At 40.7% G+C, this 576,716-nt stretch overlaps 1 protein-coding gene and 2 pseudogenes across 5 annotated transcripts; 2 read left to right on the forward strand and 1 right to left on the reverse strand.

Annotated features, from left to right (window-relative positions):
• The first annotated feature begins 18,593 nt into the window (after positions 1 to 18,593).
• NTRK2 (neurotrophic receptor tyrosine kinase 2) lies at positions 18,594 to 349,637 on the forward strand. 5 transcript variants are annotated; one of them, XM_028506288.2, is made up of 20 exons: positions 18,708 to 19,031; positions 19,898 to 20,106; positions 20,604 to 21,168; positions 51,029 to 51,103; positions 51,205 to 51,276; positions 55,892 to 55,960; positions 58,825 to 58,979; positions 71,646 to 71,782; positions 72,284 to 72,416; positions 74,808 to 75,113; positions 87,648 to 87,683; positions 89,908 to 90,008; positions 95,985 to 96,084; positions 194,773 to 194,820; positions 200,345 to 200,533; positions 260,397 to 260,527; positions 274,466 to 274,638; positions 280,530 to 280,764; positions 344,632 to 344,790; positions 345,655 to 349,637. In XM_028506288.2, the coding sequence occupies exons 3-20, from the start codon at positions 20,957 to 20,959 to the stop codon at positions 345,838 to 345,840; spliced, it is 2,517 nt and encodes an 838-aa protein (XP_028362089.1). In that variant the 5' UTR covers positions 18,708 to 19,031; positions 19,898 to 20,106; positions 20,604 to 20,956; the 3' UTR covers positions 345,841 to 349,637. The 5 variants fall into 5 exon arrangements, with proteins under 5 accessions (XP_028362092.1, XP_028362147.1, XP_028362089.1 ...); XM_028506291.2 differs by lacking the exon at positions 194,773 to 194,820 and having other exon boundaries at positions 18,594 to 19,031; XM_036021790.1 differs by lacking the exon at positions 18,708 to 19,031 and having other exon boundaries at positions 19,732 to 20,106.
• LOC114513502 lies at positions 143,113 to 143,288 on the reverse strand (annotated as a pseudogene).
• A 187,599-nt stretch (positions 349,638 to 537,236) lies between the features above and the next one.
• Positions 537,237 to 537,377, forward strand: LOC114513470 (annotated as a pseudogene).
• The last annotated feature ends 39,339 nt before the right edge of the window (positions 537,378 to 576,716 follow it).

Consider the following 576,716-nt stretch of genomic DNA (forward strand, 5'->3'; position numbering starts at 1 on the left):
TTCACAGGCCAGCACTCAATCCACTGAGCCACACCAGCCAGAGCCTCATTGTGGCTTTAATTTGCATCTCTCTGATGGCTAGTGAAGTTGAGTATCTTTTCATATGACTCTGGGCCCTCTGTATGTCCTCCTTGGAGAAGTGTCTGTTCAGGTCCTTTGCCCATTTTTTCATTGGGTTGTTTGCCTTCCTGGTGTTCAGTCGAGTGAGTTCTTTATATACTTTGGAGATCAAACCCTTGTCTGAGGTATCATTGGCAAATATATTTTCCCATACTGTTGGTACCCTTTTCATTTTGCTGATGTTTTCTTTAGCCATGAAGAAGCGTTTTAATTTGATGTATCCCCATTTGTTTATTCTTTCCTTTATATCTCTTGCTTTAGGGGACATTTCAGTGAAAATATTTGGAATATTTTCCAAATATTGAAGGCATGGAATATCTGAAATTTTCCTGCCTATGTTCTCCTCTAGGACTTTTAATGGTGTCACAACTTATATTTAAGTCTTTTGTCCATCTTGAGTTTATTTTTGTGCATGGTGTAAGTTGGTGGTTGAGTTTCATTTTTTTTTTCTGCTTGTAGCTGTTCACATCTCCGAACACAATTTATACTATGGAAAACAGTATGGAATTTCCTCAAAAAACTGAAAACGGAACTGTTTTTTGATCTGGCAATTCCACTGCTGGGATTATACCCTAAGAATCCTGAAACATCAATTCAAAAGAAACTATGCACCCTACTGTTCATAGCAATGTTATTTACCATAGCCAAATGCTGGAAGCAGCCTAAGTGCCCATAAGTAAATAAGTGGATCAAAAAACTGTAGTACGTTTACACAGTGGAATACTATGCAGCAGAAAGAAAGAAGGAGCTCCTGCCCTTCACGACAGTATGGATAGAACTGGAGAGCATTATGCTAAGTGAAATAAGCCAGGTAGTGAAAGATAAATACCATATGATCTCACCTATAAGTGGAACCTAATTAACAAAACAAACAGGTGAGCAAAATAGAACCAGAGACATGGAAATAAAGAACAAACTGACAGTGACCAAAGTGGAGGGGATGGGGGATAATGGGGAAAAGAAGGGGAAGGGTCAAGACAAGGAATCTGTAAAAGGGACTCATGGACGAAGACAATGGGGAGAAGAATTAAATGTGGGAGGTGGGGGTACGTAGGGTAGGGGGAGAGTAAGGGGGAAAATGGGGACAACTGTAATTGAACAACAACAAAAATTTTTTAAAAAGAATTGAAGGCTTTTTTTTGGTCCAAAAGATGATAAAAACAAAGAAATGTTGCTTTAGGTGGAAAGTGGTAATTTCTACCCTGTTGATGAATCTTGGGCTAGTTCTGTGTAGTGGGAAGGGTAATAACAGCAGAATTTGCTGGTGCCATTTCACACACTCTAACTGACAGAGCAGTTGTTACTTCATTGTGAATAAAGCTGACTCAGCTGGCAGACGTGAAGTTCAGACAACTCTGAAACTAACCTGAGGGGAGAGGCAGGGCAAATAACATAAGACACACTTTTGTACCCCAAACTGAAATATAAAAATTTAATATGAACCAAAATCTAAAGTGCAAAACTTAAAATTGAAAATTGAAGTAGAAATGACAGTTTATAAAGTATTTAAGAATATATTGTGCTTGCTTTTAGATTATAAAAGAAATACATATTCATTGGAGAAGATAGAAAAAAGAGTAGGAGGAGAAAAAGCACTTTTTTGCTATGTATACACAATTATTTATATTTTGGGCTATTTTATTTTTCTTTGGGAATAGCTCTTATGCATGTTTGCCATAATTTTGGTCATATGTATGTATTTGTATTCTACATTTAAACCTTTGTCTTAGTAGTAAAGATTTATTGACTGAGCACAGCATTAGAATTTTCTGTTATTTTAGACTTTCATAAACATAATTTAAAATGGTACATAACAATGCATCATGTGGATATGGCATAGTCTCCTTAATCATTCTCAAATTTGGACATTCCAATGTTGCCAATTTTTTATTGTGATTAATAATTCCAGGTAGACCCTATCTGATTACTAGCTTATTGAGAATGAAACTAAGTAAATGGGGCCATTTTGCAGAAATCTTAAGATAGACTTACCACAGCTTCTGGGTATTACATACCACACGGGTCCTGTAGTAGGTTTGAAATACTATATAAAGATCAAAAAGAATGACTAAGACATGGTTGTCCTTATATTTATGTAGGGTAAACACTCTGTAAGCAAATAATAATAACAATAATAATAATAATAATGTAGGGAATCAGTGTCAGAAGTGAGGCAAGAAATTATGCATAAAGTAACTCCTTTAGAGCCAAGAAAGCCTTATCCAAGGAAGTGATGTTTGGCATAGGACTTGAAGGCTAAGTGGGCATTTGCTCAGCAAGCAAGAGTGTTCATACCTTCCATAAAAGAGCTGTGGAGGAAAAAAAGATGAATAGGGATTGGAGATAAAGATTTTTGAAAGAATATAAGGCAATGTAAGATAGATCTATACTGAAAGCAACAAACAAGAAATGACAGTACCTAAGAGAAATAACTACTATTGGAAAATTGTAAGGTTCCTAAGGAGAAACATCACTGAATAGAAACTGTAAGGATCCAAGTTTTGCAACTGACAGAAAATGGAGGAGGTGAAAGGGACTGCAAAAGGACAGGATGGGCATGAGCAAATCTGGGGAGGATGGACCTGGTAGGCTGTGTTTGAGAAATCAGAAGAGTGCTTTGGCTGGAGTTTAGGCGAGGCCATAAACAGAGAAAGAGTTGAAAACTCTCTAGAAGGATGTTAGCATCAGGAGATGAAGAATCTTGGGTTCAGGTTCAGCTTGGGAATGGGAATGGAGAACCAAGAAATATTTTAAATTAGATGTGTAGCAGATCAGAACAGAGTCAGTAGATAAGTGGGAAAGAGGAGCTAGGCAAACCAGTAAGGAAGTTCTTTTGCTAATCTTAGGCTTGAAGTTATAAATATTTGAACGAATTAGAGTGACCCTGAAAGAAAGAGACAAATTCAAGAAATATTTCAAGGAACAATAGGAATTCACAACTATTTAAATGTGATGGAAGAAGAAAAAAATGTCAAAAATGAATAAAAAGTATTGAGCTTGGTAGCCTGAGTGAATGAAGATATAATTGGACAGAGAGTAGGTTTTATGGAGATGATGAGTATGGTTTTGGTTGAATTTGAGGTGCTTATGAGAGACCATTGTTCCACATAGTTTGTTGGGAAATTGAAATTTGAAGTTTGCAGGCTCTTACTGGTGCCCTAGGAAATGGCCCCAGTAGATCTAATTGATGGAGCATCAGAGGAGGATTAATAAGGACCTGAGCAACTAAAAAGAGTTTTAGATGAGATCTTTATTTGTTGGGCTTTTGGTTTGCTATTTTAAGAAAATCTGTAAAAATAAACTAGGAATTGGAGATTTTACCCTTGAGAGTTGATCTGTTTAGAACTCATTTCGTTAGAAGTTTATGTGAACTTTCATTAGTGATCTTACCTCTCCAATGTGTAAAAGTTGCTGAATTTTAATGAATCAAGCCTTAAAGATAACTGTTTAAAAAATCACTTTGGGCACCAATGACATTATCTCCAACTATTGTGTTGACTCAACAAATGAGAGAATCAAAACCAGATAGGTTTAGTGGATTTGCAGATTAATGTCAAAAGTGTTCAGCCTCCAGAGTTTCCGAGCTGAAAACACACTCTGTCTGAAAGATTATTTAAAATATTCAATAATTTACATTTTGGCCTACTTTCATTTTGAATTTAAGTGGTAGCCGATCACATAGCCACCGGAGCTGAGAAACACCCATTAGTGTTTATATCCAGGCAGCAAGGAACCATGGTGATCATCCCTCTCGTTGCTCATCGGTCACATCAAATATTTTACAGTTCACTTCAGAAATCATTATTAAAATGGAAACATTGGTGGTCAATCCAAAAGCCGAGAGTTGCTTTCTAAAACGATGTTTTTGCAATGCCATTACAATTTTAGACATCTGAATTTTTTCCATGCTTTTAGATTATAGACATTTTATTGGTCCCCTCCCACCATCTTGAATTAGTGTGGCCACTGTACAATTTATATAAGGTATTTTAAAAAGAAACACAGAATTACCTCTTCTAAGAAAGTGATTAAATCAATCCCTTCAATTGTGTATATTGAATACATAGGCCTTAAAAGTATAAATTTTTGAGTTTTGGATTGAGAATTCTGATGGATGTATTTTATTATAAACAAATGAGATTTATATATTTACTTATTAATGGTAAAAATATATTAATAAGTGAACCACTATTCTTTACATTGGGGTTTGTGATACATTGTGATATCCTGGGAAATCTGTTGTACAGAAAGTAGGATGAGAAACAAATATTTGCAGGTATTATTAAAAATTAGTAACAACCTATCCTTTTAGTAACATTGCTACAAAACTCATTTATAAGTATGAAAGAAGCCTTTCTTTTTTTTGCTAAATTTTAAATTGTTTGCCCCCTACTCTGCTGCATTCTAGTTATTTTAAAAATGAATCTGAATATTTCCTTCTAACATTTACCATGTAGACTAGGACTTCAACTTAGAGTTATCAATAGTTGATTTTGCTAAGTAAGGACATTTATAGAAAACATGTATTGTTTACTAGTCTTGTCTCTTTTAGCAACTGTTAGTATTCACCAATGCTCAATTCTCCCCTCTTTCTGGCACAAGCACACTATTTCCTCATCTCCTGCTAGTCAGGTGGAGCTATTTGACTGTGATCTGGCCAATGGCATGTAAGCAGAAGTGACTTGAATCAGTTCCAGACTCAGGTAATTGAGAGCCAGAGTGCCTTCTGCCCTTTCTCCTCTTTCTCATGCATAGGTTGAAGTGAAGAGCTTGAAGACGGTGGATCCACACAATAGCAGTTGCCTAGATTCTTGAGTCACTGCCTGGAGCAGAGCGGCCATTAGAGCCACCACAGTGGACTGTAGTGTGGGAGAGGATAGCTAACATTAATGGCCTAATATAGTACCATTTCATAAAAGAGGGGTACTTTAAACCCAAAAGATGTAGGAAGAATATAATCTCATATGTTCAAAAATTGAATATATTTTGTTCTGGTACTGCTGACTGCCTAAAGCATTGTCACCAGCCAGGCCCGGCTGTGGATTGGGGTTTGGGAGCCCCTGACAGGATATTTAAGAGCAGTGACTGGAGTCAGACAGACTTGGGGCTGGGTCCTGGCTCTGCCACTTCCCAGATGTGTAGCTTTTCCAAGATACTATCTCTGAGCCTCAGTTTCCTTATTTGTAAAATGGGGATAATAGTATCTGTATGTTAAGCTGGGGTCAAGATGAAATGAAATGACAAATGACTCCTTGTAGGTGCTCAATAAACATTGTTTATTATACGTACCTTGGCTTCAGGGTGAATCCCCATCTTCTTATTTCCTGCGTTTCTTTGGAGTTTATGTCCTTACAATTTTTAATATTTTATAAGCCAGGAAATTAAAATGTAAGCACTTTAACATCCACTAGAATAATTTTCTTGGACTTTTTAAAGGAAATACTGAAAACAGGAAACTGGTTATTAGAAAGAGTTAAAGAAGGTGATGAGGCTGGTACATTGCGAATATATATTTTGGGCTGTGAAGCTTTGGGTTAATTAAAAAAAGAAGAGCAAAGACCACCCATGTCATATAATCATGTTCCCTTGCTTGCAATGTGTTCAGGAGCAAAGAGGAGAATTGACAGAGGGAGACAGGGTTCGGGAATGTTCCAGTATATCCTGCACAAGGTCATCATGGGTGGAGCCGTGTATAGCATTATAATCATATAACCATATTAATAAACCATATAATAAGAGGATTATTTAATAATAAGGAGGATAAATAAAATTAAAATAAATTAATAACCATATTAATGAGGATAATATTGTTCTGCATGATGCAGTCTCTATTCTTTTAGTCTTTTTAAAATTTATTTTTATGATATTTTTTCCCTTGCCATTTATCCTCCTTAGGAGACTTCTATTGGATCCCTGGACCAAGCAGACAGAGAAATTCAGCTTCACTGTCAACAATGTCCAGTTGCTTAGAGATTTTTCAAGTCTCAATCAGCCCCTTTATCCAATCATTTTATTATCTGTGATGACAACTTAGCATAAAAAAAGGGATGAGATCACAGCAACAAGTTGTTTCTGATATCTTTGTTTTAAGAGAATTTCTTTTCAGGAAGCACCTGCCAAGTTATATACAATTTGAAAAATGATCTCAGAAATTTATGATAAGTTGTCATTTTAATTTAGCTACATTATCAAAGTGAATTGTTTGGTTTCTTTAGGTCTTGGAGCTTTGTTGTCACTAAAGTCCCTAAACTTACATGCGACAAAAATGCATTTTGTATATATGCATGTGTGTGTATATATATAACTTTTATATTTATTTATATATTTAAATAAATTATTTTAATATAGGAAGTCCTGAGATTTGAATTTACTGATAATTGTAACTATCTTTTTAGCAGACTTCTGCATGAATTTCCTGGCCCGGTGACTCCCATTTGTTCTTTGGATCACATGGCAACTTTACAGTGATTTTGAAAGCCTCTCTCACAATAAGATGTTAGAAATGACAAGTCAATTGGGTGAATGTTATAAATGCATCCACAGAGGACAAAGAGATTGTCCCTGTTGACATAATGTGACCTATGTGGTCATCTAACTTTTCATGGCTTCCTTGAAAAATAAGGGTCTAAACAATTTTCAGCCACAGTGCTAACCTCTATTGGCTTTCTGCCAAATTATTACAAATTACCTCCCTTCCCTGCATTTTGGAATGAGTTAGAACTATGACTGATCACTTTAGGTGTGTGGACTTTACACATGGATTTTTCATAAATCCTCCAATTTCATAAGACAGTATCTTATCCCATCAAAAACACTCTTACCATGGTTAAAGGTTTATTTATTAAATAGGAAAGACTATGTAACACATATAAAACAATGAGCAAAATTCCTAAGCATCTCCTGTTCATAAGACTATTTTTTTTACCCTCACTGGGGATGCTCATTTCTCACCTCAGAAGCACATTGGAGTATTTGGGAGTATGCTGGCTTCCCAAATTTTGGGAGACTGTGTTACAAGCATAGAGTATTAGCTGCCTCTGGGCAGAAACAGTTGCTGTTGTCTGTCTGGACTAGACCCCATACCCCATATCCAAAACAGTTTCCCGGACTCTGAAAAATGAGAGCTTATTTCTTTGGTTATCAGTGTTACCTGGTTAGTTTTCTGATCACTGTTCCTTGTTGAGCTCATTTCATATCCCAGTTTGGTTCTCAGAGGGCCTCTCTGCTTACTGACTTACCGACTCTTTCACCAAATGTTTGTCTGCATTATGGTCATTCTGCACAGATGTGGCCAGTAAGGCAACTGAGTGACCCTCATACTCTCCACACTGCAGGCCCTCCAGGATCCTCCCGACTTACAGCTTTGACTCTGTTTCCAGTGTCTGGTACTGATTTTTTACTTCCATTGCTGAGTGCCACATTATGTGGGATATCCTGGCAAAGAACCATCCTATTTAGGTTCACTCCACATGTTTTTGACCTTCTGTCTGTCTGCCTGCCTTTGTTTCCTACGATACTACATCTAGGTAAGCCCCTTTTGATTCTGTTCTTAGAAGCATTTTTTGGAAAACCTTACTTTTTCTGCTCATGCTGTTGGGGGTGATATTAATTCATTTTATCTACATAAAATGGTATTTTAAGAGAAAGGCTTGTGTTTAAAGTATGGATTTTATCAAGATGGAAATTTGGGGAAATGTTTCAGGAGAATAATGGAAGGCACCCTGTGCTCAAATGAACTTGAGGTTTTGTAATGAACATGGCTTCAGGAGTTGTTTTCTATAATTTTAGTTTCTTTTTTTTTTTTTTTTAAGATTTTATTTATTTATTATTTATTTTTAGAGAGGGAAGGGAGGGAGGGGAGGAGGGGGGGGGGAGAGAGAGAGAGAGAGAGAGAGAGAGAGAGAGAGAGAGAGAGAAAGATTCAATGTGCGGTTGCTGGGGGTTCTGGCCTGCAACCCAGGCATGTACCCTGGCTGGGAATCGAACCTGGGACACTTTGGTTCCCAGCCCGCGCTCAATCCACTGAGCTACGCCAGCCAGGGCTGTTTTCAATAAATGACGTGAAACCATGTGGTCATGGGGTTAATAAGGAGAGAGCTCAGGTTCAACAGAAAGCTCAGAGACAAAAGACAAATTGGGTGAGGTTTGTTTGAGATGAATTGAGGGTACGCAAAAATCATTTCTCTCAAAGAACATGGATAAATATTATTCATGTGGGACAGCCTGAAGAATGAGAGATGGGGTTGGCAGCAGGGATTTTTACATAGTGTGGCACAGTGAGGAGAGCAAAGGTTTTGGAATCTATGGATTGAAGTTTGGCTTCACCTCAATTGCCTGTATAATTTTGGTCAAGTTATTTCAAAGGCTCAATTTCCTTATTTCCCAAAAGAACACAGAAATGTCTAGAGGGGTAGGCTCCATGTAAAGACACTTTGTAGAATGTGCTCAGCCAACACCAGTGGAATTCCACTATTTTACTAGTTTCATCTGGAGTTGCTTTTGAGTGTCCACCATGTACATATCATTGAGTTCCTAACCTCCCTTCATACTTGAATTTCTGGTATCACAACACCTCAGTAAATGCCTTCCAATGTGTTACTGACCTAGGAATGACAAACTTCTCCAATATATAGTAAAAAAACTTCATTAATGGTAACATCTGGAGGATTATTCCACTTAACTAAAACTCTGGTTATTTTATGTGCTGTTACCAAAACCTTTTGAATGTACATTGTCACCTTGTGGCCTAGAGTTTACAGCCAATGGAACAAGCATGAATATTCCTTATACACGAATGCCAGCTTTCTCTGCCGGAAACTGTCAGGGTGTCCAACCTTGGGGTATCTTTGGGCCACACTAGAAGAAAAGTTGTCTTGGGCCACACAATAAATACATGAACACTAACAAAAAACCTCATAATATTTTAAGTAAATTTACGATTTTGTGTTGGGCTGCATTCATAGCCATCCTGGGCTGCATGCAGCCCATAGGCTGTGGGTTGGGCACCCCTGCTGTAGATCGTGAGACAGGGCTGAGTGACCCAACAATGTACGCTGACAGCTGGTTTTGTGAATAAATCTCTAGTAGGAGTTTAGCTTTTATGTTTCTCTTTTACCTGAGAAGGGAATAAAGATTATAATTGTTATTTTGGCTTTGATAAAGTGCTGTCAAAGTTTTGGCTACTTGGTTTAAAGAAGTGGCTTGCTTCTATTTCCAAGTAGCTTGTTGATCTTCTCATTAGGCTAGTGAGAGAGAAAGGGGTGTAAGAATGACTCAGATTTCTACCTGAGATAACCAGAGTCATGGTGATGCCATAACAGAAGAGACCACTCTGGAAAGCCTGTGCCAGGAGCAGATGGGAGCATCAAGTGTTGGTTTATGAGGAGCACCATGGGTTTATGCAAGGATTGTGTGGGGAGGTCAGGGAAGGAGGTGCATTTTGTTAGGGCATTTGGAAGGGATGCTGGGTGGAAATAAACCATGTGGCCCCATCTTGGGTTAGAAGTGGATCTGTCATTAATATTTAGAAGGTGGTTTCACATTTGAGACATTTTTTTATGATGACTATACCTTTTTATAACCCACTTGTGCCACTGAGAGGACAAATGTAGCCCAGCTGGGAGTGTGTGTGCTACTGGGTCTGTTCTCCCCACAGTGCCACAGACTTCTTTGCAGGTTCTGGCAGATTTTTGTGCTGTGAGGAGAAGTGACTAAAAGCTACGGGCATTCTGGAAACTATGGGCTTTCCATTCCCTAACTGAGCTCTAGTTTTTTTATAAGGGGAGAATTTAGTGGGAGAATTGTCCTCTTTCTGTGTCTCTATTTGGTGAATTATTTCACCTTTAAGAAATGGAAGTGGAGAATTGAGGTCTGAATAATTTACAGAGCATAACTCTTACATGCAGGATAATATCAGTGTAAGTAACAAGAAAAATAGCTGCCAAAACATATGATCATACTCTGGGAGCTGTGAGAGTGATTTTCAATTGTCTAGAAATTTCAGGGTCCTTCTGAATGCCAACAAGTTGCGGTTTGCTGGGAATTCCTGGAATCAGAGCTTCCACATAGAATCTTCTGTATCCCACATTTAGCTACTTCAATCCCATGTTGCCCATCCCACGCCATCCCCTCTTCAGTCCCTTAAAAGCTGACTTCTGCTTTCAGGAAATGTGCATCTGGAAATATTGGTGTGGCAGAGACTTGCTCTGTGCTCACCAAACCATTTCTTCTCCTGGGCACTCAGCAAACCTACATTTCCCAGTTCACTGGCTTCTGGGTGGAGCTCTGTCAGTAGCACTGGAGGAAGTGATGCATGTTACTCCAGAGTTGACCTGGAAAGCACCCTGTTCCATCCAATGTATTCCCTCTCTTCTCTGCTTGTTGCAGTTGGCTGATGCCAGAGCAAACTTGTATTGAAGGTAGAGTAGGCATAGCAGGAAGGAGCCCGGATTCCTGAGTAACCCTGGAAGGAGATCCATCCAATCAGGTTGATTTCCTTTGGACTTTGCCTAGTGAGAAATAAACTTTTATTGTTTGGGCACTTGGAATTGGGGCTTGGTTCTTAGAGCGTTTGGCTGGTCCTGGCTAATGCGTTGAGCCATTCACTCCACTATCTTTGTGAGCATTTATTATTCATCAGCTAATCTTCAAGGCAGGTGACTCACAGTTCACTCAACAGGAGGCAAAATCCTGAACGGATGGGATTTTGGGGAATGACAAAGGCCCTTTTGTTCCTGAGATGTTTGATTTAGTTTTTTTCTGAGTCTATTGGATTTGTCAGTAATTGTGAAAACCACCCTATGAGGCTGACTGGATGCAATCCATTTTGGAAGGAGGGAGGATGACCTCAGTTTTCAATTCAGGTGCAATGGTGTGCACTGTGTTGTCTTCTGTTGCCAGGCATAGCATATATGGAATATTATTGATTATGGCTAATATGCTGAAGTTTGTGAATTTTTAAAAACTTTTTATTTTGAAATAATTACAGACTCAGAAGAAATTGCAAAGAAATGTGCAAGGAAGTTCCATGGACCCCTTACCCAGCCTCCTCCAATGTGATATTTTATATAGCTATAGAACAATATCAAAACCAGGACATTAGCATTGGTACAATCTATAGAGTTAATTCAGATTTTACCAGTTATACCTGTACTTATTTGTGTGTGTGTAGTTGCATGCAATTATATCACACATGTAGCTTCATGTAACTACCATTCAGAATCAAGATGCAGAACTAAACCAAAACCACAAAGCTCCTTCATGTTCGCCTTTTATAGCTACATCTGCACTCTGACATTCCACCCCCCTCCACTAATCCCTAACCCTTGGCAATCATTAGTCTGTTCCCCATCTCCATAATCTTATTTTGAGAATACTATAAATGGAACCATATAGTATTTGATCTCTTATGCTGAGATTGACTTTTTGTCACTGAGCATAATTCCCTTGAGGCCCATCCAAGTTGTTGTGTGTATCTGTAGTTCATTCTTTTCCACCACTGAGTAGTAGTATTTCATGGTATGGATATACTACAGTTTGTCTAGCCATTTACATATTGAAGAAATTAAGGCTAGCCCGAATTTTGGCTGTTATGAATAAAACTGCTATGAATATTCATGTTTTAGTTTTTGTGTGAATATAGAGTTTAACTTCTCTGGAGAAGATGCTCCAAAGTACAATTGCTGGGTCTTACAGTAAGTGCATTTTTAGTTTTAGAAGAAACTGTGAAACTGTATTCCAGAGTAGCTGCACCATTTTACATTCCCACCAGCAATGAATGAATAATCCAGTTTCTTGACATCCTTGCCCCATTTGATGTTATCACTATTAAAAAAATTTTTTTTAGCAATCCAGAAAGGTGTGAAGTGATATATTCATTGTAGCCTCAATTTGCATTTTACTAATAGTTAATAATTCTGAAGATTGTTTGTGTGTTATTAATGATCTATATTTCTTCTTTGGTGAAATATCTGTTTGTGTCTGGGCTCATTTTCTCATTGGATTCTGTGTTTCTTTTTATGTTAAGGTTTGAGGGTTCTTTATATAGTCTAGATATTAGTCCCTTTATTGGCTCTGTGGTTTGCAAATATATTCTTTCACTCTATAACTTGTCTTCTCACACCCTTAACAGGATTTTTCACAGGACAAACAGTTTTGCTCTTAATGAGGTCCCCACAGGGCCCCCAGCCAAGGTCCTGGCATGCAGTACATCATTCATGAGCAGTCAGTTTCCAATGCAGAGATGGTAGTAGGTTGTGGAGAAGACCCACAGGTCTTTGGTTTTAAATAATCTGTTGTGCCTTAGTTATTAAGTACCCACTCTCCTGAGTCGGGCCACTGAGCTCAGGCATAAAAGCATAGGTATTTGTGTCTGAACTATAATTATTCTAAATCACACTTGGAGTCATCTGGGAAAAGAAAAAAGCTTTTAACTAAGGGATGACTCATGAGATCCTGGAGAGGGAAGGCCAAGAAAGAGCAAAGCCAAAGGATAGGAAATTTATACAGTTTCTGGGAAAACCTAGTTCAGAGAACACCGGACCTGGACTCCAAGACCTTCTTCTCTCAAATCCCACAAATCACATTTGATTTCAAAAGAAACAATGATAACTGTCTTGAGCACAAGATGGCAGTCTTACGTCTGCTTCACTCCCCATGGCTGTCTGGAGAAAAGTGACAGGAAACAGAGCAGAAACAAACCTGCTTTTGTTGCTGAGGAATATTGAAAATAAATAGTAATCAAGAGGGATGATGAGGGAAGGAAAGAGATTAAAAATAAATGGAAGGGTTTTGTGTGTGTGTGTGTGTGTGTGTGTGTGTGTGCGTGTGCTGTCTTTTGATTTGTTTTAAAATTTGGCTTTACTCATTGTCTTGAGTCTCTGCTAAATACTTGTAGGCTAGGTCCCACATGCATGTTTTGGCTGTAGAGCAAAGTACCCTAGGAAAGTACAAGGGATGTAAAAGAAGGCAGAGACCATATGTGCTGGGGAGGAGGCTGGCTAAGGGCCTGGATCTCAGATGGAGGGAGTGTTGGGCTAAGCTATGATGACCTCTTTTCAGTGTTCTCATGAAAATAAGAAAACGGGAAATTTCTATTTTATACAAAGAGCTATGCCAATCTCTAACAAGTGTTTAGATGCCATTCCACTTGTAGGTAGATATTAAGAAGAGTAGAAGTTTCCTTCTGTCTCTTCTTTCTCTTTTTCTAGTAGCCACTGATATCCAAAATGAACTGCTTGGAACACCCTCCTTTCTGCAAAGAAAATCATATCCCACAATGAAAATATGGATGGGAGAAAAGCCTAACTTAACAAAAAGCTCTCTTGCATTCTCTAATAAGATGTCCAGTGGAGCCCAGGCAGTACAGAGCTAACCTGGTCCCTACAGCCAGCCCCAAAACTGTGTCAAAAGCCCCAAAGTAAAGGAAGCCAGCAGGCTGCTGCCTCTGGGATGAGGTGAGGTCATTCTGTGCCTTGCCACTTCTCATGATATCCAGCTACAGGACAGCCAGACCCCTTTATAGGCAGAGGAAGCTTCTCAGAAGCTGATGGTTGTTTCTTCCATCCCAGAAAGTGGGGGCTACCTTGACACTTTTGATCTTTGTTGAAGTGATGCTATGTCTTTGTTGTATGACTTTCTTCACTTACAAACTAAAGATTAATAATTAGGCAATGCAGCCACTTTTGGAGGCAATATCCTTCACATTAAGAAAGTTTCAGACAAAGTTTCAGACACTCAACGACAATATCCAATTAGTCATTCAAGAACCTTGTGAGATGGGAGATGTGTGATAACATTATCCCTATTTTAAAAATAAATGTGGCATTGCAAGCACAGAAAGGCAAGTTGAGAATCTAAAACAATCCTGTGATTTTTCTGAGTATCATTTACTCAGTTACTGAGAGAGAACAAAGAGTTCAAAGGACACTGGAGAAACAGAACCAAGGCAGTGGCTGCCGAGTCTCTGGGGCTGCAGGAGCACTGGGGTAGCACTCAGAGTTTCCCCTCCCAGTCTAAAAGGAATCGAGTTGAAAGTTTTTCAAGTTTACATTAAAAAGAATTGATTTTGGTGGCTGTGATTTGAGGATCTTATAATATACCTTGAAGATCATTAGCGGTATTCTGCAGTACAGAAAACCCAGATTGAGCTTTATCAGCCCTCAGATAGTTCAATATCCTTTGGGAATAGGTTCTTCTCTTATTTCTTATATTTGTGAGGCTAAGAGATGGGTGCAAAAAGGGCTCTCCCATCTCCAATACTTTCTCTCTTAATCCACAAGACATCTTGCCCTGTGCACAGGAGATGTCTTCCAGTGGTAGAGAAGTTTCATTGAAGCATTTAAAGAGCAATAGGGGGAAGGGCAAAAGTTGCAGTTTTTGTGTTTGCAAAGGGCTTTGCAGAATCTCCAAGGCTTCCTGGACAGAAAAGAGGTATTTGTATTACAAGGCATGAAGTCAGTCAACTAAATGACCATGAAACGTCCTTTAAGGAAGGGAAACCACGTAGGTGAAAACCAACAGACTCTCAAGAAGAGGTGGATTTTTGTCTTACAAAATAATTGGTTTTCAGTTTTGTCTTTGCTGGGATGACTTCAGAAGTAAAATTATGATTCGGACTTTGTTTCTATAAGGCTTTCTACTCACCAGACTTAGAACAGTTCTAAGGTCACCTTAAGTCAGAGGCTGGAGTCCCCCCAGGAGAGGGAAGGAGGAAGGATAGAGTGATATGCACATGTGAGAATACTTGGAAAAGCTTCCGTGCTTGTCAGAGGCAGGTCTTGGCAAGAATCACCAAACACCCTTCAAGCAGGCTGCTGCATTGCTGAGAGTGGACTGGCTGTAGGGAAGACTGATCTAGTGGCAAGAAAGCAGTCATTCTGGTTCAGTCTGCTACTGCCCGCTGGGTCCTCATTTCTGTTGGGTCGCTTCCATTTCAGTCACTGATACCATTGTCCTTCTATTTCTATTTCTTGGCTTAGTGCACAGACGAGAACTCCAGTGCAATGCTGGGGGAATAGTGAAAAGGGATACCCTTATCTCCTTATTGATATTTAGGGGAAAGCATTCCACTTTCCACATTAAGAATTATGTTAACTGTAGGCTTTCAGTAGATTCTGTTTATCAGTTGAGGACATTTCTTTTTATTTTTTGTTTGTTGAGAGGTTTCAGGAATAAATTTTGAATTAAGTCAGATTGGCCTTTTCTATGTCTTTTAAGGTGATTGCATAGTTTTAGACTTTTAGTTTGTAAGTATGATAAGTTGATTGGTTTTCAAATATTAAACTAAAATTGCATTCTTGGGGTAAATCTCAGTTATGATGTTTTTGAATGCATGGTGTTTTGTTGGATTCAATTTGCTAAAGTTTCATTTATAATTTTAGCATTATGAGGAATATTGCTTTGTTGTTTTCTTTTCCTGTAATGTCTTTATCTGATTTGGTATCAAGACAATATGGCCTCGTAGAATGAGTTGGAAAGTGTTCTTTCCTCTTCCTTGGTAATATTCTGGTACTATTTATTTTCTGGTATTAGTTTTCCTTAATTGTTTCGTAGAATTCACCAGTAAATCCCTTTGGGCCTGGAGTCATCTTTATGGGAAAGTTTTTAACTAGAAATTCAATTTCTGAAATAGATACAGGACTAGTTAAGTTATCTATTTCTACTATAGGGACCTGTGTAAGCTTGTATCTCTCAAGGAATGCATCCATTACATTGAAGTTGTTAGATTTATTTACATAAAATTGCTCCTCATATTCCCTTATTATTTATTCAATACCCATAGATTCTGTAGTGCTGTCATTGTTATCATTCCTGTTTTTGATAGTTTGTGTGTTTTTTCTTTCATTCTTGGTCAGTCTGGCTAGAGGTTTATTAATTTTATTTGTCTTCTGAAAGAAGCAGCTTTTGGCTTCATTGATTTTCTGTCTTGTTTTTCTGTTTTCTATTGCATCTTTTTCCACTCTTATCTTCATTATGTCCTCTTTCCTGTTTACTTTGTATTCCATTTGTTTTTTGCTTTTATGTTTCTGAAGGTGGAAGGTGAGGTCACTGGTTAAAGGCCTTTTTCTTTTCTAACATAGGTATTTGGCATTAAAAAATTCCTCCTAAATAATTTAAGATGCTTTAGAGGCATCCTGCAAACTCTTTTTTTAAAAAATAGTTTTACGCCTGTTCTTCCAGCTTTACTGAGATGTAATTGACATACAAGCATAAATTCTGATATGCAGTGTTTTCAATTTCCCTTTTGAATTTTGCTTTCACTCTGTTCCCTTTAATCCTTTTGGCACTTCTTTCCCTAGCTTCAGGTAATTTCACCACCTGCGTGTGCTAATCAGCGCTCAGATGAATACCTGAGGGGGCCCTCTGCAGACCTCTGGAGTTCTCCCTTTGCACATGGCTCTCTTCTCTGCTACTCGATCCTTGTGAACTCTGCCCCCCTTGGTTTTCTTCAATTCTCAGCTATGTTTCTTTAACTCAGGGAGTTGGACCCTGCCTGGGTTCCCTCTTCTTGAGCCACAGGCTTCATTGTCTTATCTCCACAGTCTTGAAAATTGTTATTTTGTATATTTTGTTCAGTGTATTGATGATTTGGTTGGAGATTAAATCTGTTCCCTATTACTCCATCTTAGAAGCAGAAGCTGGCAGTGTTTTTGTTTTTACAACCCAGTGTTGGATGTTAAAATCAATTTATTAGGTTATTACAAACATTAAAAATAAAGTGTTATAAAATAGTAAATAAAAGGTAATGTATTCCATGTATTAAGAGTAAGTTTTTTGAAGACTTTTTTAGTTACATATATATATATATATATATGCATTGGATTATGATATAAAAGGCATTTCATACTATGGATCATGGTTAAAAAAAACCCTTGAGAAATGCTGTCCTAACAGTACAGGTTCAGTATAGGCAAGAGTCTGAAACACTTTTCAGACAGGTTCAGTATAGGCAAAGAGTCAGAGACACTTTGTCTCTGTCCACCTCTGCCTTGGAGAGTTCATATGATCTGGGGAAAATTATTTCTATTTCATTTTGTCCATCTGAAAAATGTTCATCATCTTTGGTCTGAGAATCCTTGAAATCTCTGTGCAATACCTTGTAGTTCTTAAAATTGAGATAGATCAATAATTTAATCAATTAAGAAATAGTTATTGTTTGCCCCATGTGCTTCAGGCACTGTGCATGATAATCTCGAGTTACCAGCATGAATGACAGGGAGGCCCTCCAGGCCCTGAGCTGGAACATACCTGGCTACCAGAGGAAGCAGGAAGTAAGGTTTGAAGAATTGCTGTGTCAGCTTTCAGCACTCGGAGGATTCAAAGATTGTGGAGATGGGAGGGAGGGTGTCCAGATGGAATAGTTAGAGGGACTTGCAATTTTAGATATTAAGAAAGTGAGAGTTCAGAGGGCTCGTTTGAAGAGTCCCAATGCTAGTTTATTGCATCTCATTCATTACACGCACACATTTTAATATTTACTATGTCCTTGAGATATATCAATGAACAAAATGAGCCTTGCCTTCAGGGAGTTTACATTTCACTAGGAGAAATGCAGTAAACAATAAATATAATAAATAAGTGAATGATCTGTTGAAAAATGGTAAGGACTATGGAAAAACACTTGAGCAGTAAAAGGGTAATTAGAAGTACGGCTGTCAGTTCTAATTTTATGTGGAAGATATTCAATGCAGGTATATTTAGAATCTAAATTTAATAGTAGTATATATTGTAATACAGATTCTAAAAATATCCCAACATAATTAGAATCTTCATGTTGCATTGACACTTTGCGGCCACTAGGACGCAAATAGGCCATTTCTGAGAAAAACGGGGTAAGGGTGGGTTGTGTGTGTGTGTGACAGAGAGGGGGGGGGAGGGGGAGAGAGAGAGAGAGAGAGAGGGAGAGGGAGAAGGAGAGGGAGAGAGGGAGAAAGATGGAGATGTACGTAATTATGCACATACCCTACCCCCAGGTGTTCTGCAGGGGCAAGGTAGAAGAGTGATACTGTGTGACTTGGACCAAGACAGTTTTGCCCTTTGCTTTCCTTCCTTGGAAGGAGTTAGCGGCCGAGTAGAGGAATGAACTTCAGCCTGGTAGTTCAGCAACCAGTGCCCATCACAACCCAGTGGTGGAGAGAGACAGACCTGATGGTCTTCCGAACCTGCAAGGAGATTGTTATGGGTTCTCTGAGAGGATTCCCGCGGTTAAACGCAGCGCTGGGGGTTTGTATAAAAGCCCCACTAGATGCTTTCTGTTTCCTTGTAATTTTTAAAATGTCTCAGAGATTTAAGCATTTACTTGGACGTTACGATTTTTCGATCCTTCCACCCCAGCCTCTACCGGCAGATGGGTGATCATTCTCATCTTTTGGACGAGATCCCATCCAGTCGCCCTTGCTGGCTCGGAGAACTGTCCGACCTAGCAAGCGGCGCGCTAGTAGCTGGGCACGGGCGCGCACGCGTCGGGCGCACGCAGGTTGCGCATCTGGAGCCGGAGCGCGCACCCCGAGCAGTTGCAGCCGCAGCCGTGGCCCTTGGTTTGTGCTCTCAAGTGTGCGGGGTGCTCTCTCCCCGCGCGGGGGCACCAGAGCCCTCGGAAGTGTATGGCACTGCGGTGCATTTTCCTAGTTGCTTCTAAATGACTGCGGAAAAACAGCTTCTCCAAGCCGCAAATAAGAAGACGGATTCTCAGACCAGGCTTGCTAATGCCCCGCAGCCATCATTTAACTGAGCTCGCAGAGCAGTTACGATTTGTCACCCGACCCTCCGGGATCGCCTCATTTGTCCCTAGTGAGACCCCGAGGCTCTGGTCGTGCCGGGCTTCTCAGTAGCTGGATGTATGTCGTGCACCGGGCAGCACGGGCGCAGGGCACGCGTTCCCGCACACCCGCGCACACCCGAAAACGCACAAGGTACGGCAGGGGAGCAAGGGTTTTGGGTGCCCCGAGTGGGGGTGGGCATAGCGGGGAGTGATCTGGGAATGGCTGCATCCTGCCAGGCTGACAGATGATAGAAAATGACGCGGCGCCACACATCGGACAGGCCGAGGCTGCAGCCGCGCACTTACGGAACCCCAAACGCTCCAGGCGCGCTCCCTTCCCCTCACTTGTCTCTGTTTCCCGGGCGTGTGATACCAGAAAACCGCAGGAAAAAGGCCCACTTCGAGAGCTAGAGTTGCGTTTGAATAATCCCCTCCTTCTACAAAAGCACCAACAGGAAGACCCTCCAAAATCACGGATTCCCAAATAGATATCCTGGAATGGGGGCCTGTTCCTTGTTACTGATGTTGAATACGTTTTGGTGTTTACAATATTTATTTATTTTTAGGATAGCTAGTCCTCCCCTTTAGGCAGGATGGTAAAGGAAAACGCAGCGGGGAGGGAGGATTCCTATAATAAGAATCAGCGCATTTTTCAGAGCTGAACCGAGCTGGGTTTTCATTTCAAAAAAGGAGACAGCCTCTGGTGCGATTGTAGAAGAGACTGCGTTGTGAATTAGGGAGGCGTTGAGCAGCGGAACGGTCCATTTCAGAGGTACCTGGATCTAAATGAACACACACACACAGCACGGACGCGCGTCTACACTGCCAGGATGTGTGTGTGCGCGTATGTGCGCGTGTGTGAACTCCCACATGCTGCTGCTGTCTGCTTCTGGCCAGTGGCACCGATGCCTCCCTCCTCCCCGCTCGCCCCCAGATTCCCCTCCCCTCCTTGTTGCTTTTGTCTGGAGGGTGTTATGGGTTTGTGTGTGTATGAGCGTGTGTGTTTTTGGATTTCAGACTAATTTTCTGGAGTTTCTGCCCCTGCTCTGCGTCAGCCCTCACGTCACTTCACCAGCAGTAGCAGAGGCGGCGGCGGCGGCTCCCGGAATTGGGTTGGAGCAAGAGCCTCACTCGCTCCTTCGCTCGCGCTCTCCGCGCTCCGTGCCCAGCGGCAGGAGGAGCCTGGACCCAGGCGCCGCCGGCGGGCGGTAGGCGCCGGAGGCCCGGTGAGCAGCGAGGGCAGTGGCCTCCCTGGTTTCGGCCCTTACTGTGCCCCCTGGGGCGGCTGTGGCGGCTCCCCAGGTGGGACGCGCCGCACCACCTGCCCGCGCCCCCTGCACCCAGCGGCGGTGGTGGATTCTGCAGCATCATGGGGGGTGGGGGGGGGGGGCGTCTCGGAGCCATCATAGCCAGCAGTCTCTTCGTCCCCCTTTCAAAGGGTCCTTCTCCTGGCCTGTGCCATGGAATCCGGTCTCAGGGACCCTAGCCCTACCTTCCCTCTCTAGACTTCAGACTTGGAAAGAGAATGGGCATACTGGTGGCCCCAGAGGCATCAGTGCCATCGAGGGGCAAGTTTATTTCTGGATGGGAGCTGGGCACTTATCTACCCACAGTCTCCTGGCTGGGGTCAGGGTGGGGGTGATGCGAGCGCGAAAAGAGAGTGCCTCATTTCATGGTGTCTGGGGTCCTATCCCCAGTCTCATGTGTGTCTGTTTGTCCTCAGCTCCGAGGTGCGTCCGGAATCCCAGTGCACCCCCAGAGAGTCCCGGGAGCGCCCGCCTCGGCCGGTGCCCGGAACGCTGGGCCATGCTGTGGCGCCCGCAGCGGAGCTGCGAGTGCTGGTAGCGCCCCCTGTAAAGCAGCCGGAGATGCCCCAGGCACTGTGAACAGTGCTGCCCTTCAGGACATACTCAGCTTTGGACACACTCGACTCTGCGACTCTGCGGCCGGTGACCAACATCCAGTAGAGAGAGTGGCGAGCGCGGCAAAGACCACTCAGCACTGGCAGGGGAGGCTGACCGGTGCAGCACAGGGACACGTACTCAGTCTCACTCCAGCTGGCACTGGCGGCTAGGGATGTCGACCTGGACAAGGTGGCATGGACCTGCAATGGCCCGACTCTGGGGCTTCTGCTGGCTGGTTGTGGGCTTCTGGAGGGCCGCTCTCGCCTGTCCTATGTCCTGCAAATGCAGCACCTCTCGGATCTGGTGCAGCGACCCTACTCCTGGCATCGTGGCATTTCCAAGATTGGAGCCTAGCAGTGCAGACCCTGAGAACATCACCGAAATGTGAGTTTCTGATGTTCTTCCTTCTTTCTTCTCTCTTGGCCCCTATGACCGGGGCTGGCCAGGCAGGCCCTTCCTGGGCATGAATGTTATCTCAAGTCTGGGGAGAAGTCAGAGATGAGGCATGCAGGATTGGGCCATCTGTCAATTACCTATCTGTTTCACTGGCTTGGGGCTGATACCATGGGGAGAAGTGTGACAATTTAAAATACATTACACACACACACACACACACACACCCCTTGTGTCCATTGTAGGAAGGCATTCTATATGCACTTTATAATTCCAAGCCCTGCTGCGTGTGCTTTAAGCTGTCCATATGCAATAACTTAATTTTGGACATTTTTGTTTGATAAGATGCTATGTGTATGTTGTGTTAGGAGAAGTTTCAGTAATATTTACCAGAAAGGAGTTTAAGGTAATTAACTTTTTGAAATTAGTTGGAGGAGGTTAGAATCACTCCCTTACAACCTTTCTCGGAGGTTTGGAGTTGACCAGTTTCCCTTTTCATTTTATACATCACATTTTGCTTAGGAGATTGCATTCAGAGATGGCCTTGAAAATGATCTGTAAGAGGAGAAGTTTTGAGTGTTGAAAAGCACTTGCTCAAAAGAGAAAATGTGATTGTTGGAAGCCTAAAAGCCTGCTCTGATTTAATTTGGAATTGACTTCTCAGAGATATAATTTTGAGACCATTTGGATTATAAATCTTAATTGTCCATTGAATAATTTCCCAGGACTAGGTTGGATGATAGAGCAGTGTATAGTACTCAGATGAATGCTGCTTTTAGCATGGGACGCCTAGGTCCCTGGAAATGTTTGGGCTTGTTCTCATCCGATGGAGAAGCAGAATTGTGCATTTCTGTCCTCCTCTTTCGATGCCTTGTGACAAATACATTACCAAGAAGGAATTTACCAGTCCTTTCTCCAGCATTCCCCTGTCACCTCTGCTAGAGGTGTTTTTATTTATTTTTTGCTCTCACCTTCCCCTCACTCGACTTTGTTATTTATTTCATTAACATGAGATTTTACTCATCCATGTAGAGGGTTGTAAGGCACACTTTCTCCTGGTTTCCGTATGTGTTTGATACTAAGACAGGCAGCCCTGAAAGTAGGGCTTGGCTGTGGCCTTCCGGTTGGCGAGTGCGCATGCATTTTTTTCCCACAGAAAACGCACAGCTTGTTTCTGCCAACGTATGAACGAGATAACCTGTTTTTTTTTTTTTTTTCATGTAAGTAAGAGACCCACGTAGTCTCTGTTTGTTCTCTGCTGGTGATGTTCATGTTATAAGGCTTGGGCGGAAGGAAGTGACAACAGAACCGAGGGGAAATGTACTGGCCTAGCACTGCTGAGATGTACCGGGAGCAGCCAACTGTCAGGCTGGATCCAGGAGGCTTGGTTCTTAGTCTTTCTTGCAAGGAGAGCAGTGGTCAGCCTGAGCGAAGGGAGGGTAGGGCCCTGGCCATGCTGTCCCTGGGCTGGGCTGGTCCAAGTTTGCCCGGCTGGTCAGAGTGTCTATGGCCTTTTGTCGGGATCTGAGGCTTTTTCATGAGATGGGATGTCAGTGGTCAGATGCAGGAAGTCATATGGAATTCAGAGCTCTTCAGATTATTTTGAGACCATGGGCAGTGCCTTTGTACAGTTAGATGTTTTGTTGTTTTAAAATTCTTAGATGATAGATAATATAAAGAGGGAGGAGATGAGATAGGGCTAATCATTTTCATTTTAACTTTTGTTCACTTTAATATTTTAAAGGTCATAAAAAAGACAAAACTTTTTAAATTAAAAAATATTATTTTAAATATTAGTGGTCTTAGCTACCTGATATATATATATATATATATATATATATATTAAATCTACCTTATATATATATAAGGTAGATTTAAGCAGAGCTTTCTTATATAAGTCTCCACAATTGCTGTTGTTCTTTTTATGTCTGATGACAGGTTCCTAGTTTCAGAATTTTTAAAATTGATTTTTTTATTATATTTACCAAAGCTCTCGTCACAGTTATTCATTCAATAATGATGCTCCTGATTTCTACTCTTAGTTTTACCCCTTTGATTTGAAAATTTATTGAGCATGAAATAATTGAGATAATTGAGAAGTAGGCATAAGCGTTTAGGATGGGGAATCAGACTGGCCGACAGAAAAAAGTGTGTTTTTCTGCTCTGTCCGTCATCCTTGGAGGAGCCCGGCCTGTCTGAGTTCTAGGTGTCCCTGTCTGTAAAATGTATCAGAATCCTTGTTTGGAAAGCACTTAATATAATTATTTTGAATTCTGCTCTTTTGATATCAAAATGATATTAGTTCATGGGCTTGTTTCACTCATCCACATATGACACCATCTGTGTTCTTTTTCTTATATGTTAATATTTGCTTGCACAGTTTTTAAGTTCTCGGCATGGGTGCCAGCTACAGTTGGAACCAAATGCACATTTTTAAAAATTTTGTTATTAGACCCAAGGGTAGTCCTAAAATAACTTGTTTTAAAGTTCTGGTTTTGTGGTGTTTAGATGAACTTACATGTTTCTATTAAAAAAAAAAAAGAAATAATGTAAGTAAATAAACTGCTTAGAACTTGCTGATGAAACAGTTGACTGTATCATTTAAAAATAGTATGTTTTTAAATAGCTATATATTGGGGGAAAATATAACCCCTATGCCTGTCAGAATACTGAGAGAGGTCATAATAGAACATTTAAAAATATATGTATTGATTAATTAAGAGATAAGACTTTTAGTTTGTTTCTACATGCATTTTTTAAGTCAAGCTGACATTTTGCTTTCAGGGTCATTGTTTGGACCTATTTCACTAAAAATCTCCCCAGCATAGTGCCTGTCTCACACTCGTTACCCAGGAACACGGCCTGTGTCTGGATCTGTACCTCTCTGTCTACAGCTGTGCATTACACCTGGCCGTCATCACACTGCTGAGAAGTGCCAGCTTTTGTTACTTGGAGATAGTTATGCCAAACCTGCACTAAATTCAGTTTAAAAATAATACCATTGTCACATATAAGTGAAATTCAAGAGAAAAGCCTGTTGTTGGAATTATGTAACCGACCATTTGAGTCTCGGTTTTATCAAGTGCCAAAATGCATTGCAAAGGACAAGTCCTGTCTCTCATAAGTGATAAAAGGCATGGGTAAATAGGTCATGTATTTTTTTTTATTGTGGTCAAAAACATATAACATAAAATATGCCATTTTAACCATTTCTGGTTGGTACTAACCATTCAGTAGTGTTGAGTATATTCACATTTTTGTAAAACGTGTATGGATTTTTATATTGCCTATATTTTAATGAAGACCTATGATCACCTTTTTTCCGAATTTCTTGGGTGATAGTCTCTGATTTGGGGGTAATATTTGGATGCAGTGTAATATTTTGTCCTCTCAGTACAACACAAATAGAACTTGCAGCTTCTGCTGCCAGAGCTGCTGTGTGCAATTTATTGTTGGCTTGGTTAAGTGACTGTAATGTTATGTCATTAATACATTGATTTTGGCCCTCTCACCTTAGCTTTTCCATTACAATTAATTGTACTAAAAATAGTTCTGGCACTTACAAAGATTCAGTGAACAGCATCAGTTTTTATTACTGTGATATTTACTTCTCAGCCCCCTCCATTGGCGGTTCTAGAAGTTTGCATTGTGCTTTACTTGCACTTAAGAACCACAGAGTAAGTTTTAAGTGTGATTACATAAGCCACACTGGACTTGTTAATAAATAAGATAGTCTAATTTATATCTTTCATTATTTAATACAGCTTGCAAGCTCTTGTTAAACACACCCTGTCTTCGTAGTGAAGGTATTTTCAGAATTCAGCTCAGCACAACCATTTTGAGGTCTTAGTTTCATACCTCCCATCTCTGCACTATGGAGGTTTTCATTACCCTGGGTCAAACAACTGAAAAGCCCCGTGACCTTTCTGACCCTGCCTTCTTCCACCTCCCCCTCTCCATCACCTCTCATTGACTATCTTCTCCGAAAAGTGATGTTTTCTGATGGGAAATCAGAGCACTGGAGTTAAGAGAAGAGCCTGGCTTACATGTTATTTTAAACAAGTACAGTAGTGCGAAGTTGAGATAGTGTGATCATACACCAAGCACCAAGTTTAGCTCTTATTTTTTTCCCCTGAGTTTAAGATCGTTCACTGTTTTTATTCCATAAACCTCTGTTTGTGTCCATTTCAGTATTCCCTTGTAAAGAAGTTTTCTAAGCTGAAAAGTTGGCTGAACAGCTGAGAGTTGAGGTCTCTTTCTCCCTAGGAACATTCTGTATGATCTCTTTGACTATATCTAGGTCATAGGAGTATAAAACCTAGAGTTTTTGTTTAGCTGGAGAAAGGAAATGGAATTCTTTCTTTCTTTCTTTCTTTCTTTCTTTCTTTCTTTCTTTCTTTCTTTCTTTCTTTCTTTCTTTCTTTCTTTCTTTCCTTTGGTACTAAGCAAGTGCCTCCACTTTTAACTCATTGCTCATCTTGCCTGCTAGGGGAAGAAACATTTTCAAACTATGATTGAATATTATACACTGACATTATTTCTAAACTAACTTTACCACTTCTCTGGAGAGCTTCTAATAGGTTCAAAAACAGTAAGGTAGAATGTGGCATTGAACCTGCTTCCCCTTGGAACAGTGCCAAATTTTGGTTCCTCTTGATATCTAGAAATCAGTGGTGATTCTGTGGGGAGAGATTATTCAGATAGGGCAAACTTTTTACTTGTCTAATGTGTGTGAGGCAGAACAAGAGAGAATAAAGCTTAATTTTGGATTATTAATAGCTAATTAATCATTTTCAAAATCTACTTTGTCTAGTGAGTTTAAAACACCAATGCTACCTGCCCGCCCCCCCAACCAGGTGGCAGAAATCTGAGAGCCCTACAGTGCCCTGATAATTTTAGCTCTACATTTGTTTGCTGATCAATTTTAATGAAAAAAGGCAATGACCCCACATGATCACGGCATCTTCTCACCACTTACTTTGCTCTCTGGGAAGTCATAAATACTGATTTGGGAGATGAAGGAGTGAATGGTTGTGAATGCTATAAATCTGGGAAGAAAAGTGATACGTAGGTATGAAGTGCACATGTTTCAAAAACACCTGTATGTGACAGAAAGCTGGAGTCAGGTGCTACCTGATCTGGAAACAGCCCCTTACTGTCTCTGGGCTTGAGCTTGTCAGATGTAAAGTGGGGGCCTTTGGAGTCAACATTCAGACAAGTTTCTTCTGGCTCTGAAGTTCCAGGAAGCTTCAGTTACAGAGGTAATGTGGTTTATGCATCAGCTGTGGAGTGAAGGGTGGCGTGGGGTGCTCAGAGCCCGGCAGTTTGAGAGTCTGAGGATCTTTGGTGTCATCTCTCACATGTGCAAGTTTACAATGTCCGCTCTGAATTCTTCAAGCTGGGTCTTTTAAAAATGTGAGTTGCTGATAAGGCTTTTGGCATATTAGTGCTGGGCTCATGAGTCCAAGGTCACAGGGCCACTGAGAATCAGGATCACAGAAGGAGAAGAGGCTTTAGAAATGCTTTGTGCCAGCCCCGTCTGAATACACTAAGGTCAGCTCAGTAAGTTCCCTAAGGCCATGATATGCACTAAATGTGTGGTGGGCACTAAAAACTTTTTTTCCTAGCACACAAAGGAAATGCCATGGCCTTTACTTTCAGGTGCCTCCCCCCTGTTCCGTGGCCTGGAACTAACCCTGATGCCAGCCCACCATTTTAGAAGCACATGGAGACAAGCTTGTCAGGTTAAGTCTGTGCAAACGTGTCTCCACTAGGGACAAAGAGATTTAAAAGTGCATGAGCTACTGATCCTAAAGCAATGACCTTATCTTCAGAAGAGGAAATACATTTTTTGTTTAATTTACTGTGTTTTTTAAAAATTTTGAGCCTTCCTCTTCACTAGGCAATTCAAGCATGAGTCAAACTACAAAGAAAGGCCTTTGTGAGTTGGCAGCAATGACAGACACTAACTTGTGCCTGCTGGACCATCTTGGCAGGTTAGGGTTGGAAGGCGGGCAGAGCAGGCAGACCGGAATGAAGGCCACTGCCTTTGGAGTCTTTGTCATGGCCAGAGGTGGTTATGTAATTGGAGGAATCCACAGCCCTGTATAGAGTCTGCCTTAGCGCCCATGAAAAGACCTGTGGCAGGAGAGTACTTATTCTTTCCTGCCTTCTTGTCTTCCCCTGACTTCTCATTGCCCTAAGATTGATGGCTGAACTCCAGGAGCTGAGCCAGTGAGCAAGCTCAAGGGTTGTTGACTCACATCCAGAATTTATTCTGCTACCATTTTGTGTGCTGTCCACGGCCTGCAGTGAGGCATGTCCGGGAAGAGCACACCTTGGAGACATGCCTTTGCTTTCATGCAGGGCTTCTCCCCAGGGACCCGAAAGGCATTTTACAGGCATCTGCTTATTTGGGTTTGAAACCTTGCACTGAAGTAAGTGAGAAGGTCTTGACAGCCTTGGGGGGACTGTCAGGTTGGTTGGCGTGCCTGGGGCTCTCTGGTCAAGCAGAGTGGAATTTGGGTGAGAACCCCATCCAGTATATCCCTTCGGGCTTTGTCTGCTCAGCCCCACTTGCCCAAATTTGGCCTCAAAAGCACAGTCAGTTTGAAGAGAAGTGTAAAGATTCATGTAAATATTCTCAAGTTAAACAGCATGGCAGTGGGCGGGAGGTGGACTGGCGATTCGTCTCATGGCTTTCCCCTTTCATCATCCTCGTCTCCTCTGTTGCCATGTGTTGTATGATTAGAAGATAAATGATTTGTGTGCCTTTGGGATTATGGCATTTCCAGTGAGGAACAAAAATGTTAATAATCACACACACTGTTTAGAGTCCCCTTTTTAAAAATTATTTTCGATTACAGTTTGCATTTAATATGATTTCGTATTAGTTGCAGGTGTACAGCATAGTGGTTAGACAATCATATACTTCACAAAGTGGTCCCCCCGATATTTCAAGTGCCCACCTGGCATCATACATGGTTATTACAATATTATTGACTATATTCCCTATGCTGTATTTTATATCCCTGTGACTGTTCTGTAACTACCAATCTGTACTTCTCAACCCCTTCAAAACAGTCCCCTTCTTTTATTGCAGGTAAGGACCTATTGCTCTTTGGCACCCCACCCTTTTCTGTAATCTGTGTATCTCAGCAGTTTTCTGGACACTCACACACATCAGAATTTGATTTGTGTGCATCCTTTCAGATGTAATTTCTTGAATTACAAATTTTCCTAATAATTTAGGATGTATTTCCTTAAACCAGCCAGACTTTTTAAACCTTGAGATATAATTGACATACTATATTAGTTTCAGGTATACAGCATAATGATCTGGTATTTATACTGCATATATTGGAAATGCTCACCACAATAAATCTAGTTAACATCTATCACCTCACATAGTTACAATATTTTTCTCGTGATGAGCACTTTTAAGATTTACTGTCTTACCAACTCTCTGATATACAATACCGGTGTTGTGAACTGTAGTCACTGAGCTGCGCATCATATCCCTACCCAGACTTTTAAGTTTGCTTTAATCATTCTGGATATCTCTCCATGAAGACCTGATGGGAGGTATTCTCTGAGGGAAGCACTTGAGTGTTAGAACTTTCAGCCGACATGGCTTCTCAGAGACCCATGGCCTCTGTCCTCTTTGATCTTCTCTTAACTTGAACAAAAAATTATATCATCAGGCAGGCATTTTTGAACAACTCTACAGTGGTATAATTTAAACCAAAAGATAATCAAATTTTGGGTTTTAACCTGTGAAACAGTATAATCTAAAAAGAGAGGCTCTTTTGCACTCTAATTTTTGCCATAAAAACTGTATCTATTTCACGTGCTCCAGAGCCCCTTGCTGTGAGGTGACAGAGGGTCCTGGGCCTGTTTCTGTGACTTACTCATTGTGGGACATCTCGCCTCCCTTCTCCTGTCCTGGCTTACTCACCTGCGCATTGCATGTGCACGGGTGGAGAGTGGTGTGCGAGAGCTCAACCTGGTGGCCTCTAAGGTCTCAGGTAAGGTATGATCTAACACTAAGCACCTCTCTCCAAAAACCCAACCCAACCCAAACCATAGCACTCTTTGTAGTCTTCTCCCAGTTTCACTTCAGAGCTTTGGTGCCGCCACCCAAACTCAAAGATTTGCTCCTGGCATATTTACCTTGCACTCCTACCATTAGCCTTTTCCTGTTGTGACTCTTCAGTCTTCTTCCTCTGTTTCTGGTGGTGTTTCTTATCCCCCTCTTCACTTCCCCCAACACACACAAATGTGCACACACACACACACTCAGGTAGGCATCTGGCTGCTAAGCTCCTTCAATAGATGTTGAAAGAAATCTTGGGTTGCAGGATCCGTGGGCCAACTACCATCATTCTCACTGAACCTGGCTTGATAAGGTTAACACACTCAAGGGGCAGCAAAGTGCAGGAACTTGAGAGGGGCTGTGGGCAGGGAGTTGGGATGTGGGGCTCACATCCACACTCTCACAGTATCAGAAACTGGGATCCTGGGTGAGCCATTTAATCTCACCAGCCTGAGTTTCCTTATCTTGAAATTGGAGGTTGGGTCTTAGATGGATGCGAATCCCTGGAAGGCTCTGTGGTTCTGAATCAGTCAGCCACGGGCACTTGGGTTTCCTTTTCTGTTCTGGAATTCACCCTTGCCTCCTCCCTGGGGCCAACCCAGAGCTTGCTCCAGTTCTCTTGGTGGCTTAAGCACTGGAAGTCTGATCGGTGGTCTTTCTCCAAGTCCAATGCTGCCGTTCAGGTCAGATGGCTTTGCAGGTCACCAGCTCCTTGCCTCCTGAGTGGCAGCGCTTCTGTGGTTCCTACTAATCAAACACATTTTCATTTCTTTTCCTTGGAGGTAATTTTCTTCACATGTACCGTCTAGTTGCACTTTCAGCAATTGTATCAACTAATCCACACGTTCATGTCTGATCAGCCCACTGCAGGGCTGCTTCAATGCATGGTGCCCTAGAGCGATTTCTAACTGGCTTGTCTCTCGGCCAGTCTCCTCCTTTCCTGACCCTCAGAGCAGGGGCTTACATTGAAGTCAAATCTCATCTTTCTGCCCATCAGGCTTTCCTTTCCTTTTGGTCGGAAGAGTTTATTACATGTTTCCTGACTGTCCCGTGGGCTGCTTGCCATCTAATTTAAACTCCCCGTGGACATTGCTTCAGTTTGACTTGTGCTTATTGAGGGCACTGGGGTGCTACAGAAAAATAAGTTAGAGTAGGGAGGCAAGGGGCTCCTGAGTTGTTCATATCTGGTGGGAGAACAGTTGAAATAAACATCTACTTTTAATAAAATGTGGTGAGGACATCAGTGAATTTGAGGGTAAGATCCTCATTTACAGAATGAATGTTTCAGCTGCAAGGAGACATTGGGGACATTTACCAAGGTTGCTTCCTCCCAAATGTGCATGGTTTTCACTGTTTAGCAGTGGGAGGTGTAGATGTGCAGACTGGATGTGAGCAATCCCCAATTCCTACTTCCTATGATGGCAGTAACCCAGCTGAGTTTTGTTATTTTTTCCCTCATAACAGTTTTTGACGTTATTGTGTCCTTGTCCACTCATACTCCATTTGAACAAGCTTCCTGCATCTGAAACACACCTTTCCCTTCAATTATGACGGAAGGGCTGGAGCGCTTCTCGGCTGAAGCCAATTACTCCACCTATATTACAGAGCTCATCCTCTTGTACTTTTCTCCATCAGTGACTTCCCCCTCCCCTGCATTTTCCATCTCTTTCCCTTGTAAACATCAGAATTTAAGCAGGACCAGGTCTCTTCCATCTTGGACAAGTTTTTGTTTAGCACTGCTCCCTCCCTTTCCTTCCATTTCTCTTTAGTCCTTGCTCCATCCCCTTTCCCTTCAAAGCCTGATCTTAGAAGACTGGTCTCTATTCATTATGCCTGTTGCCTCACCTCCTAATTATGTCTTAATCCACAGCTTCATGGAACTTGTTTCCCACCACCACTTCCAAAGACCTGCACTGGGCTAAATCCAAGGCATATTTTTCTGTCTTTCTCTTCCTTGCCCAGCAGCACTTGGCCTCACTCCTCCCACCTTCCCTCCCTTGTGAAGCATCCTGTGTTGCTGTACTTTCCTTGTTTTCCCCCAGTTCCTCTGGCTTCTTAGTCTTACTTGTGGGCTCTTTTTCCTCTGCTCCTCCCCTAGGTGATGTCCCTTGGGCTTCTGTCCTAGGACTGCTTCTCTTCTTGGGCTGTCCCTGGGCTCTGTCACCCTCATCCACGACTTCTGTGTTCTAACGGTGTTATGACCTATGTTTCCATTCATTATCAGTGAGGACCTTTGGGCTCATGTGCCTATTGAACAGCCCTCTTGGATATGTCATAATGTGTCACACTTGACATTTCCAACTTAAATTTATCATCATCAGCCCAAACCCATCCCCAGTGTCCCCTGTCTTCATGGACGACACCACTGTCCAGTCTGTAACACCAGAAACCTTGATTCTGCTCTCTCTTTAACCCCTATATTCATTTAATTATCATGTCTTACAAATTCATTTTCATAAATCCCCAAATTTCTTAAATTTGTCCAGTTCTTTTTATCCCTGCTGCCCTCATTCATTCATTTATTCATTCAGTCATTCATTTATATTTTCAACAGAGATTCACCAGGGTCTGCTCTGTGGCAGGTTAAAGACTCAGGATATGGTGGTGAGAAAGACTGACCTGGTCTTTTCTTCTTACCAGACTTGCAGTCTGGGAGGGAAAATGAATATCAAACAAGTACTTACGTAAGCAAAAACAATAATTCATTTCACCATCCTTTTTGCCTAGAGTGCTGTAACATTCCTGCTTGGCATCCTCACCCCCAGGCTTGCCCCTGTCTATCCATATGCCGTGCTGTGCTGGAGTGGTCTTTCAAAAATGCTGATTTTATCATATCGCTGCTTCTCCTTGCCTGGTGGCTCTTCACATTTCTTAAAATAAATTCAAAGTTGATTTCACTTTGTTTTTTTTTTAGTTTAAAAAATAAGCCAATTTTCAGTATGTTGTTCTATAATAAGACGTATAGCTATCACATGGGTTTGAATACACCAGATCAGCTTTACACTTGCCTTTTACACCAGCAGATCTATAAAGGAGAACAAATTGTAACTGGAAGCTTGCTTGGTGATCTTGGAATTAGAGCAAAGGCACTTAATTCTGCATTTAAAATGTTAAATGACATTAAGCTAAGCTGGCCCGAGGCATCCATCTCCATAATTGTAGCGCCTGGACAAAGGGAATGCAGAACTTGAAGTACTTTGGCCCAGACCTGTGTCCCCTGGATGGACACTCCTTTCTCTCTCCTTTATTCCCTGCCCAGCACCAATTCTGATTGACACATTCTTTCTTTGGAGTGCCTTTAGCCAAGCTTTGCTCCAGCCTGGGAGCTGGTCAGATTCTTTAAAGTGATTTTGCACATCTTTTCTCTGAAATGCATTAATTTCATTGCATGGAATTTTATTAGTAAGCAATTTTTTTTAAATGTAATATTTCAACACGATAAGAAATGCTAGTGGTGCAAGGAGCGTATCATGAAAAGTTAGTTTCACCCTAAGTAACCCTCCATTCCATCCTTCCTTCAGCCTCATTTCCAGGAGACACCTTTGATTTTAGTTTGTGTGTCTGCCTCCAGAAATAGTCTACTTACATAAATGAGGACATATCTGTCTTTGTTGTTTGTACATGATGAAGGCATGTACATACATGCATATGCCCTCCATTTATACCTTTAATTATACCCACTGTTCTGCATCTTGGTGTGCGTTTTTTTCTTTTTCTTTCTTTCCTTTTTTTGACTTAACAACATATCTTAAAAATGTTTCTGTATCAGCATATGTACCTAACTTTTTTTTTTCATAGCCAGGCAGTACAGTAATTGAATCAATTATGTTTACCATCCTCCTTTTGAATGGCCTTGTGTGCAAGTTGTAGGAAGACTTCCTAGAATTTGAATTGCAGGGACATTTGCAAGACATTTGTGATTTTCATAGATATTGCCATGTTGTCTTGCAAGATGACCATATCATTTTAGTCTTCCACCCAAACTGGAAGCGCCTGTTTTCCTACAGCTAAGCCAATACGATTTGTTATCAAACCTTTTGACCTCTGTCAGCCATATTCCTGGGAAATAGTATCTCACCATTGTTTGCTTCACAATTCTGTAATTATGATCCAGGTTGAAAGTCTTTCTGTATGTATGTAAGTCACTTGTATTTCTTTTTCAGTGAACTCTGTTGTCATATCTCTTAGCTCTTTTTTTTTTTCCTGTCAGTTTGGTGGCCTTTTCGATCATAAAATCTGTTTAACAATGAAAAGGTTTATACTTTGCCGAATGTTTGCCTATGGTATTTTCTCTTCCTTCTTCTCATATTCTTCCTCCTCTTCTTCTTCTTATAACACAAAATTACATTTTTTGTAGTAAAATTCATTATTTTCTTTATGACTCTTATGTCGTAAATTTGGTTAAGAAGAGTCTTCTCCTCTCTAAGAGTATAAAATAAATCTCGTATTTTCTTTTACTGTTATTGTACTATTTCATGCTTTTGTATTTAAAGCATTGTTCCATCTGGATTTTTAAAATATAAGTAGTTTTATTTTATTATATTATATTACAAATTGTTTTATTGTTTTTTCCAAGCTAGATAATCAGTCATGTCTCTTGACTCCATTGATTATATAGTTCAACCTTTCTCTCACTAACTTAAAAATAAATTTGTTTTTATACAAAGACCACCTTTGTATTTGGGCCTATTTTGGGATCTATCCCAGTGTGATAATCAGTCTGTTTACATGCCAGCACTAAAATTTTTATCTCCTAAAGCTTCATATTATTATTTGTATAATTATTACTATTAGTAAGACTAATACTTCAACACTAATACTTCACTAGTTTCTTTTTTCAGGACTTTCAGTGTTATCCTTGCATGATTATTTTTCCATATAAATTTTAGGAATTGCTTGCCTAGCTCCACTCACATTATATTGTATTGGTGTTTTAAATTAAGATAGCACTACATTTACATATTTAAACAAGTCTTAACAGGACTTAGCAGCCCTGCATCCTCAAATTCAAACCTCTAGCCTCATTTCTTGTCTCTCATGTTCTTCAGTGGATGTCACAGCTACTCTGTGCTTTCGGCACTGTCACCTGTCCCCCGGGCTTCACGCTGGCCAGCCCTTCCTCCTGGAGCCCCATTTCCTGGATTACTCCCTGGCTAACTGCCTCTGCCTCCCTGCTTCTGGGCTTTGTCTTCACCATGTGCTCTTATATCTTACAGTCCCCTGTATTTACCAATCCTAGCACAGGTAACTTAGCACAATAAATGCATGGCTGGCTACCTGTCTGTAGACATCGTTAGAATATAAACTGCATGAAGGCAGGGACTATGTGGATCTTGCTAACGGCTCTTCCCTGGCACCTGGTGCAATGAACTAGATCTCCATGTTATATATGTGCATGATACATACACCCACATTTCTCTTCAAATCTATTATATAGAATTCCAAGTAAGAGTATTTATTAGTAGTTGTTTGGGCTGTCAATATGCAAATTTCTGGCCCTGGCTGGTGTGGCTCAGTTGGTTGGAAAGTCATCCCATAAATAAAAAGGCCTTGGGGGTTTGGATGTATATACCAGAGGCAACCGGTTGATGTTTTTCATCAATGTTTCTCTCCCTCTCTCTCTCCCTCCCTTAACCTCTCTAAAATCAATAAGCATGTCCTCGAGTGAGAATAAAAGAAAAGAAAAAACAATATGCAAATTTCTAGACATGACTTTTACAAAGTCATTGAGTTAAGATGTTTCTTTAAATAAATAACTTTCATGGAATTAAATAGCACAACATTGGTTCATGTGCAGTAAGAAATCAGTTCATCACAGAGACACAGCCTAGCTGGAGAGGAAGAAAGACAAAGCTCTGATGAGCCGGCTGATTCTGTATCCAGGGAGGAGGGGTAGGGAAGAGATAGGAGGATGAGGGCAAGCAGCTGAGATGCACTCGAGATCAGCTTAACAACAGAGGGGGAGCTGAGGAAAAAAAGAATCATTCCAGGGACATCTGATTCCAGCAAACGAATCGGTCTAATGAGAAAGAGTTGTGCCTTTTCTGTTGTGTAATAGCTAATAATGGAGATCCCTGCGGATCAATTTCAGTTTTCCCTGTGACTGCATTTATGGTGCTCACTTAAGAAGCAGTTCTGGTGTGAGACTTCAGACGTGATTTATCCTTCTTGTAGTATGGATTGCAGAGACTTCATTTTTCTTAAAGAACGGCAGACATCCGGAGTATAAAAAGGTAGTGTGCAATGCTGTACTTTGTGCCTTTGCAATCAAAGTGCATTGGGCTGGTCCTATGAATGTTTCCTGGGGCTTCCTTTATACTTAAAATAATAACTATCAGGCATCTTATAAATTTTGAAACTTGTTTGGAAACTGATCATACAATAACTGATAGAAATGAAATCAAGAGCTTTTAAAAATAGAATGGGGAAATATGTAGGTGAACAGATTGCATTGAATAATCCAAAAATATAATTCTCCCTTGAGATAAATAACATCCATTTATTTATATTTACATAGTGCACTATGTCTATAATATACATGCAAATAAAAATAGTGTAGACTCCATATATATTTTGAAAGTTAATCTTCAAAAAAAGAATGGCATTATGGATCCAACATATGATGTTTAACTTTGATGTGAAATCTCTTATTTTCAGTTGAGTCATTGGTTCGCATGGTAAGCCTAGGTCACCCCCTGGGATTTAACTTCTTAGCCATCTCATGTATTCTTTAAGAGAATTGCTCTCTCACCAATAGAAGGTGTCTTCTGGAGTTTAACTGCCTGGCACCTAGGGGATGCTGTTGTGCCTTTTGTTTACCCCAGCTTAGCCTAGAATGTACTCTATCATTACTCTCCTTTCACTGTATTTTATATCTGTACCTGTACAGTTCAGAGGATAATAGATATTTGTTTACAATTCATTTCAGGAGAGCTGAAATGGAGGGCAGGAATTGACTGTTTATGCGTGCATGTGTGGATTGGTCAAAGGATTAGTTCATTCATGTAGTCAATTAACAGGTATATTTTGAACATGTCCTCCCACCAAGCACTTTTCTGGGTCCTGGGTAACAAGACTTAAGCCAGCTCCTACCATTTGTATGGCCTGTTGAAGAGCACCAGCGGAGGTCCTCAGCCAGCTCACTGCTCTCTCGCAGTGGTGTGGACAATCCATCCTACAGGTCCAAACTCCATCAACACCACCACAGACAGCAGCTGGGACCTCCTTCATCCCCTCCTCCACTAGGGACATGCATATCCATAGCATGGCACACCCTCAAGAGGACAGATCCATAGAAAAAGCCCATGTATACCCTGAAAGTGGGCTCACGGTCTTTGCATAGGCAATTCTGGGATCCTACTAGGTTAAGAAGAAAGGTGTCATTTCCAGGTAGAAGCGCCTTCTTGGCCCCAGGCCTCCTTGCCTCATATAGAGGAACTCAGCTGTAGGAGAACCAGAGTGAAGCTCTGTAACCTGCCTGAGCCCACTGCCCAGAGCTAAGAGCACAAGGGGCAAGGCTCTTTGGGTCTCTGCCTTGTATCTGGTCTCTGCATCATGGTAGTGTTGGGCTCTGATAATGCTTTGGAAGTGCAGGGCTTACACCATGGGAGCATGCCGTGGGCTGGCCAGGCTCTCTACACTTCTCCCACCACGTTTCCAACAAGGACAGCATGTGCAGGACCCCCCCCCCCCCCCGACTTGTACTACAACAAGCTGTGATCTCATAGACACGGACAGACCAGCAAAGCATAGATCTGTTAATGGGTAAACATCAGTGGCTACCAACTTCTACCTTTCTTACTTCCCTTTACAGATATTTGAGTACCCTGAAAGATCTAGATCTGAATGTATTATTTAAAGAATCAGTTCATTATGGCTGAATATATATACAGACACAGAGGGTCTGACACAAATAATGCCCCCATTTTATTGGAAAATCATTTATTACAAAATCATAAGCATGTGATTCTGTAACATAACATCATACTCAAGCACACCATATGGCATTTTACGTGAAATGTTCAAATTAAAACTATAAATTATTACACACATATTATAACCCTACCCGCCATACTCATGGAGGTGTTACTTCTGCTGGACACTGTGTATATATTTACTGGCAACATAAGAGGATCCTGGGATTGTAAAAACTGTACCTGAAAGTTTTTTTCCCTATTATTTGTTTTCCGAATTGGAAGAATCACTGAACATGCCAATCATTGTGCATTGACATAATTTTTCATTTTCTTGCGGTATTGTGTAGCAGAGTGATACAGGGTGTGAAGCCGGATCACGTGGTGGCTCCACTCTGAAGCTGGTCTGTCCCTACTACCTGGGACTGATTGTTAAAGCGCTCTGTGTCGCCCTTTCCCCGTCTATAGAAGGGGAAAGTAATGGAACATTTCTTTTTGGGGTTCTGTGTGGTTACAATGAGCTGATGCACGTAAAATGTTTGCACCAGTGCCTATCACAAAGTAAGAACTCGACTGTTAGTTTTTATTTCATGTGTCTGTCCTAATCATATTTGGTGGAGAGTAGACTCTGTAGGGTTGGAGGACAGAGTAGCATAAGAATCTGCCTTGAGTGTGGCAGTGGACAGGCGTGGAGGTTAAGGCGACAGATGTGCAGGGGGTTGGTTCCCTTTATTGTAGCCTGGGTATGCCCTTTGCTTGTTGGCATGTTTCACCCATGTTGTGGGGCCTGGTGTGCTCAGCTCGTTGGGATATTGGCCATGGGTGTGTTGAGCAATCATGGTCAGATTCAGCCACTGTTATTCAGGCCATGGTCTTGTTCTGCCACTTTTTGCTCGCTAGCCCTGCCCCATTGTATTTATTAGATTGTTTACAATGGTTCTCCTGGACTCTGCAGGTTACTGGTCAGTTTGTACTCCATTTCCTCTTTTAGCTATCATTACCACTGTTTAATTGCAAGGTCTTTAAAAATCCGTCCTTTAAAAAAATTGTGCTAAAATACATGTAACATGAAATTTAGCATCTCTACCAGTTTTTACCCATATGACTCAGTGGTATTAAGTACATTGAAGTTGTGCCAACAACACCACTGTCCAGCTCCAGAACTCTTTTTATTTTGCAAAACTGAAACCATATCCATTAAACCAGAGATTTTCAACTGATGTGCTGTGGCGTACTGTGTGCCACAGAATGTTTAAAACACACAACACCTAAATGTTTAGTCAGGGACACCGCCCTCTTTTCCCTGAGATTGTCAAATAAAAAATGACAACACAACAATAGCTGTCTGGTGTGAATAAATCAAAATTATAGCTATTTTTTTCCAGATTGAAAAACTGTGTAATTGTTGCCTTGCCACAGAATTTTAGTAATTAGTTTACACATGCCATGAGGTGAAAAAGGTTGAAAATCCCTGCATTAAACAACTCCCCTTCTGGCAGCCACCATTCTACTTTCTATCTCTGTGAATTTGACTATTCTAGGAACCTCAAAAATATATCTTTTTTAATAATGGTATACCTTGAATTACAAGTGTTTATAAGAGATTTGTTTAGGATTTTTAAAATTCACTCACACTTCCCTGCTACAAAATAGCTTTTCTTTATTGTGGCCTTACATAACCACTTATGACTGGGATCTTTTTCCACCAGCATCTTTGTAGTTTAACTCCAAAGAAAGTAATCACTAACCTATAAAAGTGACTGAAGGTTAACATGTGAAGTGGAACCAGGGAAGATAAAATTCGAAGTGTTCCTCCTATTCTAGCGCTCTTTTTATTCCCACAGCCTATAAATGTTGGCTGAAAACCTATGCCAAAATCAAAAGAGACCTTACAGGCATCCTAAAATTTTACCACTGGAATCATTCTTTTTTCTTGACATTATGCCTGATGCTCATTTTTCTCTGTGCCATGCTTGATCTATCCTGAAGTTGGAGCAGAAATATTAGATCCAAAAGTTCTCTTCGTATGGAATGATTTGACCCAACCAGAGGCTGAGCTTTCACAACTGTGCTCTGCTGTGATGAGTGCTGACAAGAAGGCTCCTTAGAATTCTCAGTGCCTGGGCTAATCACTGGGAGTTCTTTTTCACTAGTCGTAAATGAGACATTGATTGGTCTGAAATAACAGGGAAAGAGGAGAAGACATTTTTTAGAAAAGATAATTTATATGTTGCCTTGGAATCGCAACAAGATTTCACTTTTTTATAACCATTTACTCTCAAACACCAACAAATCATGGATGATGTACTAGCTCATTTCTTGAAAACAGGTATAAAATAATTCTGTAGTATCAGCATGTTAATCATAATGGCCACTGAATCTGTACGGAACAAATAGTAGAAATGTTACCATTAGTCGATTTCACATCAGTATTTGAATAACTGATGGTAATTATTTTATATAGTAAGGTTAATAAGGTAAAAATGAGAGGGAGGGAGGGAGGGAATGAGGAATAAAAGAAGAGAGAACACGAACTCCAGCTCACTCTGAGGGCCAGTGCAGTTGCTGGGAGTGAGTGCAACAGTTGTGCTCGACTTCCTGGCAGTGAAAAGAGAAGCTTATTATGAGGAAGGAGAATGTCTACTGATTCCACAGGAACACGGCTTATTCTGGCACTGTGTTCTGAAAGGAATTTCTTTCACAGGGACAATGAGTGATGTAATCCACAACTTTTATGAAAAATGCAGAAGTGGATTTTATTTTGTGTTACATGGGAGGCCAGTGAAGGTGGGGGAAGGGACAAGGACCTCAATTCTGCAAGGAGGCAAAAGGGGTTCAAGAATTTAATCTCTCAGGTGCTGTGTTTGCAAAATGGATACAACAGGATCTTGCTCTCCCATCCCCACCTACCCTTTGCTTAGCCAGGCTTTGCTAGAAGCTGGACTGTATATGGTTTGAAGTCGTCCCTTCTGACCAAAGCCTGGAAAATTTTAATCTCTTGCTGGTTAAGGCCAGATCCAATCTTTTTGGAACTCAGACAACCAGATGGTTGGGCTTGCATCCTTTTAGAAAGATCAAGCCGCCTGGCTTGCATGCTCATCCAGGTGGAAGCCACCCGGTCAGCGGACGAAGATGAGCTGTGGAGTGACCAGCGGGCAGATCCAGGCTTGCAGGGGAAGCAGCCCTTTGCCCCAGAATGTGGACAGACGCTCAGCTGAGACTGCAGAGTTCCACTCACAGGGCACAGCAGGGATGGTTTTAGCCTAGAAGTTGTAAGGAGCAGGTGTGACTGGGTCACTTTCCAGCCCAAGGAGAACCCCCTCAGGCTCCCAGGTGCTGCCATCCCTGAGAGCCATGACCCCTGGTGGGCCTGCAGGATGGATTAGGAGCAGAGTACACCGAAGGTCACCCACTGAGCTGACTTGTTTTTGTGGTGGTTTCATATTGACTGATGTTAGAGGACACCTGCCCAAAATAAAAATTTTGTCTTAAATATAGCTTACGGCTGTTAATTGACAGTAGCTGAGTATCAGCACCATTTCCGTCCTGGGCTCTGCATCTAATACGGTGGAACAGTATCATGACGCATGCTACTTGATTCTCATTTGCTCTGCTAGGTTATTGTGACCTGTCCAAAGGTCTGGGGCCTAATGTGAAGTACATAATGATATTAAGCAAATTAGTTAGAAGGAAAACAGGTTTTTTTAGATTTAATTAATTTATTTTTAGAGAGTGGGAAAAAGAGAGGGGGAGAAACATCAATGTGTGGTTGCCTTTCCAGTGCCCCCTACTGGGGACCTGGTCTGCATGTCCCCAGCATGGGAATCAAACTGGGGCAACCCTTTGATTTGCAGGCTGGCACTCAATCCACTGAGCCACACCAGCCAAGGCTTTTAATTTTTTAAGAAGATTTTATTTATTTTTAGAGAGAGGGTAAGGAGGGAGAAAAAGAGGGGGAGAAATATCGATGTTTTGATGCAGTGATCAGTTGCCTCTTGCACACCCTCCACTGGGGACCTGGCCTGCAACCCAGGCATGTGCTCTGGCTGGGACTCCAATGGTGACCTTTCATTTCATGGGCCGGCACTCGATCCACTGAGCCACACCAGCCAGGATGGAAAACAATTTTTTTTTTGGTCGGGGAAAAACACATCCCTTTCTCCTCCTGGGTATTTATTTACCAGTATAAAATTACACTTTGGTATATCTATGTCTGTTTTAGTTTTTAACAACAGAGGAAGTTTCTGAAAGTTCCTGAGCAGATAGAAGCAGCTTCTTTTAAAAAGGGATGTATTTATTGTGGTCTGTGTGTCAGTTTGATGTGATGAGACTCCTTTTTGGCATCTCTGTGCATGGAGATGACCTGTCAACGTAGGAGAATAGTTGGAGCATTTGAAGTCTCAGAGGACATTGCAAGAAAGAATTATGTCAGGTGTCATAAAGTATTGCCACGGGCCAGTGAAGTGGCTGCGGTCGGTTGGGACTGCTCCCAACTGGAGATGTGCCCGGCCCCCCCGGGGCAGCGTCACTCGGCTCCTCTTGCCTGTTGCCAGGAACGAAGTGCTGGTCCAGTTTGGCAGACTTTCTGTTTTTTTTTAAGAAAATATGGAAATTCAGATTTCTGAAATGTGAAATCATTTTATCTTGAAAATTTGGTGGCTAATAAGAAAATCTAGAAAGATAAAGGATCCCGTATTGTCTAGATAGGGGTCACCTGCTGTTGCCGTGACTGCTGGGCAACTGGCTTATAAGGTTTACAGATCACACTGTTTGCAGGCGGAGGTCCAGTCCTCAGTCTGCATGGGGGGCTGTTACTTAATTTCAGTCAAATGACACGTACGTTGTCCCAGTGAATTGTTTAATGAATTAAAACACTGGGTCCCAGTGTTTTATGTAGAAAGCCAGCTTTAAGGTCTTGTTTAATAATTAATTTATCTGGTCCCAAATTGTAATATTTCTTTTTGGGAAGCACCTTGTTCATAGAGGTGGGTAAGAAAAAGCTATATAAATATTCAGAGAGAAATCTAGAGTGTAATTTTTTTCTGTATAATATTTTGCTGAAACTTTCTTGTACTTTGTGTACTGAAGGGAACTGAAATATTATCAAATCCAAATTTTCTCTTTCTCCGATGTGGACACTGGAGGCAGAGTGAGGCAGAGTGAGGCACAGTGAGGCAGAGATCACCATGTAGCCAGTGACAAGCCAGCCCTTGAGCCTTGGTCTTCATCTTGCTCATTATTAGTAATAATTAGCATTGACTGAGCTCCCCAATTGTGCTAAGGCAGTTTCCTGATTTTTCCAACAACTCTGTGGGGCAGTTACTGTTGTTATTTCACTTTCTAGACAGGTAAGTTGAGGCATAGGGGCTTGCCCCAGGTCACATAGCTGGTCAGAGGGGAAGCTAGGCGAGTGTGTCTCTCCCTCACACTGCACACTTATTCCCAAATCTGCAGGGTATCGGGGCTATCCTGAAAGCTGCAGTTCTCAGAGCTTGGCAATGTGGAAGAATCTGAAGAACATTTTTCATTTGTCTCCTCTCACAGATCTATGTAGATAAAATACACAAGAGTATTGATTTGAGGCCGTGTTTATTTGTGCAGGCCCACTTTGCAGAAATTTTAGAAATTGTTCCTTATGGAAGGTGCTGGATTGACAAGTCCACACAGTCCTAGTGGCATGGCACAGTGGCTACAAGCTCAGAAATCAAGGCAGGTAGGGCTGGTTCGGATCCTGTTTTGGCAGCTATGTGAACTTGGGGAGGTGACTTGGCATGGCTGGGCCTCAGGTTTGTCTTTTAAAGAGTGGAAACAACCACAGCACTCTCCTGGCAGCACTGGTGTGTTAAGGGAGACAATCCCTGGGTTCTCCAGAGCCTGGCATGTAGTTTGTACTCTAGAAAAAAGTTAGCAATGCTACTTCTGAGCTAATGGCCAAAGGAAAAGTGGAAGTGCTGATGCTAACCAACATGTGCTAGCAGGCTGTTCAAGTTCAGATTTTGAGCGTGCTTTTTCGGTACTCTCTATGTTCATGTCTTCACAGTTGGGGTGGTATAGCCTGTCTTAAGAATGGGGTGATACATGGAGAAATTCCTCTTTGGAGTCCTGAAATGCTTTGGCTTTCATTAAGTCTTTCTCAGCATTTTTCTGAGAAGCCAAAGCTGTTTAGTTGTGGACTCAGGGAACAAAAGCTTTTTTTTTAAAGATTTTATTTATTTATTTTTAGAGACGGAAGGGAGAGAGAGAGAGAGAGAGAGAGAGAGAGAGAGAGAGGGAGAGAGAGAGAAACATCAATGTGCGGTTGCTGGGGGCCACGGCCTGCAACCCAGGCATGTACCCTGAGTGGGAATCGAACCTGCGATTCCTGGTTCGCAGCCCGCACTCAATCCACTGAGCTATGCCAGCCAGGGCAGGAACAAAAGCTTTTTTAAGGGAATAAGGGCTGTTGTTTTAAGGAATTGTTATATTCCCCGTGGTGGAAATCCTAGGGCAGAGAGGATCCTACCAGAGTTGAAATGCCTCACTCACCCTGTGGTGGTAAGCCTGGGCACATATCGCAATTTCTTGTGGTGTTTAAGTTCTATCTGCTTCCAGTAGCTTGTTTATCTGTTTGGTGGTGGGGGTGGGGGTGGGGGTGGGGGTGGCCAAGGTAGCAGGAAGTGATTCCAGTTTGAAGAGTGGCCATCAGATATATTCAATGCCGTTTCCATTTCTTTTCGAGGTATTGCCAAAGTACAGTTCAGGTAACAAAGTTAAGCTAAAGAGAAATTTTATTTTAGAGAAATACTGCTGTTAAGCTAATATACACGAAGCAAAGATGCATTAGAAACCACTCTTTGTTACTTGGACAGATTACCTAGAGGAATTATTTGATAGATTGTTAAAGCCAGGGTGAAATCTCTTGAAATGGGATGAGTACCCTTTCCAGGAACCTATAATTCAAAAATGTTTCTGTGAATTTTTCCTAAAATTACTTCTCTCTTCTCTTCCAAAAGATCACCAAATAAGCTTTTTGTTAAGCCTGAGGAAAGGAAATTCTTTACCCTCAAGGAGATGTCTTAGTAAAGGTCCTGAATGTTAAGTTGAGACTAGAGAAGCTTTGGTGACAATACAAAATAAAATGGCAGGTAGTAGAGACTTTGCTTAGGTTCATATTCTTTATCTTTTGACTTTCTGGCCTCCCTCTAAGGCCTGAGCTCCATTTAACCCTTCTCTGACCTGCCTAATCATATCTCGTCATTCCTTGCACTGTGGCCTTAACTGTCCAGGTGCTTGTATCTCTTCTTGGAACCTTCTTCTCTGTGCTCATCAAATGCTGTGGCAGCGAGCACTGCAGCCAGACAGCATCACCTCTGTCAAGGTTACAGACCACAGATAGACATGAGGAGTCTTGGAGGCTATTTCTAGGCTTAGCATTCCTGAGACTGAGGGGTCTGTTGGCAACTAAATGCTCATTTTCCAAAGACAGTTAGATTTTATATGAAAAATAAATAAATACTATAGTTGGTATGAATGTGTTGTGTGCACATGATCTACATTCATTCCTAGTTTGGACACATTTTGCTTTCAAAATTGGCTCTCCATCCTCCTCTGTTACTGTCTTTCCTTGTTTTCTGCATGACACAGGAAGTTATTTTCTATTATCGCCATTTTCATTCAGTATTTACTGTGCATCTTTCGTGCACATGTGTGTATGTGGCTAGTCTTTCCACTGGGGTAATAAAACATCCCAGGGGAGGATGCTTAGATATGTTTGATCAGCCGGCATTCGTGAGAATCATCTCTCTAAGTACATGCAGTGAGATGAATAAAACCCCTTCATTTGAAGAGTTAGCTGTTCAACTGGGGAGTCAGATAGGTTCATAGAAAAATACAAATGTGGGTACAGAGAAGATATCTCCATTTCTTCTAATTCTTAATTACAAAGCTAAGACATATAATAAATGCTAAAAAAAAAGACTTGCCAAATGTTGGAATAAAAATGTTGTGATTGGAAAGAGCCTTTTTGGTGTTGCATAGAAATCAAGCAATGTTTCAGACCTGCAGGGCCCCAGGGTAAATTCAGATGAATTTGCTCAGAAGTGCCTTGAATAAAGGATCCAACTTTTAGGGCAGTAGAGAGTGGTCTTGGGATGTAGTAAAAGTGAAAAACAACACATAATAATATGAGGTCCAACCTAGAGTCCTATATATGAATTTGAGAGTGGAGGAAGGCATATTAGGGCAAAACAGGGTGGTTGATGGCCAAGAATAATTCTGTACAGATGGCTGATAGAGGGATGGGCCAGAGGGACTGGGAGTCCCAGGAGCTGAGTGAGAGACATTCTTGCTGAGTATCAAATTAAATAAATCCAAGTTCACAGAGTTTCCTTGTCACTATTCAAAGTGCTATGTTTCTAAAACAGAATGAAGGAAACCTCTGCAGGTTAGAATGGCAGAAGCCTGGTTTTCTGTGAAGACTCAAAGTCTGCTGAATTCATAAGATAAGCACTGGGACATGGGCTCTGGATGGGGTGGGGGGTAGCATGTGTCTTAAAACCCCTGGGGCCTAAGCTTCCCAGAACAGTGAGCACAGATCAGAGGAGTTAGGGGCTGTCATGGAGAGAAAGCTGTTGAGAGAGGCCTGTGCCAAAATGCTGGGTCTTCCCATTCTTCCTGGGGAATGAAACAGTTTTTGGAGATGTATTTTATTAAGCAAAGTTTGAATCAGTAAAGAGCCCTCAGAGTTTCCTGTAGCTGGAGTGATGGGAAATGGTGTTCAGGGTGGGAAGGGAGGAAAGCCTTTTGGTGCATCTTTCACTAGTCCGCCCTGGCCTGGCCCTTCCTGTCTCCTCCCTGACCCTGGGTTGGCCTCTAAGCAGTGGCAATGAGACGCGAGAATGCGGAAAAGCTGGTATCAAGATTCCCCTGGAGGCAGGCGAAGATCACCAGTAGGGGGCAGCCTAGCATGCTCCTTAGTCTTCAGGCTCCTGTGGTGAGGCTCTGGGACAGGGACCATAAGGCTTTTAAACTTCTCTTTTGGATGGTCCAGCAAACCAGAAATTGAACCTGGGTGTCTTTTTCCACTGAGTAACTGAAAAGCCCTGGAGTTCAGCTTCCCTGCAGTCATTTCTCTTCTATGCCTTTCTCTTTCTTTCTCCCTCCCGCCCACCCCCTCCCCTCTTCATAAATTTTTAAAATTCAGAAAAATACGACATAACAATAACTCCACATATTTGTATCCAGAACTGACACTTTAACATTTTGGTCTTCTTTGTTATGAATCTTTTCTCCTTTAATAAAAGAAATAGTTTAGTAGTTTAATAAAATAAATACTTCCACAGTTTGTTCTTTATCCCAGACCCATTCTGCTTTCCTAAGGTGATCTTACTTGCCATCTTTTCATACTTCACACATATACTTGATTATAAACATTATGTGGTTGTTTTCTGTATAGTTTTAAAAAATAAGACGAACAAACACTGATCAACACAGATGACAGGATGGTGATCGCCAGAAGGAAAAGGGGGGTGGGGGCAGGTAATGACGAGTAAAGGGGGTCAAGTGCATGGTGACAGGAGACTTGACTTTGGGTGGTGAACCCAATGCTATATAAAGACCATGGGCTATAGAATCATGTACTTGAGACCTATATAGTTTTATTAAGTAATGTCACCCAATAAATTTAATAAATTTTAAAAGAAAGTTTGCGCAAATTGTTATATGTATATATTGGTATGCTGTTGGGCTTATTTTTTTCTTGTTTGACATGAAGTTCTCTTTCAAATATAAAGATCTGCTTCAATGCAGCTTATGTATTTAACACATCTTAATTTTTTCTTTTTAAAAAATTAAATTTATTAAAGTAAATTGGTTAATAACATTACATAAATTTCAGGAGTACTTTATAATTTGATATCTGTGTATTCTATTGTGTGCTCATCATCCAAATCTAGTTTCTTTCTGTTATTGTACATTTGACCCCTTTACCCAGTTCACTGTCTCCTGACTTCTCTTCTCCTGACTTCTCTCACCATTCCATTTATGAGTTTGGTTTTGTTTGTTTTGTTTGTTTGATACTTCTTTGTTTTATATTCCACATATGAGTGAAATCATAAGGTTTTTATTTTTCTCCATCTGACTTATTCCACTTAGCGTAACACCCTTAAAGTCCATCCATGTTGTTGCAAATGGCAAGATTTCATTCTTTTGTGTGGTGGAGTGGTTTCTTTATTGTTAGACACTTGGGTTGTTCTCAACTTTTGATTCTGACTGTAAATGCAGCGAATATTCTGGTATATGTCTCCTTGTGTTCCTGTGTGGGAATTCCTTTTGGGTGAGTACCTGGAAATGGAAGTGCTGGGCCATGAAGCGTGCCGATCTATTATTGTCCAGGATACTGGCAAATTGCCCTTCAAAGTGGTTATACCAATTTAATGGTCCCCCCAACAATGTAAGATAAATTCTTTGCATCCTTAGAAATGTTTTATGTTGTTGAGTTTTAAATATTTTGTCACTCCAGCGTGGGAGGAATGATGTATCATTATTTAATTTGCATTTCAGATTCCTTGTAGGCTGAGCAGCTTCTCATATGTTTCTTGGCCATTGAGGTTTCCCCTGTGTGAATTGTCTCTTATTAACTTTACTGATTTCCCTTCTAGTCCTACGATCCCTCACTGGTAGCTAAGGAGAGTCCCTTATGGGGTAGATTTCATGACTGTTTCATAACTAGCAGCTACCTTGTGGGCACCTCTGCAGATGGTAACTTAAATGAAGGGGAATTCCTGACATCTGGGAGGATACTTGCCAACCTTTTAATCCAGTTCTTCTGTTAATTTTTCCATTTTGAAGGGAGAAAAATTCATTACTTATTTAGGAAATTTCTGTCTCCACAGAGGAAGAGTATTCTGTAATAACCGTTTCTTTGTTATAATTTTATATGGTTCTTTTGATGGTTTCCCATAAAATTGTGTGTCTAGTCTGAGATCCAAGAACAGTTATGCTTTGCTTAATGTCTGATTTATTTTTATCTCCTGAACACTATGAAATAACCACTGACCAAATTTATTTCCAATTCCTTTTTTCTTTGGGTGTTGGTGACTAGAAAGCCTAGAAATAAGCTTGTGGCTTTTTTTTCTAACAAGTATACACATTTTAGAATCTAATTCCTAGCTCCATTGATGTCTCTGCCCTGCTTTTCTTTCTTCTATGCCTTCCTTATTTATTTATGTATGTATTTATTATATACTTATTTATTAATCCTCACCTGAGGATATGTTTATTGATTTTAGAAGGAGGAGAGAGGGAGAGACAGTGAGAGAGAGAGAGAGAGAGAGAGAGAGAGAGAGAGAGAGAGAGAGAAAGGGAAACATTGATATGATGGAGAAACATCAATTAGTTGCCTTTCATATATGTCCTGACCTGGAATTGAACCTGCAGCTGTTGGGTGTACAGGATGATGCTTCAACCAACTGAGCCACTTGCCAGGGCTATGCCTTCCATTTTCATTTATCCTAGCTCATTGTAGTTTATTGAGTACAACTGAGGAGTTTACGGATTAAAAATCTCATGAAAACTGAAGTAAAAATAAAATAGAGGGTATAATTAACTAAAAGATAAATGCTCTGTGCCACAGTTGAGTAGGTACGATTGCGTGTCAGGCCCTGTGATTGGCATGGAGGATGCAGTGATGTCTAGGCAAAGAGAGTGGATGTTTTCAGAACCTTGACGGCCACCATGCTAGCTCAGCTGTAAGCAGCGGACAGGCCTTTTGAAAGTCCTACTTGTGGCCCCAAATGAAACATTACCCACATTATTTACCTTTTCTTTTTTTTACTGAAGTTTTATAAAAATGCATTAAAATTTAGGGCTCTCTGGAGTGCAGTTCTTATTGGGAGCTAGTTTAGAAGGAGGTAGTCACTGTGGTCTCTATTGAAAATGTTAATGGAATGAAAATCTTGGAAAAATGTATCTAATGTGTGATCATTTTGAAGCATTTCATAAAAACTCTTGATGTTGAAAATTGTTGTTCATCATTAAGTTGGAATCTTAAAATGCTTCCTGCTGTGTATGGTAGAAGGAGATAAAAGAATGAATCTTTTCTGCACATCGATTAAGTGCCAGGCCCTGGGTACCAGGAGAACCAAGATCTTTGAGTGGAGGATGCCTTTCTATTTTGGAGGTTCCATTTCTATGTAATGGGAGGCAATGGTTATATGGGTAGTTATAAAATTATTTCTCTTTGGTGAAATTTTGTTCCCTCAGAGCACTTACTTACTTTATTTCTAAAATCTGTTTCCTAAAAATGGGTGCCCTGACTCTTACCATAAATCTTTGTTTTGTTTTGTTTTGGCATTAAGTAGAAGGGATCCAGAGATGCTGTATTTTCCCCTCAATTGGTTACTTTTTAATTTTTTAAAATTTTAACTCATGTTTGTAACAGCAGGGTTATATGTTTGTTTTCAGTGTCTTAGTTGGAATATGCTATGTATCTTAATGAACAAGAAAGGGAAAAGCCATCCTTGCACAAGTTCCTGTAGTGCCTTTGGAACTCCAAGTGTTGCCCATCCATCCATCCATCCATCCATCCATCGCCTGTTGCATATCTACTTTGTGCAAGATACTATGCTAGATGCTGTGGGATATATTAAGAAATATAAAACAGAATCCAGCTGTCTTCAGAGAGGTTGTGATCTAAGAAAACTGGAGAGACAGGTTCTCAAGTAACTTCCACAAGATGATTCCATGGAGGCAATTTTAACAGCTTTGTGTTCCTATTACTAGATTTGTATTTTTGGTTGCAGATGACAGAAATTCAGGAAAAAAACTCAGTGATATCTAACCCTAGAGATGGCTGGACCCAAAGGCTCAAATGACATTTTCAGTGTTTTATCTCTCTTTGTATCTCCTACCAATCTTTTCTGCTGTGTGCTGACTTTATTCTTGGACAGTCTCTTTTCTTGTGGCAGAAAAATCTCTCATGGAAGACCCAGCCCTGTGTAATCTTTCAGCTATGATTCCAGAAAGAGAGAGAGAGAGAGAGAGGCTCCCTGTCCCAGCATTCATGTATTTAATTTTAGGGAAGATTCTCATTGGTCTAGTTCAGGTTACATGCCCAACTCTAAGCCAGTCGACATGGTCAAGGGGACAGAATTCTTTCTCCAGTCAGAATCACCAGTTTATTTCTGAATTTGATGGTTTGAGGGGTAGGAATAGAGGAGAGTTCCTAAAGAGAGTGCACTCGGGCCACGTGGGTTTGTGAAACTTGCTTCCTGAATGGGAAATCTGATGTTACTACAGACAGAGGCAGAAAGAAGGATGCTGGGCCAGGAGAAGAGAAAGTGGGGAGGAGCGGTGGAAGGGAGGGAGAGAGAGAAAAAGGGAGGGGAATCTGCTGCAGTGTTTTAGGAGGTGAGAGGAGGGAGTCATTGCTTCTCTTGGAATGTGAGCAAAGGTGTGATTCGTCTTGCATGTGATGATGCCAGCATCCCTGTGGCTGTTGCCATAAGGGCAGACTGCTTTTGAGAGGCAGTGAATGCATTTCCAAGTTATTTCCATCTCTAAGCACAGGGGATACTATGAAAGGGGAGGAAAACTGAAATTGTTAGTAGAATGAGTAATAAAAAACTAAGAAAAATGAAGCCTGGTGAACCTGCCATTGACCATGATGGCTGCTCAACCCTGGTTTGTCTGTAATCACACTCAGTTTTGCTCCCCTAGCTGTATTCTTTTTCAATGGTAGGGTTAAGTTGGGTGGGGAAAGATCATCTTGAGCACCCTGGCAAAGTTGTATAGAAGTTACCCATTCTTTTATGTACTGTTTACATTCTGAGTCAATGGTTTTCACTCTGTTTTTTTTTTTTTGTAGTTACATTGCAAATCAAAAAAGGTTAGAAATCATCAACGAAGACGATGTTGAAGCTTACGCGGCACTGAAAAATCTGTGAGTACTCAGGACTTGTGTACTTTATCTCAGAACTTTTTTTCAATTAGGTGGCATTCATCAGCTAATTCTAACATGCATGCAATTATGTGTTTTCATAGGACAATTGTGGATTCTGGATTAAAATTTGTGGCTCATAGAGCATTTCTGAAAAACAGCAACTTGCAGCACATGTAAGTAAAGATTGATTCTTTGCTTCCCAGAACCCAAGTTAGTCCATATTTCCGCCCCCTCTGTTTATTTTTCTTTTTTCCAACTCTAATCCCTTTTTAAAAAAGTTAGTTTAGCTGTGACAATAGCTTAGAAACATTATCTTTGATTTCTGAATAGCTTCAGGAGGGTACTAGAACAGCCTGTTTATTCCCTTTCATGAATTTCTGGGCCACTTCCATCTCGGACAGAGCAATAGGCCAACGGCAAGAGTCTGATGTGAAAACTATGTCCTGGTACAATGTCCTTGGTTCTTTTCCTCGGAATCATGACGTTCTCTGGAAGATATTAAACCAGTAGAGTTGAAAGAAACCGACTTGGCTGTGGCCTTTCTAGGGAACTGAAAATTACTAATGCCCTGCCCTCCACAAGAAATCCTCTTTGAACTTTCATTTTTAAAATGCTCTCTGTCATGATTGACAGAAGTGAAGAAAAGTCAATTATGGGGCATGCCAAAGTTTTAGGCAATTATTAACAATAGCAAATGCTTCCCCTGACGTCCGTCCTGTTGAAGATTTATCAACTGAGGTCAAATGAAAATAAAGAGGGGCAAGAGAAGATCTTAAGTTACTGGCTGCTAAATCCTGTTAGATTATGGCACTTAGTCAATAAGGTGTGGCCTTCCTAAAAGGTTTCATATTTGAACAGAGAATCACCCACCCTTAAGCTCAGATTGGGGTCCCCACGTCCTGATGAAAATCAAGGACCTTCTGCTGGAGAAACGTTGCCTGCATTCACTGGCCCTTTTGTGCTGTATGAATTCTCTGTGGCAATATCTTATGTGTCTCATAGTCACCTGCATTATCTCACTTGATTTTTCTACCAGTTGGTAGGGGAGATCATTTCTACTCCCGTTTCATGGGCAGAAAATCAGGCTGAGGGAGGTGTAGGGCATTCTCAGGTCCACAGATTGAAGATGACAGAATTAGGACTCCACGCCTCACCCTTGGCCAGGTTCTTCTGGTAAGTACAGAAATAAAACCAGTGCCATCCCTGCAACTGAGGATCAGCCATTCCTGTAACATTTGTCCTCTTTCTTTTTGGGGGGAGACTAGTTCTCCAATCGATTTCCATGCCAGCTATAGAAGAAATCATTCCCTGAGAACTTGTTGCCTGGACTCTCTATGGAGATGTTTTGATATTATGAAAAAATCTTACTTTCATAAAGCTAGTATGTTGGCGTCATATTTTATAGGTGCCATTAATGACGAAGTCAGTTTAAAAATAAAGTCTGTAGAATTAACATAAAAAACACTTGGCAGAAATGTGATAAAACTCCAAGGAACTTAATATATTTCACTTAAATGCTTTTGGCATCATCACTGTGGTTGGTTTGCCTGCATAGATCTGAGGTCTGCGAAGTTCTTGACAGCGTAAACAGGAGAGGTCGGAGAGAAGAGAGAGGCAAAATGCCCTAATGCAATCACTTAAATGTAATTGATGACCTCATTAGTTAATTTCTGGTATTTTCATTATAGCTGACTTTAGACCCAAATTACTCAACAACCACATTTTATTGGCTCTTTTACCATATCACTTCCCCTATTGTGATTTTTGTTTAGTGGGCTATGGTTAATTATAATTTTAGTAATAGACTTGATTATTTCTTTAGGGTACCTTTTATATTTCCCTGCTTTTCTTGTTGCATGCTATTTTTAGGAAACCGAAAGCCACTTTGTGTATTTTTTTCAGGGTGATATATGATAGAATAATTTTAGTGGCATTCTGTGTGTTGTGCATAACTTATATAAAGCCAGGTATCTATCCCTGTCTTGCAAAGAGGTGCCATTTAAAAATAGAAAACAAAAGAGATGGATATCCCTGGCTGGTGTGGCTCAGTGGGCTGAGCATGAGCCTGTGAACCAAAGGATTGTTGGTTCGATTCCCAGTCAGGGCACATGCCTGGGTTGCAGGCCAGGTCCCTAGTAGGGGGCACAGAAGAGACAACCACACATTGTTATTTCTCTCCTTCTTTTTCTCTCTCCCTTCCCCAATCTCTAAAAATAAATAAATAAATAAAATCTTTTTTTTTTAGAAGAGATGGACATATCCCATATAGTTTCTTTAAAAGTCAATTGTCTGGAAGCCTAATCATTGGGCAAACAGCAAAAATGCTATTGATATTTGTAGGCATGGTTACATGGTAAGGCAGAATGAAGTCAGGCAAGTATTCAGACAGTTATGAAGAAGTCATGAAATTTCATTAAGGCTCACACATTTATGTGACAAAAGAGGCTCCTAACCAAAATAAGGAATTAAATTAAATAGTTGGCTTTTGAGAATGGCAGGGAGGGAGGAGGGGCTCAAGGCCAGTGCTTGTCTTTCCAGACCTTAGTCCCAACCTTTGCTAAGGAGCAAGGACTTGGGGCAACTGGCTGCCTCTCCCCCGGGGTTTCCCACAAGTGAATTGCGCCCTTAACGTGAATATCAGCATGATGGGTGACAGTGAGCTGGGAAAGAACTGTGTGTCAGAAGCTGTTTCTCGGTGTCCCTGGAATATGCTGATCATCCCTGTTAGCTTGTCGGTGGTGTACAAATGTGCACCAGAGCATCTCATTTTGAATTTTAAGGAAATTCAAATTGGTTCCTTTGCCACTCCCCGCTCCACCCTGGCATGGGGATTTTCCAGAGCCCCTGTGACTGGTCACTGACTTTATTGCTTGGTGCCTTAATTCCGGGCCCCCCTAGAGCCCAGAGACTGTGAGAAAAGCAGCATTTGTATTTTCCAGAAGCTTTACAGAGGTGCTAATTAGCTCCTTTTCAAAGTCTTATAATCAGACAGTAAGAGTATTGTTGATTTATTTTTCATCCCCTCCTCCTTCTCCTTTTTTTTTTTTTGGCTTTTGGTCCCAATAATAAGTATGGTTCATAAAACTCATCTTGTTCTTTGGCGCGTAACCCGGCTCCGGGCTGTGCTGCTGGCAGCCGGATAGGGGCAGCTGCTCCTGGTGCCGGCTCGCTGGCTGACCCAAGAGCCTTGAAAATGAGTGTCCTTTTCTTTGCTCTTCTCTCCTGTTCTCCTTGGGAGGAAGAGCAGGTTTCTGCTCCTCCTAACCCCTCCCCACACCCCCCACAGAAGGTTGGGGGATTCTGAAGAACTTGAAAATATTTGTGTCTCCAAGACTGTGGGGAAGACAGGCAAGTTGACTCATCAATGTATTATACTCCAATGAAAGCTATTCTTAATTCAAAGTCCGAAAGAAAAGATTTTTTGTGGCCACATTTTTAAACTTCCGTATAGAGTACCTTTTCTTTGTGGGTGAGCACTCAACACTCAGAGTGAAAAGAGAAGACGCATACACAGAAGGCAGAGGGCACCCTGGTGTAGGTCAGAGTTTGGGTGAGTGGAAATGTCAGCATAGAACAAACTGAGGAGTGGGCACGCATCCTTAACTTATGAGGCACAAAGGGAGCATTTTCTTTATTCATGGATGAGCTCGTGGGCTGAACCCCTTCTGGAGGTCGGGCACACCAAGATACTATTAATTGATGACTTTGTTAGGCTGACACAAAGATTAGCTCACATAAGGGTCCAGGATTACTGTCACCCTCGGGTCTCCCGTCCTCATCTGACTCTCAGCCCATCACTTACTTCAGGAAACACACCGAAAGGCTCATGGCAATTCTTTGAGGTCTTGGCTGTTTTTGTGAAAGTTGATGTTTGTTTTATATTCATGTTACTTACTAAACACATGTCTAGGGACCTGATCACTGGACACTTTTAAAATAAATTCAACTAGTAAACAGATTCACAGATTCAGCTGCCAGGAATATGGCTCAGATCAGGGTCTCATGGCATTGATCAGTGGAAACTACAACTCCTGTACACTGAAAAAAAACTACATGTTTAGAACATGTCAGTAAAGTCAGCATTATTTTTTCAATCACAAATATGCCACCTTCTCACTGATTGGTCCAAATGTTAAAATGGCATGTAGCTAGAGTAGTTCAAGAGAATATCTGACATATTTCTCAGGATCTGATTTTTTGTTGTGCTCATTGTGGTATCAGCTGGTTATTTAGAAGTCATAAATAAACAATCTCAGCAGAGTTTATCAGCCAGTAGGTGTGTTCTTTCCTATAAGGATGTATTAAGTCCAGTTCATATTCAGAGTTATGTATGTGAACATGACTTCATTTGAACATGACTTTATCCATCATTGAACATGACTTCAAAATATTCATGATGCTTTTTAGTTTTAAAGCATCTTTTCTCCCTGGTGAGTTTGTGGTTTTAAATGAAATTAAATGTAATCTTTCTATTAATTGTTTAAAAGGTCAGAAATCTCCAGGAGGTATATAACTTGGCTCTGAATCGGCATAAGAAAAATAAGCCTTTGGGTTAAAAAAGAGATTTAAAATAATATGAAAATTTTATGGTTCTTCCTCCATCGGCAAAAATTATAGCAGAGGCAGGAAAACGAAGCCGTTACTTCAGCTGGAAGAGATGACTGGGTCTAAGCAAGGCCTGAGCCAGGATCAAATACATTTATACTGTGAAAAAAGCCTCTATTTGAATACTTTATTTCTGAAATGTATCATTTTAGATTCACATTTCATGTTTTTGATTCCTTCCAGCAATTTTACCCGAAATAAACTGACGAGTTTGTCTAGGAAACATTTCCGTCACCTTGACTTGTCTGAGCTGTAAGTAATGATTTTTTGTTTGGGGAAACAGTTTTGCAAGGAGAAGGGCAACTAAGTATTTTCTTTAATGAGTGATGCTGCAGATCTATTTTTATGCCAAAATTCTTGAAAAAAGATTTCTCAACTTTTGGTTACTTATTTTTTTTTCCCTCATGAAGACATGATTCAGCAATAAAAGTAGAAACCTCAGTAATAGATCATTTTTAATGAATTTAAATATTGTTTTTACATAAATGAATTATTTTCTAATGAAGGGAAAAGGGAAAAAGATGGAGGCTTTCTATGGAAATGATTGTGTATCTCCTGGCATCTGTTTGGTCTCTATGATGTCCAGACCCTAGCGCAAGGGTGTCAACTCCTTAACAGTTAAGGAGTAGTTACATTTATCCAGTCCTAAAACTGCATTCGGCCCTTTGAAGGCAACCACAAGGCTGATGTGCCACTGGGCAAAAATGGGTTTGACACCCCTGCCCTAGGGGAATGAAAACCCATTTAAGGAGAAAATCACTGGGGGCAAACGTGCCAGCTTTTACCCACTGACCACTGCTTGCTGGTGCTTCGTGAACACTGGAGGACAGATAGACCTTCTCCCTACTTACCCCTTCTTGTCTGATTTTCTTCTGGGTCTGCCACTGCATTCAGTACTTACCCTTATGCCCCAATTTCCTTGGCTATAAAGTGATAGGAAAAACATTGAAATGTGTTGATAAATAATAGCCAGCATTTCCAAGTGTGTTCGAGTTTTGTGTTATCATTATGGAGCACGTGTAAATAGTTTACATTCCTATGGCTAAGGTGCTCAAAGAACCCTAAAGCAGAGGCTCTGGGCAGCAGTGGTGGGCCCAGGTGGACAAGACCTTCAAATACCAGGCAAAACTTTTGCCTACACTGTATGTTGCCTGAATTGTAGGGTCCACCCAGTTGTAGGGTGCAGATCAGAAGATGTCACTAGTGGTGCAACAACAAGCTAATTGGTAGTAATGGTGGTTACGAGGTAAAAGTCTTAGTGATAGGCAATTATTTGGAATAAAATGAATTCCGGTAGCTGGAGTACTAGGTTTACCTCTAACCCAGAAATAGACATGAAAAACTTAAGGAAGATATATGAAATAGAGTAAGGAACTCTGTAAAAAAATTTTAAAGCATCACTGCAGGAAATACTCTTGGTGGGTTAAAAATTAGAGTTCTGATTCCAAATTCATATGTTTCAATATTCTCCCTGCAACATATTTAATCAATTCATTCAACAAATGTTAATTGTGTCCTGTTACAAATCAAAGTACCATGGCACTAGGCCATGGTGACATAAGAACTGTTTCTGTGTTCCAGGATTCTGCTCTCTGGAGGGAGAGGGAGAGGCCTAAACAAATAAGCATAATAGCAATCACCGCAAAAGGAGTTTGCACAGTAAGCTAGAGGGAGAAGCCAGTTGTCTGCCAGCTTTTTGTGGTCATAGGATCACTGCTATACGTATAATTGAAGAACCCCTCGCTTCTTTACCCCCTGTGTGGATTCAATCAGACTTTCTTTTCAGAAAGATTCTTCAGTGTTTTATGTACTCAGAATGCCAGGAAATAGCTTGGATTATGGGGGCTTGAACATTGTGGATCTCTTCTGCATTATATTCCATATCTGATAGCATCAAATCTTATTTTGGTTTTGGAGGGATACTTGGAGGCCATCAAGAAGACACAAATTAAATGAGTCTGCCATGACCACATTTCCCCCACAGAAACTCCTGTAAAAGACTCCAGGGATCCCTGAGATTCTTAGAACCCGACCAGAAAACCACAGGAGTAAATGATGTTGTGAAGCCCAGGTCCTGTCCTCATAGAAATCTTAAGTATTGTGGTTAATGCCAGGCAGAGCCTATGTAACGATTTTAAATGGCCTCATTTAAAGGCTCATTACCATAAATGGAATTCATCTTAAATGGACCACTGGGTATTATAAATAAGCATTTAAAGATTTTTTTCTTGTGGTTTTTATTTTCCTTTTTGACTATTTCCTCTCTCACTAGTCGCAGGCCACAGGAGTCCAGGCAGCATTGCTGAATGGTGGCTTTATCTCAGCAGACCCTCTCACAGTGGGCCAAGAGGCTCAATCTGGAGCTCAGTTGCACATGCTGTCTAAACTCCTGAGCACGTGTGCACATGCAGGCTGGAGGTCTAAGAGCTCCTGTGTGGTGTGTGTGTGTAGCCATGTGTGCACGTGTGCACATTCAGGCTGGAGGTCTAAGAGCTCCCTCCCAGATTCTCTCTCATGTTCGCTCCGACTTCCTTGCATCAGTCATACTGACCTGTGGTTGCAGAAAGCTGTGAATGCCCCCTGATTAGCTCTCACACTTCAGTCTAGCATTGTATTTACAGTCTCATTTTAAATGAAAATGATGTTGCTTTGCCCCCCATGAAGTTTGAGCTTATTAAATAACACTTCAATCTCTAGCCTGACCGGAAATAAGGATGTTAGTATTCCTGAAAACTTCCTGTTGGCATCTTCACTTAGATCTTCTTAATAACTGTATAGTAACTGTGATAAATTTGTTATGGCACCTTATTTTCCCCATTTTATAAGACACCCTCTTCTATCCTACATTATAGCTATTTCTGTCCCTATCATTTTCCCCTGTTATTCTGAAAGGTCTTCATTTTGCATCATTTAGCTTTTACAGTGATGCTTGCATGTAGCAGAAGGTCAGTAAGTATTAAATTAATGAATAAGTACCTTTATATTGTAAAGGTGGGTATGACTTTCAAAGATTGCTGGCTAGAAAAAATTTATAATTGTATAGTACCTTGTGAACATGAATGTCGTTAAAATTAAAAGAGGGAAGCCTGACCAGGTTTTATTTTTGTTCCACGTAGGATCTTGGTGGGCAATCCATTTATGTGCTCCTGTGATATTATGTGGATCAAGACTTTTCAGGAGACTAAATCCAGTCCAGAAACTCAGGATCTGTACTGCCTAAATGAAAGCAGCAAGAATATCCCTCTGGCAAACCTGCAGATACCCAATTGTGGTAATTTACTTTTAAGTCAATGAGTTCTAGTTGCTATTAATTATTCTAATTGACTTGGGGTGGTAGAGAGTCTGGGAAGATTACTACTACCCAGATTTTATACAGTATGCTGTTGATGTCTCCAGTGAGTTGAGCAACATTTGTGTACAGTGTGGAGAAATCAGCTGGGAGCAACTTTGCTGAACATTTTTTGCAAGTAAAATATTAATTTTGAATGTTGACTTTAAAGTGCACAGAGAAAAAAGTACACCCTTTATTCCTTCATTTATTTGTCCATCCATGCATCCACACATCTCTTCATGTACCCATGTAACCATCCATGCATCCATCCATGCATCCATGTGTCCATCCATAGCTCCATCGATCCATTTATCTAACCACCCTCCCATCCATTTATCCATGCAAGCATCCATCCATCTATTCACCCACCCACCCATTTATCATCCATCCTCCCATCCATTTATCCATGCAAGCATCCATCCATCTATCCATCCATCCATCCATCCATCCAAAAAGTATCTGCTAAGAGTGTGGTACTCCACTGGCCACAAATATACTTGGTTGGCACCCACGTCATGTAGAGGAAAGGATTTCAAGGTGATAAAGTGTCCTGGCAGCATGAGAAAATGTAGTTCAATCCAGCACATTCCCTTCAACTTGTCTTGCTGCCAGATGTCTGTGTCTTTTGATGGGACTCCACAGATTTGCCCTTATATGTACTTTCCCCCATGTCTGAGTTTTACAGTCTGTTCCTTTACTCTTGTCCACACTTCTCTCCTCAGCATTTACACCCCCAGAATTTAAAAGGGCACCATATGATAAAATCACAGCTTTCTGTAAGGGCCGGTGTGTTTATAGGGAAGGAGAATCTAAGAGCGCCTGTTAGGATCTTACCATTAAGGGCTTCTGTGACACACCTCTACAATACTAACATATTCGTATTGTTCCTCTGTTAAAATTTTAATCAGTTAGTCAACCAGTTAATCAGTTCACAATAATATTTAATCTTCTGGTCTGGTGGCTGGTGACTCAGTACAAAGCCATGTAGCAGCTGGTTCTTGGCTGTGAGGAGTCTTCCTATTAAACCATAAACATCCGCTTCTTTGTTTTCAGAAGACCCTATTGTTGAGGGGCAATTTTCATTTAAGGAAAATACAGCTGCTGCTTATTTTTGATGAGAATGTAATAAAGAGAAAGATTAAGTGTTTGTTTCTTAACCTGTAGGGGCTTGGAAGATAGCAGTTACCCCCTTCCCACAGGTTTTTCTGTCATAACCAGAGATCTTTGTCTTCACAATGGGGGAATCAGGCTTTGTTCCCTTGCCAGCTTCCCTCAGCTTTCTTTGCTAGCCAACACTGAAAAAAAAACCCACTTTTAATATATGTCTTTTCCTGATTGATAAGAAGGTAACTGTTCTCTGTTCTGGTATAAATTTGCACCACTGAGAGAAATTGCCTAGAGGGACAAGAAATCCAATGTTGAGTCGCCTGGCCTCTTGGCCAGTTCCCAAATCCTCCCCATGGCTGTTGGGACCACGCTGGCTCAGCAACACTGAGCGCAAAATAGAGAAAGTTCTGACTCCTGCTCTGATTGTACAAACTGCCTCCTGATAGCGGTCTGCGTTGCCCTCACCTGAAACCACTTCTACTGGTTTTTATTTTAATTTTCAGTCAGGCTGTCTTGGAGCATTCTGGCAATGCACTTCACGCTGTGTGTCGATGATAGACCATTGTGACTGCGGCAGGGGACCAGTGACAGTGGCCTGGTCCTGATTTTCCCTCAATTTGTCAATTTTCAATAATTTTTTATTTGATTTCTACAAATTAGTCAATGCATTGTGTGAATGAGCGTGAGATGTTGAATGCAGCATCAGAGGGCATGGGCTTGATGGATCGATTAGGGTTTGTAACATTCACCATTGATTTCAATGTCAACAATGCTTTTCAAAAAGCAACATTATAAAAGGAGAATTGATAGACTCCTTTTTCTACTACTTTCATATGCTTACTGTTTTATTTTTCTGTTTATTTTTATTTTATTTCTTTTTGCTTATTTATAATTGCACAACACATATTGGTACATTTTGTTACAAAAATACCCTCCCATATTACACATGAAGCTTGTCCTGTATTTGTTTGTGACCGTTGCAGGTCAGTAGCCACAGATCTATCATATTCTTTTTGATCATCGCATGGTATTCATGGCAGAATATGTCTTAATTACATTACATTTTCCATATTGATGGACATTTAGCTTATTTCACATTTTTCCTTGCTATAAAAATGTTTCAATAAGCATATATACAGATGCAAAGACTTTTCTAGAGAACATAGTAGGAACCACGTTTTTTATAGTTTGCACTTTAAAAAGTGGCTGTACCAATTTATAGCCACCCCAGAAAAGTGTATCTTGATATTAACAAATGTATTTTTGTCTAAGAAATAGTATACTATTGCTTTCTGGTCTGTCTTTTACTGTTTACTACTGGGTATGTTCCGTGTTTATTGGACATTGTGTTTATTCTTCAGTGAGTTGCCCATTTATAGCCTTTCTGTAGCTGCCTTTTCTTGCTTTTTCTTCTGTTGATAGTATTCTTTGTTTTATTTTTTCTTAATTCTTTGAAAGTTATAAATTATGTTTGTTTCTGTAACTGTATAAAGACAAAACACCACACATATTGAAACATATTTTCTGTATGTATCTAGAGCTAACCCTTCACACGATATTTTACTTCTCTTTGCTTCCTCCTCCCAGTTCTCACATTGTTTTCATCTGGGATTTTATTTTTAGATTGTTACTTGATTTTTGGGAAGATTTACTATATTTTTGTCTGTATCACTGACTTTTACTTGTATTTTACCACTTCATCTTTGAGGGTTTTTTTTTGAAGTGTATTCTCTAGTACTTTTTTCAGGGAAATTAAAAAAATAAAATTGTCATGTTCTTGCCTGTAATCAGCCTGTATTTTTTCTTCTCAGTGGTATTGGCTGAGTATAAAATTCTAGACTCAGAAAAACACTAGAATTTTGCAGATATTGTGCCATATTTCCCTGTATTTCAATGTTGCTGATGAGAAGCTTGTGGCCAATCTGCGGCTTGTTTCTTGATAGGTAACCTCTGCTTTTTCTTTTCCTCTTGAAGCTTTAAAAAGTTTCTTCTAATTCATGTTATTCTTAAATTTTACTACAGTGTAACTAGAGGTGTGTGTGTGTGTGTGTGTGCGCGCGCGCTTAAAAATTATTCTGGTTGATACCCAGCATACTATTTCAGTATGAGTGTTCATGTCTTTAGTTCTGAAAGAATTTTCTAATTTATTTAGATGACTATTCATACTTCCGGCTCCTCCCTTCATACCTCTCATCCCTTCTGTAATACTTTCTGTAATACTTTCCATCTGCTTGTTCGTTTGTGCTGCATTATGGGAGAATTGGCTTCCTCACTACTTTTCCCTTCAGCTATTTTTGCAGCTACTGAAATTTTTTCTTCCAACAATCAATGTTTAATTTCTACGATCTCCAGTGATAGGTTATTGTGATTGAAATGCCTTTTCCACCTTGGGGCTCACTACATCTCTAGCTTGTCACAGCACCTGGCAAGACTGATTTCTTCCTGTTAAGTTCTTGCCCTCATTGCTTCTGGTTGGGGTGGCGGGGGGTGGTGCTACAGCTGTTGTTGGGTCTGTGCCCACAATGGGAAGGTAGGGGTGGGATGTGGACAGTCTATTCCTCTTGTGGTTAACCAATGACCCTGTGGCTTGGCCTAGGTGGGGATCTACTCTGCCTTGCAGTTCACCCCTTCAGCCTTGGGTGGGCTTACTGCCTCCCTGTTTTGTCTCATACATGCCATGTGTTCATTTGGAGCTGGGCTGTTTTTCTTTAATCCTATTTCCCTGCTTTCTCTTGCTCAGAGGCTCCTCAGTTTCTCATCCCTCAGCAGTATGCTTTCTTGTTTTTCAACATGGTTCTGCATTTTAAACAGTTTTGCATCATTTTTAGAGATTTGAGATGCAAGGGGGAAACTTCAATATGGGGCTTAGTCATGCATTAATTTTCTTCATGATAGTTTCCCTTCTTTAAAGAGAAGTAAGATAGAAAGTAAATTACACTAGATTTTTGGTGTTTCAATTCTGTCTCTGAAACTCCATGTTGAAGAAAACAGATAATGTGCTCACATCTTCAAGGTAGACCTTGTTGAAAACATAGATTCATGCTCAGTGGCTTTTCCATTGCATCTCACCCATTGCAAACTTTTAAACATATCTGTTGTGTTTAATTAAGTCACAGTATGTTGAATTCATGTTAGTTCCATTTTTTGTGATAAAACTTTTTAGCTTACTCTGACTCAGAAGAATGTGCCCTTGTGTGTTTAATCATTGCAAACCAATTTGCCAATAACTATGGCCATTGCATATAGTTTGCAACTAGTGATATTTTAATTTCAGTAAAAAGAGCTATTGGGATTTAATTTTTTACAAGGTGGGCTTTCTTTAAAAATTTCTCCTTTATTAAAGAGTACACATTGCCAATTATAAAAATAGTCACTGGATATAAAATGTACAGCACAGGGAACAGAGTCAATAATACTCTAATAACTATGTATGGTGTCAGATGGATACTAAACTTATCAAGGTAATTGCTTCATAATGTATCAAGGTAATTGCTTCATAATGTATATATAAATGTCTAATCACCATGTTGTGCACCTGAAACTAATATAACACTGAATGCCAACTGTGATTAAAAACAAATACAAAAAAACTTCCCATTTTTTGTATTTTTGTAGGATTATATGGTTGACAAATTGTCTACATTTTACATAAAAACATGAATCCTCCAGACTCCCTGAACATAATAGGGATTGGATTAATATTTGCTGAATTGATCAATTGATAAATGCTTGACCATATTATATTAATGATCAGATCGGACCAAATTTTTAATATAATGGTGTGGATATTTCAGTTTAGTAAAGAGAACTTAAACACATGTTATTCTAGCTAAATTAGACCATATTTTGTAGTTCTTTTTGAAATTGTTGTCATCATTGTGTTTTTTTTAAGATTTTATTTATTTATTTTTAGAGAGGGGAAGGGAGGGAGAAAGAGAGAGAGAGAAACAGCAATGTGTGGTTGCCTCTCATGTGGCCCCCACTTGGGACGCAGCCTGCAACCCAGGCATGTGCCCTGACTGGGAATCGAACCTGCGATGCTTTGGTTCGCACCCATGCTCAATCCACTGAGCTATGCTAGCCAGGGATCATTGTGTTTTTTAAACTTCTGAAATTGTGTATATTTTTTTAATTTTATTTTTCGCTTACAGGATGCACTCAACACTTTTTTTTTGGTATTAGTTTCAGGTGTACAGCACAGCGGATAGACATTCATCTAGATGACCAATTATCATTGCATTTTGAAGGGTCTTGTTTCTTTTTTTTTCTCCTTTGGCCCTTAGTGATTAAGTGAGCGTGGCAGGCGGGGCGGGCACTTTAACTGCGCCGTTCCCATGTTCCCATTAGCAGCGTGGTCAAAACGCCTCACGGTATTTCTCTAACAGTCCCCTCCTGCTGTGAATTATGGTAAAGTTATTCATGCTGTGGAACATGTTACGGTCTGTTTCTCCACAAAGTCCTTTTTCACCTTAGAAAAACTTTATTAACTGCACGGCAACACAGTATGTTCATATAAAATTTCCACATTAATCAGAAAAGAAAGCGTGCTAGGAGCATTGGTTCTAAAGGCAAAAACAGAGCCATACAAGTGGTAACGAAGGAAAGTTATTTATCACTCCACATAAAAAATCCCCTGCTACTTCTTAATGATGAAATTCCTTATCGCACAGCATATTCTAAATTTTTGTACTCAATTCCTATACACTGGTTGATCATCAGTGGTTGGTTTGCAAAAGATTTTTCACTTTAATATTTTTATACTGTAATTATGATTCAAACCTCTGGAAGAGAGTTTCTTCAGGAGGTGTTAGTAGTGGATAGAATGCTCTGTTTTAACCAGGTGGCGAATATATTTAAAAAAGGCAAAATTCCTCTGGGTCAGGTCAAAACCATTCCTCAACGCATTTTACTAGTAACTGGTTAGCATGGCCAACAGGGGACATAAGGTGTTAATTCAGTTGATGGTTGAAGGACTGTGCAGTTACTATATAAAATACCCTTAATGGTCTCATGGATTGAAATCAGTCCTGCTTCTGGCTCCCTTGTTATTTATACCAACAATATCAATTTTCCACATTTCCAACCTTCAAACTTTTAATGTGGAGACTCCTTAAGACATCATCAAAATACTGTTTATGATGGGAAAGGTCAGTCCATGGGGGCTTGGAAGGAGAGGCCTGATTCCTTCAGGTAAATCGATTTTAATGATTTATTTTTAAGAATTACTTTGGTTTCCACCATAATTGGTAGTGCACATCTGTTTAGCATATTTCTACATACCTTTTTTCTTGTTTGTTTTGAACTAGGAAAACAGATTGATAGTACTTCTTTGTTTTATAGCAGATTAGAAGGAAATGCTGTATTAATATTCTATGTGAAAGTTAGATTGGTATAAAACATTTTCCTAGCCTCGTAGCTGGATTTTCTTTTGAAAAACATGTACAAAATCTAGTTTACTGCTTTGCTTACTTTAATTAGAGATCAGGTTTTATTTGCTAAAATAAGGCAAGCCACACAATGGATTCTTCCTTTTTTTCTACCTTTTTAGAATGGCAAATGAAGCTGTTTCTTTCTAACCTGTCAGCCACTGTTGACATTTTTGTGTTTAGAAGTCTTATAGTTGCTGTCACTGTCATAACAGCTCACACAAGCAGAGAGTCACAGTTCCTATTTGAGCTTGGGCAGTCTCTTGGCTAATTTTGTCATTTTTGTAACCAGGTGTAAAGCAGCCTCTTCAGAATAGGTCAGGCTCATTCTGGCTTCGTTACTGATAGTGAAATATATATGATTTGGAGACAAATGAATTGGAAGATATTCCAAGAAGATAGGAAGAGAGAAGACAGAAAGTAGACAAAATCATAGTTTACTTGAACATTTCTATACATACAGAGTGATGACCCAAAACAAAATGAAGAGAGCTCAGGATCACTAAAAGATTAGAAAAAAACACTATTCAGACTTATGGGTGGATATTGAAAAATAAAACCCAAACTTGTTCCATCTCATTTATTACAAAGCCTACTTAATAATAAAAAAATGATTTCAGGTTAGTTTTCTTCAATTATTAGAAAGTGAGACCCTGCATTGGAATTAGTGATTAGAGGGATTAATCAATATGGTCAACTCTCAAGAAGTGTGTAGTAATAGAAGGGATCAGAGGCATGGAAGAGTCCAGTAATCAGCCACTCAGTGTATTGGTTAGGGCCAGGGACAGACAGGTGTGGGTCAGGACCAGCTCCCACTCATAGCTGTCTATTTGTGACACTTCATAAGCTTTAATTTCTTCACTTGGAAATAGGGATATTAATGATACTTGCTTTCTAGAGTTTCAAAGTTGACTGATAAGATTATATAGAACATAGATGAGATCTAACACATAGCAAGTACTCCCTAAATATTTATTAATGGTATTATTATCATCAATATGAATATTTAGCTTTAAATATAGTTTATACCTGAATTTAAATATGTATATATGTTATATTTGGTGAAATTAGTTCAGATAAAAATAAAGCCACAACAAGATACCACAAAGAAATGGTATGTACTCACCTAAGCTTGGGGAATATAAGGTCAATGGATGTTAAATGGTTTTCTTTAGAGCAGGACTTCTCAGAGCTCTGAATATGGTAATGTGCATAGTGAACATCAGAGTTACAGAATTTTGTATAGTTTTTTTTTTAACCACAGAGCACCTCAAGGAATTATATTTTCAAAGCACACGCTCACACTTTGGGGGAAGTTTGGTGGACTAGAGGACTGCTCAGGCCCCTGTCAGTTTTAAGAATAATAGCTTTTGAAGCAGAAGCTTCATGAACAATTGTTACATCTGTTGTTGAAACCCTTGCTGCTCAAAGTGTGGTCTGTGGAATGGAGAGTTTGTTAGAAATGTGGGTGCTTAGGCTCCAACCCAGACGTGCTGGGATGAAAAGCAACATTTTTAACAAGATCTGCTGCTGATTCATATGCACATTAAAGTTTGAAAAACTCTGGTCTAAAGAAAGTCAGCCTCCTCACTAGATGGTTGATGATTTTCTGCTGAGGTCTACAGGCTGGTATGTCTTCCCTGAACACAGGTCCAGAGACATTGTCCTAAAGGTGTCTGTCTGCGTGGGCAGCCGGCCATCTCTTACCTCTGGTGAGGCTTCTCAGATGCAAAGCAAGACGTCTCTGAAGCTTCAGTCAGGATCCCATTACAGTAGTGCTAGAAGCGGTTGGAAGCGTTGCTGAGCTTTGCTCTGTTCTTGTGCCTATTTCAAATCTTATTAAGCCAGGAAGTGTAGTGCCTGGCAAATGGTTTATTCTGCTTTGGCTATTCATGCTTCACAATTCATTTTTATTGTGCTAATTAAACCTGAAGTGATATTTCAAGTACAGATTGTTTTTTCCATTATTAAGTCTTTGGCCAGCATATTAATGTAGAATTAACGTGAGTCAGATGCTTACTCATTTGCGGAAGACTTTACATTTAAAAGATCTAGACTTGGCCAATTTTGCACAGATTCCTTTGGAAACTGCTATGACAGCATGATATAATTTCTCTGTAAATAAGAGGGACTCACTCTTCCCTCACAAATAGAAATGTAACTGTTTTTTAAATGAATCAAATTCCTAGATCACAGACATGTATTGGTGTTTATGGTCTGTGCTGACATGATTATATGCAGTTTGGGGGGGTGGTATAGAGTAGTTGTGAAGACCCTGAGCATGGGGTTCACATCCCAGGATAAAGGTTTGGGCAACTTTAGAAGATGGATTTGACTTTTCCAAAATTCATAGACTTCCTTAATTAAATGAGGCCAAAATACTTAATTTTAAGATTGGTTGTAAGGATTAAATAAAACAAAAACTTCAAGTATTAGAGAAGAGTATCTTGTCTAGTGAATGCCCAATGAGTGCTATTATTGTTGCTATAATTAAACAAATATTTTTAGAATTGTTATACAAGCTTAGGCTTGAAGGAAATTCTATTAGATATCACAGGGGAAATTAAGATTATGGCATAGGATTCTCTGCCGAGAACCTCTTTATTTTTACCCCTTCCTGCTGAGAATTTCTAAATTAGGAGATACATTTATAAAAGGTAGGGAATTCCCCCCATAGGTTTATACTTGAGGTACCAAGAGGGGTGTCTCCCAGCTCCATTTGCTGCTCCTGGCCATGGAGGCCTTGGGTCATCCCTTAAAAATAAGCACCATGGCAGGCCCTGGCTCTGTGGTCCCACAGCGTCAGCAGATAAATCTATAAGCATGAAGAAGATGACAGAAGAGTCAACAAAGCACACAAATTAATTGCAAGCCAGAGAGGGAATGGATGAGTAGTAATTGACTTAAACACCGAGAATGCTGGTTACCCAGTTGGCACTGGAGAAAGGCAAGGGGAAGCTTGGTTTGTGTTGTAGAACTACTACAAGGCTCATGAATAACAGTACAGGGGATGCCGTACACAGGACATTGGTTGAAAGTCTGTTAAGAAGGAGTTAATCACATTTTGTTCCATACATCCCAGGTGACTGCACCCCCACTCCCCAAGCAGGGTTATTCTCTAAAGAGCACAAAACAAAAGCCTTGAGGATCTTCAGATAGAGTTGAGTCTGTGAGAAACGTAAGAAAACAATGGATTTACATACTGAATATTGATATTTCCAGCCTTCTTCTCCCAAGGAGGACACTGAAAGAACATTATCTGAATAATTGGACCAGTCCCTTCCCCAAAATGATTTAATAATACCGACCTCAGGGAGTACCGAGTAAGGAGGCCAATAATATTTTCCTCCAATGAAGCCAACAGTGAATAAATATGCAGTGCTTCTAATATCTCCTTCTTATGGATGTGCGACTGGCCAAGGATCACCAACTGTTTAAGAAAATCTTATAATATAAAAAACAATTACAAAACAATCAAAGAGAAAGAAAAAAGTTACAGGAAACAAGGTTGATATGGAGAGAAAACATTTAAAAACAAATTATGATTAATCTCTCACAGAAGTCAGAGTAAAAACAGGGTGCTATAAAAACAGAAGGCCATTCAGGATCAAAAGATGAGTCTTGGGAACTAAATATGTGACAGAGTAATGAAAACCTCAAAAGCAGGTTTGACAGGTAAATCTGAGGAAATCTCCCTGTAAATAGAACAAATAGACACAAAGATGGAACACAGGAAGCAATGGATGAAAACATTTTATGGGATTCTAGAAGGTTCAACATCCAAATAATAGGAGATCTACATGATGAGAAAGCATTACATCATAGTTGAATTGGCATAATTTTCTTTCTTTCTTAATGGTATATATTACAATGTTATAGCCTATGATTAGTGCTTTCTTAAATTTGACAAAATATAACCATTACATATGATGATTCAGCTGTTTGTAGGGTCCATATTTTTATAATAAACTTTACATCTACATCTAGACAACCTAAATTCACAGCATAGGTAAGGGTGTGAAGACAGAGTATGTCGAGTGTGCTATGGGCATGTGGGCAGGGCTGGCCTTCTGTGTGAACGTGAGCCTTATATTCCATAGTTAAAGGTCAGCAGATAATGTTAACACAGAAAAATCAAGAAGTAGCAATATAAGCATGATATTTAGTGATGTAGGGATCCAGGTCTAAAAAAGAACTGAACAGAGATGAAATGAGTGCCTCTGGGGGAAACAGACTACTATTTATTACAAAGGAGATTGAATATTTCATAACAAGTTTTGTAGATTTATAGACTCTTCAAACTCTGTGCCTATATATTTTGATTTAAAAATATACATAGTTTTAAAAATGTCATCTAGATTATAGCACTGAGTTCAAGGAGATTTTTCACTGAGTAAGCCCTTATCTTGCTTTGACACCTTCTTAATAAATTGGAAAGCTTAATTGTCGTGGAAGTTGTCACCAAATTTTGGAACTAGAAGGATTTAGACCTAGATGTTGTAAATGAACAGCTTAATTGTATAGAAATTAAAAGAAAACACAGGGATAGAGGAAATGACTCATCCAAGGCCACATGGTGTGAGTCAGATTTAGGGTCTTGGGCTCCTGACTTCTGATCTAGTTCTCATTCCTGTTAACTGCACTGACTCTTGATCCCTCATATTCACTTCATTGTCCTGTGGAACTCAGAGTGTTAGGGGCCTTTCTGAAATGCCATGAAAGACATAACATTGCAGTCTATTGGATGCAGACAGGAAGGAAGAGCTCTGAGGAAGTTACCCCAGTCACTGAAAACCAGAGCTTGTTGGGAAGTCCTCTGACAATGGTGGGAACACCACGAGACATGTGCTGTATAAATCTTCTTTCACTCTGGCTTTAGTAATAAAGAATAATGGCTTTGTCATTAAGGAGCACATCATAAAGGAAGGGTTTATACATACTATTGTGAAGCTCATGGGTCACAGAACGTTAGGTGGGTGGGTTAATTGCAATTTAACAGCCATTGAAGATGAATTGCCTTTTCTGATCTTCGGGTTACTCCTTAGTTAATCATGTGTCATAGTTCCATGGGGCACAGCTGTGGGGGTGAATGCGGTCCCAAGCAGAGCTTCTGACACCAAGCAAGGGACTAACTAGCTTGACTGGCAGGACCTGACATATTGTTACACTCTCTGAGACCTGTCTTTATGTGAAAAATACTCTGATTCCTATATGGTTAAAAGCAGTGTAACATCCCATAGATGTGATTGTTTAATGAAGTGATTGCAGCATCAATAAGGGAAAACCAGCTTTTGAAATGTAAAAGTATTAAATTGATGCTCTCTTGAAATAGTGAAAAATGTTTATAAGGTTCAAAATTTTATCAGATAACTAACACTTTCTCAGGATTTTTCCACAAAGAACTTTTCATTGGAATAAGGATCCATCTACTTTGTTTCATCCTGTCATAAACAGGATGACCAGTTTTACCCATAATATTTAACTATGACTTATATAGCTTAGAAGCATTGTAATGCTGTCACGGTTAAGCTTCATGATTTTGAAAAATGCTTTGATGCTACATTTTATTTCCATAGTCTGACTCTTTCAAAATCCAGGTCTGGTAGTAGGTTAGATTTATGAGGTACTTAATGCAAAAAAAAAAATGGATTTATGCAAAAAATGTAGATGCCTCCCCCTGTTTTGTTCTTGATTATAAAAAAAGTGGAGGGAAGGAGATGGGGAGCAAAGATGGTCCACAGACAATGCCTGCTTTAGTAATGATCGAACAGAAAAGGAAGTAGGGGACACAGTTCTGCAAACAAGTGTCTTTTAAAACAAAAAGTTATTCTGCAATAGCAGGTTTAAGAAATAGGTAAAATTTGTTTAATAATCTTATTATCACACATGACTGGTTCACATTAAATCTGTAAAGCTTATCAACTTGGCACTTTTTTTCAGATCAACATAAGTCAGTCTCAGAAATTAAATAAATTGCCATTAATTTTAAAGCATAAAGAGTTTTCAATTTATTGCTATATTTTGATAATGCATTTATTTGTATATGTCTCCATTTACTTTTTGTGTTGCACAGGTTTGCCGTCAGCAAATTTGGCTGCGCCGAACCTCACTGTGGAGGAAGGAAAGTCTATCACATTATCTTGTAGTGTTGAGGGTGATCCAGTTCCGAATTTGTACTGGGATGTCGGTAATCTGGTTTCCAAACATATGGTAAGGCTCGTCTTTGGCTTTGTGTTCATAGACAGATGACAGAGTGTCTCAGAACTTGAGGTTGTATTAATCTACTGATAACCATTTAATATTTTATAGAGCCACATACAAGGAATTTTTGGTGTGTCTTTGTATTTATTCTTAATTAACAAAAACTAATGCAGGTTTGCATTTTACTTACGTAAACCCAATAATCTGGAGAGACTGTATGTCTCTAGTGAGCTTTTCGTGTCATCATGAACAAGGTGAGTGACTCTCCTTTTCCCTTGGAGGAAGGTAGGTAGGCGTTCAAGGGTTAAACTAATTTCATATAGTAAACAATTAAAATCTAGAGAAATAGAACAACTTCTGATTTACTCCTTTGCCTGTGCTTGATTAGGCTGGAAGCCTTTTTTCTAATGTTACTAATTATTTTCTCTAGTCAGGGGAAGAAACCCCAAATCTCATCACTTTGGGATCACTCCTAACAAAGATTATCTTTGTCTGTTAATTCATTTGTAGAATGAAACAAGCCACACACAGGGCTCCTTAAGGATAACTAACATTTCATCCGATGACAGTGGAAAGCAAATCTCTTGTGTGGCAGAAAATCTTGTAGGAGAAGATCAAGATTCTGTGAACCTCACTGTGCATTGTACGTAATCAGACCAGCATGTGTTTTTAATAGCAAATGATCATGGACACACCTACATTTGTTGTTGGGGCACTCTGGGTGCTGCTTAAGTGTGTTAAAAAAAAGCGTATGCAGTGTTCTGTGCATACTTAATTAAGAAATGTTATCAGCCTCTTTCACTTGTTCTATTTCTGCTAATCTCTCTTCCTCATGCGGTGTCTTTCCCTTGAGCTTCTTTTTCGATCTTAAGCTTGTCCTCTGTGCCTTCCCTTGTCTTTATTTGAAAGAATATATTTGAGCTGGTTACCCTCCTCTTGTTCATAAGTTTTAGCTTAAATTCTGATAAGCTAATTTCTAAATTTTTCTATATAAAAGCAATATTAGACTCTAGAGTTTTGATACCTACAGAATGGGGCTGGCTGTTTATAAACACCTACTTTTACTGTTGATGCAATAAAACCTCATTGGTTTGACATCAAGTTTCCATGAGAGGGTTGGAGGAGTCCTACTTAAATTATTCAAAGTTATTATCACCTACAAAAGCCTTTTATTATAACTGCTTTAAATTTCTGTATACATTGAAACTAAGATAGAGGGTATTGGTGCTTGTTAAGCATATGTGCATTATTTTCCAGTACTATAAATAACATGATGCATATCTAAACATTGCAGACTGTAACGTTCAGTGTGAATTCAGTAAAAGTCACATATACTGTTCACATCATTGCAAATCCTGTGTTGGCATGGTATAAATTAATGAGGTTTTATTCTGTTTGAATAAGGATTTGAATGAGGAAGACATGAGTGTGCATGTGTGCATGCACAAATACATACCACACACATGCAGACACTGGTTAATGTCCACTCGTAGCGGGCCTTTGTTATGGGACTATTGGAGCTAATGACTGATATCACCAACCACAACCTTTTGCCAGTGCCAGTACTACCACTACGCCCAGTAGATACTGGATTCATAACTTCTCATCATTTTGACCTTCCTGGGAGCCTGAAGTTAGTGTTATCCCCAAACCTATACAATCAGCTTCTGACTTTAATCAGAAGGTCCTTAAATCAGCACCTCACCAAAAGCTCACTTGAGCATAGTGGAATGAATAAGTGTATCCTGGGCATTGGGGCCTAGGCTGGTGGGAGGAAGGTAAGTGTGGTTCCTACCCCACTGTGGTCCTTGTTTTTGTAACACAGACCTACAAATAAAGACATGCAAATTCAAAATTTTCTCAGTTTATGTTGATATTTATATGGGAACCATGATCTGAAAAATTAACCTTATCTATCAAAGCTTGGATAAAGAGTAGAAGGAATAGTTGATAAAGAATATTAACGACTGAGACAACCTGTGCAGGGACCCCACTCAGAGTGTGTCAGTCATCAGGCCCCAGTTTCTTTCCCTTCATGTGAGGAATGTGCACAACCAGGAGGCAGTGCACAAGGAGCAAGGCTTCTGGATTGGACCTCAAGAGTCCTGGGTTCTCGTTTCAGATCTGTCTCCCTCAGTGACCTTGACCGAGTTACTTAACCTCACTGGATTTAAGTTTCTCCATCTGAAAAATGATGCCATTAGGTCTCAAGGGTGTTTTCTAGTCCTTGGTTGTATAATTATCAAAGTCAGACCATATTAAAAGAAACAGTTAAAACAGTTATGACTTAGGATAGTTACTCTGTTTAAGGATGCTTCTTTGTTTCCCAAAGCATAAAATGCTTTATATTTAATGTTCAAATAATCTCTAGCTTGTCCAGGTTTAGATAGAATTTCAGGCATTGAAAGGATCAAAACATTGACATCTGAAATCCTAGCCAAAAAACCCCACTGTATTATAATGAAATGCAATGCTTTTAAAGAGCATTTACTATTGATAATCAGTGAAATCAATCAGCATTGGTAGGAACATTTACTGCATTGATCAATTTGATCTGTTTTGCATAATTTATGTGAGATTTGGGCTTCAGGCAAGATTTCCAAAGTCATCTTAGTCATTATTTGTATTATTTAGTGAAGTACTCTAAAAATAGTGGCCCTCAATGTTTTGATGATCAATCTATATAATATTAAGGCACACAAACCGAAGTCAACTTCAGTTGAACCCTTTCCACTGTCAGAAACCTCTGGGATCTCTTTGGAGCTGGTTCCCACACTGATTAGATGTGAAAAATAGCTGTGATGCACGGGTCTTTGGCAGAGTAGGGAAAGGAATCTCTCTGAAGCTCTCTGTAGGGAGTTGCATCAGCCTTGATGATGATACAAAATATTGCTGGATTCCAGGGTTGCAGGTCATGTGTGTTTTCTTAAACCAAACAATGGTTGAATAAAACCCCCTATCGATGACAGAAATCTGGAGATGGGGAAAATTTTTGAGCTTTCTGATGCTATTAACTCTCTCTTTTTCAATTTAGTTGCGCCAACTATCACATTTCTCGAATCTCCAACCTCAGACCACCACTGGTGCATTCCATTCACTGTGAAAGGGAACCCCAAACCGGCGCTTCAGTGGTTCTATAATGGGGCAATACTGAATGAGTCCAAATACATCTGTACTAAAATCCATGTTACCAATCACACGGAGTACCACGGCTGCCTCCAGCTGGATAATCCCACCCACATGAACAATGGGGACTACAAGTTAGTAGCCAAGAACGAGTATGGGAAGGATGAGAAGCAGATTTCTGCTCACTTCATGGGCTGGCCTGGAATTGATGGTGGTGAGTACCTGATGCTTTTGTATCTGGAGAGAGGATAGGGTCTACTACTCAACTATGGACAAAATCATGTGTACAACAAACCACCCACCAACCCAGTGGCTTACAACATCATTATTTAGACCCATCATTTTGACCTACCTGGTCTTGCTAATGGGTCTGTAGGTCAGCAGGAGCAGCTTTGTCCCATGAGTCTTTATTCCAGGGTGTAGGGTGAAGAAGCAGCAGCTACACAGAAGGTCTGCTTTCTGTGGCGAGTGCAGAGTGCAAAAACACAGCTAGAAATATGCAAGGCTTCTTAAGACCTAGGTTCAGGACTACATGTGGCCTCTTCAGCCCATATACTCTTGGTCAAAGCAAGTCACAGGGCCAAAGCCAAGTCCAGGGATAGGGGACTTATACTCTTCCCAAAGAAGTGATGGGGGAATGCATAATTTTGAACAATGATCTGATATACACATATTATTTTTATCCCAAGTGTTTAATGAGATTTTGTAGCCACAATGGCAAGACCCAGGCAAAACCATGAGCAGGAGAACTGTATGTTTGGCTCCTGAACAATTTAAGACCTATTTTCTAGCTCCTTATCCATTTGGAACTCAGAATGCTCCTTAACTCATCCATGGATGAGAAACCAGTTCCCTGGCATGTTTTTCATACCTGGACTGGCTGAATTAAGGCATCCTTTTTATTAGATCTTGTATTGATTTCTAGGACTGGTAATAGTTTCCATCTGACCAATGGGGTGGGAAAAGGAGGGCTGGCATCAGGAGTCTGCTCTGTGGCCAGCAGCAGGATTTCAGCATGAGCCCAAGTAACAGCAAGCATAGTTGTCAGGCATTTACCGGCTTCAGATCCTCTTGTTCAGTGGAGTATTCATACTTGCTTGGTCTTGTTGCCCAAAGACCTGTTGTATTGTGGAAGCCAAGGCTTGTGTTTGGATATTGGGACCTGTACATAAATTGGATTCCTGATCATAATAGCTCTGAGTTAACCAAAGCCACACAAAGATGGCTTGGCAGAGAAAGGGAAAATAGAGACTGGGAGGCCTGTGAAGCGAGGACTGCTTGGGAAGCATAAAGTCCTGTGGCTTGCAGAGCAACTCCGTGGACAAAGGTGATGCATGCAAAGCCAGCTTCAACAGTCAATGAAAGTGTCATAATTCTTATCGCTTGATAAGTGTTCCCATTGTCCTGGTATTTATTAAACATCTATGCAAATGCACATGTTTCCTTAGAGTGTTCAAAATGTGATTTGCATCCCATAAGTTTGATTTATAAACAGCCTTTCAGGAGTATATAACACAAGCTATGTTTGGATGCCTTATCCAGACACCCCAGGCAATTGTCTTCTCCATTAATTTTTCCTCTTAATTGAGTTTAGCTGCTTGGCTACAGTTGCTGTAGTAGATCTCCAGATTATTGTGTGTGTGTTTTTTCCAGCATATTTTAGAGAATACAGCTTTTATTTAAATTCAGAGACTCTGTTTTAGGGCAACTGCTCTTTGTCTGTTTTTAAGTAAATGTATTATTTGTGAATGATTTTAGACTTACGGAAAAGTTGCAAAGACAAAAGAGGGCGTTCCCAGCTGCCTTGCACCCAGTGTTTACTATGGTTGGTACCTTGCGTTACTGCAGTACCTTGGTCAGAACTGAGAGACTGACATTGGTACATTACTGGTAACTGAACTTCAGACTTTATTTGAATTTTGCCAGCTGCCTTTTGAAACTGTTGGAGGTGAACTTGATGCAGGGTGAAGGTCAGGCATTTAAAATTTTAGAAGTGGTCTATGTGCTTTGATATATGCACCATTCGGTGCACATAGTCAGCAGCTTCTATTTTAGGGAGGATTTTGATGTATTTTGTTTTGAACATTTCTGTGTGGTGCCAATGTTTGGGAGAGCTTAGCTCTTCTTATCCCTGTGGCCTCATTTTTATCAATTATTTCTGTTAGTATGAACCTAGCTAGTGATAGGAAAAAAATTGTTTTCTGGCATAAGAATAACTTGGAATCTCTCAAATATTCTCTTTAAAAGAAATAATCATTTATTTATCAAAAATAAAAATTAAGCTCAGCTCTATGAAGATGTACTCTGCCTTTTTTTCCTCTCCTCTTCTTGTTGATTTATTAGTTTTATCAGGTCTTTAAAATAAAAATATCTGCTTTTTGAAAAGACTGACTTTGTTTTTTCTCTTTAAGTATTTACTTAAGGACCAGCCATCAAGGAGTAATAAATGAAAGTGGAAACGAAAGAGACTTGGCCCAGAGTGAGAGTAGATATAAACGGCCCCCGTGGGCCATAAACCAGTGTGACCAATTAGAGCTTGACCTCGCTTGGCTTGTGTGGCAGAATCTTTGTGGGTATTTACAAGATTTGTAGCCATAGCACACAGATAATGGCCTTTCTTAGAATTGATTCTTTTCCCTCTCCTCCCTTTTAAAGCTCAAGAAAAATAAACAAATAGCAAATATATGTATATAATTTCCCTGCTGGTCTAAAGATACATTCCAAGTCAAGGACAACAGATCAAGCTGGAGTTTATATGTATTCTGTGTTTCTGCTGTCATCACATAGTAATTGATGACGAAGTTTAGCTTTTCCAAATATTTCTGATAAAAAGTTTCAGATATATTTTCTCAGTTATTTTGATGAGATCCTTTTTTTCTTTTTTTTTAACACTGTAAGTTCCCTGGCTTATAAGGCAGCAGCAGCCTGAGATCACTGGGGAGCGGGTTTGCATTTCCATACATAGTCCAAGGAATTAAAATGGCAGCTTTGCTGTCCTTGGCGTGTGCATTCCTCATTCAGCTTGGAACTGAGATTTCCGTGGGATGGTCACCTTGCTTAGAGATTTATTCCCTCTTTGGAGCTAGAGAATGAACTGTGTTGAAAGAAATTAAAACAGAAACAGAAAACAAAAACAAGAAGTCCCTAAAACAGAAATGGGTGAGCATGGAAGAGGACGGACTGATTGGACATAATTGCAGTTCTGATTGCCTTTGCCTTCACGGTGGCATGGTGTGGAAACGGGGGCTGGGGGGGTGGTGGTGGCAGGCGTTCCGCAGTCCACTGGGAGAAAGGATGAGGCACAGAGACCTCTAGCCAGCATCAGCCAGGCCACGAGGGTGCCATCCACAGGGTGGGGAGCAGGCAGTAAGGTCCCCATAGAATGTCTTTCCAGAGTGCTGGGACCTTGCAGACTCCAACACCAGACCCAGCTAGGGTGCTCATAAAGGACAGGTGTTATCAGATCTTTAGATGTCAGCAGGACGCAGGATACCAAGCCAAAGCCTTCCCATCTGTTAATCACTGGCAACCTGGCTAGTAACTGAGAAAGGGAGGAAAGTCTTTTCCAAACTCCAGACACTAGATTGATCATTTCAATCCCACATAGAAGTGAACTCATCAGCTCTGTTCAGTTTTGGGTTATGTTCAAAGCATAAAACAGCCTTTGGCTTCAAAATGAAATCTAGAGAAGGATAGTGTTTATCTTTCTAGCATACTGATGAGCACAACTTGTGACAATTAAACTGATTTCATTTTATTTTTGTTTTTCATTGTTCTTTTAAAAGTTATTCACTAGGAGAAATCTCTTCTAATGCCTGGAACAATGGCATGCAACTCCTTGCACATTTGAAATCAAGTGGGAAGTTTTAATTATTATTTTACTTTATTTCATTTTTGATATGCATTCCTGAGGCCCACGTCCTGCAATTCTGATTCTGTGGCTCTCGGATGAGGCTTGGGATTTGGTGTTCTATATTTTTAAGATCCTCAGTGACTCCAAGTTCAACTAAGGGTGGCAGTCACTGGTCTGGATTAGAGCTCTGACCTGAGTAAGATTTTCCCACCCATTGTTGAGTAACACACAATCCTTTGGTTATTTTAGGTTGCAGACAAAAGCTCAGCTAGGAAATAGCAAGCTCTGTTTGAGTCAGAAATCAAAACTCTGGACTAAGATTTAAGGGCAAGTCTCCTGTCCTCTCCCAGTTCAGGCAGGCTACATGGGGGTAGGAGCTGGAGCTTGCTAATGAGGTTTCAGCCCCTCTGCTGCCCAGGAGGAAGGGTGGGAATGGATGTGTGCTTGCTGGTGGCTTTGTGTCTTGGGGCCTGAATGTGCTCAGAGCTGATTCATGGACCTTTTACCTGGACCCCTTTATGGGTTCTTTAGAGATTCCACTCTGTGGTCCCGCTTCTATGGTTCCTGTGACAGAAGCAAACACATTTTTATTCCAGCTGGTGGAAGCAACTCCTTCCTCAGCACCCTGGAATGCAGCTTTGTGTTGTTGGGTCCCTCTGCTCCTCCAGGGGGCTCTGTTGTCAGGACCTAAGACTCCCCATGCAGATTTTCTCCCATGCTGTCTCCCTCTATTCTTCAAGGAGCCCTTGCGGTCCCTTGTTCTGACATCTCTGGGTATACAGGTCTGACCCAAATGTCACCTACATCCCTCTACCACAGGTTGCTTTAGCCTTCTCTGACAAGGAGTCAGGCACTTGCCCTCTGAGTGTTCTGCCTGCAGGAAACAAGTTCAAGTTTTCAGAATAGTGCTGTGGAAATCCCATGGTACAGTGGTGGCAAGGCCAACATTTCTCCCCAAAGAAAATTCTTCCTCAGTCCTTCCTTATTCTCTCTGTTCTGGGACCTCTTAAAGTCCAGTGCAAACAGTGACCCAGCTCTCAGCCATTTCTTTTGTGAATTCTGCAGGGTCATCCCCTAAGCAGCAGGCATCGAGAGAATGATAACAAAGGAACCTGTTCCTCACCTCCTTTGTGTTGATGCTCTGTAGCCATTAGGGTGAAACTTTCTGCCCAGAACCGTTTTTCTCTTGGCACTGGCCTTGCCCTCCCTTATCCAGAGAGTGGACTTGCCCAGGGAGGAGGACTTCAGAACTCTGTCACCCGACTATGTGAACTTTCTAGACTTGGAGCTTTGAGGAGAAAACTAAGTCAAAGGTTGGTTCCTAGAATGGTAGGGAAATTTAAGCCATCTCTGGTGTCTAAGCTTTTTCCCTTTCTCCTCCCATTTGGAAGGAGGTCACTGGGGACAAAACACATCTGCTACCCATACCCATAATGTTTTGTGCAGCCTCTACAAGAGAGTGCCTGCCCCACTTAACATTTGGATATCTAGCTATTTTTAGGTTTGCTTTATGCTTCAGTGTCAATTTCCACCCTTAATGCCCATGGGGGCCTTTTGCCTTTGGTCAGACTTATAGTGTTATAAACCAAAGCTTCTCAAACTTGAATGAGCATACAGATCTCCTAGTGTTCCTGTTAAAATGAAGATTCTGACCCTATGGGTTGAGAGAAAGGCCTAGGTTTGTGCATTTTAAATCAGCTCCCAGGCAATACTGGTGCCACGGGTCTTGGACCACACGCTGAGAAGCCAGGGTAGTTCTGCCCGGCAGAACCTGGGGAAGCTCCTGGAAGAACTGGTCAGGCATCCACACTGACTCCTTTAGGCTATTGATAGTAATATTGATAAAAATATAGAATAATTAGTGCACTGAAATATATTCAAATAAGGTTTGGCAAAAAGTAAGACAAATTCAATGCATGGCTTAAGGAGGCTTGGGAGAGTGAATAAAAAGTAGAGAGAGCAGTGCAGAATATGCATAGAAAGTGTGGAGCTATTTGAGAATTCTCCAAAGATTCTGTTGGATCCTATTTAGCTTACGGGCCAAAAATGAGCCTTGTGTGAGATGAAATTGATCCACTGTGTGGCTGTCATTGGAATTCAATCCTACATATAGAAAAATCCTTTTTATGAACATGAAAGAGTGTGTGAGGCTGTGTGGTGAGGATGTCTTTTTTAAGTAGAATTTTAAACAGAAATTAATGGCATGTTGCTTGTGAATGTCATGAGGAAGAACCCTGGAGTCTTTGTTAGTATTTTCTAATAAGATAGCACATGTTTCAAGAATTTTCAAGGTCAGGTAGTTCTAGGAACGTGAACACGTTGATTGTGTAAGAGTAGATTTTCCTATGGAAATGATTTACTGAGTGACTAATCGTTTAGGCTTGGAACAAACCTAGCCAGAGCACTAGATGATAAAATACCCTTGGTTTAAAGCTTCCCATTCTTTAGTCAGTACATAAAGAGTGTCTCTATGGCCCACTCATTCAGGAAGACTGTCACAGCTCAAGAATGCTCATTCACACAAGCAGTGGGAGTTAGTGACTTATGCTTCCTAATCCGGGAGCGGTTGTCTCCTATGCAAAATTCACGTCAGGAACAAACTATAAATACTAGAAGAGTTTTCCCCACAGCTTCTTATTCGTGCTGTGCTGTTTTATGAAAAGATTCATGACGTCTGGATGAACTGGAGCACTTAGAATTGCCCTCCAACTGGCAGATTTAGATTTGGTGTATTTAGGCCAGGGAACGTAGAGAAAGGGAATTCCTCCAAATGAGTAACATTGAAAAAAATAAACCCCCCTTCTACTTGCCCCTCAGGCCATTTGTCAGTACCCAGTTCTTGTCCTGGGAGTGAGAGGGGAAGTTCCACCTGCTTTTCTGACTTAAATAACCGTGAAGTCTGGTTCGGCTATAGGCTCATACTAATCATGATAATTAAGATTTATACTTAAATAGCGCTTTATGTCTCCAGAGCACTAGTGTTAATTAATTATGCCTCCCAAAACTCCTGAGGAGTTGCCAGGGCCAATGCCATTATCCTTTCCCGTCGCATGGAAAACTCCTTTGTACAGAAAAAGCGGAGAGACTCCCCATGCCGCATCCATTAATGGCTCAGCCAGAAATGAAACCCGGGCACCTGAACCCTCAGTGTTTTCAGCCCCAAGTTCAGCCTGCCATTCAGAAAGGGAGGAGGAAAAGGATCTAAAATCAAAAGGCCGACCACCATGAGTTAGAAAACACTGTTGACAAAGGACAGTTTGTTTGAAAAGACCAAACCTTTTGCTATGGCTTTATCATATGGAATTCTTTGAAACATTTTTTTAAGATCACACTAAAGAGAACCTCAAAATAGAACTGAAATTGAAGTCTCTCTCCTTTTTTTTAGGACATTAAACAGAGACTATAAAAGCTTAAAGGAGGGAAACAGATGTGTCTTCTGGCCTCCACCATTATGTTTGTCTCTGCAACAGAATGAAAAGTGAGCCCTACTGTCAGGCCACCTATCTTCCCACAGTTTTAAAAAATCCTACAAATGTGTTTTTTTCCTGTAACTGTGCAGTCTCCCAGTTAAAAAGTCATAAAGATTTACTCATGGAGATTTACATAAAGATACAAGATTTACTCATGAGCCATAACTGAGTTTAGAAGATGGAAATTAAAGAAGTCCTCATTTAAGCCATTTAGCATCACATTATAGGGATGATGAAGGGCTCTGGTTTGATACTGTTGGGGGGAAAAGTGATTTTAATCGACCATGTTTAGAAGCCTAAGTGCCTGGGGATTCAGAAATCACACGTTTAATGCAGAGCTTTGCTGGGAGTGCATGTGCAACTGGAATACAGTCCCCATTATTCCTTTCAAGGGAGTGCTGCAGGCTGAGCTCTGGACCCGTTAGTCTTCTTCCTGTAGCCACAGACACCATGCCTTAGGTCAAGAACCTATGTGCAAGTGAGTGTAGCACCTGGAGATGCTCAGCTCTTCAGAAAATAGAACTGGGACATCAGATAAGCAGACATTCCTGCTCTGAGCTCATCTTCTTTAGGTTGGCAAATGGCTGTAGCTTTGGCCCTTGAGTGCACTGTGGAGTGAGAATGTGGCTTTTTTGGAATGCCAGTGGGGTGTCTGGTCTTCCCAGATTCCCATATTCCTTTCCAGAGATTCCTGCCATGCAGCTTTTGGGCTTGGTGTCCCCTCCTGTTGCCTATGTTTGAGATTTCTTACCCAATGAGAGCTACTAGGATAGGTTTCAAGGAAGCATAACCCTTCTCAAATCCCCAGGACAAGTGCATTACTCAGGCTGGATGCTACTCATTTATCTTTCATTCATCCTCTTTCTGTTGGCTTTTTCTTCCTCAGAGATAGTCTCTGTCCTTCCTCAGTCACCTTTGTGTCCTGAATATCAACAACAGGGGTTTCTACTGGTAGCATAAAACAATGTTACATGACTGTCATAATTAAGCTAAGTAAAAGATACCAATGCTAAATTATACTTAATAATGGCAGGATATTTTAAAAATTCGACCATTACCAGGAATCAGAAAGGAAAGTGGTGATATTTGTCCCTGTGTCTGCATTTAAAATGATGTTAATAACTGCCTCGCTATGGCAATGTAAACATCATGGGAGGTTCACTTCACTGAGACGTTGCTAGAAGCAAAATACTACGTTGATGAACTGGGGCCGGTGGGAGTAACATGACCTTTGTTTTTCATAAACTCTAGGTCTCTGCTCCCTCACTGTGCTGGGCTTCCCAGACCTTTGCACATGAGGAGGCATATCTTTATTGTGACGAGTGGGCCCTCATCAGACATAGTACAGTATGCTAGGGGGGAGAAAAAAAACCCCATCATTGTTCCTCCCACATTGTCTTTCTGTGAGTTTCATAACCTGGTGCTAAATTTGGCTATTCCTGACAGTGAAAGTAAAGTGACAATACATCTCATACAGCTGGGAAACTGAAGTTAGGAAAATGTAGTGCTTTTCAGAAATTTTAGATGTGACTGGATGGCTTTGCTGGTGAAGTTGGTAGGAAAAGCATGCACTGATAGGCATCAGAAGTCTGGAAGATAACCTGTGTTACAGATTATGGGCTAATCTGTGTATTTTAGATCCTACCCCCAAATCCCACTTTTCGATACCTGACAAATTGATTTGATGTTTTGGGTTTTCCTGGCAGTTTTGTGTGAGGAACGTGTTGGGTGTTCCCTTTCTGTGTGGATGTGGATGGCACCTGTCAGTCATTTTCACTGAGGCTTTGTCACTGTGTGGCTTAGATAAACCTGGCTCCGCATCCTCGCGATGTTTTTTTACTTTCTTAGGGAATTTTATCTGTAAAAGTGGGTGGTGATGGGTATGGGGCCTCTGAGGGTCTGGGCACAAATCAGGGTGACTGACTAGTCCCAGTTTTAGCATTAAAAGTCTGCACAGAGAAAGCCTTATTTCTGACAAACTGCAAGGATTTGCTTGGGACTATCCCAGTTTTAACATTTTAAGTCCACTGTCTCAGGAGTCCCCTTGGTCTCCGGCACTCTGGGATGGTGGGCCACCCTTGTACAAAAGAAGGTCCTCACACTTATATCTAAACACTTAAAAAATATAAATCAAATTAAGGTACTGTTAAATAAAATAGATGATATTCTCCTCCAAATATATTTTTATAATGACCCAGAAGGCTAGGTTTGAAGTTTGGATTGTCAGACTCTTGGAGTTCCATGCTGGAACATACAAGGGAGGACCCACAAAATTGTGTATTTATTCTTACATGTTTAAACCTTAGTCACCTTCAAAGTACTCTCCATTTGGTGCAGTACAGCTATTGAGATGGTTTTTCCATTGCTCAAAACAGTTTTTATTTTTATTTTATTCTTTTTTTAACTTAAAAAATTTTATTGTTGTTCAAGTATAGTTTTCTGCCTTTTCAAAATGGTTTTTAAACTCATTGATTTTGATGCCTTTTAATGCTTCTGCTATTTTTTGTTTCACATTTTCCACATCAGCAAAACATTTCCCTTTGAGGACTTTTTTCATCCAGGGAAACAAACAAAAATTGACTCAGAGTGAGATTGGGTGAATAGGGAGGGTGGGGCACAGGGGACATGCTGTTTTTGGTCGAAAACTGCTGAACACTCAGCACAGTATAGGCAAGCACGTTGAAAGAATTTTTAAAAAACTCACTGAAGCTGAACACAGCCTCTCACAACACCACCATTTGGTACACTGACACAGATGGGTTCCTAGAACACTCACCCAGCAGGGGAAGCCTGTACTTCAAAGGGCCTGCCCTCCAGAAGATAATTCCATTTTGGGAGTATCACTCCTCATAGTGATTTTGGTAGAGATGGTCCTCATCCATGGCCCCTGCTCTGTGAACTACTCAGTCAGACGTGTGTGAGAGGCAGTGAGTGAGCATGTGGACACCCAAGCCTATCTCTCCTGGCTCAACCCTCACCCCTCCCTCCCTTTTGTCTTGGGTCACAGGGTGCTCATACTGGTAGGGGGCCACCAGTGGGATGACAGATGTAGGGGAAAGTCTGGCCAACCCTATTACATATATTTGGGGCCTGTGGGGAGGAAATTCTGGGTCCTGGGCACCTGGAGTGAGGTCTAGCAGTGAAGAGTGGACTCTGGTGGGCAAGCCTTGTACATTCAGACTGTACATTTAAGGGTACAATGGGGAAAGGGACAGGAATGGGATTCTTTAAAGTAATAGGCTACTGAGAAGTTCAAAGAATGACTTCCTGACTTGGGGGTTATAGAACTTCTCCTTCAGCAGGGGTAAGAAATCCTCACAGTGAGGGGACACCATTTGGTCCAGGAACTTTGCAAAGGGGAAGGACATCAGTATGTGGATGGCTGCCCAGCAAATGATGTCACCAGGGCTGCCACTGGGATTTCCTGCTGCTTTATCCACTGAACTACCTCTCAAACTCCAGGGCAGTCTTCAGGGCCCTCCTCTGGAATGTCACAGCAGTTACAAATAATTCTGACAATACATATTTACATATTGCAGCTTGAAATGTAGAAATGGCATTTGGGATAATAAAACTCAAAATTCAGTAGAAATTTATCTGGAATTGATGATTTTGCATGAATCGATGCAGGGCCACTTCACATGCAGCCCAGGTGTGCCCTGCACAATTGCAGATGGCGCCTTTCACACAGACAGCGGTCCGACAGGCGCTCCCAAGAGCTGTGTCAAAGTGCACCATCACCTGCTTGATTTTTCTCCTGCTAAAGTAGATGTTCTTCCTGTTGCGCTGTGTTAGAATTTTAATTTAAACATTGGGGCCACTTGTATTTGGTTCTTTATTCAGGTCAACCTTAATTATTCACTAGGGAATATGTGAGCAGAAAATTGGCTGGTTTCACCTTATTTTAAAATAATATTTTTTTCTGCTAAAGGTTCAAAAGTGTAATGAGAGCTGAGTGAGATTTATGGTTTACCAGTTTTACTTTTTCATGTGATAAGTGAAGACTAAAAACATAGGAAGTAGCTTTGGAAATTCATTTTGTAATCACTTAAATGTTATATCAAAATTTAATTTTATTTCTCATTTTGTAATCACTTAAATGTTATATCAAAATTTAATTTTATTTCTAAGTAGGCTTTCATATAGAGACCCAGTTAGTTCTGAATGGAGAATAAGTAGGAAATATTTTTTGTCACCAGTTCTTGTTGACAGTGACTTTTAAAAAGATTTAAAAATGTGCTTTGGCTGGGGTGGCTCAGTGGATAGCGTGCTGGCCTGTGAACCAAAGGTTCACCGGTTTGATTCCCAGTCAGGACAAATGTTTGGGGTGCAGGCTGGGTCCTTAGTGGGGGTGCACAAGAGGCAACCACACATTGATGTTTCTCTCTCTCCCTTTCTCCTTCTCTTCCCCACTCTCTAAAAATAAATCAATAAGCCCTGGCTGGCATAGCTCGGTGGATTGAGCGTGGGCTGCAAACCAAAGTATCGCAGGTTCGATTCCCAGTCAGGGCACATGCCTGGGTTGCAGGCCATGACCCCCAGCAACCGCACATTGATGTTTCTCTCTCTCTCTTTATCTCCCTGCCGTCCCTCTCTAAAAATAAATAAATACTTAAAATAATAAAAAAAGTAAAAATAAATCAATAAAATCTCAACAAAAATAAAAAGATTTAAAAATGTTTTGCAAATTCTCATGGGACTATTTTAAACAGAATAGTCTGATCATCTTGGTGAATACAGAGTCATCCAAAAAAATTAAGTGGGTATACTTTGGATTTCTATTTGTCATTTTAATTTGTAATCTCTTATACATAAATAATTTCAGTAGAGAAAGTACATTTATTTTTTTCTTGTGTCAGGGCAAAAAAAAAAAAAAAAGAAAAAATGGTTTATTCAGCCTTTGCAACCTCCCTGAAGACCAAGCAGAAAGCAAAATTGTGTTTTAGATATCATTATACAGCCTGGGTAATAATGTGTTCATGAATGCAAATGGACCTGCCAAAACATAGTTTGAAAGTTACCCCCAAAACATCAGAGAATAATAAGAGTGGTACAGAAACGATCTGTCTCTGGGATGAAAATACCAAAATTGCTATGAAAATAGCCAACTGAGTAACAGAAACAGCAAAAGTAAAAGGTCATGATTCATTGATCGCTGAAGTTTTGCCAGCTAAAGTGGTTTGTGAGTTTTCTTTCTTTCTTTTTTTTCTTTTTTAGAGGGATGGAGGTTGTGGGGCAGGGGAGGGGAACAGAGTTAACATGAAGCAAACTGGGAATTTCAGGTTTTATTTACCTGTTCTATAGAATGATCTATTCAGTTATAAAATCTTCAACATAAATTTAGTTCATTTTAGTGGGTATGAAGTAGTACTTTTTAAACTCTGTATGCACACTTACAAATCTTTGCTTTGTTTTGCTTTTTTAGGTGCAGACCCAAACTATCCTGATGCTATATATGACGGTAGCTATCATGTTGTCTTTCTTTTGTATTTTTCAAAAAATTGTCTAGCATGAAATAAATCAACTAAAAGAAGACCTTTAAGCTCAGTTAAATATACCTTTCAATCATTACATAGGCTAAAATAACATTTCGGAAAAAAATCATTCAATATTGATGGCCCTTTTCCCTTGATATTTACAGTGCCTGTAAATAGCATTTTCTCTCTCATGCTCTGTTCTTGGAAGTAGTAAATCCATTCTGCTGTAACAGACAATTTGTTTCCATAATTGGGAACTAATTACCTGTTTAAAAGCCATGGCTACCAAGAAAACGGTGGTGTATCAGTTTCTAGTTATGACAGTAAACCCAATTCAAAATTATGTTTCTTATATAATAAGGAAGTTTGGCCCACAGACAGGACCTCAGAAGTAGGGCAATTTAGGGTGGGTTAAACTAACAGCTCAATCATGTTATTGGGGCCCAGCTTTTATTCATTTCTACCCTCCTCTGCCCATTGTTCTGATTTCACTGATGACCGGCCCCCCTTATGGGATATCGAATGCAGCCAACAGAGGGGCTACGGTCATTCACATCAATGGGAGTAAGGGGAGAGTCTGAAAAGACTCCAGAAGAAAGATAATGTTTCCAGAAACCTCCATCTGGCCTTCCTTGTGTCTTATTCAAAACTCAGTTGGGCCACTGTCCATCTTGCCTCCATTACTGATAAACGGGATGGATTAACCCTTGACTAACTTAGACCAGCTTCCCTAGAGAATGTGCTTGAACCCCTTGAGTAAAACGGGGTTGTTTTAGGAATGTGGAAGGAAGGAGGAAACCAAAAGGTCCACTATATTAACTTTTAACTGAACATCTCATCTGTACTTTGATATTTTAATCAAATGTCAGGGAGTTTTTCTAGTTGTAAAAATCCACCTTTAGCAGATTTTCAAGTCACCTTCATGACCAAGAGGCCTCTGTTGGGGAAGTAGAAGGTTAACTTTCAAGTCTTAGCTTAAAGTTGAAGATTGATTAAAAGTTAGAGTAGTTAAAATATTATATTTATGTATTTATTTTATGAAACATTTTATTCTTCAACTTTAATATACACACTGACTCTTTTGTAAATGATTCTGTGTTTATATGCTTATTATATGTGCATTTAACTTGAGCTAATTTTAACTGGGGAATTATATTGTCTTTACCTGCTTTATACATGTTAAGCTATAATTCCTTCATGCTATGGTTTGGATGATTTTGTGCATGTGATTTGTGTGTTTTTGTTTTTATTTGTCTTGATATGGTTTAAAGGAAGAGTATCTCAAATTGTATCACAAAGAAATATGTTTGAATTATGATTTAACATTCTAAAATTATGCTTTGGACTCCTTTCCAGTAATTTCAAGACTTAGTGTTATCTTTCTTTTGGCCTCAGATGTCACTTTGGGTCTCTGGGTTGAAATGTCATTATATTAATCTACAGATACTTTAATGATTTAATTTTGCATAAGTGGCTGGATAGGATATGAAGAGGGGAAAATAAGCAAGTAAATGATATCTCATAGTGTTTGAAATTAAGTTTTAATATATTAACAATGGAAATGGTGAGGATGTAGTTTTACAGTCAGTAACAAAACAGCAAACAGAAAATAGATGCTTTTTCTGTTACTTTCATCCAATTTCAAAGAGACTCTCTGCTAATAAAAATATAATTTAAATTGGTTACCCCAAGGCTTGTGTGAAAATTCTATCCAGAGAAGTTTAGCTGGGACTGACTTAATGAGGTTGTTTGTCCAGGATACATATTATAGACACCATTTCTATTTAGAGTGAAAATACAAAACATTTATACATTTATACAGAACACGTACAGACTTGATCTATAAATTTGTGACTCGTAGATGATCTATTCTCTTTTGTATTTATATTAAATACTTTATCAGAAAGGGGACATATTATTCTGTGCAGAGAAAAATCCTAAACCAGGTTTAGAATTTGACCACAAAACAAGACAAGGAGGTAGAGATCTGGGTTGAGTATTGTGCAATGTTGGCACTGCACAGTCCCAATGCCGCAAGGGATTTAGCCCAACAGCCGGGTCCTATTCTTCTTCCCTAGCTGGGCTGTCAGCGGTTTGGAATCTTGTGATTCGTCTAGCTTTGTTCTGGGTCGTACTATGGCCTTGTGTTTGTCGACAGCCTAATGACAACTTCATGGTTCCTTCTCTTTTCCTTTTCTCCAATTTAAGATTATGGGACTACAACAAATAACATCGAGGACACCACAAACAGAAGTGATGAAATTCTTTCCACAAATTCTACTAACAAAACTCGTCGGGAGCATCTCTCGGTGAGTGAGATAGAGTTGTTTTCTAGGTTGGTTCTTAGCATTTTGGATGCTTGCATGTTGGAGGTAGCTATTATATTGTCTTTATTTTGTATTTTTTTCAAAATATTTTTCTAAAGTTAAATAAACAACTGAAAGAAGACCTTTGGAGCTGCTTCAGGGCAAGTCTTTCAACAGGACGTTTTTATTGCTCAGATGGAAGCAGGACATTGCAGTTTGGAGGAATTAATGGAAAGGTTTAAGAGAAGTGATAAGGTAGCCTCTGACTTAATGCTAGCAGTTCCTGTTATAAATATCTGTGCTGTAAAAGGTTATCACTAGAAGAGCAAGAAAGCAGCTTTCCTGTACAGGCACATGTATAATTAATTACTCTTGTCTCCCACACCTTCACACCTGTCTGCTTAAATATTTTAATAGAAGTGTTAGCGCCCACCACATGTAAGGATATAATGTGGGAGAATATAAACAATATGAAGGAAACTAAGGTCCATTCTTTTTGGAGCTTGAAGTTCATTCAGTCAGTGGTTGGAGATGTGAACACTAGCACATCATACAAATAGAGCAGTGGTGTGTGGTTTGAGAAACGGAAACAGAGGGGCAGGCACTCTGTTCCTTCCTGCTGGGAGGGCCAGAAGAGTCTTTGTGGGACAGGTGGCATTTTCTGTGGCCTGTGCAGCATGCCTGGGATTTGGACAAAGAGGAACAGAAGGGAAGGGATTTGAGGTGTGTGAACAAGAGCCTGCAGACTGGAAAACAGTCTTGATGGAAGGTAAGGCATGCGAAGGGCAGCATTTGGAGGCAAGGTTGGAGAAGTTGGTTGTGCCAGGTTGTGAGGTTTTGAAACACAGGGCCAGGTGGTTAGATGCACTGCTCAGTGAGGAGACAGTGAAGGGGCCTATGAGAGCCCCAGGGTCACAGGGCTCCCGGGTTCTGTGGCAAGGTGATCTGTCAGCCGCTCAGGTGAAAACCCAGCACGATTCCTCCATTTTTCCCTGTCCTTCACTTGTAGTGTGCTCCCAGTTGCCCATCCTGTGAGCTCTGCTTCCTTATAAACTCCGAACACATCCATATGTCCCCACCTGCACTGCCATGGCTGCAGGCTAACTCGAGGGTTGGCAAACTAAGGCCTGTCAGCTAAGCTCTGGCTCACGACCTGTTTCTGTGAGGTCTGAAGGCTAAGAATAGTTTTTACATTTTTAAGTGGTTTGAAAAAAGATCAAAAGAAAAATGATTTATGACACATGAAAATTTTATGAAATTGAAATGTCTGTTCATCAATAAAGTTTGATCAGAATATAGTCATGTCTATTTACATATTGTCTGTGGCTCCTTTGGTGCCACGATGGCAGGTGTAGCAGCTGCAGCAAAGACAGTGTGGCCTGCAAAGCCAGAAACATTAGCCGTATGGCCCTTTACAGAGAGAGTTCGCCTCACTGCTCGTTCCTGGGTGACCCTGTCCCCCTTCTACCCTGCCCACCTCTCGCACCCTTGTCCTCTTCCTGTCTCCACACAGCAGCCTGAGTAACCTTTTAAAAACACAAACCAGATCACTCATTTTCATTCTCAGAATCTTCTCAATGCATCATAATAAAACTTTTATTATAAAAGCCCAAATCCTCACGGTGGCTAACAAGGTCTGACATATCTTGCCAGCCCCTGTCTCTGACTTCATCTCCCATATCTCTTCACTGCTACCAGCTGTCTTTTTAAAACAATCTCTTGCATGCTCTGGGCTCAGTGTTATCTCAGAGCCTAACATTTGCTGTTGTCTTTACAAAGCATGCATTTCCTGAAGGTCATCATCACATGACTTATCAAGGGTGTCAACAGGCAGCTATTACCCCGTTCCTTTTTCTTCTGAGTCATTATCAATGTCTATAATGACCTTGCTTGTTTATTTGTTTACTTGTTTAATGTCTTTTTCCTTTCCCTCGATTTTTGGTCAGGGTTTTTCACAGCTGCATCCCTAGCTGCTAGAATAATGACGTACCTAGGAGGTCCTCAATAAAAATCAGACTGATTAGATTCATGGTGAATTCTATAGACTGGGTTGGCAGGCAGAGAGATTGGAAGTGGGGTGATGAGTTAGGGGTCTGGTACAGTAATAAAAAGATGTGGTATGTATTTAAACCAGGACTATGGCAGTGACAATGGGAGACTTAAAATATGCACGTCCTGTGTAGAGAGACACACACATATTTCCATAGATGACTATATGCTTTACATTGAAATATGCTTTACAATGAAATAGCAGGAGAAATGCTGTGGTAAGTCAAATGTGGAATGCTTTCAGTTCCTGCCTTGTGCAGTTATTTCTGGGTTTTTTTTTCTCATACTGAACCACTTAATATATTTTGGTTTACGAAAGTTGTTTGTGTCCATAGGCATTCAAGAGCACGTGTTAAGCCCACAGGTGTATAGGTATCCCAGTCACTAATAATCATGTCAACTTCAGTTTTCTCTTTTGAATCCAAACGTTAATTTAGGTTCCTAACTGGCATATCTCACTCCAGTTCATCCCCCTACACAGACTATTCTCACCACAACACATTCATAGTACATGAAATTGCTTTTTATGGAGCCATTTTTGAGGAGATTTTTATTCTCATGACCACAAGAATCTTTGTTTACTAAAGGATTCTTTACATTTACAACTGCTTCAATAGGTTTAAATATTTGTTGGCAGACCATTAACTGCTTTTCAGCAGCAGAACCCCTTCTCATTTTCCAGGGTGAATGAAGCATTCGTTAGCCATGTAGAAAAGGCAGGGCAGGTATTCTTATTCCCAAGTATAAGTGAGGGAATGGGGGCATGGAGAAGCGAAGGGTCTGTTCTAGTTGTCACAGCTGGTAAGGTGTCCTGTGAGCCGAAGGCCTCAGATCTCCTGGATATCAGTCGTGTGCTTTCCGGAGAGACAAGAGGCTACTGTGGGACTACAGAGAGGTCCTGGAACTCAGGCCAGGTGCTCCATCGTTTCTCCATCCTGGGTTTCTTATCTGTAAAATAGAGTTTAAGTTTGTATCTTTAGGTATTCTTCGTCTACCTGCAGAAGTCTAGAATCTAATAATAGGGTGGAGCACTTAGAGCTAAAATACTGATCTCACCCTGGCCAATGTGGCTCAGTTGGTTGAAGTGTTATCCCACAAACCGGAAAGTCACGGTTCGATTCCTGGTCAGGGCACATACCTAGGTTGTGGGTTCTGTCCCTGGTTAGGGCACAGGGGAGAGGCAGCCAGATAGATGTTTCTCTCTCATATCAATGTTTCTCTCTCTCACTCTCTTCCTTTCTCTCTAAGATCAATAAGCAAGTCCTCAAGTGAGGATAATTTTTTTTTTTTAAAAAACAATGATCTCTTTCCCATGAAAATGTTAGGAATAAAAATTTTTTAAAAATCACCCCAAATTATTAGACAAATTTAAGGGAAATGATCTCGGTTAGAACAAGTTGATCCACAGCCAGCTTTTTAGGAATCATGACCATTTTGTTTGTTTATAGACTGTGAAGAGAGTTTAGTGTACACTCAGACATTTGCAAAAGCTTTCTGTGGGGGAGCCATGCCCAGCTGAAATCCCAGAGAAGAGAATTATTGCACCTTTGCTCCACTTTGGCCAAGTGCTGGCATGTGCTTTTTTTCCCCATGTTTTGTGACTTATTTAATACTGTTTCCATCTGACATCAGAGAAGGTGTTGTGGGAGGATTAGCCATGTGCTTTTATTATCCTGGCTTCACTCTCAGCCACATGCTTTGGAGAGGAAGTATAATGCGTAAATTGCAGGATTTATACTTGGGCAGATTTTGGTTCAAGTGCCAAGCTTCAAAGGTGTGATATTGGGCTGCTTATTAAATGTTTTCTTAATCTGTTTTATCATTGTTATGATTATTAATGATAGTTGACATTAATTTATTATCTATTGTAGATAGATGCTGTTCCGAGCCTATTATCTGTGTTAAGTCATTGAGAATTTACAACCTGGAAGGTAGAATTATTATATTTCCTTCTTTACACATGAAGATCATGAGATGCTGAGAGGTTAAAGTAATTTTGAAGCCATATAACTAATAAATGGTAAATCTAAATTTCGAACTCAGGAAGGAAAAAATATATATATATAGCCCTGGCTGGCATAGCTCAGTGAGTTGAGCATGGGCTGTGAACCAAAGCATCGTAGGTTCGATTCCCAGTCAGGGCACATGCCTGGGTTACAGGCCATGGCCCCCAGCAACCGCACATTGATATTTCTCTCTCTCTCTTTCTCTCTCCCTTCCCTCTCTAAAAATAGATAAATAAAATCTTATTTTTTAAATCCTCACCCAAGGATATGTCCACTGATTCCAGAGAGAGAGGGAAGCGAGAGAGGAAAACATTGATGTGAGAGAAACACTGATCAGTTGCCTCCCATGTGCACCCCGACCAGGGACCAAACCTACAACCTAGGCATGTGTGCTGACCTGGAACCAAACCTGTGACTTTTTGGTTTATGAGATGACACTCCAACCAACTGAGCCACACCAGCTAGGGCAAGAACCCATATTCTTAATCCTTATTTGTACTGCCCTCACTGTGAGATAGGTATATCAGTCAGGATAAGCTATGCTGCAGTAATAAAAATCCCCAAATTGTAGTGGCTTAAAACAACAAAGGTTTATTTCTTGCTTCATTACATGTATTAGCAGGGGGTTCTATGAGCCTTGTCCTCATTGCGAGACTAGCTAATAAGCAGCCACCTTTTGAAAGAAAGCATAATATGGTAGAGATGAAGAGAGCACTAGAGCAGTCCTTCTCAGCTTTGGCACTAATGACATTTGTTATTGTCGATGACTAAATCTTTGTTGTCATGAGGGGGATGCCCTAGGCACTTTAGGATGTGTAGTAGCATCCCTGGCCTCAACCCATTAGGTGCTAGTAGTACCTTTCCCCTAGTTGTAACAATTCCAGATTGCAAAGTGTCTGCCATATTTTCTCTGTTTGAGGACCACTGGCTTAGACTGAGATCCTGCTATAGCAATGAAATCATCTTCCTTTTTGGCAAATGTTAGCCAGCTCCCAGTTTAGAGAATCAAACTTCTCTTGGAAGCAGGGCCATGCGCTGAGCAGTGGGAATGCCAGGAGATACAGAGCCCTGCATCCACCTTTGTTTCTAAAATGTTAGTGTGTGTTTCATTAGCATTATGCGCTGGTGCCTCTGCAGTCCCCAGCTCAGGGCTGTGACAGGGTTCACAGAGAGAGATCTGCCTTTACTCTCTCTACTTGCATAATCCACATCTTGCAATTACATTTTTAAATTTAAAAAAATGCTTTGTATTGACCTCTATCATAAATATAGAGAAGAGCACATGTTATACAAATATAACCCAATGATCTTTCACAAGTGAAGTCACCCACAAGCACCCTCTTGCTCCCTTCCAGGCCTACTCACTGCTCCAGGGGACCCTGACTTCTCAGAGCAACAATAGGCAACCTAAAAAAATATTTTTGTTATGAACATTTTTCAAACATGTACCACAGTAACAAGAACAGTAAGATGAATCCTATTATATCTTTCACCAACTTCAAAAATTATCAATATTTTTTATTCGTGTTTTTCTTCTTCTTTTCTCCAGGTAGGTAGGTAGGTAGGTAGATAGGAAGAGATAGAGATATATTCAATATCTACATGTATAACTCAACACAGATATGTTACATGTATCTATGCATATATCAATTACATATACCTATATCTTTATATAATATTAATTAGGTAGCCATTTTATAGCCTGAACGTATGTGTTTTTTTTCACTTGTAAAGTAGGAATAATAATAGGACCTACATTCTTCATTGTAAGGTTGCTGAGGATTAAGTGAATTGATGTACATACAGTTCTTAGAAGAGCAAATTGTAGTAAGCATTCCATAAATATTAACTGGCATCACCTTCATCTTCTGGGTAGAGGGAACTAGTTAGCAAGGCAATAACTGCTCTCCCTCCCTTTCTCTAGGTCTATGCTGTGGTGGTGATTGCATCCGTAGTGGGATTTTGTTTGCTGGTAATGCTGTTTCTGCTGAAGTTGGCAAGACACTCCAAGTTTGGCATGAAAGGTAAGGAGGGTTGTGTTTATTTTACTGCTTATGTGAAATCATTTTTGGCTTATGACTAATGCTAATTACTACTAAAGAAGGAAGCAGCTTGATTTACAATCACTAGGTTTTAAGGCTGAAAAATAGCAACAAGGATATGATACTACAAACCAAGACAAAGAAAAATAATGTGGATTACTCAGCACTACCCCCTTTCCAATGAGGACACTTGTCCCAGAAGACAAAGAACTGGTTCCCTGAGTATCAAGGGACTCATGATGACACAGGCAAATAGTACCCAAGTTTCCCTTTTGTTTCAGAAAGGCAGGTGAGGCTCCAAGGCAGTAGGCTAGTGATGGACACATATATTTTGTGCAGAAAGGTTCTTTCTGCTGTTCATTTTGACTCCTAGATCTTCTGTGGTGTGCTTTTGGTGCTGCTACTGTTTTTTCAGATTCTCATCTTTTGAAATTTGAATGGTGCTGGGAAGCAAAACAATAGCCATTGGTGGTGCATCAAAGCTTTATGAATGAGTGACTTTTCTTTTAAGGTAGAAAAATTCTGAGTGTTTGATTAAAAATTAGAGATTATGCCACCCAAGAATAGATCACTGGTCTCTTTTAGAGCAGTGAAAACTAATTTTAAGGGGAAAACTTGCTTAAATGTTCTTGTTATAGTCAAGAGTTTTAGTGGTTTAAGAGCATTTTCTGAGAAGTTTAAAGTTATATTGACTAATATGTTATTGTTGAATTTTGTGTGGTCTCTTATGAATAGCCACTACCTTGGGAAAGCTGTGAAGAAGGTTCTGTGGTGTCTTAGTTGCATTGGAGAGAAAGTCTGGTGGGTTTCCTTGATCCATATGGTTTATTACAACTACTGTTAATGTGGCTCGATTACTTGGAAGAGAAGTCGCCCAGTGTACGCTGAGCTCTGGAGTGGATCAGATATGTCCCTGGTATTTCCTCCCCTCTCTTTGTTGGTGCCTGTTACCAAGATTCCCAAACCCAAGATGAATGAGGGAAGTAGTGGTAAGCTGTGGCTCAAATCCCTGAGACCTCTACCTGACTCCCCTTTGGCCTTCTGACCCTTGACATTTCCTTTGGAGGTAGAAAGATCTCTCATTCTCCAATTATAACTGAGTCTCGGGAGAGGGACTATATACTACAGTGATTTTAATTAATCCTACGGTGGTGGTTCACAAACTGGACTTTGCATCAGAAACTCCTGAAGGGCTTGTGAAAACAGATTTCTGGGCCACCCTGAGGGTTTCTGATTTAATAGGTCTGCAGTGGGCCTAAAAATGGCCATGTCTAGAAGTTTGCAAGGGATGCTGATGCTGGTGTTGCTCAAGTCATCGTGGAGAATCACTGTTCCATGGGATAAACATGGGCTACCCGCTGTCTTTCCGAGTGTGACAAGACATAGGAGAGGCATTGCAAACCAAACTTACCCATTGTCCCGTACAGCTTCCTGGATCCACCTGTCAGCTGGCACCCAGGTCTGGACCAGGCTTGTGTTCTCTGCATGTCAGCCACCTACTGTGGCATTTTGCTGTCCTCATTCTGACCAGGGGCTTCCTTGCCTTAGAAGCACTTGCGGTGGATGGTCCCGGGCATAGATTTTTGCCAGAGGTAGCTAGCTTCTAGCTCTCTCCCTTTCTTACATTGACAGTTCAGTCTGAGATCCTTCTGTCTCGCAGGCCCTTCAGGGAGAGGATAGTCCACATCCAGGGAGCTCAGTGGCAGCTTTGAGAACCTCTTTCCACCCCAACTTTGTATTAGGAAAATGACTGATAGAACGATCTCTGGAAGTTAGCATATTCCCTGTAGCTCAGTGGAGGAGAATTGGATTCAGGGAATACTGTTTTCAGAGACTTTGGCACTGAGACTGCAATAGTATTTTATTTGGATACTTTGGGGTGATCACTGCTAAGGCACCTACATTTTTCACATGTAACCTAAGGGTATTCTTAATGAATTATAAGAAAAATTTTACTTAACCTTGTCAGAGAGCCAGTAAATGACTTCCTTCAGGCAGTATGCTTCACTCTCTTAATTCTAAATATAAATTAAATCATTTAAAAAAATTTGTCTCAGAGACTCACATTCTTATTTAGAATAGCTACTTTTTCTATTTTTAGCCGCATGCCTCTCTGTGCCATGGTTTGAACAAAACGATCCTGCTCTGAGGTTGTTGGTTTACTAGTCAGATGCTGAGTTGATGTTTTTGGGGACTCTAGTAGATGAGGCTCACTCAACGAGGGCACATGAAACTGCTTAAAGGGTGGTGTTTAAAAATTCATGTAAGTTAATGTACTGTAAATGCTATTAGGGCTGTGATTACTGCTGGAAAAACATGTCTGAAAAAGGGAAGAAAATGTAAAAACACTATTATATTTCCTGAAATAACTAAGAAAGATGTCAGTTGTGATTTCTGAGTAACCAGGTATGAAATGTGCATAGCCTTGGCCAGAACCAATGGCTGAAGTGCAAATGAGTTACTCCAAGTGTAATTCTCGCCCTCATAAGCACCTTCCAGGAGATTCTGTCCCCGTTTGTGTTCCCTGTCCTGGAGGCAGATCAAGGCAGAGGAGGGCTGCCAGCCCACCCACAGGCAATTACATCTTCTTACCCATTTCCAGCATTGTACACTTGGGCCTTAAGCATTGATCGTTTCAATCCGTGATTATAAACTACAGTTTAATGCCCTCGAAGGGCCTTGGGTAACACAAACCAGAAACCTCTTAAAATCACACCGTGGCTGAATACAGGACCTCTCCAGCCTCACAGATTGACCTGAGAACCCAAACATGATCGATGGCATTGCTCCCATGGGAAGGTGATCTCTGTATTCCAAAACAGTGACTCAAACCTTGACTTTAAAATACAACTGACGGGCTGTAGTATTCTTTGGAGATGGGTCTATGTGACTATAAGCTTCATAGGTTTTTTTCTCTGTTCTGTCAATTCACCGTAACCAAATGCCGGTGGTGCGTGGTGCCATCTAGAACAGGTAGGCCAGACTGTGAGCCCCATGGTGACAACATTCATGCTGGTCTTTTTCGTCATTACTTATCCAGTGCCAAATCCACAGTTGGCACCCAGTAAACTTTAATTGAATGAATGAATGACCACAGAGGATTTTCAACTTCACCCATTTTAGTTTGGTAATTAGAAAACAGTATTTGGAGTACAGTTCATCTGTGACTGGTTAAAGAGCATTTGGGGGGCTTTTCGAAGTTTCTGAAGGGCTCAAAGCCCTCCCCACCTTTTGTGTTCAATTATTCCAGATCCTTAATGACCATACACCGGAGTTCTTTTTGTTCAGGTTTTGTCTTATGTTTTCACGTGCTATTTCAGATAATTGTTGTTGTTTAAGTTTAGAGGGTTGACTTTGGCTCTCCATTTTTGCCCACAAACAACTTCAATTTCTGCCTCTCTGAATGTGTGGCCTCGGAATACGTGTCTTTGTCCTGCTCTGAATCCAGCAGAAGTGGCAGCTAGTGGCTCCCATCTGCATGTTAACCTAGAATGTATCTTGCATTAGTGCTTGATATATTTTAAACTTCTTGTTTCTATGACCAAGAGACTACTGGCTCTGCTTTGAAAATGATGTCAAGAGGTAGGATTTACCCCAGTGCATTTTTCCATGCTCTTTTCTGTGCCTTTACACTGCCCTATTGCTTTTTGGTCAAATATCTAGTTATTATAATTGCAGAAGTTCCAAATAAAGCTCTCCTATTAGTGCTTGGCCATTTGTATTGGGGTCAATCATATGTGTGCTTACTATTGATGCATAAAATGTGGAACACATGTATCTAATTGTATGTCTATATTGATATTCCTACATGTAAAAGCATAATTTTATCCATTTTCTTTTAAGGCTGCCTCTGATTTATTTTAATTTTAATTTCCACTGAAACAGGCCAGAAAGACTTTTCCAGAGCAGTTTTATTGCCCAAGGAACAGGCAACCAGGCCTCTGAGTGCTCTCACTTATGTTTAGCTCTCATAATGCTTCCTGGCTCCCTTTGCTCATTGAAAATGTTGAAGTGCCCATGAAGGGGAAGTGGAAGCATCTGGGGGCCCAGGGGCGGCCCTGGCTTCCAAGAGTGCTCCACGTGGGAAGCCGGCCTGATGGCGTTGATGGTGTACAGGGCTGGAAAAAATATAAGGGAGCCAGGAGGGTGGAGGGAGCTTGGCATTCATCACAATGGTAAGAATAGTTTTGGCCATCAGCTTTGAGTTCCTTGCATTTCATGATGAAAGTGCACATACTATATCTGTTCCCTAGGTATTGATGAGAGTAAATACCTAAGGGACATGAAGAAATCCTGCAGGAGGCATTGGAGGGGGAAGGCTTTCTTGCATTCCGAGTCAATAGTCTCCGTATTCCCTTTGCATTCAGTCCTGCTTTTGAGCGGCAGATATTTCTAACTACTTACTGACCGAACAACTACACTGCCCAAGAATGCAGAGCCACGTGTTCTTAAGTTCAGAGTCAAGGTCCAGAGTTTAAGTTTCTCCTCTTATAAATGATCTTCTAAATGTCTTTCAACAGCAACCAAAAATTTGGCTATTTAAAAATAGTCATAAACATACTGGGGCCAAAGCTAAAGAGGTTGAAGGTTAAAGCCTTTTCTATGAGCTGAAAACAATTCTGGAAAGCTTAGGAGGTTGAGTTTAACAGATATTTGGATCGACTTTTAAAAGAGGGAAAAATGTGACCAAAAGCCAGAAACAGTTGTAGAAACATCTGTAAGGACAAACTGTTTTCCATATGCCCCCCACCAATCCCCACCCCACTATTTTTAAAGACAAATAACGTTAAAAAATTGTACGAGTAACACATGAATCAATTCTTATTTTTCACAATTTCAGGCACTTTGGAAATGGATAGAACTAAAAGTGGATGTTTCTCTTCTTGAACCGTCTAGAATGCATAGGTTGTATGAATAAGAAAAAAATAGCTTCTCTTATTATGTAGAAAATCAAATAGATATATTCACTTTTGGTTCTATGAAGAAATTATAATACTAATTTTGTCTGCATCTTTTTTTCTTTTTAGTATTTTTTATTGTTGACACTATCACAGGTGTTCTCCTCTTTCCCCTACTTTAAGGGTCCAATTTGCTTTGCAGATCTTACCATGTCAGTACTGAGGTCTGCACTGCGTTTTATTTAATGGTGTTTTTGAGTAGTCTGGTGTCAGGCCACTTGTGTGTGACACCTGGCTCGGTCCACTACAAGGTGCGTGACTTTGAGCAAGTTCCTCATCCTCTCCGGCCTCAGCAGCTATTGAGGGCAGCAGTTGTATCGACTTCATGGGGTTGTGATGAGACAAACTGTGTTTACGGGTGTGGAGCACTTGGGAAAGTTTCTGTCATTGAGTAATTATTATACAAATATTGACTATTATTATTGTTGATGAATTGTCATTTATTTTTTCCTTGAAATGGGCATTTACATTTTAATCAAGTTTACAGAAAATTATTTCAAATAATATCTTACAGTTAAGACAGATACTTGGAAATGGATTGGTGAGAAAAAAATGTGTACATTTTAAATATTGATATTGATAGATTACTTTGCAAAAATGCTTCATCAATTTATACTCCCACCAACTTTTTGTTTATACATTCATCTATATTAGATATTATCAGTCTTTTATATTTTTTCCAATTCAGTTAAAAAGATATTTTGATTAATAGTAAGGTTAAGCAACCTTATTATGTGAAGAATAAGAAGCATTTACTTTTACTTGTTGACTTATAGATTTATCTTACAAATTATATATATATGTATAAAAATCAATCTTTCATTGATTATATATGTTGCTCACATTTTCTTCTATTCTTGACTTTTTAAATACTGTCTTTGGAAAGAAATATTTCGTATAGAAGCAAATCTGTTCCTCTTTTCCATTTTAGTTTCTATGTCTTGCTTATCAGGAAGGCCTTTCCTGCCCTATTTCTTTTACCAGTTTTGCTCTGTGTGTGTTTTTAAACTTAAACCTTTACTCTTTTTGAAAAAAGTTAAAACTTGAGGTGAAGTACTCTATCTTGTTCCTAGCTGTATGGAGGAAAGATATTTGAATGACTCAGTGTGACATTTTCAGTGAGACCAAGAGTATTGTTTTGTCTTTCTGGAGTTAGAAAGCCACTGATAGAAAGAAAAAGAAATCTTGAAGAACTTAGTGATTAACTCTTTTTATAAAGCAAGTAATGAGCATTGTTGGTTCTCTCTTATAATGAGGGAATGTAAACCTCAAAAGTAGTATGGCAGAACATAGGAATCGTTTTCACAGGAATCGTTTTTAACTGCCCTCCCCTCCAGCTTCAGAGGGAGCTTCAAGTATATCTTACTCTCTGTTAGTAGAGAACAAACTTCTTAAATAAAAATCAAATTCTCAGAAATTTCAGAAGAGACATCATTTGAAAGAGTTATTTGGTAATTTGACAAATTGGAAATTTATCAAAAGAAAAGAATTAGCCCAAGCATTTCTTTCCTGTCTTTTAGAGATATTATCAAAGTGTTTTCTCTGTATGTTCGATGGAGGGAGTGGGAAGTTCTGCTTTTACTTCTTTTGGGGCAACATTTGAGTCATGTCTCTATGAGGACAAAGTATGCTTATTCTTTGCAGCATCTTGGAAAAGGGTAAAAAGTTTTAGGAACTGGCCAGATCACCCAAGACAAAACTGGAAGAAACAGCTTTTATTTCCTTAGCTTTGTAAGTGCACTGACATTGAACTTTTAATAGTACTGGTCTCATGGGGGCATCCCACATGTCCAGTGTGATTCAGAGGAGATGCCAGGTTTGCCTGTAACATAGAAAGCACTCTCAGTATTGTTTAGGGACTTTCCATACTACTAGTTTCGCTAAAAGGTGAAGGGTTCCTTAAGAAATTAGATTTGGTATTTAGGAGTCAGGTAAAAATTGTTACCCCTTCTTTGGTCCTCCATAAATCCTATAGTGAACTCATGTTGATCTTCTTACACAGATGGTGGCGTACTTTAAAGAGGATTTCCCAAATTGGAAAGCATGCTGGTTTTCTTCTGATCCTTCTTTATTTGTTTTTCTTTTCTACCTTTATTTTTCCCCCCTGCCGTTCTGTCCTTCCACATCCCTGTGCTTCCTAATTTTATATCCTTTCCTCTCTCTTTTGGTTTTCTTCTCTTCACTTCTAGCATCTGATTTTGGTGGACAAGATTTTTAGAATTGATGAAGAACACATATAACTTGGCTGAAATTCTAACATATGCTCTGATTTTAGCTTACTTTATTTTGGGCAAGAATACTGAATGATTGTGGAAATAAACTTAGCTTTAAATCAGCAGAATAGTCATGTGATGGTTCAGAAGATAGCCTGTTGGAATACTTCGCATCCTTTTTTGTTCATGAGATGTAACCTCTTTAGTCTTCAAACCTAGGAGCATAGAGATACATAACATTGGGGACTTATGAATCAGATAAGCTTAGGTTCAAATCCTAGATCTCCCATCATTTTGGGCAAATGTTTAAATTCTCTAAATCTTAGATTCCTCTTTAGTTAAATGAGGCAATAATATCCATCTCTCAGGTGAATAAAAGAATTAAATCAGTATTTAGTTTAGTGCCTGGCTCATTGAACTGATTCTATGAGAGGTGGTTATTTTTCAGATTTGTGTTATAGTAATACATTATTAAGGAAATGAGTATGAGAGTACTGTTTGAATTTACACTGAGTCTGAATTACACAAAAATGTCCCAAATGTACACAGTATATAGTAGCATCTTAAAGTTTATTATTGAGTTTATAGAACAATTATAATTATAATGTGTCTCTACTTTATGGGCATGTAGTATGATGATCAAGTTCCTGAACACTAGGCTCATTTTAAGCTCTTCAGCCCTTGAAGATACTATGTGATAATCATTGCAAATTCTTAATTTTACTGTCTTTGAACATTTTATCAGTTTAAATTGTGTTGCACTCATGAGAAATCTGTTTGTGTGAGTGACTGACTTGGCACGTAGGTTTCACTAGTTTCTTTTGGGAGGAGCATTTACTGCAGGGAAGGCACTGACAGGGCAGGTGGGGTTGGATGGGGAAGACAGCCCACCCCCAATAACCATGAGCTTAAATCTAGAAAGAGGTTTATGGAGCCTTCTGCTCTGATGTGCTTTCCTTTTCCACGGAGAATATTATGACTGCTAAAATGATTTCTTTTAAAAATAGACTTTAATTTTTTATGTATTTGTAGCCCATCAAAGATGAAAAAGGGTTTCACAAGGTGTGGCCAGGCAAATGCTAGTAGAAGACCTTTGTTTAAACACACTGGCTTCTTCTGTGATCATCTGGGAACTTACTGGTCTCGGGGCAGAGAGAATGAAAAAGGTAAAGATGGATGGATAGCGAGAGAGAGAGAAACTGCATTCTAACTCTTTAAGGCTTTGGTAAGAGATTTATTCCCTGACATGAAGGCAGTCGAGTTGTTTCAGCCCTGACTGGTGACAGTAGAGGGAAGGAAGGGGATGAGAGTTCAGGGCTGGGAGCTGTGTGTGGTGGGTGGGAGAATGTTGGGAATGGGGTAGAGTTTCTGTATGCAGTCATGCTTGTCAACTTTAGTAGTCCTGGTAAAACTTGAGGAGAGTCAACCACCCAGCTGAGCCTTTTCCACCTTACTTCCTGGATTATCTGTAAAAGAAAATTGTGTAAAGGCTAGAAATAACAGTACAGGACCAAAAGGCATCTGAGGGCCCCCTTCCACTTTAAAATCTACCTTCCCGATGCAAAACTATTCAAAACAACCACACACTCACTAAAAGAGTGTCATGTACTTCTGGTGATATCCTGTATTATTTTGGTGTGTAAAGATAGAGTCTTTATTTTTCCTTCACTGTAGAACCACAATTTCCTTAATATTAACATATGTAATATTGTATCTTTATGGTCAATACTAAATCGCCTTGGATATATTTTCAAACTTGTAATCATCTTAAGAAAGCATTGCCTCTAGGTATAAAACAGAAGCTATTTCCTCTTTAGTTGGCATCCCGATGACTCTGTTTGCTATTAATTTGCATGTAGTTTGAATGCTGGCAGGAGCACCTTTGACATTCCAGCTTAAGCCAAGAGAGGCAGCCTGCCGCTCCATCTCTTCCTGGAATGGTGTGGGTTTCAGGGAGCAGATAAACAGCTGGGCTGTTTCCCAACTCTTTTGAGTCAGACGTCACAGCATGGTTTTGCTATTTTGTTTGATATAAATCCTTGGAACGTTAGATATGTCAATATTGAAATGGCACATACATTCCATAGCCCAGAATAAATAACTTCTGTGTTTTTCACATGTAGCTTTTCCTCTATGAGTGTGGAAAACTGCAAGGTGATTTTTAGATGTATATTTATTTGCATATCTCACAATGATTTATTTCTTACATTCTATCTTGTTTCTCCTGTCATGGTAGAGAAATAGCTAAAATGCCTAGAATGGGGTCGAGAATGGAGCAGTCACAAATCTCAGGCACAGACTGTAAGATATGTGATTTTATATTTCTGTAGGTCAATAAAATGTTTATTTTTATTTCTTTTTGTGCTAGGTAGCTGGAATTTATTCTGCTACCAATCTGGATAACCTGACAATTACGGGCAATCACAACAAATTTTATGTTTGTTTCGTCAAATCAGGATTGCTCACTGACTCCATTTTCTCAGGTTGCATTTCAGTTTCCGGGTGGTGGTGGGGTGCGTTCCTCAGGGGTGATCAAGTGCCACAGCAGGGGAAGGGGTGTAACTGTGGCCGTGGTGGCCCTTTTCCCACCTTGGTGGCTGTTGAGATGTCCATTTCCCCACTTATTGTCAGCCACCAGTTTGAGCGAGTCGCAGGTGTACCACCTTGTATTTCTAACCAGATTTTTCCATCTTTACACACCTCTCTGAGAGGAAATCCTTGAAACTTTGGGGAAACAGGAAACATTTGGGGACACACACTATGGTCTTCTTACTTTATCACTCTAAGGCTTGGGATTGCTCTGGCTTCTTGGCCACCTTTCAGGTCTTCCCAGAAAGAGTCAGAGTTCTTCTTTTGAATCTCCACCACTGACTCAAGAAAGGTTCCGTGGTCCCGCAGCACCCAGGCTTGACTAGGGGACAGGCTACAAGGCTCCTCTTACCTGCATCTAATTTATTTGTCTTCCCAGTGACTCTTCCTATTTCCCCTGGAGGCAGAAAGAACACGAAAACTGGTTTTGCCTGACTTCTTTTTCTTCCAAGTAATTTTTTGTCACACATATGGGTCTTGAGTTTTCTCCAACTTTTTTAAAGGTTTATAGTGTTGTGTTTTTTTAACTTTATTTTTATTGTATTTTTTTAAGTTTTTAACCTGAAGAAAAGTTTAAAGACTATTACAATGAACATATGGATAGCTGTCCACATCCTGTCACTTCGTTCCTAAATTCTCTAGCATATTTCTTCTAAAACAAGGGACACAATGTCTCCTAAATGCACAAGCCTGATACTATTATCACTGTGCCGCCACCCCAAAGTTGAAACCACTCTGTAATAACAGATGTTACCTGGTACATCTTCACATTTCCCCAATTATTAAAAAATAAATAATTCTATATATATTTCGCTACTTATCTCTCAAACCAAGATCAAATCAAAGTTCATGCATAGCATTTGGTCATTGTGTTTCTGTGGTCCCTTCCAGTCAAAAGTATGGCCTCTATTTTTTTCCTGGCATTGTATTTTGAAGAGACAAGCCAGCTGTCCTTTAGAATGTTCTGCATTCTGCCTCTGTCTGCCTGTTTCTTTACTTTGTCTTGTATCCTCTGCATTTCTTGGGAATCAGAACTTATTTCTAAAGGCTTGATTAAAGTTGGGTGAAACATTTTGGGGGGGCGGAAAAGCATCCCAGTCATGCTGTGGACTTCACATTCTATCACATTTATAAGCACATAATGTCAGATTGTTATACTATTATGGTAATTTGGACACCTTTTAAAGATGGTGACCACCAGCTCTTTGTAACTGTAAGTTTTCCCAATTTGCAGGGTGATAGTTTGGCCTCCACCAAATACCCTCAGCCCCCTAGAACCTGAACCTAATGGGCTTAGTATCCAGTTCTGATCACTTCCTGAAACAAGTCTGTAATTTCTAAGGGTTGCAGAGTGGTGTTTTTTAATTCAATCGTTCCTTCTGAATACTGGCTTCTCTTAAAACAAAACAAAAATAAGAGCATCCTGGCCTCCACCAAGAATTTCAACTTTTTAATTTCAGGTCTCTCTGGATAATCCTCTCTTGAGGTGATGGATGTTTGGTATCCAGCTGTCTATATTGGAAAAGGTCATGGAGTGACAGAAAAGATTTATAGTCAGTATTACTATATTAGGTATTTTATTTTAGAAATTATTATTTATTTTGTGTCTCTAAATCATTGAGGAAAGATATTGTGATAATTCTTCTATTTTTCCTTATCACGATGATTAAACATTAAGTAGGTATAATAACCCATCCTGCATTTTTGTGATTATTGGTAGAATCAAAGACAGTGAGAACTGGCAGTGAGCTTAGGGATCAGGAACAGCCTTTACTGCAGAGAGGAGGACAATGGAGCTCACAGAGCTTAGGTGACTTGACTAAGGTCACATAGCTGGTTGTGGCAGATCCAGGGCTGAAAGCCAGGCGTCATGACTCCAGATTTAATGTTTTATACTGTGAGCCTAAGAAACATTATAAGAATAAGTGAAACTTATTTCCACGCCAAAGTCATTGCTTTAGCACTAGTACGTATTACCATTGGATGTCACTAGTATGTATTGTCACTGTTATATATTGCCATTGGATGAATCTGTGTGTTCCTCAAATCTGGGACATCATTAATTCTGATAGTTCTATGATTATTTCAATATCTGTTAGGAAAATATACTTAGAATTTCATGCCTTTGGTTTTTCTAATATTATTAATTAGGGTAAAGCTTAAGTTAAGGATGAAATAAATGAAAGTATTAAGTAAATAATTTTAATTTAAATTTAAAAAACAGTATTTGAATTGGACTATCCTAAGACACTGGAAATTTAATACCAAACAGAACAGTTTCTGCCTCATAAAACTGAAACTTTGGGGGAGGGGACAGACCAAAAAAAAAAAAAAACAAAACAGAGAATGAAATACAGATGTAACTTATAGGTAATGCCAAATGTTGTAAATGAAATGAGTCAAGATAAGAGGAGAATAGTGAGAGTTTTGTTATTTTTAAATAGTTAAGAGAGGCCTATCTGATAAGATGACATTTGAACCAACAATGACACCATTGAGGAAGTGGCATGCTTATAACTGAGGGAACAGCATTCCAAGCAGAAGGAACAGAAAATGCAAAGGTATGCAGGCTGTGGGAAGCACTGCATGTTGAAGGAACAGCAGAGGCCAGGGTGGCTGGAGCAGAGTGGAGGGTGAAGGTGCAGAGAACTGTAGGAAAGATCAGAGAAGTGACAGAAATACATCTCCTTTAGGAACTTACAGGTCTTCATAAGGCTTTTCTGTGTGAGAGGTACTTGGATAAGGCATAAGCTGTGAAAATGTGTATACAGAACTTAAATGTGGGCAACACTGATGTATTAATGTACTGAATTAATTTCAGATGGCTAGGGGAAGAGACATATTTGGGGGAGTAAGGGAGAGAACCTCATGATTCAGGAGTATGGAGAAAATTTCACTTCAGGTTCATAATCAGCTTCACTTCAGCAGTATGCTCCCTGCCCCTGCTGGTATTCAGCACGTGCACACACACACACACACACACACACACACACACGTGTGTGTGCTTGTTGACACCAGCCCAAAATGATGGTTTGCAAAGTTTTGTTGGTTGTCTGCATTTTCCCAGCATTATACTCTCATAGAAGGCTGTGGTGGTTGGTGGTCACGTGGACATTCCACTTGAGATCAGAAAGGGTAAGACCCAGGCTTTATGTCTCCAGTTTTTCTTGTAATCCTTCCCATCTTCACTCTGATTTCTTTTATGCAGCCCAGTTCATTCCCAAGGCTGGGTCCTTAGACTATAGTTAATTTCATGGCTGATATAATTTGAGTCATATTCTCTGTTTTTGAGATCTCAGTTGCTTTTGAGAGAAAAGTGCCACTATTTGAAAACTCAAATGATACATTTTCAGAGTGAGCCAAGACATTGTGGGAATTCTACTTGTCCTCATATGGATGATTTAAACGTTAAGTGGAACCCATGTTCTCTGCTTGGTGTTCCCCTTGGCTTGAAAGACAAGGCTAGAACTTAAGGAAAGGCAGGAAGTTTTTGAAGTTGTGTATTTCCAGAGAGGAAGCAAACACTTGGTTTTCTTGCTTATTATCCTCCTGGTAAATTGCTAATAGCATTTTTCCATCTTGTGGTCTGGATTAGTTGTCTTACTTAAATCACCATGATGTGGGAGTGGGGAGGGTTGATTATTCTATGAGCAGACATTCATATCTCCTTAAATGCACTTTTGTGTCTTTATGATTCCCCCCCCCCCCCCGCCTTCTTATTGTCTTTCTGTTTGGGATGTATTTGATTGCCACCTTTGGGAAGCTTCTCTCCTCTTCCTCCTTCCTTCTCCCCAGCCACACATTGGCTGGGGTGGGGCAAAGCCCTCTGCATCCTTCCCCTAACACCTGGGGATTTGCTTCTCTCCAAGTCTTCATGGTTGTCATGTAGATTTCCCTCTTTATGAAGTGCCCAGTAATACATATTTATTCTTGTCAATTTTCTTACCCATCACCTCATATGCTTATGGGTTAGCAAATTCCAAGGAACTGACTCTGATATTACTGGCAACAAAGCATATTTGAAAAGGTAAATCTGCCATGCACAGACCTGCATAATGAAAATCTGAAAATGGAAAACAATTCTCATAGTTTCAGATAATCCCAATTCTTGGCCTGGATTCTTGGACAGTATTAATTTTGGTTTGACATCCGGTTTTCCCTCTATTCAGCATTTTAGGCTACATATCAGATTCTCATCAATTCAAAAAGTTTTCAATTATGAAACAATGCATGGGAAAGCAGAGAATTGTAATCAGACTCTGAATTCTCAAAAATGCCGAGACGGGGAGACGCCAAGTCTGAGTAGCTTCATTTTAGCACTGACTTTAGCAATGTTTTATCTTGAAATTATAGCTTATTGCAAATATTTTATAACTGTCGTAGTGGCTGAGAACTTTTTTTTTTTGAGGAAGACAGTCATTTTTAGGTCAAATCTTCTCCTTTTCCCCAACTCCTTCATAAACCCACAGGTACCTTTCATTCATCTCCTTAGCTCCTTTGGTGTTCTGAGAGTCCCTAAAAGAGTAAACAGCCATCAGCACTTGCTTATTTAAAGTTGTAACTTATATTTAGGTGAAAAAACTCAAGGTGCCTATTAATTATCAGTGTTATATCTGCTGGGCCCCTCAGAAATTCTTCATGAATTTTGTTTTCATATTTCTGATTGTATAGCATTTGTCAGATATACTCTTCTGTTCTAGCCCTAGTCTTCCAGGTACACTAACATAATTGCTGAAATTATAAATTGCCAAATTATAAACATTATTGGAAGTTTTTAAAAAAGAGGTATATAAAACTATTTGTGACCCTAACACATAAATTATTCTGATATTTCATATTTCTGTAGCCATTTTTAATAATATATTGGTCAATCCTTAGGTGACCTTGTGACCCAGTCTGCATACCCAATTGGCTGTCTCCATTGAGTCCCTGTTATCTGAAATCTTAAAGTCAGCCTTCCCCTTCTGCATATAAGGGCACAGAGATACAAGAAATTCTATTTTTAAATTACAAGAATTTATTTGATTAATTCGGAGTCTTGAATATCTGTACAATAGATCTGTGTTAACTAGATGCATAGATGTACAACTCAATTTAAATAAGACCCAGAGTCTCTTAGCGGTGTGGATGGTTAAAGGAAGATGCATATATGAAAGGGCCAGGAGTTGTTGATGCCATTTTCCTCTTGGTATTTGAGGGGTTGGCCACTGGCTCTTTCCCAATCGCTTCCATCTGAGCAGTGTCTGTGCCCTCTATTAGTGACTGGCACAGCTCTCTGTAGCAGAAAACCACATCTGTAACTGGTTGAAGTGCTCATTTTTTGATGCCTGAGGGCAAACCTTCAAAATTAAATTTTATACTTCTAGGAAATATTTACTTTGAATGTAGTCTTTGTAAATTACCAAAGAAAAATGGATTTATAGTTGAATGCACATCATTTGGTGATGGACCAACTCCAGTGATCAGAAGGAAGAGTTGACACAAATAGGTTTCCATGAAGTTCTCTTGATTAATGTTGCAAATGTTTTGTCTGTTTCTGCTTGGCTTCCCTCAAACGTCCTTTACTGGTCTTGTGGGCTTATCCTGGCTTCTGTGTACATTTGATCCTAAGGGCTAGCACCTGGAACTTTCTTCAGAGGGCTAGCCTTGACCTAGTGGAACTCCACCCCTATACCAACACACATGCACACACGTGCATGCACATGAACACATGTACGCACATAGCTGAGGTGTCTGGGAGTTAAGGACCCTCCACCCTGTTCTCTTAGCTCATCCTTGGCTACTGACTGACTGGTTGAGAAGCAGGAAAACTCTCCTCTTGTTTTCAGACTGGACCAACTTGGTGGGATAATTGACCAGTTTTCTGTAGGATCTGTGGTATAATTTACACTCTGGAGCTGCCTATAGAATCAGGCCCAGGGTGAGACTTCACCTGAAATTGCAAATTTGCTTGTCTTCTTCTATTTCCCCTTCCGACCTTCCTCTCTCCTGGAAGCCCTTCCTTAATAAGTCACTTGCCATGAACACTGCTCTCTGGGTTTGCTTCTGAGCAACTGACCTAAGATGTTTTTTTTTTTTTTTTTCCTGTAGGAGCGCTAAGGAATTAAATATGTTACTTAATGCTTTTTATCAGTGTGTTTAAAGCTGTTTTTATCTCTTGTTTGCTAATTTGGACATATATGTGCAAGTGGGTGATTATAAAATTTAATTTTAAAATTAAGTGAATTCTAGATTTTAGTTACTACTTACTGAGGGAGTAAGTGTGTGCCACATCCCTGACACATTTTCACAACAATCTGCATTGTAAGAATGAATTCATTGAAGTCCAGAGACATTTACTAATATGTCCAAGTCACAGACCTAGGAATCAGCAGAACCACAGTTTATTTCCAGATTGTTCTGGTTTTAATGCTTCAGCTTTTACAACTGCTGCCCTGCTGACTCTCTTTCCCTATTGGTGTATTAAAATATCTATTTCTAGATGCTACCAAAGATGCATTCCAACATCAAAGTTCATAACCTTCTAAAATTGGAGGAGACTGTCTCTTCATTAAGAAATAACAAAATGCATTACCCCACACCAAACTTAATTTCCCAGAATGAGAGTGATTGAAAATAATTTCTAATAAACATTCGAGTCAAGTCATATCAGTTTGTTGTGTAGAGAGAGATCTTTGACCAGTTTACGACAGCCTGAGTAGTCCACACAAAAACAGAATCATGGAGAAGGTGAAAACAAGCTAAGGGGTTGGGAGTTTTGCATGTGCTTCAGGAGGATGGAAGTTTCCGGGCTCTCCCTGTGGGGTGGTCATGCTCAGTCCTGTGACTCCATTGCACCAGGATGCTACTTAGAAAATGAGTTTCTCAGGCCCCTAAATGGACCACAGCATCCTGAAAGCCCTAACTCATTTCACAGGAATTATCAGTCTGTTCCATGGAGCGATCCTTAAAGATAATGGCAGCAATGGCCTGGCCATCTAAATGGGCTTCCATCTAGGATCTGTTTGGGGTTCTGTTTGAATTATTCATTGCCCACACAAGCCCTTGCATGTGAAAATTTCAGCAAGGATACACGAAAGCCAGACTGGAGGCCTTTAAAGTTTCTGTAATGTGACATCAGCATTTGTTACAGACAGTAGCTGTTCTCTCTTCCTAGAGTGCTGCTCATCCATCCCTTTGCCTGGTTGTTTCTTACCTGTCTGTCAAAGGCAGAGCTCAGGCATCACCTCCTCCCACAATTCTTCTCTGATACCCTCAGGATGGACAAAGTCCCTTTTTGTAAACATATATTGCTGTGAGTATCCAGAAAAATGCTTAGCCCATCATATTGAAAGAATATGCTTACCTGTATTCTCCCCCATGTTTATACCTGGTAATCTTCTCATTAACCAGAAAGTTCCTCAAAGTCAATAATTCTGTTCTGTTATTTTTATGTCTCCAGTGTTTGGTAATGCATAAGGCAGAATTAACCCTCAGTAAATGTCTTTTTTAACTAAACTGAACTATAATGACAGAAGAAAGCTGTTCCACGTCTTTTTGCTATTCATGGCTTTTTAAAAAAATCTATTGATTGATTTTAGAAAAAGAGAAGAAGGGAGAGAGAGAGGGTAAGAGAGAAACATCAATTTGTTGTTCCACTTATTTATGCATTCTATGGTTGATTTTTGTTTGTGCCCTGACTGGGGATTGAACCTGCAACCTTGGCATATTGGGACAACCCTCTAACCAACTGAACAACTCAACCAGGGCCTTATGGTTTATTCTTATAACCACTTCAAAGCCATTCAAGTGACTTGGGCAGAATAAATACTGAAGAACTAGAAGGCAGTGGAAACATTTAGTCAGGCTTTTAGAACAAGAGGGTCTTGAAGAGAGAGGAATGTGGGTTATTCCCAGTAGGCTAAGAGCACTTTGGTAGTCAGATGCCACCTGAGGGCCACTTAGGGACACAGTTGAAGAGATGAGAATTATGATGGAAGAAACATGAGAAGAGAGCATCCTTCTGAATTCATAAAGAATAAATGAAATTTGCATGTGAGGCAGAAATACATCAGTAGGAGGAGCATAGACTCAGGTTTGACCTACAGGTTAATGAGATAATGCCCGGCAGATATTATGTGTTCCATAAAGTTTACTTTAGAACCTTCTCAGTGGTCTCCTGTCTTTGTTTGCAAGGCCACCTAATAGCTGGAAGGGACAATGATGGGGGAACAGAAAGTGTAGCAGTGGTCATGCATCCACTTATTTGTCCTTCTGATAAACATATTACTGGGCATGTACAATATGCCAGACACAGAAAATGAATAAACAAATAAATAATATTATTAATGAATAAAATATATATCTCACTGTTTGCCTTCAAGAAGTCTGTAGTCTAGAGGAGGGCTGACATCTAGGTGAATAATATGGCAGTATATAATCTAAATAGCCATGCCCAGTAGAAGACTGATTCATTCTGCCCAGAAAAATCAGGGAGTTCCTCAGAGGGGAGTCAACCTTCAAATGGGGTCTGGGAGGGTGAGAGAAGTTCACCACATGGATGAGATGGAGAAGGAGGCACCTATCAAGGCTGGGAGGTTCATGTTGGGTTGTTTGGGTTCCGCTGGAGATATAAGAGGACAGTGCTGGGAGATGATGGTGGGATGGACAAGGGCCAGCATGCAGAGGGCCTCCTGTGGTGCTGTGGAGTCTGGGATTGGTCCTGAGGACACAGCGGAGCCACTGACTAGAAATTGACAAAGAAGTCACTGAGAGGCAGGGTTAGAACATCTAAATGTGAAGCGTGGTCGTGTTTAGGTTGATTTCTTGGCCCCTGCCAAGCCCTTTTTACTTTCTTCCTTGATTTGCTATGAAGTTGGAAGTGATTAATAAAGCTGCTCATTTGAGTTATGATAACATTACTAATTTTTTAAAAATTCTGCTCTCATGGTCTTCCTATTGCTTTAATGGACTATAAATCCTTGAGTGGCCACACTTATTAAATAACTAATGTTGGATTCATTCATTCCTTCAACAAATATTTACTGAGAGCCTGCTCTGGGCCAGCCTGTAATAGTTCTTGAGGACAGAGCGAGTCCCTGCTTTGTGGAGCCTCCACTGCAATGAGGGAGACAACAACAGGTTAACAACTATACAAGGGTGGGGGAGAATAAGAGTGGGTGAGGGAAATCCTGTCTTGGGGACGTGATCTCTACCTGAGTTCTGCAAGCAGGACAGCGTGTAGAAGTCCTTCTTCAGCACACTGGAAATGTGTTGTTTTTTTTTTTCATTGTTGTCTTGAATCTTCTCAGAATCCGGCAGTCAGTCTGTTTCCCTTTCTCTCTTTTTCTCTCGCATCTGCTGTCAGTCATGGGTCATGTCTGAAATCAGCTGTGGGGAGTGGAGTTTTCCGGCCTGTGTGTAGTCCTTTCTCTGGGGTTTCCTCAGAAGAATTATGATACCCATTTTCTAATCTAGAAATCAGAGAATTTGATTTGAGAATAGCAGCATCTATCTTTCCCTCTCAGTTCCAGAACACTTAGCTCTGTTATTATTTTCTTATTGAATTCCCACTCCATGCTAGTTTCTGTGCTGAGTGTTTTACATATACAACCTCCCTTAGTTCCTTAACACAGCGCGGTGAGATAGGCATCTTTATCTTCATTTTTGAAATGGGAACTCTGCCTAAGGCCCAGGGAGATGAGCTCACTTGCCTGAGTCCATGTTTTTCTAAGAGGTACAGCTGTTTCTGACTGAGGACAGCCATGCCCCCTCTCCCTCACCTGGCCTCATTCCTGCCTTTGTTTATTCTCTGTGACCTTTTCTGTCTCAGTATTTCCTTTCTCTCCCTCATTCATTCGGCAAATGTCATCTGTTGGGATTGACCACAGACAAACATAGCCTGGTGGGCAGCCCTTGGAAGTGAATATTCAGATGTGAGTGGATGGGACAACATATTGGTCAAGTTCGGAAACACATGTGAAGTCAGAAGAGAGGACCGGAGCCTCCTCTCCAAGCATAGTTTTTAGTCAGGCAAGGGGTCCGGATCTTGGAGTACCTACTCCTCCCGTAACCTGTGCCTGGAGTGCCTCTGCTTCTCTCAGCTCCGGTAGCAAGGGAGGGACAGCGTGCAGACCCCAACTCAGGCCCTCCTCCGAGCCCACTGTGTTTTCCCTAACAGCACATTTAATTTTTCCAAGCAATCTTACGTCCATATATTATTTTCTTTCTCTCTGTTATGTTTAGCCCATCAGCGTTAGCCTGGCCAGAGATATCATTATCAGCACCATTAACCTTGAGGATTGTCATTTGCTCTGTTTATTTAATGCTTGCTACAGTCCACAGACTCTGCCTAACCCAGGAAGGTCTTCTCTTGCATGTTTTCTTGGCTCCTTCTGTGAATAGAATGTGTTTATAATGTAGGCTAAAGGGTAATTCATACCAAATATTGATATTTTCCTTGTGTAAGTATATAAGCACTCAGGGTCAGGTTCTCAGGAATTGTGTTAGTATCCTTTACTAAGCCAGTACAGGTATTCTCTGATGTAGATGGACTTCCTGGATTGTTGTAGATGCTTTCATTAAAAATGTTAGAGTTTATGCAAATATCGTAGTGTTAACATGCATAAAACTTATATTCAGTTGCTGTTAGAACCTTGCTATCAAAGTGTGCTCCTTGGACCAGCATCATCAGCATTGCTTGGGAACTTGATAAAAATGCAGAATCTTGGGCCTTACCCAGGTCTACTGAATCCAAATCTGCATTTTAATGGGATTCCTAGGTGATTTGTATGTTCCTTAAGGTTTGAGAGGCCCTGTCCTAGAGTGCACAGAAGACCCCTTTGTTCATGCCTATTTTGGCCAGCTTCACATGTATATCTTTAACAGAGTGAAACAGCTCTGCAGTTTTCATTCTAGTAACGTGAAAGTGTGGGCTATCTTATACATTATTGCCCAAGAGCACTATAAAGACTCTCTGTGGGACACAGTTACTTCTTATTCAATAGATGGGTAGGTGTATAGATGCAGATAGAAACAGAGAGAGAGAACTATAGATATATATTACTTTTTAAAAGCTTTACAGGTAGCAGGTGTCAAGAACTGTGAAGGGTCTGGGATTCGTGAGACATGAGAGAACATGAGACTCCTGGGTCACAGACAAAGGACTCCATACTCATTCCATGGGAAGCGGCATTAGCAACGTATAAGAATTAGTTATCTCTACCCCATGTCTCATGGGGGTGGTGCCAATGGGCCCGTAAGGATGCCTGCACATACTCTATGTTATACAAAAGTAATCTTGACTCTTTTAATAGGCAGTAAACATTCTTTAATTTTGCTTTGGACATATTATCTGTAGTGTCTAAGGCTGTTGGTTATATCAACTTCCTCAAAATAATAATCCAGAACAAAAGGCAGTCAGTGCCTCTCTTTATAAGATATGCAACATGTAAGGGACCTGTGGAGAATCATCCCCCAACAATGGTGTTGGAGCATCTTAATTATTAGGTTTTAGAGCCAATAAATATTTTTTAGAAGTCACAAAGGATCCATTTTCCAATCCCTGGGTTATAAAGGGTTATTTCTATCTGAAAGAGGCGAGGAGGTAAATAACTTCCAGTCTGGGCACTCAGCGTAGCTCCTGACTTGAGGGGAGAAGTTTTATGAAGCAGGCAAGCAGGGCTGTGCATCAGGAACAGTGAGGGCACCAGGGCCAGCTCGTAGTGTCAGTTGTATGTTCAAGAACCGAGCCTATTCTTATCCTGAAGTTGGTGGGAGATGACATAATTCTGAGAGCTCTGAAGGGACTAAATGATGTTTGAAAGATGGGCAAATAATAGGAAGAACAGCAGAGGCAAATCAGGGCCAAGGGTAACTTTCTAACACAGCAGTGTATTGTCAAGGGGTTGTCTTGTCCTGCAAAGCAGTTGATTTCCTTTGCTCTCAGGCTAAATCTTCCAGAAAATTGGAAATGAGATTTCTGCCTTGAGTCCTAGAGATTATCTCTACTCTCAAAAAGTGCAAGCATTTGAAGAAGAGAAAGCTGGGGCAATTTTACAAATCCTGTGATAACAGTGCATTAATAAATATTTAATAATCAGCTCACGTGGGTGGAGCGGGGTTGGGCTGTCTGCTGATTTCCATGATGTAAATATTCCTACCATGATTGACTTCAAGCTACCCATGTGAAGTCACCCTGATCTCCTAATTCCTGAAGATCTAACAATCCAGCCCGAGCAAGCTCCAGCGGCCCATTGCAAAGCAGCCCCAATTAGCAATTTTTCTAAAGTGAAGGTAGTTTGATCATGCAAAAAGTTTGCTTGTAGTTTATTTTTCAAAGTCATTTACAATACTAATGTCTGTTTACCCCTGGAAATTTATAGATAGACTTACCTTCAGGCAGAATGATAGCCTAAATGATTTTTTGAACTTCATTTGAAGGTGTAATTTCATTTTTTAAAAAGTCTTCCTTTATGTTGTGGGTATAACCAACCTGACTGTTTGCTTCCTTTAAATAAACCACCCGCCAGCTCAGCATTTTTCTCCTCTATAGAAAGGCCTGTAGGTGCAGTCGGATTGTCAGTGTTATTTTTAGATGAGCAGGATGGGAAGCTATTCAGGCGCCAACCAGTGATGATTCCTTATAATTGGGTGATCTGTAGAATCATAATGAATCACAAATTTGGGAACAAGGCACCTGCATTCTCGGTTGGCCCCGGAGCATAGTAAATCCTCTTTGCACTAATGAGGCTTTATACCTCTTCAGGGGACTTGCTAAGGAATTCCCCTCGGGCCCAGTTTGGCTGCAGAGTTCTGTAGAGCCTCTCTCTGGAGTGGTTTATTGCTGTGTTGGCAGAAACATTTCCCCAGAGAATTTCTGTGTGAGCCCAGACCCTAAAATCCCAGGGAATCCCATGGGGAGCAAGTGACCCTCCTGAGAGGTGGCCTGTGCTTCACGGGCACCCAGACTGCTTCCATCTTCTGGCCTATCTGTGCCCACCATGTGGACCCTGATGTAGTGGAGAATTTACTCTCCGTTGGGGGCTAAGTGCAAGGATCCTGCTTGCTGCACTCAGCCCACCGGGTGAGGTGAGTGCTCCCGGCCTCTACCTCTTCTTTCCCCAGCATTTACCAGAGGGGGCGACCTGGACTTGAATGCAGATTTGAGAGCTTCCTTTCTTCTCCCTTGGGAGACATTGATTGGGAGGCTTCAGTTATTTACTTATCAGATTTATAAAATGGTCTTCTTGCCAAGGTCTCTGGGCACAGGGGCAAGAGTGAAAGTGTTAACAAGTAATAGTAACAAAAATGTCCACACAACATAGATGCATATTCTGAAGGTCTACATGAACTCCCTTGGAAGGCTGGTAACACTGACTCAGAAATTCCGTTACAACTTGACTCTTTCTCTGCTAACAAAGTGCACGGGTTTCCAAGGGGGCTCGCTCTGTCATGTAAAGCAAACGCTTTAACAAAGTGAGGAGATGGAACACATAGATTGCTGTTTAGGCTGAGGCCGAAGTGAAGAGACAACTCACCTGCCATGTTCAAGAGAACAATTTCCAGCCACCTCCCTCACTCCCATCTTTTTTTTCTTGGTTAAGGAAAAAACAGATGTGAATTTATAAAAAGAGGGCTTTGTGTTTGTCCCAAATTTTTGTCCAGACACACTAAGACAATCAGCTTCAAGACTTTTCTTGCTCTGTAAGAAGGGCAGGATTCTCTGAGGAAGGTGTGCTATGCCGGGCCATACGTCTTCTGCAACTTCTTTTTTCCCCCTATCATGGAAACAGCACAGCGGCGGTTGGGGGGTCATTTAAAGGCTTACCTAGCCCTGGCTGGGCAGCTCACTTAGTTAAGACCATCATCCCAATATGCCAAGATTGTGGATTTGATCCCTGGTCAGGGCACGTACAAGAATCAACCAGTGAATGCCTAAGTAAGTGGAAGAACAAATCAATGTTTCTCTTTCTCCCCCTTTCCCATTTCTCTCTCTCTAAAATCAATAAATAAAAAATTAAAAATAAATGAAAGCATAACTAGATGCCAGTGACTCTACTTGCTCCCCAGATGTCCAGGAATAGGAAGGCCAGGTATTTAGTTACACAGAACACGAGTGTTCAAGTTTAAAGAGCTTTTCTCAAGTGTGTTGGGTCTGAAATCCTGATGGCATGATGGTTGTCTCTATGGAGAAGCCAGAGGAATTTCTATCCACGGCTGATAAAAGCAAATGCCAGATGTGCAAAGAAGAAACCAAGCCACTTCCGACTATGGCAGCATCAACAAAGTTCACCTGTAGTGCGTCAGAGGCGTGCCTATGGCAGCTGCCTTTTAGGAATAAAAAATAAGTCACTATAGGTGGAACTCTGTGTTATTTTTTTCCTTAAAAATCTAGTTATGATTAACACACTTGCTGTCAGGGAACTGCTGGGCTGCACTACATGACAAAGTTCCACAGGTGAAGCAAAAAATTGAGCTATTACCTTAAAACAGAAGTTGTTAAACTATGGCCCACAGGCCAAGTCTGACCCATTGTTTGGTTTTGTAAATTAAGTTTTATCAGGACACAGCCCTACCCATGTGTTTATGAATTGTCTGCAACCAAGACCACAGGGCTCAAAAAGCCTAAAGTTTATGCTATCTAGTGCTTTACAGAAGAAATTTGCTAACCCCTGCCTTTTAAGGACAAATAGGCAAAATATCTAATAAAATGATGCATCCTTCAGCCCCCCACATATTTTGTAAAGGTTTCTGGTTTGGCTTCTGATAGGTAGGTGCAGAAGCACCAGGGAGACGGGAGAAGAAACAAGTTTTAGCTTAAGGGAATATCGAGGCCCACCTCCCAAACAACTTTACCTAGAGAGTCTGCAATTCCCACTGTGGATATTTCCCGTTAATGTGTCATGATGGACACTGTGTAGGAGGAAAAAGAGATATGTTCAAAGCTGCCATCGGATTGTGCATGGTGGTGGTGCTAGACCTCATTGATCGATAGTCTTCATTGATCTATTGATTCCTAGTTAAGAGCTAGTGAATTAGATGGTTATAGATAACAAATATGAACTATCATACTTGACTTTTTTCTTCTATCTTATTTTGCAAAGAAATAAATGAGAAGTTTTCCAGCTTGGATGAGTCGGTGGTAATCTCAGGAATGTGGAAAACTTTGTGTGATATATTCTTGGTAGATAAACAGAAAAAGGTGTGGTTCTGATCCAGATTCCCTCAGGAATTCTGATTTGAGTGCTTTCTGACATTGTTTGTTGTAACTTCACATGGATATTATATATTTATAAAGAACTATAGGATTCACAGTATAAAATGGTAAATGTGTGATATATCCATTGTCTTTTCTTCCTGTCTTTGTAGCTTTCTGAAGGAGGCCAGCCTGGTTCCTCTCTTCCAATTTCTACACTTTATGTGTGCAGAGAAACCAGTGAGAGGAAAGGTGACATGATCTTTGAGAAGCAGGCATCTTGAAAAGGGGATAGTCCCTGTCTTTGTGGCAGTCTGTTAATACCTTTAGGATGGGAAAGCACCTTAAGAAACCATCAGTTATAGCTCCCCAGATTAATTTAAAATTGATTATAACCCTTAAAATTAGTCTCTAATTATAGTGGGTGATCTTTACATGTATGTTTTGCTGACGCTTCTGAGGGTTTATAACATTCTCTAGTATGTCTTACCTTTTAGAACATAAGGATAATTTTTCTATACTGAAATAATATCTTTTCATATATTCAAAGTATCTAATCCAAAAACTACCGATCAAAAGACTTAACTCTCTTTTTCCCATTGAAAGTGTGAATTTCCAGATTAATAAACAAAATACCTATTTTAGCCATTTCAATATAACTAATATTTTATCTTTCATTCCCTTGAATTAGCCAAACAGTTGAAAAACATTTACTTTCAATGAGGCAAATGCCCCCTGGTGGAAACAGTAGCAAGTATTTGCACTGATTGGGGGGACTCATGTACCACTGGTGTAAATGTATTAAGGATAACCAAGGGACAAGATAGGAATGTAACTGGCATTGCTTAGAGAGTTCTTCAGATTTTTAAAGTGTATGTTCCATTTAAATGCAGTAAATAGAAGGTAACATCAAGTTGTGATGTCTTTTTTCTGTTGTCTGAAATCAAAAGATTCAACAAGGAACTAACTAACCCCTTATCGTGTAATTCCTATAACATCTTTCATTTGAACTAGGGAATCTCTTAGCTGGAAAAGTCATTTATAACATGGCCATTTGTAATGTTTTTTTTTTTTTTTTAATGGAGGACTTTTAGATAACACCTTGGAACTAAGTAGATTTTAGTTTTTAAAACTAAATAGTTTTAGTGTTTTTAAAACTAAATAGTGTTTTAAAACTAAAGAGTTTTTAGTTTAGTGTTTAGTTTGTTAAGAGAGAATTGCTGCCTTAAAGGATTATAAAATGGCCTATTAGAAAAAATGTCAGTGGGAGGAAGGAACAGGGCTTAGGACTTAAGTTTCAGCAAATGACAGCTTTATGCCATTTGTCTCATTAATGGACAGATAATTTATCTTCAGTTCAACAGAGAATGCTTACCAAGCCAGGGATGTAGCTTTGCCAGGACTCCAGTTTTTGTAGAAAACTTTGTTTTGGAAATTTCTAATCTGGACGCACTTGACATCAGGCTCTTAGTAAACTTTGTAAAAGCATTTACAAGGAAGTAGAGAAGAGGGAAAGCTAGGGTTAAGTATGAATTTGTGCTTCCTCAGTAGGGACAGAATTGCGAAGGGAGCACGGGATGTTTGCGTATTCTGTTAGCTCCCTCTGCCCGATAACACCTAATTTTGCTGAGACTGGCACTCTAGCAGAAGTTCTGCTTCTGCATTTTCCCACTTGGATGGAACCTTTGGATATAAAAAAATCATCGAAAACCATCTTGTGTTGAAAGATGATGTTCTGCATACTTAACGGGCTGAATCACCCTTACTTGATAGATGTGGCTCATGCCCATTGAGCTGTGGATAGGGATGATAAATACCATTTCACTTGTCCTATCTCCAAGTGCCACATTTTCTGAGGTAATGACTATGATGTCTCTTTGCCCTGGCATTTATAAGGGGTTGCACTCTGGAGTGGAACGGCCCAGCCTGATGTCGTCTATTTACAAGTACTTAGAGATATGTTAACGGCTTGGTGAGAATTGACTTCTGTAGAAGTTATTTTTCTGAAACCAATACCTGTGATCAAGCTATGAGGCTTAATCTTATGTCATCCTTTGGATTGTGTCTTGAAGTGGGTGGGAGTATGAGGCTGGGCTTGCCCAAGTGTGAGAAAGTAGGTCATAAATGAGAGTCCAAGAGAAACCGCTGAGATTTTCTGAAGCCTCTAGAACATGTGTCTCAGATAAGAAATATAAGCATTTGTCTTCCTGTGAATATCTCCTTTTTCACCCTTCACCCCCAATATGAGAGGTCACTAAAGTAAAATATAATAAACAGTCTCGATGGCATTTCCTCTCACAGGTGTTTATTGAGGACTGTTGAGCAGCTGATGAAGGGACATTTTGTACCCACAAGGATGGACTCCTGCTTCTCAACCATGGTCTCTATCTTAATGTATTTTTGTTGAATTGGTTTTGAGCCCTACAGTGTTACCCAGCTTCATTATTCACATTATTTACTCAACTTGCTTGGGATGATTCTCAGCTATTTCTCTGAGTCAGATTCACCCTCAAAGGTTGAGTGTTTACTGTCACCCCTTCCTACTTACATTTATTCATTTACAAACATGTATCTATACTAAGCACTGGGTCAGATGGGCTCATCTCCAGGAGAATATACTTTACTGGGAAAGTATAGAGTCGGTGGTTAGTTTAAATATAGTTTGACAGTTGCTTTGAGAGAAGGTGAGTGCAGGCTGCTGGGGGAGCGCTAACCTAGAACTTGGTCTTAAAGGTGAACTTTGGAGAGAGCTTTGGAGCTTGCAGAGTACAAGAGCTGGGGAAGGGCAGGGAGAAGGAGGACAGGAGGCTTCCAGGTAGAAATTTCCTGTCCCAAGACGTGAGTATGTGAGAAAACTTTTGACATCCATACAGTTGTAAGGACCTTGGTTTGGCTGAGCAGAGAAAGTGTGTAGAGAATTGGGAGGAGAGACTGGAGGGGAACTAAGGAGACCCTTGGACGCCCTGTAGACAGAATTTATCCTGAAGGACTTTGTGCGGGGAGGAAGAAGGGAGATGGGGAGAGCACCCTAATTCTGCGTGGGTTGTAGAATGAACACTGTGGGGCAGTGAGGAGAGTGTCAGAGGGCTGGGGAGCATGTTTGGAGGTGCACTGCCAACAGGAGTGACCTAGTTTCAGCACAGTAGTGCCCCTCATCCAAAGGGGTCGTGTTCTAAGACCCCCAGTGGATGTTTGGAATGGTGAGGAAAGTACTGAACTGAATATACACTGTTTTTTTTCTTATACATGCATACCTATGGTAAAGTAAAATTTATATATTTGCCATAGTAAAAAATTAGCAACAATAACTAATAATAAAATAGAACAATTATAACCAAACACTGTAATAAAAATTATGTGAATGTGTCCGTCTCTCTCTCTCTCTCTCTGATGACCAATCTGATAACCAAGATAGCTATGGGCAGGGAGCATATACAATGTGGATACACTGGACAGAGGGATAACTGACGTCCCTCACTGGGTGGAGAAGGATGGCATCCATCACACTACTCAGAACAGCATGCAATTTAAAACTTATGCATTGCTTATTTCTGGAATTTTCCATTTAACATTTTCAGACCACAGTTGGTATGAAACCATGTCAAACAAAACCACATCTAAGGGGGACTACTGTAACTCAAACTAACACTAGCGGGTTCTAATGGTGAGATTTAAAATGAGTTCCAAAAGGGCTGTGGGCCAAGGCAGCACGGCCTGATGGAAAGGCCTGGGCAAAGTCCAGCTGATTCAAATGCACATCCCTGTGTGCTGGGTTACTAGCCATGTGGCTGCAGGTGGTTTCCTCTCCTGGCCCAGCTGCCCCTTCCTTTTCTGGACACTGGAGTGGCGCTTCTTTATCCTTGTGTGTTGTGGGGGGTGAGATTTGATGTGTTAAATGTAGAGTTTGATAGTTACAGGTGTGCGTATGAAGAGAGAAAGGACCTTCATCCAGATGTGTGTTTTTTGTGTGCTCGCTGAAGACTGCTCATTTACATGCTGCACATTCAGCCAGTGTTTCTTCCGTGGTGCCCGTGGGCAAGGTCCCAGGCTAAAGACTCTGTTCCTTTCTGTGACATTTCCTCAGGGGTGGGGACAGAGTGTTTAATAATTAACGTTTGTCACGTTAGTGGTGTTCACATATAATGACAAAAGTGTCCAATATTCAGCATATATCAGAATGCTAGCCCACCATCCATTTAAGTTATTAACGTTTTAATTCTGATCGATTGGGAGAATAAGGCCTTCAGGGGTTTATTCATTTCTTATTGAGTATCTTTTCTTTCTCACAATTTAGTTACTTTGAGAGCTGAACATTTATAAAATGTTTTTGACAAACACATTTATATTGTAGAATACATTTGCTCTGGGAAATTTGAGAAAAAGAGGGGGGAGCCAGAGAATCATAAATCCCATTTAATTCATACATTTCATGAGAGAAGGCCCCTTCTTCATCTTCTCATTGTATTTCTCCTGAGACCTATAAACAGATGATGTTAGCAGCAATTTAAAAATGCAAACCACATCACAGAAGTTTGAGAATTCGATTGTCCCCACTTCTTCCCCCCACTTAAACAATAGGAATGATAAATCTAAAACCAAAATCGTGCCCCACAGGTTAAAACCAATCATTTCCAGAGTAGGGAGGTGGCATCAGTCCAGCTGTTTTTTTCCACACATGCTGGTTAGAAAACTGAGGGTCTGTGTTCTCATCTGATGAGTGTATTCACCTTCATTAAATGCGTGTGAGGGGCCTGCTATGCGTATACAGGGAAGGGAGTATGGTTGTGATGCTAAATAAAGTGCCATGTAGCCCTTGTGGTTAATTAGCTTCTGTATGACTCAAGGACCAGCATAATTCATTTTTTAAAAGAGGGATCGAGGGATCGCTGTGGGGCTTCAGAGAGAAAGATTATTTTTGGCTCATGCTATCAAGGTGCTTTCATAGAAGAGTGGGTTTCCAGTTGGGCCTCCAATATACTGGCCTGTAGAGCTTTCCAGTTTGAGAAATCCCTAATTACACAGTGTTTATGGTGTATGCTTTTTAACTGTGTATTGTGCTTTATGTCTTCCTATGACATTTTTATTAATTCTTCAATAACTTAAACTACATTAGAAAAATGTCCTTGTGGGGCATGAGTGTTGGACTAACTGTTCTTAAACCATCAATTTCCAGAGTCAGGGGCAGCTAATCACTGCAGACAAAGGATGAATTGAGGTTTCTTTCATTCCCAGCCAAACTGTTGACTTTCACACAAGTGCCATGCTCTCAGAACCTCTCCCCTGGCAGCATGCACTGGGATTTATTGCAAGTTTGCTATGAAAGGAACCGAGAAATCTTTTAGAAACATGACCTGGGAATTCCCAAAGTCGCACATGCCTATGTTCAAAACCTAGGAAACCAGAGCACATGGAGTCTCAGTGTGAACCTCTAATCCCTGTCATTGTTCCCCACCAACCCATCTCATCTGAGAGTCTCCCAGCCCCCGAGTCTGTTGGGAATGGTCAGGTTGGTGAAATGTATGTTTTCTTCAAGTTACCACCACCACCACAATCACTGTCATTTATTGAGCATTTGCTTTGTTCTAAGCATGTTTTCATACTTAATACTCTTGACAACCTCATGAGCTAGAGGAGAAAGTGCAGATGAGGAACCTGAGATACAAAGAGGTGAAGTGACTTGCCTGGAGTCCCGTATGTACATGTGGTGAGTGCTGATACCAGCATCCAAACTGGGGCAGACGTCAGTTACACACATTCAGTGATGTTCAGGGTTATTATTCCATTCAGTTATTCTTTTCTCTCTTTTCCTCCTTTTGTTATTTGGGTTTATATGTCTGTACTGCTGGTTCCTTTTTTTCTGTTTTTCTCCAATAAGATATGTTACTTTTTCTCTTTATAGGCCAATCATTTGACCTAATGATATTGAACTAAAAAGAAAAAAAAAAAGAAAACTATAAAAAGAAAGGTGTTATCTCAAAACTAAAAAAAGGGACAATGGGATAACAGCTTGTTTTTTGGAAAGATTTGATGTTGCGCATGTTTAAATTACAAGCTTCTAGCTCAAAGAGACCATCACACATCTGTGATTGCAAACACCTGTCGTCTGTAAGGAACTGTGACATGCCAGGGTGGAGGTGGTGGCTCTCCAGTAAGGGGTTGTGGGCTCCTTGCAAAACATGTTTAAAACCCACTCTTCATTCTTATCTTTTTTTTATTGACATTTTATTGCCCATGAACAAATAAAGAAGAAATTCTATTTCCAGGCTAGTCGGATATCTGGAAGCTTGCAATGATGTTACCAAAAACAATGCATATTCAAAATGACCAGGTGCAAAATGATCTAGTGTATGATGGCAGGGACGACTGAACAGTGCCAGCTCAGGAGTTTCAGAATTCAGGGGACATGGCTCCTAGACTGAGATTGTCACTGGCTCTTTGTCCACCTGCAGAATTAGGTTGATGTGAATAGGTCTGTCAGATATTTGGGGTACTGGGTCATGGTGGAATGCTGCTGCATAAACAGTAATGTCTATGACTAATGAGTAAACTCTGTATGCTTTTTCTTCATCTCATCCTCTCAAAAGTGAGAAGTTAGGCAAAAACACTGGACTTTAAATTTCAGCGACCACCCCTTATTAGCTGAGTGATCTTTGGTGAATGTCTTAACCTCTCAAAGACTCTATTTTCTTAACTGCAAAAAGTGGTAATAATTACCCTATATTACAAAGTTGTGAGAACTACAAAAGAGAATAATATACTAACAGGACTATTTGGAAGATTAAACAAATTAACACATGTGAAACTTTAGAAGAAAGCTTGGCATATGGTTAACACTATGTATTAGCTGCTATTGTTGTGCATAGCAAGCATAAAAATAGCATTCAACCAGTATTATTTATTTTAATTATTATTATATTATAACATAATATCTTTAGGAATTAAAATACTTCAGAGACCAATAGTAATATACTTAGTAAGAAAATGAAAATTGAATTAACAAAAGTGTAAATTCACTAGATGCTGATCAGATTCAATGAGGCAGTCCGCGGTGTTCCAGATGTTTGGTTGAATGTCTATTCTGTGTGTTGGGACTATCAAAAGGGAGGGTCACCTTTCAGAAGTATTTGCTAAATGTATTTGTTGAAAATCCAGCCATAGAGAGCAATGTGGTATGCTCCCATCATCAGTGACTGTTCTGGGGGCTCTGGTCAAGACTCTACTGCCCCAGCCTCAGAGACTCAGGGCTAGCTTTATGTAGAAGGGGACACTTGAGCTTGGCTGTTGTAGGTAAAAGTCCCCCATGCCAGGAGGTAGCAAGGGGAACTGTGCAGAGGTTTGAGCATGTGGAATGAGGGTAGGGTGGGTGTTCTGTGTGAAAGGGTCTTTGGTGCTTGAGACACAAGATGCATGAGGACAGAGAGATATCAAGTGATGTCCAGGGAGACTTACCAAGGATGGACAACAGAAAAGGAAAAGTAAGATCAGGGTAGCCTAGGATAGACTTGTTCCCGTAGTGTACCTGGAGAGGGGTTTTGTCAACTTCATAAGCTATTGTGAGTTGAATGTAGGGTTCTAGCCCTCCCCAGAACAGGTGTCTGTTTCTCAGTGATGAGAAATAGAGAATTAAGACACAGGCCAGAGACATTGATAAGGAAGCCGTAGTCTAACTCCAGGTAAGAACCTGGACTGTGGATGAGCTGCCAGAGAATAAGGAAGAGAGAGCTTTGGGGACAACCAAAACCATGGGGGAGGAAGTGTGGAAATGGCCAGATTGAGGACAGAGAGGCCTGATAGCATGGTAAGGAAATCAAGGAAGTAGAGAAATTTGGAAGTAGGGTGTAATCACCAGCACCGAAGTCCTCAGCTTGGCCAGCTGGAAGAGGCTGGAGAAAGAGCCACTGAAACTTCTGTAGAAGGCCTTCCTGGTGGCCTTGAGGGGCTTTGCAGAGGAGTGGCAGGGCTAAGAGGCCAAGATCCAAGCAAAGTGAAGAAAGGTTAGGTTGTGACATGGCTGGAGCTGAGGTGTCCACCTCTCATTCACCACAGGAAAGGGGCAGAAGAAGCAGGAGACTAGTAGGGCTACAGGGAGCAGCTGCTGCCTGTCCAGGTATACCCTGAAGGTATGCTCACTAGGAGGACCAGCTTCCATCTGAGTAGATGGAAATTGCTGAGCTGTTGGGGTACAGACAGAAATCTCGGTGAGGTGAACTGAATTCACTGTATCTGTGCCAGATCTTGATAGTCCAGAGCTGAGTGTAAGAAAGCAGAAGGTCTTGCTGACCTGGCCCTCAGAGGCAGGTGTCTATGCATCCAACCAACTGAAAATACTGGCACTCAGGATTTGGTCTAGAGATAGCAAAGAAAGACAAGTTTGGGTCACAGGTCCTCTGATGTTTGACCTGGAATCATGGGGTCAGAGGCTTCCTAGTACAGCTTCTTTGGGGAAACTGAGACCCAGAGTGAGCCACTTGCCAGGATCAGCCTAGAGCTGGTGGCAGACTTAAATCCAGGAGGACTTTCCTGCTCCTACACACATTTCACTGCAAATATCCTTGCAGCTGTCTTCCTTCTCTCTTTGCCCCACTGCTGTGCCCTTTCTTGCCCTCTGACCACAGAGATTATCAGTCAAGCCCATTGTAACCCTAAACTTTCTTACCTTTTTTCCATCTTCCTACCTACAAAAGCACTTGCTTCTGTCCTCCCAGGGCACTTTTAGGTGGTTGTTTAACAAAATAGATTACATATTAGGGCAGCAATGAATGGAGTGGATATGACATTTTATTTCTTCCAGGCAATACAGTTGCAATTTTAACGTGGGTCTCCCCCCAATGTGTAGACAGATTCTTGGTCTCCAAACCTAAGTGGCCTATATGCCAGTCTCAATGTTCTCTCTATCAGATAAAACTTTTAGCTAGAAAAAATGATGTCAAACAAACTTTCAGTTACAAATTAAGTGCTTAAAATATTTTCTTTGTCATCAGTTTTTTAATAAATTTCTAAGGGAGACTAGCCATCAGCCCCACAAAAGAGGCAAAAATTATATGTCTTTCCAAGGCAGATATTCAGCTGATAATAGATTAAATTTCCCCTGGGCATTCTAAGCAGTGTTTGAAAGAAAACTGGGCTCTCTTCCTGAGCATTTTCACAGAAGTTTTACCATTTTGCACCAAGACATAGAGATGCAAATTACTGGCTTGGGCAAAGGAGGGAGGAGGGAGTTGAATAGAACATAAAAAGAATCCATTAATGATTTAGAAGACTACTTAATTTCCCTACCCTTGTAACAGAGAAACAGAGCTTGATCAATATTCTCAAGGTCACTGTTGATATTTGCTAAGTCAGCTAGTCTTTTTTAGAGTTTTGAAAATCATCTCCCTTATCCCCTCTGATGGATTTTCATAGATTCAGGGCAGGGAGTTAGGTTTTGACTGTGGCCAATGAGATACTGAAGGAGGGTGTGTGGGTATACATGGTGGGGATCTGAAGGGACATCTGCAGTAGAGTCTCAAGACTTTAAAGACTAATTTAGTTCAGGGCTCAGTGCATTGAGTGCTGGCCTTTGAACTAAAGAGTTGCTGGTTCGATTCCCAGTCAGGACACATGCCTGGGTTGTAGGTCAGGTCCCTAGTGGGGGGGGCACGTGGGAAGCAACCACACATCGATGTTTCCTTCCCTCTCTTTCTCCCTCCCTTTGCTTCTCTCTAAAAATGAATAAATAAAATCTTTTTTTAAAAAAGACTAATTTAGTTCAAGATAGAATCTAGGGAATTAAAAGACAAACTCCCCTTATGATTGCCAATTTGCACTGAGAAGGGAATTATTGTCACTAAAGTGACCCCTCACTATTATGTGGTTTTATTCATCAGTGTGTTTCCTCTTCAATTATTTTTATGTGATGTTTTAGTTAGCTCTTTCTTTTTAAATGTGACATTGCCTTCTTGGAATTTGCCTAATAGTGTCATATCACATTCTGTTTGTTTCATTTAGTGTTTATTGGCTAAGTTGAGCCTTTTAGAATAAAGAGTCTCTGATTTACTAATATTAATGTGGGCTTCTTACCTCTTTTACTGACTGGAATAAGTGCAATACTCTCTTAGAACCTTCTGGAAAGGGCTTTGATAATTGTACAACGTCACATTCAAAATGGTGACAGAGACGCAAGGGAGCCTGCCCCACGACCCTCGTCCCTCCAAAAGATTGGCTGCTTTGGTCATCTCGTTACTTGAGTCCTTTGACTAGACTATCTAGATGGACTCTTAGTGTGAACTGCCTTTGCCCTAATATTTAGTTATATTTGCTTATGCCTCAATCAGCCAAAAAAAAGGAAAAAAGAAAAAAAAGAACTGACTATTCTCTTTGCAACGTTCCCAAGCAAACCTTGGTGCCATGTAGAATAAAGGCTGATGGAGCCCATGGTGATAACGGGCTCCATCTTTTTAAAAAGTTCATCTCCAGAGAGTTCTTTTGGTTGTTGACACATCAGTGGTAGACACCTTGAAAAGTTCCAGAGAACATATGTGGTTTCCAGTCAAAATACCATGCAAATATTTTCAAATGTTTTCTTGACCATGGTATTTCCTCTCTGTACATTGCCCTTAGAGTGGTGTTTTGTTATTTATTTTAAAAAAAAAGCAGGTGGAGGAATTCTTTTTCTGACTGGCTTTTGCAGTCCTCTGAGGCAACACCCTGGAGATGACAATCTCACATTCTGGAGGGAAAGGCTTCTTTTTTAGAATTGTTTCTGAGTTTAAAAGATGTTGTCTAAAGTACAACTCAAGCTTGAAAAATGTCTAGACTCTTTCAACATATGAAGCCGCTGGGAACATGGTAAAACAACAAGAAATGGTTTCATTTCAGATGGGAATTTATTTCCTTTAAGCTTGTAAATGAGCAGGCAGGCATTTGAGGAGGGGGGGCAGGGAGTCTTTTTGCTCTTTGATTCCCCAGCCTGGGAAGAGAGAGTAATTTTTATTCCCATTCCCCATCATGGAACCAGAAAGGGAAAATCTAATTGTGCTTTACTCCAATGCTACTGAATTCTCCTCCTAGTCTTAAGTATGAACCAGGCAGCAATTCCACTGTGTAATATTATGAGAAGAGTTAATTATAACTGTTTAATTAGGCAGATCCCAATTTTCAGTAGATCATGACCTTTCGTACATTAAAAAAGAGAGGCACTTCACATTTTTATTCAATTGACATTTGGTTAATACACTTCAATCAAATTTTGAGAGCTGATTATGAAATAAACTTTGTCCTGTTTATAAAATGCTGCTAGTAAAATAAAAAAATACCAGTGTTGTTCTTGTCATTTACTAGCTCCCTGATGTCAGTTTTAGTTAATTAAATGGGCACTCAGTATAAAATGTCATTGAAAAAGCACTGGCCAATCAGTGACATTCAGATTCAAATCCCTTCTTGGCCAGCTATGATTATCCTTGAGCAACAATAACAATACTAGTACTAACAATAGCACTTGCTGAGCAATTATTAGTTTGAACCATACGAAATGATAATTTTGTAGGCTCAGACAGTGGTCAAATACAGGCATTTTCATGTGGTCTGTATGGTTCAGACTAATACATGTGCTAAGTCCTCATACTCCAAGCACCGTAGATATCTTATTTCATTCTTTCTACCCAGTTTTAAAGAAAATATAATTATCATCATGTATACATGAGAACACTAGCTTCACCCAGGGTTAAGAAAGTTGTTCTAGGTCACAAATTACTAAGATAAAGCATTGAACTCTGGGCTTTTTTTAAAAAAAGATTTTTAAATTACATTTATTGGAGTGACATTGGTTAGTTACTAAAATTACACAAGTTCGCGGTGTACGATTCTATAATGAGTCATCTGTATGTTGCCTTATGTGTTCACCATCTAGAGCCAAACCTGCTTCCATCACCATGTATTTGACTCCCTTGACCCTTTACTGTCCTCCAATCCCCTTTTCCCTCCAGGAACTTGAAAAAATCAGGGTCCATATGATTTCACTCATATGTGAGTTATCTTTTGACCTCAGTGTTCTATAGTCCTCCTGTAAAATAGATGTTCTATGACTGCCCTGAGCCTTGATTTCCTCTTCTGTAACAGGGAGAGCAGAAATGTCACAAGGATTTGAACTGACACACGTGGAGTGCTTCCCATGGTGTCCATTCTGTCGTGATGCTTAATAATGTGTAGCTGGTCAGCGGTGTGGACAAAATGTGCATAGTGCGACAATAAAGGAAGACAGCTGGTGTGCATGCACGTGTGTGTGTGTGTGTGTGTGTGTGCCTGTCTGTTTGTGAGATTGTTAAGAGGTCTCTTCCTTATTTACAGTCACTGCTTGTACAAACTGCAGTGATTTGAGCCTAACATTTGCACATGTATTTTGCCCACTTTGCTATTTTCAAAACAAAAGAGAATTGGGTGAATATAACCCATTGAGAACAGAGGTGTCTGTGACAAATTGGCTTAATTGAAAACAACTAAAAAAAAAACAACCTCCCAGTGTTAGGGTGGGTGGGGGGAGGGTACCAAATTAGCCATGGTGAATCTAAGTGGAGGATGTTCATTGCCATAGGCATGACCTAAATTGCAGAGTGTGAATCATTATGAAACTACTACTATTTCTGCTCTGCTAATTGAGAGGCAGCATTTTTCACACGGTGAAGCTGGGAATGGTGTGTGTGGCCATGTGTCCCACAAATGCCGTGCTGCCTTAGGCCCATTTGTTTGCCCTACGCGTTGGTTTTCCCAGTCACAAACACAGATGATAATTTTATGAAGTAAAGTTCTGAATGTTTTTTCCCAGAAGACACTGACATGCAGTATTTATGTAAGTTACTTATCTTCTCAGTTTTCTCACCTCTGATATGAGAAAACACACTTTAAATGAGCTACAGTATGCAAGGTGCCTCATGCAATCAGTCACATGAGGAATGTTAGTTACCTCTCCCTTTTGGCTGCCTTCCCTCTTCCACACGCAAACCTTTTTAATTACGGTTGAGGAGGGTATCTATCATCTAAGGAGGGACATTGTCTATTGAATCTGATATTAAGTAACCTGGATTTCTCTTTCCCATGTCTTGATCAGATGCATAGGCATCTCCCTGTTATTGACGTGTTGCTATCTTGCTCTATTTGGTGAGAAGATGAAACCTCAGTAAGGGAATAAGGGAATGTGGGTAGACAGAAGCACAATCTCATGAAATCAGTGTTTGGAGAAGATAAAGCTTCCTTCTAGTCCAGGATTGGGAAACATCTATGGACTTTATCTTCATCTCCCTAAACTAACTTTATACTTTGAGATCTCAGCTCTGCTTGTAGTTCATGCATCTGACCTCTGCCACTCGGGGAGGGACTGGCAGGAGCCCACCAGCGGGCAGCCTTCCCCTGGCCTCTGCCGGGCCCTTGGTCCTAAGTATTGGCCTCTGCCCTGGTGTCTCCACTGCTGGCGTTCTGAGGCTTGCTATCATCCCAAGTGTTAGGTCCACCTAGGCCGTTCTGTGTCCCCCTTATCCCAACAGCTGTCTTCATATGCAGTGACAGCCTTGGCCACTTCTATGCCTCTCTGGGGCACACAGGCACTTATGGATGTTCTCGGTCACCGCTCTGGGCTCTTGGGGGACCAGAGAACCATATAAGGCCATCATGCACACAGGCACAAGTCAAGTGCCATGCCATCTTACTGCTCTCTTGGTCACTAGAAATTGGGGACATGTGGGGCACCTGCTACCTAGAAGTCTTGGAAGAAGCAGTCACAATCTCTCCTCAACCGTCCAATCCTCAGATGTCAAAGAGGTTCTATTGGTTCTTCTCAACTCTGGAATTTCGCCTGAGGGGTTGGCCGCCTCAGCACCTCCTCCTCAATGCCGACTCACTGGGTTATATACTCATACTGCATCTCCTCTCTGCTCAGTTCTCCTCTCCTGGGTCCTCCAAAGATTTTTTATCTTCTTGATCATGCAACTGAGTGCACCTTCCCTCTCTCAGGGTCATTTTTGTGACCCTTTCAGAGGCATTGGGGATGTTTGGCTGCTTCCCATGGCTCTCTGAGGCCACAAGTATGGCTGTCCTTAGCGCATTTCTGCCCTGGCTCCCCACCCAGCCCCATGTTATCCTAACACGGCCCACTGCACAGAAGTCCGGGCACCATGCCAGGATTGCAATGTCACTTGAAAGCTAATTACTCTTCTTTGGTAGTAGTTAAGGCTATTTAGTTTAGAGTCAGTCGCTCCCTTTCCTTCTCTCTCTTCTTCTCCCCCACACCCTCAGAGTAAAAGAAATAAGCCTAAAGCCTCCTTGAAGTGTGTCACTAGGATTGCAGTGGTTGCAACAATAAACAAAACAAGCAACCAGTTAAACAGATAGAAGTTTGTTTTACACAGCAAGAATTCCTGGATCCAAGGCTATCCCGGTGATTTCCTGATCCTGTCAGGGACATGGACTGCTTACCCCTTTCTCTTCTGCTATTTTTAGCAGGTAGGCCTCTTCCTCGTGTTTGTGACCCTGTGGTCTCTCAAGGTGGCTGCACTTCCTGCAGATGTCAAATCTACATTCCAAGTAGAAAGAAGAAAGAAGGGCAGTGCAGCTTTCTCTGATGAGGTTTTGCCTTTTAATTCAAGAAGAGAGGCCCCCACCCTCCCTGGACTTCTAGCTATATCTCTGTGGACATAATTATGTGACATGCCCACGTTTAGCTTCAAAGGACACTGGGAAATCAAATATATTGGCTTTCTCCCTCAAAGATAGAGGAGGAAAGGGAAAAGGGGATTGAGAATGGATTTTGAATAACCAATCCATAATCTGGGCTGAAGGTCAGGCAGAGGACCCTAGAAAAAAGCAGTAACACTGTTTCAAAGATGGTATTAATCTGTGATGCCATAAGATTAAAATTTACTGAGCTTTTCTGAAAGGTTGAAACTCTTAAAAAAAAGAAAGGTCAAAAAATCTTGCTGATCAGATCATTAGTTTAGTGAGGAATTGGTTTGGTGGAGTATTTGGGCATTTTCTGTGACCAAAGGAAGTACCGGATTAATTAACAGTGGAAAAAGACGGACTGATAGGACTCACGTTTCACTGTCTTAGGGAACAAACTTCTTAATCCCTTTAGAAGAAATTTTATGAAAACAGTTGATAAATTATATAATTTTAAATTCTTTTCTTTTGGGTAAGTCTGAATTACCCCCTACTTGCCAAAACAAGCTGGAAATGTTTTATTGGCTTAATTTCAGTTCCTGTATGTATATGAAAGTAATAAAACTGCATTTCTTTAAATATATTTCTTAATTTAGAGCTTTCATAAATTCATGCTGGCTTTTTTTCCTCATGTACAATAAATTAGATTCTACTGCATATCGATCATATTCTGGTAAGAATATTGAAACAGTATGAATGTTCATTTAAGGAGGGGGCTTAAGCTGAAGAGTGGTAGAGCAAATAAGGTAAAGACAATATGAGGCAGACGGTGACGGTGGCATTAATCAGAGGTTGACAAACAATAATAGCCCATGGATTCAACCTGACCTGCCGTCCATTTTTACAAATATATTGGAACACTGCCAGCTCATTCCTTTACATGGTGTATGGCTGTTTTTGTGGTATAGCAGCAGAGTGAGTAGCTGCGACAGACTGTGTGGCCCACAAAGTTGAAAATATTTACTCTCTGGCCCTTCACAGAAGAAGTTTGCCAGCCCCTGCATGAACAGTCCTGGGTGATTCTGTGGTAGCTGAGCACAGGGACTGGGTTCCAGTTCCCTTCCATGTGGACAACAATCTAATGTTTAAGTAAAGGTAAAATAAAATAAAGTGAAATATAATATGTGGCTATGTCAGCAGAAATGCATTCAGGACTCCCAGACCAGAGCCGTTTGTTTTCACGTGAGAAACAACTGGTCCTGTTTCTGTCGTTGGCTTCCGCCTGTCTTCCGGGATGTTCTCAGCATGTTGACATGTCGCTCCACTCTGAGTCTGCAGCCAGCGCAGCACCGCGGGCTCTGGGCCGGCCCTTTGCTGGCTCTGTGCTATTGAGCAAGTCACTCAAGCTCTTGGAAGCTTATCTTCCTCCTTCTCAGATAAGAGGGCGAGACTGCAGTGTGTGGACTACCAGGTCTCCACGTTCCTTTCTTGACTAAAGTTCTCTGATTCAGTGACAACATGGATTATTTCTTATTTGAAACAGGAGCATTTTTTTTATTGTAGTTTCGGCACTGAATTGTCTTTTTCATTTGGGGCATGTGTTGTCCAGGGTGTCCAACAAATTAGATAAGTATCATTAAACATTTGCAACTCTTTGAACACAAAACATTAACAATTTTAAAGGGACAAAAGCTGAGAGCTAGAGTTTACAGGTAACAGAAACACTTGTATTCAATGAACATGTTTTATCTGCCCCATATTAAGTGCTATCATTAGTTCCATTTTACAGATGAGGACACTGAGGCAACTGGCCCAAGTTGGCACAGTCATCGTACTTTCTAGCTTAGAGTCCATTCTGTCAACCACTGTTCTTTCTACCTCACAGAGGGTCGGACACAGAAGCCATTCTTCACCTTCACGGTGATTAGTGGGAAACACGAATGAGAGATGGCGGTCAGAGTTCCTAGAAATTATGGATACTTTGGAAAATTAGAACAAGAAATTTCTTGTTCTAATTCACCAAAAACCTACTTTGTGCCATCAACGTCATCCTTAGAGTCACCTTTCTCAGCCTCCTACTCTAAGTCAGATGAAAACACTTTAACACGATAGTTGAGGCAATACAGGTTGGAAACTGGGTCATTTTTTGTGAAATCACCCTTCATTGCCAATATCATTTTTGAATTCTTTCTCAGAATTAAAAAAAAAATAGGCAAACAAACCATGTGGAACAATCTGTGGCAGATGGTTATTTCAGCTCTAGGTGAGTTTTGTCATTATACTCTGGGACAGAGAAATGATTGTTTTGGATAATCATCTGTTATTTTAGCGCACTGCCAGGTAGGAACTGTTGTAGCTCTGATGGTTTAGGATGGGGATTTTTTTTTTCCTAGAGATTATCCCATAAAGTGTCTCCATTTGAATTCTGTACATTAGATGTCATGCTGCTGAGTATCAACCAGAAGTCTAACAGTTTGCTTGGAGGTGGGAGAGGTGAGATGAAAATAGACTTCAAGAGCAAGCTAGTCCTCTTCTCCAGGTTGAGCTTCCCCTGGAAAATACAAACAACAGCCAAATCATGGTGTTCATCACCAGCCCAAGTCTCTAATTAATTAATTTTATGTTAATTAAGTTTATAATTATATAGTAAAACATTACTTTCTCCCTCCGGAAATTGACTGGATCTTCTGAAGGGGTTTTGTGACTAATTTAGGTGCAATTAGCCAGTTAAATTTAGTTAGGGTTTGGTTCATTTAGCTGCTGCTGGAAGATGCTGGATTAGAGGAAATCAGCAACATCTCAGAGCAACTCTGGATCTGCAGGACCTGTGACTAGAGGCTGCCCCTGGCTTTGGGACAATTACAAGCTGTCCAGGACAATTACAAGCTGGACATCCATCAAGATGTGGTTTCATGATACTATGTATATCTCTCAGTTGTGGAGATGTAGATTCCTATAACTTTGGAAAAAGGCAAAATCCTTTCACCAAAAGTTTTGTTGCGACTGTGGCCTTGGAGCTGGAGCCATGGGATGGTTCTCAGACATTTTCACCAGGGGTGCGAAATCCTCAGCACTGGCCAAACTTCAGACTCAGAGTGATGCTACCGGCCTGTGGCCACCATTGCAGTATAGGAAGACACCTTACCTGCTGAGCATGGTGAACGAGGGCAAGTGACCATGGAGGATCTGATAGCTGGGGTTCCACTGCATCCCCAGGGCTTCGAACTCTCATTTGGGGTCATACTTTTTCCAAGACTGTGAAGATGGAATTTTTAAGCAAAGTTATTTTCTGTTACTTTTTACTTCCTAGTGCGTGACAGAGAATCTATTTAGGCCTATGATTGAAAATGCAGTTGAAAGTAATTATTTGCAGTGGCTGCTGAGCTGACTGTGGGCAGGGTTGGAGTTCACTGCCCATGACTGTGAATGGAAGTCTGGGATGTGCTAAGATGTGATTATTCTAGTGCATAACCCAAGAGCACCCCAGCAACACCCCAGTCGATGGCGTAGCAATGATTCATCTACTTTAGAGTCCTCTTGGTTCTTGAAGCATTTATTTTTTGGTGGATAACGGAGGTCTTTGATTTGGAAAGGAAGCTCAAGAATTTTGTTGTGAAGTTTTGAGCTGAGTTGCACAAGATCATTTTTCTTTATTTACACTTTGGTGTCCTGTCATCAAAATGGGAGGTTGTTTATTACTGTGTGATTAATGAGTGAAACATGCACATACGTGGAACAAAATATGACTACTTAACCCCCTCCTTCCTTTATGTTTTCATCTGTAAAATGGAAGGACTAACTTCTTTTCACTTTGTATAAGCAAATGATAGTCCTCTTCACAAAAGCCGTATGTGAACTATGTCATATACACTTTAAACCAGATTTTTATAAATTTCAATATTTCTCTTGCTCACATTATTTAATAATATTTTCAGAAATGGTATCTTTTCTATTCTGATTAACACCGAGTTTCAATGTTCTTCATCTCTAGTTGTATGAAAACAGAGTAATAAATAAATAAACACAGAAACACAGATTGGGAGGGGGAGACCTAATAAATGAAGTACAACTCAAATTAGGTTTTGAAAGAGGACACCCTATCAGTATCCCAATCTAGAAAACAGCTTCCACTTGATAAATAAAAAATAATGAAGTCAACATATATCTCAGTTCTCAATCCATAGAGAAAATAGCGAGAGTTGGAAATGAGAGAAGGACCCACACATGGACAAACTGAGACAGATGAGAGGAGAGAGAAAGAATGAGATGGAGAGATATCCCCCCAAAAAAGACATTTGGGTGACCCTGAAAAACAAAGTAGGAAGATGAATAATTGGGAAATGAAAGAGAAACACTCAGCTACACTATCCTGGAACAAGGCAAGCATTTGTGAAGGTATATTTCAATCTTGTGAACTTAAACATATTGCCACTAATTGGTTTACATTTTTTTAAAGATTTTAGACAGAGAGGAAGGGAGAGAGAAGGAGAGGGAGAGAAACATTAATGTGTGGTCAACTCTTATGTGCCCCTTCCTGAGGACCTGGGGACCTGGGGACCTGGGAACCCAGGCAAGTGGCCTGACTGGGAATTCAATCAGCGACCCTTTGTTTCACGGGCTGGCACTCAGTCCACTGAGCCACACCAGCCAGGGCATAATTGGTTTAAATTTACATTGCAAATTTATAATAGAGTCCTAAACAGGCTCAATGAAGGTAAATGAAGGTCACATTTTGTTTATGGGTTACAGTTCATTGTCATGAACTTTTTTTTTTTTTGTAAATCATACATATTTGGTAAAATGTAGAACTATCTTTAATGAGCAGGGTCATTCTGATTGTATTTTTAAAAAATCAATAGGGTACTTTGGAATTTCTAAGGTTTGACACTTTGTCTAAATGTGAGTAGACACAATGCTAGCAACTACCCTGAGCTGAGGAGCCTATACGTGGCATGGACAATATTAGGTACTCATATTAATTCTAGTAATCACAATATGCCAGATTTTTTTCATATCTATTTTAGAGTTGGGTAACAGGTTTAGAGAGGTCCCCTGACTTGGCTAGAATTACATGGCTCAGAAGGGACAGGGGCAGGATCCAAACTCAAGTCTATCTGGCTTCAGTCTGCTTTTTGCTGTCTAGCCAGCCAGCCATCAGGCATTGCCATGGAAATGAATCCTTTAAAACACAATTGTCAAGGAAGATAAATAAATATGTGAGATGATTGTGCTTATTAAAATTCAAATTCCAATGGTAGCTGTAAGTAAAGTTTTAGGATCTTGTGTAGTTAAACAATGGATGGTAAATGACCATAATTATAAAGAATGAAAGAAAAACTAATTTATAATCTAGTCATCCTGTTATGCACGTGTAATTATACTCTGTCTTTTTATCTGTGTGGCATTTAAAATTTCTTACTGCTTTCACATGAGGCAATGCGTGCGTCCATCATGTCTTTGAATGCCTCTTGTGCTTATGTAAAAGGTGATTCTGTTTTGAGCTAATGTGTGTAGGGTTACAAGGTAGATAACCTTTCCCTTTCAATCACTTTGATGTAGCAAAGAACTTGCTGTAGGTTTTGGAAAGCATTTCTTAAAGGAATTTCAGATATTTGCATACATTAAATTGTCACTTAAAATATCTAGAATGCATTGTTTTCTCAATGTCTTGGTGCTGGTTGATTCTTGGCATGGCTGTCATATTTCTTAACCAAGCTGTTATATTTGATATGCCATATTTGCCATGCATACTTTACTTAAAAAGGAAAGTGTGCGTGTGTAAATGAAAGGCATGCTTTTAAGAATCCAGAGTTTTCTCTATGTATAAATTGCACAAGAACCAAAGAATTATGAAGGGACTTGCTGTGTTCCAAACATGTAAAAATCAAGGAGTAGAAAAAAATCTTAGCCGTCTTTCAGAAAGAGGTTTTGCTGTGTTTTTCAGCACTGAGGTTATTTAGCTGCCCTGAGACACTGTTGAGGTGTAAGGATGGTGAGGGGTGATGGCATAGCAGCACAGACTAATGTCACTAATAGCAAAGACTTCTAGAACTGTGGGGTTAATTTAAGTAAAGTTGAGGGGTCTGTGGCAACCTCAATATGAATGCATATAATACTGTGACCCTGAAGTCAACTTCACACATTGCCAGTTTCCTGTTGAGAATAGAATAAGCTCTTTGTTTTACTGAGGCATTTTGATATAGGTCACTGGCTACTCCTAAGGAACATGCATAGCAATGGTCTCTGGTGCCAGAATCCTGAGGATTCCACTTTTTGTTGGAACACTTTTGGAGTGTAGATTCTGTTCCTGGTGGTATGCCCTTGTGAGCTTTGGTTGGGTAAGGGATACTCATTGGGGTGTGAGTTAGGTTCATTTCTGCAGAGTCTGGGACTTTAAATCAGAGTCCCATCTGGGATTTTAAATGTTGCTTTATAGAGCAGTGTCAGGTAATATCCTTGGTAGACTGAACAGGGGCAGGACAAACCACGATTTCAACCTACATTTCCCATCACATCGCAGATTCTGTGGAGGACAGGCACTTTTTAATTCTTGTTCTAGTGAGGTACCTTCTGAGATAATGGTAGGCCTTCTGCTAATGGTTGTCTTGGGTAAAAGGCACCAGAGAAAAGGGACATGTTTGGGTGAAGGACTTCCTTTCCGCCCCATAATCTTCACCTATCTTTGAGTTTGGGCACATTCACCTCTCTGGATAAAAGGGTGAATACCACGAAGCGGGCACTTAAATAACATCCCTTCATTCAACATTGTTTTGTTGTAACATTGATGAGAAAAAAGAGTCCATTCCCAGCTGGGGCCGCTGTCTGGACACTCTTGACCCTGAACTGGAGTAAGCTGGTTAGAAAAATCATTATCTTATTTGTTTTCATTAATCTTTTTTACATGTATATATAACTCACACTTATTTCAGTGTTTAACATAAGAAGTGTTTGGGTCTTTCTTTAGAAGTTTCATAATGTTTTCATGACCAGAAATACACCATAGGAACTTAACTCTTATTTAGATAAATTGGCCTGTGGTTTCATTATATGTTGTTTCATTTAAAGTCACAGTTTCCAAGAACCTGTTGATGGAGTTTAGTGAGGACTTACTGTATTTTGAAGGCAGGCAGCGTCTGCCTGTGCCTGCAGCAGCCACGGAAGCACACCTGCGACCCACTGTGGTCTGGAGCAGCACCCTGGACAGCGGGAGGCAGTCTCATTACTTGTGGGGACTGGGCAGTGAGAAGCAGGCCAGGGATGAGGGAAAGGAAACCATCACAGGGCTGGGCAGTGATCGCAGGAACTAGACTCCTTGAAAAGCTGGAGCTAAGTCCTCATAATGTGGACTTTGGCAGTTTCCCTTCTGTGCCTGGTTGTAGGATGGCAGCCTACCTTCCAAGGTGTCCAGGGCCTGACTGAACACAGGCCTTGTTTTTTATTACTGCTCTTGGGTGATTCCTGTTTATCATAGTCAGTTCACTGCAGTTATCAACCCCACCTATCTTTGTTTTGCATTCTGGAATACTTGGTGCTTAGCTGAGGTTTCATTATCTTGTGCATGTAGGTAATTTAAACTGATAAGGACAGATACTACACTTGATCTTAGCCAAAAGGCCAAGAAGCAATTGTGCTTGTAGGTAATTTAAATGGAGGTGAGATTTATAAGGTACCTCCATTCCAGTGAAGGTAATTTCTTTGACATTCTATCTGCTTAATTGGAACCATTAGTGGATCTGACTTTTGGGTTTTGCAACAATGGGCAGGGACACCATGCTCACTAAAGCCCCCCTGACTGTTGCTTTCTTAGCAAGTATCCTAAATGTTAATGATCTTCAGACTCTAATTCTGAAGTATTATTTAGAGTACCTAATGAAAAAGTAGTAGTCCAGGACAAATTTTATTTTTACCTACTCTCTTTTTTTCTAGGATCACCTAAAACTTGGACCTGGACTTGTAGTCCAGGCCTTATTATCTATATTGTCACTCTCCAATAATTGTCACCTCTTTTTTTTACATGCTTGAGGTCTTCCAAATGTATCAACAGCAACTGTCTCTTTAAGTCCTCCTTCTTCTCTTGCTTTTCCTCCTTCTATCTCCTTCTTTCATCTTTATTGTTACCGCCATCAACATCATCAACATTGTCATCATCATCATCATCATTATCATTATCATCATCATCATCATCATTATCATCACCAGAATGTCACTGGCCGATCCATGTCCATTTGTTTTTCTCTTGCTTGTTTTATAGATTATTAACTTTTCTAGAAATTTACTTCCAGATCCATTTTGGTCTGTGCACCATGGTGTCAGCCACGATTGAGCAGAGCCAAGCAACTTCTACTGTGTGTGCTTGAAGTTCTTGCAGGTTTTACATTAGAGATGAATTGAGCAATAGGTTTTATGTCATTTGTTCCCTATTTGGTTACTGTTGGTTCTAGTATTCTGGCTTCATATACTCAGGAGAATCACTGGCTAGAGTATTTTGGCAGAAACAAATCTAGACACAAATCTCTATTGGCAGCAACAAGAATATGCTCTTCTCTAATGAGATTTATAATGCCATGCTTATGTGTACTATATGTTGAGCCACTGGTAAGCTTCTCTGGTCTGAGAATTGTGAAACAATGTCTTGAAGAAGGTCTCATTTCATGTTGCATAGAGCTACCCTACAGATTTTGCAATGTATATTTGCTGAAGTAAGCCAGAGGCTAGACACACCCACAGGAGAATACTAGATTGATTTGGATATCTCAGTGTGGTTGCTATGAAAGCCTTTTGAGTGTCTTCATGCCCCTCAAGCCATGAACTCCATGGTATTTTTCTTACTCCATTTATATTATTTGTAGGCGATTCCACAGGTAGAGGCAATGGCATCAGTCTTGGGATGAATGGCCCATCCCATGTGAAGTCCCTGACAGGGCAGTGGTTGAGCCCTTGGACACTTGTCATCAGGCCCTGCTGATCCATCATCTCATCCTTAGAATCACTGAATTTTAATTGTACAATGGCTTTGGCTTTCCTTACACATTTGAGCTTTGCTAAGAACTTTGTGTTTTCTGCCTTGATTTTCGGCTCATAACTAAACTTCATTTTGCAAAGTCAAACTAGAGCTTTCAAAGCCTTGCTGACCACCCTCGGACATTTATTTCTAGTTTCTATCTCCAGCTAACAAATGGACACCAGTTTTCTCCATCCCACTCCCATCATCACCGTCATTTTGATCATCATGAAAATTAAAGTAAACTCAGTTTGTCACCTTTTCTCCAGTACCTTCAAATGCTTCAGGAAGCACACACTCACAGGGTGTCCACGTGCCTAACTTTGTAAACTTCAATACACTTCTGAGGAAATATTTAATTCTGTGTAGCAGCTTTGAAGTGATCTAACTAATCCTGTTACCAACGAAAAACAGTCGATCCTACATTGTGTTGCATTCTCCCTCCTCTCCATTTTGGTTCTGCTGTTGAGCACATCACAATTCTCCAATAAAACTCAAAGTTTAGACATTACTATTCTGAAACTTAAGATGCATTTCAGCCCTTGGTATTGTGCAAGGCAGAGTAGGGCATATAAGACGTATAAATGTGTTCTCTCTGCCCTCCTGTGGCTTACAGTCTGGGATGCAGGAAGTAAAAAGAAAAGAAATACAAGTTTTAAAAAGGTATAAAAGAAGGCTATGTGAATGAATGGAAGAGAATGCCCTAGAAGTTAAGAGGCCCGTGAACTAAATACTCATAGGAGACCTCTTTTGCACTGGACCTTCAAGGATGGTCAAGGCTTCTATAAGGAGAGCTTGCTTGGTGGAAGGAGATCTTAGAAGAAGAGATGGTATATGGATAAAGCCCATCCTTAGGAAGCAAAAGGGGTGTCATAAAGATGGTTAAGGAACTCCTAGAATGAGCACAGAGAAGGAAGTACCAGGACCTAAACTCATATTTTGGGGAATTTCTGCTACAGGTACAGGTGACACCATTGTAAACAATGGACTGAGAGTCCAGAAGTTGGGAGTTTAGACTTCAGCTCTCTCACTTCATTCAGGTGACCTTGGACGTATCACCATGGCCATGTGGGTTGAGTGAGTCCCCTGTAGAACAGAAAAGGCATGACAGTAATGGCTCATTGGTGCAAGACCCACAAATGTAAAATTAGGACAAGTAGTGCTGAAATAGAGCAGAATTGCACCTAGCTCAAGTCCCACTTTGCGATGGAAAACAAAAACATTTTGCACCCACTGTTGTTCAGGCACCTAATGTTATGAGAATACAGGAGCTTATTCTTTGATTTTACCTAGTAAACATTTTTCAGAAGGCTCAAGGAGCATTTGCTTTGCTCTCCAATGAAGGTCAGCCACTCTACTGTCACCTCAGCCACCACACCGGCTCCCAAGAGGCCCCCTGCCAATCAGACACCCAAGTTGGCAGTTTTCTACTTGAACTCTCCAGATAACAAATGTGGTAAGATTGGCTTTTTCAGATAGCAGCTGCATCTTTCTTTCCTTCCCTTCGCTTCCTTTCAGACTCAGCAGTTTTCCTTTTTGCTCCAGATAAATTGCTGTTAATTTAAATGTACTGCAGATCCTTACCATTTTATGGCTGATTGCTTCTGAGTAATAGGAGGAAAATGTGGGCACGTTTGAATGTAAATACATCTTAATGAGTCGGAAGCCAATGATAAAGAAAGCACAGTGCTTCGCTGACCTTCAGCACCCTCAGCCCTTCCCTTTGAAGAGGTCAGTGAGCAGATCTGAAATCAGCAAATAGCAGGGACTGAGTTTTAGGATACATCCGGGTTTTTCTTCTCTGTTTTCAACTTCACCTCATGTTTTCAGACAGCATCTCCTTTATTCTCATTCTGATTTAGTTCAGCTAGTGGAAGCAGCGGTGGCAAAGTTTCTCTAAGGTTGTTTTTGATAAAGGAGCTGTTCTCACAATAAGTACCATGCACCATCGGAATGCTGCAAATGCTTCAGAATGTCACATTGTCAAAATAGCTATATTTCAGGCTCAGAAGCTAGACAGCTCGTTTGGCTGCTAAACCCACAAGATGTTCAGCCATTTGTTGTGGTCTAAAAACTTTCCCCCTCACCAGCAGAAAATAATTATCTATTGTTTTATATTATTTTGTGTCCCCTTTCTTGAGTTTTCTTATAACATAAGAGGGCAAAAGTCATGAGATCCTGGTAGGTAGATGGGGGCCCTGATTGAATTTTACTGCGGATCCCTGAGAAATATGAAGCATTGGGTACATTTCCTTATAAAAGGATCAAATCTTTAAATCAAACTCATTTTTCAGTATATGGTGAATGAATCTTCAGTGCATCGACAGTATGTGGAGATCAGAGGTATGGAGAGGAGGCTCACTTGCCTTCCTTGAAGTGCAGGGAGGTGGTTATGACAGTTTGCATGCAGATACTGCACATTGCTTGTCCATATAACAGGATGGGTTTCCTCACAAGGAAGATATTGCCTGTGTTTTTATGGTGGCTTCACTCATTTTTTACCACAAGGGCGCATGGAGCCAAGGGATGCTTCTTTGAGAAGGATGCATCACAAAAGGCAAAGCAGAAGGAAGTTGAAGGGGAACACCTGACATCAATTTAAATAGGGACACGTGCCCCTTGTGCCCTGAGTGAATGGCAGTCCAAAAGAGCTTCCATCTAGCAAAGCAAATTGTTTCCCAATTGTAACATTGAAAAGCCTAGAGGAGTGTTGGGGAGGAAATTGTCAAATAGAAACAAAGGAGAAGTGGCCTGGCTCCTGCTATAAACACACTGTCATCAGTAAACTCTTAGAGTTCATGTGCCAAATGCCCAGAATCTAGTATATCGCATCCACAAATCTTTTTTGTTTAGGGGTGACGTCTTCTATTTGTATCACCAAGTTTCTCTTGTTTTTATCGGCAAATTTGACATCCCCATATTAATCCCATCGTTTCAGTGGGAAGGGATTTGAGAATCACCCTTTTAAAACCTGATGAAATAAGGCTTGGTCGGTTAATTTGGCATGATTGTCTTACGTGCCATGGCGCCCTCGAAACTAGTGTGGCTTATGTGTATGTCTGCCTGGAGGCTGAACTTTTAGAAAGACAGTAGGAAGAGTTATGAAGGAGAATTAATCAGTGCCCCTATACACCTCCTAAGTTCTTAGTGCTTTGTAGGTGTTCAAATCCATAAGCCATGTTTGACGTCCATACTGAGTCCTCTTCCTGAGATTAGGAAGGACAGGAGACAAAAATGCCATGAAAATGAAGCTCTGTAATGTTGTTGTAAATGATGATGATGCAGATTGGTGGTGGTAATTACAGCTCTGGAGGCAGATGCCACCAGCACTTGGCAGACCAGACACCAGGTTGAGGGAGACCGAGAGTCTGGAGGGGTTGTTCAGAAGTGCTTTCCAAAGCTGAACTTGACAACGTCTTGGCGGTTTCCACCATGACATCATCTATTTTGTCACTTATGAATCTAATGAAGATTCATGCAAATTACACACAGAATTATATGTAATGGGAGAATCTTCCTGTTCCTGCTGGGTCTTTATGGGCAAGCTGGAAGGGAGTTTGTCCTCCCTGCACAGGGACATGGCACTGTGGCCATAGAGTCCAAGTTCCTGGTCAGAATCTGAGCTCCATCACATACCAGGTTGGACTTCAAGCTGGCTCCTTCACTCTCTGGGCCTCAGTTTTCTCACCAGTAAAGAGGAAGCAATAATAGAACCTTTTTAAATAGAGTGATTATGAAATTAAAAGAGCTACTTTGGACATAGAACTTAGAAGAGAGCCTGGTGCAAAAATATATTAGCTGTTATTTATTGTGTGAGTTGTTTACTCAGCTTTCTCCAGCTGTGGCGCAATGAAGTACTTGAGGTTGAGGAACTTCATTTTCTTTATTTTTGTGTCATCTATTACAGTGTCTATGATTTGGCCTGTACTCAGTAAATGTTTGTAGAATTAATACATACTAAGTATATGTAATACTTATGTATTACATGCACATAATGTATACACATAAGCTATATGTCTTATTTATAATATATAAAATATATACAACATACTGCATGTCATGTGTTATATATCATATGTAATATAATGGATATTACATCTCTGTATATGTATGTGTCATATATATGCTGTGGTTACGATTCAGTTTAGGTAATTAATTAATTATTTGTTGAATATTAGGATTCTTGAAAAAGACTCTAAGTCTCTGTGTGGTTCAGGAATTCACTAGTTAAGTGCAGCCAGTTCTCTGGTTTGGTTGCTGAGTAATGTATCATTTATTATAGAAATAACTTGATTAAATTAGATGGGGAAAAAGAATTAGGATTATGGTTGATATTTCTTGTTGAGTTTTATTGGTTTTCCCTATACATGAAAATTCTCCAGGGGTCATCTTGATTATTCACAGATTTCTCCTACTTAAAATATGAATTTAATATGTGATTCAGTTGTGGGTGGAGCTGTGGGCAGAATTCTTTGTTTCTTTCCCATGTTCCATGTGCCATGCAAAACTGGTTTTGAGTTTAAAGCGAAGTTGCTCAGTAATGAGATGCACATTTTCTCCCCACTTCTGTTTTGTTATTACATATCACTTTATGTTTTAAAGCATATTCCATGTTGTGTCTTAATTTGGATGTTTATTTATTACATTCTTTTAAAAGTGATTGTACTTGCATGTGAATTTCTGTTGGTTTTTCTTTTCAGCATGACTTACATTTCATTTTGTGTTTCTTTTAGGTTTTGTTTTGTTTCATAAGATCCCCCTGGATGGGTAGCTGAAATAAAGGAAAAGACAGAGGAAGGGGCTGTGGTGCATGTTGGCTGATGCTGCCTTGTAAGCTGGACTCCTGGGACAGGCCTTGGCTTCTCCCGGAAGTCTGCTTACCTGGGGTTTCCTGGTGGAGGTGGGTGGTGTTCGCAGGACGTGCTGGGTGAAGCCTGCAGATCGTGAGCTGTTATCGGGGAACACCAGAGCTGAGGCCGCTCACGGGCAGCTACGCAGAGACACAAGAAAACATCTTAAATTAATGCTTCTCTCTTGTTCTTACAATCATTCAAATACAGAATTGAATTGAAATTCCACTGGATTGTGCTTCTCTTCTGAGAGATGTGCTCTTTGACCATACTGGAAATATATTTGATTTTTATTGTTTCTGTTTAGTAAAGATGAACTACAAAGTTAAAGAATCTAAATTTAGGGACAGGTATACACGAGTGTACACTAAACTGTAATCTCCATGTAACCCGTATTTTAGCATCATCTTCTATTGTTTAATCAGCACGGAATGGAGAAAGTCTTATTGTTTTCATCTACAACACAGTGGCTAAAAGAGCATATAGGGCATCACTGTGGTGATGTCATGAGAAGTTCTTTTCTTCACTGATAATAAAGATCCAGAGCGATGCAATCAACGTTAGTGACTTCCTTAAAGTTTCCTTAAAGATTTTCTTAAAGGCAAAAAAATAAAAAAGCAGCAGCAGCAGCAGCTATTTGGTTGGGGGCCATAGATTTATGTTAGGCATAGTCTGTTTCAGAATAACTAGAGGAGTGAAATATATGCATATGGTGCATATGTCCTTTCATTTGCCCTCTGCAGTTCATCTGCTTTTTAGAAGTTTGTCGAGTGATAAGGCCACAGCATCTCATGCTGTTCCCATAACAGAACTGCAGCTTTTCTACTCTGAAAAGGCCTGCACGCAGAATGGCTGGCCTGCTGTGAGCAGGAGTTGATATTGTGAGTAGGGTAGTTTCCCGACCACATACCACACTACCGCTGGGTTTTCACGGGCAGGACAGCTCTCCCTGACCCCAGCAGCACAGAGGTGTCAGGTCGCTAATGAATATGTGCTTTCTATTGTCCAGCTTCATTGCTGAGAGGGCAGCCTTACAGACACAGAATCCTGCATCCCTGCCTTAGTCTTACCATGGATCCCTGTTTCACTCACTCGGCCATGGCAGTGACCTTTGTACACTCTGCTCAGTCTGCACCGGGTAGGATCCCTGTCAGGAGACAGGTTTGGCTGCCCTACCCCACCTCACCTCACACCCGTCTTGTTAGGGGGACTTCAGAGCCAGGCCTGGAACATGTCCTTTGAAAACACAATCAGCTCTGTAAGCATAGGGAATATAATTAATAATGCAATAACTATGTATGGCATCAGATGGGTACTTGAAATATTGAGGGGAACACTTCGTAAAGTATATGACCATCTAACCATTATGCTGTACACCTGAAACCAATACAAAATAATATTGCAAGTAAAAAGAAAAAAAAGACATGTGCAAAGACTCCATGGCTGAATTGGAAAGTTACTGACTTAAAAAAATTTTTTTTTTGAAATAGTTACACAAGTTTTACAGTTCAGCTTTAAGGATGCATAGATTTTTAACTGGTCTATCATGTTTGGAAGTGTTTTGAATCCTTTGTAACCAAGGTATTAATCTTAATAAACCAGGATCCACTTAGGCACCACTTGATATAAAAAGATGGTTCATGATGGATATTTTATACTCTGTCTCTTACCTTAGCCACTAACTATGGCATTGCTCGATGCCGACATTGCACAGAGTCCTATGGATTACAGCATTTCACCCAGCTATTCCACACCCAGGCCTGAAAAGGGCAGTTTCTCCAAAGCATGAACAGCTTCCTCATTTTCAAAAGTTTTTCTTTTTTTTTTTTCACCAGAAGGACATTTGAGTGTTAGGGCAGCTGGCCCTTAGTGTGGGGAGGTCTGAATATTATCTGAATTTCCATTTTCTTGCTTGCTGCTAAATGACAGTTCCTGTCACTACTTAGATTCTAATCTTTCCCGAAGGTGTTGATTTACAAAGGAGCCAGCTAATTGCAGAAATCCTGAACCCTGGAAGAAACATGAAATTCAAACTGGAAGCCAAGTAGAAGCTGTTAGGACAGCTCAGGTTCTTAAATATCAGCCATTTGGTAATTTTTTAAAAGCTTTCGTGTTATCCATGGAGCCATAAAAAGGTGATGAATTGTTTAAGGCCTATTTTTAAAGTTTCCCAGACCCAAAAGGAAAAAAAAAAGGATGTTTGTACTCAACAGCTGGAAGAATGGCAGGGTAGATATTTGTTTTAAAATGGAGAGAAGTGGACAGATAAGGCAATTTAATATATCAAACCGCAGTTGACATCTCCTAGGGAACAAGGAAAACAGCAGGCTATTAGAGAATTGTTTCATATGGTTCTTGACTTCCTTACTTTTTATTTTTTTTAAATCCCTGGACACCACAATCAGTATAGCTTCTCAAGTCCGTACTCTAGACCACCCCCTTTCCTCCTTTTGCTTTCTTTGTCCCTGTAAGAAATCCTTTTCGAACTTCCTAGTGACGTGTATCATGTATTTCTGCCACATCGGTAAAGGACAGGCCCCGTTTTTGCTGAAATCGCCTTTGTCGTCCTCCAGCAAGGATCGGGCATTTCCGTACCAGGCAGGTGCCCTAAATGGGCAACGTGCCCTGGGTGGGTGTCCGTCCAGAGCGGCAGCTCTCACGCAGCCCCAGCCGGCTCCTGCCTCCTGGGAATGTGGGCCCAGGTGTCCAAATCTTCTGATTCTTTATGGGACACTTGAAACCTGGACTCTTATGTGAAATGTCCCTATTTTTAAAAAGTTGACTCAGTTATTTTTAAAACGTTATGTAGGCCAACAAAACACTTCTGTGGGCTGCCAGTTTGTTACTTTTGTCTTAAAGCAAGATCATTGTTCTCTCAGTGTTTCCTTCTGTCTTTCCTTTGCAAACATCTTCTCAGCATTGCCATGGAGAACTTTATCTCCATTGAATCTAGCACCTCCGTGATCTGCAGCATGTCACGTACCTTTGGGGCTCTCCTGTGCCTTCCACCCAATACTGAACTGGGCTCTCTCTCCCTGCCTGGGACTCTTGCATCAGTGTGTGCCCTTTACCCCCTAATTGGCCCCACTTCCATGTGGCCAGAAGCAATCCAATGAGTCCTTCCTCCTGTTTTATGTGATGTGACTCCTTTCACCAGTGTCTGTGTTGCCTGGCCTGTGCAGGTGCAGCCAAGGTCAGGAGAAAGGAGCAGCCCTTTTTTACGGGTGTCCTTAATGTACCATTGTGGCCACTTATAGATGGAGAACAGCTGTGTCATCTTCAAGAGTCTTGGTTCAGGCCCTTATCTTTACTCTGGTCCCAGTGAGACCCTCCAAGGCAGCTGAGAGAGACTAAGAGACTCCCACTGTCGTCACATGAGACACCAGTCTGAGGCCAATGAAGCAAAAGAAGCAAAGAAGGTCCAAATCTCAACAGGAAGAATGAATCCCCACAGACTTTAAAGACACTTCAGGGGTTTCACTCCTAATCTCCACCAGAGACTAATTTCATTTTCGACCTATTAAATGCTGTTTCCAAAAGTGGAGAGCGAAGATGAGAATTAAATAACCCCAGCCTTACAACACAGAGCACAGAGGGAGTGGGCTTTGGGCTCCACTCTTCAAGTAACCTTGAATTACACCCAGAGCATTAGGGCTGGAAGTGCCTCCTTAGACAGAGCAGAGACCCCCATTACTCAACTGTTTAAGGAGCAAACAGCTCGAGGAGTTCAAGGTGCGAATTCAGTTCATGGCCAGGTGTGAGGGTGAGCAGGATGGAGGTGCTCCTGCTTTCTCTCCTTCCTTTTCTCTTTATTTTCTTAAAACCCCTGACTCCCTCCCCCCTGCCTCCTCGCCTCCCCTTCTCCACCACTCCCTCTATCTAGCATTCTAACTTGACTCCATGACAAACTGAGAGTTTATTTTTGTTTTATTGGTTGCTTTCCACACACCTTTTTTCTCCCCATTGTGAAATGGAATCAAAGCACCCAGGGGAAACTGAACTAACTCTTCTCGCACTCCATTAGAGAATGGGTGACTTAGACTTTCTCCTGCTCTAGGGCCTTCTCTCTATAGCGCCTTCCTTGGCTTTCATCTCATTTTCTCACACAACAGTAGGAGCTCGTTTCATCTTGTTTTCTAGACTCCAGATACAGAGGGAGAGCAACTGAAGGGAAGCAGTTCCATGTAATCCGGGGTCTTCATGAGTAGCTCCATCCAGCCATTGGGCTGTGCCATTCCTGTCTAGAGGAACGCCCTGGGGTTGAGCCAGTCAGCAGATTGGACCCCAAGAAAACTGGGACAGAAGTAGGCATCCTGCGATGTGTGCTCTGCTGTGTTGCAGGCACAGCACCTACAATACCTGAGGACCATGCCAGGCTTATTCGAGGGGACCTGGGAAGGTTAAGGACTCTCCTGGATAGGGCGGGAATGTTATTTTCTGTGGGGTGCTGCCACATTGAATTAACTGGGTTCCCAACCCAGAAAGTGACATCAAAACAACTGTCACAGAAGTCAGCTTTTCATTCAAGTCAGTCGATTTCCTTGTTTTGCTCTTCGGGGCCAAAGGAGACCCCAGCCACCTGATTTTGACAGTGAGATCACTCTGAGTTTAATTGCAACACTAACACTCTGAGTTTAGTGTTGCAATGGAGCCTTGGGATGGTCATTTGTGGGCACCCACGGTAGGTTGTTATTAGCTGTGTCTGGAGTCTTAGTTTTCATGAAAAAAACTGCTTTAGAAGTAAAGAAAAGAACAGAGGGTCCTCACTTTTCTTTTAAGACAGTCCATTTAAGAAGGGGGCCTAAACAAATATAAAATAGCAAGTAACTCTATTCACAATGTACATGTACATCAAATCATTGTGTTGTACTCTTTAAATGTCCTGCCATTTTATTTGTCAATTATGCCTCAGTAAAGCTGACAAGAAAAAAAGGAAAAGGAAAAATACGAAGAGATTCCAGAGAAAGACAAATCCTTGAGTGTCCCCCATTTCATGTTGGAATCCACTTGCTGTAATCCATAGGCAGCCTGTGAATCACTCTCATGGCCTGTTTTTTCTCCATAATGTTCTGGGTTATAAAGTCATTTTTTTTCACATTTCCTGTAAATAGTGGATGATCATTTATTTTATTTTATTTTTAAGCACTGTTTTAACATGTGGATAGATTATAAATGTACTTGCTGCATTCATTTTTTTAACAAGCCAATAAAGTTTTATAATTCATCTCCATGTGTCTTGCATTCTCTCCAGGGCCTTATATACGTTGCCTCCCTTCCTCAAGCACAACTCATCACCCTGTGTGTTCTTGGTGGTGTCCAGCAGTGCAGGTGTCAGAAGCAAGAGTATGAGAAACGTCATGGAGAGTTAGGTGGGGGAATCCCAAACCTAGTACAGGTTCTGGAATAAATCTCCCCCAGAGGAACTTTTAAATTTCCATTAATGTGAATTATACATGTATTGTTTACTGATTCTTGATCTCAGGTATATTTTCATTTGGGTAAAAGGCAATCCTAGAAAGACAACAAAATGTTTAAGGAAATTTAAAAAGAAAAACAAACCCTACATTCTGTGGCTAAGTCCCTTGGTATTTTAAAAACTTAGAATTACCCAGATCCCCACAAGAGGATGTACTTGGTGCTCTGTCCCTCCATTGTAAGGGACTCTGGTCAAATGAACAGGATGACTTGTGCTTTCATGGATGGGGAGATTGAGGAAGACAAGGGGACATAGAGATAGGATACTATCAAATCATAACTATTAACAGAGTGCCCACACTTCATGTCCCTTTGCATTTCACCCCCCATTGGGCCACACTGTCCTTTCCTCATTTTTTTTTTGTCTCCTTTAAAGACAGAACCTAAGACTAAGGCTTGTGGGACCTCAGCTCTGATTCATTTAAGCTTGCTTCTGATAACCTTGGAAGAGTTTTACTCCAAATGAAAGACTTAGGGATTGGAAAACTGATCCAGTGTGACCCGATATCTTATGAAGCCAAATCCACAGACTCTCCCTTAAGAGTCTGTTTACTGCTGGTGACTTAGCCTTTTTCTGAATGCCCTTCTCAATTTGCCTTGCTGAGAAGAGGTTTTGTCGGCTATTTGGAGGCCATATAATAACACAGAGGCAGTAGGCATTGGATGCAGACTATGCTCAAACTAAATGACTTTGAAAACGTTATTTCACCACTCCATTCCTCAGTGTCCTCATTTGCAAAATGAGATAATGATAATAGCAATCATGCCTCCCCACTGGGTTCTTACAAGAGATAAGAGAGATGGTTCAGGTAAAGCCCTTAGCACTTTGCCTGACAAGTGGGAGGCCCTTGGTTTCGCTGATAAAATACTTTGAAGGACCTGGTTTGCACTGAACTTTCATATGCCTCAGTGAGTGCCTGTGAGCCTCACACAGATTCATGTGGCTGTGTTGGTTATGTGGTGATTGTATGAGCACAGCTAATGGAGTCCAAATGAAAGGGGATTTCACTCACTGGTCCTTCTGGGTGTGTCCCTGCGAATGCCACTTGGGAGCTTTCTCGGGAGTCAACATGATGGCATTCCTAGACCTTCTTTCTGCCCAGGTGACTCTTGTGCATTGATCCCACCTTAGATTTGATATTGATGACATAATGGGACACAATGTGTTTGGGCCTGTGTAATGATTATCTGGTGAGTTTGAATGGCTCTTTGTATTTTCAGGATTCTGGAAGAAATAACATTGAAGGACATATCCGAAATAAGGCCTGTCTTTTTTTTCTCACTTTATTAATTTAGAATTTTTGATCCTTTGAATAGGATCTACTTTAACTTGTGAATTCTCCATGTGGAATTATTTGGCTAAGAATAAAAGTAACAAATGAATTGGCTGAGAGATTGCTTGAAAGAAAAGACTTATTTCAAGTTCCCTCAGGCCTTAGAAACAAGTGTTTACAGGCAATGAGCTACAAACGACAATAGAGTTTTCCCTTGTGCTTCCTGAGGTGGTTTCCCGTAAAAGCTCTAGTAGGCAACATGGGATTGGCCTAGTTGGAGCTGCTTCATGTTTGAAGTAATAAAATTTTATTTCTTTAATAACATTTTGTAATTTGGGCTTTTTTTGTAGTTGTTGAATCGTTATAAATAAGTGGCACTGAAGTTTTACCAGCACTTAATTTAAGGTACTTTTACTATTGTCAGTACCTTTTCTAACACTTTTGAAGCAAGATATACCGCTGAGTATAAGAAATAGAGTAGTAATTAATGGGTATCGATTTCTCACTCTGTACCAAACACACATGTTATGTTTTAAGTATTGAAACATAGATTAATGTATTAATTTATGTATGTATTAATTTATTCCCTGCAATCCTATGAGGCCAGTGATACTCTTGCTTCCATTTAAAGTATTAGGAAATTTAGGAACAGAGGGATTGAGGGCCTTGCCTCAGGTAACTTAGCTAATGAGTGGTAATCCCAGGATTTGAATTCAGACAGGCTGGCTCAAGGGCCAGAGCTCAGAAAAACTAACCTGTATGGGTTGGATCTCTAAGCAGGGCGGGGCCTGGGGTGAGTCCAGCAGACGCCTAGGGCACTCTCAGGGCCATGCAAGTGCCCAGGGGTCACCCTTGCCATCACTAGTGGTTGAGCAGAGATTACTGCTGTGGCAAAGCACAAAGGTAAGGTGAACTTCATTCACGGGGAGGCACGTGCTGTCCCAGGAAGCCCCTGGTTGTGTGTGCCACTAACCAAGCCCTGCAGATCCTGGCTCACAGATACAGGGCACAAGAGTGAAATTGTCACATGCTTTCAAAAATCTTACCTTATGAAATAGAGAAGCTGCAGGAAGTGTCTGCTCAGTACTAACTAAGAAAAACCAAGAGAATGTTTTTTGCTTTGTCCATTATAACTGAAGATGGATGTGTTGGTTTTGATTGTTCTAAAGTGAATTTTCTTGCTGCTCTTGAACTTGAGTACTTCCTGTTCACTTGGAGCAGTCCTAACACCCAGATGAGTGATGGCGAGGGAAACCACTGGGGTGGGGGAGGGGCATGGTGGGGAGATATGTTTGAGGACATATCCTGTCACTGGCATGAAGAGGATCCAGTCCTCTTGGAACAACAGTTCCACCTTGGAACAAGGTGGCGGAAAATGCCTGAGCTGCTCCATGTCTCCGAAACAGGAGACAGAGCAGCATGTAAGCAGTTCGGTCATGTCGAGGCTCCCATCTCCGACTCTCCTGTTTGGCAGCTGGTGACTGAAAGACGCTGCCAAGGGCACATGCTTATTTGGTCAAGTCTCATCTCACACACCACAAGACCCTAGGGCCTGCGCCTACTGAATTAAAGTCTTTGCCTGACCATGAACTAAGGAACAATAAGTTCTCTCCTTCCCTCTCATCTTTCCGAATTTTTATTCTATTTCCCAGGAGGCAAGGGAAAACCTCTTTTGTTATCCACCACCCTTCCATTTGTTTTTTCGTAATTCTCATTGTACAGTAATTAGTCTTGCTGAATTGCTAAATAAAAATGTAAGCCATGGCTGTTCGCTTTAAGGATTAGAAATCAGCTTCAGGTAAGTTCATTCAATTTCAGTAAAGACCCTTGAACTTTGAGGGGCAGGAGTAAGAGTCACCAGCACTGCTTTACCTTTGGGGGAGTTCTAGGTTTTAGATGAACTAAGCCATAGCTCATTAGGGTGCTTTAGGCTTTGGAAAGTTTACTTCCTTGACAGATTTTTTCTCTCTGCATTTACTTAGGCTTCTGTATTTGGGGCGACCAGCCACCTCTCCACCATCCTCCTCTAAACGCTGTGGAATTGCATGCCACGTTTTACTTTGGTGCTGTGCTGGCTTCTCAGTGGGTTTGAACATTGGATGACTAGCAGGTCTTCAGTGAAGGAGAGAAGTCAGGATATGTCTGCCCAGTTCCACGAGGGGAGGCTCATCTCAAACAGGGCTCATCTGTCAGCCTCTGCAGTCCTTCAGGATGGGCTCCCTCCTTTCTCCTTTTCTCCAGCTGTTTCCTAAGCCACTGTGGTCAGTCGCCAGTGCTTCACCTCTCTTTGTCCCTTTAACCTGCCCATACATCTGTACATTTTCCCTACATCTTGCAATTAAAACCATTTGGGGTGAGTTCTTTTCCTTGACATGACCCTAACTGAGACATATACTAAATTTTTAAATACATTATCTTGTTTTATCATAATACTGAGTCTATTCAAAATCCAGTAAACATGTATGGTCACTTACAGGTCAGACAGTGAGCCGAGAACTGGGAGCTACCGCAATAAGCCAAACAGATGCCATCTTTGCCCTCATGGGATGGGTCCCAATGGTGATCAGTGGTGTTAATGCTGTTATTGTTCACATTTGACACAGGAGGAAACAAAGACTTTGAAAGTTGAATAACTTGTCCAAGGTCATGCAACTCAGATTCATCTGCCCATAAAACCCATGCTCTGGCCCTGCTTCTCTGAGGTCAGCGCTTTCTTTTGCCTCCTGGGCGACCCTGTGTCTGTGAGCTCTGAGATGCCATCAGACCTCTGCACTGCATTCCGGTGGCACTAATTCTTCCTGACTCAGTATAAACTGATGAAAAGTATCCCCTCCCTTGTTACCTATTTTTCTTCCCCTGTTATCATTTTAAAAAATAATAACTTCTTCTTCTTTTCCTCTAGTTCCCTTTCCACACAAATATGCTTTGTCCTTTTTAAAATTTTTATGCATTAGAAATTTACAATTGCTTGGGTGGAATGTGTGCATAGGAGAAAAATGTGCACGTGCGTGTGTGTGTGTGTTTGTGAGAGAGAGAGGGACCAGCAAGGAAAGACAATAATTCTCATACCACACACACATAGAGAATGGGAATATTGCATGTTTTATGTCCTGTTTGATTAAATGGGAATTTAATCCCATTACATATAGAATTTCTGCCATTTTCACCTCCCCGGTGCTCACTGTGCTTTAATGCCCCCAACTCAAAAATACTTTCCATATTATGTTTTGCTTTTTGTTTTTACCTCCTAATAAAAAGCAAGAAATTTTGCTGAGGAGAAATGGTTACAAATCCCCAAAGGTTGGTGTTCCATTCTGAGCTCCAAGATATAAGGATTGAGTGGATTTCAAACTTGGCTAAACTTCTGACTTGGCAAATGCTTCTGTTCTCATTTGTGACAGCTTGGAAACTTCCATTTTCTTGGGCTTATAAATGAGGCTGCTGATTTGGTCTCCATTTTCTGTTTCGCTGTGAATTATGAAATAACCAGCCTGAAGGTTTCCTATGCCAGTAACCCTCTCAGCGGAGTAAGCGTGTGTGTGTCTGTTATTGCATTCTTTCTTTTTGGTTATGGTTTACCTATTTCACACAGGCGGTGTACTTCCCCTTTTCTGCCTTTCCACAAAATGGCAATTGGATGTGTTGTGGTTTGGGGTGTTGAGAATGATAACTGTGTGTCTTCATTGTGGTCACACAGGACTTCACGACCAGCAGTCCTCTAAGGGGACTCATCCTCAAATGGCAATTACAGTTGGGTTTCTGGAGCAGGTCAGGTAACACAGGACATTTCCAAGTTTTCTCAGAGGTCATGTATGGGTCCTGTTTCAGGAGATATCCATGCCTATTTTGTTTTTTTTAGTGGAAAATTGTCAAAAATGGAGGAACTCTGAGAAATTGTTTCCTCCTTCTTCTTCCTATACCATCTTCCTCCTCCTCTTTCTTTTGTCCCCCCTCTTTCTCTTAACTCCATACCTGATTTCTGAAAGTTCGTTTTAAGTTCTCTTCATAGGGTTTGTTTTTCTCTGTGTTCATGTAAACCACAGAGAAGTTGGGGCCTCCAATTTTTGAGTAGAGTGGACAGAGGTGGCTGCATATAGGCAGCAAGAATGTTCAAATGCAGATGTGTCCTCTGAGAAGCTGATGCCCAGGTGGGACAAAAGCTGCAAAGAGAAAAAAAACCACTTATGGTTTAACCACTATGGTTTGTGAGAAGAAATGAAAAAGGAGCCAGAGAATACAGTGAAAGCATGGAACTATCACACAAACATGACCTGGATGAATGAGAGGAAGGGAAAGTTAGGTCAAGCATGCTAGACCTAAGGATCTTCACTTTAAGGAAATCTGGGCAAGGCCACTGAGGAGTCTTTGAGCCAAAGTCGGCCATCAGAGGAGTCCTTGTCTCACAAGATGGCTGTGCCATATATTCCTACCACTATCAGCCATTGGTTCTGAATCAGTCCATGGAAAGCATGGACTCACTGCAGATGAGGGGATGGATTTGAGAGCTCATATAGGTTTCAGGGTGTAGCTGGGACCCTTGGTCAATTATTATGCTCCCCAAAGCTGCAGTTTGGAAGGTGCTTTCAGACAAGAGGAGATGTCTCATCCGACCTTTACTTAACCGATGTCCTGGAGAACCACTGCTCCCATCGCTACGACTTCCAGACCCACCCATCTGACAGTGACTGTGCAGTCCTGGATGGACTGCTGGGTTCCGGTGCTCAAGGGAACCTCTGCTTCTTTCAATGACCTACTATCAGTTACATTGGTTAAAGGGATTTCAACTATAATCATTGTTTTTTTTAAAAGTACACAGGCTAGGCAAGTCAACATTTTGAAATGTTTAAAATGTCATTTTTGAGCTGCAGCCATCCTCTTATTTATTGCAACATAAAACAACATCTGAAACCAAGACCTGTTTTTGTTTTTCTCGCCTGCACACTCAAACCACAAGTGATTTTATTTCATTTTGTTGTGTGTTCCCTGTCAAACAAATTTCCTATCACGGCAGCGTCCGCCGTTGATTCATCTTCTTTCAGGAGAGTGTTTGTGGAAGTGTACGTCGGTGCCTTGCCAGGCCCGGGGAGAGAGCCGAAGTGGGACAGTGGTGCAGCCTCTTACACAATCGCTGCCCCCTGCTCCCCAGCAGCCCTCGACCTGAATTGTTTTCAAGAAAAACAATGCCTCACTTGGACTTGACAGACGTGACTGCGTATTTTCTGTGTGCTGGACCACAGGTTACCAAGTCCAGTGACTACAGATGTGAGTGGGTGAGCTGGTGGGGACTGGCCCCCCGACTCCTGCAAGAAGTGTAGGTTCAGGGTGGCCAGACCGTCTGGTTTTTCAAGACAAGGGGAGATCTGGGGTTTTGTATGAAATTTCCCAGTTTTTAAATGTTGGCAAGCCCCTTCACATTTTTTAAACTGTTTGAGAGCCAAAGGAAACAGGTCTTTTTGCCAAATTTTGCCTGTTGTGACCCTCGTGCTGTATATTCTGCTTGCAGCTCTAAGATCTGACCCTTTCATCATAGCCTTGAGCAGATACTGGTCTTTGGTAGGGCTTCCTGGAAGCAGACACTGGAATGAGGATTCACATATGAGTGATTTATTAAGGGCAACTCCAGGGCAGCCTGAAGGGAGTGGGGGAGGCAGGGCAGGGAAGCGAGAGCTAAGAGGAGAATGGTTTCAGACATAGCTTTTTGAAGAGGGCCCTCTGGAGCAGAAGTAGCTCTCCAGAGATTTGGCTGTTGGTATTTCATATTCACGTGCCCACTAGTCACTGGCTAAGGCAACAGTGGGCTGTAGTAGTTCAAGGGCAGACCTCAGGAAAGAGATACATGTCCTGGCTTTGGCATGAACTGGGTGCAGAACTGCAGCCACGGTGGACCCAGGGGACCCGAGCATGGCCCACTCACAGAGATCTGTGACTTTTCCAAGCCCACAGCTAATAAGAACCACAGGTCAAGTCAGCATTTGAACCCTGATCATCTTTCTGATTCCAGTCCTGTTCAGTGGTTGTTGACATTCTTTGCAGCTGCTTCTCAATAAGATCAGTGTGCAAATTCAGATTATTTTAGACCCTGACTGCTTGGTATATTGACCCCAGACTCTTAAATGGTCTCTTCTTTTAGGATTGCATGGAAAGAGGACTGCTTGGCTCTTCAGAGAAGGTAGGGACAGGTTGATAGGAACCAAGAAGGTGCTCTGGAACTGACAATGCTCTAGGCAGCCCTGAATGAGCTTCTGAGACCCTGAAACAGCTCTCAGCTCTTCTCACTGCATTTGGTGATTTCATATCTGAGATGTGGGCAGTGTTTGGGGGTGTTCTGAACCCCAATGCTGAGCTCTAGGCCTATGAGACATGACCATCCTGATGCTTTTGAGGTGAACCAGTCTGAATGATTCAAACCTATAGGGTATTATTTCCTTCAGAGAGTTTAAAACTACTTGTGTATTTAATTTAAAGATACACACTCTAAACTCCAAGCAGTTCCCCTTGAAGGAAGGCCATCAGAGGCAGGGAGAAAAGGCAGAAGCTGCCACACCATCTGCTAACCAGACATCTCTGCAGCTTGAGGGTCACAGAGGCAAAAACAGATCAGATATTTTTAAAATATTTTATTTATTTATTTTTTAGGGAAGGGAAGGGAAGGAAAGGGTGGGAGAAAAAGAGGGAGAGAAACATCAGTGTGTGGTTGCCTCTTGCACACCCTCCCATGGGGAACCTGGCCTGCAACCCATATGTGCCCTGACTGGGAATTGAACCAGCGACCCTTTGGTTCACAGGCTGGCACTCAATCCATTGAGTCACACCAGCCAGGGTGGATTTTCTTTTTTACACTGAATCTATCATGTCTACCCAGTGAGCCCTTGACCTGTACCTTGTGCTTTGATAAATGGCCTTGCTTATCCTTCCAAACTCCCCCAGGATTAACCAGGACAGCCTCCTTGCCCTCACCTCTCAAATGCCATCCTGAAATCAAACCATGTCTTACTCCCTGATATCTTTCAAACCTGTCCCCTTTTCTGTAGTCCCACCATCTCTGCCTTCCTTCAGGCCCTTCATATCTGAGAAGGGCAGATTGGTCTTCTTTCTCCTTCTCTCCTTGTATTCTTGAGTCTAACATTTTCCTCCCAAAATATAGACTTGAGCTAGTCAGTCCTGTACTCACACTTGTCTGGCAACTCACATGGCTAAGTAGATCATGTCCAAACTTATCAAAAATGCATTCAAACTACACAGCATTATCTGTGCAGCCAGACTTTTCAGCCATGCTTTCCCCACCCACCACCTCTGTTCCACTTTCCTGAGCTACTCACTCCTCTTGGCCTGACCATCTTTCTCCCACCACCTTGTACATTCATCTGTCACTTACTGATTGAATGACCTTGGACTTGGCCCTTAACTCTCCAAGTCCCAGATTCTTCCTCAGAAAAATGACGGTGGCAAATATCTACTTTGAGGGGAGATGGGGAGAATTAAATGGGAAAAGTATGGCAAGACAGTAGGATAGCCTATGACATGTTGTAGGTGCTGAGTAACGATATTATTGTTATTGTGATTATTATGGCTGTTGTTCCTTTTCAAGGCCCAGCTCAATTCCTGCCTTCCTCCTAGAAGCTTCCCCAGAACTGCTCACATAGATATGACACCTTTTTTTCTATACTGTGTCTTAGCATTGTGCCATATTTGATCATCTGTCAAGGAGAGCCTAGGTTCCCCATTGTTGCATTAAGTTGAATTATTCCAAAATACCAAACAACATTCCACTCCTATTAAAGATGTTCACTGTGCTTTCAAAGAAGCAAATAAAGTATTTATAATACTCAGTTAAGTTCACCTTCGTTGAGAAGTGAGAATTGTTCTGGATTATGCTATGTAGGACCTCAGGCTGAAAGGCTTGATCAGAAACAGAGCCTCTGACATGAGGAAGATGAGTAAAGTTTTAAGATCCTGAATGCAGCCCAACCTCCTCTATGAACAGTTCAGGCTAAGTTTGGGGGGGAGTTTTTTAGGCATTTGGACCAGGAATATTTGGGTGTATTAGTTTCTTCAGGCTGCTGTAAGAAATTAAAAAAAAACCTCAGTGGCTAAAACAATAGAAGTTTATTCTCTCACAGTTGTGGAGGCCTGGAGTGTGAGGTTGGGGTGTTGGCAAAGTTGGTTCCTTCTGGATGGTCTGAGGAGAGTCTGTCCCATGCCTCTCCTGGCTTCTGGGGGCTGCTGGCAACCTTTGGAGGTCCTCGGCTGGTGGAAACATCACTCCAGTCTTTGCATGTCTTCACATCCCTCTTCTCTCTGTGTCTCTGTGTCCTCTCCTCCTCTCACCAGCATAATTGTCCTTGGATTTAGGGCCCACTCTAAATCCAGATGATCTCATTTGAGTTCTTTAATTCCATCTGCAAAGACATTTTTTCCAAATAAGATCACTTTCATTGATTCCAGAGGTTAGCATTGGACATACCTTTTTTGGAGGCTGCTACACTTGAAAATCCAGTTTATCTGAGAGGTTGGTAGCACAATGGAATGCACTTGGTATAGGTGCCAAGAAGATCTAAGTTCAAATCTTTGTTTGGCCCATGCTGTGGACTTATTCCTTAACCTCTCTAAGTCTCAGTTTCCCTTTATATAAAGTAAGGATAAAAGTTAAGAATGTGTAATATCTGGCAAAATGCAGATTCATAGTATAGTTATTGTCTATAGTGATTCCTGCTGAATTTATTCATTTAATAAAAATTTAAATCTCGCCCTGGCTGGCGTAGCTCAGTGGATTGAGTGCGGGCTGGGAACCAAAGTGTCCCAGGTTCGATTCCCAGCCAGGGTACATTCCTGGGTTGCAGGCCAGAACCCCCAGCAACCGCACATTGAATGTTTCTCTCTCTCTCTCTCTCTCTCTCTCTCTCTCTCTCTCTCTCTCCGCCCCCTTCCCTCTCTAAAAATAAATAAATAAAATCTTAAAAAAAGGGATTAAAAAAAATTTAAATCTCTAGACATCAAGGTGATAGATGCATATCACATGGCCCTCAGTCATACTAGCACATAGAAGAGGCTTGGTGTTGTCGAGTGAATAAACAAGTGATGAGATTTGAAGCCTATTAGAAGTACTTGCCCTGTTCAAGCATGGGAAGAGGCTTGGGCAAGTACAGTTATCCCCCACTTATGGAAAGTTTGCTTTCTGGCACTTTGCTTTTATGAAAGACCTATAGTAGTACCTGTTTTTACTAATGGAAAGAAATCTGAACGGGATTTTTGCTTTATCAGAAAAGGCGAAAAGTGAAAATAGCTTTCAGTGTTTTGCAGAGAGCCATTATAGAGGCAGCATACACCCTAAGCATTGAGAGTGGCACTGTCTTTGCTGTATGTTAGTGTTATTTTAGGTTGCATGCATTATTTAGTATGATTTGGTTGGTTATTTTTTGGATCTGGGAATGCTAAAAAAATTTTCCATATAATTTAATGGTAATTGCTTCTTTGCTTTTATGCCATTTTGGTTAATGAGAGGTTCCATAGGAATGCTCCACTCTCAGATAGTAGGGGAGCCTCTACTTCTATAGAGCTTTCTGCCTGCAGAATGAACTATGGTGCCAAACCCTTAAAGTGAGCTCATTTTGGGGGCTATAAAAAAACCCTCAAAGAATATTATTGCATTGTCGTCTTACTTCAATGGCCCAATATATAGCAATTAAAGTGGGTTTTATGGGGAATTTATGTCAAGAAGCTCTATGGTGTCCCAAGCAAAGAAAAGCTGACAGCACTGAGCCAAGTGGAAACCTCAAATGCCTATAGGGGCCAGGCAGGTCCCAGACTGGGTGGGGTAGGCCCCCTGGAGAGTGCATGGCTTATTTAAAGAGGGCAGCTTCTGCTAATTCATGCATTCAACCATTTCTCATGTCCCTAGCTCTTGGTGCTGAGGCTACAGGGTTGAGCAAGGTAAGCTCTGTGTTCTCATGGAGCTTCTGTTCTGTGAACCCAGCTCCAATTGCCACACAGTAATTCATGCCTATTGCTGCCAAATCATCTTTTTAAAGAGAAGAAATCAGAATTTTGTGTGCAACCCCCTTATTTTTAAATGTTGGCAAACACTGTACATTTTTAAAAGAACACTGTGTAGGCCAGACAGAACTTGTCTCAATTCCATTTAGCCTGTAGATCACCAATTTATGACCCTCAGAGTGGAATCTCATGACCTTTACTTTAAGAAGCATTTTGCCAATGTCTGATTGTAAGCTAATTCTCCTTTTTCCTGACCTCATTGGAAGTTGCTAATGGTCACGGCTTATTGTCTGTGTCCTCCCAGACAATGATTCTTTGGTGTTTCATCCATGTATTTTAAGGTAAACTGCCCTCTATATATTGGCATTTCCTTTCTAATTCTCTCTCCAAATCTTTGATTATTGTTTTGTGCTCTCTCAAGCCTCCAAAAAGGCTCTAAGCACTGTCATCTGATCCCCATCATTTCTTGTCTTGATGGTCAGAATTTAGCCCAAACTCTTAAATAAACTGCTTGTAGGTTAGCCTGCTTTAAAAGCCTCCTTTTCTGACTTTGCCATCCAATTTTCCCAGCCTCTGAGTTGCACTGACTCCCAACCTTAGGTGTGATATTAATTTCTCTCCGAGGGACATGGGTTTAATAGATTTTTTAATTAACATTTTGTAAAATTGGAGCTGTCATACTTTATGGCAGACGGATACAAATGTCTATAATTATATTTTTGGCACTACATCTTGGGAATCGTCTAGAAATGTTTATTTTAACCCTTTCCTAAAATGTTCTGATTTATGGGTGGCCTTTTTATGCATACCTCTAACAGGCCCAGTTGTCATGACAACCCAGAACATCATTTGTCAAATAGCTATAACTTCATTCTATGTTGAAGCTAAAAATTTATCTTTCAGGATTTATCCTTATGAAAGGGAAATTTTGCATTTCCTTGGATCTGCTTTTTCTCCTTAATTCTGCTTGTCGTTAGGGAAATTCAGGGTTCAGGGGAAGATTTCCTAGAGAATAAGACAGACCTCCCACCTTCCACCCCACCTCTCCAAACATATGAATTCTCTTATCCATTCCAAAAAAAGTAGGATTATTTCCCTTGTGTCTCTAACTCAATATGATTTCTCTTTCTCTTAAAAAAATTGGAATAAAAAATTTTAATTGATATTTCTTTTAGTAAATTTTTAAGGAAGGGAAGAAAGAAAATGCCTGTCTACCTGTTTTCCAAGCTGAAGAAGAGTAAGATATTTAGTTATTATATTTACTTGTATGATCTGTGGTTCAGGGATTGCAAACTCAATGGTTATTACAGAGGCCAGACAAAATATATAAATTAGTGCAGTAGGATGAGGGGACATTGCATGCCCTGTGTAAAGGGTATGTCTTTGTTTCTGTCAGCAGAATGGGGACTATTTTTTAGGACTGCCTATTTAATTTAATTTAATTTAAACTTTTTAAAAGATTTTATTTATTTATTTTTAGAGAAAGGGGAAAGGAGGGAGAAAGAGAGGGAGAGAAACATCAATGTGTGAGAGAAACATCGATTGGTTGCCTCTCACTCATCCCCAACCGGGGACAGGGCTCACAACCCAGGCATGTGCCCTGACGTGAAATGGAACCAGTGACCTTCTGGTTTGTGGGATAACACCCAACCTACTGAGCCACACCAGTCAGGGCTAATTTTCTTTTTTAAAAAGAAGACAGAAATCAGTAACTTTATGTGAAATTTTCTGATTTAAAAATGTTGGCATGTCACGTATAGATTTTTTTTAAACCATGTAATAGTCATACAAAGCACATCTGAGGGCAAGTTCCCTCTATGTTCTCCCAGACGTGATTTCTGCCTTACATGTACCATGCTTCCCAACAGTTTAGAATGTCTTTGTTTCATCTATATTGAACGACAAAGCCAATTTTGCTCATGCCTTCTTGGGATCTGATTTGTTAAATAAGTTTTCTGTTGGCCTCACTGGCAGTGATATTCCGCTTACTCACTAGCACATTTTGTAGCTGCTGGGCTCTGGACTGGGTGTGAGAGGAAGCTGTGATGCAGGGCTCATCTCAAAGACCCACACACACTCCTCTCTGTCAGTCCAAGATGGATGGTGGGGCCCACCAGGTGCCTCCTGGGATTGCTCACAGATTTATGATGCCCTCTTTTTGTCTTTGATGGATGGGGCAGTTTAATCCTCTTCACTAAGCTCCATATTTTTCTTTTGTATTGGAAACTCCTAGATGGCCGTTGTCTTTCCACAAGACATAGCAAGGATTTATTTTTCCCTCACTGAATTTGAGTGTGTTTTGTTTCTCATATATCAGTGGGTGAAAACACTAGTAATTCTTGGGAATGTGCTATCAAAAACATCTGGAGGCAAAGCTGCACTGTAGCTGTCACGGATCCAGACCACCACCCCACAGTAGGCACTCATCACCAAGCCCACTTGCAGTTAGATTTAAGACATTATGGGATTTATGTGAGATTATGCTAAATGTGGAAACACAGCGGCTCTGGTAACAGGAGCAGGTTAAGAGATGTTTTGTGCCATTCAGACCCCACTGTCATCTGGCTTTCCCAGTTTTCCCCACACCCTCCTATGCTACCCTTCACATTCTCTAGGCTCAAGCCTTACCAAGGGTCCCTGCTTGTTTCCAGTTACCTTCATGCTCTGTATACAGTGTCCTAGTATATACCACCTCACCTCATCTAAACCTAGTCAGGGTTTTCTGAAGGCTTTATGAATATAATTAGCTCTGCTCACCTGTTGAGCCTTCTAGGACTCCAAGAGCCCACCAATTATAGGTAACAAGAAGGATAATGGTAATATTAAGTACAAATCACTATTCATAATCAGCATCAGCTTGTGGGAGTAGACCTGTGCCTTCACACAGGGTTCCCTGCATAAGGTTTTTGGTTTAATGTTGTGCTGTTAAGATTAATTCTTAAGAATTTATGAATAGAGAGTTCACATTTCATTTAGCACTGGACACCACAAATTATGTAGCTAGTCCAGCTCATAGTACAAAACACAGGCTAAATAGACTAAAAGCAGTGACCTCCTTGCCCAGGCAATAATTAACATTCATTGTGGTAGCTATGGCCTACCTCTTCGCTCTTGGGTAAGTGGTATTCCTTTGGCAAGGAAAACCCATAACAACTGCTTATGCATTCCTTCCCACTCTTTCAGGCATGCCTGCCTTAAGAAAGACTTCCACAATTCAACTCCAGGCATTTAACCTGGGAGCTTGAATTCACCTACACATCTTTTCAAGTGTAGCTATCTTTTAGGGTGGCATTTAGTAGCTGTCGCGATTTATCAATCAGCAATTATTGAGTACCTAGCCCTGTGTGAGTTTCCTTTCTTCCCTTGCCCCATCATCATTATCAATCATCACAGTGTGTGGATTCAGTGTTCGTTTGTGCATGACCCTTCTCTTCAAGATGGAGTGTGCTAAGCTCGTTTCTGTTGTTGAAACCAGGCTGACTCTGAAAGGCAGCCATCGCTGCCTTTGGAAGAGTGAGTTCTCCACATCAAAAAAGGGTGTGTCCATCAAGAACCACAAACATGGGATAATTTTTCTTGGCATTTGCACTATGAGACTCAGACAGAGATAACAACAAACTTACCAAAATCCTAAGATGACACATTGGCTTGGCTGAAAACCAAAGATGCTCCTTTGTCAAAGTTATGTTGTAAAATTGTGCAGAGGCATTGTGCTATCAGGCTGCAGATAGTCATGCAGACCATGGCCACATAAGGCTGACCCAGCGAAGCCAGTAGATGGGAAAGTCTTTTGAAGCCACGTATGTGAGATTACTTTGAAAAATAAAATGTGTGAAAGTACTGTAAGCCATTGTTCTTATTCATGGCTTATAGAGTTTGCTTGAGGCAGTTTCAGCATCTCTCCCCTACAATGCCAGCAAATCCTAATCTCATATGAAACTCAAAACAATTGACAAGATGAAACAGTTCCAAAAACATAAGGAGGCCCTCCTGGTTGAAGTGTAAGACAGGATTTAATGGCTCATGTGTTGTTCCAAGACAGAATGCAGGAGCGCATTGCATCTTGGGGCTTTTTTTGAGAGAGAAACAGAGCTCCTCACTGTTTGAGCAAACGCCATACTTCTGCTCTTTGCCAAAACATTTTGAGTTGGCCTTATGGTGGAAGTAAAATCGTTAAAATGTGCTGACATATTTTGAATATTTTATTTAAAAAAACCTACTTTTTAGGTATTTAAGGCCAAACATTGATGAGAGTCAGAAAATCACCTCTAGGTACACAGATATACAAGTCAAGGGAAGCCCTGTCCACTTGCCCAGCATTTGGTTAGAAAATGGTTGTTACACTGGTGTTTTTATCTGAGGGAAGTAGCCTTGCAAGGAATTGAAATATTCTTTGGATTGAGGAAGAATTTTTTTGGATTGAATTAATTGCAGCAAAATGATTATCAATAAACGTACTTAGGGGCACATGTGCTTGTGGGAGACAATGTGATGAGCAAGAGAGGGCAGTGCCTTTAAGGGACTTGCATTCTAATTGAGAGAACAAATTGGTCACACTATTAGATTACTCTAGAATGTAATGTGTTTCTTTTCTAGCATAATCTGATATCATAGATTATACGGGACCACACTTTTTTTTTTTTAAGTCCCAAACCCCTGGAACCAGATGCTTGGATTTGGGGATGTTTTGGATTTTAGAAATGCAATAAGGTTCCAAAGTGAACACCACCACCCTCCCCAGTGGGACCTGGAGTAGCTCTTTGAAGTCACATTCTGCAATGTTTTGTAGTCATATCAACCAGAATAAGTCAAGCCTAAAGATAACCTCACTGCAGTTTAAGTCAGATTTTGGTGTCAAATGAGTTCAACTTTGGGTATTTGGAATGTTTGGTTTCCAGGAAGACAGATAATGGATTGGAAGCCTTTGTAGAGCATTGTATAGTATAATATGATCTTAAATAATTTTGGAATTTAATATAAGAGAAGTTTCATGAGGGCCATATTATTTCCAATACTCAAAAAAAATGTCTAATGCAGAGTAGGCATTTTACAAATACTTAGGTAAATAAAAGTAATCATAAGAAATGTTAACTGTCATTTTATTGAGTGTCTATTCCCCATCAGACACAGAGAGCTTCACACCAGTGCTTGCTAGGTAGGTTTTGCTGTCCCTATTGTTACTCTTACTTTAGAGATGAGGAAAGTGTTTCTGAGAAAAGTTAATGACCTGCTGAAGGCTACCTGAGTGGCAGGTGACAGAGCTGTGATCCCAACTAAGGGGATGGCTACGGTGACTATGAGCAGGCTGCAGTGTCAGGCAGCCCAGGGTCTAAGTCCCAAATTTGCGACTCACTGGTGGTGTGAACTCAAACAAATGGTTTGACTTTTGTGTGCCTCCGTGTCCTCAAGTATAAAATGGGAACACCAGTAAGATCTACCTTATAGGATGGTTGAGAGATACATGTAACGTGCTTAGAAACCATGCCTGGAACCTAATAGACCCTCAGTAAACGTTAGCTAAACCTGAGGAATTGGTGGGAGAATTTGCAGCAGGGAATTTTGTCCAATGTAATGGAAAGGGTTTTTAGACATAAAAAGATAAAACTTCAGATAACCTTTTATACAACCTAATAATAAGAGAATAACCCCATGCTGCTGTGATAACCTAAGAATCCAGTGACCGAGACTAGGTCACATAGAAATCCTGGTGATCTCCATTTAGTTGATAAGATTAAATAACTTATAAAATATACTAGACTAAGAAGAGAAGAATACCTTCTTTGTGTGACAAAGATACTACATCTTGTGCTAACAGACTTAATGGTGAAATTCAAAAGTTTTCCCCATTAAAATCTGAAGCAACCCAAGAATGCATACTCATCAATCTGATTTTATCATGTTCTGGGAGTTTTTGCTAATGGAATAAAACCTGAAATAGATATGAGGTTTACTTAAGGGAAAGGGAAAGATATTTTTATAACTATTATAAGTGCTTGGAAAATGGTGGAGAACCAATTTCTAAGCCCAGTAATGAATTGAAAGTTTTATAATCTGGCTGGATATCCAACAGATTATTTAATATCTTACCATTATGTTAGCAGTACTGTTAGATAATTATATTGGTTAAAAAAATGTCTTTCAGAACAACCAGAGCAACAACTATAGTATATCCAGGAGAAAACAGATGCAGAGGTGGGGAGGAAGCTGTGTGTACAAAGTTAATACTCTCCACATAAATTATAACAGAAGAAAAGGAAAAACCTAAATGCTTAATAATATCAGAATGATTAAATGAATGGTAAAATTCCAAAGGTAGTAAAATAAAGTATATGCTGACAATGGAGTTTAGACTATTGAACTCTACTCAGCTCAGCATGTATTCTGTATGAGTCATGACTCCAAACTTATTTTTATGTAGAAAATGAGATAAAACTATCAGAATGTTAATAATTATGGGATATTGAGTTGATCTTTGTTTTCTTATTATAGTTCCTACATTTTTTCAAGTTTTCTACAAAAAGTAAGCATGTGTTTTATAATGCAAAAAAACAAAACAAACAAAACAAAACAAAACAAAAACAAAAAACCCTGCTGTAAAGCTTTTAAGGAAAAAAATATAATGCCAGAGGAGTGAATTTATCTACCCAGTATTACTTTTCTTACCATAATATATATTATTTTGTGAACTTTTACTGCTGATATATAATATAAAGTAAGGTAGGTAATGGCTTATTTATTCAAATAGACAATTCTAGTCCTACAATATGGAATAGCACTCTTTACCTTCAACTTCATTGATTAAAAATAACTGAAATTCTGCAAAGAGGCTTTAATTATTTTTTTCACAATATCTTGCTGTAAGACTTGGATCTGGAGCAGGAGAAATGCTGAGATGTACAAGAAGGCCCTGGAAAGTGAAATGCCCATTTCATTAACTTCTTGAAAAATAAATTACCTCACTTCCCTTATTTCTCTAGTAATTAACCCACATTCGTACTAATTCTGATCGATGCTATGTATTATTTATTGTTCTCCATTTGTGGTTTGGTGGTCAACCTAATGAGTATCTTTGTTGGATGATTTTTGTGTGACATACTGAGGTAGCTCTCATCTGCTCTTCTAATAACTTCTCACCAGAAGAGTCAAAATATACTTTTTAAAAAACTAAAACAAGAGACCACATGTGAGCACACATTTTAATTTGACTTTCCATTGGCTTCTGTTGTATCTTATCCATTTCGGGGAATATGTGACATTGACAGATTTTCATCAGACCCCCAGTTCTTTGCACAAATTTTAGCCCATAATAGTTGCTCACTAAATATTTGTGGAGAATAAATTCTGGGGTTTCAAACTTTTCACCCCAGAGTCTCCTTTCACTGGAAGTGCCTTCACCCCAGCAGGATCTCAGCCCATTCCAACCTTCCTCTGAAGGCGCGCACATGCTGGGGTTGCCAAGTGCTCCATAAAGGCCCAGAGCAGTGCCAGTTGCCTTCATTTGGTCAACACCAAATATACATGGAGTGCCTGCTCCATGCCCAGCTCTGTGCTGACTTTGGCCGAGTGTTAGATTTTATGATGTGGAACTGATTCCTGAGGCCCCAGCAGACACAGAGCAAGCTGTGCATTCCTCAGGCCAGGCCCCAGTGTGCCTGTGGGTTTTCTCCGCTTTGCTGCCCAGGAGTCATGCCTCTGTTCACCCAGAATCCCTGCAAACAGGCAGTGGGCCAGCAGGCTGCCAGCGAATCACATGCATCTGCAGAATGCAGACAAATTGCTGCTCTTTATTAGAAGTATGGAGTGAAGACTGTGGGGAGCTCTGAAACTACAGGGTTTGGGTTTCTTGGTTATTTTTTTCTCAGGCTCTACTTTCTGAAACACGATGTTATTAAGTGCTGCTGGGTTGCTGCCAATGTCCCTTTCTTTCTCCTTCCCTCCCTTCCTCCTGCTTTTCTTCTAAAAGGCCTTAGAAATAAAATAAGATCTCTTTATTGATTATGCTCACTGATTAGGGAAAATACTCAGTCCGTTCTCACTACGTTTGGTCCTCTGTGAGAAATGGGTCCCCTGTCCTGCTGTGGTCACACTCTCCTGGGGACATTTTCCTCGCCTTGTCATTAGCAACATCTCTAAACTTTCAAGAACTCCTTCTCTTCCATCCTGTTTCCAGCTAGCACTCTGCTACCCTGATGTCAACAGTCCTTTGACCTTCCCAGACCACAAAACTTAACCTCTCCTCCCTTCTTCCCTTCCTTCCTATGTTGCTCCCTCCCTCCCTCCCCCCCCTCCCTCCCTCCCTCCCTCCCTTCCTTCCTCTCCAGTCTTTCTCACTTGGAGCTTATATCTTTACTTCTTCTAGCTTTGATTACATGGTCTTTGGCCATAATGGCTTCCTTGTACACACAGCATCCTTCCCCTCTCTTGGCAAACAACCGCCCTGGCTAAGTACAGCGCTCTCCGAGCCCAGCCTGGGCACCACAAGGCGTCCCCTTGCAGTGAAGTACAAGTAACCTCACTCTCCCTCTCTTCTAGAAAAAGGCTCCATACTGTTCTCTCTCCACACCCCTCTACCTTCTCCTCTCCTGGACACTCTTAGCTCCAGATCTAGCTTTCATTGCCCTGAACAAATAAACACCTTCAGGAGAGACCCCCACAGCCACCCCACTGCATGCCCCCACCTGTTCACTAGCAGTGGTTTTGCCTGCTCTCCCGGCACTATTTCCCAGGACAGCCCCAACATGTGCACTGGATTCTGCCCCCTTTTACTCAGTGGAGGACATCACCCCAGCAACTGTTCCCCTGCATGTTTCCGTCTGCCCAGATCATCCTGCCAGCTTACAGATACACAGTCATTTCTCATTTATGAAAAGCAAACTCCTGACCTCCCATGCCTGCCCCCATCCACTGCTGTTTCTCTTCCCCTCCTCCAAGGGTCTCCTGGGAAGACCTGTCCTCCTCTCTGGACTCTGCTCTCCACCTTTCCCCTTAGTTCCTTCAAATCTGGCTTTCACTCTGAATGTAGCTCCAGCAGGTCCCCTTTCAAGGTCACCATTGTTAAGTCCCATGGTCACTCTCAGGTCTTACCCTCCTCAACCTGTCAGCAGTACCTGGCACAGCTTCTTGTATCAAATTCAGATACTTTCTTCACTTGACTCAGGGACACCCCACCTTCTATTTTTCTCCTGCCTCAGAGGTGGCATCTTTCGTCTTCCCGCTGTAACCATTGCTGAGCCCTCAGAAGTGTCTGAACCTCTCTCCTCTCCAGGTGTACACATGCTTGTGGGGACTTCATCCAGTCTGATGGCTTTGCATTCCTCTAAATGCCAGCTTTACCTCCGTCTCACCTATGGCAGAAACCTGTCTTCTGACCCCAGACTGCTCTGGCCAACCAACTGCTCAGCAGCTTCACTTGGATGCCCACTAGGCATCTTACACTGAGCCAGCCTCAACAGTGCCCTGGGCTGTCCCCCAGGGTGTGATCCTCCCAGGATGTCACCCAGCTCAATAAACAGACACTTAGCCCCAAATCTGTGAGTCCTCATGACTCTTCTCTCCATTCACACCCTTTGTCCAACCCCTCATCAGCTCTGCCTCCAAAATATATTTAGAATCCAACTGCTTCACTCTCCCTCCACAGCTGCCGATGTGGTCCACACTTCTCTGCTCTCTCCTGGATTATCTGCCCTTGTGGGCCTCCTTGCTGTTCAGAGCCCGTTCTGGGTACACTCTTTCCCCAAGGCCTTTGTGCTGTGCTTCCCTCTGTCTGGAATGCTCTTCTCATCTCATTTAGGTCCTTGCTCAAATATCACCTTCTCCATGGGAGGCTTTCCCTGACCATTTATGTAACTGCAGTCCTTACTTACTTCTACTTGATCACCCCAGTCCCATATCTCTGCCTTACTTCTCTTTAAAGCCCTAAGCACTCACACATATGCCACGTATTTCTTTGTTGTTGTTGATCTTCTGTCCCCTTGCCCCAGAAAATGTAAGGTGCATTGATGTAGGAATTTTTGTCCATTTTGTTCACTTGTCTTAAGATACTTGATCATCATAAATGTTTGTTGAGGAACAGAGTGAAAGAGTGAGTGTCCCAGGTTGAATTTGTGAGACAACGAAGTCCAGGACTGTGTGATGGGAAGCATTCCACTGAAAGTGAACATCTTAGTGGCCCAGATATTTCTATACATGCAGATACATTATGTCCCATAAACAAAACATTGAAGCAATTGGCAGAATTATTTATCCTTTCCCCTAGAAATTTGATGACACAACCAATATGGTTGATTTTGGAATACCTCCTAATCCTGTTTTCATTTCCAGCCACCCTTGCATGCCACGGAAGTGCCTCAGCACAATAAAGGGCTGACTAATTTTAGTGTGGGGGTTGAGCATACTTTGGGTGCAACACTGTTCCATGTAAAGAGGCCCTTGACCTCTTCAATCAAGAGCAGTGGCCTCTTAGCCTATCCCCACTCTTGAGTCAAGTTGTGACCTTCTGAAAATAATTATCCCTGTGACTGCCAGGGTTATCTTCATATAACATATGTTTACATTGTCAGAGGGAAGCACTGTTTTTAATCCACTGTGTGTGAATGCCATCCTCTCTCTGGATGACCCAAAGAAATCAGCTCTGAGTCCAAAGGAAGCCCCTTGGTTGAAGCTGATTTGCCTCGGGACTTGCCCTCCACTTGGGGCCACCAGTATCTGACTGAGCTCCTGTGGCTGGGACTCTGGCTTTGGCTTGTTCTCTCTTTGTCATCTACTCATAGTGCTGCTTTTTTGGTCATACTGTGAGTTATTGAGGTGGCCTGTATGCTTGTGGGAGCCTCCTCTCTCCCTAGATTCCTGATTTCAGTGAAGATTAGGTGTTTCCTCTGTCTGAGACTCAGAATCTCACTTTGTTTACAGTATCACACCCCTAACTTGAAACACTGATTAGAACCCTCTATTCTTTAGGTTAAATTTGGGCATAACCAGAATTTGTTAAACATTCAGAGGAATCGCCGACAGCTGAGTTCTAGACCAGATAGTAGAGCTAATACAAAGGCCTTATGTGACGTTAGCCTGTGAACTTCCAGTTTTCTGGAAGTTTGTGAAAGACCATGAGTGTCTGGGTGGGGAAAAGTATGAGAGCAGAAGTGTACTGGATCACCCACTAATCTATCCCTATAACACAGCCTTTCTGACTAGTTCTTGATGAGACATTTACTTTGCTTCATTTCCTGCCTGTGTGACCCAAAGATAACTGAATTCCTCCACACCTTAGGAATGGGGGTCATAATACCTATGACAATATCATAATAAAGATCTAATAAGAAGATTCCTATACATAGGAAGAACTCAGTAAATGCTAGTCCTTTCTCTAATATTGCTCATGGTAGGTTTTTAATCTGATCATCGTAGTGGTTGGATTGATTCTCTATGTCTGCAATAGCTGAGCAGTTATACCTGGAGGTGCTCAGGAAAGCTTGGGAAGTAGAGAAGGCAGGGCTCCTGTACCCTACACCCTCTCATTACCTCCCCCCCCCAACCCCACCCAGAGCAGGATTCCTTTAGCCCCTGGGGAAATCTTCTAGGCTTTAGGCTTTTCTAGTTCCTCCCTTTCCTTCACTGAAAGGTGACTGCTCATTGTCCTTCACTCCTCAGGGCCCCACTGACAGCTTGGCCAGCTGCTCAGTCCAACAGTGCTTGGTCTCAATGGCTATGACATTGGATGGGTTTTCTTGCCAGAAATGGTTGCGTTTTCCACAGGGATTTTTGAAGGCAGAGAGCTGGAACCCAAAGATATGGATCTCCCATGGTGAGCCATAGGCAGCCTGGTCCTGTTCGAAGTTAAACAACCCCAGGGGCACAAGTCAGGGTGTAGTGCAATGCCCCAGCCTTGTGTGGGCTCTTGCAGGAGCAAAGGCTTTATGTCAGGCACTCAGTTGTTAGAGCCTAAGGTAGGAGGGAGAGATTGGAAGAGAAGAATCTGGAAAGGAAGTTGAGGCCAAGACCAGAGGAGGAGTTTGGACTGTAAGATGGTGATACGGAGCCTTCAATAGATTTTAAATAGTGATAGGGGAAGAAAAGGATCTGCGTGGCATTTTAGAAAGGCCTCTTCAGCAGCAGCAGCATGGAAGATGGACGAGAGGAAGGCAAGGAGAAGGCAGGAGGCGACAGCAGACCAAGACAGCAGTGGTAGTGAGTGCTGCAGAGGCCTGGGCCAGAGCGGTGGCCCTGCCTTTCCAGCTAGCCTCAGTCCAACCGTAGACGATTCATCTGGGGGAGCAAGCAATCGGCTCTAGGTTTATAAATAAAGCATAGATTTTTCTCCTACACTTAGAACAAGTCAGAAAATGTTTGTAAAGGGGGTAAAATGAAGGAGCAGACAACAGACTTCCTAATATACTTCTCTCATTACATTTCTTGATATTTTTGGGTAATTTGCTTAAGTGGTCTTCTTTCTCTGCGTGTTTTCTAGAAACACCTGACATTTCTGAAGGGGAACTGAGAAAACCATTACTCTTAGAAGCTATAAAGTATTACAGAATGCTAAGGAATGTGCGGCTGCTTGTTTCTGTCCGTTACAGAAAGGGAAGCCTTTCTGAAAATGGTCCTCAGAATTTCTTGGGTTGAAGAAACCCAAAGAGGAATCATGCTAATGAGGTGCGGGGGCGGGGGTTGTCTCATTTCATATGTCTCAACTTCATTGCTAGACTTTTTACTCTGCCTACCTTCCAAATCTGAGTGCTTGATTATGTAGAACCAAGCTTCCAAGCTCAAAGAAACTCAGTTAACAATAATTCAGTCAGTTAACTGTTAAGAGTGCCATGGCTACTTACTCTTTGAAAGTACATTTTCTCATTTTATAATAATTTCAGAACTGATCTGAGAAATTGGCCCTCATGGACAGACCTCATATCTTTCTCTGGATTTGATTGATAGAACACAGGTTTTTCCAAGTAAAAGCTGTATTTCTAAATCATTTATAAAGAAACAAGTGGAAATTTAATTTGAAGCCAAACACTTTTTTTCTTTTATGGTCAGTTTATTCTTCATGCTTCTTTATTTTCCCCACCAGCACCTTTCACTTTAGTGTTTTAAGAAAAGAGTGTTTTATTGTCCAAGTTTTCACAACATGGAGACCTACAAGCAGTTATCAAGAGTGGGCTTAGAGGATATATATTAAAAATGATAAATCATTTTCCAGCCCTCTACAACATTTTATTTTATCTGGATCCTTACCTCCTCTGGCTCATGTACCTGGGCTGATTAATGCCTCATCTCCCCTGTTACACTTTAATCCAGGACCCACATTTCATTTGTCTGCCAATAGTGGTAGCCAATAATTAATCATGCAGCCACACAGATCTTGCCATGCATAAACTGCCCATCAAAAAGCAAGCAATTCTGAATCTCCATTTATCTGGTACCCTCAATCCTCACATCCCGTTCTGCAATTGGAGCTGCAAATGCTTATCTCTTCATAGGCATAGGCTAGGAAAATGAGAGAAGGCTAATTAATGCATTCAAGGGATCCTACTGAATCAGCAAGCCCCTTAAAGGCACAACAGATACAAACAGGCAGCTGCAGCTAGTTGGGATTCAAAACAACCACAAAGGGGCTAGTTAAATATTTGAATAGCTAAAGTATATGTCTATTCATCCCCATAGAAATTGCTAAAGTAGGCTGTCCTCCCATCTCCAGAGGAGTCAAGTCATTGAAATCCAAAAGCCTTTCATCCTGTCAAACATGCTTTTGAAGAACAGAACATTTATGTCTCTATAATAGACCAATTCAACATTAGTGGTAATAAAACTTGGGTGCTTGGAAGGATTTCAGAATATGGTACCCATTTGTTCCAGCCTCTGGTGATGCAGGACTGACTTATTGACAACTAGCTTGCTATTGCCCCATTCCCATATTAGTTTGGCATCTTAAAATTGCAAGTGTCTTGAACAATAAATACACCATCAGAGAGTAAATGCAAAGCTGTGGATATGACTTTATCCAAGGCTGAAAAACCAACCAGGATCCATCCTTGGCTCTTTGCCATTGGATTGCCTTGACTGGAGACAAAATTTTCTCTCATGGCTGCAGCAAAGATGACTTCCATCCATGCCTGATGCCACATTCTTCCAGAGGTCTATCCTCCTGGAAAGGGAACACCACTTACGTCAACTTTTGCGCACATATTCTAGGCTTTGTTTTGATAGGACTAACATTAGTCACATGTCAGTTCTTTAACCAACTACTATGGGCAGGGAATGGAATTATGCTGATTATTTTATACTTGAGCCATTGGTTCCATCTTAAATCACATTGGCTGCCTGGGGATGGGTGGATAACTAAATGAAAATCATTACCACTTGAGGAAGAGGAAGTGGATGCAGGCTGGCATCCAAAAAGCAACAACAAATAAAAGAAACCGAAATTGTCTGCTCAAGTCACCATAACAAATATCACAGATTGGGTGGCTTAAACAAAAAGACATTTTCTTACAGGTCTGGAGCCTACAAGTCCAAGATCAAGGTGCACCCTATAAGTTCCTGGTGAGGGCTGTCTTCCTGGCTTGCAGACAGCCCCCATGTAACTGTGTCCTTACATGGCCTTTTTCTCTGGGCCTTACAGGGAGAGAGAGAGGGAGAGAGAGACAGACAGAGAGAGAGAGAGAGAGAGAGAGAGTGAACGCACATTGGTATCTTTTGTTATAAGGACACTAACCCTATAAGATTAGGACCCCACCCTGATGGCCTCATTTAACATTAATTATGTCCTTAAAGGCCTAAATGTACCCACATTAGGGATTATGGCTTCAACATATGAATTTGGGGGGTATACAATTCAGTAAAGAACAAAGAAAGAATGATACCCCTCAGCTGCATCTCTAATCAATCCTTTTTAACTGGGCTTTTATGCAGCAAGAGTTTATTCTTTGTATGGTTTTGTGATCTGAGAATAAATGTGTTTAAGTAGCTTTTAATAAACACCATAAAGAACACCCAGCCATGCAACTAATCATGTTGCATCTATTTAATGACCATGAATTTAGGAACAAAGAAAGTTCCTGGGGATTAACATTTAGTTATGATTCTAGAAGTAGGAAAAAAATGAGATTCACAAGATAAGAGACCACATGCATTTTTGGAACTTATTTCCTGGAAATGCCTTCAGTGAAAAGTTGTGAATGCCACAAGAAAGGCAGAGGCCTGAGACTATAGAATCAGACTATAGAACCCCCTGACATTTTGAATAATGATGATGTGACTCACCCACATATTCCATTCAACCTGGCTCCCAATGATGATCTTTAACTATGAAAAAATCAAAATCCTGTCCCCCCCCCCACAAATAATGAAGATTTGCATAGTTGGCAGACTCTACTACATGAATTAAGATAATTCCCTAAGAGGAGCCCTGAAAATGTGACAAATAGAGGTTGTATATTTGATTTTTTTAGAATTGTTGTATATTTGATTTTTTTAGAATTGTTTTCTATATATTTTATTGATTGTGCTATTATAGTTATCCCATTTTTTCTCCCCTTTACTCTTCTCCAACCTGTACCCCCATCCCACCATCATTCCCCCACCTTAGTCCATGTCCATGGGTCATACTTATAAGTTCTTTGGCTTCTCCATTTCCCATATCATTCTTCATTCTTAACCTGCCCCTGTGTATTTTCTACCTACCACTTATGCTTCTTATTCCCTGTACCTTTCCCCCCATTCTCCTTCCTCCCCCTCCCCATGGGTACTCTCCCTGTGATCTCTATTTCTGTGAATCTGTTTTTGTTCCAGTTGTTTGCTTAGTTCATTTTGGTTTTGAAGGTTTGGTTGTTGATAGTTGTCAGGTTGTTGTCATTTTACCGTTTGTATTTTTGATCTTCTTTTTCTTAGATAAGTACCTTTAACATTTCATATAATAAGGGCTTGGTGATGATGAACTCCTTTAACTTGACCTTATCTGGGAAGCACTTTATCTGCCCTTCCATTCTAAATGATAGCTTTGCTGGATAGAGTAATCTTGGATTTAGGTCCTTGCCTTTCATGACTTTGAATACTTCTTTCCAGCCCCTTCTTGCCTGTAAGGTTTCTTTTGAGAAATCAGCTGATAGTCTTATGGGAACTCTTTTGTAGATAACTGTGTCCTTCTCTCTTGCTGCTTTTAAGATTCTCTCCTTATCTTTAATCTTGGGTAATGTGATTATGATGTACCTTGGGTGTGCTTCCTTGGGTCCAACTTCCTGATTAACAGTGTTTTGAACTCTGCATCTGATAGGTTGGCTATCTCTTCATCATTTAGTTGTATTTTTTCTGGAGATTTTATCTGCTCTTTTATTTGGACAATTTTTTTTTTTTTGTCTCCACAGCCTGTTATGTAGTAAGGGTCAGAGCCTTAGGTGTTCAAGAGAGCAGGGCAACCCGCATTGCTGTATTGTGGGCACTGTATGTGGGGGAGGGGTCTGAGAGGGAACAATGCTGCTTGCTCAGCTCTCCTCTAGTTTTCAGTGACTTCTTCTACTGCCCGCAAGCAAATTGGGCCCTTCTGGTGCCAATTCCCAGGTGGGTGGTTTTGGGTACATTCTAGGACCCCATGGGTCTCTCCAAGAACTCTCCGGTGAGGCTGAGAGTTTCTCTCACCACCTCAACCCCCACAGGTGTTTTCAGTCAGAGGTTTGAGGTTTTATTTCCCCATGCTGGAACCCCAGGTTCGGCAGTCTGTCTTGCTCCCCAGTTGTTCTTTCTGGTTTATTTGCACACAAGTGTGGGATCACCCATTCTGCCAGTCACTGCCTTGCCACAAGTCCTCTCCACTCCAGCTGCCTGTCTCTGCCCCTCCTATCGGTCTGAATGAATGTTTCTTCTTTAACTCCTTAGTTGTTGGACTTCCATACAGTTTGATTTTCTGGCAGTTCTGGTTGTTTTTGTTTTTAAATTTGTTGTTGCCCTTCTTTTGGTTGTGCAAGGAGGCAAAGTGTATCTACCTACGTCTCTGTCTTGGCCAAAAGTCAGAGGTTGTATATTTGGAACAGATACAATGGATGGCATAGCCTCCTAAGGGGATGGCTTGCAAGATCACATCTCTTATTTCTTAATATGTTACAATGAGTTTTTAAAAACTGTGCACATTTATTATTAGCATTAATTTGTTATGCTTTTATGTACACATTTGTGTATGCTTTAGAGAGTACATATATGGGTGTATACTCTCTTAACATACAGATTGGAGTCCTTTTATTAAATAAATGCCACATATTTTTATAGAGAAGACTGCCTTTTAATAAGATCCATTTGGAACTTTACTGTGGTATCAGTCAGAGTGGACTAGGTTATGCTGCAGAAACAACCCTTAAAACAGAAAAGATTATATTTCTTAATGCTGCATGTGCAACACAGATTGGGAGGGTGCTGTTTTTCATCTTAGCATCTCAGGAACCCAGAACTTTATGATTCTATCATCCGAACATGAGGATTCATGGTTCTCTGCAGCAGGATGAGGTAGAAGTAGAAAACCCAGTTTACATTAAGTCTGACTACTAAATTGTCTGCCTAGGTATGACACCTGCCACTTCTGCTCTCTTTTCATTGGCAAAAGCAAGCAACATGGACTGATGATGGTAATGGGGGTGGAGTGGGGCCCAAGTCCCTGCTGGGTCAGGAAGGGGAGGTGAGCAGTATAGTGTTGAACACAATCACGAACCTATGTTATATCAAATTGGACTCTTAGTCAAAGAAGGCAAAGGTGAAAAGGTGGATTTCACTCATTTACTTATTCAGTAAATCTTTATCGAGCACCTAAAATGCACCAGACCCTGTACTCAATGCTATAAGTACAATGGGAGACAAGACAAAAATATTTGTTGCCCACAAAGAACTTGGGGGGAAGTTACAACAAGTAAGTAGATAATTAAAATTCAGAGAGAGACAAGCTATGATGGGAAAAGACAGTGTGCCTCAGAAGTACAGAGAACAGTAGTCAACAGTTATGAATGTTGCTACTGTTGCTGTCTATCTGTGCTTCACAACTCAGTTCCTACTATTGTTGTGGAGCCTTATGCCCTACTTTTAAATTCTTCTAGTTGGACTTAATCAGCAGTTGAGATATTTGTTGAGTACCTCCCATGTGTAAAGTACCTTCCTTGACACTGTTATAACACTTAAGAAGCTTATGGAAGAGGGTGAAGAATTGAATTAGAAGATTTTCGACTCAGAGTATTTTAAATCTAATAGGAAGAATGAGATTATGTAAATAATTAGTACACTGAACAATGTGGTTTTACCATGAGAGACAAACAGCCCAAATGTCAGTTTGTGATTGGAGAATAAATGCTTCATGTGGAATGAGTTTTAAGGTGGATTTTGTTGAATAAATGGGGTTTAGTGATTAAAGATGGAGCTTTAAGGTTTCATTTCAAGTTTTAAAAAAGTGGTGCAAAGAGACAAAATTTAGAAGCTCCATATAGGCAGGGGCTGTGATTATTTCATTCTATTCTTTATTACACACCCAGCATTAATCACATTGTCTAGCAAGTCTCAGGTGAATGAATGAATGAGTAAATAGGAGAATTCAAGGCATGCTTATTTAAGGAATGCAAACTAAGAGTTTCTCTGGTATCTTGAGTGTGTTAAGGGGATTCAGTAATAAAGCTGGGGTCAAGTCAGGTTATGAATGTCACTGAGCATTTGGGACTTTATTATTTCCTTACCCCCGTGTTTATATAATACCAGAATATTTACACAGGCCTCACATACACATCAGCTCACATGATCCTAAAGCCGCCCCAGAAGGTGTCCGGGGCAGTAATTAGTGCTCCGAGGAGAGACAATTATTAGAGAGCCCAAGTCATTGTGGCTGTCAGGAAATGGTGGATCCAAGACTGACGCCCAGGGCTTTGAGTCCAAACCCAGTTTCTGTGCCCTTGTACTGCATCCCCCCTCTTTTCTGGGACCAGAACAGCACTTTTTTGATGTTTGGGAGCAACAGAAATGACAATATCAGAGCTCCTTCCCATGAGGTGCAAGGTGAAGTGAGAGAGAATGGGACTGGTAGCAAGAACACCTGTGACAAGTATGTCGAATAACATAAGAGAAGACTAAACTCTCACAGGGCAGTGAGCAGAGACAGGCTAGGGTTTCTTAACAGAGATGGAAGGGTCTACGATAAATTCCACTCCGCTGGCCCATGACCCAGGACAGTGTTTCTCAGTCTTGATACCACTGGTATTTTGGGCCTTAAATTCTTTGTTTTGGAGGACATTTCTGTGTACTATGGGCCATTTGGCAGGTCTCTGGCTTTTATCCATTAACTGTGAGTAGCACACACCCGCCACCTCATTCTCCCCCATTGCAACAACCCCAAATGTCTCTGGACATTGCCAGTTCTCCCCTGGGAGGTAAAATGGCCCCTGTTTGAGAAACACTGACCTTGTCAGTCAATTTTGATTAATCGCCAGAAAAGTAGTGGATCTTAAATAACGTATTGGACATTGGTGGGAAAAGACTGAAGAAAGTAATGCAGTTTCATCTTATGGGTTTGGGTTTCTTCCACTGTCAGTGTGTTGCCACTTCCAGTGATACTAAGCAAAGTGTCTGATCCTCCAGTTGTGTGACTGGCATTGCATTTGAAACAATAGGTTTTCATTTCATTCTATTTATGGTCATTTTATTCAATTGTTTTTATTCCACACCCAGCTTTAGAAGTGCATATAATCCTATTATGTCCTATTTCTTTATGGGAGCTTCTTAATAGGAGAGCACATAGTAGTAAAATTAAATAAGTATCTTGGTTATCATATTGGCCTTACACATTTCCTGACCTTGGCTGGATTCAAGAGTGTGGAGGGCGCAGTGGGATGGGAAGGGAGACAGTGGGCCACTGAAAAGAATAACAAAGATACTGAAGGGATGACATGAAGCAGGTCACCGTGTTCTCAGACTGCAAGGAAGACTTTGAATACAGTTAATGACGGAAAATAACTGTAGTGAGAATCACGGCTTGAAAACTTACCAAGCTCTTCTCCCTTCAAAATTTCATAATACCCCCCAATAAAAAGTCCTATATGATGTTTTGCATTGGCTACAACAAATGTTGGTTTAGAGGAACTAAAAAAAAAGAATTTACATGTTTTATATACATACAAATATAAATAATACAGTCATAAATATGAATATAACCATAAAAATGTAGCAGAAATTGCATAGACATTTTCAAATTCATGCCATGTGGCAACACATTTTGTGCAAAGAAGAGTGGAGAGAGCAGCTTTCCTTCTTTTTGGCCTCACTTGGTGACGGGGCACAATGGGCAGGTCTGAGCAAGTCAAGGAGGCCTGAGTCATTGTTTAGGTTTTCCATGGAAACAAAAGCTCGTGGGAACTTGGCATAAAGCATAGGCCAGCCTCTGTGGCCTTGTAGCTGTCTTTGAAGGTCACTAACACCACTTCTAAGATGACTCCCTGGGAATCATCCAGTTTCCTTCCCAAAGGCTTGCTCCCTGTGCTTATCAACACCGCTTTGCAGAGGATTTGGGGCAAAGTTCAAGCAGCCATTCACCCCATGTTAAGCCAGTGAACAGGGAAGTTTTTTTGTGTGTGCATCCAGGCATCACTTGCCTTCCCCGAAGGGAGCTTGTGACAGCTAAAACAAAGTCTTCATCGAGCATTTTGAACTCTCTCTAGGCTTGTGCAGTAGAAGGGCAAAGCTTTAATAGGAGTCTTCATGTCTGTCACCCCTTATTAGGAAGCAGGGGTTGCCCCTGCCTTTCTCAAAGTTCCAGGCTTAGAAATGAATTACTTGGCATTCCAGGTTCCATTTTTTACCCACCCAGGAAAGACTGTTACCACCTGTGTTAAAGAAAAAGTTTTTAAAATTTACAACATATTTTTAAAAACAACATCTTGCCAAGTTTAATTGCGAATGACTAAGGTATAGACCGGCTGGATTTTCTTTGAAATAGTCTACGTGTTCCAAATGAAAGGTGAAGTAGTTGGCAATTTTGTTTTCTCAGAATCAGATGCTTGTGATATAGGATTAGGATATTTTGCCTCATTCCAAGCAAGTATAGTTTCATCTATTTCTACTTGAGACTTCAGAACTTTTTCTGTAGGATTTAAGGTTTTCATCTGCTTTTGTTTTTTTTAACGCTGCAATAGAAGCTGACCAATTTTCCCTAATTGAAATAATATCTAATCTCTGGTAAACTCCTGGCACATTGCAAGTATTAAGTAAGTAGTGTTTTTAAAAAGTGCTTTTGCAGAGCATGGGCCCTTCTCTCAAGATAAGGATAGAGTGACCCAAAAGCATCTAAGTGTTATTCAGCAGGAGAAAATCTAGGCCAGTTGACTGAGAGCTTTTCTTTAAATTGTACATGATCTCACATTCCCAAAATACCCTTGAAAGTTATATGAAGCCATGTGGCAATCTATTCTGAGTCCTCAGTGCCTAATGATTAGTATTGTACTGTTGATTGCTAGTGCCTGAGCAGGCCTTCAATGCCATGTCTCACCCTCTGTCTCTAGAGAATGGGAAGAAAGTCTAAGGGGGCGGGAGAATGATGCACCCAAGCTCATACGGTCGTCCACAGTGTAACCCATTGGAAAATGTATCCATCATGGGCTTCCCTCCCTACCCTCTGTTACTTGCTCACTCCCCTCTAGTGTTTCTTGGATCCCTTCCTCAGCAACTGCCTTCCCTTGAACCCTTGTGTCAGAGTCTGTTTCCAGGAGAGCCCCCTTTAAGGTGGTTACTGACCTCCTAAGAGCTCAAGTTCTAGTAAAGGACACAGCTAATACACAATAAATCAAATAAATTAGGTGAGTTATTGATACCTAGTGAGAAGGATGAGATATCTGTGAGAGGAGAGGGGCTGAGAGAGGTTCTGGTTAAAGTGGTGAGGCTCCAGCCGCTGGGATGTGACAGCTGACCTGCAACCTGAAGGAGGGGAAGTGCTTAGGCATAAGAAGAGCCAAGAAGATGGTCCTGGGAAGAGGCAAGAAAAAGTGCAAAGTGGGCAGAAACAGGAAAGAGGCCACTGTGGCTGTTTGTGAAATAGAGGGGTGAGGCGACTGTGTAGGTTGGCTGAGGCCTCGACATGCAGGACTCTACAGTGATAATCAAAAGTTTGTGCTAAATGCAACAAGAAATGTTTAAAGGATGTTAAGCAGGGGAATGCAATAATCTGATTTATATTTGAAAATTATTCCTCTGGCAGCTCTGTGGACAAGAGATTAGAGGAGGCAAGAATAGAGCAGGAGTCAAATTAGAAGGCTGCTGCAGAAACCGAGGCGGCAGATGATGGATGATTCTCAGCACCCAGATCAACCGTTGATAGGGGATGTGATTAAATGGAATGTCACCACAGAATACAATGCATTGATATGTACTTCAGTGGTTCTTAGCATTTGGGTGTTAAGAAGCATTTGAAAGTCTAATGAAATCTGTGGACTTTCTAGAAAAGGCAAATATACATGGATACACAATTTCGAATTTGTGATGGGGGTTGGGAAGACATGAAGTCAGTTAATAAACCCTCAAACAATAAATAATTTTAAGGTCCAATTTACATATATTTTCAGGTGTACAACATAATGATTCAATATTTGTATATATTGCAAAATGATCATCATAATAAGTCTAGGTGTCATCCATCACCTTACATAGTTATAATTTTTTTTCTTATAATGAGAACTTTTAAGATCTACTCTCTTAGCAACTTTCAAATATGCAATACAGTGTTACTAACTGTAGTCACCATATTGTAGATTACATTTCAGGACTTAATCTTGTTACAATTGAAGCTTTTACCTTTGACCCCTTTCAATGATTTTGTTCAACCCTCCCAGCCCCCACCCACCGCTGGCAATCACCAATCTGTTCTCTGTATCTTTGGGGATTTTTTCTGTTTTCTTTTAAGATTACACATACCAGTGAGATGATATGGTATTTGTCTTTGTCTGATGTTTTTACTTAGTATAATACTCTGAAGGTCCATCCATTTTGTTGCAAATAGCAAGATTTCCTTCTTTTTTTATGGCTGAATAATATTTCATTGTATATGTCTATCACACTTGCTTTATCCATTCATCTGTTGATGGGCACTTAGGTTGCTTCCACATCTTGGCTATTGTAAATAGTGCTGCCATAAACATAGGAGTGCTTATATCTTTTTTAGTTACTATTTTCATTTCCTCCAGGTAAATACCAGAATGGAAATTGCTGGATTATATGGTAGTTTTATTTTTAAGGTTTTCGGGGAGCCTCCATACTCCTTTCCATAGTGGCTGTACACACACACACAAAAACCCAAAAAACAAAAAAAAGTACTTTTTCTTTGTGTATATGTATTAGTTAGGGTAGGCTCCCTACCATGCTAAATAAGTGCCAAAGTGGATAATGGTTCAAACACAATAGTTTCTGCATATGAATGAGAGTTGAAGGATAAAAAAGCTCAGTTTTTTTGGACCTCAGTAGAATAGCTCAGTTTCTACACCATCTATACTCACTGGGAGAATATACTCAAGACATAACATCCAGGTTTTATATAAGTGTTGTCTTCCTTCTGGATAAGTAGAAGAGGAAAGCATGGGGTAGCATGCATGGGAAGTCTTGATGGGCCAGGCCGAGAAATGGGATCCATCACTCTGCCCACTGTCCAGTGGCTGTAATTCAATGGTATGCCCGCAACTAACTGCAAGCAGGGCCAGTCACTGTAGTCTGGCTGTGAGCCTGGGAAACAAAAAAGAGGAAAATGAAGATTTCAGAGAGCAGCTAGCAGTTTTAACTAAAATACACATATTTTTCTTTATATTTTTCATACTGGAAGTGTTCAGTGTAACTGGGAAAACAGTATAGTAAGTCACACCTGAGTCTGAAGTTGGTCAGGAGGATTCCAGAATCTTTGATTTCCACAACCAATTTAACTCAAAGCAAGTCCACTTCCTAGTCAGTTGAGTATGGAACTTATATATAAAGGTTGTGTCTTTAAGTGAAAAAATACAATTAAATTGATGTGGAAACTTGGCCCCAAAGTACACTGTTCAGTAGCCTGAGAAACTGGGATTCATTTGGAGCAAACTAGGACTCACTCTGATTGTGTGTCAGCTGGAAAAGGAGGTGCGTATATTATCAGTGAAGCATCCATTGCATCCATTTCTTCTCCACTCCAATGACCAGTCCTTCTAGCTCTTTGTTTGAGGTCACAGGCAATTGGCTACTCCATCAAGCACTGATTGAATGTCTACTCTGAGCTCAACACTGTCCAGTTCACACTTTCCTGCAGCAAAGGCAGCTGAAAGCTCCTCTTTCATGTGTCCTTTAGGGAGTGGGTATGGCCACAGGAAATTGGAGGTAGAGTACATTTCTGTCAGTGAATCGTATTTTTCCATTTGCCGCCATTAGAATGCTAGAGATGCTTTTCTTGGGGGTGGAGGGTGGTAAGTCTTGCCTTAATATATAAAGAAATTACACCTGAGAACACAGCAAATTTTAATTTCTCCAGAGTTAAAAGTGAGGGAAGTTGATTTTTCTCCTGACATACTAAAATGGTTTTTCTGTAACTTTAAGTTACAGAAAAAATCCAGAAATTGTATTCTCTGGAGTTCAGAGCCCTTCTAACAATCTTGTTTAGAGTGTGCAAGTCAGCACCCACCGGGAAGATTGAATTTCTCCACATTGCCTGCTGTTGCTCCTTCCTCTGATTATCTTGCTGGCATCATAAATATTCCTTTTCAGCTCCCCAAATTCTAGCTCTTTCCTTTGGGAAATGTTTGAAAAGCAATCTTTATAGCCATTTATTTTATTTAGTTTAAGTCCCATCTTAGAGTTGTCAATGTGATTATGTGCTATTTTTTTAAATACATTTCTCTTCTCTGGTCAGGAAAGATTGAACTTTCTTTAACATACAATGGATTTAATTGGTTAATTAGATAATTTAGAATCCTTGCTGGTATAGATCTCAAAAGGAGGAGCTCCTTTAAGCTCGCTGCAACTACATTTACTTTTGAAGGAGCCCTTTATTTTGCAGTGAATAAAGTGTCTCTTATTAAACAGAATATAAAAGCATGTTTGGCAGGACTTGACTCCCAATGGGTGAAACATCACAGGAAATTGAGAAATTGTTTCTTTTTGGCCTTGTGGGAAAAGTTTGCTAGTGAAATTTAGTGTTAAAGTTTTAAGACTCCTGCTTAAATCCATCATGAAAGAGCTGCCAGACAAGGGACAGCTTCTAGGGGAGGGGGAGAGGGTGGGGCAAATGGACCAATGTGACCTTGCTAATCTGGTTAGCTAAATTTTCCAAGTACTCTGAGGTATGGTCAAGAAGATTGTATTCTGTCTTACATAATAATTGTGTTACTGTTAAAGAGAACTTAGAAGAAATTTTTTTAACAATTTAGGCATAAGTTTGTCTTAAGTTAGCCTCAGTTGGATGCCCTTTCATTATTTTCCTGCAAAACGGGCTGTCTTATGTACCCAAACAGGATATGTGTCGTAGGTACAGCATCTAGCTTCTGCTTTCCCGTAAAACTATGAGTTCTTGAACTTGGGCAAGTCCACTCTGGGCATTAGACATGTGTATTGTCATCCAAACACCTGTCCTCACATAGATGTCTTAATTTGGGATTTGTGCCTCACTCCAGTGCTGTCAGTTTAAACTCCTAACCTTGTTTCCCTTCTAAGTTCCTTGGAGACACTGTGGGCAACATCAACATACATCTCATTGTCCAAACCCCTAACCGTTGTTGTTTGCTTCCCATGCTCCCCTCATTCGGCAATCAGTCACCATGTCCTGTTGATCGCCCTAAATATGCCTGACAGCCATATCTCCTTCCCTTCCCTGTCCTCCTCTCCCCAGAACCTGATTCAGGCCACAGTTTTCTCATGCCTTGCTTTCTCTAAGAAGCCTCCTTAACTAGTCTCTTTGCCCTCTTATAATCCTGTTTGTACTCTGCAGCCCAAATGATTTTTCTAAAACTAATCTTGATCTTGTTACTGCCTAGCCTGAGATTTCTTTGGGGGTGGTGAAGAGGAGTTATCTATAAAATGTAAACTCTTGGCCTAGCCCTCATTTTGTTTCTCAGTTCCCTCCACTTTCCACCACATCAGCCCCTTGACAGAGGCAGGACTGCCCATGCTAGCCATGACTGGATTACTACACTAAGAATGACCCCCTGTTTTTCCCATTCTTAGCTAATTCTAACCTGTTGTCCAGGAGCCAGAGAACTCTTCCTTGACTCCCAGCCCCCACCCCTTAGAATTGGAAAGATGCTTCTCCATTGAGTCTCATACACCCTGGACATACTTCCAGGGTAGCTGATCTTTGATTGTAAACTCTTGGAATGCAGGCCACACAGCTCACTTCTCTTTGAACTCTCTGCTATACCTGTTGAATAAATGACTACTTACAGAGCTTTTTTATATATAATACTGAATCTTGATTATAATGCTAATATTGGCTCTTTTTGGAAGAGCAACTCTTAGAGAATAAAAAAATAATCCCTACCTTTGACATCATAAAGCTGAGTCACTGTGAGCTGTGACCTTTGTTAAGTCTATCAGCCTCTCTGAGTCTCAATTCTTTGTCAATGAACAGAGGATAATATATTACAGGGTTTGGCTGAGGACCAAGGGAGAAGTGACGGGGGTCGGGGGAGGCACTAGGTGAATTATAATGACTGCACAAGTATTATCTGCCTTTTTCTGATTCTTTCTGTAATCTGCAGTCCTCCTTGCTGTAGCCATGCCAAACACCAGCTCAGGTACATGAGGTGTGAGTGGTTTCCTGTGGCACACATCATGGGTGGGTATTTTCCAGGTCTCTGCTCAGTTAGATAAAGACATACCAATGGAAGAAGGATGGATGTAGGAAATGATTCACCCATATCTTTCCCATTGGAAATACACTCCTACCCTCTCATACACTGTTGGAGACAGTAAACCGGGTACAGTGGGAAGGCAATTTGATGACATGTGTTGAGAGCCTTAACAATATTCATCCTTTTGATCCAATGATTCTATCTCTAAGATTTATCCTGAGGGGATGATTTTTGAAAATGAGGATGGGAACACTTAAGATGTGTAAAGATGTTTCTTGCGGTTGTGTTTGTTATAGTTAATGATTGAAAATAATCTGACCTGTGTACACCAGTGAGGGATGGCTATGTCCTTCAGTGGGCTTTCTGTAAGAGAGAAATATTGTTTTGAAAAAATGTCCAGGTGGAAAAAAGCAGTCTTAAGAATTCAATATACAGTTTAATCAAACTATATAAATCAAACAAATACAGAAAACAAAAAGTGATCAGTAGGAAAATACACTCTGTTTTGGAAGGAATTGGTCATAGTTAAGAAATCCACAGGAACAGCCCTGCCTTGCTAGACCCAGGACCCTGTGAATGAGATTCACTGTCTTCTGTGCAAAGGAATCTTTATTTGGCATTGGATAGAGGCCAGACCTTCATCCTGTCTCCCGCCTGTCTTCTAAAACCTGGAAGAAAGCATTCACAGGAATATCAATCAGAAGTAAAAATCAGCTTAGGGTTTAGAGAATGGAAGTTCTAGAATACCAGGGAAGGAAAGGCTAAATATACTTGAAAAAAATAGTAATCATGACAACAATTTTGTAAGACATTTTTGAGTGTGCAAATGGCTTTCTATACATTCTTTCATTTAAATTGGCTCTTCTTCTACACAGCTTTTTGTACTAATTTCTGTAAAAATCACTACAGATCTAAAAAAGCTCAGAAACACAGTTCCTTACTTGAGTTCCATTCCTTTATTGGCCTTGTATCCAGGGGTTTCCCCACTGTGCAGAATTTACTTTGCGCCCAGTGGAAACTATCTGGAAGGAAGTAGTTGAGCCCAGGAAACAATAGACGTTTCATCGTGGCTTTATTCACTGGAGAGCCTCGGAACATTTGGCAGGCCTTTCCTTACACGTGCCAGTGGAGCCTTGTGTTGTAAGAGGCACAGCTTCCCTGCGAGTTGCCCCCCATCACACAGCAAGACTAGTCGTGGAACCCATGTAGCACTGATTCCTTTTTTTTCGTCTTGAATCCCCATCCAGCCCAAGTGTCAGTTCTCCCACAGAATTTCACGGTCCTCTTTTACTGCCTGTCTCAGCTCCAGAAAAGATCTGCTTTCTCTTCTCATGTTCCTACATGGCTGAGGTTCAGAACCTTAGTGCATTTGTCAGATGCGTTGTGTATTTTCTCCCTGCAACTTTTCTGTTAGACTCCATGCTTTGGGGAAAGAGAGAAACTGAGGAAGGAAGAAAACTGCTTAGAGTTTTTAACCCTGGGTTTTGGTCATTTTTCTTGAAGAGGGGCTGCTGTCCCTTATCTGACTTGAACTTTCATGTTCTCAGGATGAGAAATAAATCTTTACACAAAAATCCAAGGGTTGGCTGTTTTGAGAGGAAGTGTCAGTCCTGGATGGAGCTTTTCGAGGGAGTTGGAGTTATTTTACTAAGGACAGTGCTGAATTCCTCTTGTTTCTGCTTCTCTTTCGAAGTTTATTTTATGTTTTGTTGTGGTTTTCAGATTTCTCATGGTTTGGATTTGGGAAAGTAAAATCAAGACAAGGTGTTGGTAAGTAGTTACTCCTTCTTTGGATAAGTAATGTGCTTGTGTTAATTCAGATGAAACTGCTTAGCCCTCTTCATACTCATCCCTTGAATAATTTTTTGTGTTCCTGGTTTCTGATTTGGTGAAAAAGAGGCCTAGAATTCTTCCAGGAAAAGCCATTATCATTGCTAATTGAGTTAAGTTATGGTTCTGTATTTTAGAAGCTGACTTGTTTTTACCCTATGGGGACATGTCAACTGTCAACTAGTTCTAGGTTACTGGTGCATTTTTAAGAAGGTTAAAGAAATAAAATACAACTGTACTACAGGTCAATGCACAGCAAAATTGGCTGAATGTTCTATTCTGGAAAAACTTGGTTCTTAGCTTCCTCTCATTGACCACAATGCAATACATTTCTGAATTGGTAAATCAGTTGTTTGTTTATGACTATTTCTCTTTCAAAACAAGACTAAGAACTGGACACTGTGATTTGTGCTTGATTGCATTCTATTCCTTGCCATTGTGCTGACAATTGAAAAGCAGAGCTTATAGCTACCAATGAGTGCAGATAATATATCTCATCTCTAGGACTGAAATCAGGTGTAATCTCCCAGGACCTCCAATTTGTTCAGTATTTTCTGTGGGTATAGGGACAATAAACAGGAATTGTTTAGAAGGCATGAAAAAACAGACTTTCTTCTGTTTCACACATGCATTTGATCTAGCCATTGTGGGTATCTGTTGGTTAGTATCTGTTTTGGTTGCAAGGTTGACCATAGGTAAAATTGCAAAAACAGGTATATCAGTGTCATGGAGCCTTTCAGTTCTGAGCCACCCACCCCATATGTGCTCACCCATCCATATGAGGAACCCTGTTTCATTTCCCTTTTTGAGCTTGACATCAATCAGTTTGACCCTTAACTAGCCCCATGAATTCCAAGGGAAAAGCTTTTAACCAGCAAAGGAAAAATGGGCATGTGGTAAAGTCAGAACCTTAAGCTCAGCCACCTCAGGATTTGCCAGAGACTCTGCAGGGCAGATTTCAGATACAGCTGATCATAGTCATTTTGAGATACTAGGGAGTGGCCTGCTGGGCATTCCTGAAAGTGCCATGTTTTATGGCTTGTGCTGTGTGTGTGTGTCATGGAGGCAGGAGGAGTTGGGTGATAAACTTTCCCACAACAATGCTGTGGGATGGGGTCTTCCCTCCACTAAATAGCAAATCGCTGCAACCACTAAAACATTGTTCAGGCCAGTTTGCCCTGCAGAGAGGTGCTGGTGCCTGGGAAGCTTCAATCACAGGATTTCACCCTTTGAGGCTACAGCAAAAAGAATCCTTCAGCATTGTTCTTTCAGCTACAATTCATCAGAGGTGCTGCTGCTTTAAAATGTTGGTTTTGTTATTCTGCAGGTATAGTGTGGCCAAAAGGTCAGGAGAGACTGCCATTGATGAAGAGATAATTCATTATTGACAGTTCCCAAGAGAAGAGGGCACGTCACATCTCAGGGGGGCGCCAGAGGGAAGCACCTGGGTCAACCAGGAGGTGGAGGAAATGAGGGGAAAATGTGGATTAGAGCCTTTATTGTGGTTTCCTCAGAAAGGACTGGGCAGGCAGGGTTAACAGGTTTAGGATTGGATGGCTTGAGGGACTTCAGTGGGCATGGGGTGTAGGAGCTCTCCCTGGTTGTCTGGTACCTGGCTCTGGGGTAACCGGGCACATGGATAATGTGCCTGGGGGATGATGGTTTGATAAGGAATGTGGTTGGAGTGTTGATTATGGATTAGTTAGTTTGTATATGAAAGGTACACTCAGGGGTGAATTCTTCACTATCTGTAAGAACTGGGTAACCCTTGATACGGCATTCTCTCCAGTGTCACCAAGGCCCAAGATGTTAAAGCATGAGAATATAGAAAATAAATGACATGCTTAACACAGCTCCTTGAGAACAATTATCTCTCCCATCACCTGGGAGGCAAGGTGAAGACATTCACCTTGAATGTCATCACCTGAGAGATGACATTCCTTACCAGATGACCTCCATTGATTTTTATCACAGGAAAATAGGGTCTGTAAAGTCAGAGATGCAGGGCACATTACCCAGCAGCTCTGAGAAAAGAAAAGTACCTCTTTGAACTTGAGGCATATTAAAAAATAAGCTAAAAATGTTTCCAGCATAACTCATATTTGTCAGCTCAGTAATTAGAACTCTCTACTCCAAACTCAGCAAATTGCACATACCCAGCAATTTAAAACTTCTTGTTCATTTTATAAGACATTTTCTCAAGTCCTCATATGAAATTCTTATAACACTGTGATGTGCCCCTGACTCTTCTGTCGGTCTTTTCATCATGTCTCCTCAAGCACGTGCACAGACACAAAATGACACATCGTGTGACATGCACAGACAGGCTGCTGTCAAATTATGTAGACATTCATTGTCCCCGCTGAGAGCTTTTCTTCCCCTGCCCAACTTTGCTGAGCTCCATTAGATCAAAATGTTCCTAGAAAAATGGGCTGAATCCCTGCAACCTTGCCAGCCACATCAATCTTCCAGGATCTGGAGCATCAATAATGAAGAAAACAGCACTGGAATTAATATTCCAATTGATAAATGGTTGAGGTTTGTATGTTGGTCAGATTTGTCAACAGCAACCTTCTGGCAAAGTGAAAAGGCTTTTGAAAAATTACCTCTGGTCCTTTATATCACTCCTATGCTTAAAAATCCACTCCCTGCCCCCACCCCTAAAAGAGAGCCCATTTTCTTTAGATCTGTTACCTCAGAGTCTGGGGTTTTAATCAGAGAGGCCAAGGGAAGGAAAGGGTGTCTTCTGGTGGAGGCAGAGAAGCAAAGAGCAAGCCTCTCTATTGAACTCTTTAAGTTAGAGCCCTGCTGTGTCTGTGGCATGTGATTCCGAGCCCAGATTCCTGGAAGAATCTCAACATTGTCTTCTAGGTATCAACCTTCTCTGAAATGATGAAATGCTATGGGAATGTTCATAGTCTTATTCTAACTTGGGCTGGAAGAATCAGATGAAAGCAACTGGGATCAATATGTTTCTAATCATTGCAGGGGCTCCAGGAGCAAGTATCGCTGGCCTCCTGACAGCATGTGGGGTATTTGAACATGACAGTTCCTGTATTTCTGAGGGTAAATGTGTAGCCTGGAATCTGTTGAGAAATGTGTGGCCTTGACTGCTTAGCAAGTTCAGGCAGTAGCCTACCTGGGTAACCCCAACAGAGGGGCAGCTGCACCAAGAACAGAGTGAGGGAGCCGGCAGGGGGAGGTTTTATTGACAAGAGGCAGAAACCCTAGCACAGCGCATTTCTATTTTCCATCTCTGGGTTTAAGCTCTGGGTGATCCAGGCCTGCCAGAAAGCAAATCATAAAACAGGGATGGTTAAGGATATTAGAAAGAACTTGTCTTTATTCTTGGCAGAATTTCTTCTCTTTGCTAATGCCAGTGATCTCGGCACAACACGAGCACAACTGGGGAGATTGTCTTTGCTTTGAGTGTTCTGTGACTTCTAAATTGGCTGTGTGAGGACTTGTTTGCAGAATTAAGCCAGGGTGTATCATTAAAGGCATCTTAAATGTACATCCCCTTGAGAGAATGCTTTAAAAAATTACCTATAATAGCAGTTGGCTGCCTCCTGCATAGTTTGTTTAAGATTCAGCTAGCTGGAGAATGTCCAATTGTTATCACTACATACTGTGATAATCCACATATGAGGGAGAAAACAGCTCTTGAATTGGGAGATGGATTACTATGATATTTCAGAGGGGGTTTAAAAATGTATGACACGAAAGCTTTTGTTTTTAGAATTGTGGTGCATCTGGTTGAAATAGTTAGGTCTGGGGGAAGAGATAAAGAATGGATGGAGGTGCTGAAACATGTATCCTGGGGCTCGGATGAATACACATTCTCCTGCTCAGGAAATAGTGATTCAGACTTTCCTTTCCCTACTACACATTTGCCTTGGCTGTCTATTCGATTCTGCCTGTCATGGCCTTCTCTTTGTCTTTCCTCATTATTCTTTCCTTCCTATCTCCCTCTTGGCTTATGCTGACAGTCCTAGCCAGTGAGTGGTTGCTTTTCATGGGACCCTGTACCCATTCAGTACACTGCAAAAACACATGTCATTAATATGTGTCTAGGGATGTTTGTCTACTTTTTGTGTATGAGTGATCACCATGAGCCACCAAGATCTTAATTGTTTTGAAGCTTTCATACAGACATTTTTCTTTGTGAATCTACTTTTGGTTGAAACAGTATGAGTTTAGTGGTTAATGGATAAATGGTTTAGACAAAAGACACTAGGCCACATTTATGGGCATATGCATTCTTGAGACTGGACTAGAAAGTTAAAGTGTTATATGGAAAAGTCTATGGTTATTGCTTTAGTATAATGGCATCCATAGAATGACTGTAAATAAATAACATTATGGCTAAAGGCAAAGCAGGTAAATTGCCATGGGATTGAGCCATTATGCTATAGGCAAAAGTGGTGCAGCTATGGACAGAGTACACAGAGAGAGGAACAGAGTAATTGCACTGTCCAGTGTAATTACAGGCCACCAGTTGTAAGTTCATTTAGTAATACCATAGCAATTCATACTCATGAAGCACACTTAAATTTACAACACATTCTCCTATCAGTAGTCTTATAAAATAACAAGTAAGTGTCATTTTAGAAATGTAAGTGAATGCAGAGGTAAAAAGAAAGTAAGTGTCTTGTCCAAAGAATAGAGAAAGAAACTCAGCTCTTTGAGCTTCTAGTACATCAGGATCTTAGGCTGATGCTGAGAGGTCCAATGAGCAAGTGTTTTAAAGATGCTCAGAGAACAGAGAGGAAGCCTGCATATTAAATTACAGAAGAAGGAAGTACAGAAATTGGAACGCTGGTGCATTGCTGATAGGAATATAAAATGGTGCTGCCACTTTGGGAAACAGTTTGGCAGTTCTTTAAAAAGTTAAACAGAGAGCTACCATATGACCGAACAAGTCCACCCCCTAAAATAAAAAAAAATGTATGTCTACACAAAATCTTGTACACAAATCCTCATAGCAGCATTATTCATTATAGTCCAAAAGTTGAAACAACCCAAATGTTCATCAGTTGGTGAACGGATGAACAAAATGTGATATATCTGTAAAATGAAATATTATTTGGCAATAAAAAGGAATAAAATAATGACACATGCTACAACACGAATGAACCTAAAAATATTATACTAAGTGAAAAAAAGTCAGTCCCAAATGATCATGTATTATGATTCCATTTATATGACATTTTCAGAATAGGTAAATTCATAGAGATAGAAAGTAAATATATGGTTGCTTAGGGCTCGGAGTGGGAAGAATGGAGAATGATAGCTATTTGAAATGATGAAAATGTCCTAAAATAAGATTATATTGATGATTGCATGACTCTGTGAATATACTAAAGCCCTGTGAATTGTACATTTTAAGTGGGTGAATGTTATGTATGTGAGTTACAAAGACAGTAAGACATTACAGAGCAGTGTGTATTTTTCCCAACTGTAGGCCCAGCTTCAGTTATCAGCAATGATGACGACTCTGCCAGCCCACTTCACCACATCTCCAATGGGAGTAATACCCCATCGTCTTCAGAAGGCGGCCCTGATGCCGTCATCATTGGAATGACCAAGATCCCTGTCATTGAAAATCCCCAGTACTTTGGCATCACCAACAGTCAGCTCAAGCCAGACACATGTAAGTACAGCCGTTTATATTTTTTGGCCCATTTGCTGCATAGCTGTGTATCTACAAGCATGCTTGTCAGAGTCCTTGACAAGGTTGACTCAGGGGAGGAGGGCAGGGAAATGTCAGGATTCTTGGGGCTTTGGGACCATGGAATAGATTCTTTACTTTGTTGCTTATGGAATTCTCAGGGTGTGTCTCCTGCTTGGCTTCAAACTTTGGGCAGTTACTGGCTTCTCTTGTGATCCATTTTCCAAAAACCATTTGTCAACATGAAGTTGGAATCAAGGCCTGCTTATCTTGAAAAAGATAGAGAAAGAAACCAGAAATATCATTAGAATGCACATATATCAGTTACTGAAAGACAGGCAGCTGGTGGGATTTAAATTTGGTTTATTGAAAATCATTAAAATGTACACTGCAGGTAGTCAGAAAGTGCTATGTTGTACACAGGTGGTATCAATTCTGGTAGTTTTGTGTTCTTTGTTTAGTCCTAGTTCTCAGCATGAAACGTGATTCCGTGATAGCAAAGAACATGTTTTAAGTATGCTGACATATTTTTCAGAACCAAATTAACCCACTAGCCTCTACTAAAAGCTTGAATTTTTTTTCAGAGACTCTTATTCTATTTTTTTGAGCCATTTCTCCAATATATAAAAATGGAGCACAACCTTAAGTACAACAAAAAATAAAATCACAATAGACAAATAGGCCTTATACCATTGGAACTCCAGGATTTCCCCCACACATGAGCAAGAAGCTATGAAGGTAGAACATTAGGTAGCTGACATCCCAGGGTTCTCTGGCACTGAATAATGAGTATCTTATGTTTATTTGCATATTTTCACCCCATCGTAAATGTGGGTGTCCTGCACTGCTTCAGAAGTAAGGTAGAACTATTACAAGGTTAACATGTGGGGACTTACTTTTCAATGAAGCTCTTCATGGGATAAGGAGGCTTAGTAATGAGTATCAAATTAGTTCACATACTAGGAAACACATGTTATTTCCTACTATTTATTCAAATGTACCTCAAGATATTACCATAGTGGATTTGAGTTTAGTTGTTAGGAAGAACAGAATTATAAGTTTGTAGTATGTAAGACTGGACCCCACCATAGATTTCAGTTGAATATGTAATATGACAAGGTAAATAGAATAGCAGATGTGAAGACTATTGAGCTTCTTGAAATAAAATGTTCTCATTGAAATCAAGGTATTTTTAATTCTAACCTTGTCATTATGGTGACAAGATATGTGGAGGCATTTCTTAAAGATGTGTATTCTTTGTAGAGATAAGCATCCTCCAAAGGTCTTTGAAATATCCTGCATGCAGAACAGTCAAATATTGAATAAGGCAAAGCAGGCTATTATGATGGGAGAATCTGCATCATTTTGATTGTTCTCCCTGGGAACAGAGTACTTTGACACTCCTGTCACCACCAGTATCAGGCTGTATAATGTACTTCAGTAAGCCTGAGGCTGTATTATAATTGAGTTTGACTAAAATCAACCTGTCCTCAAGAGTTTGCTCTCCTTTGTCGATAGAAGAAACACAAAGCTGAATAATCAAGCAGATAGCATCATCTCAACAAGTCCAATAAAAGAAAATAAATACACGTGCAAGAAAGCAAGTAAGCAAACAAATGAATGAAATCCTATAAAAGAAAGTGGACTATGTAGATGCTAAGTCTGTTGTTCCATCTAGAAGTGCTTTCTTCCCTTAGGACTCCCACAAGAAACTTTCCACATGTCATTTCTTTAACCTAGAGTACACAGGGATTTTTGTAAAGGTTTCAAATTAGACATTTTGATTGTTTTGGAGGAGTCTTGGTTTTGTGGCTTAGCCACCCTGTACCACCTGCACTTAGAAGGAATTGCAAGAGAGCTGAGGAGACCTGTAGCCTCCCTCAGCTTCTGTCCTCTACCAGAGGGATTCAGACCATTGGTTCTCCATTTGATGGTTTCTTCCTTGGACAGTTGTCCAGGGCCCTTTACCAGACATCCTTACTCAGCTCAGTATTTTCCATCATTCTGTATCCTATAGCAGAAGAAATTTTTTTGTCTGCTAGGCTTCAAGTCATATACTCTTTTATGATTTGAAGAACATTTACAATCATACATCTTCCATGAATGCTTTTTTAAAGAAATGAGAATGAAGAAGCAATTTACTTTTCTCCTTACCTTTAACCTTTCTTAAATGTTATTCTTTACCTCCTAATTTTTTCCCTTTATTTTCAATGTATCTGTTGCCTTTGGTTAAGAGTATGCCCACTCTCGTGTATGTGTTTCTATAGTCTTGTTTATGTTAGACTGTAAGCTCCTGGAGAGCAGAAACTATATCTGCTGAATTATTCCTTCATAGCATGAGACATGAGGTACTTTTGATGTTGGCCAGATGTTGACCAGATGTGGATATATATTACTGAAATATTAACTACTAACAGACTTATAACATGTAAAGATGACCACAGCCTTTTTCATTGGCTTTATTCTTATTAAACTTCCCTGCCTAATAGTTTATTTGTTAGACATGTTTTCAATAATATATTAGCCAATTTAAACAGATTTAAATAAAAATTTTAGCAGGAATAATTTTTTAACAAAAAATATAATCTTTGAACATCCTGATTGTAGTCACTAAGAAATTAAAATATTTTAAAATGCATAGACCTTACATTCAGAGAGATCTATTGCTATAGGCCTATACAACTTTGGGAGATTATCTCTTAATTAAGTGATTCTCATTGAATATTTTTTACAACTAATCTTTAAAGAACCTTTAGAGAAGGAATCTTCAAGAGCTTGGATAGGTTTCATCTGGAAAACAAATTTAAGACCATCTCAGAAAAAGTTTAGAATTTTCCCCACATGCTTAAAGCAAAATGTCACTTGAACAGTACACCACCTACCTCTGGACCTATCAGAGGCTTAGGCCACAGGCCAGCACATTTACTTCCCTTTTCTCAATCTTCCTGGCTGCCCACAGATGTTGGCTTTCAAATAGCTGTGCGATCTTATTAAGAAAGAGTGGTCTTAGTTTTATTTTACTGAATTGTAAGAATCTAATGTAGCAAAGTTCCATTCATTAAATATTTATTGACTACCCACAATACTTCTACAGTGCTAGGAACTGCAGATTTGGTGATAATGATGCTGTATATTCCTTGCCTTCAGGGGGTCTTGTAGGAGAGGCCAATGGTTAAAGATGTCATCCTATAATTACAATGCACTGTAATAGGATAGCTTAGAGGAAGGGTCCTAAATTCCAATTACTTACAAGATTGTGCAGGTCAATATGCGAAGCAGGCCAGATCAGAAATATGATATGGCATTTTGATGGCTGTACTGAAACAGGACCAGGTATAACTAGATACTCTAATTTTTCTAGTAAGAACAGGCATTTATTAAAATATTTTATGTGAAATTCCCAAGATTTAAAACACTGGGTGGGAACAATAAATGACGCCAGACTGAGTCAGATTACTTTATTTCATAGACAATGCTCAGAAGTGGCTTTTCAAAAATTATTCAGCCTCCAAACTTACGTAACTCTGCTTTCAAAACAAAAAAACAAATAAAAAAACACAAGCAAAAACAGACTTCTTTAAATGATATGTAAGATCATTTAAGTGAAGGATATTAATACATTATATCCCCAGAATTCATTTTTTACTATCAGGAGCTATGTCAGGTTTTTATTTACCAAGTCTAGAGATGGTTTGCAGGATTTTAGAGCAATCTGAACAGGGCTGAATTGCTCCCGAGCGCTTTCCAATAGCAAGTCTGTCTACTTTATTGCAGGGCCCAGAGGTTCCCCCAAGACCGCCTGATAATAATTTGGTATTTGGAGGCTCCTGTGTCACTGCAGGAACTAAAGGAGGCTAAATCCATACCTGATGGAGGAGAAGAGTTCTATGGTTATCTGCAAATTCTGGCCAGACAACATCTTGACGTCACTCCTTAGCTTCCATAACCTAGCCAAGCAAGAAGTTACCTTCCAAAGAGAAAGCAGTGTGCTCTAATGACTAAACCCTCAAAGTGCTATGCCACTTTAACTATAGACCCATCTCCTCGATCAATCAGGATGGCAAGATGGAGCTGAGGAGCTCAGCAACATCAAGTCTGGAGTTGGTCTTTAATTCAACTAGTCTGTATAGACGTGTCTGAAAACCACACCATCTGACAGTGCGGGGTAGTTTCCCAATAGGATTTACAAACTCGGCTCAAGGGCAGCTGTGCTGCTATTCTCTCCTTGACTGCTGAGAACATTTTTGCCAGGCAGGGTACAAAGGGAGCTGAAAAAAATTTTAAAAAAAGGAGGAAATAAAAAACAGTAACCAGCAAAACCCCCAAGTCATCAATCTTGGGTTCTCTTGAAGGATGGGAATGTGTTATAGCTTCCCCTGCAGGAAAAGCAAATGCCATAGACCTACTGTCATTCCTAAAACTGTGTCTTTCCTGGAAAAACCTTGTAAATTAGCTAGGGTCTTAGGCCCAGGGCCTACATTAAATGAGAATTGTCTCTAAATATGTACTGTGTGTGTTCTCACGGAGCATGCCGTCCATGGCTATCTAGGCTGAGTAACTCCCTGGGGCAGATGCATATAAAGAATTGTGACTTTCCCCCCATTCTATTCCATTTCCAATGAAGTGGATCTTTACTGATTTCCTGCAGAATGTGCCATACTTCTCCAGTGATTATAGTTCATGTGGTGTATGTGTATGTGGTACATGTGTACACATGTGTTTTTCTATTGGTTACATGCTTATTATCCAATTATGTACATAAGCACAGATTCATAGGCCAGCTAATAATAAGGAAATAAAATGTAATAAAGGGAGGGAGTGCTTTAAAAGTAGTAGAAAAGATCACACAGGGCACTCCTGTTCCCCTTAACTGTCATACCTACACCAACATTGTGTTACCAGCAAGGGGAGGGAAAGGAGATGATACTTTTCACAGAATTGCAGAGGTTTTGAACACATTTGCAATGTTACTTTGAGTATGCATGAGCAAAAATTCTGAATTATGTCAAGGGCCGTAGGAGCTCATTAGATGAAAGGGTGAGCACACAGAGAGTTACGTGAGGTTATCTCCAAACTCGAGTGCACTCTGTGCCTATGGTCTGTTTTGATGGTCGGGGTAGGATTTACAAACACGTACAAACCATTGCTTTAGCACTTATCTCTGTCCTTTGCCTCTTAATTTCATCTTTCAAAAATATATTTTTTTCTAAGCATTTAATTGCCCAAATAATAGCTGTGTTGGGAATTGTTTATATCCCTTTGAAGGCCATGGCCTGCACTTTGAAAATAAGCTAAGTCCATTCTTCCCAGCATGAGTGTTAGGACAGAGAGAATGCAGTTATTTTAGGATCCTTAGAAATTGCTTTGTTTATGGCACACTGGCTTGACAATTCATCCCTTGGGGGTCTTCACGGTACACTGCTCGAAATCTGTAGGTCCCAGTTCAATTCTCTCCCCCTCTTGGTGCCATAGTCCCCCATCGCTAGCTATAACAGCTTGATATTATATTCTCTTTTCACCTCCAGAGGAGATGGTAAGAAGCTATCAAATAATGCTTTAAAAAGCAACTTGAGTTCCCTAGAAGAAAGGAAATGAATACATGCTGTATAATTATACTTACAATGTAAGTCATGTTATAAACTCCACTGAGGTGAAGATTTGTTAGCAAACCAGTTTCAGTCAAATTTGCAAGAACTAAAAGAAGAGATACCACTTTATTAGCATTTGACCACTGGGTGTTATTATTTGTTTTCAAAAAAGAAATACCACCCAATTAGAGGATACCTAGATCCATAGAGAAAACATTTCTATCCCACAGGTAAGAGCTGAAAAGGAAAAACAATTACAGATTTAGGTCAAAGAGACCCTCATAGTGATATTTGGAAAGCTGTTTTACTTTCACATCATTGGCCAGCCAAGATGGAATTACGTAGTAGCCCTCTCACATCAAACATTTCAGTCCATTTCCACCAAATCATCAGTGCTGTGCTGGAAGCATGCCAGCAAATGCAGGATCCTAATGTGTTTGTTCTGGGTGTTTCTTAAGGCTCAGCTCAACTGGAGAGTGGGTACCAGAAGGGTAAATCCAATCAAGTCACACCCCCATTTTGGTTTCCAGTTGGTCACTCTTGCATGTACCAGCAGATTGTGGACCAGGGCCAGCTCAGCAAATGCAAACACAGAGGAGCCTCTGTTGGGAAGAAGTTCCTGCTACCCAGATGCCTTGAACAATTGAGTGTTCCCTGTGGTTAAGTTGAGATGGCACAATGGGAGTTTCTCTTGGATGTGATACTCAGTCCTTGATGGTGGCTGTTGTAACAGATGCACATTTTCTCCTTGGAAAGTGCATGTTTTCTCTCTCTTTACTGAATCTGCCAGCCTGGGAGGGTAACCCACCATGGTTGGCTTCTTCTCAGATTACTCATCATGCCATCTCTCCTTAGCAAAACTCAGTCTTGCTGCCCTTTATCCTCATTGATACGGCAGTCGTACTTTTTTTGTTTGTTTTTCTATTTTAGTGTTCTTCTTGGTAGTTGTTTCTTCCCTTGAAAGGCAGGTAAGGCAAATTTGTTCCATACCATGGACAAGAAAAACATGGAGAAAGAACTAGTTAGTTCCACTTGATAGCCATGCACAAAGGCGATCTGGTTCCTCAGCGGGGAACAAGAGCTCCCCGGGCATTACTCCCCTCAGCGGGAGCAAGAGCTGCCTTCTGAGGGGAGCCCACAGTGGTGCTGTCCATGCTGCCCACTGTCTGGCCTGATCCCTTCCTCTGAGAAAATGCTTCATGTTTCTGAATGAAAAAGCAGTATTTGTGGCCTATAGGAATGTCAGTAGTTCAGTGACCACCTGGACTGAGGAGGTTCCTAGGATATAAAACTTTCAATTTTAAAACCAGGACATTCTCAGGCAAACCACAATGGCTGCCTGGTCGCCCGAGTTGGTAGAGACCTTACAGTTTCTGCCAATGAGACAAAATTAAGCCTTAATTGCCCCCAAATAAGACACTTTAAAATAAAAATAAATAATATAGGTTATAGTAGGAAATTTGGAAAACATAAAAAACAAAGATGAAATAAAAACTCTCCTGTAATTCTAACAGACATAACTGCTGACAATATCATTTGTTTATACAGCTTTCTAGTCTTGCAAATGTCCTTTCAATCTCCTGTGATATAAAGCCTACCCATCTGTGCCTCAGCCTTTATTTGGACTGGGCTTTGTTTATATTTCTACAGCAATCGTTCATCTTGGGTGGATTGTGCTGGAAAATTCATAGTGGGTATGTTCCTGCCAGTTTTAGATTTCATGCTCGCTTCATGGTCCGTGGGTTAAGACAGAGCTGGGGGGCTGGACTGGCCATGTCAGGTCTGGTCTAGAGTGATCCTAAATCCATAGGAGCCCTGTTCACACATGGTGAACATCATAGAGAAGATGAGGTGTGTTGTGAGGTGGGAAGACTCAGGAAGTAAGGGGCTCCCTCTTATGCCAAGGCAAGCTGAGAGTCCTGGTTTAGGGTTGACACTCTCAATGACTCCATATGTAGATCACTGCTTAAATGAAGAAGCTGGCCACTTTTTGTCTCCCAGCTCTTCACCCTGGCTAGCCAACTCTTTTCCTGGAGTTCAGTGTCCTGTATCTTAAAGGGCCAGGGTAGTTACATCTAATATGTTTCCCACTATTCAGAAATGTCTTTCTTCCACTTGGATCCCTGGGCTGTGCAAGGAGCTCTGACAACTTGGAATCTCCCTTTAGGCACTGAAACTTGCCTAAACTTGATAGAGTTAGCTTCCCAATAACCCCTAATTTTTTTCTGATGTCTTAGGCATCTAGGCCTAAACTGGGTTCGTGGCAAGGAGACCTCTCAGTAATACTCTCCAGTAGTATGCCAGTGTTGGTATTTTGTACAACAATATCACAGTCAACAGATTCTAAAAATGAGCTCAGAACAGGTAGATTCCTATGATTTATAAGAGATTAGATTTGTATAATTTTGAAACAAAGGATGGGGAGAAGAATTCTAAAAAGAAACCAGTAATCTAATGCCTAGTTTTTACATTATTCTTATCATTATTATATAAGATATGAATATATGTAGACATCAGCATTCTTTTTATCCTGTTGCTATTATTTAGCACATTTATTTAACCATGCTATCAACCTTCTGGGTCCATTAAAGTGGAACCCAAGCTCGTTATTAGATAATGATGGCATTTAGACCGAGTGCCGTATTCCTAATGTTCCAACAAAGTGGTTGATATAGAAGGGGCAGGATAAAATCCTACACTCTCTAATTATATGAAAAGAGCTAGTCTCCATGTTAAGGGATGTCTTTACTACAGGAGGCTACATGATATGTCTGCTTGTAAAATGAGCAGAGTTGGCACCGCTGACCAGCCACCTGGCTTGTTTTCCTGAAAAAGTGATGGAGCTTCAGATTCATTTATACTCTCATGCCCAGTACTCATTCCCACCCTTGCTCCTGAAAAGAGTTTACTTTTGCATGTGAGTTGGCCTTCAGTCTGTTGCTAAAGAACAGAGAGAAATGAACTGGTGATCCAGGGACAGATCCCACATTCTTCCCTTCTATTAATACAGTACCCCATCAGCTGGACTAACTGGGTCTCATACCCCTATCCTAACCCATAAATATCTCTTCCTCTGTTCAGCTCATTCTGCCATCCTTCCTCCTTTTTTCCGCTTGTAAGGTTCAGAAACCATGATGCTGATGATCTCGTTTCTTCCTAGTTCCTAGTTCCATTAGTGCTGTTTCCTGATACCCACAGAAGCAATTACGAATCCATATTGCTGCTTGACTCTTATTTAGTGAGGGCCATTTTCTTCTTTCCCAAGTGCTGTTACTTTTAGGGTATTTCTTCCCTCTTAAAAGCTTTGTTTCGAAGTGATGGTAAAATTCCTCTAGTTACACGCAAGGTTTTAGTTTTCCTTAAGCCCTACCTAGGCCTTTATCAACATTAGTTTTTGAAGAGGAAAGCCTTCATTTTCTAGTAAGATATTGGTGGTAGGGAGCTCCACCTTTGATTCCTTAACTCCTGAGCTTTGGAGAGGGAGCCAATGGCCAAGTAGCAAAAGGGATAAGCTTATCACCCACTTCTTAAATTCTGCTTCTCCTGTGGGACGATGTGTACTCTCTGCTATTTCCTGTTCATTATGTCCCAAGTTTTAATTAAAGTGCGTGTTAGCTAGACTGGGGTCTAATAGCTGATACATGGGTACAGTCACTGATGTGAACATCCCAGTGCTCTCTTTTGTTCTATTAGAAGGGATCCACATTATTAAGTGCCATGCTTCTGTGTATGGGCCAAGCTATGAGATGGGTTATTGGGTTGTGGGTGAATTCAAGAGGTTCCCACATTCTCTGCCCACTTTTGAAAAGGGGGACTTCTGTGGGTGGGTATGGATAATGTTCCCCAAAGAGACCCTTCCACTGCTAGGTGAGCAGTCTGGGTGTTATAGGGATCCTCTCTCAGAGGTCTCTCTGCTTGCCTTCTGCTGCAGTCAACGAACAACCAGCCTTCTACTACTGGGCCTGTCTGCCACCTTGCACTTACTGGTCTCAGTGGTTCTGGCCTCTGATGGAGGCTCTGCCCTCTGATGCTGCACCATGATCTAAGGGGGTGGGGGGAGGTAGGGAGCGGCCTCTGTGGACTGCTACACATTGCTAAACTTTATTTTCTTCTCATATTTGATGCAAGAGAGTGGACCTAAAACATGACTTGCATTCGTTTACTATGTTCAGAAACTCCAGGACTTGCCCGCACATATCAATGTGATCATTGGAGCTTGGAATTCTTTATTATACAGACATGTTCGTGAAAATAAGATCTGTTGTACTGCAATTTGTGATGTAGTTTATCCTTCAGAGACAAACGCATATACCAATAAAGACAATAGTGTCAGATCTGTGGTCTCTGCTGCCTACTTTCATCACTTACTAATTATTCTTACATACTTAAGACTATAACTCAGTGTTGGGATGTCTAAAAGCACCACAAACACCCTCTAGAAGTTGTCCCCTTTTGTTACCATTTGGCTCCCAAGCAGCCCCCCTCGGCTTTTACACAGGTCCCTTGGCACCCAGGCAGGGCCAGGACTAGGGTAAGGTGGGTGAGGCCCTCCCTTAGGGTGCAGGACTTAAGGGTGGGGAGGGGGCACCAAGAATCTCAAAAATCAAGATAAATAATATTTTAATGCCGTATTTTAAATATAAAAATTAATGTAAAAACAATCTACGAAGAAAATAGCAAAATTTTACATGAAGACAGGATCTGAGAGGGCTGGGATAAAGTAAGTGGTGTCCTGACTCCTGACGGGGTCAGAGCCTATAGTTATTTACAGTTTTAATATTTTTCAGCATAGATGTTTGCATTAATTTTTATTTTTGAAAATATTGCCTTAAAATATCATTCATCTTGATTACTGAATTTTTGGTGTTCTTTTAAATTTTGTGTGCAAGGCATGCACCTCACTCCCCTGACCCTAGCCAGGCCCTGGACACAGGCTTCTTGTGGCCTAGATTTTGTAAACCTCTAGTCATTGCCAAGTCCTGTTTTGTATACATTAGCTACTGGACTGGTTAGCCTTCGGTCTTCGCTCCCTTGCTGCATTCCTGGCCTAATCGTGCTCCTTCACCCCACCCCACCTGCACCTGGAGATACATTTCCCTGGCTCCCTTTTGCTCAGCCAGCTTCAGCACCTCCAGCACTAACCACCCTATGCTCCCTGTTGAGGTATCTGCAGAGACATGCATTCTCATCTTCCCACTACAGTTTTGAATGTAACTCTCCAGAGGGAGGAAATAAACACGGCTGCAGGGGGAGAGAGAGAGAGACAAAGATTTTTTTGTTGCAGGTAAAAAAGTTAACAACTTACAAGTAATTTTGACATATGCAACACATTTTATTGTAAATCTCATATAGTCAGCTGATTATCCCAGAATGCTTTAAGTTGATTTTTGTTGAACTTTTGTATCTATATGCAACCTATGGCTGCAGTCCAACCATAGTTTGACAAAATCAGACTTCAGATAGATGCTTGATTACAATCTGATTCAGTAAAGAAGTTGCCCACATCATGACATCATTGATGAATGAGTACAAAATCCAACATGAATGATACAACAAAAACATATATCAGAACTTTAATCATTTGTCAATGATATGAGATATTCCTTTAGAGAGGAAGATAATAGTTTTCAAGTTACAGAAGACTTGCCTCAATTTTTTGTGCTATTTACAATGTAACAGCTACAAAGATGGCATAGTTTAAATTTAATCTAAGATTTTTTTAAAAAAGGTATAAAGTGAGGAGGGTCAGAGGACCGTCTCAGTAAATTTGAGAAATGATCTAGAAAAAAATTGGATAAACTAATAAACTATAAGTGAAATTCTTTTATAAAAATTCATTAGGTTTTGCTTTATTTTCCCATACTTGCAGTTTTAGTATCACACTTGCCAAAGGAGAAATGTAACAGAGATTTTTAAGTACCTCATTCTGACTCAGCCTGTTTCTCACTGTCACGAGCACCCTTTGCACCTGTGCAGTCCTCAGAATTTACACAACCAATATCTAATGCCTTGTATGCACCGGGCCCCATGAGTTCTATTTTCATATTTAAAAACAAATGAATTCTTATTAGTACTGGAAGATGGTTATTATTACTCTGTTTTGAAGCTGGGAAAACTGAGGCTCAGAGAGGTTAGGAGGAAAAATAAACCTAAATTATACCCCAACACATGGGAGAGTTTCTGTTCAGGCCCAGATCAGCCTCCTGAAGTCTTGGGCTCTTTGTAGCCGTCTGTGACTGCTGACCTTTTCAAAAAATAATATCTAGCAATTTTCTAACTCTGCAAGAGGAATAGTAGTGTTCGTATTGCACCTTTCATGTGGGTTTATCAAGGTATGCTGAGTGTATTAACCTTCTAACATAAAAGCTGGAGAATGCCAGATGGTGGGCAGTGAACTTATTATTGGACGAGAAAGGAGCCAGTGGTCGGTCGGCTGACCCAGGACCGGGTTGGCACGGAGCCCACTGGGGCAGTTGTGAGGTTTTCTCAATGAAGGTATGAACAGAAATGCTCAGCAATCGTGAATAATCAGCCTTCATTTTTATTTATTTTTTAACTTTGTGTTTTTAAATTTATTTTTCAATTACAGTAGACATAAAATATTTTCATTTTAGGTATACAACATAATGATTGGACATTTGTATTTGGCTAATTAAAATCCTGTAAAAATCCCACTTCTTCCCCCCCCCCCCCCACACACCCCAACCAATTCTGAAAAGTTTGCCTTTTTTGTTTTATTTGAGGAAATCCGAGGTACAGCATTCAATATCATAGATTGCTAGCCCTTCCTGAATGCCCTCTCTACTCTGAGATTGTCCCATCACATTTCCTAGGGGAACGTGATATCCATCTTTCCAAAGACAGAATTCAAAGAGTGCTGAGTATTTTAAGAGAAATCTGAGGTGCACACATTTGCTGAGTTTTTTTAGGCGATGATGTGAATGAAGATTGAGGCATTCGCCGCACCTGTCTGAGTCACCCTATGCCCGGAGGCCAAGGGGACGCAGAGCCAATAATGCCTGCTCGCCAGCCATTCCACCAGCAACCGATTTGGACGCCAGCCGTGGGAACATCATGTAGAACAGACAAGTCACTTTTCAGGCTCACCCTCTTTGACTCATTCTTTGTTTTCCATACAAAGGTCCGTGTTTCCAAACCGACTAATTAAAAGGGGTCAAAATCCTTGCAGATCTTTAACCTTTAGGGAGTCTTGAAAAACATGAGTCTGCATTGATAAATGGCCTTTCTCCCACAGGAAGAGCAGGCATCAGGACCTTCATAGGGTCGGGGGCATCAAGGAGCTTATATTTTAAGCACCTACTTTATCACAGGTGCATATGCTTACACAGATTGATATATATGACTAGCACCTCATACCAGTCTTTTAATAAGTAGAGTAACATGTGTTTACCCCAAATGCCACATAACAAGTCTTCACTGGGCTTGATGTATGCAGATGAACGAGAATGGTGAGGTTAGCCAAAATGAACAAATTCTTTTCCGACCAAATGCTGATTCTCTTAATTATCTTGATAGCTTAGAAAAGACTAGAGCATGAATTATTCAACTGCAGTCCAAAGTCCATCATGACAAATAATGAATGATACCATCATCATGTTGTTTATTGAGATTTCTGGGCCCCCTGAACCCCCATGCACATATTGGCACAAAGCTACAGAGCTTGGGCTGCCCTTTGGGGTTTGGGAAGACACGGCCCAAGAACAGCTTGGAGAGACTAACTAGAATGAGACTTCAGAGGAAAGGGTGGAACTATTCCCAAAGAGAGAATTTGGTGGGTCCTTTGTGTCCCTCAGAGTGAGGGTTGTGTGTGTTTTGGCGTGTACCTGGGTTTATTTGCCAATATGGAAAGTTTTCCCATAGAAATGAAATAAAACAAATCTCTAAGAAGACTATCTGAAACCTTTAATAATGGACTCCAGGATAGGGCAGGGTAGAAGGGCTGGGGATGAAAGTTCAGATTAGGTTTAGCACATATAATCATATGTCTCCATTGGATGATGAATGGGCATAATCAGGAAGCCACGTCTTACCCGAGAATTCAGTGGCAATAGTCTTTGAATGTAGTCATTGAAAATGACTACATGGGGTTTCCATCACAGATGGAAATACTTACTGACAATTTTCTAAGTTCCTAATCATGGGCTGTTCAATGGACAAATGTGCTTTGTACACTCGGCTCCTAAAACAGAGCGCAGGCAGCTCCTAAAACAGAGCACAGGACACTGTCAGTGTGCAAGAGACATGTTATAAATAATTGAATGAACAAATGAATGGACAGTTGTGTTTACTGTACTTGTAATATTACTATAGCTTTAGGGGGAAAATACATGTCTACTTCACTGAGCATCAGGCACGGCTAATATGTTAAATTCCTCACTGATCATAGCAGGGGCAGAAGCTAGGCAACATTTCCATTTGAATTACATGCTATTTATCCCGATGGCCATGTCTGTTGACTGCTGGGTTTAAAGCTTTTGTGTGTGTGTGCGTTTCCGTTTCACCTCCATGTTGTTTATGTTTTAAGAATTCTGACTGCTTTTGTAAATTAGGCTTCAGGTATGCCAATGCTTTTCGTTTGGTGTTGTGAAAGGATGATTTGTTTTAGAGGTCTGATGTTGAAGTTCCAAGAGTGACTTTGTGGAGAAGAATTGGCAACAAGATAGGCATGCAAATGCTTCTGGAAGAAGCCTGCAAAGAGTAGGGATGTGGAAACAAGAAGAATAATTCTGGAAAACTACAACAGAGTGTGTGTGACCTTGGGGACCGAAAGCAGTGCTCACTGAGGAGACTCAAGGCTCAGGGACTAAAAAGGGGCAGCTTGGGAAGATGACTGGGGAGTGTTGTCAGAAAGAAACTCAGGAAGCTATTGGTAAGAGGCAGGGAGGTTTCAGGACCAACCCAGTTAGGTGTGTCAGGTGACCCCTTCCTGAGACTAACAAGGAAGTTTCATATGAATTAAGGCCTAGCCCTCCCTAAATTTATGCTGCCTAATCTAGCAGCAAAAGCTGGCTTAGAAGGCTAAAAACTTGATTAATGAATGTTACCAACTAACATTTAATTTTATCTCTAACACAATGATAGTGAGTATTTATTATACAGTTAATATGTGTCAGCTACTGTACAGTGTGCTTACATATACTTGTCTCATTTAACTTTTGTAAATTGGGTTTCAAGTATGCCAATGCTTTTTGTTTTGTATTGTGCTCTATGTAATAGGTATTGTTGCAAAGTTGAAGAAAATAAGGTATAGAAAAATTCAGCAACTTCCCCAAGGACATGTACCTAATAGGCAGAAGAGCCAGGATTTGAACCTATGCAATGTGACTCCAGAGTCTTTTTTCTTAAGCACATGTTCTAGTGCCCATTTCTTTGTCTCTGTCTAGCCATTCAGCCTGTCTTCTTTCTTGCTTTCCCCAAACATGCACACATTGTTCCACAAAGGATTTGAAACAGTTCACATCGGAAATATAGCTAATTTAACTGATGAGAAAATATATCTGAAACTTTCTGATTTTGCCCACAGTTTAAATCCTGAAATTCCCTCCTATACTATGAAAAAAGTACCTTTTATGTTCTAAATAACCTATGATAGCACAGTGAAGAATTACTCAAGTGGTGAAGATCAGGATGTCAGGACCTCATCTGTGATGGAGAGCCACCCAATGGCAGCCCATGGCTTTGGGAGGTGATGGTGGAGTCATGGGGTAGCCTTTGTTCAAGGCTTTGCCCAATCTTTTTCTTCTCAAATACCCAACAAAGCTGCGGGACACCACTGCCAGAACAGACCTGTCCCTATTTACCTTTTACCCTGCATCCTCCAGCTAGTTAGGCAGTTATTTGCAGTTTCCAGCAAGCAGAGGCGTTTGGACCTGTAATCCTCACTGTGTGGTCCTTATAGTTATTATTATTGTTGTTGTTGCTCTGTGTATGAGAGACAGAGATAATGACTAGATATGCTTTGTAAGAATCAAATCACTGCATTCCAACCATTATCCATCCAGTTTGAATAGCTAGAGGACAGGCCAGAGAACCTGCCTGGTTACAAAAACCTCATGACTCTGAGGCATGTTAGAGTTTGGTGATTGTTGCTGTAGGCCAGACCCACTGTGGAAGGCTCACTTCTGGAAAGACCATGAATCTGGGTGAGACGAGGAGGCAAGTGTCCTAGGGACTGGCTCACACCTTATTTGCTGGTGAGTTTTACCTGAATCTCTCTCCTTCGCTGATATTTGGCTGCCCTCTCTGTTCAGCATACAGCTCTTACCAGTCTCTAAACATGGAAATATCTTACTTCTGATGGGTTAGGGCATAGGAATTGTGATTGGGAGAGTATAGTATAGCACAGAGGTTTAAAAAGCATTTAAGGTGTAGTCTTGTCATCCTAAGCACAGGTGCAGTGACTCTAAGAGAAAATGACTCCTGTTTCTAAACAGTCATCTGGTAACTAGACACATTTATGAACTGAGGATTGCCCTGCAAACTAACACTATACCTGACACAAAACAGGTAAATAGCAAACGAGAGGAATCTCCACTTATTTATTTTTTCACAAATACTTTATGAAGTTACTAAAATGCAAAATCTTAAAAACTCCACTATTTCAAGAGGAAAAGATCTGGTAGTGATTTGGAAAATTTTGTAATCTACATAACCAACAAAATGCAGAAAGGCCCAAACTGGGACAGATTAGGTTCAATACTTCTGATAATCCTATATTGAAATGCTTAGAAACTATAGTTGCCTCAAAAGTTTACTTTAAAAAGTCAAGTGCACTAATTCAGTTAATTTTCTTAAGAGAAAATATGCTATCATATTGCAAAATGGTAATAACGTTAACTCTTGTATAACTTAGTATTCATAGTATAAGGAATTACTGGGATATTATTTTATCCTTCCTCACAAATTCCTGTTTCTTTTGGAATTTCATCTTACGGGATTTGATCTGTACAAAATAATGTAAGGAGAGATAATGGGATTTAAGGAGAGAAATGATTAAATCACCATGTCCCAATAAAAAGTGTTCAAATTGCATTTTACTGCATAATGAAGTCTGCTTCAACTTACTTTGACATAAATAAGATTGGGTAAGAGAAACCAGAAGTAAATCAAATAAATTAATAAAACCATCAGAGCTGCTTCAATTTTGTCTCCCAGACAGTGTCTGCTTATTTGTATAATAAAATTTGCTCTTATAAATTAAAACCCTGGCATGCCACTTGGCAGAAAGCAAAAATTTAAGGAAGAATTAGTAAATTTTTGGACCTGATTAGGGTGCCTTCTATTTCACCATTATCAGTAGCCCCTTTGAAAAATCAAACTTGAAACCTAGAAGAGCAAGGTTCAACTTTCTACTAGACTTTTTAAAAAAATGAGATTAGAGATACAGATATGCATATAATATCAATGATTAGCTAGCTGTTCTTCATATTTTCCTAATTACACACATTAACTGAACATGAGGAATTTTTTTCCTTTTGTCCAGATGGAGGCTGTGTCTCCACTGGCACAACGGTCTTTGTGAACCTTGTGCAAAATTGAATTTGCATTTCTGCTGCCACTTGTTGGGAGTTCATTATCTTGCACTACAACCACTGGGAAAAATACAATTTTCAGTGTTTAATAAAACTGGTCTTCTCATAATGCTTATGATGCTTGAGCAACTTGTGAAGCACAGTTTGTCATGGACGCTTAACACTAATTATACTGTGTATGGTGCCAGCGATTGTGATTTTTAAATATTTCCTTTATCTAATATATTTCAGGGCAAACAAGGTGTTTTGCAATTGCACTATTGTTTGTATTTCTCAGAGTTGAGGTGTGTTCTCAAAATCTTAGACATAAAAGATAAAGCCCTATCTAAACATGCAAAGAGTGAGATACACTGGATGTGGTGGGGAGGGCAGGAAACTGATGGAAAAAGGCTGTCTGCATGCGTCCTAGTTAGCCTAGGGCAGTAGAAAGAAGTAGTGTGTTGTCTGGCCTGCAAAGTGTTTCCCGGACTAACTAGTAATTTATAACTCTCTCATGTAGAGATGATCACTGAGACCCCTTCAAACTATTCAATTCCAAAATCTACGGTCTAATTAAGCCCATTTATCAAAAATTATTTAGTGTTTTATATATGGCTTTACTAACTGGAAACGTAAAAGACCAGAAGCCTGTTTTCTGATGATCCCTTGAAAATGAGGTTCAAGTAACAAATCACTGAAAGGGGATCAAGTTCTAAATAGCGAGGTCAAGACCCCGAAATGTGATATCCAGCTATTAAACAGCTTCTTGAAAAATGGCTATTGCACACACAATTTTAGAAGCTCTAGATCTTTATATTAAAGACATGATTTAAATGTGAACCACATTTAGTGTTCATTGTGCCGTTATAAATTGAGTACGTGAAATGAACTTGTAGTAGAAGTTTTCTTTTCTTTTTTCTTTTGCTCTTAATAATCCTGTGAAGCATTATGCCAAGCACATGTGAAAGGCCTAAGCTGAGTAATAACCAGAGTTAGTTTGGGCAACTTCAGAAGGAAAGGGTGTCAGGAGGACCTATTTCCTGTGTGGTTTATTTAAACAAAGTATTCAAAATGGTTTTCCAGCAGCAATCTTGAAGGTACTGTGCTTTTTTTACATTGTGTTTGCCAACAAATTAATTAGCCAGAAAGATGAGATCTTCAGAGAACTCAGAACACTGCAGATAAAGAAATGGGATTCAGCTCTTTGTGTCAACATCATATGCTTTTGTAGATATATGTGACCTATAGAAAGAATTTGCTATGGACTCAACTAAAGAAATTTCATGCAAAGAAATTTCCAGAGAGAAAGTTAAGGTTATCATATTTTATGAATTTGAACGTATATTCCCATATTTTCTTTTGAAGGAGAAATTTCAGTTTGGACCATGGACCCATGAGAAGTTGCTTCCAAGTGCACAGAGCTATTGGTCCCCTAACCTCTTTAATGCCCAACATTTTAAAAAATATGTTTTATTGATTATGCTATTATAGTTGTCCCATTCCCCCCTTCATTCCCCTCCACCCTGCAAACCCTCTCCCACCCACATTCCCCCCCTTTAGTTCATGTCCATGTGTCATAAGTTCTTGAGCTTCTACATTTCCCATACTATTCTTGCCCTCCCCCTGTGTATTTTCTACCTACCATCTATGCTACTTATTCTCTGTACCTTTTCCCCCTCTCTCCTCCTCCCACTCCCCTGTTGCTAACCTTCCATGTGATCTCCATTTCTGTGGTTCTGTTCCTGTTCTAGCTGATTGCTTAGTTTGTTTTCATTTTTGTTTTAGGTGTGGTTGTTAATAATTGTGAGTTTGCTGTCATTTTCCTGTACATGGTTTTTATCTTCTTTTTCTTAGATAAGTCTCTTTAACATTTCATAAAATAAGGGCTTGGTGATGATGAACTCCTTTAACTTGACCTTATCTGAGAAGCACTTTATCCCAACATTTGATGGTTTGGGGTGAGGTAATCACTACCTGAGCAGTGCCTATGCTTGTGTTAAAGTCCAGCCTAGTGCCGCTGCTATCCCCAGAGCTCCTTCTCTGACTGAGTACCTCACACTGTTTCAGACCAGCTTTGCCCTGGTAACCTGTGCACACTGCATCTGTTTGCTCTGTCCTCATGCAGAGGCATCTGAGGCTTGTCACTGGACTCTGTCGGCTGGATACTCTCCCTGAATGTGTTGAATGAGAAGAGCCTTTTGTGTCTTTTTATCCTACTAGCTCCCCATTACCTTTATCTCAACACCTTCTCCTTGACTTGACTCCTTCACTAGCTTGAAACCAATCAGTTCTCACTTCTAGATTTTGCTTAGCTGGTGTTTCTGGGCCACAGAGTATTTTTTCCCTGGATTAAGAAGAAGGAGACAGAGCAAACCAGGAAGCAGATGTCTCTTGGGTGGTGTGTGTCTTTGAGAGTCATAATTTAAAATCTGTATGAAAGGAACAGTGAATGAGTATGATTAGTCAGGCTGATGAGGGAGTAAATCCTGGTAAGCATTTTTTCTTGACTGCCTTAATGGAAGGCATGAGCTCTCAGTTTCTGCCAAACTAGCTAAGGGTGAAATGAGCATGGACAAAAGATAAAGATTCTGTATGGGCTTAGACTCTGTTGCTTGGGGGAAAAGTATGCAGTTCATTTAAAAAGAAAAAGAAAAAGAAAAAGGGAGGAAAAGAGAAAGAAGGAACTTCATGCATTTTATTTTGGAAGAATTGATCATATTTCAAGAAATGGAAGAGGTTCTTACAAAATCTTGCAAAAGCCCAAACTGATATTTTGTAATCAAGGGTGTGTTGCTCATTTTCTTCTCATCCCCTTAAGCCAGGCACTTCCCCTAGGTCAGCTTTCAAAGCAAAGGAATACTTAAGGATTCACTTGAGGTTATCTCCCATCACCCCCACCCTCCCCTGGTGGTGTGAATCTGGCTAGCAGCTGCCAAAGGCCTCAAGACCTATTCATCATCAAGTAACTAGTTAAGTGCCCTCAGGAGGCAATGCCTTCCTGCTGTCAAAGGAATTAAAAAACAATACTCCAGCATCATTTATGACAACTAGAAAAGGTCTTAGAGCCAAATGATGTGGGGTTTAAGAAGAAAATGATTTAATAACCAAAAACATAAGTGGCAGCCTCTCTGGAGCTTAATTGTAAGCTGGACTAAGCATTCGTCACAGGGCAAGATGAAATACATCAATGAAATATAAGTGCAAGTCCAGAGTGTGGTCCAAAATACTGTTTCTCTTTCTGGCCATCACACAGTCGCTGCCTATAGTGGTGCTAGGTAACCGTCTCCAGCAAGATGGCAGCATCCATTCTCAGCTTTGCTTTGTTATATAGATTTCAGCTTTCTGGCTTAGACCCTGCTAGAAAAATCTAAGTTGGGAAACTACAGAAGGGCTGTGTTCACTTATTTTTCCTTAAGGAAAAAATTATTTGTTAGTGTTATTTGAGGTCGTAAATTATTTTCTCGATACTGTGGAGAACAAGAGGGACACATGATCTTGTTTTGTGTCCTATTTGCTTAAGATTTAAATAAATTTCACAAGGAGTAACAAAACCCATTTTTTTAAGGTACATGGCATTTTGACAAACCACAGAGTAGAACAGAAAACAAAACAAATGCAGCCTCATGACTTTCCAAGTAGTTAATAAGGCAAACAGAAGTCAGCCAGGACAAAAAGGGCAGAGGAAAATGTTATTCTTGGGTTCAGAGGTTAGTGATGAACATTGACAGAACTCAACTTGTTCTGGAAAGGGGAGGGGAAAGGACACTTCTTTTTTTTTTTTTTTGAGACTTACCAGAGCTAAGTGTTTCCATGTACATTATCTTGACGAAAGTTCACATTCGGGCAATTTCTAATGGATGAAGAAAGTATGATTTGAAAAGTTTAAGTAAGATTCACAGTCTAGGTAGAAACTGACCAACAAGACACAAACCCCCATTCCCTGGCCTCCAGGCCATCCGGAGTCTTTTGCCTCCACCACTCGTCACCACGCACCTGGCCGTCAACCCTGTGGAAATCCCTAGGGGTTGGGCTCCGTTCTTAAAGTTCTCCACACACTGTGAGGTTGACCTGACCCCAGACATGCACTTCGACCCTTAACAGTGGAAGGTTGAGTCCATTATCAGGACAAATCACAGGCAACAGAATCTGCTTTGGTTTAGATCCCTGAGAAGTTCAGCTTTTACCTGTTGGCTGATTGCCTTATGGATGAACTTTCTTCATTTGTTGACAACAATGACTTTTTCAAATGGCCCTTCTAAAACATTTTTCCCTCCTTAAAATTCTAAAACACCCCTGATGCTTTAATCAGGACCCCAAAATGTTTTTGTATTTGAAATTTGATATAACTTTAACATATTGTTGCTTGTCATATTCTAAGGGTACAACTTTTTCAGCCATCATGGTGGGGATGGGGGAACAATGGACAATTCTCTTTACAACACAATCATTATTACTAGTACGGAGACATTGAACAGACTTGGACTTTAATCCTGGCCCCACACTGGTGCTCCTGTGTGACCCTAACCTCAATCAGCCTCAGTTTCCATTTTACTGAATGACATTAACAGCACAATAAAAATACCAATGGCTACTATCTGGAGGTACTTATCAAGGGCCAGCTGCTGCACTAAACACTTGGCCCACATCATTGCGGAATGCATAAAATGAGAATAACAATGCCCACTTGCTCAGTTCTTCAGTGATTTTCAATGCATGTAACACACCTAGCATCATGCCTGGCTCACTGTAGCCAGTGGGTGTGAGTCTTGTCTTCCTATCCCTTTCCTGTCCCTTTCCTTCTCTGCCTTACCTTGGGTCATACCAAGTTCTCAAATACTCTGGATCTGGTGCTGGGTGGCTTCCCATGGACGTGACTGATCAATATTAATAACTGTGACCCTTGTCATCCTCATGAGACAGGTACTGAATAATTACTCATAATTGTTTATTATGTTAACTCAGAGATTTTAATCTGGCAGGGAGGTGCTGAGGGTCTTGCTAGGAAGGGACTATTTGATGAACTGCTAGAGTGAGGGTTTATTTCTTAGTCTTAGCTTTAGGTTGTTTTCTAGGGTCAGTCACATCTGGCCAAATGAATGGAGTCTCTTAGTTATAGAAGCAGGAATTTGAGAGAAAAGTAATTAAGAGTTCTGGAGGAGAGTGCCAGTTATAAATGATGTCCGTACTTACATAATGTCTTAAAATGGCCCCATTAGCAACCTTGGTATAAACAGGCCTGATTTAAAAATGCTTAGCTCTGTTCACCTAACAAAGGCTTAGGGCACAAGCTCCTCTTAATCATATATCAACTAGAAATTATATCTGAGTCTGGGGGATTATCTTCTTTTGAATTATATTCTAAGGAAATGCTTTTCAATCATATCACTGAAGTACCCTGACTGACTGGTGGATCAAGGTCTTAGGGTATAACTCTAAATGCCTTCTTGAATTGTTAAATTTTTTTGAAATCAAAATTTTTACTTTAAACATGGGCTTTGGTTATCTAATTCTGTGTCCCAAACTACCCCAAAATTCAGCAGCTTAAAACAAGAGCAGTTCCTTATTTTTCACAATTCTAAGGATTGACCAGGTGATGTTCTACATTATACTCTGTTGGTTCGGTCACTAGAAAGGTCCAAAATGGTCTCTCACTCACAGCAGGTTGTTGCTGGCTGGGAATTCACTGGGCTTATCAGCCAAGAGCTTTAATTCCCTTCCATGTGGACTTCTGCACATGGATGCTTACATTTCTTCACATCATAGAAGACTCAAAATAGTCAAATATTTTAGAAAGCACATCACAGCAGCCAGGCCTTCTTACAACTTAGGGTCTAGAAATGGCATGGTCTCACTTTCACTGCCTTCTATGGGTGGGAGCAGGTCCTAGGACCAGCCTAGACTGAAAAGGAGGAACTTACACAAAGGCATGGACATAGGGAGGTGTGGTTTATTGGAGGCCACCCAAGTAACAACCCACAGCAAGGGAATTGTACACACTATTCCAGAATATATGGTATACACTAGTAGGAAAATATATTACCCCAAGGAGCTGAGTAAAATGAACTCTTCTGGGAATTATCAGTACTCATATCCTGGTTTTGCTTAATCTTGGCACACTGCCATGGAGATGCCACTTGAAAAGCAAGTTACAGTTTTTCTTCTTTTCTCAGTTATGTAGTTGGGTCCTGGGACCCAGTAGGGTTGATCTGGGAGGAAACTGGGATATAGCCTAGATGGTTAGTCCACGTATTTGTCTCACTTAGTGTGCATCTATATGACTGAGTCCCAAAGCCAGATACCAGTGATTTTTATTGATGTTCATGTCCATGTTTTCATTCTTTTACCCATAGAAATAAGAGTTATAAATTAGAACCTACAGAAATATAGCAAGAGCCCTGTTTTGTTAAGATTTCCAGAGATGTAATTTAAGTGGTTTGACTCAGGCAATATATTACGCTTTACTATATTATGCTTTTAAAAATAAAGAGGAAGAATTCTTTACCCCCATATGTCAACCTAAAACTATTTTTTTAATAGGTGAACTTAGGTCAATATGATAGCAAGATGGATGTCGGCTAGGAGAGCTCTAGGGTATGGTTCTTGTAACCCAGTCTGATTCATTTCTTTTACTGGTGGGGGAGTTTTTCACTGAAAGCAGTAACAAGGATACTTTGAAATAGCACAGCAGCCAGAAAACAAATCATGTATCTAAATGCATCTGCCCTTATTTCAGGTCAAACCTGCAAATTATCCAAAGGACAGTTTTCTTGCTTAAGTTATCTGAGCTCCACTGCTGAGCAGAATTGTATGTTATAGTCCAGTAGAGCCCAGAGAGAGAGGCACCAGCAGCAGAATCCATGCGAAGTACAGAGTTGTGTGCACTGCTTCTCACATCTGAAACCTTCCCTGTGAGATACTCCATTTGGCAGGCCTGTGACCTCTGAAACCTGACTTCTGAAGTGTAGAATTGAATTTCTTCCTTCCATTTCCTATATCTTATTGACCAAAAGTTTCAAACATACAGACAAGTTGAAAGAATTCTTCGGTGAAGACCCATGTACCCATCTGGATTCTGTGATGGAGATCTCTCCCCATCACCATCAGTCCATCTGTTTTTTAGAAGCATTTCAAAGGAAGCTGCGGACAACAGGGCACTTTAGCCCTAAATACGTCAATAAGCATGAGCTAGAGTTTAATATTGGTGTTTGGTTTCTATCCCTTCCTCCCTCCATGCCTCTCTCGTTCCTTCCTTCTTTCCTTCCTTCCTCTCTTCATTCCTCCCTTCTTTCATTCTCTCTCTATCATTCTCTATCTCTTTTTCTGTTTCTTTTTTTGAGACAAAGTTACTTGTAATGAAATACATCAGCCTTAAATGAACTGTTCCATGACTTTGACAAATGCATATTCCCAAGTAACCCAAACCCTCCTCAGGATCCAGAATATTACTACTCACCCCATAAATTTTCTTCCGGTGCCTTTCCAGTCAACCCCTTCACCAGCCCTCCATCAGACAACAAATCCTCACTGTTGTAATTGTCTTAAACCACAGATTCATTTAGCCTGTTCTAGAGCTTCATATAAATGGCAGCATATAGTATGTGTTCTGTGTGAGAACTGGGCTTTCTTATCAATCCTTTCTCACCATTGTAAACCCTGGACATGTGCTTCTTTGTGCTCCATTCAGAGCTGCTCCCGGAACCACTGCGCATCTTGCTGCCTCACAGGAGTAAGAATTGTTGTTCTTGGAGTCATCCCTGATGCTCAGCAGTTTTGGAGCAGTTGACTCTGTGTCCTGATATTAGCAGTGCCTTGTCTCAATGACAAGGTGTATGTGGCCATGTGGGTTGGTACATGGCAGAGGTGAGGAGGGATAGCATCCCCATGCAGACACCGCCAATACCAGACAGGGCTACGTTTATTAGTGAGTCTGCCTTTGTGTCTGTGAATCAGATTCTGTATTATTAATTTTATTTCAATTATTCCATGAGGCAAAAGAGGAAATAGTTTATTCAAAGCATGTGGCATGATCCAGAGAGAGAATGGTGTGTATCTGTGGAGCAGAATAAGGATTTTTGGCCAGCCAGCTAGGCACTGCCCATCCATTGTAGAAGAAGCAGCTGCATGCAAGAGCTGGCATTATCTTTGAGGCTTTCCCAAACCCACAGAGCTCTTTTGACAACAAGAAACAGGTCACTCTACTTTCCAAGGTAGACATGGTACATTCAGTAACAAACAGAGGGCGGCACAGATGAAATGCGCCCCAGGAGGCCTCTCCAACCAAGTGTTGCAAGGAGATATCATTAGGCTGTTAATTCCAGAGGGCCAGACTATGCAGCGAGTATTTACCCAAGGCAGAGCCACTCAGTGTAATTCAGATAAATGAAAGCTCTAACAGGTGCCTGACAACTGCATGCACTGGTCAGATCCCATGCTTGGAGGGGTTTTAACCCACATTAATCTAAGAAAGCTGTTGCTCCAAGGCCTTGAATGCATTCCAATTGTGAGCTGGTCCTCTGTGTTTTGCATCTCACATAGTTAATTTAATGGGACATAGTTTGTATAACCAGACCAGCAGCAATCACACTTATCTCCACTAACAGATTATTTTATTTAGCTTTGTGTGTTAATGGGTCATTGGTTGCTGAGCTAAAGTAAAGTCGAGCAATTTTCTTTTTTTGCTTATTGCAGCTTCACCATCCCAACTCTCTGTTCTACCTCATTACATAAACTAGTCAGGTTCCGCTCAGCAAGAAACAGAAAGACTCCCCGACCCTCCTTACCCCCTCCGCCTGAATATCCTATCTGACCTTCAGCATGCCTGACTTAAGGCTAACCAAAAACAGGAAAGCTTCTTTGACTTTTACAGTCTGGAAAGATTGTGGTCATGTAAAATGATCATCCAAGCAATAGGTCATCCACCAAAATCTTACCATGAAGCCTAATTTACAAATATATCGAACATGAGTGATGACAGACATCACATGAATAAATTGCCCTTTGCATGGCAAAACAAAAGCAGTAGATACTATTGATCATCTCTATTATTGTCTATGACGATTTCAAAAAAACCACACAGGATTGGGGACGCAATTCGTAAGCCTTTTCTTCTAATTAGGTACAGACAAAGCTTAATAGACAGAGGGAGATTAGACAAGCATCAGAGAAGGTAAAGCATTTTCAACTTGGCTCCCCTGGGTTCAAATTGCAGGAAAATATACAGGATTTAAGCTTATCCAAACAATAATGGGGAAATAACCTTTTAGGTTATAACCTTTAGATAATAGGCAACTTGAGAAAATAACATATACAACTTCCCAACTCAGGACAAAGAGAAGGAAGTGTAGGATATTGACAGTAAGACTGGCAAAGGGACAGGAGGCTCAGTGGATTTTCAACTTTAAAAAAAATGTTTTTTAAATCCTAAAGACATACTTTACAACTTTCCAGCTTTAACGTTTAAGCAATTATGTTGATACAGACACTTCCACTTTCTCTGGCTCAGAGGATGCTGCCTGCATGTGATTTTGGAGGAGGATAGGTTTGGAATTTCATGGCACTTTTGACCCATTACTTGTTTGTTAAGAGCAGCAATCTTTGAGGAAAGCCTTTTAAATTGTTTTTCTCTGGAAATGATTCTCCCCAAGTAGCTCTTTTCCTCTTCTGCATGTTGTTCTGTCCTGGCAGCCAGCTAATCAAATCTTGGGGAGGGACAGGAATTTTCCTCACATATTTCTGGAGCCAGTGACCATGCACTCAGAGCCACAATCAAGAAAGTAGAGATCAGAAAGGCAGGGTTGGTCTATGGGACTGCCTTGGCTTTTGGTAAGGTTTTATGTCTTTTAAACTGATGCTGTTGTCTCTTTAAATGTTAAAGAGGAAAGTCCCCTTGAACCCCTGATGGCATTCAATTATGGTCATGATTATAAAATGTCTCAGATCTTCGGGGATTGTGAGAAAATCAATACAGTGTTGCAGAGGAGGGAACATAAAGCTCTTAAGGACTGCCTTTGCCAAGTTTCACTCCCTTCTCCCTTCCTACTGCTGCAGTAGGAGAAGCTTAGAGTATGAGGGGCTTGCTTGCTGAGTGGAGGGAGCCTGAGCAATTATTACCTGATAATAAAAGACAAATGGAGTCCTGAGATCTTTAGCTCATTCAATGAGATTTCTAAAGGGTGTAATAGGTAGGGCACTTGTCTGTGTTGTTCTCTTGCAGAAGTTACATTAATTTCTAAGTAACATTTTCCTAGGATCATTAGACAGCCCATTTGAGCAAGCTTCTCTCTCTCTCTCTCTCTCTCTCTCTCTCTCTCTCTCTCTCTCTCTCTTATTTTTGTTGTTGTTCTGTTGAGACAGATTTTTCTGGGAAATCAATCATGGTTGGTTGGTTTGTTTTTAGTTTTTTTTTCAAGGCAACATTGGTTGTAGACATGGCTACACTTTTTGAAGAAATTATGTAACTACTTTAGATTTAACAGGATGATTTGCTCAATAGGATGCAAGTGCATGCATGCATTCATTGAGCAACTTCCACTGAGCACTCTTTGGTGCCAGGCACTGTGTGGAATCTCCACAAGGACAGGGACTTTGGTCTCCTTCACCCACTGCTAAAGCACTGCCTGGCAGAGAGGAGCACAGTGACATGTTGGGTGGATGGACCAGGCAATGACTGAAATTTGAAGCACACACTGTTCTCTCCAAGACTAATGCAGTACGAATGACTTGTAGTATCCTCAAAAACAGGAAGGAAGGAAGGAAGGAAGGAAGGAAGGAAGGAAGGAAGGAAGGAAGGGAGGGAGGGAGGGAGGGAGGGAGGGAGGAAGGAAGGAAGGAAGGAGTCTTGTGGTAGGCTTTCAAGATGTGTCTTTAAAGTGATTTATTATGCTCAGTATTCTGGGCTACCCAGCTCTTTTACACATCTCTGAAACAAAACTAGCAGAACATATGTTTATTTAACAGTTCTGCTTGGTACTCTACCAAGGGAGTTATAGCAGCTCTACCTAATACATAGAAATAAACATAGGGAGGCTGCAAAAATGAGGAGACAAAGAAACATGTTCCACATGAAAGAACAGAACAAAATTCCAGAAAAAGAACTAAGCAAAATGGAGACAAACAATCTACTAGATGCAGAGTTCAAAACACTGGTTATGGGATGCTCATGGTGAATTTCATCTCCTGCCACACAAGGATCTGAAGAAGATAAAAGAAGTGCCAATAGAAAAGGCTTGTGAGGGAAAAACCAAGGGATGTTTATGTCTTTGTAGCCATAGCAGCTGAAGCTTAACCCTAGGGTGGGTAGAAGACCAGACCCACTGTCTAGTGCTCAGTGCCGCCTTTGCCTTGCAAGGAAACCCAGAGGCAGGAAAGCCTAGGGGATAAGACAAAGAGGACAGGTCCTACTTGCTGCTGCTTATTCTTTCTATGATATCTAGAGTTGGCTTTGTAAACCATCCTTGTAAGACAGATTCATCTCTAACAAAAATGCTACCGCCTCTATGTCTTTAGTGTGAAATGACTGTAGCCGATAAGATTTGATAAAGCCATGTAAGAGAGGCTTGGCAATGTCTAACTTCTGGGCCTGGCAAAGTCTGTGTCTCCCTCAGAGCCACACTCCCTGGTTCCATCATTTTCTCAGAAGAACATTTCCATTTTCCCAGTTGTTTGTGGTCTTCCAAGTGATGCTGTGATATATATAAAATTGTGCCCGCCTCTGGCCAGCCACAATGTACTTAGTGAAGTAGACCTCTCTGTGTGGATAAACAAACCTTCTTCCTACTATGTACACACTCAGACTTGGCTTAAAAGGAAAGATGGTTTGTTTATTTTTTTAGTGTTTTCAGTTTATTTCTGAATGAGGGCTTGTTTTACTGAGGTAATTGTCTTCAGTGACAATGAAGTCTGGCATAGTACCTTTTTTGGAGTGATTTGAATTCTGAGATTTGGGGGGGGCAGGTGGATGATGATCCTCAAAACTCATGCATTAATAGTTCCTTTGGGAAGATACCAACATGGATGTTTGGCTCCTTGTATTGAGGAATACTAAATATATTTTCAAATTCTAATTACCTAGAGATTTTATTTTTTTTCCCTTACCTAGTTCTAAAGCAACTCCCCATCAAAAGCTGAACATGTATTTCAGGACATAACATAGGTGAGAGCACCTAAAATATCCAAGGAAGTGCACAGAGAACCCCAGGCATGGTAGCAATGCATTTTCAGTATGTACCAATCCAAATAAAACATTTAACAGTTGGGTCATGTTACCAATCATTATTTTTTTTCTCTTTAGAAAGCTGGGAGGGCACCTGCCTTACTACTACCAAGCCTCGCTCCTAGGTCTGGTATTACCACTCCTGCAACTGTTCCATTAAAGGTCAAAACCGCAGGTTGAGTAACATATCTGACTATGGGTCAGGAATCTGAGCCAGCTGACTGTTGAAAACAACATGTCATACTACTCTATAGCTTTCACATAGGAATTGAATTTTTTATTCCTATTGTGAAGATTTGGTCATAGAGGAAAGAAGGGAAAAGGGAAGAGGGAGAGAGTCAGGGACAGACAGAAGAATGAACAGAGCAGCACAATAGAGTGGCAAGACCCACTAGGATCCCACAGATCAGGACTCTGGTCCTTTATTGGGTGAACACTCAGCTCCTCCAATTCTTAGTTCCTGTGTTATGGCCATTTAGAAAATCCAAGGAGAGACGGGATTTAATAATACCTGTTAGGTTGGTATGAAGGAAGGAGTCCATGTCAAGGGAACAACATACTTTGGCAGGCATCTCAAGCAACACACACATCTCCCGGCTGCACCTTTCTCACAAGACATGGCACCAAATGCTTCTCTTACTGGGAATCAGACCAGTTCCACTGGTATCAAGGAAAGAAAGTGATGGCTTCTCTATAGCATGATCATATTCAGAATGTTAGTGTTATCTGGGACCTTATAAATCATCTGGTTCTACCTCTTCACTTAAAACATCAGACAACTGTTTGAAGAGCAACTGTTAGCTAGGGTCTCATAGCTAATAAATAGCAAAGATGGGATGAGAAACCACTCTATCTGTTTTTGTTTGGGGCTCTGTTACTACCCTTTCCTTTTGCCCATACCTGCTGAGATCAGACCATGCGAAGGATTTTATGTTTCTTAATGTGTTCATGGGCTTGGGGATAGTGAAGGAAGGAAATTCTTGGAGCTTTTATTCTTAAATGTGGGTCCCCAACAAAGAGTCCTAAGAATACCAAGGGCACAGTGATGGGCTGGCTCCTATGGTCTCATTTTTCCTTTGCACATTGTCTGTAGCTCCCAGCCACAGCAAACCTGAAGTGGACCAAAGCAGCTGCATTTCAGAGGCCTGCTTTGGTAAAGGTCTGACAGTGCCATTTAAAAAGTATTTGTGTTTGTGAATCTAAATGTAAATTACCGATTTTTCAGTGATCAGACCATTAACATTGTCTTCTCCAATCATTGAATGGGAAGGAAGCCTCCTCAGCTCTTCTGAGATGACAGGGGACAGCGTGGATAAAATTAAAAGCCTCATTTCATTGATTCATGTAAAATTCCTTTCCCCAAGTTTTCAATTTAAAAGTTTTCAGCAGTAAAAAAAATTATCAACTTGAGTACAAAAACTTTTCTTTTTTGCAAGCATCAGGGAGCAGCATATTGATCAAAAGACAAGTGGGTCGGTAGCAGGAGGTGAGGAGCCAGTGTGCTAATGAACTGCATACAGGCGGTTCACATTTTAACTTGGAAATAAAACCAGTAAGTGGAGCATGGTCAACAGAAGGTACTTTGTAAGAAAAAATGTGCAGTTATGGGTTGTATATTTGATTAAGGTTTTTTCCAGCAAATAACTCATAAATAGGACCCCCAGAAGAAGAGACAAATATAGAATGCTATAAGCTATGTAATAATTTAAAAAATTTAAACAATGCTCTCTAAGCCCCCCAAAATAAGTATAAACCTGCTACTATTAAGTCTATGGTTTCAGCCACATTGCTCAACTGAGCCTTAGACATTTTATTTATGAAATAGGTACAGTAAAGCCTGCTATAGATTCTGCGAGGTCTCAATACAACAATAGTTGTCAAGTCACTAGCATGGTTTCAAATGTTTACAAATTATTGCAGTGATTCTTCATCCTCTTCTCCAGCCCACCTCATTAGGGTCACCATGCAACTTGGAGATGAGGGAATTTTTAAATTCTATTGGATTGCCCCGCTGAAAATCTATACATATGACTATTTAAATTAATTAAAATTAAATAAAATTTCAGTGTCTTATTTTAGATGTCTATGAAATAGGACGACACAGATAGATCGTTTCCAACACTGCAGAAAAGTCTCTTGGCCGGTGCTCTTGACTCTCTAGCAGCTCTAAGTGCAACTCAGTTCTGACCAGTGCAGTTCTAGTAAACACAAGTCCTTGGGTGAAGCTTTCTTGGAAGGCATCTGGAACTGCCAGGTCGATGCTGTGACCCTGGGGTAACTTTGAGGATGGAAGCCCAGAGTATGGCATGGAGCTGATCATTTGGAGATATTTTACAGCTAATTATATTCTCACAATTTTCTCGTCTTTCCAAATTCCTACATTATGATCACCCCAGTACTAAAATACTTGCTAACTCTATTTTAAATTGGCCAAAGTCTTTGATTTCAATGCATCTTATTTTTTGACGGAAAAAGAAGTCAGCTAGAAGAAGCAGTGTACTCTTAGTAGGCAGGAAAATCTTTCTTTCTCTTTCGACTCCCATTTATTCTTTCTTTTATATCATCTCTTCTCTTTTCTTCTTCCCCTCCTTCCCTCCCTCCCTCCATCCCTCCCTCCCTTCCTCCTGCCCTTCCTTCCTTTCAAAATATGCTAAGGGCATTAACTGGCCTGAGAACACTGTTTTTTTTTTACTGCATCTGGGGATGCCTCACTCATGAATCTATAGAACTTTCTGCCTGGAGTATTACTAAGCAGATGCTCCAACTATTGCTGAGCAGCTGCTTCAGGCTGTTCAAAATTCGTGAATTTAAATGAACAGTACCTGCAATGCCAAAAAGAAGAATTGAGTAAAAAGCTCTGCTAGGTGCTGCAAAACAGCTTAGATATGGAAATACCCTTACATTATTCTCTGGCTTCCCTTCCTTAATCAGAAGTTTTTACAGACTGTTGTTTCCTACCCTGTATGCTGGGAACATGGTGTTCTGAACTGAGAATTCATGTGTTCTAATCCTCATTGTTGAATTGCCTTTTTGCCTAACCTTGGGCAGAGGACACCCCTTGTCTTTAATGAATTCCTCTAGGAGTCACTGAGAATGCTGTGAAAAGTTTAATTATTAATGGAATTTGCAGAGACTTGCCTAGCTATATAATTTTAGCAAACCTTATTTTTAATCTTTAAATTGTTTTTTAATTTATTGATTTTAGAGAGAGGAGGGGGAGAGAGAGCGATAGATAACTGATTTTTATTGTTCCACTTATCTATGCATGCATTGGTTGATTCCTGTATGTGCCCTGACCAGAGAGTGAAGCCACAACCTTGGCCTATTGGGATGACACTCTAACCAACTGAGCTACCTGGCCAGGGCCCTTTAATTTTTTATATATACTTTTGAGTTTTAATAACATATGTTCTTAGCAAGGTAACCACATATTCTTCAAGTATGTGTTCTGTTTCTCCTGAATGGTAGAAGGTAGGATATAGGATGGTTTCTTTACATGCTTTCATCTCCTCTTCCTCCCCAACTGTAGATGGCATTTGCTACCATCACCCACCACCATATTTTATCTTCTAACAACTGCAGTTTAAGAATGTAGTTAAGGAAGTGGAAGCAAATTGCTAAAAGGGACATCTGAATTTTCTGTGAATACTTTCATTCAAACTATGTTTCTCTTCTGATATCAGAGATGAAAATTTAGTGATATCACTTCAAATAACAAGGCATTGTGGGAAGAGAGGAGATATTTCTCTTACATTACAGATACTTGTTGACTATAAAGCCATTTTTTTGAAACTTGGAATGCATTAATCTTATAGGAACTAGTTTGTAAGTGGCAGTTAGACTGTGAAGGTAACTCACAAAAGTCTATTTCACTCAAGGTCAGATCTCTAGTTTTGCAACAAAAAGTAGTGGAAAGTAATGTTGTTATAATCCAAGTATTTAAATAAAATAGAAAACATTTTTTTTTAGTTTATAAATATCTGGCTTTTTTCCTCCTTTAGACCAATATTTTCCTAGCCTTACCTATGTTTGTCAACCTTAAGGAGCATTATACACTAATTTTCTTAATGAAAAGGAGAGAGAAAGATAGACAATAAGGTGATGCTGATGTGACAGTATAAGCATTAGGTGAGAGAGGAAGGCCCACAGGAGCTGAGATGATGGGCATACTCATGAGACAGGACTTGCTAGTGTAGAGTTATCTTTATTCTGGAAGGAACAACGTAAATGAGGAATGGAGAAAGAGCATTTCAGAAGGGGAAGAAAGAAGGTGATGATGAGGGAAGGGGTATTTCCTCAAGGGAAATACCAGGTGTCACTATTATTTATCCTCATACCTATGCCATGGAGGGATTGTAGAAGGGGTGTGTGTGTGTGTGTGTGTGTGTGTGGTATAAACTAGGAATGAACAAGGAAATGATGTGGACAGAAGTGCAGGTTTAAAAGTGCAGGGCAAAGTGTCCATCGATGGCTGAATGGATAAAAAGAAGTGGCATAAACAGATATTTATTAGCCTTAAAATGGAAATAAATTATGTCATTTGCTACAACATTGCTGAACTTTATAGACATTATGGTAAGTGAAATAAGCCAAATGCAGCAGGACAAATACCTTATCATTCCACTTACGTGAGGGACTTGGAGTAGTTAGATTCATAGAGACAATAAATAGAATGGTGGCTGCTAGGGGCTGGGAAGAGAAGGGAGTGGGGAGTAATTGTTTAGTGGGCACAGTGTTTCAGCTTTTCAAGATGAGAAGATTTCTGGAGATGGATGGTAGTGATGATTGCATAGCAGCATCAGTGTGCCTAATGCCACTGAACTGTACACTTTAGAAATGGTTAAGTGGTAAATTTTATGTTATATATCACAGTAAAAAAACGTTTTAGGCGTGGTTAAAGAATGATGAAATTTTCTGTTTCTCCTGCATGGTAGAAGGTAGGATATAGGAAAGATAAGAGGAAAATAATTTTTCTACCAAATTATCTTAAAATTAATGCTTTTTAACATATATGCTTCAGCTCATTAATGGGTCATACCAGTCACTTTTTAAGAAAATAAAATTGAACCCAGTTGAGTTTTAAAAAGCGCACCATCCTAATGAAAGTAAATATGCTTTACAAAATCTAGGGCGAACACTGGCGTATATGTCGTAGGTTGCAATGTAAAAATATTTTTTACTTGGATTTTGGTCAAAGTCAGGGAGTAATATTGTTGGTGGGGTGCCCTAGGATAGTAAACCTGGAGTATCAGATAGATAGATTCTACGCAGGAGATCATTGTATTAATACAGATTAAAGGAGGAGGGGTCTTGTCAGGGTGATGGCTTTGAATGGAATGAATGAAGACAGACGTGGGAGAAATCATAGAGGCAGGATCAATGGCCACTGATTACAAGCATACTGTGACAACAAGGGGAGAGTCAAAAGTGATTTGTATCAATGTGGGTATGAAAGAATAGTGAGAGAGATATGAAGGACACAGGTGGAGGGTCAGAATGGGGAGGCCGAAGATGCAGTTGACTTCTAATAGTTCGCATTCCAGGAGCAGAAAGGACATCCAGGGCAAAATGTTCTCAAGAAAGTTGCAAATGGGAAGTCGGGTCGGAAGAGCTCTGGGGTTTGAAATATTGATGGAGAGAGATCTGTATGGGAGGATGACTTGAGGCTTGAAAATAATGTGTAGTTTGAGTTGAAGAGAACATGTAAAAGAGAGGAATAAGAGGGCCCTAATTCTGGGGTTCTGGTCTTGGGACTGCTGAGACTTCAGGAGCAGCACGAAGTAGAGGAAAAAGATGAGGAAACCCAGGAACTGATGTCATGGAAGTGAAAAGACAGAAATTCTAAGGAGCAGGCAACAGTGTCAAGTGATGCAGCGAGGACAAAGACAAAGGCTGAGAGAAGCACTGGGTTTCTGAGGTGGAGCCAGTCAGTGACCTTGGAGGGCCGTTTCAGCAGACCACCAGCGGGCAGAGTGGGGAGATGATGCGTGTGTCAGCGTCAGAAAGAAGAGTGGCTGCAGTAATTTGATTTGGTTCTTCCCATGGACTGGTTCTTCCCACTCCTGCCCAGCCACTGCATCAACGACTCTTTCTGGGTTTAGTGTGTTTCCCATCAAAATGGATCCATCTCCTGTCCCTCCCTCTTAGAGCAGTAGGTTTAGTGGTTGGCAATGAACCCTGTCCAGTCAGATAACAACCAGGTAATTCTGGCACCAGCAGAGAGGCTGAAGGCTAGTGAGAAGTTTTCAGAGAGAAGTGGTCTCTTGTTCTTTTAAGACATATGTGACAGCGATTCTATCTGTGGACAGACTGCTTTCAATGTTTCTGTTTATTCCTATGTAAAGTGTACTTGATATAACAGCTGCCACCTCCCAGCCCCCCTGGACTTATTCTTTACCATTTTTCTTTTGTAAAAGTGGTTTTAAAATAGGTGTTCTTTTAACAGAAGGATATTTTTAACTGATTATATGGCTTTTAAAAATCCAGTATGCTTTTGGGGAAATTCAAAGCATTTCTATGAGATGCAGTGGAGACGAGGGTATGTGTGACCATTCTCCAGTGAATGTGGAGTCAATATTTGTTGAACTGAAACATATGAATGTCCTTCAAACCACCCAAAAATGTATTTAGCATCACCAATAACGAGAGGTGATAAGCGCAGACTTGACATCTGCAACTCTGTCTGTAGCTGGCAGGGCTGCTTCTAGTGCAGGTTTCAACTAGATGATGACATGAAAGGCAAGGGTGTGTGGTAAACCCCGTTAGAAGGTGCTCACCTGTGAAGAATGGGTTTCATTTGGATAAACTGCATAGCCATTTCCATAGCAACAGAACACTTTCAGAAAATGAGCTGAAAAACGTGTTGCATTTGGGGTTCCAAGTGCATTTTAGTAAATGCACTTTAGTATTTGGTCAAAGTCTAGATTCTTTGGTTCCCTTTTATTGTCAACAGGAGCAATAAACAGAATTACACTCTCTTGAGTTAGTTTACTTCTTTCTCAAAATATGGAACAAAAAAAAATAGGACACACATTTTTGTACCTGCCTGGCAAAAATCCCAAAAGCTTTGCTTAATTTTGCTCAGGGTGATGGATAAAATTTATACCAATATAACTATCAAGAAATGAAAGTCATGCATTTTTTGTTGATAAAGTAGATTTTGCCTGGTTCTTGTCAGAGGTATTACTTTCCCCCCCTTTTAAAGAATAAAGTTTTTCAAAGAACATAGATTTGACCTAAATACAAAGTGGTTACGAACCCCAACATCTTATCCTGTGTTGCTTTTTACTTTGTTTTGTTTCTGAATGCATTTGAATATGTGGATTCAAAATCGTGCCCAATTTCATAGTTTCTGATCTCCCAACCTCATATATAAAGGCTAGTTGATATCCTGTGGGAGATGTCCCCTGGAGATGCCCCCTTTAGTTCTAGGGAAATACTCAGCTATGGTTTTAATTAACCAGAGAACACTGTCCCTTTAAGATGTCAAAGTATAGGAAGCTTAAGTTATTTTGATGTTGGCCATGAGAAAAGAGAAACAAGACTCCCTCTGGTTGGACCCTTCCAACAAGCGAGTCCATTCCATTTCCAGCAGAGTGTAGGGAGCCCTACTTCCCTCTGGGTCCGTATGACTGCCTTTGGCAGACCCTCAGCATACATCTGATGGATGGGTGACTCAATGAACATGATACCTGGAATCACACACTTTGGGCAGCTGTGTCAAATTGGAAGTGACTTATCCAGTCATTGACATAGGTGTTGTGAAGGCTGTTACATATTCCTAGACTGTAAAACTTTTCTGTAATGAAAATTGATGACTTTTGCAATCAGACAAAAGCAAAGAGAGAAAAAAGTAAACAGAACACGAGTAAAAAGAAAACAGAGATCTAATTGCTTTTTTAAAGATGGCATGAATTTACTTCATGACACATTTCTTTAATATTTTTCTCATTTACAGCAAGCAATGTTTTAACAGTACACAGTACACATACTCACATACTCAATGCATTACTGGTAAAAACATTAAGCCAACATTTATTGAGCACTTATTACAAAGCAGGGTGCTTGCTAGGCACTGTGGGGGATTTATGAATAAATAATATATAAGCCAGGCCCTCAAGGAGCTCCCTTATGATGCAGGTGGGATCAAAGCCATAATTGTTAATAATGGATGGTAGCTTTTAGTGGCTCACTGTTTCTTACAAGCCAGCAATGTGCTTTGTCCATATTAAAACGTGTCCAGTGGCATAAGGCACATCTCTGACATTTTTTAATTAAACTTTTTTTTACTTTGAGATAATTGCAGATTCACATACAGTTGTAAGAAATAATACAAAGCAATCGCAAGTACATTTTACTGTTTCCACTAATGACAGTATCTTGAAAAACTATAGCACAGCATCGCAACTAAGGTGTTGACATTGGTACAGTCATGATACAGAGCATTTCCATCTCTACTAACATCCCTCATGTGGCTAAACCCTCTCCCTCCTCAGGCTTCCCTCTCCTGTCCATAACCCTTGGCGACCACTATGTTCTCTTTCTATAGCTTTGTCATTTCAAGAATGTTTAAATGTGTGTGTGTGTGTGTGTGTGTGTGTGTGTGTATTCATCCATCTTTTATTTTCAATTTACCTCTGTTGTTATAGTTGAGTGACTTCTTATAGCAGCCATTAGAACTGAGTCATGTTTCTTAACTCATATGTCAATTTCTCTCTTTTAATTAGTGTATTTAGATCATCTTATTAATGTAATTATTGATATGGTAAGCCTTAAGTCACCCATTTTATTTATTTTGTTTGTTTTCTCTTTTCATTGTTATTTTTATATCTCTTTTTTCTTCTTCTTGCTTTCCTCTGGGTTACTTGAGCTTTTTTTTAGAATTTTATTTGGATGTATGTGTAGTGGTTTTGAGCATGTCCTTTTGCACAGTGGTTGCTCTTTGTATTATATTATATTCAGGGTGGGGAAAAGTAGGTTTACAGTGGTGAGTATGCAAACCACAGAGTTTGTTCTTGTATTACAATTTATTAATGACTGCATTATTTTCTATACCAACGACTGTAAGCCTACTTTTGCCCCACCCTGTATACATAATGTATTACCATCTACTGATTTTGAAAGTTCAAATGAAATACAGAAACCTCAATTCCCTTTATTTTCTCCTTTTCTTACTTATACTATAATTGCCTTTATTATTTCCTCTGCATATATTTAAAATCACAACAGACAATATTATATTTTTTGCTTCCAAACAGAAATTAGAAAACTCCAAAGAAGGGAAATGTATTTGTCCAATTTTTCCTTTCTCTGTTCCTGAAGGATATTTTCACTGTACATATGTTTCTGGGTTGATAGCATTTTTCTTTCACCACTTGAATAAGTTTGCACTGCTTTTTTCTGGGTTTCATCATTTTATATGAGAAATCCACTGTCATTCAAATAGATTCCCCCTTATAGGTAAGGTACCATTTCTCTCACACTGGTTTCAAGATTTGTTTCTCTGTTTTTAATTTCCTGAAGTTTGACTATAATCTTCATAGTGTGGATTTCTTTGGGTTTTTTCTGTGTGGTGTTCACTTCTAGAGTCTTTAGGTTTGTCTTTTGCCAGAGTCAGAAAGTTTCAGTCTTTATTTCTTTGACTACATTTGGACCACACTCTCTTTTCCTCTTCTAGGGTTCTGCTAACATGAATGTTAGATCTTTTGCTATAGTTCCACAGTTCCTTCTGCTTAGGCTCCATTATCTTTTTTAGTCCATTTTCTTTCTGTTGTTAAGACTGGATAATTTTTATAGTTCTATTTCAGGTTCACTGAATGTTATCCTCTGTCCCCTCTATTTTGTAGCTGAGCCCATTTATTGAGTTTTTAATTTTGGTAATTGTATTTTTTGGTTCTAAATTTCCCATTTGGTATTTGTTCATATCCTCTATTTCCATGCTGAGACTATTTTTTTCATTTCTTTTAATGTGTTTGTAGCTGTTCATTGAAGCATTTATGATAACCGCTTTAAAATTTTTGTCATATAGTTCTAACATTGCTGTTATCCTGGCAGTGTCATCTATTGATTTTATTTTTTAGTTCTTGGTATAATCAGTGATTTTTGATTAAAGCTTAGAAATCTAGGGTATTCTGTTTTGAGATTCAGAGTGTATTTAAATCTTCTGTTTCAGCTAGCTTTCTCTGATATCCTAATAGGGAACATGGGGAATCTGCCTTGTTATTGCTAGGTGAAGGTGGACATCCAGGTTTTCCACTCGACCTCTGTTAACACACAAGGAGGTGGTGTCCTTGTAACTGTTTTGGTGTTGTTGGGAGTTCCTCTCCCTATTAGGCCTCCACTGATAGATACGTCCTTGGTTGGGAGGGGTGGAATGCCTTTTACTTCTCCCCACATGGCTTCCACTGACACTGCAGTGTATGGGGGAGAAGAGTGGCCTCATTATTGCTGGGTGGTGATGAAAGTCCTGACTCCCCACTCAGCTACCTCTGACATTACCCTTGCATGGAAGAAGGGGGGTGCCTGGCCCTGCAGGGTGGGGATAGAAGTACAGGCTCCCTGCATAGTCTCCAAGGATATGTAGTGGCGGTGGGTGGACACTTGTTACTGCCTGGTGAGTATGAGAGTTCCAGTTCTCTGCTGGGCCTTTGCTCTGATATTACATGGGCCCATGGCTGGGTACAGCCTCATGAGGATGGAAAGCAGTCCAGGCTCCCCACATAGCCTTTGCTAGCATGGCAGAGGGTGGGGCCACAATTCTCCTATGGAGTTTGGTAGGAGTAGAGAGGTAACTGTGTTAAGATGTTTCAGTCTGACTTGGCTGCTGCTTTCCTGGTCTTTTCGAAAGGGACAGCAGCCTTTTTCTCTGGGTATTTTTCTGCCTGTGTGTATTCAGGTTCCTGGCTTCTTCATTTCCAATCTGGGAATATATGAGACAAAAATACAATTCAAGGAACTCATCACCGTGTAATTCCAAGGTTTCTAGTTGATCTCTCCACCTTTCAGAGTTTTCTTATGTTTATTTTCTTTATGTTGTCCAGGGTTCGTAAGTTTGTGGGAAAAGTTGAGAAAAATATGTCTAGTCCATCTCCCTGGAAGAAGTCTCATCTCCTACATTCTAATTTAGCATTATACATCCCCAAATGTTGTGCTTTTTGGAAGATTAATAAAACTACTCAAATGTAGATTCAGGACTCGGGGCACTTACCTACCTGACTGAAGTCTGACATCTAAACTCTACCAGTCCAGAGTTAGCCATGTACAGTGCTCCAAAGGGTAGGTGGGGTCTACCTCATGCTGGGGAAGTCCAGTTTGGTTGGTGGATAGTGGTAGACAGAGCTGTTTAACAAACAGTAGAGTCCTAGTTACAGTTAATCTGCTGTGTTAGAGCAGGGTCCCACCAAGAGCCTGAAAGGGTGAGAAATAAAGTGCAACCATTTGAAGAAGGGGCCTGGAAGGACTTGGCTGGGCTTTCTAATGGGTTCCCAACTCAGAAGAGAACTGGGATACTGTTTAGGAAACTGAAGGGGGCCAGCACTGGCCAGTAGACAGGGCTAATCAGGGTGGTCAAAAAATTTAGTGCTTTTACATGTTAAAACATGATAAACCTTGAAAACATATGGTGAGTAAAAGGATGCCAGACACAAAAGGACACAGATGGTGTGATTTCATCTATATGAAATATCCAGAATAGGCAAATCCATGCGATAGGAAACATATTAGTGGTTGCCAGAGGCTGAGGGGAGGGGGAAATGGGAACTGACTGCTTAATAGGTACAGTAGTTCCATTTGGGGTGGCGAAGCAGTTCTGGAACTAGGTAGTGATGATGGCTGCACAAAATTGTTAATGTACTTAATGCCCCTGAATTGTACACTTTAAAATGATAAAGTTTAGGTGTATTTTACTACAATTAAAAAAATGGTGGAAGATGAAAACAAAGCAGACACAAAGAAACTACAGCAGTGCTCCTAATCCCCGTGCCCAGCAGGCATTACTCGTGGTCAGGGCTCCTCTTCCCACTCAGACCTGGATCAACATAATGTTCCAAGCAGGCATTTCCAATGGATAGAAGACATAGATGAATAAATCTGGTCTTCTTCTCAGGAAAGGAGCTTATTCTGGGCACATGGCCATCCAGTCTACAGTGGGATAGTGGATCCCAGGTCCTACCAGAAGCAGGCCTGGGGCTGCTCATTTTTGACCTTCCTTAATCAGAATAGGTTCAGGGCCTGGGTGCGGCTGAGCCTGCCTCCAGTTACAGCAGCTGAGATTAGTGGAGAGCCAAGTGACAGAGAGAAAAAATCATCTCGTTTTTTCATGTTAAGATCCAAGACATAGCAGGCAACTCGACAGTGTTAATTCTTGAGGATTTCATGGCAGCCTACTTGCAATTGAATTTCAGGGGAGAGATGGGAGTGATTTATGGTGACATCTATTAGGCTTTTATAGAACATAATACATGTGTTCTTGCTCCTACCGTAAAATTAATTGTTGCTAATTAGTTAGGGCTGCCAGCTCACTTGTGTATGAGTCTGTCACACTCCCTTGTCCTAGTCCTGTTAATTAGGCTTCCGGAGTCTCATGCCATCCCAGTGTCCTGTAGCTTTCCTCCCACTGTATATTTCTAATTTAAACAATCAAGCCTGCTTGTTAGTGTCGACTGGTGTTGGAAAGAGGTTTAACTTTGAGGGCTTAGAAGTCTTCGTGTATAGTCTAATGATGTCAGGTGAGACAAATCTTTTTCTTTTTTTGGATACTACCAGGCATTATGTAAGTACATACAACCAAAAATAAATGTCTTTCAATAATTCTTTTTATGGAATATGAAAGTCCTGTGAAATAATGTACCTAAGTTCTCAGGTACTTGGTTTAGTTCATCAGTCTCAGGGTTGCCAGAGCCTGAGATGGAGGTCGTTCTGCTGGAATGACAGCCCATAAACATGTGTGCTGTACTAGGAGCAGCTGGGCTGGGCAGCTCTTGGCCACAGGACAGCTGCCGGGCCTGGAGCATTTCAAGTATCCATTCTAAGGGAGATGCTAAAGGTGCTGAGGACGTCGAGACAGTGATTGAGCTGTCCGCAGCCTAGCAGCCCTCGGAGGGGCTCTGGTACATTTGCCTAGGGAGTCCCGGTTGTATAATTGCTGTTGACATTTCCATGGGAAAAGGAGGACAATTCTGTTGAATTTTTTTGAGAGCCAGGAGCTTGCTTCGTCCATCCAGCGTGAATCTCAAGGTGACAGTCTCATGAAGTTATTATCACATATAATGACAATAAAAAGACCAAGTTTTTTTTTCTAAATACACTTCTGTACCCAGTGAAGCTTTTTCACTCCTCTGCTCAATAAGCCAACAAAACAGCCAGGCGCAGGAGACAGAAAATTCCCGTTTACACTGATTGCATCGTGTGTGCCTCTGCCCACCTCCTGTGAGGCGGCTGATTTCACACATCCCTATGGCAGAGTAATGTGACTTCATTGACTGGCAAGCAGCTGTCAGTGCAGTGTGTGAGGTGTCTGGGTGTGTGTGTAATGCCCACACACTGCAGTGAAGAGGGAGTGGAAAGCACAACAAAGCTATTGAAATTTAAAGGGGAAGTGTGTCTTTATTGCAATTCACTTATGAAAATGAAGACTGTAGCTATGTTCAAATCTGACCATGTCTGTGAACCCACCTGGCAAACAAAGGACAGGCCCAGTTTCAACCCTTGGTGTTTATTGTGTGGGGGTAGGGCTGGGAAGGCAGGATGAAGTACAAAGACTCCAGCTGGCCCAAGCAATCAAGGTATTAGGATCCAGATTATCCATGTATCAGTGCCATAGTTGTCCCCATCCTCCTGCCCCTTGTCATCCTCATTCTCTGCTCCACATCTGGGGCTTTTTGGTTCGGCTTCTGTTCCCCATTTTTACCTGTATCTCCTCAGAGCAGATATGGGCCCAATGGGTCTACATGACAACATCTGATGATGCAGGGATTCGTATGACATGAATCTATAGTTCCCGGAATAGAAAAGGTCTGAGGTGATCCCAAACGTGTTTGTGCATGGGTATAACCATTCTATTTTTGAGAAGTCCTCTTGGGCAGAAGACTAAGGGGTGAAATAAGGAAGCTTTCTGACAAATGCATGTGATTTTTAATGAACTCTTTGCTTTGGCAACTAGATTATTTAATTTGGCAGCAGAGGGAAACTCGATCGAGAAAGCCATTCATGTTTTTGAGAGTCATGTGGAGTATTGTAGATGAGTGAGTAATGCTTTTACTCCAATTATTAAATAACATAGGTGTTAGAATTTATAGCTTTCCTTTTATTTATTTATTTTATATTTTCTTTTTTTCTTTTCTTTTGTTTATTTTTAGAGAGAGGGGAAGGGAGGGAGAAAGAGAGGAAGGGAAACATCAATGTGTGGTTGCCTCTCACATGGCTCCCAGTGGGGACCTGGCCTGCAACCTAGGTATATGCTCTGACTGGGAATTAACCGGCAACCCTTTGGTTTGCAGCCTGCACTCAATCCACTGAGCTACACCAGCCAGGGCAGCTTTCTTTTTATTTTCATTGCCATGACTCTAAACCAGGATTTCATGACTATGCTTTTATTAATACAACAATCTCCTAGCTACTTTCTCAGCTTCAGTTCACATTTAATACACTATGCATATCCCTATCAGACAATATACTAATTATACAATGCTACACTCTCATTCAGGAACCTACCATAGCTTCCATATCCTTGTAGAATCAAATCTAGACCCCTCATCTAACCTTCAGGCTCTCTGTGATCTGCTCCTATTTAACCTATTGAAACTTTTACTGTGGTTTCCAATCCATCACCTCTTATCACACCCCTCACTGAATAGAGTGATACTATGTCCACTATCCCGCCTTTACGCCTTTGTTTCTCCTTCTTACTTAAGAACCCACCTTTACCTTCAATTATTCAAATGAATTAATTTTGTACATTTTAACCCAGATCTTTTTTTAAAAAAACATTTTATCTATTTATTTTTAGACAGGGGGAAGGGAGGGAGAAAGAGAAGGAGAGAAACATCAATTGGCTGTCCCTTGCATGCCCCCAACCAGGGAACTGGCCCACAGCCCAGGCATGTGCCCTGACCAGGAATTGAACAGGCAACGTTTTGAGTTTCAGAATGACATCCAACCTATTGGGCCATACCAGTCAGGGACAGACATTTTTTGATCTGTGAAACCTTTCCTGTAATTACCGTCCACATTAACTTCTTTCTTGAGTTGATATCCTTCTAGCAGGCCATTGCTTGGCATTATTTCTTGCATTGATCTTAGTCTCTTTTCTACAACTTTTGTCTCCAGAATGAATTTTTTACTTTCTTGATTCTTAGATTCCAGAATGCCTTCAATGCCATTTGGGTGTAAAGAACATTGAGCCCGGAATTAAAAGGCCAAATTTGGGGTCTGGCTCTATAACTGACTAGCTGTGCAACCTTGGATGATACCCTTGGCCTCTCTGAGCATCTGCTTCCTCAGCTGTAGGATGGAACTCAGAAAGGTTTCACAGTTTATTTAACAGAGTCATTTAAATGCTCAAATAAAATAACATGTGAGGGTGCTTTATGAGCCTTAAAGCACTCTGAGACCAGAAAGCCCATTGTTATTGTAGTTGTCTATAAGATTTAATATTAAATTGAACCAATAAAATGTATCTATAAGGCACTGTGTACTCTTAATTGCCAAATTGTTATACAGTTGTGGTCACACCATATAACATTTACAATACGTTTTATTTGTCATTGTGGTTTTTATTTAGAATACCATTTTGTTTCTGCTGGGGTGCTGGGGTCAGGTATTTTTATTCCCATCATGCAGCTAAAGGAAAGAAATCAAAGTTGGGCAAAGACATTAAGTGAATTGCCTTGAAGTCATGTAATTAGTTATTAACAATTATACTGAGGCTTCTCTTTCTGCCTCTTAATCTCTGCCTGCAAATTCTAGTCATTTCACTCAGTGCTCCCCTCATCGCCACCCTGGGCCCTGTCCATGGGACACTGTCCTCCTTGTTTCTCACTTTCCTTCCTCAATGGGCCTTTTCCTCCTTGGCTTTCGTTGCATCTTGTATAGCTAGGTGGTTTCATCTGAGCTTGTAAGGATGTCTGTCCTATCCATTTCATTATAACCATGTGCATGTTCGTAAGGTAGAGGGACAAGTTGTAAGACTATGTTACTGTTCCTTACAAATACTGTTGATTCACTCAATTATTTTTAGGTTGAGGAGCCTGGATCAGAGAAGTGACCTGAGTCCAACGTTGGGCCTTCACTGTCAGGTTCTGGCTCCACTGCTCCAACCTCCCAACCCCCTCCCCGGCCACCGCCAAGAAGTCAGGTTCTCTTTGTGGGCTTGTCCACCAGGACCACTAGGCAGGGCTGCGCAGTTTTTAACTGTACCCACAGGGACACACTGTTGCCGCTGATGACTTCCTCAACGTCAGCATGCTGTATAATTTAGACATTGACTTGTTCTTGAATGAATTTGTTAAACATTATCTACTCCGAGTATTTGATGCTATTTTACTACTTTAGACCACGCCAATCCCAGATGTAAATGGTTCATATTAACATACAAGAACAGAATTTTCAGTCACCCAGCATAATTTCCCTGTGTCTCAGTGACATTGAAACTCTCAGGAGAAGTCAGTTTTTATGAGACCTCATTATGAAACCCGAGGAATCATACCAGCAGCCGGATTTGTGTGACCCTCTCCAGAATCCTCAACAGGACCCCAGAGTCCAGGAGGCGGGAACAGTTCTCTCCTCTCTAAAGCAGTGTGATTGGGTAAATGTGACTCAGTTGTGCACTTTTTGTAGCCGTTCTCCAAAAGCTGAGTTTGTAGCATTGACAGCAAAGTTGGGAAGTGCGCCAGCTGACAGAAGAACACACAATCCCTTATCCAAAGACAGAGAGGAAAGGAACCCAAGCACCGTGACTCTCACATTATAAATCTACTCCCAGCTCATAAACTGCCTTCAACACTGTGCTTCTCGATGGGAGTTCACACCCTAGGTTTTACAGCTCATCAAAGATGGAGGGTGTAAATAGACAGAGAATGAAAGGGGTACACCTGGTAGCTGCAGAGAAAGGGTGATTTGACTTCTGGGGACAGGGTATAGCTATATTCTACTGACTTCATATGGCCTTTAACTTCCCTGCCTTCGCCTTTTCTTATGCTTTTGAGCTATATATTGTATTTGGTTGATAAATGTCTGTGATGAGAAGGATTGGAGTATAATGAAAATGGCACTAGATTCGACATTAGATGTGTGGAGAAGAAAATGCAGTCCTGGCACCCACTTAGCCTTGCAATATACAGTATTAAGCTGGTTCTATTAACACAAATTCCATTTATTGCATTCCAGTTTATAGAAGGATAAGGCACTTAATTGTATCATATTGTGAATTGATTGTACATCACAACAGTTTTGACACAGTTGCAGTAAAGTCAAACTCATAGAATATGGGAAGTGATTAGGGCAGAGGAAGGTAGGGGATGCTAATATGCTCCTCATATACAACATAGTATCAGGATACCTGAAATAGAGATGTAATATGATAGATATTGAATAGAAGAACTGAAAATAATACAGCTATCAATTATTGGTAGTATGTGGGAGATAGTATGAGCAAAATCCTTCTCCTACATTGTGGAAAGTTGAGTGTCTTAAATTAGGAAAACAAATAGAAGGTACAACATGTTAATAAGAGTTATGGATATGATCCCTAGAAAAAACAACTCAAATTGGATTGAACCCAGGAGAGCAGGACTGAAGACAGAAAGGAGTGTGGAAGGGTACAATTTCTTTTTATCTTAAGCTCTTTAGAACTACTTATTTGCTACCAGTTGCATGTATTGTTTTTCTTAATGTTTTTTTTTTAATGAAAAAATATATGGGTTCTTTTCTAACATTCAGAAGTTCTGTTTGCAAAGACACAATCAAGCAATAAATTAGGCCGGGCCAAATGAAATAGCCGGTATTTGTCTCATTTGGGCCTGCACAAATGGAAATTTCATTTGGTTCAATAAAGATAGTTTTCATATTTTAGACTTAACATGAAGGTCCAGTATATGATCAAGTCAGTGACACGCTGGCATTTCGGAAATGTCATAATTCATTATGTCCTACAAGGCCCTTCTTACCAACCAACTCTTCAGCCCTGCTCACTTTACAAGGAAAAATTCAAATGGCACATCCTCTCACCTCAAAGTCTGTACTCAGAGGATTTGCTTTCTTTTCCTTTTAAACACCCTTAACCCTGTATTTTTTACATCTGTCATGGAGGTTTTTATGTTCTGCCTTTAACAACTGTTATTGTGTATTTCTCTCATCTCCCTAATAGCCTGCCCATCCTTTGGGGAAAGATTTATGTTCTGTTGGGAAAGACAGCACGGGTTTTGAAGTCAATCCTACCTTATCTTGCCCACTTTCCAGCTGAATGCCTTTGGGCAAATTGTTTAACATCTCCAAGACTCAGTTACCATATTCCTGAATGGAGGCCATATTCCTAAAATGTTTCTCCACTGGTCCATCAGGATGTCTGAATAAAAGAATGTATGTACAGTGCTTAACACAATGCCTAGCACACAGAATATGTGTATTCTCTTCTACAGCACTAAGCAATTCTTTTCACATAGATGTTTAAATGGTAAAATGGCAGTGGAGGGGGGCATGGTATCTTGGATTGAAAGATGCTGCAAGTATTGCAGAACCCTTTGAAGAAAATCTGTAAGTAAGGGTTACCTTTTTTTTTTTTAAGATTTTATTTATTTATTTTTAGAGGCGGGGGGGGGGGGGGGGAGAGACAGACAGACATCAATGTGCGGTTGCTGGGGTTATGGCCTGCAACCCAGGAATGTACCCTGGCTGGGAATCTAACCTGGGACACTTTGGTTCCCAGCCCGTGTTCAATCCACTGAGCTATGCCAGCCAGGGCTTAAGGGTTACCTTTTGAAATATGGCTTCTCAAATAAGCTTGTTAAGGAAGAAATATCAAAGGACTCTGCTTTGCATATTAATTGGACAGAAAGCCATCCAGAGTTGGAAAACTTTTGGGACGCATCCCCCAAAATCTTCTCTGGGACCCTCATTCTTGCAGACAGAAGCCCTTGTCATTGGTTATGAGCTCTACTGAGCATCTGCCTTTCTCTGGAACTAGGGCAGAGTCCATAGCTGAGGAAAGCAGCCTGGGAAGCTGGCATGGAATTCTGGACCTCATAAATGCTTATTGACTTTTCACTGCTTATAGACTAAGGGCTTGCCCCTTGTGTTCAGAGCTTTCCTCCTAAAGACTCCAACCTACTTCTCTAAAGTTCACTCAATGACTTCATGGAGCCTCTCCTGAGTGGTCCACTTACATAGCACTTTGCTTGCCCCTCTCATCACCATTTATCATACTCTGATAGCATTATTGTTATAGCTGCATTTCTCTTACCAATTCCTGTCCCCTCACTAGAGTATGTGTACAGGAATTTATGTTATATGTATATAGCATGTATATATTATATATCTACTTCTGTTAGGGTAAAATCTTCAAAATTAAGACACAAGCCAGGAAAGCCCTGCAATGTGCACAGTGTGGTTTGTGAATGATCTTCATCAAAAACAAATTTCTTCCACAATGAGAGCATCCCTGTGAAGGTACATTGGCAAAGGCCAACTAACTTGAAGCAGTCACTTAGGAAAATGTAGTAGCTACTGGTTTAAACTATTAAGCAAAGGAAAGTTTCCATGATGTGGGCACAGGAGTGGAGGATCCCAAATGATAGAACAGATACCAACATAGGACCCTTAAATGGAGGTGTGTGCACACAGCTGGGGATGGGGGAGTGGGGTGTTAAAGGAATATTTTCCATCCTCAGGAGCAGAAAGAGCTTCAGGATGTAGGAACACAGGGTCAAAGAGGTAGGCAGAGACTGACTGGCCCACCTGCCAGGGTTTTGTACAATCACTCTGTATAATTATTCTTGAAAACACAAACATTGCTGGGGCTGACTGACAAGTATTGTTCCAGCAGGGAGGGGTGTCAAGGCAAATCAATCCAATTCTACCACATGCCAATGTGAAGAACAGATATAATTTTGGCTCTTAGGGGCTGTCAAAGCGAAGGATGTGCCATATGTGTATTTTGAAGTATGGTGTTCCCTACAGTCTAACAGCATGAAAGATTTCTAGGGTTTTCCCCCTCCTTGGCTGTTTTCTACAAGAAGTTTTGGGGATTTAACTTCAAATAACTCAGTTGCATTTATTTACCATAACGATCGGGTTAAATTGAGCATTACTCTGGCATGCCCCACAGCTATCCTGCTCTCCCTCAGCATGAGGGCACCAAAGTTTGGTTTAGGAGGGAGGAATCATTTTGGATGCCATTGGATGTTGTGTGGGGCACCCAGGTTAGTACCTGTTGCCCTCCCAGGAGTGCAAACTTACCTTGCAAGAGTCTGTCTTGTCTATCACCAGACCTATTTCAGGGCTTAGCCCAATGGCCCACAATGGGGCCCTTGGGGATCCCTGAAAGTCCACTTCCTCCTTCAGTGGCTCAATGCTGTGATGAGCATCAAGGCTGAAGCCCTCAGGAGTGGCTCATTCAAAATCTTTCCTCTCTGTTTTAGAATTTTGCTGTGTCCTCCACTGCACTGTACTCTCAGAGGCTTCCCCCTGAAGCTTACTGCCCAGTTTTCCTCCTTCCTTCCCTCTTTTACTCCCTCCCTTCCTCCCTCCCTCCCTCTTTCCCTTCCTTTCTTTTTGTACCTTTTAAATTTCTTACTCCCTACTGTTCTTCCTAACTCATAAGCACTCTGAAATTTCTCCCTCCCCAAAATCCGCCCCCAGCCCCATCCTCTAGATTCAAGGTGTCTGCTGTCCCTAGACTGACCTGTCTGCCCCTGATCTCCCATATAAGCAATCTCCACCCACCACCTTTATGTCTTCACTCACCACTCACCCTACTGCCCCAAGTAGTGACTTAGTAGGCTCTCCTTCAGCTCATTTGTGGCTCTTTCTTTTGCTTCTTTGGCCTGTCCAGTTTAGTCTCATTCTTTGGCTCTTTGTTCTCTGTCTTCCCCTGAAAACATTATCCTTGGCATCACCTTCTGTTTACTTTGGAATCACTGACTGGACCTCAGCTTCCCCGGGGGCAGTCACACTGAGCTGTGTGCATTCCATGGACATGGGGCTGGAGAGGAAATATAAATGGTACCTGGGTGGAGCCCATCTTCGGCTTAGCACAGGTCTCTGTGCCAACGAGTTCTATAGCTACACCCGAATTGGCTTCTCTGCTTCCAGTTTACTTTGCCAGAATAATCTAATGATTTGTACTTAACACTCACCCATGCTCAAAAAATCTTCAATAACTCTTGGTAGAACTCATATACAAAATAAAGTTATGGATTCACAGATTGCAGGATGTGTGTGCTGAAGGAGACCTAGGATACCATTTAGTTCAAATGTACTCATTTAAAGATGAGGAAGTGAAGGCAAAGGGCAGTGATAGCATCGTTCAAGAGTCCATACATTTTAGTGTCCAAACTTGTTTAAACGATCTAGTGAGTTTAAATACCTAGTGAGATATTCAAGGCCTATTGTGCTCCAGTCTCATTCTATTCCTAGAGCATATCACCTACTGTCTCTTCAGGAATAAACCAAGATAAATCACTGTATCTCAAATACGCTCTGGACTTCTCCTCATCATGATCCTTGCTCTTTCTCTCCCCCACCTAAAACAATCCCTTCCTCATCACTTTTATTTCTTGTTCAGTTACAAGAATCTATTCTTACATTTTCATGTTATTATTTACTCACAAAATACTTTAGATTGTTTAATATGTCCTAGACCCAACAGTGGTTGTGCAGAAATTATACCTGTTCTTCAACCCCGTCCCCAAAGCATTCCTGAGTGTGTCTGCAGACATTGACTTTTATGCCATTGGATGATAAGAGCTGTGGACTACCTGTGCCGTGCTTGGCTGAGGGTGGCTTTTGTGTCACATGTTTCAACCTTATTGAGTTCTGCTTTGAGAAATAGTCTTAGGAAACTCACTATTTACTCTAGGGCCATTGTGAGGACATTGATCCCCTGTGTAAAATCCATTCAGAATATTCCTTTGAAAACTAAATGCTATAAAGGCTCTTACCACAAGGAATGTCTGTACTTTTATTCTGGGTAGTAAAAATTTTATAAATTACTGTTTTGCTTTTGGCTTCTGCTGCCAGGAAGCTCAGAGTCAAATTATGACTTAATTTTAATAACCCCGTGGGACCTTAGAATTTGCACATTTGCAATTCTTCCTAATGCCTTATCTTTGCTTTCATTCCATTTTCCTTGACTTGAGTTCTTATTTAAAGTTTGCTTTCCTTGCGTAGTCCCATAAACTATTTAAAATCTTTTATGAAGGAAGCAAAGGTGTAAGTAAGGTATGATAGATATATGTATTGTATTTTTCTGTCCCTTTAGATTATAAGTTTCTTAATTTTTTTTGAAGAATTTTATTTAATGGGGGTCTATTTTACTCATCCTTTTTTCTAGACCTTAGAAAAAAATGCCCAGGCTATAATAGATGCTTAATAAAAGTTTATTGAACTAAACTGCTAAAAGTAGACCCATGATTCCCTAGGTGGGCAAAGTCTACCTGTTACCAAAGGTACAAGCTTGGATGAGTTATTTAGCTCACCAGCTCCTGTTCTTTCTACTTAATCTAAAAACAGAGATAAGGATACCTTGCTGGATTGCTATGAAGATTGATAACCCCTGTAAACCTCTCAACACGTGTTCTGGCTCTTAATAGCAATCAGCACGTGTTAGGCCCCCACTTCTCTCCCTCTCATTTCATTGGAAATAGCACTTGGAAAAGGATAAGTGGATTGCTCTATGACCACAAGTAAGTCAATTAATTGGGGTGTCATCTGTAAAATAAATGTGACTATTGACCTCATTTAGAAGGATATGAAAATTAATTGATGGTAATGCACATTGGGATTTTTTTTCCTGAAAAGTGCTTAAGAACGGCTTAGTATTATTACATTTTATTTCATCATTAATATTATTTATGATGATTTGGCCATGTCTTTTCCTGGTGTGTTTTATGTATGTGGTCTTAATTGCATTTATTTTCATTTTATTACCAACTTTTATCTTAATAAAAATGTAGATGAAATTCATAAACATAGTTTCCATCTTTTATGCAAATTTAATTTTACAAGGTAGATGATTTTACCTGTTTTGATATGTTGCCCATGAAACAGGCATTAAGATAGATAGTAAGTAATTTTTGTTTATTATATTTATCAAACTCAAGCATTTTTCAAGGATTTAACTTTTATATCCTGCTTTTCACACTCATATTTTATGTTTATTGGTCATTTTTTAATGAAATTCTTCATTATGAGATGTTTGGTCCATTTCAGATGATAAATGTGAATGTTTCAAGCATTTCTAGTAGAAAAGATAATTAACTAAATGAAATACCTCTTTCCATTTTAATATCAGGAAATGCTCACTGCCTTCAGCCTGAAATAGGGCCTATGTTACAGGGTCCAAGGGTGGCTCTTCTGAAAGCCAGGACAACCAAGTCCTAGTTCAGCCACCTTCCAGTGTGCAGCCCTGGGGAAGTCACTGTCCTGCCTCAAGTCTCACTTGTTGACTGTCAAACACACAGGAGTCAGCTTTGCTGACCTTTAAATTCTCTTCCCATCACAGCATCCAGTCCTCTGAGATAGGACCTGCCTTTGAGGCAACTGGCCCTACATTTAGGTCCATAGAGAAGCAGAGAGATTGCTTCCAATACAGAACATTATTATCTACTGAGTCTGCATTACTTTTTACCTTCCTATTCAAAATTTTAAATTATCTTCCCTTTGAGCTGCAGAGCACTTAGTACTTGGCATAAGTGAGACTCAACAAATGTTTCAATTTAAGTTCTGTGTGCTGAGCAGGATATGTTGACTAGGCCAAGGTTTGTTTCCTTCCTTCTTTCCTTCCTTCCTCCCTTCCCTCCCTCCTTCCCTCCTTTCTTTCTTTCTCTCTTTCTTTCTCCCTTCCTTCCTTCCTTCCTTCCTTCCTTTCTTTTATTTTTTAATTTAGTCTTCATTATATTTTTTCCCATTACCATTTAGTTTCCTTAAACCCCTACCCCCAGCAGACCATCTGAAACTGCCAACATCTTTGTAAACTACTGAAGCTACTTTGTGACAAAATGCATTTTTCAGCTGTAATGTAATACTAATACAGAACAGGGAACCTATTCAACTCTGTTACATATGAAGCAAATGATCAAGGACACCAAATTTCCACTCTGGAAAATTCGATTAATGACAAAGATGGCCAGTCAGTTCTCAGCCACTCATCTTGATTACTATTGCTGGCCATTGACTTCTCTTTGGTTCCATAGAACATATTTGTACAATAATCTAATCACATGCTTTGTTTTGACTGTTTTGACGTACACAGATCAGTTTATAGACCACATGAGTTTGGTGGTATATTACTTAATACCACATACACCTCTTATTGATGCCTCCTTCTCTTTGAACAAGGTGAAAAAGAGAAATTTTATCTATAAAACTTTTAAAAAACCATTTTTTTTTGAGTTTTTCTTCATATCAAGGAAGTCATTTATGCTACAGTTTGAGCATCTATTTATTTATTTATTTATTTTATTGGTTATTCATCTGGGTTCGGATGATTTTAATCAAGTATCCAAAGTTCAAAACAGAGAATTGTCTAACCTCAGGGAAAGGAAGTATGTAAAAACTTTACATGCTTACCTGACAGCTTATTTATTATGGCATCCTTAGTGCTAGTCCACAATGAGATAAGGAGCTTGTCTGGAATCAGTGCATTCCTTCCTTCATTAAGTCTTGCTTCTAACAAAAGTCATCTTATTGTCATGCACTAGCAAAACCAGACCCCCACAGATCCTTGCCTTTTAACTGCAGGATAAATGGCACCCCAGTGTTTCTACAGCTTAAGCAACTTATAGAACCTGTGTGTCTCCTGGGCTCTGAGAGGGATGGCACTGGCAGGTGAAGAGGAAGAGTGTGTGAGAGGAGTAACCCAGACGTCAGCAAGTCAGCAAGGAGGGGGAGAGGTCGTCTAGGCTGATGGCTCCCTAAGATAGGCACTTTGTGATAGCTGAGGCTCTGGCAGGGGAGAGAGAAAGAGCCAGGAATCAGGCCCAAGGGATATTTGTGGTTAAGGGGTGGGGATGGCTTCAGTTTGGGAGGGCTGCAGGGTGGGTTTGGGAATAAGCGTGGATGTCCTCCAGGCATAGCCAAGGTTTAACTTGAGTCAAGCAGGTAAAGGGAAGTTTAGGAAGAGTTCATAGGTGAACGGTAGCAATCCTGGAAAGCCCCACGGAAGGGTCTGTGAAGGAGGTGAAGGGGTGACATCGACTCAGACTGGGGCACTTACCAGTCTGGGGACCCAGCAAAGCTGGGTTGAGAGGGTGGATAAAGAGGGATGCCATAAGATGGTAGCGAGGTACTAGGATGGTTTCCTGTGGTGATTGCAGGGAACAGGAAGTGAGGCAGGTTGGGACAAGTCCTGATGCTCTTTGGAGGAGAATGGAAAAAAATTCTTAGCTCAGTGATGTGATCGCCTCAGGGTAGTTGTTGTTCCCACTCCTGACATCTGAGAGAACTGGGCCACTTTATTGCTACATACTTGATTGGGCTGTTGTCAATTGACTGAAATAATACAATTAAACAGTGTTTGCCTGAGGTCTTATTAACATTCAGCACATATTTCAACAAATATTTAATAGCACCAACTGTAAAGTACTGTAACACCTAGTCAGGAATGCAAATGTAAACTGTTACCTATGCCCCTGAATGGCTTTCAATCTTGTACAATAAAAGAGAGATTAATTCTGTTTAGGGGGAATACATTGGCAAAAGGCCACCATTCATACAATCTGTTAGTTCCCAAACCAGCAAAGTAAATTAATGCAAGATAGCCATTATGTTACAGAACAGATGGGGGTGGTGGTGGTGAGTGATATATTGTTGCCGAAAAGACTCCCCTTTTTCTCCAGGGGCTCCCCCATCCCCATACTAGGTTTGCTTTGCCTGCCATCAGAGGAAAGACGTCTCTCAATGCCAGAGATTCGTGAAAAGGAAAGGAAATGTTTATTTAATACTATACAGACTTAAAGTAGTGACCTAATGTCTTCATCAAAATCCCAAAGTCCCTTAAAACATCCACAAACATACACAGTCCTTCCTTTCCCCTTTGTCCAGCCTAGGGTACCGTATCTCAGGAAAAAGAAGTCCGTGGCTCAGGCAGCCCCCAGTTCTTCCCACTAATTCATGTCGGCTGGTAGGCCTCCCTCAGTTCCCAGCACCATTAGTTGTGTCGCCGGGATCTCTGCTCCAGCCATGTGGTCCTCTCTCTCAGGGCCGTGGGAGTCCTCACTCAGCCAAAACTGTGTGGTTCTCCCTCCTCAATGGCTGCGAGGTGGGGGAGGGGGGTCGCCACTCTGCCAAAGCTGAGTGGTGGTTCTCTGCTAAAGCTGCATGGTGATTCTCTCTTGCAGGGCTACGGGAGTCTCCACTCTGCCAAAGTTGTGTGGTTCTCTCCTCAATGGCTGCCGCGTCTGGGTTTAAATCCCTGCACCAATCTTCCTCTGCAGCCCCATTTCCGACTCCTCCCACACTCGACCACACTTGCCCTTAATCTCCCGTCCTTTCCAGCTTTTCTGGCTGCCATCACGGGTCTGAGCAGGTGTGGCCCCTTGTCATGGAGCCAATCATCTCCAAGCTCCCACACAGGTGCTGTAACTGGCAGGACCTGCCCCCCAGTTATGTCTTGGTGGGGAAGTTACTTCCATTCCCCTGGCTCAGAGCATGGCCACAGCTATTTAACATATCTATGAAACCAGTTAAAGGCTATAGCTTTGTTAAATGACCATGCCAGAGGCTAGCTGCAAGGCTGTTGCTATGCAAAACAGCTCTCAATGGCCCTGCTCCATTTGTCCCTTCCCCCAACTCACACATGGGGGGTGCAGTGAGGACATCCTAAAATCTCCTGGACACCTTGAGTTCTGGACCCCATTTCAAATGCCCATTTAGGGTCACCCCTCTTGGCTGCACCCTGTTACACTGGCACCATTAGCTGTGTCACTGCCATGATCTCCAGTTAATCCAAAGCCATGTGGCACCTTCTCATGGCTCACCAGCAGGAGTCCTTTCACCCCTTTTCGTCCAAGCGAAGTCTCTCCTGCTGCCTAAGCCATGTGGCAAAAGGGAACAACCCAAAGCTGGTGGTCCTAACTCTCACCCAAGCTGCATGGTCTCAACCTCTGCCAAAACCCTGTGGTCCCAACTCTTGCCACAGCCATGTAGTCCTCTCTTGGTACAGCTTCCGTGCCTGGGTTTAAATCCCCGTGCCAATCTTCCTCTGTGGCCCCATTTCCAACTCCTCCTACAATCAGTTACACCTGCCACCATTCCCATGTTTTTCCAGCTTTACTGGGCTGCCATAGTAAGTCCGGGCAGGCATGGCCCCATGGTGTGGAACCAGTCATCTCCAAGCTCTCCCTCAGGTGCAGGCACTGTAACCCAGGGGAGCTGCTTCCCAGTTGCATCCTGGGTTGAAGTCACTCCCATCTCCCTGGCTCAATGCATGGCCACAGCTATTTAACATATCTATGAAACCAGTTAAAGGCTATAGCTTTGTTAAATGACCATGCCAGAGGCTAGCTGTAAGGCTGTTGCTATGCAAAACAGCTCTCAATGGCCCTGCTCCATGTGTCCCATCCCCCAGCTCAGACTAGTGGAGGTGAGGACGTCATATACATATTTTTCTCTAATATTTCCTGAATATTGGACCCCATTGCAAGTCCCTATTTGGCCCCCCCCCCCCCTTGGCTGCACACTGTCACAATCTCTAAAGAAAAGATGCATTTAATACTTTCAAGGTCAACAATGGAAAAAACTGATCTCATCCATTTTAGTTTTGGAGACAATGAAATTTTTTTATCTATAGCTTTACAAACTTATTTCCCACCAACTTCTTCACCTCCTTGGAAAATATTTTTAAAAAGAAGAAAAAAATGTAAATCAAGTAAAAAAAAAATTAAATACTTGCCTCGACCTGGTGAGACTATAAAGTAAATCAAGTGGCTATTTAATTCCCAATGAATGTGTGACAACCATGGAGTTAAACAGTAGATTTAAATAGGGCAGCTAATTCTCTGCAAAATTACATTTGTCTCTTTATATGGGCACTCTACCTAATGAACACATTTCTCTCCTATTAAATCCAGGCATTTCTATTAGAGCATGAGATGTTAATTAATATACATTCTTATAGTCATTAATATAGTTGCTCATAAAAGACTTTTTGATTTTTATCATCCTGAGTTCCAGAGCCTGTGGAAGCCCTCATTGCTTCAAACCACATGAATTACCAGGGGAAAAATCCTATTAAAGTAAAACCTTAATCACCACTTGCATTTTATATTAAGTTGTATCTAAAAAGAAATGGTATAGCATATTCATCAACATAGAATGGATAAAACAAATGGTGGCACAGTTCTTCCACAAAATATTATAAAGTAGTAAAACAAAAGAATCACTGCTACACACACACTATAACTCAATGAAACTCAATCTGAAGGGCATTATTGAATGAAAGATATGAGATATGGAAGAACACACATGGTATGATTTTATCTATATAGGTTCAAAACCAGGCAAGGCTAAACAATATCTTGTTAAGGAGATTTCATGAGTAGCCAATCTATAAAAAATGACTGACACAAGTTCAGCGTATTAGTTATTCCTGGGAGGAGAGTAGGAAGTGAATACAATCAAGAAAGAGTACAGTGGTGCTTCTGAGTACTAGTGACACTTTGTTCCTTAAATGGAAATTTGGTGTTATGGGCATTCATGTTATTATCATTATTTAAACTGCACAGATATGCTGTGTATTTTCTTTTGTTTTTATAATGCAGTTTGTAGTCAAGAAAAACAATTTTAAAGAAGGGTTATTCAATGAAACCACAGTAACAAATCCTTTCTCTGTGCTCAGCACAGGAGACAACAGGAGATAGATAGGGCTTGCCTTAACCACCAGGAGTTTACAGATGTGAAATAATTAAGGGATAAGTCAGAATTCAACTAAGAACAAGCCAAGATATAATATGAATCCAGAGGAGGAGGTCTTAGGTGATTAGAGTCACCCTGGAAAGCTTTCTGAGAGAGTGAGGATTTGAACTGGCCTTTGCAGGGCAAATGAAGCAAAGAGGAGGCAGGGAGATTATTTTTACTATTTACTATATTACTTATTTATTTTTATCTCTCTCGTCATGCTCAACACAATTTGCAATTAAAGAGAAACTTTGTGGTGTAGAAGAAAAAAATATGGACTCTGCATTCAGACAGACTAGGGTTCAAGTCCTGACTCCTCATTTCCCACACAAGATCACTGGAATTCCTACAGAGAGCGCTGCTTCATGTGGGGGTTGTGAAAGTGAAATGAGAGAACATTATTGGCCATTCCAAGCTCTAGAGAGTGCCGCAGTCTCTTAATACTGCCATTCAGGGATGAGGAGTTCAGAAAAGAATGGCAGCCAATGTCCTGGTGCTACCCTTGTGCCAAGGGAGTTCATATCTGACATGCTGGAGACACAATTTTGCACTGCACTGCTGTCCTCTACAGTCTCCTTTTGGGCTTCTCCACCGGCTCTGTTCTGAGGACTGCTGTGCTCTGCTTTCCACATCACAGCTAATGGGCTTCCAAGGCCTTTGACTGCCTCCTGCCCTGTTCCCCAGAAAGGCATGTGATTGAGTGACAAGGGCTTGCTCTGCTCTACACTAAGGGAGGAAATATTCTCTCTTCCCCAGAAGCATCTCTTCTTTGTTTGGGAGAGTCAAGCCTAGGGCATGATCTTAGAAAGGGACTAAGAAAAGCAGCTTTTAGCACAGCCTGGAAATTTCTGGTCCCAACAAAAAGAATTACCGAGGATCAACCACTGTCTAACCCACTCACCAGGAGACTAGCACTGGGGTGAGGACAAAGCTTTAATTCACAATGCAGTCTTGTATTTTCCTTTTGTGTCCTCTGAGCCCCTCTCCCTCAGGAGCCTGAGGCAGTTTAACAAAGGATTAGGGATTCCTGACTGTCTCTCTGCCTTTCCCCACTAGACACTACTAACAAATGTATGCAAAGCATCTGGCTTGGAAGACGCCTGCCATTAAGGTCCATTTCTTTCTCATTTTCCCCCTTTCCTAGTCTGTGAAGTCCATTGATGACATCCTGCAGCCAGCAGCTAAGTCACTACTTTAGTTCTATCAAAAATAATAAATGAGCTCTGGAGAGCAAGCTGATGCAACCACCTCCCAGCCATTTGGGGTGGACAGGGAGCATGGACACCGGGCTTCTCCTTCGGTTTGCTGTGTGTAGAGAAGAGCTCAGGATGCAGGCCACTGACGCCCCGCCCTCTGCCTTCACTTCTGTGTGCTTCGATTCCAATTTCCATTCTGTCTTTGTTTTACAGTTGTTCAGCACATCAAGCGACATAACATTGTTCTGAAAAGGGAGCTAGGCGAAGGAGCCTTTGGAAAAGTTTTCCTAGCTGAATGCTATAACCTCTGTCCTGAGCAGGACAAGATCTTGGTGGCAGTGAAGGTAAGAGAACATTCCAGAATGTCTCATTATCCATGGTCCCAGTAATGTGTGGAAGTGTTACCTGATTTTACAGGAGCAAATTATGAATTTTACAAATCAGGAGCAAATTATGTCTGCTATGAAGGATATGTTCAAATTCTTTTAACTAAATGGACAGTGAGAAGGATATTTGGGGTACATCCAACTGTTTTAGGTTCCTTTAGGGGCAGTCTGCCAGCCTGCAAGCTGTGACTAGCTTGAGCTGCTCTTCCAAGTCAACTTCAACTGAATTCTGGGTGGAGGTCATTGGGGTCAGACAGAATTCAACCAGCTAAGTCTTGGAGACTCAACCTGGCTCCTCAGATTGCTTGGTGCTTGTGCTCAGCTCAGCTGGGCCTTGTCTTATGTTGACGTTCTGAAGGGAGACTGCGGAGTTCACTCCCTCTCAGCCTCTGTTCTGCTGCGACCTATTATACTCTACCTTGTCCCTCCCAGATGTTCCCAAGGCCCCAGGGCTGTACACAGTGCAGGCATGAGCTCATCCTGGGGTGCATGGTATTTCTTGTGGATTCTGTGCCCCTGGCAGGTGCAAGATTTTACTAAAACAAGAAAGCCTGAAATTCCTTCATCATAGCCATTTTCTCAGAAACTCAAAAAGGAGACCTGATTTTCAGTAAGATAAAAATTATTGAAGAGGGTAAAATTTCCACCGAGTTCTCTAAAACAGAAGATTGAACAAAAATAACACAAAAAGTTCTGTAGATCTTTTACATATGTATTGTTGAAATTAAAAAACTCACAAAGGCATTGAATAACATATGGAAAACACTTCAAAGAGGCAAATATTTATAAAATGAATTAAGTGGCAAATGAATGTGGACATAGCTAATATAAAAATATGTGGATTCTTGACTTAATGTAAGATGATTAAACTTGGGGTTGTTTTTTGTTTGTATGTTCCTTTGTTTCTGCCAAGTACACAATATGTGTATGGATGGTATTTGTTTACTAGTTATAGCAGGCCAACTTAATTTTTTTTAATCAAATATATATTTTGTTACTGTTGTACTTAACATTCAAGTACTTCAGTATATACAAAATGGGTAACTGAGGAGAGAGAAAATTATTCTTGAGCTTACCCGTCCTGCAGACTAAACACAGATTCTGTCCAAGTCCATTCAGATGAAAACTGCATTTGCTTTTCTTGTCATCAAAAGTAAGTGGAGCAGCATCCGTACTCCTAGACTCTCAGAAAAAGCTCCTAAAATCTGCACTTTGGAGTGAATAAAGGTCAGATCTTCCCAGGAAGGATACATGTAGTAGTTATCAAATAAGCATTATCTCACTAAGAGAGCAAGTGGGGTGGGGTGGGATGGAGGAGAAGAGAGAGGAAAGGAGACATAAAAGAAGGGTGAGGTCCCGTGGTCAAGGTGTGAAGTAAGAATTCCTCAGTGACTTTGGGAATGTTTAATCCCTGCTCTTGCTTCCTCTTTCATTTACTCAAAAAGTTTGTTATTTTTAAAACACAAAATGTTCAGAACATTTGGCAGTGTTAAATCTTCAGTCTTTGCTTTCTTCTTCTGCTAACTTTTTTTTTTTCTCTTTGGATAAATAAGACCAAAAGGTGCCTCTATTTTTGTAGATTCATAGACTGATAAAATGTTAGAACTAGAAGAAGCTTGGGGAACATCTAATTCTGATCCAGCCATGTGTTATAGACAAAGAGACTGAACACCGTGGATTTCTGTTCTGGGCCCATGTTTCCCACTGCTATTTGGGGGCCACCAGGGAGCTCAGTCAAGCCTTCAGACTCTGAATTCACTTCATGGGGTCACAAGGTGAGAGGCTTTGAATATGAGAAAATCCTGGGAGGTTAAGGAATCCTAGGTGACAGTGTAGGAATAGCTGAGAGACCTCAGCCAAATATATAGATGCACAAAATTTCTTGGTACAACCTTTCACCTTAGTATCATTCCTTATTCTGTGCCTGCCTCTCTGTGCTTCTTCTGGTGCCCTTGAGGAAAGGGTGTTGCATAGCAAAGCCCAGGCACTGTCAGCTCCTATGTTACATTTCTTCCCAAATACATGCTAAGATGGGACATCAGGACTTGGGCCAGTAATGACAAGGGATTAGCTTGCGACAGCCACGTGTAGCTGGCTGTCCTGCCCACAGCGTGCTGCCACCTGGGCATATCTCTCACCACTGTTATCAGTGAGACTTCTCTCTGGTTTAAATCCTAGTCATGGCCCTGATCATACCCCTGACCCAAACCCAGAGCCCAGTCCTCATGCAGTTCCTGGCTTTGCCAAATAAGTGTCTGCAAGTTAATGGCCTATGAGGAGTGTTTGTTCTTTAGTTAACACTGTTGTACAAAACAAAACAAATGGATCTGCCCTTTTATCAAATTCTGACTCCTTCTGTTTGCTAGTCCCCTTCTTAAAATTCCAATGAAACTACTATCTCAAGCAGAGGACAAAACACCTACAACTTAAAAATTCATTCCAGCTTCAAGGTCACACACCTAGGAAGTCTCATTTCACTGACTTTGAATGTGCATTTTTGCTGGTATCAGAGGCTTTGCTTATGTTTGCTAGCATGATCACAAGCTTCCGAGAGGGTGCCCATTTTAACTTTCTGGGATCCAGAGGCTGCAGCCATGCCAGAGCAAGTCAGACCTTCCACGGCCCCCAGGATGAATTGGATCAAAACAGCACAGGGACCTTTCATGGAGCTGCCTCTTGCCAGCCTGCCAGCCTGACCTGCTCATTGTTAGGGCTGTGGGCCAATTGGAAGTCTGTTCAAAGACTATCTAATGAGGCTGGGAGGAAGATTCTAAGGTTCAGTCCCAACCAGAATAAAAGAATTTTTCTAAGGAGTTAAACAAACTGGACACAGCTTCCAGAGCCTGCACAGCCTGTCACCTCTGAGGAGTGGCTGCCAGGGCTGCTCTTCTTCCATTGGAGGCACCCAGGGATGTCTTTCTGCCCGTTGCCTAGCAACCCCTGCAGCATTGATTATGCATGCTAAGAAATAGCAGCTATTGTCCTTTTTCCTTCTCTGGAAGGAACTGACTGGTTTGAAATCTAAGGCTGTGCATTCAGACTGACAAATGTCAGGTTCCTGTAAATTCAGGTGTTGTCTGCTCCAAGTGATTTATGAGCTTGAGGGATCCACAGGAGCCAGTTTAAGATGGAAATGAAGCTAAGGCATGTGCAGGCACTCAAGGGCACATGGAGGTGGAGCTTGCCTCTCCCATTAGAGTATCTGCATGTTTGGATTCAACTCGATTACCCTTTTCTGGATATTTTTGGATGACCTTTGCTTTTTTTTAGTGAAATGGATTTGTCAACCAGTTCTCTCTTTACACTGAATTACAATTGAAGAACCCACAGAAAGGATAAGACGCAAAGAAACCAGTCTTTGATCAAAATGAGTTACTTTACCTTTAAGTACCTCAATTATCAAGGAAACCTTTTACTGTAGTTTCCCTGCATTAGATGCATTAGCTATTTTTGGTGCTATCCAACCTCCATTTCAATAGTTAGAATTCCTACAACATTTTTATTGCATTATGAATGCATGCTAATTTTTGTTTTTTTAAATACAGCCACAAATACTGATGGATTGATGGCCTCTTCTTCCCCTCTCCATTAACTTAGGTGAATTTCTAGAAACACCAACTGCTAAATACGAGAGAGCCCTTAGAAATCATGTATATAACCCAAGTTTCATATGTGATGGATGAAAAAAACCAAGACCTGGGCAAGTCAAATGACTCCCTCGAGGTGTGAGTTAAAGTCAGTGAGAGGTGCCGAACAGGAACACTTGAGGCGATGAGAGATGATGAAACCTAAGTTCAGAAGGACTTTCTTTGGGATCTAACTTAGAATTTTTGCTTTTCATGTTTCTGAACATCTTCTTGTTAGCAGAGGACCTAATGATAACTTTTTTCACCAAGGATTTTGGAAGAGTTGATTGATAAGCCCTCTGGCACATTACCCTGAAGCAGCCACAAGTGCCACCCAACACACTGCTGCTGTTCCCTGTCTGGAGGCCCCTAGCCTAGCCCCTTGGTCCACACAACTCCATCCGACCCGACCCATCAGCTCTCAGTTCAAGGTGCTTTTCTTTGGGGAGACTTCCCGTTACCTGTTCCCCCATCTAGGTCAGGTCACCCCTATTATATGCTCTGAAGGCATCTCTACTTGTCCTTTATGGCATTTGTTGAGGTCGGTAGTTATATATGTGTTCATGGGCTTATTTAATCAGTGGCATGAATGTCTGTCTCCTCCACTGGAGTGGCTTATTCGTGAGGGTGGGAACCATGTCTTTGAGCACATGGCCTAATATGTGTAACATGCAGTAAATGCTTGTTAAATGAACAAAGGGATGGATGGCTAAATGAATGGACAGATAGACTATAGAAAAAGTAATGAGTTGGCAGTTGGCATGTCTAGGTTAAGGAAATGATTTGATGAGCTATTGATATTCACAGAATTTTATAGCTGAGAGGAACTGTAAAGATAATTTGTATAGAACAATGTAATCTAATGAAGAATTATTTTAGAAATGATCGAATCACTGTACAGATACATAGAGCTATTACTGATATTCTTTAGCCTAAATCCCACATTTTGCCGATGGGGAAGCAGGAACCCAGAGGAGATAAATGACCCACCCAAAGGCACATAGCTTGCAGGAGGTCATTTAATGTCACACCTGGGGCTAAAACTCAGGTTTCCTCTTGTCCGTTGTGCACCACACTTTTGTTTATCAAATTTTACACATGCCCTGATAAACTAAATTGAGAAAATTGAACACAATACCACTTATGAAATAATACAAAGGAATGTGTTAGTGGTTCTCATCTGCATGTAGATTAGAGATACATGTTCTCCAAGTGAAAATGTAATTCAAGAGAATAAGTAGAAATAAGGAAAACTGGATCTTGAAGTGAGGGCTTTGACTTTAGTAAAACACAATCAGCTTTGAGGAGAAGAGCAGTATAATGTTCATTGGAAACTAATTCAAGATGGTTTAAGCAGAAAAGGGAATTTATTTACTCAAGGTAATGGTAAACCCTGCTACTGGTATCCTAGCTTCCAGCACTGCAAATTCCAGGGAATTAGTCCTTTCTCTCTCCTTCTTTCTTTTTCTTTCTTTCTTTCTTTCTTTCTTTCTTTCTTTCTTTCTTTCTTTCTTTCTTTCTTTCTTTCTTTCTCTCTCCCCTTCCTTCCTTCCTTCCTTCCTTCCTTCCTTCCTTCCTTCCTTCTTTCCTTCCTTCCTTCCTCCCTCCTTCTCTCTCTCTCTCTCTCTCTCAGCCCTGCTTTCCTCTATATTGACTGAATTCTCAGGCAAGTTCTTTTGATGCCATAGTAAAGATTTGGCAGTAATGGCCCTGGGCTTAGGCCCTGCCAACCTAGCAACCCAAAAGAAAGCTTTTCTTTCCCAACAAATATGCAAAAGTCTAAAAGTCCAAGGGCTGACTCTTACTGGCTTGCCTTCAGTTGTGTCACCAGGACTTATGGCCAAGGGAATAGAATATTCTGATTATCCAAGCCCAAGTCACATGCATATCCCTGGAAATGAAAGACTGAACTAACTCTACCCAACACACATGACTGAAAGTGGGGCATTGATTTTACAAAAGGATATTAAAGATGTGATAGCCAAACTGCAGGGCAGCTAGGCCTCATTGTGACGGGAATAAGTGGGATCCAAAAGTTCCCTCAGGACTTGAGGTAGCCCTATAACTGTCCCTTCTTCACTCTCTCAGCAAGACACCAGGGATCGTCCTCTAGGCTTCCTTGCTAATGTAGTGTAGCTCTCTCTCATCTCTGCTGTTCTCTAAGGTTTGACTGCAGCTTCCGTGCCAGCTGCTGCTCACATGGTCTCTATTACAGTCAGATTCCTCAAGAAGGAAAATACTATATGTCCAGTTATTCCCCTTAGTCTTTATGCCAGGCGACCCTATCTGTGGTCCAGCCAAAGAATTCACATGCACAGATGAGACCACCTATGGGAGAGAAGTAACTAAGAGCCAGTTGTCTCAGAATATGTTTAAAGACAGAATAGAGGCTTGAAAAGGAAAGCTCATTCTCTCCAATTCTGGAATGGCAAAACAATTCATAATTGGTAAAGTGCATCAAGCATTCATCGACTCAAGTGCTCCACCGAGGCAAGTTTATTTCTGAGACAGATGGCTATTTTCTTTCAGTCTTTCTGTTTTGTGTGTGTGTGTGTTTGACAGTCATCATATTCATACTCACACCTTGATTAATGTGGAATCCCTCTCCCATTCCTCCCACTTCCTGTGCTTCCCCTCCATTTCTCCATTTATACTGACATGTAAATCCTTGTTCCTGCAAAATGGAAATGGGTGGTAACAAGATTAGTGTATTTAAAAGAACTTTTGTCATTGTTGCCCTAACAATGGACATAATGTTGCACAAAGTACTATCAATTGCATCTTTACTTGTCTCCAGGAACAGAAGCTGTAGAACTTTTAATGGTGGCTAGTTAAAAGATTTAACCATCTTAATGGTCCAGACATTGCTTCATTGATTTCTATTGTTTTTTAGTACAAGTGCATTCTTCCCTGGTATGTGTGTGTGTGTGTACACATGTGCATGCTCACATGCACTGTAGAATGGAGAGCAGCATTCCCCTGTAAGAATCCCTCCTGCACTTGAGTCAGGTAGGCCCCAGTTATTAAGTCCCAATAACTTCAACTTTTAACCTTTGACAGGAGATCTACTTTTTTGTTTTGTTAACCCTCTTCCCTGCTCTATCTCTAGTTTGTCTTCATCTTTTCAGAAATGCTATACCCAAAACAGTGCATTTCACTCTGTTGAGGACCAATCTGGTACCAAACGTAGTTGGAGGGTTCATGTCACACCTCTGCACCTCCAGAATGGGTGCACTGTGGTGGTTGTGTCGCTTTTGAATCAATGTTAACATGATAGCTCAACTCACAGTGGAGTCACAGTCTACATGCTCCTCCAGTTCCTGTGTAGCTGGTAAAATTGACTCAGACAACTGTACACTGACATATTTAAAGCCTGTAAATATATTGCAGTTTTCCATATTGAAGGCCAACTTCTAATTCACTCTTTTGGTCAATATTTCTCTATCAGTTAGTTTCATATCTCCCCAAGGCTTAGCATTTGTAATATGCAACTTGATGTAATATGCACACATAAACCATCAGTTTTGTCCCCCAGGTTATTGAAAGTATTTAAAAATATGTGAGTTAGAATTTAGCCTCATGTTTATAACTGGATAGTCAAATTGTTAGATTCTGAACCATTAAAGTGAGCACAGCTATGAAAAATAGATATAGCAGCAATCAACACCCTGGCTATAAATCTTGTATTTGAGGCTGTCACTTCGTACATAATTAAAGCCCTTCCTCGCAAAGGCCAGCTATATATGATTGAGTTGATATGCACAGAGTGTTGGTTTCTAGTACATAGTGAGCACTATCTGAGTGTCATCATTATTATTTTCTTACAATGATTTAATTTGTTTTTTACATTTGTAGGAACATGGGGGAGGCACCTATTATATTCTCCTTAGTTTCTAAGATTTTATTTTTATGAAATCTTCCTATTTCTGAATTTATTAAAATATAGTCCTCCAATGTTCATTTTATAAGAATTTGTTGAAGGTCCCTCTACCTTTCTTTAGAGGAGGACCAAAAGTTAGAAGAATCATGCAGCAGTGTAACTGCAGCTTACTCTAAATATTTGGCTAACCATTGCCTGTAAGAATGTTACAAGAATGATGTCTGTCTTAATTCTGTTTCAGTCTAGCATTGCTTCTTAACATTCCCAAGAAAGCAGGTCAACCCATTAGTAGCCTAATGAGGCGGCTTTTATAGAACAGTGCTTCCAGTGGAAGTATAACATGAACTACAATTGCAAGCCACATTTGCACTTTAAAATTTCTTAGTATACATAACAAAAAAGAAAAAAATAGGTAAAACTAATTTTATTAATATATTTCATTTAACTCAACGTGTCTAAATATTATTACTTCAACATATTAATGAGATATTTTGATACCGAGTTTTCAGAATTTGGTGTTTTATACTCACAGCACATCCCAATTTGCACTAGTCATATTTTAAATGACTATTAGCCACACGTGGCTGTTGGTTTGCATTTTGGACAATGCAGGTCTAGAAGATATCAAAAGAGTAAGAGTCTCCCTTAGTAACAGATCTTGACCCAAAGATCCTGACCCAGAAAGACTTGGGCGTGTTAACAAACATTCTCATGCATTTGGTTGCCTCATATGGGAGATCACTCATTGCCGTCTATGTTTTAAGCATGGTGGTGGGCAAGGGCATAGGGAGGTCTTCCAAGAATAGTCTCTTCTTTTTAAAAATCTTTAACTCTGTGTCTGTATACTCTAAAAAGTATAAGAGAAGAATTTAAGGTCAGTATAAAGAAAAGGACATCATCTCTGTCTTACCTTGTGTCTCCTAAACCATGTACATTTTGAAATTCATCACCATTTGTCATGTCCTACAACATCCAATAACACGATGATTCTAAATAAGCTCTCCTGTACTAGCTTCCTGTTAGCTTTATTATTTGGCGGAAGCATTTCAGATGAATATTATTTTCCTTTTCTTCTACTTTACTTCAGTAACTTCTCAGTTCTGTGCTGAAGTTTATTTCCTGCTGCTCCATTCCTCCAGCTCTAAATCAATGTGTGCACCAGGCAGGAGCTCACGTTAGCTCCGGATGGGACCGCTCCCTTGAGAGTGTCTTCAGAAAGGCTGGAGGCTTTGGGGTGTCAGGAAATTCACAGGAATAAGAAGAAATGAAGTTACAAAGCAGACACTAGGAGTAAGAAAATAGCAATGCTCAATGATGGGGCAAACATGCCTGTCAAAATGAAACTTAAATGGAGGGAATTGTCAGGGAGAGAGGCTGCCACCTCATGTCCATTGCCAAGGGACTCCAAAAACCAGCCAAAGCCAAACCTCCCTTAATTGAGTAGAATGACAGTCAGCCATGGTACTAAACCAGAGATGATTTTTATAAATAGAGTTGATAGAAGGATTTTTCCAACTTCTGATTGCTGTCTGGCTATGGTTCCACCCTTAGAAAAATTCTGTCCTTAGAGTGCCAAATTCAGAAGATGATTTTGCCCAACTCGTTACCACTCTATTTTCTGAATCTCTTAAAATAGAATTGAATCATAATTTAGAGAAAGAATCCAACATGCAAAAATGGATGGGCACATAGGATGAAGCCAAGTTTGTAGATGCATTTGCCCCATGAATAGTGAAATATTCTCTCTTAAGTCTGAAAATGTTCCTGAAGCACATCTTTTGAAATTAAAGAAAAAGTGAACTCTCTTTCCTTAGTAGTTTGCTTTTGGAAAATAGAAATATTAGATGCTTGTTAACTCTGTCAGTTTTTGTCCCCTGTCCCAAGGAAAATTCTATCTTTTTGTCTTCTCTCCCAGCCTACTCCTCTACCACACTGTGTGGCATTCCCCACCCCCACTTCACACCCCCCCCACACACACAAGCACACTGCAGTATTTGCATCAACACTACATAGCTAAAACTCGAGAAGAAAGATTACATTCAGAATTCGTTCATGCCTTGTGATAATAACTTAAATGTGTCCCATCACCTTCTCCAACTCACTGTTAAAGACACATCAAGGGCTTACACATACACCTATCTCAGAGACTCAGAGTAGCCTCTAAGTAAAAAGACTGGATCCTTAGAAAACATTGCAGGGTTCAAGGGCCTTTGGGAGGGAAATGGTGGCAGCATCAGGAGCAATACTGCTCTTGGGCCTAGCACTGGCCCCAACCTGAGCCATGAACCTTTTGTCCTTGTTGGGTCCTCGTGTGAGCAAACTGAACACATGCCTCATTGTGTTTTCAAATGCAAATTTCCCAAACATTACTTTATACAGGGACTCTGGAAGGCATAACAACTTACACTGTCTCACCCAATCCTCCCAGTGGTCCTGTGAAGTAGATGACATTTTTACCCTCACTCTACAGAGGAGAAAGCTGGAGTTCAGAGAGGTCCAGAGCAGGGCCAGGATTTGAACTGGATCTTCTGATTTTAAATTAGCGTTCCTTTGATTTGAGCACCACCATTGTGAAGATCTGTCTTTTGACTGGAAGGAGAACACGAACACTTGGGGCCAGCTTTTCAGGACAAAGTGCATTGGAAAGGGCCCCCATCCAGCTTGCATTCTCCTACCTGCTTGCTTTTCCTGGCACTTCCTTTATTTCTGTTCCTTACTTGGGGCTCTGTTCTTTCCAGATGAGAATTCATGGTTCATTCCTTTCTAATGCCCTTTTACCTCTGGTTTACACAGACCTCATGGGTCAGGGGTTCTTTTGTTGCCTCACACTGGGCGATGCGGCCAGCAATAAACAGATGAACACAACACACTTCTGCTGTCAAAGGAAGTAGTGGAGACACATATTCAAATCCGTAATGCAAGTCCAAGTGGGAGAAATGTTCAGATGTGTGTAGTTTGTTCTGTGGACTCAGGGGAAAGATCCAGCTGATGACAATGTCATCTCCTTCATGTTTGTATCTTTGCCTCCTCTGCTATTTTTGTACATAGAAGTCCAGTAAAACAAAACAGTAGGTAGATTTTTTTTTAAAAAGGATAAAAACATGCTTATGGATAAAACCAACCTACACAAGTCACCAACATAAGCCCCTCACTCCTCCCTGTGCAACAGAGTTAAGAGGAGTTTGGTTTAGGTGGTACAAGCCCAGTTTCTGGAGCTTCAAGGGAGCAGAACTTCAGATCCTAGATTCTTGGCCACTGTTCATTTTGAGATGAAGTGAAGAAATGTACAGTTTCCATGGAAATGGACCTATGAAAATTTGATGGCTTCTCTGGGCACTTGCTGGCCCAAATCTTTTCACTGTTCAAAGCAGAACTGGTGGTACTTTTAAGAGACACCTCTTAGAAAACCATTTACTGAAGTAGGAATAGGAAACCCCACCACCAGACCCTTTTTTTCTAATGGTATCTTCAGAATTGGGCATGAAAATTAACTGCTTAAAGGCATGAGAATTAACAGCCTAATGAAAACTAGACTGGTAGTTTGTCTCCTTGAGTCAGGTCACCACTGCGGAGAAAGCTTTGAATTCTGCCAAAGGCAGTTAGTGAAACTGCTAGATTCCGAGTGAGGGTGATAGCAGAAAAGACTTTGGGCTCTTGCTGCTACCTCTGCCATCTAGTGTTTCCATGTGGCGGATGTGAGGCAGGCCCTGCCTATTCACCTGTGCCCTCCTGTGTGGAGAGCAGCCCCAGGCGTGGTATACTGCATATTGCAAACTCATCCTGTGGAGACTCAATCTTGAACCACCTGGTTCTGTTCCCCTGCTCACTGGAAGAGCTGCGACAGACAGTCCTCCGCTGCCAGCTTCCTGGGAGGGCTCAGCAAATCCTCTCACAGTCACACTTCCTTCCTAGGGTGGCCCCCAGTGGATGGCGGATTGATAAGGGGTTGTAATGGCTCAGCCCCATTGGCCCTCTACTCAGGACAACTCTGAAGGGTCATCCTCTAGGGTCAGATAAGGCTCTGTGGAGACTGCATTACACCTTGACTTCATCTTCTGCCCAGTTGTTCCCACAGGTATTAATCCCAAGAGCATGCCCTAGTCAATGTCCTGTCTGTTAATCTCTATCTGCTCTCCAGGAACTTGACCTGTGGCACATCCCGAGGTCTACAGGTTGTCCCAGTCAGGAGTGTCCCCACAGGGAGAGTGGTTTGAGGCAATGAGCTACAAATGACCACCAGGCATCTGACAGTGCTCCTCAACACAGGATGTGGTGTGCAGTCTTACACTGGGTCCGCACCTGGTGGATGGCTGTGCTTTCATTCTGTTCCAATTTAAGCGAATGTGGTGTTCACATTTGCAGTCTGACTTTGATAATGACTGATTGCAGTCCCCTGGTAAAAGTATCCATACACTCATATGCCACCTCTACCAAGAGGAGTCCTCTGGGTTTTCCTCTTCTTTGTCCCTCAATTGAAGTGTTTGCTGCCTTTCTGAATCCCTCTTTTGCTCTTATGTTTGCTCCTTGTGGCCTTGATTATTTATTCTACAACCCTCTGCTGAAGACTTGCCATGTGCCTGACACTGTGCCCCATGCTGACAATGCAGAGAGAGAAGGCTTGTGGAGCTCACCATCTGTACCAGAGATAATCAAGTAAACATGCAATTTGAATTTACTGTTGCCAATGATATGACACAAATTAAGTATGAGGTGTACCAGCGAGGGTCATCCAACCTAGCCTGGGGCGGAGAGGCTGTAACAGTAATGAGAAGGTCAGGGAACATTTCTCAGAAAGGTGATACCTAAGCCCAGTCCTGGAGGACTGTTAGGTGTTAACCAGCTGCATTAGTTTCCTATGGATGCTGTTAACAAATTACTGTCAACTCAGTGGCTGAAAACAACACAAATTATTTATCTCACAATTCTGTTGGCCAGACATTGAAAACCAGCTTTACCAAGCTAAAGTCAAGATGTCGACAAGTCTGGATCCTTCTGGAGGTTCTAGGGTAGAATCAATTTCCTAATCTTTTCCAGGTTTTAGAAGCTGCCTGTATTTTTCGGCTTGTGGCCTCTTCTTCCATATTCAAAGTCAGCAGCATAGTATCTTCTGTCCTCTCTGACCTCTGCTTCTATCCTTACGTCTTCTCTTCTTGATCCTCCCGCCCCTCTCTCCCAAATACGCTTGCTTAGGATGATGTTGGGCCCACTCTGGTAATCCAGGATAATCTTGCACGACAGGATCCTTAACTTAATCACACCTGCAAAGCTTCTTTTGCTGTGTAAGGTAATATATTCATGCGTTCCAGGGATTAAGATATGGACACACTTAGGGAGGCATTATTCATCCTCCAACACTGTACATGCTTGAGTCAACATTCCAGGCAGAGGGGTGGATGTGTGTAGGGACAGGGAAGTGAGGCTTGGTGTCATTGGGGCAGCTACAGATGTTTCATAAGGTGGATGCATAAGTTTCCAGAGAGGCGTGTCAAGAATAAATCAAGCTGGACTGAGATGCAGGGGCACCAGTTCATTTAGGACATTGTGTTTTAAGCTTGACTTATCATATGCGACTTATTTCCCTATTTGGGTATGGGTGCCCAAGGCCAGGATTTGGGTCCATGTCTTTTTGATGCCACCATAGCTCTGGCTCAGTGACTGGCACAGGACAGGAGCTCAGCACATGTGCGTGGCATCAACAAATGCCAGCTTTGCCCTGCTATGACACCGTGGTGTCAGAGTGGTCTGAGCCAAGAACAAAAGGCTGGCGCGATCCTGGACATCTTCATCCTGGCACTGTAGCTGGCCTGCTAGCACGGATGTTTCCTGAGCCAGAAGTGTGTGTGTGGGTACCATTGGGAAAGACTTTTTAGAGTTTGCCAGATGAAACTGGCAAAATGACCCTTGTCAAAGCTGGAACATGGGTACATGAGAGCTTCTTAGGCTCTTCTCCCTACTGGATATTGCCGTAATATAAAGTTTTTAAAAGGTTATGTGAGCAGAGGTGAGGTGCACATTGCATCCTAAAAAGCACCACAGGCACCAAAATGGGAGACAAGTCCGTGGTAATAGCTGGGCCTAGACCAGGGCTAAAAGGGATGAAGACTCTAAAGCACTTGTGTCCATAACTTAATGAGGTAACATCTGTGCATGTGCTTTGAACTGTAAATCTCTGCATACCCATGAGAGACTTTTCCTCAGTTATTAATACAAACATTATTTTCTCAGAAATGAGGCCATTTTTTAATCTTTTGTGTAATTAGTGAGTTGAATTTCCTTCCCATCCAGGAACCTCAGGGCCCACCAAAGTAATTCCTTCTCCACGTAACCTCCCTTTGACATTCTTCATTTAACATATGCTGGTTTTCTCCCCTCTCTGCCCCTCATCACCAGACGCTGAAGGACGCTAGTGACAACGCACGCAAGGACTTCCACCGTGAGGCCGAGCTGCTGACCAACCTCCAGCATGAGCACATTGTCAAGTTCTATGGCGTCTGTGTGGAGGGCGACCCACTCATCATGGTCTTCGAGTACATGAAGCATGGGGACCTCAACAAGTTCCTCAGGTACAGTGTGGTGGGGAAGGGACGAGGCAGGAGGTGGGCTCAAGGTGGGAGCAGGCAGTCATGGCTCAGACAGCCTGAGTTAGAGCCTCCTAAGTCGTGTCTGGCCCTAACATGGTGTTTTCTTTCAAAGAGAGCTGCCGTTCAGCTTTGACAGATGAGCAAACATGCTGCCTGTGATTTCTTGATAGATGGTGTAATTGAAAAGAAATGGGAATGATGTTAGGGGCAGGTGATTACTTTGCAGCTGCCTTTGCCAGCCTCAGTTTCCTTTCATGCAAAGGGGGTGTGACACTATCCACATAAAGGCCTAGTGCCAGGACTATTGTGATGGGGGGTAATCAATAAATGTTGTCCCCACACCTTTCTTCTCTGCCTCATTTTCCTGGAACATTTAGTATACCTTCTGTGTTGTGGTAACACCCACACCTCTGTTCTCTTCTGTTTTTTGTGGGTGCTGAAGAGGGCTTTCCACTGAAATCGGTGCCAGTACCTTCATGCAGCCACAGGAAGATTCAGAAACTGTGCAGTCTAAGGAATAAGCTGATTGCTGAGAGAGCAGTGGAAGGGGAGGCTGTACTTCTGTGTTCAGAAAGTTGTCACATGGCTGTCTTGATCCCTTTCACCATCTCTAGTCTCGTGAATACCTGTGTACTTAGTTCTCCTTTGCCAGGATGGGCCCCATTTCTCCGCTTTGCCTCTGGCTGTGTGGGTGATGAAATGCCAGGTGAGATTAGGAACATGGAGCCAACTCATGGCGTTCAGAGACAGTCATCCTAATCATGTATTATCGAAGGGCAGCGAAAGTTTTCTGGTATGGGGATAGGAGAGTGGATGATGGTCGCTTTTGCATACCATCTTGTTGGACCTAATGTGAAAGGAGAAAAAGGGGCTGAATTTGGTTGAGGTCTAGCTGCTCATAGAAGAAACATTTTTTTCTTTGTTCCCATGCTCTGGGCTACTTCTTTAATTAAAAATGGTGCTTTCTCCAGACTGGAGCATAATAAATCCACATGTGCTCACCTGGACACAATTAAACAGTTCTGTGAGCTCAAACTGTGCACGTGTGTATAGCACGCACGTGTCTGTGTGTTGATTCTTTCATTTTCATCTCTATAACTTCTCCCTAGCTCCCCTTCCTGCCCTCCAGAGGCAGCCCACACCATGTTCTCAGCTGGCATCTTACGCAGGGCATGAAGCTTTTGGAAACCTGCTCTGCTCAGTTTCAGAACCTGCTGAACTCTGGGAACAAGAGGTTTTCCATGCCAAGGCTCAGGTTATTAGGTGCGATACTGTGCTGTGAATAGTGTATCCGAAGGGAAGCCAGCCCTTAAACTGCCATGAATGTGTTCCCACGTGTCGTTGGCACTGCCCTGTGAAGACAGATGCCCGCAGTTATCTCCCACCCTTTTTACTCCTCCAAAGGGCATCCGCTGAGTGCCAACGTGGTCAGGCCCTATGCTGGGCTAGCTGGGAAATGAAGAGTAAAACAAAGACCTTGCTTTCAACGAGATTCAAGTTTCTCCTCTAATCTTTCCAGAATTCCTATCTAATGAGGAGAACATAAACAAGGCTTTTTTTCAAGCAATAAGAACTAATATTTATTAAACCTTTCTAAGCATTTTAAGTGTTGTAATTTGCACAAACTTTATAAACTATTATTACCATCATTCTCATTTTACAGTTGAAGAAACTGAGTCACACAGCTAGTAAGTGACAGGGCTTGGATTCAAACCCACAGCCTCTGGCTGCAAAACCCATGGCTTTTCACCACCACCACCCTTCCCCTTGAGGTGGCTGCTAAAAAATTGGAAGGAAAGTACCATGCTATGGAATTTCACAGCCAGCACTGTGTGGCTAAGGGCCAACTATAACCCACATGGTGAGAGTACAAGCCAAGGAAGGGTGAGCAGCTTCCCTGGTCAGAAGACCGCTGAACCTCCCTGCTCTCCATGCCAGGGGGCAGATGGGGCTTTTTCCCTCTTAAAGCATGCTCTCCTGGAACAGATGAGACATGTTTTTCCCAAGAGCTGCAGGGTAACCTGGCGAGTGAAACAGAGGTCTGTTGTGTTAACGTTATTTATACTCTTCTTAAGAGCTTGCTTAGAAAATTTACCTGCCCTTTATTTACAGCAGGACTTTCTGTTCAAGGGAAGCGAGCAGGCGCCTGCCCCATCCTGCACATGGTTGTGCAGAGTGCAGAAGGCTTTGGAGGGCTGCCAGATTTCTGGAGCCTTCTGAGTGTGAGGCTAGAGGATGGGGTTTTGTGCAGAGATGGCCTTTGGCACTGACCTCTAACTTTTCCTTTTCCCTGGAGTTTTTGCAAGGGACAGGTTCTTAGAACAAATAGTCTAGGCTGTGGCTAATCAACAACTTATTTCACTCTTTGCACTAAACCTATGACATTTTCACTCGGCCTTGATTTTCTGGGTATTTCAGGATTTCCCATAGTTTATGTGCTCCCCTAGGTCCTTCTCCTGGTACTGAGGTCGCATAAGGTCTCTTGTGATGAGTGAAAACATTCTCACTTTCCCTGCCTCTTAGTGCTGGGAAGGGTTGGGCTTGAATGAACTTTAGTGAGGTGGATGATGGCCAGCCCTGTGGAAGCCCTAAGAATGTGGTCACAGGCCTATCACAGAAAAGAAATACCCTAAGGTGACGTTGTGTTCTCACATCACCTCTCCTCTTATTGTTCAAGGAAGCTCTTTGGTCCTGGCCGGGTAGATCAGTTGGTTAGAGCATTGTCCTGAAACACCAAGGTTGCAAGTTTTATCCCCAGCCAGGGCACATATAATGCACAAATGAATGCACAAATAAGTGGAACAAGAAATCAATGTCTCTCTTTCTCTTCTCCCCTTCCTCTTTCTCTCCTAAAATCTGTAAGTAAAAATCTTTAAAAATTCTTTTTTAAAGAGGATCTTTTTTTGCACAGCCTCTCTCCGCCTTTTTGAAAAAAAGATTTTATTTATTTTTTTAGAGAGAGGTGAAGGGAGGGAGAAAGAGAGGGAAACATTGATAGGAGAGAGAAATAGATCGGTTGCATCTTGCATGCCCCCAAATAGGGACCTAGTCAGCAACCCAGGCCTGTGCCCTGACTAGGAATAGAACCGGCAACCTTTCGCTTTGTGGGATGACGCCTAACTCACTGAGCCACACTAGTCAAGCCATTTTCTCTGACTTTTTTTAAAAAAAATTCATTAAATTTATTAGGTCACATTGGTTAATAAAATTATACAGGTTTCAAGTGTACAATTTGATAATACATCATCTGTATATTATATTGTGTATTTACCACTCAACATCAAACCTTCTTCCATCACTATATATTTGACCCCCTTCAGGGGTGTCAAACTCATATTCACTGGGGGCCACATCAGCTTCATGGTTGCCTTCAAATGGCCGAATGTAATTTTAGGACTGAATAAATGAAACTACGCCTTAACTAGGGGCAAGGACCTCGGCACTGCTGCTCTGCCGGGTAGAAACAAGGTGCCAGGACGGGTAAAACAAAGTGGAGGGCCGGATTCAGCCCATGGGCCTTGTGTTTGCCACCTGGGCTTTACATAAAAGTTAAAGAAGGTAAAAACATTTAAAAAAGAGAAGAACGTAGCTATGCAATTTGGAAGTGAACTCACAGCCTAAAGAGGGATAATTTGTGACAACAAAAACATCAAAGGGGAGGGGTAAAGGTCTCTTTGGCTTTTTGATGAAAGGTCACAAAAGCAGAGTTTCGATTGCTCCTCCCCTCATTGTGCTGAGGAAGATGCAGTCAGTATCTCCACTTTACAGATGAGGAACCAGGTCCAGAGAGGTTCTGGAGCTCACCTAAGGTCAAAGCTAGTGTGTCAGGACAGGATTCAAATTCAGTTCTGATACCCAAGAGCCTTGCCCACTGCACAGGAAGACTCTTTGCTCCAGCAAGAGGTTTTGAGCTGAAGAGATCCCAGAGGCATTTCCCTGTGTGATGCTTCCCAGTGTGGCAAGAGGAGGTTGGGAACTGTGTTTGAGTGGAAGTGAAATAAACGTGTTAGAATTTGCTTTGTGCAAAAACAGGAAGCTCCTCCCTAAGAACTGTCCAATCATATATTTAGAGATAGAAGGGACCTAACTGATCACAGCATAATATCCTCTTGCGTTTCTGATGGGGAAATCACACACTGGAAAAGTTAAAAGGTCCCCCCAGATCACCGTGCTGGACACCCCCAGCGACTGGGGAACTCACCACCTCCTTGCCCAGTGCTTGTTCTCTGAGAATAAAAGAACAAAAGAGCAGATGACAGTGTGTTTTGGAAATCAAGGAAAGGGGGAACCACTGCGGGCTGGAGCTGTCATGGACAGGGGTAAATGCCTGTGCTTGAGCTAACTCATCTCATGTGAGGGTGGGGCTGGCGGGGGTGGGGGTAGGGAGGGGCAACACTACTAGATGGGGGTTCTTGGAGAATTCTGCTTTCACATTTTCAAACACCCACACAGCTCTAGAATCGTGCAGGTGTAGTCACCACTTTAAAATTCATTTAAAATCCTCTGTATTTATGTTAAGTGCCTCAAAATTCATTTAAAATCTTCTGTATTTACCTTAAGTATTTGTAAAGAGATGTCATTAGCCCTGACTTTGAGAAGGAGAAGTCCTTTGACCCTGCTTTCTACTTCTTGCCCCACAGTGCCACCTCTGGCCTCCAGGAGCAGTGACATCAATCTTGGCTCACCCCTCAGGGTTCCAGAGTGGGGATGCAGGTCCTGACTGCTTATCCTAAGACTGGGACCGTCCCCTCCCTGGAATACCTATCATCAGTGTATACCTCCCTGGAATACCTTTCAACCGGTGTGCCACGAGAATTTCTAAAACATGCAATGCCTGACTATTTAGTCAGAGGTACTGACCTCTTTTCCTCTAGATTTTCAAATAAAAAAATGACAACAGCCAAACAAATACCCCATCTCGTGTGAATAAATCAAAATACCTAATTTTGGTCAGATTTACCAAAAATGTAATATATATTTTGGTGTGCTGCAGAATTTTAGTAATTAGTTTATGTGTGCCATGAAATGAAAAAGTTTGAAAATCACTGCCTTAAATCATTCCACAGCCGGGAAAAGGCTGGTGTGTAAGACAGGAGAGAGAGACGATATAAAAGATCACAATCTAATCCCCGCAAAGTCTAAAGAATAAAAGTTCCCCAGTAAAAGAATGAATGTGTTGTGATTCAAAGAAGCTCTCCTGCGTGGTGGCCAGTGCGTGAGCTGAGATTGGTAGGGGAGGGGTGGGCACAAGGAGATGGTATTTTTCACAGGAAATGAATGTCCAGGCCGCATGCCCTGGCATTCTGCTGAAATGCATTTGCAGGAGATGAGGGCAGTCTGGAAACCACAGAGCAGGTGGAATCCGGGAGACAGGAGATGCCAGCCCCGGCCCCGGTGGGGCACTCTGGAGCGGTCAGCCTGGGTGGCAGGTGCTCAGCTGCAGCATGTGGCCGGGAGGAGTGGGAGGGGTGGGCCTCAATGACCCATTGCTCTAGGGGAGCCAAACTCTCCTTAGTTTGGGTTTGTTGTCTGTTTTCTGTTTTCTGTTTTGCTTTAGCCACCTATTGCTTTTCAGGGTCAGGGGCTCTGGCAGTGCCTGACCCCCAGCATAATTCTGGAGCCCCTAAAACATGACCCTGTCTGTATGTTGGGGTGGGGACACCATTCAGGTCCACATGGAATTCCAGACTCTCTGGGAATTGAAGCCTGGGTGCTGTTGAAGTATAACCGCGAACGAGTGTCTTTTCCTCCTCTTCATGCCAAGCCGGGCAGCATCTTTTAGCACGAGCAGCTGGCGGGAGGGGCGGGGGGGACAAAGGGCCCCTCCAGGCCAAGAGCTCCAGCTCCAGCAACCTCTTCCTTGTCCTCCACAGGGCACACGGACCTGACGCCGTGCTGATGGCGGAGGGCAACCCGCCGACGGAGCTGACGCAGTCACAGATGCTGCACATCGCCCAGCAAATCGCAGCGGGCATGGTCTACCTGGCGTCTCAGCACTTCGTGCACCGAGACCTGGCCACCCGGAACTGCCTGGTCGGCGAGAACCTCCTGGTGAAAATCGGGGACTTCGGCATGTCCCGGGATGTTTACAGCACTGACTACTACAGGGTAAGTCGCTGTGCCCATGGTGAGCGGGGGGACCCCAGGGCCATGTTTCCCTGGGAGTCCCAGCTCGTATTGTTTGTTAGCGTTACACATAACAAATACCATGGACTAAGTGGCCTAAACAACAGACGTTTATGTCCAAGATTAAGGTGACTGCCACATTGGTTTATTCTAAGTTCTCTCCTTGACTTGGAGAGAGCACCTTCTCCCTGTGCCCTCACATGGATTTTCCTCTGTGCGTGCACAACCCTAGTGTCTCTCTGTGCGTCTAATTTCCTCTTCATATGCGAACACCAGTCAGACTGGAATACGGCCCACTCTAACAGCCTTGTTTTAATTTCATCACCTCTTTAAGGCCCAGTCTCCAAAGGCAGCCATATTCTGAGGAACTGGGAATTAAAACCCCAACACATACATCTGGGGAGAGCACAATTCAGTCCACAACACCTGTCCTGCTCTCCTCGTGGTTTCCCAGAGCGGTGTGTGATGTCTCCATGAGGAAAGTTCTCAGCCTGAGAATTCTACCTGGAAAATCTGAGGGCTTGGGGGAATTCCTAGAGGGCACGAAGTTAAAGGATTTTAAAGTGTGCACTTGTTCTGTGAAATTATGTCTGGAGCCTTTGTTTGGGGTCTGGCCTCAGGTGAACTCTTTACATAAATAATAGTACACCAGGCCTTGGAAGTTCCCACACAGGGCCATCTCGGTTGAAAGTGGATTAGCTGGTGGCCTTGGTGAAATGTGAGAAGTTCCATGCTGCCTGTTTCTGCAGAGCCCCACCTAGCCCACCTGGGGTTCCATCACTAAACACACTGAGGGATAGAGTTATCCACAATAATTCGGATCCACTGATTACCAGGAATTGGCCCCTTTGGCACGTTCTGTTTGTTAACTGAGGTCTTGGGACTCAGGTATGAGGCAGAAGGGACACACCTTTAAGTCACATTATTGAAAGCAAAGTTTCGTGTGGTAGCTACAACCTCAAACCGTCGGCTTGACTTTCTTGTTTTTCTGGAATTTCAAGGGGAGAAGAAAACAATAGGAAAGGAAAGGAATAAATGTGCCATATCTATATAGCCTAATGGGATAAAACATGTAACTTGACTAACTTTCTTATCAGGGTAGGCGTGGTGTTGAAAATGCCTCTCCTCACCTTTGCTCATCCCCTTGTGTTCTGTTTCTGAGGAGGAGCCTTCTCAGTCTGTTTCCTGTAGTTCTCACTGCGCCTCACTCACCTTCAATGACTCTGCACTGTAGCTGAGCCAACTTTGCTCCAACTAGTCTAAGACAGTGATTTTCAACTGGTGTGCCATAAAAAATTTTAAAACATGCATTACCTGACTATTTAGTCAGAGGCACTGACCCCTTTTTCCTTAGATTGTCAAATGAAAAATGACAACAGGCAACAAAAGTCATACATATTTTTTGTCAGATTGATAAAAAATATAATTTCTGGTGTCCTGCAGAATTTTAGTGATTAGTTTATGTGTGCCATAAGATGCAAAAGGTTGAAAATTTCTGGTCTAAAACAATGAATCCATTGCCTTGCTATATGTTCTTCTGCATACTGTTTTGTGGGGTTTTTTCTTTGTCACCTTCATAGGCATTGCCCACATTTTACATATCAAGGAGGAATGGAGACCAAATTGAAAAAGATTCTTTTTGGTTTATCTGTAGAAAACATGAGCATAGTCTCAACTTCAAGCATTCAACATAGAGCTTCAAAGTTCCTGTCCTTGGTCTAGAGATGACTAGTTTGTTCTAGTTATCTAAAGTGGGATGGTCCTTTATTATCAATGGATGCATCTCCTCTGTTCCCTCTACTTCCTTCGGGAAGGTGGGGGTGAGGGCATCTCTTTGTCTCAGGAGAAAAAGAAACACATGGTACTTCCCTAAGGGAAAGCTTTGCTGATCTTGATGAGCATCTAATGGAGAAACATGTGGCCTAAGCAACAGCTTTCTCTTTAGCAGTAAGTTAACCAAGGTCGCAGAGCGCCTGGCACAAAATAAGTGCCTAATAAATGTTTTCAGCCATATCATTATCCAAATCAATAAAGTTATGCTTCATTTCCAAAGCTAGGACTGAGCTAGGTGGAACCCAATGTCCTTTTCTACTATCTCTAAAACAATAATGCAAAGGAAAAAAGACTGAAACTCTCAACAATGTGAAAGTAAATTACTCCATTAAAACATTGGCAAAGGATTTAAGTAGAGATGTCTCCAAAGGAAATATACAAATGGCCAATAAGCACATGAAATGAAGCTCAATATCATTAGTCATTAGGGAAATGCAAATCAAAACCACAATGAGATACCACTTTATACCCACTGGGATGGCTGTAAGGAAAAAACAGACAAAACAAGTGCTGATGGGGATGTGGAGAAATTGGAACCATCCTAAGCTGCTGGTGCGAATGTAAAACGGTGCAGCTGCTTTGGAAAACAGTTTGGCAGTTCCTCGAAATGTTCAACAATGTATAACCCAGCAATTCCACTCCGAGGCATATACTCAAGAGAATTGAAATCGTATATTCACACAAAACCTTGTGCAAAATGAAATAGCAGCATTATTCATAATAGCTATAAAGTAAAAATAATACAAGTGTCTATCAACTGATGAATAAATGAAAATACCATAATTTATGCAGTGGAATATTATTTATTAATTAAAAGGAATAAGTACTGGTTCATGCTATAACCTGGATGAACCTTGAAAACATTATGGGAAATGAAAAAAGCCAGACACAATAGGTCACATATTATATGATTCTATCTATGAAAAATATCCAGAAAAGGCAAATCCATAGAGACAGAAAGAAGATTAGTAGCTGCCAGGGGCTGGGAGCAATGGAGAATGAGCATGACAGCTCCTAGATATGGAGTTTCTTTCAGGGGTGATGAAAATGTTCTAGAATTGTGTAGCAGTTGTTTGGTATATTTACAAATACACTGAAAACCATTGAATGTGTATGTTAAAATACTAAATATTATGGTATATAAATTATATCTCAATTTTGAAAATCTGAAAAAGACAATTCTAGCAAAATAACAACAGTAGATATACGGGGTTTATCCTGGTTGTTTACACATTATGAAAACATCTTGGCATCTACCTTATTTTATTATATGTTACAAAGAAACATATAATAAAGAAAACCCCCCACTTAGATGCCATATTTCTGAAGTACTTCCTTCTGATCGATTGGAAAAAAGAATGATTCCCAGTTTCTTATTTGTTCAATGTTCTTGGAGCTAGCCCAGTCATTAAGATGCCACATTTATTCCGACCCCTGCCCCATACCATGGTCACTGCTCAGGTGCCGCTGCAGGGTTTGTGGTGCTGTTCCTTTTGCTGGTTGTTGTTCCCACTGAGGAGGAGGAAAAACAACCAGACTTACGCTGGCCTCTGGGATAGGTGGGAAAAGCAGGTGAGGGATGTAAGACCTGGCAATGTGATAGTAGTTAGGAAAACCAAGAAATCAATGACTGTCACTTTGCCTTCTCTAAAATTTCAAAATCATGTTTCACCTTTTGGTTCCATGACAGTATTTATCATTATGGAACTCCTCTGCAGAATATTTGTTGCTTATTAAAACATCAAAAACGTATCAGTGGGGTCCATCCTGTTGAATTTGTGAGGCAGACAAGCAGATGCTGTTGCTCTGTGTTCGCCGGCGATTCCCAGAACACTCTTGGCTGTCACATCAGTTACCTACCTGTTGTACCATCCATAAGCTTGGTGTTAACCCCTCCCCGTCATGGCGCCTCTTCATCTTCTCTGTCACAGCAGCTGGGAAATGTGTTGACTTTACAGTTTGGGTTTCTCATTTGCAGGCACCTCTTATTTATTCTCCTTTGATCTTCTTTAAAAGCCTGCACCCTCCACAGTGACAGGATGCTGTAGATGATGTGACTTGTCATCACCTGTGTTAAATATCCTTTCCGCCATAGTAATGAGGGAGGATTTTTGTGTTAGCTAAGACTATCTTATATAGAAGGATGGCGATTGGACCTGGAGTCCATTTTATTGAGAAGTAACGTGTCCCTTATTTTTAAGCAAGAACCAGTCCCACTGGCAGCCCACGCTTTCTGCTTGTGGTGACTTATGAGCAGCCTTGTGGGGTGACCACGGCTCTGTGCCATTCAGGACAGGAGTGGTGGTGGCAGCTGTTTCTCCATCGGTGGCAAGGGGTGGGGAGGGAGCTGGAAGCACCAGGAAACGGCTGCCTCAAGCCTCCCACCCTGTTGCAGCTGAGCTAATTATATCTTCCCAATGAAGGAGGAAATCGGAACGCTACATTTGCATTGAAACCAGCCTGATATGGTGGGTCCAAAATTACTCTAGCATTTATGTTCTCTGAATTGTTTTAATTAGCAGCTCTGCAGTACTTGTCTTCTATTTTGCTTTTATTCCCTCCCACCACTGGCAAAACCTGACATTTAGGAAACATCTGAACCAGATTTCTATCACATTCTGCCTATCACAGACCTAGGATCTTGCTCTGCTTGGTCATTACTGTGCCACAGTGGATCCACTGAAGTTTTCCTAATGTGCACTTTGGTAGTTTTCACCATTTGGATCTAGCGTGTGCTGAAAATGAATGTGATCTGTCGGTGAATAGAGGGCCCTAAACCCTGAGATCCTAGCTTTTATGTGTTGTTCTCCTTTGGGCTCTATCGTTATGTTGGAGTGGTAAGAAATTCTGTTCTTTAATTCATCTTCCACTTCAGAGGAAAAGAAAAGGAAGTAGAATAGGCAGATTGATTTAGGGTAAATAATTAGCAAAGTAAATGAATATAACTTGACTAAACAAGGCCATGGTCAGAATCCTAAAATGTTAAAATAATATTAGCAACAAAGTCCAAAATTCATCTTTAGGTGCTCAATCCCAAGTTGTTAGCTGCAGAGAGAAAAGATGGCTTGTGCTCAAATCAGCTGATAGAACAAAAAATAAAAAGAACTGACTTGAACTTCAGAACTTTTCCTTGCCCACACTGGAGTGAGAGGAGTAATGAACTAGAAAATAAATTCCTAAACCACAGAGGAGAAGGGAAGGCTTAGATGTTTTAAGAACTGGACAAACACATAAGAAATAATCAAGGGTTAACTTTCATGCCTCAGTCTTTGAAAAGAATGTATTTTTAAGGAATATTTTCATGTAATGTGAACATTTCTAGATTATATGGGTAGGTAGTCAGATTAGATAGATAAATAGGTAGATAGATAGATAGATAGATAGATAAACATTTACACATTCCACAAATGTTTTCAGTGTGTGGTTGTGTAAAATACCAATATCATTTCCTCTGTGAGGAGTATAATTGCACCTCCCTGGAGAATGACTGCTAATTCCTAAGAGGCAATTCTAGCTTCACCTGCTCCCTTCACTCACTCTACAAGCAGAGTAACTGCTCACAAATCTGAGGTCTCTCAATACTTTATATAAACCAGCATTATAGCATAGAGCATGTTGCATCATGGAAATTTGTTTATATATATATGTTTCCCACTAATAAGAGTGCAGAGAGATGATAAGTCATATATCTTTGTATCAGTACACACTGGCTATACCAGGTGGTCAATCAATGACTATTGAACAGGATGCACATCAGGAAAAGCCTTTATGAGTGAGTCTTTTTAGCCCTATAGATAAATAGAGAAGACACTCAGATTACAGGTGTGCCTGGTTCTGAGAGTAGGAGCACTGACCTCAGGAAGCAAAGCTAGGGATATAGAGATGTCCTTATCTCAGACGATTTCTTTTCAATGGTGAGCTCAAAGCTAAAACTTATTTGCGTTTATACTATAGTGGAAAAACTTCCTTCGGTATACTCTGCCTAGAACCTTTAAAAACCAGGCAGTGTTCAGCTTAAGAGGAGACAACACACTCCCTTCCCAAAAGAGGAATGACCTCTATGCCATTAACTCTCTTTGCATGTATTGTTTCCTTATTTTCCCTCTTAATGCACAATACTTACACAATGACTCTTAACTTTCACATGAGCAATTATAGAGCTTTCTGTTTGCAGTCATTTGATTAAACTGGTCCCAGAAACATAAGGGGTTATTATTTTATGAAATTATCTTTAATTTATGTCCTGTACAACACTTAGAGAGAGCACAGCTTAGAGGAACCTGTCTGCCAGAGAGAAATCAGAACATTGAGTTCAGGCTAATTCTGTATTAAGCTAGATTTGCATAAATTGTTTCAGGATTCTAAATTGGCTTAGTTTGCACTCAAGTCTTTCTAAGAACCCTTTACATATGCTTTTGGGAGTTGCAACAGTGTGGATGATTGTCCTTTCATTCACTCATTCATTCATTTATTCAGCACACATTTATGAAACAGTTCCTAAGTGCTAGATGCTGTACTCGATACTGAAGGAATCCAGATAAAAAAGACACATGGGCTGTGACTTGAAGGAGTTTTCAGACATGTGACGATGTGATAAATACAGTAATAGAGTTAAGTACTGGCAACTCTGAAGAGGAAGTCACCAGTCTACTTTGGTAAATCAGAGCAGGGCTCACAGAAAGAAGACACTGGAGCTGGTATTTAAGATACAAACACTAAATTGTTCTATTGGCAAGAAGGCTCCAGGCCAGGAAGGAAGAGAGACATTCTTGGCATAGGAGGTAGCATTTGAAAAGAGATGGCAGTGTAAACATCACAGAGTGTGCGGCCAGGGAGTGGGGGCTCCTTCGCATACATCTAAGGTAACAAAGTAGGCTATTTAGGCTATTATCAGATTTCACCAGTGCCTGCTTGCCATGCCAAAGACTTTGGACTTGGTCCTTTTGGCAGTGGGAAGCCACTGAGTGTTTTTATGCCAGAAAGTGACATGTCAGATTGCATTATGTCAGCTTATGAAAGTAGATCCAGCCAACAGATTCCCAGATCCCCCTTCCCGTGCATATTTGATTGGCCTAGAGCAGTGTCTCTTCAAACTGGGCCTATGAACTGTCAGTAGGTGTTCGCCAAAAAAAGAGATCTGTGATCACTAGGTAAACAACAATTTCCTTGCTGCAGAACTCCTCAGTCTTTATTTCCTTGCTGTGTGGACTTTCAAGAAGAGCTGTAGAAAGTGACTGAGGCCAGCAGAAAAGATTTTGCCTGGAGAACCTTTGCCCAGGTCCCTGGTCCTATCCATTTCCCAACCAGTGAAGACTGTTAGCTGGAGATGGGATGAATCCCTCGTGTTTTTTCAGTCTTCCCAGTCCCTTATTCCTGAAGTCAATAGCCCATCCATTTTGTACATAGAAGTGCTACATGCAGAAATTAAGTACATGTTTAAGTGCACTGGAAAGGATGGTAGGATGTAGACCATCGGCTTGGAGGGGCCAGAAGGATTCTGATTTCTTAAAGTACTGAGACATATTTTCAGTATGGACTTTCTCCATTTTCTATCCAATTTTTAAGGCAGTCAGGCCTCAGCTTCTCATGCTGGTGACATTTCATACTTTTGCAGTACTCAGACCAGAGTCCCTTATACAAGGAAGGTAGCAACAAAGGGTTAGCTGATGTATAGAGAAAAGAGCGTCAGACTGGGGTCTTAGAGGCAAAGTTTCAAATCTTTGATTTGCCTTTTCTAATCATATGATTTGATCAGATAAGAATGCATTTAACCAAAGGTAGAAATATGCTACTAGTGGTGGCCTAGGAAGATAAGGAGTTGATTTCATTCTTTTGACAAGAAGTTCACAGGTGGGCAGTTTCTGATTGGTGCAGAGGCTTCCCAATGTGAGAGCTATGGCGTGGCACTTCACATTTTCTTGGGTTTTTCCTCATGGCTACAAGATGGCTGTAGAAACTCCAAGCATATTAAAACTGCAGTTGGAGGAGGAAGGAGGCAAGGCAGCTGCAGGGAGCATGTAGTTTCTCCCTGTACATCTTCTTATTAGGGAGTAAATTTTTCTCAGAATGTCTTCTCTGCAAAAACTCCTCTGTGAACCTCACTGGCCACAAGTATGTCAAGACTAAGGGCTAAACTCACTTGCATAGATCAATGGCTTGTTACCAAAAACTAGACAAACTAGGGTTCTACCACAGGGATGGGGAGAAAGAAAGTGAAAGCAAATAGCTTTAGGGAAAGAAAATTATGTTATATTCACCTTATGTACCATCATAGCCTCTGTTTCCTTATTTGCAGTGAGCTCCTGCCTTCAAAGTTTGTTGAAGACAATAAATTAAAGTGGGACATAATCACTGCTTTTTGTTCCTCTGTATGCAATGCTTCTTTTTTCACAGACATCTTAAAAATTATCTCTTTATTACTGGTCTTGAGCAATTTGATTATATACGATTTGGTATACTTTTATTCCTATTTCTTGTGCTTGGATTTCTTAGATTTGTGGGTTTATAAATGGTCATCAGTTTGAATTTTTTTGATCATTATTGTTCAACATTCCTTCTGTTCCCTCTACCTGCCCACTAGGGACTCCAATTTCACTTATATTAAGCTTTTAAAGCTATCTCATGACTCATTGAGCTCTTTTTATGATTTTTGGAGTCTCTTCCCTTTGTGTTTCATTCTGGATAGTTTCTACCACTCTGTCTTCAACTTCTTTTATCCTTTCTTCTGCAATGTGTAGTTTTTTATTATTTCTATCCAGTTTATTTTTCATCTTACACATTGTCATTTTCATTTTTAGAAGTTCAACATAGAACTTTTTAAAATTATCCATGCCTCTAATTATCTTTTTAAGCATGTGAGATGCATGTATAATAAATATTTCGATATATTTGTCTGGATCAGTTTCCACGGATTGATATTTCTCATGGATTGATCATATTTTCCTGTTACTTGGTATGCCTGGTAAGTTTAGATTAGATTCCAGACATTGTGAATTTTATTTTGTTGGATGCTAGATATTTTTGCATTCCCATACGCATTTTTGAGCTTTGTTCTGGAGTGTGGTTATATTGCCTTGAAACAGTTTGGTCCTTTGGTGTGTTGCTATTAAGATTCAGCAGTACCTGACCAGAGGTTACTTTAGAGCTAATGATTTTCCAGTACTGAGGCATAATCTATTGGGCACTCAATTCCCCCACGAATCATGAGGCTTTCACTCTGCTTCATGGGAATCCACACTGGTCCTGGTTCTGTGTGAGCACTGGGCACTATTTTCACTGACCCTTTGGATAGTTCTTCCCCAGACGCTGATAGTGTCTTCACAGGCATGCACTGCTCAATACTCATCTGAATACACAACAGGCACCCTCTGTAGGTGTTTGGAGTTCTATCTGTGTGGTGCTCTCTCTTCTCTGGCATTCTGTCCTTTTCATTCTACCCACCTGCGTCTCACCAGACTCTCAACTCCATCTTTTCAACTTGGGCAGCATGCTTGGCTCCACCTGGGTTCCCCTCTCTGTCTCTTGCAGTGAATTAAACCTGGTGAACATAGGACTCACTATAATTATTTCTGTCTATTGGGGATCATTGTCCTTCATTGCCTGTTGCCTAATGTCTTGGAATAATTATTGTATATATATGCAAGCCATATTTTTGGTTGTTTCAGGTGAGAAGACAAATCTCCTTCCTGTTACTCCACCTTGCCTAGAAGTAGAAGGCAGTTGCCATCTCTTTCATTGTGATGAATATGTCGTTTCAAAAATCTGTGAACCACTGATAAACTGCAGTAAAGAAAGCAAGTTTTCCCACCTCTTTAGAATAGCTACTCCCTTTGAAGGCTTTTTCCCCCTTTTTAATTAAGTAACTTACATTTACATAATACTTCTTCTACAATTATAGTTTTCCTGCCTACACAAGATTATTACTTAAGTAGGAGAGTAGATTTTCTCTATCTCCAGTGAATATTGAGCAAGAAGAAATGATCTTAGCTTTCCCGTTACCTCTGAGAGATTCTCCCACCTCCAAATGTGAATTGGTTCAAGAAGGCTTTGGGAAAAGATGTGTGGACAGAATATTAATAATGCTCCACACTTTTTACATTTCTCCCACAGTCTTTGTCCTTTGGTCAGGGACAGAAAACCTTGGATGGATAAATGGTTGGATTAATTCAGGATGGTATCATGTTTCATATATAATTCTTAGCCACACCTCTTCAATATGTACTGAGCGAGACATGTTCTGTTCCCAAAGAAAACCACAAATCTCTTGGGGAGAAGAAACAAATGAATCACTCTGATACTAGGCAGAGTAATACATGTTGTAAAGTGTAGAAATACATTGATTTTTTACTGGAATGTGAGATGAAATCTGGAAAATTCTTTGGAAGAAATAAGATTTGACTTGGGTCTTAAAGGCACCATAGCAGATGGGGTGTTGTTGAACTTAAACACTATTGCAAATGACTGAGGTTATAAACAAGAATGATTACAAGTGCTTCTTGGGCAGAATGTGTATCTTCTAATTTTGACCTCCGTAATGCCTCACATAATACACTCACAAGGCACTTCTAGGTTCTTGTTGATTATAGTAACCACCTAGAAGAAGGTTCCAAGAAAGATAATTTGATATTCTTCTTGGAAGTCCATGAAAGTAAAGATGCTTTCCATAGTAGTGGATCTTCCAAATGAAGATCACTCCTAAGTCCATGCATGACTTGACTAAATCTCTCAACTCTCCATAAAACATCTATCCTCAGGTAGTTATTTCCTATGGCTCTTTGGTCTGTTTGTCCAGATATTAAAAACTATAAAACTCCCAGACAGTCACTTTGTATTGCATACAGATATCGAATTACAACATTGTACACCTGAAACATATAATGTTATATAGTAATTTTACCTCAATTAAAAAAAAGAAAACTTCAAGAGATTGTTAAAACAACCTAATCTAACACTGGATGCATAGCAAGACCTTAAAAACACAGGACTGATCCTTTTGTGGAGCTGCAGCAGCTTCTCCTGGTGAACATCCCACTGGTAGTCATGAGAACCTAGCGCAGGCATTTAACCCGAGGAGTTCTACTTACCAGATGAAAGCAAGTCCTACAGTGGGCACCACTAAGAGGATTTTCAAACACAAAGTTGCCTGTAATATCTGACTGCGAAACAGCTTCTCAAGTTCTTTTTCTCATGCTAATAAATGTACAGCAGTGTTATTTCACTTGGCACTAGAGCACCTCCCACTGTTGCATCCCCAAGCACAACTGCACATCTGAATAGCTCAGAATGCTTTCTTCAAAGTCTTGATTACTGAGCCTTATCTTAGAGATGCTGATTCAGCATCTCTGGGGGATGAGAATGGGAATTTATATTTTTAACGAGCCTCTTAGGTGAGTCCGATGTCCAGTCAGGTTTAAGAATTGTATTGGCCCTGCTCAGCAGCATTTACAGAAAGTAGCTATGGACGTACTGTCGTCTCATCCATGCTAAGGTTCAAATGATAACATTATAAAATATCTTACTTAGCAAGCTGTAAAAATGGGCTAGATTGCTGTTAAATTTTTTCTCCAGCTCGACCCATGATCTTCCTGATGGTATTACAATAATTGATGGGTCTTTAGGACTTCCAATGGGAAGGTTTTGAATTTCAATCACTATTACATTCCCCTTATCATCAGAACCTACATTCATTGAACCATGACATTTCCGAATTGGTGAAGGGAATATGCTTGAGGATCTCCCCTCTCTCCTAGGTGGTGAGCTTGGCTCATTCTCTCGTTAAGCTTTATCAAAGACACCACAGGGCTAGTGAGAGAGAGAGAGAGAGAGAGAGAGAGAGAGAGAGAGAGAGAGAGAGAGAGAGAGAGAGAGAAAGCAGCAGGTTCAAATTGATGTGACCTGTTCCTGGACAAGCCAACATCCTAGGAGCCAGGGCTCCCCAGCCGCTCTGGCAGTCTCGGCAGACCCCTGCTGGCCTTCTCTGTCACTGCACCGTTGTCTCTGTGTGTGGGTGACTGGTGGGGGCCCTGCGCAGGAAAAGCTAGAAAAGGCTTGTGAGGAGTCAAACAGCTTGTCAAGGTATCCTTGTGGGTGTCTATACTGAAGTGTCACAGTATGAAGGCATTTTATTAGCAGCTATTTTAGAAGCCTAACACTGAAACGGAACAGTTTCTTCCCTACATGGCGTTTCCAGGCTGGCTTCCTCCCTCACAGCCCTACGACAGCATCAGCCACCTCCTAGGGGGGTGGAGAACATGACGCTGGGTTCCTCTTACGGCAGAGCCTGGCTCTGTGGCCCACGCCCGCAGCCCTGGAGATAATTTGGTTCATTCACATGTTACTGATGACGGGGATACGGCAGCGGAGGCTGAGGAGGACTCGAGGCTCCCGCCCCGCCTTTGCACACAGCACCAAAAGCTTCCTGGGGTTTGCAAGTGTTTAAAACAGACCAATGCCCAGTTTTAAGGGCATGGGGGGACATGTAGCCTGAGGTGAGAGTGCAGAGTGAGTTAAGTCAATATCAGTATGTTTTCTTGCAGCTACCACAGGGGCTCCAATTCTTCCCAGCTCTTTGAGGGCAAGTCATGAATTTCTTCTGAAAAACTCATTAGGCTTCATTGTAGGAAACAATTGTGACCTTAAAAGACTCCTGTTTGTGTCTTAGAACAGGGGTGTCACACTCATTTTCATCGGGGGCCACATCAGCCTCGTGGTTACCTTCAAAGGGCCCAATGTAATTTTAGGACTCTATAAATGTAACTGCTCCTTAACAGTTAAGTGAGAGCTTGATGCTGCGGCCAGGTAGAAACAAGGTGCTGAGCCAAATAAAACAAGGTGGAGGGCCGGATTCGGCCCGTGGGCCTTGTGTTTACCACCTGTGTCTTAGAGAGTTGATGTTAGGTCTTGTCGGGAAGACCTAATGGAGACCATTTATTGGCCTCTGTTTATATCTCAGCTTGATGTTTAACCTTCTCAACCATCTTTAACAATATACAGAAGAGAATAATATTCAGAGAGGGTATCTGAATAATATTCAGATACCATAGCTTATCCAGGTGGCAGAGCTAGCATCTGAACCTCCGTTCTCAAACGCCATGCCCTTCCCACTCTGAACTCCCCTGATGCCCTCAACACAAACCTTGCTCCTCCAGGTGAAGAGTCTTGTGGTGGATTCTCAGAGCTCTGCCCCTAGTGTCTGTAACATGTATTGTGCCAAGTCCTACAACTTTATGGGATGAAGGAGGAAAAGGAATACTTTAAATTTCAGAACCGTAACTTTTTCATTTCGGAAAGGGCTTCTGAAATAGCCAGTCTAACCTTCTTAAGGAAGAAGTCTGGATTCTTTCCCGATTCCAAATCTGGCTCATATGCTGAGGAACATGGAACCGGCAGACAGCTGACCTGGATCTATCCTCTCCTGCAATATGTGTGCAGTGTGTAGCTTTGAACTCACCTAACTTCTCTGAACCTTACTTTCCATCTTATAAAATGGTGAACGGGCCTCTTCTGCCTGCTCCTCAGTGCTGTCATGAAGCCACCATGGCAAGTGTGAAGTATATGTGTCTGTTAGTTGTTATTGCTGTTATCGGTGGACAGGGGCAGAACAGAATCCCATGGCACGGGCTGGGCTCTGCCTTCCATGTTTGAAGGAATGCTTTCTTGGATAAACATCCCTGAAACTGGGATGGGTTCCTTGGAATGTGAGTGCTGTCTCAGATCTTTGTACCTAGTCCCTGGGTGTTGCCTTCAGGGCACATACATTGGCCATCACACTTTCCATATCTTCCTATCTCCTGAATTTATGATATACCGCCCACGAGTGTTTTACAGCCAATCTTCATACACCGTTAGCCAAACCTCCTAGTCTGGAGTGATGTTTATGAAGTCTTTCAGAAGGCCAAAGGCTCCCCTAATCTTTACTGCTGATCTGGACTCTGTGTTTCTTCTATGCACTTAAAGGCAACTCTAGCTGCCACCACAGAGAGCATATTTTAATATTCTGTATGTGTGCTATGCTTTGTTGGTTGGTTGTTGATCCAGAGCTATCACTTGCTTACCTTTTTAAGCCCTTATGAGTCATAACTATTTGCCTGGGCATGAAACACATGTCATAGAGGGAAAACCATCATGGCATCGACCACGCACCCCGAGGCACCAGCTCCGCTTGGAGAGCACGGAGTCGGCTCTGCCCTTCAGCAGGCTGAGGAAGCCCAGGGACACTTTCCCCAAGTGAAGCTTTAAATGCAGAAAATAAAATGCAAAGCATTACAAAAGAGCACTGCTACACTGAAGTACAGTTGTAACATGTTAAATAGGTAATATAATAACACATGTGGTTTTGTTAAAACATTACATGATGATATCTGGTGGCAGATCAGATAACCATTATCACTTCAAAGTAGTGAACATAAATGGTGTTTTGAGATAGCTGTAACAACAATAATGTGATATGAAAACAGCTGATTTCTACAGGTGACAACTTCATATATTCTTCTGATACTACTGTGGGCTCCTTGCCTACATTAATAATTAAAGTAAATATTAACTTTCTGTTTGACATTAGTGAAAATTAGATGCAAACCAAATTTATAGAACCCTGTGAATTCTATCTATGAATCCTTTGAGAGTCTGTGCATTACAGGCAAATAATTCCTACTTTGGAGCATCTCACAAAGAGATCTCTGGAGCCAGACTTTCTGGGTTTAAATTCCAGCTCCACCTGTTACCTAACTCCATGGCCTTGAACAAATTGCTTATCCTCTCAACACCCAATTTCTTTAACTGTTAAAGGGCAACAGCCATAATACTTTCTCGAATTGCTGTTGCAGGGATTAAAGGCACTTTAAACAGTACATACCTCAGAGTGGGCATTTTATGTGTCAGCTATTGTTATTATAATTATGTATTAATTATAATAAAGAAAACATTTAATGAAAATATCTCAGAGATAAGTAGCATTAGAGTGAATCAGCCCTGGGCAGGACAGTGGTAAGCTGGGCTTGCACATCGCAGTATTTGACGAGCTGTGAGTTCAGCCTACATTTCTCTACATCTCGAGGATATCAGGGGGAACTTTTCAAGACTCTTGATGAAATCCATACACTTCATGCCCACGGCAATATTCTCCCATCCGCTGTCCTGCAGGTTTACCTAACAGGAACTGGGTGATCATTTGCTATGACTTTATCTTGATAAATCCATACTTGCTCCTGATCATCACTGCTTCCTTTTCCAAGTGTTTTCAAACTGTTTTTAGCTGTTTGAAATAGCTGTTTTAGCTGTTTTTAGCTGTTTAAAATTTTGTCTGGCACAAAGATCATGTCCAGTTACCTGTTGTTTCTGGAGTCCTGCTTTATCACTCTGTTTCAAGGATCATATCAACCTTTTTCCCTCTCCATTCATTATTTTTGTTTCTTCCTTTTCCCTACTTTCTACAGTATGCACGAATACCAAGCTTAATATTCTCAAGGGGGACAGGCTGGGACATCATTTAATAATGCCTGGAGACACACATTCTTTTCAAAACAACTTTGAGCTCCCTATCTCATCTCTTTGGATTTAAAATTCCTCTTGATCATATTTGTTCCATCTTTTATGGACTTAATATCAATTCTCCTGATGGAACAGAGAGAATCAAAATAGGAACTGCATAGTTAATTCACACAACAAATATTTTGGAGCACCTTATGTGTACTAGGAGACAAAAATGAGCAAAAAATAGATGCATCTTAGCCTAGTGGAGCTAAGGGTCTGACTGTAGAGCCAGGCATTAATACAATAATACCAATATAAATAAATAAGAACTGTGATAATTATCATGAAGCAGATGTCCTAAGGGCTATAAGAACCCATAACATGGGAATCTGATTGGGTATAAGAGCTCCTGGAAGACTGAAGCAGGAATCTTTGAGCAAGCCTTGCAAATTGAGTTAACTAGTCCAAAAGAAGAGAAAAGTACACTCCAGGCAGAAGAAATAACAGGGAAGAAAGCCCTGTGAAAAGAGGCAGAACATGGGGAGAGAAATAAAAGATGGTCAGTATGCTGAGCACTGAGCATGAAGTGCCAAATTATGTTGGAAAAACAGAAAGAGACTAGGTAACATAGGACCTTGTCAGATGTCCTAAGGATTTTTCATTATCATGAAGCAATGGGACGCTGCTAAGAGTTTTAAGCAAGATGTGGGATGGTGCAACTCTGGAGAGCCAGAGCAGCTGTGAGCAGATGGGTTAAGGGCTCTTGCAGAAGCTTAGGAGAGAGACAATGGATATGGCGGTCAAGGGTATGCCAGTGGAGACAAAGTCAAGTAAAGAGAATTATGAATTATTTAGGAGGCAAATTGCAGGACCTTGTGTGTTTGGAAAATGCAAAGCAGAGGAAGAAGTCAAGGATATGAAATAGTTTTCTGACCTGCATAATTGGACAGATGATTATATCATTCACTCTCCTAGTTTGGAATGAGCCAGAGAGAGACTAAGAATTCAGTTTGGTATGTGTTGTATTTGAGGTAATTTTAAGTCATCTATATTTCAAGGATGTCTCTAAAAAGCAAGAGAGCCCTCAGAGGAGGGTGATTAAGAAGTCTGGGACCATGCTATAGGAAGGATGGGTGAGGGAACTAGGGGCATTGGGATGAGAGAAAGGAACACCTAAATGCAAACAGATTAGCTGTTTCCTGCCATGCAGATGAAGATACTGGTTCCAAGGCCAGAAGTGGGACTGTTGGGGAGAAGTTCCATGAACCAGGTTTGGCACACTATAAATAGGAACTGCCTAAGAGCGAGAGCTGTGGCGTTGCTGCCTGGCCAAGAGAGGAACTCCTGGTCCCTGGAGGGCAGTGTCCAAGCACAGGCTGTCTCTCTTCCACAGCACCATGGAAGGGCTCAGTGTTTTGTAAACCATGGAACCAAATAACGTTGTGAAAAGGCCTCAGTAATTGATGCCATAAACAGCTAATTTAAATGTCATCTGTTTATGTGTTATAACCATTAATATAACTACTAAGTGCATTGTAATCATTAATAAAAACTAGTGGAAACCCACATGCTCAGATGGGTTGTATATAAGATTTTAACACCTTGGGTAACAGAGAAATTTCAATGTGTTTTTGTGGTTTGATTTATGATACATAAATGTTACCAATTTGAAGCTTTAGAAATAAATTCATACTAATATGATACATTTTATCTGATTTAGTTTGGGGGGTTTTATTTTCAGATTATATATGCTGTAGATAACTTATAAAGACCTTTGTAACTCAAAGATTCCAGAAATTTTATTCCTACAATTAAAATCAGCTACCATATTCTCATTACTGTAAATTATTTTAGCCCAAACATAAAAGAAATGATTACATATAGGTCCTCCATGCACAGGAAGAAATTACAAAACAGTCTGTTTTCAGAATCAAATATGCCTCTAACTCACCCTACGTTCTCCAATAGGCCCTCATCTACAGCTCTCCTTGCTTCTTTTCCAGTCGCCAAACTTCATCAGGGCTTTCCAAGGCATTGATTATATGCCCATGGACCATTCTAAAAAGTCTGAAGCTCAGTATCTCATTATACTTCAGACATAATTATTTAAATAGCAAAAGGATAGTGCCCAATAGTTTCTCCATGTCATAGAGAAGATAATGCCCAAATGTTCATGGCCTTGAAGCACAACTAACTGTGAGTAATGAAGTGGCAGTTGTTAAGAGAAAAAAGGGAAATGGTAAGCAGATCAGAGAAACCCAGAGAATGTTTGATTCAACTTGTTTACCAGATGACTACTTCACTATTCTCCAATGCTCAGAAAAACTCACCAACTTTGAGGGAGAAAGAACATTCACCCAAGGACACACTTGGCCATAACAGTGTCCCCTAGTTGCTCATTCAGGGCTGGCATTCCCACCGTGTCCTCAAGTAGTCCCACTGAAATGAATGAGAAATGAACAGGACCATGATGGTCTATTTCAGCCCTTGCTTAGCATTCCAGGTTCCTCATGCCCAAAAACATATACCTCAAAACACTTTCAAATAAGAAGCAAGGTTTGCTTGCTAATAAGGTCAACTGCCTGTGGTCATCTGAAGCCAAATTGTCCTAAGTAATAATTTCTGTAAATTAGGTGCCACCAATGTGATCTGCATGTCATCTGGGCTAACCAGAACCTCCTTGGGCCTCAGTGTGTAGGTATCAATTATGAAATGGGGACAGTGTTTGGTTCAGATGACTTCTAAAGTCCTTTTAGCTTTAAAACTCTTTGGTCAATTCCCAGTTTCATTGAATTACATAAAAATAGTTTCTGCACAGAGAAGACTTAAGGACCAGTCTTAAAGAATTTACAAATCTGGCCAAAAAGAAAACACCCTCACAAATAAACAAAAACCACAAAGCCACCGCTATGTTCTTCTGTAGAAGGTGAAGTTTTGCTTAGTGTTATTTTTTAAAAAATGTGTCTCTTTATTTCATGGCCATCAACCAACTCCCATAAATCATTCAAAATTTTCTTCTGATGCATTTATATCCTGGCATTACAGATGGAAGGATTAGATGATATTATTTTCTTCTACCTTTTCTCTCTTACAGGAATATTCCTGTATTAGTCAAAAAGCATCTTTATTAGCTTTATGCCATATTTCTTTGTTGACATGCTTTCCTTGTCTTGGGTATATGTGTGTGTGAAATACATAAAATGACAAAGGAAGGCAAGGGTATATAAAATGTGATAACATCTTTATGCCAGATGTATCTGCTATCATATTATAGATCAATATTACCTGTGCATAGGCAGGGGCTTGCCTCATGACAAATATCTTAGCAAAATAAGGAGCCAAAGGAACCAATATAAACACAACCATGAAAGGACCTTCATTACATAGTACAGCCAAGACAACATGCCTTGTGCTACTTGGCAGTGTTTAAATAAGTTAAACATTGTCAACAGTTGTCCATGTCCTTCTTCAAGATCTGTGTTATAGAAGGTAATTTAGAGCTTCATAAGTTTAAAGGACTTGCCTAACATGGAGCAAGACAACCCGGGAGTTTTCTTTACTCTTTTAAGGCGCAAACATGGAGGACTCCAATCTTATCCCGCTCCGTACCTCACTTAGAAGAAAACCAGCCTTTATTTCTTCAGCATGAAGACTGGAGGATGGGATGTTTTGGTAGGGAGTTTCTAGTTCAGAATAGTAAAATTTTTCATATATCAACCTAGTTTAGTTTTTATCTCTCCTCAGTTCCCACCTGCTGCTGTAGGTCAGCCAAGAACTTCCTGGTGGAGGTAATATCTCCTCTTCCCATGTCCCTGTTGTCTTCAGCTTTCCCTAAGCAGGCTCAAGGAACTCACCCACCAGCAGTTTAAGAGTTAAGAGCAGCAGGCTTGGACATCCCCTGGGTGTGGCATGTTTCCAGGAAAGAAAGCTACAAGTGAAAAGAACAGTGTGGGAAAGAAATGTCCACTTGAATGAGATCAGGATGTTCTGAGCTTTGTCCTGGTGCCACCCGCCAGGGGCTGCAATTTGGCAGTGCCAGGAGGCACTCAGTGCCCCACGCAGCTCTGGGTGCACCTTGGAAGGCGGCACCCGCCCCCCTTAGGAGGAGACATGAGTGGTGCAGGCAAAGAAAGGCCACCCACAGGGAGTTCTCAGAGGAAGGAAGGTTCCTTTGAGGAGTGGTCAGCAAGACACTCTTACCCTGGGACTCATGAGAAGTGGAGTTCTTTTTCTTCTTTCCCAAAATGCAAATAGCCTTTGTCCTTGGAATTAGGAAGATGTGTTGCTAGGCAATCACTTCTAAACAAGCACTCCCCCTGCCCCTTTTTCCTGACCCTTGGAACAATGGAGACTTTTCAGCAAATGGAACCAAGATGGAGAAAAAGACATGGCAAAAACACAAATGGAACCAGAGATTATGGAAGGTCTGGCTCATAGAGCATGGGAAGAAAAATGTAATATTAATAAGCTGTGATCCAGGCAGACCAAAGGGGGCTTTATTTCTTACTGTCACATTGGCACTGTCATCACAAGCCAAGTGGTACAGGCAATCTTGCAGCCACTGTCCTGTGCTGATCCCACTTGTAATCATTCGGGTGACTCAGGAAATGATGTTATTACCAGTTAAATAGGAGTTCCTGAGTCTCAGCCTCTCCATCAGTGAAACAGTATCTGGAATTACATTTTTTAAAATACTCTTTTTAATAATTCCCAAACTTTCTTAGATCCTCTCAGGGTCTTGAAAAAACAGTTGGCACACTGAAATTGAGTAATAGAAACATATTTCACTAAAAGGACTCTTTACAACAGTATAGGTTGGTTGTAAGGAAACCACAAAAGATACTGTAGGACCTTGTCATTTCTTAGTCTGAGGTGACAGGGGAGAGAATGGTTACCTAGAAAGTCCCCTGAGCAGGAGCTACGACTTTTAGTAGAAGGATGTAGCCAGCCGATGATAACTCTACATACATCCGATCCTCTGAACCTAGTGGGAAGCTGGAGGGCAAGGCCACTGAACCCAAGGGTATTAGTTAGCTCAGGCTGCCATTGCAAAAATAGCCCCATAGACTAAGGGGCTTAATCAACAGCAATTTATTTCCTCATAGTTCTAGAAGCTGGAAGTCCAAAATCAGGGTGCCAACCATGATCAGTTTCTGGTGAGAGCTCTCTTTCTGATCTGCAGATGGCCACCTTCTCACTGTATCCTCACATGATAGAGAGAGAGGGCAAGCTCACTGGTGTCTCTCCTCTTCTTATCAGGACAGCAATTCTACTGGATCAGGGCTTCCCCATTATGTCCTCATTTAACCTTAATTACCTCCTCAATATAGTCACAGGGGGACTTAGGGCTTTGTCTTAGTCTACTTGGGCTGTTAAAACAGAATACCATAGACTGGGTGGCTTAAACAACAGAAATTTATGTGTCACAGTCTGGGATCAGGGTGCCAGCATTTTTGGTGAGGGCCCTGACCTTTCACATGTGCATGAAGGAGAGAGAGAGAAAGAGAGAGGGAGGAAGGGGGAGGGAGGGAGGGAGAGAGAGGCTTTGTCTTCTCTTTTTATAAGGGCATTAATCCCATCATGAGGGCCCTACCTTCATGAACTAATGTATTGTTAACTCTACGTCCAATAGGCCCCACTTCTTAATATCATCCCATTGTGGGAGAGAGTTTCAACATATGAATTTGGGGAGACAAAAGTGAGTCTATAGCACCAGGTAACAGTTTAGAGTAAACACAGTGAAGACCACAATGCTAGAGACTTAAGAGAACCAGATTCTCTTCCTGGGAAACTTACTGCAAGATTGTGATGCGTACATTCATATAAGTCTGTTATTTTTCTTACCTCTTAGTAGGGACAACTAAAATATTTCAAGATCAGATGACCTGTCCAGACAATAAGTACAAAGGACACATGCTGGCCAACCCACTGAGTTTGACAGAGATAGTAAGGACTTTGATTTCAAAAGAACTGTACGTAGGATCAGAGAACTCTGTCATCAATCAGCAGGGATCCTTTGACTCTTTCCATTTTAAATGTTTTTATAGTGAAAGCAATGTTGCAAAAACATTTTTGAAATTTTAAGAGAAAAAACTAAATCTATCCCTAAAACCACACAATTACATATTTGCATGTTTATGCACACAATTCTCTTGTAGTGTACCCTTTATATATAATATATATGTGTATGTGTGTTTATATACTTATCATTATTATATTCTTATTATTAGTGGTAGTTGTGTTCTGTGAAGTCAATGAAAACACTGAGTTTGCAAATGCTGATTTCTCCCAGGGGACATACAGGGTTGGGTTCCTGTGACCTGGGGTCCCAACATTTTTGTCAAACTATCAATATATAACCTTGTTTTATGTGTATTTCTGTTTAAAGACACATCTTATTTAATAGAAGTAGTTGGTTCATTAACATTGAACTAACAGCCAACAGCACTATAACTCATGCCTGAATTAAGCATATTTAACATAAGTATTTTCTCCGGAAAGTACATCACAGTCTTCTTGCCCTCAGGAACACTACACAGCACTTCAGCACTATACTTGTGGGTCATTTTAATCAGAGAAATTATAAATATGCAAAAATGTGCACTAAGTTGACCATGAAAAAGATGCTAATTTACAGTATGAGAGCTAAGACAAGAAGGCAGCACATCCGCTTGCTCAACCTTAACCGGGAAGATCAGATGACTCAAAATTTTTGCTGCTCTGCATGGGTCTGAATGACTCTGAAAACACGCATTTGATTTGGGGATTACAAATAAATTGTAGGGAATAGGAAAATTTGCAAAAACAGAGGGTTGCAAATAATGAGGATCTATGGCGTATACATGATATACACACACATACACATGCATTACATAGTTGTAATTACCTTGAACCTACAATTTTGTTCATTTTTTTGTGCCTGGTCCTTTATTATAAACATTTTTCTTATAAAAAATAATCATTGTATAATCACTTCTGATGATTAAGTCATATTCCATCTAGTGGAGTTACTGTAGTTGTCCCCTATTGTTGGACTTCTAGATTTTTCCTTCTCTTACTATCTTAAATAACTGTACAGAGAGCATGACTGCATGTAGGACTGTTTTCTTCTTTTGAATTATTTACCTAGATAAGCTCCAACAGTTGACTCACAGGCTCAAAGGATATGAACATTATTATGAATCTTGATCCATATCATCATCCTGTTTTTAAAACAGTTGCTCAGAATACACTAGTATATGAATATTACTAACCACCAATTCCTGGGTGTCTCCACTGCATTCAGCCTCAAGAAGATTGGTGATTACATGAAAAGTTTTGCAAATTCCTGAACAAAACACTCTCCCCAGGTGTCAATCTGAATCCCTTTGGTTATTGGTGCATGATCTCTGTCTCTCAGGCTGATTAGTTCTTTCAGGGCAAGTCAGGAAGTTAACAGCCAGGAAAGTCCCTTACCCACCATCTTAGTCTGAAGGGCAGAGTGAGTGGTGTATCTGAAGGAGGAAATGCCAGGCTGAGCTTGGTTAATGTGTCCAAAACAAGGCATCAAAGATTTCGATGAATGTGATCCTCACAGGGATGTAAAGAAAGGCCCTGGGAGGATGGAAGCAGTTTGCTGGGTCATAGTGGGAGAGGACAGGTAGTCTAAAGTAAAGTTTTCAGATACCCATGTCAGGTTTTTGTTTTGGTTTGGGTGTGGTGTTTGCTTTGGAGCTCTTTTATTTGCAGAATCTGGACAGAATTTATAAAACTTACAAATCAACAAATATTTATAATATAAAGTGTACTTCTTGATTAGATTCTACAATATGGCTTTCAGTGAATACTCATAAATGCTATTTCAGTTTCTCCTACCAGAATTAGGTATTACATCTGAGATCAGATACATCTATAAATAGTGTAAATATATACAGCAGAAGTTAGTTTGTAGAATCTAAATTTCTCTATTACACGATACACTTCATGTGCGAAGGGATCAAGCATTACTAATCTAGTTTTAGCTTTACTGTTCTGAGTTGTGAAGAGTGCAGCATATGAATTTGTGACTTCATATTAACTTAGTGTGTGCGTGTACACACACATCTGTAGTCTCACTTACACAATGTAGAATGCTTTCGCATTACAGGCCCTGAATGGAATTTTAACATACGCATGTTTTTTAAAATGACTTTAGCTTTGTAATGTACATTTTACTTAATGCCTCCCAACACCTAGTTTTGGCTGTGCCAGGTTTTTATGTGAATTTGGGCAATGCCTTCACTGAGGGGCAGATCTGCCTGAGGGGACTGGAAAGGACACTTGGCAAAATCAGCTACTTCCAAATTTTTGGAACCCACTTTTGTTTTCTCTTATGGAAATTTTGTGCTTGTGTGCTTTCAACAGGTAAATTTTGAGGCCTTCATTTTCTTCCTTCTAAATGAATGTTTCCTTAAAATGTGTTTGTGAAAATGTGTTCATGTGTGTATGTAATTGTTCGTGTATATGTAATTAAACAAATATTATTTCTCTAATCTGTTTTTTTATTTATTCTAGAAACAAAATATAGTTTGTTTAACCTATAGTTCAAATTGCCTAAAAATTGGAACGATTTTTTTTATTGTCTTCATAAATTAATTGAGAAAATGTAACACCCCAATGTCCTTTTTCTCCATAAGTGGAAGAATTGTATTTTTTAAAAATAGCATTGTGTTTTAGCCGTTATGTTCACTGGATAAAAAAGAAGAAGTTTTGGAGAGAGCAACTGTTTTTGAAATGGTTTTGTTTTTAATCACTTAGCAGTTTAACCTTTAAAAAATAGTTTCTGGGTTTTTATTGATTAATCTGAGGAGGAGCCTATGCAAACAAAATAATTAAATTGGCTTAGCCAAGATATTGGCTAATTCACTGGGAAGGGGATATCAATCTAATTGACTGATTAATATTATGTGGAATAACTAACCGAGTTTAATTTCTGAGTTTTTCCCAGCACTTTGTTATTGCATAGACATTCTGATTAATGAAAATATAAACTACTTAAGAATGGTTTGCATTTTCTTAGTGCTTACATGTAATATTGTTTTTTGTTTTGATTCGGTTGAGTTACAAGTTCTATACCCCCATGGAACAAAGTTTCAGTATTAGATATTGAGGAACGGGACCAGAGTTTGCTCTGCTCCCGTTCCTCCAGAAAGGAGGAAAGTTTCCTCCCTTTTCCCACCAGAGGTGGCCTTTAGCCAAGATCCCTTTTAACTCATCTACTCATCAAAACTCATCTACTGCCACACTGAGAGGTTCCCTGACACATATCAAGGTTTCTTAGGTGGCTCTTATTGACTGAGGACTAGCAAAGCACAACTGAGTAGCCTTCTTTCTCAGCAGGACCTTGACCTTGACCTTTAATTTACAGGAGGAGGCATTTAACCTAAATCTACTTGGTATATCTCTTTTGCATGCTAAAGCCATCATCACCAAAGTCCTTCTGCTTTTCTCAAGTCCACTTTATCCTCCTTGTCCCAATCTTTCCACTTAGATTTGTTTTTGCCCCTTCTTACTTTTTACCTATAAACCAATGTGCTGTGACAAAACTACCCTTTTGTGCATGTGTCACAGAATATAAAAATGCGAGGTAACCAACACTTCCTAGTACATGAGATAGCTACTGTTTGATATTCACATGACTGCTTGGTTTAAAGGAAGAAGTTTATGTGTTTGGACTTCAAAATTGCTTCAATGATAGGATATATCCTAAATCAGTCTCTGTCCCACAAAGATATGTAGGCTAAATATAATTCTGTGTGATTATCAAAGGGGCTGGACAGCATGCAGATGAGCAGAAGAAATAGGTTTTTTTCTCATAGCTATGGTGGATTCTTCCTTTTTTCTGTCTCATTCTTCCCCCATACCACTTTTGCTGGATGAAGCAAGGATAGGGAATGGAAAAGGGTAATTAGCATTCTTACCTTACTGAAAAAAGCCCTGGTAGTAAGGTCATTTTGCAGATGCAAAAACTAAAGAAATAAGGCCCCTAAGTGTCCCCATTTCTAGTCTTAAAAGTTACAGCCTACTTGACCTGAAATAGCATCTTATACCAAATTGCTGTCTTTTAAGTTTATAATCATTTCTGTTTCCATGGTTCCCTGAAAACTTAATGACCCCAAGGTAAGATTGATGAAGAGGGAAGCAGCGTGAAATGAAATATGCAACCACTTAAATGTAGGCCCTGTCCTGAGATTAGCATCGGCAGATTCCCAGACAAAACCACAGAGCACCTGTAGTTCTTTGAAAAGTATCTTGAATGACAGCTGTCAAGACTTCCATCGGGGGGTTTCCTCTGCTAACTGAGGGCTTCGCCATTATTTTACTCTTTGTCTGACAATAAAAATGCTCTTTGAACCCTTGAGCTTGTTCTAATTATGGAAATTGAGGTCAATTGCATTTTTATCCTTTCAGAAAGTAAGTGCCAACCATCTGAAGAGTGTCAGTGGTCAACGTGTTCTTCAGTTTCAAAGTTGCAATAATGTAAAAGTGACCTAAGCTCTGTGAGCCCGCGTCCCACTGGAATTGGGTATTTGTGTGATCATTCCCTAGAAAAGCTCAGGTTTCCACTGTTGAGTGTGACAAACTGGGTATTTTAATACTCTATCCCCCAAAGGAGATGATGGGAGTTGGGGGGGGACATCATTTTAAATGTGAATGTCTGTTGTGAAAAAAAAAGGAATAGAAATCTGGGTAGAAATAATAAACTGATTTGACCTCTTTCTAGTAAAGCTCTTTCTGGCCATCATAGTTGTTGAGAGCAGTGGAGGGGTGGGCTTAGGACTGGGGCCTCTGGAGTCAGGCCCAGGTAAGTTTGCACTTCAGTTTTCCCTTACTGACCTCAGGATCTCAGAGAGGTTCACCATTGTTTTAGAGCCCCGATTTCCTCATACCTAAGATTTCAATGGCAGTATTACTTATCTTGGGGTTGTTGTAAGGGTTAAATGAGATAATTTAGTTGTTATCAGCCTCCTTGTTCTAGGGCAGTGGTTCTTGGACTTTGGTGTATGTGGGAGTCACATGGAAGCCTCAGGAAAACAGATTGTTAGACCCCACCACAGCATTTCTGACTCAGCAGGTCTAGGGTGGAGCCTGAGAATTTACACTTCTCACGAGTTCGCAGGTAAAGCAGATGTTACTGGTCTTCAGACCCCTCTCCAAGGACCACTGTGAAAGGGTATGTCAAAAAAGTATAGTATGTAGTCAGATTTTTAAAAATTAACTGTAGGTCATGAAGAAGTAGTTCATGTGTAAGCTGGCAAAAGCTTGGGGTTGAGAGTCAAGGTACCCAAGTTCCAGTCTTATTCTTTCCATTAATTCATGTGTTGCCATTGAAAAGTCTCTTATCCTCTCTATTTCATCTTTGGTTGTCTTCCTCCTGTGTCTTTGGCAGGTCGTGGTGGAGATCAAATGAAATGACATGTGTTACAAAAGTTTTGAATGGCATTAGTGTATTACACAGTAAGCCAGTAGAGTGGCTGCTATTACTGTGGGCTGTGAGCACGACTTTACCTTTCTGTCATAGACATATGTGCCTTTGACTAAGTTACCAGTATAGACTGTGTCTTCTTAGGAAAAGGAGATAAAAAATCACTTATCTGTCCTTGCAGAAGCATTTGCTAAAACAGCCAGGCCCTGTGTTAATATATTATTTTTGTTGACATAAATCAGGCACATAGAGAATTACTGTTGGGGTGTGGACCAACCTTTTGCTGTTATTTTTGCATCCCCATTCATGGTGGAAACAAAGTGAAGCTGCCTTTTCTGAAACCCTCATGTCTCCATTTGAAAGAGTTATGATCAGCTGGCTGAAGTGACTGACATTTATTGAGGCTCACTAAGGACAAACTGCTTTGAGTTCTTTGCAGGTGCAACTCTCAAAATGTATCCAACCATTCCATGAGTGCACTGCACCCTACTGTCAAGGTAAAGAGGCGCTGCCTACATTCCCACCATCCATAAATGATAAAAGCCAGGAGTTAAACTTGCATAGTATTCACTGCACAGACTAAGATCTTAACTACCCCTTCTGTCAGAGAGGTAACTGTCATGCATTTGACTTATTAAGGATGATAACTACCCACTAATTAATCTTTATGCTCACTGTTTAGTATAATACGGATAAATATTATTGTGAGGTCTTCCTGAAGAGTAAAATCCACCCATCTTGAATTGGTTAGGAATAATTTGTGATAAGATTGAGGATTTTAAGATGCATGATTCATTTGCATGGAAGCAATATTCTTGTGGACATCATAATGGGCATCATTAATGCCCATGAATTCTGCTGACATCACCAAGGCTCTGTGCTAAGACCAAAAGGTCATGCTTTCATGGAGCGCCCAGTTTAGTTAGGAAGTTGGAGTAGTAGCTTTTCTGCTGCAGTTTCAGAGACAAGTAATAAAGCCAGAAAAGGCAGGAAAGAGGAGGAAACAGAGAAGAATATGGGAGGGGGTGAAGAAGACTAGGAGGGACTGGCCTCCAGGACTCTTTGAACTTCTAACGAGCAGATCCATGCAGCTGGAGCTTTAATTACACAGAGGTGCACTCTCTGTTCTTGGTAGAACCACCCCTTAGAGTTGAAAGGTGACTGCTCTCTGCAAGGCTCACATGAACAGGTTAAATTACAGTTATTATCTGGTTGCTATTTGAAGGCCAGCAACAGCTACCATTTGGCAAGCAGCCTACAAACCAGCTCAGACTGATGGTAACTCTTTAGAGAGATTGCTCCAGTAACCTCAGGAACTGTTTTAGCCACCCTTAAAACTTCTTCCACTTACAATATCAACAAGTTTCATGATCATTTATGCATTTCATTTATTGATAGAGTTAATTCCTCTCAGCCTACTGAAACAATTTGACAAATTATTAAAGGAAGTGAACAAGAGAGATATAGAGACAGAGTGAAGGGGGCAGAGAGAGAGAGAGAGAGAGAGAGAGGGACCTTGTGCTCCTTGTGCTCATAACCGGGGGCTTCGTTGTCACATTCACTATGTTTAGTAAGTCCATAAAGGTGATTTTAATTTAACTGTTCCACTCAGGACATTCTAAGGTGTATACAAACACCTCTTAAAAGTATATTTTAGGTCAGAATAGATTATTTTATAATTGTTCTTCAGGAAATGTGGAGTCAGTTAGCTAGGGCTATTTCTTACAAGGATAAATGAAGAAAAATCATACTTTCTCCTGTAAATGAGATCATATGTTTTATACCTTTTGGTTTTTAAAAGTGAGCATTGGAGACCCCAAAATGGCCTAATTTTACATTTCAGGGTGAAAGGAAGCTGTTAGGAAGTTCAGCCTGTTAGCTCCGTGCCCCACTGGAAGGGCATAGTGTAGTTCTGTGTCAGTCGAGTACCAGGGTCGAATTGGATGGGCTCTCACCAGTACCTGGTAAACGCTTGGTGTGGGGAAGAAAAAATGATCCAGTGATGACATTTGAATAACTTGAGCACAGGGGCTGTAGCACGGTTTTATGAACTAAATGGATAAGGGACCCCACCCCCATTTTCTTTTGTAAGTTAGGGAAATGCAAGTAGTTGTGTTTACTTGGTGCAGAGTGAACTGAACCAGTCCTTGAGGAAAGCAGTGAATAGGTATGGTCTTTCTTCTGTTTCTTCTTTTTCCTTTTCTTTACATTCCTCTTAGTCTCACACACATTCAAAACTGATTATTCATTTTTGAAGAATCAAAGGGTAACAAAGCATTAAAAGTGAAAAATCAGTAATACCAAGTTGAGCAGTTTAAAAGTTATTTTTCTGAGCAGAAGCATTAACTAAGCAATGGAGCATGTGAGGAGATAATTCTGCCCCTGCTTTTCTCTTTAAACAATTTCTTCTTGTTGTTTAACTTACCACTACTGAATAATACTTATCATGCAGACAATATAAATTTTAATTTATTTTTACAAGATGAATTTTAATGGTGGAACTTCTGAATTTTTTTTTAAGATTCTGATCCTCATATAATTAACATAATATATTTGCCTATAATTCAATGTTATGGGCTTCTAATTTGGCTACTTAAGTGCTGCAATTACTTTCTTAAAATCATTAGCATGTATTTACTACCCACTAATCAACAAGTACTTATTTAGCCCCTCCTGGGCCCTGTGGGGACGCAGGTGTGCACCAGTATGGCCCCCACTCCACAAGAGTTTTTTATTTATTTTTTAAATTGAATGAATTTGACATAAACATTGTTTAAGGTGTATAGAGCATTACTCTGATACATTTATATATTGTAATATGATTGCACATGTAGAAGAGTTTTTAATCTAGTTGGAAAGACAAAATATACACAGAAAGTGAAAACAGCACAAAGTTTAATCTGATAAGCAGTTTAATCAGAAAGAGTAAATGCTAGGTGCTCTCATGGGCTGGGAGTTTTCATGTAGTGCTACAAGATCCAGAAGAAATATGAATACATTTTCCCAGGAAACACAGCCACAGCAAACGGAGGCATAGGAAGAGTCATAGACAGACCTCCACAGCAGGGGCCGTGGGCTTCTTTCATGAGGGAAATATCTAGGTGTTACATCCTTGAGTGTGTATCTGCACAACAACCAGGTTGGCATAACCTTGGAGGCCCTGTCAGTGTGCCAGCCCACAAGCCAAAATGCCAGGGAGCTGAGGGCACAAGTAGCTTATCTGACTGCAAGAAAATGATTTAAAATGATAAATGTTTTTGACATAAGGTAGGACTCTGGATCTAAATCTGATACTTGGATCGGCACAGATTCGTGCTTTCTTGGAGCTGGGACAGAAGTAACCTCATTTTCCAAATGCAAATATCTAGGATCAGAGAGCACAGGCAACTTGGCTACTTAGCAATAAATCAACAAAATAACCTTAAGAAAACAACAGTGGGACTGAAGTAGTAAAATTAAAACTTCTCCAGATGTACCCACCCATTGTACCCTACCTTCCCCAAGGCACTATTTTGTTTCTTGGTTACATGACTTTTGTTTTGGCATGACATACTCTGATACACTTCTCAGAAGGATATTCTTTTGCAATCTCCAGTTTGTCACCATGACAAAATTCTATTCTTTGCTCTAGGGAACATTGATTGCTCATTCATTCATTCATTCATTCATCCATGCCTTCATATATTTATGAAGCAAATATTTATGAAATGTCTATTTTGTTCCAGGCATTATGTTTTTCATTCTTATTCTTATAGTACCTGTTGGAGGAGACCTCAAAATGAAAAGACCTTGAAAATGCTATTTAGTTCTTGACATTTGACCAGTTTAGGCAATTCAATAAATACACGTATAAGTAACATTCAATTGCATTATTTCTAAAATTGTATTTGATCAAACATTCTTCAGGAGCTGCTGAACAACATATGTAATTGCAAACATGTCCGGTCAGTCGTGCCAAATTTTAACTGCAGTTTAGAAATAATCTGGCCTAATTTCTTCATTTCCCAAAAGCTACTGACTAGGGCCAGGCTGTCCACCTTCTACGTCCTTGGCCAGTAGTTTTCCTGCCTCATTAAATCACCTCTTTGAAAATGTCTTCTTTGCAGTCTTCTTTGAAAGTAAAGCCGGTTTTCTTTCTGAATAAAGTGTCCTCACGTTCAAAGATTTCTTTGAAGGCTAATTTATTTAATCTCCCAAGCGGGTATTTATGCCTGGAAAGCTGTGTGCCCTGGTACCCAGAGAACATGCACTTGTAGCACCTAAAGTTTCCAGTGCAAAGTGAGTTGGTCATATCAAGGACCGCACCCCCAACACTGCTGGCAACTTTTGTCAAGGGTTCTCTGCCCTTCATTTCTTGCTCAGGCAGCGCAGGCCTTACTGAACACAGTAAGGCTGTACCCGGGGATTAAATTAGCTGATGTGTGGAGTGGTTTGGAAACTGGAAGTAGGCTGCAAACATTAAGAGATTGCTATTATCTTCAATACCCACTAAAAGAAGTCCTGGCACATATTTGTCTTTGTATTTCTGGCATCTAGCAGAGTTTGTTTCATAAATATTTGTTGAAAACAAGTAAATGAAAGATTTGTCAAATGTCTCCTTGAAAGCCGGGGCTTGGGAGTCAAGCATGTAACAAAGTTTTTCTGTCAAAAATGACATCAGAGGGACAAAAGTGAATGAGACATTGTTGTGTATCTTACTTAATAAGACTGAATAAGCTTTTCTCTGTGCAGTTTGCTCCATCTGAAAACCAATTGCCTCCTCTTTTTGTGTGGCTTCCAGTGCTCCACTCTCTAAGTGCAGGCCATCTCCTGCTCTCAGGGTTTCCTGGGACTTGGATCTGAAGCTAGCTCCCAGCCCTGGCTTGTTTCTGGGAGTTGTCAGGCACAGATAAAGGCATGGTGGAATTTGCCCACTCCTTTGAGAGAAGGGGACTGTCAGAAACACAATCAGCTTGTGGTCGGCCTTTAGAAACTCTCTCCCACATTGGTCCCAGAGAGAACATTAGTGTGTGTGTTTGCTTTGGTTTTTGAGAACTAAACACCCCTTTCGACATTATGCGTGCCAGCTCCTTAACACTGGAGTGTTTCAGAGACGATGCCATGGGCTCGTGATGCAAAAGGCACTGCCTTGCTTTAGAAACAGGAAGAAAAGGGACCTGAAGGGAAACTCTGAGGGACACAGCAGAATGAATTGAAGTATTTCAGAAAGGACTGAGCTTCAGACAATGCTAAGGGACTCTCCAGAGTTAGAGGAGATCACCAAACACGGTTATCTATTGCTTTTTTTTTGTCCTATTAAAGGGGATTCAGTGGCTCCAAGTGCTGTTGCCCTGCTGTCTTTCCCCTTAGGAAGCTCAGCAAGTCTTGGGTCATATTAGGTAGGAACAGGCTGCCTCTGAGCAAGCATATCTGGGTGGTTTCTCTCCTCTTCTGGAGCAACTCAGTGGGGAGACACATACGTTAGACTGATATATTTTCTCTTTTATCAAAGGAGGTATAACTGTGTTTCAAATATGATTTTCTGAAGAGCAAAAATGATTTTAAAAAAACCCTCAGTGACAAAGTCCACATTTTGATCAGGGCATATTCAATCTCTGTACTTACTCATATTTTAGTGAGTGCATAGGGAACATTTTATTAAAGAGGCTATTGCAGGCATGTTCCTACCCCCATGCTTCTGGACATCCTGTGAATGAGGTGATCTGAATATTGGCATACATAGGTGGTGTCTCACGGTGTCCAGCCCTGCCTGGTCTTGTCTCTGCAGTTATACTTGCCTGGATGCACAGTTGTATAAAACACCTGAGGGCCTCAGTGAGGGAAGCTCCCTATCTCCAACTAACTACATCATTCCCCAAACCTTTGTTTTCCCTCTCCCTCCCCTTTGAGCCCTTCTTTGGAAATTCTACTGTGGAATTTTTCTCCCCACCTCTCTATGGTGAGTTTTCCCAGCATTGGAAGGCTGGGTTACCATGGCAGCAAGCCTCTTCCAGTGGGAGCAGGCGATTTCAGAAGGGAATTGTTGCAGTTGGAGGGAGGGGATGAAGAGTCATTTAAGTAAGCCAATTAGTATGCAGGACCAGAGCCTCTGTTACAGCTTCTTTCACACAGCAGCCAGTACTCCTTAAGTCCCACCGGCCGAGATGGGATGAAGCACAGTTCGGGGAACTTCCCAATGCCCCTGTCTAAATGAGGCTGAGCCCAGCCCCAGCCCTGAGGGGATCCAAGCCCCACTGCCCCTTTCCACCTGCATCTTCTCCTTGGCCCCCTCCCCTCGGATTCCCTCCATCTTGAAAACAGAACTTCATGCAATGTCCCCGGTTGGGGGGAGGAGTTGGAACGTGGCGCAGCAGTAAAATCTATCCTCAAGTTTCATATACTTATTTTTCTGGTTGTTGGCCATCCACCAGCCAGAACGAGAGACAAATATAGAACATGTTCTATGATTTTGTTGGCTGTTTGATACCTGGGAGTAGCCAACTTGGGTGTTATTGGAAGGATAAAAATGATCAAACTTTCATAGGAAGCAGTGACTACATACACGGCTCCACAGAATCAGCTTTTTGAGATCCAGGGCAGCACAGGAAGTAGGGACCTCTAAGAGGCACTGGGATGGAAATGTCAACAATCAGAATTCTGGGATCCAGGGAGGACCTGGCTATGTGGTTGGGTGAGGTAAACTCCTTCAGAACTTGGGGTTCAATGTGTTCATCTGTAAAATGGGCTTGTTAGAAATATGTTACTCCAACCCATTAGCAAAAGTTCCTTCTAAAGTTCTATTAGAACGTGTAATAACTGTAAAATGTTTGGGGCTCCACCGCAGAAAGATTCTCTGTTCTTAACAGTTAGTAAAATCTGAGAGGCATCAGGGTGACAGACTCCCCAGAAAAATCTGTCCTGAAGAAAGAGACTTGATGATGCTTTTCCGCCATCCTAGTATACTTTCTTCTGACACTGTCTGGGGTTCAGAGGACATTCTCAGTGACTCACTACTAGAGTTCCTGCCCCTCGGCCCACAGTGGCCTCTGATGCTGGTGCCTACTGCCAGACGTAGATTTGTATCAGCTTCCTTTTCCCCTGATTCCTTGTCCAGATCCTGTGGGTGTGAAGGTTTCTACAGGGTTCCACTCTGGTGTCATGCCTAGCACAGAGCAGCATAGGATAAATATTTACTATCTACCCTGCCTCTGTTTCCTCTTTCCACTCCTTGCCCTACCCACTCTGACTTGATTTCTGGTCCCATTGCTCTATCAAAGCAGCTCTTAGTGTCATCTGATTAATGTCTGTAGTTGAGTTAATTGCATTGTGACAGGGTCAGTTTCTTGGTTTTGATATTGTGGCTATGTAAGATGCTATCATGGGGGGAAGCTAGGCAATGGGTACATGGACTCTCTCTGTAAGTCTATCATTAATTCAAAGTAAAAGGTTCAGAGAAAATACAGCAGCTCTCACTAAGCCCTCAGTGAAATCTCTCTGGACAGCAAGCCAATTTGCACTTTCAGTCCTCTCATCCCATGAGACAAATGTCACCCTCTCCCTCTTTCTTGAAGTGTCCTCTTTCCTTGATTCCAAACCACCATGTTTTCCTGGTCTACTCTAACCCCTCTTCCTTAGTCTCCTTCATGGGTAAAAGTATGAGTAGTAACTGTTGAAACTTCTCAAGGCCCCTTCCTAGTCCACTGCTCTTCCCAGGCTGTCTCTTCCACAGTCCAGGCATCAGCAACTACTGCTGCAAAGGTAACCCAAAAATGCCTACTTCTGGTCCAGACCACTGTCCTACACTCTGGCTTCCCCTTGAATATTGTAGTGCCTTCTTCATCACAACACGATCAGCCCCTCTGCCTTCCAACTGTCTCTCTTTTGGCTCCTACCACCAACATGCCCAAGCTTATGGTAGTGTTTCCTGTCTCAGTCAATGACCATTCTTACCAATTCAGCAAGCAAGACACTAGATACTCTCTCCACCCTTATTACCGCTATCCCAGTCTGAGCCACCAGCCTCTCTACTGGGTGACTTCTAACTGCTTCCACTGCAATCTTTGCTCTACACAGCAGAGATCATTCTTTGTAAAATGTTAATCTGGCCATGCCATTCTCAGCTTCAAATTTTTAATGGCTTCCCATTGCTCAATGGATTTCTTTAACTGACCTGCAAGATTCTACATGTTCTGGTTCTTAATCCAGTTCCCTACCCCCAGCCCCAGCCTTTATTAGGCTCCTGTTGTTTAATGCAATCTAGCCATGCTGGACTTTTTTCAGCTCCTCTTATACATGTTGTTCCCTCTTGTTCCCAACACTGGAGCATACAATTTTTATCTATCTTCACAGGGACTTTGAACATGCTCCACTACTATGCCTACAATAATTTTCCTTTTCTTTTCACTTAGTTATCCTTACTTATTCTTCAGTTCTTGGCTCAGATGTCATCCCTCATGAAGCCTCCTACCAGCCTTCCAGCTCAGAATGGAGTCTTCTACTATAAGCTCTTTTGCAATGCCAATATTCAGCCATAACACTAGTTACAAAAATTAAAATATTTCTGCACAAGTTAATAAATAGCCACCACTCTGAGTTCACTTTATTCAGCCACTAACAAGTTGTCTCCAGACATAACATGGAGCCTTTAGACACCAACACTGTGAAACTTTTTGTTAGACATTTTGAATATCTATCCTATTTTTATACATCATGCATATTTCCTCTACAGCCTTTAATGCACTTGAATTTCATACCTATTTTGGGATTATTTGATTAGTATCTCCTCCAATCTAAGTTCTATGAGAGTGAGAACCACGTTCTACCTGTTTTTTTTTTCATATTGAACACAAATAGGTACCCTATAAATATGTGCTTTATAAATGAATCATTTAGATGAATGAACACACCTTTCTCAGATATCATCCAGTTTGACCCTGAAGCCCCACAAAGATGAAGCTGCTAGTAGCTAAACAGAGCACAGCTGAACAATAGTGGCAGAGCCCAGACAGCAGCTCAGCAGCAAGGCCCCTACCCAGAGTTCTTCCCACTCTCCCACCCTGTCCTCTTCAAGAAGACTGCGGAAGGCACATTTTTTATTACCAGGCCAGATTATTTCAATGCTTCTGGACTCTTCAGCATCCCATATCCTCCGTCCTGTCATCATGACCTAGTTTTAGATTTTGAAATTCAATCATTGCTGACAGAATCTGTGTGTGGCTTTTTTTTCCTGTTCTCTAAATAAAAGATTAAATCAGAATGGTCATGTATATACCATCTCAAAATAGTGCTTTATTTAGAGAGAGAAGGTGTTAGTTATTACTGGCATTTAACATTTGTTGAGTGAACAAAATCTGCTGAACATTGAAGAGAACATGGAATTAAAGAGTTCCTGCCTGGTGTGTGTTGTGGCCTAAATTAGACTCAGACGAGCCACTAATGTGCAGCGAGGGTGCATCTGCATACGGGCCAACTGCAATGCATAAAATATGCTCCAACTAGAATGACAGGATTTTCCCTGAGAAAAGCCATATTGTGGTCAGGGCTTAGAGGTAACCCTTAGACCATTTTTAAAAATAGCAAAGTGAGAGTGGTAAACTCCATGTGAGTCCTTAGACACAGAGAAGTCTTGGAAACACTAGAGGGTTTTATTTTTTTTTCTTGCAAGGACTTCCTGTAGAGAAATGCAGTTCATAGCTGCCTACTGAGATGCAGAAGTTCCTGGGCTCCTGTCAACATGCCCTATAGACAGCCTACTGGCTTTAGAAAGAATCACACTGTACAGGACAGCATGTCCAAGAAGAAAGACTATATAGCATAGTCGTTGTCATTGTCATTGTTGTTCTTGTTCTTGTTGTTGTTATTGTTGTTTCAGAGTAGTTACAATACTGGTAGGATTTGAGGAAAGACTTTTCTTTAGCCCATGATTTTTTTCTTTTCTTTTCTTTCTTCCTTCCTTTTTTTTTTTTTTTTGCCTGTAAGTCTCATTCTGCCCCAGCCAGTTCCATGGAATCCCAGGTGCCCAAGCAAAGAGCACCTATGACTCCTGTACATTCTGAACTAAATCTAAATAACAATTCCAGCAAATTGGAACTGATTTGGCCTGGGAGCAAAGGTGCTGCTGTACTGGTTCTGCTACACACTAGGGTACGTCATTGATCCAGTTTCTTTATCTGAGAATTGGACATTATAAAGCCTAGCTTGATGGGTTGTTTTGAGAACTACATAAATTAACATATGTAAAGAACCAGCATATGGCCTGGAACATGTGTTGGTTATGTTTCCAGCACTGGAACATACCATCTTTATCTAGCCAACTGAACAGAAACTTGAGATCAGGTCCAAATTTAGGGTAAAAGTTCTAGATTCATAAAGTTTTTAATTCAATAGATCACATTCACTTGTCTAAAGGTAATTAACCTTTAATAGGGAACAAGAAACACACAGACATTTGAGATCCCAAGAAGTCAATGGTTTCTTTCTCACTTACCTAATTGTATAATCCTAGAAAAATAAGGGAGGCAGATATTTAAAAGAAAATACCTGATTAGACACAAGTTCCAAATGTAACAAGATGCCTAAAATGGCCTTAACAAAGAGTAATTTTTATATTGTGAAGTGAGCATCACATTCTTTCAATTTGAACATTATTGTAAACATATGAGGCTGCTGTACACAGGCCATAAACATGTCAAAAGAGTGAACTGATTTAGCATGAAATATTAACCTTAGAAAAAAGCATCTTAAAAGATGTAACCCCCTTCTTATTAATGTGAGTTAATTTAAGCACTTGAAATTTATTAATGCAGCATGAAAAATATTGCTGTGAGAAGACTCAGCAATGACCTCCATCATGGTTTCTTACCCCACCAAGCTTTACAAAAGAAATCTTTAAGGCCTCCTGTCAGAGGGAAAGCTAGAGCAAGATGGTGACTCTGACCCAGGTGGCTGTGAGCTAGTGAGCAGAGCACCAGAGGCAAGTCATGTAAGCTCATCTCTGCAGATAGAAAATGAAGCTATTTCCCACTCTGACTATCTCCTGACTACACCAGACTTGGGGACAGAGATCCTGCACTGGGGCTCAGAGTCTGCTTGCACCATGTGATTCACAGGCTGGTGCCAGGATACCATGTGATGGGAGGTAGCATACCCAGTCAGAAAGCTAGGGCTCTATTCAAAGTCTACAATCAGGAAGCTGCCGGCCGTGGGCAGGCCTTTAATACTGGATCTGCCATATACGAGGTCTGTCCAGAAGGTATCCAGCCATGTACTATGAAAAATAAAGACATTTATTGAAGAAGATACAAGATACATGGGACATTATACACAGGCAATGATGCCTTAGTCCATTTCAAAGTAGGCACCTTGAGACCTCACACAGTTCTCCCAGTCACCATCAGCTGCCCCATTGTATTTTCTTGAATCTCATCAACAGTCTGAAATCTCTTCCCTTTCAAAGGTGATTTTAGTTTTGGGAAAAGCCAGAAGATGCAGGGTGCCAAATCCGGGCTATAGGGGAGCTGAGTCACCTGGGTGATTTGATGTTTTTCAAAAAACTCTCCAAGAGATGTGATACATGAGCAGGCACATTATCATGATGAAGCTGCCAATCACCAGTTGCCCAGAGCTGCAGCCTTCTGAATCATATGAATAGTTTCCACGGAGGAATGTTCAAGCTTAACACAAAGTCTGATGCAGATTCATCACTCTACTTGCTAGTCATTTTGAAAGCGACAACAACACAGTACACATACTCACTCAATGGCATCTACTGCCACCCACTGACTAGTACCATGAAGTCATCATTGTTCACATGTGCACATTCCAGTCCACTCTCCTTGGATGCCAGTTTACATCAATGTCACACAAACCATTCTTGTTATATTAACAATGGCTGGAATTTTTCTACACCAACCTTGTGTATTATGGTATTACATGAAAGATAAAATGAAAAGAAAAGCTGAAGAAGAGGTCTAGATAGAGATAGACATAGAGATAGAGATAGAAAAAGAGAAAAAGTACCTGATAACAGCCTGTCCCCTACTTCATGGGTGTGCCCCATCATAGCAGGTGCTCTGTGATCAGGCTAATTTTCTAGTGACCCCCACTGATTGACCCCCTTTATCTCTGTGGCTCTTTCCAGGCTAGTGAGCCCACTTTTACCCATCTGCAGAATCACCTGGGGCTTTGTCCCCATTCTGTTCAATGATTACTAGTATGTGCCTTCATCCCTGTCTCTACTTGGCCATGGAGGTGAGCATGTGCACCTTTTGCCCTTTAAGAGGCTTGCAGAGCAATGCAGGAAGCCAACTAAGGACGAAGTCTCTGTCAGTTCCTGATTTGCTCTTATCTTCATAGTTTAGCATTTGCAGAGAAGACACAGCAGCCAAGCATGGTATGTGTAGAGCCAGGCAGGTGCTAAGTTTTAGACCAGGGCACTAGGATGGACATGTCTAGCTAGTGGTGTAAGTGATTAGCCTAGGGGCAAAGTTGGTTTCTGAGATTACAAACAATCTCTAGTCCAGACTAGGGGTGTCAAAAAAAAAGCTGGGTGTTCCTTGAAATGGATGGATCCCCAAAATGAGCAGTCTTATGCATAGATACTCCCAAGTTGTGAATCAGGAATTGATGATAAGGAATCTGTCCTGGGGGACAGGGGCTTGGGCACCGAGCTAGTGTTTAAGGGGCACAGATTCAGGTAACTCTAGAAATAGGGGGGTAATAAGGTTACTGGAGTGATAACTGGAGTGGAAACCAAAGAGAATCCTTACCAGGACTTCTGACCAAGATGGAGGCATGGGAAGACACACTGTGCCTCCTCACACAACCAAAATAAGGACAACAAAAATTTAGAAACAAAAACCTCCCAGTACTGACAGAAAATTGAACTGTATGGAATTCCAACAACCAAGAAGTTAAACTAGACACATTCATCCAGACCAGTAGAAGGGGTGGAATTAGGCAGCTGGGCGGAGAGGGGACACCCCCCAAAAAAGCAGTGGCTGGCAGACCCCTGGCACAAGGTGGCAGCAGGCAGACCCAGCCAGGTGACAGATTATGGAGGGGTGCCAGCATGCAAAGTGGCTGGTGACTGGGCAGTCCTATATTCACAGGGAGATAAACCAGGAGAAACTAGAAAGCGAGACAGACTGTGCAACCCAGGGTCTCAGTGCGGGGAATTAAAGCCTCAAAACACCAATTGAAAACACCTGTGGGGGTTGAGGTGTTGGGAGAAACTCCCAGCCTCACAGGAAAGTTCATTGGAGAGACCCACAGGGTCCTAGAACATACACAAACCCACCCATATGGGAATCAACACCAGAAGAGGGTGGTGGAAGTGACTGAAATCCCGCAGAGAGTGGAGCAAGCACTATTGTTCCCTCTCGAACCCCTCCCCCATGTACTGTGTAACAACCCAGTGACTGGGTTGACCTGCCCAGGCAAACACATAAGGCTCCACCCTTTATATGCAACAGGTGCGTGAAAACAAACAAAAAAAATGGCCCAAATGAAAGAACAGAGCAAACCTCATAAAAAAATACAACTAAGTGACGAAGAGAAAACCAACCTATCAGATGCATAGTTCAAAGCACTAGTGATTAGGATGCTCACAGAATTGGTTGAATTTGGTCACAAATTAGATGAAAAAATGAAGGCTACTCTAAATGAAATAAAGGAAAATGTATAGGGAACCAAGTGATGAGAAGAAAACTGGGACTCAAATCAATGGTGTGGACCAGAAGGAAGAATGAAACAACCAAACAAAAAAGAATGAAGAAACAAGAATTCAAAAAAGTGATGAGAGGCTTAGGAACCTCTAGGACAACTTTAAACGTTCCAACATCCAAATTATAGGGGTACCAGAAGAAGAGAAAGAGCAAGAAATTGAAAATTTATTTGAACAAACAATGAAGGAGAACTTCCCCAATCTGGCAAAGGAAATAGACTTCCAGGAAGTCCAGGAAGCTCAGAGAGTCCCAAAGAAATTGGACCCAAGGAGGAACACACCAAGGCACATCAATTACATTACCCAAAATTAAAATGAAGGAGAGAATCCTAGAAGCAGCAAGAGATAAGGAGACAGTTGCTTACAAAGGAGTTCCCATCAGACTGTCAGCTGATTTCTCAAAAGAGACCTAATAGGCAAGAAGGGGCTGGAAAGAAGTATTCCAAGTCATGAAAGGCAAGGACATACATCCAAGATTACTCTATCTAGCAAAGCTTTCATTTATAATGAAAGGGCAGATAAAGTGCTTCTCAGATAATGTCAGGTTAAAAGAGTTCATCATCACCAAGCCCTTATTTTATGAAATGTTAAAGGAACTTATCTAAGAAAAAGAAGATAAAAAACATGTACAATAAAATGACAGCAAACTCACAATCATTAACAACCACACCTAAAACAAAAACAAAAAATAACTAAGCAAACTACTAGAACAGGAACAGAACCACAGAAATGGAGATCACATGGAGGGTTAGCAACAGGGGAGTGGGAGGAGGAGAGAGGGGGAAAAGGTACAGAGAATAAGTAGCATAGATGATAGGTAGAAAATAGACAGGGGGAGGGCAAGAATAGTATGGGAAATGTAGAAGCTAAAGAACTTATGACACATGGACATGAAGTAAAGGGGGGATGTGGGTGGGAGAGGCTGTGCAGGGTGAAGGGGAGCAAAGGGGGGAATGGGACAACTGTAATAGCATAATCAATAGCATATATTTAAAAAAAAACAGAATCCATACCAGAAAAGGGACTTCCTAGAGAAAGTATAACACAGTGAATTTTGAACTGTGAGCTAGGGGCACGTGGTAGCCAGAACAAACACTTGCTACCCTTGGGGCAGGTGAAAAAGAAGTTATTTCAGGCATAAAGTAGTGGCTGGGTGGTCATCAGAGAGACACCAAGTTGGCCTGACATGGAGGTTGATTGTGTATTCAGCAAAGCAAATTGAAGAAGGGGAAGGGCTAAACAGTCTGCTTAAGTAATGATGGTTTTTAAAAACCTGGGTGGGAAATGCTGTGGTGCAATCACAGCAGAAGGAAGAGATAATGGAATCTCTTGCCTAAACATCTTCCTATAGCAGATATCTCTTATGTACTGCTTCAGATCCTCTAGACTTTGCCTGTCTTTGGGGCCACTGGCCATCTTGTTCTGTTGCAGCCCTTGTGATGACCTACTATGTACAGGTTCCCCAACTGACAGCACAGCATGTTGTACTGCTCACATACACTGCCTCTTATCCCACACCTCTCACATCATGGCCTGCTGAATCCTTGTCGATCTGAGATATGCAACTCCACTGGATTCACTCTGATGCCCACACATGCTCAGCAGGGAAGTGCAGGGAAGACAACACCCATTGTTGGAATCTTTGAACAAGAAGAGTCAGGAGCTTGCAGATAGATTATTCTCTGTTCTCCCCTTCAATCAGACTGTCCTGAGACCCAGTATTTCCCACAGCCTCCCAGGAGAAACCTACAAGGAAGCAGTTGGTCACATGGACACCAAAGTGTGGCTAGTTTAGTAACTCTTCTTGCTGCCTCTCCAGCCTTCCTTGCCTCACTCTTCTTATCCCTCACCCTTGCTTCCCTGTCCTTGTGCTCCCTGAGAAAGTAGGAACAGATAAGCTTGAACCTCAGGCTCTGCTTTATGAAACTCTCACTTAGAATTTGATGTAAGGTGAATCCATTCAGGAAAGAAAAGCAATTTGCTACAGGAAGGTGCTCATGTATACACGATACAGTGTCACCCTGACATGGTCCAGCAATCCGGACTCAGATGATACAATTTTAATGAAGCGCCGGTGTGTGAAAGTTTGCCCCAAATGGACCCTCATCTGTAGTTGAGGTTGTCAGTCTCATTTTGGGAAACCCCTAAGAAGCCTTTCCTTTATCTGAGCCAGAGAAACTCTTCCCTCTTGTCTTTCCATCTTGAGGCTCTTAGTTCATCGTTTGAATACTCTCAAGTGCCTCCCAGCGCCTCTCTCCTTGGTTCACATAAGGGAACCCAGCCATTTACTGATATGCATAGGAGGAGGCCAGGTGCTTTGGCCTCTCCCTCTGAATACTCTTTCAGTAACCCAGTACTGAAGTTTTCTCTTATGTGACTGCCTGAGCCTGTTGGATCTTGTAAGGATAAGTCATATGACATTCACTTATCAATAAGTTATAAGAGCTTTTTTTGCACTGTCTGTTAAAAGTCTAATATCTTTCAAAGAGAACTATTATGATGAAAGTCATATTCTAATAGCTTGAGCTATGATACTGTCAACATATTGGGCCATTAAGGCACAAATCATTATAATTAAAGACACTTCTTACTAATATCCTTCAATCCTTTCTTGGCTTAATTTATTCTAGCTCAACACCATCACTAGACTGATATGCCCAACATTTTTTAAATCTTTTTTGGCAAGTTTAGCTCTCAAGTTCTCAAAATTAAATTAAAAAAGTCTATTTCTTTAAAAAAAATCTGATGACAGGGAAACTGTGTGTGTTCTGTGGTAAACTTAACTTCTGGGTGAGAATGGCCCTGCCCCACATTTTCTTGGCCTCTTTCCCGAGCACCACTGTGTCCCCGTTTCAGAGGCTCCCAAGCAGAGTTTCCAGTTTCCCAGTTCCCGTTGAGAGTGGGCTTCCAGCCACATCAACTTCCGCCTGGAGGCTGGCTGGGAGGACCACTCTGTGCCACCATCCTCCCCACTGTGTGCTCTGTTGTTTTCCCCCCCGAGCCGCACTCCTGTGTTCGCTGCTCAGAGTCTCAGTTTCTGCAGAGCACCCCCACCCCTCATGAACAACAGCAGATCACTGCAAGGACAGGGCAGGGCTGGCAACCTTTTCTTCTGGAATGTTTAATGGCACAGATGCAAACCAAGCAACAGAGGTTTGGTCACTGCTACAGCTGTGTCCTCATTGCAACACTTTTAAAAATTGACTTTATGTTCTATAGAGTACTTGTATTTCACAGCAAGATGGAGGACAAGGTACAGAAATTTCCCGTGAGTCCTCTGCCCCCCTACATGCACAGCCTCCCTCACCAGCATCATCTCCCACCAGAGTGGGACATTCGTTATGCTCATGAACCTACAGGACACATTGTCACCAGGGTCCATAGTTTATGTAAGAGGTCACTTTTGGTGTTGTACATTCTAAGCATTTTGATAAATGTACAATGACATGTGGCCACCATTATAGTATCATACAAAATAGCTTCATTGTCCTAAAAATCCTCTCTGTTATGCTCATTCCTCCTTCCCTCCCCCAAGGCCCTGGCAACCACTGATTTTTTTTAATGTCTCCATAGTTTTGCCTTTTCAAGAATGTCATGTATCTAGTTGAAATCATACAGTATGTAACCTTTTCAGACTGGTTTTCTTCACTTAGTAATATGCATCTAAGTTTCCCCCATGTCATGCTGTTCACCTGCAGCTACAAAGCCAGTTGAATCCAGTTTATAGCTTCATTCTTCCATTAATGTCAAAGCTTCCTCTTCCAGCAACACAGACTGGACTTCTCTCTGCTCCTCTTGTGTCTCTAGTTCCTATGAGGTTAGTAGCTGGGAGGAGGGACTGAAGATAAAAAGCAATATCTCTTTACTTCTTAGTCGTTACTCTCCTTCGCTGTCAATATTTCTCAGTGAACACCTCTGTGGATCAGGTGTCACCTGTGGGAAGCCAGGGTACAGACAAGAAGGCTCAGACATAGACATTTTCCACAGGTCCATGTATCCCTTCCAAATGATGAGAGAGCAGGCTCTCTCACTGGCTATTTCAGCCCCACCATCTTTCCCCATCCACTTCCTTTCTCCCTGACAGTGCATACAGTCTGATGCCTAAACAGATGCCTAAATGCAGAAAGTGGTCCCTGTCTCCTCTTCTTAAGGCATCCCTGCCTTTATGGAGACTTTTCTTAAAGCCCTGTACTTGATTTCAGGTTGAGGATGGATGGGGGGCAACGGAGAGATGGGGAAGGGAAGGAAATGACCTCTTTCCAGGAACATTCCAACCATAGCCCCTCAGACCATTAGCCCCATTGCTCTTGCTCACTTCCCTCCCCTTGTCTTTCCCCATACAGATAGAGAAGACAGGTTATCTAGGGTAGTGGATGGTTATTGTAGGGCTTTTTCTATTATGGGAGCAGGAGTCTGATCCAGCTGTCAGTTACTGTGCTGAGCACTGACTGATATAGAGACTTTCTTTGGAATAGGTGGTAGCCAGGACAGTTGAAGGCCTAAGTTTTTTTTTAATTGGGGGAACCTCTGGAAAAGCCCCTCTGAGTATTTTAATATAGAACATCAGAGGGGTCCAGAAAAGGGGACTTCACAGTTGCCCTCAGCCTCATCCAAGCATTCAAGCAGTTAATGACCTATTGGCCATTAATGTCAAAAAGCTGATTGTATCAAATATGAGATGCTCATGTGACAATTGACCCTCACCTTTTCCTGACCTGTCCTTGGTGACGAGGAGTTGGGCATTATTCTCCTGATGGTGCCGCCTCATCACTTGAAGATGGTGTCCAGGCCGCCCTTTCACCTGCTTCCCTCCTACGTTCCACTGCTCAGCTTCCAGATTTCCTGACCAGGACGTGGGTGATATAAATGCAAAGCAAGCCTGGTCATAATTTCTGAAGACCCCAAGGGGATAACTATGAGAATGAGGCCAGTTCTGATTGGCTGAGTTTTCATTAGCAGAGATCATTAAGAGCCTGACCCCCGAGGCTCATGGTCCATGTCTGGTGTGAGCCTCAGATGTGTGGATATGCAGGGCTGCCCAGATGCTATTAGTTGCTGCGGTCTCTCTGCAGTGTTTTACCTTATAAAGATCACTTTGGGTTCTCCTTCTGGGGAACCTAATTTTTCCCTCCAGGAGTAACCACCTTCCCCACTTTAAAACGATAGTGCAACTTCAGTGATTTAATTTAGAGAGGCAATGAAGTGACCATTAACATGTTTAGCAAATGGATAAGAAGCCTTTCACAAATGCCTCAAAAAATAAGCATTCTTCTAAAAGTTTTACCAAATATAGCCTGTAACAAACTAATCACTTGAGCATATATTTTTTGTTACCTGACTGCTCTAGTATTAGGTTTTATTGAAATCTACTTACAGTGAGGGGAAAAAATAAAATCTGACCACTGGGACAAAGAGGAATATCATCCAGTGAGTCAGTCCTGTGGGGCCGAGGCAGCAGGAATAGGCCACCAACACCATGAGGGAGTTTCTGGGGGGTGAGGTAAGGGTGTCTTCAAATCACGCCCTCTGTCTCAAGCCAGACCAGGCTAGGATAAGAGGGACTCAGGTAGGTTGCCTGCTAAGTTGGGGCTGGAGCTGAGAGAGCAATAGTTTAGTCCATGGGCAAGCAGGTGGCTGCTTAGACTTAGATGTGACAATGGAAATGGGCAAGTGGGTGCATTCAAGGTATATTTTGCAGGTAGAACGGAAAGAACCTGCTGATGACTTGAATGGGGGATAAGCAATAATAAAGAATCAATGATGTCTCTTAGGTTTTTAGCTTTGAACAAAAAATGGTTGTGGTTGGTGGGGATGGCGGTGCTATTTAAGTGGATGGGGAAGACAGAGGATGGAATGAGCTGAAAATGGGGAGGAAATTGGAGGATATTTAACCTTTGAGTAAGAAGAGGACAGGCAACCATTGGAAAAGGTGGTGTTTTGAAAAGTCCATTGTTCTCAAGTTGGAAATCATTTCTGCCTGCCCCTACAGTTTCCAGTTAATTTGTAGTAGCTTATTTTTTCAGTAGGCATGGGTGTCCAACCCGTGGCCTGGGGGCCACATGTGGCCCAGGGATGGCTATGAATGAGGCCCAACACAAAATCGTAAATTTACTTAAAATCATTTTCTTTCTCATTGGTTTTCATTAATGTTTGTGTATTTAATGTGTAGCCTAAGACGGCCTTCTAGCGTGGCCCAGAGACGCCAAAAGGTTGGGCACTCTGACTTTCTCTAGAATGTTCTTGTCTTCGTCTCTAAAGACCAATTTAGGGCTGAAGAGAATTGTTGTTATCCCTGAGTCTGTATTCATAGAGTAGACTGTAGTGCTCAAAGACCTTTATGTGTTTCATGAAAGCTATTTCTGTAAATGGAGTCAAGTGGATATTAACCAATAAGTATAGTATCCTAAATGCCAATTATCTGTGCCTAAATAGAGGTTCTGGTCTAAACAAAATGTAATTGCCAGAGATAGAGACCTTGGGAGGGAAAAGTTGAAAAATAAAAGGGCAGAGCGTGGGGTCGACTAAGAGGCTGAGAGGCAGGGAGGAAGGTGCACAAAGGAAGAATGCTGAGGGACCGTCATTAAGGACTTCAGCATGATGGAGTCTTTTCTCTTCTCCCCTGGGATACCACAAGGACAGCTTTCTTCCTCAAATGAAACTCAAATTGTTTTAGGAGTCAAAGAACGACCTGAGTAGTAATATGATCATATAACTAATGGAATATTGGGGAAATAATCAGGAAAAACAAGGTAATGTAGAGGGAGTCTCCTCTCATGCACTGACAGAGAGAAGCATGTAGAAACCATCAGCATAAATCCTAAAGCTAACTACCAAGGGGGCTATCACTAATCATCCTCAGAAACAGGAATATATCTGGGCTACTGGAGGGGCTAGAAGTAATAGAATCTTTCTACAGTTCCTTCCTCCTTCTATTGAAAGAAAGGGGTGGGGGACCCAAACATCCAGACCCAGTTTGTTTCCTCAGTTTATCACTCTGTGTAAAAGAAAGCACTGGTTATTTTTGCTGTGCAATGATGTCATTGTCCAATTCTCTGAGCTGAGGAAGAAGGGATTGCCTCCTGAACAGGGCTCAGAGAAAGGGACTGGTGATTTAGCTAGCTTGCATAGTTGGTCATGCCAAGTAAGAGGCAAAAACCAAAGAGAAAAAGACAAGATTAGTGGATTTGAAATATCTTTCATTGCCACTTCAGACCCCGATTCTGACTATGGTCTTGTCTTTGTCTTAGTTTCCCTAGTTAGTAAATGGCAAGTTAGGTCATAGATTATGTGTTTGTTGTAGATTATGTGTTTGCTATAAAGCTCCATAATATTGTCACTTGCCTTGAAATACCATCTGATGTAGCATATTATTTAGATATAGAGGTAAAGATATAAAATAGATACTGATATGGACTTGTAGCAGTAGACAACACACCCTCCAGTGCAGCTGCACCATTACATAAAACCTCATCAGTGAGGGCCCCAGATAACACTGCACAGCTTTTCCACCATTCACTTCCTTGCTACAGTCACTTCATCCATACTGGCCTCCTTACTGTTCCAACACATCAAGGTTGCTTCTACCTTGGGGCCACATGTGCTGACCCAAATGCTTGGAATGTGCTTCTTCCTGATTTTGCATGTCTTGTTCTCTCACTTTATTCAGATCTCTGCTTAGATATCCCCTGCTCAGAAAAGTCTTTGCTGGCCTTCCTATCTAGAGAGTACTCCACTCTGTCCTCTCCATCCACTTACTTTTTTTCTTCACAGTATTTCTTACCACCTGATTTTGTCAAGCCTAGCTGTCTGTTTATTCATGGTCTGTGTCTCCCACTAAAATGAGAGTTTCATGAGGACATGAAGTGTAAAGCAATCACCAGCTACTTTCTCTTCATGAGGACACATCCCCAATGCCCAGAACAATGCCTACCTCCTAGAAGGTAGCTCTGTAAATTTTTACTGAATGTGTGAATAATACAAAACAAACACATGATTATCAACTCAGTGACTTAAAAAATCAATCTATACTCTGCTCAATGAGGGCTTGAGAATTCAAAATATGTCATGATAGTTTTTCTTAACAGTATCTACTGTGGTGGAAATGGATAATCCTTTAAAGATGAGAGTCAGAGTGCAGGACCATGCAGGAGGCAGTGGTGATGCTGAGGGCTGGTTTGAGGGCTTTAGAACTCCACTCATTAATCTCCATCTGCCTCCTTTACTTTTCCAGCCATCACAGCTCAGCATAGGTGGTGCCATAGAGGACAAGCCTCTTCTATCCCCAGGCATCTGCCACCAGAGTCCCTTCCATGTGAACTCTGATGGGGCCCCAGGGGACCTCTATAAGCAGAATGGCTTCTGAGAGTGACGTTGCAATGGCCAATGGGACATACCAAAGAATGAGCAAAGGGAAGGGAACCCCAGGGGCAGAGCACTCAGCCCTTCCATTCTCTCTGACTTCTCCCAGCAGCTTCACACCCTCTCCTCAACCAAGGGGTCACTTCAGCTCATTAATTTTGGCTTCCATGGCTTTTCTTGGTAAATTATCCCATATGTTTGTTACTCTGTGTACAACATATGTATGCTTCCATTCCTTATTTGCAGTGTAAATTAGAAACAGGTGTCACTCTAAAGCAACTCGGCTACTGCCCATTTTTCCTTTTTCCCTCTGGATAGTTTTCTCTGCTCCAAGGGGCCTGTGCTGTGAGCCCGGTGCAGGGCTGACAGGAAGCCACATTTCTGGCTTTAACCCCTTGTTCTCCTTTTATATTTGTTTCATTGTGTACCCACAAGGCCTGAGGCAGCCAGATGCACTCTCTTCATTTGACAAATATCTGTTGAACATTCAAGCACTGCATAGTGCTTTCTTTCAAGGTCTTCATAGTCAGAGGGAGATAGGAAGCACAAGACTATGCAAAAAGCCCATCGTTATAACTGACTGGCATGATGAGGTGGAAGTAAGCAGGACTGTCCAGTAGTCTAACGTGAATTTGATATCTAAGAGTATGGTATTTAAGTTAAATTCTGAGAGACAAAGGGAAGTTAGCCAGGTGAGAATTGAGGGGCTGCATGCATGAGGCACCTAAGGGGAGAAAGTGCTAAGACATTCAAGGCCCAAATGGATAGGTCATTGGAGGAAAAGGGGGGAAACATAAAAGGAGACTGTGGAAAGAAGTACTCAGATGAACCAGTGTGCTATGAGCCATTTCAATAACTTTTCATTTTATTCTAAGGGTAATGAGAAGTCATTGAAGAGTTTATAGCAGAAAAACAAATGATTTTAATATATTAAAACTATTGCTCTTGCTATTAAATGGAGAGTGGAAAGATGGTAAGAAGGGAAGTGGGTAGAGGGTAGGCCAGTCAGGAGGCTGTCAACCTAGGAGGGTAATGACAGAACAGGGAGATGAAAACAGAGGTGGAAGGAAGCAGGCAGATTTGAGCTGTCTCCTGAAGGATGTCACTGGAATGACTCCTCAGAGTATTCCACCAGCCCTTGACTGGGTATTTCAAGACTTCCACTAAGTGAGAAAAACCCACATAGTTAAGCCACTGTCTCTGCCACTTCCAGCTGATGAAAATTTCCAACTAGGTTCCCTCTTCATCCCTGTATGCATTCAGCTTGTGGTTCCATGCTGTTCAGCAAAATAATGTGTATTGACTTCTTGGTTGTATCTTGCACATGCAGGGCTGCAGTGAATGGTAGGTAGATGTGGAACCCTTGCTACAAGGCTAAACACAACTTAACCATGACACCTTCCTTGGGGCCTTGGGGCCAACTCCTTATTGTTAGGAAACTTCAGTGGGATATTGGGGCCTTGATTGTTTTTAAAAACTTTCTCTTGTGCTATTTTTCAGTAGTTTCTTTTCATGATAATCTCTGGAGAGAGTGGCAAATACTTGGATATCCTAATATTTACTTCTTAGTAGAAGGGAGCTGAAGGCATCAGTAGATTTCAGAGTGGGCCAAACCACACCAGTATCACAACACACAGCCAGTTTTTCATATTTCCACTATGGCATCAATTCTCTACCTTGTATCGTGATTATAGAACAAACTCTGATGGTCAAGGACCTAATCTCACTCAATGTTGTTTTCCCAACATCATAGCAGATGTCACTATGTGCACTAACTACATACAAATTTGTTGAAATGTACTGAAATAAAGTCACATGAAAAAAGCAAGATTAATAATATAGCACATGTGGATTGGGTATTACCATGTAAGCCATACTTTATCTCAGCTGCCTCACTTGAGGCTCACAGATAAGACACAATAAGTATCATTGTATTCATTGTATAAGTGGAAAGCCTACAGCCTAGAGAGAGACGATGACTTGCCCAAAATCACATGGAGAGTCTTATAAGCACCAGAGTAGAGCCCCAGGTTTCTGATATGGGTCTCTAGGTTTGACAACTCTAGGAGGGGTCATTCACATGGACTGCGGTGTCAATGGAGTCCCCAGAGCTATGCAGTGGGTACAGCCACATGGAATCCTGGTGCAGAGATCTCTCTGTTATCTCAAGGCTACTGCCTGAATGTTTCTTTTGCTCACTTCTGGCCATTCATCTGTTTATCACCTCTATTAGAACTTAGCCTGCTGGGGAAGGGGATCAGCTTGATTTAGCCTTGCATTTAGATGCAAAGGAGAGACTCTAAGGCATAAAATAATTTATTTTTATCTATTTAGTTAGTAAGTGGTTGAGCTAGACTGAAAACCAGGTCTATTCACTTCATAACATTTTCATTTTCTGTCACCAGTGCCACTCAAACCCAAGTCTCGGTAGACTTTGGACACAAAACGATGTGTCCGGAACAGAGACTGATGAAGTCACACACACATACAAAAAACATGGCCTATGTTTCTAAAACACAAATTTTAATAAATAAATTGGGACATATCATTACTTTCACAATGCATTGTAGAGTCTAATATTGAATACAGTAATTATATTGGATGTTAAAGACAAAACTAAGACTTGAAAATAATACCACACTTGCCACAGTCACCTTGGGATAGACCCACAGACATGGTCCCAACTATTCCCCACAACCCTGCTCTTTTACTTTCTTCTGTGGTTTTAGTTGCTTTGGTGGAAAGGTTTGAGAAACAACCAGGTACACACCCTGGTTTTCCATAACACTGAGCTGCCCTCTTCACTCTGCACAGAAAAGCTGCTGGTCAGAGAGTGAGTTCCAGTTTCACAAGTGCAAAAACAGCTGCTGCTTGTAATATGTGCACTTTCCACAGGTACTTTTATCTATAGGTATGTTGGGGGAAGTATGAGAAAAGTGAGTTTTAAATCTAAGCAGGGGCTTTAGCACAGAACATGGCACACAGAGTTGGTGCTCAGTAATGGAGAGTTACTTACTATGATTTCCTCCCCCTCATGAGCATGGTAAGAAATCATGTCTTTTATAACTGAGATCACAATCTCTATGCATTCCATATATCCCAGACATTGCAGAAAAGGACCGTCATGATACCAGGACAGCATTCAGAGCTCACCGGAGAAAGCAACTTTTTTTTTTAATATATTTTATTGATTATGCTATTACAGTTGTCCCATTTCCCATTTCCCCCTTCTCTCCCCTCCACCCTGTACCCCCCTCCCACCCACATTTCCCCCTTTACTTCATGTCCATGTGTCATACTTATGAGTTCTTTAGTTTCTACATTTCCCGTACTATTCTTGCCCTCCCCCTATCTATTTTCAACCTACATTCTATGCTACTTATTCTCTATACCTTTTCCCCCTCTCTCCTCCTCCCACCCCCCTGCTGCTAACCCTCCATGTGTCCTCCATTTCTGTGGTTCTGTTCCTGTTCTAATTGTTTACTTAGTTTCTTTTGGTTTTGCTTTAGGTGCGGTTGTTAATATTTGTGAGTTTGCTGTCCTTTTACTATACATGTCTTTTCTTTATCTTCTTTTCTTAGATAAGTCCCTTTAGCATTTCATAAAATAAGGGCTTGGTGATGATGAACTCCTTTAACTTGATCTTATCTGAGAAGCACTTTATCTGCCCTTCCATTCTAAATGAGAGCTTTGCTGGATAGAGCAATCTGGGATGTAGGTCCTTGTCTTTCATGACTTGGAATATTTCTTTCCAGCCCCTTCTTGCCTGTAAGGTCTCTTTGGAGAAATCAGCTGACAGTCTGATGGGAACTCCTTTGTAGGTTACTGTCCCCTTACCTCTTGCTGCTTCTAGGATTCCCTCCTTCGTTTTTACCTTGGCTAATGTAATTATGATGTGCCTTGGTATGTTTCTTCTTGGGTCCAACTTCTTTGGGGCTCTCTGAGCTTCTTGGATTTCTTGGAAGACTGTTCCCTTTGCCAGTTTGGGGAAGTTCTCCTTTATTATTTGTTCAAATACATGCTCAATCTGTTGCTTTTCCCCTTCCGATTCTGGTACCCCTATAATTCAGATATTGGAACGTTTAAAGGTATCTTGGATGCTCTTAATCTTTTCCTCAATTTTTTGAATTCTTATTTCATCATGCTTTCCTGCTTGGTTGATTCTATCTTCCTTCTGGTCCACTGTATTGTTTTGAGACTCATATTCCTTCCTTTCACTATTGGCTCTCCTCCGCGTGTCTTCCTGCATCTGTTTTATGGTCATCTGCATTCTTTCATCTAAATTTCGTCCAAAATCAACCAGTTCCATGAGCTTTCTGATCACCAGTGTTTTGAACTGCGCATCTGATAGATTGGCTAATTCTTGGTCACTCAAAAGGATGAGTCCTGGGGGGACTGATCTGCTCTGTTGAAAACATATTTTTTTTCCCCTGTCTCTCCCTTTTTTTTTTTTTTCCGGTCTGGTGGCTCTTGTTACGGTGGGGGGCGGAGCCTTAGGTGTTCACCGGGACTGGGCACCCCAGTCGCTAGATTGTGACGTTATATGTGGGGGCGGGGCGGGAGCGGGAGCAGGGCGGGAGAAAACAATGGCGGTAGTTCTGTTTCCCTGGACTCAGACCCTTGTCTGGGCTTCCCGGCCACAAGTTCTGCCCTGGTCCACAATCGCTACCCCTCTGGGTCTGCCAGCCGCAGCTTGCGTACTCAGGGATCACCGCTGCCTTCTTGCGCGCCGGATGGCTTTTGCGCCGAGTTCGCGCCAAACCTTCCCCCGACCTCCGCGCGCCGCCGACCCAAGCCAGCCCCGCGCCCGCCCGGCTCGTCTTCTCCTACCAGTCCAGATGAACGCGTCTACTTCAACTTCTTGGCTGCCCGACTTCCATTCAGATAAATCCTCTGCTGGATCTGGGTGTTATTCTGACTGTAAATTATTGTTGTAAATTATTGTTGTTCTAATCTTGGTTGTGCGAGGAGGTACGGTGCATCCACCTATTCCTCCATCTTGCCGGAAGTCGCAACTTTTCCATTATTGTTGCACTCATGTGGATACAGGCATCAGTTTCTATATCAAAATGAACTGGGAGGAAAGAGGACCTTGTTCATTTTTAACTAGTTCTTGTGTATCAAGTCCTCTTCTCGGGTTAATGGTGGAATGTACATTCTGGCAGTGTCTTCAGCGTTAACTAAGAAGCTGCGGTTAATGGTGGGACAGATGTGTGGTGTCCACCCAGAAACCCGATCTCTCCACTTACTGGACATAATGCACCCCAGGCAGCAATAATCACAGTAGTCCCAGCTGGCATGGAGAGTGCTTTTCTCCCCCCCTACTCTGTTGACAATCCATTGATTTCTTCCTTTTCTAAAAGCTAGCTGGAATACCAGCCTTTTTGAGTTATTTCCATAGAAACAATTTCACATTGAAATTTTTGTACTTAACCACTATAGTGCAATCACCTTGACATAGACAATGACATGAATATATTTTGCCCCTGCTTTTCTGGTGGCCTTTGCTCAGCACCATGTCAGTCCCTGTGACTTTTCACCCTGACAGAATGCAACGCTCTGATTTCAAATGCTAAAGAGTCAGATGGTCTCTTGGGTTAAAAACCATAATGCACAGGAGGCTATAAAAAGCTCAGTAATATTGAACATTAAAAAAAAATGGCTTCTTGATGAAATGCATGTCATTGGAATGTACAAATTCACATTGCTGAGTGATGTATTGGGTTGGCCAAAAAGTCCGTTTAGTTTTTGCTGTAGCACAAAAGACACATTTTTCATTTTCACCAATAACTTTATGGATTTCAATATTTTGAGTTGGCTATCTTCTGCTTGGTATAACATTGATTGTTCTCAACTAATGTCTCAATTTGATCACTGTCAACTTCAGCTGGTCTGCCCTACTGTGGAGCATCATCCAGCAAGAAATCTGCAACACAAAACTTCACAAACCACTTTTGACATTTTCGATCAGTCACAGCACCTTCTCCATAACCTGCACAAATTAGGTTTTGTATTCAGTTCTGTTTTTACCTTTCTTGAAATAATAAAGCATAATATGCCAAAATGTTGCATATTTTTTCCACATTCAATATTAAATGGCTACACAATTCACCAATTTTTTATTTTTAATATATATTATTAATTGTGCTATTACAGTTGTCCCATTTTTCTCCCCTCTATTCTGCTCTGTACCCCAATAATTCACCAATTTTGATAAGTTTTTTTAATGCATGCTGATATGATAGTTGTCACAATACAATGTAACAAAATTGTTATGAATGAAGTTAAAGACAACTAATCACTACTAGAGCTATCATACAGAAAAAAAACAAATGAACTTTTTGGCCAATATGATATAAGTAAAATCATCACATGCCAGTGGGCATGCAATATTAGTTCTTTCCCAAAGCTTTGTCCTCCCATTGCTCACTCAGGAAACTCCCCTTAGATTGATAAGTGTTAGTGGGGTAGGGTGGGGAGAGGCCCTCAGAGGAAGGAGGGGCATGTCTAAGTTCATTCTATTGTTAAAATGAACCCTCCTTGTTTCTATATCCCCATATGATTCTTAAATATCAGTGGTCAGTGTGGCTCAGTTGGTTGAAGCATCCTCCTATAATGAAAAGGTTATAGGTTTGGTTCCTGGTTAGGGTACATACCTGGATTGTGGGTTTGGTTCCTGGTCCAAGTGTGCACAATCCCCAGTCCAGGCATGTAGAGGAGGTAACTGATCAATGTTTCTCTTCCACATTGACGTTTATCTCCCTCTCCTTTCTTCTCTCTCTAAAAGCAATAACAAAAATGCCCTTGAGTGAGGATAAAAAAAAATAGTGTGATCGCAGTTTCATGCTTTACTGAGAGAAGACTTATTTGCTCCTGATTAGAGCAAATGTAAAATAAGGTGAAACTATAATCACTTTTAGATCAGGAACTCTTTGGTTCTTTAAGTTGTACACAGTACACAAGCAGGGGACAGTAGGACCCATGCAGGCTGTTACTGGAAGCAACATGGAGTCCAGAAAGCCCTTCTACCTTTCTCTACACATCAGTAAAGAGTTCCAGGGTCTGTTCACTCTCCCTTAGCTACACTCAGGGAAATTGGGGTAGAGTGCATGGGGGGGGGGGGGGGAGGCAGCAAAATGATGACTGAGATTGCCCTAAGTTTTGCACTGGAAATAAGTTGAATTTGAGGGCTACTATGGAACAAAAGTAGGTTTAAGCCATTTGCTAAGCTCTAGAATTAGTGGTACCTTGGTACCTGTCATTAATTCATTCTGACAAGTGGCAAGCAAGTGAGGATTGATGAAACATTTTCTCTCATGGGCTATTGCACAAGTTCTGGCAAGTGTGGTGAGTGGCAAGCAAGTGCCAAGTTCTAACAAATTTTTCTCATCAAAATGTGACAAGTACCAGGTTTGACAAGTTCTGAAGCTGGCAAGTACCAAGGTACCACTGTAGCTGGTTACAGGAAAACTATCAAGAGTCACCCTGGAAACGGAGATAGTGGTGGGGGTGAGCCTTCACTTGGGACATGAAGATGCTAACAGAAGACCACGGAATTGCATTCTGGACAAGAATTGCACAACTCTTCATATTTGAAGCTGTTCTTGCTCTTCCAAGTGTACTGGAATGAAAAAAGGAAGCATTGGACTGAATGTTTGTATACCCCCCAAAACTTATATCTTGAATCTCCACCCAGTGTCTCTGTATTTGGAGATGAAACCTCTAAAGAAGTAACTTAGAGAATAAGTTAGGTCATAAGGTCGGGCCCCGATCCACTAGGGTTAGTGTCTTTATAAGAAGAGACACCTGAAGTTCACTCTCTGCACATACACACAAGATACATGCGGCCATCTGCTAGCCAGAAGGAGAGCTCTCACCAGAAACCAAACTGCAGGAACCTGGATCTTGGACTTCAAGCCAATGTGAGAAAATACATTTTTATTGTTTTAGCCACCTAGTCTATGGTATTTTGTTATGGTATCCCAAGCTGACTCTGGCAGAGGGCTTTTCCTATCCCTGAATCTGACTGCATGTCAAACTTGAGGCAGAACGGAAAAAATGCCATTCATTTGGACAGCTGAGTCCTAGTGTAGACTACAGTGCTTCTTTGCTGTGTGGTCTTGGGTAGGTCATTTTCCTTCTGAGCCTGGAGATTCCTCACCTCTTAAATTGGGATAAAAGAATATAGATGACTTACCCCATTATTTCAGACTCAAATACTTAGCATAACAGTAACAGCTAATATAATTCACACACTTATTATATACTGAGCATTAATGTAGGAGCTTTATTTATTTATTTTTAAGTCAAGTGTTTGAGGTATAATATACGTATAATAAAATTCACCTTTTTTAATGTACAGTTCTGAGTCTTGGCAAACGGAGTCATTTAAGAGCCACCACAAGGGGAGTTAGAACACTGCCACCACTTCACAAAGTTCCCTCATGCCCCAGTAGGGCAAGTCCCTTTGCCCCACCATGAATTCCCAGCCTCTGTCAACCATAGGTTATTTAGACCTACAGTTTTGCCTTATCAAGAATGCCTTATCATATAAATGGCATCACACAATGGCACCACAAAGCTTTCTAATGTTAACTCATTTAATCTTCACAACCATATTTTGAGGCAAGTATAATTATTATAGAATAAATAAATGTGGTTATGCTATAAAAAGGCAAAAAAGGTATTATACAAACATGAAGTATTGTTATTGTTGTTATTTTTATTATTTTTGTTATTATTATTTTATGGTAGAATTAGGATAGAATTCTCAATGCAACTTTTGTATTGAATTTGCCTCATCTGTTCACCTGGAATCCAAATGTCAGGAGATAGCAATGACAGCTCTGTGGCCTTTCCCTTCCAAACATGATCATTTGTCCTGTACTAGCAGCATAGAGATTTAATTGTGAAAAATAAAGATTTGCAGGAATATTGTTAGCAATAAGGTCCAGCATGCCCTCTCTTTGACTAATCCCAAAACACTTGGATTGAAGTTACTAAGTCATAATCCTTCTGCTACGACCATTATGGTAAAAGATAATGAAGGATTTTCTAGGCTACAAATAACAGCAATTTCAGGTGTAGTGATAATCAGCTCCCACTGTACGAGAAGGTGACCAGGAGGTCACCAGCACTCCTCCCAACTCAACTTGATCTGAGTTCATTCAGGACTTCTGGCAAGGCTGGAAGGGCTGACTTTCCTCCCATGAAGTATCCCTTGGTTCAGTACCCATGCACCACAAGAGCACCTCATCACTCTTTACAATTGGAGAATTCTGATCTTCCTGGTGTGGTCAGAAAGTGCCCACAGTCTGACCACAGTGGTTCTAGTTTCTCCAAGGAGAACATTTTGCATAAATTGTTTCTCCTCCTTTTTTAGCTTCATGCTACAGGTGAAACACAATAAATAAGTAAATAAGGTCCAGCTATTTATTAAATTTACAGCTCTCATGAATTGTTAAGGAACAGATCAAGAGAAACTACTGAAACAAAGTAATTGGGTGAAGGGTGCATGAGGAGGTCTAGGAGTCTCTTCAATATTTAATGCTGCCAAAAGCCTCTGACAGCTAATCATCTCTTAATGTGGCTTGCCCTTTGGCCTGCATGCTTCTAAGGGAGTAAAATGTTTCGCTGCCAAACAAGTTATCACTCACTCACTGAGTAAATACCACAAACTGGAAGTGGCCTCCCAGGCATCATTGGTTTTGCTAGTTGAGTTTACAAGGTCCCAGATTAGCATTACTCACTTTATATCACCAGTGGTTTCCAAGCCAGCTAGGCATTTGCTGTGGATCTATAGAAAGGCTCCAGCCTACCAGTGTGGCTCTCATAAACACAGAAGGGAGACAAGGCGTCACCATGGAGGAATAATGAGTCATGGTAAGGATTTCATGATTATTTGGAGAGATAAGAAAATGACCCCTGAACGTAGACAACGGGGTGGGGATTGACTCTGGAAGCAGGAAGTAGGCAAAGCAGGGGAGAGCAATGGGGGAAACTGGGATAACTGTAATTGGACAGTAATAAAAAAAAAAAACATGATAGGAGGGGAAAAAAAGAAAAGAATCAGGCAAGACCATACGCAACATTGGTATTTGAAATGGGGCTGGACAAGGGAGACTTGAGAGGATATTCAAAGAATTGGAAGTAGGAATAGACTGGGAAGGGGCAACACTGAGAAGAAAGGATGCAGCAGCAGAAGAGAGGATGAAGAGGTAAGGAGGATGGCAAATGCATTTTTTTGTGAAGCCTGACAGAAAAAAGAGAGTTAAGCTTGTCACCTCCTCTGTCATCTCCCAGTATACCTGAAAAATGAGTTGTGTGTTCATCGTTAACTTGTACCAGGGAAAACAATGCTTTGTATATTTGTAAAAAATGAGAAAGAACTAGGTTATCAGCATAAATAATGGTGGGATAGCAAGGTACCTTCAATACTGCTGGTCATCAATTTATAGCTACACTTCCTCAGCAAGTTCCTTGATTTCCCTCACGTCCTAGTTTTCTTATGTAGAAAAATAAATCATATTGGTTGTTAAATGACAAGGACATTTTCACAATTTACAACCCAATGACCAAAAAGTATGCACTCAAAGAGTATTTCTTGGATAAGAAATAAATGTTGCAGTTCTAGTGATTAGATGTGTCTAATTTGATTTAAAAATAATAAAATCATTTCTAGCACAAGACACTTTACCAAGGACCTTTTAGTATTCTGCCCAGGATTTATTGTGTTAAATACCTTTCAACTAGGTAGATTTAAAGGATGCCCAGCACCAGGTATTTTAAGTAGTACATAGTTGTTATTTTTGCATTTAACCAGATCATCTGATACATATCACCATCAAAATTGTGAGGTGTCACGGAAATCCCATGAAGAGCTAAATGAAAAAGTTATTTTCTTCATATGTTTTAAAAACAGAACTCATTATTTTCTGTAATTTGATTTATTTTAGCCACTCCGCAATTTCTGTTTGGCCATGGGCCTCAGACGTTGTTCTGGTTAGCTTTGCTGATTTCACCATGTTGCAATGATTAGCAGCCGTGATGGTCATTCAGTCCTTTTCTGTTCATGGTTTAACTTTCTTCTTAAGCCTTTGTCCTTGTTCTCCAGCCTCCTAAGATATGACACACTAGTTACCATCTGTAGAACAACACTCCCTTCATGTTATGCATTATGACATCTTCTTAGACTTTATTCCCAGAGTAAATAGTTCCAGGTCTGCACCATAGACACGCCCCCCATCCCCCCACACCCCATCTACTCTACAGATGGCGAACTGAGGAGTGTGATTTCTCATACAATTTAGCCTTTATACTCCCTACAAACCCCAGTATTTTGGATTGCCTTTTATTAAGAGGTTACAACTTTCATTGAATCGTTCTTATTTGTTGTGTCAAATACTGAGCCAGTTTTCATTCATTTAATCTAAGACTTGGTTGTATCAAGAGTGTAGAGAAGTCATTGGAAGATGGATAGGAAGGCAGTGAACACTGATCTCTTTGAAAGAACACTATAAGATTTCCTTCCCAATATCAGTACTCATACAAAACTCACTTGAAGACATCATATGCTTACCACCCAACTCCCTCATGCCCTGCCAGACATAACTAATTAGCATTCACCTTTCTTGAAGCATGTGTCAAGTAGCAAAAATAGGGAGTGTCTAGCCTACACTGTTGCCAGAGCTGTACCAAGTGAGCACAGGGCTTCCTAGTACTTAGAAAAGGCACTGAGCTGTAGCAGGGACAGAGAGTGCCTTGAAATGGTGGAATTTGAGCTTGCCTTTACTAGGTAGAAAGGAGATCAAATTTTCCAACAGGCTTGAGTAGGTTTGGCCTGGGTGATGAGCCACAACTAAGCTTGCTGGCTGAAAACACAGGACATGTGTTGGAGACTGGAGAAGCTGGAAACAAAGAGTGACCCATCAGAACGAGTGCAAGATTTTCAGGGGGAGGGCACTACATGTGTGGCTCTAGGTAAGCCACTAAACTCTGAACTTTGGGGGCATTGTTTGTAATATGAAGGCAAGCCAATGTCTACCCAAGAAGGTAACTATTGGGTTCAAGTGAGATAACTCAGTGCAAATTCTTTGTAAATGTGAGGTACTAAGAATTGATGGATGACTGTGGTGGCAACAGGGTGGTGCCTAATTACAGGGCTAGAACCCCTGTGTCTAGGGTTGAGGAAAATACAATTTGCAAATCTAAGTGAGCCCCCAGCTAACTGGATTTCCCATCTTGATCAGTTCAATCTGGTGAATTTAGTGAAAGGCATGTGGCCTGACCCACGTGGATTGCAGGAGAGTCTCCTCAGGCACCACAGCATAGCCAGCAGCCAAGGCAGCAGTTCTGACTCCCAGTGTCATACTTGGGATTGCATTCCATGTCACAAATGTTTGAGCAAGGGTGTAAGGGCAAGTTGCCAAGTAGCACAATGTGAAACAAATGTCTCATTGTGTTTGTTGCCACACACTGGTTTTGTGAGGCTCCAAAAACCATCCAGTGATTGTGACTGAAATGTGACAGTAATTTGTAACAATGGTGACATTTTTTTTGTCTACTTTTGTGACATGCTCCAAAATCCTGAGAAAGGGCTGTGAAAGAAATGTTCAGAAATGTTCTAAACGGGCTTAGAAAACTTGTGAACCCTGTCTGAACTTTTATTAGCTTCTCCCACACTCACCCGTTTGACATCAGAACAAGGAGAGCATTATTTATAACAGCATGTGTGAAATCCCAGAAGGGATTCTTGAAAGAATTAAAGTGAAAAATCTGTCCAAGCATAAAATAAATGATCAGATGGGAAAACATGTAAATCAAAATTTGAACCTTATTTTTTCTCCTTTAAAGGAAACGGGAGCTTTTTCTTTGGCCATTAGCAGTGCAGGACAGAAAAGCTGGCAGAGTAGGTGCTGTGGTCACAGGGTCACAGAGCACTTGTCATTGCGGTGAGGAGTGTGGGAGAGATGTATGTGTTGACTCTCCTTTGAGTCTCCGGAATGGCTGCTTCCCATGTTGAGGAACTCAGACAGTCAAATGACAGAAAAGGAAGCAACACCTTCAAAGTATTTAGTGCATTGAAATTTATATTGTCTGCTTAGGTATTAACCTCACAATAACCCTGGAAGGTATTCACTGTTACCCACATTTAATATTTGAAGAGAGGAAGGCACAGAGAGGTTTGGCAACCAGTCAAGTTTACCCCACTAGGAGACGGTACACTAGGGTATGCCCCGAAACCCAGCATTTCGTTTCATGAATTGAGTGTTGTCTACTGCACTGAAGCTGGGAATCCACAAAGAATATGGGAAGCCTGGTATCTTGCTGGATTAATGCATCCCAGAGTGTGTTTTTTAGCTGGCTGCTTCTAGGAGATATTTGTAAATGGTTCTCTATCTTTCTCCCTCTCCCCCACAAACACACCCACAAATTAGTTTATCACCATCATCCTTTCTGCTTGGCCAGTGCCGATGTCACACAGGTTGTATTTCAGATATCAACCCTGATGGTTGAGTATTGCCATTACCTTCGGTCTTGTCCATGCAGCTTCATGAGGGAAGTCTGTGCTCATTGAACAGTGACTACCTGTCACTGCAGGGGTGAGAAGCAAGTGAGAAAATCAAAAGGTGGTGAAAGACAACCAGCCTGTAGTTAATGTAGGAGTTTTTGGTGTCTTCAAAGCTAACCAATAAAGATGGGTGCACCTGAGCCAGCAAGTTACATTCTACTTGGCAGATTTGGAGTCACTGTACAAAGAATGGAAAACAACAAAAAGCACCATCCTCCTTGCACATTTGTGGTTGTTGTTGTTGTTGTTGTTGTTGTTTTGAGGCTAAGGGTGTTATTTGAAACCACCAAGCATATTAGACATCTCTGACCCTCCCAGCTCCTTGGGTTCTGAGTTAAGCAGCATTTTTCAGGCACTGTTAGTCCACTTCCTTCTTTTAATGAGTCAGAAATGGATATTGAGACTTGTAATTGTGGCATTAGTCTCAGAACCCAGAAAGTTGTCCATGAAGTCGAATTCCTGGTGACTGTAAGCTCCCCTGCTGCCCAGTGTCTGGCACGGCATTTGAGCTGGTTGTGCTGAGGTTCCCCAGGATGAAAAATGGGACCTACTACCCATTAGGGCTACTGTGCAGAAATCTGTCAGATTTGGAGTCACTGTACAGAGAAGAATGGAAGGGCGTTCTAGGTTGTAAAATCAGACAGCCCCAATGGGCTCCAAACCTAAAACGGGAATGCTTCACTTTCTCCAGGAAGTAGGAAATCATAGACAAGTCTTCTTTGTCAAACAAAGCTCTCTTTGCCTCTACTAATGCTCTTGACATCTAATGCCTCAGCCTCCATGTTTTAACTAAAATGGGCTTTTCAGAATCATAGTTACATGTTTATTTTTGTAAATATGCTCAGCTGCAGTACTCTGTCATAGAGAAAATTCTGAGCTTGGAGTCTAAAAACCTGACTTCTTTGTGTAGATAGTAGTCTGAGCCCCAGTTGCCTCATCTGTATATGGGAATAATTTCTGCCTTACTCATCTCTGGGTTGTGGGGAAGGTGTTTGAAGAAGCACTGTACACTTGTCCTAACACCTTAAACTGGAAGAAAACTGGCCTCACTAAGGAAGGAAGTAGAGTCACTTGGGGGACCCTTTTGGAATGAAGAGACCCCTACTTGTTATCCTGGTCAAAGTCATCTTGCTAATCAGAAGGTTGAGTCATCCTCATACCAGAATATGTGTGCATGTGTTTTACCCAAATGAACATCCACCTAATCATCAGCTCTGCTCTTATCTAGTTTCAAGAGAGGATTGGAAATATGAAAAAGATTTGTTGACCATTCTTTGCCTTCTGTCTCTGGTGCTTGAGATTACAAAGAAATCGTATTTTCTTTATGTGCTTATAAACAATTAAAATTAATAAATTCAAATAAAGGAATGGAAGAAAATGTCCCCCACATCTCCCTTCTACACCTTTCCCATTTATGGTGGGAACTTAGTTTGGGGGTGACTAATGCCTCTTTTTTCACCCCTTTTCTGCCAGGTTGGTGGCCATACAATGTTGCCCATCCGCTGGATGCCTCCGGAAAGCATCATGTACAGGAAGTTCACCACAGAAAGTGACGTCTGGAGCCTGGGGGTCGTGTTGTGGGAAATCTTCACATATGGCAAACAGCCCTGGTACCAGCTGTCTAACAATGAGGTGCGCAGTGGGCTGGGTGAGACCCTTCTAAAGGGCTGACACCAAGAGGTGCCTCTCGACCGGAAGTTAGGACATGATCTAATGTGGAGTTTTGGGTACAGCACTTCCCAAATGGCCTGCTATATGCCTCAATGCCATGGCCAAAGCAGAGTCCCTCTCGAAATTTAAGAGTTAGGAAAAGCAGTGTTTGCTGACATGCTTGGCATCCTCTGGTGATGGGACTGAGGAATCCCTGTGTGGTGCTCATCTAGCAAATTAATAACGTATGTGACATTCTAGCACCCTCAGAGCACAGCTAGCTTTTGTGTATTATTCCAGTAAGGTCTCAAGTTTCTTTCCTTTTTGCACATTTCACTACACCATGTACTTCTAGTGAAAAACTCATTTTGTTTTCCTATTCTAATCCTTTTGCAAATATATCTATATTTGAGGGGTAGGTTTGTGGTCAAGCACCTCACATCTTCTTCAGGCCCAAGTCTGTCTTTTACCCAAATTCATTACCCAAAATGAACACTCAGTTCTATACTCTGGGGAGTCCCTCATCAGTCAACACCCTGACACAGAGGTGACCTAGTTTTACCATCTGAGGCTGGTAAAACTAAAACACATTGGAATTCTAGGGTGAGGTTGGGGATCACTCATATAGGAAAGTTTTCTCCACTAGTCTGGTGAAATCAGTATGCTTGAAAAATGGATGTAGTACAGTTAAACAAAATATACAAACCTATAATAATTGCTCTCTTCTTTCTAAAAAAAAATAAACACTGAGTGAGTTTCTTTAAAGCAACCCTCTCTTTGCACTGACATTTATTTTATCTGTATTGTTTTTCCTTTTGTCTGATCCCATCTTTGATCTCCATCCAGGTGATAGAATGCATCACTCAGGGCCGAGTCTTACAGAGACCTCGAACGTGCCCCCAGGAAGTCTATGAGTTGATGCTGGGGTGTTGGCAGCGAGAGCCCCACATGAGGAAGAACATCAAGGGCATCTATACCCTCCTTCAGAACTTGGCCAAGGCATCTCCAGTCTACCTGGATATTCTAGGCTAGGGCCCTTTCCCGCAGACCAATCCTTCCCAAAGCACCTCCTCAGATGGGCCGAGAGAGTGAATGTCTTTTAACCGCTGCTGGATGCCATCAATCTGCTGTTCTCTACTCTGACAGTATTAACAACAAAGACACCAAGAAGCTTTCAGAGGGAAGCAATGTGTACTTCTCCATCCGTAGACACAGTATGGACTCCTTTTTGGCATTATCTCTTTCTCTCTTTCCATCTCCCTGGGTTTGTTCTCTAGTTTTTGTTCTCTTTTTGTTTGTTTCTCTTGTTTTTGTCTTCCCTGCTTCACAGTTCTTACCCTTTCTTTTTAATCAATCTGGCTTCTGCATTACTCTTAACTCTGCATAGACAAAGGCCTTAACAAACCTAATTTGTTATATCAGCAGACACTCCAGTTTGCCCACCACAACTAACAATGCCTTGTTGTATTCCTGCCTTTGATGTGGATGAAAAAAAGGGAAAACCAATATTTGACTTAAACTCTGTCACTTCTGCTGTACAGACATCGAGAGTTTCTATGGATTCGCTTCTACTTATTTATTATTATTATTATTATTATTGTTCTTATTGTTTTTGGATGGCTTAAGCCTGTGTATGAAAAAGGAAAACTTGTGTTCAATCTGGGAAGCTCTTTAATTATGGGAGATTAAAACCAGAGAGAAAGAAGATTTATTATAAACTGCAATATGAGAGGAACAAAGACAACCATTGGGATCAGCTGGCATCAGTCCCTGCTTAGGAAAAACCCAGCAACTGTTAGCTGGGAGGAATGTATTTGGCACCTTCCCTTGAGGATCGTTCTGAGGAGTAAAAAGACTGTTGAACTCTGTGGCATGGACTATTCATTTCCCATCATCAGAAACTCTAGAGTATAGTAGAGAGAAAAGATGGCTTCTTTGAGACACAAGATGGTACGTCACATGCTCAGACAGTCTTGTCTTTGTAGATCATGGTCATAGCACTGGGTTGTTGTCCAAGTGTTATCCAATGATCCTTTGTCAAGTCCTCTTGAAAATAGGTGGATTCTTGTCTAGAGATCATTTCAGGGTTGGGTAGGAAAGCCAAGCACTTGGAAAAGATAGGACAAGCTATACATTCAGAGACAAGCTTCTCTTATATTGAACTTTTCAGATAGCACTTCCCTCCAACCCCTACCACCACCCACCTGTCCTTTTAACTGTGCAAGCAAAATTGTGCATGGTCTTCGTCAATTAATACCTTGTGTGCAGAAACTGCTGCTCCAGAAATTGTGCCCCTGATATGTAGAACAGATTTATTTATAAAAGGTAGAACTTATATAATTAGGGGAAGCTGATGGAGTTCATTAGCCTAGTATAAATGTCTCTGGGCTGTAGGGTGGTGATGGGTTTTAACAAATATGGACCCTGAAGCCTGGATGTCCTCATGCACGTTGAACCCACAGTGAGACTGTGGGACTGTGGGACTGTGGGAAAGGCAGAGTCAGTCCCTGAGGGAAAGGAAACCTCATCTCTGGGGATGTCTTATGCATTGATGTTCAGTGTACACAGGCCAAGTCCTTGCTCTGGGCTCTGGTTGGGAGAGTGGTTTCATTCCAAGTGTACTCCACAGTCAGTGTGCCATTTTGTTTTCTTCACTCCATTAAAAGAAGTAAAGTAAAAAATTAGGCACAGCATGCCAATGAGAAGCTATGCCCAGACCAAGCTTTGGAGGTGTGCTTCTGGGCACAGTCACAGGTTTTGTGAAATAAGGTTGTAAATTTAAATAAAAATTTACAGTTATTTGGATGATCAGTTACACCAAGGAAGAAATATACTTCTGTTCCTCAAGAAAACTTGCTACCCTCTGTGAGGGGAATTTTGCTAACCTGATATCTTTATAACACAAGCCAGACTGAAAAGGAGTGATTTTAATTCATCTTAAGTCATTTTATTTCATATTTGTTTCTGAAGGTGCAATTGCTCTGCTTAGGTTTTGCTTGTGCCCTTAATCACTGGAATACCTTATTTTCCATTATAGGGTTTGAAAGCCAGTTCTCAAAAAAATAAAAAACAAAACAAAAATATCGATTCACAGAGAACAAGAGGAAATCCATTAGCATCTGCAGTCAAGTGAAGGGGGTCAGACAAGATAGATCTTACAGTCCCTTCAAGTTCTGCGCTGGCCTATGAGACATGGGAGTTGAGTTGTTTGTTCTCTTTGTCAGTGAAGAAAACCCTCCAAAATACAAATAATAATATAATGAAAGCCATATCTCCATGATATATACCTGCACGTATATATCCTATTAAGGACCCATGGTACTGTTAAAACACTGTGGCACTCTGTGAAGCAGCGAAAAGGGGCAGATTTGTACAAAATTTTTCTAGATTCCATCAGCAATGACCTGAAAACCTACAAGGTTTGCCATTCGGCCAGCTGCTCTGGGGGAAGACTCTGCAACTTCTTTGTTTTACTTTAACAGAGAGCAAAGAGGCAGTGCTCTAAAGGATCACATCTGAGGAGGGCTGTGCAGTTTTAGAGCAAGGATTGTTTAAGGCAAATGAGAAGACGAGAGGATTCCATTCCATTCCAGTATTGTTTTCTTCTGGAGAAAAAAAGAAAAAAAAACAAAAAACAAAAATAAAAACAAAAACAAAGCAAAACAAAAAAAACAAAACAAGAAAACAAAAATAAAAACAAACAAAACAAAACTCTCCTTACCTTTTGACAAGTCCCTCAAGGTCTTGGAATGAAAGGTCCTATGCAAGTGCAAAGCTTTCTAGTTATTTATATTGCCAATTATTCTTTTTTCCTCTGTTGTCTCAAGAGTATGTACTGATTTCAGTGATGTCTTGCATTGAATGAATACCAGATCGCTTTTAAAGTAGTTGAATGAACCACAGAGTATCTTCAAATGTCCCGCGTTGGTCCTCCACAATCTCCTCTTCTTGTGCTATTCTTGTTTTTAGAACAGGAGCAACCTCACTCTAAAACGTGATGATCACAGAATATGGCCTGCCATCAGATTCAGTGAAAACTGCAACAATAGTGGTGACAAACCTGATTCCCTCACCCAAACTCTGGCAATCATTTTCATTAATTGTTTCCTAGTTTCCCAAACAATTTTCACAGATGTTAGCAAATTATTCTCATTTTTTAATAGTTGAGGAAATTGAGACTTGAGGAAGTTTAAATGGCATGCTAGAAATCTCCTGGCTAGCTTCTGGCACCACTGGGACCAAACCTAAATGTTCTGACTCTGAAGTTCATGATTCAGTCCACTAGACACTCCAATCCAGGAAGGAAAAACGCTAACAAGTTCATGTAGCAGGATATGAAGTTAAAAGAACAAAATGAAACACATGAGATGACAGGCAGCTGAGATATAATCATGCTCATAGCTTCACCTAAATACTTATACACTGAACCAATGTCATAATCAGGCTTATTTAGACAATATTTTGAACTATGCTATAAAGGATTATATCAGAGTTCATATTTTACATATGTGTTTACATCAGCATTACCTGTGGTATGTTCATGTATTTATATGTGTTATAAATACTTGATTTATACATAGACAAACACACATATATAGTGTGTTTGTGTGCTTATGTATAAATTTATAGGCACACAGCATTAGAAATATGTAGGGTGCAGTATGAGTAATTTGCTTAAAATCTGCTAAATAACCAAAACTTTTAACATCATTTGCCATTAATGCTTCCATTCTCCATGTGGATAGGACTACACTGCTCTTCTCAATTCTGTGCAGTGCTATATGGGTGGAAGGCCTAGTTAAGATAATGTGCTTCCCAAAACAACTGACTCAAAGCCATCCCACCACACTGAGTCCTTTCTCTGGCTCCTTGTAAAGGAAAATGTGAATTGAATTAGATCTCCTTATGTAAAGGTCCAGGAAAGGAAAAATGGGTATCTTTTTATCTTTTTTGCACATTTGTATCATGTCATCTTGTCCCACTATGACCCCTTTATACCTGTGTTCAAAGTTCCAGCATTCCAGAAGAGAGCAGGAGTGTTGGGAGCCCAGTGTCTCAAAGGCCAATGGGGAGAAGTCTGAGACCCCACAGTGAGGTCAGCCACTCTGGGGAATTCCCACATCCGAGTGGGAATGCAAACAACAGTGTGCAAGGCTGTTCTTTGCAAAGAGCCATGACAAAAGGAGCCCCTGGGCAGAAATGGGCTTATCTGTTTTCCCTTTCCTTCTGCAAACTGGACTCTCTATAATGCCAACAGCATTAAATTGTATCTGTAATAAGATAAATGACTGCATATATGCACCCTCAATTTTCTATCTCTATCTCTATCTCTATCTCTATCTCTATTTCTATCTCTATCTATCTTTCCAATTGAGGACTTTTATTCCCAATGTTGAGCTTTGATTGGGCCCTCTGTCGCTGTTACAAAAAATTCCATGAGAGGGATGGCTGGTGATCCAACTCCTCGGATGGCTAAATGAGCAGTTAAAGCAATTTCTTTATGATGCATCATTGTGGAATGCAGAGACTCCAAGGTTGTGATAGCAGATGTTATCCTGAAGAGTTAGAGGTGGGCGGGATTTGTAGTTCAATATGACAGCACACAAGGAGTATTTCCTTGTTGTTAAGGCTGGAATGAAATCACTACTTCTCGAGTCAAAGGTTATTCGATATCTTTAGGTTTTGAATTTTTCCCTTTCTCTTCCTTTTACATTTATTTATTTATCTATCTATCTATCTATTTATTTATTTATTTGCTTCATTTATCACAAACACAAAGCAAAGCAAAAAAATATATATACGTGTATATGTGTTGCAGGCAAAACACTGTGAATTTCACAATAGCAACCAAGCAACTATTTTGCCATCTTACCATACGTCTCAGGAGATGAAATGGGAAAACATGGGATGTCATTTTTTTAGTCTATGCATTCTAGGCCAGGTCTGTGTTTGTTTTATTTCTTTGGTCTGTGCATTCATAAAAAATGATCCTGAGTGAAGGATGGCTGAATGTCGAACATACCGGAGCAAGCATCATAAAAATTGCTAATACTCATGTGTTTGGACTGGAATATAAAAAAATGGAGAACATAAAATGAAATGTAAAGGCCTACATCTTGCAGCTTGTATATCTTACTATTGCTTTCACAATGTATAAAACTGCTGGAAACGTTTTAAATGCAAGGTCTTTGAATCAAATGTGGATTTAAATATGCCATCTCTTGACAAATGACCAAATTATGGTAAACTTTTGCTCCCTGCCATTGACCATTACCTGTCACTTACAAATCTGCCAAGAGATGTGGACACTCTCTGCATTTGCTTCTGTACACAGAGAGATGTTTGTATATATCTGGGCCATACACACACACACACACACACGTACACACACACATTTTAATATCTCTCTGAAGATATATTGCCCCTTAAATTGTGACCTGGTATTTGGAACTCTTTATTTGCTTTACTTTCTCTTAATGTGACGTCTCTGTGCTGATACTTACTGGTTCCTGTTTTGCAATCTGTTTTGAGGTCCATTGCTTTACTAAGACCCACTGCATCTTGGCTGATTTCAAAGTGACACCAGAATATCAGTGTTTAAAAATAAAAAAGTTTTGTTTGTAAATCATGTGACCAGCTTCTCTCAACCTGACATGGGAAGTCTCTTGTACTACAGTGTATTTAATAAAACTGATGTCTTACAATAAATAACATCCTCCAAAAGAGAGACTAAAAATGACATGATTACTTAAAAATGTATAGACTTTTCATAAGGCATGGTGTGCTTCTTTTTCCTGTCTGTCTGTCTGTATTTTAGATATAATCACTATAGGTGCCTGCAGTGTGCATTAGTTGAAGGTAATGATAGCAAACAGGCTTCAATACAAGTTCCCTGGCTGATCTGTCCATAGCCTGATACTTTCAACTTGTATCTTGGATAACTAGAATATCACTGTCCAATAGAACTTTCTGTAATGATATGAATGGTCAACCTGTACCATCCAATATGGTAGCCACTGGCCACATGGGGCTAGTTGGCAGTTGAAATGTGGCCAGTGTGTCTGAAGAACTGAGTTTTAAATTTTATTTGATTTCAATTAGTTTACATTTAAGTAGCCACATGCGGCTCATGGCTACTGTGTTAGACAGCACAGAGGAAGAAGATAGAAGCACTGTGATTTCTGAGAGATCAAACCTGAGAAACCTGCCAAGGGAAATGTTGGATCTCATGGCATTCTAGGGTTGGGTCAGCGCTAAGAATCAGAAGAGCCCACAAGCAGAAGCAGTGACATTGAAAATGCCACAGTCCCTTGGCCTCTCGGTTAGCCGGTGTTCCCAAAACCATAAAGGTGAAGGAGCACAAAATAAGGGTGGTCCCATGGGCCTCTTGGCCTGTCTCTTCCTTGCCACCGGAGTGGTCCACCCACCCTTCTATTTCTCAGTATTGTGCAGTTATATTTCCCAGTATCTGACCTCTTCCCCCTGACCTTTGAGAGGCACAGGGGACATCTCAGTGACATTTCCAGTGTAGGTTTCATGAACATAAGATTCAGCAATGGACTGTCTCAAAGTCAAACTTCTCAGGAACTTTGCCTCATGAACTCCACACCCCTCCAGTAGTGCAGGTATGTTTTCCTTGAGTTAAAAAAAATCTGGCCATGTTAAAGCTCAGCAGGGATTGGAGAAATTCAAAGCTATGTAAGGGGCAGAAGGGAAACAACTTGTCCAAAAATCTAGATTCCAAGGACCATGTGTCCCTGTGGGGTCAAAGTGTATATCCCACTTCCCACTCAAAGAAACTGTGGATTAAAGATGAAAGTTCAACTGCTAATAAATGCCTTGGTCAGCCATAACCCTATTTAGACTATTAAAGATCCAAATTTTTAGCAGACTATCTTTTTATATTCCTATTATTGGTACAATTACAATGCTATCAGTTTAAAGTCCAGACTACTGAAGTTTTCTCAAGCCCTTGACTGTGTCTGTAGACCCAGTCTATCCTTCCCCTCAAATACATTCATGTTGTTTATTCTTAAGGATGCCTGAAATCTTAGATGAGAACAGTTCTGAAGTACTGTGATTAGAAAGCTCATTAAAACAGGCACCCTTACCCTTATAATAAATTGACTAATCACACAAATGCTCCCTATGTGCCAGGATGATGTGTGTGTGTTAGTTTCCTGTGGCTACTGTAACAAATTACCACAAGTTGGGTGGCCTGAAACAACGGTATTCTATTTTCTCATGGTACTGGAGGCAACAAGTCTGAGTTAAGGTGTTGACAAGGCCACATATTCTGTGAAGACTTTAAGAATCTGTTCCTTACCCATTTTAGCCTCTGGTGGCTCCACATGCTGTTTGGCATGTGGCCACATCACTCCAATCTCTGCCTCCTCCTCTTCATGTGTCCTCTCCTACGTGTCCCTTCTGATGACACAAGTGATCACATTTAGGGCACACCCAGATAATCTGGGATAAGTGCCTCCTCTCAAGATCCTGACATCTTTGGCCTTATAAAATCACATTTACTGGTTCTAAGGATTACTTTGTGGGCATATCTTTTGGAGTCCACTGTTCAACCCACTACAGTATGCTAACTCACCCAACTCTTACATCAACCCTGGGAGGTAGGTATTATTGTTCTCCCCAGTTTACAGATGAGAAAACTGAGGGACTGAGAGTTAAAGAGCTTACCAAACAGGTAGGTCAAAAGAAATTGACCAGTAAATACATGCTTACTCTTTGCCAGGGAGGAAACCATTAAATCCTCAAAACAGGGGAGAAATCAAGTGGTTCCACTCCAGGCAACAGGCAGAAAGGCAGGCACCTGGCTGGCATTGTGAGGCCCTTCAAGTGGGGTTTGGGCTGGCCATGTGAGTTGGTCTTTAGGGTCTGGGCGGTGGGCCCCTTGGAGACCAGTTGCAAGCAGGTCAAAAGCCCAGCCCTGTAGAAATGAGGTCATCAGTAAGAGCTAATGCCAAGACTCAAGGTTCAAGTGGACTAAAAATTTTCTATGAAATTAAATCTGCAGTGTCAGACTTTGGTCATTAAGGAAAAGGTAAGAATTTGGCCACCACTAAGCCAAGGTTCAAAATCAAGTAAAAGCCCCTTTTCAGTGCTTTCCTAGAGTCCAGTGCTCCTAATCCCATTCCCCCACCCATCAGTCTAGGGGAGGGTGGGCCTGCAGGTAGAGGCAGCTGTCTAGAAGTGGTGGTCTGAATCTTGGAGTAATGTTAGAACACCTCTCTTGTAATAAGATCTCTACAAATTTGGCCATTTCCCTAATGTCAGGTTCTTTGGTAGGCTCCCATAATTAGAGCTATATGAGAGCTAAATGTCCCATTCCTTTTCCCTGCCATCTATACGTGATGTTTTATAAAGACTGCGTAGTTCAGACCAAATTCACCCAAACGAGTAATAATTTACCTTCAAGATGGTACCTGCTATGTGGTCCAGGGAACTTTCCCTCCCTGCCTTTGCATGGAAGTTATACTCAAAGGCAGATGCAATGATGTACTAATGGCAGGACCAGCCTGGCCTCTGTTCAAATGGGTCACAGAAAGGGACAACAGAAGACCCAGGAAGCTCTGGTCACTGAAAACTGTGCTCCTGGCATTAGAGAGCTGGGCTTACTAGAGTCTTCTGCCTCTTTCATGTAGAAATAACAAGGCTTGTACAATAGTTCTACTAAGTCTTCAGTCCTCAGAGCCATTTTGCACACACACATGCACACACGCAATTTCTAATATCCCTTGTGCTAACTAACAAACCCTGTAGTGTTGGTAACAATATTTTACATACCAATGAACTACTTAAGTCACTTCTCACCTGGGCACTGCACATGTCATCTATATACCTATATGTCTTTACATATGTCATGAAATCTAGTCATTTCTAGTGTATAAGCTAGATTTATCTTGCACACATACATCACATTGTATACACTGACACACAGTCAGTTGCCACACACACAACATAACAACCTCCCTATGGACAGGTAAAGCCTTTTCTTCTATGGTAGATATGGATTTGTAGATACCAACACAAGTGTGGAAAATGCCCCTTTCATTTCCTTTAAATCACACTGTTTAACTCAAGTCCACAACCTTCAGGGACAGAATCAGTGTCGGCAATTACTGGATATGTCTCCTTTTCCTAGGAAAACCCATGGATCCCAGGTCTCATCGATACCCAAGAAACATGAGAAGTGTTTCTAATTTACTGTCCAGCCCAATCCAGGAGCTCCAGTGCCAGAGCTGAGGGTCCTGCATATTGGACGCACATCTTCTAACACAGCACAGCCATCCCCCAAACCCCACACCTCCCCGATGCCCAACCCACTAGGTATTCTGACCATCTGCTCTCAAGATGGGTCACCAAGCTTTACTCCCAAGACCTTAATTTGACTTTTAGTTTCATTGGGTCCATGGGGATTTTTCTTTTTTCTGTTTTGTTATATTTTATCAAGCATATGTATGTGTTCAAAACAAGATGGGAGGCTGTGTGCACCCATTCAGTCTTCCATTCTCCCTGGAAATCTCAAAAACTTCTTTCTTAATTTGAGATGATGGTTCTCTTTACACAGTCTTGGTTTTGTGGCGAGGTAAACATTAGAACAGTTCTTCTTATTTGTTGTGGGTCAGAATCACATGGACAACTTTGAAAAATGTAGAAGCCAAAGACTGACCCTGAAAAAATTAGTTTCTACTCATCTGCAGTGGGAGCAATACATAGGCATTTTTTTGGGGGGGGGGGGAGGATTCTCTAGGTGTTTTTAATGCACTGCTGGGGTAGAGAAATATTGTTCTATGGGACAATAAGGTTTGGTCACAGAATTTTAATCATCCAAATAGAAATATGTGGTGCTAGACCTAGGACTTAACTCAGCAGAAAATGGGCCAGACAGAGAAGGGCCTTGAACTTTAGTGCAAGAATGAGAGCACTAGATTTGAAAAATAAATCATCAGTAATCAAAAAGTTCAGTAGTAAACTATACGTTCTCACAGAAAATAATTTTCCTACAAAATTCCACAGAAGCCATTTATGGCCCAATTACTAAGGCAATCAATCAATCAGTCACCATCAATTAAAAGGCTGGGACTTCAACTCCCTATTATGCCATAGCAGCTGGTGATTCTCCAGTCATGGGTTCTGATAAGGGTCTTCCTGCTGCTAGCTTGATACAACATGGAGAGCAAACACAAATCTGGGACCCAGCCCATGGCCATGAAACTGAGCTGGCAGGATACCCTGGAGTTGAAGTTTAGCCACACTGTTGTTAAATGCTAGCTCTAGATCACTGAAAGAGGGGGGCTGATACTTCCTTAACCATGCAATTTATAAGCCCTAAGGCCAGGATCCTTCTTTAGGAGTCTAAATTCAGCGGTACCAGATAGATATATGTGATTCTAGAAGGTGATAGGCAACTGAATGGGGACCACACATACCAGGTACTGATTCTGTCACCATGAGTTTTATCCCAAACCATGATATTCCAACAGGTCCGATTATGTATATCTAGTCATTTGCCTTTTCTGCATAACAATTTTGTAATTTTATTTATTAATTTTGGGCGGCCATTTCCTAATTAGTATGTAACTACTATGTTTTATACAGGCAGAGATTTTAGTATTTTCAGTTCCCTGTCTATGATGACTCCAAGCATAACACATAGGTGTCAATCATTTTTGAATGAGTGAATGGATGAATGAATAGATGGATGGATGTTAAGGAGCTTAAGAGGTCAAGAAACTAGGCAGAGAGTTATGGTAGACTGATGCTTAGAAATGGGGTGTAACCATACACAAATAATTTTAACTTTCCTAAACCTTATATTACTTATTTATAAACTATCTAATGTGGGCTTTTTCTCCAGGTTCAGCTGAGCTAAGTTATGCTTTAATAAATTAAATTATTAGTATAAATGACTTCAAATGTCCCCAAGTGAAAGGAGAGTTATTTTTCTTCCTGACTTAGTTTGGGGACCCCACACAAGCTGCCAGAAGCAGCAAGATTACCATGACTGAAAATAAGAATGGTTACATTTTTATTTTCAAATGGGCAATTGAATTACCATGGTGGTGAAAAAGAATCCACATCTTCAGAAATATTAAAAGTGTCTTGGAGAGCCCTAGCTGGGAGGCTCAGTTGGTTGGAACATCATCTTGAATGCCAAAAGGTTGCAAATTCAATCCTTAGTTGGGGTGCATATGGGAGGCAACCGATCAGTGTTGCTCTCTCACATTGATGTTTCTCCCTCTCTCTCCCTTGCTCTCTCTCTCAAATCAATAAACATTTCCTCAGTGAGGACTAAAAAAACCAATCCTGTGGAGAGGACCTCCCTCTATGCTTGCTGGAAATCAAGCAATTATTCCAAATGAAAACGCATAAAAATAATTCTGTGGTATCTTTAGGGTAATGGTTATTTTGTTCAATTCAGTCTTGCCAGGGAACTTTTCTATAGTGGACTTCCAAAAAGCACTTTAGAGTTATTAATACCCTCTTAGTTCTAGAATAGAACTTTTTAGAGACAAATAGTGCCCTTCCTGGCTTTGGAGTAGAGGGGTGCAGATGGGTAAACTGGCTCTTCTGGATCTCCTACAGTGAGTGTCACAGATTCACAGGTTGGAAGGGCCATAGAGGGCAGTCCTTTGCACATTCTTGTTGAGGGCCTAGTACTAGTGAGAGGAAATGTATCTGAATACCTCCTCCTACTCCCCAAATCCCCAGGTCCAGTCCTTGCCTTTCTACAAAGCTTCCTTAGCAAGCACTTCCTGGTGCGGACCCAACAAATGCCTCTCATGGGTTTAGATCTCCTGGGAGTGCACAGAATAACTCTTATTCATTATAACTTGGCATCCCTTTATGACTTCCTTGTGGTCTTCCTCCCAAATCCATCCCTCTACAGAAAACTCTGAATGCTTGCCAAATACTCAGGAGAAGGGCAAGGAACCCAGCTCTGCCTGGTGAAGCTAGTGCCTGCTCCACAATCCCCTGGTTACTCTTTAGTTGCATCAGCTCACTTTCACCCAGCTGTTCTCGAGGATGCAAGTCGTTCACAGCACAAGGAGAAAGTAAACTTTTTAAGTGATCAGAGAGATTGAAAAGGAGGTGTGTCTCCTCTTCTCCAGGAAAAACAATTTATCAGTGGTGTCAAGACAATTAATAGAGATTCTCACTGTTCTTGTGTCTGACTGAAGTCCATCCAAAATCTCTCTGGGTGTTATTAAAAACAAGAAAGAGGAGGAGGTTTGGGCCTTCTACAGGATAGTAAGCTTTCCCATGTCTGAAGAGAGAGAGAAAAAAAGTGAAGACATTGCTTATTTGTCTACTCAGCCAACAGTGGGGGTGTTTGCTAACCTAAAGATAGCCATAATTTTATTTGTTTTTCCTAAGGAACATCTGTTTGTACAATGATTAGGCACTGGAATTCATTAACACAGGAAATAAAGTGTCTGAGGTTTGTGTCACTGGGAGTATTCGAGAACAAAATAAGACAGACACTCGTGGGAGTGATTTCGGAACATTTTTCACACTGTGCAAAGGTTCAGCCTAGGAGAATGTCTAGCATCCAGGGGGTGCGATCACTAACAATTCAGTTATCTGTAGTAGTGAGGAGTCATTCTCCCTGGAACTCTGGGACAGGATGGATGATGGATGACCTTGACCATGTGTCCATGCCACATGAATGAAGGTCTAATGAGGGCCTACTGGAAGCAGCATCTCAGAAGATGCTTGCTGAATAAATAAATAAATTTCTCAGGCACACCATGAGAAGAATGAAGAACATTCTGTGCACCATTTCTATATTCCAAAGTGTGTTTACATTTATCACAGTCTTTTTCTTCTAACATTCCTATGAAGACTGGAGCATGGGCTTCCCTAACCCCCATTTTACACATGCGGGTCTGGTCATGGTCCCATGAGTTAGGGATCAGTCAGAACCAGAAGGTGAATCTCCTAATTCCTGCATTCTAATTCTTAGAACACAATCATCTGGCCAGTGACTTTAAGGAAAACTCCCCAGATTCTTACTTCTCATTTATAAGATCAGAATATAGTGTCAATATAGCATCACCCCCTACCTCCTTCCATTCTCCTTCCTTAGTCTTAGAAAAGGTGATACTATGAAAATTGAAATTTGGACATGTTAAGTATTGTATGGAAAAGCACGATAAAAAAAGAAAATAATAAAACTTAAATCAGTTTTTCCACTCACAAATCTACTCTTCCAGCAATAGGTACTTGAAAATACAGGGATCAATTGAGTTTTCCCCATTAATTAAGAGAAAGAATTGAACACCTACACAGAGACACAGTATGGCATGGTTCCTTGGCTAGGAGGAGAGGGTGGGAGTAGATGTGGCATCTAATAAAGTTGGAGATTTGGAGCTTGCCTTGGGGGTGCTTAGCCTGTTGGGTTACAAAGGAAGACACTGAGGCACAGAAAGGTCAGAAGAGTTACGCCTCTGTTAGAGGCAGTGCTGACCCTCACCCCCAGGTTTCCTAATTTCCAAAGATCCTGTAGCTGTGGGACTTGATGTTCTATTTCTTTGACTTCCTGCAGCTGAAGCAAGCACCGTGATCACAGTGAACTCTGTGTGTGCGCAAGGGTGTGCATGCCTGTGTGCATGTGGGTGTGAGTCCTCTTCCCTACAAAACAAACAGGCTTCAACACCTATAATCAAGCATTATAAAAGGTATGCATTTACATTTTAAGTATCTACAAAACAAGATTAAAATATTTCTCTGAGCCTTGCTGTTTATCAATAGTAAGAATAAAAAACCAAACCACATTGCTTCAAAAATTTTAGTTATCTCCAATTTCCAGGTTTCACTCAGGAGCTCAGTCCCCAATAGGGTCTGGGAAAAAATCTGGGAAAGCTGTACAAACGGCTCCCCATTTCTGTTCCACATGTGGGCCCCTCCCCGCCTCCCAGTTTCAATCTTGACTCTTGGAACCCGCTGTCCTCTTGGGAAGTGTCCGCCCTCCATCATCCTACCGACTGTCTCCGCATCCCTCTCACATCTTTTTAAAGAGATATTTTGGGAAGCAGCACACGCACATCCAGAGACCAATTACTCAATCTCCTAGCAAGTATGGAGATGATGGAAGTATAGCCCTTCCGTCTCCTAGCAACAGCGTGGGGGGAGGCTGGAAAGGGAGCTGGTTGCCCAGCACCACCCTGCGTAGAAGGCATTTGCGCATTTCGCTTTTGTTGTCTTTGACGGCCATTTCTAAAAGCGGCTCTTGGAGGATTTTAGACACTTAAGTTATTCTTTTAAAAGATCTCTGCTGACATCCACAGGTCCTATAATTAACATTTCAAGCTTTAACAGACCGGAAGTGTTCTAAAAATACAGAGCCCCAACTTGGTCTTCCTCCCTTGGTTTGTTAGGCTTGTGTCCACTGCCCTGTTCCCTCCATGCCCTCTCTCGCCGTCACCTTTATTCACCCCAGATGTGGACATTCAAGCACTCTTTTCTTTTTCTTTTTTTCCCCCCAATTTTATCTCTGCCCTCTAGAAAAATCAAAAGATTACAGTCACTGGACATCTTATTCAGCTTTCTTTTTAACATAAAAAAGACTCTCGCTAGAGCAGATTTCCACACCTGTTGTCTCAACACCTCCACACACACAAAAAATGTGTCATTGACAAAGAATATATTGGATGTACTTGAATAAGAATTGATTAAATGAGGGAGGGAAGTAGGACTAGCATGATAGCTGACCTCCTTAACTGGAAATACCCAGGATCCCAAGAGAGAAGGCTGTTGAGTGGCAAAACAGTTGTTTATATTGTTTATGGAGAGGGGAAGGGAAATAGAGGTAGGATCAGAGAGAGATGTGGGATTTCCATTATCAATAAAAGAAAACTGAAAGGATGAGAGAGTTGAGAAGAGCTGGGTCTGTACTAAATCCAAGACCCACATCTGTTATTTCTGACCCAGTGGCCCCTCAACTTTGGAAGCCCTCAGAGGGTCAAGGCTTCTGGCTAAGGCTTGAGGATAAAGGGGGGCCAATAAGAATGCCAAGGACTGAAATAATTTTGTGGGGGATTGCCAAAGACCAAAGACCAGGAGGTGGGACACAGAGTCCTTTGTTGCAGGAGCATTGATTGAAAGAACAGGACGGGGCATTAAGCCTGCCTTCCATACCAAGTTCACAGCCACTTCTCAAATATTGGGTATAGAAAATGATGGCTAAGATGAGGAGCTGGGATTCTTAGCTAATCTTCCAAATTTTATGTCAGCCAAGTAAGAAGCTGTTTTCCCTAATAAACAGGGAAATCTCTCTACTTCCCTTCCTCTTCCTGTCTGTGCCCCAGTTCACAGCTCCTTGTGTCAGGAAGTTTGCACAGATGATACCATTTCTATCAGCCTCCCTGCTGGGGCCCATGGCTAACAATATAGAACCTTTGCCGGGACCCTTTTTTTCTAGTTTTTCTGAATACATTCCTGAGAGATCATGACCATCTTGGTTTTTGATGGAATTCAAGCCTGAACGATTTTGCTCTAAAACTCTACTGGAAGAGGAGGAAAAGAAAAACAATCCTCACACTGTCTCTGAGTCCCAGAACAACTTATATGGAAGGACCCATAGCCACCCTAGGTACATGAGCTCCTTTGCATTCCTGGGCCTGACTGAATAGAGTCTGGGCTGAAAAGCTGAGGGATTCTGAGAAGGGGAGGGAGGATGGGGAAACAGATGAAGAAGGCAGAGCAGGACATGGTCACTGCTGTGTTTGTCATACACCCTAGAAGTGAGAAATTGAATAGATGTGACAAGCCTTCAGGAAACGTTTTGCTCTTGTGGGCTTCCTCAAGGTGTCCTCAGTCCCTACAGGCATGAACTGTAGAAAGTCAGCATAGCTTAGGTACCTACCCCCTGCAGGAACACTGGAATCTGCTAGTTCCACAGAGAAGGGTGACTCAATCAGGACCCCTCCCTGCCTCCCCTAGCACCAGTTTTAAGAGGAACACGAGGTTAAGAGATCCCAGGCCCTCCAAGGGCATCCAGGTGTGAAACAGAATGCCAGTTCAGGGAAGATTACCTGACAGAGCCAGGGGCTATATCTCAGGACTGTAGACTCATGGCCAGTCTTCTAAAGCCTGCCTCTCTGAAGACTGAACACCAGCTTGAAGGTTCTGCCTAAAGCCGTGGTCCCGACCACAGGTCAAAATGGAACAAGAGGCAGAGTCACAGATACTGATGAGGGAGCTAAAAGACTGTGAACATAGCCTTTCTTCTACCATTTTCTTAGGACCAGTCAATGTTCAATATATTCCATGAGCTGCTTCTAAGGACTTCCCAACTTCATAGACAAATACAGCCAGGAGCAAACCACAATTCTCCAAATTGTTATTTCTGAGCCTACTGAAGTTGATTCTTTATTTCATCACTTATCTGAAGTTCTGCATGTTCAAGTTCTGCTCTGACACAGGCCTTTGTCAGGAGCCCAGTTACCATGGCAGTACCTCCAAAATAGAACAAGTCCAACACACATCAATAGATGGTACAATAAATAGAATAAGTACTACTTACAATACATTATTCAGTTTCTACTGGGTAGTAATTTGTACAGAGAGTTGAAAATAGCTACACTCCCCGCTTCATTTAATTAAAGGAGAACAATTCCACAAATCGGAAATGTACAGTGTTTGTATCAGAGTGGAACTTGAGTGTCTGTGTGATTAACAGGCCAGAAATCATGGTTGAATTTGCTCAGGAAAACTTAGTGCATTAAAGCTAGGGCCATTTAGAGAATCAGTGAAGTACTGTCTCTTAAACAACTTATAGTACAGCTTGGTTTGAGGCACCAGCTAAGTATGAACTAAGAATGGTACCTAAGATTCACAGCAGTTTTTCCCAATAGTCAGGTGAGCATTACTCTGTTTCCCCATGGCCAGTCTGATTTACACCTAATGTCCCATGATTCTTGAGAGTGTCCTCCTTCATATAAAAAATTGTATAAGCACTGTAATTATAGGTGACCACAGAGTTTAGGAGGCTGGTGGAAGACTCCTCTGACCCCTCCCTGTGGTAGATATTTCAATAAATATTGCATAGTTTGGGCTGTTTCTAGACAAATGTGTGCCTCAGGGCTTCCACTCTCTTGTGTTCTCCAAGTGGCTCTCCATCTTGGGTGGTGTAAGTAGGTTGACCAAGAGGGGAATGCATTGCCTTTGGAATCTGGCAGGCCTGCATTCCAGAACCAACTTTGCCTCTTTCCCTGTGCCAGTTCCTTAGTCTTGGTTTTATTTGTGTATAAAAGTGGCGGATAACACTCGCTAATTGGCTTGCTGTGAAAATTGAATGATGTGTAGGTACAAGTGCCTAGCACAATGTCTAGTCTATGGCATGAAATGAACATTAGTGTCTTTGTCTTTTTTCCTACAACAGCTGTAGCTGACACGGTAGACATTCTAGACACGGCCTTTGAAGTTAGTTGGGCCTGAAGGTGATAGAACTCTGGACAAGTTAATTAACCACTAAGGTTCCTTGCCCCTACTCTTAAAAATAGCTACCACTCAAAACATCTCACAGGATGTTGTGAAGAATAACAGAGATGTCAAATGTAAGTCACCTGCAATGGAACCTGACAGTTAATAGACACTTGTCATAGGCTGGGAAACAGATGCTAGGATGAAGATCAGCACGTATAAGATGTTTTTTAAGGAGTGCCCTAGGAATCAGTACTTGTCAACAGAAGAAAAGGAAGAAGGACCGGGAATGTGAAAGGGATCCAAAATAGCTTGACTCCAAGTGGACAATTTTTCTCCTTGAGAGATGGCACCGTATCAAGGACTCATTAGTGGCTCCTGTAAATGGCAGGTTGGACATTCAGCAGTGAAGATAGCTGATCACCGTTAACAAGTTAGAGTATATGCTGATGGCCCAGGTGTAGCCTTCATCCCTGGCACTGTGGCCATTCACGCATGTGCCCTCTGTGCCTCTACTGGAATGACAAATGACAGAGGCTCCTTGAAGTTAGTGGGCCAAAATAGTTTATCTCTCTGGCAGGCTAGTGCCTGTTTCAAGGGTGAATTCTCTCTGATGGATGTTAACATGTTGTGCCACTTAGCAAGTTTCAGCCTCTCAGCTTTTTTTTTAATGAACTGTCATTTTAGAGCAGTTTAAGACTGACAGAATAATTGTGAAGATAGAACAGGGAATCCCTGTATATCCCTTACCCAGTTTTCCCTATTTCTCACATCCTACATTCATATAGAACATTTGTCACAATTAATTAACCAATATTGATACATTATTACTAACTAAACCCTATTCTTTATTCAGATTTCTTCAGTTTTTCCCTAATGTCTGTTTTCTGTCCCAGGATTCCATCCAGGACCCCACAGGCTTATTTTGGTTGTGACAGTTTTTAGACATTCCTTGTTTTAGATGTTCCTTTGTTTTGAGAGTTTTGAGGTCAGTTATCATATGGAATATTCTTCCATTGGGATTTGTCTGACTTTTTTATCATGGGGAATTGTGCTTTTGGCAGGAAGACCACAGAGCTATGGGCAATTTTCATGACATCATTTAAAGAGTACCTATTACCCTGACCAGTTTTGGGGCACTGTACTACAAAGCAAAAGGTCACCGGTTCAATTCCCAGGCAGGGCACATGTCTGGGTTGGGGGTTCAGTCCCCAGCTGGGGCATGTACGAGATACAAGTGATCAATGTTTCCCTTACATTGATGCCTCTCTCTCTTTCTTTCTCCCTCCTTCCCCTCTCTCTAAAAATAAATAAATAAAATCTTTTTTAATTAAAAAAAATAAGGTACCTGTTGTTAGTATGAGTATTACATTGAACTGTTGATGCTAACTGCTCACCTGGCTTGAGATAATGTTTATCACATTTTCCACTGTAGAGTTATTCATATTTTTTCTTCTTCTTTCTTATCTTCTACCACTTTGAAGGTGGAGGAGTAGCTACATAAATTATTCAGCATTCTTTGGCATGGGAGATTTGTCTATTCTCTCCCACTTATTAATTTATTCAATCATTTATTTATATCAGTATGAACTCATAGATGTTTATTTTATACTTTGGGCAGTAATTCAATATTACATTATTTATTTTGTTGCTCAAATCACTCCAGCTCTGGCCATTTGCAACTATTTCAGTTGGCATCTGAATCCCTTTGACATACCCCTATTATTGTGGAGTATTTTCTGTGGGTTTTTGTTTGTTTGTTTGTAGTGCTTTCTTGCTTTCACTCACTAGAGATACTCAGGTTCATCTAGTATATTTCCTTCCCCAGTCCTAGAATCAGCCATTTCTCCAAAGAACCCTGGTTCCTTTTATTGGAGAAAGGTATTAGAAATCAAGATCTGGGTGCTGGCTGTGCTTGTTGCAATTAGTATGTCACTGCTTCCAGGTTCTCCTTCTCAGCCAACAGATCAAAGAGATAGATGTGTGTGTGCTAACCAGTGTTAGTTTGTTAGATATGTTCATATGTATAAATATGTTTACATACAATCATGTGTATCTATATTGAACCAAATATAGGTTCCTACTAATGTCTCCAACTCTAATCTATTACCATGTAGAACATTCCTGCCTCCTCCCCTTGCTTATCTGTAACCTCCTGCTCCAGTAGTGTGAAACCTGGCTCTCACCACTTACTGAATTGTTCAATCCAACTCTACACATACAGCTGTTTCAGTCTAGTGGTAACTCACACACGTGTAGAAAAATCTGCCCACTAGAGTACAGTGCTTATGTAGAGTTTCATTTGCCTTTAGTCTTACAGATTCTACTCATTTCCAAAGTGACGTAGGTCAACACTTTATTCCTCTAAACCTATTCTTTACCTCGCATTGTGAAACTGGAGATGGACCCTACGAACATTTTCTCTTTGCCAACTGACATTATATAAATTTTTGTTAGGAGAGGACACTTAGAGGGACACTGGAGAGACACACAGAGAAGAAGGGGCTTCTCTTCCCCACTTGCTCCTATGACAGCCAGCAGCATGTGAGACATGCAGTGACACTTTTTCAGCAAGGGCTTTCAGCAGGGCTGGCTTTGTAGCAGGGTGCAGCCAAGAGGGGGGCCCCAAGTAGGGATTTGTAATGGGGTCCAAAAGATCTTGGAGATAATTGGCTCCACACCACAGGGCCACACCTGCCCAGAATGCTGGCAGCTGTGGCCAATTGTGGGAGGAGCCAGAAATGAGGCTGCAGAGGAAGATCGTTGCTGGGATTTAAGCCCAGGCGTGGAAGCCATTTGGTGTCTTTTCAGGGACCACGCAGCTTGGGTGAGAGTCAGGACCACATGGCTTTGGAAGTGCTCCCTTTTTGCCACAAGGATAGTGCCGGGAGCCTGAATCATGAATTATGTCTTCTTTCCTGGGACATGGGCAGAGGGAGAAGGAAGGACTATGTGCGTTTGTGGGTATTCTAAAGAACTTTAGTCTGATTAACTTTTAAATAAATAATAAGTCCTTTCCTTTTCACCAGTCTCTGGCATTGAGAGACATCTTTCCTCTGGCAGTGGGCAAAGCAAACCTAGTGAGGGGCAGGAACCCCCGGAGAAAAAGGGGGGTTCCTTTTGGTAATAGTATATTGTTCACACATACCCCCTCCACCGGTGTCTGTTCTGTAACAGTTTCATGGGCATGCAACCAGAGTAATCACACAGAACCCCACTCCCATAAGGGGCCACATGCTTGGTTTACTGTCCTGCTGATACCATCTTGAAATTGTTAATAATTTTATTTGTTATAAGTGAAGTCTAATGGGACACTGGAGTGTGCATGTGCACAGGGGAGAGAAGCAGGTAACAGTGTACAGACACAAGGGCTCAGGCTCATGGGCACAGCAGGCAATGTTCAGTGTGCACGCCAGGCCGTGGGGCTGAGCGCCTGGTGCACACAGCATACCTGGGCAGGCCAAGGCCCTGAAGACACTAAGGGGTGGGACAGCAACGGCAGCAAAAGCAGCAAAGGTGACAGCCCTGGAAGAAAGGAGAGACACCTCAGGAGTTTAATGGTGGGGCCCGTGGTGAAAGGCTTGCTTTCACCTCCAGCCCCAGATACTTTCCCTGTAGCACCTACTTGTACACTAACTGTGTGGCTTGAGCACCAAGGTAGGAACTGCCTGTGTTCAACCGGTAGACTTTTCAGTGAATTACTAAAAAGTGAAATAATAAATAATATATAATATATCATAGTATACAATAAAAAATATAGATTTGGTCCCCATCCCCATTTCTGGCACAGAGCTCCTAAAACCTCTGGAATTTTATGAGTCTTGAGAGCTACAAAGATGTCTTCTGTTGTGTTAATGAGGTGACTTTTGACAAGGGTTGGAGCTGGTTGTCGGGACAACCAAACATATGATTAGCACTTCGGAACTTTCAGTCCCACCCCCTGACCTCCAATGAGGGGAGAGGGGGTTGAAGCAGTATTTGATATTTTGATCGATCATGTCTCTGTAGTGAAGACTCCATAAAAACACAAAACGTTGGGGTTCAGAGAGCTTCCAAGTTGGTGAGCACGTGAAGATTCAGGAGAGTGGCAGCCTGGAGATGACATGGAAGACCCACCCCCTTACCCGTACCTTGCCCTATACTTTTATTCCATCTGGCTGTTCCTCATTTATATCTTTTTATATAGCAAACTGGTGCTCTAGTAATTAAATGTCTGAGTTCTGTGAGTTGCTCTAGCAAATTAATTAAACCTAAGAAGAGAGTCATTGGAACCTCTAATCTATAGTCTGTCAGTCAGAAGCACAGGTGACAACTTCAACTTGTAATTGGCACTTCAAGTGTTGTGTGAGAAGGGAGATGAGGGGAGGGGGTTGTCTTGTACGACCGAGCTCTTAACCAGTGGACTCGGACACTATCTCCAGGTCAGTAGCGTCAGAAGTGAGTTGAACTGTGGGACTCCCAGTGGTGTCCAGAATTGTTTGGATGTGTGGAACAGGACCCTCACCCCACCACACGCGCACACACACACACACACACACACACACAGAAACTGGTTCTGGAACTCCTTAGAAAGAATACACATAAACATTGTAATGAAACATACCAGGGAGTTCCTAGAATTCTTCAAATAGTTTAGAATCTCTAAACTTGCTGCAAAACCAGGAAGCAAAGATCCCCGGGTTTAAAAATAGAGATTATATTTTAAAAATTTGCTGTATCCAATGAAAAAACAGTTTCATACTAACTTCCCAATGAACCAATTATGTGCAAGAAAGGCAATTTTAAAATTAATGTTTTCTTGTCACTGAAGATATGGCAGCAGACTCCATAACAGGCACTTTGAGTTATACACAAATCATGAAGTCACTTTTGGTTTCTTGTATAAGCTCTACAAGGTACAGGAAATGTCAGAGGAAGCATTAAAATGTCATCTTATAAATTTATGTTTAAAATTAAACTCAGAAGTACACAAAAATGATTTGTATAAAGAGTTAAATCTCTTTAGAGGAAGATTTAGAATCATGCTCTAGATATGCTAAAATCTTATTTTGAAATAATTTATCAGAAATTTGACCCAATGCTGTCACAGCCTGTAATCTACTCTTAACAGCTGCAGTAATGGTTAGTAATGGTTGCATCAGCAGAAAGACCCTTCTCAAAATCAGAAATCATTTTTGACCTTACATACCAAGAGCACTGACATGGTTTTCAATTATGTTATTGAAGTGAAGTTGCTAACTTTTGATGACTTTGTAGAAAAATGAACCAGAAAAATCACATACTCAGGACATTGCATGAATAAAGTCTTAGTCATTTTATATTATATAAAATTATGACATCCCAAATATTAAAAAAAAATCCTCCCAGCACTTTGCCTCTAATACCTTAGTGTCTTTCAGGTCCTACAGTTCAAATAGCAGAGCTGTTTGCACTGCACTGTAGACCTGTTACAAAGCCTTTCCCTGCTATGAATACGTGAAGCTGGTAGCCTTTCACACCACCCAGCATGGGAGATAGACCCTAGGGTGTTCCCATATTTATTCTCTGAATAATCTCTTCCTTGGAGGTGTGGGCAGGACCTGTGATTTACTTTCCCCAAACAGACTATGGCATATCTGATGGGATTTCATGTCTTATCATCCATCCTTGATATTCTTAATGGTACAAACTGAGCAGTATCCTTGTCAACCACCAATCTTTTCTGCCCCATGGGCACACTGTGTTCTATTAACCATCCCCATAACCCTGCTGCACTTCCAACCTTGCCACTTAAATATAATTTTTTTCCTCTGACTTCTGATGGTTAAACATGGCTACTTGGCCTCTGTTGTTTGAGGGTTCTATTCTTTCCATTGCTCTCAATGAACCTAACTCTGTAACAGGTCTGTCTGACTTTCAGCTCTGACCCAAGAGAAGAGCTGCCGCTGATGCTGGTGCCCTCTTTCCAGCATGTGAGTTGGGAGTTCATCCTTCTTTGCAGTCAGGCTACTCTAAAGAGTGAGTCCTGGACCCCGTTCTCAGATCTCTGTGTCCTTTCTCTGAGGATGTGAGAACCTCTTGGTAAAATTCCAGAGGTTCTATGGCTTTCACACTGAACTTCCCATTGAAAATCAATGTACTCAGCATTTTCTTATCTTCCCCTAGAGCTTTAACTTAGCAAAAGCCACCGAGTTATATTGTTTTATAGTTAACATGTTCCCCAAATTTCTCAAAGTCCTTACCAACTCGTGATATCCAAATTCATCAACAGTGTAGTTTCTAACCATTTTGTGGCCATCTGTTCAAAGGGTTATGTGAACTTCTCCTACCATTAGTACTGGCTCTGTTTCTGGTAAGGGAAGTGACCCAGCTCCAAAACCTATCTTAGCATCTACTTTCCTAGATCATTCCTAGTACCTGCTGTGATAGAGATTAGCATGAAGTATACTTATTAGAGTATGTTCTTTGGGTCAACATATGGGGAAGGGAGAGTGAAGAAGAAATATTGGCTAGAGATAAAAGTTGAGCTACATGCAGGCCCAAGAATAGCCTTGGCAAAACCCCCATGGTTCTGAAGCAAGAAGATCCATCAGAGTTGGCCTGAGATGGCCAGGTTTTTGCATTGCTACACTGATTAGTCATGGGCACCACATGAAAGGGCCTGGCTTTGGGCACAGGGTTCTCTCCAGGGGAAAGAGACCTAAAAGTAATATTGGATGAAGGCTATCTGCTGAAAGCACTCTTAGCATCTGGGGCAAAAATTCTTTCATTAAAGGGGCACTAGGGCAATGTATCACAGTATCCATCACAGTCACTAATAAATTTCTGTCCTACTTCCTCCACACATAAAACCCAAATATAGTATAAGAAATAGACACAGCTCCTATTTGGCATTGTGGAACATCTGGGAAAACATTCTGGGCATCTGGGAAAACAGACTATTATCCTGAAAAACTATATAACCCCGGGTCAGCCACATGTATAGGTAAATTAGGTAGTCTCTTCCACATGTGATGCCTTAAAAAATCTCTATTCAATTTTAAAATCTCAACTATAGTCTTAACTTCTTCCCATCACTTCCCTCTCTTCCCACACTCTAAGAAAGAAATTTGTATAGTTATAAAACTTTATGCATCCAGTAATGGAAAGTAAAACGCTCCCATCCAAATTCAATATGCTAAAGTCCACTTCCCTCAGGAAAGGAAGCCTGAAAGCTAAATTAACAACTAGATTAGGGCTCTGAAAATCTGTTATATCAGCATCCTTGAGGATGACCCAAAGAGCTAAGATGATTATGGTATCCCCACCATCCCCAGGTAGAGGGTGGATGATGGACAGGGTTTGGGATTTATTCCCAGAATCTGTGTACACAGATGATGGTATTCAGAGGGTAGATCTGGTGTCTCTGCTGCATGCATCTTCACATCCAGAGTCACTGTGGCACCAAGTAATCACAGATTTTCTCTGACCTAATAGCCCACAAATAATGCATCCTTAAAAGATGTGGACACTGTCAGAGGAGATAGAGAGACATTGGGAAGGGGTGATTTTACTCTAGCTCTCTTGTGCTACAAAAATTTTCCCTAATTCCTATGAGTTAGCGTGTTGGTTTTATATGTCCTTCTCTGGTTTGATAAATACCTTTGTTTTTAATTAACTGGTTAGATCTCCAAGATGGAGAGTTGAATGGGGAAAGAAATAGAGAGAGTTAGAAGATGGGCAGCCCTGTTTTGAATTCCAGCTATCTGTTAAAATTCTTTGACTTCGGGCAAAGGCAAAAGCCTGATTTTAGAGAGAGAGTGCTCTCTAATAATTTGAGTCTCCCTTGCCCACTTCCCACAGGGTAAAGAGGTAGAAAACTACCTGTACCAGAAGTAGTCAGAACTAACAACCAGGACTGCTGGACAGATGGTGGTATACAGGCAGACTGAGCAGAGCGTGAGGAAGCTGTATTCTCTCTCTCCATTTCCTACTTTCATAAATTTTAACCTTTTAACACAAACTTTTCCCAGGATTCTTATTTCTGTGGCTAGCTCTTCACTTGTTATTTCAGTTTACTCGTAGATCTGCTAAATGAGTATAGTAAATGATTGCCGATGGTCGACCAGATGGCTTGATGACTTCATTTACACTCTCTTTGGGAAAACAATTGAAAGGAATCTCCGTTATTCATTCTCCTGCAGGCAGGAGTATGCAATGATCACTTCTGAAAATGAAAAGATAAATATGCTTATTGTGTTCTGGAAGCTCTAGGGATACCCGAGACACTTTCTACCTCACCATTTTATTCCAGAACATAAGGAATTAATTGTACACCTTACTGAGGGAAAAAGGCACATTGTATATTCCAAATATCAAGATCTTTCTTTCAGGATTAGAATATGTAGTCGACATAGAGAAAATACTTTCAAGATGTTGTAGGGGAAAAAGCCACAAAAACCTGAAGACCCCAACTCTTTAGAACTTGATATTATTCAGCACCTGCAGTTTCACATCTCAGTGGGGTAGGAGCGTCTATTGTTTCTCAGAGACCATAACCCAGATATCCATACTCAAACATGAGTTCTCCCAAAAGATACAGAAAGAAATCAGGGGAGAAGACATAAGAACTCTTACCAAGAGTTTCAAATATTTCCAGATATGAGAGCTTTAAAACAATTTCCTTCTTGGGGATTTCTAGGCTTCTCAATCTGAAAGACAGGTAAACACACTGCTTTGCATTTTCTATTCACACTGGATTCCATTGTGAATCCAGCATACCAACTAGCTTTCTCTACCTATGCAGAGGCATTCAGACAACCAGTGGCGGGGGGGGGGGGGGGCCAAACAGGGGGATGAATGGTACATTTACAGCCATGCCTAGATTCTAATCCATTCCCAATTCTTAGTTATGTGCTCTTTCCGTGCCTCAGTCTCTGCATTTGTAAAATGAAGTAGGCAATATTTACCTCAACTATCTATTGCAATTTCAAATGAGAATAATAGGCAATAAACTCCATAGACAAAAGAGACATTTAATAAATGCATGTGTGGTTAACTCCACGAGAGCAGAACTGTCTTGATCATCAGCACTTGCCAGCACCACATACGTAGTCAGTGCTCGAGAATATTTATGGAATAAATGAATCATATTAATTCTTTTTCATTTCCCACTACTCTCACCCTATAAACTAGACAAAACATTCCACCTCCAATAAAGGACAACATGGCCTTACAAGGAGAAGCCACATCGGAACCACACATCCAAGGTTCATGTGCTCTTATATTGTGCTAGTGGGAATGCCAAGTGACACAACCACTTTAGGGAACAATTCAAAAAAAGTAGTCTACTAAAGTTGAATATGTATGCACCTTAAGACCAGCAATTCCATTCCATTCCTAGGTGTACACCACTAAGAATATACATTTGTAAATAACTATACCTACCAAAATATTATTGTCGGTAATAGCAAACTGGAAAACAACCTAACTGTTGAGCTTCCCTAACTACACTCACAATCTCAACCAAGCCACTATAGCTTTGAACAGTATTTATGAGCATTTGTGCCTTATCTCAATTTGTTTTGTGTATCCATTAGAAAGATACATCCTAAGATATCAGAAAAGTCTGAGAGAGATAATGAGGTTGATAATACCTATTGTAAAATTGTTCATAATTAAGATTTTAGATTGTGGTGAATGAAATAATGACATTGTGTGTGTATTCAAGTTGCTTATGCCACCGTTTGTACTATTTTCATGCAGAAAGAAAGAATCTTGAAAACTGCAGAATTTACCATTGGTTCTTCTAATATCAAGGTGGTCTCCTGGTTGGTACCTAGTAATGGATAAAATGGAAAATACATTGAGTGGATTGATAAGTATATAAAACATGGTGTTCCATTATCACGTGCTTAAGGGGAAATCAGACAGTCTTTTTAATAAGTGAAACTACATTGTACATACATTATTTCAACTTTATACAGGCTGTGTATTTATCCTATTATTCCTACTTTTATTTTATGATAGTGTTATTTTAGATTTATGTGTTATTTTGTATAATTTGATCATTTATTTTGGGGGGTCTATGAATGCACAAAATTTTTCCATATAAATCAATGGTAATTGCTCTTTTCTTAATGTGACGTCACTTTGGTTTTTAAGAAGTTTCATAGGAATGTTCTACTTTCTGATAGTGGGGGAAACCTGTATTGCTTAGAGGTACAAACATACAGCATGGGGCAAAAGTAAGCTTACAGTTGTGAGTAGGTGAAACAAAGAGTTTATTCTTGTATTATTTGTTAATTATTATATTATTTTCCACATGAACAACTATAACCTACTTTTGCCCCACCCTGTATATAATTAAAGTACAGTTGTCCAGTGTCACAAGTGAACCACGATATAGTGAGGGACGACTTATACTTCACTGTGAGTACCCATATAGAATTTTATATGTTGTTAAAATTACATAGGTTTAAGAGTGTAGAAAGTGTTTAAGAGCATATGAAGTGTTTATAAGAGTGTGGGAAAGGTTAATAAGAGAGTGAGAAAGGTTTATAGGAGTATGGGGAGGGTTTATAAAGCCTTAATATATATATAAATAATAAAATAAATATAAAGCCACTACTTTGCAGATTTTCACCTATTGCGGGGGTCTCTGGAATGTAACTCCCACGATAGGTGAGGGATCACTGTATAGAGAAAATTCAAGGAATAATAAACACTATATTGAGAACAGCCATTCCCTCCGAGGCAGGAGAAGGGAGTTAGAATCAGAGAAGATAATACAGAGGAATTTGACACAGAGGAGTATTGGTGATTTTGGTGTTTTAGACGGGTGATGGGCACCAAGGTCTTTTTATATGTCCTAAAAATGAAAATGTATGCTTAAAAAGAATCCTATCATGTAAGACCTGGAGACATCCTATAGCATGAGCTCCATCTGTCCACTCTAAAAATAAGCAACTAGGCTCAGAGAAGTGAAGTAATTTGCCTAAGAGTACACAGTTAGATGGTGACACAGCTGGGATTGAAATCCAAATTTTTCAGGTCCCTTACCAAAAGTTTTATACTGCTTTTTAAAGTTGCATTTGGTCCAGTTCCTTATTCCTTCTTGTAGGGAGGAAATTGAACACATGTGTGAGCAGCACTTCAGATGGATTGCAAGTGAGCCACTCAGAGAAGTTTCTGAGAGAGGACTCCTGAGTCTGGGCAGACGGGTGTTCTCGAAGAGCTGTTTAAGCAGTTTCTCAAAGGCAGTGGTTTTCCTGCCACAGAAAGGTCATGGGGCATCAGGGTCATCTCCACTTGCTCACATTTTTACTCCCAGTCCCCAGAAAACTAGGACCAAAGGTAGCAAATCTGGGTTTCATTACCAAGACATCCAGACTTGTAGAAAATTTTAAAGATTTGTGTCCTTGGAACTCTCAGGATTGGAGAATATAAGTAAGATTTCAGATTCAGCAGCATTGTGGCAACAAGTTTATGAATAAGCCAGTGAAGACTCCATGTGTATTATTTCACGTATACAACACAAGACACTGTACATAAATGACAGCAGTACTCATGTACAATGCAGAGTGAATTTTTACTCTTATACTTTTAAGTTCTCCCTCCCATTAAGTTCGAAATCAAATCTGAGAAGTTCAATTTGTCTTTTTCTGATGACAAATTCACAGGGTATTAGTGTCTCTTTTTCCTTTCTACATTCTGACACCTTTCTGTTTTTTTTTTTAACTCAAAGTTTTTAATGCACATTGTTTTCTGTTCTATGCATACCCTAGAGACACAGAGTAACTTGGCTTCTTTATGGAGAAAGTTGAGGGTTTCCCTATTGAACCAATTCTCCCTTCTAGCCTGGGGACTTTCTCAACCCCCTTCCCTATCCATGAGTCATGTAGCTGTTGCTCAGGGCAATAACTTGTCACTGCACCTCAAAACAGGACAGCTCCGCACCCCTAATCCTTCCCCAACCACAGCCAAGCATTCAGCCCAAGGCCAAGGGGTAGCTGAGCTCATCTTCCCTAATCTCTCCTCACACTTTTTTAAAATCCCTACATTGTTTAGACTTGGTCTTTATTTCTTTCCATTTCCTCCTTTAGTAAACACTCCCAAGTGGATCTGTGCCCATATCAGAGTTCCCTAAGAAAGCTTCTCTAGAAGAGATTTCTTTCTATAAGAATTTTGCTCAAGGAAGTTTCATGAGTTGGGTACAGTAATTGGGTTTATATTTATTAATTCACAAAAATTTATATCAACTTACAAAAGTGTTCCATGACTTCCAGGGCCACCAAGGACCCATGTATGATGAAATTGTTGTAGATGGGGCAATTCTCTCAGCCTTGGCTAAAATTTGTACCTCCTATTTCCTTGTGGGGTTTTTTATTTTTGTTTTTTTGTTTTTGTTTTTGTTTTGTCTGGGACCACATGCCGATTGTACCATGTTTCTATGCAAGGGTAAGTTTATATATTTTGCTTCCCTCTACCATTTTGTACAGAATGTTGAGGGAGAAGAGTGTGTGTGGTGTGTGAGAGAATGAGTAAGTGGAAAAAGAAGGAGTGAGGCCCACTGGGCCACACAGGCAAGAGACCAGAAAAGGGAAGGCTGGATCTCTTATGCTATGGGTGGGATTCATGGTCCAGTCACATCCAAGCCCTTGCAAGAAGAGAATACAAGTTGAGTGAAAAAAACACATGTATTTTCTCTTGGCCATTGCAACTTGCACAAAACAGCCCCCAATGGCAGATCAAGGCTAAGCTACCCCAGAGCAAAGCCTCACTGGTGGGCCAGAGGGCCATTTGGAAGGTTCTTCACATCCACAAGGGACCTCAGATAAAGTCACACAAGAGTCCCCAAGAAGCATAAAAAGGAATGAAAGGAGATACTCATCATACAACTGTGATTAATTCATGATAAATTAATATTTTTGGTAAATTATGAAACTTTTTTGTGAATAGCATAATTACATTGTTATCATACTTCTACTGAAATATGTGAAATAGCCATTAATTTTTACAACCCTATTTTATTATTTATTTAGTTTTAAATACACCTTGAGAATATATAGTTTATATGTTTTACATATACTTAAATTTTACTGAAATCTATCTATATTTTAAACATATGTCTTGGCACATGCTGCCTTGTTTTCTTTCTGGCTGTAAGGATCACTGAATGCACAGAAACATAAGTAAAAGGTAAGTTGATATCTTTTGAGTTTTTTCCTTTTTGCTCTGAATTTTCCTTCAGAACAGGTGAAACATAAGATTGTAGACCTCACAAAAATGAGGCAGCAGAATGATTCTTTGGTCTTGTGAGCATAATGACATTTGCTTCTTTTTTCCCAAAAGAAGAGTTTCAACTTAAACCCCATAAGGTGGCCTGGGCCTTGCTGACAGAAAACACAGAACTGGAAGAAAGTGGTCCATCACAAATAAGAAAAACACCAAGGACCAAACAGAGACATTGGGAGAGAAAGAGAGAAAAAAGAAAAGAAACACTGTATTTTCTTCAGAAATATTTGGGGCTTTGAATCTCATGTTTAGAGAATTTGGTAACAAATTCTTTCCTTATTGGTGCAAGTTGGTAACTGGGGGTCATACTCAGATGAAACCACAAATACATTCTCGGGCAACCCACTAATCAGAGACTCCCCACCTCACCAAGGGAGAAAGCCTCTTCATGCATTCTGATTCCCAATAGAAGGAAAATCCAATGCAGGGATATTATTTGATCAACACTTTCTAACCCTTGACAGTATCCTTTAAAAAAAAACGAGAAGGTGGAAAGAAAGAAGGGACAGAGGTAAGAATGGAGGGAAGGAGAGAGGGGAGTAGAGAGAGAAAAGGGGTCATGCTGGGAAGCTTGGAGTCTTGTTTTTCAACTGTCTATTGATATGAAGTTTCTTTTAGAAATATATTTATTTTTGTAAAATGGGAAAGTAGATAGAAATAAAGCAAGAAAGTAGATATATTTCTTTTAAAAATATATTTTTATAAAAATGGGAAAGTAGATATAAAGTATTGATAAGCAGTATGTGTGGTTCAAGATATGGCAAAATTTTGAGCATGTAATATAAATGACATGTTTGAGAAGTAATGTTAACACAAACGGTGTATTTATCATGGCTTTTTAAATATTTGTTCTTTAAACTAAGCCAAAAGTGTCCATGTTTACAATATAACTTGTTAGCATCTTAGATCTTCATAGATGCTAAAAAAATAAATAAAATCTAAGTCATTTGTCCATTTCACCCCATCCAGGGGCATTATGGCACTTTCCAAATGACTTGGGAGTATTAGTGCCCAGTAGAGTGATGTTCCCTCAGGAAATTTGTTTTATGACAAATAAATTTAGATGAGTGCATTTGTTTGGAAAGCTTCTAGGATCCTTGAATATCTACTGCAATTGATGGAGAACAAAAACCATTATGTTTAAACTCCAGCCCTCGCCAATCGATTTTCCCTTTTCTCTGGCTGTTCCTGCTGTTAGAAAATAAGAATGGAAGGAAAAAAATGTGGCTTAATGTGGAAGTGATATGTGAGCATAGGGTAGGAAATAGGTGGATGGGCTGAAATAAATGGAGAAGGAAAAAATTAAAATTAAAATTAAGAATACAATCTTGGTGGAAAAATGATTTTACAGATAAACCCTTCCAGAGATTGCAAAAAACATATCCTTTAGAAACACAGGTGTGTGTTCAATTGTTGGCTTCACAACTTACCAGCCACAAGCCTGCATTTCCCTGTTAGGGCAATGGGTCATTCATTTGGAGAAAAGGCAGGAGTGGGGAAGAAAGGGGGAAGGGAAGATGTCAGAAAATAGCTCTGGAAAGAGGGAATTTCAGGGGACAATGGGAAGGGTTTATGGGAACAAATTTAAAGGACACATGGACAAAAACTAGGGGGAGGGTGGTAATGGGAGGAAAGTGGGGAGGGTTGGGTGGGTGGGCTGGATTGGGAGTAAAAAGGAGAAAACTGTACTTGAACAATGATTAAAATAAAATAAAATAAAATAAAAAAGAAAATAGCTCTGGGTGGTTGATTGAGACAGAAGCCCCCTTGCTAAAAGAATTTGGAAGCCATAATGTTCAATCATGGTAATTAGGGTCTATAGAAATTGTTCTCATGAAGATCAATCAAATTCTGTCTGTTGTCAAACAGAAATATTTTCAGAGCACAGCTAGAGAACATGAGTGTTTTTCCAATAAAAAAAGCACAGGTGATATATTTTTTTAGGATCCATCCAATATTAAATTGAGGTCTAAAATCATAACCACATTTGCCCATGAAGATGTGAATGCTGGTTTCTTTTACAGCATGGGGAATTTGGGCCTCTTTCTATGCATCTATGGATATTAGAACTGCAAGATCCAGGTGCTGCTCTGAATCAGCTGTGTTAAGGGAAGAAGAGGTTGGCCAGATTGCCCACCCTAGAGCCATGAGTCATATTTTCAACATAAAACATGTTCTCCTGCAACAAGCAACTAGCTTTAATCCCCAATAATTTCTTACAGAACAGGGGCCCTTGGATCTAAGCTAATTTGCATGTCTGTCACAAGGGGCTAGCATTATGCTGAAAATCTGGTCCCAGAATGTTAAAAAGTGCAATATAAACACTGTCATTTTTTACTCATTGGGGGCAGTCCCCTAAGTCTAAATACCAGTGATTAAGAGTGAGTATAAGAGACGGAGAGTAGAGCACAGTCTTGGTAACAGGTCTTGGTGAAGTACAGCAGAGTTTGTTTGGGTCTGCACACATGTGATAGACAGCGGGTTTAATTTAGGCATGGAGAAATATGCAGATGGAGCCCAGACTTGGCAGAATGGCATTCTTACACTCATTCTTGAGATCTGAGTATGAGAGAGCTGGGAATTTAAGATGAGGCAAAGGCATCCAATGCAATAGCTAGTCAAAGAAGTCAGGGAGTGCCCTGTGTCCAAAGTAGGAACTAGGTAGATTAACCCTTACTGACCATCTGGAAGGTGCAAGATGGGCCCACAGCCATGGGCAACCTTTCCTCATTTCATTGAAATACCAGAATCTGCTCATTGCAGTGTGCTGACAAAGCTGTTTTGGGCGCCAGGGATTCCAGTCTCATGCATCAAGAAAATAGCCTCATCCTTAAAACTCTTGTAGCTTATAATTGTCTTAGCTCATTGTCCGGCCACACTAATTTCAGAGAGTTCTTAGAACAGAAGTCATTTTGAGGTCACCAATTTAATGAGAATAACGTAATGGAAAGCGTGTTGTAACTGGAAAGCTTTATGCAGCACCTTCAAGGGCAGGCTTATCACTAGATGATCCAGTCCTGAGGGTGTTGGGGGGCCAGCTCAGGAAGCCTGAAGGAAGGAGCAAGAAAAGTAAGGGGCCTATGAGATGCTAGGGGCTAAATCCTCACTCCTCATTCAGCCAGAGCACTCTCTTTTTAAACTGATGTTCATATTGGGATTCTAAGTCAGATTCTTTTAAAATTAGGGGCACTTCTAGCCCTGGATGGTGTGGCTCAGTGGATTGAGCATTGGCCTATGAACCATGGGTCTCTGGTTCGATTCCCAGTCAGGGCACATGCCTGGGTTATAGAACAGGTCCCCAGTAGGGGGTGTGTGAGAGGCAACCATACATTGATGTTTCTCTCCCTTTCCTTCTCCCACCCTTCCCTTCTGCCTAAAAATAAATAAATAAAATCTTTAAAACTAAAATAAAATTAGGGATACTTCTAAGGCTAAAATTGCCATAATAACCACTTATCTGACCCAGTCTCCCCATTTTCCCAGGGAGGACTTCAACAAGAATATTGTCCAGTTGCTGTCAGATATGGGCATGCAGCAATGATCAGGAAACAGTACCAGATCTCTTGGAAGTCACATTGCACTAGGGTGGAAGTGGAAGATGTATAAGTATTAAATGCAACATTGCTTTATTATAAATTAAGATGAATTCTAGATCAGCTCAGAGTGCTCCAGAGTGATCAGTTAGACTCTTCAAATGTCTAACTCTTCCTTAGTCCTCATTAGGGTTCCAGAGGTCCCCTAGATTTACAGATGCCTGGGAGCTCTGTTCACATGGGAAATGGAAAGTGGCTGAGGTACAAGTGACTTGGAATTGCCAACTGAAGAAGGCTGCCTGGTGGGCTTGCTGCTTTCTGATGGCCCTCACTGCTCTCTGGTGGCCTGCCTCTCATTCCACTCACCAGAGTGAGCAGCAGACTCACTCAAGGAGAGCTAGTTTGGATCAAACCCCATACATGGAGTGACCGTGAAGTCCTCATACCTACAACCCTCTCCTTCTGATATCCTACCTGCCCCACCTGTGGTGCCCTAAATCCCTGCCCTCAACCTCTTACTGTTTTAACTCCAAATCCCTGTATCTGTTCCAATAGAACCTTGCCCATCAGAAGACTGAGTCCCCATGAGACCTGTTCCCAAACCATTTCCAACAGAAAACATCTTGTGTTTCTCTCAAGGGTATGATGCCCTGGACTTTAGAAAGGATTGCCTGGTCTACATACAGTGGAAAGAGTAGAAGGAAGGAGGTATATTTTCACTGTGATCTGGAAAGAGTCACCTGTGCATCAAGGGAGGGTGAAATGACCCTTTACACCAAAAACAAAATAAAACAAAACCACAAGGAGAGAAGAAATGGAAAAATATATAGATTTCTGCATACCAATGATACATTGAATATTCAAACACTAAGATACTGTTATGATTTCCACTGTGGTTAATGGTTTGACAGAGAAATATAGAGTAAAGTGAAACCTTGTAACGAGGGCTCCTGACCCAACTTAGAGGGGTGAGGAAGTCATCTGTTAGGGAGCAAGGAGGGAAGAGAGTATTCTCAGCAAGAGAACAGCATTTTTTTAAAGCCCTGGGGCAGTATGGAACCTGGTATAGTCAAGGAACTGAAGGAAGGCCACTTCAGCTAAGAGGCAAGAGAGCAAAGGGAGAGAAGGATGGTGGGTAAGCCTGGAGAGCTAAGTGTTCGTGAGTCATTCAGGATGTGTGGGCCATGTCCTGGAGTGGCTTCATTCTACAGAAGCAGTGAGCTGGTGAACAGTTATGAACTTGTGTTTACTGAAATTGGAGGAAGGTAAGAACTGACAGAGGTGGATGAATTGGGAAACTATGGCTGTCTCTCAGGAGAGAAAGAATGCTATCTTCCCTTAGCTGTTGAGAATGCACTTGGGCAGTGTGGATGAACCTAGTGGTAGAACCATTGAGGTCTTGTTGGGTTGCATTAGAGAGATGAGTATTTTAAGACTGACTCCAAGGTTGGTCATGAGAAAATAAGGACCATTAACTGAGAGAGGGAAGATAAGAAAGAGAGCATCACAAGCTCTGCTTTAGACACGCTGAATCTGTGATTCTTGTGAGCTCCCCATCCAGAGCTGCTGTTTATACAGGTGATGCACTGCTTGGATCCAGGAGGCTCCTGCCAAGAACAAAAGGTCAGTAGTACTGAGGACCGCCCTAGAAAGTGATCTCTAATCTCTGGTCTCTATCTTCAGGTTCCTAAAATTCCAGGGGGCCATTTTTAAGAAGTAATTTTCTCTAGAATTCCTTTGAGGGAGGTCATGCTTTTGGCCTATGACTTTGAAGTCAGGTGTTAATGATACCCAGACTGTGAGGGAAACATAAAAACTGAAATCAAAGGGAAAGTTTTAAGAGACATCCTTAAGTTCTCATTTCAGGAAAGTAAAGAGAGGTATGTATTAATGTTTCTCACTGCTCAGTAAGTCTTTAAAATTCCACTCACCAATTAGCAACAAGGAGAGAATTTCTCCAATTGTGTGGCATATTTCAGAGGTGATGATCAACCAGGGTTTCTCACACATCAAAAGAGGCCTCTTTCATTTTTCTGAGAACCCTGATATAATAAAAAAAAACCTATTTTTAATGGCAAAACAGAGATACAAAAATTGTGCCATATTTTAATGTTTACACTTAAGAATGTAATGCTCTTGGCAAACACTCAACGCCATGTGATTGAGCCATTCACAAGGGTATTGAGAAATATATAAAATGTATTAGGTCATAGTTCAGTGTAGGCAGTGTGACGTGGTAACAGGTGTGAAAATATGATTTTCAAAATACTTAAAAATAATATCACACAATACAAAGTGAACGTGTACCAAAGATTTATCTGACTCATGAGTAAGGAAAACAAAAGGATGCCAACACCAGTTCAAAAGGAGATTTTGAAAACGGGAATTTTGTGGTCAGTGGGAAATACAGGGATGCTAAAATAAGGTTACTAAATTGGATACTACCTGGTGAATGTGCACAGAGCAGTGAAATCACACCCTTGGGCTATATATTTTGTTTCAGAAAAGAAATTCATCCCCCCTTATTGGTTTCACAGGATTGTAAATATCTGGATGTTAATCGATTGTGCAAACCAAGTTACATTCCCCTAGCATCAGGTGTCCCTTCAGCAGGCTAATGAGGCGATGCTTCAGCATGACATCAAGGACACATACTCATCCTTTTGCCTTGTTTCTAAATTGTGGGTAATTTTTCCTAGCAAAATGCAAGTTTGAAACTGTGTGATGGACATCTTCCACTTTTGCTCCTGTCATTGTGTCTCTGTGACGGGTTGTCCTTGTGCCCCAGAAGCCAGTACAATAGCCCCTCTTCTCCACTCCCAACAGCATCCTAAGTTTTGACATTGAACTTCACAAGCTCCAAATTGAAAAATAGTCTACACGACTGATAGTTGCTTAATAATGAACCAAAGATTCGTCAGGCAGACTTCTCACGTTTGAAAGCCCTGCTGTGCTCCCCTGTCGAATGTGGGAATTCACCAGGGAAAGCTGCTGAAGGGGTGAGAAGAGGCAGTATAAAGTGAAGGAGAGCTTCTTCTGGCAATAGTACCTGAGAAGTATAATTCAGTACAGAGAAACAGGGACAGGTTGAGATTTTTATATAATAGAAGACATTGTCTCAGAATGCTATTTTTAAAAACAAAAATTCTATGACTCTAACCAAAACACACCCATCCAACACTAAAACCTCTTCCACAGTGAATACTATTAGGGGCTTATTTGGGAGTATGCTTTAATGTTTGAAATCTACATGTAATACTCCTCATTTTTTATGTAGCTCTACTAAATCTGCTAGATTTATGTTTTCATATGCATCAATAATTTTCAAAACCAATTCTAAATGCACTTTGAAAATAAATTACAGGGAAAGTTATAAGGAAGATCATTGAAAGTATATAAATACCCACTCTAAGTCAACTACTAGTCTTTTCTAATTCAGCAACAACTCTGAAAAATATCCAGACAATCCAGAAACTGATGTGTCCCCACAGTCCTATGCAGACACTATTTTGAGCTCTAGCTTAGCAGAAACGAAAGTGCCGAGAACTGAGACCTGTCAGCTGCATTTTCTACAGAGGTTTGTTGAAGGCAGCTTTAACTGACTTGTCAACAGTGCTCACCAGACTCCCCTAGGAGGAGTGGGATATTTAGATGGTACTTAAATGGGACCAGGTTCCATTTTTTCAACTAAATTCCTCCTTGGTTGGACTTTAAGACCATCCTGGGATTTTAATCAAGCCCTTGTTGACTAGTAGCTATATGTGTACCTCTGAGTTTCATTTTCCCTTTCACTTTTTCTGAGGATGGGTCCTCATCTTCTTTTGTTCATCCTTTTATCTCCAGCATACATCCAAGTCAATGCCACATTCATGGAAAACGCACAATGAATGCTTGTAACTTGGCTGCCCACAGTTAAGCAGCTCTGCTTCTCAGGGAGAACGTTGAGGAAAATCACAGTCATGGATTTTCTTCCCAGGGCTCCAGGATGGCACAATGCCAGGAAATGTCCTGGGAATTAGGCCATAACTACTTCCTTCCATGCTGAAACAGGGGAGAAATAGCGCAGGTAATTTTACACAAGGTGCCTATTACTACTGTAGTAGGTACTAGGCTGAATGATGTGTCCTATAGATATCCAGGTCCAAATCTCTGAAATCTGTATATGTTACCTTATTTTATTGTTTGTTTGTTTGTTTGTTTGTTTGTTTGGAAAAAGGGTCTCTGCAGATATGATTAAGGATTTTGAGAATATCTTGGATTATCTGGATGGGCCCTAAATGTAAATAGAACTGTCCTTTTAAAAGAAAAGCAAGGTGGATTTCTGATGCACACAGAGGACCAGGCCATGTGAAGATGGAGCAGAGGGAGTTTTGAAGATACTGGCCTTGAAAACTGGAATGATGAGGCTGCGAGCCGAGGAAGGCTGCAGCCACCAGAGCTGGACGAGGCAAGGGACCAGTTCTCTCCTCGAGTCTCCACAGTGAGCACAGCCCTGCCAGCGCCTTGATTTTGACCCAATGACACTGCTTTTGGACTTCTGGCTTCGACAACTGTGAGAAAATATATTTCTGTTGGTTCAAGACACCAAATTTGTAGTGATTTTTTACAGCAGCAAGAGGAAACAAATGCACTAATGTCTTGGTCCTTTTCCCAGCCAGTTAGTTGCCCTGCTTTAACACCCACTTTCCTATTCTTTTCACAACCCCGAAGTGTGTGATAAGAAGGTCACTAGATCTAACACTAGAAGGCCTGGCCTCCTCTGCTCCCTTTTTATGCAATGGCTGTGTTCACTCAGCCACGCACATAGGTTCCCCAAGTTATCTTTGGCCTGAGGACAGATAAGTAAGAGGCATGATTTTTTATCTTCAAGGAACTCACAATTTAGTGGGTGAGACAAAAGAGGCAAAGGGCAGGGCTCTCAGGACCTCACAGGTGCTCACAAGCCCCTCACTCAGTCTCTAGGGAGACAGGGAGGACATTCCAGAGGATGTGATGAAACATGAGTGCAAGTAGTGATACTTAAAATAATAGTGGCCGACATCGGTGAGGCTATCTGCCAGCCACAGCAGCAGGACTGCTGGTGTCGGGGGGAGTGTTGCTCATGGAGAACACGATGTAAGTGTGCCCCCCGGAGTTAGGTGATGCAGCTGCCTTCTGTCATGCTGCCAGAGCACTGTTCTGAGGAGCTCACTGAATTCTCAGATAATAAGTAAGGTGCTAATATTACCCCAATTTCCCCATCTAAGAAGTAAAGGCAGAGAATGAATGACCGGTTTCCCCAAACTCCTATGATTAGCAGAGTGAGATGGGAGGTGCTGGGAGAATGACACTCAGTCTTCACCCGTTGTCCCTGTGCCTGACCATTCCTGGAGAGGATGTCACTGTTCTCAGACGTAGACTGCGTAACTCAGGGATGCAAAAACACAATGTTGTTTATTTCTCTATGACAAAACATTAAACAGCTACAGATCCCTATTTCTGCTAAGGAAAAAAAAAAAAACAAAATGTAACCTTGATATTCAATCACTTTGAATTAAACTGTCAACTTTAGGTTCAATGTGTCCCTTTTGGGTGAGTACCCAGTCAATTCAGAATTCTCCTACTCTCTTATTTCTCCTAGGGTGACACATAAGTTTATAGATTCCCTACTTAACACAGTAGTTCTGGCTACAGGTTTGTAGCATCCAGACAAGGGACCTTCTTTTGTACTCAGTGGTTCATCTGACTTGTCCTGGGTATCAGATCTGCACTCTGCATCTTCACAGGCGACCAGGTGCTTCTGTGGCCTGAGGTTGTCAGGTCCACGTGTTCTCTGTCCTTCTCTACCCACTAAGGCACTTTGTCCCTTGGGCTGTCCCTCAGCAAGTTCCGGGCCTCTTCGGTCTCTTGGGCAGTCTCATAGTCAAGGGAGGCCATTGTTTGTGTTAATATTGCTACTCCAGGGTTGAAGGCTAATAAATGGTGTGCTAACTCTGTGACCTTGGACATGTTGTTTAACCCATTTGTGCCTCTACTTTTTCACCTGTGAAATAAAGAAAATAGTATCCCTCTGTGGTGGCTTTGTAATGTGTTAACTTGGCTGGATTGAATTATATGTCCTAGAATACCTTTTCCTTTCTGTGTGTCTTTGGTTAGCATAGGTCACAAGAGACCATCTTTTGTGGAAGGGTTAGAAGAGGGTGCAAGAGAAGCAACAGCCATGTTGTAGCTCACACAGGTCACCTGTGGGCTCACCTCAGTGGCACAAGGCCACACCTGGGCCTGCAGCCACTTCTACTTCCTCTAGACCTCAGCTCCTCTTACTCCTGAACCAGGTGTGTGCTTAGCTTCATGGCAAAGGCCTCCAAACCTCAGTATGACCCCCTCACCATCAAGGTCAAAGGCAAGAAGAACCAATACTGATTTCTATAGGCCCCTAAGGACCTCACAAGGCTCCAGCTCATCCTTCTGATGCTTGTGAGCTTGGCCATGCTCACTCTCAGTTTACATCCATCTTCTCTCCCCCACTGCCTGCCTGGTAGACTTCAAGCTCCAAGCTCAGATGTAAAAGTCACACACACGGCTAAACCGGATCCCACACTGGGTCAGCTTAAATCTCAGTAGCAAACATGTACCTCCAGTGCTTTTGCTTTATTGGTAGTTAAAAGATTAGTGAGATGAAAAAAGTTACAGAATATTTACCAGTGTACTGCACATTTAATAAGAGCTCAATCATGTAATACATTCCAGTTTTTTCCTTTCTTTTTTATTTTCCTCCTTTTCTCTCCTTTCTCCTTCTATTCTTCTTGCTCACCACCAAATCTAATGGAGAGAAGACAAAAAGTTGAATCCCCAGAAGGAATTTCAAAATCCCAAATGTGAATGAAGGACCTTCAAGGCCCTCTCTAGTCACTCTTCTTATCACCTGAAGAAACTTTATATAAGTCAGTGCCATCCAAGATAACCCACTACCTACCATCTCTGGGAAACCTTCTGAGAAAACTGTTAACATGTGACTTAATCCCTCTGGACGTCAGTTCCCTTCTTCTATAAAATTACTACCCTAGATTTAGGCACTGAAGGTCCCTTATATTCTTAAACTATTTCACATGTGACTCTCCATCTTCTGGCTGGAAATCTCTCCCAAACATCCCCTTAAAATCCCTCTCCTCACAGTCAAAGCCCTTTCCATCCCATGCCACCCTTCACAGAAACAATGAACTACAGTAAAAACTACAGTAAACATGCCTCCCAATATTTGCTCAGAAAACTGGATTAGTTCACATCGTGAAACAATTTTACATCTCTGTTCAAAATTACATATTTTAAATTCCTAATCAAAATGCTATGTCATATATAAGGAAAACACATTCTCTCAGAAATCAGTTTTTTCTCTGGGGCTCTTTTCAATATTCCAGGTTACTACCCTGTTGTCAGGCCATTGGTAAGAATGGCACACTCCGTGTACGATGCTGTAAAGATGCCTCAAATGGAAAATGAATTTAAGATTCATTGTTGTTGTTGTTTTACTTTAAATGCAAAGTAGAAAATGCTTTCTACTTGTAGAAAATCTAATCATTCACTTGTGTGATTTCAGCAAAAAGGTATTCTGGATGCTCATTTCCAGCCCTTTCCTCTGCTTATCCCCTTCCCCTCCCCTCCTTCCTCTTTGCACTCTTTTCATACCGTCCTCTCTGAGTCTTCCTTTTCCTTCTCTTGTTTCTGTCCTACGCTCAGTTTCTTCATTTGTAAACTGGGGATGTGATTGTTATGTCTGCAGGTATTTTGAGGATGAAATTAAATAATGTATTAGAATAATAGGTCAATGCTTGACACATGGCAATTATTTAATACTGTAGAATACAGAGAGCTGAATGGATATATCTAGTTTAATATTACTGATTTATATAAAATAGTGCTGTACTCTATATAATATTTTAAGTTCTATTCTTTCTTACTCAGTTATCGATTTACCTTATCTATACACAGCTAACTTTGTTGTGTGTGTGCTGTATATATGGGTCTTCAGAAACTAACACATAACAGGAACTTCCTAAGTGTGTGTTGGATAAATGAATAAATGAATGGAAAATAAAGAATCACCTGAAATAACAACTCATTGGGATGATGAAGCAGGAGGGTTTTGCATGCTGGGAAATTACTTGTGATGGCAGGAAATGTCTACTGCAGGATTCATGAAGGATTTACAGTAGACATTAATGGTAATAGTTTTCACTGAAAAAGGTTAAGAACAATACTAATTCACTTTTGCCGATGTCTCAATAATATAAAAGCATTTATTAAGCAACAGCTATGTGCCAGGCACTGTGCTAAGGGACAGTCTTACATACTTTGCAAGATATAATTCATCTTGCATATTTTGACACATATCTTAAACATACCTTAGCCACAGAAAGAGGTTTTACTCTTCAGACTCTACTTCTCAGTACCGTTACAATAGCTTTACAGAAATGCTCTTCATCATTCATGTGAAAGTGTATAAAAAGGGGCTGAGATGCATACTCACTAAATACCTAAAGGTCTTGGTAATTAATTTATATCATCACTGAGAGGTAAACTGAAGGAGGAGAAAGTTAGAGAATCTCTTCCAAGGTGTTATCAGGTCTTGTTTTAATTAAACTGTTAATATTTTCTCTGTTAACTGTTTTGGAGGGGGGAAAAAACCACATTGACTCTTTGGACTCCTTCCAACACAATGATTCAGAGAAAGTCACAAACTGAAATTGCTCCAATTTCATGTAACCCCAGATTTGAATGTGTTAAAATCTAATTGCCAAATAAGTGGGCAGAATCACAGATATAAAGGGCCCATCTCTTGTCCACTCCCATGATTTTCCCTTTCTTTCCTTCAATTTTACAATTGGTTTCTGGTATCTATGGCACTTAATTTTCCACTACAGCAGATGCTGTAAACAGTGCACATTGAGTGTAGAAATGAGGAGAGTAGCTATGTGTTGGTGGGAAACAATATTCAATACATTGAAAACCTCAAGAGATGTAAACCAGTTAGAATCTTTCCAAGAAACCAAGGAGGCCTGAAAAGTATATACAGCATTTTATTTATTTGTGTTAGGACTTTGATGGGAAGAAGAGGTGCTATGAACTTAATATTTTTGTCCTCCCAAAATTTATATGTTGAAGTGTGATGATATTTGGAAGTGTGGCCTTTGGGGTTGATTAAGCTATGAGGGGAGAGCCTTTATGAATGGGACTAGTGGCCTTATAAAAGGAGACATGAGATGATTTTTCTTTTTGTCATATGAAGGCACAGTGAGAAGATGCTATCTATGAACCAGGTAGTGGGCCTTATCAGACACCGAATCTGCTAGCGTCTTGCCAGCCTCCAGAACTGTGAGAAATAAATTTCTGTTAAGTTATCCAGTCTATGATATTCTTATTAAAACACCCTGAAAGGATTAATACGTGGCCACATTTGCCAGTATGAAGACTTGTCGTTCATAGCATAATCTCCCTTCTTCCTTAAGAAAGAAAAGCTTGAGGGAAATGACCAATGAAGCGATCACAGGGTCCTTTGATACATGCTCATCCAGGAGGCTAGAAGAGTAGGGTGACTTAGATAGGGTCTGATATTCTTCTCAAGTTCTAATTCTAAAAATGAGGCCTTTATTTTACCTCTTTAGAAACCTTGGTTGTTGGGGAGGAGGGGCAGTCACTAAATGCCAACCTTCACCCAAGCCCAAGTTCTGAAAAGTTAGCTGCAGGCATTTCAAAACTGAAAGTTGAACATGACTTACCTGGTTGCCATTCTTATATACTTTCCCTATCAACTCTTAATTATCAATAAAAACAAAGATTAATAAGTAAACGGGAAAAAAAGCCTGCTGAGAACTCAAAGATTTTTGAAGAAATACGGCCAGTAGGTATCATTTAGTGCCCTCTGAGCAGAGCCAGCAGGGAGGGCCCCAATGGAGGAAAGAAACCATTAAGAGACTAAGCATAATTAACCATTAGAATTCATTAGTGAAAACTATCAGGGTGCTTAGCTAATTCTGCAGATTTAAAATTAGCCTTAATTTCTACAAATAAACACACAGAGGAGGTTTCTGCTGGTAAAGCAGTTAGGAATGTCTGAGAACCTCTCTTTGCCTTCAGAATGATGTTCAGGTTCTGGTAGAGTCTCTGGAAACCATGGTCTCTCCACAGCTGAGAGGGACCCCATCCATGACCAGTCTTGCTTTTTGAAGAAAGTTAGCTTATAAAGTACGAGATTCCTCATATCTGGGGATTCATTCATTCATTTGCTTACTCATTCATTCATTCATTCATTCACTTAACAAATACTGACTGAATACCTAATATGTGCCAGGCACTATTGTAGGTGCTGGAAATAAAGAAGTAGACAAGATGAACAGAATACTTGGCTCTCAAAAACTCACATTCTAGAGCACCAGTAGGCAAACTTTTTTCTCTAAAGGGCCAGATAGTATTTTAGGCTCTGCGGACTGGCTGTATAATCTCTGTTCAACCATTCAACTTTGCTTTTAGAGCAGGAAATAGATAACATTCAAATACATGGATATAGCTGTGTTTCAATACATAGATGGTCCTGACTTACAATGGTTCAATAACAATTTTTCAACTGCAGGATGGTGTAAAAGCAGTGCACATAGTAAATTACATCAAGTAGTCAATAGTTTATCATAAAATAGGCTTTGTGTTTCATTATTTTGACTAGTTGTAGGTTCATGGAAGTGTTCTGAGCTCATTTAAGGTAGACTAGGTTAAGCTATGATGTTTGGTAGGTTAGGTGTCTTAAATGCATTTTTGACTTACGATATTTCCAAGTCACAATGGGGCTTATCAGGATGTAACTTCCATCATAAGTTGAGCAGCATGTGTAACTTTATTTACAAAATAGGCGTAAGGCTGGATTAGCCCACATGTTATAGTTTGTTGAGCCCTCTTCCAGAGATTCATGATCAAGTTTACTTTCCCTTTAGGTTTTCTTCCATTTTTAGTTTTAATAAGCTGCTACACACCTTACTCATTTTTTCAGTCTCCTTCTTCGTGTTTTAATGGGCAACACTTCTGCCCACTGAAATAGAGCAGGGAAAGATATCCAAGTGTCAAAAATTGAGAACATCAGGCAAATCAACCCCAAGTGTGATTAGCTGCTGGATTCTCTCTGTTAAGCCCCTGTCCACCTGTATGGACATTGTGTGACTGAGCCTATGTAGACTCTCCCCATGCCAGAGGAAGTATTAGACTGACCCTTTCTCTCTGTTGCCTTTTGTCAACAAGTCTGGACTTTCTCTTAGGATCACAAATGGTTAAGAAACCACTAAGCCCACTAAGTGTCTGATCCACTCAACCAGCAGTTCTAATTTCTGGATTAGGTCTAGACCCCATCTGTCTAATATATTGCTCTGCAATGAACCAGCAGAAACTCAGCCAAGCGATGAAAACTATCAATCATTTTAATTCACCCAGGTTTTAGATTGGTTAAGTTGCTTTATAATGGAAATGGAGAAGTGTGTGCACGTGGATAGCTGTGTGTGGTCATTGTTAGGATATGATGGGACCTGTTAAAAAAGTACCATAAGGGCAGCAAGGTAGAGAACATTTTATGATCTTCACTGTTGGCACCAAATTTCCATTTGGGTACAAAACTGTCTTTGTTGGAGAAATTCTGTGTCTAGTTAAATGTGACCCAGTCTCTCTCCTTTCTGCTGGGAAAAATTCATAGGGAAGCGTGTGACTTGTCTTATCAGAGATAAAATAATTGAAATCTCTTAGAGCAATCCACTGAGGAGGGCAATGAGCAGAGACAGAGGGTTAGAATGGAGATGCAGATGATTTCAGCAGGTTAGTAGAAAATTTCACCCCAAAATGTCTTCAATAAATGTCACAAAACCACAAAGATTTGGCATGAGAGATTTCTGTTGGTGACTGGGTGGGGACAATAAAAAAAATCTATGTTTCTGCTGGGGTTTATGTGAGACATCCCACAGAGAATAATGAGTGAACTGAAGTTTAGATGCAAAGGAGCAGAAGGCAACAATGTCTGGAATTCTCAAAAATGTTTGGGTGAGATCAGACTGTCCAGTCTGCCCTAGATTTCAAGAGGCAAGAAAGCTCAGAATTGACATCTCTGTGTTACATGAAATTTAATTCTAAATTAAATTGCACATACCTTAAAAACATAATATCCTAATTAAGCCAGTTCCAGAATTATTGTAAAATAAACAAAAGTCATCCTTGTAATTTCTAACTTCCTCTTTCTGCGCATTTGGTTCTCTGATGAGATCTTCTCTCTCCACACCATCCAGCATTGTCATCTTGTCCCATCACTTCATCATAGTAAAACCTACTTTAGGAATAGCTCATGAATTTTTTATATTAAAGTATGAGAGCTCACCACATCAACCCTGCTTCTCAGGAATGTGAACCAGAGCCTTGAGATAAAGGTATGATGTGCTTACAATGGGATTTCATGAACCAACCAGCATGCAGAAGGCATTTGAGAAAAATACTTATTTAAGTGTCCTGAAAACCACACCAAGACAGACATTTAACTTGGAGGTCTCCTAGGTTTTGCTCTGGGGATACAGTGGGCAAACAAGACAAAGTCCCTGCAAGCTGGAGTGTGTATGCAATGAAGGGTAGAAGATGTTAAAAAGGCAAACTCCAACATCTCAGTCAACAAAAGCATGAACTGGCAGATCCCATAAAAAAAACAGATAAAAGATGACAGTTTATACAATGGCATACAATGATATACAGTAGAAAGTCATTTTCACCTAGAAAATTAGTAATTATAAGGCTCAACGTTAAGGAAGATGTTGGGAAAGGATCCCTTAACTGTTGGTGAGAGAATGAATAGCACAACTCTTCTGGAGGGCTTCCTTACTCTTTAACTCATCAATTTCATATCTAGGAATCTATCCCCTAGTCATATTTACTCATATGTACAAAGCTATATAGAAGGATTAAAAATGTAGTACTATTTGTAATAGATTAACACTGGAGACAATTTAATTTTTATTAATAAGGGAATAGTTAATTCAATTATAGTATATTCAGCCAAAGGAATACTACTCTGCTATTAAAAAGAATCCAGACTTATATTTGCTCATGTGGAAAGATCTTATTTTACTACCTTAAAAAAAAAAACAAGAAAGCAAGCACCATGGCAGTGGTGTCACTTGTTCCTACCTGAATAAAATTAAAGGACAACAGTGAGTAAGGATGCACAAGAAACTCTCAATGGTCATTCTTTTGAATTGGGGGTCTAGGGTGGAAGACAGACTCTTTTCATTACAACTTCTTTTTTTAACATTTTATTTATTTATTTCTAGAGAGAGAGGAAGGGAGGGAGAAAGAGAGAGAGAAACATCATGTGTGGTTGCCTCTCACATGCCCCCCAACTGGGGACCTGGCCCACAACCCAGGCATGTGCCCCGACTGGGAAATGAATGGGCGACCCTTTGGTTCGCAGTCCGCACTCAATCCACTGAGCTACACTAGCCAGGGCACAACTTCTTTTTATAAAAAAAAATATGTGCATATATTAGTCTTTCAGTTGAAAAATACCTCAAGTATATGGAGTATTTTGAGGCTAATCTTGAACATTAGAATGGACTCTAAGTTCCCAAGTGGGCAAAGCCAGGAAGGAGATCCCCAGGGAATGGGGCTAACCCTGCAACTTCAGAAAGCAGGGTTTGGTTGTTTCTAGGCCCTGAGGGAAACTGTACTGGAGGTCATGAAGGCAGTTCTACAAATGGAAATACCCACAACACACTTCCCTGAGTCATCCAGGCAGCTTGGTCCTCTACACTAGGGTAGGCAAACTCTTTCTGTGAAGGGCTGGACAGTAGATGTTTCAAGTTTTGGGGACCACATAAGGTCTTTGTCACATATTTTTAAAAAAGACCTTCCTTTAAATACATGAAAACCATTCTTAGCTCTCCAGCCATACAAGAATATGTGAATCTACTACACTGCTGGCATTGGCAGATGAATATTTTTCCTAAACCCCCAAAGACTGATCCCACAGGGTATGTGGTCTTTCTCTGCTCCTCCCACCTGCTACACTCCTGGCATGGGAAATGGAATCTTAAGTCAGGGCCTGAGTTCTCAATCCTGTCATAAAAGTGCTTCTCTAGTCTCTCTCTACCATCTCTCCCCTCCCCCACCTCACCCAGTCCCCACCCCACAAACATGTTGTGTCTACCTTCTGGGTAAAGTCTCACCTCTCTGTCACTCAAAAGAGATAAATAGAAATAATCAACTCATCCCTCACTCACAGAAGTAGATTCAGGCTCTCTCTTCCTTTCTTTATCTACCTTCCAGGACTTTGTGCCTGCTTGTAAGGTCAACCAAAATTTCCCAGTACCAGCCCAGGTCTGAGCAGACATTCTCTGTGTGTACCTGGCTACTGGTCAGCTAGCTTTTGTGTGGGTTCTAGAATGTCTGTTCCTACAGCAGCACTGACTACTTGTGCACAGTGAGATTTTATGGAAGAACTCTCTGATAATGATAAATTAGCATCAGAAAAGGATACTATTTTTTAAGAAAATAAATCTGGCAGCAGCATCAGATTAGGTGAAGAAGGATTTTAGTGTTAGCCTTTGGAACAAAAAATGGAAGAGTCTTGAGTCTCATTGTTAAGTGAGTTGTCTTTATGGTGCAGGATGACAGCAAATTGAGAGGGAGTTTAATTTATTTTACCTGGGTTGCATGAGGGTTGTTTCAGAGTAAAACAGTCTCCTGAGTACTCTGAGAACAGGGCAGATCCTCAGAGGGAAATGAGATGTGGTCAGTGGTAAAGGCTGTGGGAACCACAGCACAGATGTGGTTGCTGCGTGCCTGAACTAACTTCTTGCCTGGAACTGGAGCCTCGCACTAACCTCAGCTGTAGGAAGAGCCCTGAGACTCTAAGAAGCTATGTGGCTTCACTGTGTATAGCCATCATCAAGCCCCAAAGACTTTGGTGCTAGATTAGTTCCATTGCAGATTTAGACAAGTTACATGTCAATTTTCTCATCTGTAAAATGAGCAGTGGTGATATCTGATGTCTTTTTCAGCTCAAATATTTTGCAAATTTAAGACACTAGATTTAAACGTTCCAATTCTAAGCCAGAACTCCAAGCCCAGATGTTTTCTCATATTAGTGGTTTTATCTTCATTCCATTTTCTTATTATTCTGTTGATTTACCATTCCCTTTTTCCATCAGCTCACCTAGAAAGGAGAATCTGCCGGAGTCATCTCATATAATTTTCTTCTTTATTTAACAGAATGTTAAATGTCCACTAGGTACCAAGTACATGGCTAGACTCAAGGGACCCAGCAATTAAAAAGTTAGTCATAGTTCTTATCCTCATGGAACTCATAGTCTTATCAGAATCAGACAGGCAGACAATAATAAGATACATACTGTGACAGAGAAGTAGAGGCTGGGAAGGCACCTCTCCCAGTCCTCAGAGTATCATTAAAAGCATTTGAAAATCAGAGTTGAATGTGTTGTAGACAAGTGAAACCAACTTCTACAAAGATTCAAAGGCAAAGGAGAGAATGACACATGCTAGGAAAGAAAGAAGTTCCAGATCAATAGGGCTAAGAGTGTGAGAAGAATATAGTCACAAGCATAAGAGGAGAGATGAGCCAGAGGTCACCAAGGATGACAAGCAATAGCTTAAGGGCCATTGAAAGATTTTAAGCAAGGGAGTGACATGACCATGTTTGAATTTTAGAAAGTTGGTTTGGGCTACTGTGCTATGACTGACCTGTGAGAGGAAGATAAAAAGCAAGGAGCTCTGTTAGAAGGCTGCTCCAGTTATTCAAATGAAGGTGATGGTGGGCATGGCAGGGCAGTGGCAGGAGAAATGGTGAGAGCCGGCAGAGAGATGTGTGTTTGAAATTTAGAATCCATGAGAAGTAGATTGGCCATGGTGGGTGGAAGGCCCAGGTTTCTTATTCCAGGTGAGTGGTGGTGCTACTTATAGAGGTAGGAGAAATAGGTAGAAGGGCAGATAGAAGGATAGGGGGAAGAGAAGATGAGATTGGTTTTGGGTATGTTGAGGGTCTTGGAGATATTCCTGTGATATGTCCATTAAAATTTGAAGTTCAGGAGAAAGCCCTGGCCCAGAGCCATAAATTTGGGACTCAGAGCAATTAAGGTCAAGTCATGAGTTGGCAATGACTGAGGCAGAGAGCTCAGTGACTGTATAAGTAGGTCCAGAGCAGTACCACGAAGAACACCAGCATTTAAGGAAAAAAGGGAAGAGAATGAGGACCTTTAAAATGACTCAAGCTGCATGATAACAGAGGCCAATCAGGAATGGGTGCTGTCAGAGAAGCCAGGAAGGAGTGCTTCAAGGAGAGCAGGGCCAGTGCTTGATTGAGGGCACAAACAAGCTGGTAATGGCCATTGTGTTTAGCAGCAAGAAAACCTTTGGGGATGTTGGTGAGGATATAAAGAGGTGCAATGGGGATGAAATCTGGATCAAAATGACTGGGAAGTAGGGGTGAGGAATTGAATATAGGTCATAAATTTCTCCTTAAGAAATCAGGCTGTGAAGAAAAGAGAGAGATGGAAGGATATGTGTTTGTGAAAGCATCTCTTCTTTTTAAGATGGGAGAGACTTGCATAGGGATGTTTAGATGCACCTGGAAAGGAGTCAGTAGAAAGGAAGAGATTGTAACTAGAAAGAATAGACAGGTCAGAGTAAAGTCTCAGCAAGGGGGGAGGGTTTGGGACAGAAGTAGATGCAGTACTAGCTATGCACTCTTTTTCTTATAACTGAGCAGGAAGGAGGAGAAGTGGTGGGTACACAGAAAAATTAGCAGGACAGGAGGACTTCCTGTTCAATAGCCACCAGTTTCTTCATAAATTCCTGCTGCTGTGTCCTTGTTCATGCTGTTACTTTCACTAAAAATGCTCTTCTCATTGGCTTCTGCAGTGCAATCAGCTCTTCTGCTCTGCACAATTAGACTTAACCCTCTTTATTGATCTCTAAAGATGACCTGTGCTTTTATGCCTCTTCGCCTCTACCAGGTTGACCCCCGCCCCATGAGGGCAAGAACTAGGCCATACAATTTTAAATATTTCCCACTGTGCTGGGCCACAGCAGGTTTTCCAAAATGACTTTTTGATTTACTGGCTAAAATGTAAAATAAAAGTTGCTCCTGAAAGTCATTAAGATCTGCTTTACCCTAATCTCTCAGAATACGGAATGGAGAGGGCAGGGGAAACTCTAATCAGGTACTATAAGGAAGGAACCTGTAGACAGAGAAGTTGGAGTTAAGGGTCTTGACTCAGACATTTATCAGCTATTTAACATGATTAGCACGTCAATTAAGAACTTGGGGTCTCAGTTTCCTCTTCTCTAAATTGGAGTTAATGTTATCTATCTACTGGGGTATAAAAAATGTCAAGTAGCCTTGTCATTTAAGACTTTTTAAGTCAGAATTTGTGTCTGCAACAAAAAAAATCTTAACTTCAATGGTATTCCAGGGTGGGAGTTTTATACTTAATATAGGAGGATGGGCAGGGTCCTTTAAAGTTGTCCAGTGATAGCAGTTTTTATATGTGATATGATTGTATGACAGTGTGTACTATGTGAAGTGTAACACATGATAGTATGGAAAATGATCATGTGGTAGTGTGTAACATGTGGTGTCTGATATATGCGGGTAACACAGTATAATAATGTAGACTATGTAACATGTAATATAAAATGATAGTATATAACATAATTGTGTGGTACCATGTGACACGTGATCTCTGGTAGGGTGTGATATGATTATGTGATAGTGTGTCCTGTGTGATGTGTGAATATGATAGCATGGGATATGATTGTGGTCATGCTCTGGGAAGATTAATCCAGAAGCACAGGTAGTTTGGACTGGAAAGTAGAAAGCAGAAAACAGGCCTGTAAGAGGCTGCTGAGCTGGGCCATGTAAGTGGTGAAAAGAGATTGGAACTAGGGTAGATATGAGAGATAGGACAGCACTGTACACCACCTGAATGTCCTGCAGGCAGTTCAAACTCAGCTTGTCTAAAACTGAAGTTATTATCTTTCTCTACAAGCCTGCCCTTCCTTCTTCTTTCTCTTACAAGTGATGACAAAATTCAATCGCCCAAACAGGAAACTCTGAGTCATCATCCTATTCACTCAAACACACTGTGTTTGTGGCCATTGAGCTGTGTCAATGTCAACAGGTTTCTGACCCCCAGGCTCTGCTCGCCTTTCCTAAGATTCCCTCAGAGCTGGCTGATGTTCCCAAGAAAAAAAAGAAGGCCAAGGGCATAGCTTGGTTACATTTTAGGAACAGAAAGAAGTACAGAAGCAGTCTTAGGAGCAAAAAAGTAATAATGAAAATCAAGGAATGACAAAGTTTAAATACCCACTCCAATAAAGATGTCAAGGAGGATGAACGCTATAGGGAAAAAGTATATCCATAGTTAAAGCTGCTACTTACTTCTTGACACATGAAAAGTAAGGAAAAGCCTATGTTTCCATAATGGTGAGACATAGAATACAAAGGCAAAAACACATGCAAATCATCTTTTTAAGCACTCTGCAAACTAGAAAAAATAAGGAGCAAGTTATTGAATTAAAACTTCAGGATGTAGAAAGCAGATTCCTTAGTTCAAACTAGTATAGTTTGTATACATCTTTTCTGTCGAAAAACATAGGTGTTGAAAATAAATGTAATGTCATTTTTTATTACTTTACTGTTGTTCAATTACAGTTGTCTGCATTTTCTCCCCACCACTACCCCCCACCCCAGCCAAACCCACCTCCCTCCCTTGCTTCCACCCTCCCCCTTTGTTTTGTCCATGTGTCCTTTATAGTAGTTCCTGAAAACCCTTCTCCCTACTGTCCCCTCCCCGCTCCCCTCTAGCTATTGTTAGATTGTTCTTAATTTCAATGTCTCTGGTTATATTTTTTTTTACTTTTTTCCTTTGTTGATTATGTTCCAATTAAAGGTGAGATCATATAGTATTTGTCACTCACTACTTGGTTTATTTCACTTAGCATAATGTGCTCCAATTCCATCAGTGTTGTCTCAAACAGTATAAGCTCCTTTTTTCTCTCTGCTGAGTAGAATCCCATTGTGTAAATGTTTTTTGATCCATTCACTTACTGATGGGCACTTAGATTGCTTCCAGCACTTGGCTATTGTAAATTGTTCTGCTGTGAACATTGGAGTGCATAGGTTCTTTTGGATCGATGTTTCAGGGCTCTTAGAGTATAATCCCAGCAGCGGAATTGCTGGGTCAAAAGGCAGTTCCATTTTTAGTTTTCTGAGGAAATTCCATACTGTTTTCCACAGTGGCTGCACCAGTCTGCATTCCTACCAACAGTGCACTAGGGTTCTTTTTTCTCTGCATCCTCTCCAACACTTTGTTGATTTGTTTATGATGGCCATTCTGACTGGTGTGAGGTGTTACCTCATTGTGGTTTTAATTTGCATCTCTCTGATGACTAGTGATACTGAGCATCCTTTCATATGTCTCTGGGTCCTCTGTAATGTCTTTTTTTTTCCTACAATGGAACGTAGCATCTGTCTTGCATTTCCTTTTCAGTTAAAAGAATATTCTAAAATATTCCGTGTAAAATGGTGCAGTTGCTATGGAAAATAATGTGGCAGTTACCCCAAAAATAGTTTAAAAATTAAACATAGAATCATCATATTATCCAGCAATTCCACTTCTAGGTAGATACCCAAAAGAATTGAAAAATGGGAACTCAAAGAGATATGTGCACACTCATGTTAATAAAAGCATTATTCATAATAACCAAAGGTGGAAGAAACCCAAGTGTTCACCAACGGATGAATGAATAAACAAAATGTGGTATATCCATATAATAGATTATTCAGCCTTGACAAAGGAAGAAAATCTTGGCTCATGCTACAACATGGATAAAACTTGATGACTTTATGTCAAGTGTAATGAGCAAGATACAAAAGGACAAATACTGTATGATTCCATTTATGTGAAGTACCTAGAGTGCTCGAATTCGTAGAGGCAGAAAATAGAAAGGTGGTTTCCAGGGGCTAGGGAGAGGGGAGAATGGGGATTTAGAGTTCAATGAGTACAAAATTCTGATTTGCAAGATGAAAAGTGTTCTTGTGTTGATGGTAGCAAGACATAAATACATTTAATGCCACTGGACTGTACATTTAAAAATGAATAATATGGGCCCTGGCCAGCATGGCTCAGTGGGTTGAGCATCATCCCACAACGTGAAAGGTCACCAGTTCAATTCCCAGTCAGGGCACATGTCTGGGTTGCAGCCCTGTTGGGGCACATGCTAGAGGTGACCAATTGGTGTTTCTCTCTCTCTCTTTCTCTTTCCCTTCCCCTTTCTCTAAAAATAAATTAATTTTTTAAGAAAAAAAGATGATAAATGGTGTCTTACCACAATGTTTTTAAAAAGAGGTAAGAAGCAAGAAAATTTCCAAAGAAATTCAGTCATTTAATGGTTATTTTCAGGCTTTTTAGATTTAAGCACAGGCAATAGAAGGTCTTTTTGTTCCTCTTCTTACGTGGGCTCACTTGACATCATGGACTAAGAATGGGGGAGGGAATGAATAAGCGTCAGATCTGTGATAAACTATCCTCTTTGGGCAGCCAATGACCTGGCTCATCCAGACTCTCAGACCCACAAGGGTCCCCTACCAGAGTGTCCCTGCCAGTTTCTGCTGCAGGATCCCTTTTTGTCACCATGTACCCCTTTCCAGTCAGCTGGCTTTTGGTAGACACTGGTTGTTTCCAATATGAAGCCATTACAAGTAGCATTGCTATGAGCATCCTTATTCATGTTCACAGTGAACATGTTTGCATTTTGTCAGGCATATACCTAAAAGTGAAATTATTTGGTGATGGAGTCTGCATATGTTCAGATTTAGTAGATACTGCCACACAGTTTTCCATCATTCAATTTACATTCCCACCATCAGTGCACAAGAGATTTGATTGTTCCACCAAACATTTGATGGATTTTGTTGCTATAATTTTTATCATTTAGTGGGCCTGTTGAAGTAATATATTGTGGCTTTATTTTGTACTCTCTAGATGACTAATAAAGTTGGGCATCTTTTCATATGTTTATTCACCATTTAGATGCCTTCTTCTGTAAGTGTCCACTGAAGGGTTTTGTCCTTTTTTCTAATGGTTCTCTTGCCTCTTCATTAATCGGTACAGTTATATATCTCTATATAAATATATATAATAATACATAAATACACTCTTGCATAATATATAAACACACATAAAATGCATTATACATGTATATATCTATTCTATTATGTACATGAATCTCTTGTTAGCTATATGTACTGCAGGTAATGTAACTCTGCTCTGTAACTTGCTTTTTCACTCCCTTAACAGTAACTTTTCAAACACAGAAGTTTGTCATATATATCAATTTTTTCCTCTATGACTAGTGATTTTTGTTCTATGTTTAAAAATCTTTGCCTATACTCATGACGACATTCTTCTAAAAGCTCCATTGTTAGATCATTCATATTTTCATCTGCAACCCATCTGGAATTGATTTTCCTGTGTGGGGTGAAATAGAAGTCAAGATTTACTTTTTTCTAAGTAAATATTCAGTTGAACCAACAACATTTACTGAAAAGATTCTCCAAGCCTATCCTTTCCTCAATGTATTGCAATGTCACTGTCATAAACCAGGAGACCATATATGTGTAGGCCTGTTTATGGCTTCTGTTATACTGGCCAGTATGTCTACCCTTGGGTCAATATCACACTAGCTTAATTACTCTAGTTTTGTAATGGCTTTTGGTGTTTGGTTGAGTAGGTCCTCCAGCTTTGGTTTTGCTCTTCTTCAGAAGGGCTTTGATTATTCTTGCTGCTTTGCATTCCCATATTCACTTTTGAATCAGTTTTTTTAACTTATGCACATACACAAACCTGTTAGGATTTTAATTAGGATTATATAGAATCTATCGATAAATTTGAGGGAAATTGGCATGTTGATTTTGGGTTGCAGTCAATCACAATCAAGGCATATTATTCCATTTATTTAGATCTTCTTTAATGTCCCTCAGTAATGTTTTGTAATTTGCAGTGTAGAAGTCTTCCCTATTTTTACATGTATTCCTAAGCATTTCCATGCTTTCATAATTTTCTCTTTCATAACTACTTATTTATTTTCTTGCTAAATTCAAGTATTTATTTTAATAATGTGCCAATTCTTTTATCTTAATTTTCTGTTTGTTTGTGGTACATGGGAATCAAATATGTTCATGAGAGGCATCAGTCTGTAATATTCCTTCTCACGGTGTCCTTGGCAGGGTTCGGTATCAAAATTAAGGTGCCCTCTGAACACCGGTTTGGACGTGCTCCATCTTTTCCTTTACTTTGGGAAAGCTCATGTAAGATTGATAATATTTTTTCTTTAAATATTTCAAAAAATTCACTGATGAAGCCATCTGGGCCTGGAGTTTTACTTCTGAAATGAATATTATTTAATTTTTAAAAATTCTTTATATTTTCTATTTCCTCTTGGGTCATGTTTGACAACTGATATTTTTTGAGGAATTGGTCTAAATTTTAAAATTCATTGGTATAAAATTGTTTATAGTATCCTCTTATGATCTTTCTAATATCTGTAGGATGCATACTGGTATCCTCATTTTATTCCTGTTAGTAATAACTTACTTTCTTTCCTTAACTAATGTCACTAGGAACTGATCAATTTTAATTAGTCTTTTCAAAGCATTAATTTTGTTGCTGCTGATTTTCTTTATTGATCATTTGATGGCCATTCCACTGATTTTTTGTTTTTAATCATTTCTTTCCTCTGGTTTCTTTAAATTTCTCTTGCTATTCTTTCCCTAGCTCCTTGAAATGGAGGCTTGCATTAGGTATTTAAATCTTTATGTCATTTTTTTCTATAAATTTTGGTAAACATTTCATGCAACTTTAAAATAAAGTGTCTTCTTTTGTCATCAGTTGTAGTATTCTGTATCAATTAGGTCGCATTTGTTGTATTAAGATCTTTTGTATCATTTTTGTTTATCGGTAGAGACTGGTTTAAGTCTCTAAATTATTAAGTCTTTAAATTATTAAGCCTCTAAATTATTAAGATTTGTGTAATTTCTTTTTTTAACTGTATCCTTTTTTGCCCTGTATTTCTTGAAGCCATGCTATTGGGTGCTATATATCCAGAATTATTATATTTTCCCAGTTGATTTACCTGTTTATTATTATGGCATAACTTACTTTATTTCTAGAAATGCTTTTTGCCTTAAATTCCATTGTGTCTGATGTTAGCATAGCTACCCCAGCTTCCTTTTGGTTGATGTTTAAATGGTATATTTTAAAATATCATTTTACTTATATTAAGGTGTGTGTTTTGTAAGCAGCATATAGATGACTTTTATATTGTTATTGTCTGATAACATGAAACTTTTCATTGGGATATTGAGTTATTTTCACTTGTAATTAATATATTTGTGTTTATCACCACCATAACATGCCTGGCTTTCTGTCTGCACATATTAGTCCACTTCTGTTGTTTTACAATCAGCTTTTACATTTTTTCCCCATAGTTCTCACTATTTTCTCTCTCTTTGAACTTTGGCTTAAATATTTTTATTCACTTATTATTCAGTTTATCAGTTTTTCCTATGTGCATCTAATCTGCTTTCAAACACATCTATGTATAAAGGACAAATGGACAAAGCCCAAGGGGAGTAGGATTGAGGGTGGGAGGTGAGGATGGGTGGGGGGGAGTGGGAGGGGAATGGAGATAATTGTACTTGAACAACAATAAAAAAGGATGAATTTTAAAAAAGAACATATGTATATGCATAGCTGTAGACACAGACAACAGTGTGGTGTAAGGCCAGGGGACCGAGGGGTGGTGGGGCGAGGGCTGGGTGAAGGTGGGCAAAGAGGGGGAAATGGGGACATCTACAATAGTCTCAACAGTGAAAAAAACAGTTATACATAAAAAAACCTCAATTGAGTTGTTAATATCAGTTATATTTTTTGGTGCAAGAGTTCTTATTTGATTCTTTTTTAAGGATACTACATCTGTAGTGAAGCTTAAATCAGTCCTGATTTCTTAAACATATTAGACGTAATTATTTAAAGTCTTTACTGCTCATTTTAATATTATAATTACTCAGGTGTCTGTTTCTAAGTCTTTTTATGTTTACTCTTAAGTATCTTATTTATTTTTGGTTTTTCCTATTGTTTTGTGAACTGGGGCTTTTGTCCTGGCTTTTTCTCTCCGTATCATGCATGCTTCTTCTTCCTCTAGATACACAGATGGTTCACTCTTTGTCTTCTAAGTCTTTCTGCAAATGTTACCTTCTTGCTGAAGCCTATCAGGCTGCCCCATTTAAAACTGCAACTCACTCCCCTAGCTCCTTATATTTTTTCTTTTATTCCCCAAGGTACCTTATCAGCTTCTAATGAATAAGTCATTCCCTTATTTGGTGAGTTTATTGCAAATTGTTTGCTCTTTCACTAAAATACTATCTCCAGTTTCAGAAATTTTTGTCTATTCTTTTCACTGAAATATTCCCATCACCTTATCCACTGCTAAGTCTGTGTAGATACTTGTGAAATATTTATTGAATTAATAAATACAAAATTAAAAGATACTAACTAAAGTTGTGATGGAGGAGGTGGAGATAAAACTTGAGCATGTTTTCATGCTCAAGGATTAGATGAATTATATATTTTAACTCTTTGCTTATTATTCCCCGGAGGAGAACATGAACACTTAACCTGAACCTGGATACGAACATTATAATTCCCAGGAGAAAACGGTTAACTCGGTCATAACCAGGACCTTTAGCTCCTGAGTCTCCTGGCAGGGATTCGGAACTAGAGAAGACACTTACCTTTTCTCCTCAAAGCTTTGATTTCTCAATCTCAAATCATTATAATTTAATTCAAAACATCAATCCTTTCCCCACCCCCTCTCCTTTTATTCACTCCAAGTCACAGAATAGGGTTGTTTCAGGCAGGAGAACAGAAAAGGCATGGCCGGAAGGAGAGCGAGGAGAGAGGAGGAAGAGAGAGGGGAGTTACACAATTCCGCTTTTCTCAAAGGCACCAATTCCCCTGGGAGTACAAACCACACTCTCTGCTCCCACTTCTTCCCTTTGATTCAATGAATAAGCTACAAAAATGTCAACCTGACTTCAGCTAAACTCACTTTTTAGTGATTGACTCAATAATATTTTTTAAAAATGTAGTACCTTTTTAGAATTAAATACATTTAGTTCTTTGAAGATTTTTAATAGGGTGCAATTCATAATTTCAAAAAATAATAATGACAGGAGTGTCAAAGAAAAAAAACTAAAACTAAGAATACCTCCTCACAAAGCATTTTAGGACCATGATAAAAGCAATCGAATCTGTATTTCTTTGTCATGAGTAGAATCACAAGTTCACATGTTGTGCCTGCCTTATTCTTTGCATGTGGAGTTTGCTATAGGGACAGATGACCTCCAGAGCCTTGTAGAGTAGGCCAGCAGCCTCATTCAGTTTATTCTGAATCAGGATTAATGGAGTGAAATTTACAGTGGGATTTATGAGACATTTTTACTTCCCTTGATTCCAGGTTCATGTTCAACTACACCATATAAGAGTGGTCTTGCCTTCAGGGTTATAGGAAGAAACATTTGGGTTCCCTGAAGTGGCTTAGCATCTAATATTTTAGGTGCACATCTACTCCTACCCCTAAACGCTGCCTGACCTATCCATAAGAACCAGCTCAACTAAACCTTCTCCACAAGGGTGTCATTGGTGCTTTCTAGTGAGTGGATGTGAATGTTGCAACTCAATAGATTTTAAGTCAGAATTTACAAATTCAATATTGAGTATCCAAGTAAGTACTGTATATCAGCACAACAAGTCAAAGAATGCTGGCGCTACCAGCAACTGGGACGTTCAAGCAACAGATCTTTCTCTCGGGCCTCTGAAAGGAGCAAAATCCTGCCAACATCTTGATTCTAGCACAGTGAAAGTGATTTTGGACTTCTGGCCTTCTGAACTGTGTGAACTGTAAGTTTATGGCAATTTGTTTTCCTATAGCAGCCATAGGAAACTAATACATACAGGCTAACAGTATGACATGAGTTAATACACACAGGTCATGTACACACACTCATGTATGCATATATAAATATATATGTATATGTATGTATGTATACATGTGTGTTTGTGTGTGTGTACAAAAGTGACATGTAGCAAAATAAAACACATTTCTAGGTAGATCTGTTCCCAGATAATTAATTTGTATCTTTTAAAAATATTATTTCTTATATTATAAGCTGTAGCACTTATATCATTTCTTATATCATATCTGTAGCACTGTGATCAACACCTTCATCAAACATTGTTTGAATTACTGCCAATAGAATGTAAAGGGTTTTGCAGTACATCATTAAAGCCTTTGTATCTCCCTACATCCCCATGCAGAGGTATAATAACTGTAAGTTTCCTTTACCTTCAGTGCAACTCTTTTAGAAAAGAGTGATCTAAATACTGCTTTCAGGGTCAATTCATTAAGTGCTGGACATGATAAGGTACTGAGTCAGGAGGGAGCAGACACTCTAAGTGAAGGAGTGAAATGCTGCCATAACCTGTTCATTGAACAGTATGTGCATGTAGGTCTGTACGCTTTTTTCAGCTATCTTCACTAGAGCACTGTGGATCTAGAACTGCCCTCTGGCCCCAGCTTTATAGAGTTTCAGGGCTATGATCTCAGCTCCTAAATTTCCCTGAGGTTCCACGTTTGTATCCCTAAATTCCTTTCTTAAGCTGGCTGCAGTGTGTTGCTGTTGCTCACAACCAGACCAACTTCAGTGGCTTCCTCACTCAGAAGCAGCTCAGCCATCACCCTTCTACCATGGATGACGGCGCTGCTTTCCAAAGTGTCAGTCCAATTGAGACGAGAAGTTGCACCAGACTGTGAAACCAAAGCACGGCTTCCTTCCTCAAGAAAGTCGTGTGACTTTCAGCCGAATCAAAATGTGTGCTTAGCAATGGGATAGATTTATATTCCCTTGCATGTTCTTTGTCTTGTTAACTGTAACCAGCAGTGTGAGAACTGGCAGCCAGTCCACAGATCTCACTTAAAGTAGCTCTGGCCTAGAGCTTCCCCTGGGACAGGGACGGCTAAGGGTGTAATTGCCTTCTCTCTCCCTTCCCTGCTTCTTCACAGAAGGTGGGAACAGAATGGGAGAGAAGAAAGGTTTTGCATGAAAATGATGCCGCTAGTCTGTACAAAATACAGCCTTTTCTTTTTAATCATAAGGGAATAATTTTTTTCCACTTAACCATCAGTTCTACCCTTTGAAGTCAGATCTTGTGCTAAAATCTAATTTGCATGAAATGGTCCTTGTAGGAAACCTCCTAATCACTCACAGGATTGGCCTGTTTCTAATGCAGAACTGCCTCAGTCCCTGAAGTCACTCACAGGCACTTATTTGGTACATTTACCAGAGGGAAACTTTAAAAAATAATTGAAAATCAGATTAACAAGATTATAAGCAGAAACATGACAGAGCTTTGTTGTGCTCCCTCCTCCTGCAGCGAGGGAAGGGGCGGGGTGGGGGGGATGTCTGGGAGTCATTTTGAAATGGGGACATTTCTTTAAGGTAAAAGAAAGGAGTCTTCAATCTACTTGGCAAATCTGCTAAAGTTTTTCACAACAGTGTGCTGTCGGATGCCTCAAGGCATCTGCTAGACACAGGAGGACATTTTTTGGTCCAAATAAAACCAGGGATGAAAATAACAGTGAGTTAATTAAACAGTGTGCCACGGTTCATGGCACTGTGTTAGGCATATATGTGAAAGAAGAGGTTAAATTCATTGTATGGATTAGAAATAGGAGAAAAATAAATAACAGGAAAAATAAACTAAGCTATAAGATGAGACAAACTATATCAATGCCAAAAATATGTTTTTTTCAAACCCTGAAAATAGACATGCTGACTTCTCCAGGAAACATGTATTTTAAACTGTTGGAAAACATAAAAAGCAAACCTAAAAGTAATAAGGGGGCATGTGTTAGAAATGAGGCCTTCTAATAACAAGAATTTTATGCTATTATTACATAGTTTTGTGCTTCCAAGTGTTTCATTAAAGTCTCCATTATTAATTAAGAACTAAGTATGTGTGTACCATGAAGTGGGCCAAAGGGAAACCTCTAAATTCTCAGGACACACTGAGAAAGGCTGGCTCCCTTTGTGCCCCTAGCCAGCTGGAATTCACGTCATGCCAGGATTCCCTCGCTTCTAACTTACCTGTGTACATTCTTTTCTTGGTATCTGAATTCCTCACAGGACAATCGGTAATGACCCTTAGAGAAGAAATGTCCATTCATGTACTTATTTAATAAATTTTCACAGAGCACCCAGGTATGGCACATCATATTTAGATGCCACAGGTAACTTCGTGAGCTGATAAAACAGGTCCCAGCTCCCCTGGAGCTTATACCATGGTATAATGTGCTACGTGGAAGAATGGCCACACCATTCAAAAGATGCTGCTCACCTTCCACCTGCTCTGGATATGTCAGACTCTTGAATGCATTGTAAGTGGGGATCACCTGGTTCATATTTTCCCTATAACATTACCTGCAAGTGTCATTTACCATTATTGCGTTTTTATTTTCAGATGTAATGTAGTCATTCACAATGAAGCTCACCCAGCAGCCAGCCTGGAGCAGAGTATCTAGAAGGGACACACAATCTCTGCCCAGGCTGTGCTCAGAGGGTTTGGTCAAGAGCCAAATGCCATTCTGATGCTCATTCATTTGTTTCCAGTTTTCCTCTTTCTCTTTCTTTTTTCCTCTCTATGCCTTTTTCCTTGGTGTTCTGAAATCCTACAGTGTTTATGAGTTTGAATCATGTACCACTCATGTGGCTAGATGTTTGTTGGGTCTTTCTAACAGGGAGAAATGTACCTTTGAGGTCATAGAAATTTCCCATACAATTACTTAATAAATAGCTCCCCTCTATTGTTTTTTCCCTCCTGTAATTCCCACACTCTTAACGGACAAAAAAAAAAGACATGACAAAAATTGAGACATTAGTCTATTCTCAGGAAGAAAGTTACAACATCATAAAGACATCAATCCTCCCAAGTTAAATATAAATTTAAAGCATTCTCAATTTTCAGTTAAAATCCAATGACTATGATTTTTGTTTGCTTTGTTTGAGGATTAGACAGGCCAACTCTGAAGTTTATATACAAAAAATGAGAATAGGTTAGAAAATTCTAAAAAATAAAAGGAAGTGTGAGTGGTCTTACTTTATCAGGTATTAAAACTTGTTCTAAATTCTCAGTAATTAAAACAGTGATACTGGTACATAAATGGAACAGAATTTTGAAAATCTAGAAATACACTCTAATGTATGATGACTTTAATATATAACATAAGTGACATCTTAAATTAGTGCGGAAAATGGTCTATTCAATATAGGAAGTGGGAACAATATATGTGGGAAAAATGAATTTGGCTTCATAACCCATATGATAATCCAGAATGAATTCTAAGTGTATCAAAAATGAAATGGAATAAAAGATCTGTCTTGGAGAGCTCAGCAAGATAAGGACTACTGACAACATGGTTGAGTCTCAGGAGGTAGGTATGATAGAGCTTGAGAAGCCAGACCCGTGAGAGCACATACTGTGTTGTACGAAGCTCAAGAACAGGCACGTTTAATCTAAGGCATTACCTCACAGGCTGGAGGTTACCAAGGGGAGGGGATCATGGCTGAAGGGGGTATGCAGTCTTCTGGGGTCCTGTCTGTTGATATAGATGTGCTAATTACATATGTGTTCCCTTTGAAATTTCTTATGCACTGTGATTTGTGCACTTTCACATATGTACGTTAACTTGAATTAAAAAGGTTCTAAAACTACACTGATATCATTTTTTTCACCTGACCAGCATTGATCCAAAGTATTAGACAGCATTCATTGTTAGGCTATAGGGAGACAGGGACTCTGACACACTACTGGTCAGAAAATAAATTGAGTCAATCCCCACTGCAGAACTACTGAGTTAGGATCTGCATTTTAACAAGAAGCCCAGGCGATCCGCAAGCATGTTACAGATTGAGAAGTTAGCCCTATGGAGACATTTTACATGTTTAAGAGGTACCATCAAGAGCAGAAGGCAAGGTGCTGGGGGAAGGGAAGCCTATTTGAGTACACATGTCTGTGAAATACTCTTTACCTCTCAACAACACGTGTGGCACATGGATGTCTTGACATGCTCATGATGGAAGGTGAGCAGGCCATGGGAAGTCATTCATGAGTAGTCCACATGGCGTGTTCAGAAGAAAATATGACTCTGAGCTGAACCAAGGGAGTCTAGCAGAAATTCAGCTTGTGGAAACTCCAGATCAAATGGAGACGGGGATTTCCCAGGAGGGCACAGGTGGAAGAAAATAGCTTTCCTTTAAACAAGAAATTTCCAGGTAAATCCATAGGAGATGGAGACTCTGGATTGCTTAATGCTATATCAACAGAAAGAACAAACTAGAAAAACATTCAGCATCTTCCCCTCACACCCTCTTGGAGGAAGGGGAGTTAACAGCCCAGTAGTGTTCTTTCCATCCATCAGGTCTGCAACTGGGGAAATGCAATGAGATGCTCAGTGTACTGGGCAGGGACCAGTCAGAGCCAGGAACTGAATGGCACTCTCCCACCGCTACAGGGGTAAGATCAAAAACTTGGGTATAGGCTTTGAGAGGGTACAAGCAAGTCAGACCCCATGTTTCACTTTATTTGTAGGTAATAGAGGCCTAATTCCATGGTTCTCAAAGTGGGATCACCAGATCAGTAGCATTCATATCACCTGGGAATGTGTAAGAAATGCAAATTGTCAGGTCCCATCCCAGACCTACTACATCAGACACATTGGAGAGAGGGGCAGTAATATGTATTTTAACCAGGATTCCAGGTGATTCTCATGCATGTTCAAGTTTGAGAATAATCAGTCTAATTTGTAGAAGGAAAAGTTGCTTTTCTGTGACCCAATCCACCTCATTCAAGTTTTTCATTAGGATGGAGATGAGCTAAAAATGGTGTTACTTTGTCTTCTATTTGCAGTTTGTCACCCTGTGGTCACCTCTGCTGCTCAGTCTTATTTCGTGGAAAGGTGAATTCTCCAGAAGCATGATTTAGGGAACTGGGTCCCCTGGCCACAATATTAGCTAAGAAAATCCTGATCTTATCCTGGTTTTCCAGGAATTTAATACTTTGTCTCTAAAACAGTCTAACTGGAGTATTTAGAGCCAAAAGAAGCTAGCCACAGCATAATTCTAAAAAAATAATAATCTTCAATTTACATCAGTAAATGATGTAAAGGCTTATATGTTGCAAGAAAGAAAAGGACAGAGAGCTTCTCACAATGAGATACTCAATTTACTTAAGTTTGTGAAATATAGAAACCACACTGTTTGCTAAGCTTGAAATGGTAACACTGCTCCCGCCTAGCAAGGATTGAAGAAAGCATGGTGATCCACACTTTACCTCTGTGGAGAAATCATAAGAACTCACCTTTACCAGGTAGTTGGGATTGGTTTGGATCATGCTGTGGCCACGTTCTTATCATATCATGGTCTGTCAGACACGTTTTGTCCTTGATGTTTAAGGGTTTGGCTTCATGGGAAAATCTGCAGTGTTAAAGCAAATGCTACAGAAAGCACCACCAAAATTTCCCATTTTAGTGCTCCCACCAACTGAAAAAGAGGGACTGGTTGCCTGAGCAGTTTTATAGCTAAAGAGAAAGTGAGTGGTGGATTGAGTCAGGAAGTCACATAAAACAAAATTCAAGCTCGTGATTTATTTATTTCTACCATGCTGTTGCCAATGCTATTAAAATAATGTCAAGGACATAATGATGAATTTAATAAGATATTGATGGTGGATCTGACAATGGGTTAGTGCCTAAAGTAATGAAACATCAGGGTAAAATGCATTATGTAGTCCCTTGCATCGTTAAAGTGACTCCATGCGAATGGAGAAGCATCATTGAGACTTCCTTTAGATGCACTAAAAGGCTACCCTTCAACTAATAGCTCTCAAGCTCCTAACTTGGGTTGATGGATCAGGACTGAAACTTCCACATCTAAGGGAGGATAAAAAGAGGGTCTAAACTAGATCAAGCACATTACCTCCAACATGCACACATCTTTAACAAAAGCAGGCTAGTTATTAAAATGTGAAATATGTAATCTAGGCAGATATTTCATGCAGGGCAATCAAGGCCCCAAATTTACTTCATTTTTAAATAAATCTCTAAGTGAGATGGTTTCTTCATTTCATTACCAGGCCTTGTTCCATGTAGCTAATGATGTTTTCAAAAGTTGCTGTTAGGATGTAAGTTACTTAGAAATACAGGGCTGTTCCTCGGGATTTCTTTAAAATGTATTGCCATTATTTTTCATTCCTTTGCCCTGAGTTCAGAAAAACAAACTAGAGTTTAAAAAAGTTATCTAGTTATCTCAAAACACAGCTTCGTTCATATTGCCTTTTGATCTTGGGATTTTGAGAGCTTTCACAGTGGACTTGATGTGCTGGCTCTCTGTATTCATAAATTTAAATGAGTCATTGTCGAGTCTCCATTTTGCTTTGTGCTATGTGTGCAGGAAAAGTATAATGACAACAGAAAGGAAAAATGAGGGAGAAGGGAAAGAAAAAGAAGGAGGGAGGAATAAGAGAGGGAAAAGGGATGAAAATGGAGAAGAAAGAAAAGGAAGGAAAGGGGAGAAGAAAGACAAACTGACTTACACCACTGTTTCAGGAGAAAGTAAGGAATCTAAAAGTTCCATAATGTATTGTCCCATTAACTAAACTCACCAATTATTCAAATTTTAACCTATTTTGATTGTGAAGTCAAAATAAATGAAGTACCTTCATTTCTGAGTTTAGAACCTAAATCTTGGATTGAGGATCATGCCACAGTTCATATGGAACCAAAAGTGACCAGTGTCCAGGCCATGTATCCCCAAAGTTAGCTGACAATGTCAGTGGCATACCAAGGATGCCACCAAGACATAGAACTTTTCATTGGTTCCATCACTATAATGAAAGGAGGCTTGAAATGAAAGCAATATTGTTAAAACTTTTGAATTATGAAGTGTTTCCCCTCATCAATGTACAGTTGATCTTTATTATTCTCAGTGATTATGCCCTATAAAGTTTCCTTAAACAAAGAACTAGCTAATACCAAACCACTGCTCTTAGGGGACATACAGAGTTAAGTTCCTGCAAGCCTATAGTCACAACACTTTCATCAACCAATCAATACATGATCTTGTTTCATGTGTTTCTATTTAAAAACACCTTTTTTACATAAAGAGAATATCTATAAATATGATTCATTAACATTGAATTCATGGCCAACAGCAACATAACTCATGCCTGAATAATCCTTATCTAACACACATACTTTTTCCATAAGGCATATCACAATCTTGTGCTTAGAAACTCTAGACAGCACTGCAGCACTGTGTTTGGGGGATATTTTAAACAGTGAAAGCTCCAACAAACAGCACATAAATGCAAAAAACTGCAAAATGGACACATTTATAATGTGAGAGCTAAAACAAGAAAGTCAAGTGTCTCCTCGTTCAAACTCAACCAGGAATGTTCATGTTGGACGACTCAAATTTTTTTGCTGCACTGCGCATCTGAAATGACAGCAAAGTACCAGGAGTACTGATCATTTACACTAAATATTTGTGAGGGCTTCAAGAGACTGAGGTATATATATTCATGGTCAGACAGCTAACAAGTCATAGGACCAACACTTCAACCCAGGTCTTTTTCTTTTAATTCTCACCCAAGGGTGTGTTTTTCCTGTTAATTATTGATTCAGAGAGAGAGAGAGAGAGAAATAGTGATTGGTTGCCTTCTGTACGCTCCCAGACTAAACACATACCTAGGCTGCAGGTTTGATCCCCGGTCTGTTCAAACCTGCAGCCTTTTGGTGTACAGGAGGACACTCCAACCAACTGAGCCACACCGCCAGAGCATCAACCTAGGTCTTCAAATTACTAATTGCATTCACCTTCCATGAATAGAATTAAAAGAGGAGACATAGCCATTCATGAACCTTTGATTAAAACATGCAAAATGGTAATGTTTCTTATATTTATTTACAAAGCCCATACTAAATGCTTTCCACAATCTTTTAGTGATAAAATGTTAACTCCACAGGGACACACTAAGATCATTTTCACAAGGCAACATATGAGAAAATGTAGAGAGTCATTGAGGAAAATGTAAGACAAGGTATTTAAGAGAAATGATTCCAGCACTGGTTATTCTATGGATTGGCCTGGATTGTCAGGAACAACTTAGGAAGAAGCTCCTGAAATCACTGTAACTTGTATTCTGACAATAGCCCCAATGATGGGTTATTAAATGGTGAGTGAGACACAACGGGAAACAGTTTCTCTGAGTTAAGAAGACAGCTGAGATGCTGCAGTAGATTTTGCCTAGTAAAAGTTGGTCTGAGTTTGCTGTATTTGGGTATAATTCTTGTTTTTATGTGAAATCTCCATGGCAGACACAGCTGCTGCTCACCCCGAATCCACAAGCATCTCTACATTTCCCAGCCTCCATTGCAGTTTGGTTAGGATCATGTGATGGTTCCATTCAGTGGTCTGTGACTAAAAGTGAGTGAGACATAAATCATTGTTCCTTTACAAATAGCGTTCTCTCTTCTCTCTCTCTCTTCTTTCTCTCTCTCTCTCTTTTCCCTCTCTCTCTGTCTCTCTCTATAGATATAGACATAGATATATAGATACATAGACATAAAATCTCCCTTTTTCCCTCTCTCCCTCCCTCCCCAGGAGTATGACTTGGTTGTACCTCAGATTTATGTTATCTTCACCCTTGACTAGATTCCTTTAGAATGTCCTGTTTCCTTCTTCTGTGCGGGTTTTTTTTTGGCACTAGACTTTAATCATCCATATAAATTTTCAAAATAAAAGCTAATTTTTAAGCTATCCTTATTGCTATGTGTGGCTTTATAAGTTCTGGTCAATTAGATGTTGCTATTTTGGGAGTATGCCCTGTCTTGCCACATTTGTCTTCATTTTGCCAGTTGGAAGCAGATATTGTGAAGAGCCACATTGGGCCTCATGGATGAGAAGGGGACTGTAGTATCTACATGGCACTGTGCAGTTGCCACATAAATGTTGGATCACTTTGTTTGGACTGAGAAAAATTAAACATCTAATTGGCATAAGGTATTCTTTTGGGATGGGCACTCTTTAACGATGGGGGTCGTTATAGCAGTCACACTGTATCCTAGATAATTCAGGCATTAGGTGCTATGTCTACAGCTGTAACTCCTTAAAAATCCTGGGAATAGAGTTCAAAGAGTTTGGGTGGTAGCACAATGTACTCATGAAGAGTATGGGTTTTGAAGTCAGAGAGAAATGACACAGAATCTCATTTGGCCACTTACTAAGCTGAGATAATTGCTATCTCTGGGCTTAGTTTCCTTTGCTTCATATTTCAGTAAGAAAAATACAACATTGGGTTGTCGTAATGTTTAAGTGAGCCAATGTATATAAAGTGCTTAGCACCTAATAAATATTCAACAAATGGTTGTTGCTGTTGTTCAAGAGTCAGACACACTAAAGAAGTAGGATAGCAGAAGAGAAAGTGGGAATGGTTTCATCTGCCTGCCTTGCTTTTGCAATTGCGGTGACTTGTGAGTGCCATGAGGCAGCCATGGGCTGCCGGGAAGATGGGAAGCAGCCAGTTAAATCTGTGAATTCCTAATCACACCTTGTCATTCACTGCTCTCCTCTGGACAGAAAACACCATTTAATGGCTGACAGACATCTGGACTTGCTGTGCTGTGCTTGTTCATCAAACTTCATTATGACCTCACTCTGCCTGAGTGGAGCAGAGCCTGCTTATCCTGCCTTGGGCTGCAGGTGTTGATGGAGTGAGAACCTCCTTCCGAGGAAACGTGTGCTGTAACCCCATCACGCTGAGTCAGTGCTGACAGTCCTAACACTCTGCCCAGTGCCAGAGTCCACAGGAAGTTCTGAATCCAGCTGCACATCCCAGGCGTGCACGCTGATGAAATGCCAAGCTGTTTTGACGACTTGAGCAATGCACAGCTCCAAGGCCTGGTAGGCTGGTGCCAAGGCTTGGGAGGCAATCCCAGGAGTAAGCAGCTGGGGAAATGGGGCATGAATGCCCACTGTAAAAAGAAACCCATCTCTTCCTAGTTTCCCTCCTGACCAATGACCTCTCTACTTCACTAATTAGCTTCTCCAGAGTGGCTAATCCAGCCAGGGTTTGTTGAGAACCTGCCTAGTTGAACTTCACATAGACAGTCAGCAGCCATCTTGATGATAATTGACATGATCTGGGAGGAACTCTTCTTCATAATCTTCTCTTGACAGCCATGTTTTTCTAAAACTGTCTAGCAGAGACTTATTTCTTTTCCTTCTTTCCTTCTTTTCTTTCTTTCTTTCTTTCTTTCTTTCTTTCTCTCTCTCCCTCTCTCTCTCTCTCTCTCTCTCTCTCTCTCTCTCTCTCTCTCTCTCTCTCTCTCTCTCTCTCTCTCTCTTTCTTTCTTTCTTTCTTTCTTTTTGCTTTGTGAGATTTTTTTACTGTTGTTCAGTTAGTTATCCCCATTTTCCCCACATTGCGCTCATCTGCTCCGTCCAACCCCTGCTCTTTTTTTAAAGCCTTTGGCCTGTGAGAGTATGAGAGAACCATAGGGATAACATAAAATTGGTGGAGGGAAAAGTCACTTAAACTTCTATGTGTCTGGAATCATACATATATGAACTGAGTCATTTCTTGTTTAGTCTTCTCCTTAGCATTCAACTAAGATCAAGGTCAGACAGAAGGAAATAGCTTGGGTCCAAGGTAGCTCAGTCTCACCTCAGTGCCTCAGTCCAGAGCCTCTGCATTTCCATCCCTTCTCCACCCACCCAAACACACAGCTTTCCCTTGCCTCCTTGGTGGGGATATTTCGCACTTCTCTGCAAAATTTCAACCATGTTTCTGCCTTAGCAAGTTGAGGTCTAGGTGTTAGTCCACATAGCAACACTCTTAGCCTTAGTGGTCAGGTTCAGTTATGACCTCAGTGAACATCAGACTCTGGTAAGCTGGTCTTTAAGACCCAACATCCAAACACAGCCTATTCTGGGTTCTAACACAAACCCATAACTGACCTTAGGAACACAGCAGTGACATGTTTGAGAGTATTTGCTCGTGAAAATAGGCCAACATCTAAGATAGCATAGGAAGAACCAAAGTGTGGCACATAGAAAGTCATGTGAAGAAGTCACCAACGTAAGGGATAAAGTTAAATACTTCATTTTAAGTTTGTTTGCACCATTAATCAGTTTCTCCTTTGCTGAGGAATGAAGGAAGAACTCAGAAGAGGGAATGAAGGAAAGAGAAGCAGCTGAGAATGGAAGAATTCTACCAGCCCGTTCCCCAGGAGACAAGCTGACCTGTGCCTTTCCCAGACTCAGCTGTGACCATAAAACCAGAGGCGAGGCTGTTTCATTAGGAAGAAGAGAAGCAGGCAGTCTGGGTTACACAATCCCCTGTGCCTTGTCTGCATGAGGGTGTTTCATTTCATGTGGTCACTCAATGTTTCAGGGATGAGAGTCTAATTTTAGGTAAATATTGACATTTTATTGTGTTTTTGATTAACATCCCACCATGTCTCAAGTTCAGCTTTCTCAGAAAAAAAAAAACACAAAGAAAATAAAGTCTCAGAGGAAAGAACTTGACAGAAATCACGGGCACTGAGTTCCATGGTCAGTTCCTGTTCTGGAAAAGCACAGAGGACACTCAGGCTCTCTGTCAGCTCATTGCATTTGACCATCCATGTGCTGTCCAGAATGGTTTTTTCCTCAAGTATCTGTTGCATATGGGCAGGCACACTCATGCTTGCCCTGTTTCCAGATGCTCACTTTGGCTAGTGGCAAGAGCTACGGAAAATCTCAGGGTGAGCTCCTTCTGCACAGGTTTGGTGTATGTAAACACTTAAGTGAACAAAGGCTGCTACCAAGCTCTTAGCAAGCAGACAATTTTGAAGTAAGCTGGGGATAAAAAGAAGTTAGGAGGGAACCTCACATTCCCACTGGAGAAGTGAGGGGTCCTGGCTATGATGGGGTCATTTTGTTTATTCCTGTCTCCTCTTCTCTAAATTCCCAATCTCACCTTCCCCCACAGGAGCAGCATTATGGCTGCATGGAGCCCAGAAAATGCTTCATTTCTCTAAGTTCCAACAGCCCTTCCCAGTTTCCCTCCTTTCCCTAAGTGGACAAGATGTGTCTCCAAGATCACCAGCTGCCTATGATGTTGTGAGCAGGAGGGAGAGAGGCTGGCTCACTAGGGTGATCGATACAGTGCAGCAAGACCTTCCTTTTAAACTGCTCCAGCATGTTTCATTTCTGGAGTCAGCAAAGGAACTGGACTGGATGAGGGTGTTTTTGTTTGCAGGCTGTCATGTGCACCAGCAAATACATTCTGAGATGTCCACCCAATGTGTCCATTTTTAAAATGTCCTGCCTGAGGTTTAAATAATTAATGCTTAAGATTTGATTGACATGCTGTTGACAGCTGCGTAATCTGCCATGAAAAATATAAGAAAGCAGAGATAAAGAAAGGCCATTACCTTGATCTGTTACTCTCTGAAAAGTGATCTCAATTTGGGCAGGGATCAACTTGCAAATACTAAAGCTATCAGCCCCGAGGGGGCTCTTAAATGCCCTTTAGGATTTCAATTAGGGTGTATAATATTCAAAGCCAAGTTTCAAAATAAACACAGTTTCTCCCCAGGTTCAGGATACCCCTCACAAATGGGGAAGTAGACCCTACAGAAAAGCAGGAGGGAGGTGGCACATTTCTTGCCATACAGAATAAAGTTTCCATGACTGGCAGATAATCTCAAAGTCAAAGGCATTTTGAAATCATGGAACAATTACAAGATTTAGACTTGGAGCATTAGACTGAAATGCTTTTGAATCCTAATGCTTCCACTTATAAATGTTTTTATTCTCTCAGATCTCCTTTTCCTCATCTGTAAAGTGAGGTAATAACATGCACCTAAAAGGTCTTATGGGGGGGGATTAACTTTTGTAATGGACTTAGACCAGTGACTGTCAAAAGCTGGCACTCAATGCACTTTAGTTCTCTGCCCTCTTCTGTGCCTACTCCTCCATCAACCACAGGCCACTTAGTCCCCAGGTGTAGGTAGTCTAGTGACAAACTGTCACCTCTTGTTACAGAAACACATGATGGGATACAGGAATATTTTTAAAAGTAGATTCAGCCTCTACCTTTTAAGAGCTTGTAATTTCATAGGGAAGGTGAAGTATGTACAACAACATACACTGATACAGAACACAATTAGGTGATTATCATGTTATCAGAAGTTCAGTTGCATTCCAATCCCTTGGATGTTTAAGCAGAGACTGGCTGGCAAAGGTGTAAACTGAGTGCATTAACATCAATAATGGAAGTTGAAATGTTTACCCAAAACACACACAGGTATAGTTGGTAACACCTATGCATCATCTTCCCATAAAACGTGCTGCTTAGGAAAGCAGATTTTGCTTTTCCGTCAGTTTTGGCATACATGAGGCAGGGGGAGGGGGGAAAGAAGATTAAATTCGGGTATCTTTCACTTAGTAAAATAATGGAATGTAAATTAAACATAGAAATGGCTCATTTACTCACTTAGGGTTGTGTTGTTCTTGTTACTGTACATTGTGGCTTCCCAAAATGAACAAGTCATATTTGGGCAGTGAGAAAGTCCTGGATCCTGACCCAGGTGAAGGGAATGTGAAAAATCTCTCTCTCTCTCTCTCTCTCTCTCTTTCCAGCTCTCTCTCCTCTCCCTCCCTCACTCTCTCCCATGAGTGCACACACAGATTGTTCTGGAATTGTCCTACATTAGTTTGAACCACTGTCAACACCACTGGATGGGTCCATTTTGAACAAGAACTTCCTCCTAATTGAGTCTTTTTGTCCTAAAACAGATAGAGAGCAAAGCTTTCTGGTTCTGAGTTACTTCTCAGTGAACTATGGTGAGTGAAAACTCATTTATACTGGAGCAAAAGACAGCTTTGGAAGCAACTTAAGTTGCATTAAAATGTACAATTCTAATGTCTACTCTCTTCCAATAAATCTCTGATCCTGTAGCTTACATTCCCAAAAGGATAACTTGGTCACCAGTTGAAATTGCTGAAGTGCAGAAATGAAACATAAGCAGAGGAAATACATACTTTACAATTTTCTTCTCAGTTATGATCAGAATCTCAAAAAATTTTCTTGGAAAATAAAAATACATACTATAAATTATATACATATATAATTTACATAGTCTTTATATTTTATGTTTTTATTATATTTTGGGCTTATATTAAAATTTTTAATTAGTAGTTTAGTTAGCAATCTAAGTAGTTAGCAATACATATTTATTTTGGAATATTTTAACAGTAAAGAAATGAACAAATAGCTACATAGGAAAAAAACATAAGTTGACTACATAGAGGAAAACACAATTGACATGTTGCATACTTTCTTCCAGTCTTTTTGTTATATTTGTTCCTATGTAACTGAGGCAATACTTTAGATTTACTTTTGGATGCTGCTTTTTATACATAAAACATTTCTCCAGGATATTAAAACATTGTTGCATATTTGAGAGCACAAAAGACTTCTGGTTAGAATAAAGGGGTGGACTTAGAAGGGACTTGCTGACCCTTCATGATTACAATAATAGGGATTGCCACAGAAAGCTGAGGGTGACTTTCTAGACAGGTCTAGAGCCCCACCTACAATCATGGGAGCTTGAAAAGAAAGAAAACTGTGGACCCAAGCTGCCGTTTCTCAGAAGAGAGGTGGACAGTATGAGTTCAAAGAAACCACACTAGAGCTACAATTAGATGGAATTTTTCAACTAGCTTCTGGAAGGTGCATGATTTAAAATGATCAAGTACAGGTTAAACCTCTTTATTTTATAAGCAAAGAGAAACTGGATCCTTAAATGGTAGAGTGACTCACGCAAGCCTCTTAGCATGGAAGTTTGTGGAAGACTCAAAGTGTTTAGACATTGAATCCTAGGATCTTTCATCTGGATCTCCCTGCCTTTTCTTCTGCTTGCCTTTTCCCACAACCCACACAAGTACAGGAGAAAGACTCACCACTCATAATAACTGCCTCACGGTGTGGTGAGGACCAGGTGGTTAACAGATGTAAAAACTCTTGGTAATCTATAAAATGGCCAGAAAAGAGTAAGACGTCATCGATGATAATGATGATAATTGTTTCCTCCTTCTGAGGATGGATGCAACCACCTTTGCCTCACTATTCAACAAATATTATTGAGTGTGCCATACACTTGTTCTAGGCACCAGGAATAGGTCAGTGAACAGACAAAATACATAAGGAGTTTATATTCTAGAGAGGAGACCAGCGATGAACAATAAAGAAGTTATAAAGTATGATAGTTAATGGTACGTTAAGAGGAAAAACATAGGTAAGGATAAGATAGATGATGTTCTAGAAGTGGAGTTAAATGTTGGATGGTGTGCCCAGGAAGGAAGCAGTGTGTATATCTTAGGGAAAAGCATTCTCAGGAAAGGGAACAAAGGCCCTAAGGTAGGAGGAATGTACTTGTGGTTTTAAGAAATGGGGATAGCTAATGTGGCTGGAGTGGAGTGAGCATGGGAGCAGGAAATAAGATGAACAAAGGCATGATGCCAAGCTAGATCATGTAGAGTCAGAGAAGTTGTGTTAGCAATAGAAAAAGTAAAGGAAACAGAGGAATGATGTTATCTAACTTCACTAGGTTTTAAATAGAATCACTTTAGCTATGCAAAGAATAGCCTCAAGGTAAATGAGGGTATGGGCAGGAAAGGGTTAACTCAGCAGGCCTGGGTTGCTCAACAATAACAAGAACAGAAAACTTTGCTCAGGCGAGGTCCTTGTTAGGCTTTTGGGAGTTAGCCTCTGAGCCCCTGGAATACTCTGCTTGATGGTAGCATTGTCCCGGAGGACTTGGGCCAGGCTGTTCCAAGCTCACCAGGTAAGAGGCCTGAAGTCTGAGTAGCTGGGTGTCAGCCTACATGATTGACTTCCAATAAGAACCAGGGCTTTCCTGGCTGAAATACTTCACATGTGTTGTCATACATCATTACAGAGAGAATTAAACATGTCCCAAGGAACTCCACCAGGAAGATGCATATGGGAGCTTGTTCCTGTTTCCTCACAGAGTTGGCCTGTGTGCCTTTTCCCTGTGTTGATTTCCACCTGCGTGCTTTTGCTACAAGAAACTGCACCATGAATATAACAGACTTTCTGAGCCCTGTGAGCTGTCCTACCAAATCACCGAGGCTGAGAGTAGCCCTGGGAGCCCCATCACATGGTGGGAGAAGTGGAGACCAACTAGGAGGTGAATTCGCTAGTCCCCATGAGAGATGATGGTGGCTCATCCGCCATGATTTTCTCCCAGCAGCATCCTAAGTATTTCTGTTGAAACTTTTGAAGTTCATTGGCTGGGAAAAGTTATCTTTCATTAGTGTCAATTAACACAATTATTAAATGGCTAATTCTGATCTGATCTGATCTGTCCATGAATCTTTTCTGCTTTCCCCCTGGAGAAGAAGTTTTTGAGCAATGTGATAACTATAAGATGCCAAAAAAAATTTTCTTGTTTCTCTGTTGGCATGAGCCAGCAGGTCTGTATCCATCTGCAGACACAGTTGTAATCAGAGAAGCACAGGAACAAGGAGAGCCTGTGCCACTCGGAACCATCTCAGATCCCCACCTTCCCAACATGAGCATTAGGCATCCCACCAATATCCCACACGAGTGGACGAGATACTGACCTCAGAAGGGTCAGTGTAGGAAGTGGGAGAATATGAGGAAAGAAATTCTTAAACTCCTACTAGAATGGGGAAATGAGAGCATTTCTACATTCTAGGTTATTTTATTTATTATAATATCTTACCCAGAATATTAACAAGAGTGGGGATCTATTAATGAATTGTGCCAATCAATAGATGTTTGAAAGTAAATGTAGTGACTATCTGTGGATGAAGCCCAAGCCTTTCTGCAAAGTGAATGTTCTATAGCAAGGCTTGGGGAGGAGGGTATAGTGTGTTTCACACACTTGTACAGCTTTGGAGAACTCAAGAGCTTTTATAAACAGGAGAGTAAACTTTCTCTAAGGAGTTCAGTGTATGCTTAGAAGACAGGAGGTAGAAGCTGAAGCTCTCAGGAGCCATCTGATTCCTACGTTCTTCACCTGCCTGAGTTATGATCCCTGTCTATCCAAAAGGCAAGGGAGAGGGGCTAGAAGAAACTACTCTGGGGAATGCTCACGCTTGTGTGTGCAGGGAAAGGCATGGACCAAAAACTCAGCCAGACATTGGGTCAAATTTCATCTCTACCACTTACTAGGAGTGTGATCTTGGGCAAGTTACTGAGCAACTCCAAGCCTCTGAGCCTCCCATTCTTCCCTCATTAAATGTGGATTATGTTATCTGCCTCCAGGTATCAGTGCATGAGGTTTAAATGACCTATGGCTGGCACCCAGCTCACGACAGGCCCTTAACAAAAGTTCACTTCCCATTTCTAGATATTCCCTGTACTAATAAATAATATCAAGAATATCTGTGTAATCTGAAGGACAAAAGAAAACAAGTGACCTGCTCTGGCCAGTGGGAAAGGGTGTCTTTAGACTGCTTTTGTGCCTGCAGAGTTTGGAGGGCAACTCCTGCCTAGGAAAACCATAATTTCACTGTTTCTGTTTGTGCTTTTCATCCCATACATAGTTGAGTTGCAGTGGTATACCTGGTCTGGTCACGGTCACGGGGAGGTTTATGCCTTGCACTCTGATTGACAAAGGCAATGCTGTGTCAATTGTTAAATATTTTAATATGCCCCTTAGTTTGTAACAATAAAATGTGGATAGCTGGATGGAGTAGAGCACCCTTACTTTTTCAGAAGACCTCAGTAAGTGCTGGCTATGCCCAGGTAGTCCCATAAATCAATGTGAGGTGGAGCCAAGAGCTGAACTGACATGTAAGGAATTTAAGTTTTGGAGATAGGAAGCAGGGAGAAAGAGAGACTATCAGGGGGAAAGGAGGCCCCCAAAGATCCCACAGAGATGGTGCCCATGGAGTCCTGGCTCCTGAAAAATTGTCTGTGGTGAGGAATGTCTGATGCAACATGTGGAGAGTGACATCTAATACCCAAGGGGAAGTTGTTGCCTGTGTCCGGCTGCACAGGAGCCTTCTCCTGTTATTTCAAGCTTTCTGTACATTTCACTACACACAAAAGTCTTAACACTCTGAGGAAAGAAAGGTTTTGAACCGATTTCCAATGTGGGGTGAAGGAAAACAACAAAAGAAAACCTAAATCTGTTACCAAACTGGGTGCTGTGTGGACTCAAGAGCTCCCCAGAAATCTCCTGCAACACGGGAGGAGCACCCCATGGAGGGCGGGATGGCCACTTGAGCTGTCTTACCAAGCAGTGCTGAGAAAAAGGCGAACTCCAGAAGTTTGACACATTTGGGGGATGAATTCTGAGGGCTTCCGAATATTTTGTTTTCTTAAGTGCACTTGGTAAAAACAATAAAATCACCTGCAAATGCTCTTTCTTTGTATCTGCTTTCATGAATGAATGAGCTATCCCAGCTCCCAACTTCAAAGGTCATATTGTGATAACCCAGGGAGTTTTAGAGGCCAGAAGGCAGCCTGGATCAGTGCCTTGGCGTTCCTCTGCGGGTTCTGAGAGTGGAAGAAAGGAGGGCATCCGTTTGGTGTACAGGAGAAGGACAGGTCCTCCCTGTTTGTTTATGAACAGCTTGATGAGAGTTCTATAAACAGTGACTGTTAAGTCTATTAGCAGAGTTGCAACTCTTGAAGTTCTTGCATGCCCAAGCCACTGAATTCTATTTCTGGATTTGCCTGCAACCCCAAGTAAAAAATTTCAACCCAAGTGTTCATGTCCTGCCCCTGAGCTTTTCATATCAGATTCCAAGAAAGGGTTTCAGACAGAAATGTCAGTTAACTACAGGGAAACCATTCCCAGGCAAAGGGTGTTAATAGTTTCAGAGCAAGTTAAAGAAGCATTTCAAAAACTTTCAGAGCATTTTTGCCAATAGTGGGTTCTGTGTCTGGCAACTGGAACCTAATTTGTAGGTGCTTTGTCTTCGAGGCCTTGTAAGATAGATATACACTGAGCAGATGAAGAACGACATGCATACATTAAGGGTAAGATATGGAAGGATTTTTACTTCATGAACTCCGAAAACTTCACTGGCACATATATGAGACATAGGTGTCAGGAATATTTTTGAATTTTTCTTTGGCTCATGCTCATCACTAACATACAAGCCACTGTGAAGGAAGTACTATATTTTGCTCAAATGCCATATCCTTCTGTTTCAGAAAAAAACTAAAGCATATCAACCATTTAGGCCTCTGTTTGGGCCTCATTTCTATTTGGGCCCCTTTGTCAAGGAGGTAATGGGAAAAGGAGCTGGGAAATATGTTCCCTTGCTCTGAATGGGGCAGAGGAAGGATTACTTAATCAAACGTATGCACTCCTAAATCCCGCCTGGAAACAAAGAATGATATAAACAAGCCATGGCTCACAGTTTCAATATCCAGTAAATTATATTTATGGCTGCGCATTGTCAAGATAAGTAGCTAATGGTAATCCAATAAGCAGATAAGGATAATAAAATGCACTGATGCGGGGCAGATGTCAGACTTGGTGATGGGGACACCCTTTCCCATTTGAGGCCCTCACAGACCTCATCGAATGTTTTCAGATGGGGATGATGGCCAGGCCAGGGGCAGGCGGCTGGGCAGAGCTGGGGAGAAAGGTCATTTTTGTTTGCAGCCCTTCAGTAATGACAGAACACTTACCATTTTCTAGTCTTGTCAGAGCTGAAGTGATACATGTTACAAGGAGAAATCTCCAGCAATATAGAGAGGAGAAATATTTCTGCCTGTGAGAGATTTTAGGGGCGGGGGGGTGGGGGGGGGAACAGGGTGAGAACCAGGATTCTTTGGGAGAATATTGTACCTAGGCAGCAGAATAAGCACTAAACATATTTGCAGGCTCAAGACTAAAATTGAAATCCTAGCAATAGTCGAGCTCCTAAAATTTGCCCCGACTCGTTCGAACAGACTCCTTTAGATCTGCATCTGTTGTGCTGGGGCTGAGTGCACAGGAATAGATACAGCTCCAAGCCCTCTTGTCTAAGGTGTCCTGTGCTCCAGGTGGCCTCCTGATCTTTCTCTGACAGAGGTTTATGGATGTAGCAAGGAGAGGGGAGAAGGGTCACTGTGCAGGCAGCTCTCAACAGTCCAGTCTTTTAGTCACTGGAAATGTATAAATAACCAGTCCTGCTGTGGGTAATAAAGAAAATTCTACCAGGTCAATCCTCAGCTTTAGATTTATGTCAGGCCAGTGGGTAAAGAATAAACATGTTCATGCTTTCACATCTCATCCTTAGGCTGAAACACGTAATTCCATTGAGGAAAGCATAACTGTACAAACTGCCTGTAACTGCCCCTGCTAGAGCCCTTGTTGCCCTTTTCTGCATGAGGACTTAGAGCCCCAGGCTCTTAATGACCCAGTATGCACAGCTCAAACGAAGATGGCACGTGATAGAGATACAAGAGCACACAAAGCAACCAATGGAATTCTCTAGCTTCTCAGTTTTCCTCTTTCATGGACTTATTTTTCTAGAAAATTCTAAAAATATGCAGACTAAAGGTTTTTATTTGGGCCATTCAGGGAAAGTAGAAAGTACTTAGTATTTACTGTCAGACCTACCCGGGTCTGAATTTTTGCTCAGTCCCTGTGATCTTGCACAAGTTGTTTAAATTCTTAGAGCTTCACATTCCACTTGCAAAAGAGAAAAAATTATTTTTATAGGGAAGCATGGCTGCAATGACTAGAAATTATGTGCAGCAAGATACTTGGCGTGGAGACTGCACCCGTCTGACAGCAGCTGTCACTAAGTTCCCTGTAACCTGACTGTGAACACCAACACAGAGGTCAGCTATCCTGCACCTGAAGTTTTCCTGCAATGCTTATTTACAACCTAGTTTGCTGGACTTTATCATGAGTAAGGTCTTTTAAGTAACTAGACTTCAGTTCATAAAGAATTTTTCAGTTATTATTTCATATAATTCTCATAACAAAAAGTTTGGTTTTTAATTATCTTCACTTATGTGTTTAAGAAACCAAGGCTCAGACTAAATTACTCATGGCCTCAAAGTGAGTAAATTGGCAAACATTAGTATCAATACTTCCACGTTGACTCTTTGTTTATCACTACAGCCGTGTTCATATTCGTGCACACCCTCATTCTTCACTGAACATTTACTGTACCTCTACAGGCCCCGAGCTAAGTGCTGAGAATACAACTGTTAGAAAAAAGCCAGAGGCCCTGCCTTCAGAGATTTTCTGTTACTGCAGGAACACAGGCATTAAATGACACAGGAAAACAAACAACTTGATTAAAAAATGAGCAGAAAACCCAAACAGACACCTCACCAAAGAAGGTATACAGATGGCAAATAAGCATATGAAAAGATGTTCTGTATCATAAGCCATTAGGGAACTGCAAATTAAAACAATGAGATACCAGTACCTTCCAATTAGAATGGTCAAAATCCAAAATACTGATACCAACAAATGCTGACAAGGATATGGAGCAACAGGAACTCTCACTCAGCGCTGGTGGGGATGCAAAGTAGTAGTCACTTTGGAAGGTAGTTTGGCAGTAATCATGCTCATCATGCTCCTGTGTATTTACTGAAATGAATCGAAAACTTGTGTTCACACAAAACACACACGCAGATGTTAACAGCAGCTTTATTCATAGTTGCCAAAACTGAAAGCAAGCAAGATGGCCTTCTTTAGGTCAATGGATAAATAAATAAGCTGTAGTGCACCCATACGATAGATTGTTTAATGCTAAAGCAAAATGAGCTATCAAACCATTGAAAGACCTTTTCATGGAGGAGACTCATACACAGTAATAAGTGAAAGAAGCCAATCTGAAAAGACTACATTGTATATTATTTCAACTAGATGACATTCTAGAAAAGGCAAAACTCTGGAGACAATGAAACAATCAGTGATTGCCAGGGTTTGGTGGGGAGCAAGGAATAAACAAGCAGCACACAGAGGATTCTTAGGGCAATGAAACTACTTTGTATGATACTATGATGGTAGACACACATCATTGTGTATTTGATAAAACCAAAAGGATGTACAACACCAAGACTGGACCCTAATGTAAACTATTGACTTGGAGTGATAATTATGGGTCAGTGTGAGTTCATCAATTATAACAAATATACAACTTTTTTGCAGGATGTGATAGTGGGGGGAAGTTTTGAGGTGAGGCAGAGGGTATGTAGAAACTATAACTTCTGTTCAGTTTTTCTCTGAACCCAAAACTGCTCTAAAAATAAGTCTACTTTTTAAAAAAGAAAGTTACACCGATTGTGAAAAATGCATTAAAAGACATAGTGCATGGACTTTAGCAGTCTAGGATAGTCCCACAGAGTTGGGAAAGCAGCTGGTAGTAAGTGAACCTTGAGCTGAAATCGGAAGCATAAAAAGTGGAAGTATCCATTGTGCTACAAAGCAGAACTTGACAAACTTTAATAATCATATGGACAACACACTTCTGATAAAGGACAGTAAACAAAATCCCCTTAAGACTGCCATCATACATAACCAATGTGTAAAGTGTGCTTCAGATCTGGAGAAAGAAAACATGGGAAGAGACCAAATATTGTCATGGTAACAGAAACACAATGATCCCCTGCTAAACGGTTTCCGATAAGCAAGAACAGCCAGGGTTCAGTAAGTAGCTTTCCATGGAAGTTAACATCTGTTATTTATTTGTTGATTCTAGTTTAAAGAAAAGCAAGATAATTGGAAATACTCCTATGTTCTGAGAAAGTATTGAATGAACGAGCTCTTAGTGCATCTTACATATTGGCCCATTACTTTTAGTACAAACCTGTTCTCTCCATTTAAAGAATGGATGAGAGAGTTGGATAATATCTGGATTCAATAATTTCAAAGCCATGGCAGATCAAAGACAGCATCTTGCTTATGCAAGGAGAAAGGAGCTCTCTCATTTTTCAAAGGACACCCTTTGGGTGATTGAGAAGAAATAAGAGGGAATGTGTATTAAGGAGGGGATGGAAGGTGGGTCATATTCATCAGATAATGGCAACTGTATCACCTACATTAGAGGAGGAATAGCATGGAAGAGAAGAATACCTACATGGCAACCTATACATGTATGCTGTATATTGGTTCAAAGGACGTTTTTGTCAAACAGATCTGGATTTAGGTCCCAGTTCTACCATTGACCAGCTGTGAGATGTTAGGCAAGTTCCTGAGTCCCTGCAACCCAGTCTCCTCATTTGTAAAATGAAGAGCATTACCAGGACCCCCCACATAAGTTTGGAAGAGCTAAATACTTTCCTGTACACACAGTCATGATCACAGTACTGACCACATAAAAACCATGAAATAAATATTAGCTATACTGCTATTTTTAATGGGATGAGTAGCTCCCCTAGCATAAGGTTTACTATACAGCAGTCCTGTTCATCTTATTCCCTACTGGACCTCAAAGGTTTTGAGAAAGTACTGGGGGAAAGCGAGAACCCCTTGGTGAGTTGCCAGATGTTGACAGAGTAAAGGCACATGTCAGACTGTGGTAGTTTCCTGTCTCTGAGGAGCTCTACTTTGGCATCTAGATGATCCTGGTATCTCCATGACCCTATCATTCTAAGATGTGCTGATGCCTTCAGCCCCCTACTGAACATCCCTTTGTAGCAGAGTGGGTGGGTGGCTGACCCATGGGAAGCCTCACAAGTGCTGGCCAATTCTGTTCCCCCTCACTGGCTTCATATGCCCACCTGAGCTGTCACCCAGTCCCCTTTGAGAAAACTCAAGCCACAGCTGTGGATGTCATTTTCTAAGATGTCTGGGGATACTCACTTTGTGTTCACAGAGGACAGAACACAATTTTGCCAGTTACATTTTATATGACCTCAGCCAAGTTACTTATGCCATCTGAGTTTTCAGAACTTCATCTCTAAAAACAGGGCTGGGATACCATCTTGGCCAGGGCCCAGACAGGAATCAGATGGCCCATTCGAGCTGGGTGATGGGGTGATTTCAATAAAGGGATCATTGACAGGCTGTTGACAGGGTTTGGGGAAACCAGCAGGGCTGGTGCAGCGACTGCACTGGCGGTGGAGGGCCACGAGCAGCCTTGGGCCTGAATGGCTGGCAAAAAGGACAGTTTGCAGAACCCAGAAAGGGTAACTTTGCAAAGGGTAAGCTGCCAAGTGCTGCAGTTTTGGGTAGAGAGCTACAGCCAGCCCTTGGCAGCTTCATGGGAACAGACCAGCAGACTAAGTTAACTACTTTTTTCCTGTTCCCTTTCCTTTTAGTGCTAAACTATTGGCCAAACCCAAGTGAAAGCCTCAGATCAGGGAGCCTGCTCATGCGGTTCCCCGAGGAGGGGTGCAGAACAGGGTGAGAGGGAGTCTGGGGTGGGAAGTGGGAGGTGAAAGAAACCCAGCTGAGGCACCACCGTGCAAGCTTGGTACAAGTTGGAATCAGTCAGTCTACAAAGCCCCCGTCAGTGTCTGGCACACAGTAGGAGGGCGGTAAACTCTAATTCCCGCAAGCCCACCCCACTCTCCAGCTGTCACAGAGAAGCCATCTTCCTGCAGCCTCGGTCCCTGTCTCATACTCAGTACACACCTCAACATCCACACTTGCACACGCATGTAATGCTCACTATGTGTCAGGCTTTCTATATTTGTTTTTAATTCTTAGGCTTTGGAGTAGGTGTTTCTTTACTCCACATTCTTTAGTGGAGTTTTTAGCTACCAAACTTCATCCTATCCTTCCCAAACTTAACCTGGCCCATGGGTTACCTTCAGTACCACAGCAGTGGTCAATCTCTAATCAAGTTACCTGTCTATGGAAATACACATGTGTCAGCACTAACTTTCAACAATTACCAAAAGGGTGAAATATCCTTAGAGGAAAAAGGAGAGACTCAGCGGCCATAGCCTCCAAAGGACTTAAGCACCACATTCAAGGGAGCAAATTTCCAGGGAGCACCAAGAGCTTGAACTTTGGGAGGATGGCTTTCTTGGTTTATAAACAGGCAAGCGTAGCTAGCCAGTCCAGCAACAAACCTCTGCTCTCTGGCCAGCCAGTTTCGTTAAATTAGGCTTAAAGACAACAATAAAAGATGCCAATCATTCTACTTAACTATGTGGCTAACCATCCATTATTAATCAGAGCACATACTTCTGGAAGAGTAAATGGGCCTCAAAGATCTGAGCTCGATAGCCCCATAATGCAATAATGCCCATGCCTGGGACCATGTGATAAATGAAGTGATTGATCAGAATGGCACACGGAAGATAGATGTTCTCTCCGTGCTCCCTCCATCCTCTTTCCCTCTTCCCCTGTGGTTTAAGCATGAATAAAAATGCTAAATTAAAGGACATTTTTATATAACAAATAACACAAACAAATAAACCTTTGTTTTCAAATGCTCATTTGCAAGAGGTAACTTGCAAAAAATCAGAAAAAGAAAACTTGCTGAGCATTTCTGTTGTGTGAATTTTCAGGCACGTTTTCTTTAGTAGAAAGAGAGTTCTCATAAAACTGCAGTTAGAGTGGCAATTTAGGCCATCTTTGTAACTATGTTCCAATGTGATGGAAAAAGTCTCTTGTGGGCCATGAGATGTCTCAGTTAAAAGCATATTTCAGAATGCAGGTAAAAGGGCAAAGTTCTGATTTCTCATTTAACTAAATCTCTGCCCCTCCCATTCTAAGACACACTGCAAACTAAGGAGACAGCAGCAGAGTGTGTGAGCTGGGCACACCCTAGAGGGATACACAATCTTGTCTTTATTTCTGCTCAGTAGTAACTCTAAATAGTACAGCTTTGTTAGCATAACATCTCGGTCACTGGGTCCAGGGTCCTCGATGTGCTTTACCAACATTATCCTGCTCATTCCAACCTGAAGGAGCTCAGCAGGCTGCTCATTCATGTCATTCCAGATGAATTCACAGATGATTTCAAATGTAATCAATGCTTCAGAACCAGAGAAGTGAGTTCTCACCCCTCCCCCAACTGTGGGTATCAAGGTATTAGCACTGGGACATCGATAATTCTCCTGACAGGCCTCCAGGGCCTGGACAAACCGGGAGTTAATTGTCCAGTTGTCTCTGACTCTGTGGAAGAATAAGCATGGACTAAAACAAGGACAGACTGTCCATGTGGCCCATTATACCAGTGGTTTGCAGTCTTGGCTGCACACTGAGGTCACCTGGGGAGCTTCAGGTGTCATTGGAGCCTGGGTGGGACCTTCTGGAACTCTGATTTAATTAGCCTGGAGTGTGGTTGGGCCTGGGGAGTTTTTAAAGGACAAGAGGCGATTCTAGTATGGCGCCAAGGTTGAGAACCACTGCTAAAGCCAGCAGCTTCACCAAGAACCACTCCTTTCAGGAGTTTTTGCTTTGGATGCCCCAGCTTTGCTAGTGAACAGCAAATCTCAGTCTTATGAAATTTTAAAGAAGTTATTTTATCCAGCCTTTATGGTGGTTACATGTATGCCTCATGACTGTGTGCCTGAACTAGTGTTTTTCAAACTGTGGGCACTGACTGACTTGCAGATGATGAAATAGATTTAATTGGTTGCAAGTCATACTCTTTATTTTAAAAAATAGGATTGAAAATATTAGTCCATCACAAATAATGAGTATTACTTTGTAAGATCTGTGTGCATGTGTGTGTGTGTATGTGTGTAAGCTTGTAGTAGGTGTTGATGTAAAATGTAAAATATTTATCTCAATGAAGAACATGGTCAAAGAAAATATGAAAAGCTCTGACCTTTAAAGCTAATACTTGCCCCAAGGGTGGAATATCTCTCTTCTGTTTTATATAATAAATCTGGGACTCTGAAGTTTTCATAAGTTTCTCCAAGTTCATCCAAATACACCCAGGGATGAGTCTGAGTTTAAGTCCAGACCTATGTATCTGCAAGGCCTGAGTTCCCTCTGTTAACTAGAATGCCTTTCGATCATCCACCACCCAGGCTTACACCCATGTCATTGGCGTATATCCATTCTCCTCTCACCTGGCTGCACAAACTAGACAGCTGGCTGACAGAGTAACATGAAACAATCTAAAACCTTCCCCTTTAAACTTCTACCAAAAGGGGAAGTTTCCTTTTAAACTTCTCCCCTGCTCTCATTCCAGAGCTTCTCAGCCGTGGGCCAGGAATGCTCTCTCTTCTGGAGGCTGGTTCCCTTCACCTATCATCAGGGGGTTAAAGAGCACCTCATATTGCGCCACCTATAATAACAACCCCATATGGCCTTGCAAATGACACCTGGGGTCAACCCAAGGTGAAGAGATGCACAACATACTACAATGGCAATAGCTTATTTCCTCTGAAGAAGCACAAGTGCCCCTAAAACAGATTCAAACCCAACTGGTTGTGAATTGTGAGTGTATTAAACAGGGCTGAGGCATTTTTTCAAGTAAACTTGTAATTCAAGTATAACACACATTTAAGAATGGCATAAATCACAGGCCACAACACAATGGATTTTCACAAACTGAATGTGCCCACACAACCTTTACCCACATCAAGTGCATGATTTTGTTAACCAGTGTTACCCCAATAAATTTAATGAGGAAAGAAATAAAAGGAAGAAAGAATGCAGTACCAACACCCCAGAATTCTCTCATAGTCTCCCTTTCCGTCACTGCTCCCCCAACAAGAGTAACCTCTGTCTTAACTTCTAGCCACAATTTATTGCCTCTTTTGAATTTTTTAATAAATGGAATGATACCATATTTACTCTTTTGTATTTGTCTTCTTATATTCAACATGGCATCCGTGAGCTTCATCCGTATTGTTGTGTGATGACAGTTTGTCCATTTCCATTGATATATAATATTCCATTGTATTAATATATGATTGGTTAACCAATTCTTCTCTTGTGGCCACGGGTATTTTCCAGTTTGAGGTTATCAATATTTCAGTGCTACTGTGAACAGTCTCCTAGATATCTTTTGATGAACATATGTTTGCATTTCTATTGGTTATTTATTAGTAGTATAATTGTTGGGTCAAAAGTATGCATATGTTCAGTTTTAAAAGTTACTGCAAAAGATTTTTCCAATGTTGTACATTTTAGCTTCCCACCAACAGTATTATGATAGCTCCAACTGCCTTATATCTTCACCAAAATTTGATATTTTCTGTCTTTTTCATTTTAGCCGTCCTAAAGTCGGCTGTGTGGGGTATGTGTGTGTATGTTTAGTGGTTACCATAAATATTTTTAAATCAATTTCACTCAAGTGTACATGAAACCATATCCATTTAAATGATAAATTTAATGAATTTTGACAGATATAGTCACCCATAAAACACTGCCATGATCAGCACATAGAATATTTCCAAATCCCAAATGTTTCCTCATGTCCCTTCTGCATTTTCTAGAAGAGATGCGACAGGAGGATTCTGGGGCAGCTTGCTCTGCAGTCTCTGAGCATGTGCTTGGTTCTTCACTGCTGGACCAGTGCAGTTCCTGCAGTGCTGGGTTCCTGCAGGGCACAGTTTTCCCAGCACAACTTTTAACTAGGCCAGTGTTGGTAAGAGAGCCAGACAGCATAGGATTAACTGCATTAATTGTATGTAATTTTAGTTGACTTAAATTTCAATGTGAATATTCAGATATGGCTCCCAGCTGCTGTAGTTTATAATGCACATTTAGGTTTTACTAAATGTGTATTTCACAGTTCTTGCATGCTAGAGTCACATGGATGTTACCCCCTGTTATACAAATGAATTTCCTGGACTATGAGTTTCTTAAGGCAGATTCTTGACTTATTTCAGACATTTTACTATTTTTTAAATCAAGAAAGCCAAAATAAATTGTATATTCAAACAATCTCTTCTCTGCCAATTTTTAGTAACAATACACCTGTGCCTATGGCAAGTCCTTGATTCTTTCTGTGATTTGTGTTTAAGCTCCAAGGTTTGGGATGTAGATAGACCCTCACTTGAATTTCATCTTTGGATCTTCCCACCTATGATACTGTGAGCAAGTTAGTCAATGTCTCTCAGCATTAGCTTCCTCATCTGCATGGCTGGGACTGCAGATCTATTTCATGCATGTCCGATACATCCCAGACCCTCAAGAAATGTTAGTGTTGCCCATACCCCTTTGATTTATCTGCCGAACGGTACTAATAAACACCCCTGTTCCATAGGACTTCATTGCCATGCCAACCCTTCGGAAAGTCCAGAACAACACAAAAAGTACAAAGCGCTATTCCCAGAGTTAGTGTGAGTAAGAGAAAAAATAGCAGAACTTGAAACAGCAATATGTATCAGTCTTTAGTAAACTTGATCTCACTGAAGCTACTGAAAAACACCTTTTCTGAGAGTCATTCAGCAGAGTGCCTGCTCTCTTGTCAGGAGGAGAAACAGCAGCCACAGAAAGAAACAAAGACTTGGGTCAGACCCATGATGAAGACATTTCTTTTTCCCTTGCTATGGCCCTTCACTTCCAGGAGAGCCAGGGTGTGGATTCTGTTTGCTCAGATCTCGTGGTGAGTTCCCTCCCAGAGTAGTTCATACTGCGGAGAAGGGGTCTGAGAGCTGTGACTCCCCTAAGCAGCATGTTTTAACTAAGGTTCAGGGGGAAGAGGCTGCTGGCAAGTCCCAGGGGGTGGGTGAGCGAAGGGAGGGAGGAGGTGGGAAATGGATGCACTGAGTGTCAGCTGCAGGCCAAGTGTTGGTTGAGTGCTTTCATGATGATACTGCTCATCGCGGTTTATTGATTGCTCAATAGAACACAGGCCAGAAACTGAGCTAAACCATTTCATCTCCACCATAAACAGCACTGCTGTTCCCATTTTACAGAGCATGAATCTCAGGCTTAGACAGGAAAAGTAACTTACCTGGGGCCACACAGCCTGCAGATGTTTGTGCCCAGGTCACTGTGGCTCCATGACGTATGCCCTGGACCACACGCTTTCCTGCTTTATCTTCTCAGAATCCCCATAAGGTAGGTGTTACTGACTTTTATGGATGGAGAACAGACTACGGAGTTGAAATAACATTTCTCAAATTCATAGATCAGGAATCCAGGTGGTCAAACTAGGATGCAGACCCAGCTGTTCTAACTCTACATCCAGGACACTTTCTGTCTCACTAGGTAGTGATGGCAAAGAGAATAACTCCCATTATCAAGAATCTCTTCTGTGCCAGGCACTGTTCTACACATTCCACATGTAGAACTCATTTTACCCTCATAAAAAACATCTTTGCAATATCATCCACACTTAGAGACAATGACACAGAAGAACAGAATGGTTAAGCACTCTGCAAGGATGCATAGTAAATAGAGAGGTTGGGATTCGAACCTGGGCATTATGGCTCCACTGTCACTTTTTAATCACTATGTTAGAGTCAGCCCCAATGTCAGAACATCTTTGCCACAGGTGGGACCCTGGGGACTACACAAATGCATCTGAGCAGTAGAGAAAGGCACAGGCTGAACAACTGCAGAAAGGAATAATAATTTTTTAAAAGGACAATTGCAGGTGACAAAGCTTCAGGATGAGCAGCAAGTGCATTAGTCAAACAGGATTGTCATGGTTCTTTATGGTTCACAAAATGACTTTGCTTTAATTCAAACACACTAGCTGGCCTTGCTCTATCCGCAATGGAAATCACCCAAGTCTAGAACTGACAGGAGAAGCTGATTTATTTTCATTGTTTGTTGCAGCAATTCACTGCATTTTATTTAGGACCACTGTCTCTCACTCAGAGGGAAATTCATAACACAAACGCATTCATCTTGGGAGACAGTATCTTGGATACCGGCAGTTTGGGTAATTAGATTGTTACTCTCAGCATGCACGGTCTGTTCATAAGCAACAAAGAGGCTTATCAGATTCTAATAACCTTTAGTGAATATTATGCAAACTACTGTACACAAAGACACTCCCAGTTTGCAAAGAAAAATTTTTAACCTAGGCTATTCTTTGACATGGGAAAGTTCAGTATATATTTTCCTTCCATAACTGAAAGGCCACTTCTCTCATCAACAGCCAAGCTAGACCATTTTTCAGTGATTCTCTAAAGATTCTTCATTAAGGGAAATTTGAAATTAAAAGCTAGGAGCAGTGTGACCTTAATATCATTAGGGCTTGGATACAAAGACAAGACCCATTGAATATATTGGTAAATTTCTACAGATTAATACAAGTTGAACCCTTCAGACACCTATTGACTTTTAGTCAATGGTGTCTTCATCAAGGTCTCTGAGCTCAGAGACCTCCAAGTGCCTCAGAAAAAAATGGCTAGATGATGAGGCCTTACCCCAAACCCCCAAGCTTAAATCCTCCTTCTACCTGGACATGAGTAAGCCCCTGGGATATCCTCCTGCTGTATCCCCTGGCAAATCCCAGGATGTAGCTGACATAGAATACATGTCCATACAGAGATGTTCAAATGACCAAGCCAGATGGTTAACCTCTCTTGGGTATAAAAATCACCACAGGTCCACAAAAAGCAGTTGTATCAAAGATGCTGGAGCAATGCCTCCCTCTCGGGTACGTCTGCCCCCGACCTTCATTTTACACTTTTCAGTTCCAGTCCACTACCTTGATTTTGTGGATCTCACCCAGACCTTTGATTCTTGTGAGTTACTACACTCTTTGTAGTAGCCTGAATTATTGTCCTGGCCACCATTAATATCACCTACTCTGACCTCAGACAGCCGCCCACAAGGCATAAAACTTCAGGTTGCTTTGATCCACTCATTTCTATCCAACTCAGTCACTTTTTGCACAATGTTCTACGGACCAGGGAGCTCTGAAAAATCCTGTGACCCTGAAGACTTGCCTCAAGTTCTGCCTTTTGGGGGCAGAGAAGATCAGGTGGGCAAGACTCCAGGCCCCCAATCAACCTCAGCCTCAATCAGAGGTCTATTTTTAACTGAACTTTTTAGATTGTTTTTTATTTTTATTTTTTAAAAAGAGATCCTGCTGCTACAAGAAAAGGCTTGACAACATTGATCTAAGAGAAATGGCAAGGCCTGAATGAATTAAATCTGTATCACTCTCAGGTTTCTGCATTCTTATGTTTGCTTCTAAATGTGTTATTAGTCTCTCCTCTCCTTTTATCATTATTACATGTGCTTTTGTATTTTTTTATTGTTATGCTATTACAGTTGTCCCACTTTTTCCCCTTTTGACCTCCTCCATCCAGAGTGGACAGGCAGGGACTGACTGAAAGAAGGTGAAGGAATTAGTCAGAAAACATATATGAAGGACCCATGGACGTGGACCACAGTGAGAGAACTGATTATTACATGTGTTAATTGGTCTTCTCATTGTCTCTAGAACTCACCTCCCACTTCCCATTTGCCCTTGGGCTTCTTCCTGCTCAAGCCATTTCCCCACCTGGAAAGCTCGCCCCCTACCAAAATATTTCCCCTATTAGGGAAAGATTCCTCCTGTGTGCTCTCTTAGCACAGCACACATGCATCTCTGTTCTGAGCACAGCATAAACATGGCAAACACTGATTCACCACACAAGGTGGACTAGGATTTTAATCAACTCGGTGGGTCACCATTTCCTGATCTTTAAGAAGAGTATGATTGAATTCATAAGTTTGTTATAAGAATTAAGAGAGATGATGTGTATAAAAGCATTAAATAAGGCCTTTACTTATGGGCATTTTAATAAATTAGTTTATTAAACTAATAAATAAACTGCACAATTATCTTCCCTCTTGACTTCGAGCTATTGTAGGGCAAGGAATGAACCTCAGAAACCACTGAATGGATAAAGTATTGTTTATTGAGGGTTTACTGTGTGCAAGGTGCTGTTGGCAGCACTGTACATTTCTGAGCTCTTTTAATCCTCACAAGTGATCCGTATGATAGGGTGCATTTATTAGCCCCACTTACAAAAAGAAAAAATCGAAGTGTAGAAACTTGTCCAAGATTACAGACAGTAACACTGGGACTCAACCCATCTCAGTGGTCCTTCAAAGCCAACCATGTATCTTAGTACATTGCCTTTAGTGATTATTAAATATTTTTTGTGTGTTGAAGGTTCAGCTAAAGTACCAATTCCTTGGTAAAATCAATCCAGCCCACAGTAATTTTTTTCTTCCTCTGTACTCCTTCTTGCATTGTCAGTGTTTCTCATTAACAGGTGAATCACTTTCATATTCAAATGATTTTTATGCCTCCCACCAAGCCCACCCCATCTAAATTGCAGGCTCCTGGCCTGGCACACAGTAGCTAGTAAATAAATGCCAACTGGATAATGATTGACATAGCTGCCATTTATTATGGAATCTTGACTCTGAATACTCATGATGAAAACAATGGCATTGTTTGAAAAACTGACTGATGAAACAACAGTCATTCTTCTGTTCATCCATCGAAGTACTTACAATACTTTGGACAAGCCAAGAAAATTGTAAACTGTGAAATGAGCCAAAAAAAATTACTAGATCACCTCTCTAACACATCCTTCTGGAGTTTTCTCTGCCTTTTATTGACTTTGAGCTATTTTTACTTTATAAGTTGGAGAAAACAGATAGTGCAAAGGATTCTTGTCCATAGAAATGCAAATGAATTATGTCCTGTGAAATGTAATTGATTATTGTCCTACAGATAGACTAACTTTACATTTACTTGAAGCTATATTTCATCATCCCTTACTGCTCATGTATTTCTCATTCTTTGAATTCTCCTTTGAACTTGTTGATGGTGATATATCTTACTAGTTCCCTCATTGATTAATGAATTAAATAAAGCCTCTCTTATGTGCTCATTTTATACTTGTGCTTGAATGAGATTCATGACTTTACTTTTTAAAAAATAGTAACCTTTTATAAACACTATAAGCCTTTTATAGTGTTTATATGAAACATGTCTAGCCAAGGTCCAAAGTAAGATTGTGAATCTCCAAATATAAATGAAGAGTCTGTCTCTTAGGTGTAAGTTCCTAGAGTGTCTTTTCACTTCAGAGATCTCCTTTTTATTTCCCCACTTTTATTGAGTCTCTTTTGTAATTGAGATATCATTCACATACCATAAAATTCACCATTTTAAAGCATATAATTAATGGTTTCAGTGATTTACAAGGATGTGCAATCTCACTAATTCCAGAACATCTTCACCGCCCTACAGAGGAACCCCACATTCATTAGGAATCACTCAATCTCCCTAACCCCCATGAAACCCTGGCAACCACTGATCTACTTTCTGTCTCTACATATTTGCCTCATCTAGAATCATGGAATAACTTAGGAATGTGTATAGCTAAAAGGGTGAAAGGAAAAAAAATGGGTAAAAGGAAAATTTAAATGGAATCGTATAACATGTGGCTTTTGTGTCTTCCTTTTATCACTTAGCATCATGTTTTCAAGTTTTGCCCATGTTGTATCCATACTTTATTCTCTTTCAAGGCTGAATAGTGTTCCGTTGTATGAACATACCACATTTTGCTCATCCATTCATCTATTGATGGATATTTGGACTGTTTTCCTATTTTAGCTATTATGAATAATGTTATGAGCATTCATATATAATATTATGTGAACATATGTTTTCATTTCTCCTGTGAATATACCTTTTCAGCCACACACATTCCTAAGTTAACCTGTGATTTTCAAACACACCAGCCCCTTTGCAGAAACTGTGCAGTCATATGGAAACTCTATGTTTAACTTTTTGAGGAACTTCCAGGTGTTTTCCAAAGTCTTCCCCTACCAGTGTTGTAGAAGGAATCCAATTTTGCTACAACCTCAAGAATTTCTTTTTACAAATAATAAAATTGAAACATCAGAGAAAGCAAAGACCCAAAAAGTAGGCAAGGGAGCTCTTGAGGAGTCACCGTGGTACACACTTCCCAGGTCACTCAAGGAGCCGCTGCCCTGCACCGGAGGCGGTAGGTTCCACTGGCCCCTTCTCGAGCCGCACTCTCGCCCCTGCCCCCTGCAGCCCCATGTGTGACGATTTCCAGCGGACTCTCAGAATTTATTTTGTCTTATTGAACTTCTGGCCTGGCTCACGGGAGGAAGCTGCGTGACTTTAGACCTGCATCAAGTCCAAATAACATATCCAGGCCTGGAAACTACTGAGAGCCATGGGGAGCTCCGAGATTTGGCAGTGGTCCTGCCCTGTGAACCTTAATCCCCATGTGGCTGACCTGATTGGCTACTGTTACCCTCATTTTATTTATTATATATATAATAAATATTATAATATTATATATATATAGTTGTTACCTTCATTTTAAGTGTTAGGAGCCTTAGGGCTAAATTTGCTTCAGTAATGTGGCTTTTTATGCCAGCACAGAGCTTAAGCCCAGGCTAGGAACTGAGAAAATTTCTCTGAGGGCAAATATGAGTCTTAATACATTGAGAAACTCTCCAACCTGCACCCAGACCTTTCTCCGGGCAGTCTGCCAGTGTCTGTGCCATTACTGACAAGGGAAAGTGTGGGAAATGAAGGGAGAGAAATGTATTGTAGGCTGGTCAGAATTTTCGTGAGCTCAGAGGTTTAATTTTTTGGCTGCCTCTTGAGTGACATGAGCGATGGGGTGTTTCAAGCTTCTCACACCCACCTTGTAGATCTTTCCATCCCTGAACATGTTTCAGCCAGCCTAGGAGAGCAGTAATCGGGTTTGTTGCTCGAAGGCTGGGCTTTGGTGTGGTTTCACACCAGGCCTCTCGATGGTGCCCTTTTAAAGTTTCATCACTCCCAACCAGCTGTTATGGCACTGCCTGTGGTTTTCTGTCTAACAGTCTATAAGAAGATTAATAGTTCTATGGCTAATGGGATCATGATTTTAACATGAGATTGCAGCCAGCTCCCAGTGAGCGTCGACAGAATTCTCTTGCAGGATGAGGGGTCTGTAGGATCTTAGGAAATTGAAACCGGCCTCCTCGGAATGTGAGTGCTGTGCCTTTCTGACATGATAATAGTTAGAGTGGCCAGTTCCTCTGGGTAGGTTCCCTTAGTGCAACAATAACTTCATACCAGTTCTGGCAGATCAGTTCCCCTCAGGCCTCTTGAGTCCTAGGTCTTTCAAGCTACAATCAAAACAATAGAATTTGTTTAGAGCAGTGCTTTTGTGCATGGAGAGCAAAGGACGGCTGTTTGCATAACAAAGTTCAGCTGTTGCATATTGGTCTTTTTAGCGACACACATGCAGATGTTATTCCATGACTGTCAAACCCACTTGCCCCTTGGAAGGCAGGTCCAGTTGGTACAGCAGTCACCACAACGGCTGTGCCCATATCTAGGTGTAGAAACACTTGGGTCCAGAGACAGTTCTTTTTAAGTCCTGGGCTCTGCTGTCATTCCCTGTGGGACAACTTTCTGCCCTCAGGCGGCTTTCTTCAGTCATTAGTTTCTTCACTGTGCATGTTCAGGCTCGCCAGCTCTTATAAAGGAAAGAGATAAAGTAATAAATGTTCAGTGGATATGAAGATTTGTGTATTTTATCTCAATTTTAAAAAATAGGAATTATAATTCCCCTTTTACAAATGAGGAACCTGAAACTTTGTACAACTGAGCTCACTTGTCCAAGGTCACAGAGCTCACGGCCACGCTGAGCTCCCAACCTCAGTTTGATTGATTCCAGACTCAGGCTTGATCTACTGAACAATATTTGGGAATAAACATCGGAGAAGTGATCTGCCATGAGTCTTAGCTTCCTCACACTATGACTCAGGATCTTGTTCTGCTAAACACTCAGGGTTGGCATTGCTGATGAAGACTCTCTGACAGATATATGGACATATCTTGAGACCCTAGAAACCATGAATAATATATCAGGTCATGTCAGGTCAATATGAGATCAGAACTACAAGATTATAAACAAAGACATAATTTTAAAGCCTAAACTAGCTTGTCATGAGCACATTTTTCCATTTCCAACTAGATTCTAACCAAAGCATATGAGGTTACATTAAGCCCTATATATGTTGAAAAAACCATTTTCCCCTAAACCAATTAACTGGGTCATCTTTTGTGATTATTGCTATAATCAAGCTAATTTGTCATTAAGAAGATTGAAATAATTGTTTATGATTTGTTACTTTGGTGAATGAATAATTGAATTGAATGACCATTAAGGAAAATCGAATCCATTGCTATGCACCAAGTCAGTCCACAAATAGTCAGTGTGATGAAACATGAGGTTATGTGTACTGAATTTTAGAGCTAATAGGAGCATCCTAATGTCATCTGCTTCCGCTTTGCAGACAACACCAACACATCAACTAACTCTTCTTCATTTGCTCTACTTTTTAACATGCTTCATCCCCGGGGTGCCTTTTTCCTTTCCTGGGGTGCCCTATGCTCCCTCCCACCTATCTCCTAGTCATCCTGTGGATCTTCACGCAATCTAATTTCCTCTTGGAAAGCTCACCTGAAGCTCTAAATATCTATTCTTATAACACCATAATCTCCCCTATATATCAAACATCCCAGTTATAATATAATGTCTAATTACTGTCTGTCTCCTCTTCCAGTATAAAATGTCATAAAGGGTAAGAATCATGGGTTTTGGGGTGCGGGATGGGGGAATTTGGTCCTCATTGTATATCTCTGGTACTTACCAGAATGTAATCCCATGGTAGGTACTTAATAAATATTTGTAGGTTGAATGATTTTATAGAGGCATAATTAATTAAAGGGGAAAGACAACAGTTACTGAGGACCTTCTGTGTGTGTTTAATCCTCACAACGATTTTGTGAAAACATCCTTCTTGTTACCTAATTAACCCATGGTGGGGGTGATATACTATTACCAAATGCATCCCCCTTCTCCTGGGGTCCCCCCTGTACTAGGTTTGCCTTGCCTGCTGCCAGGGAATTATAGCTCTCAATGTCAGAGATTGGTGAAAAGTAAAGGAATTATTTATTCAAAAATTATACATACTTAAGAGTAATGACTTAATGTCTTCATTAAAATCCCAAAGGCCCTTGAAACACCCACAAAGCACACAGTCCTTCCTTCCCCCCTTTGCCCAGTCCAGGCTACCATATCTCAGGAAAACGAATATAAGTCCATGGCTCAGGTAGTCTCTGGTTCTTCCCAGTAATCCGTGCTCAGCTGGCAGGCCTCCATCCAAACATCATCAGCTGTGTTGACCACTGCGATCTCTAGTGCTTAATCCCAAAATACGTGGCACCTTCTCATGGTCCACCAACAAGAGTCCTTTCACCCCTTTCTTTCCCATAGCATTTCTCCTGCATTCTTCCAAACTGCTAAGAGAGAGCTCTGCATTACTGCTACATCTTATATTCTGGCTTCCTAAGCTGTGTGGCAAAGGGAACCTCAAAGCCACGTAGTTCTAAACCTCACCAAAGCTGCATAGTTCCCCCTCTCTCACCAAAGCCGAATGGGTCCCCCTTGCATGGCTGCCACATCTGTGTTTAAATCCCAATGCCAATCTTCCTCTGCATCCCTATTTCCAACTCCTCCCACAATTGGCCACAGCTGCCAGCATTCCCATATTTTTACAGCTTTCCTGGGCTGACGTAGTAAGTCTGGGCAGGTGTGGCCCATGTTGTGGAGCAAACTATCTCCAAGTTCTCACACAGGCACTGTAACCAGGGGACATTGCCTCCCAGTTACATCGTGGGTCAGAATCACTCCCATCTCCCTGGCTCAAAACAAGGCCACAGCTATTTAACATATCCATGAAACCAGTTAAAAGTTATACATATGTTAAATGACCATTCCTGAGGTTATCTGCAAAACTATTGCTATGAAAAACAACTCTCAGTGGCTCTGTTCCATGTGTCCCATCCCCAAGTTCAGAATGGTGGGGATGAGCACACCCTATATTTTTAATATTTCCTGGACACCCATTAAAAATTCCTCCTTGGGGTGGGGGGTCCTGGCTGCACCCTGTTACATTCCCACCTCATTTTTCAAAAGAAAAAATGCATTTGAAAAGGCTGATTTTTTTTTCTGGTTTTTCAAAAGAAAAAACAGATTTCGAGAGGCTGATTTTTTTTCTGGCAAACCTTGAATTCAGATCAGTCATCATATAATTATATAAGAGCATAAATCACTGCTCTCTCCATGAAAGCATTCTTTTTTTTTATGCCAGCACATTGTGAATTCCACTTCCACTTTTTAAGGAGGACCTCAAGTCAGTGAGTTGCCTGCAGGGCATCTTCTACACTCCAGGTCCTTGGCCCTGTCCTGTCCTTCCTCGGTAACCATCCTGCTGTAGAAGGATCTCTGCTACCTGAAATGCTGCCTTATTTCTGCTGTGAACCCCACCTGCTGCTGCTGCTTCTGCTCTTCCTTATCACCTCTCCTGAAGGTAACCCACAGGCAAAAGAATGGCCTTCGAATTTAACTAAGCCCTATACACTCTGCTGGGTTACAGCAACATGCTTCTTGGCATAAAATTTTTTAAAAGGCAGAAAATGAAAAAAAAATTTGAGAGGCCATTAGGAGTATTTTAGAAAGAAAGGGAAACCCTGGAGAACATTTATATGAATGAAGTTTACCTTCTAACCAGGGAATACGTTAATGGAAGTGTTGCTGCTACTTAAGAAACACTAAGAATGCAACAGCGTCTTCTAGCTACCCCCTGGGACGGGCAAGCCTTGGGCAGATGGATTACACTTTCCATGAGCAAACTCCTTTGAGGAAAGCATCTTCCAGGGTTCCATGTTAGCTTTGCCTATAGCAGGGAAGAGCTACAAGTGACTTTTTTTCAATTATAGCTGACATTTAATACTACTTTATATTAGTTTCAGGTGTATAACATTTATATAATTTATGAAGTTATTCCCCCAATAAGTCTAGTATCTACCTGACACAATTCAGAATTATCACAATATTATTGACTATATTCCTTATCCTGTACTTTACATACCATGAGTATTTTGCAACTACCAATTTGTACTTCTTAATCCCAAATGATTTTTATATAAACCACAAATTTTAAAACATCTATGAAGTATTGAGAAATTTATATAAGTGCATGGACTGTCTGCTTTCCAGCATTAGACTATTGAGACAAGGCTGCAAGGTTAGCCACCTTTAGTAAATGGATTTCTTCTGCTATTGTACTAGACACCTACCTCTAAGGTTCCAGGGTTTACTTGAAGACCCTAATTTACCATGGATATTTTTTCTCCTGATTTTATGGTCTGCTTATGTCAAAAATTGGTTCCTAAGTAAATTAGATAGCTTAGGAGAGCCCTGAGCCACCCTCCACATGACGTCCCCAGCTAGGGGTTGTCAGATTAAGCTAATAAAAATATGGGATCCCCAAGTAAATTTTGGTTATTTTGAACTACCATGCGCTGTAGATAGAGATGGAAGAAAAATATGGGATGTAGTATTCTAAAAAATTAATAGCTGATTCTCTGAAATAGCTAATAAGTATCTAAAATAAATTACAGATGGTTATTTCTATGGAGCTCGCCTGTGCGTTCTTCAACCCCTCCTTCTCTCAGGGAGCGCACTCTCTCTTTTCTGAGTTTGCCCCTGCTTCTCCTCCCTCTTCAGTCCCTCAGGGCACGTAACTCTGTCTCCCTCTTTCTCCAAAGTTCCAAGGGCCCTTCTTTTGCTGTAACTGGTTTATTGAGTTGATTTCTTCTACAATTAACTTCTACTTCTGTAACTTTCTAAATAAACTTTATCTTGTACTTTGAGAAAAACTATCTAAATTACATACCTCTTTCTTTAATTACTGTTTCTGATAATTTGGTTTCCCTGACCAGTTAATTTGTTTTGCAAAATTGCTTATAAAATTTCTTACAGTTACAGTCTCTGTTTCTACAACATGTTTTCTACAGTGGTCACATCCAAATTATTTTGTTCTTTTGTCTATTGAACTTTCATGAATGAGAAGTCATGCTCAACGTTAGCATTGTGAGCCTGTGTGCTGAATATGTGCTTGCATAAAGCTGACAACTCTAAGAATTGCTCTTCAAGTGGACTTCTTCTAACACATAATGCTGTCTTTCATGGCATAGCTTGCTTTTCCATTCTTCAGGGTTACATTGAATTGCTTGATCAACAATTTGTAGAATGCCCACTTACTAAAAAAAAAGAAGAAAAAGAGCGTGATTGTCAATTTTTAATCCCTTCTTCTTCAACACTACATATGCTGTAAGAGTATTTAGTATCATTCGTATAACATAATTGAATTCCTAAGGGACCAAATCCATTTTGAAAGATAGTCATGGCAAGGTCTGTAATGATTATCTGCTTCAAGTCAGAATGTCTTTTCCTGTCATTTATTTCTTTAACACATTCAAGAAGTTTCATTAAGCAAGAAGTTTCAATATTGTTTGCTTTTCTTTCAATTTGCATAATCCCAAAGAGATATTGAAAATTTTAAGTAATAAGAAAAAAGTAGACTTCACTCAATAGAGTATTGAAAAGTCAATAAGAATTTGGGCATCTTTCCTTTGGAATTAGAACATGACTTGTGTGCCTCAGATAAACTGAGTATTCTGTCAACTGCATTTATTAGAGAAGACCAGTGGGCTTTTCGAATGTAAGAGGATTAGAAAGTACTAGAGGCCAACAAAATCACAAAAATTCTTTAATTGTTCAGTCAGTTCAAACAACATAAATGCCAAAGTACAAGAAGAATTTCATGACAATTACTTCAATGTCGATGGAAAGGCCAGTGGATGCTGTTTGAGTAGCCTGATGCAAAATAGGGACAGCACAGCCAGCCCTCCCATGCAGATGTAGTCATCTAGGTTTTGCTTCAACAATAAATATTGTTTGCACTTTTATGAAAATATTTACTAAAATTTTTGTCTGTATGATCTCATCCAAAAGCAGTAAAATTTTTCTCATTGTCCTAACTCAACCAGAAAGTCTTTGCAAAATTTTGCTATTATTTTTAAACTCTCTGTAAGGGAGTTTATTCAGTCTTCTTATAATTAAAAAAATGCACAAGCAAAGAAAAACCTTTTTATGCATTGTTTTGTCTTGCATCCTTGGCTATTACATAGTTATACAAAAATCCCCAATAATCTCTGAATTATAAATTAAGCTAGTACACTTTTTATCATTATGGTAGATTTTATCTTGGCCCTTGAAAATTTGCTTGCAATTTTGGAATCTGAAAATACTTCTGGTCACAGTGCTGGATACACTGTGTTTGGATGACACTCTTTTGCACTGAAAGACTAAAAATAATGTACAGTTGTGAAAGGAGCTGCCACAAGACCATCTCTCACTTTTCTCCTACCCTCCTGGGGACCACCATGAGATGGTTCCCTATTGCCTCCTGGACTCTGACAAGGTATGAAGCTTTCTACCTCACTTCCACCTGGGATACAGCTGCAGGCCATAAAACTGCTTGACTGCAGCATGGCCCTTCAGCAACAGAATGTCCCATCGTTCATGTTGAAGTCAGCTAGCCCTTGTTTGGATGTTGTGCTGTGGAACAAGGGACATGAACAACTGGCATATTTGCTCCTCGTGCTTTTGCTCTGTGGATAATAAATTATTTGAATCGAATAAGGGCTCATTGTTTCTTTACCAGCCAAATTCATCAGTCTTGCCTGACACAATCCCCATGCTGTATCTCTTTCCAGCACAAAGCACATCTCCAATCCACAGGAAATAGTCATATGCTCAGACACACTAATTCTAATGCAGCAAGCCACAACTCTCATTTTTCTGCTATCAAAGCAGTTAGCCAAAAATCTCAGTCAGCTATGACCATGAAAGTGCCACATACTAAGCTATTGAAATCTCAGTGGCCTAAAATAATAATAGTTTATTCTCAGTCCTGTGGGTTGGTTGGGTGCAGGTCCATTCCACAAGTCTCTCATTTTCCTTGGACTAGGATGCTAGCCAGCCATGTTCTTCCCATGACAAAGAGAGAAGCATTAAGAGGGCATGGCCAACCACATAAGCGCATTCCAAGACACTGCTTGAATCACACCTACTAACATCCCACTAACAAATCAAGTTGCATGGTGGGATGATAAATTAAGGAACAGGTGAGGTATATTCCACCCATGGAGATATAGAAGGAAGGATAATTTTTTATAATAACCTAATCTTTCATGTTAAGAACCACAGTGTCTTCTAGGTTAATGGGATACAAGACAAGCTCTCAGAGTAGTTCAGTTATAGCCTCTTTTCAAATAGAAAGCATCTCTTACCTCTCCTCTTGGGAATGGACAATGGTTGGGACTCAGCAAAGTTCTCTCAAAGAAATCCTTGCCACAATCTTTCCTCCATATCTACCCATCTAGAACCTTTCATAGCCCTGATGAAAGTTAGGGATGCAATTGATTTTGATTATCCTCTTTGACATCCTTCAAGGTGACATTTTACAATGCAGTTTAATATCTGATATTTGGAGCACAAGGGTCTCTACCACACCTGTTTTATTATCCTCTTACATAACCAAAACCTGGGAATGCACACAGCAACCACCAACTGGAAGCTTAAAGAGAAATTTTAATTATGGTAATACAGGGTATTTGCCACTGCTCTTTATAATAAATCTCCTGTTACTTAGTTTTTTTTAGGGGGCAAAGGGAAGCTGTATACTCAGGAAACCTGGAAAAAGTCCCAGAAAAAATGAATCTCCAATAGCATAAGCCCCCCATTTAGTATTTTTTCTGTTTTTTCCACCAGTGAGAGCTCGTGTCCCCCCTCCATTCAGGTATGATCTGTCTGCCCAGAAATTAATTCTCATCGTGCAGCAAGTACACAGAACAACTGGGAGGCCTTTTCCTATACTTCCTAGTACTTCTAAGTGCTCATGTACGTGTATCAGAACACAAACCCCCCTCCATCCTTCTGTTGCTCTTTCTCACACTGAGTAAAGTATGAAGCACTGGAGGAGGCTTTGACTAGGTCAGGAGTGAGGAGGGAAGAAAAGGTAGAAATATTTTCCACAGAAGGAATACAAGTGTCTTCATCAACCATACTTGAGAACATTAAGCAATTCCAGTGGAAATAAACCACACAATAAAAATTGGAATGCAGATTAAGCGTATCCTTCTATTACTGATTGGTGCACTTGACAGGTGTCAAAGATGCATTAACTCATTAATTATGTTAAGACAATAAATTTGATTACAAGAATATTTTGAAGAAAAGTCACCTAACAATCCTTTTGCTTCTTTTCTGGTTCAGACCTACGAATTAACATGTAACTTCTCAGAGTCTGAGTATTTAATTAATAATAGATAGTAGAGCCATAAAAAAGGACATTCCCATAGATAGTCCTTGGGTAGACTTGTTAAACTATACCACAATGTTTGAAAGGCCCTGTTGTACGCTCTTGGCCTTTATACAAGTTTGTGGTAATTTCTCTTAGGGAGCACAGCATATCTGGGCATGTTTGTGCACTTGCGGATGAGGTTTGATGAAATTCCCTTTGCATAAGGATTGAAGAGCCTCCTGGGAAATCATCTGTGTTGTTCCCACTGATGAGATGAGATCTATCTGGGCAGGTCTGGCAGTGGCTTATTAAGGGCAGGGCAAAGCAGTGGGAGCAATCCACCCTGGATGCTGGCATTAAAAGGGTGCATTGTCTGCACAATATTGAACAACTGTAATAAAACCAACTAAAGTGCCCTGGCTGGAGTGATTCAGTGGATTGAGTGCCAGCCTGCAAACCAAAGGGTTGTCAGCTCAATTCCCAGTCAGTGCACATGCCTGGGTTGTGGACCAGGTCCCCAGTAAGGGGCACATGAGAGGCAACCACACATTGATGTTTCTCTCCCTTTCTTTCTCCCTCCCTTCCCCTCTAAAAATAAATAACTACAATCTTTAAAAAATAAAACAAACTAAAAGTTATTCTGCTTGTTATTATCACCTTGTGTCGGCAATTCTAAACAACACGAGGGATAAAATATTTATTTCCAATGGGGCACACGACCCCCACCTCACTCCTTGGCATGTCACTGAAGTCTGGAAAACCAGTGGGAGGAAATCACAGAAGTATCCTGACAATGAAGGGGGGAAGAGAACATATCCCAAAGTAAGATAAGTTAGATTAACCTAAAAACAAAGCTTTGCTTCTCAGAAACCTGATTAGCAAGGGACTCTGGGAATACAATTGTTATGAGTTGAATTGTGTCTCCCCAGAATTCATATGTTGAAGTCCTAACCCCTCACATCTGAGAGTGTAACCTTATTTGGAAACAAGGTTGTTGCAGATGTAACTAGTTAAGTTCAGATGAGATCATTAGGATGGGCCCCCACAAATTGTGTCTGGTGTCCTTATAAAAAGGGAAAATTTAGACACAAAGTCACACACAAGAAGAACACGTGAAGAAAGTAGAGATAAATGTGATGCTTCTAAAACCAAGGAATACCAGAGTGCCAGCAAATGATAAGACAGTAGTAGTGAGGTGAGGGGCAGATTCTTTCTTATATCCCTTGGAAGAGTTTGGCCTGATGACTTGATCTTGGACTTTCGCCTCCAGAACTGTGAAACAATGATTTTCTGTTTTAAGCCACCTAGTACTTTGTTGTAGAAGCCTTAAAAAACTAATTCAGTAGCTTCAAGGTCTCTTGTAGCACTTACCACACCCACAGTTATTGCCATCTATCTGCTAAGACCACAGCAGTTGGGCACAAGAGTCAGTAAATTTCACTTAAATTTATAAAGCTCTGTATAGCTCATGAAGCCATTTCACTTACAGGGTCATCTTTCTGTGGTAAGTTAGACAAATATTATTCTAATTTTTCAGAGGAGAAAACTGAGTTTAAGGAAAATTAAATAATTTGCTCAAGAACACAGAATTTATAAGAAATGGAGGCAGGATTTGAACCCAGGCCATCTGATCCTAGAGCCAATTTTCTATCCATTCAATGGCTCTTGGGAAACCCTTCATGTTCTCTTCACCTCTCTTTGCATGATGACTAATCTCCTAGCTCTTCAGGGTCTGGAATAGAGTTATGACAACTTAAGTATTTGGTCTCTTGTCTAATCAGAAAGCTAATGTATTAATCTCAAGGATGATGTGTTAACTGAGCAGCCACACATTTGGTGCCAACTGAAATTGAGTTGTCCAGTTCATATGCCTCCACACCTAGTGGGCCAGCATGGTAGGCTCTAAGAGGAAGACAGAGCTGCAAATACCAAGTCAGTTCATAGGAATTTGTTTATTCATAAAACTATTAGGTTGAAGAGGTTTAACAGAGATTGCCTCCACTAAAGCACAAAGTGCCTTTCCTAACCACAGGAAATCAGTCACATGGCTTCTTTTATTCATATTCCCATTGATCAGGATATGTCTTAAGGGATGTCAGAGAAGGGATATTCTGGTGTAAATTGCACTGATTGATCAAATCTTTCTGGGAAAAGTTGAGATTTCCACCTGAGAGTTCAAAGTTAATTTGATTTAGAAATATGTTAAGAAATATGTTAAGATAATTTGATTTAGAAATAGTTAAGATATTCTAACTGGAAGAAAAAAATGGACAAATGTTAGAGTGTAACATCATACACTGTAACCTGGTAAGTCCTAGAATTTTATTCAATCATTCATTCTTCAAGCATTTATTGTGCACTCATTTGGTGCTAGGCACTGTTCTGTAAACTGGGACTCAGTGCAGAATAAAATAAAGTCCTCAATCTCCTGGGTTTTACCTGGGGATGAAGAAGATAGACAATACACTAAGAAATAAGTATGTCTATGTACTAGATAGTAATAAGTGTTATGAAGAAAATTAAGCCAGGTGAGAAGACCTCTGTGAAATGTTTATATTTCATAGTAATCTGAACAAAGTGAATTATTGATGTGTCTAAATATCTGAGAGAAGAGCTTCTGAGGCAGAGAAAAGAGTAAGTGCAAAGGCCCTGAGGCAGAAGCATAGTTGACACAGGCAGGAGACCGAGATAGAAATAGTCAATGCATAATTATTGATTGAGTGATCAGGCCAACTATAAGGCCCTCAGAAGGACCAGTATATTTTGAGTATAAGACTTACATTGCAGAATAAAGTGGGAAAGATTAGTAAATACTTTAGCTTAAATTTTTACATTGATGTAATTTTTAGCTTTGCATGTCATTTGGGAAATCATGATGCCACAAAAAAAAAAAAGCTGTCATTTATTGAGCTATTTTCCAGTGTCTGATTTTACACTAAGGGTTTTACAAATAAAATCTTATTAACTCTTATAACAGTTAGAGGTAGGTATTGTTATCCCCATTTTACAGGTGAGGAAACCAAGGCTACCAGAGTTTAAACGACATTCTTTTTTTTTTAAAGATTTTATTTATTTTTAGAGAGAGGGGAAGGGAAGGAAAAAGAGAGGGAGAGAAGCATCAACATGTGGTTGCCTCTTGTATGCCCCCTACTGGAGATCTGGCCCACAACCCAGGCATGTGCCCTGACTGGGAATCAGAATGGTGACCCTTTGGTTTGCAGGCTGGTGCTCGATCCACTCAGCCACACTAGCCAGGGCACATTCTTAAGTTTATAAAACTAGAAAGGAAGAATAAGGATTCAGCAATCCTTATTTCTGCAAAAGTCTTTCTGGTTTAAAAGCATTGACTTTTATTTACCCTTACAGGTCAAGTTTTATCTAAAAAGAATTTAAAGATAGTCAGCTTTCTGTAGTATTCTCAAGTTCTATAATATTGGACATGGAGTATATTGCTTCTCAGAACTATACAAAATACACTTCTATGGTGAATGGGTTTTCCTTCCCTCTCTTGCTCTTGATTATATGTTTTGATTCCTCCTCCCCTGAGTTTGTTTGTTTGTAAATTTGTTAAATTTATATCAACTACTCAGTGTGGGTTAGACACTGCTGGCCATGCCCCTGATGAGGCCCAAACACTGCCTGTAAGCAAGGGGCAACATTTTGGGTTTTAGGAAAATCTCCATGGACTATACCAGCGAGAAAGACATGATTTTCTCAAATTAAGCAGTTCAAAGCATTCTTCATTTCTGCTAGGATTTTCAAATTTGATTTGAATTAAGCTTTTTTATCTTGAAAATGTTCACTACCAACTCTAGAGTGTGGATGTGTCTAAGATTCTATTTCACTGCAGTTTTCAGTTTTTCCAAAGACTTCAATTTTATGCCAACTAATTACCTTCCTAAAGTGATCAAATCATCTTTTGCTTGCAGTGAACATGTTTTCCTCTATTTTATCACTAGGCCCTTAATGTATCTTCAGCTCAATTCATTGTCAAAGAATCTCCATTTCAGAGACATGCAGAAAGTATTGCTTGGCTCAGAGGTGTATTAGCTATCGTTTTTTGCATAAAAAATAATCTTTAAAACTTAGAGGTTTTTGACAATTATCTCATAGTTTTTATGGGTCAGGAATGTCAGGTGGGGCTGAAAATAATCTAAAGGTTTGAATGGAGCTGGAGAAGCTGTGCCCAAGGTGATGCACCCACATGGCTGCTGACAGGAAGCCTCAGTCCTTTGCCACAAAGGCCTCCCCACAGGCTGCTTGATGTGTCCCCAAGTCATTATCCAGTCTTGACCCAAGAGAGAAAGGATAAAGCTGCAGTGTCTTTTATGAAACTGCATATCATCACGTTCAATATATGCTATACACTGGAAGTAAGTCCCCATACTCAAGCCGAGGAGAATTAAATTCCATTTTTGAAGGGAGGAGTATCACAGAATTTGTGGACATAGTTTAAGGCCATCACCAGAAGTATATGGATTCACTCTTCATGCATCCATTAAATCAAAAGATTTACTGTCTCGTAAGTCAGTTCATTATATTTTCCTATCCCTTAATTTCAACCAATTGCATTGTCCTTGTGCCAATCACCTCACCACCAGCCTTGATGGTCTTTGGTCTTTACTAGAGGAATATCTTTCATAATGAGAAAGCACATAAAAAATCAAAGAAATAAAAATAGAGCCATATGGGAGGGCCTACATTTATTGATGATAAAGACAAATATTATTATCAACAAATGACTATATCAAGTGATCTGCTGACCAAGACTGTAAATGTCTACCTCCAATTTAACCACCAAAGGCTCAGCCTTTAGATAGTTAACTGAATCTATAAGTTCCTCTAGGCTAAGTTTAATAAGATTTTTCAACAGATGTATGAAATAAAAAGAGGTGGTGATAAACTTTAGAGAATCCACAGTCATGCCATGTATTTGCAGAACTCTAGGAAATGGTCCTTTGCAAAGGTAAAAGATGAGATAGGGAATAAAAGAAAAACACTTATGTTGACCAATGACCTACTAGGATGGAGTGTGGCAGTTGCAGTCCTGTATTCCTTTTTGCATTTATTATAGGTTGTGACAATTGTCTCACCCTCAACCAACCCCACCATCCACAGCATTGCAGCCATTGAGTAGAATAATAATGTGCCTATGCTGACAAAGACTGTAGTGAGGTGTAGGCTGGCGAAACACTGCACTGGTGAAACCGGGGGTTGGCTTTAATTTTTTTATTGTTATACACAGTGGAAAGAGTATCTCAGATTCACCCTTCTGTCTATAAGATAGTAACTAAAATAATTTTTATATTTGGTTTTCCAAGGAGTAGGAACAAGACTTACAGAAACATGACCCACCAATATTGGCAAGGGACAAATACCATATGATCTCACCTTTAACTGAAACATAATCAACAAAAGAAAAAATGCACACAAAATATAACCAGACACATTGAAATTAAGAACAATCTAACAATAGCCAGAGGGGAGAGGGAAGAGGGCAGTGGAGAGAAGGGTTTTCAGGAACTACTATAAAGAACATGTGGACAAAACCAAGGGGGAGGGTGGAAGCAAGGGAGGGAGGTGGGTTTGGCTGGGGTGAAGGGGAGTGGTGGGGAGAAGATGCAGACAACTGTAACTGAACAACAATAAAGTAATTTAAAAAAGACTTTAGACTGTTACGTGGAACTTCAGTGCAGAAAGGAAAATTTAAATTAGCAACAAATGCAAGTCTGTCTCTGTGATATCTAACAGATGTTTAATCAATGATTGCCTTTCTCAATTAATGTAGCCAGTGTTTGGCTATAAAGTACCAGTTTTGGGTTTGCAGCTACAGAATAGAGAGTTGTCTAACATATTTGATCAGTGGACCCCTACCTAACCCTAACTTACAAACAGAAACCACTAGGGGTAATGTTGGTTTATTGACATAACAGGATATTATATTAGAGCAGTGCTATTCCTGTCTTAATTTCCACCAAAGTCTGTCTAGGATAGGCTCAGTTTATCAAAGTGAGTGTGGGACATACACTCAAATACATAATTTTCAAAGAAATGATGGAGAACAAGTTCCATGACTCTTGACCGCTTTAACATTATCAAGGCTATAAAAACTGGCCATAGTGTGAGGAAAATAGGGATGTTTCTCTGGAAAGAATTGTTGTCATTCTGAGTCTCTCATTCCCCCAAGGGAGTGGGGGGAGGGGTATTAAGTTCTTTACCTAAAGCCCAGTGAAGGGGGCTTTCTTGGCACCATTTGGAGACCTCTCCAAGATGCAAATACAGAGATAATTTCACTTTCAATTAGCTCCATAATTTTGATCAATGTCTTCTGGACATTCTGATTACTGAATTGAGATCATCCCCACGACTTCAAAAGTCATTCTGGGGATGTCTATCACCTGGAAAAAAGTCCAGAGGGCCACTGAGTTAACATCCAGGGGCATTAGAAAAGATTCCTCCACAAAATACACTCTAAAAGTGAAGTAGGAGACAACAAATAAACTTGTGCTTAATTATATCATGATTTGTGCTCACATAGCATATCAATTATATACAATAAGACATGGGACTTTCCCTTGTAAAACTGACCTATTCTACTGGAGATGAAAATTCTCACAAAATCAAGCCAGGGTAAAGTACAGCCCAAAGACCCAACTTCTAGAGTTGAACATATCTGTTTTGATGTTTATAATTAGGGCTGTCAGAGTTGGGCCAAGTTATTCATGAAGACGTAGTCATGGAGGTAGAAGAATTCTGAGGTTTTAATTAATTAATTATTTTTTTAGGGAGAGAATAAGTGAGGGAGAAAAAGGAGATAAACATCAATCAGTTGCCTCTCATAAACGTCCCAACCCAGGACTGAACTCATAGCCCAGGCATGTGCTCCAATTAGGAATCAAACCAGCAACTTTCACTTTGTGAGCAATGCCCAACCAACTGAGCCACACCAGTCAAGGCTGATTCTGGGATTTTAAAAGGTTCCAACTCACTGCTGCCTTCAATTCTGCAATTAAATATTTGCTTCTTCCATTATGAGTTTTCTTTTAAATGCAAACTCCTCAAGGTACTTCCCCCTACCCTATCGTGTTTTATCTTTTATCTCAATTAATTATGACAATGGACAAATTAAGTCTCACCTGTCTTATACAACTCAGTGTGAATGAGTTTATTAGATCCATTATTGAAAGGAAATTCTGAAAGGAGAATGAACATGAGGATACCAGGCTAAGAGAAAAGGAAAGAAAATAAGAGATTCCTTAATGGGGAGAGGGGGAGACTAATAGACAGAAAAGGGATTTTATTTACTGAACAGTGCTGCCAAGGTCTGAACCTGAGAGTGGAATACAATTATCAATAACACTGTGTCACAGTTTTCCTGATGGGTGTTATGCCTCACCTCATGGGCCACCTGACAATCAATCAAATGCGCATCTGTTTAAAGAAGCCCAAGGCTACTAATGCTATTACTGCCATTCACAGAGCTTTATGTCAACGAACACTAAGCCCTTTCCCAATGGAGTGCTTTATGGAAGGATGGGTTGGGTAAATAGACTGGTCTTTTAGAAGTTTGAGAGGAAAATAATTATAACATGAGAATTTAATTTGAAGGAATCAAGATTTGTTTCCAAAATGATAGTAGTTATAACATGAGGCATTGTCTTTGTCATGGCTAGAGCCTGGTAAAGATATCCCAGTATTTGACACCAAAACTCAAGTTCCCTTTCCTTTCAAACTTCCCTCAGTCCATCATGGTATGATGGAAAAGCTCCACGAGTCTCCTTTACTTTTTTTTTACACAGGACACTTTACTTCTGACAATTCAGGTCATCAAATGTGGGGGTCGGGTTTGCTACCAAGCAATTCTCTGCAACACAAGTTGGTGTCACACAGTTTAACTCAATTCTAACATTGTCTACCTGGAGATAGTGTCACATCCTGCAAGTTAAGGGCTCTGTCTGACGAGACTGCTCGTCAGATACCAATCTCAAGGAGTAGGTGCCCAGGATACCCACAACTTCTGTCCAACTTGGCTACAAATTGTAGAATTCTACAACCCCCACCAGTTTTATTAATTTGCTAGAGCTAATCACAAAACTCAAGAAAATATTCACTCACATTTACCAGTTTGTTATAAAAAGATATGATAAAAGATACAGATGCACATTAGATGGAAGAGATGCATAGGGCACGGTATGTAGGAAAGAATGTCAAGTTTCCTTGCCCTGCCTGGTTGTGCCACTCTCCCAACATCATACCTGTTTATCTACCCAGAAACTCTCCAAACCCCACACTCTGGGGATTTTTATGGAGGCTTCATCATGTAGACATGATTAATCATTAACTCCATTTTCAGCCCTTCTCGAGAGAATGGAGGGTGCAGGGAGCTTCTAATTCCAAGCTTCTAATCAAGGTTTTGGCCTTTCTGGCAATCATCTTCCATCCAGGCACCCACCCAAAGTCACCTCATTAGAACAAAACCACTCCTATCACCTGGGAAATTATAAGGGTTTCAGTTCTGTGCCAGGAACCTGACACAAATGTATATACATATTTACATATACATACACATATGTATATTTATATTTTATCTCACACATGCTGAGCTATCAAAGGAGTTAAGTGGCTCTTAAAGAACTCCCTAAACATCTAGCAGTGGTGTTGGCATTAAGCCCAGAACTGAGAAATATTAGGCTTCTCAGTGGGCTATGCAGTTCAGGATAATGGGTGGAGCCCACCCAAAGCACGGTTTGAGAGACCTAAACTGGACACTAAAAACATGACATTCTTCAATTTCTATTTTCTGGCAACTAGAATTACTAATTAACAAAAATGAATGACTATAAGACGCCTAGAAATAGAAAAAAAATCACCAGCATAGTCCAAGGCTATGTTCCATGTTTTTCTTCCTTGTAATCCCCTTGGCAATCATTTCAGCCTCTAACTTAGTAATTGCTATGGCTCCAGTGGGAGGCCCATGTCATCTCACTGAAGGATGTTGTTCATCAGCATGGACCCCAGAACCAAGTGCTTCAGCCTTTCTGGCCAAGATTCTGGCATTGTCTTCACCAACATTAGAATACAATACTTCTTTCATTTGGATGTTTCAAGATGAGGGTGTAGTCCACATTTCCATATAATTATGGCTTAGACACCAGCTGGATATGTTTGTGATGTGGGTGATGACAGTTCCTTTTCTGCAATCACTCACCTCAATTTGCACTTGGGCATCTGTTACACATTTAGTGTGTTCACTTTATTATTGTTATTATTGCTCCATGTCAAGAAGGGTGTATAGACAACATGTTCACTTACCAGTGATAATAGCTAAAATGTGTGGCTATGTATTGAGAGAGAAACTCATTTAGCACAAAACTCACAGTATTAAAGAAGAGTTTACAAGTTCATTGAGCCAAGAAGTGAGGCAAGTCCATTCTTAAGCTGCCCTAGAAAGAAAGGGGTAATTTTATCTGGGATGGTTAAATTTTCCTTAGGAAAACCAGTCTAGCCAAGAGATGACTTAACTCTATGGGATATATGTTCCCACCACTTGATTTAGGTGTTGGTCATGTGACTTGCTTTGGTAAATAGTATTTAGCTGACATGACATGACATGACCAAAGCTTTGAAATTTGCTTATACAGTTGAACTTGTCCTCTTACATTCCAGCATTTCAATGTAAGAATAGCATGCTTTCCATAGCTGCTGTTCTAAGGAGGATGAGAAACGTTTGGAGCAGATCTATAGCGTGGTGCCAAGTGCAAGCCGAACTCAACCAAGTACAGCTGAGCCCAACCTAGATCAGCAAGCCCTAGCCAATCTATAGGTGTTGAGTGAATGCTTATTATTTTGTGCCATTGTAATGTATTTGTATATTATACAGCAATAACTAATACTCTCTATCCTCATCTGTAAATCAGTGGCTTCCAATGCTTCCTTCAACACTGAGCAGCTTCAGACTTTGACTATGAGGTAAGGACAAGAATGATTGGTGTGGGTTGTGCACAGCTTCCTCATCATCCACAGCTACAAAAAGAGTCCTGCAGCTGCCAGCACACATGCTGTCTCTCTTCTTTCACCTCCTTTTGAAAAAGGAAAGATCCCTCCTGGCTGGAGAAAGGCTTAGTCAATTCACATAATAATAAAAAAAATGGCAAAAATGCAAGAAAGAAGAGAGAGATAAAAGCAGGGCCAGCCTGAAGTTGAAAGAGATTTGGTGAACAATTGTGGGGTCACTACACAGGAATCCCTGCAGAGTGTGATGGAAATAAACAGAGTCAGAGATTTCCTGTGAGGTGCACTGAATCTCCATTTGGCTTTTTAAAAAGGCAAGTCAAGGATTGGGCTGACTTCCACAGAACCAATTGTCTTTGCCCATTAGTGCTCTCTAAGCCTAAACCCAGGGGAGCTGAGTTTTGAAGGATTCCTGCAGACCATTACTCTCCCTCAGATACTGTGACCACTCCCTCTTCCAGGAGCGATGCCATGGATCCTGAGAACTGCTGCAGATTGCACCAGGGAGAAAAGGAAGGGTACTCCCTTTCCTGAGCATGTGAGCCTGTGGAATGCCAATGAAGTGTAGAGAGATTATTCTTGGGTTTCCCAGCTGTCGTATGGGCTATAAAATCAATTGATGGATGAGTGGTTAAGCCAGCTCTGTGGTTAAGCATTTGTAGTGGCACTTGCCTAGCTGTTCCAGCCATTTTAACAAATAAATTGGATTGAATATTTGGCAGTTGATCAATGACTCAGCACTCAGCCACACCCGATGTACAGTGGTCACTAGTGCTTTCCATGAAGGCTCTGCTGGCTTCTTGGGCTATTGATTGTACTTCATAAAATTAGTAAACAAGAAAGTTGCATTACTCAGAGATTACATGAGAAATGCATTATTAGGGTTGTGCAGGTGTTTAAAAATAAAAGGGTCATACATTGTAAAAACTAAATTAAGAGACCATCAAAAAGAGATTATTTGACTTTTCAAGAAATAGACTACAGTAAGTCTTGCAGGAGCACATCTCCAATCTCATTATTTTGCTGCTGAAAACCCTTCAATTATCTATTATTAGTTATCAATTTCAGTAGAAATCTTGCTCTTCATGATCCTCTACAATATAGTTTGAACCTTTCTTTCTACTCTGGTACCTTTCTACACTAGCCATCCACTTATCTCCTCAAATTGCATGCAAATTGGTTTTATGTGTGCATGTGCTTCCCCTCCCCCACCCCCACCCCACCAAGCAGGAAGATCTACTTACATCAGATCCTAAAGGAGTGAAGAAGGCCAAAGAGATTAAAAACCATTGCTCCAAGGCAGGGGTCTGAAAATTTGGATGGAAACAGGTACACTTCTGTTTTTACTAATCTCTAAATGAAATTTAGTATTTTTTATTGTGAATGTAAGCAATAAAGCATAGTAATTACAGTACCTATGATTTTGTCTGTGGAAATTATGCAATTTTCCCTATCACACCACAGATATGGGTGCTATCTCAAAATATCACACATGCCCATCATTACTTAAAAAGTGTAGAGTGGTAGTTCTTAAAACTGCCACTCTATCTAGTCATCGAATACATTAATAAAGAAGCACATGTATTTTTTAGATGACAGTTTTTACACATTTTTTTTGCATTTTTATTCAATTAAAAACAATCTGCAATGGCTTGGCCATATTGCCAAAGAAGTACATGGTCCTGCCCCCCGAAAAAAGGTTTCAGAACCCCTGATCTTAATAACACCCAATACTCCATACAGGCCAGGACTGCTCTTGGTTTGACAAGTTTACTGCAAGCTTTCTGATGGCAGCATTCTTGTTCCATCTGTTTGTGCCACTTGCCACGCCTTCTCTCACTTGTCAGAAGCCGTCCAAATCCTGCCCACTTTCAAGGACCATCTAAACTGCCTCTTTATATAGGAGCCTTTTTAGCTCAAGCCATCAGAGAGACGATTGCTCCATCTTTGACTCTCTACTGCCATGTGCTGGTGCCTCTGCTGTTGTTCTTGTATTAAAAGAGGCGACACAGCCAAGCTCTACATGGCAAAGAGCATGGACACTTACACCAGCCAGCCTGGTTCTGAATTCTGTCTGTATTCGTTTTCTAGAGCTGCTGTAACAAAATGCCATAGACTGAGCGGCTTAAACAACAGAATCTATTTCCTCGCAGTAGTGGAGGCTAGAAGTCCGAGGTCAAGATGTCTGCAGCACCGGTTTCTTCTGAGGCCTCTGTCCTTGACTTTTAAATGGCCATATCCTCCCTGTGTCTTCACATGGTCTTTGTCTACCTAGGCCCAAGTTTCTTCTTATAAGGACACTAATCATATCAGACTAGGGCCCCCCCAATCACCTAATTTGAACTCAATTACCTGTTAAAAGGCCCTATCTCTGAATACAGTCACACTCTGAGGCACTGGGGGTCAAAACTTGAACATACGCATTTTGGAGACACACAATTCAGTCCATAGTACTGTCTATATTACAACCCAGCATTTTACCCTAGAAAAAGTTCTTATTTCTCGATTAGTGTTGGTTGCCCTGTCTGTAAAATGGGGACAATAATGAAACTTACTTCATAAGGCTATTGTAGGAATTAATTTAGTTATTTCCCATAAAGCACCAGGAACATTTCCTGAAACATAGATAAGCCAAAGTCAACAATGGCCATACCTGGTGCATTTGCCTGGATCCTGCTGGCAGGTGCAAAGTTCATAGAGGAAAGAAGTTGCTTCATACTCCCCTCTTTCTTCTGTTGTTGCTAGGGCGCTGCCTTTAACACAATAAATATATTTTGAGTTGAATGCTTAATTAATTTTTTTAAACTCTTGAATTGGCTGTGGATAAAAAAAAAAAAAAGAGGGATCCTGCAATACCAGCAAAACATGGTCAGCTGTAGGCAACTCTGGGAGAAAAACTAATTCCACTTTTTTTCTTGCTTTTCAAGAACCAAATTCCATTTTGAAAATGACAATGCTAATGTGCCCAGCCTGACCAACTACACAAGAGCACTTAATCCCCACAAGGAATTTCTTCTTTCTGATGGGAACTGCAGGGAGCCAGCAGTCTTCAGTAAGCCTTCTTTCTGCAATAAATTGAAACAAAGGATGTTATACAAATTTTGTGACACAAGTAAAGAAAACTTCTCAGGTCACTGGGGAGAGCTCCATGTTGAACCTCGTTCCAATTTTATTCTATGAAATTTAAATAAATAGACTAATTTTGGGATACAGATGACATTATATGATGTACAAAATGCTCTTGAGAACTCAATGTAAAAACTGCTTAGTCAAATTGTTTCTACTCTAAAAAATTTGTTTCTACTCTTTTTTAAAATTTTTTATTGTTATTATATTACAGTTGTCCCAATGTTTCCCTCTTTGTCCTCCTCCACCCAGCCCACCCCTGCTCCCACAGTCAATCCCCTCAGCATTGTCCATGTCCATGGGTCACATGTCCTTGGACTAATCCCTTCCCCTTCTTCCCACCATTATCCAATGTGTATATGCTTACAAGGCCAGCCCATGCTTAATAGAAACTTTGGAAGGATGTTTTGTTTTACAAGCATTTAAGTTGATAGGCTGCCATGGAACTAACTTTATTTGTGTGAGATTGCCTTATAATTATTAGAAGTTGGCTCTGCAGCACTGCCTCAAACAGAGCTGAATTCTGTGAAAATAATTTTCTTCATGTTAAAAAAAACCCACTAACAACAAAAACAAAAAGACCTTAAGGTGGTTAAATGTATTTTATTTCATGTTTTTATTTTAATGGTGCTTTTGGCTGAGAGCCCTTCACGACTACCATTTTATTTCCCTTTATATTTGATCCCATTTTCCCCTTCCATAAAACGCTCTGAGCATGACTGGGTTCAGGACGGAGCTGGCCTGTGGTGCAATCACATCTGTGGCCACTCTGTCCGCGAGCAGGGAGGGGAGAGGCAGGGTGGAAGGAAAGAAGCTGCCTCTCTCTCTGTGGGAATGAAGTCTGAGGATGAAATTTAAGAGTCCTTTCTGGGTGATTTTTCCAGACTAGATTTTCCATCCCGTTCTTGGTCCTAACTTTCTCAGCTGTCTAAAGACACTTTGGGTTTTAAATGCTAAATAAAATACTGTTGGGACATTTCTCTTTCAACCCCAGCATGTAATTTTGGCAAGCTTGAGAAGACCAAGAATTCTATATAGGAATTTCCAAGGTAAACTTAGCAGAACCTCCAGGCGGTGAAGCCAGGGGCTGGGCTGCCATGCAGCAGAACCCTGGACAGGGCCCTTCAGACCTTATAGAACCTCCTGCTGGCTTAACGGCTCAATCTGTTCTCCCAGAGTTCTTTGCACCATCTTCGTATCACTGGAATGGCCATCCTCTTTGTGACTCAGATTCAAACTTCACTATCTCCTTGTGACTTTTATCAGCTTCCACAATATAGACTGTAAATGCGAGTGTCTATATCCCTGCAAAGACATATTTCTGTGCTCGGGGGAAGAAGTAAGGGTCTGACAGGCCCCTTCTAAACATGGCCCACAGTGGTTCCTGCCTCCTGGTCTTCACACCCAGTGTAATCCCCCGCTTTGCACCTGGGCTGGACTCAGTGATTCGCAAATAGAATATGGCAGAAGTATTGGGATGTGAGATATCACTTCTGAGATTAGGTTATGTGAAGACTGGCTTCTGTACTGGATGTACTCTCTCCTGTTCTTTTGTGGGTGGTTCATCCAGGACTCAGTCAGTTGCCATGTCATGAAGCAGCCCTATGGAGAGACACATGTAGTGAGGATTCAAAGCCTCTTCACAACCAAACAACCATGTGAGAGTGCTCAGAAGCAATTTCTATTAACCAGGGATCTCTATAAAAACAGAACCAATATGTCGTGCACACGTAAAGAGATTTATTATAAGTAATTGGCTCGTGTGATTATGGAGGCTGAGAAGTCCCAAGATTTGCCATCAGCAAGCTGGAGACCAGAAAGCCTTGTAATAATGTAGTTCCAGTCCCAATCTGAAGGTCTGAGAGCCAGGAGAGCAGTTAATGTTAAGTTCTAGTCCAAACACTGGCAGGCTGACCAGAGTCAATGTTTCAATTCAAGTTTGAAGGTAGGAAAAGACCACTGTTCCAGCTCAAGGCAACCAAGCAGGAGGAACTCCCCTGGCTCCCCTGGAACTCCCCTGACCTTTACTCATGGCAGGGTTGGCCTTTTTGTTCTATTCAAACATTCAACTGATTGGGCAAGGCCCACCCACAGTAGACTTTATTCAGTCTACCTATTTAAATGTTAATCTCATCCAAAACCATACTCTCAGACACACCCAGAATAATGATCGACAAACTATCTGGTCACCCTGTGGCCCAGTCAAGCTGATTCATAAAATTAACCCAACTCTTCCTTGCAGTGCTTCAGGGCGACTACGGTCACATTCAATAACTTGACTATAATCTCCTGAGAGACCTACAGAGGCCTGCAACAAATAACTTTTTTATTTTATATATGTCCCAAGTATTGAATGGAACTGGTACTAAACATTTATCCACTGTTCATCTGAAATTTAGATTTAACTGGGCATCCAAACATTTTTTTCTTTTGCTAAATCAGGCACTCCCTGACCTTGACCAAGAGACACCAGCCAGCTACAATGTATTTGCTCTTCTTGACCCACAGAAGTTGCAAGATAACAAGTACTTGTTGTTTTCAGCCACTGCGTTGGTTGAAGAATCACCCATGCACAGAGTATGCTGCGGTATCTGACAGGAGTGTGAGAGCCAGCCAGGAACTCCTGGGCTGCCAAGGCCTGGGAGGGAAGAAACATCCTCAGGCTATGAGGTGGTGACAGAGCAGTATTTCTCCAATTTTAGTGTTTATTTGAATCTCCTGGTGATTTTGCCAAAACGCAAGTTTTGATTTAGTGGGTCTAGATTGGGGCCTGAGTTCTTGCTTTCCTAACAAGCTCCCAGGTGATGCTGATGCTGCTGCTTCCCAGAGGACACCTTAAGGGGCCTGGTCGTAGGACACGTCCCCTTTCTACGGGCCCTGGCTGTGGGATGAGCTGGACTGGTGGAAGGTGGGATGCTTTAGGAAAAGTGGATTTGCTGCCAAATTTCTCATTGTGGACTTAGAGTATCTTAGGCTCTTGGATGGAAGGAAATGATAACCATTGGTTAAGGAGAATATTTTTTGTTTTTTTTCTCCTGTGTATTCAAAAGTGATTCTGCAGAGCTTACAAGTCAGAATTTCTGGGAATGCATGGAGTGAAAAAAAAAAACAACAGAAATTCATCTTACTGTTTTGACTTGTTTTTAGTGACAAAGTTTAACTAGTTTTGGGGTTTTAATAGAATTAAAGAGCAACACTGACTTGTTATTTTATAATTTTTTAGATATATTGCATTTGCTTATATGTATTAATGTATGTATTGCATTATGTGTTACATAATGTATTTTATTATGTAAAAGTCGAGAATTTTTATGAGTTTATTTGAGCCCCAAATGACGACAATGCTGGGAAGCAAGATCTCAAATGTTCTTTATTTTATAATTTAAAACACATTGTATTATTATAAAAGCAGTATATGTACCTTATAAAAAATCAAGCAAAAAATAAGTACACCACATTCCCACATATCAGAGATTACTCGGACTAACCTCTCGGCGTGAGTACCGGAGCTGTCCAGAGCTGCCACCTCGCCGTGCCAACCCCTTTTCACCACACCAAACACCCAGTCCACTCCGCGCAGTTGTCCCATACGAGAACATTAACATGAATTTTAAATAATTTTGAGAAATCCTTCAGCGATGACCCCTGACTCAGTCACTGAGCGGGGAAGTCCTATTCGTGACTGATAATACAAAGTGCGTGTTGGAGGAGAAGGTGGTGGGGGAGACGTGGGGAGAGCTTAGAGAGGGAAAACACGTATGTGCTTTCCTCCACTGCCGGCCTGGCCATCGGACAGCTGAATGTGGAAAGCTGTGTCCTGATGGGTGAGTCGGGTGTGAAGCAAGGTACCAAGAGCGAAGGACAAGTATGTGGGAAGAAAAAATGACGGACCCAAGTGCCCCTGACTTTGAGAGGGAGACGTGCAGCCACAGCCCGAACGGGCAGCCCTGATGCTGTCACAGTCACACGGCATGACTTTTGGTCAAAGCTACAGCTGGGCCAAAATACCCTCTCTGTCCTAAATTCTGCCGCAGTTGCCATGGAAACCCTCTCCTGCATTCGGCCTGGGAAAAGATGACAGCAAGATGGAGATGCAGTGACTGTGCTTTTACTTCTTGGAGGTTAACGAAGGCTAGGGCCCAAGGGGAGCATACCTCCAGTCCCGCCACAGGCAGGAGGCGCGGGGAGAGGTTGTTTGGGATCTTAGAAGCGCAGAGTTACTCTCTTGCTGAAAAATAAACTAGGTATAGGCATGACTTTTCATTCCAGAAGACAAGGAACCTCAACTGAAGAGACAAGGCAAGATTTCATAATGATTAGGAAGCTAGATATTTCTGGAAGTGTCACATGTGAAGTTCAATCAGGGGGCCCAATCAATGCCCATTTGTACCTTATCCTGAGAAGGGTCCTTCCTTGCCCTTTGATGTTGGGCTCAGACACATGACTTGCTCTGGCCAAGCGCGTGTGGCCAGAAGTGACAGTGTGCCAGCTTCAAGCCAAGGTAGGGCATTTTCACTGTCCTCTCGTGTCTTTGCTCTCACTGTGAGAAGCCCAACCCGCAGGCACCAGGAGGAGGATGGGCTGTAGAGAAGAGCTGCTCCAGCTGCCCCAGACCTGCCCTGCCCTGAGGCGCACAGCCAGCCAGCCAAGCCCAGCTGGGATGACCTGACCTGACACCAACCCAGGCACAAGGGCCAGCCCAGCACAGATGAGCAAGCTGCCCAGTCAAGCCCGGGCTCCATCCACTGACCCCCACTGACCTCCGGTTTCAAGAGAGATAATAAAAGATTGTTGTCTTGTATCACCAAGCTGATCATGCAACAATAATTGCCCAATCCACTGCCTCACCCGAGAATGATTGCTTTGAGCCATTTCCTCACGGAGGGAAAGAACATTCTGATAAAACTCACGTTCGGCCTAGACAGTAGTTTTGCTACTCAAGGGTAAATGCACTCTAATTTTATACTGGGGGACTTCTTTCAATAATAAAAAGCAGTATCCTATGTTTATATGGAGTTATGATTGAGATAATATTTTGGCAAGATTTATCATATTTATTATAAATTATGGAATTCTTTGATTCTTTATAGTAGAGTTTTATTATAGGTATAGAAGTTATGGCCCTCTTATAATTAAAATGAAGCATTTTAATGTATATTGAAGGTTCAAATTTGTTTTTGATTAAGCAAGGTAACTTGTGTGTTGAAAGATCAATTCTCCCATTATCAAATCACTTTGACTTTGTTTTCCTGATTAAACCTGCTTTGTGACTGGTTCTTCACCCGCCCTAAAAAATAATCTCCAGTAGACGTGGAGACTTGTTTGCCCATTCTCGGGCAATAAAACCACCTCTCTTCACTTTAATCTCTCAGTTTACCTCATTTTAGTATGTAGTATGTCCAGCCCAAGGTAATAATCAAACCCTAAACTTCATTTAGAAGTGAAGCCACCCTCTCTGCCAGGCCTTGCCCAGTCCTGGCAGGAGGCTCACATGAGGAAGGGAGGCACGACTGGCTTACTTCCCTCGCTTACAGCTTCCCCCAACCCTCCACACCCCGAGCTTCCTCTGTCGCTTTGGGTGCAAGGCGGGAAGAGGACAGGGAGAGGTGAAGAGCAGCAAACTCTTACTTCGCTGACATGGATACTGTGGTGGTGTTTTCTAGCTGTAGGGGATGTCCTTTCACAGTGTGCTTTGCTGGAGTTTTGGCAGACACACTTCCATGGGATTCTCCCACCGGCAGGTCCCCCGCAAATGGTGCCCTGTCTTCCCTGCCGGCACCTCTACACTCTCTCTCACCATGCAGGTCCCAGTGTTTGACTTCCTCCTTCCTTTGGCTCTGCAATACAGAATAAGTCAGCAGATGGGTCACATATCAAGGGCTCCAGTGGTCCCTTAAAGCCCAGCCTAGTAGGAACGAGAGAAACATCCCATCCATCCTCCCTGAGGGTGGCAGTAGGACCCAGAGTATTTCTCCCACCAAAGAAATCCTTGACCTGATCTTTAGCTTCTTGCGTGGCTTCTTTAACCTTCATATAGATCAGGATTGGGTGGTCAATTAAAGCCTCTAAATCAATATGTCAGTGAAAGCTTAGGAGGCGGAGGCAGCACCCGACTTCAGAATGTGAGAGAGTTCACACCTACTGTTGTGTGGCTTCTGCTAACTCTAAGTCAGAATCCTATTACCGCATCCTGTGGCACACACACACACACTTCATCTTCCAAGTAAGGTCAGCAGAATGGCAAAGCAAAGGACGCCACTGTTTTGTAGTTTACCGAAATATTTATGAGGAGCCTATTAACCACATGTGATGGTTTCCCCCTCCAATCCCTTCCGTTACAATCCTCCACAGCTGCATTAATTTGATGTTGCCATTCCTACACAGGATATAAGATCAATGTCTTCTGAAAGGAAGAGGGCCTTAGGCAAGACAAAGAACCTAAAGAAGAGAAAGGAAGGCAAGAGGGCACCTTTACGATCCTGCCTGACACCAGGATGTCCAGAGAGAGCCAGGCTTTCATCGCGGCACCTCTCCAACCAGCTGTGTCCTCAGCTGCCACATTGTTAATTAAATTCAGAAAAAAAAAAAAAAAAGCATTTCAGGACTTGACTGGTTAGACTGGTTACTGGAGATGTCAGGGAAGAACTAGGAAAGTCCTGTCGCCAGAGACACCGAACAACTCTTCCAGATGGCAGGCGCTACCAAGATGATGACTTGGGCAGCCCCACACATGGAAAACATTTCACTCCCAGGAAGATTGTCGAAATGATCCTTTTCAATGATTCATTAATAGTTAAAAGCACAGGGCTCTTTCTGACACAATTTTGGATCATTTAGTCTTTTTTTTTTCTTTCAGAAGCACAGATGATGTCATGGAGACCAAACACCATGGTGATGGTGATCAACGGCATGGCTGTGGCAGGTCCGTAGGCCACGGCTACCACACTGCTGAGCTGGTCATGCACGCAGCCAGCCCCGTGAAAGGTGGCCCTGAATGAAATTTAAGGAAAGGCCAGGAGGGGAAGAGAATATTAAAGAAATAGATAAGAGAGGACAGAGAAACAATGGTGCTCCAGAGACTCCCTCTCTCCTCATTCATTCTGGTGTTCTCTCTTCTCAAATAAAGAGAACTACCCTGGCTGGCGTAGCTCAGTGGATTGAGTGCGGGCTGTGAACCAAAGCATCGCAGGTTCGATTCCCAGTCAGGGCACATGCCTGGGTTGTGGGCCACGGCCCCCAGCAACCACACATTGATGTTTCTCTCTCTCTCTTTCTCTCTCCCTTCCCTCTCTGAAAATAAATAAATAATTTTTTAAAAAAGAGAACTAGACAATGAAGGGAAAGGAGGGGGACAAAGACACATTGCCGGCTCGAGGCACACAAGGGAAAGAAGGGGAGGCACCAAGGTAGAAAGAATTGAAAAGAGAGGGAGGCTTAGAAAAGTACTACCAAAAAGGAAACTAAATTCTGTAAGTCTTTGAAAGATATTTCTATAGAATAAACAACATATTAAATAAATATGTGCTCAGATCTGGTCTCAGCAATACTGATTTTGTGGTTGTTTATAACTACAAAACATTAGAAACAACCAAAGTGACCAACAATATTTTTAAAATGAATATTTAAATTTTTAAAATAAATATTTCCTAAAATAAATTATGGTCATCAAGACAATGGCATGATATGTAGTTATTGTGAATTATATATACAAGTATATTTATTGAGGAAGCAGTAATTCTATACTATATTGGTAATTCAAAAACACAGATGATAAAAAGTGTCAGCAGTGTGATCACTATTTGGTTAAATCAATTATATATGTACATTCAGAAAAACTTCTGGAAGGCTACACACCCAAGTGTTACAAGCAGTTACCTTTGCATGATAAAATTAGAGGGGATTTTAATTTTTCATTTTTTTCTTAATATTTTTACATATTGTTCAATAAAAGCTATATGGATGTTCATCAGATTATTATAATATGAAAAATGAACATGACATTTGAGGATTTCAGAAGAGAATGAAACCCTGCGACCTGTCACTGAGAAGCTGGGCCAAATGCCCGACACCAGCCCCGCACCCTGCGCGGGTTTACGCATGTGCAAGCATGAGGGTGAGCCTTAAATGAGGTGACAGCGCCTCTGACTCTACAGTGGGGAGAGGTGGGGAATGGCCTTTCCTAGCTTTTCTGCTGCTTGCCTGCATACCACAGCCAAAGGGAAGCCTGAGGAAGGAAAGATTCCATGTGCTTGTATAACATTTGTTATGCATGCCATATGTGATACTAGGCTATTATTTATGATAGTACAGTGGTGCAGTTTTGAGGGTCCCCGGAATGTCATAGAAATAGTGGTTGTCTAGCCCACAGGAGAGGTGAGTTCTCTCCCCACCTCTGCCATACATTTGTTGGCTCTCAGGCAATTTCAATTCAAGTCAATAAACATTATCCAGCACTTAGCATATGCCAGGCACAGAGCTTGCTCAACATTAACACGCAATGGTGATTTTGACAGTGTTCCTACATTTGACTAACCCAAAGCCTACCCAGGGAGATAAGCAAACAAACAAATGATTGCCATGGTACTTGGTACACAGTATAATTAAGATATGAATTAATTACGATGAGATCACACCGGTGAAGATGTACCTGCTATCAAGGTGGGTAGGGTGTGGGCATTAGAAAGAAGATACATTTGGAGTTGGGCCTCAGAAGACAAGGTAGGAAAAGGCACATCAGGCAAGTTGCTTCATCTCTCTGGGCCTCAGTTTCCTTGCCTTAAAATGAGGGCTGGACTGAAACAATCTCTAGCATCTGCACTGCGCAGGGTGGGCTGACTGGAGGCAATCCTGACAAAAGTCCAGCCTTGGTGGAGTTGCAGACGCAGCCCTGAACTCCTAATCAGAGTCTGTGTGCAAGAGAGGTATTGGTTTGCTGATGTAGTTCCCCTACACTGGGGAATTGAATTAAAGCAATCAGTTGTGTTAAGAAACTGTATCCCAGTTTGGCAACAAGGACAAGTGGATGACTGCAAACTCTTTCAGGGCCACGCTGAAACGTTGCTCCTCTGGCTCAGCAGGGGTTATTTAATTCTCCAGGAGAACGCATCTCTGTTGACATCTCTATTTACTATTGATTGGCGCTCAGACACTGTGATGTCGTGTGTTAACTTGTAGCTTTATGTCAGTAAAAATGCAAATTACTTCTCTTCAGTAGAAGAGATGCCCCAAAGGGTACCATTGTATTGCCCTGTAGAATATTTGTCTCTAACTTATATATGTGTGTGCACCACACACACACACACACACACACACACACACAAGCACATAAGCACATTTCCGGGTGTGTTCTCTCTAACGGACTATGTAAACTCCAGTTCCTTACATGTTGTTTAAAGCTTAATCACCTGACTGATTCCCTTAGTAATGAGCTAATAAATTTTGACACTTGTTCATTGCATATTTGAATGAGTCATGCCTTTAATTTTTGAAAATTATACTTTGGCATAAAGAAAAAAGATTTCTTCTTCTCTAAGAATAAAGTGCAGAGACTTGCTCTCCAATATTCACTGCAGTTGGCTCCTTTTTTGTGTGGATTCCTTTCAGCTGCCTAATTTTTTTTCCTGAACCAAGAGAGTATTCAGGGTTTATTCTTATGACACCTGCCCTGTCACAGCGATTAAGGTGCAGTTAGCAGTCCACACACGTGCACACACACACATATGCACATGCATGCATAGGTGGTTTTACTGTATCTTTATTAAAAGAAAGGCAGACTCCTGAAACCTGTTTATTCCTGAGAGTATCCTCACACTTTCAGTTTCCCAAATTTGGACATACGACCTTTGGAGTACTTTCACTTGGGAGTTAACAATAACGGCACTAACAATATGGTTAACTGTGTTTCGTTAAAAGCATTTTCATGTGCATTATCTTACTTATTCCTGAAAGCATTCCTGCGTGAAAATCAGGAAGTGGGATACCACCAGCTTCGTTCTTCTTTCTCGGAGACCCACACTGTAAAGGGAAAGCAATGAAACCAAAGGCACACCCTTCAGGGGAGTTTAACGGAATAAACTGGCTCTTGGAGTTACAATTTAATTGTCTAAACATTGTTTCTCAACTTCTCTAGTTTCCAGATGTTTTCAAGAGCTGTAAAAACTGGAAGTGTTCCAAAATTATTGAAAATATAAAGGTAGGCAAACCAAGCATTGTATAGGAAACAGGCAAAGTAATATCGTATTAGATAAAAATAAAGATATACAAGCAAAGCTTTAAAATTCACAGTTTAATATAAAATAAAAAGGAAAGGAAAGAAAGAAGGTCAATCTAGTATCTCTCATTTTAAGCTGATGGGGTGGGAGATAAATCTGTATATTAGCAAACATGATTGTCAGCCTTTCCCAACACTAGCAACAACAGGCGAGATTTGGGTCAAAAGAAAACGGAGACGAAACAGATTGAAAACAACTGTTTGGGCCTAAAATGCAAGCGGACACTGGATGTGCGTGAACACATGATCATTAATTGCTCAAAGTTGCTTTTCCATCATCTCGTTTCTCCTGTTTCATTCAGCACTTAACAGTGGAACCTGTTCTACATCATGTAATTGAGCTACATTTCTTGGGAAATTGTTGTTTAAAAAATATTGTATGTCGGCTGTATTTTAGTAAAGAAGAATAAATAATATATAAAATAAAATTTTTAAAAAATCAGTACATCATCCTGCAGTGAGGAATTCAGCAAAGCCTTGGGGACGCCCTGGCCAAGTCAGGGGGCGGGAGTGTGCGCGAGGACGTCGACAACAGAGCGCAAGCTCAGTCCTTCCCTGCGTTTACATTGCGTGTTAACATCAAGGACACAAAACTAAATACCACCCTCTGGGGAGGCACTCCATACATTCCACCTGCTTCAAAACTCAGAGTTTTCTAAAATCTTTCAGGCTGACACCATTCTCTGAAGAAATTAACCTGTTTCCAGGATTCTCCCACCCTTATCCTCTAATTAGTTCATTTGGGGGGCTAATTAAAGACATAAATTCAAGGGAATTAGGCTAACTAAAGGGTTTTTGTTAATAAACAATTGGCAGACAACTTTGAACAATCATATTCCCCGAGAACAGAATTTAATCAAATACAGTACTCGGAAAATAGATAATTGCTTTTCACAATACTCTGTTGAGTAGGTCAATATCACTATCTTAATTTTCCAGATGAAAGAGAAACAGAAAAGTAACCCACGCAGTGAATCAGGCCTTACTACTATCAAGGCTGCATTCTGACCTCATCCATACATCTTGAGTCTGTTCTGATGTTCAACAAATTTGGATCAAAGCCTTCCCTTGCCTTTCCAGGTAGAAAAATATTCCATTTTTGTTTTCCCATAAAACTTGGAAAACATCTCAATTGAAACACTTGCCACATTGCATTACAATCAGTTACTTGCATTACCAGTCACATCAGTTCAACATTTCTAAATCTGATATCCTTCAAAGCGTAATATGCAAGCCTAAAAAGTGACTAAAAATACAATGGTCAAATAAATTTAGGAAAATTTGGATTAAATACATTTAAACAGACTCCTTTGCTGCAGGATTTTCCAGAGGCCTTTAAAATATTAATATTCATCATGAATCCAAAGAGTGAGATAAAACATTTCTCAAATTTTTTGACCATAGGAGGTTTTTTCTTAGAACACTCAATAACCTATCCAGAGCCAGGCTCAGAGAACGCAACTGGGGAAACTTTGTGCTACATGTACAGTTCATCTTTTTTTAATATAATTAGATTAATTGGGGTGACACCAGTTAATAAGATCATACAGGTTTTAAGCATACATGTCTATGATATGTCATCTGTGTGTGGCGTTGTGTGCCCACCACTCAAAGTTAAATCTTCTTCTGTCATCATATATGTGACCCCCTTTACTCTTTAGTACCCCTCCACCCCCTTCCCTCTGGTAACCACCATACTATTGTCTATGTCCCTGAGTTTTTGTTTGTGTGTCTTTCTTGTTTAATTCATTTGTTGCTTTCAGTTTTATATCCCACATATGAGTGCAATCATACATTCCTTAACTTTTTTCTATCTGAATTATTTTGCTTAGCATGATATTCTTAAGATCCATTCATGTTGTTGCAAAAAATAGTATTTCATCTTTTCTTATGCCTGAGTGGTGCTCCATGGTATATATGTACCACATCTTCTTCATCCAATCATCTGTCAAAGGGCACTTTGGTTGTTTCCATGTCTTGGCCACTGTGAATAATGCTGCAGTGAACATAGGGGCGCATATACCTTTGTAAATAAATGTTTATTGGCAGGAAAACAGACACACAGACCAATGGAACGGAATTGAAAGCCCAAAAGTAAACCCACATGCATATGGACAAATAATTTTTGACAAAGCAGCCAAAAACATACAATGGAGTAAAGAAAGCCTCTTTAGTAAATGCTGCTTAGGAAAATTGGAAAGCCACGTGCAAAAGAATGAAACTGTTTGTCCTAAAGTACAAAAATTAACTCAAAATCGGTCAAACACCTGAATTTAAGACCTAAAACAATAAATTACATAAAAGAAAACATAGATACTAAACTTTTTCTTGGTACTAGAGAGGATTTTATGAATTTGACCCCAAAGACAAGGGAAGTAAAGGCAAAAATAAATGAGTGAAACTATATCAAACTAAAAGCCTTCTGCAGAGCAAAAGAAACCACCAAAACAAAAAGACAAGCAACGAGATAGGAGTCCACCTTATTCACTGTGTATTTCCACCACCTAGTATAGTGTCTGACACGTAATAGGCACTATGTCAACTATTTCTAAATTTCCAGCTCAGGTCTTTCTTTGGAACTCCAGACTCATATACCTAACAACCTATTCGGCACCTTCACTTGGTTACCTGAATGGAACCTCAAACTCATAATTTCCAAGGCTGAACCTTGGATCTTCCCCACTTCACTGATTGCACCTGCAGCCTTTTCATTCCCTTTGATGCCAGCTCCATCCTTCCAGTGGCTGAGGCTAAAAACCTTGAAGTCATTATTGATTCCTTTTCCTCATCTAACCTACTACATAGTAGCATTTGCTCTACCTACAAAATGTATCTGAAATCCAACCATGTCTCACATCACCATGCCCCCTCACCTGGTCCAAGCCACCATCAGCTCTCTCCTGGATCTCTGTGATAAGCTCCTCCTACCCGAACTTCCTGTGCACATCTTTACCCACTACTCTTGGGTCTCAATATGGCAGCTGGGCTGATCCTTTTAAAGCAAAGTCATATCATCACCATCTCTTCAAAATCTGCATTGCCTCCCCCCATTTCATTCAGAGTAAAGGCCAAGGTCTTAACAGTGTTACAGTCTCTCCTCCAAATATCCTTGGCCCTCAAACTAATGGTCAAATATACCAGGTACACTCCTGCATTAGGCCTTTGCAGTGTTCTTCCCTCTGAACAGAACATTCTAGCCCCGTAGCTAACTTTCTCACCTCTCAAACACTTACTTCAATCTCACCTTCACAAGTAGGTCTACCCTGACTCCTCTATTTAAAACTGCAACCCATGCCCACCTCACACGCGCCCACACCCCTTTACTTTGATTTTCTTTTCATTTTTTCATAGCACTTAGCTCTTCTAACATTCTACATACTTTAAAAATCTATACTTTTTCTATCTCCCTTCATTAAAATGTATACTCTATGTTTAGTTCACTGATATTGTCCAAGCAACAAGAACAGTGCAGGGTGCACAATGCATGTTCAATATGTGTCTGTTGGACATTCGAATGAGTGTTGAGTGAAATTCAAAGCATGCTAGATGCTGAATATGCTCAGACTGGTTTACTGTAGATCTTTTATGTGTTTGAGCTCTATGGGCAGGAAGCTAAACACTATGGTATTTTCTTTTCAAGTGAAACAAAAAAATTTTTTTATGAATTAAACAAAGCCAGGGTACTTTAATTCTGCATTTAATTCACCTAGTCAAGATAGATACTGTCCAAAATGTGGTTACATAGAAGAGTGGTGTGCAAGTGAGCATGGAAAGATATATATATTAAAACCTCTGGTGACAGATATTTTTCTATTAAAGATAAGGAAAAACCAGGTATACTAATATTTCAGTTACTCACAACACCGGTATCCTCACTCAGACCATGTATCTCATAGCATGTGTACAATGACAAGGGCCTGAGGGAAGGAAGGGGTTCTTAGCCAGTGCTTTTTTCCCCTCATTTGTTCATTTTCAATATATCACAACATGTTATAGTAAAGGGTGCCAGTAAAGAGGATTTATCATTTCTGTTATGTGCCTAGTATTACTTTAAAAAACTAGCAAAAATTAGACCACTTACAGCTGCAGACTGAATTGTGTTCCCCCAGAATTCACATGTTTAAGCCCTAACCCCCAATATGATGATATTGTAGATGGAGGCTTTGGGGGCCAACAAGTGTTAGATGAGTCTGAGTGTAGAGACCCTGATCCAATGGGATTAGTGCCCTTAAAAAAGAGACAGCAGGAAACTCCTCTCTTTCTCTCTCCATGGGAAGGCCATGTGAGCACACAACAAGGAAGCAGATATCTATAAACCAGGAAGAGAACTCTCACCAAAACCCATCTCTGGTGGCATCCTTGATCTCAGACTTCTAGTCTCTGGAATTGCAAAAAATTAATATTGGTTGTGTAAGCCACCCATCTATTGTATTTTTTTATGGCAGCCTGAGCTGACTAATAGAAACAGTATCTTTAAAGACTTCTCCCATGAAATTATGGATTAAATATAATATTAAAAGTGCAAACACAATGAACAAAAAATGGCTAAGTTGAGATCTTGCTTCTACTATGAACTCTTCATGAGCCCTATTACCAGGTAAAAATGATGATCTAGTAATAATGATGAAAAATGTTGATAACTGTTGAAGGTGAGTGATGAAAATTGGGTTTCATTACAGCATTCTTCCTACTTTTGTATATTTTTTAAGTCTTTCACAATTAAAAGTATGCAAAAATTTAGGTTGGCCATAAAGATGAAGAAATTATCAAGAACATTACTTGAAATGTAGATTTATATCTAGTATCATTAACACTAAATTTTTCTCTAGGTGTTTATTATATCTTGAGGGATTACCTAATGAAGATGTGAAGCCATCAGAAGTAGTAACATTTTTCATAAATTTTGTATATTCCATCTTTACATCGACATTTTTAATTTCTATACTTCTAGGTATGTTTTTAAATACACACAATACATCAGTACCATAGCATGGGGGAATTATTTATGTACAACTACACATACATGTAGTCTGAGGTGCAAGCTCCAACATTTTTCGTGATGGGAGTACACAAGCAAAAAAGTTTGGGAGCTCGTTGTGCTCAAATGGTAAAAGGAGAAGATATGTTATAACATGTATAATATGTAAATATGGAGAATACCAATAAAGATATGAAGGCTCAAACTCGGGAGGAGGGAGCTAATAATATTAAGAAATACCTACAAGGTTAATGTATACATGCATTGGTTATACACACACACATTATTTATAAAGCTGGTAAAGCTCTCTGAAACCCTGTGGTATAAAAGGCAGGTAAAACAATATATTATTAATGTTACTACTATATTGCATGCTTGTGTTTCTATATAAAGCTGCCAGAAGAGTCTTTAATGGTCTCATTTTTTATGCAATTTATACTAGTCTCCATTGAACAGACCTACATTAATCTAAATTATTGAGATAAATTTTAATTTAGTTGAACAATGCTAAAGCTTGGAATGACTGAAGAGGAAAAAGTTTAAAACAATCAAGGCCCTGGCCAGGTGGCTCAGTTGGCTGGAGCATCACCTGTGCACTAAAAGCTTATAGATTCATCCCTGGCCGGGGCATGTACGAGAGGCAATCAATCAATGTTTCTCACTCACATCAATGTTTCTCTCTCTCTCTCTGCCTCTCCCTTCCTCTCTCTAAAATCAATGAACTTATCCTGGGATGAGGATTACATAATGCCCTCCCCATGCCCACTACTGTGTCCTCAGTTGGTTTCTTCTGTGTCACTTAGCATGCTTTAAAAATAAGCACTAAGTGACCTGGGTCAATGGCAAACAGTTTTCCTTCTCCCACGCACTCATTCCACAAATCGGCGGTATGTGGATGTCCTAGAGCAGGGCACTTACAGTGCGATGGAAGGGCTAATGCGGGGCTGGAAGAATCCTTTTAAAATCTTTATGTGACAATGGTTATGTATTTTTTCAGGCATGACCAAACACTTGTACTTTGCAGTCTTTAATAAAAGCCAAGAAAACACCTCATTGCTTTCTCAAGAGTGTGTGATTTGTTTCACTGGTTTCAGCATAATTTGATTCTTCTTCTTCTTTTTAAAATAACATGCAGACTGGAAGCAGTAGGATTAGGGATTGCTGGGCGCTGTGGATGGTCAATAGCCCAGAAAAGTAAGAGAAACTTGGTTGTGAAAACTATGCTTTAATGTTATCTTTCTGCTTTTATTCCACATTCATTAACTTTCAACAAACTTCATGGACTCCTACAAAATCAAGCCATACCCTTGGCTCTGAAAGATAAAGGCATCATACTTATTAAAAGAGGTCACAGAGCGAGAGACCATATATCCATTCATAATCGGCTGTCCTGACATCCCATGCTTCTTCATTCCAATCCCACCCCACTTTCCGGTCCCGCCCCTTCTATAGTCTGCAGGTGAAAAGTTGTCTCTATCCAGACTGGGGTGCATTTGTGTTTCTCAACACTATGATTTACCAAAAAGCCCAACTCTGCAGACCACATGCTCAGAGGGATATTAGCACCATCTCTCTTAAAGCAATTTAAGGCTTAAACTTTCCCACCTACAAAGTGACTGAATTTCTTTCCCACATGGCAGAACAAGGCAGCAGCCTAACATAGAGGTCGGGAGAACCTGACCTGCTGTTGAAATCGGCCTGTGTTAAATCACAATTCCACAGAGAAACAAGTGGTGAGGACTGAGGCACATGACCTGACTGCTCTGAGTCTAACTTTCTCCCTGGAACACAAGGAAGTCAATCGTCCTCACATCATAGACTTGGTGTATGGGTTGCATAAATTACTCTTTGTGGACAGAACAATGCCTGTATCTGTGGTAAGTACGGTAGTCAATAAACTGTAGCCATTACTAAGTATCAACAACAAAATCAGGGTAAAAATGGCCCAAATTCAAGGACTCTCAGGTATAATTTAAAATAAAACAATTGTATTAGTTTTCTATTGCCTCTATAAAAGATTACCACAAATTTAATGGTTTTAAACAACATGAATTTACTATCCTATAGTTCTGTGGGTTAGAAATCTAACCCCCCATCTCACTGGCTAAAAGCCAGGTGTTTTTTTGTTTGTTTGGTTGTGTTTTTTGCTGAATGCTCTGGAAAAGAACCCATTCCTTGCCTCTTCCTTTTTCTAGAAGCTACCCTTATTCCTTGGCTCCTCCACCTCCAAGACAGCAATAAAGGGTTGAGACCTTCTTATGTGGCATCACGATAACTTCCTCTCCTACCTTCTTTTCCTACTTTTAAGGACCCCTGTAATGACGTTGGGCCCACCCAAACCACCCTGGCTAATCTCTGTCTTTTAAGATCAGCTGATAGACAACCTTACTTCCATCTACAAACTTAATTCCTCTTTGCCATATAACCTAACACATTCACAGGCTTCAGCAATTAGGATGGGGGCAGGGGATTAGGTAAATGCATGCATAACATTGTTGAATTCAGACATTAACTTCTTTTACTATCCTTATACACTACTGTATACTTTTTTAAAGAATATGTCTATCAGTTGACCAAACTTTGTGATCGAGATTCTATCTGGATGGGCAGATCATCTGCGAGCCTTTTTTATAGAATGGGCCCCAATCAGGGCTAGTTCCTATCCCAGCAGTGCACTTCTGACTCTAAGTTGGCCCATGAGAACAGACGTTCGGAGACTTTCCTGGCCTCTGCAGGCACCACAACTCAGGTGACCCCTTTAGGACCTCTGCATGCTCCATGAAGGCCAGCTGTACCCAGAAAATCTTTCCAAGTCTGTCTCCAACAACAATTACGATGCTTCTCATTTCTACAGTGACTTTCAGTTTTACAAGCATTTCACATATGTGACTTCCAAAATAAACATTTCCTTGGTATATTGGCATATTTGAAAAATAAACCTCTCCTTGGATCACTCCCTTTATGCCAAAAGTAACAAATACAGAAGTAACTAAGGCTTTGGTTCAGACACTAGGAGGGGTGGTGCCATTGGTAAAGAATTTCTAAGCCCTAAGTCAACTGAGCAGGCAGCCAACAGTTAACTCAGGCATCTCTATAACTGCCTGTTTTCTTTTCTAACCTCGGGAAAGGTGACTCAGAGTCCAACTTGAAAAGATCCAATCAAACAATTTCTTTCTTCCTAAAATTGATAACCCCTCCCATGACCATTAAAAACTCAAGGCATAAGACAACCTCTAGATTTTGTGTTTTACAATAAACCTTGCTTTTCCCCCTGCAAATTAACAAAATTAGTAATTATCTTTAGAAAGACACGCAAGATTTCTGACATTGATGCTATAGTTCAAGAGACTTTTCTTCAAGATACAAAAATAGCTCTCCATGGAGGACGGAGGCAAATTTCTCTGAGAGGCAGGAAACCAAGAGTTTGTTGCCCCTCTTGCAATGCCATAAATTACAGAGGAAATCAATTCTGCTATTTCCGTTTGTATCAGCCTGAAGGTCAAGCAGAAGCTCATAGTAAACCCCATACCTGATTGAGGCAGATTGCAAATTCAGCCAGCTCCTCCCCTTATCAAAATTTTAGCTTCAGTCCCTATTACCCAAGAAGGCCCTCCCACCTCCAATTAACAGATTATTCTCCTAGTGGAAGGTTTGCTTCTGCTCATTAGAATCCTAATAGGAGGAAATAAACTCCAGTGATTTATTCCATCAAAAATTCTGGATCTATTCATAAACCCCAAACTAGTTAATACTAAAAAGGTTGTTCAAATTCTCCATGTGGCATCTCATGTAAAGCAGCAACCACTCTTGTGGGAATATATTATGAAACCCTTTAAGGATGAGTTAAAGGCATTTTATTTTATTACAACACATTAAAGCAAAGGAAATACCAATGCAGCATGTCAACATATTAGCTCCACCCTAGGTGATATGGCTACCTGAAATGTTTCCTCTCTCTCACTTGCCTGTTTAGCTTAATCAAAATCATGTTGAGAGAAAAGGAGAGCATGAAAGCAGCAACAATATTAAATCTTGTCACATATTTCCAATATTATATTAGAGGTGTCTTCAGTGTGCTAACCCACAGTCAAAGGAAACTTTTAAATAGCTATTAAGTACCAAAATTGTGACAGGAAAGAGGAGTATCATGGATGCTGTGGTTCCCCACCCTGTTCCTTTTTGCCTGCCAGTGCACCAGCTGCCAATTACCGTAAGCTCCCTGCAGCTCCCTGCAGCTCCCCTCCTGATGCCTGTTTCCTATGGCCTGAGTCAACGACTGCATGGGGAGAAGTTACAAAAGGCCCCATGCCTCAAGGTGGGACCAGCTCTTTGGTGCTTTTCATTGTATGTGTCCTTAACCTATTGTCACACATTCTTTTCTGAACATGGTAGACTTCTCTGGGGGAATTAAACCTATGCATGTGCGTGTTATTTTCTCCCCTCTGATAAGAAAAATTGCTAGCCACTGCATGTAATAGGCAAGGACAGTACATAACCTGGAAGCACTGAGCATGGTCTGCCTTGTAAGAACTAGTGGACACTCTCCACACCTCACCGTGTACTCTTAGCCCTTCTGAAGCCCACCTGCATACTTTTTCCCTGCATTCTCAACTCTCTGCATTCTTCCTGCCAACACTTCCCTGCATTCTCAACTCTCTGAGAATGTCATCTGACTATAGGTGGGTGCTCTGCCATAAAGACCAGGGGGTTAGGGTGAACATTAACAAATAAGGGGTGTTAGTTGTTGGACCAGTATCCCAGTTTCCTGGTGCATCAGCACAATAGTCCTGAGATGGCTCTGCAGTCTCTGAGAGGGTCCTCAGTCAGGGTGAGTCTCAATTATCCTTATTGGCTACCTGTTCATTAGCACATCTTTTATTACCTTTCCTCTCTTCTCTGACTCACTTCCCAGCTGTGCTTCCTAGAACGTTCTCTTAAATAAAACACTGACACATGTTCTTTATCTTACGGTCTACCTTGGAGGGAATCCAGATTATGACATAAGGGTAGGTGCAGAGGGTATGATCTAATAATCCTGGATGAGGAATGTTACTTTCCAAAGAGGTGGTGTTGGTTCTGGATGGGGTGGGATATGGTGTTGGTCTCACTGACGAGGTCCTGGAACTGCCCTTAACTCAATGCTCCTCTTGCCCACTTGCTCCCTGGGAAGTATCTTTACATGGGAACTAAAAGAAGTGATGGACTAGCAAATTTTGGGTTGAGACATGGGTGTGCACTCACCCCAGCACTGCTTCACCTACTGGAGGAGCCTGATGTCCACCCTGGAGAGGCTTCACTGCCAACCTGCCATTGAGAAGCTTCTGGTCTGCCTCTGAGGAGAGGCTCTCCAATGACACTCCTCAGACATCTTATATTCTTCCAGGCTCTTAGGTTCCCTGGAGGCCTGGGATTTGCCTGAATCTCCACAGCCTCATACCGGCAAGGAATAGAGGTCTGATAGATTTTAAACCAAAGGTTCCAGGCAATTCAACCAGACAGCTTTCCACAGAGGAACTCTTGGGAAAGGGGTGGTGATCAATGAGGGCTAGTTACCATAAGGATGAAGCCTCCTGAGCCCTGGGACCGATTGGGAAGTCAAGGACTTTGCCTGTGCTTTGGACATGGCTCACTGAGGCTCCTGTTATCTCATTTGCATTGTAGTTGATGGGCACAGCAGTAAAGGGCCAAGGAAGACCAAGCTTCTTCCCCCCAGACTCTCATGGATCCTCGACCAAACAAGGATGCAGCCGGAGCCTGAAGAGCATCAGCATGTCTATACTTCCTTCCAGAGGTGGGTATTCAGACCACGCACTCAGAGGAGGATTGGGGTTGGAGCCACTTGCACCCTAACCCAGGAAGGTCATGCCTGTTACAGTAATTTTTCTTTATCCTCTTGATATTTGGAGTCAAACAAATCCTACAGAGCCAAGTTTGAAATGTCTGACTAAGAACCAAAGCAAATATAGAGAGGCAAATATGCAATGACTTAACCTGACCGAGAAAACATTAATATTTTGAAGAAACTATGGTCTAAATTGTAAATATTAGAAACTGTGATTCTTTCCATGACATATTTCCAAAACAGCTATCTGAAACTCAAACCACAGAGGAAATAAGATATGACCAAAGCTTCCAGAAAGCAAAAGGAAGAAGCAAGGGGAGCAGCTGAGAGTAGACGCCGTCATCTCTGTCAAGTCAATTAAGAACACTTTAAGTACACACATGGCAAAGTGCTCTGAGCCCTCAGCATTACAACCAAAAAACAATAAACAAAGCTGTAAACAACCACCATCAGATGGCTCCACAGTGGCCACACAGCCAGCTTCAGAAGACTGGGATGGTCTTTTTTATCTTCCAGCATTCAGCCAGCCACTACAGTTAATACATTCTATGGAACATGAAAGGTACACTGAATGATGCTTCAATTTCTTAAAATTATCATCCTGGGAAAATACAGAATTTCCTTTGAATTGGACAAGAAAGCCACTTCACTACAGGGAAAGTGCGATTGTTAGTCCTGAGCCTTTATCTCTAAGGGAAATTCAAGTCCTAATTCCAGCACTTATCCATGGAAAGTTCTGAAATTTTTGACACTGGTGGTAAACAGAAATGAGAGTAGTATGGAGAGCCGAGTTGGAAGATGTGGGATGGGGGTGGCTGTAGGTTGAGTGTAGTGATTACAGCTTAGGACCTCCTTTTTCCATTTCTCCTCCTCTGACTTCACAGTCAGTTACCACCAAGCGTGGGCTTACACCATCTAATTGTATCTATTGCTCCTGCATCCTAATATCATCGACATCCCGCCGCTCATGACCGGGGCTTGTGTGGGATTTAGAGGGCCTTTGGTAGGGCGTGGGTGGAATCCACATGCAGATGAAAGGTTGCCGAGACAAATAGTCCAATATAATCACTACCTTCACATTACTGGAGTCTCTAATGGCATCGTTTGGAATGCAAATAACACCCTCAGCTTGAGAACACTTCCCACTTCAATTATCAAGGGGTCTAATCCTCTTGGACATCACCCTCTCCAACTCTGTTAGATCCAAGATTGAAGCCGTATCCAAGAGGCCAGTGCTGGTTGCTTTAGTTTCATGGCTGAAGCCAGAGCTTAGACATGCTCCTACATAGGGAGCTCCATCACCGTGTCTGGAGGCCAGCTGCTCCAGCTCTTTGGTTGTATGAATATTTCAGTACAGACATTCACACTGTCTTTTCCCCTTTGGGTGGCTGACTCGGGGAGGGCTCTCAAATTCAGCCAAATATTGGACCCCAACCATCTTCCCCCTGAGTCCAGCTACATCTATTATCTACTGCTATGTTACAAATCCTCCCAACTTAGACACTTAAAACTGCAACCTCTTGTTTCTGCCTGTAAGTGCATGGGTCAGCTGCATAGTATGAGGATCTGTCTGGGCCAGGCTCTGCCCAACTTGGCCAGGCTTTCTCACGTGCCTGAAGTCACCTTGTGGGTCATCTGGGGGTTGACTGACCTAGGATGGCCTCACCACATGTCTGGCAACTGTCTGATAGCTGGAGAGAGAGGGGCCACCGAGTCACATGCCCCAGATCAGTCAACAGGCTTGCCCAAGCTTGTTCATGTGGCAGTGGCAGGATTCCAAGTTAAAGTCGGGGGGTATACAATGTATAGCAATCAAACACAGAAACCTGAACCCATATTTCCAACCACGTTAAAGGAAACAGAATGTTTTTTCCTTATCAATACACTTCTTATCTGCTGCCATTATCTGAATTTAGTAGGGATAATGGTAAGCTAAAGAAGGTGCCCTTTGCACTTCTGCCCTTCTCTTCTCAGGCCACAAAGCCACAAGAGACTATTTTCTTTTGAAAGCCTCCTAATACCTAGGTTTGGGGCTGGTATATGGTCCTTTCTATTGTGCTCAGGAAAAATGGACTGCACCTCTTAATGGGAAGAGCTACAAAGCCACATTCTTCATAAAGGGTAGGCATGCTTAGCAGTGGAGAAGCAGGCCCATTCTTGCATGAACTCTAGCCCACTTGGCATCCAGGATTTCTAAGGTACAGAGGAAACCTCTCTCTATCCCAAGACATGACCCCATCTCTTGTCCCAGGGATAAGTGAAATTAGTTTCACAGCATTTTTTAAAAAAGATTTTATTTGTTTACTTTTGGAGAGAGGGGAAGGGAGGGAGAAAGAGAGGGAGAGAAACATCAGTGTGTGGTTGCCTCTCACATGCCCCCAACTGGGGACCTGGCCCACAACCCAGGCATGCTCCCTGACCAGGAATCGAACCAGCTACCCTTTGGTTCATAGGCCAGCATTCAATCCACTGAACCACACCAGCCAGAGTGCATTCCTCTCTTTTAATACCTAATGGTTAAAGCAAATGCCAGTTACCTTCAGACCTATTGCCCTGTGGTAAAGAGTAGTTCAGGGTGGGAGAAAAGTTGTCATGTTAGCAGTGCAGGTAGAAAACAGTTGTGGACAACTATGCATGTTCCTAATGCTGGCTTCATCTGTGCAATCTCCTCCCCTGGGCCCTGGGGTGCTGTGCTTCACTGAGCTCCCATAGGTAGCTGAGATCACCCTGACTTGTAGAAAAAGGGATGATTGTCACATTATTCCCCTTTTCACTTCCAGCTCAGATACTTTCTAGGAAAAGAGAATGAATTGATGGATTGACTCAGTTGGAAAGACAGAGGGAGAAGAAACAGGAAATACCTACTTCCTGTGCTCTCTAACGCCAACTTTATCAACCTGAGTCTGGTAGTGTAATTGCATCCTGACTCTTCTCAGATTCTGAGACGTCCAACACCACATCCTCCCCATTCCTCACTCCCAGGAGCTAGAGCTCTCACATATGTGGCCATGCTCCCACACACAGGCTCCCAAAATTTGCTACGCTTCACACATGAAGGTGTGAGGGGCAACTGGATGTGCATTTGAATTTCCAGTATCAAGAATGCCCCTTAAGCCATCTTCATTTCATACTCCAGTCTGTTGTAACCAAGACATTTCTTCCAAATGCTGGTATTGTTCCAAGTGTGATCATTTCTAAGTCAGAAAATCCAATACCTTTGTTTCATTCATTTATTTATTCATCCCACAATATTTTTGAGCACCTACTATGTGTCAGGCATTGTTCTAGGAGTTGAGGTTAGGGAGACCCTCTGAGAACTTTTGTTTTGGCCAGTGAGCAAGATGATTAAACATAAGTTAAAAACAATAGTATCATATAATTGCTCTAAAGAAAAATAAAGTAGATGTGAGAATAGAATATAAGGGAAGGAAAGGAGGGAGGAGATCCTTGCAGCAAGAGTGGTTGGAGAAGGCTTCTCTGGGGAAGTGATATTTGAACAAAGACCTAAAGGAAGTGACAGTGCAAGCCACGTGACTATCTAGGGAAAGAATTCCAAGGAGAGGAAATGCCTCCATTGCTTAGAACCTGCAAAATCACTCAGGAAGAAAAACATTGCTTCTTATAGCCTATACTTCTGCTCTTCCATGATGACTAAAATTATTTTAAAACTTCTTGAGATTAACACTTTTGCTAATAAAACATTGACAAATATATGATAAGATGAGAAAATGTGTGAAGTTTTAGGGGAGGGCTTACCACCCCAGCACATTCCCTTTCTAAATGTTTCTCAGCCAATGTAGACAAGGGTCTTCTTTTAGTCCCGCACAAAAAAATTTCTTTGAAACTTCATCACAGAAAAAAGAATCAAAATCATGTTTGTGCACTCTCTCTCCACACCTGTGATCCACGGGGATCTAAGATAATCAGAGGGCAAACCCAGAGACCAGTGTGAAACACCTGCCAAAGAAAAGGTCAAAGGCACGAGCAGGAGAGGGGGAGGAAGCCCCAGGACATACTGCCAGTCCTTCTAAGAATCCCAACTGCATGCCCTGCTGGCCAAGAGCAAGGCCATTAGCACCACCTGCAGATACAAGGCATGAAGAAAGTCAGAAGAACCCTGGTGGGATGAATCTTGAAGAAAAACACAAACCTCAGGTGGTGCCCAGAATTGAGGAGATGGATGGGAATTTTCAGACCTGACTGTCCCAGAAACTCCCTGGCCCTTGGGAGAGAAGGGTCTGACAGCCTCCAGAAGCCCAAGGGTTCCAGTTCCAGTAGGCACCTGCACTGCTCAACTACCATGGTACAGTTATACCATGTTCCTCCTTTTTATCATCTTTCCATTATACCTATTTATTTCCTTCTCTCCCTTTATTCTCATTTTTTTCTTTTTCTTGATCCATCACCTATCAGTTGCTTTTCTTTCTGGTCCACTTCAGCCTTTTTATTCTTTGGAAGTAATAATAAGTAAAGTAGTATGATAATAATAAGGAAAGTAGTAATAATAAGGAAAGTAGTATAAAGAAATAAGTTTAGAAACTTTATTTAGAAAGTAAATGTAAAAGAAACAAAATTCATACTTATCTAGTGAATGATAAATTTAGTGAACTTAAATTTTATTACCAACAACAGTGGTCTTTTATTCTGTTCCAAATTTGAGGTGACAATGATGCCCTCATTTCCCAGTGGTCGCATCTTCCATCAATATGGGCTTTTGAGCGCAGCCTGATATTATATAGAAAGTGTTACAATGTGTTCCTAGTCTACAAACCAGTAATCTCCCTCTCAGGAACATGTGCTTAGGAAGTAATTCAGTCGAAGGCAAAATGCGTCACATGTATACCAATGTCCTTTGAAGTCTCATCTGTAATGACAAAGTATAGAAAACAATGTAATGCTTTAGCAAACTCTGTTAAAGTGACTCAATGAAATGCCATGTGCTCATTGAAAATCATAATTACAAACACTATGTGAAAACACAGAAAATTTTGTATTATGTGAGAAGGCCAGAACACGAAATTCTGTTACTCGCTTAGTGCAATTATGTGAATCCAGATTGGAAAAGAACACACAACAATGAGACTAGTTTTTCTCTCTTACAGCAGAGTGGTGAAAATACAGACTTCTCTTTTTAAAAAAAATCTTTTAATATTGTTATACTGTTTTTACTAATAAGTATAAATAATATTAATAAAAGATATGGAAACTCTATAGGAAATCCAACATGAATCAATGATAAGTCCCCACCAGTAACCCCTCAAGACATTTATTTCAATGTAGTTGCCTTTATGATTTGTTTCTTCCTATTTCCCATATCACCTCTTCCCCACCAAGATCAACTTAAGGGGAAGAGAACATTCTTTATTTAACTCCATCCATCCTGTCCTATATTGGGCAGACTTATTATATATCCTCCACATCATGGCCCCATAAACATTAAAGCAAGTTTATCTACCATCACATCCTAAATGGTGTGTCTTCTACAGCAGGGCCAGCCTCCTCTATTCTATCAGCCTCCTCTCTCACCCTCTTGCTCTCCCCTACATCTCTTCCCCTGAGCAACTAGAATACCATTACTCCTCTCCAACTCCAAATCCTGCCCACCCTCTGAGCCCATGACCCCTCACCTGACCTCCTCAGCCCCCCATGATCTCTTAGAACTTTAACACTTTCAACATCGTTCATCTTTACCATATGATCCATATTACATACTTATTTCACAACTTATTCTTACATGCCCAACTCTATCATATCACCCTTGTAGGTAGGATCAATATCTAATCTACACTTGACCTTCAAGCAAAGCTCCTCACAATGCTTAACCCAGAGTTAACTGAGTGATAGTGTTTATTAAGTGATCAATAAGGGAATAAGGATAAAGGAGCATATGGGAACTAAGGGATAGATTTCCACACCTGTTCTGCATCTCACCTACCTGTCAGATACAAATTCAAGCATCTAAAACTGATCCTCATTAACTATTGCAAAATATATGTGGACATCCATAAACATGAAGCCATCTGTAGCTCATTTTTCAAACCTATTAACCAGCACAAATGAATATGTATTACTGATGGTATCAGAGCTGATTTTTATGATGTTCCAAAGCAGATTAAAAGCTATAGGCAATATTATTAATAACCTAATTTATCAGTAGAGTAAATCAGTAGACTTAATGATGTGGTTATAAAGAACAGCATGAAAAACTTTTTGAAAATAGATGTTTTAAGTAATTTTATCTGACACATTAAACCATGGAAAGATCTGAGTTAGAACTGCTTAATAGCACACTTAAGCTTGCATATTAAATGAATCATATTTGTGACTTTTCAAAAGCAAACTTACATTTTTCTAAATGGGAAATTTATGCTGTAGAATTAATATGTTGCATATTCATAAATCACTGACATCATTAAAGGCAGAGTAGTATGGTTAAGAGAAATTGATCTGTAGAGTTAGGAAGATTGGGGTTCAAAATTCAACCTTCATATGACCTTGAGAAAGTTACTTAAGCTGCTTGTGCTTCAAATTCCTCATTTGAAAATGGCTGAGACTGCCACCTTCACAATATTGTTGAAAGATTAAGTGGTATTATATATGCATAGAACATAGCATAGGTCTTAGCACATGGAAAGCAGTTAACAAAAGATACTTATGTATTGTTATTGTTTTTATTATTTTTAAATTTCTTTTTATCATAAAAGCATGCCCTCACAAAATTATTACTCATAGTATGTCAAGCCTCCACCAAAGTTAATGTGAAGCTGATGAACATTTTCAGCTGGCCATAGCAAAGACAATTGTTATAGACCTTTGATATAATGAACCCTGGCTAATGTCCCTCACTGCAACTAACACAATTCTATTAGTAGCAAAGAGCCTAAATGAAGCAATGTGGAAGCAAGGAACTGTCCTTTCAAGAAATCATAAATTTTATTGATCTATTTTTTTCTCTTCCTTGAGAAAGCTAACTGGAAGCATGTTTAATCCTAATGGCCCAGTGGTGAAGGAGAGGGAGCAGTTTTCTCTGATTCAGTCAGAGAAGGCTTATCTTGATACAACACCCTTGAATAGAACTTCACTTCCCTGCCCAGGGAACCTCTTAAATGGCTGCACTCTGTCCCTGAACGCAGTCTATTACATTGGTCCATAATTTACCACCTGGAAAAATATTCAGTTTTAATGAAGCTTGACAGTCTCCAAATACAACTTTGTTTAAGCAGCAAAGATTGAGTTTGTTTTCAATATGAAAGAAAATGACAATTAGATTGAAAAGGAAACAGTTCAAGAACGCAACCTCCCATGTGTGATGTTTTTAGAGGAATTAATGAGGAAGACAGAGAAGAAAGCAGAGAAATGTTTATCCAAAATTCTCTTGGAAGCACAAAAAATCCTCTCTGAACCAAAGAAATCATGAGGGCGGAAGAAAATGATGTAGAACATCCTCTATAACTATAATAATTATGATAATGACTTTATAACAGCACGTGGCAAAGCAAGTTTTAATCTTTTAATTTTCAATGTACTGCTCTTACCACACATATTCAAGAAAAATACGTTGAAAGCCTGAGTGACCCCACATTGACCAAATCTAATGGCTACTTCTCTGACCCTCTAGGCCTCTCAGGACTTGTCAATGCTGCTGACCCCACTGCAGTTCAGTTTCTCCCCAGGTTGGAGATTTTTCTTCTCTCCTCAGACCTCTTTCATCCTGCTCCTGCTTCCTAAATGTGCAAATCCCCTCAATGTTTGAGCCCCTCTACCCTATGTCTTGAGGCATGCATCAACCTATCCCTGCATCAGCTATCAGTACTATACAGAATATTCCCAGAGCCACATATCAAGCCTCTTGTCTTTCTGAGCATCAATTCTGCATCTTGGATGGCTTCTTGGAGAAGGTGGGGGTTTGAACTGGGTTTGAAGACTGGTTGGATTCAAAGAAGTGGAGTTGGGAAAGGATCATTGAAATGGGAAGATGACCATGGGCAGAGTGCAGAGATGCAGGACAAGGAATGTCTGGATGCAGAAAAGGTCTCCAGGAAATTCTCGTTCATTTTAAGAAGACTCTCAGGAAGGGGACTTTTCCATCTACCAGGGCATTCTGCTTTTCTAAATACCTGGAGGACTTTCTAGTGCTTATCATCCAAAGTTTAAAAATGAATGAAAGGACACACAAACTCTTGCCTCATCCTTAACTCTAATGGCAATAAAAGAAAAAGTGTCCAGATCTCTAGAAGCTCCATTTCCAGAAGTCTCACCTGCCCAGACATCACCCTTATCGCCCAACTTCACCAGAAGCGCCCCTGGACACGGGGAATCTGATGTGATTTGTTCAGGTCCTCCAGTTCTGAAGCAGTGGTTTGGCTCCTCCTGTGTTCAACTGCTGGTCTGCAAAACTTTTCTTGCTTAAAAACAAGATCACTTCACCATTCTTAGAATTTTGATTTCTTAACTTTTCTTTTTCCACAGAAAAGAAGACAAAGGCAGTTTAGCAGGGACCTGGGTGAACTGTCCAAGATACCACTGTTATCTCCCAACACCTGTCCCATGGCTTATAACACAAACTTTGATGGAAGACAGAGTGCTTTTCAATATGTTACTTCATGAAAGAAAAACCACATTATGTATCTCATTAACTCCTCATTCCATTTACATGGTACAAAGCATGAACAGCACTTTCCTGAAACAGAAAATAAGAACTAGATTTTTACCACTGGGCCATCCTGGGTCAAAACTGGAAATAGTCTAACCTTCCTAACCCATGTCTTTTGCAAAAATAACTTATCTCCAAGGAGAAACATCATCTAATGCATATTTTTCAGCATATGAGTAAAGGTATAACACTATGTAATATTTAGAAAAATTATTACTCTTGACAACTTATAACTATCGAATGTATTCCAAGGTCAATGGCTTAGATCAAAATTTTAGTCCTTCATCTCCCTATGAGCCTATCTCTGAATGTATGAGCTTATGCTAAACATACTTTAATCTACTCCTTGCTCTAACCCCACCTATTTCACTCTACAAATATATTTTAAAGGCATTTATATAGGCTAAGGATAGGACACCAGCACTGCTTGTCTACTGAAAACTCTATGCTATCTTCTTTGCTTCGGATTTGATATAGCATGCACCTCATAAATCCATTCCAAAAGCCCATTTTCCACTCATCTTTACAACTTTCTTAGCATCTTTTATACCAAAAGATGTTTTAATGCCCACTGAGAAAGTATAATCTATGTGCTGGTTATAAGCTTTTTAAAAGACATAAATCTACTGACATCTGCTTTAGATTATGATGGTAATAGTTCCAAAACTAACTAGGAAATCAGATAAAATACTAAAACATTTACTTGAAGGTACTGGAGAGCTGCCAAGGTAACCAGGATTTGAGATTGCAAGAGTCCAGAGAGAAAGGAACCTAGGGAGTGAGCTGACCTCAAGACATTTGCTAAGTTTTTTTCTTTATAATCAGTTAGGATCTAAGAAACTGCACAGAAGGCAATGGGTAAGAGATAAGGAAGCCAGTAGAAGCTTTGGAAATCTCACAAGGTAAGAAGAAAAAAACTATGATTTGGAGCTTCCTGGTAAGCAGTGCCAGAGTGACCAAGAATCTGGGCAGAAGGGAACCCATGGACAAATTCTCAAGCTTACCAGAACAAGAGGTTAAAAAGTCCTGCAGAGCCCTGGCTGGCGTAGCTCAGTGGATTGAGCTCGGGCTGCGAACCAAAGTGTCGCAGGTTCGATTCCCAGTCAGGGTACATACCTGAGTTGCAGGCCATGACCCCCCAGCAACCGCACATTGATGTTTCTCTCTCTCTCTTTCTCCCTCCCTTCCCTCTCTAAAAATGAATAAATAAAATCTTTAAAAAAAAAAAGTCCTGCAGAAAACTGGTGAAAATATATGTTTCCTACAATGTAATAAGCTGATGACACAAAAATTACAACTTAGGAACAACCCAAAAAAGGAGGACCATAGTAAACATCCCAGGCTTTCATCTTGAAGAACAAGGATGAAGCGGAGGTAAATGGAGCATTAGCACACTAGCAATGCAGCCCTGGATCAGCACCACATACGATTAGTTTAAGGGAATCTTCCCTGGCGGAGGGTATGATGAACCCTCTCTAGAAGAAGTTAATACCTGACTCTCCACAGTTTTTATGTATAGTGTCTGGCATTTGATCAAAACCCACGAGGCATACCAAAAAAGAAAAGCAAGAGAATAAAAACACATAAAGACAAATTCATATGTGATGCAGTTAATGGAGCTATCCAGACACAGATTTTTCAATAACTATGATTAATATGACTTTTAAAATATAGGAAAATATGAGAATTTTACCAAAGAACTGTAATATATTTTTTAAAAGCATCAAATAGAAATTCTGGAGCTAAAAAATTACAATAATTGAAACCCAGAATTCAACAATAAGTTTCGCAGCAGATTGGAAACAACGAAGATTGATGAGCTGAAAGATAAGGAAGTATAAAATATATTGCAATTCAGTCCCAGGCTGAATTGCAGGGAGCAGAACAGATGGAAAATACAGAAAAGAGCATTAGTAAAATATGATGAATTTTAAAAACATGTGACACATCTGTAATTCAGTTCCAGAAGGGGATGATAGAGTGGGAGAGAAAATATATTAGAAGAGATAATAGTTGAGAATGTTCCAAAACTTGTAAAGGATAGCAAACAGTTTCAAAAAGTGCTACAATCACAACCCAGAATTAATATAATAAAATTACAACTACGAACATCAGTGTAAAACTGATGAAAAACAAAGTCAAGATAAAATTTTTAAAAAAGCCAAAGGGAAAAAATAAGGCATATTACCTTCAAAGAAATAAGACTAAGATGGACTATACCTTAAAATCACTAACAAAAATTAACTGCCAATCTAGACATCCTACACAATGGAAATATCCTTCAAAAATGAAGAAGAAATAAAATACATTTCAGAGAAACAAAAACTGAAGGTATTAATTCCTAATAGACCTACATTTAAAAATATAACAAAGGGAAATCTTCAGAAAGAAGGAAAAAATGATTCCAGGTAGAAATGAGAATATAATGCAAAAAGAAATAAAGAACATTAGAGAAAGTAGAAATTTAGGGAAAATAATGAATATGACAGTTATATCAATGCTAATGATGTCTTGTAGAGTCAATATATATGTAACATAGAAATAATATAAATTTTATATATAAATAAGTATTGTGTTTATAGTATTTATAAGTATATATATTATTTATACATATATAATATACATGACATGTACTATATTATGTAACATACAAAATGTTATATATGCATATAATACATATATAATGTGTATATTACATATGATATTTATACATTATGTATGATTTTAAAATATAATTGTAATTCTATTTATACATGATATAATATTGTCATGTTATTATGACTATAATAATGCAAAAGAAGAGAGTAAGTGAAGTTCTAATATTGTTTGGGAAAAGTAATATGATAAACAAGTCAAGGATGGATTTTGTAATCTCTGCAATAACCACTAAATAATAACAGTTCAAGAATAGATAGCTAAAAAAGCCAATCAAGAAGAAAAACAAAGCAATATGGAAAAAGAAGTCAGCATAAAGCTGACACCAAAACCTGACAAGATTATTATAAAAAAGGAAAATTATGACCAGTTCTTCTCATGAACATAGATGCAAAAATACTTAACAAAATAATAGTATATCCAGCATATAAAGAGGGTAATGCATCACACTGAAATGTTTTTTTCCCAAGAACACAAGGTTAGTAAAAATTCAAAAATCACTCAATGAAATTCCCCCATTAACTAAAAGGAAAAAATGGGAGAGAAGTCATATGATTACCTCACAGATGTAGAAAGCAATTTGAAAAAAAAATAAACATCTATTTATGATTTAAAACCAACTATTGGAAAGTAGGAAGAAAATGAAATTGCCTTCATCTCAACAAAAGTACAATATCTACAAAAAAAAAAAAAAGAAAAGAAAAACACCCACAGTGCACATCATACTTCATGGTGAAATATTGACATCTTTCCTTCTGTGATTGGGAATTGAGACAAGGATGTCAGCTATCACCACTTCCATTCAACACTACATTGGGGGTTCTAGAAAGAAAAATAAAAAAAAGGCATATGGTATTGAAAGCAAGAAATATAACTATCATTATTTTCATGTGATATGATTGTGTATGCAGAAAAAAAAGAACCCACAGAAAAACTATAAGAATAAGTAGGTAAACTCAGTAAGTTGGTTGGATACCAGATCATTATACAAAAATCAGTCATGTGATGCAAATTTAAATCACAATGAAATACCACTGCAAATTTATCAGAATTTCTAACATGAAACAAAAATGATTATTGAAAATTTGGCAGTGCTACGAAGCAGCAGGAATTCACACACACTGTTGTAGGACTATAAATTTGTGCAAACCCTTGGAAAACTGCTTAGTATCTAATTAGTAGAAGCTTAATTATTCTTACCCAGTGAACTAGCAATTCTACGCCTAAATGTATACACAATAGAAATGCACACATACACGCATCCTTCCCCAGCCCACCCCCCAAAAGCATGTATACAAATGCTCATAATAGCACCACTTGTAATAAATTCCCCAAACTGGAAACAACCTGTTTGTCTATCAACATTAGGATAAATAAATTGTGGTGCATTGATGCAATGGAATATTATGCAATCATCCAAATAAACTGCCTGGTTCCGCATGGATGGATGTCACAAATAAAATGTCGAATGAGAGAAGCCACACACAAAAAGCACATATTCAATGATTCTGTTTGTATAAAGTTCAAAAAAAAAGCATAGCAAATCTATGCTGCTGAAAGTCAAAACAGTGACTATGTTTGGGGAGTTGATTTCTAGGAGACATCATGAAAGCTTCTTGGGTGGTGACTACATGGGCATGTCCTGCTTGCAAAAGTGTATTCAGCTATACACTTACGATCTGTACATTTTTATGCATGAGTGTTATCCTTCAATAAAAATGTATAAACTACATCCATAAAAATAACCATTCCTTTAGTGAACATCTTTTATGTGCAACAGATTCTGCTAGGATTTATGGAAAATGCAAGATGTTTTCAATAGAAGGAGTTAATTGGCTAGCTGGGGAGTGCATATACATGTGAAAATATAAGTTAGGGCCCAGGAGCAGGAAAGAAGTGAGCGGACGTCTGTAATTAGAGCTCTAAACATGGGAAGGCCGCAGAGATCTCAGGACCTGTGTGTGCTCTGCTTCTGCGCGCTCTCTTAAGCCATCTAGGAGCTATTCAGGGAGGATTGTAACATAATCTGCCCTCAAGTTCCTGTAAGTGGAATTTGCCCCTCAGTCAGTCAAGGTCTTTCTTTCCCTATGTCAGCTGGGACACAGTTTTACCCGCTCTGTGGAAAAGCAATGGTGATGAAAAGCCTGGGGTTGGAGACCAGACCAACTGGATTTAAATCCTTACTCCACCTCTCATAAAATGTAAGACTTTAGGAAAATGAGTTACCACCAAGAAGGGACAATCAGGATAACAATAGTCTCTAACTTTTGGTTTTGCTGCATGCCAAAATGCTTGGTACATAGGAAGTTCTTAAGAAGTATTACCTACTGTTCCTCAGTCCCTGGCTTGTAATTTGGAAAGCAAAGAGAAATACATGAGGCCCCTTTTGGAGAAGGTCACACATAAAGGGAGATAGACAAGGAAACAACTGGCTACATGAAGCCTAATCAAAGCTGAGCTCTGAGCACGGAACAGGCAGCACTTCGTTCTACTTGTAGCAATCAGAGGAGGTGACATTTAAGTGTCAAAGACGCATAGAAATTTGCCATGCTGGGAAAAAGCTGTGACAAAGGAGAGGCTATTAGCTGGAGAGGAGAAAGGTAGAAAATAAGTTGCTTCTAAGCAGAGGGAACATTGTGAGCCAGACAATAAAGCCATAGACTGAAACATATTTGGAAACCAACAATGTGGTTTAGTGTTAAATAGAATTAGTTGAACATCAAAATAAATAAAAGACAACTAGCATATTAACAGTTATTTAGTATAATTCAAAGCCAAGCAATAAGTATTTTAAAGTACCTCTTGGTTTAAACATTCCGATCTTGTTATCATTATTCACACATTAGCTACCAAAATAGATAATGGGTTATTTCTCTGTCAGTGAAAAAAAACAACTCCCAGGAATTGTCTATAGTCTTATGCTGACATGTGTGTTCCAATATAGAAAAGAACCTAGGTGGCCAATTTTAAGGGACAGTTCAGGTCTCTACAGGACAGATCTAGACTCAAAAGCAAGTTGTGAATTATATGAAATGTAGCCAAGTAGACACTGCCTTCATGCCACAATTTGGGAGAGATGCTTAGGAATCAAGGACAGAAACAAACAAGATCTGCTCATGATTAAAGCAAAGGGCTTCTTTGAAGCCACCCACAGAAGCAGCATTCTGTCTGACATTTCTTAGTCACCACTAACTCCCAGGCCCACCAAATGTTAACATCCGGATTAATGACTTTGGTGCACAAGGATCCTTGCTGCACCCAGGACATTGACCTGGAGCCACGGGGAACAAGCAGACTCACAATTATGTGATTTAGTTAGCATTGATGGTGCGCTCCAAATGGGAAACCCAATCTCCTGTGTTGCCTTAGGAGAGTATCACAATACCATACACTCTGACATGGGAACTTGAGGGCCTGAGCAGAGAGCTGGAGTAGGGTAAAGGGTGAAGGGTGGAAGGAAGGAAAGAAAGGGAAATGGAAGGAGGAACGGAGAGCTGAAAATTAGGGGTTGTCTGTCCACCATCTTTAAGACTTTCTGTCATGCTCTTATAAGTTGCCCAGCTCTGCATAAAATCCTGGAGATAAATTAGTGAGCACAGTGTGGTTCTTGACCTTTAGGATTCAAATTCTAGATGGATAGAAATAAACATGATTTTACATTATGATACAATGTGACTTGCATTGCAATAGAGACTGGTATGATGTGCAGTGGGAAGAAGAAGAAGGACTGATCAAACATTCCTAGGACTAGGGAGCAGAAGTGCTACTGCAGTTGTGCTGAAAAGATAAACAGGATTTTACCAGTCAGAGAGATCAACATGCACAAAGATCCAGAAGTATGCAAGTATGTTCTATATTGGTCCTAGGATCATCAGCGACATTGCAGATGCCAATTTCTTCTAAGGTAGGAAAGGTTACCATATCCTGGTTGGAAAATAATCCCATAATCCTAGGACCAGGACCAGTGAGTAACATGAAATAATAGGGTCATAGGACTCAGTGGGCAGAGCTACAGGTCAGAAATCTAAAGAGTCTCCTTTGTTCTTTCCATGGGTTCTAACTCCTTCCAGTCTCCTCTTCAGGAGCCTGATCTCTCCCCTTGGACACACATCAGGAGGGATCCCCAACAGTTTGGTTGGTAGAGATTGTTTCATTCCCAGAATTTTAGACTTGAAGATCATGGGTCATTTTCACTCATCAATTTTGCAATAAGATAGGTTTTAAATATTGACTACTTGGAAACTCAATGTAAACATTTGACATGTACATATTACTAGTATCACTAGACTTGAAAATTAAGTCAATTGTTTACTTGGAAGTGCATAAGTCTAATTTTCTCTCAATGAAAAGAGAAGCAAAGAACAAGGACAATGTGCCACCCCTCTTATCACTAAGGAGAACCAGTGTTCTTTTGAGGGAAATGAAGAGTAGTCAGTAGGTACTCAGGCTTCCTGAAATCAGAGGCACTCTCTAAACATTGGGTGTCATTGACTTGAGCTGATTTTTTTCCTGCCATGGAATTTCGAATTATATAAACTTTTTATTGTAATCAAATTATTTTGACCTTGCAACAAGTGCCAAAAATGTACCAATACCTGCCTATAAAATGACCTTTTAGAAATCTGCTGGCTTTAAAATAATTAGGCATCGACTCAAAATTGTTATGAGTTATAAGATACTGATATATTTCAAAAATGAAATAATTTGCCTCTGGAACTTAAAGAAAGAGGTTCTAAGACATATTTTCATGAGTTTTAGAATCATAATATTTAAAAGGGAGGATTTAAAAAGAGAAATTCTAAGAAATACTTTCATGAGCTTTTAACATGTAATATTAAGACCTATCACATCATCAGCATTGCCAGTGACCTTGCAAAATGGAAAAAACATCAGATAAACCACAACAGTAAGCTCCTCCTGTGAGATCCTCTCCAGGTAATTTAGACTCCAGGAAGCTTCAGAGAAAAGTACTGAAATCTTGGTTTACACTGCACCAAGCAGAATTTGGAGGATGTGAGAAGGACGCACGCTTAACTCTTACTCAAGAGAGAGAAAGCCTGCGATTATTTAGCCTCTTCCACTCCCTTATTTCAAGAATTTCTCTGGTGAAAATTTGACTGTAGCTCTCTTGATTTTCTCAGAATTCAAGATGACAAAAATAGCCTTTAATTAACCAGTTACAAAGTATGATAATGGCTTTTCTTCACCTCTGGGTGACTGCCTTGTGCTGATCTGACATGTGTACCTCCAAGGTCATTCCACAGTCTTTTGAAACAGTAATTTGTTTATGCCCAGTGGGTTCTTTTTTTAAAAAAAATTATGTTCAAGTAATAAGGATAAAGTCCTGGGTGTGAAAAGTAAGAGACCTGGCTCCTGAGCGCCAGCAGACTCATCCAAAGGTCCTGACCCTTGTGGAACGAGTCCTGGCCTGTAAACATGTCAGAATGACATTAGCCGTGTATTTACAAAGCACAGCCCTGAGTGAGTCCATTATGCCTGGTCTAATGGAACCGCATTCCTCTAAGTGCTTTTTAAGTTGTGTGGACGGCATAGCCAATATTCCTTCAGGGTACTGGAAGGCTTGATGGCCATAAATAGTAAACTAGGCCTCCCAGGGCCATCTTGGCCTGCTTTGAGGTACACTGAGACCAGAGGCACAAGTCCAGTCTGTCTTCTGTCACCACTTTATCTGTTTGTTTGAGTTTCTATTAGCCTTACTGATTCGACTTTCTAAATTGGAGACGGGGAACAAACTAATGTCACCATCCTTCATCAGTTGACTATCCATCATTTGACTTTCATCAGTTACTTCCATCAGTTGACTATCTCCCAACCACTCACACCACACTAAGTCCTACCTTGTGTTAACTTAAACTGCCCTCCACTCCTAAGCCAATGAGTTAGTACTACAACAGTCACCTTTTCTACAACAGGAAAACTAACAATCAAGGGGATGAAATCACATGCCCAAGGTTACAGAGGTAGTACAAGGTGGACTATCAATAACCCCATTATAAAAGGAGGAATGTCAGTTTTGAGAATTTAAGTAGCTTGTCCAAGGTTACAGGGCTAGTAAGTGGAACAGCTTGAATCAAATCTGTCTGAAGTTCAAACCAGACTCCTTATTTCTTCTGAAACCAAGGGCATTTTGATTTTCCATTTTAAAGGCCACCAGAATGCAGAAGGATCATCAGGACCACGCAATCTTTACTTTACCAGTAGGGGGTTTACTAGCTAAGGCTAAACAGTTAGTGGTCAGCAAAGTATAACCCAATTCAGACTTGTCACAGGGCTCCTGTTCTACACCCCTAAACAAACTTTCTTTGAATTCACTTAAGTGAAAAACATCTAAAGACTGAAGAAGGTCAATTGTATATGATATATGTAAATCAGCAGCAATCAAAATGTGATCATAGGATAACCCCAAATCATTAACAAAAATTAAAATTATCATTTATTTGTTTTTTATTAGCCATTAATATTTCACAAAGTAATTCATTTTTGACTTGATTATTTACCAAAGATCCTCTGCCTTCATTAAGATGAGCAGGGTTTTTTCAGTCAGTGTCACAGACGTGAATTTTTCTAATTATAAATTCATGTTCATGTGTATTTTTATATGTGTTTATATATGCATACACTCATATGCAGTATTTTTACACAGGGAATAGAAAACTAGTCAATATTGTCAAACACAAGCCTTTAAATTCAAACACAAAGATGTATTACACTAATAATAATAGAAGTAACATTTAATCAAAGTGTTTGCCTCAGACTACAAATAGAATTCTAACATATAAAAATTTAACTTGCATCTAGTCACTAGATTTTCAGTTGTGACTAGTAATATGCTAATCATATGAAAAATATTCTTAAAGTTTTAATATGTGCCAATAAAAATATATCCTAAAACATGGGAAGGAGAGAAACATTTCTGGAAAAAAAAAGATGTTCAGATATTCTTGAGAACTACTCTGAGATTTATAGAGTACACGGCACATTAAGCAAAAGGAAACAGGAAGTAGTCCATTTTACCAATATAAAGTGACATGGACCAATGGATTTGATTCTATTATATTAGTAGTAAAATGTGAGGACATGAGAAATCCATTGTCATCTACCTTCCTCAGGAAGCTGCCATTGAACACATATTTAGAACCCTATACTATTTCGGAGAGCCCAATTAATCAGCCCTCCCAGCCCAATGGAGTATGTGTCCCATGTTTTCTGATTATCTTTCTTTAAACCTTTACACAGAAACACAGTTTCAGTGTATTGAGAAGTCTATGAGAACCCAGCCTCTATAGCCTTCAGATGATTCTAACACGGAACCCTGGAAGTGAGGTCGATACTGACATATACTCTTGGTGAGCACCAACGGAAAAAGTAAAGATGGTTTATAGCCAAGTCTGACAACACAACAATCCACACATGTTTTCCTAGTGGCAATTTATAGAATAAGAATCACCATCATGCAATCAGAGAAGCCCTGTTTACTAATGAATGCTTTTATCAATGTTTTATCATGTGGCGGGTCAATAAAAAGGCAGCGTAAAAATAAATTAACTGAATATATGAGGTCTTCCTTTCAGAAGTAATATTCCCAAAATGTTTACTGTCTGCCATGCAAACCAAGGGCAAGGTCCTGGGGGTCTCTTTCACATAGGCAGGGCAGCTGGCTCCTGCAGGACCAGCTTGGCAAATGTGCTTGTTGATATAGCAGATCATGGGTGCAGGCAAGGCTGGAAACAAATAGCAGCCAACCAAAAACTGAAATGGAACTTACCCCATCGGCATGAAGCAAAAACTTGTCAACAAGGCACTTTGGGGCTCAGTAAATGGCGCTGCACCTAGAGGTATTTCTGGGGGGCAAATTTCTCTACTGCACTTTCAAGGTGGCAAATTGTATGTCAGATAATGGGTATGTCCACAAAATTCATTATTTTCCATACTTTGAGCCTTCCAGAAAGTGTCTAGGCACAAGAGATGCCCAAAAATTATCCTGCAAAGACCTCACCAAGCTTATCTTTACCCTTTGAGGTATATCTTTAAGATTCCAACCATATTAGTCTCTCTTTCCCCTGAAACCTTAAATCATTTCCAGCCTGAATAATCTGCATGATATTCACCATTTACTGCTTCATACTGTGGTCCTTACTAGCTCTCTGGTCACCCACATCCACTCATAGCTACCCTGGTAAGAGCTTCCGGTTCTCATTTGGGCAAGCCACTCTCATCAGCCCTATCAGAGTTCATCTCAGGGCATTGACTTAAGAGATGGAAAAGAAGTGTCAACTTACCCCACCAGGCTGAGGCCTGGAGGAACGTTCCAAAGGCAGTCTGTGAATGAAGCCAATGCAGGAAGACAGCAGTGCCCAGCTGAGAGACAAAGAAATACCGGACTTTGTGGCTTACTTTGAGTCTTAAATATAGTAATTACCAAAGTCAGCCTGAAACGTGAACTTTATAAGTATATGAAACAGTAAATTCCTATTTTTTACCTACACCAGTGTGAGTTGAGTTTACTTGGAATTCGTGATGGTTAATTTCATGTGCCAACTTGAATGAGCTAAGGGATCCCCAGATAGCTGGTGAACACATCATTTCTGGGTGGTTCTGTGAGGGTGTTTCCACAACCTATCAGCACTTGAATCAGTACATTGAGTAAAGTAGATCACCCTCACCAATGCAGATGGGCATCATCAATTCTACCGAGGGCCTGAACAGAACAAAGAGGTAGAGAAAGGGTGAATTTGCTCTTTTTGCTTGAGCTGAGATATCTATCTTCTACCCTTGGACATCGATGCTCCTGGTTCTTGGGGCTTTGGATTCAGGCCAGCACTTATACCACCAGTGTCCCAATCCTCCAGCCTTTGGACTCAGACTTGTACCATCGTCTCCAGACTCAGACTGAATAACACCACCAGCTTTTCTGGTTCTCCACCTTGCAGAAGGCAGATCATGGGACTTCTTTGAAAGGGTCAAGACAGATCCCCAACCCCCAGACAGCTAAATGACCCAGTCAGGCCAGTTTCCAAACCTCTGGACTACCTATGACTCAGTTGTCCTGACTTGCTTGGTAGCCCGAGGCTTAATCAAAACTCTCCCACCGAGCACAATAGACACTTGGCACCAGCCACAATAGCCGATGGCCAGACTGACCCTCCTGTACCTGGGAACAGCCTGCCTTTTACCTAACCCATTGTCCAGGCTCACATCCTGGAATCCTGAGGCACCCGCCCAGAAGAGCAAGAGACTAACCTCTCCCCAAACCCCTCACAAACTCTGCACTTTTTCTTTTAAAAACCCCCACTCCCGCCTTCCCCCAGTGCTGCCATCAGCCCTGATTCAGCCCACCATAAGCACAGCATCCAATAAAGGCACTTGGATCAGATCACCCGGTTCCTCCCCGCTCTATTTCTCATGCATTTCTAACGTTCTTAGCCTCCATAATTGTGTGAGCCAATTCAACAAATACACACATATGTTTGTGCCTGGGTGCATAAGAGATGAATAGATGATAGGTAGGTAGGTAGATAGATAGACAGACAGACAGACAGACAGACTGATAGATATAGAGGTATATTCTATTGGTTCTGTTTCTCTGGAGAATGTTAACTAATAAAGAACTAAACAGATTCTAGTTGATACAAATGTGCAATATATCCTCAGCACAATTTAACTTCTCAAAGCTAGGGCCATACTGAGTGTTCTCCACAGTCTCAGCCTAGAACAAATATGTGGCAGTCACTCAAAAATGTGTTGCTTTATTAATTTTCTGCACCATTCTATTTGATTTGATACTAAAACTAGAAAGCAGGCATAAATCCATGATGGCCATGGCAAACTCACTCTGTAGCTCCAGTGAGGCTGGTGCTCCCTAAGTCAGGCGCTGGTCTGAGTTTTCAACACCCTCCCAGAACCGATTACCCCTCAGTACTGGTTATTCAGAACTCACGATCCAAACCAAAAAATCATATTTCTCTTTTGAAGTTACTTAATATTTTTATATGTATAAGTGGCCAAATCTTCTGAACCCCAAAATAAAGACATATGAAGATTTCCCATAAAATTCTGGCCATGTGATCACTGCTTCCCATAGCTGGACCAGTGGTACATACAAATCTTAATGAATTTTCCCCCAGGTAATTTGTTTCATGGCATGTTGCCCACTGAAATAATACATTTTCTTCCGAACACGCTGAACATGCAGATACTCTTGCCAGAGTTACATATTAAGAAATGAATAAAAACATATACAATGTGGGTGCAAACATACTGTCTGGTACATGGCCACTGCGGTGACCATGTGGTCACCTTAGTCACCTTGACTTGGAAAGCAACCCTTTCACTTTGCTCACTCGAAACCCCCTGGGGCGGGCTGTATTGGGAATCATTTCTCAGTTTCTCTGAAGCCATAGCCTTCACTGAATATAATTGCTTTACCACTTTTTGTGACATTTTGATGCCTCCACGCATTGTGGTTCACTCACTCAGTGTTCTCCGGTGCCTACTCTGGCAGGCAGCATTTCTGGGAGCTGAGGCTACAGTGCTGAACAACAGAGCCAAGGTCCCGGCCCTCGTAAAGTTTATATTCTAGTAAAGAGGACAGACAATAAGTAAATAGACAAACAAATGATTAAGCTTGTTTCAGACAGTTGTCAGTGTTATGAAGAAAATAAACTAGCATGATATGAGAGTCACTATGAGGAATGGGAAAATTTCCCTAAGTGCTCAGTTTTGAACTATCATAAGCTGCTCTCCCCCCTGTGAAAATCTGTGCATGCATGGCCCTTAGCTATTTTTTTCTTTGACCCTTATGTCAAAAGACATTTCTCAACTGAGGGGAAGAGGTGTAAGAGATTATTTATTTCACTGCAAATGACCTGCTCTCTCCTTTTCTTCCTTCACCTGTCTTTCTTCCACTGCAGGAGGCCCTTTTTTCTTTTCCTTTCTTTGGAGGGCTTCCCATGGGGTCCCGGTGCCCCTTTCTGGTTTAATCCTGAATCACAGACTTGTTGCCCTAATTTTATAAATACCCATTGCACCCTGCAATTAGATTTTCCACTTAGGGGCTACAAGTTAACAATTGGCTGCCAGAGTCTGAAGACCACAGATGTATGAAGCCAGCCAAAAGGACAGAACCCCTAAGGATATATATGTATAACTTCAGTCAAACACAAACCACAGATGTGGTCCGAGTGGCTAACCACTCCTGAAGTTATGGGATGGATATCTATCTCTCTTCAGACCAGATTCAAAGCATGGCTACCTAGAGCACCAGTGCCCTCTCATGGATGAGGTGTGCAGCATCTCCAAGGGAACACGCACACCCTCATTCTCTCCACAGAGCTAATACAACACACTCCGCTCAGCCACTGCTCCCCTCCTCTACAGATGAGGAAGATCATGGTGGGCTGGCAGGAGATACTGACTCTACCCATTCCTTCATCACCCCCGCAAAGGAATTTGCTCCTACCAGGTGTCTCACTCCTGAAGTCACCATGTTTAAGTATCGTTCTTAAGGCTTCCATCCCAATCAAATAGGAATCTTCCTAAGATGATTCACTTTCAGAAGTTGAGTCACTACCCATTAGTGAGAAAGAGTGTACACAGCTCTCCCTTAATAGGGGACTTTGTCCTTAGACCAAAGGAAAGATCTGGGGAGCCCTGGGCAGCTCAGAGTACTAGAAATGGTTCAGGAAGTGAGGGTCCACATTAAAGATAAACTTGACTTACTAGATTCACGTGTATGGTCTTAGTTAATGTTCATATCAACTTGAAAATGGATGAATTATTTTCATTCTGAGACATTTTACAGGTAAGGAAACTGATCCTGGCACCAAAGACCCTGGCATGTGGTTGATATGCAATAGATTAGTCCCTTCTTTACTCTGCTGTTTTGCATAGTGCAGCAGATGTTCTAAACAGAAATCTGCACAAATAGGGTTACTTCTTTTTAATGTCTCCTCATATGCATGTAAGGAGACGTGTGACAGAAGAAAGCAGAGAGGAAAATACAACCTAACACTACCATTTCTTGAGGGTGAAGTCAATCTGATTTTTATCCAATTCTTATTTTTAATTCAACGGTTTAAGAAAATTCTGGGGTTTCTAATTAACAAAAAGCATTCATACCAAAAATTGTAACATTTTCTTATAAGTGAAGATTTACACAGATTTTTCTTCATAAGTATATTTGCCAAAGACATTACTCACTTTTATCAAAACTTAGGTTAGTGCCCACTTCATCATGAAACAGACATCAATATCATCAACACATAGCCAATGTTTTTATGCAATTTTGAAAAATGGCCTTAAAGGAAGCCAGATTCTCCCTATAAAATCAAAAGCCTGGCTTTGCTGGAGAGCCAGAAGCCATGTCACATGCTAACCACAACGTTCATCATTCTCATTATTATTGGAGGCTGTGGTGATCTGCCTTTAATGAATTTTTGTAGGACCAGGAATGCTTAACTTCAGGATAAGATAAAAGAGGCCCCTGGAGGGTGGAGCAGTTCTCCCCAGACAATTTGGAAAGTGTGCTTTTTCTCCTTGAAGAGTGAGAATATGAGAATCCAGCTAACTATTTATTCCCATAAACATACTGGCTGTTTGGCAGGGGGAGCTTGCTTGGAAATGTCCCAGTAGCAACAGAAGAGGCCAATTTAGGATTAAAAAGTATAGTAGGAAAGCTACTTTATGGATACCTTATAGGCTAACCCAGAGATAACCCAGGTATCTTTTCCTTGAAAGTCTTATTTTGAATGACGTTTACCTCAGAAGAATCTCTATAGGACTCCTGATAATAATAACTAGAGGTTAAATACGTTTCCCAAGGTAACACAGTAAGTGTCAGAGTTAACACCTGACCCCAGGTCTCCCATCCTACCCAACTTAGTGTTCTTTCTACTATTGTGGGTCATCTCTCAGGTAAGACCAGCAAGACTTGGACCAAGTCTTTCCTGCTTTGCTATGGGTCAGCTGAATACCTAGGCAGCAGTGTAACTATTTTATCAGCCACATAGCTGAACTGTACTGTTCTGCCTAATCATGTTCCACAGTCTCATCGTTCTGTGGCCAGTGTGTAGATGTGACCATCGCTACATGGCCTTGGGTCATACATCACAGTTAAAAGTCGAGTCAGTTTTGGTTGACACAAAACCAAGTTACAAGGCAGTCTTAATTAGTACCAACTTTTCACAAGTGAATAGTATGTGTTCATTCTTCTTTAAAAACAAAAACAAAGACACCTTTTGTAAGGCCCTGACTTTCTCACTGAATAAACCTGAACCTCTTCAAAAGAGTTACCATGAGGACCAGAGCCTCCAGTTCAGTTTATCCCCCTCATCATAGTATTCTTACCATCAAGAGAGTTTTTCACATTCTGGTGATTAGTTTGCTTCATTTGTGAGAGAAGATGAAATAGGAGATTTTAAAATGGCAACAGAGATAGTGTACCTCTCAACTTCTGTAGACATTGAGAATACGCTAGGAAACAAAATGGATGAAGTTCCTTTTCTCAGTAGCTTACACTATCGCTAGATAATATTCACTTAGACCTCCATATTGTAAACAGTAAAGGACACAGTTATCAATTTTTTAAGGTTTTTTTTTTAATGCATTCAAGTCTAGGTCTATATTGCAATTAGGAACTCAAATTTCTGACCTGAAGTGGGAAAAGCTTTTCAGTTTATAGATCTTGTTAAGAAATTAACTAGTTAATAATGGCATACTGAAGCTATACGATATTTAGAGCTTTTCTATACGAATTTGGCCTATTCCTCTAGCCATCCCTAATCTCTCTTCTTTCCTCTTTTTTTCCTCCTGGCTGTCCGCCTCTTTCCCATTTCTTTGGGATTAATATGTCAAAGAAAAGACAAGGAACTAAGGTCTGTCAAGGAGTCAGGATTACCCTTGTAGAGAAAGTGGTTGTGGGAAAAGGGAACCTCCTAATCTGCTTTATCTCTATCCAGCAGGACCATGGTTAACTAACACTTGGTTTTGGTATTTCTTCTTATTTCACAAAAGGAAAACGGGGAAGTATACATTCAAACTCATATTTGCTATCTCAACAGAAAGCTCCTTATCTCACCCACAGCTGCCTGCCAAGCCCCAGAAGGTTTCAGGGTCAATGATTATCATCTTTCCATTCAGACACTCTGACATCTGTGAATACGTTGACCTTGAAGACTGGACCAAGTCATTCCTGACAGATGTTAATTTGATTGCTCAGTGTTGACCTCTTTTGAGGCCTGGCTTTTGTCTTCATCACTATATTAAGATGGTGATAACCTTCCTGAAGTCATAAAAATGCTCTGATAAGCCTTATCGATCTTGGATTTGAAACTGAACAGATAATCACAGTGTATTATGGTAAACTTTTAACCTACTCCCTAAGACATATGTCAAGACAGAGACAAGAGTTCATGCTTTTCATTTCATAAAAGACCTCTTATTTGTTTTTTACATTAATAATTACAGCTTTAAAAGTAACCCAACCTACTCGGTCTACTTTGCGTTTATTTTTGCAAGCCTCTGGCAAGAATAAGGACTATTATAATCAAGAAATTATTGAAAATCCTTCTCTTAGAAAATTTCAGATGTCAAAAAATTGGAAGACAACAAGGAGATATTAAAAACAGTGATACTCATTGTCTACCTTTAAATAAATCCTGTAGATTTCAGCCCAGCGTTAGAAATAATAGCTTTCTGTGTAGCTACAGACAAAGAAGTCCTGGGAAAGAAAAACCTTTTCTTGCTGTTGTGTGGCAATCAAAAGAACATGACTTGGAAGTCAGGCAGAACTGGGCTCAAATATTGGCTCCACAACCTACCAGATAGGTGTTCTTGGGAAAATTACAAGACTGAGCTGAGTATGACTTTCCTCAGAGGTAAGATGAGAATAATATTCACCTTTGTTGTTAGGACTCAGAAGATATCCCTTCCTTCAAACACAGATTAAAAAGACATTGAAACCCAGACTTCTCATTCTTCATTAATTATGCCTTCAATCTCTAATTAATAAATAAATTGTATATTAATGACACACTTTCTGTTCTTGTTAGAAACTCCCTAACCTGGGGTACAGATACTATTGGCCAAATACTTTCAGATTGTCAGACACAGTTGTTTTAGGTAAGAATAAAAGAAAACCTTTAAATAATCACTGAACTATCAAAATGCTCTAGAATAGGTAAATTTTATGTCTTAGAGACTTGGAACAGATGGCCTAGGGTCAGGAATTTTGGTTGAGGTGGTAAGGAACAGAGTCTGTCTATAGTCAAGTAGGAAGGCGGGAGCAAGATCTAGAAGGTTCCATGTGTTCTAATCCAAACAACTCTCGGGCTAGGCCTCCAGCAATTTTAACTCTGGAAGCCCCTGCACTAGTCTCCACAGTGGTTCCAAAGGCTTCTTGTAAAGAAAAACGCCCCCCAAAAGAAGACAAATCAGGATCACATTTGGAGGTGGCTGAGTAGACCTTCACTTTTCCCCTCCTGTTTACTGATGCCTGAAATTCTTTTCATTTGAGAAGAACACCTTTCATCCCATAATTATAAGCTGAAAGGTTTACATGTCACAAGGCTACTTCAGACAAGGTGTTGATGAATATGAGCTCTAGTCAAAATATAATCAGTCCATCAGTCAGCAAGTGTCAATGACTGGTTATCAGATCTCTCTCTGTTTTGAGAGAGAAAAAAAGTGAGGGGGGCAAGTCTCTGGTCAGCTGAAAAGAGAGAAAAGGTCACCACCAGAGGGAAAGCTCACAGAAAAGTTTTCTTACATCACAGTTTTGCCTCAGAGGGTCCTGTTTGAAGCTGGGAGGGGGCAACAGAAGCTGACTGAGCTCTGGGATGTTGTTGGGGGACATTTGGGAGGGTTATAAACATTGTTTTGTTTTTGTTTGACCAGGCTTCTACAAACACCATCATCTGTTACACCTTATAAATTATGTTTCCTTTAGTGGTCTTTGTTTTTCATAGGGCTGACTGGCTTTTCATTGGAAAAAAAAGGCACCCAATAAATTGATAGCTTAGGTTTGAATGGAGACTCCAACCCCCCACCAGCTGTCTCACTCCATCTGTAACAAGTTCCTTCACTTATCACCCAGATGAGGCAGCCATCCATCAGTAAGTCAGGTACTAAGATAGTCAGTCAGTCAGAAATCAGTCAGATATTCAGTCAGAGACAGTCAGTCAGTCATTCAGCCAGCCCATCTGTCAGGCATTCAGTCAATCTGCCAGTCAGCAGGCAGACAGAGAGTCAGTCAATCATTCATTCATTCAGTCAGTCAGTTAGACAATTGGACAGTCAGACATTCAGTCAATTATTCAGTCAGACAGTCAATTAGCCAGTCAGACAAGTAGACGGTCAGTCAAACATTCAGGCTTATGATTATACCGTAATTCAAGGTGTTGCTACAGTTTAAATATGTTTTCCCCCTTAGGATTTTAGTGTAACATCGGGGAGTTTTAAGTATAAAGTAGGTATAGAACCCAAATCAAAGGATTAGTTTTTGGTTACCTGAAGTTCATTTCCCACTTCAGCCAGTTACAGGTGAGAGTTCAAGATCCTCTGATGATCTTTTACACAGTCCTTGAGTCTGGAGGCAACTACAGTCCAGTGAAGAACACATTAATTTTGAAATCCAAAGACCTGGTGGTTGGCCTAAAATGAGTCACATGATAGGAGTTCCTGTAAGTCAAAGTAATACTATTAGAGAACACAGGAAAACCGTAGAAATGGAATGGGTTAGATGGTGGGTCAAAGACCCAGACTGACAGAGGTTTTGCCATCCATCAACCATGGTGTTTGACCTGGGGATCTACAAGCAGTGGAGGATTTCATGGGAAATTTTTATGGGCCAGGCCTAGAAGTGGGTTACATAATACCACCATGTCCCACTGGTCCAAATTCAGTCCCATGTCCGTATCCAACCACAAGGGGGCCTGGGAAACTAGTCTACCTGGGAACCCAGAGGAACAGGAAACAGTTAGGCATCTGGTAGTTTCTGCCAAGGTGTGCTCAGTAACTGTTTGCTCAATGCATGGTTCTCTGAGCTCCAGGCACCCATTCACTGAGCCTTGTGATCATGGTTAAATCTTTAGACCTAAAAAAATACGTGTCATGTTTTAATCTGTAAAGGAACATATTTTTACATGCCCTTTTTACATGCTGAAAAAGAGGGATTTTTGTTTTTTTATTTTTTAAAGCATTTAATGAATATGAATAAAGACTGATAAGTGAATATGAATAAAGTGATATAGGCATGCAACATTACTTTTTTCAGATTAATTTTCACCAAGAATGGGTGAAAAGCAAATCTGAAGACACTATGTCAGGGGTGTCAAACTCATCTTCACGGGGGTGGGGGGGGGCGGCCTTCATCAGCCTTGTGGTTGCCTTCAATGGGCCAAATGTAATTTCAACTCCTTAACAGTTAAGGAACAGTTACATTATACAGTCCTAAAATTATTTCAGCCTTTTGAAGGCAACCACGAGGCTGATGTGGCCCCTAGTGAAAAAGAGTTTGACACCCCTGCTCTATGTACAGTAAAGACATATAATACAATTGGGACCATTTGAAATGATAAGATGGTTCTCTTTTTCTTCCTCCAAATTACATGCTATACATTGGACAGCATACATGGTGACTTAATTGAAGCTGCCCTGTCTCACAAAAAGAAGGATTCAGAAATTAAAGTCATCAATTTAAGTTATTCACATGTGCACACTGACCTGTGTACAGGATTATTCACTAGTGCACTATTTATAATAAGATTAAAAACAACCTGAATGTCCCTGTTTCAAGTTATCCTCAGTCAACTTGGTTCCTCAATAAATATGAGTTTCTTTTGATGGAGGTGGATGGAGCCTAATACCTCACAATTTCTCTTCCAGGTGCTGTGTTATAATGAAAACCATTCTCAGGCCAAATTCCACCAAGGCTCTCACTCATCCTAAAGAAAGTGTCCAAGAAGTTGATAAAGGAAGATATGCAATTCTTTCCTCCACAGCTAAAGGTGAATTCCCTAAAGGCCCAGAGCAAAATATCCTCTGCAAAAGCCAAACACAATAAATAAGAGCTGTTTTTTTTTCAGAACACTTAACAATTTACTGAGATTTTCTTGAGGTCATTCTATTGCCCTTGAATTAGTTTCAAGGGAAAACTGGTGAACTTTTGTCCTCCAGGAAGATTCCTTTTATGGTCTTTCCTTTCATCCTTCTCTCTCCAACTTCTTTCATTTCCTCCCAATCAAAACACCACTAACAACACCCCCTGCTAATGGCTATTTTGCTGTCAAGCTTAAATGGGTCAAAGCTCCACTCACTAGTGAAACAAGAGGGAGTTTGTTTGGCTTAGATGTGAGAATATAAAAATGCTTGCTTAAACGTTGTATTTCGTATGCTAATATGTTATAGAGAAGCATTCCTCCTGGGCTGGAGGCCACTAGCTAGGGTTGACAGCCAGGGTTTACAGGAAGGTACTGGATGGGGTGGGGCAAGCAGGCTCTGCTCACAGGGAGGAGTGGGGGCAAACTGGCAGCTCACTGACCTTAGTGGCACAGGGGCAGCTTTGGTGTGATGCACATGGTGTTTGCAAATTTTTTTAATTAGTCATTGATACCTAAAACATTTGGAGATGTCACAAAATTGTGAAACTGACTTCTTGCAACACAGCTGGTCATCCAATGTCAATGTGATAATCCCTTGTCAATGTAAGAAACACCCAAACCTGTAGAAAATTTTTTAGTTTATTTGAGCCAAACTGATGACACTTGCCAAGAAGCAAAATCTCAATAGATTGAGAAAATGCTCCAGAAAATGGCAGTTTTGCACCTTATTTTATACATTAGAATCAAAAAAGAAGACATAAGGTGTTTACATGAAATCCACCAGTGATAGATTAAGGAGGCTGAAAAAAACAAAGTGGGGAAATCTCCAATCAAATGAAAAGTAAGATGGATAGGCACACACTTCTTTGGTGTGTATAGGATAGTTAATAATTAGCATTTACAGAACACAGAGATGGTATGCAGGAGAGCAAGCTAACCGTGAGGGGTTCTGTGATCTGTGTTCTAGTCAGAGGTTGTGCCCTGACGGGTCTGGAAAAAGGGGATTACTCTGACAGTTGAATGGTGTGTTATCATAGATGCAAAAAGATAACCGACGGGCTCAGTTAGGGTAAATGTTGTCCTTTTTCAAGGAAGATACCAGCCTAGGACATGACTACCCACCATGACTCCCGTTTAGTTAGGAAGTTTTCATTTCAGACCATTCTATGTGGCTACTTTAGGTCTCTGAGTTTGTAAGGCCTCCCCTGAGCTTGTCAAGACTAGTATGTAGCCCCTTTTTTCGCCCACACCCTCTAGCACAACCAACACTTGTACGAGCTGAGTAATGGCTGCCTGTTTTAGATAAGATACATTCTCCAACTCAACATGGGCCCTGGTGCCTGGCTGTGCTGGTGACATCTATGCTGAATAAAAGATTTCCCCTAAAAGTTGGTGGGTCAAAATAACCATTTTATTTAAGTCTTGATTTGGTGAATTTATTTCTGAGACCACAGAACCCTTCATTGTTATCTTGTTCTCCAGCGTATAGGCAGGCGTTGACTGTGCTGTAAGTTATCTGAAGGTTTGACTGGGCTGGGGACTCAAGATGGCCACTCACACAGCTGCAGTTGAAGCAGGTGCTGTTTGTTGGGGGACCAGCTAGAGCTATAGATTGGACAGGTGGCTTCTGCATTGTGGCAACTGAGGAGAGTGAGACTTTTTACGCAATAGCCATTCCCCTTTACCACCTCCCATACCCCTTAGCAAGTCTTCTAAGAAAGCCAGGAAGAGTTGCATGGTCTTTTATAACCTAGCCTTAAAAGTCATACTTTCTTGACTAAAGTATTCATTATTTCAGCCAGATGCTCATGGAAGGACCACAGATACCAGCTCCCAATGTGAGATACATGGAAGAACTTGAGCCTCATTTACTTCATTGGCTTGAATCCTGGGAACTTTTAAGTGTAGACCCCTGGGGCCTGAATGAATATTGATAGAAACACATCTTTCTCCCCCCCTGCTCTCTGCCTTCCTTCAATGTGAGAGGAGTGACAGTATTTACTGAGTACCACTCACATAACCTTTTCTTTATCTTACAAATATTTGTAGAGCACCCACCTTGTACCAGGTACTTACCACACATGTTTAAATTTAACACTCACAGTAGCACTATATGGCAGATATTATCTCCACTCTTCAGATGAAAACATTGAGATTCAAAATGAAATATTCTGAGTGGGGTTGTACAGCTTCAAAACATAGACCCAGGATTCTACATCAGCTGTTGCTGTGTATTAAATGCTGAGAGAGATGATAATTTTTGAGTCCTGGAACAAAATCCCCACAAATATACTTCACTTCTCATCAGAGTAAGAGATTGTCCTCATGTGCATGACTCCCCTGGTCTGTGTTTCACCTGGAGATTCTGCATGAAGCTCCTCCCCTTGAAGGGCAAGTTTTTGGAAATTCATGGGCCTTTGTACTAGTCAGCTGTACCCTGAAAAAATCAACAGGTCTTATACGAACATCTCCCCTCCCCCAACAAAACCAAATGATGGATCAGTTCTGGCAGTGGAACCTTCAGCCCGGACTCTAGAACACGGGCATGTGCACACATCCCTGTAGCGAGCTGCCTCTCACTTTCTTTGGCATCTTGAGTGTCTGGGAATAGACAAGACACAAATCAAAGATGGAGAGATGTAAGAGGGGTGGTGAGTGATAGGGATGTTAAGTATTTGCAGTCTCAGAAAACTAAGATCCTAGGCAGGCCTGTGGGGGAATATGCCTAAAATCTAAGTGGGGCCCCAGAATGACCCTGACCAGCATTTCTATGTTCTGCACAAGGCCCAGTTTTCACGGATTTGTTTTCTGGTATGAGATTTTTCAGACCCCTCTCAGTCTCTGTTTCCAGCTAGTTCTCTTTCTTCCTTCTACTAATACTGTTTGTTGGCATGAATAAGAAGGCTACTCTGCTCCCATAACACGAGGAGTGGAGAAGGGGATGAGAATCAATATTTACCCAGACCCTACCATGTGCTGGGCATCAGGCACAGCATGATATTCATTGCAAGTCACAGGTGTAGGAGAAATCAGCTCTATCTCTTGGTGGGTGGAGTGACGGACACACAGGAAGAGAAGAAATTAGTGTCAGCCTTCTCTGGATTGATCTGTCACAGTACAGAACATGCATTAACATTCTGTGAGGTTATTTTAAGGTCTCTGAGGGCTGAGAATTATTTATTCTACTTTTTAAAAGATGTTTATTATCAAATAATGCATAACCTCATTTAAAAATTACAAAAGAAAGGATATAAAATAAAAAGGAAACTTTCTTCCTAATTCTACCTATAGTTCTGGTATCTTCTAGGTTTCTCTTTGCCTATCTCCTTTTCACATCATATAAATACATATATACTATATTTTTCCAAATATAGCATCATTTTTTAAACATGATATTTACAAAAGTCTGCTCTACCCACTCCCATCAATTATTGTTCTCTGTAAAGATGATTGCTTTTTAAAGTTTTTAGTTGCATCTTGAGAACTATTATTAACCTTTTAATCCTTCAGGATACTTGTTCTTTGAAAACTAACAGTAAATTCTAAACTAATGTTGATTAAATGCAACTGAATTCATGCAAATTTTCATAAATATACATTAGATTGCCCTTAAAATTCGCTCTTCCTTTCTTGCAACTTTAATCATTTTTACTCTCTATGTCAATTCTTTTTAGACTTCTAAACATTCCCTTCTAAACATTCTTTGGAAATACAGTAAAATACTATTAAATATGAAGAGAGGTAGAGGAAATGGAATATTAAATAGTAAAAAGTCCAAATCATAGAATAATTACTAAGAACTCAAGAACTGCAGTGTTTTACACCAACTGCACAAACTGAAAATTAACAGTTTGGGAAAGAAAAGATCTATAGCCAGTTGCTTTCCTGAGAAGGTGAAATCATTTGAAATTACCATTTCAGTTATTTACTTTCAGGTGGTGCACGAACGTCTTAAAAACTCAACTGAACAACCATTTATTTATTGAGCACAGACTACGTAGTCATTACTGTCTGGAATCTAGGTGACTAAGATGAAGCCATGTTCGTAGAAGAGCCCACTCTTGAAGCAGGAGAGAGGTACCAAAATAAAGACTATAAGGCAGTAAGTAAGGGCTGGTGGAGAAAGGGAAGCATTAGAAAGGCAGCTGTGGATATCCTCAGGAAATTATTATGGTACCACTTTTAAATTCCACCTGGATACACAGTTAATGGTGGATTGTGCACCCTGAAATCTGGTTATGTATATTCCTTTTTTTTATTTTTTTCAAAAATGCAAGGGAGATAAACTTAGGCCCAAGGTTGCTCAAAAACATCACACATTGAAAATCAGTGAGGTACAAAGGATACTATTTTTCATTATACATGTAAAGGTATTCCACCAGTATCATAGTTTCCTATGATCATTAGGAATTATTTTTTACCATCTCTGGAGCTTCAAAATATTGAACATGAACTGTCATAGGCAGTCTCCCGACTATTCATTTTCTGACTGCTCTCTCCAGCACCCTGGGAGCAGAACCTCTGACAGACTATTGGAACACTAAATACAGTGCTGACACGGTACAAAATCTTTCAAAATGCATCTCTTGTCAAGGTTTTCTGGAAGACAATCCAGGTCAAAGTCACATTGCCTGGAACCTGAGGTAGATAACTGCCTAAATTATTCAAGTGTGTGTGGTGGGGGGATGTTGGGGAGAGAATGGCATGTTAAGAAAGAAATCAATCAGAAATGGATTTTTATTCTCAGAGTGCTATAAAGGGTACAAAACTTCCCTCTAAGTCATTGTCTTTTTCATTGTGGCATCTGATCCATTAGATGTTCATCATGCAGTTATTCTGCCCTTTTATTTCAATTTGCGTATCCAGGACAACAGTGTTGTGCTTGCAAAAGCTTGTCATGGCAAAAGAGAAGATCTGAACTGAGGCACAATGCAGAAGTAGAGCCTATTTGTCTTTGATGTTCTTACTCCTCTTTCAAATGCCTATCGGGCTCATCTGTCTCAGGATGGCTGCCCCCAGAAGCAGAATTTAAGATCAGACTACGAGTGCACATAGTTTATATAGGAGGTGATCCCAGAAAGCTCTGCTAAGGTCCTATAGCAGTGAAAATGGGAATAATGTCAAGCAAATTCACAATCAAATTTAAAAGGCTCAATCCAGCAAGGATGCTTATGGAGAGTGTAGCTTTTGAGTTATTCCCAGCAAGGAGAGGAAAGTTGTAGTATTCATTCACCGAACCCCATCCATCATTGACTGAGCTGTTCTCAGAGGCATTAACTACCCAAGTCTTCTGGTCCTCCCGATCTAAGACCCAGAGACAGCTATCACGTCGCAAGTGCAGGCTGGCAGTAGGAGCTTGGGGAAGCACTAGAATGGTGCATGCCAAGGTTAAATGGGTAGAAGAAAGACAGAGCCTGCTTCACCATTCCATCTTGTATTTGCTCAGCATGACAAAACCCTGTTCTTTCCTTGTGTTTCTTCCCTTCTCCCAACATTTTAAAGTTCAATACCTTTTCTTCTGTAGGAGAAAGAAAAGACAGGGGGAAAGGTAAGTAAAAGGAAAACCCTTGAGCATGTAATGATATTTAAAAACATGAAAAAAAAGTTATTTTGGTGAGGTTTCGACCACAAGGGAGAAACTGGGAGATCAGGGGGAAATTCTTTTCTTGTATTTGTACTGAATAACTCTGCTTTAATTAACAATAATGACCAATGGGAATAATTCAGTGAAACTTGTCTCTTCTTGTCTCTGTATCACAGACGAATATCTGCATAATGTCCTAGGTAAAAAAAGAAAAATCAGTAAATTTATATGCTGTGTTTTGTTAAGCCTTCTAGTCCCAAAGCAAATTTTTTTCACGAATAACCTAAATTTAACTGGGTCCCCATGTGGTCCAGTCTCAGGATAGTGTCACATTAAAAGGAACAGTTGGTTTTGATTAGCAGACAAAAAGTAACTTAAATACTTTGTCTTTAGTTAGTCTATTGAGCCTTTACACATGAAATACCATTCTTAAACTTTTCTCTCCCCAAGTCTTCCTTCTCATTATCATTCACAGGAATGATGGCTGATCCTCAAAACTTTTTTCCCATTCTTCACTTCTCATACCTCAAAACTTTCCAAATTTCAATTCTCACAACTTGTATCTCTCCCCCTACCCACCCTTTTATTGTAAAATCAACTAAGACTCTTTATCATCTTTGAGGTTTTGGTTATTATTGTTCCTTTACCATTGTATATAATCACTACAACAAATGTTATGCAAAACATCTATTCTTCCTTCCCAGAGCCACAGTGAGATGGATGCGTGCAGAGGGTTGGAATGTATGATGTGAGAAAACTAGTGAGTGTTGACTTACAAGAAGGTACCCAGGCATGTAATATGAAAAATAGAGATATTTATTGAAGAAGATATAAGATACAAGAAACATTGTACACAGGACAATGATGTCTTAGTCCCCTTCAAAGTAGGCACTTGGAACCTCATGCAGTTTCAATTGCAATCAGTTGCCCCATCGTATTTTCCTGAATCTCATTGACAGTCTAAAATCTCTTCCCTTTCAAATGTGATTTTAGTTTTAGGAAAAGCCAGACATCGCAGAGCACCAAATCTGGGCTGCATGGGGTCTGAGTCACCTGGGAGATTTGATGTTTCACCAAAAAATCTGCACAAGATGTGATGCATGAGTGGGTGCATTGTCATGGTAAACGTGCATTGCAGCCTTCTGAATTATGGAAATAGCTTCCCCTAGAGGAAGTTTAAGCTTAATGTAAAACTTGATGAAGATTTGTTACTCTACTCACTCAGTCATTTTGAATGTGACGGCCACACAGTACACATGCTCACTCAACAGCGTCTACTGCCCCCACTGACTAGTGCAGTGAAGTCATCATTGTTCACACATGCGCATTCCAGTCCACTCTTCTTGGCTGCCAGCTTACATCAATGTCATGCAAACCATTCTCATTATATTAACAATAGTTGGACATTTTCTGAACAGACCTCATATATGTTAATAAATTTGTTCTTGTTTTACTTTCTATATCAATTTATTTAGTGATCTGTATCTACCTATATGTATCTGTTTCTTAGGAAGGACTAACACAAACAGTGGAAAGTTCCTAGTTTCTTCCTGTTTCTCCCTTACCCCCTTTTCTGTCTTTCTTTCCTTTTTTTTTTTTGGCCTTACTACATTTTCTATGTTATGGACTTTGACTAACCAATACACTGCAAGTTTGCATGAACAGTTCTTGGAAAATATTATTCTGGTGGTTATTGAACAAGGAGCACAGAACAGGAATGGCCCCAACCATGAGTTTCAGTGAAAGTTGCAAACAGCTTCCTATGCCAAAACCATGAGGACAGACACTCATCTTTTCCAATCCTATGAAACTCTGATCCTGCTTCCCTTGGGGAGTCACCAGGTCTTCGGATGCTCCCTGAATCAAGGAATCAGCTGGATAAAGCCTTACCAGCTTCTATTTGAGTCCCTTAAGTTGTTTTCTCTTGATTTTCTTTATCTACACAGACAATGTGTATATGTCTACACATTCATATTCATATGATACATGTTAAGGCAAATTAAGTTATAAAGTGTTGGGAGCCGACCAACAGCTGAACTTTGACACAGTCGGGTCAGATGAGACACATCTGCACAGCAGAGGCGACTGTGGCCAGATCTCCTGTCTATCTCCTCCTGTATGCCTGTCCCTGCTAGCAATAGGTGGTAAGATTTTGGGATACCTGTGTGTTATAACAAAAAATCTGCACAATGCCTCTGATTCTGTGCGAAATGACTTGCTAACCACAGAATAGAGACCCCTAGCAACCCTAATGTTGCCTGCTTCCCCCACCTGGGAAGTTAAGGACAAAATTAAACTATGGACAGACCAACTGCCAGAAAGCTGAAGGAAGCTGTTGCTAGGAATGTTTCTTAGGGAGTCACCACTTGAAAGCTTAAGATTTATTAGAGCCACTACCCCTCCCATACCCTGGACAGGAGTGTATAGAAGCAAGGAGTTCTAGTTGAAAATAATAATCTTAATACATGGAAACGAACACAAAACATGGCCCCCCCAAGATGTATAAATCAAAAAACCTAGGCAAAAAACCAGTTACCTAACCAAGACAAATTTAACCTTAATGGATAATAGTTGATTTCTATATATCTATAAATCACCCCTTGCACCCTTTTAATTTAGACCAATTCCTGGAATCTTAATAGATACCTAGTTACTAATTGGCACCTGAAAGTTTGTGCCCATATGGCTTCGTTGGCTATCTGATTAATGACCTTCTTGGTCAAAATAACCTTTGTTTAATATGGTTGATCTGTGGGACCTTCTGTACTTTTCAGTTATTTCTTTGTTTAACATGATTGATTTGTAAAACCTTCTGTGTTTTTAGAAATTATTTCTGTGGTAACCGTTTCTGTTTTAATAATCACACTATGCATTGAATGTTGTATAACCTCCCCAATAAAAATAAAGATTGATTTTTCTAGGTGAGTCAGTTGGGTCCAAAAAGCCTGGCTGTCGTCCGGCACCCCACCCGGTGTCTCAACCCATTTGTTTCGCCGTAGCTGTGCATCCTTCGGGGACCCTGAGACCCTGCTGAGGCTGGACTCTGGCAACAAAGCACTTTCACATTCACTATGCTTACAAAATGCCAACAAGTTTATGAAATAGAAGTGAGTATGAATTATTTTCCTCATTCCGCAAGTGAGAAAATTAAGGCTCAGAGGAATTAAATGGACTAGACCAAGGACACACAGCTTGTTACTACATATTTAAACCTGCGTCTCCAAATCTGCATTTTTCTTAGACAGTGCATCTTACATTCCACATTAGTTTTGATGATTCCTAAAGAGCTTGGCCTTTCCATCTTTATTCTCCACACCTGGGAGCACCCTAAATCTGGGATAAAGCGTAGACAATCCTGTGTCTTGGGATCAACAGTCAAACCCTGTGGTAGGCTGTATGTGCGTGTCTGTAATTATATCTGTTTTCATGAGTGATTTGTGATCATATATAATCTTCTCCCATTGCTGAAAAGTAGAAAATGCAGAATATCATTTGAAAACATAACCACATTTAATTTAATCAGCCATAATCTCAGTTAATACTGTTTGTCTTTCATAAACACACACATATGAATCTTAATACTCATGATATAAAAACAAGACACTGATAGTGCAGGAAAAGACAATTATAAGCCTAGCTCATTGAAAAACAGCAATGAAAAATTATAAATAAAAATATTATCAAGCTAAATCCTATAACATAAATAATACATTATGACTGAGTTGATTTATTCCAGAAATTTGAGTTTGATTTGGCATATACAAGTCATTATTGTAATGAACCATATCAAAAGATTAAAAAAAGAAAATGTCATCTCAATAGACATAAAGGAAGCATTCAAAAATTAAAATTAATTCATGAGAGAAACATTAAAGTGGGAAGAGAGATAAAGTGTATCAACCATAAATATTATAGGCAATAGTGCAATATTAAAATCATTATCTTTTCTATCAAAAATAAGACAAGAATAACTCCTTCTTTTCAATATTTTCTTGGAGGCACAGCAGGAAAAGAAAGAAATATAAACATATACTAATTGGAAAGGACCAAAAAAAACTGTCAGTATCTATTTGTAATTGTCTACATAGGAAACTCAAAAAAGTCTACAAACATTAGAACTAACTAGAAATTAGACAATTGCATTTCTATACTCGTACACCAACAACAAATAATTAGAATATCTAATTTCAAATATTAGAATAGTGCCGAAGACCTTAACAGACACCTCACTGAAGAAGATATACAGGTGACAAGTAAGCATATGACAGATGTTCCACACCATATATCATCAGGAAATTCAAATTAAAACAATAATGAGTAGAATAATATTCAACCTACCTATTAGAATGACTAAAGTCCAAAACACTGACAACACCAAACGCTGCCGAGGACGTGGGGCAACGACCACCCTCATTCCTTACTGCTCAGAATGCAAAGTGGTGCAGCCATTTTGGAAGACAATTTGGCAGCTTCTTACAAAGCTAAACATACTTTCACCATACAATCCAGCAATCATGCTCCTTGGTATTTACTTGAAGGAGTTGAAAATTATGTCCACATAAAAGCATGCACACAGACACTTATAGCAGCTTTATTCTTAACTGCCAAAACTTGGAAGCAACAAAGATCTCTTTTAGTAGGTGAATGTGTAAATAAACTGTGGTCTATCCAGACAATTGGTGCTAAAAAGAAATGAGCTATCAAGCCATGAAAAGACATGGAGGAACCTTAAATGCACATTATTAAGTGAAAAAAACCAGTCTGAAAAACTACATTCTGTATGATTCCAGCTCTATGACATCCTAGGAAAAGGCAAAACTACTGGAGACAATAAAAAGACCGTGGTTGGAAGGCATTGGCGGGAAGGAAGGATGAACAGGCAGAGCACAGAGGATGTTTAGGGCAGTAAAACTATTCTGTATGATACTATAATGGTAAGTACACATCCTTATATATTTGTCAAAACCTGTAGAATGTACAACACCAAGAGTGAGCCCTAATGTAAACTATGGATTATGGGTGACAATGATGTGCACATGTAAGTTCATCAATTTTAACAAATGCACCAATGCCACTCTAGTAGAGATGCTGGGAGAAGAAATAGACCACATGATAGAAAGCAAAAGTGGTGCTTTTTCTGCTGCTATCACAGGAGTGAGCTACTATTTCTAAGTTATATTTAGAATAAAAGCTGTTATTTTATTTTATTTGAAAAGACTATTGAGAAAGAGGAGCATGTGGTATGTTGAGCTTGACCTCTGGTTTCAAACATCTTTAAGATTTTGAAACCTTAGCAGGAATGCTAGGAGCTGGGGAAACTGCCATTTCAAAACTACACTTTTCTGAATTGCATGAAGGAGGTAGAGATTTGAATTCACCTCCAGGCAGGTATTCCTTTTTCTGGAAGTTGGCTCAAATGGGACAGACATCCATGCAAATGTCAAGCAGAGGTCAGACTCATAGTGACTCTGCTGAGCCAGTGTGATTATGCAGAGGGTGTGTGCTGGAGTCAGAGACACACTTCTATGGGCACTCTGATGTCTCTTTTGGATGGTACCATGCCTCCCCCTTGCTTGTTCCCCAGCAGTTAGGCATGTTCCCATTCAGGCTGATGTTCACAGGAAGTCAGAAGTTCGAAAATCAGAACAGTACAGGAAGGACAAGTAAGATGACCTGGAGGGAGGGCAACAAAAAGAAACTTGGATGGGCTTGGCGCAGCTCAACCTGAGCTGAAGGGCTAATGACCCACATCTGGTCTTGTTCGGTACATAAGTCTAAACAGCCCAGATTTAAGAAAATATTTAAAATGAAAGGAGCCATGCTTTCTTTTTAATACAGAGGGAGAGATGCAATGGAAATGGCCTCCCATGCCTCCCCTCCTGTTTGTTTATCTTTTGTAAAGGTGTGACATTATTGTTTTCTGAGGTGATTGCGCTATGAGGCCACTCATTTGTGAGTCTAGATCAGGGTATCCGAACAAGGACATGGATATTTTTATTTTTTTAAAGATTTTATTTATTTATTTTTAGAGAGGGAAAGGAGGGAGAAAGAGAGAGAGAGAAACATCAATGTGCGGTTGTTGGGGGCCATGGCCTACAACCCAGCCATGTGCCCTGACTGGGAATCGAACCTGCGATGCTTTGGTTCGAAGCCCGCACTCAATCCACTGAGCTATGCCAGCCAGGGTTAGGACACAGATATTTTTAAATCATCAATGATCCTGAGAAAAGGAGGCTCCCATGGGAAGGAATGAAGACTTGGAAAACTGACGTTAGAGGAAGAAGAGGAGTAAATTCTCTCTGGGTTCTATTTTCTTGGTCATGGAATATGAATAAATGTTTCTGGAATCGTTCAGCCAGGGAAAGAAAGGTAGCCTCTACCATAAGGAGGCATCCAAAGGACAAAGGAAAAAGGCAGACTCCAACGTCACCAGATGAGGTTGGGTGGGGACCCTGTGGTTCCCAAAAGCAACCGTCCCACCAGCTAGAGTATCTGAAGTTTCCATCCATTCATTAGCTGCGTAGCTAATGTATTTGTAGTGGAATGAAATAACTTGCCCAGAACACAAATCAGGTCCTAACATTTAGTAAGGTTTTACTGAAGCTTGAGAGAAGAACCTTCCATTGGACTTTCTTAAATCAGTGATTCTCAAAGAGCAGTTACCAAATGAGCAGCATCAGTACTCCGTGGGAACTTGACAGGACTGAAACTTTGGGGGCCCCACCCCTCATGCTGTGAGACTCAGGGATCTATGGTTTCATAAGCCCTCCAGGGAATTCTAACACATGCCTGAGTATAAGGACGCCTAGCCCTTCCATAAAATCTCCCACAGGGGAGGGGCATCACATTGAACCTGACTTTTAATGTGACATCATTTGAACACTCTGTCTGGTGATCTCAATGTCATTGTCATTAGTGCCATTCACCTAGTATTTCCAGCTCTCTGCTTTCTGGGCAGATAGCAGGATTATGTTTCCCAGCCTCCTGGTGGTTGAATGGGACCACACAACTAGGTCTTGCCAGTGAGTTGTAAGAGTGTTTATCAGTCCCTGACCCTACAGAGCTTTCTCTTTCCCTTTATAACGATGTTCAAGAGAGTTGCTGCTCCACTAGCTTGGATCTGAGAGCAAGGAGACATGAAAAGGGTCCACAACATTTGTGGTTATAAGCCACTAAGCTACGATGGTTATTTATGGCTGCAGCATAGCTTGTAATACCTGAATAAGTGATATCAGGACCTATGACCACAGGTCCTGCAATTTCTGTCAATGCTTTTATTTCAAATGTCCTGTTCCATTTTTAAACCACCAGTTCCAGTCTCTCTTTCAATCGCATATAATTTGTTGATTCTATCTCCTCCAAAAGACTGTGAAATGTATCCTTTGCCCTTCATATGGCCTAATACAGAGGTAGGGACACAATAGGAGCTTAATATATATTTATTGATTGATCTGCCATAATCCACATCCACTTTAAAACAACATTCTCCCTCTGTAGCCCATGCTTCTGTCTGTAAAAATTTATTAACCACAAAGCACACCTCGTACTTTCCCCTTCAAATGGTTTCTTTCCCTCTTGACAGTACTTAAATTCAGCATTCCAGTCTCCTTGCTTTGTTTTAATTATTAACTGTGATTAGATACTCCAAGGGTTCTGGAGTAACTGGGCAATTGAACATGTATAATTTTCCTGATTATTTCCCTGACTCAACCCAGAACAAATAGAAACAAACAACAGAAGTCAAAGAAGGAGTGTTTGTTTTCTCAGCTAGATCACTGTGGATTTACACCTCTTTCCCATTTGCACTAATGAGAATTTTATGAGTAATTCCCCCACTGTGAGCACAAACCCTGAAGTCTTTCCAGTGCCTTCCTAAAATGGTAGCAAAATTTAAAGCTATTCTAGTGCACGTAACTAAAAAATTCCAACTACCATGTAGCATATATGAGCCTAAACATCTTTCCAGAATTGGGTATTGAGCCACTAGAGATACAGGGTGTGTCTCACCCTATCTTTGAATGTACTCAAGGCCTAGCATAGAATCTGGCACATTGCAAGTGCTCATTTTTGTTAAATGAATGAGTGAATGAATAAATGAATGAGATCAAAGTTTTCTTTAATCATTCCACTAGAAGAAACTAAAGACCAAATGGGGATTAATGACCCCTGTGGGAGAAACACAATGACCAATGTGCCTTGCTTTATTCAAGACCTTTCCTTTGCTTAGGGATTTCTGCCTTAACTAGGCAGAATTGAACTTGGAAAATATATTTGCCTCATCCCCAGGGACCTCATCCTGCCAGTATCTTTTCATACATTAACACCTCCGACAAAGACAAAAAAAAAACAACAAAAAACCTATTTAAACAGATGACAGATCTGTAACTAAAAGACTAACTACAAACATACAACAATAATTCTTACATTATTTTTTCAGTAAATGCTGATGATCCTAACTAAACAAGCACATAAAACAAATAGCTTAATCTGGAGAAGAATAGTGATCACACTATTTCCTTCATGCCACAATTCACTCTAGGCAGTCAAGGTGTCAACAGAATAACTCTCCTACAGTTCTCTTGGGGCATGGAAATTTCGTGGTTTTACCCCAGGATATTTAAATATGCAGCAGCCTGACTCTATTTTCTGGAGAAAGCTCTGCAAAGGACTTTCTAGGGGAAATGAGAGGCTTCTCCCTGTGTCACCATCTCTCTCTTCATAAATGTTTCTATACAGAATTCTTTTCTGGGTAGCTAATATATTTGTAGTGGAATGAAATAACTTGCCCAATTAACTTGCTAAAAATCTCCTCACTGTGCCTTAATTAAAGATTTGGTTGAAATACAAGTTTCTATTTTCAAGTGCAAATTAGTCATAGAGTAATTTATACTGTAGTATGAATTAGTTTCCATGCCATGCATCACTTCCTGAACCCTTGCCCACTGAAAATAATAGAATAGTAAGCAACTCAGTTACACTCAACTCTCTTTTTCCTGTCTCCTATACATCATGTGAAGAACTATTTTATTAGAGAGTTTAACAGTAAACAGAGGAAACACTGTTGATGTAACTTTTTTCTTTAAATCATTAGAGCACATTATCCCTTTGCATTGTTCTCTTCTGATCAGGATTATTCATTTCAGCAACAGGAGTCACCTCTGGTTGATTTGAAGCAGAAATTGAATTTACTACAAAAATATTAGGTACTTCACATGATCACAAGGAAAGAATGACAACTGGACTCACAAATACTGTAATGAGGGACAACATCCCACATCTACTCAAAGAACTGATGAGGTCACCATTGCCAATGCCTCCAGTTTCTAAATATTGCGGCTTATTCCACCAGCCTGCTGGTGGGGGTACTGGGGACCACAATGACCCTCATTGCCCTCACTTCCCTGGAAATTCAGTTTTGCTGTCCTGCCACTGCCACAGAATGAGTGTTTCTTGGTCTCTACTAGCTTCTGTTTCAAAGTTTGGGACACCTTCTGTGGTAGACTTGACCCTGTGACTGCACCGTAGCAGCTAAAGAGGTTGAGGATAGCATTTTGGTACCTGAATGGAAGGCAAATTCTCCTTCTGGTAAAGACTCATAAAGTAAAGATAGTGACAGTTCCCTAAAAATTGTTAAAGATTATAATATTTCCAAAGCCTAGATTTGTGTCATGGAATGGTCATGTTTTAATGAGCTTATTGATACACACACACACACACACACACACACACACTTTATCTAATTATGCCCAAGTTAAAATAAATGTGATAAAAGTTTGTAGATTCAGATAGTATAGGGCAAAGCAACTATTATGAATTGGGCATAGAGGGTAGAATATGAACCATTTCATTTTTTTACTATAGTTCAATTACAGTTGTCCCTATTATCCCCCATTAATCTCCACTGCCCTGCTCACCGCCCCCCCCCCAACCTCCCACATTCAATCCTATCCCCTTGTCTTTATCCATGGGTCCTTTATACATGTTCCTTGATGACCAATATTTCTAATATTGAGAAAATCTCAATATGAGTTGGAGGCTTGAGAATCTGTAAGAAAATGAAAAGCACATTAGATCCAGAGATGAATGCACTTGTTTTTCCTCAGATCAGGATTCATTGTCTCAACTGATGTATCCACGCTGTAGTTTGATTGCTGTGGAATTTCCCTCAGTGTTTTATCCGGTTGATGTCATGTTGTCTCAGCAACATCTGGCAGATACCAAAGTAAAGAAACTTCATAGAGTATATGCTGTTCATGTCTGCTCCAACTGCTGAATAGCTCTCAACATTTGGAATCAATAAATCCAGTAGGCAGAGTGCACTGAATTAGAAGCTGGGAGGTCTGGGTCTATTCCTGACCTCATCGCTGCATCCCGGAATCACCATGGTGCACAGACATAGAACATAAGCTTGAAATGGCTTCAGTAGAGAAAGGCACGTTTTAATACCATAATTCCCTCTGTGTTTTCTTAAATATCACCATTTCAGAACAGAGAGTGTAGATCCTATAAGCCAAGGCTGCTAGGTGAATATCAGGACAATTTTGCTTGCCTAGAGTCAGTCTTGGCAGATGTCTCATAGTGTCACATCAACCACGACAGAATCTCAGGTTTTGAGTAGACATTCAAAATCACCTTGGCCAAGTGCCATATAGTATACTCTCAAACATCCTTGAAAAGCATTTGTCCCAGCTTTCACTTGAAATCTCCATGGGGTCTAGTGATTATTAGGACTCCATGGTCTCCCAAGTTAGCCCATTACACAGCTGAGCCATGCTCATCGTTTGAAATTTCTACTTTTAAAACTTGATTCTACTTAATAGTCCCACCTCTGCCATAGGCCCATAAGAACCTGCAAATTCCAGTCTTTCACATATTTGAAGAAATCTGTTTGTCATATTACCCACCATCAAGCTGTGTCAAGTGCACCTCCTTAATACATCTAGTAAGTGCTTATTCCTCCTGATGCTCTTTTCCATTACATCCTCTCCTGTGAATTATCCCTGGTGTCCTGGGAGACCTCCCTATCTCCACTCTTGCCTTCTCCAACCCGTTCTTAATACATTATTAGCCTGGATAATATTTGTAACATACGTAACATCTTTTATAAAAAAGCTCAGATAGCTTCTTTTTAAACCCTGTTAGCCCCTTATTATCTGCTCCTTGCTTCTTTCTCCAGGTTCATCACTCATCATTCCTTCCCATTTATACAGTGTCTGTCAAACTCTGAATTACTTTGAGTTCCTAGACCCATCTTGATCTCCCACATGGACCTTAGCCCTCTGCCTGTAATGCCCTCTTTCCCTACTACCCATTGGATCATTCTTGCTCATCCTTTCAGACTCATCTCCCACCATCCCCCTCACAAAGCTGAATCAGACACCCCTCCCATAGCACTCTGCTCTTAATCCATGCTCTAAATATTAATGCACTACATTAAAAACATCTATTCACTTGTCTGTCTCTACCACTAAAAAGTAATCCCATGAAGAAAGGCATTCTACTGCCTTGCTCACAGCTGTATCCCCAGGGTGCAGTTCGGGCACTGGTAAATTGCAGGAGCACTGTTATTCTCTGTTGAAGGATGAGTCCAGCTTCTTCAATTTTTCCTCCTATGGCTTGGCCATTAGATCATCCATGATCCTGGTTTCTCCCCCTTACCACTTCCTTGTATGCCCTCAGGTTTATCAAAGACACCTAAAATTTGACTTATAAACTCTGCCTTGATTCTGAGGTCAAGAAAGGTAGGGAAAAACCCTAGGGGGAAAAAAAGCTTAAATTTTATGTGACCTATATTTCTGGTCCAATTGTCTATCTCTCTTTCAGCTCTTCTTACTCTGAGGTCACTCTAGACTTGGTAAGAATTCAAGAATGTGGAACCTTAACAGGTCAGTAGTTCTGCCAAACACCCACTGGAGTCTTTGTTTCTCCATACGGGAATTAACAATAACTTAGCTATACAGCATATATAACATGGGTGTTCAGCAGAACTTAATAGATATTAATAAAATATTGATGTATTTGTTTATCTAGCCAGTTATTTGAAAATGATCTGGGTCATGTGCAAGTAGTGACTTCATACTGGCATCCTGCAATGTGAAAGTCATTGCTGAGTTGTGCTCTTTAGTATATACTTTGTGGATTATTCCCTTCACATGTATGTGCAATGATTTTATCATTGACTGGCTATCTCAGACAGTGAGCCCGGAGAATCCTTTTCATCTTGATAACACTGAGGAAATTTATTCAATATATTTGAAGATTAGTCCCCAAATTTTTCATTCTTTAGCTCTCAATTTTAGCAAATTTCCTACATTATGCTCTTAAGTATATGCTTAATATACTTCTTGATAAACCTATTGCATTTAACTTGTCTTAATGTTTATTACTTTTATTATTAAATTTTTCTACCCATATTTATTGTCATCAACACTGTGAGTATCTAATAATTTACTTGATCTTTCCTTATTAGCATTTCTTTCATGACTTCTTAGAATTCTTGTACATAGTTCAACCATTTTTACACATCTTAAAACTTCTAACCCTTAGAATATAGTCAATGATATTATAATAACTATGTGCAGTAGTAGGTGGGTACTTGAAACAATGGTGGGGCTCTTTGTGAAGTATATGATTGTCTATCCATTATGCTGTATATCTGAAACTAATACAAAATAATATTCAATGTAAATTTTAGTTAAAAATAAAATTAAAAAAAACTTCTAACCCTTCAAAATGTGAATTAATACTCCAAAATGCATAAAATTCTGTGATTAAATAGCAACATGCACAAAAATCTCTGCATTTTTATAGTCACTGCATTTTTATCATTTTTAATATTTATAAGTAGACAGACATGGCATTTCAATAGATACCTCCATATTAGTTGGAAATATGACAGTATGATCATGTGAAAGTTATACCCAGGTGCACTTTGAAAAAACCTAAGCTCTTTAGATGATAGAAAGAGAGATGGGTAAATAAAGAAAAAGAGAGAGAGACTGGCTTTCTTTTCACCCACTTTGTGGCTTGAAACAAGCTTTAAGATTAAGGCCTTTTTCTCATTTGCTGAGCATGGAGTGGTGAGAATGGACTGGAAAGTAACTTCCTGAAGAATAGTACCAGCCAAACAATTAAATCAACTAACCTAGGGCAAGTAACCACATCTCTCTGGACCAAGCTTCCATATCTGCAAAAAAGCAGAAAGTTTAATGGCATTCTTTCTAGTTCCAAAAGTTTGTGATTCTATGAAGAATTATTCTGCAAATACCAAATAATGTTTGTGGTATTTACTTTTATTACAGCTGAGATAAGTGATCTGTAGAAAGGAAGGGAGTGGTGTAGGAGAGAATGTGGCAGTGACTAGAAACAGAGAATCAAAACAACTATAATTAATTGTTACAACCTGGTTTGTTCAGAGGCCAGATGAGCAAGACCTGTGAGCCAGAAACCCAGAAACGGGACAGATTCCCCAGGACAGAAGAATCACGAAGACAAGGAGAGGCCACCTGTGTAAGTAGACCAGATGAAAACAGTCAACGTTTATCGGGCAACTAACCACGGCTCTTCAGACATTAGGAAATAATTGTGAGGATAAGATCAATTAATGCTTGTACAGCACTAGATCAGTACTCAGCATGTTGTAAGTGCTTAATAAATATTACCTGTTACTATTAATAGTTGTATAGAATTATAATAGGTAGATTTCTAGAAATATCATGAGAATCACACATCATCACTTAGCCTTGATCTATTGCTAAGCTTCAGGAAAGTTGGAATGTCCATTGTCCCACTAGAATTTGGAAATTCCCTTTACTTCTTCAGCCTCTCCCAAGAGAAGAGTATCAAAAAGTGGAGAGAGGAGGTGAGATGGTTCTAAGGAACTTTTCTTATTTATCTCCAAAGCTAAGGGCTTGCTCTTTGTGGAGCAAGCTTATGGGACGAGTGGGCACAGATGTTAGGAGTCTATGTCCTGGATGACTCCGAAAGGGAACTGAGGTGACCACATTCTGTGATGTTCCAAAAAGTAACGTACATCGGGGTTTCCAGGGACAATCCAGAGAAGGGCTATAGAGTCCAAGTCCCATCTGCTGTAAACGGGTGCTCTGAGCCTGCGGTGGCTTAAATTGTCACTGTTCATGCCCACTACTATCCTGTAGTGTCTCCTTCATTGTGATGAGTGCTTGGAGGAAATGTCAGCTGTGCAAGACTGGCCCTGCCTGGCCCTCTGGAGCGGCAGTTCCCAGGTGCACCACATTTCAAGTGGACTGCGTAGCTCATGAGCAGCTTGAGCTGGGGGTGGGGGCATCCTGCATGGAAGTAATACAGTCTTGTTAAGTTAAATTGTATTTCCAAATGTCCTAAGGAAGCCTGACATTTTTTTGGTGATAAGATAGATGACTCAGTAATGTGAATAATCCTCTTGTAGTAATCTATTGGTACGAGTCTAGAGTTTCATATACTGTGCTTTTACTTGTTTTGTTTTTACAGTGGGATACAGCACTATTGTAGTAGCTTTGTAAAAAGTGCCTCCAAAATTTAATGTGTACCTAGACATAAGAATATTTGTGATCTTTGTCACAGGTGGCAATATTAATAATACAAGGAATATTCCTATTAGTCTCAGCTATTCAAGTATATAGATAAAAATGTGTCTATGTATGTATTATCAGCATAGACTATTATAACCAAAAAAAAACCCTAAAATTTCAATGGCTTAGCACAACATCGAAAGTTTCTTTCTTGCTGATGACTCAGTTTGAAATGAAGTTTTCCTCCAAGTGATGACACAGGGACCCAAGCTGATTACTACCTGTAGCTAAGTTTTCAGGGGAGGGGAATGAGTATGGAGGATGTGCATCCGATATTCGATATTAACACTGCAGGGAGGTGGGAATGGCAGGTATCAGGTCTGTTCCCACACACTGGGGGAGAATTAATCACATGACCCTACCAAGATGCAAGGAGGAGATGGGAGATGTATTCCCTGGCTGAGCAGCCACTTGAAAGGAGAAGCAGGATACTTGGTGGTCAGCCACCCATCTCTGTCCTAGTTTCCCGTAAGGAAGGAGTCTCTCATAGCTCCTCTGCTCCATGACAGGCATCACCCAACAATTTCCAGGATAAGCAGATAATAAAAAGAGGTGTGATTGGAGAATCAGTACAAATTAATTCTATATATGTGGTGAATATATATAACCTAAAGGCTTATTTTATATGACTGCATATATTTGCTTGGCTTTGAATGTCTCACTCAACTAGAGAAGACAAGTTGTTCTATTCTATTGCAGCAAATTTAATCGAGCCCAGTGATTTTTAATCTAATTATTTAAATCGCACTCAGCACTAGTCATAGTTCCAAGCTTCCTTGGCTCTCAGTCTCCCATCACAATCCCCTACATCAGCTTTCTTTTATAGCTATATTCAGACTGGCTCATGCTCACCTTTCCATGGTAAGAAGAGGCAAAGGGATGATGGCTTATCTGCCTGCATGGCAACCATGAACCAAGAACAGAATGGTAGAAGACAAAAGCATTCAGGGATCTTCTTTAAGCTTGTGAAATTAAAAACATGAGAGCAGAGGAAGAACTGCTCATGGAAAGCTTTAGAGGTAAAATTGAGACAATCTCTGAGACCTAAATAAAAAGACAAAGATGGAAAATCAGTATAAAAAGTTAATGAAATTGGAAGACCACTAGTTAAGAACTTGAAACATGTGGATAATAGGAAATCCAGAAAGACAGAGTGAAGAAAAATAAAGAAAGAAAATATTCACTGAAGTAAGTCCAGAAAATTACCAAAACCTAAAAAAACATATTTTTCAAAATTAAGAGAGGCCCTTAATGCTCAGCACAATGGATAAAAACAGACCCACACTTAGGTACACCGAGGTGCTGAACATTGAGGGGTAGCCATTTGGCCCCCCACATCAGTGGAACCTCAACTTTGTATCAAAACAGTACAGATGTTTACTGAAAAAAATTCATGTACAAATGACCAGTTAAGTTCAAACCCATGTTGTTCAAGGGTCCACTGTATATATTGTATGCTACCATTTGTGTAAAAAGACCCCCAGAGTATACATTTGTACTTTTTATATATGCATAAAATATCTCTGGGGAGAGAAAACAACAAAAAAGATAACATTGTTTGCTCCCTTATTTTCTTCATAGTCTTATCATTATGTGAAGTGACCTCACAGATTGATTTCTTTACATGTTTATTTTCTGTTTCCTCCCCTGGAACACAGGTACCACAGAGGTAAGACCCAATCTAATAAGTTCACATCTGTATCCCCTCCACATATTCTAGTGTCTGGCATGTAATAGGTGCTTGACAAATGGTTGTGGAATGCTGTTTGAAAGGAAACAAGCCTTTTCTCTGACCATGATGTGGGCCTTTTGGGGGATGAAGTTGTGATCACAAAACTTCAAAGGATTTTCTGGCTTCAAGGCAAAAGAAAGAAAGCCAAACAAGAAGTCAGAAGGAACTGCTAATTGAATAAGAAGGAATGTAAAATGTCAGCCTTCACCTATTGGTAATTGTTACAGCATATTCTGTCTCTGACTGAATGTTCCACAAACAAGCAATTAAGGTAATCTTCATCACAGGAGGTAGTTTGAGGAACTCAAAGACACAACATGTTTCAAACAGCTGGGAAACAGCAGAAACACTGGAGGACAAAAACACAACATTCTGTGAGCCGGTGTTTTCGTAGAATTTAAAAATAAATGTCAGGAGATGGAACAAATCATTTGTGAGGCACCAAATTAGATTCTTGGGTTGCTATAGTGGTTCAGAGGACAGAACAGAGATTTCTAGATGTTACCTTGGCAATGAATAGGGCAATTGCTTGTGATGTTTGCTCGTTCGTAAAGGTAGCTAAGATTCAAATTCACAGATCATAACAGAGGGAAAAGTTCCCATGTGTTTATAATTTGTCCCATTCTTAAATATTTAAAATGAAATCTATTTTTCACAAGGTGCATAGTCTTTCCAATTTTTCAAACCCTTTGAGTATAAGGTTAACACACACACATACATACTCAGTCAGGCATCTACAGACCTTCCTACTTGCCCCTAGCTCATACTTAACTCTAGAGTTCTGGCCGGACCCACCCCCACCCCATCCCCTTATCTGGAGTCATGTGATATTTCACTGCACAGATTTAATGTCCTTCACAAAAATGTTGTCTGATCTCAATGACCTTCATTACTCAAAATGTATTGATTTCTGAACATAACTTTTGCCCTTTCTATTCACCTCAAGAAAGGCCACATTGACTTGAAACTAACATCCATTTTCAGCAGTGACTTTTAATTTCTTATTAGCCCAAGTCTAGCAGATACGGCCATGTCTGGCCCATGTTTCCGGGGTTTTCCCCTCCATGAGCTGAAGAATCTGCAGTCTGCCTGCTCCTTCCATGCCCTCATAGTGGGCGGTAGTCGCAGGCTGGCCAGACTCCGTCGATCACTCAGAATAGTCTACATTCTGCCTATGGGCTCTAATCCCTCTCTCTAGGCTTTTGGGGTATTTGGTGCCTAGTTTACCCTTTACAGCTTTTGTAGACTCAGACAAAACTGAGGCAGAAAGTCCCTTTTAAATACTATATAATAATATGAAATTTAATAATGGCATAATGATCGCTTCTAGGCCTTTTGGCTAAGATCAAGTGTAGTATCTGTTCTTATCAGTTTAATAATGGCATAATGAGAGGGAGAGAATTGTATTCACTGGGAATTCTTGAAAAGAGAATGTTTTGTTTGTTTGAAGTAGATTCCATAAGAGAGAAGCTAAGGTCTCCAAGGGACCTGACTGTGGGTAAGAACTCCTTACATGCCAAAGAGGATAATTTTTTTTTTAATTTGTGCTGGGGAGGGGGGACCAGTGAAATACAGCCAGTGAAACAGGAAGACTATACACACACTTTCTGTTGTCATTATGGATCATATGCATTAAATTTACCCTTAAACTCACATGTTATACCCTTTCCATTGTCACTGTGGAGATTTTAATGCATTTTGAAGTACACCATGATAAAGTACATGGTTTGAGCAGATTTCTTGTTGAAACCGAGTGAGGAGTCTGATTTATGTATGGTGGAAGGAGCAGGTACAGCGTGATAGTTCACACCACGTTGGCATACAATAGTGGGAGAAAGCATGAGTAAACTAGACCTAGAAGCTGCAAACTCTTAATGAGTCATCAGACAATACCAGCCTGTGGAATTAGAGCTCCATCCAATGTTAACCGGAACACTGAGTGGTGGGGCATCTGCAACCCTTTCACCTTTGAATAGTGAGAAAAATAAGACACAGACATACCTCGAGGATATTGTGGGTTGGGCTCCAGACCACCACAATCAAGTGAGTCTTCAGTCAAGTGAGTCATCATTCTTTTGTTGGTAGAGAGTCCTACCTTCAATGTGTAACAAATTTGACATCTGCAAAGTGCAGAAAAATGAGGTGTGCCTGTCTCACGTTTGTTCCTATCAACCAACCTTCTAACTTCAAAATGCAGAGAATTTAGATCATGTAATTGAATGATAGACCACTTTCAAATCCCTTCTCAATCCCTGGTGCTGCCATGGTAAGTGATCTTGGCAAGTTTCTTGTTCTCCCATCTTTGACTTCGGTTGAAAAGATGCTAAGTTATTGTGAGAGGGGAATTTACACTTGTGAAAGCCCCTGGGGTATGGTAGGCATTTACTAAATGTTAGTTTCTTTTCTACCTTCCTTGCTGTCCTGACTTGCCCCCTCCATTCCTTCTCATAAGTAAAAGGGACTAAGTGGTTGAATTGAAAATAAACTCAGTAAGACTCAATAACATGATATGGCTTCCCAAAATGATAACACAAACCTAAATTGCCTTCATAGGAGCAGAGTGTCTGGAATAGTAGAGATGATACCACACTAACACATTAAATGTTTTTTTTTTGTTTTACTTCTGAGTACAACACAGAAAAAAAGAGAGACAATTCAAAGCACTTAAAGATGAGGACAAATGAGAATGTGAAGGACTTGAAAACATTTTGTTTCATTTTTTAAAAAATAGGAATATTTTTCACAAAAAAGAGAAAATTCGGTGGGGAGCCAAGAGGGTTACTAATATTTGAGAAACTGATATATGGAAAGGAAATTAGACTTTTTCAGTAAGGCCCCAAGAATCTGATGTTTCAGGAGAAAGGACACTAGATATAGGTCAAGAGAATGCCAGCAGCATGGTTCCCATGGCCAGCTGGCATTTTGGACAAGTCATTTTACTTTTCTGAGACCAGCTGATCTGCAAAAGGAGGGTTATCTACATCAGTGTCTCTGTCTCTTGAAGTCTTTAAAATTACCTGTGGTGCCCTGACTGGGTGGCTCACTTGGTTGGAGCATTGTTTCATGCATGAAAAGTTTGCAGGTTCAATCCCTAGTCAGGGTGTATATATGGGAGACAACTGATCTCTCTCTCTCTCTCCTTTCTCCCTCCTCTTTCTCTCTCTCAAATCAATAAATATATATCTTTAGGTTAGGATTAAAAAAAACTACCAATGATATGACCCAGCAGACACATGCATATATTTTTAAGTAAAACAAAATTTTACAAAACAAACATATCCTTGCTACAGGTGTTATACCCAGATATTCTATTTCATTTTTATAAAATTCTGGTTTTTCCCTACTAAATTGAATGTTATAACCCACTAACAGTTTCTACAGTTTGGAAAACATTGGAATATGATGTCTAGAAAGTCCTTTCCAGATCTGATATTTGATAATTCTGTGAACAATAACTGATTGTTAAACATTTCTAGGAAACTTGTTTCAGCTCAATATATAGTAGACCTGCTAAGTGGTTAGGGATATCCAAAGAGGTAATGGAGTTTATGCAAGGTGGTATGCTCCCCATCTTTGCAGGTATGCAAATAGGAATTGAATGGCCATTTAGTTGGATGTTGCAAAAGGGATTTAAACATCAGGTGGTTGATCTATACAATCTTTACTCTCTCTTCCAGTGCTGAGCATAAGTGACTCTATGATTATCGTGAGTACCTACTTGTGAATAAAAACCAAAAGCCAATGTAGACAAGTATTTAAAAATAAGACAATGTTTTTACCATTATTCCTTCTCCCCTAAATATTTTGGAAAACTACAAAGGACTAGGAAAGGATAATTAGGGAATCTGGGAGATGTTGTTTACTGCTCATCTGTCAGGAGTTATTTCAGCTTTTTCCTGTAAATTGTTTTAATGTTTTTTTCCAGTCTGATTTTTCATATAGCTTTAAGAAACCTTATTGGAACTACTTAAGGTACCAACTTGTTAAAAAATTGGAATACCTCTGAATTTGTGCACATCAATTAAAAGAATCTTAAGGTTTCTGAAAGTATTAACCTCTAATTGAAACATGCATTTGATGAGGCACAATGGAGCAAGATGTCTCCATCTCCTTGAGAGAGGTTTTGACATGCCTATGAACAGGCAAAACAGCTTGATAACAACATGTCCTGTTGTCGAATTAGAAGCCATGTCATAACTTACTAAAACAACAAGTAGATGCACCTTCTCCTTCTCTCCTGGTGATAATGAAGTTGGATGCCAGGTAACTGATTTGCACCTGGAAAACTGAACTCCTCCGTATAAATTCTAGGTTGTTTTATGCCCTGAACGTGGATATCTCACAGGAAGGAAGATGAAAAGGTCATTGTTCACTTGCTTCGATAACCATGTCTATCTTTCTCTGATGCACATGTTATCCGAGAGGTCATTTAGGTCTTGCTGCCCCCACCCCATCCTCTGTCATAAGGGGGGGAGGGAAGTGATCAACACATCAAAACTGTAGATTCTATCTACATTGAATCCCTTTTGGTTACTATGTTGCAACTGTCCTCAAAAATAACTATTAATTATTTGTATCTAAATGGAGAAAAATGTTAAATTTCCATCAGATCTATTAAAATTGGCTCCACAATTCACTTAATTTCTATATTTTCCTATTTAAATCATTTTGGAGTGATAGAAAGCAAATTTATAGCAAGGCTGGTAGATTTTAATATTTCCATGATCCCTCCCCCATCAGATGCTTATAATTTTCTGTCTGAGCTTGCTCCAAAAGGGAACGTAACTTCTTATGTGTTGTTTATAATCTCTTTCCCTAATGTGCACAATGAGGATTGGCAGGGGACAGGGCTTTGTGGGCCTTTGGGAGAGAAAATACACAGATGTGGAGGCTGTGATCATAGCCCTTAGCCCTGTGGTTGGCTGAGGCAGCAAGAGAATAGAGAAGAGACATGGTATAGTAACTATCTGTTGCTGCATAATATTCATTGCTTTAAAATCTAGTGCCTTGTCCTGACTGGTATGGCCCAGCAAGTTGTGTGTCATCCTGCAAACTGAAAGATCACTGGTTCCGTTCCTGGTCAGGGCACATGTCTGGTTTGCAGGCTAGGTCCCTGGTTGGGGGGTTGGGGGCATGTGTGAGGCAGCCAATTGATGTTTCCCTCACACAGCAATGTTTCTCTCCTTCCCTATCTCCCTCCCTTCCCTTCTCCCTAAAAATACATACATAAAATATTCTTAAAAATCTAGTGCCTTAAAAGAGCAACAGATTAGCTCATGAGTCTGTGAGTTGACCATGGGGCTCTGTTGATCTGGGTTAGACTTGGCTGATCTTGACTATGTTCACTCATATGTCTCCAGTTTGCCCTGCTCACTGAGTATGGTCCAGCAGCCAGGAGGAAGCTTTCAAGCAAGGAGGATTTTGGTGTTTACAAGTCAAACTTTAAGTTCTACTCCAGTGTACATACAGCCTATCTTCAATTTCCTTTGTGACAATTATAATAACTTTCACTTGAATTCATATTCAACTTTACCAAATTGTATTTTTGTGTTATCTCTTTTATTCTTCCCAAGAGAGACATAAAAAAGATTTTACAGATGAGGATATAGAAGCCCCATGGGTCAAGTAGCTTGTCCAGAATCAAACCACATTTATATAATAACAGGAACAGATTTCAAATTCTGTGATTGTCCTTGTCTGAAATGCTTGTCTCTTTTGTTCACTTGACAAATTCTTACCCATCTGCCTTTGATCTAGCTAAAAATTTTGATTTTTAAAAGTCAAAGACATAAATGAAGATCATTACTATAAATCCAAGCAAGCAAAAACCAGCCACAAAGAAGAAGAAGATGGTTTGGTGGGAGATAGAAGGCCTCTTCCTGCACAACTTAGAGAGAACAAAAGGACTTCAGTTGTCTAACAGATGGAAGGGGAAATGCCGAAATATAACACATGTGGGGAAAAGTTTGTAGAGATCTTATCTTAAAACTCAGAGTGAGAAGACATAAAAGAACCTTTTTACCAGAACTTTAGTAGAGACTCTAAGGAAGATGTTTGCTTAGTGGCCAGATCCTATAGTATCAGAGGTGATAGTTAGAAGTTGATCATTGCCATCTGGACAGAAAGAGCCAAGGGTGAGCCCATGCTAAAGGGAACTTCTAGTGCCCAGAGGCTAACAAGAAGGAGGAGCAGTGCCAGTCAGTCCATCCTGTAAACACTGTTCTATGTTGTTGCAGCTGCTGGGAGAACGATGATGCTGTACAGTAGGGAAAATTTGAGTTTCAAGTCCCATCAGTTATGCCTGGTACATATGGGTCATCCAAAGGGAGAAGTCAAAAGGAGAGAGAGTGCCTTAAGGGGCGTGGGTGAGGTTGAAGAGGAAATGTGTGTGGCTCAGTAGGAGGAAGACAAGACCTGGACAACTGATCAGGAAAGTAGGAAGTCACAGGAGAGATTAACAAACAGGTAGGCATGCCAGGCACTTTGGTCACAGACTTGGAAAGGCAGGCAGCTATGAGAGGTATGGCCTGCCGTTCTAAGGGCCCTGAAGGCTGAGGTGGTCTTCCTGATAGCTAGCACAGGTCACCCCTCAATTTACTTTAAGAATAAACAAAGGTTCAGAAAAGTAAAATGATCTGGCAGAGCCTTGGCTGATGGTTGAGTTCCCCAGGGCTGAAAGGCAGGTGTCTTTACTTCCAACCCTGAGATAGAGGCTGGGAGGGACCAGATTGAGCATTTGCTGTGGCTACACTTTGCCAGATTCTGTGCCCAGGGCATGACACAGATGCTCCTCACAGCTGTCCCTTGAAGTACACGAGCTTTTCTCTCTTTGACAGATGATGCTACTGGGGATCAGAGAGTTGGAGCATTGCCACTGTCCCATGCTCCAAACCCAGCACTGCGAATACTTGGTCTTGCTGCCTTTCCATGCAGAGGAAGCAATTTGGATCTTAATAACCAAAAAAGAATTTCAAAGTTAAAATAAGATAAAGTTCAGCAGAACAGCCATTTCCTCCCTGTCTCCCTTCCCCCTTTTGTCAGCACCATATATTTTTATCATAAAGAGAAGAACACAAGAAATAAGTAACTTCAGAATTTTAGGGCAAGAAAAATGGGAAATGCCTAGAGACACAAACTTTTATAAAATGGCATAGTGTTTCCAAAATAGATAGATGGGATCACTCCTGAATTTCCTAAGAACTCATTTGTTAAGGTCTTGACAAGAAGCCAACTCGATTTATAGATTATTTTATTAATAAGGAAGAGAGAAAAAAATAAAAATTAGAAGTCTTCAATTCCACCAAAAGTAAAGTACAAAACATATATTATAAACCACAAACTAATATAAAATGCCCTACACTGTATAATTTAGAGAGGAAGTCAATGACCAACTCCATACATACTCATCCTAAAAAAGAAGTGATGCCCTTTGAAGAAGAAAGGTAGATACCACATCATTGCATGTAAACAGGTCAGAAGAAGTCTCTAGAAAGAAGAAAAGTGTGTAGGGGTGTGTGTGTTTAAGCAAAGCAAGCAAGTGAAATACCATTGAAGTCTGAAGGGTATATTCTAATACTTCCTAACTGAAACAACTAGCTCAAGAATGACTAAGTCAGAAACTCAGAGTCTGGAATGGACTTTGCAGGTCTCTGGAAAGATTAAAATCAGAAGAGGTATAGAATCTGAGCTGCTGGAGATGTGGACAACATACTGCGCTGATACAAGGAGCTGTTGTCCGTTCCAGGGTGTACAGTGATGGTCGAACAGTGTAGAACAGAGGTTTGTACTGTGGGGTCATGGACAGATCTGGGTCATTGACATGTAAGGTTTCAAGGACATCGACAGCAAGATTTCCTCACCTCCCCAAATCATCCCATTTCCTTACTTGAAACTTTATTTTTAGAATTTCATCATTTCAGCAACATGGCAATTCTAGGAGGAGACCACCACATCAGTTATCCCTCAGAAGTTCCATATTTTTTTAGGAGGACATATTTTGAGAGAAGGAGCAACAGGGTCCCTGAGAAGGGAAATTAGCAAAAAGAGGGGGAAAACCTGTCCACAGAAAAAGATTAGTGTGCCTTTAGTCTACCTGTGACCACCACAGCCCCACGACACTGCTCCCCCAGAATTCTTTTTAATAATATCACCTTTTAGGATGTGAATAGGGAGTGCTCCCAGGCTTAAGACAGAAAAGCCACCTGGGAATTACAGACTCTGCTCTTATTTCCAGAGAAGTGATATTTGCTTTGAACCATTAACAGTTTACCTGTCCAGGAGTTTGGCTGGAATGCCTGTGTTTTTATGACAAACCAACCATCCAGCTGGAGCATGGAATACACTGTAGGTGTGTTTTGTCCTCTCGTTTGGGTGGCAAGCTGTGCCTTGATATGGTGCATGCGTTTCCATGTTTGCTGCACTCTGACAGCATTCGAGGGGCAAATTTAGTGCACTCTGTCTGAAAGCTGAGCTTTCTGAGAAGAATTTGTTTTTCTAATAAAATCTTTAAAAAAGAGATTATATACCTGGAAAATAGAAATAAAAGTCACAGAGTAAATTGGAAATATTTGTATTCAGTCTCTATCTGGGGACTTTTTTTCATTGTCAAGCACAAACACCAAATGCATATGGAAATAATAGGCAACTTTTATATCTGTGCTGTTCAAGTTTTTGTCCCTGGAACACACTGTGTGTCATCTGGCCACCAGCCACTCATTCAATGACCAGAGCTTTCCATCCACTGTGCGAGTCCAAAAAGTGTCTAAAAGCTGGACACCCCCTGGAGAAACTGTGGGGCAGGAGTGGGGTGCTTAAATCTGACACCCACAGGCTTTCTCTCTGGTAAATTTTCCCTCTCTTGTAGCCAGCATCCTCACGCTCACTTCTGTCCAAATGTTTCTCAAGAAGGAACCTGATCTTTATTACTCACATTAAAGGTTCAAAGGGGAAAGAGGGTTGCAATCCATCAGAAAGCAAAATCTTAGTGATACTCCCTGTGGATGGTTCAGGCAGCACCAATGGGAAGAGGGGTGTTTGGAGAACCTCGGAAAAATATATGGTGCAAGTCTGAGTGGGATGAGGTCCGCCTGTCCCCCAAAACCACCCATGCAGAGCCCTGGGCTGGTTTGGTGTGGGCAATGCTTCAGTGTCATGATTTTGTTCAAAAAGTGGTGGGACTAGAGAAATGGGAGAATCAGATGCCAGGGCCCAGGGAAGATGTCTGCCCACCTGGTCTCCTCAAGGGCTCCACCTGCAGGCAGCCATTGGGGCTGCTGTCAAGGTGCTTCTTATTAGCCTTAGTCACTCACAGTTAGGAGGGCCAACTTCTTGCTATTATTCATTCTCTCTCTCTCTCTCTCTCTCTCTCTCTCTCTCTCTCCCTCCCTCCCTCCCTCCCTCCCCTTTTAAAAAGGCTGTTTGCATGGGGTCTTAACTGGAAAGAGTTCATCAGTGGTTATCTCTAAACTCCCTTAAAGGTGCAGCATCAGTGAGGGGCCCAGCAAGAACAGGTGGCCCCTCAAACAGGGTAACCCAGATCAGTTTACAAGGGGTAAGTGGGTTAAGAAAACCCAAAAGGGTAGTAAGTCACCCAGAGGCCTGCTGGGCCAAGGTATTCAAAGTGTGGCTCCCAGACCAGCAGCATAAGCAACCCCTGGAAACTTGCTAGACAAAGATTTGTGCACAAATATAACCACTGTGGTGTCACACACATGTTACACAATCTTAATTATTGAGAGTAAAAGAATGACATTTACCAGAATATTGGGCAAGCTATTTAAGACTCAAGGTTTTTCAAAGACAACTTTAAGTAAAACCTGTTCTCCATTTTGAAGCAACTTATACTCATTCTCTCTCACTCTCTCATATGTGTTTGAGAAATGTTGAAAGAAAATATATCAAACTGAACAGTGGTTATCCGCTTGGTAATTAGGGGACTGTGCCCAGGAATACCTTCACCAGGTGGCAGCATGATAGATGGTGACGTGGCAAAAGCATGCTGTGGATGGGCATAAAATAGGTGTTGGGCTAAAGACTGACTGCCAACCAATATCAACAGCACACAAATAAATAATAACAGAAAAGAGCTTATTTCCTTTTTATTGGAAAGAATAAAATTCTATAGGGTTACATAAGACCTTATTAATTGTAGATGCCAAATCTTTGCACATTTTATGTTGGTTTTTCAGAGGTTTTTAAAAATTATTCTCAGGATTACCATATATATGCTGGTTAAAGATATTTAACAGTGTCTCTGTCTGTATGTTGGGTATGTTTGTTAGTGCACTGAAATTTCTAGTTTTAAGGTAATTTGAATGTATCTGTCTTTTCCTGGACTGATCAGAGATGAGTCCAGAGAGCCAGCAGTTCAAAAAAATTTTAAAAAGAGGAAAAAAGCAATGCTCCACATGTTTCAACAGAGAGAATTTAATATGAAGGACTAATTGAAAAAGTTTGGGTATTGTTGAAAAGCCAAGCAGAGGATGCTAAAGCAATTGGAGATAGCTAGAGCAAAAAGCGGTTACCACCTCAAGGCTAGAGGGAGAAAGAGTTAAGGAGCTGTCACCACTGTGGGGAGATGGATCCAGCACAGGCTGGGATCATGGAAAGGAGAGACTGTCTGGGAGCAGGAATCACAAAGGAGATGATGTCACTGCCAGAGGGGCCATCACAGCACAAACAAGAGAGGGAGCTCCTTTCTTTCTCCCTCCTGCCAAGCTTCCATCACTGAATTCCATTGGTCCAACCTAGCCAGAAGCCAGCCAGCAAGGGGGCTTGGGCACCATAGTTTCCAGGGGTCAGCCCCCTACTGTACAGGAAAGAGCAGAAGAATAAGAAATAACATGAGACCAAACCATCAAACAACACATTCTTCATGAATAGTGCTTGTTGGGTCTTCTTTAAAAATTTTCTATCCTGAGGACAGGAATATATTCTTTCATTTTATCTTCTACAGTCTATGTAACTTTGATTTTTTACATTTAAGTCAACTATCCACCTGGAATTGCTTTTCGTATATGGAGTGAGTAAGGGTGAAATTGCAATTTCCCTTTGCGGAATTTAAAGATACCTCTTCTCCTTACTGCTCTGTAATGCTACCTTTGTCACAAATCAGTTGTCTACGTATGTGTTTCTGGATTCTCTAGTCTGTTCCAGTGGTCTATTTTTTCTATTCCTATGTGAATTGTAGAATTTTTATACTGTTATTGCTTTGTAATAAATAGTAGGGTTTTTTCAAGGTACAACAAGTCTTCCCTCTTTTTCTGCGAGAGTATTTTTTCAACTATTGACCTTTTATATTTCTACGTAAATTTCAGAATCAGCTTGTCAAATTACGTCAAAACGATTCTCTATTGACATTTGTTGGGATGGCCTTGAACCTACAGATTAGTTTATGGAAAATTAACATCTTCAAATCATTGTTTTCCAGTCAATGAATATGGTACATGCTTAACGTCTCTCAAAAAGTCTTATACTTTTCCCCATGTCTTTTACAACATGTTACCAGTCACTTGTATGTTCCTGGTACATAAAAGTACATTTATTTTTATTTCCATTTACTCAATGAACTGACTTGATTTTATTTAAAATTCTAATGGTTCATCTGTGTGTTCTTTTGGATTTTCTACATACATGAACATACCTCAAATAAAGATGGTTTGTTTCTTCCTTTCTAATACTTAAAACTTACAATACAGTGCTGGCTAGGGATTCTCAGGAGAGTGTTGAATATAAGTGGTTACCCCAAATATTCTTGTTTTGTTCCCAATTTCAAAGTTTCCAAAGAAGGAAACTTCTAATGTAACTCAATGTAGTATAACATTTAATCTATGGTTTTATGGATAATATTTACTAAGCTTGGAAAATTTGTTTTCATTCCTCATTTTCTAAGAGTTTCTTTATTAATTATAAATGAATGTCAAATTATACCAACTGTTTTTTTGCATCCATTGAGGATATCACGTGATATCCCTTAAATTCATCAATGTGTACATTATATTGATTGATTTTCAGGCAACCTTGCATTCTTGGTATGAGCACAACTTGGTTATAAATCTTTTTCCTTTTACATGTATTGTTAGATTTAGTTTGCTCATATCTTGTTTACAATAGAATTTATGTTCATAAATGAGATTGGCCTGATTATTTTTCTTTCTTATAATGTTCTCACCAGGTTTTGGTTTCAAGGTTATACCAGTGTACTAATTTTCTATTGCTGACATAAACTATTACAAACTTAGTGCTTAAACAACACAAATCTATTATCTTATAGTTCTGAGGTCAGAAATCTGACACAGGCTCTGCTGGCTAGAGTGAAACCAGGACGTCAACAGGCCGCGTTCCTTTTTGAAAGCTCCAGGGAAGAGTCGGTTTCCTAGTGTTCAGGATGTTGGCAGAACGCAGTTTCCTGAGACCCTAGAACCAAGGCTGCTGGTTTTCTTGCTGGCTCCAAGGAGAGGGTCATTCCCAGCTTTCAGAGGTTTCTATCTACAGTAGTTTGCCTGGAAACCCTCACCCTCCATTGTCAAGGCCAGCAACAGCAGTTCAGAGTCCTCCTGTGTCACAGCTCTCTGGTCCTTCCTCCTGGTCACATCCTATTCTGACAGCAGCCAGGAAAGATTATTCCCTCTCAGAAAGTCATGTAATTAGATTGAACCCACTGAGATTATTTAGGATAATCGCCCCATCGCAAAGACCATAATCTGAACACATCCACCAAGTCCTTTTTGCATATAAAGTAGCATATTCACAGATTCCAGGGATTAGGCCATGACATCCTTGGTGAGCCAGTATTCTGTCCACTGCATCCAGTTAACTGTCTTCTTCTGCCTCTGTAATTGTTTATGTTAAATCAAAGTTCTTCTGCTTCCTTGAATGTTTGATAGCACTTGCAGTAAAGCAACAAGAACCCTAAATTTTCTCAGGGAAAGAGTTTTTATTACTCATTACATCCTTTAGGATAAAATAGCTTATTCTATAGTAACAACTATACCCAAGGGCTCAGTGGCAGCAGACAGCAAAGGCTTGTTTCTCGCATCACAGTTCAGTGCAGGTTGGAAAGATCTTGGTGGTCATCAAGCAAGCTGCCACTCAGTGATGCAGGCTTCTTCCAAAAAGTGTGAAAACCAAAGTAAGCATCAGTAGCTGATGCTTAATAAAATATAGTATATTCATACTTTGAAACAAAACATAGCCATAAAAATGCACAAATTACAGCTACATACAACAGCTTAGATGAATCCTATACACAATGTCCAATGCAATAAGCAAGAAATTATATAGAATTATTTAATTTATCTTCATGTCAGAATTAGGAAAAACTACCCTATATTTTTAGGGATGCATAAATAAGAGCTAAAAGGAAAGTAAGAAAGAAATTACATGGAAGTCAGGACTTTTACCTTTGGGTGGAAAGAATACTTCAGACCATCCCAAGTTCAAAAATCTTCTTTCAAGTCATCTTTACTAAGTTAATCTTAAATCCTTGATTACTACCATCAGAAGCTTCTCTTTGCCTTGATAATGGAGTGAATCTTAGAGGTATATTTCCCAAAGAGAAAAGACATCTATTAAATTATTTTAAACAGCATCACATTTAAGGACGAAGTTATTCACATGAAAAAACAGTTCTGAAGTTGGAGGAGGGAGAGAGAAATTGTTTTCTCTAAGCCCTCACCGATAGGGTCAGGGGAAGCTGTACTTGGTTTCATTACCTACTCTGGTCAAACATGTACATTGGGTTCACTTTTATTTCCTACTCCCATGTGTATATGCATGTGAATATATACATATATATATACATATACATATACATGACTTATTCTAGGGGGTGCCTGTCTCATAAAATAAAATGTGACTTGTTCCGCTGCAAAATTGTGTGTACGTGTGTGGTCTGCGCACTGCCATATGTACATGTGTGGTGGCCATTTGTAGGTCTTTCTTTGATAATACTGGTGTCTCAGTATGCATTCTTTAATAACCACAATCAAATGATCATAATTTAAATAGCCAAAAACAAACTGAAAGGGAGTAGTCACATTTTATAGTTTACGTAGCCACGTTTGTAGGGCTATGACTGGCTGACTGTGACTGCATGCAGATCTGGACTGTGTTTTCATTTCCACTAGACCCTCAGTTCCCAAACTGTTTTCCTCTAACCCTCATAATCTTTAAGATATTATTAAATATTTCATAAAGAAAAAACAAAGGTGACTCTGCTTCAAAGTAGTTGGGAGATTAGTCAGACAATGTTAAACCTTTGCCTCAACTATTTGGCATATGCACTGCGGTCAAATGCATTGAGCATCTCCAAGTAAGGACATAAGAAGTAGCATCCCCAGGTTTATATGTGGTTTTAGTTTGGAAATGGACCCTGGACTGCTGGTTCTCAAACAATTTTGACTGTAGCATATATTAACAGAGCCGAAATAATAAAGAACAATAGACCTCAATGGTTTGCCTTACTTATCCATCCCTGATTTCCATTGGAAAGAAAAAGCATCAGTGGAATTGCATGCTTGCCCTTACAAGACATATATGGGAAACTTCATAATATTTAGACTCATTTTATGATCCATCAGCAGACTTCCATGGCCGCCACACACATACCTGAGGAATACTGCCTGGAACATACAGCTTCCTTGTAAATATTTCAATGACTACAACTTGATGGAAACCATTGTAAAGATGTAAACTCAGTCTGAATGGTTGATTATGTCAACCTAAATGCAATCAATTATAACCAGCTACACAAAAATAAAATGTTTCTCTCTCTTTAATAACTACAATCTATTACTTACTGAACTAAATCTTGATTTTAAAAATAGTATTTCCATAATAATCTATAGTTAAGTTTAAAAATGGGATTGTTTTGCAAGCATGCTGCAAAAAAAAAAAAAAAACCACTACACCATTAAAGAATTAAGTATTTCACAAGCTACTTAATAAAATATTAAAATATGATGGGGTTTCTTTTTTCCTCCCCATGGTGAGAGTTATTTGCTTTCAAGATAACTGAACTCGATAAACCAACAGAACCTCAAAGAGGGGCAGTGTTTCCATATGTTAAATAGCTTCCTTCTAAGGAACATGACACGATGACCATGGGGAGGGCTACGAAAGCCATACGTTAGTCATTTTTGACAACAGCCTTGAAACTGCACCTGCGATGCAAGGCTAGTGAGGAGAGCATTGCAATACAGCAGGCGTGAGCTCCAAAAATATTTTCATGATTATGTACAGTTCTTGTTCCTAATCCTGTCCTCAGATTCACAGGGGGTGTTCTGGAAGGGGAATTGAGGCAGATGTATCACCTAAGGCCAAACAGGATCACAACTGACTTCTAAACAGTCATGGGCAGATAAGCCTCTGAACCAGAGAAATGTTTTCTCTACAATCGGTTTAAGCCGGTCCAGTCCCTCTTGTCCTCCGTTGCCCCTTCCGAACATGCGCTCTGCATGTTTATCCCCTGAGAGTCACCTGCTAGCTACTGACATAATAGCGAAGCCATTTGGTCTCCAGTCAGGAACAAGCTACTGCTATTGAAATGTGTCTAAACCAGAAACAAAGATGAGTTACTGGGCAATGACTTTGCCAAAGGACAAACAGACCTGCGATAATTAACCTGAGATGGTTCCTTTATATTTTAAAGGTTTATTCTTGGAATAGTAGGAACTCTCTCTATTAATTATTGGAGATAATGTTTTCTATTAGTAAATGTACCACTACCATTTATTACAAAACCCCTTTGAAATATGTGGGTTTTTATTGTATAAATGTACAAACCAAAAAGCAGGGATGTTTTAAGCAAGGGTACAAAATTGAAGTTAAGCATGCTTCCTGATATCTGAATTTGTTTATTTGTCTTAGATTAAGTGACAAAGAAATCATATTTTTCATGTTTTGTTTGGTGAACCCACTAAATCTTTGAAGCTCATTTACTGAAGGTCACAAAAATATGAACTGGTATGGCCACTATGGAAAACAGTACAGAGGTTCCTCAAGAAATTAAAAATAGAAATATCATATGATCCAGCAATCCCACTTCTGAGTATATATCCAAAAGAAATAGAATTATTAACTTGATTTATCTGTACTCCAATGTTCATAGCAGCATTATTCACAATAGCCAAGGTATGCAAACAACTTAAGTATTCATCAATGAATAGATGGATAAAGAACATGTGAACTAGATATAGATATATAAATATATGTAATGTAATATTATTCAGCCTTCATAAAAAGGAACTCTTGCTATTTGCAACAACATGAATGAATCTGGAGGACATTATACTAAGTGAGGTAAGTCAAACAGTGAAGGACAAATGCTGCATGCTATCACATATGTGAAATCTAAAAAATAAATCAAACTTATAGAAACAGAGAATACAGTAGTGGTTGCCAGGGGCTGGGGGAAAGGTTGGTAAAAGGGTGCAGACTGTAATTTATAAGATGAATAAGGTCCAAGAATCTAATATATAACAGAGTGGCTACAGTTAATAATACTATATTAAGTTTACTAAAAAAGTAGAACTCAAATGTTTTCAGAAAAAGGTAAATATATGAGATAAAGGTAAACGTGAGGTGATAGACGGTGAGAATCCTTTCAAAGTGTGTACATATATCAAATTATCACTTAAAATATAAGTATGTGTTAGGTATACCTCAATAAAGCTGAAAAAAGAAAGAAAATTAATCAGTGTAATGTACCATATTAACAAACTAAAAAATATATAAAACCATAGGATTATCTCAACAGATGCAGAGAAGTCACTTTGTAAAATTCAATGTATATTGTTGATTAAAAACAAGTTCAGTAAACTAGGAATAAAAGGTAACTTGCTCAAACTAATAAAGCACATCTTTGAAAAATATACAGAAACATCATTCATAATGGCAAAAGACTGCTCTCAATTTCTCTGGTCAACATTGTACTAGAGGTTGTAGCCAGCAACAAGCAACTAAAAATTAAAATTAAAAATAAACGCCACTTACAACAGCATTAGAAAATGGAAAATACATGAGTATAAACCTGAACCTGATGAAGTACTTAAAAGATCTATGCACAGACCTACAAAACATGGCTGAAGGAAAGTAAGAACACCTAATTAAGGAGATATGTAGTGTTCATAGTTCAGAAGTCTCAGTATTGTTAAGCTGTTGACTATCCTCAAATTGATCAATGGAGTCTACACAATCCAATCAAAATCCCAGTTCACAGCCCTGGCTGGAACTGGCTGCGCTCAGTGGATTGAGGGCAGGCTGTGAACCAAAGTGTCACAGGTTCAATTCCCAGTCAGGCCACATACCTGGGTTGTGGCCCCCAGCAACTGCACATTGATGTTTCTCTCTCTCTCTCTTTCTGCCTCCCTTCTGTCTCTAAAATAAATAAATAAAATCTTTTTAAAAAATCCCAGTGCACATTTTTATAGAAACTGACAAGTTAATTCTAAAATTCATATAGAAATGCTAAGGACCTAGAAGAGCCAAAACAATTTTTAAAAAGAAGAACAAATTTGAACTACTCACACGACCTCATCTCAAGGCTTATTATTATCCAGTAATCAGGATAGGGTGGTATTGATGTAAAAAGAGACAAAGACATCAGTGGAACAGAATAAACAGCCCAGAAATAAACTAACACATATACAGACAACTGGTTTTCAAAGAAGTTGCAAAAGCAATTCGGTGGAGAGTAAATGGTGCTTGAAAAATTGGATGTCCATATGCAAAAAGAATAAACTTCTATCCATCACTCTCCTCAGATACAAAAATTAACTCAAATTGTCCATGGGCTTAAATGTAAAATCTAAAAATATGAAACATAGAAAAAAAACCTTTGTGACTTTGTATTAAACAAAAATTTCTTGGCTATGACACCAAATGCATGATCCATCCAAGAAAAAAATTAATGAATTTAGCTTTATCAAAATGAAAACTTCTGTTCTTCAAAACATATAATTAATAGAATAAAAAAGCTAGCTATAGAATGAGAGGAATTATTTTCAAAACACATATCTCATAAAGGATTTGTATGTAAAATATATAACAAGTATTCCAGACTCAACAATAAGAAAACAAACTATTAGCACAGGAAACCCACCTGCAGGTAAATCAGGTCATCAGGGCAACCTGGCTTGGACATCAATTCTGCTGCACATTATCCCCCTCATCTCACCAGAGGAGGAAACAGAAGTGAAATGAGATCCCACAGCTAGAAAGTAGCAGAGCTGGGGTTCCTACCAGCATCCTAGCTGCAAAATCCACATTCTCAAAACATGATGCTGTTTTTCCTCTCAGAAAAGGATGATCAGAGATGCTAAGACACAAGCCAAGGTTACACAGTTTTTAATGCAGGTCATATGTGATGAACTTGTGTTTGAAATTGTGATTAACTGATCTCAAAGCCTGAACTCTTTGCAGTGAAACACATGACCATGCTAGTTCCCCGGGACTCAGCTCCAAAGAGCAATTTTGTCTCACTCCTCTTACCCAGAGCAGCTTTCTGTGAAAGCCCATAGGCTTTAGTGAAATTCTCCTTCATAATGGATGATAGCCCATCTTTAATTTTACAACCTAGCCACTCCACTGTGCTTCTTTATGATCTGGGAGCTCTAACATCAGAAACACAACACCATCTACTTACAGTAAACACATGTCCCTTGATTATTATTGGCTTACTTCCAGACAAGATGGAGGGATAGGTGGATACACTGTGCCTCCTCGCACAACCAAAAGAAGGACAATGACAAACTTAAAAACAAAAAACAACTGGAACTGACAGAAAATCAAATTGTGTGGAAGTCTGGCAACCAAGGAGTTAAAGAAGAAACATTCATCCAGACCAGTGGTAGGAGGGGTGGAGACAGGCATCCGAGCAAAAAGGACTCATGGCAAGGCGGTGGCGTGTGGACTGGGAAGTCCCACATTTGTATACAGGCAAACCAGGAGGAACAACTGGGGAACAAGAGGGACCACACAACCCAGGGTTCCAGTGTGGGGAAATAGAGCCTCAAAGCCTCTGACTAAAAAAACCTGTGTAGGTTGAGGAGGCAGGAGGAACTCCCAGACTCATAGGAGAGTTTGTTGGGGAGACTCATAGGGTTCTAGAACATACACAAACCCACTCACCTGAGAATCAACACTAGAAGGGCTCAGTTTGCTTGTGGGTAGCAGCGGAGGGGACTGGCAGAGAGCTGAACAAGTGGCACTGTTCCCTTTCAGACCCCTCTCCCACAGGCAGCCTTCACAAGGCAGTGACGTGAGTTGCCCCGCCCTGGCAAATACCTAAGGCTCCACCCCTTACTATGTAACAGGCATGCTGAGACAAAAAAAAAAAAAAAAAAATGGCCCCAATGAAAGAACAGATCAAAGCTCCAGAAAAATACAACTAAGTGATGAAAAGGTAGCCAACCTATCAGATGCACAGTTCAAAACACTAGTAATCAGGATGCTCACAGGATTGGTAGAGTATGGTCACAAAATAGAGGAAAAAGTGAAGGCTATGACAAGTGAAATAAAGAAAAATGTACGGGGAACCAACAGTGTCGGAAGGAAACCAGAATTCAAATCAACAGTTTAGACCAGAAGGAGGGAATAAACATTCAATCAGAACAGAATGAAGAAATAAGAATTTAAAAAAATGAGGAGAGACTTAGGAACCTCGGGAACAACTTGAAACATTCCAACATCCAAATCACAGGGGTGCCAGAGGAGAAGAACAACAGCAAGAAATTGAAAACTTATTTGAAAAAATAATGAAAGCAAACATCCCCCTTCTAGCAAAAGAAACAGACTTTCAGGAAGTCCAGCAAGCTCCAGGAGTCTCAAAAAAGTTGGACCCAAGGAAGCACACACTAAGGCACATCATAACTACATTACCCAAAGTTAAAGATAAGGAGAGAATCTTAAAAGCAGCAAAAGAAAAGCAGAGAGTTACCTACAAAGGAGTTCCCAAATGACTACCAGCTGATTTCTCAAAAGAAACCTTGCAGGTAAGAAGGAGTTGAAAAGAAGTATTCAAAGTCATGAAAGGCAAGGACCTTCATCCAAGATTACCTAGCAAAACTATCATTTAGAATGGAAGGGCAGATAAAAGTGCTTCCCAGATAATGTAAAGTTAAAGGACTTCATCATCGCCAAGCCCTTATTATGTGAAATGTTAAAGGGACTTATCTAAGAAAACGAAGAAGATAAAAAAAACAGTAAAATGACAACTCACAACTATCAACAACTGAACCCCAAAAAACAAAAACAGAAACAAACTAAGCAAACGACTGGAACAGAAACAGAATCACAGAAATGGAGATCACGTGGAGGGTTATCAGCAGGGAAGGGGAGGGGGCATGGGGGAAAAAGTACAGGAAACAAGTAGCATAAATGGTAGGTAGAAAATGAAGGTGGGAGGGAGTGTGCAGGGCAGAGGGGAATAAAGGAGGGAAATGGGACAACTGTAATAGCATAATCGATAAAATCTATTAAAAAATTAAAAACAAAACAGATATCCCCTCTTTACTATAGACAATATCTGCTATTGTCTTTCTCTTTGAGTGGTCACTTTCATAAACAAGCAATTACTGGGAATTGAATGGATAAACGATGTATTTCTTTAGGGAGCCTAATAAATCTTTGGTTCTTCTTTCTTAATTTTTTATTCTACTTTATTTCTCCCTTTGGCCTGAGTACACATCTAGCCATGAGAGGGAAATAATGTCAATTGATCAATTAGAGAATCTGTGGCCCTGATTTGACATTCTGCATTAAGCAGGAACTAATTGCCTGATTCCAGATGCTTTTTAAAACGTATCTCAACAATCAATAGGCCACTGCCTATATTTTAGTTAGAAGAGAAGCTTGGGCTGGGTCAGAGGAAGCAAAATGCTCTATAATCCGTGTCCGAGTCATGGAAGTTCCAGGTTCCTCCTGCCTTGTCCTGGGGAGCTTTGGCTTCCTCCATAAATGCTTTCTGAGGTGAACAGTCCCCCAGTCAGTGCCTCTCACAGATCCCCAGCTACCTAAGGCAGAGGAGTGTGAGCAGACTTGCAGGCTTGTGGAATCTCAAGGAAATAGGAGAGCAGGGCTTTTTGCACTTGAACACAGGCTGAAAACGGAATAATGTATGCCACGTCTGTGGGAGGAGGGAGAAGGAGTGTCCTCCACGGAAGAGAAAGTAGCAATCCATAACTGACAATGCTCTCATGGAGCGTGATAAAACGTTTTCCAGAAGGCCTTGCAAGGGCCTCCAGAGCACACACAGAATGACCCACAGCCTCCGCCAGCCCCATTTCTCTCCCCACACATTCTCACTCTGAAGACATCCTGCTTTCATGGCTTCCTCGTTTCCAAAGGAAGTAAAGTCTCTAACATTTCACACTGCCTGAAACTCCACAGGGCATACCCATCAGAGACAGGGAGACTGCATGATGGGAAGGATCTGTTTTTCTCTCTCCCAGTGTCCTGCATAAACCCACAGGAACTGCCTGGCCCCTCAACTCATCACCCAGACCTACAGTGTCTCCTCAGGAAGTGCACCCGGCACCCTACTACCCATGTGCTCTGTAGTCAGAATAAAGAGGAAGATAGAGAGCTTACATTTGAAACTCGAAGAAAAGGATACCATCCTGTTCTGCCAGACTGCCTTAAAAAGAAGATGAGATTTCCCACCAAGGAGCCCTGTCTATGATTCCATGGAGGCAAGTAGGACTGGCCAAATGCTTCAATGACTAAATACTAAATGGTTATTCCCATGCACATGAAGTCTGAGTCAGAAATTGCAATAAAAGCGTGATGTATATGCAGATTTACCACGAGGCATAAGCCACTCCCTAAGGAATAGCAAGGGGGAAGGGACCTGAGTGACACCTGTCAGTCTGAAGCCTCTTTATACTATGGTTCATTTGGTAAGGCCCAGAGAGCCACTTTTTGCTACAAAGGGAGAGAAATCTCTCTGCTCCCCAGAGAGACAGCTTTCCTTTGGTCTGATCTGGCTCCCCCTTGTCAGGTTCCTCTAGCCAGCCCTGCACTGCACCTGGGCTGGTGGCTTTACCAGTTCCTATGCGGGGTCCCTTTTTGTCTGGAGACTCTGTGTGAGAAAACTGTTGTGTCACGGGAGCAGGTCTCAAAACAGACATAAGAATTCTGGTACTCCCATTTATTGCTAAGAACTACCAGGAAGGTTTTAATACATTACTCCAATTAATCATCCCAACAATCCTCCGAGGTAGTATCAACTCAATGTGATCAATGAGAGAACTCAGCTATATAAAGATTAAACAAAGTGCTCCGAGTCACTCAGGGAGGAAGTGGGGAAACCCAGTGTGCAGCCCAGCAGTCAAGACTGCAAACTCCATGCCTGGGGCCACCTGCTGCCCTGCTGCCAGCCCCACGTCTCCCAGGAAGAGAGCCCCCGTGCAGATGCAGCACAGTGCACACCACTGCCACAATGTCCCCAGGACCGTCCCTCTTCAGACAACAAGTGGAAGGTCCATCTCTTGAAACTAATTATTCTGGGGTGGGCTTGAATTCACCACATGCTTTCCTCGGAAGTCTTGTCACTAGGAGACGGATTCAGCTGCATTGTTCACACATTTCCTTTCCAACTCCTTGCTCCAGAGCTGACTTTGAGCACTGCTCGGCTAGCTGATGACACCAGACCCTCCCTCCAGGGATCTGAGGTCCTGCTATTAATGAAAAGAGTTAGCTGTTATGTCTCCCCAGCTTTGTTCAAAACATGGGGACATGTTCATTTAATAAACATCCTCCTAATGAAAATTGGGTTTGTTTTATGAAGCACGTAAATGACTCCACTGAAAAATGCCTTCCCTCTCTTTAACATGTGTCTAACTGCTGTGAGATGAAGTACACCATTGCCCAGCCTTCCCCAAATGAAGGAGGGTCCCAGTAAGTCAGTCATCGGTTCATTCGGGAATATCTTTTGATATCAAGAACACAGATTTGAAAACAAGAAGGTAGAATAAAACATCAAGCACTTATGGAGGCCTGACATAGTTCATCCCTGTGCTTGCCCTCCTGAGAATACAGAAGTCTAAAACTTTACAATCCAGTTGCAAAAATGAGACGAACAAAGTTAAAATAATAAACAAGACAAATGACATTTAATTACGTGCAGAATTATGCAATGCTGGCTGTAAATACATACAGGGCAGCCAATGAGGGCAGTAACATGCAGGGAACTCAAACGACAAATATACGCTTTATTTGGCACATTGACAAGAGAACATCAATAAATTAACTTCTTTACAGAAATATCACAACCTTACATAGTAGGTATTATTATCCCAATTCTTGATGGAATGTACCTACAATATCAAGAATGCAAATGCTATTCATACAGAGAACATCCCTGTAGAGATTAAAACCTGTCCTTGATTTATAACATATTTTCAAATTGAAAATAAAGAGCCATCAGTAGGAATCCAAAGTGAACTCCTAAACTTGACAGCAACAGAAGTGATGAAAGTTGTGACTGTAAAAATTTTTACACCATTAATTAGAAAGCTCTGGATAATTGGGTTGATAAAATTCTGCAGTGTAAATACCCACTTTTGTTTTCAGATCTAGAATCTACACTCTTTGAAGGGCATCTGACCTGAATGCCGTGTTATGCTTGACCCAGACTTCTTAGCTAAGCAGGAAAATTATAAAGAGAAAAACTAAATATTTCATTTAAACTTTGTAAAACTAAGAACTGGAACACTTTGGAAGCCTGGAGTATTATATTCTAATAACGTGATAATAAATAGAAAGAGCTAGAGCAACCTCTATAGGGAATTGTGCTTTTTTTTTTTTTATCGAAAAGACTTGTTCAAGCAATCGACCTGACAGGGAGAAACAGAATTTGAAATTGAAACCTGCACTTCCCTCTGCTCCACTCCACTGATGACAAATCCTAGGGGCTGAATTCATTCTTCCCTTTCAGGCAAAAAGTGAAGTTCCTCCAGGTTGAGATGAAAGATTGCATGTGTGTGTGTGTGTGTGTGTGTGTGGCAATTGGGAGTAAAAAGTATAGCATTTATCAACTCTCCTGCCCTACTTCTAAATCCTAAATTTAACCTAAATCCCTTATTCCATGTTTTCTGCCCTTTTCTCAACATTAGTTTATTCATTCAACTAATATTTACTGTGCAACTACTAGGCACTATGCATTAAGCACTATGCCAGGGCAAAGTATGCAGCAGTCAGCATGGGGGTGATGGCCTGTGTCACTGATGTGGGCCAGCTGATGACTGAAAGGGCACTGGGATCCTGGTGGTATCACAGATTAGACTAGCTGTGCCCGTGCTTTCACACTAACCCACGAGTGGAGAAGCAGCTGAGGTTCCAGTTTGGATGGTGGTGATGCTGAGCACGGATTTCTGACATGCCTGCCAGGCCTGATGAGACTGGGATGGGCCTCCCAGCAGGCTCTTTGGAGAGAAGATGAGGAGCTGCAAGGGAAGAACTCCTAAAGGAAAGGACCATTGGGCAGATATGTATAGCAAGTATGAATTTTACTTCACAAGCTCATGCGTGCAGGAAAAGTCATATTATCATATCAGAAGTAAAATCTTTTCAATCTGACTCAGAACCTCTGTCCTACGGGGCTGGTGGGGGACTTCACTGAGTTTATGAAGAGGTTCCTTCCCTCCCCAGAGCCATGTAGAAGCCCTAGAGTTGTTGAAGAGAGATGGAAATAGTTCTTTGTTATTGCTGTATAACAAATTACTCCAAAATTTAATGACTTGAAACAACCCTTTTCTTTTGCACATGGTTCTGTAGTTCAGGAATTTGGGGAGGGCCGGGATGAGCTATTCTTGCTTCCCTCTCTCACAGCGGCTGCAGTCAGATATGGCCCGGGGCTTCAGGCTTCTGAAGACTCCACTGGGCTGGATCCCTCAGACGTCATAGCACATGGCCAGCAGCTGCAGCTGGCTGTTGGCTGAGCAAGGGTGGTCAACCAGAACATCAACACATGTCTTCTCCACTATGGAAATCTCAGGGTAACACGGCTTCCTACATATGGTTTCCCACCAAGCTCGTGTCCCAGTAGAACCAGGTAGAAGCTGCACAGCCTATTCTGACCTAACTCCAGATTCTGGTGGTTTTAAGAGAGTCCTATGGCCAGCCAGGATCCAAGAGGAGAGGAAGTAGATCATGTCTTTTGATAGCAGATACGCAGGCTGCATTGTAGAAGAGCAGGGGTGGTGAGAGACATCCCTGTGACTGGGTACACAATCTTCCCCTGAGTGCCAGGTGGCCATCGTCGTGGAGGCAGATGTCTCTACACTCCTGGGTCAAGCATGAGCACTATGGTCACTATCAAGGGAGGAGTCCTGGTGTGTGAGAATCTAAAAATCCTTAGGGACAACTGCTACACCTCCCTGATGGCACTGCCACAGAAACCACAGATGTCTGGAAACCACAGACTTTTATTGCCCTTGTGACTTGAGGATTATAATAGTCCCCCCTTATCTTTGGGGGATGTGTTCCAAGATCCCCAGTATATGCCTGAAACCTGTGATAGTACCAACCCTGTACACACTATGTTTTCCCTATATTGAGTACATACATGTTATGATAGAAGGTAATGCCTTTCCGTTCTAGCTGAGCGCTCATCACCTGCCATGGCTACACCTTTTGCAGTCTGAGACAGCAAAACTAGCATGGGTTCCTTTTCCTTCTTCACAATTTCACAGACAGAACACTTGTTCTTACTGGAGATCTGAGAAACCTTAGCATACAATTGATTTTCTTTCCTTATTAAGTCAAGAACTTCACTTTTCAGTAAAAGGTAGCCCTTGAACAGCTTCTCTTTGGCATATCTGAATTGCCCCCATAACCACTCCTGCACTTTGGGGCCATCACTAAGGAAAGTAAGGGTGACCTGAACACAAGCACTGCGATGCTGCGACAGTCGGCCTGATCACTGAGATGGCCACTAAGCGACTAACGGCAGGAGTGTGGACAGCACAGATACACTGGACAAAGGATGATTCACATCCTGGGAAGGTGTAGCCGGAGGGCAGGAGATTCCATAACACTGCTCAGAACTGTGTGCAATTTAAAACTTACAAATTGTTTATTTCTGGAGTTTTCCATTTAATGTTTTTGAACCACAGAAAGGGAAACTTGGGTAAGGGGGAACTCCTATTTTTCTCCTTTCTGTCACAAGGACCCAGCATGGTCCCTTCCATGAGTTGAAAATTTCGAGGACAAAAATCAAAAAGGAAGTTGTCCTTGGGAAGCTCCTCTTCCCGCCCTATAACTTCCTAAGATCTGAGAACACCAAGGTTTGGTTTATTGAGATGGAGAAGGGAGGAATAACAAAAAGAACATAGTCCAGTAGAAGATCGTCAGAGGGGGAGAGGGTTAAAATAGAGGACTTCTGTCACTGAGAGTGGTCCTGTGGGGCAGCCCCGATAGGTTCAAATTGTATTCCAGATCTAGATGGCAAAATGAAATACTGGACTCTGTGCAGTCTTCCTCAAACATTTCTGAAAAATGTGGGGTACCTCAGTATGCTGTACCCCCAAATGATCAAGTATAAAAAAGGAGGAGCAGCCTCTCCACCCCTGCCCAGAGCAGTGTGGCTTCCACATCCAGTGTCCCGGACCTCAGCCTCACTTGGACAGCCCGAGGGGGAGGGAGCAGCAGTTGCCCAGCACTGAGGCCTAGTGTGAAGAGGGCAGGGATGCTATTAAGCATCCTACAGTGCTCAGATCAGCCCACAGCAACAAAGAAATTTAAATCCAAAATGTATATACCAGCAAGGTTGGGGACCTGCCATAAATCAATCCAGAAACATTTTTAAGACTTCTCCAAAGTGTCAAGTGTAAATATCTATTCGAGGGAAACCTCTTCATGGTTTCCTAGAAGAAACATGGGAGACCCTGAGATATATTCTCAGTTATATTCCCAGCCTTCTTGGGACTCCACTGTGTGCCATGAGTCTTGAAACATCTAAGAATTCTTGTATCATTCAACCCCAGCCAAACCATCCTCTCTCCTCTCTGCCCCTTCCCTGTGTGCTACAGCTGCAGTCTCCTCATTGCACATCTTCCTAAAATCCCAACATCAGGTATCAGCTGTTGCTTGTCATATCTGTTTGCTGACTGGTGCACGCATGATGACAGCCTCTGTCAAATGTCACTGAAAAGAGAGGAGCTGAAATATTGATTAACCACAATCAATTAGCCTCTCTTCTCTCTTCTGCTTTTCCCACCGAGACCAGGGATCCCTTTCTTGTCCCTCTGACTCCTCCGTGAGGTCTTGGGTCCACCTGCTCCTCCAACTCAGCCTGCTTCACACAATACCCTTATGGCACAGTCCTGCTTTACTTCAGTACAAAACAACTTTAACACAAAGCAGATTGGCCCAAGTGTTCTAACAGTGTAACACTCAAAGGACAACGTAAGAAGTGGTAGAAAGAAATGTAGGCCAACTGGGGTGCCTGTGCCCTGCTAGGGAATAAGAAATAAACAACTTGGAGAGCTGCATTTGCTATTTCATACTATCACAGTTTGTTTTAGCAAATTATCTTTTGTAGAATACCAAATGGACCCCTAATGGCCTGAAAGATTTGAAACACTTCCAAAGCACTGCTTTCTGTGCTCAGTCACTGGGAGGTCTGGACTTCAAACCTTTGTTTGGCCAACAGCCAGAAAGTACCAACGTAGAGTGGCTTACATTTGCAAACCCTGTAGTAACCCAAACAGGTTAGCCTCAGAGGTCGCGAGGTGGGTTCTGTGAACATTGTAAATTTGCATCTCCCGCACACACAGAGCCAATGTATTGCGCATATATGGGGAATTCTTCCAGATGTGCATTCTTATTACATATCTTTCGGCTTCCTTTTCTAGATCCATTTTCAGTTTTATCAAGATGATGTCATCGCCTTTTCTTAAAGAGAAGGCTATCAAGAATTGTATGTGGTGCCCACTTGTAAAGTAGTGATGGAGCAAAGAAACATTCTGCCTAATGTCAGGGTGGAGGGGGTAATGTTTCTAAATAGAACTCTGTGTTTCTACCCCACTTTATACCCACCAAATTTTTTCAATTATACCCTGAGGAATTCTTTCCCCCTGTAATTAACAAATGTGAGTCATCCGTTGCAAAAACACAAACAACAGTGGGGAATAACATGAGAGACAGGAAGAGTCCAGGAGTAGTTATTCACACACGGAGACCACAGACATATCGAAGATGGGTAAAGGAGACAGGTGGAGGGGTCAGAGCATCAACAACAGGGAAAATAGAAATGGAAAGATTGGGATCCTTAAGGGAAATAATCTTCTTGAGCATAGTAGGGAGCCGGGTGGAAACACAATCGGCCCTAAAGTGACCCTCTCGTGGCTCACAGTACAGGGCCACCAATACATCCCCAATAAGGGTCCAGTTCGAAATGAAGATTGCCTGGGTCTTAGGAAACTCTGCTCTCCCTCTCCCATCTTGTGAGGACAACCACCAGAACAGTGCTCTGGGGGACGATGGTGCCACAAGAGAGAGACCTCACCAAGTCAGCACCTTAAGAAAGTAATTTAACGACCAAGCCAAGACCAAGGGGAAACACACATTCTTTTCAATAGTAACAAATCCACAAATGAGAGCAGTTGCCTAATGACAGCTTTTCAGGGGGAAAGCTACAGCATGTTCTTAACTTTTCTTTATTCCACTTGTGTTCTCTCTCCCTTCTCTCTCCTCTCCCAGTCTCTCTCTCCTCTTCTCCCCCTCTTCTGTCTTCTCTTGCTCTGTCTGTCTCTCTCATGCACAGCACAAATTCAAACTCACACATAATCCTGATCAGGGGGATCAGGATTAAATATCAATATGCACAGCTAAGACATGTCCATTAAATTGCCTCTAAAGAGTTTTGAGTCTCCTTCATATAATCTTTCCTTTAAAATGTGCCTTTTTCTTTTTTTTTTAAGTCTCATTGGAACTAAAAGTGAGTCAGAAAGTCATGAATTTTCTTGCCCTTTAGCACCTCAAAGATTTTAACCCCAGTTTGAGTTCACATTTAACATATCACGGGCATAACGAGAAATAGCTTTTTTAAGGGTTCAAAGTTATCTATAATATTTAAAAAGGCTATATTTAAAATCCACAAGGTCTAAGTGTTTATGGCCCGCACATCCCAGCTTTGTCGCTGTTTAATTTTTGTAAAACTGGCCCTTGACCGAACTTCTCCAGGTCTCGCCTTCCTCATCTTTAATATGGAGCGGTTAAACAGCGATGCAGTGTCTCTTTCTGGCATGCTTTTGTAAGTGTAAGGATGTTACTCTGTTCCCTATTCCCTTTTATTCTTTAGTAACTGTGTGGGGAATTCTTCTAGTTACTGCTCTGCTGTTTGTTTTCATGTGTATTTCATTTTTCTGAACTTCTGGAAGAACAAGGGATACAAGCTTTTGAGGTGTCCTCACTCCATCCCCTGTCCAGCTGTGTTTGGGCCCTCTCTCTCCGTCATTTCTCTTATTCCTCCCCTGCTCACCTCATTCCACCCCATGGCCCCTCCTCAGGGGGGCCCGTCCTGGACAGGAGCCATGCGTGCGCAGGCCTGAGAGCTCATGGGAGCCGGGCCTCCCGATCTCTCATCACTCCCTTGCATGTATTGTGATGGGAATGAACACTCTTCCAGCTTCCGCCACTGCTCTCAAGTTCACTCACTTTCCTCCCTAGTGAACACCTGCTGGCCATGTGGGGGATTCTCCCATTCTCATCTCTCTCACATGCACTCACAGCCCTTTTGGCTTCCTCTGCTTTCTCTCCCATGGAAACCGATAGCACACAGCTCTTGCAGCTGCTGGTGGTTGGTCCGCACCCACCTATTGTTGAGATTCCTGGGGATACTTGTTGCCCAATTTTGTTAGTGGTGCCTGTGGGCTTTTGTTTTTGCTGTCTGACTGCTGTGCCTCTTTTTACACACAATGAAGAGTTCCCAAAACTGTGCGGTTGCCACCACCATCATTTTCCTGAAGTTATCAAAAGCATGTACTTTCATCGGCTGCTTTGAACCACAGACAGCACCTTCACATTAGTTGTTTCCCCGATGTCCTAGAAGTATAAATAAGTGAAATGGGAAAATGGGGTAGATAGTGACTTTTCTGAGATAAACGAGCCCTGACCCTCACAGCCCACAATTAAGCTGCTCCTCAAATAAAGTAATATCAACACACACTCGCACTTCCAGCACTCACCTTCCTCGAACATGACTAAATTCTCAATCACCATAACAGGAAGCTAGTTAATAATGTCCAAAATTTATAAATTTTGCCATTTATTTTGCATTAAAACAGTGCCATTTTATAAAACAGCATATCATACAGAAATGTGGGTATAAATGCCAGAAGAAATCCAAGAAAAGTGTTCCTTTAGGAAGAAAAATGGCATGGTGGTAATCAAGTAAAGCAGAGAACAGTCTTCATTGTTATAAACTATGTGCATACATCACATTAATAAAACTATGAGAGACATCCATGTACTAGTTTCCATATGCACAGAGGTTCCTTTATTATCTATTATCCAGACAGAACCAAAGAATTGTAAGAGTTTGAAAGCCTCTAAATGTATTTTGTACAAAGTGCTTGCAGTCAGACAAACATACAGAAACATTTAAGGTCATGACATATACAGATTGTCCGTGATTTACCTAGACCAAAATATTTTCGTGTTACCCAAACATTATTCACACCCTAGTCCAAATTCTACCGTAAATTCTTTCTGTGTCATTAGACAAGTCGCTTCACTTCTGTGAGCCTCAGTGTCCTGATCTACAAAGTCACGCCACTTTTTAAAGTTTCTCCCAAAACCTGACATAATTTCTGTCTTTGTTATTGGCTGTCAGCATGGAGATCGAATGATGGCTGGAGCCCCTCTCAGGTTAAAAGGACTGAGAGCTAAGAAGACTCAACTCAGAATCAGGTGTGTATTTGTGCCTCTTCTGCGGCGGCTGTTCGTCTTCCTGCTGTTCCCCCACCTTCGCTCTCATTGCCTGTGATGTTTCAGGGCCTGGCGAGATCCTCCCCGACCTCCAGCCTGGATCTCAAGAAAAGATTCCAAAGACAAACACAATGTTGGCACCTCAGGTTCGGCAGATGGCTCACGGAACATAAGCTGAGTCGCCAGCATAGAACAAACAGTGGACAGAAACAGCATGAGGCTGGAAGTTTTAGAATTGTTAAGACTGAGAACCACATCTAAGGCTGCGTTTGATACTGATGTTTCTTTATTGATATTATACTGAGGAACTTGAAAACTTTCAGTATTTACAGTGTCAGTAAATACTAACATGCACTACTCTAAATAATTTCAACAAAGGGAGCTTAGTTTTATTTTATATTGAATGACACAATTTCAAAAGTTATTTTTTTCTAAATTCAAAAACTACTCTGTAGACAAGATTTACAGAGAGTATGGTTAATTTAAGGGTAGGTTCAAATATTTTAAAACAATCATGAAACTTGTATTTCTTAAATAAAGTATGTTTCTGTTTAAAGTCTTATAAACTTTGCTTTCCAACCAGGTTTCCTTAGAAGACAAATATTTTGTTGCTCTAGTAAATCTCATCCTCAAGTAATTCTTCCATTTTCAGGTTTGCTCTGAACTCTCAGCTATGCTATGCGGCAATAAAACCCTCCACACAAAGGTGGAAAAGACCTATTTGGTCGTCCAGGGCCTCTCTTTTTTTCTCACCGAGTATCACTCAGGAACCCCAAAGGAATCTTCCCCAGTAGTTTACACAACTTCATAATAACTCAAGAAATGGTAACATCCTTGGCTTCTTTTTAAAAAACATGCCACAGCTTTTCATCCTTGCAATTAAGTTTAATTTTCCCCCCAAACCCCTCTTTTCTCATTAGACTCAACTCCACCCTCCAGGGCCTCTCACAGAGTCTGTCTTTGCTTGGCAATGACATCTTTAGGTTTCTTTAAATGGCTTTTTGTTTGCTTGTTTTTTAAGGCATTTAGCTCAAGTGTTTTCCTCATTATATAGGTTTATCCTGAAATCATCTTTAGTTTTTTTTAATGGATTTTTGTTTGCTTATTTTTAAGGCATTTAGCTCCAGTGTTTTCCCCATTACAGAGGTTTCCCCCTAAATTACTCTGCAGTTTTTAGCATGCTGGCATTTCTTCTCTCTTAGCACAGCCAAGTAGAACACAAGGCCCTTTCCTTCAGGACATCAGGGGATTATCTTCTCAGGACACTTACATTCCTCCACAGTCCTAGTGTTTCTTTTCCAGACTGAGAAATAGTAAGAATGTGCTTTAATCAGTTCAACAAGCATTCCTCGACTGGCAAATATGTTCCGAGCAACGTTCTAGGGGTTAGAGCCATTACACGAGCCCTCCAGAAGCTAACTCTCTAAGCAGAGACAAACAACGAGAACAACAAAAAAGTTATAAACTGTTGGGTAGAGAAGAGCTATGAAGTGAAATAAAGCACAGGAGTGGACACTGAATGGCAGGGGTGCTACTACAGATAGGGGGCTGAGGGTTGATACCTGTGAGGAGGTGGTGTCTGAACAAAAGCCAGGGTGAAACAAAAAATTCAAACCAAGAAACCTGAGGAAAATGTAATACAGTATTTAGGAAACCTGAGTTCCTTTATAACTGGGCTGCAATTTTCCTTTTGATTAAAGAGAAACTTATTAAAATTCTTTGTTTTGTTTTCCAAGAGTTAACTTCCACAAACTAGCATTACCAGTTCTCTCAAATTTAACAAAATGCCTCCTTCACTCTAATGAACGTCGAGTGCCTGTTCGCACAGGGATCAGGCACCAGGCACCGTGCCCCTCGGAGGGCAGTCAGTCTGGGAGGGAATTTTAGAAGCCTTTGCTGAGAGCGGCGTCTCAGTTACTGATCACAATATAACAAAGCAGCAAGAGATAAGGGGACAGTAACCTACAAAGAAGTTCCCATCAGACTGTCAGCTGATTTCTCCAAAGAGACCTTGCAGGCAAGAAGGGGCTGGAAAGAAATACTCCAAGTCATGAAAGACAAGGACCTACATCCCAGATTGCTCTATCCAGCAAAGCTCTCATTTAGAATGGAAGGGCAGATTAAGTGCTTCTCAGATAAGGTCAAGTTAAAGGAGTTCATCATCACCAAGCCCTTATTTTATGAAATGCTAAAGGGACTTATCTAAGAAAAGAAGATAGAGAAAAGACATGTATAGTAAAAGGACAGCAAACTCACAAATATTAACAACCACACCTAAAGCAAAACCAAAAGAAACTAAGTAAACAATTAGAACAGGAACAGAACCACAGAAATGGAGGGCACATGGGGGGTTAGCAGCAGGGGGGTGGGAGGAGGAGAGAGGGGGAAAAGGTATAGAGAATAAGTAGCATAGAATGTAGGTTGAAAATAGATAGGGGGAGGGCAAGAATAGTACAGGAAATGTAGAAGTTGAAGAACTCATAAGTATGACACATGGACATGAACTAAAGGGGGGAAATGTGGGTGGGAGGGGGGTACAGGGTGGAGGGGAGAGAAGGGGGAAATGGGACAACTGTAATAGCATAATCAATAAAATATATTTAAAAAAACAATATAACAAAGCAACTGAAAATTCAACAGATTACAACAGTTGAATACATTAATTTAATGTATTAAATTAATACAGCAAAATTAAAATGGAATGTAATTTAATTTTTCTCCTGGGGGATTGTAAAAAGTTGAGAGATGCTGCCCTCAAGTATCTGATGATTTATAACAGGGCTTGTTCAACAATGCTCCACAATTCACCTTAAAGACTGCCCGGCCATTCTGTTCTTATTTTGAAGTTGTGGACAATTTTTCTTAAACTACATGAGCCATAGAGCGGAAATGGTTATGTGAGCTATCTAGACAGAGAGGGCCAGAGGTATCTAGTTTCAGAGTCCCTCAAAGGTATGGGGACAAAACCATATCTGTTCTGGGATCCAACGACCCCAGGATTCAGGTAAGTGGTAGTCAGATCTGGGGCAGACCAGAAGCTGAAAGTGACAGATGCAGTGGCAGCAACCACATTCAGCCCAAGAGATGCCAGAGCACACAGAGCATGTGCATTACCAGCCACACACAGCGCCCCTGCATTCCCACACCCTTTCGGACTGTACCTGTACCCATAGAAGCAAAGAAAATACTTTAACTTGTTCTATAAGGTCAGCATTCTCTTAATGTCCAATCAATATAGAAAATGAAAACTACAAACCAGTATCTCTCAGGAACATAGATAGAAAAATCCTGAACAAAATATTATCAAATAGAAACCAACAATGTATAATAAAAAAGTATATACAAAGACCAATATTTATGCCAGGTATGCAAGGCTAGCTTAACACTGAAAAATCAGTTGTGATCCACCACATAAACAAAAAAAAAAGAAGAAGAAATCATATAATCATATCAATTGATGCAAATAAAGACATTTGGCAAAATTCAACACACATTTATAAATTAAAAAAAAAAAACTCTCAGCAAACTGGACCACCATCTTACACGATATACAAGAGAAAAATCAACCCAATAGATTAAAGGTTTGAATGTAAGACCTGAAACCAAAAACAGTTTTAAAAATATAGGGGGGTAAGTTCTTGACATTTGTCTTGGCAATGATTTTTTTTTATTTGACAACAAAAAAAAAGGCAACAAACACAAAAATTAAAAAGTGGAACTACATCAAACTAAAGAGCTCCTACACAGCAAAGAAAACCATCAACAAAATGGAGAGGCAGTTTATGGAATGGGAGAATATCTTTTCAAACCACACACCCAAAAATGTTGAACATCCAAAGTATGTAAAGAACTCATACAACTGAATTGCCAAAGTATAAATAACTTAATTAAAAATGGGTAGAGTGACTGAACAGAAATTTTTTCAAATACCTATACAAATACCCAACAGATTCAGGAAAAGGCACTCAGCATCCATTATCATCAGGGAAATGCCAATCAAAACCACAATGGGGCATCATCTCACTCTTGTCAGAATGTCTATTATCAAAAAGACTAGAGATAACTAACAAATGTTGATAAAGATGCAGAGGACAGAGAATTCTTGTGCACTGTTGGCAGAAAAATAAATTGGTACAGCCACTGTGGAAAACAGTATGGAGGTTCCTAAAGAAATTAAAAATAGAGTTAAAATATGATCCAGCAATCCCACTTCTGGGTATATATCCAAAGGGAACGGGATCACTATCTCGAAAAGACATCTGTTCTCCCATGTTTACTGCAGCATTATTCACTATAGCTGAGGTATGGAACAACCTAGCTGTCTATCCATGGATGTATGGAGTACTATTCAGTCTTTAAAAAAAAAGAAGAATAAGGAAATCCTGCCATTTGCAATGAATGAAACCTGAGAAGAAGGCAATCCTGCCATTTACATGAATGAAACCTGAGGGCATTATGCTAAGTGAAATAAGGCAGACAAATATAAATGTTGCATTATCTCACATATATGTGGAATCAAAAAAAGGTAGAACTCATAGAAACAGAGAGCAAAAACGTGGCTGCCCCCTGGGGAATGAGGAATGTGGGCTATCGGGAGAAGGCAGTAAGAGGGTACAAACTTGCAGTTGTAGGATGAATGAGGTCCGAGGATCTAATGTATAACATGATAACTATAGTTGATAACACTGTAAAATTGAAATTTTCATGTAGAATTTAAATGTCCTCACCAAATAAAATTGCGAATGCATTGTTAATCCTATCACATGTAGACAATTTTATTTCTCAATTGTACTTCAATAAAGATGAAATAGACGTCAGAGAGATAGATGTCAATGAAGAGATCCTCCTCAACTTGAGAAATAACAGCTACAAAACTAACTTACAGCTGACATCATCTGCAATGCTGAAAGAATAGATGCTTTCCCCCTCAGATGAGGAACAAGGTAAAATCACATCCTTCCTCACAATTCCTACCCAACCATCATACTGCAAGTCCTGGATAGTGCAATAAGAAAAAGAAATAAAAAGTACACAGATTGGAGAGGAAGAAACAAAACCATCTTTATTTGTAGATGAAATAATCATCTCTGCAAAAAACCCCAAAGAATCTACAAAAATAAAAAAAAATTAGAAAAAAGACACCTCCCGGAACAAATAAAGGAATAAATAGCAAGGTGCCAGGATACAAGGTTGATACACAAAAGTCTATTGCTTTCCTATGCACCAGTAGTGAAAAATGGAATTTGAAGTTAAAGACACAATAGTATTTATAATAGGGCAAAGAAATGAAATACTTAGGTATAAACCTAACAAAATGTCATGGGATTCCATATGCAAATAATGACAAAACACTTACGAAAGAGATCAAAGATATAAATAAATGGACAGATATCCCATGTTGAAAGCCCAAGACCCAGCCCTCAAAGCACAGCCAAGCAGGAATCTCAGAAAGGAGTGGTAAGATGGGGAGGGGAATGAACTCACACTTGACCTTCAGGACTACAACAAATTCTTTTAATTAGGCAGTATTTGTGATTTCAGAAGAACCAGAAGGCTACCACTCCAAAGATACCTGGAGGTATCTTACTTATTAATCTGCATGGGTCCATGATAAATTGCTCCTCCAGTTCTTAGAAATCAAGAGGGAGATGGAAGTTAGAAAGTTGACCTCCATTAACCCAAAACATGGAAGAGTCCAGAAGAATAATACTTCTCTGCTCTTACCTCTCTGGGCTGAGAATAATAGTCATTTTCCTGCTTAGAGCCATTGGCGGACTAGCATCCCAGGCTATTAGAATGACAGGTGTGAAGTGTGTGTGTGTGTGTGTGTGTGTGTGTGTGTGTGTACCGAGCATCTGAAACCACCCTGCATATCTTCAGGGTGAACACAGATGAAGACAGATGGGATGAAATATAAACATCTGTTCAAGGAATGAACAGTTAAACAAATTAATTTTATTGGCTAATAGTTTAGCAAAAAGGAGCCTGGTCAGGCCAGAGTGGAGGATGCATTTTAGGGTACAATGAGAAATAACATTAGAAAAGAAAAACTACATTGATTGGCTTAAGAGTGACTGAACATTAAGTAGGGGCAGGAAATTTTGGCATGAAAAGTCCATACAGACTATGAAGCTAGAAGACCAAAGCATTTAGGCTACAGTGTTCCTTCCAAAAAACTTGAAAAGCTATTACAGCACAAAGGTGGCCTGGAAATACAGAGTGATTTACCACTGGGGAAAAGGGTAGGAACAAATCACACTTTGGAACAGTCAAATGAAATTTTCATAGAATCTGACATAGGAAGAGCCAAAAGGGTTCTAAGAGAATAAATCCCTTCTTGGATGGATCAAAGTTTATTACCTCTGGCTTTATTACACATTAAAAAGTTCATTACACATTAGGATCATCTAAGTCTTTTTTTCTTGATTTCTAAGATTCTGCCTTTAAAAAAATCTTATAAAAAGTATTTTTTAAAAGTACCTCATGCAAACTCCACCCACAATATTAATTGTTCTGGATTGGAGCCCAGGCAACAGCATTTTTTATGAGTAACCCAAGGTAATTCTCATGTGCACTCTGGATAGAGATGCTCCAACACACAAACTACAGATGTGAAGAGTGGTGACTTTTCCAGGAACAGCACCAGTGAGAAGCAGGCCACAGCCAGATCTCTCAATCCATGTCCTTTTCAATTTTTGCTTAAGACTTTGTATCTTGGTGTTTCCATTAAAAACATTCAGACATTTGGTTGCTGGGCTGCCATTTGAACTCTTGCTCAGAACCCCATAAATATTACGGATGACCCCAAAGCCCAGTCATGTTCTATAGGAAACTGCATACCTCCTTGTACCTCAGAGAATCCATTTGCAGTTAGGGACATTTTCCGAAGGAGAGAGGGAGGAGTCTGGGGTTGGTTCTGGAAAAAGAATGCCAGCTGATTGGAGCCCAGGTCTGGGTCTTCCCCCTCCTCAACCAAGGCCTTTTCTGAAGCTGTTTCCTCTGGGTCTCTTGGAATGACAAGCTCCCAGAAAGCCACCAGCTTTATCAGCCACTTGTAAAGAAGGGAAACCGAAATTCATGGAGACCACAAGTCTTAGCCAATCCAGGGACAACAGACAGCCTGGGCCACACCATATGCCCCTGCCTCCTGGCCACCTATCTCTGACAGGAGTCAGGCTCCCCCAAAATAGTCCTCTCCATCCCCCTTGGCCAGGTGAGAGTATACCTAACCTGGATCGTTGTTCTGACCCTTAAGTTTCTTGTGTGTGAAGGATGATCCTGCCACCTTCCCAAGGACCTGCCTGATAACACAGTCCTTGGTTAATGAATGTGCAAAGTGGTCGTTTCCGTCCCAACTGGAGCACTAAGGCTGCACAGCTGATGTGTGAGGACTCCAGCCCACAGAAGGGCTGGGTTTGGGGACAGAAACTTCCCCTTTCCCCTGGCACCACTGCTCTCTCATCTGTCTATGCTCTCCTACCCTCAACAATTTGAATTGCCCTTACCCACACTTTCAGGTCTGTGTTCAGTGCCTGAGGTGCCAATCGTGCTCCCTTTCTCATCCACTGATAGTTCCACTCCCGAGATCATAGAAAAGATGAGGGAAAGAGGGCGGGCAAGATTAGGGGAAGCAAGGCACACGTCCTTCCCACCCCTTAGTGCCCCCTGCCCCACCACCTTCCAGGGCCCCCACACAGAAGAACTTGTGTAGTTATCTAACTGTGTATTAGAGAGTCATCAAGTGCGAGTATTTTAAAACCCTGGATATTTAAATGTGTTCATTTCACTTGGGTTTTTCAAAATAAATTTCCTCTTGTTGAAAATAAGCATATATTTAATTTTTAAAAATTCAACTTGCAAGATTTCTTGAGCATCTTTAAATTGCTTTAAGTTCACATTTCGCAGAGTAAAAAGAAAACATCTGATGGCAACTAAATCCATTGGGGGGAAAAGCAGATTATCTCATTCAAATGTAAACAGAAAGCAATTTAAACCATAAATCACAGATAACAGATACCATAAATCCTTGTCTAATCCATTCACAAATAATTTTTCACTTAACAGCTGATTTTTATACATAAAACCCCAAATTTTCTGTTTTATCTTTATGGTTTACACAGATTGCTCAAGGTTGACTGCCCAATAATTCCAGTGGAATTTCCCTGAATTTTTGTGCACTCACAAAAATTCAATTTCTGAATTTTAATTTCTCATCCTGACATTGAGAGAAACCAAGGGAAGCTCCTTAGTTCTGGGGCAGATACGAAGAGAAGCTTTTCTCTCTATTTTTCACCCATTATATTTTCCTTTCACCCTACCTTGGTTAATGAATGGGAAGCTAACTTTAGAATATCTTACTTGAAGTTTCATGGCCTAGTTCCAGTTTATGTGGTTAGCTAGTCTGCCTTCAAACACAATTCAAATCTGAGGTCCAATTTATATTCACAAGATGCTGGGCTACGGCACAGCCATTTTAATGAGCGAAATGGATCTCACTATTGTCTATTCACCTATGTGGAGTTATAGCAGTCATGACAATGACCGAAATGCTCAAATTTCCTAAGCCAGTTTATATGTAAACAAAGCCTAAGTCACTGTCATCTTCAGCTCTCTATCTCTTTCTTTCTCCCTCTCTCATAATATACTTGCTACATTTTGTCACAAATTGGCTTAAGAGAAAAATTTACTGGGTTGATACACTTATTCTTATGGAAGAAGTCAGCCTTCAGCAAACTTAATTACATAGTCACAAGAACCAAGACTGAAAGCTAAGCCAGTTAAGATACAGCCATTGAGCTCTGGAATCAGGGAAATCTCTCTTAGGTATTTAAGCACTTTAATTTCATGAGAAGGGTTTAAAAGCAAAGTGGGTTGTATATTTCCATTTAGTTGCTCTGCGGTGAGCTTGATCACTGTAATGTGGCCGACTAAGGGTCACTCAGAGTGAGTAATGAGATGTATTCAAACAACATAAGCTTCAACATATATCCCACCACAGGCTTTCCCCAGACCTCAAGGGCCAGTTTTCTCCCCTTTGTGGCCATGTTGGCTTTTGAATTATTGTTATAAAGTGTCTATTTTAAACAGTAAATAAGTGATAATGCTAAACAGCTGCAGGGCACAGTCTAGAAAGATGATTGACGGAGCAGCTGTCAGCTCTGCTTTCCATCCCTGCGCTGGTCTGAAATCCAATGTGCCTGTTTAAATGGGACACATTAGCAGTTTCCCAGTGACTAACAGCATCGTCACACAGTAATTCAGAACCCGTGGCATGTCTCTACTGGGGAGAGATCATATTTCAATAGAGAAATATTGCTAGAAAGGTGGTGATAGCCTGGGCATTCTTTTCAACAGGAGAGCTCTCATATTCGAAATTTGGAAATGCAAAACTAAATAAAAACTCAACTTCATCCCCATTCAAATCTGAGTCTCAAGGTCTACAAATATGATAGCTTATCTGGTGTTCTCCAAGGAAACACCAGATCTGATTTATCAACCAGAGTGCATGTGAGCTATCTTTGCACTACTGAAAATCACAGAAAAAGAACTATGGATGTGGTAGAGGGTTGGATGGGGCAGACTTTATTGTTTCACGTTTAGAAGGATGGGTTGCTAGAAGTTTGTTTCTAATGGTGAATTTACTGAGTCACCTTAGCTCAGATTAGCTTTTTGTTTGTTTTGGAAAATGACTAAAATGGAAGCTTTTAATTGTATGGGTGCTATGCAGTTTCTACCAGCATTCTGAGAGAAGTGTGTGATGGTACTTCTTTAGCTTCTGGTGGAAACTTAAAACTCTTAATAGGCAAATAAGGTGTTGTAGTGTCTTTTTCTGTACCTTTGAATATGACAAAAAGGAGGCAGAAATATTT

Source organism: Phyllostomus discolor, chromosome 3 (genome assembly GCF_004126475.2).
Source record: "Phyllostomus discolor isolate MPI-MPIP mPhyDis1 chromosome 3, mPhyDis1.pri.v3, whole genome shotgun sequence".
Lineage (NCBI taxonomy): Eukaryota > Metazoa > Chordata > Mammalia > Chiroptera > Phyllostomidae > Phyllostomus > Phyllostomus discolor.

What these genes read in the sequence shown, in the direction of transcription:
- NTRK2 (XM_028506288.2), top strand. Translation starts at nt 20,957, where the DNA reads ATGTCGACCTGGACAAGGTGGCATGGACCTGCAATGGCCCGACTCTGG. An exon ending in CACCTTGACTTGTCTGAGCT is followed by an intron (nt 55,961 to 58,824) that starts GTAAGTAATGAT and finishes TGTTCCACGTAG; the next exon opens with GATCTTGGTGGGCAATCCAT. An exon ending in ATCTGGTTTCCAAACATATG is followed by an intron (nt 71,783 to 72,283) that starts GTAAGGCTCGTC and finishes ATTCATTTGTAG; the next exon opens with AATGAAACAAGCCACACACA.